Genomic DNA, 576,716 nt, shown 5'->3' with positions numbered 1-576,716 from the left:
TGTGCTTCCTAGATGTCAGACTGTTCTGAGGGCTTTGTTTATATATTCTCATTTAATCCTCACAATAGCCCTATGAAATAGGCACTATTATTATGCTTGCTTCACAGATGAAGAAAGTGAGGCCCAGAGAGGTTAAGTCACTTGCCCCAGGTCACACAGGTAATAAGCGGTAGAGCCAGAAGTCTAACTTGGGCAGTCTGGCTCCAGAGTCTGTGCTTTAACCACTGTGCCTCATGGCTTATTTGCAGGCCACACCTGGTTCCTGGCTCTAGAGCACTGGGTCTCAAATTTAGTATATGATAGAGCAGCCAGGAGTACTTAAGAAATTGCAGCTTTCTAGGCCTTCCCCTAGAGAGTGTGACTTGGCAGGTCTGGATGGGGTCCTGGAATCTGCATGTTTCCCAAGTGTCTCAGGTGATTATAATGCAAGCAGCCCAGGGATCCCTTCTAGAGAAATTCTGCTCTTAACTCAGCCCTGCCCCTAGCCCTTTGCAATTTAGGGATGTCTAGGTCTGTCATCCAGTGACTCCTGCCCAGTTTCCTCCTGAGGGTTTATATGTTAGTACCTGCTGGGTACCTGACTTTATAAACTTGTTCTAGTGTATAAGATCTTGCTTTGACCCTCAGACTAAACCCTACCCTCTATCACAGTTCTGGTGATGGGGTTCCCAGCCCAATGCCTGATAATAACCTGACCAGCTCCCTGAAAACAGGGCAACCAGAGGCCTGACTATGGCCACCTGCCTGCTGCCAGACTCATCCTGATGGCTTGCCTGAGTAGGGTTGCCTATTTATCAAAAATACAGGATGCCCAGTTAAATTTGAATTTCAAGTACACTCTTAGTATAAGTATATTCCATGCAATATTCGGACATACTTATACTCAAAATTATCCACCGTTTATCAGAAATTTAAATTTAGCCAGCTGCCGTGTACTTTATCTGGCAGCTCTATAGCTGCAGACCACCTGTAGCTGATCCTAAATGAGCAAAATATGAGGACTTTGCATTGGCTGGTAATGGGATTTTCTTTCTCCCCTTCCCCCCAACAAGGGGCTCAGTCAACCCTGGGGAGCAGGAACTATTGATTCAGGATTGGAGGGGCCCAGTTCTGGCTACCAACTTGCCATCTGCCTCTGGCAGATACTGGTTTAGTATATTTCCTACTCACTTTAGCCAGCCTCCTCTGTTTGCTCAGGAGATTCATAACTCATCCTTAAAAACATACCTGTCTCCTGTTTGCCTGAGTAGTATGCTACTGTAGAATTGCCCCTGTATGTAGCAGTTTGACTGCAAATTGACCCCTGGCATTTGAGGAATGTACATACTGTTTTGAATTGGGCTTATATTTGAAACCACTGTGTGTGTTTTGTATCCATGCCATCTCATAAGTATGGTGAGTCTCTCTCAGAACCTCAATTTCAGCTGCCCTGGAAGACTCAGCTTTTGGGGGTCCTTCCCAGGACCCAAATCAATTTTGTATATTCCATGTAACATATCTTCTGGGTCTGACCATTGTAAAGCTACCTCCAAATGCAGAGAACATCTATCTAGCCATTTTCACATGATGTTATAATGCATGAGCAGTCAGGAAAAAAAAGTATACTTTTATTGAAATAACTTTGTCACCTAAGCCAGAGGGTCGAGACTTTCTTATTACATCTATATCCATTCCAGTCACAGGGAGGTCCATGAGTGAAAGGTGGGGAATTGTATATACAGGCACCACCTCCTCAGCTAAGTATTACTGGAAAGGAGAGGAAAGTGTGTGGAGGGCCCAAGGGGGAGATGTGTCTGTCTGGAATATTAAAGAAGCAAAAGGACAAATTGCAATAAAACACACTGGCAGGACCATTCATTTAGCTGTAGAGTCACCAAAGGAAATCATTGGAACTTTCTGTAAGTGGATGCAAATGAGGAAACAATCCCACACTAGCCTGGGTCAAAAAGACTCCAAGACTTCACCAATTTTTCTCATTGCTGAGGCCAGGGCCAATTTGTAAGACTTAAAGCCCCAGGGAATTAGATTGAACAGATATTGTAATTCCAGTGACACAGAGCCCACAATGAGCTCCCATTTGGAACAAACACCAAAAACACTTTCTGAGTCTTCCCTCTGGCCTGACCTGCAAGGCTCTGATCTGAGGAGCACCTGATGAAGTAGGTGTCAAAAAGAAGCCCCCTCCTCTCCTGCATCCTTAGATAACTGCCTGCTGACAATTAGCTAGAAGTTCTGGTGCTTCTATCCTCTCTGAAACAAATAGTTCATAGTTAAGTTCCACTTTCTAGTCAAAATTGCCTTACATCGCCAGTAAGGCTTCTCACTGTCTGCTTTCTGTTCTCACTGTGTGATAAAGACATATCCGAGACTGGGAAGAAAAAGAGGTTTAATTGGACTTACAGTTCCACATGGCTGCGGAGGCCTCAGAATCACGGTGGGAGGTGAAAGCCACTTCTTACATGATGACAGCAAGAGAAAAATGGGAAGAGAAAAATGAGGAAGATGCAAAGGCGGAAACCCCTGGTAAAACCATCAGATCTCGTGAGACTTATTCACTACCACGAGAACAGTATGGGGGAACCGTCCCCATGATTCCAATTATCTCCCACCAGGTCCCTCTCACAACACATGGGAATTATGGGAGTACAATTCAAGATGAGATTTGGTTGGGGACACAGAGTCAAACCATATCACTGTGACACATTACATTTTCCAAAATGAAAAAACAAACAAACAAACAAAACACATTCTTATGACTTTCCTTCCACTTGGCATCTCCTTTGGCTTTCACGGAAAACTCAAGTAATTTGATTGGAAAGGATTTTGAGGTGATCACCAAACCCTTTCCTTCCCTCTTTCCTTGCTGTCACATTCTACTGCATCGGAGAAGGAAGGCTTCTGGATCTACCTATCCTCTCCAGAGAGGCAGAATTCAGCTGCCCTCCATGTGTGAGGAGGAGTAATGACCTTAGCTTCCTTCTTTCTTTCTCTTTCTCTCTCTCTCTCTCTCTTTCTTTCCCTCCCTCCCTCCCTCCCTCCCTTCCTTCCTTCCTTCCTTCCTTCCTTCCTTCCTTCCTTCCTTCCTTCCTTCCTTCCTTCCTTCCTCTCTCTCTCTCTCTCTCTCTCTCTCTCTTTCTTTCTTTCGAGACTGTGTCTCCCTCTGTTGCCCAGGCTGGAGGGTAGTGGCGAGATCTTGGCTCACTGCAACCTCCACCTACTGGGTTCAAGTGATTCTCCTGCCTCAACCTCCAGAGCAGCTGGGATTGCAGGCGTATGCCACTACACCCAGCTAAATTTGTATTTTTAGTAGAGACAGTGTTTCACCATGTTGGTCAGGCTGGTCTCGAACTCCTGACCTCGTGATCCACCCACCTCGGCCTCCCCAAGTGCTGGGACTACAGGCTTGAGCCACAGTGCCTGGCCAGCTGCTCTTTTTCAATAGCATCTGTGTGTTACGCACAGTGCCTCATGTCATTTATTCCTCACAGAAACCCAGTAAGATCACTGGCACTGTTATGAGGGAACAGAGGCTCTGAGAGAAGAAGCCATCTTTCCTATCAGGCACATCTTCTCTTTCCTCAAACTTCCTCTCTCTCGTGTCCACTCTCAGTGAGGATAGACCCAGGAGCTGGGCTTGTGGTCAGCATGATGGGGGGATGGTTTACTCTGGGATGTAACTGACTAGCTGAATGCTTTCCCTGGGCTTAAGCAGGCAGAGAAAGCCCCAGGATCTCAGGTCTTATCCAGGTCCTGGAAGGTAGTCTTAGCTCCACTCAGTTTTCTTTGCACCAGCTGCCCTGGTGTGAAACGCTGAGGTCCTGGTAGTGCTGCTGTGCCTCAAAAGCTGAGCCAAAAGGCTGGCTGGGCATGCATGCCTTCCTCTACCACAAGCACTGCTCCACCAACTCCCACATGGAGACAGGGGTGAGGGAACTTGGAACATACCCTTAAGCATCCCTTTCACCTTGCCTTTGAGTAGGGGTCAGTTGGTCAAATATCTGGGAATATTTGGGCTGTTTTTCTTGTTGCCAAGACAACCAAGCCTCTCTTTTCAGGCTGGCTACCGACAGCTATTCTTGGGCTGCTTTGGGTAGTGCTTTTTGTTACTGCTCTTAAGATATTCTTTCCTACCTTTAGGTCATGAAGATACTCTCTTATACTATCTTATAAAAGCTTTCTAGTTTTTTCTTTCACATTAGGTCTCTAGTCTATCTGGGCTTGATTTTTTTATGTACTGTGTGAAGTAGGAGTCTAATTTTTATACATGTGTTTGTGTCTTCTTAATTTATTTAAGCAATACTTTGTAGTTTTTAGGATACAAGTCTTTCACTTCCTTGATTAATTTTATTTCTATGCATTTTTTGTTTGTTTGTTTTGTTTTGTTTTTTGAGACAGAGTCTCACTCTGTCGCCCAGGCAGGCTGGAATGCAGTGGCCTGATCTCGGTTCACTGCAACCTCTACCTCCTGGGTTCAGGTGACTCTCCCACCTCAGCCTCCTGAGTAGCTGAGACTACAGGCACGCACCACCATGCCTGGCTAATTTTTGTATTTTTAGTAGAGACAGGGTTTCACCAAATTGACCAGGCTGGTCTCGAACTCCTGACCTCAGGTGATCCACCCGCCTCAGCCTCCCAAATTGCTGGTATTACAGGCATGAGCCACCGTGCCTGGCCAATTTTATTCTTTTTGATGCCATTGTAAATGCAATTGTTTTCTTAATTTCCTTTTTGGATTGTTCATTGTTAGTGTATAAAAATTAAATTGAATTTTATGTGTTGATTTTATATCCTGCAACCTTGCTGAATTTGTTTACTACTTCTAACTTTTTGTTATGTAACCTTTAAGGGTTTTCTACACATAAGATCATGCTGTCTGTAAGCACAGCTAATTTTACATCTTTTTAAAATTTGGATGCCTTTTATTTCTTTTTCTTGCCAAATTGCTTCAGCTAGTACTTTCAGTACTATGTTGAATAGAAGCAGTGAGAGTTGGCATCCTTGCCTCATTCTTGATCTTAGAGGAAAAATTTTCAGTCTTTCACATTGAGTATGTCGTTAGCTGTGGGATTTTTACTTATGGCTTTTATTATGTTGAGGTATTTTCCTTCTGTTTTATTCACAGTTTGTTGTTGTTTTTTGTTTGTTTGTTTTTGTTTTTTTATCATAACATGGTTGTGAATTTTTTCAAATGTTTCTTTCTGCATCAATTGAGATGACCATGTGGGTTTTTTGCTTCATTCTGTTAATGAATATTCCACTGATTGATTTTTGTGTGTTGACCCATCCTTGCATTCTAAGAATAAATCCCACCTGGTCATGGTGTATAATCATTTTACCGTGCCATTGAATTTGGTTTGCTAGTATTTTGTTTACATTTTTGCATCAATATTCATAAGGGATGTCGGCTTATAGTTTTATTTTCTTGTAGCGATTTTCCCTGGTTTGGTTATCAGGGTAATGCTGGCCTCATGGGATGAGTTTGGAAGGGTTCTATCTTCTTCAGTGTTTTCGAAGAGTTTGAGGAGCATTGGTGTTAATTCTTCTTTAAATGTTTGGTGGCATTCCCTATTGAAGGCTTTTGGTCCTGGACTTTTCTTTGTTGGAAGATTTTTGACTGCTAAGTCAATCAACAGGTCCTCTGGATCTTGCAGTCACCTAGCAGGGGGCAGGTATACTTTTGTTTTACCTCTACCTTGAGGTTATAGCTTGATATTGGGGTCCCAGTGTATTGAGGGAAGATCTCCTATTAGACTGTTCCCTCCAGCCTTTAGCTTCTGAACCCCTTGCCCCATGAGGCTGTCAAATCCTAAGTTCAAGTTTGCCAGGATACCCTCAAAGCAAATGTTTTATTCCATGAAACTTTGTGAGCTATCATGTTTCCTTAGATTTCAGACTTGTAATTTCATTCTCTGTTTCAGATGTTGTATGCTTCGAAGATTTTTTAAATATGTATTCTGTCTAACTTCTCTGGTTGTTTTCAGCAGATGAGTTGGTTCAATTAACCTAGCCTGCCATATTCCTAGAATTGGAAGTCCTCAATCCATTTCGTTTTCTATGAGGAGAGTTCCCAACGCCAGAAAACAGACTTATATTCTGGAGTGCATGGTCCAACTGCACTATGTACAGACTTCCAAACCATTCCTTTCCTCCATTTTTTCAGCCTCCCATCTCTCTCTTGTCCTTTGGATCTCCAAATCCTAATTGTCTGTAGAGCTCTTCCACAAACTGGTTCCCTCCTTAACAGCCCCTTTTTCATATACTCCAGCAGACAGTTCCTTTCGTTTCTATTTGTCAGTTGCCGCTCTTTCATCTGCATTATGCCCTGCAGTCACTGAAATCTCTCTACTATGGGACTATCTCATGTTCTCTTTGTGATCCTTGATTTATACTTTTTCCCTTTTATTATTTTTAGTGGCATCTCAATAGGGCTTAAAGATAAACCTGAGTGCTCAGTCTATCATCTTTACATGGTAGCCCTCTTCACTCTTCAGGCTACTATAACCTGGATTTCATCTCCACCACTCTCTTGAAACTGACTTTGGCAAAGTCATGGAAAAACCACCTCTATGTTCCTAAATTCAATGAATATTTTCCACTAGTCATCTTCTTTGACATCTCCACCATATATGATAAGATTAACCATTCCCTTCTTGAAACACTCTCTTCTCTTTGCTTACGTGACAACATATTCTCTTGACTCTCTAGACTCTCTACTTACTCCTCTGGCCATTTATTTTCCAGCTCTTTCTTTTCCTCTCACCAACATGTCAATGGGCAACTGAACTCAAGTTTAAAGGACGTGATCTCTATTTTTCATGCTATTCAATTTGAACAAATGGCCTTGACTCTGCAGACTTCGGTATATGACTTCTAGAAGCATTGCCAGCTCTAAGTTTTTAGAATTTCATATTTTTGAAGATCTTTTCAGGAATGGAAATGATAGTAAATAATTTCTATGAAAGCTTAGTAGGACCACACCAGTTCCAAACGACAATGCTTAATGCTCTATTCTGGAGAAAGAGACTCCCTTAGAGGAGCAAATGCCCTTTGGGGCTCAGCAGCTTTTATATAGCTGTGTGTGATGTGTGACCAAATGCTTTGTCCTAGACCCCCATCTTGTGTGGGACTGTGGGTTTAAGCAGAAGTATTTAGTAACCTTACTTGGGGCTATGTCAAAAAGAGGATTAGCAAAAGAATCACAGCATTGGTTCCTTCTTTGGATCACAGTGTGATATCCTAGCTGACAGAGAGATATATTAAGAGGGCCATCTGGAAAAATTAATTCCCAGCAAGTGAATCGTGTATCTTCAGTACTCTGTAAGAACTATGGGATATATCCTTTTATAATTTACTATCTTGTATAGGATCCAAAATCAAACCACTGTGAAATGTTGATGGTGAGGGGAAAGAAACTAGTGTTTTTCCACCAGTCTTTTATTTTTGTGTCTAAAGTTCCCAGATACACTGCCATTTTTCACTAGCTTAATTTTTCTTATGTGATACATGATCGTTTGGGAAAAATAAACAGCAGTTTATGCTCAAATTGAAGAAAAGACATGTTACTCATTTCTGGTAATGGTTTTTCAGAAAGAATTGAGAGATAACATATATCTGTAGCACTCTCAGGATGACTTAGGCCTGATTTCTAACCCAGCACAGTCCAGCAGAACTTTCTGTGATGATGGAAGTGCTCTCTATCTCCAATATGGTAGCAACTAGCTGCCTGTGGCTATTGAACACTTTAAATGTGGGTAGTACAACCGAGGAAGTGATATTTAAATTGTATTAAATTATTAATTAATTTAGACTTAGAGTTAAATAGCCACATGTGGCTCCTGGCTACAGTAGTAGCCTGCAGTTACAGAGAATATACTTTAGTGTTTTCCATCTCTATGCAATCTTGGAGTCAGAGTGCATATGAAAGTAAAGCAAATGGTTTCCAAGAGCCCTCTTGATTCTAAAGACTGCCCTTCATTCTGGCCCCACTGCTGCCCCCTCAGAGAAGAGTCATAAAAAATATTCTCCAAATAGCATTGAGCCAAAGAGGAAGTTAGAATGGCAGGACAGGCTGGCTGGTGAAACAAGAGCTGACTCCTGAGTCCATATCCACCCTAACATTTGTGGGACCCAGGGCAAGAGAAAAAGTGGAGGGCCATGTGCTATATGTCTAAATATTTAAGTTTTAATGAAGGTAATAAGACATTAAATAAAAATGTGCTCTATTCTCCTAGCTTTGCAATTATAACTTCCTAATGACCAAAAGGGTAGGTCCAAATTTAAAATTCTTAGACTCCTCAGAGTTCTACTCTTAAGCTTGGATAGTCATCCCCCAACTCCTGGTTGAGGCTACTCCCTTTCTCTTCCCACTCCCACTCTATCCAACACTGTGAGGGGCTCCCTTTACATGCTTGTGGACACCTGAGCATGCACATCCACACTTTGGCCAAACTCCCCACAAACAGCCACCACTTGGCCACATCTTGCACGTTGTCAATGTCTCAGTTCACCTTCAGGAAGATGTACCTAAAAGAAGGCTAAGGGTAGTTTGGACAGGAAACTCTTCCATCCTGGGCAACTAGAGCATGGTCTAGAAGTGGGGGGAGAGGTATCAGCTCTGGTCTAGTGCAACCTCTTGATCCTCTGAACTCCTTGACCCTGCCACGAGTTATTCACTTTTAACAGGTATTGCTCTGGCCCTCCTCCAGCCATGCCACCCCTTAAAGGGCAGGTCCCAGGGCAAGGGCCACTCCTGCCTAGTGCTAAGTACAGTTTTACCTGAGTTTAAGACTGTGAAGAGTTATGATAAACCTTACCTTAAATCAGAGATATGGCTTCCACACTGTGCTATGGAAGAGCTAGATCTGTGGACAGTATACCTGAGCTACTTTCAAGATGGAGTAACTGATGTGGACAGTATACCTGAGCTATTTTCAAGATGGAGTAACTGATGTGCCCAGATAAAGTCCAGGCATTGAAGGTGAGGGAGAGCGAGAGGTGGAGAAGCTTGCCTGTAAGAAAGTGGGGAAAGAAAGAAAGGCATTTCAGACACCACTACCATGTCCTTTGCCAGTCTTAGCACCCTGCCTGGCCTGAGGTGGAAGAGATGTAAAAAGTCAGCTGTAGGCAAGGTACAGGTAACGAACATAAGAATCATGGAGAAGTTGCGAGGTCAGCCAAGGCTTTGCAGTGTGAATACATAACAACTGCAATCAGGTGATAAGATACAAGGCAGTACTCAGGGAGTGCTAGGTGACAGAGGGATGGAGGGAAGCTGCCAGGAAGTAGGCACCAAGGGGAATTTCTCAGAGCCAGGGACTGGAAAGAGAAGAACATTGCAAAGGCAGGAGCCAGGGCCCTGCATGTGGCTTCCCTGTGCCAATTGAAAATCCTGTGTTGGCTTGCCATCAGAGAAATGCAAATCAAAACCACAGTGAGATACCATCTCACACCAGTTAGAATATGGCAATCATTAAAAAGTCAGGAAACAACAGGTGCTGGAGAGGATATGGAGAAATAGGAACACTTTTACACTGTTGGTGGGACTGTAAACTAGTTCAACCATTGTGGAAGACAGTGTGGCAATTCCTCAAGGATCTAGAACTAGAAATACCATTTGACCCAGCCATCCCATTACTGGGGATATACCCAAAGGATTATAAATCATGCTGCTATAAAGACACATGCACACGTATGTTTATTGTGGCACTATTCACAATAGCAAAGACTTGGAATCAACCCAAATGTCCATCAGTGACAGACTGGATTAAGAAAATGTGGCACATATACACCATGGAATACTATACAGTCATAAAAAAGGATGAGTTCGTGTCCTTTGTAGGGACATGGATGCAGCTGGAAAACATCATTCTCAGCAAACCATCGCAAGAACAGAAAACCAAACACCGCATGTTCTCACTCATAGGTGGGAATTGAACAATGAGATCACTTGGACACAGGAAGGGGAACATCACACACTGGGGCCTATTGTGGGGAGGGGGCAAGGGGGAGGGATAGCATTAGAAGATATACCTAATGTAAATGACGAGTTAATGGGTGCAGCACACCAACATGGCACATGTATACATATGTAACAAACCTACATGTTGTGCACACGTACCCTAGAACTTAAAGTATAATAAAAAGAAAGAAAGAAAAAAAGAAAGAAAAAAAGAAAGAAAATCCTGTGTTGGGGTCCCTGGCAAGGGAGGAGCAGTTGGGTGAGGACTAAAAGCCAGGCTGGGAAAACCCAGAGGGCTTGAGAGCTGAGAAGGCCCATGGAGATTGGGAGGGGAGAGGCTATGCTTCTGGCCCACAATTCTTGAGAGCAGAGTAGAGTCCCTAGGTGCAGGGCCCAAGGGGGCAGCTGCATTTATGGGCGGTCACAGCAGAGGAGCAAAGGGACTCATGCATCTGGCAAGATGAGGGGCTGGGAAGTGAGGTGAGGCTGGGCCAGCATAAGAAGCCAGGAGGGGAAATGGGGAGAAGAGGAGACTGAGTCAGGGGAGAAGGGATGAATGTAGCTGTCCCAGTGGAGGGAGGCAGGCCAAGCCTGTGCAGACCAGCCTTTTAAAGAGCTCCTGGGAAGGGCCTACTCAAGAGCCCTTTTCAGAGGATGGATTCCGAAGGCTGGATGCCTCGATTTTACTTCCTGGAGCTACCACATAAGGGTCATGTCAGTTTGGACATGTCCCTTCACCTCTCTTTGCTACTGTTTTCCTCACCTAAAAAAAAGGGGGATAATGACACAACTAATGCAACAATATGGGATTGTCATAATGAATACAGAAAATAATAATTGAAAAGCTCTCCAAACCAAGCCTGACAAAAATTAGCACTCAGTAGATGCCAGCTGTTCTAATCAGGTATTAGAGCTGCCCCCCCTACAGCCAGGTTAACTTCCTTTGCACCTCTCTAGGATAACTCACAAGCTGCCATATCAGGATTTTGGCCTGGCCTCCAACCTAGAAATGCTCCTGGGCATTGACTGTGGTAGTGTTTTTAGGCACTTTTCATTGACCAGGGTGGAACCCTGTAGTCCTGTGCAACAGAGAGGTTGACTGTGTTAGCAAAACAAAAGGGAGCGTACTCTTACTGATAACAAGAAACCAAAGGAAGGCTTAGCTGGGTAGGGATAGCATGGATGTGTCACCAAAATACATACTCTTGTCCAGTGTTTGTGTCTAGTGCACTTGACCTGCATAGGAAAATGGGATGACATGGCCCTATATCTAGAAAACCCCATCCTCTCAGTCCAAAATCTCCTTAAGCTGATAAGCAACTTTAGCAGTCTCAGGATACAATATCAATGTGCAAAAATCATAAGCATCCTATACACCAACAATAGACAAGCAGAGAGCCAAATCATGAATGAACTCCCATTCACAATTGCCACAAAAAGAATAAAATACCTGGGAATACAGATAACAAGGGAAGTGAAGGACCTCTACAAGGAGAATTACAAATCACTGCGCAAAGAAATCAGAGATGGCATAAACAAATGGAAAAATATTCCAGGCCCATGGATAAGAAGAATCGATATTGTGAAAATGCCCATACTGCCCAAAGTAATTCATACATTCAATGCTATTCCCATTAAACTACCATAGACATTCTTCACAGAATTAGAAGAAACTATTTTAAAATTCATATGGAACCAAAAAAGGGCCTGAATAGCCAAGGCAATCCTAAGCAAAAAGAACAAAGCTGGAGGCATCATGCTATCCCATTTCAAACCATACTCAGGGATACGGTAACCAAAACAGCATGGTACTGGTACAAAAACAGGCACATAGACCAGTGAAACAGAATGGAGAACCCAGAAATAAGACCGCACATCTACAGCCATCTGATCATTGACAAACTTGACAAAAACAAGCAAGGGGGAAAGGATTGGATTATGTACATTTAATAAATGGTGCTGGGAGAACTGGCTAGCCATATGCAGAAAATTGAAACTGGACCCCTTCCTTACACCATATGCAAAAATCAACTCAAGATGGATTAAAGACTTAAATGTAAAACCCAAAAACTATGAAAATCCTAGAAGAAACCTAGGCGATGCTATTCATGACATGGCCAAAGATTTCATGATGAAAATACCAAAAGCAAGTGCAACAAAGCAAAAATTAACAAATGAGAGCTAATTAAACTAAAGATCTTCTGTATAGCAAAAGAAACTATCAACAGAATAAACAAACAACCTACAAAATGGGAGAAAATTTTTGTAAACTATGCATCTGACAAAGATCTAATATCCAGCATCTATAAGGAACTTAAACAAATTTACAAGAAAAAAACAAACAACCCCATTAAAAAGTGGGCAAAGGCCATGAACAGACACTTCTCAAAAGAAAACATACATACAGCCAACAAGCATATGAAAAAAAGCTCAACATCACTGATCATTAGGGAAATGCAAATCCAAACCACAGTGAGATACCATCTCACACTAGTAAGAATGGCAATTATTAAAAAGTCAAAAAAATCACAGATGCTGGCATGGTTGTGGGGAAAAAGGAATACTTTTACACTGTTGGTGGCAGTGTAAATTAGTTCAGCCATTGTGGAAGACAGTGCGGCAATTCCTCAAAGACCTACAGACAAAAATACCATTCAACCCAGCAATCCCATTACTGGGTATATATGCAAAGGAATATAAATCATTTTATTATAAAGACATATGCATGCCTATGTTCACTGCAGCACTATTTCCAACAGCAAAGACATGGAATCAACTTAAATGCCCATCAATGAGAGACTGGATAAAGAAAATGTGGTACATATATACCATGGAATACTATGCAGCCATAAAAAAGAAGGAGATTATATCCTTTGCAGGGACATGGATGGAGCTGGAGACATTATCCTTAGCAAACTTACACAGGAACAGAAAATGAAATACCTCTTTTTCTCACTTATAAGTACAAGCTAAATGATGAGGACACGTGGACACATAAAGGGGAACAATGCACACTGGGGCCTACTGGAGGGTGGAGGGAGGGAGGAGGGAGAAGCTCAGGAAAAATAACTAATGGGTACTAGGCTTAATACCTGGGTGAGGAAATAATCTGTACAACAAACCCCCATGGCACACGTTTACGTATGTAACAAACCTGCACATCCTGCACATATCCCCCGAACTTAAAATAAAAGTTAAAAAAAAATTAAAAAGATGGAATGAGGTCTTAAGGGTGGAGCCCTAATCCAATAGTATTGGTATTCTGATAAGAAGAGGAAGAGACACGAGAGAGAGAGAGAGAGAGAGAGAGAGAGAGAGAGAGAGACAGAGAGAGAGAGAGAGAGAGAGAGAGAGAAAGAATCTGCATGTATAGAGGAAAGATCATGTGAGGAAACAGCAAAAAGTCAGCTGTCTACAAGCCAGAAAGAGAGTCCTCACCAGACACTGACCCTGCTGGCACCCTAACCTTAGACTTTCCGACCTCCAACCTCCAGAACTGTAAGAAAATAAATTTCTGTTGTCTAAGCCACCCACTCTATGGTATTTTCTTATGGCAGCACAATCTGACCAACATAAAGAGCGTCCTCCTAAAACTTCATGTCCACCTGGAAATAAGGTCTTGGCAGATGTTATTATTTATGTGAAGGTGAAGTCATACCAGATTAGATTGGGCCCTAAATTCAATGCCTACTATGCTTATAAAAAATACCACGTAAAGACATAGTGACACAGAGATACAGAGGGGAGAACTCCACATGAAGATGGAAGCACAGAGATTGCAGTGATGCAGCTGCAAGGCAAGGAATAACAAGCACTGATGGCCACCACCAATAGCTAGCGAGAGGCAAGAATTCTTCCCTACACTCTTCAGAAAAAGCACGACCCTGCTGACACCTTAAATTCAGACTTCTGGCCACAGTTAACTAATATAGTGGTAGAGCTCCAAGCTCTTTCTCTTCTTTCTCCTGCTCCACACTGCTTCTCCAGTTAAATTTACCTCCATTTCTGAATTCAGAGGCTGTGTTAAGACTTTTTTCTTCCAACAGCATTTATTTTAAAGAGACAAGGTCTTGCTATGTTGCCCAGGCCAAATTCCTGGGCTCAAGTAATCCTCCTGCCTCACCCTCCCAAAGTGCTGGGATTACAGGCACGAGTCACCATGCCTGGCCAAGCATTTTTAATGTTCAACATAATTTTTTATTTTTCTTTATTTATTTATTTTGAGATGGAGTCTTGCTCTTGTTGTCCAGGCTGGAGTGCATTTGGCCTGATCTCAGCTCATTGCAACCTCTGTCTTCCGGGTTCAAGTGATTCTCCTGCCTCAGCCTCCCGAGTAGCTGAGATTACAGGCCCCACCACCACGTTCGTGTAATTTTTGTATTTTTAGTAGAGACAGGGTTTCACCATGTTGGCCAGTCTGGTCTTGAACTCCTTACCTCAGGTGATCCACCCACCTCGGCCTCCCAAAGTGCTAGGATTACCAGCGTGAGCCATGACAACCGACAACGTAATTTTTTAAAATCTCTTGGAAACAATTTCAACAGTCAGGAGAGTGTAAGGTGAAACATAAAAACCTTCTTCCTCCTGATCCTCTTGTCGTACTGCCCCTCCCCAGAAGGGACAGCGTTTAGCATTCCATTTGGGGTCCCTCCAGGGGCTGCCCATGCATGGGAATGATACAGACCCTTTTTCTTAACCAGCTGATATCTTATTTTGCACACTAATAAGTAACTTGCTTCTTTTGCCTACCAAAAAGCCTCTGCTGTCTTCCTTTGGACATCCAGGAGAAGGCTGTTCCAGGCAGTGCTCCTTAGCAGCATCTTAGGGGACAGTCTCTGAAGCTGTACTGCATGGGTTCAAATCTTGGCTCTACCACTTACTAGCTGCATGATTCTAGGCAATTGCTTAACCTCTCTCCTCCCAGCTGGCTCATCTGGGAAGTGGGTACCAATCTCACAACTTTCTATAAGGATTAAATGAGTTAATGTACACAAAACACTTGGAACAGTGCCTGGTGCAGAGAAAATGCTATATACCTTGGTTTTGTTAACAGGTGTGTGGTATTCCCAACTATGAATGAATCATCATTTATATCTACACAGACATATACACTTCTTCCAGCTTTTCACTAGTGGTTATCACTTCAATTAACATCTTTGTGTGTGCCCCCTTGTGTATCAGTGTCTAGAGGATAAATTCGTGGGGATTGAGTTGGTTATGCCAGTTTTCCCTTTTTCTGTTGCCCCACACCCACACGAACACCAGGTTCCTATAAAATACTTTCAAATTGTAATCAGTAATGGTTTCAACATGGCTGCATATATTGTGGTCTAGTAGGCAGTGTTTGTTCTTCCTTTCTTTTGATAAATACTTGCACTATTTGTTCATAAATATATTTCATGGCTGTTTACAAATGGCAAAGTGACAACTATCTTAGAGTTTCCCTTTTCAGGATTGCTTTTCACAGCCATATAGTGGTTGTTCAAAGGTCATTATAAGAGCATCTGGGCTGGGCACAGTGGCTCATGCCTGTACTCCTAGCACTTTGGGAGGATGAGGTGGGCAGATCACTTGAGTCATGAGTTCGAGACCAACCTGGCCAACATGGTGAAACCCCGTCTCTACTAAAAATACAAAAATTAGCCAGGCCTGGTGGGGGGCACCTGTAATCTCAGCTACTTGGGAGGCAGGAGAATCGCTTGAGCCTGGGAGGCAGAGGTTGCAGTGAACTGAAATCACGCCGCTGCACTCCAGCCTGGGTGACAGAGTGAGACTCCGTCTCAAAAACAAGTAAATAAGAGCATCTGGCCACATCTGGTACTAGAGACGTGTGAGCTCAGAGGGCCCTGCTAGAAGACTTTTCTGGCTCAAAATATGTTGGGGTGGAAATTACCCGCACTCCCTTTAGACAAGAAAAGCTGATTCAGAACCTGTCATACTTGGTATTAAGCTAATGGAGTCCACTCTATTTTCAGACAAACCCCAGTGTCTGAACCCTTGGTTAATTTGCAGTGGAGTCATATGGACTCAGGGTGGCTTGCCAGGGGTCAGTCAATACGTCAGAAAAAAATGAGATTGGTGACGTGGAGAGTATTATTAGCATTCAAGTGCTCAGTTCCAGCAGCAGAAGCGTACAGCATGAACAACCAACTTGGCCATTAGTCATCTTGAAATCACCTTAACGGATGACTCTTGATAAGATAGGAAAAAAACAACCATTGTGCAACAGAGAAAATATGGTTTTTAGGAAGGTAGAGAGGAATTAGTGGTTGGGTTCACTTGTTTGGGGGTTGTTTCTTGCTGTTCCCCTTCCTCTGTGCTAGAAAGAATGGAAAGAAGAAAGTGATAAGTGAATAAATTTAGAAAAATACAAAATATTCATAGAATTGTGAAATCCTCTTCTCAAAAATGAAAGATTTCAGAAGTCATCCAGCTTAGTCCCTTCTTGTGCAAGTGAGACAACCAAGACTCTGAGAAGGAAAATGATCTGATCCCAGTCACCTGCGCAGGGAATCCAAGCAAGTCAATTATATTCATTCAGCCCCAAGTCTCTTGCGTGCTCTGGGCCCTATTCTGGGGACTAGAAACACAGGGAATAACAAAGCAAAGCCCCAGACAGGCTCCTCTTTAGGTTGGGCAGAGGTCTGAGGTATGGAGAGAACAATGATGCAAGGCAAGGACTGGGAGAAGAGCAGGGAACAGAACAAGAAGCTTATGGGTGGTTAAGCAAAGACCAAAAATGAAGGCTTTAACTGCTGCGGAGTCTGAAGCTCCCATAGCAAGATACGCAGGTAGGCTTGGTACCATTTAATAGACCAGGAAAGTGGGAACCCTCTGGAAGCTGGAATATTCCCACCCAATTGTTGCAGAATGAAATTGTCATTTACCAAAAGCCCAGTAGTTTGCCTCCCTGCCTCAGGCATTTTGGGGTTTCAAATAGCGATGAAGCTTTTTTTTTTTTTTTTTTTTTTAAAGTGATGAAGACACTGCACTTCTGAAAATCACAGGGCAGCAAAAGGCTTAAGAAGCTAAACGATTAGAGTCCGTGGAGCTGTGATAAGTGCACGAACACTCCAACTTCTGAGTCCTTTAAGATTTACACACACACCCCACACACACACCAATCAAGCAGGGTGTGCTTAATTATACAAACACAAAAGAGTTGGACGAAGTAAAGAATAAAACAGGTGAGTTTTGGATTTTTATACACTTATCCGATGAAGCCTTACAGCAAAGTTGCAGCGATGAGACGTTTTAAGATAAAAGATTTCCATCCTTTGTGGAGAGAATATTACATCTGAGGCAGTCCCCAGGGCTGTCTGAATTAGAGATGCTCCTGAATAAGAATGAGAGCTCCATGTTCATGCTGCCTCCCCGCAGCCTGCCCCCAGCACTTTAATTATAGAGTAGTGGGAAGATTGTCTCTCTTGTTCTCTGAAAATGACTTGCAAACAAGCCAAATCATCTTAACAGGTGAAGCCCCTAGAACTGGTTGCTGCCCTGTGGGGGTGGTGATCAGGCTTGCTGGAAGATTTTTCTGACTTGGAAATGAGCTGATTTGAAAGTCGTATAAAATGCAACTGTGCTTGCTTATACATTGACTGAATCATCTGTGCTGACGAGAACATAATGACACAGTCACGACTTGCTGAGATGTGTGCCTCTGGCACTCTCCACAAAAGATGGAACGGACCACTGGGAAAAGACTTCCTTTGAAGCATTTGAAATCCTCTATCCTCCCACCCCCCACCCATCGTAGTCCCACCCTGTTCTCCAGTGGAAATGTTGCTCCTCCAAATGCAGTCATCCTGTGTGCCAATTATTCCTAATATGGTTTCTATGTTGACATTTTCTCAGGATAAAAACGTGTCCGAGAAAAGCAGAGGTTTTTAATCCATGGCCCACGATCTGTTTAGCAGCAGCGGACCCCCTGAATGCCACATTTCGTGCATCTGCAGTTTTCTGATTCTCAACAGAGTTCACAATTCCCAAATGCTTAAGAGTTCATGCTTTAAGTGATCTGAGAAGGTACCTGAGGGAACAGTGGCCTGTTATTTTGGGCAAAGGCCCAGGAGGGGTTAAGCAGCCAAGTTTAGTTGCACCTGAAAACGTTTGAATAGCCCCCAATCTACATCTGGCACCCCCCAATGATACAAATGGAAAATAACTGAGCAAATGAGCCTACTAGTTAAACAACAGCACCCCCAGCATGTAGAACGGCACAAGCAATGCAAAGAGCAATTCCTTCACAAGCAGTTAGGATGGATGGCTAGGGATACTGAAGCCCCGGAGAAGTACTGGTTTCCAGCCAGCACTAGCAGTGATTTATCATGAGGTGACCAATTATGCCTAACTTCTACCAACCTCCCAGGGTATATCCAAGACCTTTGTGCTGCGTATTGGAGTCGGGAGAACTCTAGACCAGAAATCAGAACTCTGGAATTCAAGTCCTGGTTCTGCCTTTAACTAGCCCTGTGATTCTGGGCAAATCATTCCTTAGGGCCTTTATTTGTTCTAATGTAAAACATTGCTTCCAAGCCTTAATGGATAAACCTTAGTTTTCTTATTCTGACATCTATCCACTTCTTTATTTTTTTTCATGTTTCCATAAATGTTTCTTGAGTCACTAATATATGCCAGTAATTAGGTGCCCAAGACCCTGGTTACTGTCTCCATGCTCATGCTGAATTTATAGATTCAAATTTTTCTCCTTACCCTCTCCCAGACATTCTCTTTCCAGACAGGAGAGGTCTAATTAGGCTAACTCCTTGCATACAAAAAATTCCAAGGCCAGGTGAGGTGGCTCACGCCTGTAATCCTAACACTTTGGGAGGCCAATGTGGGAGGATCACTTGAGTGCAAGAGTTTGAGACCAGCCTGGGTAACATAGTGAGACACTGTCTCTACAAAAGATTAAAAAAAAAAAATAGCTGGGAATGATGGTGCACGCCTGTAGTCCCAGCTACTTGGGAAGCTGAAGTAGGAGGATCACTTGAGCCTGGGAGGTCGAGGACACAGTGATAGCACCACTGCCCTCCAGCCTAGGTGACAGAGTGAGACCCTGTCTCAAAAAAAAAAAAAAAAAGAAAAGAAAAAGAAAATTCCAGCCCCCATCGCTACCCCTGCTCTCCCCGTGCTCTTGCTAGACATTGTCATACCTACCTGCCTCAATATACAAATGAAGAGGCCAAGATCCGGATAGGGGCAGAGACTTGTCCCAGGATGATCCAGTGGGTCACTTCTCACAGCTCCTGGGTGCCCCCCAGAGAAGCTTTGTAGCATATAGAATTGTTGGGGAATCCATTTATCTGATTTTAAATCTGCATAATGGACCTTAGAGAAACTCTCAGCATGAAGAGGAATACCCAGTGACCCAGACCTCCTTCCTCAGTGACCACTGGCTAAGAGGAAATAAAATAGGGTAGCTCTGGTACTAGGAGATATCCTGGGAAGCCAGGCTGAATCATTCTGAGAGTGGGGATAGGAGTGGAAAGAAATTTGGCCTTTGAAATTGATAGGTCTGGTACTGCAAAGATGGGGGAACAGGCCACCTGGGGCCCTGTGGCCGGGCAAGCCCGGGCTGAAACTAAAGAACTAAGATCCAGCAAGATTCAATCTCAGAGCTGGTGCAAGCGGACGCAGTTGGTAAGGGAGAGTATGTCATTCTCAGTGAAGGAGCGCCCTCTAGTGTCCATAAGAGACCTTGGCACCACTAAAGAATTTGGAAAGACTAGGAAGCACACAATCTCAGGAACCAAATGAGACTCAACTTGCTACATTTCCTTAATTGTAGCCAAATTTTTCCTACAACACATAGATACTTTCAAGTAATGAAATGCAATTAGTCATGAGGTGAATTTGTGGATTTCCAGGAATTATGAGCATAGGTCTGAGTCTGAAGCCTGAAGGAGCACAGACAGCACCCATGGGCCAAACCTATGCTCTGGAATATTCTTCATGGTATGTAGGTGTCATGCACACGTGTGCATGTCATTTTTCTTTACAAGGTAATTATTAATATATTTTTTAGAAAATTGAGTTATACTTATTTCAAAAAGCTTGGAAAACATAAAAGTAAATTTCTGGCCTTGAAGAAGTAACAGAATCTGGAATTATTCGTCCACCATAAGCAACTAGAAGTTGGATACAACATATGAAAGAACTAATTTTAGGCACTAGACAAGAGGCAACACACGTGACATCACAGATAAGGAAAGAAATGAGGTAAGCCCAAACCTTGGAGCAGGGAAGAGTGACTCAAGCAGAGCAAAGAAGTTTCCCTGAGTTGAAGAATTGGAGATTAAAGTTCAAGGAGGCTGAAGTAGCTAAAATGTGTGGGACAGAGTACTGGAAATGAGGCAACTGCGTGGAGAAAGAACTCCAGAAATCTGACATGGGCTCTCCTTGGGTCTTTACTGAGTACTAGAATGAGCAAAGAACAACTGGGAAGTTTTAAAAGAACAATGCTCAGAACTCACACAAGACTAGCAGGCATTCAAACTCTGGCCCAGAGGAGTAAAGAATCCTCAATCTAGGTATTCAATGGAGACCCCAGAGGGATCATACGTTAGTAATAAATCTGAGGTATCCCTGGAGAAAAGGCTACTCTGGACCTCCTCTAGCAAAACTTAAAAACAAAACTTAAACAGACAAAACAGAGTGACAAATAACTTGCTTCTCTGTCAAAACAAAGTCCCACAGTCTTTAAAGAAGATAAAATCCATTCAATGATGTAACATTGACAGTGTGGACAGAACTAGAGGGGCGTGCCCAAGATGGCCGAATAGGAACAGCTCCAGCCTCCAGCTCCCAGTGTGAGCGACACAGAAGACAGGTGATTTCTGCATTTTCAACTGAGGTACCTGGTTCATCTCACTGGGGTGTGTCAGACAGTTAGCGCTGGTCCACGGGTGCAGCCCGACCAGCGAGAGCTGAAGCAGGGCGAGGCATCACCTCACCTGGGAAGTGCAAAGGAGAAGGGAATTCCTTTTCCTAGCCAAAGGAAATTGAGACACACAACACCTAGAATATCAGGAAACTCCCACCCTAATACTGCGCTTTACCAAGGGTCTTTGCAAATGGCACACCAGGAGATTATATCCCACACCTGGCTGGGAGGGTCCCATGCCCACAGAGCCTCCCTCATTGCTAGCACAGCAGTCTGAGATCTAACTGCAAGGTGGCAGCGAGGCTGGGGGAGGGTCACCCGCCATTGCTGAAGCTTAAGTAGGTAAACAAAGCCCCCAGGAAGCTCGAATTAGGTGGAGCCCACAACAGCTCAAGGAGGCCGGCCTGCCTTGGTAGACTCCTCCTCTGGGGACAGGGCATAGCTAAACAAAAAGCAGCAGAAACCTCGGCAGAGGTAAATGCCCCTGTCTGACAGCTTTGAAGAGAGCAGTGGATCTCCCAGCACAGAGGTTGAGATCTGAGAACAGACAGACTGCCTGCTCAAGTGGGTCCCTGACCCCTGAGTAGCCTAACTGGGAGACATCCCCCACTAGGTGCAGACTGACACCTCACACCTCACATGGCAGGGTACACGCCTGAGACGAAGCTTCCAGAGCAAGAATCAGATAGCAACACTCACTGTTCAGCAATATTCTATCTTCTGCAGCCTCCACTGCTGATACCCAGGCAAACAAGGTCTGGAGTGGACCTCAAGCAAACTCCAAACAGAAAGGACACCCACACCAAAACCCCATCAGTACGTCACCATCATCAAAGATGAAAGGCAGATAAAACCACAAAGATGGGGAAAAAGCAGTGCAGAAAACCTGGAAATTCAAAAAATCAGAGCGCATCTCCCCCTCCAAAGGAACACAGTTCATCGCCAGCAATGGAACAAAGCTGAATGGAGAATGACTTTGATGAGTTGAGAGAAGAAGGCTTCAGTTGATCAAACTTCTCAGAGCTACAGGAGGAACTACATAATCAATGCAAAGAAACTAAAAACCTTGAAAAAAAGAATGGATGAATGAATAACTAGAATAATCAATGCAGAGAAGACCTTAAAAGAACTGATAGAGATGAAAACAATAACACGAGAACTATGTGACAAATGCACAAGCTTCAGTAACTGACTCGATCAACTGGAAGAAAGAGTATCAGCGATTGAAGATCAAATGAATGAAATGAAGCAAGAAGAGAAGTGTAGAGAAAAAAGAGTAAAAAGAAATGAACAAAGCCTCCAAGATATATGAGATTATGTGAACAGACCAAATCTATGTCTCTTGGTGTGCCTGAAAGTGATGGGGAAAATGGAACCAAGCTGGAAAACACTCTACAGGATATCATCCAGGAGAACTTCCCCAACCTAGTAAGGCAAGCCAACATTCAAATTCAGGAAATACAGAGAACGCCACAAAGATACTACTTGAGAAGAGCAACTCCAAGACACATAATTGTCAGATTCACCAAAGTTGAAATGAAGGAAAAAATGTTAAGGGAAGCCAGAGAGAAAGGTCCGGTTACACACAAAGGGAAGCCCATCAGACTAACAGCAGATCTCTCGGCAGAAACTCTACAAGCCAGAAGAGAGTGGGGGCCAATATTCAACATTCTTAAAGAAAAGAATTTTCAACCCAGAATTTCATATCCAGCCAAACTAAGTTTCATAAGTGAAGGAGAAATAAAATCCTTTACAGATAAGCAAATGCTTAGAGATTTTGTCACCACCAGACCTGCCCTACAAGAGATCCTGAAGGAAGCACTAAACATGGAAAGGAACAACAGGTACCAGCCATTGTAAAACCATGTCAAAATGTAGAGTCCATCGATGCTAGGAAGAAACTGCATCAACTAGCAAGCAAAATAACCAGCTAATATCATAATGACAGGATCAAGTTCACACATAACAATATTAACCTTAAATGTAAATGGATTAAATGGTCCAATTAAAAGACACAGACTGGCAAATTGGAAAAAGAGTCAAGACCCATCAGTTTGCTGTATTCAGAAGACCCATCTCATGCAGAGACACACATAAGCTCAAAATAAAGGGATGGAGGAAGATCTACCAAGCAAATGGAAAACCAAAAAAGCAGGGGTTGCAATCCTAGTCTCTGATAAAACAGACTTTAAACCATTAAAGATCAAAAGAGACAAAGAAGGCCATTACATAATGGTAAAGGGATCAATTCTAGAGGAAGAGCTAACTATCCTAAATATATATGCGCCCAATACAGGAGCACCCAGATTCATAAAGCAAGTCCTTAGAGACTCACAAAGAGACTTAGACTCACATACAGTAATAATGGGAGACTTTAACACCCCACTGTCAACATTAGACAGATCAACGAGACAGAAAGTTAACAAGGATATCTAGGAATTGAACTCAACTCTGCACCAAGCAGACCTAATAGATATATACAGAACTCTCCACCCCAAATCAACAGAATATACATTCTGCTCAGCACCACATCACACTTACTCCAAAATTGACAACATAGTTGGAAGTAAAGCACTCCTCAGCAAATGTACAAGAACAGAAATTATAACAAACAGTCTCTCAGACCACAGTGCAATGAAACTAGAACCCAGGACTAAGAAATTCAATCAAAACCACTCAACTACAGAGAAACTGAACAACCTGCTCCTGAATGACTACTGGGTACATAACGAAATGCAGGCAGAAATAAAGATGTTCTTTGAAACCAATGAGAACAAAGATACAACATACCAGAATCTCTGGGACACATTTAAAGCAGTGTGTAGAGGGAAATTTATAGCACTAAATGCCCACAAGAGAAAGCTGGAAAGATCTAAAATTGACACCCTAACATCACAATTAAAAGAACTAGAGAAGCAAGAGCAAACACATTCAAAAGCTAACAGAAGGCAAGAAATAACTAAGATCAGAGCAGAACTGAAGGAGATAGAGACACAAAAAACCTTCCAAAAAATCAATGAATCCAGGAGGTGGTTTTTTGAAAAGATCAACAAAATTGATAGACCGCTAGCAAGACTAATAAAGAAGAAAAGAGAGAAGAATCAAATAGACGCAATAAAAAATGATAAAGGGGATATCACCACCGACCCCACAGAAATACAAACTACCACCAGAGAATACTATAAACACCTCTACACAAATAAACTAGAAAACCTAAAAGAAATGGATAGTTTCCTGGACACATACATCCTCCCAAGACTAAACCAGGAAGAAGTTGAATCCCTGAATAGACCAATGGCAGGCTCTGAAATTGAGGCAATAATTAATAGCCTACCAACCAAAAAAAGTCCAGGACCAGACGGATTCACAGCCGGATTCCACCAGAGGTACAAGGAGGAGTTGGTACCATTCCTTCTGAAACTATTCCAATCACTAGAAAAAGAGAGAATCCTCCCTACCTCATTTTACGAGGCCAACATCATCCTGATACCAAAGCCTGACAGAGATACAAAAAAAAAAGAGAATTTTAGACCAATATCCCTGATGAACATCGATGCAAAAATCCTCAATAAAATACTGGCAAACCAAATCCAGCAGCACATCAAAAAGCTTATCCACCATGATCAAGTGGGCTTCATCCCTGAAGGTTCAACAAACGCAAATCAATAAATGTAATCCAGCATATAAACAGAACCAAAGACAAAAACCACATGATTATCTCAATAGATGCAGAAAAGGCCTTTGACAAAATTCAACAGCCCTTCATGCTAAAAACTCTCAATAAATTCGGTATTGATGGAATGTATCTCAAAATAATAAGAGCTATTTATGACAAACCCACAGCCAATATCATACTGAATGGGCAAAAACTGGAAAAATTCCCTTTGAAAACTGGCACAAGACAGGGATGCCCTCTCTCACCACTCCTATTCAACATAGTGTTGGAAGTTCTGGCTAGGGCAATCAGGCAAGAGAAAGAAATAAAGGCTATTCAGTTAGGAAAAGAAGAAGTCAAATTGTCCCTGTTTGCAGATGACATGATTGTATATTTAGAAAATCCCATTGTCTCAGCCCAAAATCTCCTTAAGCTGATAAGCAACTTCAGCAAAGTCTCAGGATACAAAATCAATGTGCAAAAATCACAAGCATTCTTATACACCAGTAACAGACAGAGAGCCAAATCATGACTGAACTCCCATTCACAATAGCTTCAAAGAGAATAAAATACCTAGGAATCCAACTTATAAGGGATGTAAAGGACCTCTTCAAGGAGAACTACAAACCACTGCTCAGTGAACTAAAAGAGGACACAAATGAATGGAAGAACATACCATGCTCATGGATAGGAAGAATCAATATCGTGAAAATGGCCATACTGCCCAAGGTAATTTATAGGTTCAATGCCATCTCCATCAAGCTACCAATGAGTTTCTTCACAGAATTGGAAAAAACTGCTTTAAAGTTCATATGGAACCAAAAAAGGCCCCGCATTGCCAAGACAATCCTAAGCCAAAAGAACAAAGCTGGAGGCATCACGCTACCTGACTTCAAACTATACTACAAGGCTACAGTAACCAAAACAGCATGGTACTGGTACCAAAACAGAGATATAAACCAATGGAACAGAACAGAGCCCTTAGAAATAATACCACACATCTACAGCCATTTGATCTTTGACAACCCTGACAAAAACAAAAAATGGGGAAAGCATTCCCTATTTAATAAATGGTGCTGGGAAAATTAGCTAACCATAAGTAGAAAGCTGAAACTGGATCCTTTCCTTACTCCTTATACGAAAATTAATTCAAGATGGATTAGAGACTTAACTGTTAGACCTAAAACCATAAAAACCCTAGAAGAAAACCTAGATAATACCATTCAGGACATAAGCATGGGCAAGGACTTCATGTCTAAAACACCAAAAGCAACGGCAGCAAAAGCCAAAATTGATAAATGGGATCTAATTAAACTAAAGAGCTTCTGCACAGCAAAAGAAACTACCATCGGAATGAACAGGCAACCTACAGAATGGGAGAAAAGTTTTGCAAACTACTCATCTGACAAAGGGCTATTATCCAGAACCTATAAAGAACTCAATCAAATTTACAAGAAAAAAACAAACAACCCCATCAAAAAGTGGGCCAAAGATATGAACAGACACTTCTCAAAAGAAGACATTCATACAGCCAACAGACACATGAAAAAATGCTCATCATCCCTCGCCATCAGAGCAATGCAAATCAAAACCACAATGAGATACCATCTCACACCAGTTAGAATGGCAATCATTAAAAAATCAGGAAGCAACAGGTGCTGGAGAGGATGTGGAGAAATAGGAACACTTTTACACTGTTGGTGGGACTGTAAACTAGTTCAACCATTGTGGAAAACAGTATGGCGATTCCTCAAGGATCTAGAACTAGAAATACCATTTGACTCAGCCATCCCATTACTGGGGATATACCCAAAGGATTATAAGTCATGCTGCTATAAAGACACATGCACACGTATGTTTATTGCAGCACTTTTCACAAGAGTAAAGACTTGGAATCAACCTAAATATCCATCAGTGACAGACTGGATTAAGAAAATGTGGCACATATACACTATGGAATACTATGCAACCATGAAAATGGATGAGTTCATGTCCTTTGTAGGGACATGGATGCAGCTGGAAACCATCATTCTCGGCAAACTATCGCAAGAACAGAAAACCAAACACCACATGTTCTCACTCATAGGTGTGAATTGAACAATGAGATCACTTGGACACAGGAAGGGGAACATCACATACCAGGGCCTATTGTTGGGAGGGGGCAGGGGGGAGGGATAGCAATAGGAGATATACCTAATGTAAATGACGAGTTAATGGGTGCAGCACACCAACATGGCACATGTATACATATGTAACAAACCTGCACGTTGTGCACATGTACCCTAGAACTTAAAGTATAATTTTAAAAAAAAATAGTGCTCAATTTAAAAAAAAGGAAATAATAATGCAAAGACATTAGAAAGTTAAAGAGGTATGTGATAAAAATACAATATTTAATTCATATCAATATGTAATTTTAAGATGATGTGATTTAAAAGTTAAAACCAGAAAGCCTAAATTATGAGAAAGATAAAATAGTTCAAAGGAAAAAACAATTGTGTGTGTGTGCATATACATAAGCATATGTATATTTACATACATTATCTTTTGGACTATATAGCTGAACAACACACCAGACAATTGGGAGTGGGATGAAGCATAAAGGCCGAGGTAATTTTGCTCTGTGCTTCAAGCTATGATCTCAAGTTACAATGACTGTCTAGGGGAAGGATAACTTTAAGCAACTACCCTACTTTGCCTCATGATTTCTCTATCTTTGACAAGGAAAAATACTCAGAAAAACAAGGAAAGGACATTGGCTATTCTGAATGTAGACCCATGTATGGAGATTGTGTTTGTGGGTAGACACTGTAAGGGTAGAGAAAATGTGGGGTGGTAAATGGAGGTGGAAGGTGTTCTTTGTACATGTGAGGAATGAAAAGATCTGAAGAATGTGAATGTGAGAGGAAATCAAGGAAGAGAGAGAAGTGCAAATGAAAAATGATGCCATGCTCTGTGGACTGCATTTCATATAATATCTTTCTTAAGTGAAAATCAATGTCGGAATTTTTTAAGTTTTATAATTTTTTTTGGTTGGGGGTGAAAACTCCGTTGGACAGTAGTTCCTAAAATGTGATGCCAATCTGCAAACTTTTGGTTATAGTTTCAATGGCATTTCATTTTCCCACACAGACAAAATGCTTGAATAACGTTCCTGAAGCTACTACAGAAGGGCCTGGTGGGTTAGGGTATGTGTTGTCCATCTACACTCCCTTATACTTAACACAATGTCTTTGTTGTGGTAAGGGCTCAATAAAATTATCTGAAACTGGTAAAAAAAAAAAAAAAAAAAAAGAAAAAGAAAAAGAAAGAAAGAAACATTACAACTCAGCCATAAAAAGACAAACAACCCAATTAAAAATTGGGCAAAATTTCTGAATAGACAATTCTCCAAAGAAGATATACAAATGGCCAATAAATAAATGAAAACATGCTCCACATTACTAGTCCTTAGAGAAGTGCAGCCACAATGAGATAGCTCTTCACACACACTGTGATGGCTCTAATTTTTTAAAATTTGGAAGATAAATGTTGGTGAGGATGTACAGAAATTGGAACTCTCATACATTACTGGTGGGAATGCAAAATTGTGTAGCTGTTGTGAAAATGTTTGGCAGTTCCTTAGACACTTGAACATAGAGTGTTATCACAAGACTTAGCAATTTCATTCCTAGATATATACCCAAGAGAAATGGAAAAAATATGTCCACACAAAAACTTTTATATGAATATTTATAGCATCATTATTCATAAGATCCCTCATATGGAAACAATTCAGATGTCCACCAACTGATGAATGAATAAACAAAATGTGTTATATCCATACATTGGAATATTATTCAGCCATAAAAGGGAATGATGGTCTGATACACGCTACAGCACAGATGAACCTTTAAAACATTATGCTAAGTAAAAGAAGCAAGACACAAAAGGCCACCTATTGTATGGTTTGTATAAAAGTCCATTATATAAAGTGTTGAGAGTCAGCAAATCCACAGAGACAGGAAGAAGGCTAGTGGTTGTCAGGGCTGGAGGGGTAGGAGGAATGAAGGGTTACTGCTAAAGAGTATAGGGTTTCTTTCAAAAATAAACTAATAGGATTACATCAAACTAAAAATATTCTGCACAACAAAGAAAGCAATAAATAAAATGAAAAGGCAACTTATGGAATAGGAGAAAATATTTGCAAGCCATATAACTGATAAGGGGTAAATATCCAAAATACACAAGGAACTCGTACAACTGAAGAGCAAAAAGCAAATAAACTGATTCAAAAATAGACAAAAGACTTGAATATACATTTCTCAAAAGAAGACATATAAATGGCCAACGGGTATTAAAAAGGTGCTCAACATTATTAATTGTCAAGGAATGCAAATCAAAGCTGCAAAAAGATATCACCTCACATCTGTTAAAATGGCAGTTATTTTAAAACAAAACAAAACAAAAGATAACAAATGCTGGCAAGGATGTGAAGAAAAGGGAATCCTTGTACATGGTCAGTAGGAATGGAAATTGGTACAGCCATTACAGAAAACAATATGGAGGTTCCTCAAAAAACTGAAAAGAGAACTGCCCTATGATTGAGGAATCATAGCTCTGGGTATGTATCCAAAAGAAAGGAAATCAATACCGAGGCACAGTGGCTCACATCTGTAATCCTTGTTCCTTGAGAGGCCAAGGCAGGAGGATCTCTGGAGTCCAGGAGTTTGAAGCTGCAGTGAGCTATGATTGGACCTCTGCACTTTAGCTTGGGTGACAGACTAAGACCCCATCTCTAACTATAAAACAAAACAAAATACCGCAAACAAGAGAGTGAAAATCAGTATGTTGTAGAGATATCGGTGCCCCTGTGTTCACTGCAGCATTATTCACAATAGCCAAGATATGGAAACAACTTAAATGTCTACGTATGAATGAATGGGTAAAAGAAGTGTAGTACATACATACAGTGGAATATTATTCAGCCTTTAAAAAAGAAGGAAATCCTGCCATTTGTAACAACATGGATGAACCTGGAGGGCATTTTGTTAAGTAAAATAAGTCAGGCAGATAAAGACAAATGCTATATGATCTCACTTACATGTGGAATCTAAAACAGTCAAACTTCTACAAGCAGAGAGTAGGGGGAAGAGAGAAATAGGGAAGTGATGATCAAAGGCTACAATGTTTTAGTTATACAAGATAAATAAGTTCTGGAGGTCTATGATACTATGCCGTAAGAGACTAGATCTTATGAAGTGTTGTTACCACACACCCAAAAATAATAATAAAGAGGGCAGGAGGAAACATTGGGAAGAGATGGAAATATTTATGGCCTTGATAATGGTGATGGTTTCACATTTCACAGGTGTGTACTTACCCCAAAACTCCTTGAGAGGTACACATTAAATTTGCACAACTTTTAATGCAATATACCTCAATAAAGTGGTTGAAAAAAGAAAATATTCCAAAATTGATAGTGGTGATGGTTGCACAGCTGTGAATGTACTTTAGAAACCACTGGATTGTACCCTTTGGAAGAGTGAATTTTGTGGTGTGTGAATTATTTCTCAATAAAGCTGTTCTTTTTAAAATGCAGTCAGAGCTACAGCGAGATGATATTTCAGATTCCTGAACCCATTAGAATGATTTTTTTCGATTTGCTTCCCTGGAATATTGGCATCATAGCAGTAACCTCCCTGAGCCCTGCTCATCCTCCTAGTCCTCACTACCCAGGCCTGTGAGTCAGGCTCCTTTCTCTGATGCTTTTGCTACCACTGTTTGCTAATTTTCCAAGAACCCTGCTTTCACCTGCTAAAAGGATTCCACTCTGCCCTGCCCTTCATGATATTAGGGTAGTTTCTGCTATCTGCTTGCCTGATCCCCTCTTGGATCACCCTAACCAATGGCAAAGGAAAGCCCATAGTTACTGGTTGTATGAATATTTCCAGATATTTACTCTGTTGGTTTGGGAGTTTCTCATACTTCAATTTATTATCCTCTTATCAGCAGCTCCAGCTACAAGGGCCTTCATTATATACTAATTGCCAGTGCCAATTGTCTTTACTTTTTATATTAAAAATCCATTGATAAACACATTTCAGCAGCTCCACCACCTCACCATCATTGCTAATTTTATCTCCCTCCTCCTCTATTAGCGCCACAGGGGGCTAACCAGAGCAGGAGGCACTGGGGCTAATCAGATCACTAGTTTGTCTGACCATTATGCTCAATAGGAACTCAGTGGGATGTACTGGGTCAGGCTAAGGGCAGATTAAATCTTCCACCAGCTCTGAGGACCAACAGGGGAGGGACCTGGAATCAGAGACAATTAAAGGATGAACTCCAGCCTGAAGGGGCTGATGGTAAAGACTGGGTGACTGTTAGGTGGGGTGACTATAACAGAGGACTCTGTGAAGGCATGATTTGATGAGAAGAATTTCCTGGCTTATGCAACACTACTCATCATCTGACCTGTTCACTCACCACTTCTCAGAACTCCTAATGCAGTGAGCAGTGGTAGAAAATGTGTTGGCCAGCAAGTTAGGAGACCAGGGACTTGTTTGAACTCTATTCCTAAGTGTGATTCTTGGTAAACTCCATAACCTCTCTGGGTATCACATTCCTCAACTGGGGGCAATAATCCCTACCTTGCTGGCACCTCAGAGTTTTGATAAGAGACAAATTTAAAAAAAACACTTTAGTGAGTATGTATTACTTGTTAAGCACTACTTTAAGGGAGTATTGTTCTTTGCACTTTGCATGCATTAACTCATTTAATTTCCTCAATAGTCCTATAAGGTAGGTACTATCATGGTCTCATTGTACTGATGGGGACATTGAGGCACAGAGAAGGCAAACAATTCTCTCAAGCTCATGTGTGTATGTGCTGTTTCACACACACATGAACAGTGCAGTGGTGTTCAGCCACTGCACTGTTCAACCACCCCTAGTCTATAAAATCAAACTCTAGTCTGGCTTTCTTAACCGGAGTCTTTCTCTACCTTCTCATTCTGAGCCCTGGCTTTCACTTGGGAGCCCCTCACCTAAGAGTAGGAGAAGGGTAAGCATTCTCCTCATTCTATAGTGCTTTGCTCAGGCCACTATTCTGCCATCTGCATGTAAAACCCCCTAATTTTTAGCCACTCAGTCTATCTATTTGGTTCCACCACTCTATTCCCCTCCTGGTTGCTGTCATCTAATGATGCCTCAGTCACTGGAGACTTAGTTTACTGTCTTCCTCCTACTCCAAAGCTGGACTATCCTCTTGGGTGACTTTGGTGTCCAAGATGAACCTAGCCATAACAGTACCAGGCATAGTTCAGTCAGGAAAGCAGAGCCACTATGGGGATTCTGGAAAATCCAACTTTGCAAAAGGGTGGGAGGAGCTGGGAAGTGAAGGTCTGAAAAAGAGCGTTGAAAGATCAGATCAAGAGTTACTAATGACTCCCCCTAAAGCACTGGTGTGGTGGACAAGTCAGGGCTTGAAGGAAAATCTGGAAAGTTAAGCACATTTAGCTGTTTAAGTCAATGACAAAGAGGAGTTGTGGGACAGTCTATGAGAAACTGTGGCCTCTACGTGGCTATCACTTCTGTGGACCCACAACCAAGGGCCTAGTAATGAGCCTAAGGCCACTGTTGAGAAGACCTGAATTTGGAAGAGAGGAAAGCAAAGAAACACTGGAGCCCTCTTCATACCCCTGCATCTGTGTGTCACCATATATGGCCATGAAGACTTCAAGGAGTAATGGGCCCTGCTTCATGTGTCAGCCATCTCATTTCAGTAACCTTCCTTCCCCGCTCCTAATCTACCCCTTCCATAGTCATGACCCAAATGTACTCATCCTCTGAAATTCCTCATGTAGTCATCACATTTTCCAACCACAGCCCCTTAACTTTACCTATCTCACCTCTTAAGTTGCTCTCATTGAGGTCACCTATCATCTCTTTGTCATTAATTCATTCAACAAACATTTGTTTAACTCCCACTCTGTGCCAGGCACTGTATTGGATGCCGGAATACAATGGTAAGGAAAGACCGATCACAAACGCTTCTCAGCTGGGCACAGTGGCACACACCTATAGTCCTAGCACTTTGGAAGGCCAAGGTGGGAAGATCGCTTGAAGCCAGGAGTTTGAGACCAGTCTAGGCAACATAGGGAGACCTTGTCTCTGCAAAAAATTAAAAAGTTAGCCAGGTGTGGTGGTGCACGCCTGTAGTTCCAGCTACTTGAGAGACTGAGTGGGAGGATTGTTTGAGGCCAGAATCTCAGGGCTACAGTGAGCTATGATCATGCCACTGCACTCCAACCTGGTGACAGAGAGAGACCCTGTCTGGAGAAAAATAAAAAGAACCTGTTATAGTAGACTTCTAGTCTGATGGGAAAGATAGATATCAGTTATATTATCCCATGAATAAATAGAGAATTGCAACTGAGAAAAGTGTTCCGAAGGAGAGATAAGTACATGGTGTTATTAAGGAGTAGGATGGGAGAATCTGTCTGAATCAGAGAGGTCAGGAAAGGCTTTCCTTAGAAGGTTATGGTTGCACTGAACATCAAGAATGAGGAGAAGGGCCGGGCTCATACCTGTTATCCCAGCACTTTGGGAGGCCGAGGCGGGTTGATTACCTGAAGTCAGGAGTTTGAGACTAGCCTGGCCAAAATGGTGAAACCTCATCTCTACTAATAATACAAAAATTAGCTGGGTGTGGTGGCACATGCCTGTAATCCCAGCTACTCGGGAGGCTGAGGCAGGAGGTGAAGGTTGCAGTGAGCCGAGATTGCACCACTGCACTCTAGCTAGGGAAAAAGAGCGAAACTCCATCTCAAAGAAAAAAAAGAAAAGAAAAGGAGAAGTTAACTAAGCAAAGATGAGAAGGAAAGCATTTCAAACAAAGGGAACAATGTCTGCAAAAGCCCTATAGCAAGATCAAACAGAATTTATTGGTAAACTAGAAGAGGGCCAACACAGAAGTGCAAGGTAAGAAATATGGCTGGAGGTGTACACGGGAGCCACACCATGCCAGAGCTAGATGCCACACAAAAGATTTTTGTCTGATTCCTAAGAACTTTGGAAAGTCATAGAGAATTTTAAGCAGTAATTTGAAATCATCTGATTCACATTTTCAAAAGATCACTTTGGCTGTGCATGGGAAGTTCTTGGAGCATGCTACAGTGGAAAGGGAGAGGTCAATTAGGAGGCTACTGTTGTTGAGACCAGAGATAATGGTGGCTAGACTTGGGGTGGTTATAGTGGATACTGAGAGAAATTGGTGAACTTGAAATATACTATTTTGGAAGTAAAATTGTCAGAATTTGGTGATGAATTCGATATGGTGGAGAGGGAGACAGCAAGAATGACACTTGGATTTCTGGCTCTGCAATTGGATGAATATGGTACCATTCATTGATATAGGGAACATTGAAGGAATATAAGGAGAAAGAGTAAGGGAGGAAGATCATGAGTTTGATTTTGAGCATGTTAAGTTTGAAGGGCTTTTGTGATGTCCAAGAGGATATATGTTCATCAAACCATAAGTTAATGGGTCTGGAGCTCACAGGAGAGGTCTGGGCTGGAGGTATAGGCTTGAAAGTTGTCTATGAACAGGGATGACTGAAGCCATGGATGGCTGAGACTGAAAATTTAGAGTGAACGCTAGGAAGAGGAGAAGGTCTTAGGCTGTAATTTGAGAAACTGTTTGTTTAGAGGTTGACTAAAATAAGACCCTGCAAAGGAGCAGTTGGAGCAATAGAAGACAAACCAGAAGAGTGCTGTGGGCTGGAAGTCAAGGACAGAGGGGGTTTCAAAAAGAAGGCATGTGAGTGAAGTAAGATAAGGATCAAAAGTGACCAAGGGATTTGGTAACACAGAGAGCCCTGGAACCTTAACAGACACTCTTTTTGTGACATGGTAGAAAAGGAAGTCAGATCAGAGTGAGGTGAGGAATGTGTGGAAAGTAAGAAAAAGGAAACGGCAAGTGCAGACAAGATTGTTGGCAGTTTTGATTGGGAAAGAATGACTCATATACATACGTATTGATGAAGCTTATAGAGAAAAGCACAGGGAAGATACGGGCTTGGACATGGAGACCTTAACCATGCTGGGATGAGGGAGTGTGGAGTGAGGCATCAGATTTCAAAAGAGTCGGCATAGAAGTGCACTATGAAAAAAGAGTTTTGGTTTGAGACAGCATGTGGTACCCAGTTGATTGTGTTTGAAATGACACATTTTTTTTTATTCGTGTGTTCATCCAACAAATATTGCCTACTCTGTGCCAAGCTATTCTAGAACTAAGGATACCTCATAGAACAGAACAAGTAAAAGTCTCTCTTATGGAGCTGGTGCTCTGGTTGGAGAAGACAAACGGTAAGTAAGTAAAAGATAGAGTATGCCAGATGATAAGTGCTATGGAGAAACTGGAAAGGGAGCAGGAGCACAGTTTTAAATTGGGTGGGTCAAAGAAGGACTGTCTAAGAAGGTGACATTGGGCAAAGACTGGCATACGACTAGACAAAGAGTGTTTGAGCCAGAGGGATCAGCAAATGAGATCACATGAGGCAACAGTGTGTCCAGCGTGTTAGAAGGAAACCAAGGAAGCTGGTACAGCTAGAGTGCGGTGAGTAAGAGGCAAGTGAAGAGAGATATGTCACAAAGGAGACAATGAGCCATATCAGGTAGGCCATTGTAGGGACTTTGATTATGTCTTTGAAGGACTTTCCATAATCTGGCTTATGTTCTGAAAGGACCCTTCGGGTTGCTGGGCTAGAAATAGACGATGGAGTAAGAGATGCAAGGGTAGAGGTAAAGAGACCATTTAGCAGACTATTAGAGTAACCCAGGCTAGGACTGATGGTGGCTGGTACCAGGGTGGTGGTCATGGAGGTTGTGAGAAGTGGTCAGAATCTGGATATATTGTGAAATTATTAAAGTCAACAGAATGTATTGGATTGGTCAATGGATTGACAAGTCAATATATTGGCTGTAATAAGTGAGGAAAGAGGCAAAGAATTCAAGGTCTGGAGGCTTGATCAAATGGAAGAACCGAGTTGCCATTTACTAAACATATAGTAGTAGCATGTTTGGGAAAAATACCAAGAAAGTGTTTGGCGTGGATGTGTTCTTTTCTGTCTGCTACCAGACAATCCAGTGATGGAGTCAAAGAGGTAGCTGCAGACATAAGTCTAGAGTTCAGGGGAGACTTCTGGACTGAGGATGGGCATTCAGGACACAGATAGCATTGGGTTGTATTTAAACTCATGAGATTGGGTGGGATCACATAGAACATAGTAAGGGAAGAGCACAAAGACTGATTGCTGGAGTCTTCCAAAATTAAGAGGACAAGGTTTACACCCAGAAGAATTGGAAACTGGGATTCAAACATGTATTTGTATACCAATGCTCATTGCCGCATTATACACAGTAGCCAAAAGATAGAAACAACTCAAGTATCTATCAACAGATGAATGAATAAGAAAAATGTGGATATACACACATTATTCAGCCACAAAAGGTTGAGTAACGATCCATGCTGCAACATGGATACACATGAAAAACATGATGTTAAGTGAAATAAGCCAGTCACAAATGATCACATATTATTATATGATCCCATTCATATGAGGTCTTCAGAACTGGCAAATCAATAGACATAGAAAGTAGAATGGGAATTAATAAGCACTTTTATCAGAGAGGCGAGGAGATGGAGAGTTATTGCTTAAAGGGTGTAGGGTTTCAGTTTGGGATCATGAAAATGTTCTGGAGATGAACAGTGGTAATGATTGCACAACACTGGGATTGTAATTAATGTCACTGAACTTTATATTTAAAATATTTACAATGGCAAATTTTATGTTTTATATATATATTTTTTTATTTTTTTATTTTTTTTATTATACTTTAAGTTCTAGGGTACATGTGCATAACGTGCAGGTTTGTTACATATGTATACTTGTGCCATGTTGGTGTGCTGCACCCATCAACTCGTCAGCACCCATCAACTCGTCATTTACATCAGGTATAACTCCCAATGCAATCCCTCCCCCTTCCCCCCTCCCCGTGATAGGCCCCGGTGTGTGATGTTCCCCTTCCCGAGTCCAAGTGATCTCATTGTTCAGTTCCCACCTATAAGTGAGAACATGACACATGCACACGTATGTTTGTTGAGGCACTATTCACAATAGCAAAGACTTGGAATCAACCCAAATGTCCATCAGTGACAGACTGGATTAAGAAAATGTGGCACATATACACCATGGAATACTATGCAGCCATAAAAAAGGATGAGTTTGTGTCCTTTGTAGGGACATGGATGCAGCTGGAAACCATCATTCTCAGCAAACTATTGCAAGAATGTTTTATATATTTTAACACAATAAAAAATGTAAAAAAAAAAAAAAAGAAGAAAAGTTACAGGCTGATGAGGAAGAGCCAACAAAGGATACTGAAGAGAAATAACCTGTAAAGTACCAGGAAAAACCAGGAGAGAGGAGTGTCCTGGAAGCCATTGAAGGGTGTTTCAAAGGAAAAAGGAATGAGCAACTGTATCAAGTGCTGCTCAAAACTCAAGTAAGATAAAGACTGACATTTCACCATTGATGATCCTCATCAAACCAGTTCATTCTAAAATGCGCTCATCTGCTTGTCATTTCAACGGAAACACAAGCCATCATTTGTTTTTACCCTGAGTTAGTAATCTGAGTCAATTCAATGTTTCCAAAGCCTTCTTCACCCTTTCACACCTCCACACTTTTGCAAGGGATTTGGAATTAGCCGTAGTGGAAATCTCAGCTCTCCCACTGATGAACCATGTGACCATATAACTTTGGGTAAGCCACTTCTCTGAAAGAGTTCTTCTCCATGGTAAGTAGGCCCCTCTTTTGCACACTTGCTATGTGGATGGACCTCTCTGAGTGGTCAAAAACTGTGAAGATATTTGCATCTCATGTGAATGCTCAACCAAGGGGAAAAGCCCCTTATAAAACCACCAGATTTCATGAGAACTCACTAACACGAGAACAGCAGTTATCTCCACCCACTCCTGCCCCTGACACATGGGGATTATTACAATTCAAGGTGAGATTTGTGTGGGGACACAGAGCCAAACCATATCAGTAGCCATAGACTCAATGACATTAACCACTAGAATATGACCGCCTTGGTCTGAGGCTTTGTTCTGTCATTTCTATCTATGATCCTGGGCAAGTTACTTGATTTCTGTAAGCCAAAATTCCCTCATCTATAAAATGAACATTGTAATAAATACCTAGCTCATGGTATTACGGGGATAACTAATAATAGTACAAAATATTTTGTGGTACTTACTCCATGTCAAGCCCTTTGCAGGTATTTGAATGTGTGATCCTCACGACAACTCTATGAAGTTGGGACATTCTATCAATTTGGACACTGAAGTGTGGAATAAGTGGTTCACCCAAGGTCACCCAACCAGTCAGTGGCAGTGATCCAATTCAAATACAAGCAGTCTAACCATAGAGCCAGAACAGTTAGCCCAACTCTTGGCAGCCTCCACCTGAGAAGGTGTACGCAGCATGCTTAGCAATATGGCCAGTACATATAAAGTACAGTCAACGCTGTTTATTGGTATAGTAAGAGTCAAATGACACTGACTGAGTCTGACCTTCTGAGGGCAGAACAAGAGACTGAACACATATCTCAGGTGATTCTGGAGCACTCCAATGTGGCTGAGAAAATTTGGTAGGGGAATGGCGTGAGTGACTACTTGAGGCATCTGGGTTGATGGGATCACAGGTCCAAGGTCTCCAATTTGTAGCACAACCCTGGAGGAGTCCTGAGGTTAAGTTTTCTGACATTCTGGAAGAATAAGATATGGCATCAGCAATTAGTTTGTTTTGGAAGAAACATATATATTTCTTGCACATTAATATTTGTGAACTGAAATTCAGACCCATACTCATGAGAGTTGAGAACCTCTGGTCTAGCAAATAAAAGGCAACCAATAAGTGACAGCCACTGACACTATGAGGAGCAAGAAGGGGCAGTCATGGAGGTAGGAAAAGAACCAGAAAACCAAGAATGTATCTGAAAACAGGAACAAGAAGAAAGAAGTTCGATGTCGTAAAGAGGTCAGATTAGAAACAGATTGAAGCCAGGCACAGTGACTCAGGCCTGTAATCCCGAGCACTTTGGGAGGCTGCAGACAGGAGAACACTTGAAGCCAGGAGTTCAAGACTACCCTGGACACCACAGGGAGACCATATCTCAAAAAAAAATTTTTTTTTAAGTAGTCAGGGATGGTGACACATGCCTGTAGTCCTAGCTACTTGGGAAGCTGAAGGGAGGATCTCTTGAGCCCAGGAGTTCAAGGCTGCAGTGAGCTGTGATCATGCCACTGCACTCAAATCCGGGCCACAGAGCAAAACCCTGTCTCTAAAAAACAACAAGAAGATATAGACTGAAAAGTGACCACTGAGTTCAGCATTTAGAGGTAATCAAAGACTGTGGAGAGTAGTTTGGGAGGTCAGCATCAACGATTAGATGCAATGATTTGAAGGAATGGTGCATGCTGAAAAGGTACAGACAGGGTGTCAAGCTAGTATCTCTCTGGAGAGGCATGAGTGTAAAGGCAGGAACATTAATTAAGCAGTCCTGGCAGAGTTCCAAACTGAAGTGAACCAGAATGTCAACTCTGGAGGGCAGATGGCGCAGGAGGGTAAACCTCAGGGCACTAACTGCTGGGTGCAAAAGCAAGCCCACAAAGATGTTTTTCTCAGCTCCCTTTTTCCCCCTGAGCCAAGAGTTCTTTTCCCCCCTGAGCCAAGAGTTCTAGGATGCCAAATGGTATGATTGGGCCCTGTGGTCCCTGAGACAGATCCAGGACCAAGGGAGAGAGCCTCAGGTGGGCTCCTCCAGGAGGCAAGAGCAGAATCCCCTTTACTTGGGAGCTGGACCTGGTACCTTCATACTCCCACTATGTGCTGCTCTGGAACCACTGATTTATGCTCTTTCCCTGGCATAAATCCCTGTGTCACTTGCACCCTCTATTTTTCTAATTGTTTTCCCATTTCTAAATGACTGGCATCCTCTATCATTACCTGACCCCCAGTTTGAAGCAGATGGCACAAAGTTAGTAAGTGACAGGCAAAAAGCAAAGTTACTCAGCTCTCATTTTGCATCCACACTTCCCCAAAAGAAAGGTCTTCAAACAGGAAAGACTAAAGTGATTCTCAATCAGTAGAGGTACAATCTACTGGGAGCCCAGAGAAGGAGATTTCCCCAGGCAGTATTTGGAAAGGGGCATGTAGATTTCATGAATGTCACAGTTACTGGTGTTGAGGAATGTGCTGCTGGCATTTACAGGGTGGAGGCCAGACATGTTACAAGTCCTCTGAAGACCTTACAATGGGAAATTCTCCCACCCAAAATGCCAGTAGCATTTTATTGAGAAATACTAAAACAAGCTTAGTAGAAAAGGAGCTCTATTCCAGAAGACAGTGGATGGCTAGTTAGAGTCCTCAAGGCCCATGCAGCAGCAGGACCACCAGGGTAGGGGTACACTGAAGGTGTTAGAAGACAGGGGTTAAAGTGGTACATGGTGGGGGCTGGCTGGTATGAATCGGGAGGACAGTGAGGCAGGAGGGGCCGATAAACCCATGAGAGAGGCAGAGGGCATAGCATAGACAAAGAGTGTGTGGCTCTGTGAGGACCAAAAGACTGATGTCAATGGGAAGTTGGAGAATGAGGTAGTAAGTAGGGCCTGGGGCACGAGTGCCTTTGTAGGTCATGGAAAGGAGTTTGCACTAGATCTGAGTGGCCATGAAACCTGTGAGGGAGGGAGAGATCACGAGGTCAAATTTGAACACAGTGAGTGGGTGTTGGTTATGGGACATGCAATGCCCCTGTAGCAGTGGAGTATATGGTTCTAGAGCTCATGAGAAAGGGCACAGCTAGAGGTAGAGGTATCAGTTCAGGTTGCACTCAGTGGCAATTCAAGTCCTGGGTGTGGACGAGCTTGGTGATAAGGCAGTGTGGGCAGAAACAAGGAAGGAGTCCAGAACAGAGACCCACCTGAGGGACAGACAATCCTACAGTGGAGAGAGAGGTCATGGGAAAGCCGAGAGAGGGTGGTGTCCTGGAAGCCTGCAGAAGACAGCTTCCAGAAACTGAAGAGGAGCCATAGGCCAGAGCTGTCAAAATGTCTCAGAAGACAGAGGCTCTTTGAGTCTAGAGGCAGGGCCCAGCACCCAGCAATGTGCCTGGCACAGAAGAGGTGCTCCAGATTTGTGGAATGAGGGGATTAATGCTCTGACATTCCTTATGAATAAACAGCACAGGCAGCAACCCCTCACATATTTGTTTGCCACAGGGCACCCCTAAGGTGTACTGGGCCCCTGTCTATGTAGACTATTTGAGTCACCAAAATCAGTGTGTCAGTACCAGCCTGATGACCTAATCTGTCTCGCTCCTATGAAAGAAATACCTTGCAGGCCAGCGGGAGCAATCTTTTTTCCCAAAAACACCATCAGCAGAGGTCAGGCCATGGCGCCCTGGGATGATTCCCATAGGTGGGAGTCCTGGAGCTTTTCAGGATATCTGATTGCAGCGAGTCAGGTGGAAAATAGAGGACTGAAGGGAGCTCAGAGAAGGGAAATCAGTACCAGGTTTCATGCAGGTCCGTAGTCCTTATCCCCACCTCCCTCTTCTGACGCCCTCCAACCTACATTCCCCCCACCCACGCCCCCCCGCCCCGCGTGAAATAAACTCCAAGACCGGAGCGCAATCTGTAGTGCTTAGGCTGGCCACAGGGTGGCGGGCGCGTCCCGGGTACCCAGGGTGGCAGCCGCCCCTGCGCTGCCGCCCGCCGCCGCATTTGTATTCCGAGCGAGCAGCTGCGTACATTATTAAAGCCCAGACTAGGCGTGCTCTCCTGCGTCGGCGCCCTCTGCGGAGCTGGCTCAGCGCTGCGGGAGAAACTGGCTTCTGGCTAAGCCGCAGTCCCTCGTGTCCTGGCTGGAAGGCCTCAGAAGTCACCTGGCCCACTCCTTATTGAGGGATGGCACCCGGAGAGGACAGGGCCTTGCTCAAGGCCACGGCGGTGCAGCCAGGACCAGAAGCCCGGCCTCCTGAATACTGACCCTATACACAATTCTGGATGTCCCTGGAACTGCACGATGGACTTAAGGCTTGCAAAGGCCCTCCAATTAGCCCTTTCCCTGGAGTTTGCTGCCACTCTCACCCCCAAGCTCCCGAGGTACACTGCTTCCTGCCCCTCCAGAAAGCCTCCTGCCCAGGTGTACCTACGGACCCCCTTTCCTGAGCTCCTCCATGGAGGCAGGGGGAAGAGGCTGCAATCTTCTCACATTTCTGTTCAGAGCACGCCAGGAAAGAAAGATGAGCCTTCTCCATTCTCCTTCTGTGTGTCCTGAAGTCTTCCAGAGACTGCCATTAATAACAGGCAGCTTCTGAAGGCAGCTAGGCAGTCTAAGAGCAGTCAGCCTTCCATCCCACCTGCCTTCCAGGCCAGGAATCCGACCCCTGCTCCCCAAAGACACCCCTACGTCCTTGGATCCATATTCCCCCACAGCTGTGAAGGATTTTTCATGTTTAGCCTCACTCTGGGAGCAGCAGCTTCTCCTTAGAGTCTACCTTTATAAGAACCTGAGGGACTAGATACCGCGCTCATGCTTCTGTCTCTCTGTCTCCTAGAGTGGAATATACATGGCCAGCTCCAGGGGAGTTGGGAGCCAGATTGAACCCCCAGTAGCAAAAAGGCATTGTCCACTTACAGCTTTAAAACCTACCCTGCAAAATTCCTGCCATTATCTTAGAGGCAGATTTCTCAATTCAGCAGTTCAACCCAGCGAATGGGACAAGTCATCATCATTTCTCACCTGAATTACTACATTAGCTAGCTTCCACACTTGCAGCTTTACAATCTATTCCCAGCACAGCAGCCAGAGTGATTCCATTAAAACACAAGTGAGGTCCCACCCCTCCTCTGCTCAAAAGCCTCAGGGGCTCCCATCTCCAACAGAGTCAAAGCCTAAGTCCTTGTCATGGCCTGCGAGGCCCAAAATGTCATCTGATGCTGTCACCTTTCTATCCACTCACCCTATTCTCCTCCCTTTGCTCTCTCCCAATCAGCCACACAGGCCTCTTTGCTGTTCTGCAAACCTGCAGGCGCTTGCCCACTTTGGGGCTTTGCTCTGCCTATCTCCTCTGCTGGAATGCGCCTCCCTTTGATGTCAGCTTCATCCTTCAAGGCTGCTCAAAAGACATTTTCTCATTGAGGACTTCCTTGACCACTCTATTTAATACTCGTGATATTCCCCGCATCCTGCTCTTCTCTTCTTTTTTTCATAGCACCTGCTAACATATATACAATTTCCTTATTTATGATGCTATTAGTATTATATGTATCTCTCTATCTGCTGTCCCATAAACCTCAGAGGGCAGGGATATTTGTTTGCGTCACTGGTGCATCTCAAGTGTCTAAACCAGCATCAAATGAGTGAATGAATGACCACCTGCTGATTGCATCAGCAGTCCTTGGAAGCCCTAAAAGGTTATATATACTTACAACTCCCTACCCTTGTGGCTCTGGGAGAGTCAGAACTGGTCGAGAGGAGTGTACCCTCAAGGGGCTCACAGCTGGGCCTGTGAATGCTTTTAATCAGAAATTGTCTCCAGTCCTTGCCACAAACAAATGTGAATTCACGGTGGTAGAGAGGTTAATGTTGATCGGAGACTCTAAAAACAATTCAGGGGTCAAAAGCATGTCTTTTAGCCAGAAGGTACTCCTGGAAATTCGCCACCGTTGCTAAAATTGTTTTACAGTGAAAATGGACTCTAAGGTAAAAAAAAAAAAAAAAAAAAAAATTAAAAGCACTTTGGAAATGCAACTCCGAATTCTTTAAAATGGCCTAAACTGAAAACATGATGATGGTCCCACTAGAAGGACCCACAACCAGTCTGACACATGATCCAATTATGTGTGGGAAACTGCACTCTAATGGGACAGCTTCATCATGAATAATGTCCAAAGGACAATTTCTAGAGCAATTGATCAACCCATATGCAATGCTTCATTGGGAGCAGATGTGTTCCTTGTTTTTCTCATTATGATGATTTACTGTCTTCTGAGCTTATTAAAGACAGAGACTTGAGCCCACTTTGGTGTGTCTGTCCTAGGGGGGCGATGGAGGATGGATAGAGTGAGGGAGGGAGACAAGAAGGGAGAACCAACCAAAGAGCTGGGGAGATTTCCACTCTGCGCTGCTGGCATGGATTCAGCTGCTGGCACCCACAGCTGCCCTCATCCCAGAGGGCACCCAGTTGGCTGAACCTGGACTGACAGGTTGATCCACTTTGTCGAGTGCTTCCCACTGGCCCCCCTTCAACACATCCACACATCCATACACACACACACACACATACACACACACACACACACACACACACACACACACACACACACACAGGTGCCCATGTGCATGCATCCTTACTGCTACATGACTACCACCAAATGAGCAGAGAAAGATGACATGGCTCTTGTCAGCTCCATTCAGTATATTGGGAATCTATTTCATCGAATTTAATAAGTTTGTGTGGTTTTGAATTTTCTTGTTCCACTGTCATATGAATCTAGATTTTCTTCCCCAGAGCTTGGGCTGTTTCACACACACATACACACACAAACTCACAGAAACACGCATACATACACAGACTCAAATACACATGCACACAGTCACACATATATACATTTACACATACTTACACATATACACCAACACACTCACATACACACACACACACAAATCACTCATAAACACTCACGCCGAAAATCCCTCACACCAATAATCCCTGGACTTTGGAAGGCCGAGGTAGGAAGATCACTTGAGGCTAGCAGTTCAAGACCAGCCTGGTCAACATAGCAAAACCCTGACTCCACCAAAAAATATTTTTGTAATTAAAAATAAACAAAAACACACATATTACATGATCAAATACTGCAGCTACAAAAATTACTTTTGTGGCCTAATGTTTTGGATTCTTGTATTTGAACTTTAAAAATCATGTAGTTATTATTTGAAATCTACAGATCTTGTGTCTGCATGATTAGCTAAGAGACAACATTTAAGACTGCTATAGTTATAAGCACTTTTCTCCAAAAACAGCTTGCTAGTGTTTCTTCCAAATAAATGAAAGACCAAATCATAGTGGTCTCTGCCACTATATTTTCTCTTCTTAACATTGTTTTTGAAGTAATAGAAATTTCTTAGTGTGTTTTATAGGAATTTTTGTGAGATGAATGTAACTTATATATCTGCTAAAAATCATCATGAGGTGAAATTGCAAAATCATTATCATTTTATCCTCCTCATTTGTTTGTATTTGAATATCAGGTGGTCCTTATGTTTATGTCTTTAAGTAGTGGTCCTTTACAAATATAAATAGTCAATATTTTCTTTACGGAAGAATAAAATCAAGTTACAACTGTATAATGAGTCAAAATGACCACGGGGAATAGAAGTATTTAGCTGAATTATAAACTGATATTAACCACAGCTACAGTAAAACCCACATGTTCACTCAACACTCATTGAGATACTTTCAGACTGGTCTGGTTTTAAAGGAGGAAATATTTAAATAATTTTTAACGTTTTTAATTTTAATTGAAATTAAACCAGGAGTTATCACCATCTTCAAGTTTATCAAACCCATGAAACACTGTCACAGACCCCTAAATAGGAAATGTTGGCTGAGGCTATGACACTCATTTCACAGGCAAGGACATGTGTTTGAGACTTGGCTCTCCTACTACTATCCTATGAGACCCTGGGTAGATTGCTGCTTCACTAGGCCTCTGTTTACTCAGAAGTAAAATGGGAAACAGTCCCCTAGGTATCTTACAATATTTTTTTATAATTTTAACCCAAATATGTCAATACACTGATGGCACCTATACAGGCATGGATCTCAACAAGTGCTAAGCAGAATTTTAAAAATTGAATCACACCAAGGCACATAATCAAAAGGCTGAAAATCAATAATAAAGGATAAATCTGAAAAACAGCAGAAAAAAATGATACATTACATGAAAAGGAACAAAGAAAATTTCTACTGATTTCTCATCAGAAACAATGCAAATCAGAAGAAAATGGAAAAACGTCTTTAACTTGCTGAAATTAAAAAATAGTCAACCAAGTCAACCTAGGCCAGGCACAGTGGCTCCCAGCACTTTGGGAGGCTGAGGGAGGCAGATCACTTGAGGTCAGGAGCTCAACACCAGACTGCCCAACATGGTGAAACCCCATCTCTACTAAAAATACAAAAATTATCTGGGCGTGGTGGCACACGCCTGTAGTCTCAGTCACTCAGGAGGCTGAGGCAGGAGAATCACTTGAACCCAAGAGGTGGAAGTTGCAGTGAGCCGAGATCACGCCACTGCACTCCAGCCTGGGCGACAGAGCGAGACTCCGTCTCAAAAAAAAAAAAAAAAAAAAAAAAAAAAAGAAGAAGAAGAAGAAGAAAAGAAAAGAAAAAATAGTCTACCTAGAATTTTTTATCTAGGACAAAATCCTTCAAAAAATGAAGATAAAATAAGGCATTTTCAGATGAAAGAAAAGGCTAAGACAATTTGTCACCAACAGAACTTCACTGTAAGAAATGTTACAGGTAGCTATTCAAGTAGAAGGAAAATGACACCAGATGGAAACTGAGATCTGCACGAAGGAATGGTAAGCATCACAAACAGTAAAATGTGGGTAAATATAAAAGACATTTTGAGAGCAGGGTCTTAGGGTCTGTCATTCACTGCTGTATTTCCATCCCTGGTACAGAACCTATTTGTTGAATGAAATATAGTGATCGATCCCACCTCAAATACCAGGCATGTGAGAAGAAGACACCCACCTTATTTCCAAAACAAAAATAATTTTATGGTGTTCTCTAATTATAGTGGTAATGTATGATCATGATAAATCTTCTGAAAATAGAACATATTGTTCAGAAGGAAACTGAAAATCACATGTAATCTGATTATCCACAGAAAATCACTGTTAATATTTTGGTATATTCCTGTCCGGTCTCTCTCTCTCTCTCTCTGTCTCTCTCTCTCTGTGTGTGTGTGTGTGTGTGTGTGTGTGTGTGTGTGTTTAGATAGATATGAATGTATATGTAAAGAGATACAGATATATCAAAAATTGAATTCATAGTGTACAAAACCCTGCACTGAATATCCCTGTAACTAAATCTTTGCCCGCATCCTAAATTATTCCCTGAGGATAAATTACTAGAAGCAGAATTGATGGGTCAAGGCAAATGAACAGTCCCACAGCTTAAGCTGTGAGCTGACAATTGCCTTCCAGAAAAACTAAACCATTTTCACTCTCCTGTGCTGAAAGACAATGCCCATCGTTTGTACTCTCACAAATAGTGTGGTCATTCATACCCGTTGAAAAAGACTTGCCATTTGATACATAACACATACGGGGCTTAAAACCTAGGTGACAGGTTGATGGGTGCAGCAAACCTCCATGGCACATGTATACCTATGTAACAAACCTGCACGTTTTGCACATGTATCCCAGAACTTAAAATATAATAAATAAATAAATAAGACTCGCCATTTGATAGTCATTATTGCTTTCATTCACATTTCTCCGTTAATTAGTGAGAATGAACTATTTTTATGCCTGTGGGCCATTTAGAGTTCATCATTCTGATGCTCATTCTTATTCTGGGGCTCAGTCGAGCCAGACCCTTGCCCTCTGCCAGCTCTGGGTCTGCATCCTAGTTGCCTCCTGTACTCACTGACTTTGGGAAACGGGTTAACTTTGCAGAGGCACCATTATATTGACTGTGAATAGAGGATACCACTGCCCTCATAGGATTGGCATGACGATTAATAAAACAGCATGTATGAGGAACTTATCCCAGTATTTGATGCTCCATCCCAATACAAGTACAAGAAGAAAAATTAAGTTGGGGCTATGCACTCATAGGATAAAGGTCTTCATGTTCTGTCCTGAGTTTAATGAGCATATCTCTAGGGTTTCTTTCACAGTCAGCTATGATCTGGGCTATTCGTTTGAAATTGATTTTTTAAAATCAGGAAGTTCATCAAAATCCTTTACTAGGAATGTTTGCTAGTTTATCAAGCATCTCTTTGGTGTCTATTAAAATTATCATGTGCTCAGTCACCTTTGAACTACTGGCCAGTGTGATTAATTATAACAGTGAATTTTCTAATGTTGAATCACCCTTGTTTTGGGGTATTCCTTCATTCATAAAACATTTATTATGCGTCTGCTGTGTGCCAGGCACTGTTCTAGGCTCTGGAGATACAACAGCAAAAAAGATAAACCAAGTCTCTGCTCTCATGGAGCTCAAACGTTAGTGGTGGAGAGAGGCAATAAACAGAAATAAACATAGAATGTCCATACAAAAGACAAGCATATATTTGGCATGTTTGAGGAATGGCCAGATGACTTTTATGACTGGGAAGCCTTTGGAGAGTTTTAAGTGAGGGAGTGACAATCTGATTATGTGTGAAAAAAAGTACTCTAGCTGTCGTGTAGGAAATAGGTTGGGGAAGGGCACAAGTGGAAGTAGGGATACCATTTAGGAATCTGTTGCACTCATCTCAGTGAGAGCTGATGGGGGCCCTTGGCTTGGACCACAGAGCTAGCAGTGGAGGTAGCCTATGGACATACAATCATATGTCACTTAGCAACCTGTATACATTCTGAGAAATGCACTGTTAGGCAATTTTGTCATTGTACAAACTTCATAGAGTGCACTTACACACACATAGATGGGATACACACCTAGCCTACAACACATTTCGGCTGTATGGTATAGCCTATTTCTCCGAGACCACACACCTGTACAGCATGTGGCTATACTGTATACTGTAGGCAATTATAATACAAGGGTAATTATTTGTATATCTAAACATAGCTAAACATCGAAAAGGCACAGTAAAAATGCCATATTGTAATCTACGGGACCACAGTCATATATGTGGTCCCTTGGTAACCAAAAACATTGTCATTATATAGCACATGACTGCATATGGATATACTTTGAAAGTAAAAGCCCACAAGATTCATTGACAGATGGGCTATGAGGCATGAGAGAAACAGAGAAGTCACAGGTAGTAGAATGGAGTTGTTATAGAGTGAAATGAGGATTGCAGGAAGAGCAGGTTTTGAAAGGAAGATCAGGAATTTGGTTTGGGATGTGTTAATTTGGGATGCCCATTAGCCATCCAGGAGATGCTAAGAGGGCATTTGGATAGCTGCATATGGAATAATCCTTGTTAAATGTGTTTCATCATTCTTTTGATATTGTGCTGAATTCTATTTGCTAGCATTTTATTTAGCAATTTTTATTCTTTTCTTTTTGGCTATCATTCTCAGGCTTTCAAATCCAAATTATGCTAAATACTCTGATCTAAATAGTCCAAGTCAAAACCCAGGAATCTTCAATTTTTATCTTATTGTATTTTTTGCTTTTATTATTTTAAATTGGCATGTAATAATTCTGCATATTTATCGGGTACAGTGTGATATCTCAGTATATGTATATAATGTATAATAAACCAGTCGGGGTAATTAGCATATCCATCACCCCAAACACTTATCATTTCTTTGGGAACATTCAAAATCCATTCTTCTAACTATTTGAAAATATCCAATGAGCTGTTGTTAATTATAGTCACCCTTGCTGGGCGCGGTGGCTCACGCCTGTAATCCCAGCAATTTGGGAGGCCGAGGCGGGTGGATCACCTGAGGTTGGGAGTTCGAGACCAGCCTGACCAACATGGTGAAACTCCGTCTCTACTAAAAATACAAGTAATTAGCCAGGCGTGGTGGCGCATGCCTGTAATCCCAGCTACTCGGGAGGCTGAGGCAGGAGAATCGCTTGAACCTGGGAGGCGGAGGTTGCGGTGAGCCGAGATCACGCCACTGCACTCCAACCTGGAGACAAGAGTGAAACTCCGTCTCACTCCTCTGAGAGCTCCTCTGCCCAGTCGCCCCACTGTCTGGGATGTGAGGAGCCCCTCTGCCCGGCCACCACCCTGTCTGGGAAGTGAGGAGCGCCTCTGCCGGGCCGCTGTGCAACCCTCAAAGTGTGAAGTGACAGCCTTGTGTGTGATTTTTTCTGCCCTCCCCAAGTTTGCATTTTCGACACTAAAGTTCACTTTTTAATTAAAAAAAAAAAGTTGTAGTCACCCTATAGTGCTATTAAACACTAAAACTTCAGGAATCTTCATTTTAGAAGCACTCAATAGTCCGGGTGCGGTGGCTCACACTTCATAATCCCAGCACTCTGGGAGGTTGAGGCACAACGATCACTTGAGCCCGGGATTTTGAGATCAGCCTGAGTAACATAGCAAGACCTTGTCTCTACAAAATAAAAATAAAACATAAAAAAATTATCTGGGCATGGTGGCACATCCCTGTAGTCCCAGCTACTTGGGAGGTTGAGGTGGGAGGTTTGCCAGAGCCTGGGAGGCCAAGGTTGCAGTGAGCTGTGATCATGTCACTGCACTCCAGCATGGCCGACAGAGCAAGATCCTGCCTCAAAAAAAAAAAATAAATAAAATAAAATAAAATAAAATAAAAAGAAAAGAAAAAAGAAAAAGAAAAGCACTCCATGGGATTCTGATGCAGGTAGTCCAAGGACCATTATTTGGAAAACACTGTGCTTTAATGCTTTCGATTTCTTTTAATATTATTCATCCATGGAACTCCCTATGTATCATTGTGTCAACTTTGATCATTTATGTTTTCCTATAAAGCCATGCATGATATCCCAGAGTTTCTAAATTTAGAATAGAATTTACAAAATATTATATATATATGTATGTATTTGTTGTTGTTTGAGATGGAGCCTTGCTCTGTCACCCAGGCTGGAGTACAGTGGTGCAGTCTAGGCTCACTGCAAACTCCGCCTCCCGGGTTCAAGAGATTCTCCTGCCTCAGCCTCCGGAGTAGCTGGGATTACAGGCGCACACCATCATGCCTGGCTAACTTTTATATTTTTAGTAGAGAGGAGGCTTCACCATGTTGGCCAGGCTGGTCTTGGTCTCCTGACCTCGTGATCCACTCGCCTCGGCCTCCCAAAGTGTTGAGATTACAGGCGTGAGCCACTGTGCCCAGCCTGTATAATTTTTTTTAAACATCTGTATCTGGACTAGAGATATCATTTGGCATTGAGTCATATGTACTTGTATGATCCTTCTTTTTTCTCAATATTATTTGCCCAAGTTTAGTCAATTTTATTTTATCTTTTCAAAGACCCAGCTCCTCAATTAATTTTTCTTTTTCGTATATATTTTACATTTTCTTTTCTTTTCTTTTCTTTTTTTTTTTTTTTTTGAGAAGGAGCCTCGCTCTGTCGCCCGGGCTGGAGTGCAGTGGCACCATCTGGGCTCACTGCAAGCTCCGCCTCCTGGGTTCACGCCATTCTCCTGCCTCAGCCTCCCGAGTAGCTGGGACTACAGGCACCCGCCGCCACCTCGCCCGGCTAGTTTTTTTGGGTTTTTTTTTGTTTTTTTTTTTTTTTGTATTTTTTAGTAGAGACGGGGTTTTACCGTGTTAGCCAGGATGGTCTCGATCTCCTGACCTCGTGATCCGCCCGTCTCGGCCTCCCAAAGTGCTGGGATTACAGGCTTGAGCCACCGCACCCAGCATTCTTTTCTTTTTTATTTTTTATTTTACCATAAGAACTACCCTGTTAACTGAAATTTATTTTTCAACTGTCTTCTACTTCAGTGATTTATTGTTTTGTCTTTAATAATTGCTTCTCTTTATCTTCTTCAGGGTTTTCACTGTTGTTGATATTATTGTTTCTCTCTAACTTCTTGAATCCAATGCACAATCTTTTGTTTTTATTATTTCTTTTTTACTCATGATCCAACTGATCTCAATAATTTTCTCTGGTTTAGAGGGACAGAATCTAAAAAGTGTTTCAGAACAGACAAGAAACCCTCCTCTACTTAATTTTTCCCCCACTGAGTATCACTGCAGAGTGGAATAGAAACCATGGTAGCTAATAGTGTTTTTTTCTTGTTAAAGCCAACTCGTAATAAAAAAAATATTTTAAGGGAGGTGGTTCTTTGTCATCTAAGGTTGGGCTGGAGTGGGAGAGCCGATCAAACACAACACAAGCTATCACACCAAAAACAAAGAAACAAACAACAGACAATCACCAAATATATAGGGAGAATCAGAAGCAAAAAACAAAAACAAACAAAAAAAAAAAAACCAGCAAAATCAATCTGAGAAATGAGTTCAAACCAGTGAAACAGAGTCAATCTAGCAAACAGGAAAGAACTTTCTAAAATCTAATTGGGGAATTAGATTTGAGAGATATGAGATCTGAGGAGGATTTGAGAGAATATGCCAATATTCTCCTGCAGGCCACTGTGAAAAATAAAACAATATTAGAGAACAATGAAGTCCTTAGAAATATCAAACAGGATTGACCAAAACAAACTACAAATGAGATACTGACAAGCAAATTGGATGGTGCTGAAACTAAATTTATTAATTAGAAGGAATGATACAGAGAGCTGAGCATAATGACAAGGAAATTAGAATTGGGAGAAAAGTGTTAAAGATTTGAGTCTCCATGTGGAAAGAGCCCACTGAGTGCTGAGCAGGAAAAACAAAATATAACCTAACACGTTAATTTCTTGGGGAAATTCGTGAATTCCAACGACGAAGAGAAAGTTCTACTTGCTTCCAAAAGGAAATCAGAATTATCCACGGGGAAAAATAATCAGATCAGAGTCAAGCTTTTCATTTATAATATTAAATGCCAGAAAACTACGAAGCAATGTCTGTATATTTCTAAGGGGAAATTATTGCATACTAAATTCTATATCCACTCAAACCAGTTTTGTGAATGAAAGGTGTAGCCATTTTCAGATGTTAAAGAACCCAAAAAGTACCTGAGCTGGGTATCTACAGTTTACTGTCCATACATTCCCTCCCAGATCTACCCTTCACCCTTCTGTAACCTGCTGACCACCTCAAAAGGCTGACTTGCATGAACTTCGTTAGTGTTGCTCCCTTGATCTCTATTTCCCAGTTGGGTTTAGCCAATTAGATACCCCAGCGGGGAATTGGGGGAAGGACAAAGAATCAGGTCATGGTATTTATTCTCCTGACTCCATCCTTGCAAGGTCACCCCTGAGCTGACTGGTCCCTTGGCTGAATGAAAGTCACTGCCTCTCTTAACACAAGTGACTTTATAAACTCTATATACAACTGGGTCCTGGGACACACTCCCTCTACTAATCCCTTCAGGCCTAGGAGTGGTAACAGGTCAGCTGTTACTAAGTCCCAGGTTTTTGCACTTTTTAAATTATCCTCTTTCTCTCTTGTCCCATATGTTTCCTGTTGAGACCCTGTCTAGTACAATCATTGGTATCAGAAATAGTTCCAGGAAACAAATTCTCCTAATGGGATTCTGGGTTTAGCTTTAACATATTTTGGAGCAGTACAGGGAATAGTCTTCTTCCAAGATGAAGCAGTCCATGGTAATCCATGGCATTCAGTAATATCATGATTACTCACATGATCACCATCCCAAAACTGGGATGAAGTACAAGTGGAGGGCAATGTGATAGGAGATAAAGTGACTATGGCAGTCAGTTGGCATGGTAACAACAGTGATTGTAAAGATTGCGGTAGCACTTAGATCCATATTAAGGCTCTAGAAATCATAGGGGGGAAAAAAAAACTTTGAAACTATGAACATGCAATTGAGAACACAACTAGATTGGGAATGATGGTATGTGGGGGAAAAAAGAACACAAGTAGAGCAGCAGGCTTCCATGGTATCTTAGAGCATTTCCTACCTCCTTAGGCAAGGGCAGATGTGACCGAAGGCCAAGCTCAAGGTCTCATTGTAATGGTTGCAGAATTGCAGCACCAATTAAATATTCAGCTTTTGAGTCTCTTAGGTTAAGATAAGGGCACCAATAGGAAGAGCTGGGACTCTGAAAAATGCAATGGACCTTGTGCATATCCTACACCCCAAGGAGTCAGAAAAGGAGTAGATGCTCCATAATCTGCAATTCACAATATCAGCATACATTCGTGTCACTGGAGTAATCCTATTTGATCATATTAGTCTTTGATCTCGCAGTTTGCATGTGCAGGTGGCTAAGACATTGCCTGATTGGCCACTTCTTATCAGACTCAACATGAAGTCCTCCTGGGGTTTTACATCTACTGCACCGTATTCGGTTATGCAGTCCTTTCATTCCAAAACCTCCATCACACCTCACCAGCTCTCATATCCAGAAGCACAGTGTTTATTGTTAAATATTTTATTTTCTCTATTAAATGTACTTATTTAGTATAGTACAGCCCATAGAGCAGGTGCATTGCATGTATGTTCATTTTTCAAAACAATATCTTTTAATTCATTGCCTTTCTCCTCCAATTGATAGGCAAAGAGACTATGCTATGGTGCTTTATTTAAAATGAACATTTTAAAGGACATTGAGAAACCACATTAAAAGTATAGATGTTTCGTAAGGGGTGAGGGTACCCAAACAAAAATGATTCCATAATAAATATTTGTCAAAGTCATTTTTTTTGGAGGGGGGGGACAGAGTCTCGTTCTGTCGCCCAGGCTGGAGTGCAGTGGCAAGATCTCAGCTCACTGCAAGCTCTGCCTCCTGGGTTCAAGCAATTCTTGGGCATTAGCCTCCCAAGTAGCTGGGATTACAGGTGTGCACCACCATGCCTGGCTAATTTTTGTATTTTTTGGAAGAGACGGGGTTTCGCCATGTTAGCCAGGCTGGTCCCGAACACTTGACCTCAGGTGATCTGCTCACCTCGGCCTCCCAAAGTGCTGAGATTACAGGCGTGAGCCACCGCGCCTGGCCTGTCAAAGTCATTTTTATTGTGGTAAAATATATGTAACCTGAAATTCATGCCTTTAACCATTTTTAGGTGTTTAATTCAGTGACATAGTACATTCAAATTTTTGTGCAATCATCACCACAATTCATCTCCATAGCTTTTTCATCATCCCAAACTGAAAATCCTGTATTCATTAAACAATAACTTTCCATCTCTCCCTCCTCTTGGTCCCTGCCAACCATCATTCTACTTTGTATCTCTGTGAATTTAACCATTCTAGGTACCTCATATAGGTGTAATCACATATCTGTCCTGTCGTATTTGGCATATTTCATTTATCATAATGTTGTCAAGATTCATCCACATTGTAGTGCGTATCAAAATTCCATTCCTTTTTAAGGCTGAAAAATATTCCATTGTACATAATATATTACATTTTGTTCATTCATTCATCAACAGACACTGGGGTTTTTCTACTATTTGGCTATTGTGAATAAGGATACTTAGAACATTGCTGTACAAATAAAAAGAAGAAAAATGGAATGGAAACTTTTGAGAGGTCATGGAAAAACAACCCCTCTCTTCTGTACCAGCATTAAAGCCTTTCAAGATTACATATTGGGCAGTAAACTCACAAGCTGAGGCCTCTCCTAACCACCTATCACTGCCTCCAGGCCCATAACAAGAGCTGAATTCCAATGTAGCCCAGAGGGAGAGGTACAAGGCCTGTTCAGGGAGGATATAGCTCATACTCCAAAAGAGTTACAAGACCCCAGCAAAGACTAAATTCATTGACATGAATGTATTCATCTAGTCTGTAATGTTTAATATGTTGGCTCAAGTTCCTAGGACTAGTGTTAAGAGTTTACAAGATTGGCTAATCGAACTCTTGACTTACCTAATGGCCCGTACATAATAAGGTTGAAATCTTGGAACTTCCTGAGTTATTATACAATGCAGGAGTCCAAAGACTCCAGTTGATGGTATGCTGGATGGATCTATTATGTGTATCCTAGGGGGTCAGAACACTACTGATTATGGAAAGTGATTTTAGAGAACACACAGTTACTTATAATATCTAATACTAAATAAATAAATAAGAACACATGAGACTCAGACAGTCTGAAGGGTTTCAAAGGAGGAAGGGAGGGACACCCTCAGAACTTTCATGGATCAGAGGGAAAAATAAGAGGGGGAAATTCAGGATCCTGCAAAGTAAAAGAAAATTAAAAAATCAAAAAGTCGGCCAGTCATGGTGGCTCATGCCTGTAATCCCAGCACTTTGGGAGGCCGAGGCGGGCGGATCACCTGAGATTAGTGGGCGGATCACCTGAGATCAGCGGGTGGATCACCTGAGATCAGCGGGTAGATCACCTGAGATCAGGAGTCTGAGACCAGCCTGGCCAACATAGTGAAGCCCTGTCTCTTCTAAAAAAACACAAAAATTAGCTGAACGTGGTGGTGCACACCTGTAATCCCAGCTACTTGGGAGGCTGAGGCAGGAGAATCACTTGAGCCAGAGAGGCAGAGGTTGCAGTGAGCTGAGATCGCGCCATTGTACTCCAGCCTCCATCTCAAAAAAAAGAAAAAAAGAAAAAAAAAGTGATGAATCAGGACCCAAACATTCAGTCTGACATAGTACTATAACTACTAAATAAACTGAGGCAATGGTTTTAAAATCCTCCTATGAAGAAAACAGTAGGCCCAGATGATTTTACAGGAATATTGTACCAGACTAACAAGAAACAAATTATTCTACTCTTATTCAAACTGTTGCAAGACACAGAAAAAGAGAAAATATTCTCCAAAAAACTCTTATGAAGCTGGTATAAACTTGTTGCCATAACCAAACAATGACATAATAAGAATAAAAATGTCAAGCCTATTTTACAACAAGAAAAAAATAAACAAAATACTACAAAAATGAAGTCTAGTAGTTTATAATGAAGACAATATACCTTAATCAATTTAAGTTTCAGGAATATGGGGAGGTTTTAATATTATAAAATCTACCTAAATTGTTATTCAACATATTAATAGGTCAAAAAAGAAAAGCCTTATGATCATCTTAATAGATACAGAAAAAGCATTGATATAATTCAGCATTCATTCATATTTTTTAAAAACCGTATTAGGTCGGCCACGGTGGTTCACGCCTATAATCCCAGTACTTTGGGAGGCCAAGGCGGGCGGATAACCTGAGGTCGGGAGTTCGACTCCAGCCTCACCAACATGGTGAAACCCTGTCTCTACTAAAAATACAAAATTAGCCGGGCATGGTGGTGGGCACCTGTAATCCCAGTTACTCAGAAGACTGAGGCAGGAGAATCGCTTGAACCCAAGAGGCGGAGGTTACGGTGAGCTGAGATCATGCCACTGCACACCAGCATGGGCAACAAGAGCGAGACTCCATCTCAAAAGTAAATAAATAAATAAATAAATAAATGTCGTAATAAACTAGAAACAAAAGGAAACTTTCTTAATGAAATAAAGGCACTTACAAAAATGTCTCAAGCAAATATCGTTCCAAATATGGGAAAGTTAGAAGCATCTCCTTTAAATCAGAAGCAAGACAGTAATGCCGAACTTACCACATCTATTCAACAATGTACTTGATTGAGTTCCTAGCCAGGAAAACAAGACTTTTTTTAAAAAGAACTATAATGGAAAGGATAGGAAAAGAATAACAAAACTGTCATTATTTGCAGATGATATAATTGCCTACATAGAAAACCCCAGAGTACAGAAAATTGTGAGGGGAAAAAAAGAGTTTAGCAAAGTGACAGAATATAAAATTATGACATAGAAAACAATTACATTTTCATACATTAGCAACAAACAATTAGAAAATGTTTTCTTAAATTAAAAAAAGACCATTTATAATAGAAATAAAACCATAAAATACTGAGGAATAACTCTAACAAGAGATGTACACAATTTATATGCAGAAATTTATGAAACTTTATTTTGAAAAACATTATGAAAATCTAAATAACTTAATACATAGCCCATGTTCATGGCTAGAAATACACAATATTATAAGGATTTCAATTCTTCCAAAATTGATCTACAGATCCAATGACAATGCTAATCAAAATTCTACATTTTCCATGGAGCCTGACAACTGGCTCTAAAATGTATATGAAAGAGCAATTACAAATAATAATAATAATAATAATAATGCATTTCTGAATAAGAAGAATAAGAGCTGGGCAGAGTGGTTCACGCTTGTAATTCTAACACTTTGGGAGGCCAAGATGGGAGGATCAATTTAGCCCAGGAGTTTATCAGCCAGGGCAACATGGCAAGACCCTATTGCTACAAAAAATATAAAAAATTAGCCAGGCATGGTGGCATGTGCCTGTGGTCCCAGCTACTAGGGAGTTGATGTGGGAGGAAGTCAAGGCTGCAGTGACCAGTGATCGATCATGCCAGTGCACTCCAGCCTGGGTGACAGAACAAAACCCTGTCCAAAAAAAACAAAAAGATAAAATGGGAGGACCTTCTCTATAAAGTATCAAGTCTCACTATAACCAAATACTTAAAAAGTAAATTTAACCAAGGAAGTGAAATATCTGTATACTGAAAACTATAAAACATTGATGAAAGAAATTAAAGACGACACAAATAAATAGAAAGATATCTTGTATTCATGGACTGGCAGAATTAATATTGTTAAAATATCCATAGTGTCCAAAGTAATCTATAGATTCACTGCAATCCCTCTTAAAATTCCAATGTCACCGTCCACAGAAATAGAAAAAACTATTTTGAAATTAACATGGAACAACAACAACGAAAAGAACTTGAATAGCCAAGGCAGTCTTAAGCAAAAAGAACAAAGCTGAAGGCATTACACAGCCTGACTTTAAAATATACTACAGGCCAGGTGCGGTGGCTCACGCCTGTAATCCCAACACTTTGGGAGACCGAGGCGGGTGGATCACTTGAGGTCGGGAGTTCAAGAACAGCCTGACCAACATGGAGAAACCCCATCTCTACTAAAAATACAAAATTAGCTGGTCGTGGTGGTGCATGCCTGTATTCCCAGCTACTGGGGAAGCTGAGACAGGAGACTCACTTGAACCCGGGAGGCAGAGGTTGCAGTGAGCTGAGATTGCGCCATTGCACTCCAGCCTGGGCAACAAGAACAAAACTCTGTCATAAATAAATAAATAAATAAATAAATAAATAAATAAATTTTATATATATATATATATATATATATATATATATATATACTACAAAGATATAGTAATTAAAACAGCATGGTACTGGCATAAAAACAGACACATAGACCAACTGAATAGTATAGAGAGCCCAGAACTAAACCCATATATCTACAATTAATTGCTTTATGCAAATGTGCCAAGAACACACATTGGGGGAAGGACAGTCTCTTCAATAAATGGAGTTGGGGAAGCTGGATATCCACATGCAGAAGAATGAAAATGAACTCTTTTTTTTTTTTTTTTTTTTTTTTTTTTTTTTTTTTGAGACGGAGTCTCACTCTGTCACCCAAGCTGGAGTGCAGTGGCCGGATCTCAGCTCACTGCAAGCTCCACCTCCCGGGTTCACGCCATTCTCCTGCCTCAGCCTCCCGAGTAGCTGGGACTACAGGCGTCCACCACCTCGCCCGGCTAGTTTTTTGTATTTTTTTAGTAGAGACGGGGTTTCACCATGTTAGCCAGGATGGTCTCGATCTCCTGACCTTGTGATCCGCCCGTCTCGGCCTCCCAAAGTGCTGGGATTACAGGCTTGAGCCACCGCGCCCGGCCCTGAAAATGAACTCTTATTTCACCACTTGTATAAAATCAATTCAAAATGGATTAAAAATTTAAGCATAAGACTTTCAACTATGAAACTACTAGAAAAAAACATAGGGGGAAGCTCCGTGACATCAATCTGGGCAGAAATTTATTAGATGTAAACCTAAAACCAAAAGTAACTAAAGCAAAAATAGACAAATGGGATTGCATCAAACTAAAAAGCTTCTACACAGCAAATGAAACAATTTGAATAGAATGAAGAAACAACCCACAGATTGGGACAAAATATTTGCAAATCATACATCAAGGGGCTAATATCCAAAATATGCAAGGAACTCAAAGTACTCAATAACGAGAAATAACCCAATTTAAAAATGGGTAAAGGGCTTGAATAGAAATTACTCAAAAAAAGAAAAACCACACAAAATGGCCAATAGATATTTTGAAACAATGCTCAACATCTCTAATCATCAAAGAAATGTAGATTAAAACTACAATGAAATATCCCCTCACACCTGTTAGATTGGCTGTGATCAAAATGACAAAAATAACAAATGTTGGCAAGGGTGTAGAGAAAAGAGAACCCTCATACACTGTCAATGAGAATGTAAATTAGCACAGCCATTTTGGAAACAGTATGGAGTTTCCACACACACACACAAAAAAAAAAAAACTAAAAATAGAACGACCATATGATCCAGCAATCCCACTACTGGGAATTCATCCAAAAGAAATGAAATCGGTATGCTGAAGGGATGTCTGCACGCTCATGTTTGTTGCAGCATTATTCACAATAGCCAAGATATAGAATCAACCTATGCCCATCAGTGAATGAAAGGATAAAGAAAATGTGGCATATATACACAATGGAATACTATTCAGCCTTAAGGAAAAAAGAAAGAGGGAAAAGTGTGAGTGGGGAAATGGGAGTTGTTGGTCAATGGGTACAAAGTTACAGTTAAGAAAAATATGCTCTGGTGTTCTATTGCACAGCAAAGTAACTACAGTCAATGATAATATAGTGTATATTTCAAAATAGTCAAAAGAGAATTTTAAATGTTCTGACTACATGATATGATAAATATTTGAAGAAATGGATATGCTAGCTACTCTGACTTGATCATTTCACAATGTATACATGTATCAAATTATCACTGTGTACCCTTTAAATATAATTATTACTCATCAGTTAAAAATATAATAAAACTTAACTCGAATGGAATTAGTGCATGGACAAATAGATGTAAATAATCCAATGGAACAGAAAAAAGAGGCCAGTAACTGATTTAGACACAAAGTTTATGGGTATTTGCCACATGTCAGAGGAGGCATGATAGAACAGTAGGAGAAAAGAAATTATTCAATTACTGGAGCTGAAAACAAAAAGATTATCCACATGAAAAGATTAAATTTGAGCACTACCTTACATTGTACACAATTAACTTCATATGGATTTAAAATTTGAATACCAAAGCTGGGTGCAGCTCGCAACTTTAATCCCAGCTACTTGGGAGGCTGAGGTGGGATGATCACTTGAGTCTAGGAGTTTGAGACCAGCCTGGGAAACAAAATTACGACAACCCATCTGTAAAAAAATAAAAATATATAAAATAAGAAAAAATTTTGAGGGGCTGGACACGGTGGTTCACGCCTGTAATCCCAGCACTTTGGGAGGCCAAGGTGGGTGGATCACGAAGTCAGGAGTTCAAGACCAGCCTGGTCAACATGGTGAAACCCCATCTCCATTAAAAATAGAAAAAAATTAGCTGGATGTGGTGGCCGGCACCTGTAATCCTAGCTACTCGGGAGGCTGAGGCAGGAGAATTGCTTGAACCCGGGAGGCAGAGGGTGCAGTGAGCCAAGATCACACTACTGCATTCCAGCTTGGGTGACAGAGTGAGACTCCGTCCCAGAAAAAGAAAATAGAAAAACAATTTGAATATCAAAAATCTTTAAACTTTTCGATTGAACTGCAGATGAATATATTTTTCTCTTGGAGTGGGGAAGTATTTGGTATGCATCAAGATACCACTCAGCAGGAGCAGAGACATGGTGGCCTAGCAGGAGCTGGAACTATGGAAGATATATGGCCACTGCCAGAGATGCTATTCGAAGCAGAGAGACGGGGAGAAAATATCCTGGCTTTTCCCTCCTCTTGCTTTTTAATATCATGCCAGTTCATCTCATTGGTCAAACCTAACTGGCAGGTAATGAGCGTCTAAAGGATGCCAGCCCCTAGTGATTCATAGTAGAGTAGAAGGAGGACAGAGAGTGAATCTGAGAGCAAACAGGCAAATGATCAGCACAGATTTCTTAACTTAGTTAGAAAAGTGCTGACTATAAAAGAAAAGTTTACAACATAAAAAAGCAGAACTTTTATTCATCAAAAATCATCCTTAAAGAAAATGAGAAGACGGGCCAGGCATGGTGGCTCACACTTGTAATCCCAGCATACTGGGAGGCTGAGGTGAGTGGATCACATGAGGTCAGGAGTTTGAGACCAGCCTGGCTAACATAGTGAAACCCCGTCTCTACTGAAAATACAAAATTAGCCGGGCACGGTGGCATGCGCCTGTAATCCCAGCTACTTGGGAGGTTGAGGCAGGGGAATCACTTGAACCCAGGAAGGGGAGGTTGCAGTGAGCCAAGATTACACCATTGCGCTACAGCCTGGGCAACAAGAGCGAAATTCCATCTCAAAAAAAAAAAAAAAAGAGAGAGAGAGAAAGAAAAAGAAAATGAAAAGACAAGTCACAAAATTGGAGAAGATATTTGGCAATGCATATGATTGACAAAGGATTAGTATATTTAAAAACTACAAATCAATAATAAGAAGAACACAAACAACTCAACAGGAAAATAGGCAGAAGACACGAACAGACACTTTATAGAAGAGCTAGTGCATATTGCCAACACCCATATGAGCAGATGCTCAACCTCATTAGCAGTCAGGGAAATGAAAAATTAAAACTACAGTGAGATGCCATTTACACTCATTCAATTGGCAAAAAATTAAGAAGTCTGACAAGTGTTGGAGAGGATGAGTGACAACAGAATCTCATACTTTGCTGATGGAAGTGAAAATAAGTACTACCACTCAGCCAAAACAAAACAATTTGGCATAATATTGTGAAGTTGAATGTTTGTATGCCCTCTAATGCAGCAATTATATCTCTAGGCACAACAGGAGGCCTGTATGGGAATGTTCACAGCAGCACTGTTTGCAATGGCAGAAGCAAGAACAACCTAAATCACAATCAACCAGAGAATGGAAAAACAAATTATGGTATACGTTCAGCAGTGAAATGAGTGTACTACAATCTCAAACTATAACATGAAAAAAATCTTTGTAACATGTTAAGTGAAAAAAAGCATGCCCATGAAGACTGTACATATAGTATGACCCTCTTTTTATAAAGTTCAAAGAGAAGTAAAAATTATAACCTATTGCACAGCGATATATATACTTATATAATAAAATTATATACATGAGTAAATACATGTATACATGTTTTTTGAAACAAGGTCTTGCTCTGTTGCCCCAGCTGGAGTGCAGTGGTGTGATCTCGGCTCACTGAAGCCTCAACCTCTTGGACTCAAACAATCCTCCCACTTCAGCCTCCCAAATAGCTGAGACTACAAGCCCACACCACCACGCCTGGCTAATTTTTTTTTTTTCAGACGGAGCCTTGCTCTGTCGCCAGGCTGGAATGCAGTGGCGGGATCTCGGCTCACTGCAGCCTCTGCCTCCTGGGTTCAAGCAATTCTCCTGCCTCAGCCTCCCAAGTAGCCGGGATTACAGGCACAAACCACCATGGCCTACTAATTTTTGTATTTTTAGTAAAGACGGGGTTTCACTATGTTGACCAGGTTGGTCTCAAACTCCTGACTTCGTGATCTGCCCGCCTCGGCCTCCCAAAGTGCTGGGATTACAGGCGTGAACCACCATGCCCAGCCTCTATCTAGACTTTAAATCATTTGATTTATAAATATAAACATGAAGGAAAGTGGTTATCTTGGAATTGTGGGAGAGAGAAGGATGGAGTATAAGCACAAATTCAGATGTCAGATACAGGTAATGTCTTAGTTTTCAAGTTGGGTATAAGGATTATAGGTGTTCCTTATAGCAGTTGAGTAATTAAAGTGAACAAATAAAGGGCATGCAAAAACCAGTGGTGATAACACATTATACATCAAGGGTTTTAACTTAATCCAATTCTTTGTAACAGAGGTCCTAAGGAAAATAAAAAGAATTAGTTAATAATTCTGGATAAGTATAGCAGATTGAACAGATGAGTTTGTTATTGTTTCCTCCAGAAATCTCACTCAAATTGACTATGCAGAGATTTTTTAAAATATTATAAGCTCACAGTGGCAAAAGAATAAAAGAAAAGAGCTCCAATGGTACTGTCTATTTTTGGAGGTTGGAAAGTGGAGAGAGGAATGGTAGCTAACTTAGCTAGCCAGAGGAAGCCATCAGAGGGGAGAAACAAGTTGATTTCCACAGAACCCAGAAAGCCTTCAGAACTGGAGATGTCAGGCATGAAGGAAGGCGAAGTAAAAGATGGGGCTGAAAATAAAAGAGTCAATTCAAAGTCTTTTAAGGAACAGTTCCCCACATCTATAACAGCCAGTCAGGTATTACACCTCCAGTAAGGAGAAAGGAGATTTATTCTCTGGCAAAAGGGGATACGCCAGGCACTGTGCAGAGGGATTAAGCAAATCTACCCACTAATCGGTAAAACTCCCCCTGCTTCAGTTCCCAGAACTCTGAATGCTAGGACTACCAGCTGACAAGCTTCTTCTAGTCTGTCCCACCAGATACACCCCACAGATTCCAGTGAAAGCAGAAAAACCATACCTTGTGCAAACATTAATAGTCTCAGAGAGATATGGCAAGATATTACAGCAATTAAAGAAGAGGTTATGGAAAAAGAGAGAGGAAAAGAAAGAGTTATTGGTAATTTCTAAAATAATGATCACTGAAATTTATACTTCAAGAAAAAGATTGAAAACAAAGTTGAGAAAATCTCCCAGAAACAGGGAGAGAAAATGAAAAGGGAAAGAAAATATTTTTTAAACTGGAGCATCAATCTAAGAAGTTCAAAATTCAACTAATAAGAGTTCGGGGGGAGCGGGGGGAAACAGACTAGAGGAGATAATTTTTAAACAATTTAATGAAATTTCTCAAAACTGAAAGACATGAGTCTTCATGAAGGATATGAGATTGAAAGAGGCTCACCAAGTGCACATCAAAATAAATGAGAAAAGACCCACAGGAAGACGCTGCATCATGAAAGTTCGGAACACTATGATAATGAGATCTTAGGAGCTTCAAGAAAGGAAAAGAAAAAGTAAGTCAAAAGATTGATAGTCAGGATGGTATCAGACTTAGTAACTGCAACAATGGAGACTAGAAGACACTAGAAGTGTATCTTAAAATTTTTGAAAGAAAGTTGGTCAGGCGCAGTGGCTCACGCTTGTAATCCCAGCACTTTGGGAGGCCAAGGTGGGTGGATCATGAGGTCAGGAGTTCGAGACCAGCCTGGCCAACACAGTGAAACCCAGTCTCTACTACAAATACAAAAATTAGCTGGGCGTGGTAGTGGGTGCTTGTAATCCCAGCTATTCAGGAGGCTGAGATAGGAGAATCTCTGGAACCCGGGAGGCGAAGGTTGCAGTGAGCCAAGATTGCGCCACTGCACTCCAGCCTGGGTGACAGAGCTAGACTCCGTCTAAAAAAAAAGAAAGAAAGAAAGAAAGTTATTTCCAACTTAGAATTCTATATCCAGCAATGTATCAATCACATGCATAGGGATAATAAAGCATATACAATGTCCTGATGCAAACGTATACAATCCCCTGAAATATGTAACTCTCATGCATCCTTTGTTCAGAAGCTACTGGAAGATGTCCTCCACCAAAATAAAGAATTAAGACATATACACCATGGAATACTATGCAGCCATAAAAAAGGATGAGTTCATGTCCTTTGCAGGGACATGGATGAAGCTGGAAACCATCATTCTCAGCAAACTGTCACAAGGACAGAAAACCAAACACTGCATGTTCTTACTCAGAGGTGGGAATTCAACAATGAGAACACATAGACACAGGGCAGGGAACATCACACACTGGGGCCTGTCTGGGGGTGGGGGGCTGGGGAAGGGATAGCATTAGGAGAAACACCTAATGTAAATGACAAGTTGATGGGTGCAGCACACCAACATGGCACATGTATGTAACAAACCTGCACGTTGTGCACATGTACCCTAGAACTTAAAGTATAATTAAATAAATAAATAAGAAAAAGAAATAAAGTTCTCCTTTCCAAACTTAAAAAAAAAAAAGAATTAAGACAAAAAGAACACAATATGGGATCTAGGAAAATAGGAAAGAACGAGGGAGAAGGAAATGCCCAGTATGACTAGTGCAAACTGGAGCAGGAAAATGGAGAAGCTGTTAAAGGAAGGCATCCTCCAAGGGTAAAAAATAAGCAACCTAACTTAATGTGCTTGGCTATATTGGAAAAAAAATTACATCTCTGCCTAGAAAGTGTAGAAGAAAAACTTCATCATAGGTGCAGAGAAAGCAAAAGCAAATGAATTAAATGAAGTAAATATTGACTCCAGGAAAAACCAAAAAGTTTATTGGGCAGTAAGTCTTCACTTAATGTCATTGATAGGTTCTTGGTAACTGTGACCTCAAGTGAAATGACATATAACAAAACCAATTTTCCCACAGGCTAATTGATATAAACAAGAGTTAAGTTCCTATGCCATATTTCTGGTCACAAAAACATCACCAAACTTCTAAATAAAGACTCAAAACACTTCTAATATTAAACATTGAAATAAATGTGAGCTATTCACGTATTTGAGAAAAATTAATTAAAACAAATGGAATAATTATTTACTCAATTATTCCGGTTCAGGGTCGTGGATGGCTGGAGCCTATCCTGGCAGCACAGGACACAAGGTAGGAACTGACCCTGGACAGGACGCCACCCCTTTGCAGGGGGCACTCACCTACACCCACACTCGCTCAGACTGGGACAATTTAGAATTGCCAATGACCCTAACTAGCACATTTGGAGATGTTAAAGATAACCAGAGTACCTGGAGAAAATCCACGAAGACATGGGGAGAACATGCCAACCCCACACAGATTGTGACCTCAGTCGGGGACCAATTATTTTTCTCTTTAGCATTATAATGAAACATCATTGAATGAAAGGATGTTATTCAATGACCTGCTGTAATATGAAAGAAAAGATCATTGTAGTTCACTGTGTGGCTCACCTGTGAATAGTATCTACATAGTCATAATAATTTAAACACTGAATATTTATTTCGCCAAAGATCAGGATAGAACTATATTTGGTGCAAGAGGAAGAGGAATTATGGGGCAGCAGCATCATGAGAGAGATAACTTCTCATTTTGTGTAGTAGGATCTTAATAAATGCTATCTAAAACAGCACAGGAATATTCTTTTAAACATATGGGGTTGATATCTGTAGAAACAGCTATGGTTTGAACTTTGCTATCTCTGGAGAGCGATGTTCGGGAATGCGGAGGAGAGTGAGACCTGCTGTTTTTCAGTGTCAGTCCACTTATATTGAAAGTGCCATGATTTTAATTGCATGCACATATCACTTTGATTAAAAATACATTTTTATAAAATGGAGTCTCGGTGTGGTGGCTCACACCTGTAATCCCAACACTTTGGGAGGCCAGGGCAGGAGGATTGCTTGAGGCTGGGAGTTCAAGACCAGCCTGGGCAACATAGTGAGACTCCATTCCTACAAAAGAAATGAAAAGTAGCCAGGCATGGTGGTGCACACGTGTAGTCCCAGCTGCTGGGGAGACTGAGGCAGGAGGATCTACTTTAGCTCAGGAGGTCGAGGCTACAGTGAGACACGATGGCAGCACTGCACTCCAGCCTGGGTGACAGAGTGAGAAACTGTCCCTAAAAAGATAGAAATAGCTGGATGTGGTGGCTCATACCTATAATCCTAGCACTTTGGGAGGCCAAGGCGGGTGGATCAGTTGAGGTCAGGAGTTCGAGACCAGCCTGGCTAACATGGGGAAACCCTGTCTCTACTAAAAACACAAAAATTAACCAGGCATGGTGGCATGTGCCTGTAATCCCACCTACTCGGGAGGCTGAGGCAGGAGAATTGCTTGAACCCGGGAGGCAGAGGTTGCAGTGAGCCAAGATCACAACATTGCACTCCAGCCTGGGGGACAAGAGTGAAACTCCGTCTCCAAAATATAAAAAATAAAAATATAAAAACAAAAAACAGAAAGTTTTCCTCAACTTTCCCACCCTCCAGAGGTCACCACTGTGAGATGTTGGGTATCTATATGCTTCCAGATATTTTACTCCATCTATACACAATAATCAACTAACTCTAGATGGATCAAATGCCTAAATATCAAAAACAAAACTTTAAAACTTTTAGTAGAAAATAGCTTTCTGCCGGGCGCGGTGGCTCAAGCCTGTAATCCCAGCACTTTGGGAGGCTGAGACGGGCGGATCACGAGGTCAGGAGATCGAGACCATCCTGGCTAACACGGTGAAACCCCGTCTCTACTAAAAATACAAAAAAAAAAAAAAATAAGCCGGGAGAGGTGGCGGGCGCCTGTAGTCCCAGCTGCTCGGGAGGCTGAGGCAGGAGAATTGCGTGAACCCGGGAGGCGGAGCTTGCAGTGAGCGGAGATCTGGCCACTGCACTCCAGCCTGGGCGACAGAGCCAGACTCCGTCTCAAAAAAAAAAAAAAAAAAAAAAATAGCTTTCTGACTTTGGGGGTAGGGAAGACTTTATTAAACAACACTCAAAATGCACTAAGAAAAGATTGATAAATCAAGAAATTTTGTTCCTCAAAAGACACCATAGTAAAAATGAAAAGATAAGTTCCAGACTGGGAAAGATTTTTGCCACACATACAAACAACAAAATATCTAAGGCAAACAACCAGAAATCATTAAGAAATAGATAAGCCTTGCAATGAAAATAGACAAAGGATGTGAGCAGGCATTTCACAGGAAAAAAAAACACATATCATCAACGTACAATATCTACTTTATTATTGATCAGGGAAATGCAAATCAAGAAAACATTAGATATTATTTTATATCCATTCAAATTGACAAAAATTAAGAAGTCTGATAATACCAAGTGTAGGAGAAGATGCAGTTCAATAAGAGCTCTTATGTATTTCTGATAGGAATACAAATTGGTACATCACTTTGAAAATTAGTTCAGCATCATTTTGTAAAGCTTAACACTTCACATAGCCTTTGACAACAAATCCCACTTCTCAATGATTGTGTGCATATGTACCTTTGCATCAGAAGACATATACAAGAATGTTCATAGCAACACCATTCATAATACCAAAAATCTGGAACTATGATCTAAATGTCCACAGACAGGAGCAGGAATATATATATCATAGTTGCTTTTACTCAATGGATTATTACTATACAGCTATTTTTAAATTAGCTATAGCTACACACAACAATATGGATGAATCTTAGCAATATATATTAAGTGAAAAAAGTGCCAAAAATTGTATACAGCGTAACATTTTTATTAAGTTAAAAACAACTAAAACTAAACAATATACTTCTTGGGAACACGTACAGATAAAACTATATTTTTATTTTTTATAAAATAAAATTATAGAGATGAGCTCTCACGATGTTACCCAGGCTGATCTCGAACTCCTGGCCTCAAGCAATCTTCCCACCTCAGCCTCCCAAAGTGCTGGGATTACAGGTGTGAGCCACCACACCTGGCCTATAATTTTTTTTAAATAAGGGAATGTTAAACACGAGTTTTGAATGGTCATTATCTCTGGCAGAAGATGCTGTATTTTTCTTTTGTACAAATTGCATAAGGTCTAATTCCTATAATAAACCTTTTATTCTACATCACTTATAGTGGTTCTGCTTCTCTGATAGAACCATGTCTTTACAGGCGTAAACCACAAATGGTGATTAATCAATTTTGGCACTGAATTTCCAAAATATGCACATGCTCAACACACACACACACACACACACGCATGCACACACACACACACATTTTCCTTTCTTGACAAAATTGGAATCACATTACACATGTTGTTTTAGCAGCATATTTTTAAACTCAATGTATTGTAAACAAGACATCACAAGAAAAAATCATAGACCAATATCTCATATAAATGCAGATGCAAAAATTCTCAACAAAATGCTAGTAAACTGAATCCAGCAACATATATAAAGAATTATAGACTGTGACCAAGATGTATTTATCCCAGGAATGCAGTCAGGTTAACATCTGAAAAATCACATAATGTTATAGATTAAATCAATAGAATAAAGGATATAAACCACACAATCATCTCAATAGGTACAGAAAAAGCATTTAACAAAATCCAACACCCTTTCATGATAAAACACTCAACAATTTAGAAATAGAAGGAAACATCCTTACCCTAATAAAAGGTGTCTATGAAAAATCCACAGCTGACAACACCCTTAATGGTGAAAGACTGAAAGCTTTCCTCCTAAGACCCACTTCTATTCAACATTGTACTAGAAGTTCTTGACAGGGCAGTCCGCTATAAAACTCTCAGAATTAGTAAACAAGTTCAACAAGGTTGCAGGATACCTCATGAAAGCTTCCTGGCAGTTCTGACAGGTGGGTGTTGCTATCTTGCAAATCAGGAACTTGAAATTCAGAGATGTTATCCAATTTGTTCTAATACACATATTTTTAAAAAACCACAGCTTGGATTTAGACCCCTCTTTCTGACTCCACAGCCCATGCTATTTCTACCACACCATTAAGCCCAAGGGGTAGACTTAGTATCCATTGAGTGAGGGGGGTCCAACTTTCATTGTCTAAATATGGATACTGGGAGCAGACTGAACAAGACCACAGAATCTAGTACTGTAAATAGCATCTGGCCAGGTGTGGTGTTTCACCCCTGTCATCCCAGCACATTGGAAATCTGAGGCAAGAGGCTTGCTTGAGGTCAGGAATTCGAGTCCAGCCTGGGCAACATACTGAGACTCAGTCTCTACAAAAAAAATTTAAAAATTTAGCCAGGCGTAGTGGTGCACACCTGTAGTCCCAGCTACTTGGGAGGCTGAGGTGGGAGGATCACTTGAACCTGGGAACTGGAGGATGCAGTGAGCCATGATTGCACTACTGCACACCAGCCTGGGCAACAGAGAAAGACACTGTCTCAAAAAAACCACCACCAACAACAAAAAGAATAACATCTCTCTATCACCACCCACAGGCTGGTTTTTATCCATTGATGACAATGGGAGATTTTGTTTTATAAGTGGGTGCGGAAAGAGCTGCTGACTGGGAAGAGAGAGGAAGCAGGTGGAAGGGCAGCATCTTAAACTGGTCCTGAGCCTCTGAGCCAGAGAGGTGACGGTAGAAGCTGGTGGAAGGGTTTTCTTAAGAGAGTTTATGAGCCCATGAGCATAAGCTGAGCTGCTTCAGGCTCCAAGGAATAAACGGTACCTCTGAGTCAGGGAGAAGGCCACAGTCCCTACCCATGTACAGAATCCCTTTACATTCTGGCCCTCCAAGGATTAGTGGCTTTGGGAGCACCAGGAAAAGGCACTTTTTGCATGGGCGGTGACATTTTCATGACGGGCATCACTAGGAACAGTGGCATCAAGACCTTCCCAGGGGCCCTGTGGGAAGTAGATGGCCCCATGTGGGAAGCAGAGCCACAAAGAGAAAGCATAAATCAGATGCCACTGGGTGGGGCTGGTTTGTGGCACATGTGAGGGAGATTCCCTTGGGGATCTTCCAGAAATATTGGTGGGTGGGACATTTAGAACAGGGGCAGCTGGGGACTGGAGCCTGTATCATTGATAACAATGAGACTTCTTCATTTGTACACACAAGCTGCTGAGGCTCACGTACATGGAAAGGAAGTAGTTGCTTATGTTAGTTGTTCCCCAGGAGACAGTGATATCAGGACATATGAAGCCTCCTCCATGATTCCAAAAAATAGCTAGGGAATGTTTGAAGGGGCTACGTTTCTGCAAAGGCCTGGGGCATAAACTGTCATGGAAATCTCAGCATAAATGGCAATGTGGTTCCATCCTGTCTGCCTAGTGAAGCTAGCAAATATTTGGGTTTCGGAAAGTAAACTAGAAAACTCCAAGTATGTTGTGTGACCATGAAGTAATAATACAAATATAATGTTAACTAATGCAAATATGATCCTGCCACTCCCCTGCATAAAACCCTTCAGGGACTCCCCTTAGCTAAATTCTATGTAAGGTCCTATTCATCCACCACTCTGTCCCCTCTCTGGAGGGAGAGTAGTAGTACCTTTTCCAGGTCAACCGCACTGGACTCCTTTTGGCCCCAGGACACTCCATGCTCTCCTTTGCCTCCAGGCCTTTGCACATGCTGTTCTCACTTCCTAGAATCCTCACCCCATACCCATCCCTGTTATCTGACTAATTCCTATTTCTCTTTCTCCTCTCAGATTAAATGTCATTGCCTGAGAGGTCTCTCCTTGACCCTGACTCCAAGACTAACTTAGGTCCCAAGTACAAATGCTTCCTGGTCTTCACTTTTCACAGCACTTGTCCCACAGGTAATTCTTCATCAATCACCTCTTTTCCCTGCTGGAGTTTTACAATCTGTCCCAGTGAGGATAACATCAGTTCTGATTAACACTGGATCTCTGGTGCCAAGCACAGTGCTCAGCACAAAGCAGATGCGCAATACGCATGTGTCAAATGAACAGATGAATGAACGTACTCATTGGTTAGGTATTCACTCTGTGCCAGAAACTGTGCTAATTACTCTACATGGATTTATGTCCTCCTTTTATCCCTGATTAAAGTGAAAACCAATGAAGTTATATAACTGTCCCAGGTCACACAGCAGCTGAGTGGCAGAGCCAGGACTCAACACAGGTCCATGTAACTGCATAGCCCCTCCTCTTAACTAGTTAACCAGTATACTGCATCAAATATGGCAAAGAAATTCCTATCCCTCTCTAATCCTGTTCAATTGGGAGATGCTCTTGAGATGTGGATTTAGACTTAGCAGAGAAGAACAAGGTCCTAAGTTTGCATATTCCAGACTAGTTTACCAGAATATTATAAATGAAATGGTGCTTTTTTTGACCAATTTCCATGGTTTCCTGTCTCTAAATCTCCAGGAAGCTCATGAAAAAGGATGCCTAGAAGCAAGGAGACCAATCAGGAGGCCATGGCAGTAATGAAAGGTGATAATCGCTTGAACCAAGGTAGTTGGCGGTAGAGGTAGGGAGAAGTCACAACAGACACCAGACAAACCAACGCTGCTGATGGATTGGATATAGAATATAAGATAGAGAGAGGAGTCAGCAATGACTTCAACTTTCTCGGCCCAAACAGCTGGAAGAACATGGAGTTGCCATTAACTGAAATGAAAAAAATGGCAAGTGGAGCATATTGGGGAAGATGGGAGTTTCATTGTATATCAGTTAAGTTTGAGGTTCTTGTTAAACATCCAATTGGAGATAATCAAGTAGGCCACTGGATATGGTGTCTGGAATTCAGGGGACAGATCTGAGCTGGAGTCTTTCTTAAACGTCACCTCCTGCACAGTCTCTTTCCTCACCACCTACTGAGAATTCTAACTCTCTACTGTACATGTTTGTTGTTTATTGCTTGTTTCCTTCATCCCACTAGTGGCAGATGCAGGAAGGCAGGGGTTTTTGTCTGGTACGATGCTTGCGCTATGATTGAATATTTTTCCCCTCCACATCTCACGTTAAAATGTGATCCCCAGTGTTGAAAGTGGGGCCTAGTGGGAGGTGTTTGGATCATGGAGGTGAATCCTTCATGCCCAGCTTGGTGCCATCCTCGTGATAATGAATGTATTCTCACTCTTAGTTCCCACAAGATCTGGTTGTTAAAAAGAGTCTCGTACCTTCCTCCATCTCCTCCTCCTCCTTCTCCCTCCCTCCCCCTCCCCCTCCTCCTCTTCCTTCTCTTCCTCTTTCTCTTTTTCTTTCTTTCTTTCTCTCTCTTTCTCTTTCTCTTCTTCTTCTTCTTCTTTTCTTTCTTCCTCTCTCTCTTTCTTTCTTTTGCCCACGCATGTGCAGCTTCCTTCCTCTCACTTTGTGATGCTTGTTCCCTTTCTCCTCCCACCATAAGTGGAAACTTCCTGAAGCCCTTACCAGAAGCAGATGCTGGTGCCATGCTTCTTGTACAGCCTACAGAACTGTGAGCCAAATAAACCTCTCTTCTTTACCAGTTACCCAGCCTCAGATATCCCTTTATAGCAATGCAAACAGAGTAAGGCAGCCTGGCACTTGATAGGCCCTTAATAAATATTTGTTGACTGAATGGATGAATGGATTTAATAAAACAAGAGCTCAAAGAGAACTCAACAACAACAAAAAAATTCGGAAGTCTATTGTGAATAGATTTTCTCAAAATAAAGCAAGATTTAAATCAGCAAATTGTAAAAGCATACCACATACCATGATAAAAATGAATATGGAATCATTAACCGGAGATGGGTCCTGGTTAAATTATTTAACTTGAAGTATAAAAAAGAGTTCTTCAGATATGCAAACAGAAGCAGCAAATTGTCAAAGGAATAAAAACCAGACTTTTCTCGTATGTTTTCCATAGAAACTATCAGTGACAGAAGACAGTGGACTAGTGTCCACAAAGTTCTGAGGGAAAGTATGACCCCAAAATATTACACCCACCCAGTCCATTTATTATTCAAGAATAATTGCTATTCACAAACAGGAAACACTCAGAGGATTAACCATTCATTGCTTCTTCTAAAAATATATATATACACTACCCAATAAGAAAAATCCTGCCAACCAAGGGATATACCAGAACTCAGAAATAGCTGTGAGCATTGAAGCCATTAAAATATAATAACACTAAGACTAACTATAGAACCTTCACTAAATGACTCGCTGGCAATTACATCATTGCAAAATATAAGGCCAATATAACCAACGAAAATTGGGAGGTGGGAGAACAAGAAAATAAACGTCTTCTTCCACAGTGAGTATTCCATTGACAGTCTCTACATAGATTTACCAAAAAAAAAGGAAAGGGAAGGAAAGGGAAAGGTGGGGGAGGGGAGGTAAAAAGTGGGGGGGAGAAGAGAAAGAGAAAATAATTTCTCCAATTGTGTAATGTTCTTTATGCTGTTTGTTTGTTTGTTTGTTTGTTTTGAGACGGAGTCTCGTTCTGTCACCCAGGCTGGAGTGCAATGGCACTATCTCGGCTCACTGCAAGCTCAGCCTCCCGGGTTCAAGCAATTCTCCTGCCTCAGCTTCCTGAGTAGCTGGGATTACAGGCATGCACCACCATGCCCAGCTATTTTTTGTATTTTTAGTAGAGATAGGGTTTCCTCACGTTGGTCGGGCTGGTCTGGAACTCCCGATCCCAGATGATCTGCCCGTCTCGGCCTCCCAAAGTGCTGGGATTACAGGCTTTATGATTTTTTTTAACCCCAGGGCCTTACAAAACTACTAGACCTTACGGGGAAGAAACATTTACATCAAGTTCAGTAGTTCCTTTTTGTATATTTTAAATTCAAGTGTGAATGTCTTCTTTTGAGAAGTGTCTGTTCATATCCTTTGCCCACTTTTTGATGGGGTTGTTTTTTTTTTTTTTTTCAAGTAAAGCCAGATCTGACACTTTTTGTTAAGAAATTACATGACTAATATTATCTCCTTGTTAGAAAAGTATTTATTGATAGCTTGATGCTTTCTACCTTTACATGTATATAAAGAGATGGTTGGTGTCTTAGTCTGTTTTGTGCTGCTACAACAGAATATCTGAGACTGAGTAATTTGTAAAAACCATAAATGTATTTCCCACAGTTCTGGAAGCTGGGAAGCCCAAAATCAAGGTGCTGGCATTTGGTGTCTAGTGAGGGCCTTCTTGTTATGGCCTCATGTGGTAGAGGGCAGAAGGGCAAAAAGGGATGAACTCCCTTTGTCTAAGTTCTTTCAGAGAGGCACTTAACTCCATTCATGACAGAGCCCTCATTGACTCAATCACCTCCCAAAGGCCCCACTTCCCAATACTGCTGCACTGAGGATTGAGTTTCAACATAAATTTTGGAGAGGATACAAACATTCAAACCATAGCAACTGGGTTGTTGTTCACCAGATGTTAACTGTATTTGTTTCTTTTCTGGGTGATAAAATCGTTGGTGATTTATTTGTTTCTTCATTGTAATTTTTAAATTGCTTCAATTTTTATAATACGCATTATCTGCTTTATAAAAACAAAGCCATTATTCTTCTTAAAAATTAAGAATAAAAAAAATTCTCCCTTGTGTGCCAACCAACACATGGAAAGCTATTTATCATGCATTGTTTATAATAGGGAAAAATGAAAACAACGTAAATGTTCATGCTGGAGAAATAGTTAAACAAACCTTGTAGTATTTCCAAAATAAGCAACAATTTAAAAGAAGAAGTAGAATTATATGTATCCAACTGGAAAGATTTCCAGGACAGACAGGTGAATAAGAAAGGCTGTTGAATGATGTTTATACTAAGATGCCATTTGTGTGTGTGCACATAGGTTATTGCAGAAGAAAAGGTCAGGAGAGCGATGCACCAACTGGATAACTAAGACTCCTCCAAAAGCACCTAGGGATATGGCCAAGCCCGAGGGGGTGGCTTTATTTGTAAAGGATTAAATTTTTATAAGCAGGATTTCTTTGTGTATTAATTTCACAATTTAAAATCCATTTATTTTTAAGACAAAGTGTTCAGCTTTGCCTGAACACTTTGATAGTGTGAGGCTCATAGAAGAGTCAGCTTTGATAGTAGAAGAAACATGCTTGACTCTAGATCCAGCAGCATGCCAGGAGAATTCACAGCTGTCCCTCCTCAAGATGGGATGTAGTAGAGGAGATTGCACCCTAGAGGAGGGAGGCATTTCCAGTTAAAGCTGCAAGACGATGAAGAAAGTATTCTGGGAAGAGATCGAGAAGGTACTAACATTTGTTTGCAGTGGAGTTCTAAAAAGTCTTTGGGAAGAGCTTGAGGGTGGGAGTAGTTGAGAGGAATCGGGGTTAGACTGCTTATAGCAGTAAAGGGATGGGGATTTGGGTTGGGGAAGGGGCTTGTCTTTCCTAAAGTGTCTAAGGATGACCCTGATGAGAGATCTGACTGGAATAACTGGCTATAGTCCCCCTGCTGCCTAATAGCCCCAAATTTGCAATGCACTAGCAAGGAATCTATTCTCAGCAAGGGCTGCCAGGAAGTTTGTGGAAGGATGGCAAGAGCTTTGCTTACCTGGTGAAAGGAGTGGCAACAAGGTGATTGGGTTGGTGGTAAAGGCCTTTTATTTGTGTATTAATTGACAATATATTTCTAAAAACTAAAAATAGCAAACACATATAGCAGTTTCTATATGCCAGACACCGTTTTGAAATGTTTTACACATGCACTCTGTCCCCACTACAACTCTAGGAAGTAGGTCAAGCCCCACTATGCAGTTGTGGACACTAGGGCACAATGATGGCAAATGAGTGAGTCACAGCCTCACAGCTTGTACATAGCAAAGCAGGGATGTAAATTCAAGCAGCCTGGCTCTAGTATCTGAGCTCTTAACCATTAATAAAATGCCTTATTTTAACAACTGAGATGCATAATTCTTTCATCCGTGAAACTAGAATGCATCTCACAATTAATGATGTTTCACTGTTTAGTTGGTAACATTTTTACTTTCTTATGGGTATCCAAAATAATGATGCTTCTTAAATTCAGTGATACATGGTTTTGAATGGTTGTATTATCCATCCCGAAATCATGTTGCTCTAGGACTTCCCACGCATTGGTGCTTGGGGAAGATGTTTAGCACCAGTAAGACTCAAGTTGGGGCTCAGTGGGGTGGCAGCTGCCTGATCAGGGCCTGGTGGTCCACCCCCCCAAGTTACACTAGAGCATATTTCAGCAGCAGATTCCACAGGCCACTCAGTGACAAGGTAGGACAAAGGACTTGGCTACAGTGACCAGCAAGGACCTGAAGGGTAGCACAGGGACCGCATGTGAATCTGGGACCCCTTCCCTCTGAGAATACAAGAGCATCTCCCCAGGCCCAGATGCCATTTTGGATGACAGAAGAGTTTGGGAAAGAAAGCCTAAAGGACTGAGCATTGGCCAGTTTCGGTGGCTTATTCCTATAATCCCAGCACTTTGGAAGGCCAAGACAGAAGGATCCCTTGAGCCTAGGAGTTTGAGACCAGCCTGGGCAACACAGTGGGATGTCACCTCTGCAAAAAACTAAAAAATTAGCTGGGTGCAGTGGTGCATGACTGTTGTCCCAGCTACTCAGAAGGCTGAGGTGGAAGGATCACTTAAGTCTGAGAGGTTGAGGCTTCAGTGAAAACCTGATTGTACCACTGCATTACAGCCTGGGTGACAGAGCAAGACCCTATCTCAGAAGAAAAAAAAAAAAAAGACTGAGGACTTAGCTAAACTAAAGTACCTGAAAGAAAATAGCTTATACTGAAAAAGGGTTGGTTTCCTTTGATTAACAAGTCCATGTTTTCTCTTCTATATCAATGGGAATGGAAGCTTCAAAACAAGATGAAATTATGGGAAGTTAGGAAGGCAGAACATTTTCACATATAGTGAGTGTAAATTTTCAAACTATGTTGATTCATTTGTATCTTGCATCATTACAAAAATGAGGTAAGGTAACTGTATTAGTCCATTCTTGCATTGCTATCAAGAACTACCCGGGACTGGGTAATTTATAAAGAAAAGAGATTTAATTGGCTTATGGTTCCACAGGCTGTACAGGAAGCATGGCTAGGGAGGCCTCAGGAAACTTAAAATCATGGCAGAATGTGAAGGGGAATCAAGCATGTTCTCCATGGCTAGAACAGGAGGAAGAGACATAAGGGGGAGGTGCTACACACCAGATCTCATGAGAACTCACTATCACAGGAACAGCAAGGGGGAAATTCACCTCTGTGATCCAATAACCTCCCACCAGGCTCCTCCTCCAACACTGGGGATTACAATTCCACATGAGATTTGAGCAAAGACACAAATCCAAACTATATCAGCACCCCAAATGGTGTTATGGCTAAAGAACTTAGAGAGATAGGGACTCAGAAAACCAAGCAAGCCCACAGTGACACTCTGGGTCTCTCGAGGCTCCAGTGACTCTCCTGCCATAAGGCATTTGGCAGTTCTTCATCCCTTTGCCTCCTTATGCCGCTCTCCTTCTCACTTCTTGCTAGCAAGTTGCACTTACTGGGGCCAATTCCATGCCCCAGCACATTGTTCTGCCACCCCAAGCACAACACTGACAGTGCTCAGCTCTGCCAGGAAGCCCACCATATCCCTTTATGCCCATAGAATCTGAACCAGATCCCTGGGTGACAGGTTTCAGGAGCTCTATGCCCTCAGCCCCAAACCTGGTAGGCTGAGTGGAAGCCCCAGCCCCAAAGGAGTTGCCCAGAAGCAGGTCCCGGAGCACTGTCAAGTAAGATAGAAAACTGAAAAATCAGTGACCTTTTCAAGAGGAGCTTAGGTTCTGGATGGGAGATGGCAGCATGTTTCAAACCTGAGAGTGGACAATGGCAGAAACAGGTAGGAGAATAGGACTGAGTTGGTGGTAGGAGCTGACTGTTGGGGTGTAACGGATTAAAAACTAATACCACCCCCACTTCTATGTTCAGAATCAATTGACAAACTTCAGGAATTTCCTGAACCCCAGGAATGTGCCTGCCTCTTTTAAGTTCAAGTTGGTACAGACTCAAATCTCTTTGTCATTTCCCCTTAACATGTCACACAGAACTTCCTGAACACTTAGAGAGTCAAAACCTGACAGAAATGACAAGGAGCACTTATTCTAGGGAAGGCCTTCTGGTTCCCAGGAAGAGGTTCTTTTCAGTTTCCTCAAGTAAGGGGAGGAGAGACTAGATGAATTAGACATGTGGGGTTTGGCCAGCTCATACCCCTTCCTCCTTCTTCTGACAACACCTTGTTTCTCCATTAAGGAACTACTCCTCTCAATCTATGTGGCCCTGAGGGGAGTGGTCAATCATATCCCAGACTGGCTAGTAGGGATAGTCCATGCCCCCAGCCAGAGTAATTGGTCTAGGGGTAAACACATGACTGAAGCTGGGTCAATGAGAGTCTGTCTAGAGAAGTGCATCCTTGGAGATCTCTCTCTGATAGCACCACAATCAATAACATTAACTTAAAGTTAATTAATAATTAACTTGAATAATTGCTAATTAACTTTAAATTGTTACTAGATGTTTACAAAAGAAATAATTTATCTACAGAATAAAGTAGAAATGTGACAAGAAAATAGACCCAAGAAAAGAAAGGAGAGGCAAAGCCCTGGCAATATTGAGCCCCTAAAGTCAACTCAACCAAGGGACTTCTCAGTCTAATGAGCTGATAAATGTTTTGTGTGTGTGTGTGCGCTTAAGTTAGTTTGAGTTGGATTTCCATTATTTATCTAAATTGTTATGACTACTGCAATGCACATAAATGAGAACCAAGCACTCTATGGATCTTCACTGGGACTACCAATGTGGGTCAGCTGCTCTGCATCTGTTGCCCAAAGATTTTGTGACAAACTGGCTTCTTCACCCTCTACTCTCCACTTCTCATCTACTTAATGGCTTTTTGAGTCTCATGGTTCATGCTTCCTGATAGCTTCAGTCTCCTCAGAACTTGCCATAGATACATTACATCTCATGGCTCCTCTGACCTCTCTTGACTTCAGGGCCTTTCAGTTTGTGCTCTCACTGCTTGCTACCTCATCCTTCAGACGTTTTCCAGCTCAAGTTCCCTAGGGGAACTGATGAGTCAGGCTCATGTTTTAATTCTGGGCCACAGCAGAGAACGCTATGTAAGCCCACTGCAAGCTCCTTTGAGGGCATCCAAACATTTCATTTTTTGAGCAATTTAAAATAGTATTGTATTTTTTATTTTCAGTTACCACATGTTCATTGCTAGTATATTAAAATCAATTTATTTTTGTATTTTGATCTTGTATCCTAAGACATTGTTGAATTCACCTCCCAGTTCTGAGAGTTGTGGCTTTTTAAGTTGATTCTCTGAGATTGTCTACATAAACAATCATGCCATCTGCAAATAGGAGCAGTTATTTTATATGGCCAAAACAGATCAAGCAGAAAAGATAAGTAGACAAAACCACAACTATAGTTGGAGGCATCAATACCTGTCTGTCAGTAATTGATAAATCTAATAGGTAGAAAATCAGCAGGAGTATAGATGACCTGAACAACACTCTCAATCAACTTGGTATAACCGATAGTTATAAAATACTCTATCCAACAACCATAGAATACACATTCTTCTCAATCTCACATGGTAAATTTACCAAGATAGAACACATTTCTGGGCTGTAAAACTCACCTTAGAATTTTAAAAGAGCAGAAATCATATAAGTGTGTTCATATACCACAATGGAATTAAACTGGAAATCAAAAAAAAAAACTACAAACTTGCCAATCATTTTTTAGATTAAACAACATACTTATAAATAACACATGAGTCAAAGTCTCAGAGAAATTTTTAAATATTTTGAACTAAATGAAAATGTATCAAAATCTAAGGGATGCAGTGAAAGCAGTGCTTAGAGATAAATTTATAGCATTAAAAGCATTTATTAGAAAAAAAGAGATTTTCTTGGGGGGTGGTGATCCAAGATGGCCAGATAGGAACAGCTCCAATCTATAGCTCCCAGCATGAGCAACACAGAAGATGGGTGATTTCTGCATTACCAACTGAGGTACTGGATTCTTCTCACTGGGACTTGTTGGAAAGTGGGTGGAGTCCATGGAGTGTGAGCCAAAGCAGGGTGGGGCATCACCTCACCCAGTAAGCACAAGGGGTTGGGGAATTCCCTTTACTAGCCAAGGGAAGCCGTGACAGATGGTACCTGGAAAATTGGGACACTCCCACCCTAATACTGCACTTTTCCAATGGTCTTAGCAAGCGGTACACCAGGAGATTATATCACGTGCCTGGCTCAGAGTGTCCCACACTCATGGAGCCTCACCCACTGCTACCACAGCAGTCCGAGATAGAACTGCAAGGCGGCAGCGAGGCTGGGGGAGGGGCGTCCGCCATTGCTGAGGCTTGAGTAGGTAAACAAAGCAACCAGGAAACTCAAACTGAGTGGAGCCCACCACAGTTCAACAAGGCCTGCCTGCCTCCGTAGATTCCACCTCTGGGGGCAGGGCATAACTGAACAAAAGGCAGCAGAAACTTCTGCAGATTTAAACATCCCTGTCTGACAGCTTTGAAGAAAGTAGTGGTTCTTCCAGCACGGAGTTTGAGATTTGAGAATGGACAGACTGCCTCCTCCAGTGGGTCCCTGACCCCCATGTAGCCTAACTGGGAGACATCTGCCTGTAGGGGTTGACTGACACCTCATACAGCTGGGTGCCCCTTTGAGACGAAGCTTCCAGAGGAAGGATCAGGTATCAATATTTGCTGTTTTGCAATATTTGCTGTTCTGCAGCCTCTGCTGGTGATACCCAGGCAAACAGGGTCTGGAGTGGATCTCCAGCAAACTCCAACAGACCTGAAGCTGAGGGACCTGACTGTTAGAAGGAAAACTAACAAACAGAAAGGAATAGCATCAACATCAACAAAAAGGGCATCCACACCAAGGCCCCATCAGTAGGTCACCATCATCAAAGACCAAAGGTAGATAAAACCACAAAGATGGGGAGAAACCAGAGCAGAAAAGCTCAAAATTCTAAAAATCAGAGCACCTCTTCTCTGCCGAAGGATCACAGGTCCTTGCCAGCAACGAAACAAAGCTGGACGGAGAATGACTTTGACAAGTTGACAGAAGTAGGCTTCAGAAGATCAGTAGTAGCAAACTTCTTCAAGCTAAAAGCAGGATGTTCAAACCCATCACAAAGAAGCTAAAAACCTTGAAAAAAGATTAGATGAATGGCTAACTAGAATAACAACACAGAGAAGACCTTAAATGACCTGATAGAGCTGAAAACCATGGCACAAGAACTACGTGACACATGCACAAGATTCAGTGGCTGATTCAATCAAGTGGAAGAAAGGGTATCAGTGATTGAAGATCAAATGAATGAAATGAAGCAAGAAGAGAAGTTTAGACAAACAAGACCAAAAAAAAATGAACAAAGCTTCCAAGAAATATGGGACTGTGTGAAAAGCCTAAATCTACATCTGATTGGTGTACCTGAAAGTGACAGGGAAAATGGAACCAAGTTGGAAAACACTCTTCAGGATATTATCCAGGAGAAATTCCCCAACCTAGCAAGGCAGACCAACATTCAAATTCAGGAAATACAGAGAACACCACAAAGATACTCCTCAAGAAGAGCAACCCCAAGACACATAATTGTCAGATTCACCAAGGTTGAAATGAAGGAAAAAATGTTCAGGGCAGCCAGAGAGAAAGGTCAGGTTACCCACAAAGGGAAGCCCATCAGATTAACAGCAGATCTCTCAGCAGAAACTCTACAAGCCAGAACAGCGTAGGAGCCCATGCTCAACAATCTTACAGAAAAGAATTTTCAACCCAGAATTCAGCCAAACTAAGCTTCATAAATGAAAGAGAAATAAAATCCTTTACAGACAAGCAAATGCTTAGAGATTTTGTCACCACCAGGCCTGCCTTACAAGAGCTCCTGAAGGAAGCACTAAACATGGAAAGGAACAACCAGTACCAGCCACTGCAATAACATGCCAAATTGTAAAGACCATCGATGCTAGGAAGAAACTGCACCAACTAACCAGCAAAATAACCAGCTAACATCATAATGACAGGATCAAATTCATACATAACCATATAACCTTAAATGTAAATGAGCTAAATGCGCCAATTAAAAGACACAGACAGGCAAATTGGATAAAGAGTCAAGACCCATCAGTTTGCTGTATTCAGGAGACCCATCTCACATGCAGAGACACACATAGGCTCAAAATAAGGGATGGGGGAAGATCTACCAAGCTAATGGAAAACAAAAAAGCAGGGGTTCCAATCCTAGTCTCTAATAAAACAGACTTTAAACTAACAAAGATCAAAAGAGACAAAGAAGGCCATTACATAATGGTAAAGGGGTCAATTCAACAAGAAGAGCTAACTGTCCTAAATATATATGCACTCAATACAGGAGCACCCAGATTCATAAAGCAAGTCCTTAGAGACTTACAAAGAGACTTAGGCTCCCACACAATAATAATGGGAGACTTTAACACCCCACTGTCAATATTAGACAGATCAATGAGACAGAAGGTTAACAAGGATATCAAGGACTTGAACTCAGCTCTGCACCAAGTGGACCTAATAGACATCTACAGAACTCTTCACCCCAAATCAACAGAATATACATTCTGCTCAGCACCACATTGCACTTATTCCAAAATTGACCACATAGTTGGAAGTAAAACACTCTTCAGCAAATGTAAAAGAACAGAAATTATAACAAACTGTCTCTCAGACAACAGTGCAATCAAATTAGAACTCAGGATTAAGAAACTCACTCAAAACCACACAACTACATGGAAACTGAACAGCCTGCTCCTGAATGACTACTGGGCACATAACAAAATGAAGGCAGAAATAAAGATGTTCTTTGAAACCAACGAGAACAAAGATACAACATACCAGAATCTCTGGGACACATTTAAAGCAGTGTGTAGAGGGAAATTTATAGCACTAAATGCCCATGAGAGAAAGCAGGAAAGATCTAAAATCAACACCCTAACGTCACAATTAAAAGAACTAGAGAAGCAAGAGCACACACATTCAAAAGCTAGCAGAAGACAAGAAATAAATGAGATCAGAGCAGAACTGAAGGAGATAGAGACACAAAAAAACCTTCAAAAAATCAATAAATCCAGGAGCTGGCTTTTTGAAAAGATCAACAAAATTGATAGACCACTAGCAAGACTAATAAAGAAGAAAAGAGAGAAGAATCAAATAGATGCAATAAAAAATGATAAAGGGGATATCACCACCAATCTCGCAGAAATACAAACTATCATCAGAGAATACTATAAATACTTCTACGCAAATAAACTAGAAAATCTAGAAGAAATGGATAAATTCCTGGACATATACACCCCCCAAGACTAAACCAGGAAGAAGTTGAATCCCTGAATAGACCAATAACAGGCTCTGACATTGAGGCAATAATTAATAGCTTACCAATCCAAAAAAAGTCCAGGACCAGATGGATTCACAGCCGAATTCTACCAGAGGTACAAAGAGGAGCTGGTACCATTCCTTCTGAAACTATTCCAATCAATAGAAAAAGAGGGAATCTTCCCTAACTCAATTTATGAGGCAGGCATTGTCCTGATACCACAGCCTGGAAGAGACACAACCAAAAAAAGTGAATTTTAGACCAGTATCCCTGATGAACAATGATGCAAAAATCCTCAATAAAATACTGGCAAACCAAAATTAGCAGCACATCAAAAAACTTATCCACCATGTTCAAGTGGGCTTCATCCCTGGGATGCAAGGCTGGTTCAACATATGCAAATCGATAAACATAATCCATTATATAAACAGAACCAAAGACAAAAACCACATGATTATCTCTATCGATGCAGAAAAGGCCTTCGACAAAATTCAACAGCCCTTCATGCTAAAAACTCTCAATAAACTAGGTATTGATGGGACGTATCTCAAAATAATAAGAGCTATTTATGACAAACCCACAGCCAATAGCATACGGAATGGGCAAAAACTGGAAGCATTCCCTTTGAAAACTGGCACAAGACAGGGATGCCCTCTCTCACCACTCCTATTCAACATAGTGTTGGAAGTTCTGGCCAGGGCAATCAGGCAGGAGAAAGAAATAAAGGGTATTCAATTAGGAAAACAATTAGGTATTCAATTAGGAAAACAGTCAAATTGTCCCTGTTTGCAGATGACATGATTGTATATTTAGAAAACCCCGTCATCTCAGCCCAAAATCTCCTTAAGCTGATAAGCAACTTCAGCAAAGTCTCAGATACAAAAACAATGTGCAAAAATCACAAGCATTCCTATACACCAATAACAGACAAATAGAGAGACAAATCATGAGTGAACTCCCATTCACCATTGCTTCAAAGAGAATAAAATACCTAGGAATCTAACTTACAAGGGATGTGAAGCACCTCTTCAAGGAGAACTACAAACCACTGCTCAACAAAATAAAAGGGGACACAAACAAAAGGAAGAACATTCCATGCTAGGAAGAATCAATATGGTGAAAATGGCCATACTGCCCAAGGTAATTTATAGATTCAATGCCATCTCCATCAAGCTACCAATGACTTTCTTCACAGAATTGGAAAAACACTACTTTAAAGTTCATATGGAACCAAAAAAAGAGCCTGCATTGCCAAGACAATCCTAAGTAAAAAGAACAAAGCTGGAGGGATCACGCTACCTGACTTCAAACTATACTACAAGGCTACAGTAACCAAAACAGTGTGGTGCTGGTACCAAAACAGAGATATAGACCAAAGGAACAGAACAGAGCCCTCAGAAATAATACCACGCATCTACAACCATCTGATCTTTGACAAACCTGACAAAAACAAGAAATGGGGAAAGGATTCCCTATTTAATAAATGGTGCTGGGAAAACTGGCTAGCCATATGTAGAAAGCTGAAACAGGATCCCTTCCTTACACCTTATACAAAAATTAATTCAAGATGGATTAGAGACTTAAATGTTAGACCTAAAACCACAAAAACTCCAGAAGAAAACCTAGACAATACCATTCAGGACATAGGCATGGGCAAGGACTTCATGAGTAAAACATCAAAAGCAATGGCAACAAAGGCCAAAATTGACAAATGGGATCTAATTAAACTAAAGAGCTTCTGCACAGCAAAAGAAACCACCATCAGAGTGAACGGGCAACCTACTGAATGGGAGAAAAATTTTGCAATCTACCCATCTGACAAGGCTAATATCCAGAATCTACAAAGAACTTAAACAAATTTATAAGAAAAAATCAAACAACCCCATCAAAAAGTGGGCAAAGGATATGAACAGACACTTCTCAAAAGAAGACATTTATGCAGCCAGCAGACACATGAAAAAATACTCATCATCACTGGTCATCAGAGAAATGCAAATCAAAACCACAATGAGATACCATCTCACACCAGTTAGAATGGCAATCACCAAAAAGTCAGGAAACAAAAGGTGCTGGAGAGAATGTGGAGAAATAGGAACACTTTTACACTGTTGGTGGGAGTTTAAACTAGTTCAACCATTGTGGAAGACAGTGTGGCGATTCCTCAGGGATCTAGAACTAGAAATACCATTTGACCCAGCCATCCCATTACTGGGTATATACCCAAAGGATTAGAAATCATGCTGCTATAAAGACACATGCACACATATGTTTATTGTGGCGCTATTCACAATAGCAAAGACTTTGAATCAACCCAAATGTTCATCAATGATAGACTCAATTAAGAAAATGTGGCATATATACGCCATGGAATACTATGCAGCCACAAAAACGGATGAGTTCACATCCTTTGTAGGGACATGGATGAAGCTGGAAACTATCATTCTGAGCAAACTATCGCAAGGACAGAAAACCAGACATTGCATGTTCTGACTCATAGGTGGGAATTCAACAATGAGATCACTTGGACACAGGGCGGGGAACATCACACACTGGGTCCTATTGTGGGGAGGGGGAGGTGGGAGGGATAGCATTAGGAGATATACCTAATGTAAATGACGAGTTAATGGGTGCAGCACACCAACATGGCACATGTATACATATGTAACAAACCTGCACATTGTGCACATGTACCCTAGAACTTAAAGTATAATAAACAAAAAAAAAAGAAAAAAGAAATACCTAAAATAAATAATTTAAGCTTCCATGGTAGGAAACTAGAAAAAGAACAACAATTTAAGCCTAAAGCAAGCAGGAGTAAAGAAAGTAAAAATTGGGGCAGAAGTCAATGAAACTGAAAACAGGACAACAATAGAGAATATAAATAAAACCAGAAGCTTTTTTTAAAAAAGTGATCAATAAAATTGATAAACCTCTAGTCAGGCTAACTAACAATCTTGTTGCCACAACACTGACATGTCCTGGAGAGGGGCTCCTCCTTCAGTTTGGATCCCCAAATGAAGAAAACAGATGGAGTGGAGCCAAAGCCTATCCCAACCAACATGTAATGTGATTAGTAAATAAACCTTTGCTGTTGTAAGCCACTGGACTTTGGAAGTTGTTTCTTACCACAGCATAACCTAGTAAAAGATGATGAATAGAAAAAACCTTTATCATATTTTTTAGATCTTCTATATATTTGCTTATCTTTTGGCCACTTATTCTGCTATGTGCTGATACATTTCTCTACTACAGATATGTTTCTATTTCTCTTTGCATTTTATGTGCTTTTTCTACATAAATTTTGATGCTCTCTTATTTGGTTTAGAATTTTTCTGGACTGTTAGATCCTTGAGGATTGTATCCCTTCCTTTGTCTCTTGATTCAGTCTTGTCTGATAATAAGTTTGTTATCTCTGCTCTCTTTTACTTTTATGTTGCTTTTGCCTGAGACAAAGTACTCTTGCTTACCAGGACTGAGTCATGCAATATCACCCCTATGGCTGAAGGGAGTGGAGATCATTAACCCCTGTGAACCACATGGAATGGGCAGGGATACTATACAATGATTATGATACTACTAATAATATCTATTGAGTGTTTAGTAAGTTCCAAGCACTTAATGTATTAACTCCCTTATTTCTCATGGTTACCCTATAAAGTAGGCACTAGTGCAGTCGTCACCACTTATCTCTGGTTTTGCTTTCAGCAGTTTCAGTTACCCATGGTCAACCACAGTCTGAAAGTGTGGAGATACTTTGAAAGAGAGAGGAAGAGAGAACATGCACATAACTTTTATTGTTATAATTGTTCTATTTGATTATTAGTTATGTTTAATCTCTTGCTGTGCCTAATTTATAAATTAAACTTTATCATCAGTATGTATATGTAGGAAAAAAACGTGGTATATACAGGGTTCAGTACGATCTGCAGTTTCTGGTGTATCCACCGGAGGTCTTAGAACAGATCCTTCATGGATAACAAGAGGCTACTGTACTAGCCTCACTTTAAGGATGGAGAAAACAAAGCATGATGAGGTTAAGTAACTTGCCCAAGGTCAGACATCCAGTAGATGATAGATTGAAGAGAGGTGATTCCCCAGAGGAGTGGGTGTTGAGCCAATAAAACATATGTCCACTCGTTAGTTAAACTGTGTTCATGCTAATTCAGCAGTAGCTATGAAGAAGAGACTCCCTGATTCTGATGTCTAGCAAGGTGAATTCTCAGAGCTTTGCTATGGAATTGGGAGAATTTATTAAGATTGGCCTCCAGCCAGAAGTCATATACCCTTCAAGACCAGCCAAACTCCCTAACTCCCTTGGTTCCTGAGAAACTTGTACTGAATAATTTGATTTTTCAAATGTCCTGAATGGGAAGGGAAAACCCTAACCAACAAGATCTAGTATTCCTGTAGAGAGATGTGTAGCAATCTCCTCCACAGAGAGATGGATCTGCTGGCTTACAGTCTAACTGCGGGTCAGTTGAGAGTTTAGGGAGAGTGAGTCACTGGCCCATCTCACTCCCATTCAGACCCTCAAACATCAGGGTGAACTGAGGAGAGCAAGATTTTGGTCCTGCAAACCTGAGGGGAAATATCATGGCTTTTGATGTACTGTCTCCTCCCCTTAATAATGGATAATCTTACTAGTAGTATCATGATTATTATACAGTATCCCTGCCCATTCTATCTGGTTCAGAGGGTTAATGATCCCCACTCCTCTTGAGCCCCAGAAGTGGCACTACATGACTATGGCTTCTCATCTTCAGAGGCTTAAGCGTCTTACTCATGCTTGTTGCTGTTATCATTGCCATCTGCTTCTCTTCCTCCTCCTCCTCCTCCTCCTCCTCCTCTCTTCCTTGTTGAGAGAGGAAGAGAGGGGAGACAGGCACCACTCTCATGAAGGCAGCCAGTGATAGAGGCAGGCTATCCCAGACACCACCACCTAACACAAAGCCCACTCACCCTCAGGTTTCTGTGTGCCAATCTGGCATAGCTGTCCCTGGCACCTATAGGGTGTGGCCTTCAAATAGCTGTCAGTTACTCAGGGAAGTAATCCAGGCCCCTGATGTGTCACTCATGCATGCTTTTCTCTTTTCCCCAAAAATGTATTAGGCATGTGGACCACCAATTACATGCCAGGCTCCCTTGACCTTAATCCTCTGGTCAAGTGTTTGGAATTATGATGACAAAGGGCACTGTCTCCTTGGATTCTCCAACATTCTCATCAGGTCCTCGAAAGTGCCAGTGCAGTTCCCAGACACCAAATGGGCCCTTAGGAAGACAGCATTCTTCATTCCTTCCAGTTAACAGATGGGGACATAGAAGCTCGGTGAGATTAAGCGACTCATTCAAGGCCACATAGTTAAGTAGAGGAGGAGAAAGGTCTTGGGTTTTCTGAATGCAGAGCTAGTGCTCTTGGCCCTACACCAAGCTAACCTCCAATGAGGGGATTTGCATCTCTCTGAGTGATATCAAGCCATAGTGATTCGTGCTGAGGGGAGAGCATGAGCCTGCAAGTTGGGAGGCCTGGTGTATGAGTTTGCTAGGGCTGCCATAAAAAAAGTACCATAGGCTAAGTGGTTTAAACAACAGGCATTTACTTTCTCACCATTCTGAGAAATATTTCTCCAACTGCTCGTAATGCTGATTCTCAAGTGTCAGCTTGTTGTGGTGTCAGCTTTTGCAGGAATTTTTCACAGCTGAAAAGAGTAGCCTAGTTCCAGGTCACACACCCTTCAAGGGACAGCTCCATCCAGTGACTGGTGGATGTGGGGAGAGGAGGGGTATAATGGCCTGACCGCCTCTCCACAGCTCTGAATGACTCTGAAGAGCCATTCCAGCCCCAAAGTTCCCCTTGGGGTTGGGCAAATCCTTGTTGTGACTTCACTGCAGCTCAACTGCTCCTTCTGCCCACTCTACTTCCTGTCCTTCCCTTGTCCAGGCATTGATCCCGAAAGCACACACAACTCTGCCTCAGTATCTGTTTCCCAGAAAACCCAACTAAGAACCATAACAATAATGATGATAAGGCATGATAGCACTGCAAGAGGAACGCTGCAATGGAGGAGATCATCATATGATCTCATTCCCTATAGCTCTACTTTCACTCACACCATTGCAGGCCCACAGATCTTTTTACTGTTCCTCATACAGACTGTTCTCCTCAAGGCCCTTGCACATGCTCTTCCCCTGCCTAAAATACACATCTCCCAGACAGCTATACAGCACACTCTCTCACCTCCTTCAAGTCCAAAATTATAACACCACTTTCACCATCTGGCACTGCTGGCTTTCTCCATGCTTGACTTTTATCCATAGCATTTACCGCCTTCTAAGGTACTATAGACTCTACTTCTTTATCTTGTTTATATGGTCAGTATCCCCCAACTAGAACATCAGCTCCATGAGGGATGGGAATTTTGTGTGTTTTTGTCCTTATTATCTGCCTATTTACAAAGCACCTTCATCAGTGTCTGACATTGTGTAGTAGATCCACAATAAGTACTTATTGAATGAATTGATAGATGGATGAATGAACTGTGTAATTAATAAGGAAATGGGGGTGCTCAAAGACTTCCTGGAGGAGGTGCCATTTAAGCTGAATGTGAAAGCGAAATGTGACCACTGGAGTTATTCTGAAGAGCCTCCAGGAATCAACGCACAGGGGTTTGACTTGTGAATTTTCCATTTTCCACTTTTGGGTAGTTTAAGGTTACAGGCTTTTTCATTTAATTTATTTTACAGTCCCATAAAAATCAAAGAGAAACAAACATTTTTTTTTTATTTTACAAGTGTGAGAACTTTGGGAATGTGGTTGGAGGCAGAGGGGCCCAGAGCCTGCTTCCTTGGTCCATACATGTACGTAAAAATCATTCACTGAGCACTTTTACAGTTAACAGAAATTTTTACATTTATTTATTTATTTATTTATTTATTTATTTATTTATTTATTTTGTGGCAGCCCTTTCAAAGCAAACAAGCTCTTGGTAAAACTGAAGCATAGAGTCCTATCCAAGTTGCTCATATGTGAAAAAGCTTTGGGAAATTCAGTGAATGTATTTGCAATAAAACCTTTGCAGTGGCCGGGGAGATAGGATTGTATATTCTGGTTGAGGCAAGTGTCTGCTGAACAGAATTACTGTGAATTCCCAGACCTTGATAAGCTCAATCCAGAGAACTGAAATATACCAAGCACAGAGAACACCAATACTCCACCAAAGAGAACATCTTCTTTTGATCACTCAGAAGGTATTTGCATATTTTGCAAGCCTCACTGTCACCTTGATGATCTCTGAGTGTCAGTGATTGTGCGACTTTGAGAAATGTAGGTGTAACTGACCTCTAGTTGGGAATATGTTCAGCAGCCTTTGTAATGAACTCATTAAATGAAAGTCAGTTTCTTAAGAACTTGTTTCCCATGTGCCTTCTAATGCGGTGGTTCTCAAGGGGTCAGGTGGTTGAAGGAAGTACTCTTAAGGTGGAGAGTGTCTCAGAATTATCTGGGGGCCTTTATCAAGGTAAATACCTCCACTCACCACAGCCAGAGATTCAGACTCTCCCACAGTTTATCACAAAGCAGGTACATTTATATCTGCATTGCCAATGATAGAGCTGCTCAGATACAAGCTCTGGGCTCCAATCCTTACCCTCCACCGACTGAGAGTCTAACACAGGACAATGACCAGTCGGGAAGATCAGCCTGCCTGCCTTCTACATAGTAGTAGCATGACTTTGGACAATGGACTTAATTGAGCCTCCGTTTCTTTTTCTGAAACCTAGAGCTAATAATCCTAGCACTGACTGCATACACTACTATCTGGCCAAGAGAGACTTTCAGTACTTTGTGTCTCTCCACCAAGTCATCACATTCTTGTGGACAGCCAGATACATTTCCTTTTATATAGTGCCATCTCTAGTCAGCCTCAAACATGTCACACCTGTGTTGGCACCATCTTCATGGCCACAGAACTTGCCATCAGTGGAGAATGAGTATTACTAGAAGTAGCAAAAAATACTCCAAAAGGTCTGCTGCTCTTCTCAGATTAAGACTGTCCTTGGTATATTCCAATGTGTTTCCATATATTTATTGAGTTCTACCCTGATCTCCAAATAATTCTCTGTTTTATGTGTCTGACCTTCTAGGAATGGTCATCTTGAACTAGAATTCAGTTTCAGTTTTCCAGCATGCTTCTTACCTTCCTAGCTTGTTTTTCAGTGCCAGGAAATAAACAAATCCTTAGAAACTCAACTCAAACAAATACATTCGTTTATTTAATCATTCATTTGTTCATTCAGCGAATATGTACTAAAGGCTTACTATGTGCGAAGAACTGTGCTAGGCTGTGGGATACAATGATGGATAAAGCAGGCATAGTTTCTGCCCTCATGAAGTTTATAGTTTAAAGGGAGAACAAAAATTGACAAAGAAATACTTATTCAAAAACTGTGCCAAGTGTCAAGAGGGAAATGAATGGGGTACCCTGACAGAGGATGGAGGGAAGGGGACATCTACTGAGAGAGGGTAATAAGGAGACATCTCTCAAAGGAAGGGACATTTTAGCCAAATACAAATGGATGAGAAGCCAGACATGAGGAGAGTAGGGGAAGGATATTCCGGGCAGAGAGAAGAATATGTGCAAAGGCCCTGAGGCAGGAAAGTGTGACTGCAGTACGTGCAAGTGAAGGAAAGTGGCAGGAAATTAGGCAGGGGGTGGTCAGCAGTCAGATCCTATAGGACCTTGTGGATCACGGGAAGGAGGTTTGTTTTTTTTTCTAAGTACAAGGAGATATCATTGCATGATTTTAAGTTGACATGAGCTGAAGTTACATTTTCAAAAGGTTCACTCTGGCTGCTATATAAAGAATGGATTATAAATGGCAGGATTGGAGCCAGGACACCAGAAATAAGCTACTGCCATAGCGAGGGTGACAGATGATGGTGACTTGGACTAGGGCAGCAGCCATAGGGAAGGAGAGAAGTGGGCCAATTCAAGACATATATTTTAGAGGGAGTTTTGGAATGACTGTCCAAGAGTTAGTGAGCAGTGTCCTGTCCCAGAGCTGGGGTCAGGGATGGCAGGGAGTGGAGTCCTTGGCTCCTGTCTTAGTCAATTTTGTGCTGCTGTAACAGAACACACAGGACTGGATAATTTATAAAGAACAGAAATTTATTTCTCATAGTTCTGGAGGCTGGGAAGACTAAGATAAAGGCACCTGCATGTGATGAGGGCCTTCTTGCTACATTCTCACATGGCAGAAGGTGAAAAAGGGCAAGAGGGGATGATTCTCCCTCCTCTTGAGCCCCAGGAGTGGTACTACATGACTTTCTCTCCTCACCTACAGAGGCTTAGACAGCTTGCTCAAACGTGCCATTGTCATCGTCTTACTCCTCCCATTCCTCTTCTTTCTCCTTCTCCTCTTCTTCTTTCTCTTCTTTTCCTTTTCCTTCTCCTCTTCCTCTTCCTCCTTTCTCTCTCCTTTGCTGGGGGTGGACATGCACCACTCTCATGAAGGCAGCTGGTGATAGAGGCAGGCTATCCCAGACACCGCTGCCTAGCACAAGGCCCATTCACCCTCAGAGTTCTCTGTGCCAATCTGGCATAGCTGTCCCTGACACTTGCAGAGTTTGGCCCTCTCATAGCTGCCAGTTGCTCAGGGCAGTAATCCAGGCCCCTGATGTATCACTTGTGTGTCTTTCTTTTTTCACTACAAATATATTAGGCATGGTGAGGATGGCACTTCCCTCAGCCTGGGCCCTGAGTCAGGGTGATAGAGAGCTGAATATTTCAGATGACTTGCAATGGATACATAGAATAAAGTGAGAAATAAGCCTTATTGAGTTAGCACTGAGATTTGAGGGTTGCTTGTTACTGCAGCACTACCTAGCCCAATCTGACTGACATTACCCTCCTCCAAAATTCCAGCTCCAGATCTAGGAGCCAGTACTTCTCCATAATTGAGCACCTCTTCACAGAGACCTGCCCTCCACTAGACTTTTGCCCCACAGAGCTGTCCTTGGGGTTACCCTGGAGCTACTTTTCCCCAAATAATGACTTTGACCTTTTCAACAAGTTGTACCAGGCCCACGTGAAAGCCTAGAGCAGAGTCAGCCTGGAGTCAGGAGCAAGCTGGGCAGTAAAATGAAGAAATAAGATGATTGTTAATGGGTTGGATTGTGTCCACCCCCATTCATATGAAATCCTGATCCCCAGTACCTGAGAATGTGATGGGCTGTTTTGGAAATAGGGTTGTTGTAATTAGTTAAGATGAGGTCATTAGGGTGGCCTCTAATCCAACATGACTGATATATCCTTATAAACAATGGAAATTGGGGCTGGGTGCAGTGGCTCATACTTGTAATCTCAGCACTTTGGGAGGTCAAGGCAGGAGGATCTCTTGAGCTCAGGAGTCTGAGACCAGCCTGGGCAACATGGCAAAATCCTATCTCTACAAAACATACAAAAATTAGCCGGGTGTGGTGGCACATGCCCGTAATCCCAGCTACTCAGGAGACAGGTGGAAGGATCTCTTGAGCCCAGAAGGCAGAGTTGCAGTGAGCCAAGATTGTGCCTCTGCACTCCAGACTGGACAATAATGTAAGATTGTCTCAAAAAAAAAAAAAAAAAAAAAAGAAGAAGAAGAAGGAAATTTGGACACAGAGACACATACAGGGAGAGCACTATGTGAAGATGAAGGCAGAGAATTAAAGATTACGTGATGATTCTACAAACCAAGGAATGCCAAAGATTGTCAGCAAACCCCCAGAAGCTAGGGGAGAGGCCTGAAATAGATTCTCCCTCACAGCTCTCAGAAAGAACCCCAACCCTGCCCACACCTTGGTCTTGGACTTGCAGCCTCCATAACTGTGAAGAAATTAATTTCTGCTGTTTAAGTCATTTAGTTTGCAGTGCTTTGCTACAGCAGCCTTAGAAACCTAATTCAATGGGAAATAGTAGCGAAATTCGCAGCAGTGTTCATAGGCAAACTTTGTCGCCCTTCATGCAGTTTTCAGAGTGTTTCCAAGTTCCCATGGCAGCTGGGGATGTGGGCAGGCTAAGTGGGTCCCCAGACTAGGCAAAGATTATCGAGCATAGGCTGGAATCACGGACCTTGAGAGTTTGAACAAAAGACATCCCAGCTGGAACCACTATAGACCAAAGTTACAAGAGCCACCACTGGCTGTTGGACTTTGAGAACAACCCTAGACTTTGGCATGATCCTGGGATGAAGCCCCGATAGTGACTGAAATTGAATTTTCTGCCAGCCTGGGATTGTGAGTTGAATATGAATTGATTTAAAGAATTATTTTAATGAGACCTTCCTGGTAGTCCAAAATTTGTGGACTGAGATGCAGAAATTCTACATTAGTTGCCACTTATTCAGTGTATACTCAGGTCTCCCATGGCCCCTAAATGCGGCCTCCAATGCCAAGCATGGCCAGGCCTCTGCCTTCCCTGCAGCCTCATTGCTTACTACTATCTTTCTCTTCCCTATACATACCAGGCTAGTTCCCATCTCGGGGCCTCTTCACCTGCTGTATTCACGTTTAACACTCACATTAGTCATCCACTCGCTGCCTCCCTCTGGTTATTTACAGTTCAATTCATTGTGTACTACTGTATTTCCCTCCCCGAAACATACCAAGTTAGTTCCCATCTCTGGGCCTCTTCACCTGCTGCTGCATTTATGTTGAACACTCGAATTAGTCATCCACTCTCTGCCTCCCTCTGATCATTCCCTCTGATCATTCAGAGTTCAATTCAAATGTCACCTTTCTAGAAAGGGCTCTCTTGACTTCCCACTCTAAAATAGTGATTTCCTCCTCATTCTATCACATTACTCTGCCTCATTTCCTTAGTATCCATTACTCACTTTGACATCATCTAGTACATCTGTTTATTTACTTGTTTATTTTCCTCCCACATTACCCACTGTAGGGCAGGAATTCCATCTGTCATATTGACCGCCATGCCCCAGCCCTGAATAGTGCCTGGCCCATAGTAGGCTTCTAATTAATAGTGCTAATTGAATAAGTTAATATCTTCTCATTCATTGCCAACCTTGAGCACCCAGTACAGTGCCTGACACCTACACACTCAAATAATAACTGTTGAAAGTGGAAAGAATGCCTAGAGTGGAGCCACATAGGGGAGAAACAGCCAGTGCTTCCTACTAGAACTGAGGGGTGCAGGGTCTCTGCCACTCCATCCCCACATTAGTCCACCACATTGATAGACACATGCCCCTCTACCACCATATCAGCAGGACAGAGCAACTGCTGACAAGCAAGTTTCCATTGTCATGTGCCTTGGCACCCCTGAGATGACACATAGGTTTCTCAGACTGTTGTCTGATTCTTGCACATAGGCCCAGGATAGAGCACTACATAGCGACAGCAATTTTCAGGTGTCATTTCAAGAGCTATCAGTGATTAAGTCATGTTGGGGCAAGGAGAACACCCACTTCCTCTTCCTCAGAGAGAAGTTGCCTTATATGATAGACAAGTTTGTAGTCTTTTTTCACTAATATTATTCTTAAATTGACAAATCCTAATGGTATACATTTATTCAAAGTGATGTTTTGACATATGTATGCAAGGTGGAATGATTAAATCAATTGCACAGCAAGGTGGCTATAGCCCATAATAGTGCATTGTATGCTTCAAAATAACTAAGAGAGTAAATTTCAAATGTTTCACCATAAACAATAATAAGTAAGTGAAGTGGTGGGTAAATTTGAAAGGAGAAACCAGGCATAGATAGGCCAGCTCCTTCTTCTTCCATTTCCCACTTTCTCTCCACTGCCCTTGGCCAGATAGGAAGCCTACAGGTAAGGGAGGAGGTAAGGAGATTCTGTTTGTGCCTTTCTTCTTGTTTTAGGTCTCAACTGCTTGCAGGCTCCAGTGAGGAAGAGAAATGCTGTGAGTTGAGCTCCCTGAAATCCAAGAAGTAAAACCAGAAAGGAAGCTGAAATTATAGGTGGGAAGGAAGGCAGTCCTGGAAGGTTGAGCAGTGCCCAGCAGGTATGTTGTACTGAAGGGAGCCAGGAAAGCACCATGGCAGGTAGCTGGTGAGGGAAAGCATTGAGGATGGAATCAAATGTTCATACTGAGAAGTGAGGGATGCTGGACCCCTCAACAAACATGGAGCATGTTGCAGGATTCTCCTTCACAGAAGCCATCAGCAGCCATAGTCTGAACAGCATTTGAGGCACACAGCAAGTTGGGCATATATATACGAGGTATCCAATGGCTCAGGAGAGCTAAATGCCAGGTGGAATCAGGGATACCAGGGATCTGCCTCAAGTCAGTGTAGATTGAAGAGCTGTATGCCTGGGAATTACTACTCAAGAAAATGTGTCTTTCTAATACTGATCTGCATATTTATAAGTCAGGTGCAGTCTCATTTCGATTTGGTGTTGACTGGCTGCCGGTGAACTAAGTCTGAGGGCACTCCATGCACAGGTCCACTGCAGGGACTTAGGCTGCAAACTCATGCTGGCCAATCCAGGGGCCACAAGCCCCTTGTGTTCATAAAGCATTTAAAACTGGGTTAGTCCAAATTGAGGTGTAGAAAAAAAAAACATTGGATTTCAAAGACTAAAAATAACTTTATATTGATTATGTCTTGAAATGATTACATGTTGCAAATAATGAGTTAAATAAAAATATATTGCTAAAATTAAATCCACCCTTTTTCAGTTTTTGTTTTTTGTTTTACTTTTAAACCTAGCTAGTAAGAAACTTAAAATTACACATGTGGCTCACATTATATTTCTACTGGACAGTGCTGGTCTAGACAGTGCTGGACAGTGATCATAGCCTGTGATCTTCTCTCCCCAGCAGAGATGTTTGGGTCCTGTATTAGTTTGCCTGGAGTGCCACAACAAAAATGCCAAACACCAGGCAGCTGAAACAACAGAAATGTATTGTCTAACAGTTCTGGAGGCTACAAATTCAAGATCAAGGTGTTGGCAGGGTGAGTTCCTTCTGAGAGCTGAGCTGTGAGGGAGAATCTGTTCCAGGCCTCTCTTCTACCCTCTGGCAGCCTTAAGTGTTCCTTGGCATGGAGATGGTGTTCATTCTCCCTGTGTCTCCACATCGTCTTTCCTCTCTACTTGTTTGTCCCTCTGTCGATATGTCCCCATAACATTCTTGGGACCTATTTATAGCCACAATGGAGCTCACCATTGGGTGGAGCTTGACAGAGATAATTTTACTGAGACAAAGTATAAACACAATGATACCAATAGATTCTCAGTAGGATACTTTTTTCCTTTTTTTTTTTTTTTTTTTTGGAGTCTCGCTCTGTCGTCCAAGCTGAAGTGTAGTGGTGAAATCTCGGCCACAATCTCGGCCCACTGCAACCTCCGCCTCCCTAGTTCAAGCGATTCTCCCACCTCAGCCTCCCAAGTAGTAGCTGAGATTACAGGCATATGTTACCACACCTGGCTAATTTTTGTATTTTCAGTAGAGACAGGGTTTCACCATATTGGCCAGGCTGGTCTTGAACTCCTGACCTCAGATAATCTGCCCACCTCGGTCTCCCAAAGTGCTGAGATTACAGGCGTGAGCCACTGTGCCCAGCCATCAGTAGGATACGTTTTAATAGCATTACTGTCCTAGGCTGAAGCTTCATAATGTGTAGAACCAAAGTCTCTCTCAGCCAGAGGGATTGAGTCCAGCTAGCTCATCCAGTGAAAAAATCTTAAGTAAATAGAGCCTTGAGTAAAGACTTTTTGCAACCAGCTGTGTGGAGTGGTGAGTACTAAATGCTGCCAGCCTGATTATATTCACTGACATCTGGGACATGATCCCAAAATTTGGTCTAAGCCCATTTCCCCAATGGCATTCCCTACTGCAGCACTTTCCAAACTTTTTTTTTTTTTTTTTTTTTTTTTTTTTTTTTTTGCCATAAAGCCCTTTCTTTAAACAAAATGTTACATGGAGGCAGAAGATGAACTCAGAGCCTGTCCCATTGGAATTGAGTGAGGGTAGTGTGAAGGCCTAAAGCACCTCACACTAACTTTCGGGGGCTCCTAGGAACACAAGCTTAAGACTATCCCACTCCTTCCCAGCTGTATTTGCTGACCTGTCTATCAAATCTGCAGGCCTACCTCTTTTTTGTCTTTAAACTAACTAAACAAATAAATGTTTCAAAATAGTAACAAAATAAAAATTTAAGTAATTTTTTAATGTAGAAAACTTGGTGAGATAGAAGGTATAAGAATGAAATGAAAAATCATCCATAATCCTGGAATCCAGAAATAACCACTATTAGGGCCAGGCACGGTGGCTCACGCCTGTCATCCCAGCACTTTGGGAGGCTGAGGTGGGTGGATCACAAGGTCAAGTGATCAAGATCATCCTGGCCAACATGGTGAAACCTCATCTCTACTAAGAATACAAAAATTAGCTGGGCGTGGTGATGCGTGCCTGTAGTCTCAGCTACTTGGGAGGCTGAGGCAGGAGAATCACTTGAATCCAGGAAGTGGAGGTTGCAGTGAGGCAATATCGCACCACTGCACTCCAGCCTGGTGACAGAGCAAGACTAAAGAAATAGCCACTAATAATATTTTTCTGAATATCCTCCTCGTCTTTTTACCAAACAAGTATAGAAAGAGGTAGAGACACACAGATACAGGTACAGATAAGACACAGATACAGGTGTAGACATAGAAAAAGACACAGACGAGGCACAGAAACATAGATACAGATAGAGATGCAAGTAGAAACACAGATACAGATGCAGATACAGATAAAGATAAGATACAGGTATAGAGACAGATGTAAGTAGAGACACCAATACACAAACAAATAGAGATAGAAGTCTAGTCACAGTAATGGATGCAGACTGAGATACAAGTAGAGACACATGACAGATAAATATAGAGAAACAGATACAGATACAGAGAGAGGCACAGATACAAACAGAAACACAGATATAGGCACAGAAAGAGATACAAGTAGATACACAGATACAAATGAGATAGAGGTAGAGAAAGCAATACAGATAGAGATAGAGATACATGTTGAAAACAAAAATAATAAGAGACACAGATACAGATACAGGGGCAGGTGCACAGATAAAGATATATGTGGAGCCATAGATACAGATACAGGTGCAGACAGAGGTACAGGAAGAGTCACAGATACAGAAACAGGTAGAGACAAATGCACAGATACAGACATAGACACAGGTAGAGAGGCACAGATAGAGATAGAAACACAGATACAGAAACAGGTAGAGACGCAGATATAAATATAGATAGGCACGGATACAGGCACAGATAGAGATATAGGATGAGACATAGATACAGATACAGAAAGAGGCCTAAATACAGACAGACACAGATAGCGATACAGACACGTGTAGAGCCACAGAGGTACAGATAGAGACACAGATACAGGAAGAGAGAGATACAGGTAGAGACACAAATGCAGAAACAGGTACAGGTAGAGACACGGATACAGATAAAAATACAAATACAGGTAGAGACAAAGATACAAATACACATATAGGAACAAATCAGATATAGATACAGATGGTGACACAGATATGGGTACAGAAAGATATACATATTAAGACACATACAGGTGCAGATACAGATGCAGGTAGAGATACAGATACACATAGAGACACAGGTACTGCTATAGACACAGTTAGACACAGATACAGATACTGGTAAAAACATGAATACGGATAGACACAGACACAGACATAGACACAGGTGGAGCCAAAGATAGAGATACAGAGACGCAGACATAGGAGCAGAGAGATACAGGTAGAGACACTAATGCAGGCACAGATACAGGTACAGACACAGATAGAGACATAGATACAAGAAGACATAGATACAAATATACATACAGGGATAGATCAGATTAGATACAGATGGAGGCATAGATGCAGGTACAGACAGAGATATATATTGAGACATAGATACAGGTAGAGACACAGGTATAGATTGAGGTAGAAGCACAGGTGGAGATATAGGGAGAAATATACAGACAGTCTACACTATGACCATACCATCCTGAATATACCTGATCTCTTCTGATCTCAGAAACTGAGCAGGGTTGGACCTGGCTAGTACTTGGATGGGAGAAATACACATACAGGTACAGATGAAGACACAGATACAGAAACAGATAGGGGTATAAGTAGAGACACAAATGCCAATTCAGATACAGCTAAAGACACAGACCAGGTAGAGATAAAGATAGAGACACAGACACAGATATAAATACAATAGAGGCACAGATACTGATACAGATAGAGACAGAAGTAAAGATAGAAACAGAGACACAGATACATATGCAGGGAGAGACACAGTCCAGATGCAAATGGAGACAGGTACAACACAGATACAGATAAAGTTAGATACACTGATACAGATACAGATAGAAATACAGATTTGGGTACAGAACCTACATGTAGAGATATACATACAAGTAGAGACACAGATACAGACACAGTTAGAGACACAGACACAAAGAGAAACACAGATATAGACATCGGTAGAGACACAGATACATATACAGATATAGAAATAACTGGAGACACAAATACAAATACACCTACAGGAAGAGATATTGATAGAGGTAGACAGATACAGATAAACTTACATGTACACACAAAGATCCAGAAAGAGATAGAGACAGAGATAAAGGTAGCAATGCAGATTCTGATATAGAGTCCCAGATAAAGGTACAGAGAGAGATACAGGTAAAGGTAGTAACACTAATACAGAAAATTATATAGACACAGTGCAGAAAAGATACAGGTGGAGACACAGATGCTGATACACATACAGGCACAGATACAAATACAGAGAGAGGCATAGATGTAGGCATAGATAGAGACAGAAACACAGATTCAGAAACAGACACAGACAAATGGAGAGACAGATACAATATAGATAAAGGTAGAGATACAGATACAGGTATAGACAGATATACAAATAGAGACACAGATACAGATGTAGATAGGGACACAGATACAGACACAGACACATAAACTGATACAGACACAGATACAAGGACAGATACAGGTAAAAACATGGATGTAGATATAGAGACACAAATATAGGTACAGACAGAGATATGGATAGAGATGCAGACACAGATATAGACACAGGTACAGAAGAGATACAGGTAGAGGTACAGATGCAAGCTGAGACACAGATACAGATGCAGATAACTGTGGAGACACAGATACAGGTAAAGATGCAGATACAGGTACGGATAGAAACACAGATACAGGTACAGACAGAAATGAAGAGAGAGACATATACATACAGGAAGAGACACAAATATAGGTAGAAATGCAGATGCATGTATAGGTAGAGACATAGATACAGATAAAGACACACATATATGTACAGATACAAATATAGGTTAAGGACATAGATACAGATACATATACAGACACAGATACAGGTGTAGACACAGATACAGGTACAAACAGAGATATAGACACAGATACAGGAACAGACACAGGTAGAAACACAGATACAGATAGACACAGAGAAACAAATACAAGTAGAGGCACAAATACAGGATTAAGTAAAGACACAGATACATGTACAGACAAACATAAGGAAGAGACACAGACAGATGCATAAAGATACAGATAGATTTAGAGACACATACAGATAGAGGTATAGATACATATACAGATATTTATTCAAGGAAAGACAAAAATACAGATACAGATGCAGGTACAGGTAGAGGCAGAGATTCATAATCAGATACACATAGACAGACAGCAAATACAAATAAGACATAGATACAGATATAGATACAGTAGAGACACAAATATAAGTATAATTGCCTTAGAAGTAGTAGCAGAAAAAAAGAGAAAAAATTTAAAAACAAATACAGGTACTAGTATATAATCATATATAGTTAAAAGTAAGGACACAGATATAGATACAAATAGACTCAGATACAAATGGAAACGGATACAGATATAAATACAGGTAGAGATATAGACACAGACTTAGATACAGGAAGAGACACAGATACAGATAAAGGTAGAGACAGATATAGCCAGAGACACAGATCTATATCTACAGAGAGACACAGATACAGGTATAGGCAGAGAAACAGAGACACAGATACACGTACTGGTAGAGACAGATACACATATGCGTGCAGGTAACTACAAGGTACAGACAGATACAGATACAAATACACAAACAGGTACAGATAGAGCTAGAGGTAGAGACACAGATAGAAATCTACAGAGAGACACAGAAGCGGGTACAGATACAGATACCGGTGGAGACACAGACCAGATACAGAGAGAGACACAAATATAGATACATGCAGAAACACAGATACAGATGCGGATGGAGACACCAACCAGATACACGTAGAGACAGAAAAACACACACATATGGAGAAAGAGAACATCTAGAGACACAGATACAGATAGAGACACAGATGTAGATGCACACAGAGACACCAATGCAGATGTAGACACAGATACAGATCCAGGTAAATACATAGATACAGATACAGATGCCAGCAGACACATAGACCAGATAGAGACACACATAGAGACACACATACAGGTATAGACAGATAAAGAGATGCAGAAGACATAGGTACAGGTATACTTTTTCCTCAATATTGACTTCCGATCCAAAGCTAGGTTTAGTGGCACATGGAAAATACCAACTATTAAGAACTCTCTGGAACCATTAAAGAGATCCTGGTGACTGCCCAGTCTGTGGGCTGTAATGGTAATGGCCACCACCCTCATGACATCACAGATGACATCAACAGTGGTACTGTGGAATGCCCAGCCAGTTAAGCACAAAGGAAAATATTTCAATATTTCAATAAAGGATCGTTTGACACACACACACACACACACACACACACACACACACACAAAGAATTGACAGTTTCATCAACAGCTTTCAAAGATGGCTTTTAGAATTTACCGTTAGCTTCTGCTAAATCACTTGCTTCTGGTAATGGGAATTGTAAAACTAATTGGCTTTCCCATTTTGGTTTGGCAGCCTGGAAATTCAGAGCCAACAATAATCCTTAACAATTACTCTTAACTGTAGCCCTGATGTTCTTCATATTCATACAGTTCTTTACCTGGTCTTGATTTTTCACTGCTGTTTCTATTTTCTTTAGGCCTGATTCTCTTTTCCTCTTCTATTAAATTGTGTTTTATTGTAAGCTGCCTCAAATCCATTGTGGAATGAGACCAGGTGTCAATCAATGAAATAAAGGCAGCTGTATACTATAGGGGTTTCATCAGACAGACCAGGATTCAAACCCTAGCTCTGCCACTTCCTAGTATGTTACTTTGGGCCTTCATGTTCCCTTGGTAGGCCTCAGTAGGCATCAGTAAAACGGGGATAATAATACCACATTCACAAGGTTGTTTGAATAATTCAATAAAATACCATATCGTATATACATCAAAACACCAAGCCCCATTCCTGAAATATAGCATGCAGTCAATAAAGATTTATATTCCTTTAAAGGAGGTATTTCATTTAGAAAAAACTGTTTGCCATGAGCTGCATACTTGAGTGGAAGAAAGAAGATTCCGGGGGAGAGGGCAAAGGTTAAGGCTGATTTGTGATTCCAAGTGTATTAGATAGGGTTCTCCGTAGAAATAAAATAGAATATGCATACATACAAATACATATCTATATGCGTGTATATATATACATACACATACAGTCATGCATCACTTAGCAACAGAGACATGTGCTGAGAAATACGTCATTAGGCGATTTTGTTGTTGCAAAACATCCTAGGGTACACTTACACAAACCTAAATGATATAGCTTACCACATGCCTAGGGTGTACGGTATAGCCCATTGCTCCTAGGCTACAGACCTGTACAGCATGTTACTGTACTGAGTACTGTAGGCAACTATAACACAATGGTGAGTACTTGTGTACCTAAACATATCTAAATGTAGAATAGGTATAGTTAGAAAAACAGTATTATAATCTTAAGGAACCACTATTCTATATGCAGTCTATCATTGACCAAAACATCATTATGTGGTACATGACTGTACATATACATACACATAAATATATACATATATGTATATATAGCATTGATTATATTTCTATAATAAATCTCATTTTATATATGTATATGTGTATGTACATATAATGAGATTTATTATACAAAATTTACTCACAGGATTATGAAGGCAGAGAAGTTCTAACATCTGCCATATGCATGCTGGAGACCCAGAAAGCCAGTGGTATAAATTCTCATCCAACTCCAAAGGCCTGAGAACCAGGAACACCAATGGTGTAAGTCTCAGTCCCAGGGCAGGAAAAAATCAATGTCTCAGCTCAACCAGTCAGGCAGAGAGGAAATTCCTCCTCCTTCTGCCTTTTAGTTCTATTCAGGCCCTCAACAGATTGGATGATGTTCACTTGCATCTGCATTACCCAGTCCACCAATTCAATGAGCCCAGCCACACCTGGCTAATTAAAAAAAAAAAAAAAAATTGTCAATGCCGACAATGCAGTCAGTGTATAAAAAGCAAAGCCGGCTGGGCGCAGTGGCTCACGCCTGTAATCCCAGCACTTTGGGAGGCTGACGCAGGTGGATCTCCTGAGGTCAGGAGTTCGAGAGCAGTCTGATCAACATGGAGAAATCTCATCTCTACTAAAAATACAAAAATTAGCCAGGCGTGGTGGCACATGCCTGTAATCCCAGCTACTTGGGAGGCCGAGGCAAGAGAATTGCTTGAACCCATGAGGCGGAGGTTGGTGTGAGCCAAGATCGCACCATTGCACTCCAGCCTGGGCAACAAGAGTAAAACCCCATCTCAAAAAAAAAAAAAAAAATTGTAGAGACAGGTCTTGCTGTGAGGACCTAGGCTGGTCTTGAACTTCTGGGTTCAAGCGATCCTCCTGCCTCGGCCTCCCACAGTGATGGGATTACAGGTATTGGCCACCTCGCCTGGCCTTCTTTTTTTCTTAATACTACAAGAAGAAGTACATATTTGGCCAGGCACCGTGGCTCACACCTGTAATCCCAGTACTTTGGGAGGCTGAGGCAGGTGGATCACAAAGTCAGGAGATGGAGACCATCCTGGCCAACATGGTGAAACCCCGTCTCTACTAAAAATACAAAAAAGTAGCCGGGTGTAGTGGTGGGTGTCTGTAAGCCCAGTTACTTGGGAGGCTGAGGCATGAGAATAGCTTGAACCGGGAGGCGGATGTTGCAGTGAGCCGAGATCACACCACTGCACTCCAGCCTGGGCAACAGAGCGAGACTCTGTCTCAAAAAAAAAAGAAGAAATACGTATTTGATGTGCAAGATTTAGAGAATGTAGATGAACAACAACAACAGCAACAACAACAAAAGTGCCTATCACTCACCAACCAAACAGAGCCACAGTTAACATTTTCAATATATCAATATGTACTAATTAAATCACAGGACATGCTGCTTTGGGAAGTCAAAAATGATTAAATATGGCTCATGCTAATCACACATTTAGATGTAAATATAAATACATATATATTAAAATCTAAAATGGGATTATTTATACATATTTATTTATAACATTTTGTTACTTGAAATATATATGAACATAATTCCTTGTTAATATGCATAGAATCTACATCGCATTTTTGGTGGCATCTTAGTATTTCAATGTATAGATATCCAATAATTTATTCAACCAATTGTCTATTTTTGATCACTTACTGTTTCAGGTACCTATTTGTGCTAACAAACCACTTCACACCCCAATGCCTTAAAAGAATAATGATATATTCTGTGTCATGATTTTGCAGGTTGACTGGCTGTCCTGCTGGGCTTTGCTGGGTTCACTCAGACAGCTGCTGACATCCCACAGCTGCTGACATCCTACAGCTTGAGTGGGGCTCTAGGGCCCCAGATATTCTCACTCACATGTCTGCCAGTCAGTGTGGGCTGCTAGCTAGGGCTCCTCAGTGCTCTACATGCTTCAGGGTCAGGGGTCTGCAAGACTACCCTCAGGCTTGATGATTCACTAGAAGGACTCACAGGACTCAGAAAAGCCATTATATTCATGGTTAGGGTTTATCATAGTGAAAGGATACTGATCAAAATCAGCAAATGAAAAAGGCCCATGGGACAAAGTCCAGGAGAAACCACCAGTCACAAGCTTCCAGGTATCTCCTCACAGTGGAATCTCATGGAGACATGCTTAATTCTCCCAGTAGCAATGTGTGAGAACACGTGAAAAGTATTACCAAACAGGAAAGCTTACTTGAACCTTAGTGTCCAGGGTTTTTGTTGGGGATTGGTCGTATAGGCATGCAATGCCCATGTTACAGACCTCAGTTACTCAGACTCCAGCCCTCCAGAGGTCAAACTGATACAGCACAGCCCAAAGCATCAGGCATATACAAACACTCTCAGGCAGAAGATTTATATCAAGCAGGCTATTCCAAAGTCTCAGAGGTGTCTTCCCTAGAGCCAAAGGCCAGCCCTTTCTTTGGAGTATGCAGGTTTTGTGCAACTCAAGCCTGATAAATTAACCCTTTACTGAACACTTCGCATCTTCCAGTACTAGGTCTCTTCACAGCATAATCGTCTGGAGATTCCAAGAGAGTAAAAATTGAGACTGCAAGGTTTCTTAAGGCCTAATCTTGGAAGTCACACAATATCACTTCTGATACATTCCATTGGCCAAAGCAAGTCACAAGGCCAATCCAGAGTCAAAGAGGAAGGAGCAGCATGTTACATTGCAAAAATAAGACCAGCACAGGGTGGTATAATTCATTGGAGACATTATTGTAACAATCTACCGCACATGTAATTTTTAGAATTATTTACTGCTATAAGCAAGGCCATGATAATCATCCTTGTTTGTTTTTCCAGTTTATAATGCATTTACCTTCTTTTTTTGTCTTTTTTTCTTATTTATTTATTTTTGAGACAGGAGCTCACTTTTAGCCCAGGCTGCAGTGCAGTGGCATGCCCACAGCTCACTGCAGCATCAACCTCCCAGACTCAGGTGATCCTCCCATGTCAGCCTCCTGGGTAGCTGGGACTACAAGCATACACCATCATGCCCAGCTAGTTTTTTGTATTTTTTGTAGAGACAGGGTTTCACCATGTTGCCCAGGCTGATCTCAAACTCCTGAGCTCAAGCAATTCCCCCACCTCGACCTCCCAAAGTACTGGGATTACAGGTGTGAGCCACAGTGCCTGATTTTCTTTTTTTAATGTATTATGAAGTATTCCATATACACAAAAAGTATTAAAACAATATAAAAAGCAGATAGGTGTACCAGGTTTAAAGATGTGTAGTCTTATAACTGTGTAGACTTTTACTTTGCAATTATAGGTTTTACATATATAGGATATAGAGCAAATGTATTTATTCTCTACAGAAGTGTCCATTTCTGCCACTTAAATATATTTAATATGTAATTTATATATTTCTACATTCCACAGTAAGGAAATATAAAATGGAAAACCTGTAAATGTTTTACTTGAATAAGTAGTCAGAAGGTAAATTAGAAAGAAAATTTTTAACATTAATATAAATGTATTTTTGAATTGGCATATATATATATATATTTTTTTTTTTTTGAGAGGGAGTCTCACTCTGTCACCCAGGCTGGAGTGCAGTGGCATGATCTCGGCTCACTGCAACCTCTGCCACCCAGGTCCACATGATCCTCCTGCCTCAGGCTCCCGAGTAGCTGGGATTATAGGCACATGCCACCACACCTGCTTGATTTTTTTGTATTTTTAGCAGCAATGGGGTTTCACTATGTTAGCCAGGCTGGTCTGGAACTCCTGACCACAGGTGATTCACCTGCCTCTGCCTCCCAAAGTTCTGGGATTACAGGCGTGAGCCACTGTGCCCGGCCTGAATTGGTATATTTTTGAAAGCATTATGGAAGCTTGCTTTTAATAAAAATTACTATCTGAATTTTTAAAATTTTTAAAAGAACAATATGATGGTATGCCCTTATATTTTTGCACCTATATGAGTGGCTTTCTTAAGGTACACTCCAAGAGTACAGTATATACACTTTTTTCTTTTCTTTTTTTTTTTTTTTTTTTTTTTTTTGAGACAGTCTCACTCTGTCACTCAGGCTGGAGTGCAGTGGTGCAATCTCAGCTCACTGCAAGCTCCACCTCCCAGGTTCAAGCGATTGTCTTACCTCAGCCTCCCAAGTAGCTGGGATTACAGGCGTCTGCCACCACACCCAGCTAAATTTTGTATTTTTAGTAGAGATGAGGTTTCGCCACATTGACCAGGCTGGTCTCAAACTCCTGATCTCAGGTGATCCACCTGGCTCGGCCCCCCAAAGAACTGGGATTACAGGTATGAGCCACCATGCCCAGCCGTATATACACTTTTTGAACATTTTTAAACTGCCCTCCAAACACACTATCATAATTTAATGTTGTGCATCCTTCTCAACATTGAGTATCATCATTCTTCTTAACTTTTGCTGCCTTGATAAGTGAAAATATCTTTTCGTTTTAATTTTTATTTCTTTGAATATTAAGTTAAGTTTTTAAAATTTATTTAATAATCATCTGAATTCCTTATTTTTGTTAACTTCCTTTAAGTTTTTCCCAATTTTATTTCTGCATTTGATCTTTTTCCTATTGCTTTTTTTTGTTTGTTTGGGTTTTTTTGTTTGTTTGTTTTTTGTTTTTTGTTTTTGAGATGGAGTTTCACTCTTGTTGCCCAGGTTGGGGTGCAATGGCGCAATCTTGGCTCACTGCAACCTGTGCCTCCCAGGTTCAAGTGATTCTCCTGCCTCAGCCTCCCGAGTAGCTGGGATTACAGGCACGCGCCACCATGCCCAGCTAATTTTGTATTTTTAGTAGAGACAGGATTTCTCCATGTTGGTCAGGCTGGTCTCAAACTCCCGACCTCACGTGATCCGTCTGCCTCGGCCTCCCAAGGTGCTGGGATTACAGACATGAGCCACCACGCCCATCTCTTATTGCTATTAATAGTTCTTTTTATATCAGGATATTACCTGGTTATCTGCCCATTCAGAACTTTAAAACTACTTTTTCCGTGTAGGATGATGAAAAGAAAAAAGGGGAAAAAAGAACTTTAAAAATACAGTGAGATGCATGATCTGGTACTATCTTCACAAGGCTCCCATGAGAAAGGTATGAAGAGGGTTATTCTTAACTCCATTTTATAAATGTGGAAACTGAGGCTTAGAAAAATATGTGCCAAGAATCACTTAAACCCGGGAGGCAGAGGTTGCAGTGAGCTAAGATCACGCCACTGCACTCCAACATGGGCAATAGAGCGAGATTTTGTTAAAAAAAAAAAAAAAAAAAAAAAGAGGAAAGAAAGAAGAAAGAAAGAGAAAGAGAGAAAGAGAGAAAGAGAGAAAGAGAGAAAGAAAGAAAGAAAGAAAGAAAGAAAGAAAGAAAGAAAGAAAGAAAGAAAGAAAGAAAGAAAGAGAAGGAAGGAAGGAAGGAAGGAAGGAAGGAAGGAAGGAAGGAAGGAAGGAAGGAAAAATATGTGCCCATAGTGATGGAGTGAGTTTGTGGAGAAGTTGAGGGCAGAACCCAGGCTTCTGATTCCTAGCCCAGAGTGCTTTCTCAACACCACTACACCACTGGGACTAAAGGAGTTGGTTTCCCAAGACCTTCTTGCACTACTGACATTCTAGAAGCAGGGGTGACCTTTTGGGACAATGACTTGCAGCTTTTAGCCCCAACAGGCCCAGTCCTCTAAGTAGAATATGAACAACATCACTGGGAGGGGGCCAGCAGATACTGGCTTTCCCCTCCTGCTGGCCATAGTGAGAGATTGACTTTGAGGAAACAAATGGACTGGCTGAAGGTTAAAGCTTGTAAAACTGAAAAAGAAAAGACCTGTCATTTCTTCCCTCCCCCTAGCAACTTCATTGAGTCTAAGCATGCTTTGCAGCTGGCTTGCAGAGGTCAAAGGATTTGGAGGAGAGATCATTTATCTTTATCTTTCTCAAGTGACTGTGGTTAACCTGTCACCAGGGCAGAAGACCTTGCTTGTGCTCCTCAATCAGGACACCTACAACGTGGGAGTGGGGCAGGGGGTGGGTATCAAATCCAGCTTTCAGCGGCTGCAGCCTGTTTGCCCATCAACACCCCACCAGTGTGTGTGGGAGCGTGGTTCTGGCCTCCTTCTTGCCTGAGCAACAGCCAGCAAACATTTGCCCTTCCCCATCAAGACGGCCTTTGCCACATGCTTCCTTGCATGAGAAGAGTATAAAGGGAAGAATGTTCTTCTGTTTTCTCCGTTGTATGGACAGCAGGACAAGCTCTGCCCTGCCTCCAACTCCACCACTAACATTCTGTGAGACTTCAGGAAGTTCCTGGCCTTCTCCGAACCTCAGTTTTCACCTCTGAATGATAAAGGTTTGGACTGGATACTCTCACAGGACCCTGTCAGTCCTGATATTCTGGGATTCTCTATCCGTTTGCTAACCTGAGTATCCGAGTATCAGATTTGGGTAAAGCCAAGATCCCCTCTGTAGAAAAGTCATGGGCATCAAGAAGGCCTCAGATGGAACAAACAGAGGACAAACACTGTGAGGCAATGCCAGAGGACCCAGTAAGATTTCAGGAATTTGGTATCAGCAAAGAAACTGACCCAGACAAACCAATAGGCCTAGGGTAGGGATAAAGTGGGTTCCCAAGGGACCTGGTGGCTGGAATCAAGAACTAGGGCTGAGTTTCATGCTTATCTGCTGAGAGGATCCTGCCTTCCAGGGAGGTGGCAGAGGTGTATTAGAAGGAAAAAGGAGTATTGGACTATATAATGTGGAACAAGTCACTTACCCTCTCTGAGCCTTGATTTCCTTATCAGTAAAATGCAGTCAACAGTCCTGGCCAACAAGTGCATAAAAAGATGCTCAGGGGCCAGGCATGGGGGCTTAAGCCTATGATCCCAGCACTTTGGGAGGCTAAGGCAGGAGGATCACTTGAGCCCAGGAGTTTGAGACCAACCTAGGCAATAGAGTGAGACCCTATCTACACACACACATACACACACACACACACACACACACACACACACACACACACGGGGGGGGAGAGAGAGAGAGAGAGAGAGAGAGAGAGAGAGAGAATTATAAGGATCACTTTTAAAAATTTTTTTATTTAAAAAAAAATTGTAAAAAGTGATTCTCCTGCCTCAGCTTCCTGAATGGTGGCATGCACCTGTAGTCCCAGCTACTCAAGAGGCCACAGCAGGATGATCACTTGAGCCCAGGATGTTGAGGCTGCAGTGCACTCCAGTCTGGGCAACAGAGTGAGACCCTGTCTCAAAAAAAAAAAAAAAAAAAAACTCATCATTAGTCATTAGGAACATGCAAATTAAAGCCACAATGAGATATCACCTAACACCCAGTAGGATTTAAAAAATAACAAGTGTTGGCAAGAATGTGGAGAAATTGTAACCATCATACATTGCTGATGGGAATATAAAATGATGCAGGCTTTCTGGAAAACAGTTTGGTGGTTCTTCAATAAGTTAAACACAGAATTACCATATGACCCAGCAATTGTAACCTTAGGTATATACAAGACAATTGAAAACATTTGTCTACACAAAAACTTGTACACGAATGCTCATAGCAGCACTATTCATAATAGCCCTGATATGGTTTGGCTCTGTGTCCCCATCCAAATCTCACTTTGAGTTGTAATAATCCCCACGTGTCAAGGGTGGAACCAGGTGGAGGTTAAGTGAATGATGGGAGTGGTCTCCCCATGCTGTTCTCGTGATAGTGAGTCTCATGAGATCTGATGGTTTTATAAGCATCTGGCATTTCCCCTGCTTGCACTCATTGTCTCTCATGTGGCCCTATTGTAAGTTTCCTGAGGCACCCCCAGCCATGCAGAACTGTGAGCCAATAAAACCTCTTTTCTTTATAAATTACCCAGCCTCGGGTATTTCTTCATAGCAGCATAAGAATGGTGCAATACAGTAAATTGGTACCAGAAGTGGAGTGCTGCTATAAAAATACCCAAAAATGTGGAAGTGACTTTGGAACTGGGTAACAGGCAGAGATTGAAACAGTTTGGAGGGCTCAGAAGACAAGAAAATGTGGGAAAGTTTGGAACTTCCTAGAGACTTGTTGAATGACTTTGACCAAAATGCTGATAGTGATAAGGACAATGAAGTCCAAGCTGAGATGTCTCTGATGGAGATGAGAAACTTATTGAGAACTGTAGTAAAGGTTACTCTTACTATGCTTTTGCAAAGAGACTGGCAGTTTTTTGCCCCTGACCTAGAGTTCTGTGAAACTTTGAACTTGAGAGAGATGATATAGGTTATCTAGCAGAAGAAATTTCTAAGCAGCAAAGCATTCAAGAGGTGACAGCATAAAAGTTTGAAAAATTTGCAGCCTGACAACACGGAAGAAAATGAAAACCCATTTTCTGGAGAGAAATTCAAGCCGGTTGCAGAAATTTGCATAAATAACAAGGAGCCACATGCTAATCACCAAGACAGTGGGGAAAATGTCTCCAGGGCATGTCAGAGACCTTCGCAGCAGCCCCTACTATCACAGGCCTGGAGGCCTAGGATGGAAAAATGATTTACTGGGCTGGGCCCAGGGGACCCCTGCTCTTTACAGCCTTGAGACTTGGTGCCCTGAACTCCAGCTGCTCCAGCCTTGGCTAGAAGGAGTCAAGGTACAGCTCAGGCCGTTGCTTCAGAGGGTGAAAGTCCAAAGCCTTGGAAGTCTCCATGTGGTGTTGGTCCTGCAGGTGTGCAGGAAACAAGAATTGAGGTTTGGGAACTTCTGCCTAGATTTCACAGCACATATGGAAATGCCTGGATGTCCAGGCAGAAGTCTGCTGCAGCGGCAGAGCCCTTATGGAGAACCTCTGCTTGGGCAATGTGGAAGGGAAATGTGGGGTTGGAGCACCCACACAGAGTCCCCACTGGGGCACTGCCAGTGGAGCTGTGAGAAGAGGGCCACCATCCTTTAGACCCCAGAATGGTAGAACCAACAACAACTTGCACTGTGTGCCTGGAAAAGCCATAGACACTCAATGTCAGATGTGAATGCAGAAGGGGGGCACTGTACCCTGCAAAGCCACAGGGGTGGTGCTGCCCTAGGAGGTGAGAGCCCTTCTCTTGCCTCAGCATGACCTGGATATGAGATATAGAGTCAAAGGAGACCATGGAACTTGATTGCTCTTTTGGATTTTGGACTTGCATGGAGCCAGTAGCCCCTTTGTTTTCACCAATTTATCCCACTTGGAGTGAGTGTATTTACCTAACACATGTACCCCATTGTATCTAGGAAGTAACTAACTTGCTTTTGATTTTACAGGCTCCCAGGTGGAAGGGACTTGCCTTGTCTTGGATGAGACTTTGGACTTGGACTTTTGGGTTAATGCTGGAGTGAGTTAAGATTTTGGGGTACTGTTAGAAAGGCATGATTGTGTTTTGAAATGTGGGGACATGAGATTTGGGAGGGGCCAGGCTCGGAATGATATGGTTTGGCTCTGTTTCCCCACTCAAATCGTGCTTTGAATTGTAATAATCCTTGTGTGCCAAAGGTGGAACTAGGTGGAGGTAATTGAATGATGGGGGCAGTTTTCCCCATGCTGTTTTCGTGATAGTGAGTGAGCCTCACAAAATATGATAGTTTTATAAGCATCTGGCATTTCCCCTGCTTGTACTCATTCTCTCTCCTGCGGCCCTGTGAAGAGGTGCCGTCCACCATGACTGTAAGTTTCCTGAGGCCTCCCCAGCCATGCAGAACTGTGAGTCAATTAAAACTCTTTTATTTATAAATTATCCAGTCTTGGGTATTTCTTCATAGCAGCATGAGAATGGACAAGCCCCAAAGTGGAAATCGCCCAAACGTCCATCAACTGATGAACAGAAACAGATTGTGGTAAATCCACAATCAAAAAAAAAAAAAAAAAAAAAAATGAAGTACAGATGCATGCTATAACGTGGATGAACCTTGAAAACATGATAGTATGTGAAAGAAGCCAGACAGAAAAGACCACATGCTGTATGATACCATTTATATGAAATGTCCAGAATATGCAGATCCATAGAGAAAGAAGTCAATTTGTGGTTGCTAGGAGCTGGGGTAAATGGGGGTTTAGGTGAGTGAGAGCTAAATGACAACTAAAGGGTACGGGGTTTTCTTTTTTTCTTAAAATGGAGTCTCTCTCTGTCACCCAAGCTGGAGTGCAGTGGTGCGATCTCGGCTCACTGCAACCTCCGCCTCCCGAGTTCAAGTGATTCTCCTGCCTCAGCCTCCTGAGTAGCTGGGATTACAGGCCTGCACCATCATGCCCTGCTAATTTTTTTGGTATTTTTAGTAGAGACGGGGTTTCACCATGTTGGCCAGTCTGGTCTTGAACTCCTGACCTTGAGTGATCCACCTGCCTTGGCCTCCCAAAGTGCTGAGATTACAGGTGTTAGCCACTGTGCCTGGCCAGGGTTTCTTTTTGAGATGATGAAAATGTTCCAAAATTTACTACAGTGATGATTGCACAACTCTTCATACACCAAAAAGTATTCAGTTGTAAACTTTAAATGGGTGAATTGAATGATATGGAAAGTATATCTCAATAAAGATGTTTACTAAGACAAAAGAGTCCTTGCCAAGTCATTCTTACAGGATTGGTCAAGGACTCAATGAAAGCAAAATATTTTTTCCTTGCCCAGACCAAACCATAGTTTTTTTAGTTTGTTTTTTTATTGTGAAATATAACACTTGTACAGAAAAGCGAATAAAGCTGAAATGTACAATTTAACAATTTGTGTTAAAGCAAATGCCACCCTATTCAAGAAATAAAAAATTGGAAGCATCCAGAAGCCTTTCCAAATGCCTTCTTGTATTAGTTTTCTCGTACTTCCATAACGAAGTATTATAGGCTGGGGGGCTTCAACAACAAAAATGCATCATCTCCCAATTCTGGAGACTTTAAGTCCAAGATTAAGGTGTGGGCAGGGTTGGTTCCTCCTGGGGCCTCTCTCCTTGGTTTGTAGATGGTGTCTTCTCCATGTGTCTTCTCATGGTCTTCTCTCTTAGTATGTGTGTCCTAATCTCCTTTTCTTTCATAAGGACATCAGTCATGTTGGAAAAGGGTCCACCCTAATGACCTCATTTCAATTTAATCAATTATGTAAAGGCTGTCTCTCCAAATACATTCACAGTCTGAGGTACTGGGGATTAGGACTTCAAGATATAAATTTGGGGGGGATATGACACAGCTCGTAACACCTCCCACGGTAATAATATCCCTCATCCCCTACCAGGAGTGAACACTACTGTGACTTTTAGAGTAACCACTATTTGCCTTTCTTTATAGTTGAGCCATCTCTGTGTGCATCTCTAAACAACAGAGTTTAATTTTGCCTGTTTATGAACTTTGTATGAACAGAATCATCTGGCTTCTTTCACTTAACATGGTGCCTGTGAGATTCATCCATGTTGCTGTGGGTATCTGAAGTTATTCATTTCCACTGTATGAACACACCACAAGTTACTTAGTTATTCTCTTGTTGATAGACATCTGGATTCTTTCCACTTTGGGCCCATAACAGACAGTGCTGCTGTGAAGATGTCTCCTGGACATCACATGCCTACCCCTCTGTAAGGTGCACACTTAACTTGCTAAGTAATGCTAGGCTGTGTTTCAAAGTAGTCATACCAATGTAGATTCCCACGAATTTACGAAGAGCAGCCTGCAAGCTCTCTTTGCTCCTTGTCTTCATCAATGCTTAGAAATGTCAAACTTGTTAATTTTGGTCCTTCTGATGGGTAGCTGATGGTATCTCATTGTGACTAAGTTTTACATTTGTCATTACTAATGAGATTGGACACATTTTCATATGCTTGTTGGCCTTTAGGTATCCTCTTTTGTAAAGTAATTGTTCAAAACTTTTGCCCATTTTTCTACAGGGTTGTCTTTTTCTTATTAATTCTTAGGCACTATATATTCTGGATGCAAGCTCTTTGCAGTTATATGTTACAAATTTCTCCCACTCGAGGTTGCCTATCACTCTCTTAATGATGTCTTTTAATGAACAGAAGTTCTTAATGTTGATGTAGTATAATTTAGCAGTTTTCCATGGTTAGTACTTGTTTGTGTGTCTTGATTACAAAGCTTTCCCTACCTTATTTTAGGAAGATATCATCCCAATATTACCTTCTAAAAGTGTTCTTGATTTACCTTTAGTCTTGCCTTAGTCTATAAGCCACCTGCAATTTGTTTTTGTGTGTGGTGCCAGGCAGGGCTTTAATTTTATTTTTTTATATGACTCTTTAATTGTCCTAGCACTGTTAAAGATTTGAGCACAGTGACACATTTGTCACATGTCAAGTATCCATGCATGCTCTTGGTGGACTCTGGACTGTGACTGTTTGTCCTAACCCCTGGAGGCAGCCACAAGTGAAGCTCAGCCCCTCAGCTGCTTCTTCTCGGGTCAGCAAACCCCAAACAACCCAGGGCAAAGGCATTTCCACTGCCAGGCTCACCTCCCAGGATTCCCTTTTTCTCTCAGATCTTGGTTCGTTATATTTTTGTAACTATCTAGTTAGCTCGCTGATGTTTTTAAGGTGATTTTCCCCCAGTTTTTTAAAAAACGGGAGGGTTGGTCCAGATTATCTAGTCTACTATTATCAGAAATTAAAGTATGGAACATGTACATCCTTTTCAAGAAAATACGTAACACTTTTATTAAGGGATAACATACATATAGTAATGTATTAGTCCATTCTTAAAGTGCTATAAAATATCTGAGACTGGGTAATTTATAAAGAAAGGTGGTTTAATTGACTTACAGTTCTGTATGGTTGAGGAGACCTCAGGAAACTTACAATCATGACAGAAGGGGAAGCAAGGCACCTATTACATGGTGGCAGGAGAGAGCAAGGGGGCAGGGGAAGTGCCACACTTTTAAACCATCAGATCATGTTAGAACTGACTCACTATCGTGAGAACAGCATGGGAGGAACCGCCCCCATGATCCAGTCATCTCCCACCAGGTCCCTCCCTTGATAGGTGGGGATTACAATTTGAGATGAGATTTGGGTAGGAACACAGAGCCAAAACCATATCAAGCAAGGCGCATAAAGTTTACTAATCTTAACTGTACACCTAGATGCATTTTATATATGCATACACTCACGTATCCTCTGTTCAGATAAAGACAAAAAATGTTTCAAGCACATCAAAAGATTTCCTCATTCTTTTCCCAGTCAGGACACCACTCCCAGGAATAGCCATTACTGCTATCAATATTTTTTTGTCTGTTTTGAGCTTCATATAAATGGAATCATATCATATGTACTCTTTTTCTAACTTTTATTTAATTTTTGAGATAGGGTCTCACTCTGTCTCCTAGGCTGGAGTGCAGTGGTGTGATCATGGTTCATTGCAGACTCAACCTCCCAGGCTCAAATGATCCTCCTGCCTCAGCCTCCCAAGTAGCTGGGACAACAGGTGCATGCCACAGTGTTCAGCAAGTTTTTTTTTCCTTTTTTGTAGAGACAGGGTCACGCTATGTTGCCCAGGCTGGTCTCGAACTCCTCAGTTCAAGTGATCCTCCCACCTCGGCCTCCAAAATTGCTGGAATTACAGGTGTGAGCCACCATACCTGGGCCAGTATGTACTCTTTTTTATTTTTTGAGACAGTGTCTCACTTTGTTGTCCAGGCTGGAGTGCATTGGAACGGTCATGGCTCACTACAGCCTCGACATCCCAGGCTCAGTTGATCCTCCCACCTCAGCTTCCTGAGTAGCTTAGACTACAGGCCCATTCCACCACACCTGGCCAATTTTTTTTTTTTTTTTTTTTTTTGAGGTGGGGTTTCACCACATCCTCAAGCTGGTCTCAAACTCCTGGCCTCAAGCAATCCATCCTCCTCAGCCTCCAAAAGTGCTAGGATTACAGGTCTGAGACACCATGCCCAGCCATGTACTCTTTGTGTCTAGCTTTCTCCATTCAACATTGTGTCTGCAAGATTCACCCATGTTATTGCATATACCTGTATCACATAATCTTTCATTGTTGCACTGTTTTCCACTGTATCAATATACCACAATTTATTTACACTTTCTGTTGTTGATTAGCATTTGTATTGTTTGTAGTTTTGGGGCTATTACAAATGTGCCCATTATGACTGTCTTGTTCATGTCTTGTGAGTATGTACCCAATTTCTGTTGGACATAAACACCTGGGAATGCAATTGCTGCATTACAGGAAATGTAAATGTTGAGTTTTAATAAACACTACCAAGCAGTTTTTCAAAATGAATCTACAATCATACCAGCAGTGTATGAGAGAGAGCTCCACTTGCTCTACATCCTCACCAACATGTGGTGTTGTCTGTCTTTTTTATTTTAGCCATTCTGGTGGGTGTGTAGTGATATCTATTGGAGTTTTAAAATACATTTTCCTATCAGCTAATGAACATCTTTTCACTTGCTTATTGGCCACCCTGGTTTTTTTAAGAGTAGACCTTTAATTTCCTTTCTAATCTGCTAATAATTATTTCTGTCCTCAAGTTTTCTAGTTTTTCTTGGGTCCATATAAGTATTTTACATTTTACCAAGAAATCATACTTCATCTTCTATATTTTAAAATTCATTGCCAAAGAGTTTATAACAGTTTTATCGAGCTATAATACACATACTATAAAATTCACCCATTTTAAATGCATAATTTGATGGTTGTTAGTATACAGAGTTGTGCAATTATCACCACTATCTGATTTTAGGACATTTTAGTCACCTCCCCAAGAAAAACCTGTACTCTTTAGCAGTCACTTTCCATTTTCTCCCCAACTTCAGCACCTTTCAGCTTTAGGCAACTCAAATGCCCATCAGAAAATAAATAATCTGGCCGGGCACGGTGGCTCAAGCCTGTAATCCCAGCACTTTGGGAGGCCGAGACGGGCGGATCATGAGGTCAGGAGATCGAGACCATCTTGGCTAACACAGTGAAACCCCGTCTCTACTAAAAAATACAAAAAACTAGCCGGGCGAGGTGGCGGGCGCCTGTAGTCCCAGCTAATCAGGAGGCTGAGGCAGGAGAATGGCGCAAACCCGGGAGGCGGAGCTTGCAGTGAGCTGAGATCCGGCCACTGCACTCCAGCCCGGGCGACAGCGCGAGACTCCGTCTCAAAAAAAAAAAAAAGAAAAGAAATAATCTATGGTATATATGCACAATGAAATATTATACAGCAGTCAAAATGAATGAACTAAATCAATTCCCACAACATGAATAAATCTTTGATGTAATTTTTTGTGAAAAAATAAACTTTAAAAGGTTGCATATATATATATATATGCATATACACACACACACACATTGGAATATTATTATTCAGTCTTAAAAATAGGGGAAATCCTGTCATTTGCAACAACATGGATGAATCTGGAGGACATTATGCTAAATGAAATAAGGGAGGTACAAAAAAGACAAATACCACATGATATCACTTATATGTGAAGTCTAATAAAGTTGATCTCATAGAAGCAGAGAGCAGAAGGGTGGTTGCCAGTGGTGGGAGGAATGGGAAGGGAGGGAGGGAATGGAGGTAATCAAAGGGTACAAAGTTTCAGATAGACAGGGGAAATGGATTTTGAGATCTATTGCATCACAGGGTGACTATAGTCAATAACAGGGCATTTTACACTTTAAAATAACTAAGATAGTAAATTTCAAATGTCTCATCATAAAAAATAATAGGTGGCTAGGTGTGGTAACTCACACCTGTAATCCCAGTACTTTGGGAGTCCAAGGTGGGAGGATGGCTTAAAACCAGGAGTTTGAGGCTGCAGTGAGCTATGATTGCAGCACTGCACTCCAGCCTGGAGACAGATTCTCGCTCTGACACCCAGCCTGGAATGCAGTGGCATGATCTTGGCTCATTGCAACCTCCGCCTCCTGGGTTCAAGCAATTCTCATGCCTCAGCCTTCCAAGAAGCTGGGATTACAGGAGCATGCCACCATGCCTGCCTAATTTTTATATTTTTAGTAGAAACAGAGTTTCCCCATGTTGGCCAGGCTGGTCTCGAACTCCTGGCCTCAAGCAATCCACCCACCTTGGCCTCCCAAAAGTATGGGATTATAGGAGTGGACCACTGCATCCAGCCAGACCCTGTCTCTTAAAAAACAAAAGATAGGATGGGTGCGGTGGCTCACGCCTGTAATCCCAGCACTTTGGGATGCCGGGGGGGGGGGGTGCGGATCATGAGGTCAGGAGTTCGAGACTAGCCTGGCCAATATGGTGAAACCCCATCTCTACTAAAAATACAAAAATCAGCTGGGCATGGTGGTATACACCTGTAGTCCCAGCTACTAGGGAGGCTGAGGCAGAAGAATTGCTTAAACCTGGGAGGCCGAGGTTGCAGTGAGCCGAGATTGCACCACTGGACTCCAGCCTGGGTGACAGAGTGAGAATCTATCTCAAAAAATAATAATAAAATAAAATAAAAAATAAAAAAGATAAATAAGCGAGGTGATGGAGATGATGCATATATTAATTGACTTGATTTAATCATGCCACATTGTAAACTATATCAAAATATAACATTGTATCCTATGAGTGTATACAATTATGACTTGCAAGTCAAAAATAATCTTAATAATACATTCAATTTTTTAAAAATTCAAAGATTGCATATAGAATGGTACCTTTTAATAAAGTTAATGTAACAAAAATTGTAAAATGTAGTATTTTGGAAAGTATACAAATGTGTATATATAATACATTTGATAATATTCTATGAAAAGAAAGCAAGAGAATAATAAAGAATTTAGGATGAGGCTTCCCTTGAGTAGAGGCAAACAGGAGGATAGACTGGTGGGGGAATATCATGTAGGTTATTGTCAAGACCATAGCTTTCCATTTGGTGTGGTAGGGTCATGAGTGCCAATTATATTACTAAAAATACACACATACATAAAGTTGTTCATTTATAGCCTAATGTTGAATGTTTCATGAACCAAAAATTATAAGTAATTCAATTCTGTGTGCTTGAGACTCAATAAAACATAAAATAAAATAGGGAGGGTTAAATAAGGTTAGGTATGTAAAGCACTTACAACCAGGTGTGGCATATAATTAGTGTTCAAAAAAGTGTTTGCTATTGTAAAATTACCTTCTAAAAGCACTTACGAATGCACAAAGATATATGAACAAGGATATTCCCTGAAGAATGTTTAATACGTATTTTTTAAATTTGATACAATCACTGGGCACGGTGGCTCACGCCTGTAATCCCAGCATTTTGGGAGGCTGAGGTAAGTGGATCACAAGGTCAGGAATTCGAGACCGGCATGGCCAACATGGTAAAACCCCCTCTCTACTAAAAATACAAAAATTAGCCGGGTGTGGTGGTGCATGCCTGTAGTCCCAGCTACTTGGGAAGCTGAGACAGGAGAATCACTTAAACCCAGGAGGCAGAGGTTGCAGTGAGCTGAGATCACATCGCTGCATTGCAGCCTGGGCGACAGAGCAAGACTCTATCTGAAAAACAAAAACAAAAAAATCGGTACAACCTAAATAAAAGCATGGAGAATTATTTCTAGGCCTTGAAACATAAGCAAGGAACTCCCATTATTTACCTGGCTGAATTTCAGAATTGCTATGGATCAATGACTCTTTTGTGCCTCCCGTTTTCCCTTCATTTTGAACGGGAATGTCTATAGTGGTTATCCCAACCTATATGACCATTGTATATTGGGAAATAGACAGAAATAACTTGTCTGTAGATGGAGAAGGACTGTACTCCAAGTGCTGTAATTAAGGAACTATAGCCAAGAAGCTTCATCCACACCTGGACCTGATTAGATAATGAGATTCTGGACTTGGAGCCAATGCTGTAATGGGATGAGAGTTCTAGAGATCTTTGGAGAACTGAATGTATTTTGCTTGTGGAAGGAATGTGAATCATTGCAGGCCAGGTGGCAGCTTCTGACATGGCTTCCAATTACCCCACCTTCTGATGTTTATGCCTTTGTGTAGTATTCTCTCCTTGAGTGAGGACTGGACCTAGTAACTTGCTTCTAATGAATAGAATACGGCAAAGGTGATCAGATTTCACTTCTGAGATTAGGTTCCAAAGAGACTGTGACTTCCATCTTGCTCACACACACTCTCTAGATCTTCTCACTTGATCCTTCTGGCTGAATCAAACTGCCATGTTGTGAGATGCCCTACAGAGGGGCCCAAGTGACAAGGAACTGAGGACAGCATCCAATCAACAGCAAGAAACTGAACACTGTATCTGTACATCTACCTCCTGAATCTAAAATGAAAAATAAAATAATCAACAATGAGAAAATAACAATAAAGAAAAAGAAACTGGGCCAGGCATGGTGGCTCACCCCTATAATTCCAGCATTTGGGGAGGCCAAAGTAAGAGGATTGTTTGAGCCCAGGAGTTCAAGATCAGCCTGGGCAACATGGCGAGACCCTGTCTCTACAAAAATAAAAAATAAATTAGCCAGTTGTGTTGACCTGGTCCTGTGATCCCAGCTCCTCAGGAGACTGAGGCAGGAGGATCTCTTGAGCCCGGAGGTTGAGGCTGCAGTGAGCCGTGATTGCACCACTGCACTCCAGGCTGAACAACAGAGAGAGACCCTGTTGCAAAATAAAAGAGGCTGAGCATGGTGGCTCACGCCTGTTATCCCAGCGCTGTGGGAGGCCAAGACTGGCAGATCACCTGAGGTCAGGAGTTCGAGACCAGCCTGGACAACATGGTGAAACCCCGTCTCTACTAAAAATACAAAAATTAGCTGGGCGAGGTGGTGCACGCCTGTAATCCCAGCTACTTGGAGGCTGAAGCAGGAGAATCACTTTAACTGGGGAGGTAGAGGTTGCAGTGAGCTGAGATCATGCCATTGCACTCCAGCCTGGGTGATAGAGTGAGACTCTGTCTCAAAAGAAAAAAAAAAAAAAGAAAAGAAAAAGAAAGAAAGGAAGAAAGAAGAAAGACAAAGAAAGAAAAGAAAGTAAGAAGGCCGGGCGCAGTGGCTCACGCCTGCAATCCATGCACTTTGGGAGGCTGAGGTGGGCAGATCACGAGGTCAGGAGATCGAGACTATCCTGGCTAACACGGTGAAACCCTGTCTCTACTAAAAATACAAAAGGAAAAAAAATTAGCCTGGTGTGGTGGCAGGCACCTGTAGTTCCAGCTACTCGGGAGGCTGAGGCAGGAGAATGGTGTGAACCTGGGAGGCGGAGCTTGCAGTGAGCTGAGATCACACCACTGCACTCCAGCCTGGGTGACAGTTCGAGATTCTGTCTCAAAGAAAATAAAAGAAAAAGCAAGCAAGAGAGACGGAAAGGAAGGGAAGGGAAGAAGGAAGGAAGGAGGGAAAGAAAGAAAAAGAAAGAAAGAAAGAAAGAAAGAAAGAAAGAAAGAAAGAAAGAAAGAAAGAAAGAAAGAAAGAAAGAAAGAAAGAGAGAGAGAAAGAAAGAAAAGAAGGAAGGAAGGAAGGGAGAAAGATAGAGAAAGAAAGGAAAGAGAGAAAGAAAGAAAGAAAGAAAGAAAGAAAAGAAAAGAGAGAAAGAGAGAAAGAGAGAAAGAGAGAAAGAAAGAAAGAAAGAAAGAAAGAAAGAAAGAAAGAAAGAAAGAAAGAAAGAAAGAAACTGAACGCTGCCTAGAATCATGTGAGTGAGCTTGAAGCAATCCTCCTCCAGTCAAGCTTTGAGATGACAGCAACCCTGGCCAATACCTTGATTACAGTCTTGTGAAGACCTCAAACCAAGGTCTAAGCTAAGCAATGGATTCCTGACACACACACAGCTGTAAGATAATAAATATTATTTTAAGTCACTAAAATGTGGAGTAATTTGTCACGCAGCAATAAATAACTAATATAGTTCCCAAGAAAGGAAACTACTTGGACTTTCCCGGTAAACACTGTGTTTCTCCTATGTCTTTGTGTGTGCTCTTCCCATTGTTCTTCATTTGGCTAACCCTTCTACCTTTAACAAATAGCTCAGGCATCTCCTCCTCCAGGAAGACTTCCCTAATGGGGCACTGCATAAATTGTTCCACTTCCTTACTATCTAGTTACTATCTAGGAGCCTTGGCTGACTTTTTGTTTGTTTGTTTGTTTGTTTGAGACAGAGTTTCGCTCTTGTTGCCCAGGCTGGAGTGCAATGACACAATCTCAGCTCACTGCAACTTCCGCCTCCCAGGTTCAAGTGATTCTCCTGCCTCAGCCTCCTGAGTAGCTGGGATTACAGGTGCCTGCCACCACGCCTGGCTAATTTTTGTATTTTTCGTAGAGACGGGGTTTCACCATGTTGGCCAGGCTAATCTCGAACTCCTGACCTCATGATCCGCCCACCTCAGTCTCCCAAACTGCTGGGATTACAGGCGTGAGCCACTGCACCCAGCCTTGGCTGACTTCTATCAGCACAATTATCACACTGTGTTTTAATTGCCTATTTCACTGCAGCAGTCTATGAATTCCTTGAGGGCCAGGATCATGACACAATGCCACGATTTCCATATCCTTAGCTTCCAGTGGGAGGCTTGGCACGTAGTGTGTACTCTATAGACATCGTTCACAGGCTTTGGAGTCAATGGGTATCAGTTTGAATCCTAGCTCTACTCCCAGCTATCTGTGTAACCTTAGACAAGTCACTTAACCTCTGTAGAACCCAGACGTTCTCATTCCTGGAATTGGGAGTTTGCGGTACGAGCAGCATGAGGAAGGGGAATCCATATTCTTGCTCTTCCTGCTTTATAGGCACTGTGCTACTTGATGTTTATTCTACAATCCTGTGGGGCCTCTTAGTCTTAGGATGATCTTCAATATCTAAATTGAGGTCGACGCTTTGGGGATTATGCTCCTCAATCAGCTTCTTTTATTTAATAAATTAAATATATGCAGAAGAGAGTTATTGACATAGAAATTAAAAGCAGCTACAGCAAAAAAGGATTAAAAAAAATCATGGCTAGCCCAGTATTTTTAAGTGACATATTTCAGCCTTCTGCTAATGTTTCATCACTGAAATATCAGCCCTTTTTCATGTAAACTAGTGAGGGTTTGGAGAGAGGACAAAAGCATCATATGTTCTACACATCTTGCAATGGGAACTGTCAAATTTTGTATTCAACATTGCCACAGTATCGCCGCTGACATGCTTCCAAAAGACTTTTCAAACAAAAACTCACCACAGGCCTGGAACAAAATACGCAGCCTAGACAAATGTGCATCTCATATTTCCTATGTGGACTGACAAAACCAACTGGGGCCCGGGGCCAATAACAGAATGGTTATTTGAGCTTTTCCACAAATGCTCCCAGTTTAGAAACAAAAGTGTGAGTGTGGAAGGGGGAATCCCCCTTCTAGCCCAAGGGATTTAATTTCCCTACATGGAAATTTCTAGCTCTGACACCCTCATAAGATTGTACCATAGCAGACGGATCATACCAGGATGTAGAAGCAGGAGATTTCCCTAGAGGGAAACTCGTGGGAAATAGCCTGAAAATGCACATTCAAATCAAGTCTTAAGAGGGAAAGGGAGATCTGCTTAGACTGACAGCACAAATGGTCTGTGATTCCAAGTTACAAACCTTTCCCTCTGGAGAAGTGTGAACTTGGACCTGCTACTTTTTCTGAACACTGCGCAGCCTGGAGATGATCCCCTCTCAAACCTTCTCCTCTTGGCTCTTTTTTCTTTTTCCGTTTTTTTGTTTTGTTTTGTTTTGTTTAAGAAAGAGTCTCGGCCGGGCACAGTGGCTCACGCCTGTAATCCCAGCACTTTGGGAGGCCGAGGCGGGCGGATCACAAGGTCAGGAGATCGAGACCATCCTGGCTAACACAGTGAAACCTCGTCTCTACTAAAAATACAAAAAATTAGCCGGGCGCGGTGGCGGGCGCCTGTAGTCCCAGCTACTCAGGAGGCTGAGGCAGGAGAATGGCATGATCCCAGGAGGCGGAGCTTGCAGTGAGTGGAGATCGCGCCACTGCACTCCAGCCAGGGGGACAGAGCGAGACTCTGTCTCAAAAAAAAAAAAAAAAAAAAAAGAAAGAGTCTCACTCTGTCACCCAGGCTCGAGCACAGTGGTGCGATCATAGCTCACTGCAGTCTTGATCTCCTGGGCTCAAGTCATTCTCTCACCCCAGTCTCCCAAGTAGCTGGGACCATAGGCGCATGCCACCATGCCCAACTATTTTTGTTTGTTTGTTTTGTTTTTTGTATTTTTTGTAGAGATGGGGTCTTGCTATGTTGCCCAGGCTGGTCTCAAACTCCTGTGCTCAAGCAATCCTCCCCCCTCAGCCTTCCAAAGTGCTGGGATTACAGGTGTGAGCCACAGTGCCCTGCCAGGGCTTTATCTTTTTGAAAGACTCTACAGGTGAGAAAACTAGACTCTTTTTTTTTTTTCTTTTTGAGACAGAGTTTTGCTCTTGTTGCTCAGGCTGGAGTGCAATGGCTCCATATCGGCTCACCACAACCTCCGCCTCCCAGGTTCAAGCAATTCCCCTGCCTCAACCTGCAGAGTAGCTGGGACTACAGGCATGCACCACCACGCCCAGCTAATTTTGTATTTTTACTAGAGATGGGGGTTTCTCTATGTTGGTCAGGCTGGTCTCGAACTCCCAACCTCAGGTGATCCACCCACCTCGGCCTCCCAAAGTGCTGGGATTACAGGTGTTAGCCACCGTGCCTGGCCTGGACTCATTTTTAACTTCTCCTTCTTCCTAATCCCCCACATCCAATCCCCCACCAAGTTCTAGCAATCCTTATTTCCTAAATGCTCTCTTGCCTTTTTTTCTTTCTGCAGTGTGAATAACTTTTTTAAAATTTTATTATTATTGTACATATTTAAGGTACACAACATGATGTTCTGATACACATATACTTAGTTAAATGATCACCTACACTTAAGCCAATTAACGTATCCATCATCTCATATAGTTAACTTTTTTTCCTGGTAAGAACACCTAAAATCTGCTCTTTTGACAAAATTCCAGTAAATAATACAATATTATTAACTATAGTCCTTTATTGTACGTTAGCTGCTCTCTAGACATATTCATCCTACACAATGCAACCTATCACCTCACACCTGTTAGGATAGCTATTATCAAAAAGACAAGAGATAACAAGTATTGGGAAGAGCGTGGAGAAATGGGAACCTTTGCAACCTCAATGAGATATCACCTCGAAATTCTTAGGATCGCTATTTTCAAAAAGAACAAGAAACAAGTATTGGCAAGGGTGGAGAAAGGGAACCCTTGTACATTGTTCATGGGAATGTAAATTGGCACAGCAGTGATGGATGGAAAACGGCATGGCGCTTCCTCAAAAAATTAAAAATACAGCTATTACATAACTCAGCAATCCCACTTCTAGGCATATACCCAAGGGAAATAAGTCAGTACCTGGTAGGGATGCCTGCACTCCCATGTTCATTGCAGCAGTATTCACAATAACCAAGATATGGAATCAGCCTAAGTGTCCCTTGATCAATGAATGGATAAAGAAAATATGCTGGGTGCAGTGGCTCACGCCTGTAATCCCAGCACTTTGGGTGACAGAGAGAGACTCCATCTCAAAAAAAAAACAATGTGGTAAATATACACAATGGAATATTATCCAGTCTTTTAAAAAAAGAAAATTCTGTCCTTTGCAACAATATGAATGAAATTGGAGGGCATTATGTTAAGTGAAATAAGCTGGGCACAGAAAGGCAAATACCGCATGATCCCACTTATATATGGAGTATTTTTTTTTTAAATACATAGAAACAGATAATAGAATGGTGGCTACCAGAAGCCGGGGGTGGGGGGTGGGGGGTGGGTAAGTTGCAGTTATGTGGGATGAATAAGCCTCGTATCTCTTGAATCTGTCTACTTTTCTATAACCTCAACGTTGCCATTCTTACACGAGCCCCAGCATCGCTCATCTAGATTCCCACAAATACCCCAGTCCCATCTCCCTGAATGGCAGAAACAACGCTATGTGTTCACAAATCCATTTCATTCTCTCCCTAAGCACACAGAATGACCACATCTCCAAACGGCTCTTGCAATTCAGTTGGGGACCATGGGATGTGGGCAAGAGTGATATAATGACATTTCTGGGGCTGGCCCTAAAACCCATTCTACAGTGGCACGAAGGACATGGGTTGAAGATGGTGGCACAACAAAATGGAAGGAGCTGGGATCCCTAAATCACATTGTAAAAGGTTGCCTGCCAAATTTCCTATTGGACTGTAACATCAGTGAGAAGTAAACCTTTTATTGCTTTAAGTCACTTAGAATGAGGATTGTTCTTTGTAGCAGTGGGCTTATCCTGACAGCCTGCTTCCACTCTTGCCCCTCCCCATGTCTTCTAATCAATTATCCTCACAGCTACCAGAGTAATTTAACTACAATACATAACTGATCACATCACTATCCACCACTCCTCACATCCCCCCATATGACAATTCTTAAATAAATGCTTTCCGTTGATCATAGGAAAGTTCAAAATTCCTAAGATGGCCTATAATGCCCTGCATGGTCTATAACTGCTGAACTTTCTTTCCCCTGATCTGTCCCTATTTATTCACTCATTTAATCACCTATTCAATAAATATTTCTTGAGCACCAACTGTCAGTAGCTATACTAGTTCTGGGAATAGACTAGTGAAAGGGGAAACAGTGAAATCATTTGGGAAGCTGTTATATTCATCTGGACAAAAGACAGTAAGGACCTGAGCTATAGTATGTCTCTAGTTGTGACATCCTGGTAAGATGGCACCATAACAGGTGTCACCAAGGCATGCATCTAAGCCAGAGATTCCCACGGAGGATAAAAGCCTGAAAATGCAAGTTCTAGTCTATCCCTAAGAAAACATAAGACGGGGCAAAAAAAAAGAAGAAGAAGTAATGAAAAAGAAAATAATAAATAAATAAGAAAGCATGGGAGCCTGGCTGGGCGCAATGGCTCACACCTGTAATCCCAGCAGTTTGGGAGGTCGAGGCGGGCAGATCACCTGAGGTCAGGAGTTTCAGAACAGCCTGGCCAACATGGTGAAACCTCATCTCTACTAAAAATACAAAAATTAGCCGGGCATGGTGGCGGGTGCCTGTAATCCCAGCTACTCAGGAGGCTGAGGTAGGAGAATAGCTTGAACCCGGGAGGCAGAGGCTGCAGTGAGCCGAGATCACACCACTGCACTCCAGCCTCGTGACAGAAGAAGACTCCATCTCAAAGAAAGAAAGAAAGAAAGAAAGAAAGAAAGAAAGAAAGAAAGAAAGAAAGAAAGAAAGAGAGAAAGAAAGAAAAGAGAGAGAGAAAGAAAGAAAGAAAAAGAAAGAAAGAAAGAGAGAGGGAGGAAGGGAGGGAGAGAGGGAGGAAGGGAGGGAGGGAGGGAGGGAGGAAGGAAGGAAGGAAGGAAGGAAGGAAAGAAAGAAAGAGAGAAAGAGAGAAAGAGAAAGAAAGAAAGAAAGAAAGAAAGAAAGAAAGAAAGAAAGAAAGAAAGAAAAGAAAAGAAAGAAAGCATGGGAGAATTTACAGATGAGGGATTCACCTACACTGACAGCATGAATGAGAGGGGTAGATGCATGATATTTTAGGAAACACAATTGGCAGGGTTTGGGAACTGACTATGAAGGATGAGAAAAGGAAGAGCCAGGCTGGGGTGAAGAAAACATTTGGAAAAAGATGTAGATGATGAGCTTCGGTTTAAACATGTGGCGTTAGAGGTGCCAATGGGCCATCCAGGTGGTATGTCAAAGAGGCAATTGGATTTCTGGGTCTGGAGTTCAAGGAAGAGGCCTGGCCTGGCAACGTACAGGTAATGTCCTCACTGATCACAACTCCTAAAGTCTCGGCCATCTTGAAACAAAACCAGGCCATCAACCCCAGCACTTCCGGAGGCCAAGACAGGAGGACCATTTGAGCCTAGGAGTTCATGACCAGCCTAGGCAACATAGTAAGACCCCATCTCTACAAAAAAGTAAAAAAATTAGCCAGGCATGATGGTTCATGCGTCTAATCCTAGCTACTCAGGAGGCTGAGGTGGGAGGATCTCCTGAGCCCAGGAGGCTGAGGCTGCAGTAACCTGTGATTGTGCCATGTACTCCAGCCTAAGTGACAGCAAGATACTTTCTCAGAAACAAACACAAAAACAAGAACAAGCAAACAAGCCACCCTGCTTCTGCTCCTCACCCCGTACGGTGCTTCCCCTCCCTCTCTCTCTCTCTTCCACCCCCTTCATGATCATACCTCCTAAAAGTGGTGTCTCCACTCTAGATCTACTCTCCCCATCCCCTTACACTAGGGTCAGGTCTCCATCTCCATAATTTTTTTTTTTTTTAACAAGGCAACACATAATTCACATTCCATAAAATTCACCCATTTAAAGTGTACAATTGTTAGGCCAGACTCGGTGACTCATGCCTGTAATCTCAGCATTCTGGGAGGCCAAGGCAGGTGGATCACTTGAGGTCAGGAGTTTGAGACCAGCCTGGCCAATATGGTAAAACACTGTCACTACTAAAACTACAAAAATTAGCTGGTCATGGTGGCGGGTGCCTGTAATCCCAGACACATGGGAGGCTGAGGCAGCAGAATCACTTGAACTCGGCAGGCAGAGGTTGCAGTGAGCCAAGATCAAACCACTGCACTCCAGACTAGGAGAGAGAGTGAGACTCTATCTCAAATAAATAAATAAATAAATAAATAAATAAATAAATAAATAAGGCTGGGTGTGGTGGCTCATGTCTGTAATCCTAGCACTTTGGGAGGCCGAGGTGGGCGGATCACTTGAGGTCAGGACTTCGAGACCAGCATGGTTAACATGGTGAAACCCCGTCTCTACTAAAAATACAAAAATTAGCCAGGCAATGTGGTACATGCCTGTAGTCCCAGCTACTTGGAAGGCTGAGGCAGGAAAAGAGCTTGAACTCGGGAGGTGGGGGTTGCAGTGAGCCAAGATCATGCCACTGAACTCCAGCCTGGGTGACAGAGCAAGACCCCACATCAAAAAAAAAAAAAAAAAAAAAAAAACTTAATTTAATTTAAAAATGTAAAATTTTTAGAAACTTCAGAGTTGTAAACCATTACCACTAATTATGGAACATTTTATTATCCACCAAAAATCTCTGTACCTATTAGCAGTCACTCTCCATTTCCCCCCAATTCACTCTCCATTTCCCCCCAATAACTCCAAGCCCTAGGTAACCACTAATCTGTTTTTTTTTTTTTTTTTTTTTTTTGAGACAGTCTCGCTCTGTCACTAGGCTGGAGTGCAGTGGCTCAATCTTGGCTCATTGCAACCTCCGCCTCCCAGGTTCAAGCAATTCTCCTGCCTCAGCCTCCCGAGTAGCTGAGACTACAGGCACACGCCACCACATCTAGCTAATTTTTGTATTTTTAGTAGAGATGGGGTTTCACTGCCCACCTCTGCCTCCCAAAGTGCTGGGATTACAGGTGTGAGCCACTGCGCCCGGCCTATTTTCTTTCTGTATAGAGGTACCTATTATGGACATTTCATATAAATGGAATCATGCAATATGTAATTTTTTGTGAGTGGCTTCTTTAGCATAATTATTTCAAAGTTCATCTATGCTGTAGCATGTATCAATACTTCATTCCTTTTTATGGCTGAACAATATTTCTTCATATGGATATACCACATTTTATCCACTCATCATTTGATGGACATTTGGGTTGTTTCCACTTTTTGGCTATTAAGAATTATGTACATGAGCCAGGTGCGGTGGCTCACGCCTGTAATCCCAACATTTTGGGAGGCTGAGGCGGGCAGATCACGAGGTCAGGAGATTGAGACCATCCTGGCTAACATGGTGAAACCCCGTCTCTACTAAAAATACAAAAAATTAGCCTGGCGTGGTGGCAGGCGCCTGTAGTCCCAGCTACCCGGGAGGCTGAGGCAGGAGAATGGTGTGAACCCGGAGGCAGAGGTTGCAGTGAGCTGAGATCGCGCCACTGCACTCCAGCCTGGGCAACAGAGCAAGACTCTGTCAAAAAAAAAAAAAAAAAAATTATGTACATGAGGCCAGACGCGGTGGCTCACGTCTGTAATCCCAGCACTTTGGGAGGCCAAGGCGGGCGGATCACGTGAGGTCAGGAGTTCAAGACCAGCCTGACCAACATGGTGAAACCCTGTCTCTACTAAAGATACAAAAATTAGCCAGGTGTGGTGGCACGCGTTTGTAATCCCAGCAACTCAGGAGGCTGAGGCAGGAGAATCGCTTGAACCTGGAAGGTGGAGGTTGCGGTGAGCCAAGATCACGCCATTGCATTCCAGCCTGGGTGACAGAGTGAGACTCCGTCTCAAATAATAATAATAATAATAATAATAATAATAATAATAATGTACATGATATTCATGTACAAGTATTTGTTCGAATACCTGCTTTCAGTTATTTTGGATGTATACCTAGGAGTGGACCTGATGAGTCATATGGTAATTCTATGTTTAACTTATTGAGAAATCTCCAAGCTGTTTCCCATAGCGATTGCACCATTTTACATTCCCACCTCCAATGTACCAGGACTGTAATTTCTCTACATCCTCACCAATACTAGTTATTTTCCTTTTTTATCTTTTTTTTTTTTTTTTTGGCAAGCAGATAAAGGCTTGTTTTATTTTAATGGCTGATCTATGTAATCACGGAGGTCAGTATGAACAGACAAAAGGGGAGCTTTTATTTCTTGGTGTCTTCCTCCTTGGACAAAGTCTCGATGATCTCCTCCTTCTTGGCCTGGAGGCGCCTTCACTGCACTTGCGTGCTTCCTAGTCTTAGGCCTGCGGGCCTCAGCCTGGTCAGCCAGGAGCTTCTTGTGGGCCTTGTCTGCCTTCAGCTTGTGGCTGTGTTCCATGAGAATCCACCTGTTTGTGAACACATTCCCCTGCACCTTCAGGTACAGGCTGTGATACATGTAGTGATCAATCTTCTTAGATTCACGGTATCTTCTGAGCAGCCAGCCCAGAATCCTCATTCTCTTCATCCACATGGCCTTCTCTGGCATTCGGGCATTGGCTGTACCCTTTTGCTTATCTATGCCTATGTGCCTGCCCTTCCAAGGGCAGGTGTTTTTCTGCCAAGGTGTTTTTCTGGCATCAAGCCCGGGAATGGACCGTCACAGGCTTGGAGATGATCAGCCCATCTTTGATCAGTTTCCGGATCTGCTAATGGAAGTTGGCATTGGCGATTTCATTGGTCTTATTGGGGTCTAACCAGACCTTCTTCTTGCCACAGTGGAGGACACTACAGGGGAGCCTCTTCTGAAGCCTGAGCATACTCATGGCTGTAGTCGCAGCAGCGAAAGGAAAGAGCTCCCTTTTTTATCATTATTATAACCATCCTAGTGGGTGTTCAGCGGTATCTTATTATAGTCTTGATTTAAATTTCTTGATGACTAATGATGCTGAGGATCTTTTCATGTGTTTATTGGCCATTTATACATCTTTTTTTGAGAAATATCTGTTAAGATATTTTGCTCATTTTTTAAATTGGGTTGTCTTTTTATTGCTGAGTTGTAATAGTTCCTTATATATTTTGAATATTAGATCCCTATAGGATATACGATGTGCAAATATTTTCCCCCATTTTGTAAAGGTTGTCTTTTCACTTTCCTGGTGGTACTGTTTGAAGCACAAAAGTTTTTGTTTTAATTTTAATGAAGTTCAACTTATCTATTGTTTTCTTTAGTTGCATGTGCTTTTGGTGTCCTAAGAAACCATTGCCAAATCCACGGTCATGAAATTCACACTTATGTTTCCTACTAAGAATTTTATAGTTGTAGCTCTTACATTTGGGTCTTTAATCTATTTTGAATTGATTTTTGAATGCACTGTGACGGAAGGGTCAAAATTCATTCCTTTGCACATGGATATCCAGTTGTCCCAACATCATTTGTTGAAAATTATTTCCCCCATTGAATGTTATTTTTATCTCTATTGAAAAATCAGTTGGCCACAAATGTCTGGGTTCATTTCTGGACTCACAATTGTATTGGCCTATATGTCTGCCCTTATGCTGGTACTATACCGTCTTGATTACTGTAGCCTTATTGTAAGTTTTGGTTTTTGTTTTTTGAGACAGAGTCTCACTCACTCTGTTGCCCAGGCTGGAGTGCAGTGGCCATAGTCTTGGCTCACCACAACCTCTGCTTCCTGGGTTCAAGTGATTCTCCTGCCTCGGCCTCTGGCCAGAGTAGCTGGGACTACAGGCACGCGCCACTATGCCCGGAATTTTTTTTTTTTTTTTTTTTTAGTAGAGATGGGGTTTCATCATGTTGGCCAGGCTGGTCTCAAACACTTGACCCTAAGTGACCCACCTGCCTTGGCCTCCCAAAGTGCTGGGATTACAGGCGTGAGCCACCGCACCTGGCTTTGTTACAAGTTTTCAAATCAGGCCAGGTGTGGTGGCTCACAGGTGTGCTGTAATCCCTACACTTTGGGAGGTCAAGGCAGGAGGATCAATTGAGTTCAGAAGTTTGTGACCAGCCTGGGCAACATAGTGAGACCCTATCTCTAAAAATAAATAAATAAATAAATTAGCCAGGTGCAGTGGTGCACACTTGTAGTCCCAGTTACCTTGGAGGATGAGGTGAAGGATCCCTTGAGCCTGGGTGGTTGAGGCTGCAATGAGCTGTGATTGTACCACTGCACAACAGCCTGGGCAACAGAGCAAGACTCTGTCTCAAAAAAAAAAAAAATTTAATAAAGTAGTTTTGAAATCAAGAAATGTGAATCCTCCAACTGTTTTCAAGATTGATCTGGGTATCTCCTGCATCTCTTGAATTTCTATATGACGTTTAGAATCAGCCTGATTTCTACTAGAGGAAGCCAGCTGGGATTCTGATAGGATTGCGTTAGATCAATTTCAGTATTGCCATCTCAACAATATTAACCCTTCCCATTCATGAACGTGGAATGTCTATTTCCTTAATATTTTGTACTTTTCCCCATGTAAGTTTTGCACTTATATTGTTCATCCCTAAATATTTTATTCTTTCTGATGTTATTGTAGATATTTAAGAGAATTGTTTTCTTAATTTCATATTGTTCGTGACTGGTATATAGCACTACTAGTTTTTGTATGTTAATCTTGTATAGTGCAGCTGATGAATTCATTTTTTAGCAGTTTTATTTGGAGATTCTTTACGGTTATCTGTATACAAGATCATATCATCTACATATAGACATAGCTTTGTCTTCTCAATTTCAGTCTGGATGCTTTCCCTTTTTCTCTTGCCTAATTGCCCTGGCTAGAACTTCTAATACAATGATGAATAAACCCATGGGTTTTCCTAAACGTCCTATATCAGGTTGAGGAAGTTCCCTTCTACTCTTGTTTTTATCATGAAAGTGTTTGTCAAGGTTTTTGTGTCTATTGAGATGATCAAGTGTCTTTTTCCTTTTATTGATATGGTATTCCAGCTTCTTTTGAAAGCTGAAATCGTAGGATGCCCCACATATAAAACAGCAGGGGAGGCTGCTCTGGTTGAAGCAGTAAGGGAAGCTTGGGGCTACCAAGCTGGCTCAATGGCCTTTCCTTCCCATGTAGCCTTGGGCTCCACAGAAAACTGAGCTGGGAGCCAAGAACAGCAAGCAGTCCCCATGGCTCTCAGCCAGAACTCCTTCTTGGGCATGGCTGAGTCAGCCAACTAAGCTCAGACCCTTGGCCTCGAGGAGCCCTGGTGGTCAGGGCTGGCTGATTACAAGTACTCAACCACTTTATCAAACAGTAGCTCGTCAGCATCCTGCAAATTGCCTATTTATCCTGGTCCAGGGCTTCAGAGCCAACTCCTCCTTATGCCTCCAGCCAGGAGGTTGATCTTGGGGCTTTGGAGTCCTTAACACTTGCGTCATTTTGATGGTATCATTCCACTAAATGTTAGCAGTTCAGATCTATGGTTACCACAAAGTTTGTACTTCTAAAACCTTGATAATCAACCAAAAAGTACAGAGGTTCAGTATCTCAAACAGATTGCAGACAGCCCACTGATTACTTTTTGGGAAGAGCGATTAAGAAACTTTATTACAGAAAATGAATGCATCCAACGTCCCCAAATACATTTGTGACAAGAACAGACACACAGAGACACAGACAATAGTCACTACATCACAGCCTTGTTCTTTCCGAAGGATAAAACGTCATTCAAGAATGGGGTGAGGTGGTTAGAGGGAGTAGGTACTATCCTTTTAAATGGAGGAAAAAAAAAAAAAAAAGCAACAGGTTGGCATCTTAAGAACACATATAGTGGGCCCAGAAATCAAGCTAAGCCTAAGCCTTAGGTAACATCATACCACTTACCGCATCTCAGAGAAACTAGGGCATTATTCCATTAGAGGAGCAATCTTGTGACAGTGTGAAAACGTTGAGTAGTGATCTTGCTGCATCAGCTAATGGACCAAGTGGCCTCAACTTGATGGCCTCTTTAAAACTCAGTGTTTGCCTAATCAAAGATCATTTGGCCAAACTGCTTCCCCACTTCTGCTTAGCTACTTTGGAAGCACAAAAGTTACCCCTTTCCATCCTTTGCCCTTCCCTGCTTGGTACATCTAGATACGAGATAGACAGGCACCACTTAACAAATCACTCCCTTTTGACTACAGGTTTCTCTTCCATATTTGACGAGGCTGGCAACAGCTCCCGAATCTTGGCCTAGCACATCATGAATTGGGAAGCTAAAGCTTTAGCTTAGAATGCCAAGTGACAAGGACATGGCTGAAGCAGGAGGGGCAATTCTGGAGCAAGCGCTTCTGGGCAAACCTCACAACCGAGTTTTTTAAATTAGTGGTCATTTTCTAGAACTAGAGCACACATTCAGGACAAACAGTTCTGATGGGAGAGGGAATGGCTATGAATACATAGATATCAGGCTGTGACCATGACCATAACTTGTACTCATCCAGGACCCGACAGGGTGGAGAGGACACCGCCTCCAGACATGCAAGTTTCTGAACAGTGAATTTTAAGAAAAAGCTGCTTTCTCTTAAAATTAATACCACAAAAACACTCCTGCGTGTCTCATAGCCTCAAACATACACACCCAAATATTAATGCTGGGCAATAGCAACACTCACCCACAACACAGTACTGTATCTTTCATTGCTACAGAAAGTAATGATGTATATACATATCAGCCTTCAAAATGGTAGTGTCACCGCTTGCTACTGTGGCCATCTCCCCACACCCCAACCTGGATAAAATGTTACACTACCCACTAATATATCTACTGACACACAAACCAAGCTTCTTCCAGTTTAACATTGAACATCAATCTACATTTCCAGTGAATGAGCTAAACTTTATGAGTAGGCCATTCAACTTTTCATGATACATTTAGTGCTTAGAAATGTTTGATTCCATTAGCCTGCCCCATAGCTCAGGTGGCCCAAGATGGAGCCTGTAATCTTCCCTGGGGTGTTTGGTGTTTTGAAGGAGTAAAGTAGGAGCAAAAAAATGGATACTGTCCCCTACCCCACCACCCCATCCCACATACCCTCACTGGCATCCAGGAGACCAGCAGCAGGCTCAAGATCCCAAATGTTGGGCACCACAAATAATGTGGTATGTGCCAGGAGCACGGGGCGGGGGGGGGGGGGGAATAGGGGTGAACGAGAAAAAAAAATCAGGCCTGAATTTTTGACACACCATACACTCTGAAATTGCTGTTTAGCAATACATTTGGCCCCACAAAATAGGGGGTAGAGGTGGGACAACAGTTAAACCTAGATAGCCTTAGTCCTAATCACCCACCTTCCTATACCTTGGAAGGCTACTGACCCTTGCCTATGTCCTTTTCTTAGCTCCTCCAGACTTCATCTGAATGCCACTCAGACACAAACAAAACCACACAGCAGCTTCAAGTAGCCCTCTCCATCTCAGCCCTAAGTGAGCTGGCCACTGAGTAATAAAAGAAGCTACCACATTTATAGGGAGGCCAGTCTCCAAATACAATGGAAAGGGGGTTTGTTCACTGCTGAGTCAGAAATTGACTGTTATAATAGAGAACAGTTTTAAAAATGTAATACTGTTTATTTAACTTCAAAAACATTTCAGCATTCTAAACATACAAAAAAAAATAACAGAACGTTGCAAATCATGTTTAAGTACAGGAGGTTCTTGAACTTTCATTGATGCAGTGGCTCTTTGCTTTGCTGACAATGAAGAGTTCTACAGTTTGTTTAAAAACAAAGTTTAAAAACTACCGCACTTAAAAAAAAAATTCTCATGCCAGCTGACCTCTCTGTCCACAGCTAAGATGGCAGCAGAATGCTATGTCACTATATACAGAAACAAGACAACCTGAAGCTAAATGGATGCCCCTGCAGAGTCAACAGGTCCAGCCTCACAGTGCACGCCCTGAGCTACAGCCCCTCCAAAAGGCATCTTCCCCACAGCCTCAACGCCGAGCAAGGAGCATCAAGAGTTTGTCTTGGTTGTTTTGTTCTTTTTACAAACTATAGATATATACAGTTGAAAACTCAGGATTTCTAGCCAATAACCATAGTTAACACCACCTTACAAATTAAAAAACAAAAGCCAGAAGCATCTTTAAATGCCTTGTCACACCCACAGCAAAGTGCACAGTGAGGAGAACACGAAGAGGGCCTTTTCATTTTAAAAATGTTTGGAAATATGTACAACTTTGATACAGTTTCAGGGTGCTCCAGACACCCATGGCCACTTCATGTAAACCAATGACAATTTCTAGAGCACTTTGAGAGACTACAATATGATCGTGATCAAATTTTGTAATTAAACCTAATGAGGGCAACAGACACTTCTCAAATAAGAGATGAGTCAATTACGGCGCTCCCCTACTCTAAGTATTCACAAGGAGACAGATAAACAGTTTCTTTATTCATCCTCCTCCTCCTCCTCCTCCTCTTCTTCTTCCTCCTCCTCTTCTTCATCTTCCTCTTCCACCTTTTTCCGGGCAACTTTAGCAGGACCCTTTGCACCATCAAACTTTCCTTTTGACTTATAGTCAGCAACATCCTAGAGGAACAGGGACACATTTCAAATGAGTATGCGGCTGTTTTAACAGAAAGTAGAAACATGCAGTCTTCATCTCAGGTAAGAGGACAGGAATTGAAATCAAGTTAAGACAGTGCTGCTGCCATATATATTTGAAGTATGTTTCCATATATGAATTCGGTTCTTAGCCATTCGAATTTAAAAGGTAATGGGTGTTCAAGTGTCCTTCAAGTTACATTAGTAGCACTATCAAATCCTCTGTTATCGGTTTTTTTTCTCTTAAAGAGTAAGCAAAATTTTTCAAGCCTGAAGTTGTTCCCAAAACAAAGACCTGTCAAAAAAAAAAAGCATGAACACCAGCACCCATAGCTACCTTGCAGGGGGATGGGCCCTTGAGTGCTATGCTAAGTACTCAGGCCAGCAAAGCTGCAACATGCCCTGCAACCTACTGATACCAGAGCCACTGCCTGTTCACCAGTCCAGGTTACCAGCCCCACCTTACCTTCTCATACTTCTCCTTCAGCTTTGCTGCCTTAGTGATGTAAGGCTGCTTTTCACTGTCATTTAAATTATTCCACATCTCACCCAGCTTTTTTGCCACATCTCCAATAGAGATGCCGGGGTTTGTGGATTTGATCTTGGGACGGAATTCTGAACAGAACAGGAAGAATCCAGACCTTGGAAGAATTACATAAATTACATGAGAAACCACAAAAATGTGAGTTTAAGTTGAAATCCCACATTCCTGAGTAGCACTCCCTCCTACCACTATGACTTCTCCCTAAAGTGAAGTAATCTATGATACCACATACAATGCTACACAGTTGTAGGTTCTCAAATGTATAAGGTTAGAAAAATATATGGTGCTAGGCCAGGCGCAGTGGCTCACGCTTGTAATTCCAGCACTTTGGGAGGCCGAGGCGGGCGGATCACCTGAGGTTCGGAGTTTCAGACCAGCCTGACCAACATGGAGAAACCCCGTCTCTGCTAAAAATATTAAAAAATTAGCCGGGCATGGTGGTGCATGCCTGTAATCCCAGCTACTCGGGAGGCTGAGGCAGGAGAATCACTTGAACCCAGGAGGCAGAGGTCGCAGTGAGCCGAGATCACACCTTGCACTCCAGCCTCAGCAACAAGAGCGAAACTGCATCTCAAATACATATATATATATGTGTGTGTGTGTGTGTATGTGTGTATATATGCATATATAATATATACGTGTATATATACACGCATATATATATATACACACACACACACAGTACTGTCTCAGTCCTTCAATTACTGGGAAAGGCATAAAGAACATACTTCAAGGACCCTGACAACCAAAACTGGGGTGTCTCCTTCACAATGGAAAGGCCAATAGACAACCACTGTGAATGTGCACGCACAGCCCACAAACACCTCAGCCTTAACCACAGACAACGCTGGCACTGCATTGTAAAGCCCAAGTACAGAATGGTTTGCAGAGGTATCGCCATCTTTTAAGTATCTTTTAAAAAATATTTCATTTTGAAATGAAATACAGGACGACCAAAAAACCAAATCCTCCAAGCAGAAGAAAAGGTATTAATTGTTATCCTGAATCCTATAGTCACTTACGGTGGCCTTTTGGGAGCATTAGGATCCTTCTTCTTCTTGCCTCCCTTAGCTGGTCCATAATCCTTCATTTCCCGATCATAGCGCACTTTATCTGCCTTTGCCATTTCATCAAATTTAGATTTCTCTTTCCCGGACATCGTCTGCAAAGAACAGGACTCGTTAAATCCCTCGATGCAGTGACATATACCTATTCAGTTTCTTGTGATTTAAGTGGCAGTTGCTAGAACCACTTGCAAAAGGGGGTAGGTAAAGGCCTGAAACCTGTGCAGGGCCTTAAAAAAATAAAAGCACACACACAAAATTCTTAAGCAAAATGATTCTAAGTAAAAGTAAAAGAGGAAGCAAGCAGCCATCTGGGAGAAACTCTGAAGGTAAGTAACCCCAAAGTGAGAAACCCAACTAAGACTAGTTTGAAGGGTACAAAAGAAAAATACCTTCCACCTCTCAGAGCACTTCTTGGAAAATTCTGCAAAATTAACAGGGACCTCTGGGTTTTTCTTCTTATGTTCTTCTCTGCACGTCTGCACAAAGAAGGCATAAGCAGACATCTTGCCCTTTGGTTTCTTCGGGTCACCTTTAGCCATCCTGACTGTGACAGAAGAGAAACAAAGAAATACAATGAGGAAAAGTAAGGAGGAATTGACAAGAACTACAAGATGTACCAAAGGCAGAGCAAAATTAAAACTACACTTGCTATTAGGAAGTCCCCTTCCCCCAGTGCCCGACACCAGTGGCAGAAGCCAGAGTGGGAAAGAAATCAGCTTCACTGTCGCTTGTCATTTAACTTTTGACCAGCACGAAGCGCGCTGGTTTGCGAGTTACTTCTCAAGAGCGATCAAGTTCTTCAAATGGAGCCGACCCAAGTAGGGTACTCAGCGTTACGTTTACAGAACTGCTGCGTTTTGGAAACTACAATCACAAAGTGGGAAGGGCACAGAGAGGACACATTTGGTGGGGGTGATGGAAGCTTGAAATCTATGACTGAAGACTATCTGGTCATCTGCTGTTACGCAATTAAAAACAACAACTCTTACCACTGCTGAACACAAGACCAAAGCAGGAGAACTGTATGTAGGGGATATCTGAAATTGTCACTATTGTTGATGCGTTTTGGCTTATTAAAAAATGGCTTTACAACACGGGAGATCTGGAAAGTGAGCAGGTATCCCCGTATTATTAGTTCAATTCATCACTTCATCACTATCTAAAGGGGGAGGGTGTATCAAAAGGGCTAGTCGTGCTCATCTGTAACCCAGAAAGCAGGTCCAGCCCAGAACACTTTCTCCAAAGTTTCCAAATAAAAATGCAGCTGCGGCATGTCATCGTCCCTGTCCCACCCCCCAGCTTCCCGCCATCTTTTCCTTTTCCCACACCCAAGGTCATCATGTAAAACTAAAGCGCTCCCCTTGGCAGCAGCCGCCCGCGAGGCTGCCCAACAGAGCCCCGCAGCGGCGGCCCGGGCGGGGCGGGACCAGGAGCCGGGGAGTCCCGGCCGGCAGCAGGCAGCCCGCCTCGGCCCCCGCGCCGGGTCACCGGGACACCCGTAATTCACCTTCCATTTTGTCAAAAGCCTCCTGATGAAAGAAAGTGCCCCTGAAATCCGCCGCTGTCATCCCCGGGGAACGCGCGGGGCCGGGGGCGGCGGCGGTGGTGGCGCGCGGGGGGTGTGCGGCCGGGCCGGCGGCAGCCGCGGCACTGGTGGCGGCGTCCGCCGCACCTCGGAGTCCCACTCGCTAAAATGGCTGATCCGCGCGCAGCCGGCGCGGGCGGCGGCGACGGCGGCGAACAAAGCGGCCCGGGCCCCGCCGCCGCCGCCCGCCCGTCGGCCCCCACCCCGCCCCGCCCCGCCCCGCCCGGGCCGCCCGGGGGCTCGGGGGCCCGGGCCGGACCTCCCCGCCCCCCGGCGCGGGGCGCACTCCTCGGGATAACAAAGGCGCCCGTGCAGCCATGACGCTCGGCCGCTCCAGGGCCCGCGGCGGCGCCCCCGGCCCTCCGCGCCGCCCGCCCCTGGCCGCGGGCGCCGGGGCCGAGGCCTGAGCCCGCCGGGCGCCCCGCCGCCCGCTCCGCCCGCCTCCCCTGCCCTCGCCGGAGGCCAGCGCCGTGCCAGCCATGTTAGCGGCGGCGGCGGCGCCCGGCGGGCGGGAGGCGAGCGCGGGGCGGCCGGCCCGCGCCCCTCCGGGCCGCCGGGCGCTCCGCGACGGCCATGTTAACGCAGAGCCAGCGGCGTAGCCTGCGGGCCCGCGCGGCACCGGGCCGAGCCCAGGAGCGAAGTTTGCCCGCGCGGCGGCCCCCGGCCGCGGCGGGCACCGGCCGCCCGCCCCCCAGCGGAGTCCGTCGCGGGCCGGGAAGCTCCCGGCCCCCTTCCCGCTGCCGCCGCCCAGCGTCGGGACGCGCGCCGCCCGAGCCCATGAGCCCGCAGCCGCCCCTCTGCTCGCCCCGCCGCCGCAGCCGCAGCTGCCCGAACATCTGGCCTCGGGGGCCCTGGGTTCCCGGCTGCGGCCCCTGGGGTCGCCACGGGCTGGCGCCCGCCGAGGGAACCGACCCCCGAAAGCAGGGAGCTTGGGGAACGCGTTGGAAAAGTTGAAACACCTGAATTGCTTCTTCCTTCCCGGCCGCCTAGCAGGAGGGAAGGTGGAGGGGGCGGGAAGGGAGCGGGGAGTAGAGGCAGGGGGAGGCAGCGGCAGGGCGCGCTCGCGGCGGCGCGGGCCGGAAAGTTGTGCGGGCGCTGCGGCGGCGGCGGCGGCGGCGGGAGCGGGCGGTGCGAGACGTACCTGTATTGTTCGCTAGTCTGGGCAGCGCAGGGCACGACGCGCGGCTCAGCGCTCCCCAGCCTCGCGCTAGCTGCCTCCACGAGAGCCGCCTGATTGGCCAGCGGGCTCTGCCGTTTAAAACAGCCTCCTCGCCTGGCCATTGGCTGCGGGCCTCATGCATATTAAGCAGGCGCGGACGCCCATTGGGCGCGGCTGCTGGGATCATTCATTCAAACAGAACGACCCGCCGGCGCCGGCTACGGAGGCCAAACAGGGAAAGACCTAGTCTCGCCTGCCCGCCCCGCCCACCTCGCCAGCCCCCTCCGCGGACAGAGCTGGGATCGCCAAGGGCTTTGAAGAGGTGGCCCTGCGATTCCCAGAGGCCTCGGCCTCTGGCGTGGGAAGGTGAAGTCCAGCGCCTTTGCGCTGCCCTCTGCTCCCGCCGCACCGCGGCCTGGGCGCCCCTGGCCTCCCCCTGCCCGGGGAAACACCTCCGGGCCCACCACGGAGGAACGATGGTAGACCACCTCTACCCGGTTCGGCTGCGGCGCCGCGAGAGAAACGCGGCTGCAGCTCGCTCCTCGATGCCTGGCGGAGGGCAGCTGCTTCCTCGCCAAGACCTCGGGATTTGGCCCTCGGATCCCGCTGCCCACCCGAAAGGCACCTGATTCCGCTTCTGCGGATCGTGCTCAACTAGGCTCTTTCCACTAAATGCCAGAAAGTCTTTATTTGCGCCCGAAATTGCGGAACCGACGGGCTAAAAGAGGAAAACAAAATTTGGCAAGAGCAGAGAATTTGTGAGAAATTGTAGTTTTGTGGGCAAAGAATAATACTTTTCTTCTTACCCTCTTCTCTGCCTCGGTTCAGGCCCTCATTCCCTCTACTCTCCTGACACACCCTAGAGCGAAGAATTAAAGCTTCGCGAATGAATGAGCGAATGAATGAATGAATGGGATTTGACTTGATCTCCACTTTGCCACTAGCTGGTGGTATGACCTTGAGCTAGTCACTTCTTTGGGGATTCAGGCAATGTTTTTCAAAGTGTAGGAGCCTCAGTGTCACATCTGTAAGGGATGTTCTGAAATTAGTGGGGCCTGTGCCTGGATGACTGGCAGGTGTTGCTGGAATTCAATAAGAGGAAGAAACGGCCAGGGATACTAAATATCCTACATCGCATAGGACAGTCCCACGCAAGGAAGAAATATTCCACTTCAAATACAAGTATCAGCCCTATTTGGAAAGAAAGTATCTGAGGACCCTTGCCTGGAAAGAATGAAAGGGTGAGAAAAAGAGCAGTTTAAAGATTGAAGGTTGGAGAAAATAATGCAAAGGAAGAGATGTCATGAGTTTGGTTTTTCTTTTCTTTGAAAGGCCAAGAAATCCAGCTATTTATGAGTCCTATATTCAGAAATAAGCCCCACCAGAACATGAATTTTCCATAAGGCCACCTCATCCATCCCTCTATCCTGTTAGAACCAGCTGAGTGGTTGCCTGCCTTCTGCTTGCATACCACCAGTCATAGGGAGCTTTCCATCTTCCTTCATGGCAGTTCCTTCCATCTTCAGCCACCTCTGAGCCTTAAGGTCAACATCGCCTCATAGGGTAATCCCTCACACTTCAGAGAGTTCATGGCAGGCCAGGCCTTTTCTCCAGACAGCCCCTCCCTGCTCCTTCTACAACCAGGTTCCCAGGGCCTGACCTGCCCGAGCCACTCCCTCTTCCCCTGTCTCCACAAGGCCTAGAGGGGAGCAGGGTTTCCACAAGCGATCTGACCAATACCTGCCCTCTGCCAGAGCACCCTAGCCTCTCAAGGTTGCCAGGCCTTTCTAGACCAGGGATCCAAGTTGGGGTCCAGCAACTGCCCACCGTGGCAAGTGACACTTGGCACAGTTGGCAGGCACCATGGTGGGGGAATCAGAGTGGTGCGCCCTTGGATGGATGACAAGGGTCACACAAGCCCATGCCAACTCACAAGCAGCACATGTATGCTTGTACTCATGTATGGGTACACCCAGGGCATTCCCAGAGGCAGCAGCTTCAAGGACAAACCAGAGAAATAAGAGCATCTCCCAACCTAAACTGGCACCCAGATACCACCCTCAAGACCCATGCTTCCCCACCCCACTACCCCAAAGCTGCCCATTGATCATCTATTTCTCCCCACATACTTCGAATGATGAAAGGATTGCGCTTACGCGCAGGAAGTATTTCCATCCTTTGCATAGGAAATATTTCGATCTCTGCTCTCGAGAAAGCTACCTCTTATATGGAGTTGAAGCACTTGGTCTGAAGCTAAACTCCAAACTGGTCATTGTCAGAACATGAACTCATAGAACATGACTATGACATCGCTGAGTGACAGAGATCCAAGATGGCTCCCTGCTCCTCCCCATCCCCCCAGCCGCCTACCCACCAATGGAGGTTCCTCACAGCCAGATTTTCTCCTTAATACCCACCTATGTGCGGCAACATGCCTGAGCAGGGCCTGTGGCCCAGTGGGCTCCTGCCTCAGCAGACACTTTCATGTACATGTATTGCATGTCTACTAATAAGTAACAGAAGGGAGATGAGATGGAGTGGGAGGTAAGGCTGGAAGAAAGGGACAAGATAGAGGCTTTGGGCTCTGTCACTGACTTCCTGGCATGCCTTTTCACCTGTCACCTGAGGGCTCCGAGCTTTAGTGTCCTCTATCAAAGGAGATTCCACCTGCCTCATCCACCCAGACCACTGCCAGTCTTGGTGGTGAGGGAGACTGAATGAAAACAGTCTGCTTGTCACCAAAGGCCAACCAGGAGAGGCCTAAAGACTAGTTTGGAAGGTGTAAAAAAAAAAAAAAAAAAAAAAGAAAAGAAAAGAAAAAGTGACAGAAAGCCAGGGATGCCTGGGCACACCCTGGACTCAGGGAGCCCAAGGCAGGCTGCTGCCTTCTCTGCAGCAAAGCTCAATGCCCATTGGCTTGAGGGTACCTCCAGAAGCAGCACCCAGGTCAGCGTGCGAGGGCTTGAGGGAAGGAAGGATACTCTAGGCCTCTGCCCTGGCCCTACCTGGAAACAGGCAAAGTCCATCCACATAGGAGAACCTCAAACCAGAATCCCTTAAGCTGCTTGGCTGCCTAGAGAAGTTACGAAAACATTAGAAGTAAATAAGAAATGGGATGAAATGTGGCAAATGCTATTTAAAGAGGTTTTCAGTCCCTGTCAGTTCAAGGCCCCTAAAAGACTAAGGGAAATCCTCATCGTTCAACAAAGATGAAACCCTGGTCCCCTGGCCCACCCCCTACCCACTCCACCCACCCTCCCATAGTCCCCAAAGTCTTCATTTGGGTACCTTGGGCCAGCCCAGCCTCCTTTTAAGAATCATGCCTGGCCAGGCACGGTGGGTCACACCTGTAATCCCAGCACTTTGGGAGGCCGAGGTGGATGGATCACCTGAGGTCAAGAGTTCGAGACCGGCCTGGCCAACATGGCGAAACCCCATCTCTACTAAAAATACAAAAATTAGCTGGGCGTGGTGGCAGGCACCTGTAATCCTGGCTACTCAGGAGGCTGAGGCAGAGAATTGCTTGAACCCAGGAGGCAGAGGTTGCAGTGAGCCAAGATCGCACCACTGCACTCCAGCTTGTATGACAGAGTGAGATTCCATCTTGGGGGGCGGGCGGAAGAATCACACCTATAATCCCAGCACTTTGGGAGGCCAAGGCAGGAGGATCACCTGAGGCCAGGAGTTTGAGACCAGCCTGGGAAACATAGTGAGACCCCCATCTAAAAAAATCAATGGAAGTGTAGCCAGAGTGGATATGGGGGGGGGGGGGTAGGGGTGGAATGGGATTGTTGAATAATTTAAAATATATTAAGGGAAGCCAGATGTAGTGGCACCCACTTGTAGTCTCAGCTACTTGAGAGGCTGAAGTGGGAGGACTGGTTGAGCCCAGGAGCTCAAGACCAGCCTGGGCAACACAGTGCGATCTCATCTCAAATATATATCTATATATCTGTGTGTGTGTGTGTATATATATGTATATGTATATATGTATGTTTATATATGTGCATATATTTATATGTGTATATGTATTTTATATATGTATATATATTTGTATATATTTATATATGTGTATATATTTTTTATATATGTATATATATTTGTGTGTGTGTGTGTGTGTGTATATATGTGTGTGTATATATATCCCAGATGCAGTGGCTTACATCTGTAATCCCAGCAGTTTGGGAGGCTGAAGCGGGAGGATCACTTGAGGCCAGGAGTTCCAGACCAGCCTGGGCAATATGGTGAGACCTTGTCTCAAAACAAAGAAATAATCTGGACGAGGTGGTTCATGCCTGTAATCCTAGCACTTTGGGAGGCCGAGGTGGGGAGGCCAAAGGACGAGAATCGCTTGAACCCAGGAGGCGGAGGTTGCAGTGAGTCGAGATCATGCCACTGCACTCCAGCCTGGGGTAGAGTGAGACTCTGTCTCCAAAAACAAACAAGCAAAACAAAACAACAACAACACAACAAAAACCGAAGAAATAAAATAAAATTGTGTATATAAGCATTAAGGGAACTTGCTGTGAAGACCCTACAATGAAACAAGATTTTTCAATATGGCATCTAGGAACCTTTGTAAATTCGGAGTCCTTGTAAGTGCACATCTTCAGGGATAGGGAGTCTTTACTGGCTTCCAGGCCTTCTCAGGAACCCTGCCGCACACCGCTTAGCCTCCTGTGAACTACTTCACCACCAGGTGCCTCCCCTCGCCCCTCCCTGTTACCACACCCCTGGTCACCTCCTCTCCCCATCTGCTCTTTGGTGGAAATTGCATTCCAGCTCTACTTGTTTTTCCCGTAGAGGGGAAAACCTTCTCAGAGGTGGTTCTCTATTAGAATGGATCCGTAGAGCTGCACCGCTGGGAAGACTCTTCCAGGCCCTCCAACCCAGCCTCCTCGTGGCACAGAGGGCCCAGCGGCCTGGAGATTTGCCCAAATCCCCACATGGGTCAGTGGCTGAGCCAGGGCGGGAACTCTGGTCTCTTGACCTTTACTAAGTGCCACATTTGTCCTCTCTTGATAGCTTAGCTCCACTGTGGGTGCCGCGGCCTTTGGTGAGCTGGCGAGAGCAGCCAGCGCCCTCCAGAAGAGGTTTTCTGGTTCCAAACAGCGGCGAGAGAGACCCGCGGGGAACCCGGCGGCTGAAACCGGCCTCCACTACCTCTCCTGCCCACATCGCACAGTTTAGGCCGCGGGTGCCTAGAGCCCCGACGGCGCCTCGGGCCCCAGGCGGCGCGCCCACCACCACGCCGGGGTACCTTTTTTTTTTTTTTTTTTTTTTTTCTTGAGACGGAGTCTTGCTCTGTCACCCAGGCTGGAGTGCAATGGTGCGATCTCGGCTCGTTGCAACCTCCACCTCCCAAGTTCAAGCGATTCTCCTGCCTCAGCCTCTCGAGTAGCCACCACGTCCAGCTAATTTTTGTATTTTTAGTAGAGACAGGATTTCACCATGTTGACCAGGCTGGTTTGAACTCCTGGCCTCGTGATCCGCCCGCCTCGGCCTCTCAAAGCGCTGGGATTACAGGTGTGAGCCACCGCGCCCGGCCTAATTTTTGTATTTTTAGTAGAGACGGAGTTTCGCCATGTTGGCCAGGCTGGTCTCGAACTCCTGACCTCAGGTGATCCACCCACTTCGGCCTTCTAAAGTGCCAGGATTACAGGCGTGAGCCACGGCGCCGGACCGGGCGTCTGCATTTCACCAGATGGCTGCAAGTCCGTTGCCACTCCCGACTTCCCTCACCCCCTCCCCACCAGACCCCCAAGGCGGCCGGGACGGTGGGAAAGGAGCCACCGGGGCGGCTCCCTCCCACAGCACTGCTCTTGCCCAGGGCTGGGACAAACAGGCCGCCGAGTCAGCAAGAGAAAGGAGCGCGCGGAAGCCAGGGCTGATCAGAATGACGCAGGCCTCTTTAGCAGCACCAGCGCCACCACGTCCCTGCTCCGGGCTCCTTTCATATTGAATGAAAAGTGGGAAGTGGGTCAGTGACCAAAGGATTTCCTACTTTTTACTCTCCACGCCAGTGCCTTGTGGGAATACAATCCTAATCTACAAAAGCCCATCAAGGGCCAGTGACGTTCCAGGCCGGCCGGGGCCTGTGGGGAAGATGGAGATGAAACTGAAGGGCCCTTGACCTTCTAGGCACCGGTCTCCCTCAGAGGAGGGGAAGGGAGCAGAAGGGAGGGGACGCTCCAATGGGATATCTCCCACCGGCCACCGCATTACCGAACAGCCCTGCCTTGTCCCGCCTTGAAGTCTTCACCATGCTGCTGGGTTACCCAGTCTAGATTCTCACCTCCAAGCCCCATCCCATCCAGAAGGCCTGCACATGCAGCAGGCTGTAGTCCCCACCCTCCACCCACACAGTTTCCGACTGGCTAGTGACTGAGGCCCTTCTGTGTCTACCCCCTGTAATGTGTAATGTAAAGGTACAAGCTGTTTCTCTTTACCTGAACCGAAAGGATTCCTGCGGTGGGGAGAGGAGGAGCCACTCTCTAAATGGGATTGCAGTTGCCATTTTTATTTATTTATTTATTTATTTATTTATTTATTTATTTATTTATTTATTTTTGAGACAGAGTCTCGCTCCTGTTGCCCAGGCTGGAGTGCAATAGCAGCAATCTTTGCTCACTGCAACCTCCGCCTCCCGGGTTCAGGCGATTCTCCTGTCTCAGCCTCCCAAATAGCTGAGATTATGGAAGTGTGCCACCACGCCTGGCTAATTTTTATATTTTCAGTAGAGGCAGGGTTTCTCCACATTGACCAGGCTGGTCTCGAACTCCTGACCTCAAGTGATTCGCCTGCCTCGGCTTCCCAAAGTGGTGGGATTACAGGCATGAGCCACCGCGCCCGGACTATTTTTTGTTTTTGAGATGGAGTTTCACTCTTGTTGCCCAGGCTGGAGTGCAATGGTATGATCTTGGCTCACTTCAACCTCTTGCTTCCTGGGTTCAAGCGATTCTCCTGCCTCAGCCTCCTGGGTAGCTGGGACTACAGGCACCTGCCACCATGCCCAGTTCATTTCCTATTTTTCGGAGAGACAGGGTTTCTCTGTGTTGGTCAGGCTAGTCTCGAACTCTGGAGCTCCGGTGATCCACCTGCCTCGGCCTCCCAAAGTGCTGGGATTACAGGTGTGAACCACCATGCCTGGCCTGCAGTTGCCATTTTTAATTCTGGTTTTTTTTGTTGTTGTTTTTTTTTTTTTTTTTTTTTTTTTTTTTTGAGACGGAGTCTCACACTGTCGCCCAGACTGGAATGCAGTGTCGCAGTCTCGGCTCACTGCAACCTCCGCCTCCTGGGTTCAAGCAATTCTTCTGCCTTAGCCTCCAGAATAGCTGAGATTATAGGCGCCCACCACCAAGCCCGGCTAATTTTTTTTTTTTTTTTTTTTTTGTATTTTTAGTAGAGACAGGATTTTACCACGTTAGTCAGGCTGGTCTCAAACTCCTAACCTCGTGATCTGCAACAGTTGCCATTTTTTAAATGCTCCTCATTCCCTCTTTCTGGGCCTGATTCCTTTTTTTGTTTTGTTTTGTTTTTGTTTCCCTTTTTTGGAGAAGGAGTCTCCCTCTGTCTCCTATGCTGGAGTGCAATGGCATGATCTCACTCACTGCAACCTCCACCTCCTGGGTTCAAGTGATTCTCCTGCCTCAGCCTCCCGAGTAGCTGGGATTACAGGCATCCGCCACCACACCCTAATACTTTTTGTATTTTTAGTAGAGATGGGGTTTCTCCATGTTGGTCAGGCTGGTCTCGAACTCCTGACCTCAGGTGATCCACCGCCTCGGCCTCCCAAAGTGCTGGGATTACAGGCATGAGCCACTGTGCTCCACCTGGGCCTGGTTGTTATCAATAAAAGGGGAGCAGGAACTGCTCTCTGTGGTCTCTTACAGCATCAACATTCCTTTTTTTTTTTTTTTTTTTTTTTGAGATGGAGTCTGGCTCTGTCGCCCAGGATAGAGTGCAGTGGTGCGATCTCAGCTCACTGCAACCTCCACCTCCCAGGTTCAAGCAATTCTCCTGCCTCAGCCTCCTGAGTAGCTGGGATTACAGATGCCCACCACCACACTAGGCTAATTTTTGTATTTTTAGTAGAGTTGGGGTTTCACCATGTTGGCCAGGCTGGTCTCGATCTCCTGACCTCAGGTGATCCACCTGCCTCGGCCTCCCAAAGTGCTGGGATTACAGGTGTGAGACACTGCACCGGCCGCATCAACATTCTTCACATTGCTGGTGGGGCTTCACAAAGGTACCCCCAAGGCAGCATGCCAGTCCTGCCTCCGCCCACCTCCCTCCTCCCCCCCACCAAAATAAACCCCACAAACAGCAAACAAGTCTGAAAGGTGGCCTTGCAAAGGTCCTTTATGTGTGACTCTAAAAAGGATGGCATTTGTCATGACCATGAGTGTCAGTCCCTCTTCCCCAATTTCACTCTGCCCTGGGCACAGTAGTCAGACGGGTCCTGCTAAATCAAACCTTGTCCCTCCTCAGGGGGCTGGGATGAAGGAAGTCCGGAGTGGACCCGGGGCACAGCTATCTGGTGAAATGCAGATGCCTCGCCCTGGGGCCCGAGGTGCTCTGGGGACACAGAGGCAGGGCTCAGGACACTTTGGGGGCTCCCCATCTCCTCAGGGGAAGCCTCCATCTTACCAATGGCCCTCAAGGGTTTGCACAGGTTGCCCTCCCCTCTCCGCCACCACCCAGCACACACACGTGATTCTATCTCTCCTCACCCTGCTGTCAACCTCACTCAGGAACAGCCACCTCAGGACCTTGCTACCTACCTTGCTGCTTGCTCTGCCCTCTACCTGGGACACTCTCCCACACATCTACCAGGATCCTGCCCTCACCTCCCTTCCATCTTTGCTCAAATGTGTCACCTTCCCTGAGCACCCTACTGCGAATCAAAATCCCCAGCTCCACATTGCCTGCCTCTCTTTTGCTTGCTTGGTTTTTCCACACCCAATTCACGCCCGCTGTGGTACAGCACCTTCACACTGGCTCCCCAGGAGACAGTGAGCGCCATGAGGGCAAGGACCTCAGTCTGCTGTTTTCCACTGTGTCCCCCTATGTGGCACAGAACAGGCATTCCATTATAATTTGTTGAACAAGTGAATGTGTTTTCCATTGACCTTGACCACTCCTTTACCATGTTCTAAGTAGGCCCCAACGCAAGAGGACTTCCACAGATTCCCAAGGCAGACTCCCCACCCTCAAGAAACTTGCAATGGAGGGAGGGCAGACACACCTGCAATGGAGTGTGCATGAAATAAATGCCAATGCCAAATAGAGGGACAAGCAGGCAGAGCCAGCAAAGGCTGAGAGGAAGGCTTTATGTCTGATTGTGGGTGGCGTGGGGTCCGGAAAGGCTGTATGAACAAAAGAGGTAATTTTGAAATAGATGCAGAGAGTTAGTGAGGTTTCCATGGGCAGTAAATGAGCCAATTACCCCAGGCTGTGGGCAAGTTTACTGTGAACTGGTGGGAGGACCCGAAGGCTGGGATGTCAGGGGAGGGGTGCAGTGAGAGCTGCTCTGGGGACATAGAGGTGGGGCACAGCCTGGACAGACCAAGGCTGTTCATGGCAGAGGTTGTCATCCACTGCTTCTCACCAGCAGGCAATGGGAAGCCATAACAGGATTTTTCTTTGGGAGAGACAGGATCTCAGGCTGGGCACGGTGGTTCATGCCTATAATCCCAGCACTTTGGGAGGCTGAAGTGGGTGGATCACTTGAGGTCAGGAGTTGGAGACCAGCCTGGCCAACATGGTAAAACTCTGTCTCTACCAAAAACGCAAAAATTAGTTGGGTGTGGTGGCTTGCGCCTGTAATCTCGGGTACTCAGGAGGCTCAGGCATGAGACTCGTTTGAACCCGGGAGGCAGAGATTGCAGTGAGCCAAGATCACATCACTGCACTCCAGCCTGGGTGACAGAGCAAGACTCCAACTCAAAAATAAATAAATACACCAACAAATAAAAATAATAAAAAGGTGGCCAGGCGCCGTGGCTCACACCTGTAATCCCAGCACTTTGGGAGGCCGAGGCGGGCGGATCACCTGAGGTTGGGAGTTCGAGACCAGCCTGAACAACATGAAGAAACTGTCTCTACTAAAAATACAAAATTAGCCAGGCGTGGTGGTGCATGCCTGTAATCCCAACTACTCGGGAGGCTGAGGTAGGAGAATCGCTTGAACCCAGGAGGCAGAGGTTGCAGTGAGCAGAGATCGTGTCATTGCACTCCAGCCTGGGCAACAAGAGCGAAACTCCATCTCAAAATAATAATAATAATAAAGAGACAGGATATCGCTGTGTTGCCCAGCCTGCAGTGCAGTGGTATGATCATAGCTCACTGCAGCCTCCCACTCCCAGGCTCAAGAGATCCTCCCGCATAGCTGGGACCACAGGTATGCCCGGCTTTGTTTTTTTTTTTTTTTAATCAGCTGAATTTAAGACTCTTCTTTTTTTTAACTTTGAAGTTCAGGGGTACACGTGTAGCTTTGTTACATAGGTAAACTTGTGTCATGAGGGTTTGTTGTACAGATTATTTTCATCACTGAGGAATTAAGCCTAGTACCCATTACTTATTTTTCCTGTTTCTCTCCCTCCTCCTGCTCTCCACCCTCCAGTAGGCCCCAGTGTGTGCTGTTTTCCGCTTTGTGTCCACGTGTTCTCATCATTTAGCTCCCACTTACATGTGAGAACCTGCAGAGTTTGGTTTTTGGTTCCTGTGTTAGTTTGCTAAGGATAAGGGCCTCCAGCTCCATCTATGTCCCTGCAAAGGACAAGATCTCATTCTTGTCTGTGGCTGCATAGTATTCCATTGTGTATAGGTACCACATTTTCTTTTCTTTCTTTTTTTTTTTTTTTTTTTTTTTTTTTTTTTTTTTTTTTGAGACAGAGTCTCACTCTTTTACCCAGGCTGGAGTGCAGTGGCGAGTTCTTGGCTCACTGCAAGCTCCACCTCCCGAGTTCACGACATTCTCCTGCCTCAGCCTCCCGAGTAGCTGGGACTACAGGCGCCCGCCACCTTGCCCAGCTAATTTTTTGTATTTTTAGTAGAGACGGGGTTTCACCGTGTTAGCCAGGATGGTCTCGTTCTCCTGACCTCGTGATCCACCTGCCTCGGCCTCCCAAAGTGCTGAGATTACAGGCGTGAGCCACCGCGCCCGGCCCATGACGGGATTTTGAGTAAGGATGTGACCCAGTCAAGACTATATTTGAGAAAACTCTCCCTGCTGCTGTAGGGGATGGGCCAGAGGCCAGAGATCCTTTAGGAGAGGTTGCAGGCCAAAGCTGGTGTGGGCTTAGATTTGGGATATTGGTAGTGAGGGTGGGGAAAAGTAACTGAATTTTTACCCCACCTACCTCCCAGTCACCCTCCAGCCAATAGCAAGCATGACCTTTCTTCAAATTGTAATTCTGAGCATCATGTCAGTTTTCCAATGGCTTCTCCTCTCACTGCGGTAAGGATCCCAGACACGGCCCTTCCCGTCTCTGTAGCCTCCTGTTCACCTTTTTTTTTTTGAGATGGAGTCTCGCTTTGCCGCCCAGGCTGGAGTACAGTGGTGCGATTTCGGCTCACTGCAACCTCTGCCTCCTGGGTTCAAGCAATTCTCCTGCCTGAGCTTCCCAAGTAGCTGGGATTACAGGTGGGCGCCACCATGGCCAGCTAATTTTGTATCTTTTGTAAAGACAGGATTTTGCCATGTTGGACAGGCTGGTCTCGAACTGCTGACCTCAGGTGATCCACCTGCCTCGGCCTCCCAAAGTGCTGGAATTATTGCACGTGGCCTCTTTTTCACTCTTTTTTTTAGACTGAATCTCGCTCTGTCTCTAGGCTGAATTGCAGTGGCACAATCTCAGCTCACTGCCACCTCCACCTCCTTGGTTCAAGCGATTCTCCCACCTCAGCCTCCCGAGTAGCTGGAATTACACCACGCCCAGCTAATTCTTGTATTTTTAGTAGAGACAGGGTTTCACCATGTTGGCCAGGATGGCCTTGATCTCTTGACCTCCTGATCCTCCCGCCTTAGCCTCTCAAAGTGCTGGGATTACAGGCAAGAGCCACCGCACCCAGCCTCTTTTTAACTCTAAATACCAACTCGGCCTTCTCTCCTTTCCCTCATTGGGGGCGCATACCTGCTGTTCCCACTGCCTCAGAACCTCTCCCTCCTCTCTTATGCCTAAACAAGTACCACTCACCCTCCGGACCTCAGCCCAGTCCCCAACACCTTCCTTGGGAGACTCCCCGACTTCTGGCTTACATTTTCCTTTCTCCCTCTGGTCCTCTTTGTGGTGCTTCTCACAGCCACAGCCACTGTCTGGGTGATTACTTGAGTGTCTCACGTGGGCTTCCTTGCAACTAGCACAGGGCCTGGGGCCCAGGAGACACCAGGAAACATCTGCTGAATGACGACCTGAGCAAGTAAAGGAAAGCCTGTGTTCTTGGATGCTAGGCATGGAGGGCACACCCTCTCAGAAGGAGGCAAGCACTTTGTGGGCTGTTTCAGCCAAACAAGGAAGAGGACCTGGCTGAGGAGAGGGGGAATGAGGAAAAGAGAGGACTTAATTCAGTCAAGCAGTGGATTCACTGCATATCCATCTCCTTCCTAGAGGGAGTGCCCCCTTTGGCTGCCACAGGGCCCAGCTGGGGACCTGGAGGGAGGAGGGTTCCAGGAACACCCTCCTCTTTATTTCTAAGCACTAGAATCCTATGACCGATATGCAGTGCTAGCCAGGGCTTTGACTTGCAAAGGGAGCACTAAAGTCCGGAAGAGCACTGCCTGTAGGTCTGGCGGGTGTGGTGAGGAAGAGCAGTAGTTGGCTCCGTATCCTGTCACTTGCCAGCTATGTGACTTTGGCAAGTGACTTCACCTCTCTCCACCCCAGTATCTTCTTCTTCTTCTTCTTTTTTTTTTTTTTTTTTTTTTGAGTTGGAGTCTTGCTCTGGTCGACCAGGCTGGAGTGCAGTGGCATGATCTTGGCTCACTGCAACCTCCACCTCCCGGGTTCCAGCTATTCTCCTGCCTCAGCCTCCCAAGTAACTGGTACTACAGGTGTGTGCCTCCATGCTCAGATAATTTTTGTATTTTTAGTAGAGACGAGGTTTCACCATGTTGGCCAGGCTGGTCTCAAACTCCAGACCTCAAGTGATCCACCCATCTCAGCCTCCCAAAGGGCTGGGATTACAGGCATGAGCCACCGCGCCTGGCTAGTTTTTCCATTTCCACAATGAACCTTGTAATAGTACGTACCTCATAAATGATGGGGATTAAATAAATTAATACACATGAAGTATTTACAGCAATGCTTGGCACAAAAATAAGTGCCCAAGAAGGGTTCACTGTTCTAACAAAGTCATCTTTGATTTCACTCTTAATTCTTCAGACAGTGCAGAAGAGCAGCCTCTGAAGGAAAATGCAAACCTCAGTGGCACAAGCTTTCAACTGTGCTTTTCTACAACCAAGAGAGTTGCCTTTGCTGGGAATTGCATCTGTCTGTGACCTGAGCTATGGAATCAAGGCACCATGGCTGCGTGCATCTGAACACACACCCTCACACCCACGCTAGCCCTACTTCAACAAATATTCATGCTGCAACACCTGGTGGGGTGCTGGTCCTGTGTATCTTGTCCTGTGCGGGAAGCGGGGAGGGGGCATTTGGGCCATAGCGCTGCCAGGGTCTGGCAGCAGCTCCTCCAGAGCAAGGACTGAGTTCCATTCATCTCTCAACAGCTCCACCTCCACAGTGCCCAGCCCAAGGCCTGGCACAAAATACAAGCTGGGTGAGTGCTTGCTGTGTGGGAGAGTTTTGTCTCCAGCAGAACGGACCTGCATTTGGGAAGTGGACAGGTGGGGGTCACCTGCATCCTTGCATTCTGGCTGGACAGGTGATATCACTCCATGAAGTATTGGGCAAATAGCTATGTTGCCAAAACCAAACCAAGAAAGGTACAGTAGAAAGGCTAGTAACCCAGGAGCCATAGAATGTGGCTCTGCTCTCTGCTCTTCTACAGCTTCAAGAGGCTTTGGCAAATTCCTGAGCTTCCCTGGTCCTCAGTTTCCCGTTCTGTACAGTCAGCAAGTCTCACTAGATCCTGGATCATCTCCAGGGCCCTTTCTTGTACTAACAGCCACTGGAGCATAAGCTCCTTAAAAGAGGGCAGAAATTTTGTTTTGTTTTGATTTGATTTTCCTCCTGATGTTTCCCAGATGCCTTGAAGAAAGTCCATTGTATATGCCCAGTGAATAGTTGCTGAATGAATGGATGAAGATGCTGTGATTCTAGGTATGGTTTGTTTTTGTTTAGGGGTTTTTGGTTTTCTTGAGATTAGGTCTCACTCTCTCACCCAGGCTGAAAGTGTAGTGGTGTGATCGCAGCTCACTGCAACCTCAAACTCCTGGGCCCAAGCGATCTTCCTACCTCAGGATCGGGGACTACAGGGGTGTGACACTACACCTGGCTAATTTGAAAAGATATGTTTGTATTCATAAACAGATCCCCTTTGTTTGGTAATCATCTTTTCTAGCGATTCTGGACAGCTTGGTGTCAGATTCACTGTGCCTCTCAGATCAGCCTGCCTCAAGATTTTTCAAGTAAAAACCTTTCTTTTAAACATGATTTATCTAGACTATCATCTCAACTTTCCATTTACTTTTGGTTATGTTTTTACCTGGTCTGCATGATTCACTGGTTATCAGAGAAAAGGACAATCAGATAAAATGATAAGAGTAAGGAACTATAAACAGAAACAGCAAATGGCCCAATTCAAAGCAGAGAACATGATGTGAATGGTAATGATGCCACCTTGCATTTTGTTCCTTAACAGTTTGCCTGGTGCTTGCGTATCTACTGTCTGACTTGCACCCCTTAATGATCATGTGGGATGTTTTGGCATATTTCGGAAAAGCTGAAACCCAGAGGAGGCAACTGTTTTGTCCAAGTATACCAGGCCATCTGTGAGAAAACTGGAACTCTGCCTGTCTTTTTATTTTTATTCTTCTGAGACAGGATCTCACTCTTTTGCTCAGGCAGGAGTGCAGTGGTGCAATCATAGCTCACAGCAGCCTCGAGCTCCTGAGTTCCAGTGATCCTCGCCTCTCAGTCTTTGTAACAGGCTTTACTGCCTGCTTGTTTTCAGTGAGCAAACAAACAAGGAGAGGGTTGGATGCACAGAGGGCATTTCCGGTGTCAGTGACCATTCAGGACTCTTCTGCCTGCAGATAGCCAGAGAAAAGGGCAGCAAAGGTGAAAGGGCCTGAGGGCAATTGCTGAAGTCATCAGTTACGTGACCTGCCACTACCTCACCTCAGTGAGTCCCAAACTAAATTCCCCAACCTCGGCCCCTGCACCCATATCCATGCTTAGAGAATGGCACCATCATCCCCACAGTATCCCGCCTGGCTCTTCCCTCTCGCTCACTTCCCATATCCAGGCTACCAGCAAATCCTAAACATGTCCGAATCCATCTGCTCCTCCCCACCTCTCACTACCAAGCAGTGATCGTCTATCTGTCTCTCCCTTAACTGGTCTCCCTGCTCAGCCATCTCCTATCATCTGGAGGGAACTTTTTATTTTTAAAAATTTTTTATTATTTTTAATTTTTTTGTAGTGACAGGGTATCCCTTTGCTGCTCAGTTTGGCCTCAAATCGCCTGGCTTCAAGCGATCCACCCACCTTGGCCTCCCAAAGTGCTGAGATTACAGGTATGAGCCCCCACACCTGGCTAAATTTTTATGAATACACATTTTTCTGTCTTGTTTAAAATTCTGGCCCCGCGCAGTGGCTCACGCCTGTAATCCCAGCACTTTGGGAGGCCGAGGCGGGTGGATCACCTGAGGTCAGGAGTTCGAGAGCCGCCTGGCCAACATGGTGATTGTCTCTACTAAAAATACAAAAATTAGCCGGGTATGGTGGCCAGCGCTTGTAGTCTCAGCTACTTAGGAGGCTGAGGCAAGAGAATCGCTTGAACCTAGGAGGCAGAGGTTGCAGTGAGCTGAGATCACACCATTGCACTCCAACATGGGCAACAAGAGTTTTATTTTTTGAAACTCCATCTCAAAACGTAAAATAAATTAAAATAAAATAAAATCCTTCATGACTCTTCATTACCTTGAGAGAAAGCCACAGAAAGACCCTTCAAGGCAGGGCACAGTGGCTCATGCCTGTAATCCCAGCATTAGGAGGCTAAGGTGAGATGATCACTTGAGCCCAGGAGTTCAAGACCAGCCTGGGCAACATGGCAAAACCTCATTTCCAGAAAAAATAAAATAATTAGCTAAGTGTGGTGGTACATGCTTATAGTCCTGGCTCCTTGGAGGCTAAGGCAGGAGGATCACTTGAGCCTGGAAGATTGAGGCTGCAGTGAGCTATGATTGCACCACTGCACTCCAGTTAGGGCAACAGAGTGAGACATTGTCTCAGAAAAAAACCAAAAAACAAAAAAAACACCTCCAAGATTCAGTTCCAGCCAGGTTCCTGCCACCAACCTCCCTCGCCCACCAATTGCATACACAGATTTCATGATCCCTCTCAGCACTTCTCTGTCTCCAAGCATTTTGCTCACACTATTCCTGAGGACCAGAATGCCCTTTCTCCTTTATCTCTATGGAGATTCTGCTTACTCTTCAATCTCAAACAGCACCTTCCTCCTGAGGCCTCCTTGATGCCGACGACTGCCTTAGATTGAAATGAGCCAGCACAGCAACACAGCGCTTGATTGGCAGCTCTGCAAGAGCCCAGAGCTGAGGGCGGGCTGGGCATTCCAGGTGGTTTGGTACCTGCCGGGCTCTTCCACCAGACCTGGAGCGCCCCCAGGGTGGGAACTCCCTCCCAGAGCTCTGTAGACCACCCATTGCCCTGCCGAGGGTTTGTTCCTTACTAGGAACTCCCAGTAAAATTGGAAGAGAATTAAATTAGCTTGCCGGTGTTCAGGGATGAGGGGCAGCATCATTTGGTAATAAGTGCAGCAACCTAAAAACTCTGAGGGAAAGAAAGGATGAAGAGAGAGAAAGATCCGCAGTGGCCTTGCTGCTGCTGCTGCCGCTGCTGCGGTGGCCTCTGGAAAGTGTCTCCCACCAGCTTTCTGCCTTTAATCTTCAGAACTGGGTGATGCCGGCCCGGGCGCGGTGGCTCACGCCTGTAATTCCAGCACTTTGGGAGGGCGAGGTGGGTTGATCACGAGGTCAGGAAATCAAAACCTTCCTGGCCAACTTGGTGAAACCCCATCTCTACTAAAAATACAAAAATTAGCTGGGCGTGGTGGCACGGGCCTGTAGTCCCAGCTACTCGGGAGGCTGAGGCACCAGAATTGCTTGAACCCGGGAGGCAGAGGTTGCAGGTGAGCCGAGATCGCACCACTGCACTCTGGCCTGGTGACAGAGCGAGACTTGGTCTCAAAAAAAAAAACAAAAAAAAAACTGAGTGATGCTAATGATGATGATAAGTTAAGGATTCCACAGAAATCCAGCTTCTGGAACACTTGACTGGGGGATCTGGAGGAAAGTGAGTACCAAATCAGGCATTGCCCTCTCTCCTCTGGATCTTGCTCCACTAACGTGACACCTGATTATGTGATGAGCTAGGATATGTTGCTAGTTAATTTAAATATTTATGGTTGGTTTTCAAATCAGCTCTTAACATGCCAGAGTGTTGAGACTCTATAAATCATATAACTTTCCAAGTGGAAGGACCATTAGCATCTAATGTAAACTTTTCCTTTCCTAGATGGGGAACTGAGTCCCAGGGAGGGCCAGGCGTTGGCTCAAGGTCACATGAATGTTAGTGGCAGAGCTGGGCCCAGAACCCAGGGCTCCTGCCTCATGGCCCAGGGCTCTGCCCACTGCACCACACTGCCTGACTCTTTCACCAAAATGAAAACTGGAAAACTTCGGAGCAAACTCCAAACTCCTTGATGCCAATGCCTGCCTTAGATTGAAATGAGCCACCACATCAACACAGCGTTTGATTGGCAAGCATGCTGGTGTGTTAGTTGTGAGCTGTGTTGGTTGTGAGCTATATTTATACAGCATCAGGGGAAAAGGAGGCACATCATTCTCTAGGAAAGGAAATAAAGAAAGTGGATGTACATGGCAAGATAGTTCACTTAAGCCTGAGAGAAGTATAAGTGATCTCCCACCATCTGACCTGTCTCCTACCCCAGCAAAGCCACTCCATAGAGGTGGTGCCATCCCTGTTGACCTGAGTGTATGAACTGGCCTTTGGAATATACCACTCTGGCCCTCCCTCCACATGGCAAGGGTGGGGACAGACTTCTCAGGCCCCGCTGATGGATCTTGTTTTACCCAAGCCTCTATTTTTGCTTTGTTTTGGAGAGATGGGGTCTCACTTTGTTGTCCAGGCTGGTCTCCAACTCCTAGGCTCAAGTGATCCTCCCACCTCAACCTCCCAAACTTCTGGGATTATGGGTGTGAACCACAGCACCTGGCCTCCCAAACCTCTTGATTATTTTGTATCCAGATGAGTACCCCACCAACTGCACTTCACCTCCAGAAACTCAGAATGGTACAACAGCCTTGCAGAATGAGGCTTTGAGCAGGCTGGAATATAACTGAGTCCTGGTGAGGATACGTGCTGATGGGGGTACATCCTAGTGGGCATATAGTCTTGCTGTCATATTGTCTTGAGAGCTTTGAATACAAAATTGTACGAGGGCATGTGGTGGGTGCAGAGGTCAAAAGCACAGGTTTCCAGCCTGCACAACATAGTGAGATCCTGCCTCTGCAAAAGATGAAAAAATTAGCTGGGTGTGGTGGTGCACATTGTAGCTGTAGTTCCAGCTACTCAGGAGGCTGAGGCGGGAGGATTACTTGAGCCCAACAGGTCAAAGCTGCAGTGAGCCACTATTACACCATTGCACTCCAGCCTGGGCAACAGAGCAGAGACCCTGTCAAAAAAAAACACAAAAATTTAAAAAAAAAAAAATGAAAACACACAGGCTTTGGAGTCAGAGAGACCTGGGTTTATGCCTCAACTCTGTCTGTCCCTAGCTGAGCACCCTTGGGCTGGTTGCTGACCCTCTCTGTATCTCAGTTTCCTCACTGGTAAAATGGGTCTAATAATACCCACTTCATAGGATTATTGTGACAATTGTAGGGAAAAAGTATGGAGTGCACTGTATGGAGGTCCAGGCACATAGGAAGCTTTCAATAAATGTGATTGTCCTAGAAAGGTGAATAACGGGCAATTTCTTTTTTTCTTTTTTAGATGGAGTCTAGCTTTGTCGCCCAGGCTGGAGTGCCATGGCGCGATCTCGGTTCACTGCAACCTCTGCCTCCCAGGTTCAAGCGAGTCTCCTGCCTCAGCCTCCTGAGTAGCTGGGACTACAGGCGCCCGCCACCACGCCCAGCTAATTTTTTGTGTTTTTGGTAGAGATGAGGTTTCACTCTGTTGGCCAGGCTGGTCTCGAACTCCTGACCTCGTGATCCACCCGCCTCAGCCTCGCAAAGTGCTGGGATTACAGGCGTGAGCCACCATACCTGGCCCAACGGGTGATCTTTCATTCTATTTCTTTCTTTCTTTTTTTTTTTTTTTTTTTTTTTGGAGGTAGAGTCTCTTAAAAAATTCTATTTCTTTATACTATTTGATACTAATTAAGGAATTACTTTTATGACCAGAAAAAAACAGAGTATAAAGGGAGAAAAAAAAAAAAAAAACTATGCAACAAAGCATTTTTCAAATAGATCCTAGAAGGTACAAGTACCTGTGAGGTAATTCTGAGGATCTGGGAGTCCTCACAGATGTTATCCCCACTATCAGAGGGTGGACAGGATGTTGCCAGGTCACAGGGCAAAGGAAAGAGCTTAAGCTGGGAAGCAGGTACCAAAACCTGTGGTCCTAACCTGTGCCCTGGGGCCAGCATTTGGTGTTTCTCTTTATATTGCCTGTGGTTATGCATGGTACATGCTATCTTCTGGCAGGAAAGCCAACCAAAGAAAACGAAAACCAACTCATAATTTCCACTAGACTTGTTGTTGTTGTTGTTGTTGTTGTTGAGACAGGGTCTCAATCTGTTGCCCAGACTAGAGTGCGGTGGTGCAATCTCGGCTCACTGCAGCCTCCACCTAGGTTCAAGCAATTCTTGTGCCTCAGCTTCCCAAGTAGCTGGAATTACAGGTGCATACCACCATGCCTGGCTAACTTTTGTATTTTTTAGTAGAGACAGGATTTTGCCATGTTGGCCAGGCTGGTCTCAAACTTCTGTCCACAAGTGATCTGTTTGCCCCAGTCACCCAAAGTGCTGGGGTTACAGGGATGAACTGCTGTACTGCTGTGCCCAGCCTCCACTAGACTTTAACCGAAATAAAAACATCTCAGTAGCCGGGCGCGGTGGCTCAAGCCTGTAATCCCAGCACTTTGGGAGGCCGAGACGGGTGGATCACGACGTCAGGAGATCGAGACCATCCTGGCTAACACGGTGAAACCCTGTCTCTACTAAAAATACAAAAAACTAGCCGGGCGAGGTGGCGGGCGCCTGTAGTCCCAGCTACTCGGGAGGCTGAGGCAGGAGAATGGCGTGAACCCGGGAGGCGGAGCTTGCAGTGAGCTGAGATCCGGCCACTGCACTGCAGCCTGGGTGACAGAGCGAGACTCCGTCTCAAAAAAAAAAAAAAAAAAAAAAAAAAAAAAAAAAAAACATCTCAGTTCAGGCAGGGCTCTCAAATCTACAGTCTTTCATGATGAAGGAGCCAAGTTTGGGTTCCCTATTCCTGAGTTAAATAAAAAGTAATGCTGAACTTTTCGTTTTTGTTTTTTTGTTTTTTTGGTTTTTTTTGAGACAGAGTCTCACTCTGTTGTCCAGGCTGGAGTGCCGTGGTGTGATCTTGGCTCACTGCAACCTCCGCCTCCTGGGTTTGAGCAATTCTCTGCCTCAGCCTCCCGAGTAGCTGGGATTACCAGCACCTGCCACCACGTCCAGCTAATTTTTTTTATTTTTAGTAGAGACAGGGGTTTCACCATGTTGGCCAGGCTGGTCTTGAACTCCTGACCTCGTGATCCACCCGTGTTGACCTCCCAAAGTGCTGGGATTACCTCCAAACAAAAATAAAAAGAAACAGAATAAATAGAATAAAAGAAGACACCTGGCCTTCTTTTAGGTTCTTTAAGACATGAGAAGGTAGAGAAAGCTACTGAGATAGGAATTATCTGGGGGAAAGGGGATCTTAGAACCTTATTTTTGAAAGGGCCTGTGGTAGGCTACAAATTGGTCCCCCAATAGAGATCCACATTCTTTTTTTTTTTTTTTTTTTTTTGAGACGGAGTCTCGCTGTGTCTCCCAGGCTGGAGTGCAGTGGCGTGATCTCGGCTCACTGCAAGCTCCGCCTCCCGGGTTCACGCCATTCTCCCGCCTCAGCCTCCCAAGTAGCTGAGACTACAGGCGCCCGCCACCACGCCCGGCTAGTTTTTTGTATTTTTAGTAGAGACGGGGTTTCACCATGTTAGCCAGGATAGTCTCGATCTCCTGACCTCGTGATCCACCCGCCTCGGCCTCCCAAAGTGCTGGGATTACAGGCTTGAGCCACCGCGCCCGGCCGAGATCCACATTCTTATCACCAAAACCTGTGAGTGTTAACTTACTTGTTTTTTTTCCCTCTCTCTCTTATTACCCACGAGAATGTTAATTTAAATGGCAAAAGTAAATAAATAAATAAATAAATAAATAAATAATATTTATATAGATGTGGTCATGTTTAGGATTTTGAGATGGGGACACTATTCTGGATTATCTGGGTAGGTCCTAAATGCAACCCCATATATCCTTATGAGGGAGGCAGAGAAAGATCTGATGCACAGATGAGAAGGTGATGTGAAGCTGGAGCAGAGACAGATTTGAAGATGCTACTCTTAAAGATTGGAGTGATGCAACCTTAAGCCAAGAAATGCAGGAAGTTGCCAGAGCTGGAAGAGACAAGGAACGGATTCTGCCTTAGAGCTTCCAGAGGAAACAGGGCCCTGCCAGCACCTTGGTTTCAACCCAGTGATACTGATTTTAGACTTCCAGCCTCCAGAACTGTGAAAGACTAAATATTCCTGTTGTTCAAAGCCCCCTAGTTTGTACTGCTTTGTTATGGCAGCCCAGCAAAATAACACAGAGTCCTTAGAGTTCATTTAGTCCAAGGTATGGGTTTTTTTGTTTGTTTGTTTTGAGACAGGCTCTCCCTCTGTTGCCCAGGCTGAAGTACAGTGATGCAGTCATGGCTCACTGAAGCCTCGACCTCCCAGGCTCAAGCAATCCTCCCACCTCAGCCTCTCAAGTAGCTGGGACCACAGATGGGCACCACCATGCCCAGCTAATTTTGTTTTGTTTTTCGTAAAGACAGGGTCCCAGTATGTTACCCAGGCTGGTCTCAAACTCCTGGGCTCAAGCAATCCTCCTCAGCCTCCCAAAGTGTTGGGATTACAGGCATGAACCACCATGCTCAATCTCGAATGCTTTTCTTAGCACCAAAATAATTACTTTTCAAATGAAATTATTGCCTATAGAAACAACAGAGGAGTGATGATTGAAAAAGGAGGTCCAGATCCCCACCTGCTAAATCCCCTCGATGGTGGCTCTTGAAGCATCTCCCAGGACCTTCCACCAACAGCGTGTGAAAACACTTGTCTAGTTCCAACCTCATTGTACAGATGAATAACTTGAGCCTCTAGGGGCTGAGTGATTGGCTGAAGGCCTCCCTTAGCAGGCAGCAAGGGACATTTATGGGGAGGAAAGCAAGGCAAGTTACTCCCGCCTGCTCTCTCATCTTCCCTTGCCTGGTTTGGCCAAATCCCTGTCTCCCAAGCAAACAACTAAGAATATGTTGCTGTCTCTAGATGAATTTTGTTTTTAGCACTAGTTTCAGTTTTGAACAGGGACTGCCAACTGTGTCAAATATGGTGAGTCTCAAATGAAATATTTGCTCATGAAGAGCACAGACCTGGAGCAGGCTGTTAAGGCATCTTCGGAGATGAAAAACTATTGTCCGATTCCTCACCTCTATTTGCAAATTGAGTCTCATGGGTATGACTGCAACAGTGGGTGTGAGGAGGTGGGCAGGAATGAATAGCAAAGTTAAGCAGCTGTCAGTGAACCCGGAAATATGAATCCCTAAGTGGATCAAGAAGAGCCCAGTCAAGAGCACAGCTGAATGCCACATCACATTTTTCTTGTTGTTGTTAGATTTTAAAACACTTAAGGTCAGTTCTGCTAAAAGGCCTTTGTGGAGGATAAAGCAAAGGTTACAATAAAATATTACTCCCCTTTTCTCTCTGGCCTTGGTACTAACAGACAAGACATTAAAAGTCAGGTTCTCTTTCCTTCCCAAGCATAGTCAACACAGGATGGCATTTTCTTTTTCCTTCCTTCCTTCCCTCCTTCCTTCCTTCCTTCCTTCCTCCCTCCCTCCCTCCCTCCCTCCCTCCCTCCCTCCCTTCCTTCCTTCCTCTCTCTCTTTCTCTCTCTCTCTCTTTGAGATGGAGTCTCACTCTGTCACCCAGGCTGGAGTGCAATGGTGTGATCTTGGCTCACTGCAACCTCCACCTCCCGAGTTCAAGCCATTCTCGTGCCTCAGCCTCCGGAGTAGCTGGGATTACAGGCGTGTGCCATCAAGTCTGGCTAATTTTTGTATTTTTAGAGGACACGGGGTTTCACCATGTTGGCCAGGCTGGTCTTGAACTCCTGACCTCAGATAATCCTCCTGCCTTAGCCTGCCAAAGTGCTGGGATTACAGACGTGAGTCACCGTACCCGATAGGACGGCATTTTCAAAGGGAACTTTACAAGGAACTATGAGCAGCCCAATGGGGCATTAAACAAACAAGATCCAAACCCTCTCCAGGGGTTAAAAATGGCTGACCGTTTACCAAGCTGATTCAGAATTCACGACCGTTTAGATGCCTGTTTCCAGGGCCACTGGACTTATCCCTGCTACTTGACCAAGTGACACTGAGAGAAGTATTGCATCTAAGGAAGGCCAGGGTGTGTTCCGAGAATTAATAAAATAATGGGAAGCCTAACCAAGACCAGCGGGTGAGCCAACAATGCCAGCTGCCTGCTCAAGGCTGCTGGGAGGGAACACTCAGTGCAGCAGATGGAACACAACTGGCAGGCAACAGCAAATGGCATTAGTGTGGCTTCCTTTGTTCCTTGGTGTTGCTAGCGAGCATGTCCTCTCTCCACTCTGGAGGCCACATGGTTCCACCCTCCCCAAACAGTAGGGAAGGATGAAGGTCCCTAGCTGCCACCTACTGCTGCTACAACTGAAGGAACAATGTGTCTTTTTTATTTATCATTTATTTATTTATATTTATTTATTTATTTTTTGAGACAGGGTATGGCTCTGTTGCCCACACTGGAGTGTGGTGGCACCATCATGGCTCACTGCAGCCTCTACCTCCTGGGTTCAAGAGATCCTCCCACCTCAGCCTCCTGGGTAGCTGGGACTTCAGGCATGGACTGCCATGCCTGGATTTTTTTTTTTTCTTTTTCCGAGATGGAGTCTTGCTCTGTCGCCTAGGCTGGAGTGCAGTGGCATGATCTCTGCTCACTGCAACCTCCACCTCCCAAGTTCAAGCGATTCTCCTGTCTCAGCCTCTGGAGTAGCTGGAACTACAGTCGCTCACCACCACTCCCAGCTAATTTTTATATATTTAGTAGAAATGGGGTTTCACCATCTTGACCAGGCTGGTCTCGAACTCCTGACCTCAGGTGATCCACCCGCCTCACCCTCCCAAAGTACTGGGATTACAGGTGTGAGCCATGATGCCCGGCCTATGCCCAGATAATTTTTAATTTTTTTTTTTTTTATAGATACAAGTTGTTACCTGCTATGTTGCCCAGGCTGGGGGACAATATGTCTTTATGCAAAACACACCAGGCACTTCCAGAGGTGGCCAGCTTTCCCCAGAAAGGACCTTTCACAGACTTTTTCTTTCCATTTGTTTGTTTGTTTGTTTGTTTGTTTGGCTTTCGGGTAATGTTGCTTCTCAATTCATGATATCACCATCATTGGTCTGTGAGATTCTTCTCTGGCTGAATCAATCTATCCATCTCTCCAGTCCTTTTAATTACTGTTTTTCACTCCAATTCTCCTCCCCTCAGTGGCAGCCACTCAAGTGTGTGCTCTGTCAAACTGTGTAGAGGTGTGTGTGTGTGTGTGTGTGTTTTCAGTAAACATAAGAGGTAGCGGCCTGGAGACTGTGTGTTCAGTCTCTTACTGGGTGCTTTTCCACTGAGCCCTGAGTGTGTTAACTATCCATGCTGCTGTGTGCTCCTGAGTTGCTTGTAACCACTCACTTGCTTCTCTTTTTCCCCAGTGGTGGACACCTGGATTGCCTCCAATTCTGTCTTAGCACAAGCACTGTACAATAAACATCCTTGCATGGGTCCCTATAGCAGGCTCAAGATGGACCCCCAAAGGTATCAAGTCCTAATGCTTGGAGCCTGTGAATGGTGCCTTATATGGAAAAAGGGTCTTCACAGATGTGATCATGTTGAGGATTTTGAGATGGGGAGATTATCCTTGGTTTTCAGGGTGGGCTGGAAATGAAGTCACATGTTGTATTGGTTTCCTGTGGTTGCTGTATCAAAGTACTGTACCACAAATTTGGTGACTTAAAACAACAGAAATCTACTCTCTCACTGTTCTGGAGGCCAGAAGTCTGAAATCAAGGTGTCAGTAGGGCCACAGTGCCTCCGAATTCCTTCCTTGCCTCTTCCGGATTCTAGTGGACTCAGGTGTTCCTTGGTTTGTGGCAGCATCACTCCAACCTCTGCCTCATCTTCACATGGCCTTCCCTGTCTCTCTGTCCTTTTGTCCTCTTATAAGGACAGCAGAAATTGGATTAAGGGCCCCTCCTACTCCAGTATGACCTTATTTTAACGAATGACATCTTCAAAGACCCTATTTCCAAATAAGGTCACTTTCTGAGGTTCTAAGTGAACGTGAATTTGGGGGGACACTGTTCAGCCCACTACTATCGTATCCTTATAAAAGAGAGGCAGAGGTAGATTTGACACTCACACAGAGAAGGCAGAGTGAAGAGGGAGCAGAGAAAGATTTGAAGATGCTGGCCTTGAACATCAAAGTGATGCAGCCGCAGACCAGGGAAGGCTGGCAGCCACCAGAAGCTAGAAGAAGCAAGGAGTGGAGATCCCCCAGAATCTCCTGAAAGAGCATGGCCCTGCTGACACCTGGGGTTCAGCCGAAGGATACTGATTTTGGACCTCTTGACTCCAGAAGTATCAGAGAATACATTTCTGTTGTTTTGAGCCATTGAGTTAGTGATACTTTGTCACAGCAGCCACAAGAAACTCAGTCCCTTTGTGGGCTTGCAGGATAATTTCTTGAGGTTATGCCCAGGAATGGGCTTACTGGGACACTGTGGGCACAGACACGATTTGGCTAAGTGCTACTAGGTGGCTCTCCAAAGCGCCTGAATCCATCTAGCAGGACTCCCAGCAGTGACACACAATGGTTCCTCTTTCTGCTTATTCTGGCCAACACTTGGCATCATACAGCTGATTTTTGCCAATCTGACATGTGTGTATCCTATGTCATTGTTGTCATTTGCATTTCTCCGATTACTAATGAATCTGGGATCCGAGCATCTCTTCACATACTTATTCGCCAGCCTTTTCAGTTTCTTCTCCTGAGAATTGCCTATGCATATGCTTTGCTCACTTTCCTGTTGGGTCTTTTTCTTGTTGTTTTGCAGAATGTTCTTGTATATTTTATCCATTAATCTCCTGTTGCTTTTAAACAGCAAATATCTTCTCCCCATCTGTTGTCTGTCTGTTAATTCTATCTGTGCTGTCCTTCATGGAAAGGAATCCTTAATTTTGCTGTAATCAAACCTAATTTGAGTGCTCATTTCAGCAGTGCGTATACTAAAGTTGGAACTATATAGATAAGATTAGCATGGCCCCTGCACAAGTTCACAAACTGTTCCATATAATTAAAACAAATAAAATACAATAGCAAATCTAATTCAAGGCTCACAACAGAAGGGTGGATGGGTCAGGGACTATTGTGGAAACAGAGTAAGTGCTACTGTGTGTGTGTGTGTGTGTGTGTGTGTGTGTGTGTGTGTGTGTTGTGCATGCGTGCAACCTCTAACTGAATGTCAACCCCCAGGGATGGGTCCATTGCCCAAACTTTAGGCTTAACTGCTCCCCTGCTCCCTGCACTAACACATACAGTTCAGTACAGCAGTTCTCAGACATCCCTAGGTACTAGAATCACCCCAAAGGCTTGCTAAAACCCAGATTCCTGGGTGCCACCCCCAGAGTTGCTGAGTCAGCAAATCTGGAGTGGGGGCCCAAGGATCTGTGTCACAGATAAGCTCCCAGTGACACTGATGTTAGTGACCCAGAGGATCACTTGGATAACCACCCTAGAGTACACAGGGAATGCCAGCATTTTGCTGAGGCTCTGAAGAAATAGAAAGTATGGCTGCTTGTCAGCTGGCCAAGCAGCACCAGGAAGACAGAGGAAGATAGGAAAGTCACTTGTAATCACTGAATGCCAGTGCTAAAAGGCACCCCTGGGGCCACAAAAGCCAAAATATTTGACAGAGGTCAAAATGAGACCCAAAGGGTGTCAGTTGCCTGACCAAGGTCACACAATTAAGTAATGGCTGAGATCCAGTGTGGTGGCTCATACCTGTAATCCCACACTTTGGGAGGCTGAGGTGGGAGGATTCCTTGAGCCCAGGGCTTTGAGACCAGCCTGGGCAGCATAGGAAGACCCCATCAATCAATCAATCAATCAATCAATGATGGCCAAGGCCAGACTGCCTGGTATCAATGCTATTTTCTCTTCACATTCCCCACCCTAGTTATCCTGAGGGACACATGCGTGCCCCTCCACCGCTTGAGGACTTGCTTCGAAATGGTGGAGGGGCGCCCTTGACAGTCACCCGGTAGTATTTCCCACCAGCACAACCTTTATCACAGCTTGTCCAGCAGAAAGAAGCCAAGCAGTATCTAGAATGCATTCGTGTGACATGCAGCCCTGCCATCCCTCATTCCTTCCTTTTTGGGCATTCTGAGCAGCACTGGGGGCCATTGGGTGTGTATAGGAAGGGAGCGTGGAGTGGCGGATGGGGAGGCGTAGACCGATCCGCCCTAACACCCCGGAAGATTCTATCTCTGCTGGGTTCTGTCACTCACACTGGCAGTAGGCTTCCTGGGGCCAGGACAAGGGGTTCCTCCTCATGCACACTGGCCCTGTATTTGGGACCTAATGCCTCTCACCACCCCCCAGGCAAGAGGGCAGGAGAGCAGGAGGGGAAGGAGACTTGATCCTGGCCTCCTCCTCCATCTGGCAAATGAGATAGCAAACTTTCTGGGCTGGTAGTGAAGAAGAGGGAAGGCTAAAGCCAGGGGAAGCAATCCCTACGCTATGCAGCTCAGCTAGGGGACAGGGCCCCTCCAAGAGAGGAGACTGGCTGGGGAGGAAGGGAAATAGAGAGAGGAGTCGGAGCCTTGAACTGCAGCCTTGAACTCCTGGGCTTCAGTGATCCTCCTGGCTCAGCCTCCCAAGTACCTGGGACTACAGGCACACACAACCGTGCCTGGCTAATTTTTTTTTTTTTTTTTTTTTTTTGAGAGATGAGGTTATACTATGTTGCCCAGGCTGGTCTCCAACTCTTAGCCTCAAGTGATCCTTCCATCTCAGCTTCCCAAAGCACTGGAAATACAGGCATGAGCCATGGCACCCAGCCTTTCCACCCCACCTTGCATTCTTCCTCTTACCTTTCAGTTCTGGAAGTCCAGCCTCTCCACTTTTCAGCAAAACATCAGCAGGCTGGGGAGATTGGCAGGGCATTCAGAGACCCCAGTGCCATGGGTTACCTACCATGCCAATCAGACCTTCCACTACTCACTGGGCCACTGGGCACCCAATTGCACCAAGCCCCACTGGCCTTGGGGCCGCAGAGTGGAGTCAGGCATAGGCCCTGCCAGCTGGGCTCGGGCCTCAGTGCTTGGCCACTCTCAAAGGGCTACTTCGAAACTTTACCCTCACTGTGGGTCTTTCCGAGGCCTTTGCATCAAATATTGGGGAATGGGCCAAGGAAAAGGGGCAGGAGGACATGGCCAGGAGTGTCCCTTAAGCCCTTTGGCCTGCCAGCCTCTCGTCTCTTAGGCTGCCCTGGCCATCCATGGCCTCAGCAGCTGCCACCACCACTTGTCCCTGAGCTCACAGGATCTCATGTATAACCTCACATGTTCCTCACAGGCTTTCATTCCTTCATCCAAATGCATTTATTGAGTCCTCACAATTAGCCAGGCACTGAGCTGAGCCCTGGGGTATTCACAGGCCCTGCCCACAGGGCGCTGCTATGAACCAACCCCTCATTTCCACAGTGGGGATGGTGCTGGCATCACTCCAGCATTCCTGAGTTTCCCCACGCCCTGGCTCTGGCTCCCCCAGTGCTGCTTTTACCAGATTTCCTGGGAGCTGGCTCTGGGCAGTCTCTCTTTCAAAAAGCTGTCAGCTCAGCTGGACCTCTGGCCTTCGGCATATGCTCCAATCCCAGCCAGAGAGGAGGGCATTGCCCTTCCCCTGCCAGCAAGTCCTCCAGCCCTGCCAAAAGCCCCACCTTGAACCCCAGGTCCCCACACATGTGCCCTCCCTTCCTTACCACCCCAGCTACTGCCACACACCAACTCTACCCACTCCCAGCTGGCTACATGTCCACACCTTGCCATGCCCTCATCTCCCCCCAGGCCTCAAGTGTCTGGCCAGGCCCTGTCCTTGCCCCCTGCCCCAGACCTAGCCCTCTGACCAGTCATCTTGCTAGCAGCTCATGCTGCTCACCGCTTGCTGTCTCCTTGGGTTCCAGATTTTCCTCCTCCCTCCCTGGCTACTGCTTCTCCTGGTCTCATTCAGACTCATCCTCCTTAACCTCTTCCTCACGAGTTGACATCCAAATACCAAATGAGGGGGAGGATGTGGGGACATAGGAACCCTCAGACACTGCCGGTGGGAATGCAAAATGGTGCAGCTGCTATGGAAAACAGTTCGGTTCCTCAAAAGGTTGAACATATAATTACCATATGACCCAGTAATTCCATTCCAGAGTATATACCCAAAAGAACTGAAAACAGGGACTCAGGAGTTGTATACCAAAACAGGAACTGCACACAAATTTCATTCAGCATTATTCACAATAGCCAGAAGGTAGAAACAATGCAAATGTCTATCAACAGGTGAATGAATAAGCAAAAGGTAGTCTAGCCATACAATGGAACATTATTCAGCCATAAGAAAAATGAAGGCCGGGTGCAGTAGCTGCTTGTAAACCCAGAGCTTTGGGAGGCCAAGACAGGAGGATCACTCAAGTCCAGGAGCTTGGGATCACCTTGAGCAACCTAGTAAGACCCCATCTCTACAAAAACATTTTTTTTTTTTTTGAGATGGAGTTTCGCTGTTGTCGCCCAAGCTGGAGTGCAGTGGCACGATCTCGGCTCACCACAACCTCTGCCTCCCGGGTTCAATCACTTCTCCTGCCTCAGCCTCTTGAGTAGCTGGGATTACAGGCACACGCCACCACGCCCAGCTAATTTTCTTTGTATTTTTAGTAAAGATGGCATTTCACCATGTTGACCAGGCTGGACTCGAACTCCTGACCTCGTGATCTGCCCGTCTTGGCCTCCCAAAGTGCTAGGATTACAGGTGTAAGCTACTGCGCTCGGCCTTACAAAAACATTTTTGAAAATATTAAATAAATAAAATTAGCTGGGCATCATTTTATGTGCCTGTAGTCCCAGCTACTCAGGAGGCTGAGGTGGGAGGATCACTCTAGCCCAAGAGTTTGAGGCTGCAATGAGCTATGATCACACCACTGCACTCCAGCTTAGGCAACAGAGTGAGGTCCTGTCTCAAAAAAAAGAGAAGAAGAAGAATGAAGTACCAACTCATGCTACAACATGGATAGGCCTTGAAAACATTACACTAAGTGAAAGAAGCCACATGAAAGGACAAATACGGTCTGATTCCATTTCTACGAAATGTACAGAATGGGAAATCCATAGAGATAGAAAGTAGATGAATGGGTGCCAGGGACTGGGAGAGTGAGAATGGGAAGTGACTGCTTCATGGGTACAGGGTCTCTTTTTGGGATAATGGAAAAGTTCTGGAACTAGATAGAGGTGATGGTTGCACAGCATTGTAACTGTACTAAAAGTCATTGAATTTTACACATTGAAATGCTAAATTTCTTATGTGTATTTTACCACACACACACACACACACACAAAAGCCAGCATTTGTTCCCTTTTGTCCTTGGCCATTCTACACTCTTACTCTGCCTTCAGAGTCCAGCTCCATTCTTAGTGCCACTCCTACAACCTTGTCTCCTGTCCCCACAAGGCCAGGCTAGCTTTCCTCTGCTCCCCTCTGTCCTCTGTCCTTCCATCCTGCTCTTAGGGGCCTGGGGCATGGTCCAGTTTCTTTCTGCATCCCCAGTGCCTGAAATAGACCTGAAATACAACAGGCGCTTAACATCTATTTGGCCCAAAAGTGAATGAACAAATGAGTCACGTCCTAACCCTTCGTGTTCAGATGGAGAAAGTGAGGGCCAGCGGAGGGGAAGTGACTTACCCAAGGTCTCAGGCTGGCCAGTGGTAGACTGGAGACTAGAAGTCTTGGCCCCAGCCGCTCCACAGGAGCCTCTTCTATCCTAACATATCCCTGCCTTCTCACTCCTCAGCATCTTTTCCAGCCTGGCTGCCCTCAAGGGTTCCCATCTCTTGTCCCTGGCTGCTTCTGGGGCCTTGAACCAAATGAGCTCTGGGGGCTTGGCAGTCTGGAAACCCTGAAGTCAGTGTGCCCTCCTCACATGACCCCACTTGCTTCTGGTGATTGCACACAAAGGAAACCTGCAGAACCCAAAGGCAACTGGGGAATAGCCCCTGGCACCAGTAAAGCCAAGCCATTCCTCAGACAATGCTCCCTCCATGGGAAAACTGCTGGAAACAGGTGGAAAGAGAAGCCTGATAGTGTCTGCTATCCATTTGGCTCCTAAGGACTGAGTGACCTGTCTCTGCCCAATGCTTTTAGCATCACTCATGCTGCTGCAGGCATGCTCCATTCTGTCCCCAGTGGGAGGAGGCTAGCAGGCAAAACACTGCCTGATGTTTGTGAAGTTCACAGAACACAACTGTGCACCAGCACCACTGTGCTCAAGTCTTCCCTCGTTTGCAGAAATGACACAGGTATTGAAACTCACAGAGAGGTCCCAGGAGCAGGCTGGAGGATGAGGACCTCTAAGGGCAAACAGCAACAGGTCCTGGAAGGGCCAGAGCTCAACCCAAGGGTGGGTAGAAGGCCAGCCTGGACTTCTCAGGCCATCTCGTTCTCCGTAGGAGAGACCAAGGTGTGAACAACAAAGAAAACAACAAAGAAAAGAATTCTGGGGGCTGGGCACAGTGGCTCATGCCTGTGATCCCGGGATTTTTGGAGGTTGAGGTGGAGGATTGCTTGAGCTCAGGAGACTAGCCTGGGCAACATGGGGAAACTCTGTTTCTACAAAAAAAAAAAAAAAGAAAAGAAAAAGAAAAAAAAGAAAAAAAAATTGCCGGACATGGTAATGCATGCCTGTAGTCACAGCTACTTGGGAGGGTGAGGTGGCAGGATCACCTGAGGCTAGGAGCTTGAGGCTACTCTGAGCTGTGTTCACGCCACTGCACTCCAGCCTGGGTGACAGAGGGAGACCCCATCTCAAAAAAAAGAAAGAAAGAAAAAGAAAGAAAGAAAATAAAAACCCAGGAATTCCAGGAGGTGCCAAAGAGCCAATCTCATGTCACTTTGCAAAACTATCTGACTTTACCGCTGCATTTCTTCTTCTCCAGGGCCACTGCGCCCCAGGTGTGCTCAGCCCCTGAGGAAGGAGCCCTGGCCCAGGAGTCCACGGGCAGCCCCTCCTCGTCACTGTGCCAAGAGGGAGTGATATGGGTTTCTGTGCTTCGGCTCACATGTCGTGGAGAAGCAGAGGGAAAGCCAATAACAGGTCAGAGCTGTGGCTGTGTGCCCAAGGAAGCCCCCACTCTAGCCTCTCTACTCAGGGCGGCAGGAGAGCTCTGAGGGGCCATGCCTGAAGTGCTGGGGCCACCTTACTGACAGCTAGAGAAGCCCACAGGGCTTGAAAGACTCCTGCAGTTCTCCCACAAACCTAAATTTCACGATTAGAGATGTGATCCTTTGAGTTGAATGTTGCCCTCTTTCCTCTGTTTTTTTTTGTTTGTTTTTGTTTTTGTTTCTTTGAGACAGGGTCTCACTCTGTCACCCAAACTGGAGTGCAGAGACATGATCTAGGTTCACTGTAACCTCTGCCTCCTGGGCTCAAGAGATCTTCCCACCTCAGCTGGGACTACAGGTGCACACCACCATGCCCAGCTAATATTTTATATCTTTTTTGGTAGAGATGGGGTCTCACCATGTTGCCCAGGCTGGTCTCAAACTCCTGGGTTCAAGTGATCCACCCACCTTGGCCTCCGAAAGTGCTAGGATTACAGACATGAGCTGCTGCACCTGGGCCCTTCCACCTTTTAAGCTCGATAGTAATATTTCTAATAATGCTTGGCATTTGTACATTAGCCACCCCTCCTTCATGCTGTCATTGCTGTAGTACCTGGAGGTAGGCAGGGCAGGGATTATGAATCTTACTTTAGAGAAACCAAGGTCCAGAGAGGGCAATGGACTTGCACTAAGGGACCCAGCTAGCCCAGTACTCTTGACCTTGGACTTATCTGTCTCTACCCCTGCAGTCCACAACTGATTGTAACATCTTCTTTCCCCAATACAGGAACAAGCACACAACTAACTCCAAAACAAACCCTTTCTTGGTGGCCTAGAATCCGCATGGAGGCAACTGGGTTTAGAGTTTAGAGTCCAAACCACAATTCATTCGGCTAGCCTACAAACATCTTCTGGAATACCTCTTGTGAGGTGGGTCCCAGGCTAGGTACTTGAGGGCTGTGGGGTGGCTAATAATGGCTTCTAATCCCTGAATCCTGTGAATGCTAGTTTATGTAACAAAAAGGTCATTGTGGATGTGGTTAAAGACCTTGATATGGGGAGATTGTCTTGGATGATCCAAGTGGGCCTTAGATGCTATCATATGTATCCCCATAAACAGGGAGATTTGATGACACATACAAACACAGAGGAGAGGACCATGTGAAGATGGAGGCAGAAATTGGAGTGATGTGGCCACAAGCCAAGGAATGCATGGACCCACCAAAGCTGGGAGAGGCAGGAAGGAGTCACTTCTAAAGCCTCCAGAGGAAGTGAGGTCCTCCAACACCTTGATTTTGGACTTCTGCCCCCAGAACTAGGAGAGAATAAATGTCTGTCATTTTTCGGCACTAAGTTTGTGGTAATTTGTCACAGTAGCTACAAGAACAAGGACCAGACTCTGACCTTGAGGAACACTAGTGAGTTAATCTGATAAATGCCACATCGGGGGCATGAGTGCCCGAATGTAGTCCCTCTTTCATGATCCAGGAATACTATCCTGGGACCAGGGGGATTCTGAGAGGACAGCATCTGCTTTTAACACATGAGAAACCCAAAGCTGACTCTCCCCTGGGTGGAGATCTGGATTTCCTGTAACAGAGCTTCTGGCCATGCCCCCTACCTTCCACTCCGGTTTCAAGATCACAGGTGAGTATAAAGAACAGATTGATTACCATTCCCAGGGACATTTGCCAGTTAATAGGTGCTAAAGTCTCAGGTCAAAGAACTGAGCCTAATGAAGAAAATTCAGGTCCCTGAAATTCTCTCATCATCAACGTACCTGAGATGGACCATAATCAAGAGTGATGAGGTAAGGGACTCACTCCCCACTCCATTCTTCCATGGGTTGTCCAGTGTTGCTTGGGATGGAGAGAGGGAGGCTGGATGTGGTGGCTCATGCCTGTAATATGAGCACTTTGTGAAGCCAAGGTGGGAAGATCGCTTGAGCGCAGGAGTTCAAAACCAGCCTGGGCTCCAGGTGGGCCAGCACCTCCCCACTGGCCAATTCCTGGTCACCCGGAACACACACACACACACACACACACACACGCACACACTGGCTTGTGTACCCCAGGGGCTCTTCTCTTTAGCTCCATGAAGCCTGCCAGCTTTGAACTGGGGGAAGGGAAAGAAGGGAGCCTAGGTGAAAGCCAGATAGCTTTGGGGGTGATGGAGGTAGAAGTGAGGACTTGGGCTCTTTTCTCAGTTCCCTTCCAGGTAAAAGGGGATTACTGTGGCAGTGGTCCAAAGCTACGACAGCCAGAAGCTTCTAAGGGTTCTTGGAGCCAGCCTCCTGTGCAGCCTAGCAGCCATGGCAGAGGCTACTGGTCGAGTAATAATCAGAACAATGGTTCCCAGTTACTTGCTCCTCACTATGTACTCATTAATGTACTGAGTAGTTAGCAGGTGTTTTTTTTTAATTTAATTTTTTTTTTTTTTTTTTTTTTCCGAGACGGAGTCTCGCTCTGTCGCCCAGGCTGGAGTGCAGTGGCCGGATCTCAGCTCACTGCAAGCTCTGCCTCCCGGGTTCATGCCCTTCTCCTGCCTCAGCCTCCCGAGTAGCTGGGATTACAGGCGCCCGCCACCTTGCCCAGCTAATTTTTTTTTTGTATTTTTAGTAGAGACGGGATTTCACCGTGTTAGCCAGGGGGGTCTCGATCTCCTGACCTCGTGATCTGCCCGTCTCGGCTCCCAAAGTGCTGGGATTACAGGCTTGAGCCACCGCACCTGGCCTAATTTTTTTTTTTTTTTTTAAGACAGGGCCTCATTCATTGCCCAGGCTGGAGTGCAGTGGCGCGATCCTGGCTCACTGCAACACCTGCCTCCCCAGTTCAAGCGATTCTCCTGCCTCAGCCTCCCCAGTAGCTGCGATTACAGGCATCAGCTACCACGCAGAGCTAATTTTTGTATTTTTAGTAGAGATGGGGTTTCAACAAGTTGGCCAGGCTGGTCTCAAACTCCTAACCTCAGATGATCCGCCCGCCTTGGCTTCGCAAACTGTTGGGATTACAGGCGTGAGCCATCATGCCCGGCCTGCAGGTGTTATTTCTTTGGTGATTTCTATTATCACTCCCATTTTACAGATGGGGAACCTGAGGCACAGAGAAGCTAGGTAACATCTCCAAGGTCATACAACTAGTCAGGGGTAGGAGGCTGCCAGCTCCAACCAGAAAGCTCCTTGAACAAGAAAGCTCCTAAAACTCCTAAAGCTCCAACCAGAAAACCAACAGGCCAGCAGACTAGCTAACCATCCTTCCCCCATCAAGATGTCACCAGCTGGAGTTGACTGGGGAGGTGGAAGTGAAGCAGAAGTCCTCATCCTCACGACTCTGTCCCTTTCCCTGAAGTGAAAGAACAGGCACCAGTCTCCCAGGAGCCCTTGCTGGTTTCAGAGAGTCTTTTCTCCTTCCTGCTGAGGGACTCCTGGAAGCTGGGCAGAGGGGAAAGCCTCTGGGCCACAAGAACTGAGGACAATAAAAAGGTCAATAGTGGGCCCCCTGGCAGAAAGGAGACTGAGGGGCAAGGAGCCAAGTGTTGTGTACAGAGAGTGGGGTCTGGATGAAGGTGGGTTGGGGAAGTAGGGAGAGAGGAAAGCCCAGAAGGACTTGTCTTGAAGATTTAAGTTTCTTACCAACCTGAACTGCACTACTGGAGTGGTAGAGTCCAGACCAATGGCCAAAAACATGGGCTCTGGGGCCAGAGAGTCTGGCCCAGCTCCATCACTTACTAGCAATATGACCTTGGGCATGGCACTTCAACTCTCTCAGTTTGGTTCCTTGGCCATAAAACTGGGGTGCCCCTAACATCTACTGCGGGGAACTACAGTGAAAATCAGGGATGGTGGATGTGACACCCTCAGGGCAGCGCCTGCCCCGTACTAGATGCCCCACTGCAATTAGCTGCTATTACTCTTTGGTCCTAACCTCAGTTGCTGTGGACAGCTGAATACTGTCTCCTAAAAGATGTCCATGTCCCAATCCCCAGAACCCATGAATATATATGTGATCTTATATGACAAAAAGGACTGTGCAGATGTGATTAAGTTAAGGATCTTGACAAGAGGAGAGTGTCCTGTATTATCCAAGTGGGACTACACTAATAACAACGGTCTTAAATAGGGAAGAGGGAGGTAGGAGGTCAGAGAGAAGATGTGATGACACCAGGCAAGCAGAGTTCAAAGTGATGCAGCACAAACCAAAGAATGCAGGTGGCCTCTACAAGCTGGAAAGACAAAGGAATAGATTCTTCCCTGGAGCCTCCAGAAGAAACACAGCCCTGCTGACTAACGCCTTTACTTTAGCCCAGTGAAACCCATTTCAGACTTCTGACCTCCAGAGCTATAAGGTAATGTATGTGTGTCGCTTAAAGCCACTAAGTTTGTAGCGATTTGTTCAACCAGTGATAGGAAGCTAATACAGTTGCTTTTCTATAGGTGCGAGTTTCCCAGCTGAGCCCGTTACTTTCCCAAGCCTGATGTCCTCCTTCTCCTTGGGGTGCTTCCCTTCCTGTGCAGATTTCTGTCCCAGGGCCTGACAATTTGGGGAGCTGATGAGGTGTGATTCCCGGACTAGCAGCATCAGCATCACGTGGGGACTTGTAAGACACATGAATGCTCTGGCCCCATCCCAGACCTATTGAATCAGAAACTCTGGTCTGACACCCAGAAATCTGCATTTGAACAAGCCCTCCATGGGATGTTGATGCATACTCAAGTTTGACAACTACTGAGCTCATTTATTTGTATGTCTGCCTCCCTCTCTATAGAGCAGGTAGGGATTACTGCTGCCCAGGGTCACCCTTGGCCAGGAGAGGGACCTCCCTCTATATGTCCGAGTATCTCTGTCCCAGTAACTCTTGGGCCACATTGCCATTCTCTGCTTGTATATCTTTCCCACTAGACTGTGAGTTCTGCCGGGGCAGAGGCTGTTTGTTGTTGTTGTTGTTGTTTGTTTTGTTTTGTTTTTGAGACAGAATCTCGCTCTATCGCCAGGCTGGAGTGCAGTGGTGCGATCTTGGCTCACTGCAACCTCTGCTTCCCGGGTTCAAGCAGTTCTCCTGACTCAGCCTCCTGAGTAGCTGGGATTACAGGCACGTGCCACCACGCCCAGCTAATTTTTGTATGTTTAGTAGAGACGGAGTTTCACCATGTTGGTCAGGCTGGTCTTGAACTCCTGACCTCATGATCCGCCCACCTTGGCCTCCTAAAGTGCTTGGATTACAGGCATGAGCCAATGCGCCCGGCCTGAGGCTGTGTTTTCTTGTTCAAGGTTGTATGTATTCTCAGCATCTGAGTGCTTAGTAAATGCTCAGTCAAGAGTATCTTACTGACTGAATGAATGAATGAAAGGTGTTCCCCTGCTGCTAGAGAGACACATGTGCCTAGCTGCTCCTGTATTTCCTGTCACCTGGCAGTGAGATTTAAAGGCCTGGTCAAAGGAGTGTGTATTTTTTAAACACTCTTTAGGTGTCGTGTTGTGTTTTGTTTTGTTTTTAAAAAAAAAAAAAACAACAACTCCATCCTGTTCCCCTTTTAACCTAGGGACCAACTTTTCTTCCTCATGGCTTTGTGAACACCATATTCTTCACCCAGACCACTGAATCTGCCTGCTTCCCAGCTTATGAGGACACCCAGGTGGTCCAGCAAGGATAGCCACAGTGACTGTGGAGAGAAGCATAACTGGAATAGTGATCGTGCCTCCAGGTTGCATGCAAGACCAGAGCAACCACAGCAAACCAAGGTCAGGGCCAGAGCTGCTACTTCACCTTATATCCCCGTGGCACCTGTCCAGGGCCTCTCACTGGGGTCCTGCTGGGAAATGTGCATTGAATCGAATTGACAGTAATTACCACTGGCTTCAGGACCGACACAGTGAGAGTTGGCCCTGTCTGCTGGGCCCTCCCCTGCAGCTCTCCTCGGGACCTGGGAACACCCTGAGCTCCACCCCTACGCTGTACAGATCAATGAATCGACTGCCCAAGTAAGCTAAGTGGGTTATGACATGGCTTTCAAAGTCAACAACAAATAATCACTGACTGCTAACAGTCTGCAAAGCACACACTTATGAAGAAGACAGCCAGATTAATCCAACAGGACCCGAAGCAGCCTGTTGCTTCCAAGGCGGGCCTGTGATCTCTGTTATGCTGGGTCCCCTGCCTTACTCCAGATGTGCTAGGTTAAAAGGCCTATGGTGCTTTGGGTGCTTCTGATGAGGAGCCTGGAGGATAGTGCCATGCAGGAGCCAGAAAGAGGACCAGGCTCTCGGGGCCAGCCCTCTGCTCAGGCTCCAGCCACGGCTGGCATGAGCACTCCAAGCAGGCAAGCAGACCTCTACCAGAGTTCTGAGGCTTCACAGGATGGTGGAGGCAGAGCAGTTAGGGGCCACCTCCAGGCTCTAGACAGAGGAGGGAATGGGGTGGGAAGAGTAGCCAAGGCACCAAGGCATACCAGGCTGGGTCAGGGCCTGCCACAGAGTGTCACATGTACTCATGGATGACATGACTATTCTTGTTGCTGTTGCCATACACTGTTACATTGCTTCTAGGAATGGCTTCATCTTCTCTTCACTGCCTAGGTAGGAGTTAGGATAGAGCGGCATCATCAATAACTAATTCTGGGCCACCATAGGGTGCTCCCTTTAGGAAAACTGGGACATGAACCACTGGGGTCCAGTGATATGAAAGTGGGTAATCCTGTTGAAATTGTCAATGGTAGAAAGGAAAGTTTGAGATGGGAATTACATGCAACCCCTCAGGAACATCTGAATCCTCAGAGCCTCCTGCAAATCATGGTTGCCTGCGTGGAGGAGAGGGTGTTTAAAGACCATTAGAGAAATCCATAGGGTTGAATAGGGCCCATATGGATGAGCAGGTGACCTGCTCAGGCTTCCTTCAGGTAGGGGAGGTTGGGGATCTTCATGCTAGACGATCTCCCAGGTGATTCCAGCATTTGCTGGAGCTTACAGAAAACAGTCAATCCAGCAATCCCAGCAGGTTACTGGCCAGGACCAGCCATGGATCTTACTCTGCCAGGGTGAGCCGCTGTCCAGGACATGATCTTGCTTGTCTCCCCTCCTTCCTTCCCCCTCTTCCCTTTGCCTCCTGCCCTGGCTCTTCTTTTTCTGCCCCACACTCCCACCACCTCAACTGTCTCACACCCAGGTCTCCGCCAGGGACCCCACATTGTCTGCCACTTGGAGAGCTCCCTGCTTCTTCTGACCTTGATGAGTTTTCCCCTGTACAGTGCCTCTTCTGAATTCTGGACCTTCATCTGCCTGGTGCAGAGGCTTCTCTTTGAGATCCCACTGTCACCTCCATATCAAAAACACCCTCCCTTCAGCTCCCTCTGCCTTCCCCTCCCCCAGCAGCTCTCTCCCAGTCTCTCTTAGTCTCTGCCTAAGGCCTCTCCATCCTGACTTCAGACAGTTGGTCTCTAAGTGCCACAGCATGGAGAGGTGTTCCCTGACCTTGGCCATCCTGTGGCTTGTTTCCTCTTCTGCCCCTACCGTAGTTCCTATACCCATTCCCCCTCCCTGGCCTCCCACAACAGCTTCCTCCTAACAGGTCTCTGCCTCCAGTCTTTTCCCTCCTCTGTCTGCTCCCACCTCCCCTTTGAACACTCACTGGATCACTAGAGCCTCTAAATCAAGTGCGAATTTGATCTGCTTGCTCCAGCTCACAGTCTTCATAGCTCCAGTCCCCACAAGGCCCGGTACTGATCCAGATTCCTTACTTCTCCAGGATCTGCCCAAGCCTCTGCGGTAGTCAGCAGCAGCCTTTGGGTGTCTGTGAGCACCAGTCTGAGAAGCTCTGATCAGTTCAAACTCCTCACTCTCTGGGCGGTGGGAGGGGCAGGGGTGGAAACAAAGTCCAGGGCTCTCTCCTCATCCCATGTCACTTGCGACCCTTTCCTGACACTATGGCCACACACACAGTGCTCTGCTCATTGCTCAGAAAAGGCACAAATTTCTCCTTGCCACTCCCTTTGCCTGGGCCAGACAGAGGGAGCAGGCCAAGGTTATAGAGCAGGGTGGTGTCGGGTTCAGGCAAACACAACAGGCACAGCCAGTCTTTGGCAGCGCCAGGACAGGGTGCTCCAGCAGGTACAGCTGGCAGGTTCAGTAGGGCCATAGCTGAGATGGCCTTTGTGGCAAGGAGATTAGTGGCCATATGGGGAAATTGAGCAAAAAAATAAATACATTGAGGATTATAAGAACCAGGTTTCTTGGCAGGGACGGGGAGGGAAGTGTGAATATGGAAGAGTGGCGTGCAAGAATCAACTCTGGTTGTTGGATTCAAATGGCAGGAATTAGTGTGAATTCCCGGCTTTAGATAGATAGCTGTTTTTTCCCTGTGTCTTCACATTACGGAAGGCGTAAGGGAGCTCTCTGAGGCCTCTTCTTTTTTTTTCTTTTTTCTTTTTTTGTTGAGATGGAGTCTCACTCTGTCGCCCAGGTTGGAGTGCAGTGGCATGATCTCAGCTCACTGCAACCTCTGCCTCCCAGGTTCAAGGAATTCCCCTGTCTCAGCCTCCTGAGTAGCCGGGATTACAGGCGCCCACCACCATGCCCGGCTAATTTTTGTATTTTTAGTGGAGATGGGGTTTCACCAAGTTTGCCAGGCTGATCTCAAACTCCTAACCTCGTGATCCACCCACCTCAGCCTCCCAAAGTGCTGGGATTACAGGCGTGAGCCATGGCACCCATCCGGGGGGCCTTTTCTTATGTAGGCATTAATCCCACTCATGAGGGCCCCATCCTCATGACCTAATCACCTCCCCAAGGCCCCACCTCATAATACCATCACCTTGTGTGTGGCAATTTCAGCACAGGAATTTGGGAGAGGAATATACAGATTCAATCTATAATAGCGTGTGTGCATGTGCATGATTATACATCCATCTGTTTCCTAGTTCTGTCCACTGAGAGGGCCTAGAAGCAATGACACCCTGGTGGCAATGAGTATACCCAGCACCCAGATCTTAGTCTCTGAATAATATTGTCCACTGAAAGGAACCAGGTTTCTTAAGAGAAATGGTTGATTCCCTGGAACAGTGAAGTTACAAGATGAACCTGAAACATCCTGTGCTGCCAAGAAAGTAATGATGTGTTCAAAGAACGATGGCACCATGACAAAAGGGGCTCCCACTGACCAAGTCTGGGACAATATGAGCATCAAAATAAATAACGAATTGTATATAAACCACGGAATAGGAGTTCATGAGCCCATGCCAATATAAACAAACAGGCAAACAAATGGGAGAGAAGGGAAGGCCCTTCCTACAGCAGCTAATAAGTGTAGAAGGAACGATAGCATGAGAAAATCATAATTTGGCAACCATAACGATAATAACTAATTCAGGCAGGAATTATCAATAGATGCTAAAACTAGTGGGTGAAAGTTTAATGAGGAACAGATATTTATACAATCCCAACATACCTCCCCCGATGCTTATTAATTATTTATAAATTAATAAGTACAAAAGCCCTGCTAATTCACATTACAGTGGAAAGATCTGACAAATAACACTTTAATCAAGTGATCAAAGTTAATGTTATCAGTAACGATAGCATTATCATTACTCTGTATCATTACTCCATATTACATTAATCCATATTATATGCCACCTGATAAGGTGTACTGAGAACACATCACTCCCAAGGTATTCCAGAGGGAACATCAAGCAAACCCAAACTGAGGGACATTCTATACAAGACTTGGCCTGTACTCTTCAACAATGTCAAGGTCATAAAGAACAAGGGAAGACTGAGTAACTATTCCAGATTGCAGTAGACCAAAGAGACAGGACAACTACATGCAACATATGGTCTGGGATAGGATCCTGGACCAAAAAGAAAACCAAGAAAAAAAAAGTTGTTGTTGATGATGATGTTGATGATGATGATGATGATGTTGATGATGATGATGGCAAAGATTTTTGTTTGTTTGTTGTTTTCACTACAAAGAGCATTAATTATTTGGACAATCAGGGAAATTTAAGTAAAATCTATGGATTAGGTAATAATGTTAAATGTTAATTTCCTGATTCTCATTGGTGTACTACAGTTTTGTAGGAGAGTGTCTTTAATGTTAGAACACACACTCAACTATTTAGGGGTAATGGAGCATATGTCAGCAACTTACTTTCAAATGGTTTGGTAAAAATAATAGTGAGAGAGACAGAGCAGGAGAGAGAGAACCATAAGACACATGTGGTAAAATGTTAACAATCGGGAATCTACGGGAAGGTTAAAGAGGTAAAGAGTCCTTTTTGTTTTGTTTTGTTTTGCTTTGTTTTGAGACAGTGCCTCACACTGCCACAGGCTGGGAAGCAGTGGCGCAATCATAACTCACTGCAGCCTCCACCTCCTGGGCTCAAGCCATCCTCCCACCTCAGCCTCCTGAGTAGTTGGGACTACAGGCACATGCCACCACAGCTGGCTAATTTTTATTTTATTTTATTTTTAGTAGAGATGTGGTCTCATTATGTTGCCTAGGCTGGTCTCAAACTCCTGTCAAGTGATCCTCCCACCTCAGCCTGCCAAAGTGCTGGAATGGCAGGCATAAACTACCACACCCAGCCAGTAATGAGTTCTTTGTACTATTCTCACAACTTTTCTGTGAGTTTAAAATCATTCCAAATTAAAACTTGTTTTTTAAAAGTATGAACTCAGGTCTCCTGCACCACTTCCTTTCTTTTCCTTTCTTGTAAAATACACAAGAAATAGACTTGTATGTTTTATTTATCTATTTATAATGTGGGCCACATATGTAATTATTATTATTATTTTTTTTAAGAGCTGAAGTCACACCCGGCTGTCCAGGCTGGAGTACACTGGCTATGCACAGGTGCCATCATAACATACTATAGCCTGAAACTCCTGGGTTCAAGCCATTCTCCTGCTTCAGCCTCCCAAGTAGCTGGGAATACAGGTGTGCGCCAGCACAACCTCATGTTTAGGTAACATTTGCAAAGCTACGTTTGGCTTTAGATGAATGAACGCCAGGCACACTGACTTACAGTCACACTTTGGTTGTCCTTTTAACTGCGTATTATTCTTGATCCCTCAACTTGTTCCTCAAACTTTACTTTCTAGAAATGAGAGCCATCCTTAATGCCAAAGCTCCTTTTTCGTGGAGGCTGTCACAAGGCCAGGCCCCACTGCCTGGAGTGTTCTTACCTGCCCCACTTGGGTGGCACCCACAGGGTTGCCCAACTCAGGCCTTACATGGTGAAGAGAATAATGGCCCCCAAAGATGTCCATGTCCTAATTCCTGGAACCTGTGAGTGTGTTACCTTAAACAGCAAAAGAGACTCAGCAGATGTGATTAAGTTAAGGATTTTAAGATGAGAGAATTATCCTGGATTATTTGAGCCAGCCCCCTATAATCACAAATGGTCCTTATAAGAGGGAGGCAGGAGGGTGAGAGTCAGAGAAGAAGATGTGATGATGGAAGCAGAGGGAGAAGTGATGTGGCCACAAGCCAAGGGATGTAGCCAGCTTCTAGAGGGCATAAAAGGCAAGAAAACACATTCTCTCCTAGAGCCTCCAAAAGGAATGCAGCCCTGTCTTAACTTTAGTCCAGTGAGACCCATCCGAAATTCCTGACTTCTAGAACTGTAAGATAATAAATTGGTGGCCGGGCACAGTGACTCACACCTGTAATCCCAAAACTTTGGAAGGCCGAGGTGGGAGGATTGTTTGAGCCCAGGAGTTCGAGACCAGCCTGGACAACATAGCAAGGCCCTTGCCCTACAAAAATAACAAAATAATTAGCTAGGCATGGAGGCATGCACCTAGGTATGGTCCTAGCTACTCGGGAGGCTGAGGTGGGAGGATTGCTTGAGCTTGGGAGGTCGAGGCTGCAGTGAACTGTGATGGCTCCAGTGCACTTTAGCCTGAATGACAGAATGAGACCCTGTCTCAAAAAGCAAATCAAAGAAAGTAATAAATTGGAATTGTCTTAAAACCACTAAACTTGTGGCAATTCCTTACAGCAGCGGCAGGAAACCAATGCACCTTGTTTCCTCCACTCTGTCGAATGTGGAGCTCCCCAGGGCCTGAACCATGTCTTGTCATGTCCCCATCCCTTGCAGGGCCTCCTCGCCTGAACTGTGACCCCTAGTTGGCACTCAGGAAAAGTTTGTTTGAATTCACTCAGCCGGGAGAGGCATTGAGGGCAGGGGGCCATGACAAATATTCAAGGCCTCTCACCCCTCTCTGAAGCAGTCGGGTTTCCTATGGATGTTCGCTTTCTATTCTGTCTGCCTAAGACTGGTCTTGCTTGGCTGTGGTCGCACCACCAGCTGCGGGGATGGTAAATGTGTCTGCTGGGGGTTGGGGTGAGGGGCATTTTAATGCCTGAGAAAGGAATACCAGACCCAAAGACTCTGCTCAGGAAGCGTCTGGAAGCCTCCTTACCCTAGCTCCCAGCTGTGCAGGGAGAGATGCTCTTACAATGCCAGGAGGGCAGGGCAAAAGCTGAGAGCTCTGGGACCCTCAAGTCTAGAGCCCAACGACTGGATCCAGCTGGTGCCTACACAGACGGCAGGACCCCAGGTCACTGAGCTTTTCACTGTCCAGAACTGGGGAGGGGAAGAAAGGGGACATCTACACCCCTGTGTGCATCAGAATATGGGGTAAGGCATAGTTTAAAAGGCGTATTTAGTGATGGAAATGTTCTGAGCAGTGATTGTGGTGATGGTTGCACAACTCTATACATTTTCTAAACATTACTGAGTTATACACCTGCAATTTATGGTATCTACATTATACCTCGATAAATCTGTTAAAAAAAAAAAAAGAAAGAAAGAAAGCATTATAGTATCTCTTTAGAAAACCCATAAAGAGAGCTGTATTTTCCCAATGTAAACCACTGGAGGTAAAGTTTGCATTCATATTTTCGTCTGCTGAGGTGTGAGTTTAAAAAGGTGGGGCCCCTTGGCAGCCCACCAGGGACTGGCTGAGGCAGACACTCTGGGGGAGCTCATAGCTCTCCTTTGTCTACAGATGCCACCTTTCTGCCCTCAGGGAGCTCCCAGTAGGGACGGAGAGAAAGTGCAAACAAATACCTGAATGCCCGGGATGCCCAGGAGTGACAAGGATCCGTGTGACCAGGGGAAGCAGACCAGGTACCGGGGACTCCAGAGTAGGGAGAGGAACTGGCAGGAGATGGAGTTTCCGGACTTCAGCCTCTGTGCCCCACCCCCAACCAAGCCCCCACACCAACCCCCTCCTGCCAGCTGTCTCCCCCTGCGCCTTCCCTCTAGCCTTGCTTCAGCTCAATCCATTACCTTCTGTTTACAGCCTCTTCAGACAGTTTTCCTTGGCTTGATGCCAAGCCAATTTGAATTAATTTTCCAAGCATGACCCTGTGAGTCACTATATTAAATGCCTTCCACATAGTTCTCATTGCTGCACACACACGGTGCATTGGCCAACCATCTGCAATGACAATGAGGTGCCCAGCCCCACGGAGTGGTGCCCAGCACGAGCAACAACATTCCCAAGAGTGGCCCTGGTACAGGCCAGGTGCAGAAGGATCCATGGCACACGTTCTTCCGGGGCTCCTTGGAAATAAAGCGAGGTGGGCCAACTAAGGAAGGACTGTCCAACAATCAGCTTTCTTTCATTTAAACAGCCTTATTGAGATATAATTCACGTAGCACACAGTCACCCATTTGAGGTGTACAATTTAATGGTTTGTAGTATACTAACGGAGCTGTGCGACCATCACCAGCCAATTTTAGATATTTTTGTCACTCCCCAAAGAAACCTCATACCCTTTAAACTATTTTCCTCCTACGTCCCTCTCCCCCTGACCCTAAGCAGCCAGTAGCCTACTTTCTGTCTCTATAGGTTTTCCTAGTCTGGACTTTCATTTGAATGGAAGTATATGCTATGTGGACTTTATTGGTCAGCTTTTCAAAATGAAAATTGCCAAAGGACTGCAGAGCAGCATTTTGGGGGTAGGTGGGTTCCTCTATATTGAGAGGAAGGTGGGCAGAAAAGGGAGAGGCTCTCACCCCATCTTTGCAGGAGCATTTCCAGGTGGAATGTGAAAGGGGTAGCCCTCCACTAGGTGTGAGCCGGTCCCATCCAGCCACAGCTTACCCTTTCCCTCCCACCCCGGGAAAACCTCAAGTTCCTGTGCCCACAGAGACCTACCCTTTCTTGTGCCTTTAACATATCCCCCAGGCCGGTCTCTCGTGGAGCTGTTATCCCAAAAGGAGAGGGAGAGAAGGAGAGCTGCCTGTTCAATTTTCAGGAGGAGCTAGAGGGAGCCCGGTTTTCTTTCGCACCCCAGGAGGAGAGGAGCACACACACACAACACATACACAGGTGCGCGCACATGCAGGCAGTCAGCCTGCCAGAGAGCGACTCCCCCACCTGCTTACACAGTCCATTTCCTAAAGGGTGCCTGCCACCACAGGAATTTACTGTCGGCCTCTTTCTTTCTCCTTGCTGAAGCAAATTGGCCTTTCTCCAGTTCACAAGAGCATCACAGAGAATGCTGGCAGCCTCCCTGCAGAGTCATCACCTGACTCGCTGTGTAATCCATAAAACCCGAGCTTCTCAAGGTTGGAGGCTTGGAGGCTGTCTGGCCCAGACTGCTACACACAGCATGACACCACCAAGGGCTCCTCCAGGCTCTGCTTGAACACCTCTCCCCTCCTCACCACCTCTTAAGGCAGCCCCTTGCCTCCTGGTAAAGCCCTGTAGGAAATTCCCTGCTACCGTGAGCTGAAGCCTGTTTCCCTATAACAACCTTCTTTTGTTCCAATTTTTACTGCCCAGACTTGGAGAGAAAGTTGAATTCCTTCTCTCTTTTATAGCCCTTAAGGAATTTAAGACAGATACTAGCCCACCTCAAGAGTCTTCTCTTGTCCAGCTAAGAATAGCAACCACACCACAACCGTACTTATATAAGCACAGCGTATATTTATTGTGCAACACACACACACACACACACACACATATGAAATGGAAGAATCAGCTAAGAATCTCCTTGAGCTGCTGTCTGTGTAGGCTAGAGAACCAGGAAAGTCAGTGATGTAATTCAGTGTGAGTCTAAAGGGCCAGGAACCAGGAGCGCTGATGTCTGCAGACAGGCAAAGATGGATGTCCCAGCTCAAGCAGGGAGAGCAAATTCACCTTTCTTCTGCCTTTTTGTTCTCTTAGAGTCCTCCACAGATTGGCTGATGCCTACTCACAGTGGGGAGGGAGGCTCTTCTTTACTGAGTCTACCAAATCATATGGTATTCTCTTCTGGAAACATTCTCATAGTTACAGTCAGAAATAATGTTTGACCAGATATCTGGGCATTGTTTAGCCCAGTCAAGTTGGCACATACAATTAAACCATCATAGTCACCTGTGCTTTTGGTGTCATATCTAAGAAACCATTGCCTAATTCAAGGTCATGAAGATAGACACCTACATTTTCTTCTAAGAATTGTAGTGTTTTAGCTCTTACATTAAGGTCTGTGATCCATCTTGAGTTAATGTTTGTATATGATGAGAAGGAGGAGGTCCAAATTCATTCTTTTGCATGTGAATGTCCAGTTTTCCCAAAACCATTTGCTGAAAAGACTATTCCTTCTCCCATTGAATTGTTGTGGCACACTTGTAGAAAAGCAATTGACCATAGCTGTGAGGTTTTGTTTCCGGAATCTCAATTCTACTCCGTTGGATAGACATCCATTGACCTATATGTCTATCCTTATGCCAGAATCCTGCACATGCAATTTTTTATTCAGGGTTATAAAGACAATGTAACTGCAAGGAAGTATTCTCCACAAGACATATTCTTTGAAGCAGAAATGTTTTTATTTGTTTGTTTATTTATTTATTTATTTATTTATTTATTTATTTTTGAGACAGAGTCTTGCCCTGTCACCCAGGCTGGAGCACAGTGGTGCAGTCTTGGCTCCCTGCAGCCTCCGCCTCCTAGGTTCAAGTGATTCTCCTGCCTCAGCTACCCTAGTAGCTGGGGTTACAGGTGTGCGCCACCACATCCAGCTAATTTTTGTACTTTTAGTAGACACACGGTTTCACCGTGATGGCCAGGCTGGTCTTGAACGCCTGACCTCAAGTGATCTACTCTTCTCAACCTCCCAAAATGCTGGGATTGCAGGTGTGAGCCACCACACCCAGCCAGAAATGTTTTTAATTTTGATGAAGTTCGATTTATTTTTTTTTTCTTTGGTTTCTCATATTTCTGTTTCCATATGAAGGAAACTATTGCCAAGGTTGCAAAGATTTACCCCTATGTTTTCTTCTAAGAATTTTATAGTTTTAAAAGTTGTAGCTCTCATATTTAAGTCTTGGATCCATTTTGAGTTAATGGCAAGGATGGCTGGTTTGACTTACATTCTGTTGGGCTCAATGTCTCAATCCCCTAAGGGCTTCTGAAGATGAAGTTCAGTCAGAGCTCCTTTTGCTACAACTTCATCAAGAGATTTGGGGAAAGCAACATTTCATCAGCAGGTCCTGAGGAGCCTCCTACCCCACCCCCACACCTTTGGAGGGAGAGACTGAGCATGGGCAACTGTTCTTTTTTTTGAGACAGTGTCTTGCTCTGTCACTTAGACTGTAATGCACTGACACAAATATGGCTCACTGCAGCCTCAAACTCCTGGGATCAAACAACCCTCCAACAACAGCCTCCCAAGTAGCTAGGACTACAGGCACACACCACCATGCCTGGCTATTTTATGTTTTTGTAGAAGCAGCATCTCACTATGCTGCCCAGACTCATCCCAAAGTGATCCTCTGGCCTCAACCTCCCAAAGTGTTGGGATTATAGGCATGAGCCATCATACTTGGCTGAGCACAGGGATTTTTTTTTTTTTTTTTTGAGACAGAGTCTCACTCTGTTGCCCAGGCTGGAGTGCAGTGGCGTGATCTCAGCTCACTGCAACCTCTTCATCCCTGGCTCAAGCAATTTGCATGCCTCAGCCTCTGGAATAGCTGGGATTACAGGTGTGTGCCACCACACCCAGTCGAATTTTTCTATTTTTTAGTAGAGACGGGGTTTCGCTGTGTTGGCCAGGCTAGTCTCGAATGCCTAGTCTCAAGAGATCCACCCACCTCGGCCTCCCAAAGTGCTGGGATTACAGGCGTGAGCCACTGCGCTCAGCCAACATAGGGATTTTTAACCACTTCTCCCCCTTTCAAATGAAGAGACCTAGGTTCTGGCCAAAGGTCACACAGCCAGCAGGTTCACAGGTGAATTCCAATCCATGTTTTCTGATTCCAAATTTCATGTTCCTTCTATTCTGCCACAATGCCTGCCTACAATGAAACAAGCAAAAATCAGCCGGGGACAGAAAGCCAGACCAGTGGGGCAAGAAGAAAAGACGGTGAGTTCACAGCAGATAACTCAATGAGTACCTGTTAGCAGTGAAGGATTGGACATAAGAGAATTTCTGGGTCTTTTAGAAGAACAGGAGTAACATTTGCTGCAGTGTGGGTAGTTTCTGTGAAAGAAGGCCCTGTGAAGAAAAATAAAGGAACTGAGATGATTTCACCTACTCCAAAGGCCTCAGAGTAAATTAATGGTGCTTTTCCAGGATATGGATGTTCTATTCAGAAGCTATTGTACACTTGCCCTGAGATGCAAACAAGAGCAAATGACATGGCCTTCCATCATGGTAGGAGAGATTTAAATTAGCCCCTAAGAAAAGTGGAATTGTTAATTAAGAATATTCTTTAGTGATGGCCTTGAAACAGTCCATCCACTGGGACCCTTTTAGACTGCCCTTCATCCTCTCCTGAGGCAGGGACCCAGTCAGCCTTGGGCCCATGGTTACCAAGCATGTTGGATGTGCAAAGCAGTGCCCTGGGACTGGAAGCGGTGGAGAGGCTACGTCACACAGGAAAGCGGATTTTTCCTTGTGGTATCTCCAAATGGGAGGATCCTCTATAGAAGACGTAGAATAACTAGGTTCTGAAGTCTCTTCTTTCTTTTCTTTTTTTTTACTTTTTTGAGAGAAGATTTCATTTCCATCGCCTAAGCTGGAGTACAGTGGCACAATCATGGCTCACTGCAGTCTCAATCTCCCGGGTTCAAATGATCCTTCCACCTCAGCCTCCTGAGTAGTTAGGACTACAGGCGTGTGCCACCATGCCTGGTTAATTTTTGTATTTATTGTAGAGATGGGGTTTTGCCATGCTGCCCAGGCTGGTTTCAAACTCCTGGACTCAAGCCATCCTCCCACCTTGGCCTCCCAAAGTGCTGAGATTATAGGTGCCTGGACCTCTTCCTTCTCTTTTAATTCTCACTGGTAGTCTTCTGAGAGACTCTGTATTAAATACTCTCTCTAGAAAGGAACTGTGGCTGGGCGCGATGGCTCATGCCTGTAATCCCAGCACTTTGGGAGGCCGAGGTGGGTGGATCACCTGACATCAGGAGTTCGAAACCATCCTGGCCAATGTGGTAAAACCCCATCTCTACTAAAAATACAAAAAATTAGCTGGGCATGGTGGCAGGTGCCTGTAATCCCAGCTACTTAGGAGGCTGAGGCAGGAGAATCGCTTGAACCCGGGAGGTGGAGGTTGCAGTGAACTGAGACTGTATCATTGCACTCCAGCCTGGGCAACAAGAGCGAAACTTGGTCTCAAAAAAATAAAAATAAAATAAATAAAAAAGAACTGCACTGTGGTAGGCTGGATAACAGCCCCCCAAGATGGCCTTGTCCTTATCCCTGAAACCTGTGAATATGTGACCTTACATAGGGATAGATGTGATTAAGTTAATGATCTCGAGATGAGATTATTTTGGATTTTCCAGGTGGGCCCAATGTCATCACAAGGGTCCTTTGAAGAGGTGGGCAGGGGGTCAGAGTTGAAGATTTGAAAATGTCGTGCTGCTGGCTTTGAAGATGGAGGAAAGAGCCATGAGCCAAGGAATGCAGGTGGTCTCTGAAAGCTACAAAAAGGCAAGGAAATAGATTGTTCCCTAGGCCTCCGGCAGGAATGCAGCCTTGTTGACACCCTCATTTTAAGATTTCTGTGCCAGGTGCGGTGGCACTTTGGGAGGCCAAGGCCGGTGGATCACAAGGTCAGGAGTTCAAGACCAGCCTGGCTGAGATGGTGAAACCCTGTCTCTACTAAAAATACAAAAATTAGCCAGGCATGGTGGTGGGCGCCTGTAATCTCAGCTGCTCGGGAGGCTGAGGAGGCAGAATGGCGTGAACCCGGGAGGCAGAGTTTGCAGTGAGCTGAGATGGCATCACTGCACTCCAACCCGGGAGACAGAGTGAAACTCCGTCTAAAAAAAAAAAAAAAAGAAAAAGAAAAAGAAAAAGGAAAAAAATCTGATAGCCAGAACTGTAGGGTAATACGTTTGTATTGTTTGAAGTCACTAAATTTGTGGTAATTAGCTACAGCAACAATAGGAAACTGATACATCCATTAAGCTAAAGGCCAGTCTTAGCATTATAGAACAAAACAGACTATGGGTAAATACCAATTATCTTAAAGAACGAAGTACAGGTTATTTAGGAAACTCAGGTTTACTTGGGGACTTAGGTTTACTTGTTGTATATCAGTTGAATTCCAGTGATCATTCAAAACTATGGGTGGAACTAACCCAACATAAGTAAACAAAACAACCATGTAATAACAAGATAGCTGAGTGTGAGGCCCTCATATAAGTCTAGTAGAATAGGAACTATATATTATATGAGTATACATGTAAGAATAGCACGAATCCATGGCATATTTTTGGACACCTTTATTGAGATATAATTCACATTCTATACCATTCACCAATTTAAAGTAAGTAATTCAATGGTTTTGAGTATATTCAGAGTTGTGCAATGATTACCACAGACAATTTGATTTCATTTTATTATTATCTTTTATCTAAAGTTAGGATCTTGCTCTGTCACCCAGGCTGGAGTGTAGTGGCTTAGTCATAGGTCATGACAACCCCAAACTCCTGGGCTCCCACCTCAGCCTCCTGAGTAGCTGAGACTACAGGCACATGACGCCATGCCTGGCTAATTCTTAAAAATTTTTTGTAGACATAGGGTCTTATTACGTTGGCCAGGCTGGTCTTGAACTCCTGGGGCCAAGCCATCCTTCTGTCTTGGCCTCTCAAATTGCTGGGATTACAGGTGCGAGCCACTGCACCCAGCCCTGAAGATGTCTGCTTCTCATCCTGATGTCCTAGCTAAGAGAAGGAAAAGAAATACAATTGACACTGGATGAGAGGGACTGTCAGCTTTGCTCCAAAGCTGCAAGATATTGCCAAGACTGGAAGGTGTTCTGGGTTGAATCACATTCCCTAAAAAGGTATGGTAATGTCCTAACCCCTGGTGCCTGTCAGTGTGCCCTTATTTGGAAATAGAGTCTTTGCAGATATAATCAAGTTAAGGTAAGGTCATACTGGAGTAGGGTAGGCCCTAAATCCAATGTCTGGTGTCCTTGTGAAAAAGCCATGTAGCCGAGTGGCTCATGCCTGTAATCCCAATGCTTTGGGAGGCCAAAGCAGGAGGATTGCTTGAGCCCAGGAATTCAAGATCAGCCTGGGTAACATAGCAAGACTGTCTCTACCAAAAAAGAAAAATTTAAGGCCATGTAAAGACACAAGGACAGAGACACATAAGGAGAAGGCCACGTGAAGACAAAGACAGAGATTGAAGTGATGCATCTACAAGTTAAGGAATGCCAGGAATTGCCAGAAGCCACCAGAAGCTAGGAGAGAGGACTGGAACAGGTCCTTCCCTAGAACCTTTAGAGGGAGCACGGCCCTTGGTGACTGTTTGGTAAACTAATAAGCAAATACAGTCAGCCCTTCATATCCTTGGATTCTGCATCTGTGGATTCAACCAACCTCAGTGTGAAAATACTTGGGGAGGCTGGGCGCGGTGGCTCACGCCTGTAATCCCAGCACTTTGGGAGGCCAAGGCGGGTGGATCAGCTGAGGTCAGGAGTTCGAGACCAGCCTGGCCAACCTGGTGAAACTCCGTCTCTACTAAAAATACAAAAAATTAGCCAGGTATGGTGGCAGACGTCTGTAATCCCAGCTCCTCAGGAGGCTGAGGCAGGAGAATAGCTTGAACCTGGGAGGCAGAGGTTGCAGTGAGCCAAGATCGAGCCATTGCACTCCAGCCTGGGCAACAAGAGCAAAACTCCACCTCAAAAAAAAAAAAAAAAAAAAGAAAGAAAGAAAGAAAAGAAAAGAAAATATTTGGGGAAAAAAACAATGAAAAATAACAATACAATAGTAAAAATACTACAAATTTAAAAATCAATACAGTATGACAGCTTTTTGCATAGCATTTATATTGCATTAGTTATTATATCTAGACATAATTTAAAGTATAAAGGAAGATGTTCATTGGCTACACACAAATATTACACTGGGCTGGGGATGGTGGCTCACACCTATAATTCCAACATTTAGGGAGGGTAGGGTGGGCAGATTGTTTGAGCCCAGGAGTTTGAGACCAGCCTGGGCAATATGGTGAAACCCCGTCTCTACAAAAATCAGCCAAGTGTAGTGGCATGCGCCTGAAGTTCCAGCTACTCAAGAGGCTGAGGTGGCAGAATCGCTGGAGCCCAGGAGGCAGAGCTTGTAGTGAGCCGAGATCACACCACGGCACTCCAGCCTGAACAACAGAGCAATACTTTGAAAAAACAAAAAACAAAAAAACAAAAAAACACCATTTTATGTAAGGGAATTGAGTATCGTCGGATGCTGGCATCTGCAGGGGGGGTCCCAGAACCAATCCCCCGTGGATACAGAAGGATGACTGTATAGCTCAGACTTTAAGCCAAGCACAGTTGAGGGCACAGGGTAGAAACCCATAAAGGCCTGATGATTGCTGGGCAAGCCAAAAGCTACCTGGGAAAGAGCCAGCAAGGCCCCTGCCAAGGTGAGATCACAAAGCAGGGTGGGAAAATGTATGTCTTCCTGGCTACAAGGCAGAATGTCTAAGGCCCATAGGCCTTTGTTTCTTCCCTCCTCACTTTCTGATCCACTAATAACTCTCAGAGCCTGTAGATGGTCCAGACATGAAAGAGGTGAGAGCTAAGGGGTTCCCCTGGAGTTCTTTTTATTTCATGTGATTCCACTTCCCTTGAGGTCTCACTTTAATTTTTCACCCAACACTCCGAGGTTCCTCTAAATTAGCAGGACTTGTTTGAAAATAACTGAAGAACAGATAAGTACTTGAACTAAATCACTAAATCAGGACATTTCAATCATTTCTTGGAGTAGAACCTGCAGAGTAGATTTGTTAAGACAATGAACATATACCCCTTTTAACCATGTTCTGCCCTTTCAGATGCCCAGGCAGAGTTGGGGAGGGCAAGCTCTGCCCACAACTCTAGGCTAAGGGAGCAGGATCCTCTATACTGGGCAAACTGGTCTGCCAGGACTGAACAGTGTGGCCCTCTGCATGCTTTCTGTTATTCCATGGAACATTCCAGCAAGTTCCAGAGCAGGCAGAGCATTGCACATAACAGAGCTCAGTCAGACCAATGGACTGTCCTTAGCAAGGAGCAAATGGCCATGAAATGCCCTGTTCCTGAGCGCATACCTGTGATTGCAGTGCCTTTTTGAAGCCGATCACATCAGGAATGTTTTATTTGTTCCCTACAGTTGCTATAACAAATTACTAACAACTTGGTGGCTTAAAAAAACACATATTTATTCTCTTACATTTCTGGAAGTCAGAAGTCCAAAATCAGTTTCACTGGCTCCAAACCAAGGTGTATGCTTGGCTGCCCACCCTCAGGAGGCTCTAGAGGATAATCATTTTCCTGGTTTTTTTAGCATCTACAGCTGCATTCTTGGCATTCCTTGGCTCATGGGCCCTTCCTCCATCTTCAAAGCCAGCAGCAGCGCATCATGCTTCAATGGTCACATGGCCCTTCTCCTCTGTGTGCAATGTCCCTCTGTCTCTCTCTCTCTCTCTTTTTGGGGGGTTGGGGGTGGAGGGACAGAGTTTCCCTCTGTTGCCCAGGCTGGAGTGCAGTGGCACGATCTCGGCTCACTGCAACCTCCGCCTCCCAAGTTCAAGCAACTCTCCTTCCTCAGCCTCCTGAGTAGCTGGGATTACAGGCGCGCACCACCATGCCTGGTTAATTTTTGTACTTTTAGTAGAGACGGGGTTTCACCATGTTGGCCAAGCTGGTCTGGAACTCCTGACCTTGTGATCCACCCACCTCTGCCTCCCAAAGTGCTGGGATTACAGGCATGAGCCACCGAGCCTGGCCCCCTCTGTCTCTTATGAGGACACTTGTGATTTTATTTAGGGCCCATCCAGATAATCCAAGATAATCTCCCCATGTCAAGATCCATAACTAAATCCCATCTGCAAAGTCTTTTTTGCCATATAAGATCGCATTCACAGGCTCTGAGAATCAGGATGTGGCCATCTTTGCAGACCATTATTCAACTTCCCACAGGAGTAGAGGTGAAACTGTCTGCCTGTGGGTTTGGAATCTACATTGACCAACCCAAACCTTCTGCCCCAAATGGCAATGAAAGAGGCTTCAGGATCCCTCAAGAGACTCTTTTATTGCTGGTCTGAATTACAATGACACCAGTTCCCATTGTGCCCAGGTAAACAGGGAGCACCGCTCCTGAGATCAACAGCAGCCACCAACCACTGGTCTTGTGGACACCTAGACCTCAGGTCAGCAGCATATTCCCTGATTACTGCTTCTTGTTAATATGTCACCTGCTTTTGCTTGCTGATGTATCATGGCACTTTCCAGCCTTCATATGTATGGTAGAGCCCGTTTCAGACACAGCAGAGTGAACCACATCCACTACCCCAAGGAATGCCCTGTCTCAATGCCTACATTTCTTCCAAGGGCATAGTGGCATGCCAGCCTGCCAACTGGTCCTCCTGACAACCCTCCTGATCCCTCACTGCCCCAGAATGAACTTCCCAATGCCCATGTCTCCCTACATCACACCCTGATGAGCCCTTCAGTGGCTCCCCATGGTTGACAGCAGGATCAAGTTCTATGGTCCCCACTTGGTTTCAGGGCATTCCATGATCAGGCCCTGTAGATGGGTCAGCCCCATCTTCAACAATACCTCCTTTCTCTACCTACAGCTTTTACTCCCTCCTCGCTGGACTACTTTTGCCTCCTGAAGCAAACCATGCAACTGCTACCTTGGTGCGCTTGTTTGTTTGTTTGTGTTTGTTTGTTTGTTTTAAATAGAGAATGGGCTCTTGCCATGTTGCCTAGGCTGGTCTCAAACTCCTGGGCTTAGGCGATCCTCCTGCCTTTCAAAGTGCTGGGATTACAAGCATGAGCCACTGTGCCCAGTCTTTTGTGCCTTTGCTGATGACAGTCTCTCAGCCTGGAATGCCTGCATTCTCTTCTGAAATCCTCCAAATGCACTCAGCTTTCAAGGCTTCACTTATTCAAGAGCAGTGAGGAGACAGTTTGTGCCTGCTGGGCATCAGGCTCGCTAAAGCACATACAGCATCTCCTTCAGTCATCACAACAGCCCTACAAAGTAGGAAAGGCTAGTCCTGTTTTCCTCCAGATATGAAAACTAAAGCACTGAGATGGAAGGAGATTTGTTCACAGTCACCTAGTGAATAAGTGATGAAGTCTGTGGTCAGCTCAATAATGATCCCCAAAGATGTCCAGGTCCTAAGCCCCAGAACTTGTGAGTGTTACCTTATATGCCAAAAGTAACTGTCAGATGTGATTGAGTTAAGGGTCTTGAGATGGGGAGAGTATCTTGGATTATCCAGGTCGACTCTAAATGCAATCACATGTGTCCCTTATAGGTGTGGGGCATAGAGAGATTAGACACAAAAGAGAAGATGTGAGAATAGAAGCAAGAGCTTGGAGTGCTGCAAGGAAGGGGCCATGAGCCAAGGAATGCAGCCAGCCTCTAGAAGTTGGAAAAGGCACAGAAACTGATTCTCTCCTGGAGTCTCTAGGAGGCCTGCAGCCCTGCCCATGCATTGATTTTAGCCCAGTGAGACCAATTTTGGACTTCTGACTTTCAGAACTGGAAGAGAATAAAAATGCGTGTTATCTTAAGCCACTACGTTTGTAGCAGTTTGTTACAATGGCCAAAGGAAACTAGTACCAAGAAAGAATGTGAGTTTAAATATCTCTGACACCAGAACTCATGTTCATTCTTCTCTCTGTGCAGCTTCCCAAGGGCCACTTCCTCTAGGACAATTTCCCTCACCACCCCCTCCAAAAGCAATTCTTTCCTTCTCTGTCCTTGCACTTCTGTGTATCTGTTATTCGCTTTGAAGGCCTGCCTGACCCATGCCATTCCCTCAGGATTGGGACTGGGTGGTGCATGCATCTATGACCCCAGCAACTGCACAGAGGTTTCAAATGCATGCATGAAGGAATTCATGTATGTATGGCTACATACAGCCCAAGGGGTTTGTGGGGGTTGTTTGGGCCCTATGCCCTGACACCAAGGTTATTTAAGAGGTGTCCATTCCTAACACACAGGGAAACCTCATATCCGGATGCAATATATATATTTATTTTTGAGACAAGGTGTTGCTTTGTTGCCAAGGCTGGAGTGCAGTGGTGCCATCATTACTCACTGCAGCTTCTACCTCCCAGGCTTAAGCAATCCCCCACCTTCAGTCTCCTGAGTAGCTGGGACTACAGGTGTGTGCCATCATGCCCAGCTAATTTTTTGTAGAGGTAGGGTCTCGCTATGTTGCCCAGGCTGGTGTTGAACTCCCGAGCTCAAGTGATCCTCTTGCTTGGGCCTCTCAAAGTTCTGGGATTACAGGCATAAGCCCAGCCTGGATGCAATATATATATATATGTGTGTGTGTGTGTGTGTGTGTGTGTGTGTGTATGTGTGTGTATGTGTATATATATGTATATATATGTGAGTGTGTGTGTGTGTGTGTGTATATATATATATATATTTTTTTTTTTTTTTTTTGAGACAGGTTCTCACTCTGTCACCCAGGCTGGAGTGCTGTGGCACCACCACACCTAGCTAATTTTTGTATTTTTTTTTTTGTTGTAGAGATGAGGTCTCACTATGTTGCCCAGGCTGGCCTTGAACTCCTGAGCTTAAGCAATCTGCCCACCTCAGCCTCTCAAAGTGCTGTGATTACAGGCGTGAGACATTGTGCCCAGTCAATCATTTTAAAATTGAGATAAAACTCATCTAATACAAAATTTAACATTTTAATCCATTCTACAACATGAATGAACTTTGTTTTTTGTTTTTGTTTTTATTTTATTTTGTTTTTAAGACAGGGTCTTGGGGTCAGCTGTGGTGGCTCACGCCTGTAATCCCGGCACTTTGAGAGGCCGAGGTGGGCAGATCACGAGGTCAAGAGATCGAGAGCATTCTGGCCAACACGGTGAAACCCTGTCTCTACTAAAAATATAAAAATTAGCTGGGCGTGATGGTGTGCACATGTAGTCCCAGCTACTCGGGAGGCTGAGGCAGGAGAATCGCTTGAACCCAGGAAGTGGAGGTTGCAGTGAGCCGAGATCACGCCACTGCACTCCAGCCTGGTGACAGAGCGAGAGTCCCTCTCAAAAAAAAAAAAAAAAAAAAAAAAAGACAGGGTCTTGCTCTGTCACCCATGCTGGAGTACAGTGGTGCCATCTCTGCTCACTGTAGCCTTGATGTCCCAGGTTCAAACAATCCTCCCATCTCAACCTCCCAAGTAGGTAGGACCATAGGTGCGTGCCATCATTCCCAGGTAATTTTTTGTCTATTCGTTTGTTTTTGTAGAGATGAGGTTTCGCCATATTGCGCAGTCTGGTATCAAACTCCTGAGCTCAAGCGATCCACTCCCCTCAACCTCCTGAAGTTCTGGGATTACAGGCATGAGCCACCACACTTGGCCTACAAATGAACTTTGAAAACATTATGCTAAGCGAAATAAACCAGACACAATAGGACAAATATTGTTTGATTCCACTTATATAAAGTACCTAGAATAGTCAAAATCATTCAGAGAGCAAATAGATTAGAAATCTCCAGTGGGGTCTGGGGGCAGTGATTCACGCCTGTAATCCCAGCACTTTGGGAGGCCAAGGCGGGCAGCTCGCCTGAGGTCAGGAGTTCGAGACCAACCTGACCAACATGACAAAACCCCATCTCTACTAAAAATACAAAAATTAGCTGGGTGTGATGGCGCACACCCGTAATACCAGCTACTCAGGAGGCTGAGGCAGGAGAATCACTTGATCCCTGGAGGTAGAGGTTGCAGTGAGCTGAGATAGCACTGCTACACTCCAACCTGGGTGACAGAGTGAGATGCCATCTCAAAAAAAAAAAAAAAAATTCTCCAGGGGCTGGGGGAAGGGAGTAATAGTGAGTATTTAATGGGTAGGGAGTTGCAGTATAGGATGATGAAAAAATTCTAGAGATGGATGGTGGTGACGGTTGCACAATATTATTAATGTATTTAATGTCAATGAATAGTATATTAAAAATGGTCAAAATAATAACTTTTATGATATATATAGTGACAATAATATGTTTAAAAAAGACATTTACCACTTAACCATTTTAAAATGTACTACCCATGGTTTTTAGTACATTAACGGAGTTGGGCAATCACCATTATAAAATCAATTGTAGAATATTTTCTTCACCCTACAAGAAACCCTGCACCCATTAAGGAGTCATTCTTCATCCCTCTCCCCCAGCCCCAGCAACCATTCATCTGCTTTCTGTCTCTGTGGATTTGCCCATTCTGCACATTTCATATAAATAGAATCATACAACACGTGTCTGATTATGTGTCATACCTTCTGTGTCTGGCATTTTCAATTTAGCCTAATGTTTTCAAGGTTCATCCATGTTATAGCATAGATCAGTATTTCATTTCTTTTAATGGCTGAATAATATTCCATTGTATGACTGGACCACATTTTGTTTATCCATCCATTGCTTGATGGACATTTGGGTTGCTCCCACTTTGGCTATTATGAATGATGCTGCTATGATCATTTGTGTACAAGTATTCCCGTGAACACGAGTTTTTATTTCTCTTGGGTATATATCTAGAAATGGAATTTGCTGGCTCACATGGTAACTATGTTTATCAAGACACAACTTGCAGTAGAATCCAGCGCATCAACTCTGAGTCTCTGAGCTGTTGGAGGACGTAGCCTAGAAAACAGAAGGGCAAAAGCAATTGAAAGAATCTCCTTTTTAGTTCATACTTCCATTTTTCTCCCACCCGAAAGTGGGTCTGTTATTGAGTCACAAAATTGACAAGTTTGAGTTTGAGCACCCCTCCTGAGTTGTGAAATCACCCCAAGAGTAGGATTTCAGTTGGCAGATGGGTGGTCAACTGGTACATCTGGAGTTGACTTTGTCTATTATCTTTCTAATCATCCCTTTAGTCTAGAAAGCCTTTGCCTTTAGAACTGTTGGGCCAAAATCTAAAATCAGCTTGTGAAAGTGCTGTCTCTCAGCCTCCTGGTATGTGAGAATTTGTCCATACTTGATACACAAATAACTATTTTGCTATTGACTGTTCCTCAGCCTGATCTATTCAAGTGAATCTCTTTGAAGACATGCCACCTACAGATCACGGTATTTCAACAACATTTGAACTCTTTCCAAGTATAATCTGTAACAATTTCTTCATTTTCACAATATTTGCCCTTTGAAACAGGCCCCAAGCTTGTGCGTTTAAAGCGGGGAGTGGGATTTAGAGAATGTCAAGCAAGCGAAATGGTTTAGGTTGGTTCGTTCTGTTCTGTGCCCATGAATAGCGCTTGATTCATGGACCACAAGTGGAATGTTGAACAGGATAGGCTCGTCGTGGGGTACAGCAGAATTAGACTCAGCATACTCTCCAGACTTTCTCTCTCTGACCAGATGGGCAAGCCAAACCTCAAATAAGCACAAATCCTCTGATAACAGTTTATACTTCCAAACAGCCCACAGGAAATGGGACCCTTGATAAGAGAAGCAGCTTCACTTGTAAATTACAAGCATTCACTTACTAACATTTAAACTGACAATTATCACAGCTTCAAATGCTGGGCTCCATTGGAAAGCAAGTCAAGTTGTTCATCTGTTGGGTTGGTGGCTGATCCCTTCTGTGGTTTGCTTACAAGTGAAAACCCTGCTGCTTGTTGGAACCCATTCTGCTTGATTTGGACTTGGCAGAAGTACCTGGTACAAAGGAAAAGACCTTTTAGCAGGGAGAACAGGGTGGCAGGTGTGGCCACTGAAAAGCCACAGCAGAGTAAGCCACACTGCCTGCAACTCTGTGATGGCACTGAGTCCATGTGAAGGCAGGAGGCCTGGTTTATGTTGCCACTGCCTTCCTGTGTGACCTCGGACAAGTTGTTCCCCATTTCTGGGCCTCAGTCCCTTCCTCTGTAAACACGGGGGCTGAAGCAGATGACACTGAGGGAGGCCCCTGCTCTATTGTGCTGTGCTTAGAAAGCCTCTCGTGTAGCTCTCAATGCAGATCTGATGAAGAACCTGCAAGGACATGGATTACATTTCATTTTCTTTTTCTTTTTCTTTTTTCTTTTCTTTTCTTTCTTTTTTTTTTTTTTTTTTGAGACAGAGTCTTGCTCTGTTGCCCAAGCTTGAGTACAGTGGCACTATCTCGGCTCACTGCAACCTCCACCTCCTGGGTTCAAGTGATTCTCTTGCCTCAGTCTCGCGAGTAGCTGGGATTACAGGCGCCCGCCACCACGCCCTGCTAATTTTGTTTTGTATTTTTAGTAGGGACGGGGTTTGCCCATGTTGGTCAGGCTGGTCTCGAACTCCTGACCTCGTGATCCACCCACCTCAGCCTCCCAAAGTGCTGGGATTGCAGGCGTGAGTCACCGCGGCCAACAGCATTTCATTTTCAAGAGATGAAGGGGTGTGTTGAGAAATGCACTTTAGAATTGTGTTGTCTGGAAAGGATAGGCTAGGCCTCAATTCAGCAGCTAGACCCTGGCCTTGATCTATATAGAATCTTAGAAATTGTTTCAGTATGTATGCTTTCCCCATTCATCCTGTTTCTAAAGACATGATGACTCCTTTTCTTGACAACTAAAGCTCCTGGCATAAGCTGTCTCAGTCTCACTCTCTGAGCTCTGGATCACAGAGTGAGTGTGGAAAGGTGGGCAGAAAAATCTGTGTATGGTTCCGTTCAGCCATAGGTGGGACGTGGCAGACCCTCAAAGGTATGTCTCAAATTTGGGCTAAACAAAGGACCTGCCAAACCCTCTTTTTGCTATTCCTTAGCAGTTTTGGAACCCAGACTTTCCATATTATGTTGGCTCAAACCTCATATGGGAGGTGAGTCATGGGGCCTCTAGGTTGAAAAGGACCTCAAAGGGAGACTAGGCTGGATATCTTGAAGAATGGGAACTCCCTTCCTACAGAGGCAGCTCCTCCATCTTGAGGTTGTTCTGCCCCTTAGGAAGTTCCTGAATCCAGCCAGGAAGGCGTGGTGGCTCATGCCTGTAATCCCAGCACTTTGGAAGGCCAAGGCGGGGAGGATCACTTGAGGCCAGCAGTTAGAGACCAGCCTGGGCAACATAGTAAAACTCATCTCTACAAAAACAAAAATTAAAAAAATTAGCTGGGTGGGGTGGCATGTATCTATCATTCTAGTTACTTGGGGGGCTAAGGCAGGAGGATTGCTTGAATCCAAAAGTTTGTGTCTACAGTGAGCTATGATCATACCACTACACTCCAGCCTGGGTGACAGGGTGAGACTCTGTCTCTCTTAAAACAAGAAAGTTCCAGAGTCCATCACCCCATAGCTTTCCCCCTTTATCCTTATTTTCATAAGTTGAGGCCACAAAATACAGATCAAATACCCCAGGAGCTCCCTCCAGGAGTCTCCCTCATCACCCCTTTCCTTTTTACCCCTTAAAGTCATCTTTTTCTCCAGTCCAAACACTCACCAAGATTATTCATTGTATGAAGATTCCAACTTCCATAGGTCAGGTGCAGTGGCTCACACCTGTAATCCTAGCACTTTGGGAGGCCGAGGCAGGCAGATCACTAGAGGTCAGGAGTTCAAGACCAGCCTGGCCAACATGGTGAAACCACATCTCTACTAAAAACACAAAAATTAACTGGGCGTGGTGGTGCACGCCTGTAGTCCCAGCTATTCGGGAGGCTGAGGCAGTAGAATCGCTTGAACCTGGGAGGCGGAGGTTGCAGTGAGCCGAGATCACACCACCGCACTCCAGCCTGGGTGACAGAGTGAGACTCTATCTCAAAAAAAAAAAAAAAAAGAAAGAAAAGAAAATAACATTCTAACTTCCCTTTAACATCTTGATCACTGGTTCCTGAAGCAAATCCAGCCTGTCAATGTCTCTCAGAGAGGCTACTGGTACCCAGAACAGGACATGCATCCAGACGCTGTGAGCTGACCAGAAAATAGTAGGATTATCACCTCTGTCTGTCAAGAACAGAATAAGCTCCTCAGAGGGTATAGGGATAAAAGATGTCCAGAACTTTCTGTTGTGATTCAGGAAGCATCTCTTACTATCTTAGCCTGTTTTCTGTTGTTTATAACAGAATACCCCAAACTGGGTAATTTATAAAGAAAAGGAATTTATTTCTTACAGTTGTGGAGGCTGAAATGTCCAAGGTTGAGGGGCTGCATCTGGTGAGGGCATTCTTGCTGGTGGGAATTCTGCAGAGTACTGAGGTAACAAAGGACATCACATGTCAAGGGGGCTGAGCATTCTTACTCAGGTCTCTCTTCCTTTTCTTATAAAGCCACCAGTTCCACTCCTGTGATAACCCATTAATCCATTAAACCATGAATGGATTAGTCCACTCATGAGGGCAGAACCTTCATGACACAATCATCTCTTAAAGGCCACACTTCACAATACTGCCACACTGGGGATTGTATTTCAACATGAGTTTTGGAGAGCAAAAGTCCTGAAACCATAGTAATAAACCAGATGTCTCTTATTGTATCTCCTTCTCTTCCTACCTACTTAGCCAACATAATAACAGCTAAAACAAAACAATACGAAAGGCTATCACTTGTTGAGAGCTTACTATGTGCCAGGCACGTTCTGTGCACTTTCCGTGTGTATCAATGTGTTTCCTTTACACAAAAACCTTAAGATGTAAGTGCTATTATTTTGCCCATTTTGTAGATCAGGACACCGAGGACCAGAGAGGCGAGGTGACTTGCCCAAGTTTAAACAACCTGGCTGGCTCCAGAGTCCATGCTCTGTACATCTATGACTGGATGACACCTTCTAGACACTGAATGAATGACTGTGTGCCTGTAGTCTCTCATTAGCAATAAGCAATACCAGGTCCCAATATTGGCTTCAGGAACCCCCTTCCCTATGCCTTGGGTCCATTAATGCAAGGTCCCGTAATACATAGAGGCAGAGGTCCTGCCCTGGCATCAGGAACGCTAAAGGTCAGGGATTCTCATCCTGGCCCTCTACTGGTCCTCTTGAATGGAGCCCAGAACAATAAGCAGCCCTGTTGGGTTGGCTTGGTCTACCAGCCTTGATTTCAAGGCTAAGGCAGGGTGGAGGATGCAAAAACCCACCCTGCAAAGATCCTCTGGATGAAGGCAGAAGACCCCCTTCCCACTGACCTGGCCATTGTAAAAAGGATCTGGGGAGCTTTGCCTATTTATAGATATGGTAGAGACCTGGCGAATAGCTCCTTAGACACATTCTGCCAGGACTCACCAGGACAACACAGCTGTTGGGAGTTGGGGACTGCTTGAACCCTTTTTCTGAAACAGAGTGAATGAGGAACCCATCTCCCTTTTCTAACTGTAAGCCCTGGAGCACACATCTGTCTACCTGAGAGGCAGTTAAGAACAGGGGTATGGAAGCCAGGCTTCCTGGGTTCACATCCTGGTGCTGCCACTCACCGGCTGAGTGACCTTGAGCAAGCTACTTAACTATGCCTCAGTTTCCCCAGCTGTAAAATAGATATTAAAATAGCACCTATCTTAGTCAGCTGAGGCTGCTATAATAAGGTATCATAGATTGGGTTGCTTAAACAACAGCAATCTCACACAGTTCTGCAGGCTGGGAAGTCCAAGATCAGGTTGCTGGCAGATTCAGTTTCTGGTGAGAGGTCTCTTTCTGGCTTGCAGACGGCCACCTTCTTGCTGTATCCTCACATATCAGCAAGAGAGAGAGAACGCTAGTGTTTTTTATCGTTATAAGGGCACCAGTCCTATCCTGGGAGCCCCGCCTTCATGAACTAATTACCTCTCAAAGGCCCCACCTCCTAATACCATCACATTGAGGGTTAGGGTTTTTTTGTTTTTGTTTTTGTTTTTGTTTTTGTTTTTTTTGAGACGGAGTCTCACTCTGTCACCCAGGCTGGAGTGCAGTGGTGCGATCTTGGCTCACTGCAACCTCTGCCTCCCGGGTTCAAGCGATTCCCCTGTCTCAGCCTCCTGAGTAGCTGGGATTACAGGCACGTGCCACCACACCTGGCTAATTTTTGTATTTTTAGTAGAGAGGGGGTTTCACCATGTTGGTCAGACTGGTCTCAAACTCCTGACCTTGTGCCCCGCCCACCTCGGCCTCCCAAAGTGCTGGGATTATAGGCACGAGCTACCACACCTGGTAGGGGTTAGGGTTTCAACATAGGAATTTGGTGGGGAGACACAAACATTCAGTCCATAACACTATCTTATAGAGTTTTATGAGAATTGAGGAGTTAATGCCTGTAAAATACTTGCTCAGTGTCTGGTACTGAGCTTTATTGAGATACAATTCACATATCATATAATTCACACACACACACATATATATATATATATATATATATATATATATATTTTTTTTTTTTTTTTTTTGAGACAGGATATCACTCTGTTGCCCAGGGTACACTGCAGTAGTGCAATCATGGCTCACTGCAGCCTCAAACTCCTGGGCTCAAGCAATCCTCCCACCTCAGTTTCCTGAGTAGCTGGGACTATACGTATGAGCCACTATGCCCGGCAAACTTTTTAATTGATTTTTTGTGCAGATGGGGGTCTCACTATGTTGCCCAGGTTGGTCTTGAACTCCTTAGGCTCAAGAAGTTCTCCTGCCTTGGCCTCCCAAAGTGCTGGGATTATAGGCGTGTGCCACCACACCCAGCCATTCACTCCTTTAAAATATACAATTCAGTGGTTTTTATATATTTACAAGGTTGTACAACCATCACCATCTAATTCAAAAACATTTTCTTCACTCACAAAAGAAATCCTGCTCCTCTTTGCCATCACCTACCAACCCTCCTCCCGCTAGCCCTAGGCAACCACTTACCTACTTTCTGTCTCTATGGATTTGTCTATTCCAAACATTTTGTATAAACAGAATCATATAATATGTGGTCTTTTCTGTCTGGCTTCTTTCACTTAGCATCATGTTTTCAATGTTAATTGATTTTATAGCATGTATCCGTACTTTAATTTTTTATGATTGAATAATATCGCATTTTATGAGTAGACCACATTTTGATTATTCATCCATTGATGGACATTTGTGTTATTTCCACTTTGGCTATTAGGAATAAAGTTGCTGTGAACATTCATGTACAAGTCATTGTGTGGATATGTGCTTGCTTTTTTCTTTCTTTCTTTCTTTTTGTTTCTTTCCTTTTTTTTTTTTTTTTTTTTTATAGACAGGGTTTTACTTTGTCACCCCTCACTGTGGCCTCAACCTCCCAGGCTCAGGTGATCCTCCCACCTCAGCCTCCCAAGTAGCTAGGACCACAGGTGCGCACTACCACACTGAGCTAATTTTTCATATTTTTTGTAGAGGCAGGATGTTGCCGTGTTACCCAGGCTGGTCTTGACCCTGGCTGCTAGGCCAAGGCAGGTGGATTGCTCCTAGGCTCAAGCAATCCACCTGCCTTGGCCCCTCAAAGTGCTAGGATTAGGCCGGGTATGGTGACCCACACCTGTAATCCCAGCAGTTTGGGAGGCCAAGGTGGGCAGACCACCAAGCTGGTCAGAAGTTCAAGACCAGCCCGGCCAACATGGCAAAAATCCCTCTCTACTAAAAATACAAAAAATTAGCCAGGCATGGTGGTGCACGCCTGTAATCCCAACTACTCAGGAGGCTGAGCCTGGAGAATCGCTTGAACCTGGGAGGCGGAGGTTGCAGTGAGCCGAGATCACGCCACTGCACTCCAGCCTGAGCAACAGAGCACGACTCTGTCTCAAAAACAAAAAACAAACAAACAAAAAAAAAGGTGCTAGGATTACAGGCATGAGCCACTGCACCCGGCCTGAACATGTGCTTTCAATTCTCTTGGGTATATACTTAGGTGTGGAATTGCTGAGTCATATGGTAACTCTATAGTTAACTTGTTGAACAACCCCCAAATTGTTTTCCACGGTAGCTGCACCATTTTACACTCCTATCAGCACTGTATGATTTTCCACATCCCCACCAATGCTTATTAGTATCTGCCTTTTTGATTACCACCTCCCTGGTGGCTGTGAAGTGGGATCTCATTGTGAACTAATTGCTTCACTTTAGAGAGTATTTATTGGTTTCATACTGGGTCTAGGTCCAAAAGTGAGAGAGACCTGGGGAGACAAGGCTTTGGAGAGGAGATAAGTCTTTCAGGATTTGTTGTGAGTGGTCAGAGATAGAGGGAGGGGAGGTGTCCAGGAGGGGAGAATTGCCCAGACTGAGTGTTAGAGGCATTGATGCACCCACTGCATTATGGAAATGAACAAGTTTGTACCATATATACAGTATCAGAGGTGTAGGAGGCATGCCAAAGGCTGAGACTTGGGGTGCCTGGATACCAACACTCAGTAGCTTGGTTTTATTTTGAAGATGAGTTGCCATTTATGAGCTGAGGCGTGAAAAGAAGAAATCTATTTTAGGATGACCACTCTGATTGCCATGTGGAGCCTGGGTTGGTGGGTGCAGCAATGAAGGCAGTGGGACCAGAGAGCAGCTGGACAAGGGTCCAGTAATTCCCATTCGAGATGGAGACAGCAGGAGCCAGGTGGAGGTGGTGGTGGCAATGAAGGGGGGCGGTCCAAAAAGACACAGTAAGCAGACTGAGCAGATCCTCAAGTGGAATACTTTCACTTAGTTCTCTCCCAATCTTTCACTGCAGAAAGATAGTCTTGGAAAAATTGAAAAGTCAGAGTTTCTAAAGGAAAATTCCCACAGGTGATGAGGACGGGGGTGGGGGACAGGGCACTGCTCATTCCCCCTTACTCTGGGCCCAGGGCCACCCAGCATGCTGGACTCTGATGGAAAGAGTGGAGGTGACAGAGGAAAGAGAGATTCCTGTGCCAGGGGCACCAAATATTCTCCTCTCCAGGAAGCCAACTTCGGCAGTGTTCGTTTTCCACCAGTCATATGCATGGCTCCCAGAGAGAAATGCAAGGTACGATGTGTCCCTGACTTCCAGAATCTTCCTCTTGAGATAAAATCAACATCAAGGTATATTTGAAAAATAATAGAAAATAGAAATGCTCACACAAGGGGATCACAGATGATTCCTTGCTACATTTGTCCTCCAAAGGCTTCAAGAAAGAGGTACATCTTGATTCAGGGCTCAGGGGACATTCGCATTTGGGTGCCAGGATGGAAAGGCCTAAGAGATAGTACAACAGGCAATGGAAGTCACATAGCAAAGGCAAGAAGGCAGAAAGGCATGAAGCCCACTCAGAAAACAGTGAGGTCACCTATTAGGCCACATGTACTGAGGTAGGAAGAGCTCGGCATTGAATGCCAGGCCAAGGCATGTGGCCTGATCCTGTAGGCAATGGGGAGATAGGGGATATTATGTCAAAAAAGGAAATGATCAAGGTAATGGACACTCTAAAGGGCGAGGTACCACTCAGCCAGCAGGGGAAATCAGTCTGCCTTCTGATGACAGACACGCAAGTGAGCAATACTGGGGCTCTAACAGAGACCAGCCACAGAGTGCATGAAGGTACAAGATGGCAAATGTCACCCTCAAGGCCTTGTTATATCTGGATGGGGGCCAAAAAGAAGTGTCAGAAAGTGGAGACCTGAGATCAGAAATGGTCTGGATATAGAGGACGATAGAGCTAGAAGAGCCAGGCGTGGTGGCGCACGCCTTAGTCCCAGCTACTCAGGAGGCTTAGACACGAGGATAGCTTGAGCCTAGGAGTTTGAGGCTGCAGTGAGCTATGATCGTGCCACTGCACTCCAGCCTGGGTGAGAGAGCAAGACCCTGTCTCTAAAAATAAATAAAAAATAATAATAAATAGGCTGGACACGGTAGCTTATGCCTGTAATCCCAGCAACTGGGGATGGAGAGGCAGGAGGTTCACTTGAGCCCAATAGTTTGAGACCAGCCTGAGCAACATAGCTGGGCCTGGTGGCGCGTGCCTCTAGTCCCAGCTACCCTGGAGGCTGAGGTAGGAAAATCAGTTGAGCCCAGGAGGTCAATGCTGCAGTGAGCCATGACCACACCACTGCACTCCAGCCTCGACCACAGTAAGATCCTGTCTCAATAAATGAGTAAATGAATGAGTGAATGAATGAGAAGAAATAAACGGAGATGGATAAGTATGCAGGAATCTCTTTCTCTTTAGGACTCTGCCAATGCATAAAAAAAAGCGTGAAAGCCAGATTCAAGGGAGACTGTGAAGAGAAGTTTCAGGGAGCCTGTCACCAGTAAGGCTGGTCCCCAAAGTCCTTCCAGTGCATTCCAGAGGCATTCACCAGAGGGAAGGTGAGGCACAAGAGATGTGCTATGGGCCAAGCAAGTGGTGAAAACTAAGAGTTTACCTGACTGCCCTGAATCTGGAGAGCGCAGTCTTCCATTTTCTTTTCTAAAATGCTTTCCTTAGGAGGTAACATCTTTTAAGTTTTTTTGATTGTGGTAAAATATACATGGCATAATATTTATCATTTTAATCATCCATAAGTATACAGTTCAGTGGCATTAATTAAATCCTCAATGTTGTATACTCATAACCACAATCTTTATCCAAATCTTTACCCCAGCCTTATACTCATTAAATAATAATAACTCATCCCCAACCTTTATTATCACCCCCAATCTTATTCTCATTAAATAATAAGTTTTTCCCCCTTCCTCCCATCTCACAGTAACCTTTATTCTACTTTCTGTCTCTAAGAATTTGCCTGTTCTGAGTATCTCGTATAAGTGGAATCATAAAATACTTGTCCTTAAGTGTCTGGCTTATTTCACTAAGCATGTTTTCAGGGTTCATTTGTGTTGTAGCATATATCAAAATTTCTTTCCTTTTCATTGCTGAATAATATTTCATTGTGTGTATATACTACTTTTTGTTTATCCATTCACCTGTCAATGGACACTGGAGTTGCTTCCACGTTTTGGCTATTGTAAATAATGCTGCTATGAACACGCCCTGCTTTCAATTATTTTGGATATATACACAGAAGAGGCATTGCTAGTGATTGTTTAATTCTTTGATAAACCACCATATTGTTTTCCATAGCAACTGTACCACTTTACATTCCCGCCAGAAATGCATGAGAGTTCAAACTCCTCCACATTCTTGCCAACACTTGTTATTTTCCATTTCTTTTAAAATTATAGCCCTCCCCAGGCTGGGCATGGTGGCTCACGCCTGTAATCCCAGCACTTTGGAAGACCGAGAGGGTGTGGATCACCTGAGGTCAGGAGTTCGAGACCAGCCTGACCAACACGGTGAAACCCCATTTCTACTTAAAAAAAAAAAATAGCCGTGCGTGGTGGCCGGCTCCTATAATCCCAGATACTTGGAGGCTGAGGCAGGAGAATCTCTTGAACCTGGGAGGCAGACGTTGCAGTGAGCCAAGATCATGGCACTGCACTCCAGCCTGGGTGAGAACAGCAAGACTCTGTCTCAAAATAATAATAATTTTTAAAAAAATCATAGCCTTTCCAGTAGGGGTGAAGTAGTATCTGATTGTGGTTTTGATTTGCACTTCCCTCATGCTTAGTTACATTGACCATCATGTGCTTGTTGGCCATTTATGTCTTCTTGGGAGAAATGTCTATTTAAGTCCTTTGTCCCTTTTTAAATTTTTTTGTGGAGACAGGGTCTCGCTATGTTGCCCAGGCTGGTCTTGAACTCCTGGCCTCAAGTAGTCCTCCCACCTTGGCCTCCCAAAGTGCTGAGATTACAGGCGTGAGCCACTGTGCCCAGCCTGTCCATTTTTTAATTGGAATTTTTCGTTGTTGAGTTATAGAAGTTCTTCATATTAATCCCTCATCAAATACATGATTTGCAAATATTTTCTCCCATTTTGTAGCTTGTTGCCTTTTCACTCTGTTGATAACATCCTTGATAGCACCCTCTTAAATTAAATTAAATTAAATTTTTATTTTTTAGAGATAAAAAATAAAAACAGGGTCTCACAGCCAGGTGGGGTGGCTCACGCCTGTAATCCCAGCACTTTGGGAGGCCGAGGCGGGTGGATCACCTGAGGTCGGGAGTTCAAGACCAGCCTGACCAACATGGAGAAACCCCGTCTCTACTAAAAATACAAAAAGTAGCCGGGGTGGTGGCACATGCCTGTAATCCCAGCTACTCGGGAGGCTGAGGCAGGAGAATCACTTGAACCCGTGAGGCGGAGGTTGTGGTGAGCCGAGATAGCGCCATTGTACTCCAAGCTGGGAAACAAGAACGAAACTCCGTCTTAAAAAAAAAAAAAAAAAAAGAGCAGGGTCTCGCTCTGTTGCCCAGGCTGGATTGCAGAGGTGCAATCATGGCTCACTACAGCCTTGAACTCCTGGGCTCAGGCCATCCTCCCATCTCAGCCTCCTGAGTAGCTAGGAGATATGGTTTGGATGTTTGTTCCTTCCAAATCTCATGTTGAAATGTGATGCCCAATGTTGAAGGTGGGTCCCGGTGGGAGGTGATTTGATCATGGGGACAGATCCTCATAGATGACTTAGCACCATCCCCTTGGTGATAAGTGAGTTCTTGCTCAGTTCACACAAAATCTGGTTGTTTAAAAGTCTGGTACCTCCCCCTCACCTCCTTCTCACCCTGTGATATGCCTGCTCCTGCTTTGCCTTATGCCATGACTGTAAGCTTCCTGAGGCCCTCAGAAGAAGCCAAGCAGATATTGGTGCCATGCTTGTACAACCTGCAGAGCCATGAACCAATTAAAGTTCTTGTCTTTATAAATTACCCCACCTCAGGTATTCCTTTATAGTAATACAAGAACAGCATAATACACTGAGACTACAGGTGTGCACTGCAACACTCAACTAATTTTTAAAATTATTTTTAGGGATGGGGTCTCACTATGTTGTCCAGGCTCATCTTGAACTTCTGGCCTCAAGCAATCCTCCTGCCTCAGCCTCTTAAGTAGCTGGGATTATAGGCACAAGCCACCACACTTAACAATAGTATCTTTGATGTACAAAAATTTTCAATTTTGATGAAATCCAATTTATCTATTTTTTTTTCTCTTCTTGCTTGTACTTTTTTGGTGTCATATCCATAAGCTTGTTGTTAAATCCAATGTCATAAAGATTTTCCTCAATATTTGATTCTAAGAGTTTTATGGTTTTAGCTCTTAAGTTCAGATCTTTGATCTATTTCAAATTCCATTTTGTACGCAGTGTAAGATAAGGTTCATGTGGGTTTTTTTTTTACATCCTCTTTTTGTTTCTGTCTTATGAGAAGTAAGGGGTTGAAATGATCCAGTACTAGGCATTGGTTCCAAAGTCACTAAAGAACTAGTTAAGGGGGGCACTGGTCTCATGGCATGAGAGCGGGCCTCAGCTTTTTCATCTGTAGACTGGGAATAGTACTGCCCTCTGGAGTGGGTTGAATAATGTCCCCTAAAATTCATGTCCATCAGGAACCTCAGAATGTGACCTTATTAGGAGATAGGATCTTTGCTGATGTACTTAAAAATGTTGAAATGAGATCATACTCGATTTAGCATGGTCCTGGTGACTTTATAAGAAGGCCAAGTGAAGACAGAGGCAGAGGTTGGAGTGATGCAGCAACAAGGGTAGACATGCCAAGGATTGCCTGACAGCAGAAGCTGGAGGAGGCAAGAAAGGATTCTACCCTAGAGGAAGCATGGTCCTGGTGGCACTTTGATTTTGGACTTTCAGCCTCCAAAACTGTGAGAGAATAAATTTCTGTTGTTTTAAGCCTCCACATTTGTGGTAATTTGTTGCAGCAACCATAGGAAACTAATATACCCCCTCATGGAGTATTGAAATTATTATCATTATTATTTTTGAAACAGAGTCTCATTCCGTTGCCCAGGCTGGAGTGCAATGGCGCGATCTAGGCTCACTGCAACCTCTGCCTACCAGGTTCAAGCGATTCTCCTGCCTCAGCATCCCAAGTAATTGGGATTCCAGGCGCCCACCACCACGCCTGGCTAATTTTTGTATCTTTAGTAGAGACAGGGTTTCACCATGTTGGTCAGGCTGGTCTTGAACTCCTGACCTCAGATGATCCACCCACTTTGGCTTCCCAAAGTACTGGGATTACAGGTGTGAGCCACTGCACCTGGCCGAAGTATTGAAATTATTAAGTATGAGATTTGTCAAGTGTTTATCACAGTGTTGGGCACATTGCCCAGGGCTTCTCAGGTCTCACTCGCAGCTGCCTACATCCATGACACAAAGCGGACCCAGCCATCACGTGCCAGTGTGCCCTCCCCAGTCCCACAAGTTCTCTGAGGTCTTGTTGGCTTAAACAGGTGCCTGGCACATCTGTCTCTCTACTAGAGAGAGTGGGGTTGACTGGATGTGAGTTTGAGCCTGGGGTTGGCCGCTGACTTGCCGGGTGACCTGGCTAAAGTCAGTTTCCTTCTCTGAATATTACTGCATCTGTAAGATTGTAGTAATGATACAAATGGTGCCATCCTCCATGGGTTGCCAGGAGGATTTGACAAGGTAATGCAGATGACAGTGCTTGATACTGTGATCATCAGAGAGCTTGGAACCTTAGAGATAGTCTTATCCAACCAACTCAGTTTGCAGAATTAAAAAAAACAAGGCCCATAGAAGAAGAGTGACTTGCCCACAGCCACGAAGTGATCTACTAATACCTCCCCTGCCCCACTGACATCCAAATGAGGGAGGGAAAGTGCCTCAACTGCTGAACACTGGAACCCACAGATCCACCCCCAGTAGTACTTCCCCAAGCTCCAGAGAGGCAGCCCTAGAAGAGAGTGGGTTTCCAGCAGTCAAGTTGAAGAAAGTATTTCAGGCAGTAGAGAGTGATCAACCATACCCACTGTTGCTGAAAGATCTAATAACAAGAGGACTGAGAGTGGACAAAGGTAGGAGCCAGCAAACTTTTTCTGTAAAGGACTAGATAGTGAATATTCAGCTTTGAGGGCCATACAGTCTGTTGCCTCTCTTCGACTCTGACCTGGTAGCACACAAGCAGTTATAGACAGTATGTAAATGAGTGGGTGTGGCTGTGTGCCAATAACACTCTTATGGAAACTGAAACCTTTTTTGTTTTGTTTTGTTTTGTTTTTTTGATAAGGGTCTCGCTCTGCTGTCCAGCCTGGAGTGTAGTGGTGTGATCACAGCTCACTGCAGTCTTGACCTCCGGGGCTCAAGTCATTCTCCTGCCTCAGCCTCCCAAGTAGCTGGGACTACAGGTGCATGCCACCATGCCTGGCTAACTTTGTATTTTTTGTAGAGATGAGATCTTGCTATGTTGCCTAGGCTGGTGTGGAATTCCTGGGCTCAAGTGATCCTCCCACCTTGGCCTCTCAACTTAAATACTAAAAAATGTCACATCATTTTCATGTATCACAAAATATTCTTCATTTTTCTTTTTCTCAACCATTCTTTGTTTAGGGGTCACATGAAAACAGGCAGTGGACGGGACTTGGCCCACTGGCCTTAGTTTGCCCAACCATGGTCTCAGCTTTTAGATGGATAGAAATGCCTTATCCTATCCCAGGCCAAGTACATTGAAAACTTGGAGAGTAGGGCCCTGGCAAACATAGTTTTCAAAGCTTCCCTGATACCCAGCAATTCGTGTGTATACCCAAGAGAAATGAAAACACATGTCCAACAATAAGCTTGTATGTACATCCATGTTCATAGCAGCATTATTCACAATAGCCCCAAACTGGAAACAACCCAAATGTCTATCTACTGATGAATGGATAAACAAAATGTGGTATTATTATACAATTGAATAGTATTCAGCCATAAAAGACGTGAAATTCTGATTCATGGTAGAACATGAACGAGCCTCAAAAACATTACGCTCAGCGAAAGAAGCCAGACACAAAAGGCCACATAGTATATGGTTCCATTTATACAAAATGTCCACAATAGGCAAAATCTATAAAGACAGAAAGATTAGTGGTTGCCCGGGGCTGGAGAAGGGTTAATGTGGAGTGACTGCTTAATGCGTCTGGGATTTCCTTTTGGGATGATGGGAATGTTATAGAACTAGATGGAGGTGATAGTTGCACAATATTGCAAATGTAGTAAATGCCACTAAATTGTACACTTTTAAAGGGTTAATTTTATGTTACATGAATTTTACCTCAATTTAAAGGAAAAAAAAAAAACACCTTCCTCAAAGATTCTGTCATGCTACTACGGTTGAGAAACAGGACCAGTGTGAGGAGACAGCAAATTGCAAAGCAAGTTGAACTCACATCTGGATTCAAAGCTCAGTGTTAAGGTGGATTCAGCATAGGATCTGTGAGGGGAGAAGGGATGGGTCCTGAGCCTCTCCTAGGCTGGGAACAGTATGTTCTTTTACGGCATGAGGGATAAACTGGGGCCAGTCAGGTGAAGGAAGGAAGGGAAGTTATTCCAGACAGGTGGAATGGTGGGGTCAGGGAGGTGACGATTGGGGGTCGGGAGGCAGTGCAGAAGGGAAGCTGGAATGAGTTAAGGAGTTATATAGGGAGGCAGGGGCCTGATCAGATCATGTGGGGCTGTGCAGACCATAAACAGAAATTTGGATTTACTGTGAGTGAGATGGAAGGCCTGGGACACGAGACTGGAGGGTTTTAAGCAAGGGAGCAACATGATCTGATTTACTTTTTAAGAAGCTTCCTTTGGTTGCTGGATAAAAAAAAATGGGCTGGAGGAGGCTGCTGTGCAGTTATTCAGGGCAGGGATGAGTGTACACATTCAAGACTTTAGGAGACAGAGTTCTCAGGATTTGGTAACGGAGTGGGTGAGATCAGGGCAGGGGGGCAAATCTGCCTCCCAGGTTTGGGGCCCTAGCAACTGGGAGATTGGTGGTGCCATTTACTAAGACAGGGGAACACTTGTGGGAGGAGCAGAGTGGTTTGGGGGCTGGCAATGGGCAGTCCTGTTTTGGACATCACAATGTGTCTGCAAAAGTTATTTTTGAACAAAATGTTATTGCTGTTAATTGGATGCCGAATTCCACATTTGTGTTCCGAAACATTTTCCAGGAGGTTTCTTGGGCTGCTTCAATTACATGAAAAGACTTAATTCAAAGAGACCAAATGTTGGTTTCTGTGGTTTGAGTCACCTGAGTGCTTACTTAGGGGATACTTCACTAGGTAAGTTAAATACAGCCCTACTCTGCATTTGGGAGGTAAATGTTAAGTCCTGTTCCTACAGAGGTCAGGATTTGGAGAAGAAAATACTGCCTCGGAAATATTACAGAGACATACGTTATTTCTTGCCAAGTGTTTATGCAAATTCCATATTAACTCGACTGAGCACTGGAAAGAAATTTACAGAGCAGTCTCTCACATTAGGAAACCATGCAGGTATAAGGTTTTGCTCTGCCTGACTTGACACGCACGGGCTTCCTGAAGATGGATGGGTGTTCTGCATTTAGATTTCCAAGGAAGAGGACGCCTTCCCATGATAATGAGCCTTGAAACGAAGTCGTGACCCACCGGCCTTCGGCATCGTCTTCTTTTCTTTTGGGATCATAGTCACCATGGCCATCATTGCCAATATCATCACCATCGTGTGGTTGTTGGTGGGTTAAGAAAATTCCTCAAACCACCAGTGGGAATCCTAACAGGAATCAAAAAAGATGAGATGATTTGTTTCTCATTGAAATTTGTTGCATTACATTACAGAGGGCCCCCTTTGGGACTGAGCAAGTCTGCTGTATGTAAGACGGAGGGATTGGTGGTGGTGGTGGTGGTGGTAGGGGGGTGTCGCTCTGCAGAAACACGGCAATGGAAGATGACCCTGCTGTCTGTGAAGCCACTGCTCCTGACCCACTACACTGGGCTGTTTCTGGGACAAGCAGGCAGAGCAGAAGAGTCTCCATGCCACCTCACCCTTCCTCCTGAGCCCAGCCAAAGCATTCCGGGACTTCTGCACTGCCTCCTCCCTCTCCTCCCCCACCCCTGTCTCTTCTCCACTCTCCCCAGCTTTTCACTCGAATGGCTCCTGTCACCTAGAGCATCATTTTCTGGGTTCTGTACAACAGAGTCTTGAGACTCCGTGGAGAAATGAAACCATGGAATGTCAACCTGATCTTATCACCCGGCAGCACCACCCCATCTCCGCTTAAAACTCCTGGGGGTTCATGGTTGCCTTTGAGTAGAGTCCAGTCTTCACCTGGTCTACAAGTCCTGTGTGACCTGGTTCCTCTCATTTCAGCGGTTCTCTCAGAACACGCTGCCGTCTGCAGGCCAAACCGTTACTTCTTTGAGTCAGCTCTAACCTGACCGTGCACTGGGAGAGGGGCCGTACCTCTGTGTTCCCATCACACTGGGTGCTCAACTCTTTAACCATCTGCATCAGACAGAGTAATAATTGCCTATCATCTGTCTCCAGCCTTGGACTTTCTTTTCGTCTCAGCCCTGAGAATTGGGCCAGGCCTACACACCCAGCCCCTCTTTTCTATGACAATTGCTACCTCCACCACGTCCACACCAGGAATCCAAACTCCTCTCTCCAGCCCCACAGTCCCCAGCCTCTCTCCCTACATGATGCCAGTAGCACTCCTGTAGACCAGTTCCCTGTCGCTGCTGCTTCATGCTTAAAAGCCTTCAGTGGCTCCTCCTCTGTTCTCAGAACCAAATCTTTGCTCATTAGCATGGCATTCAAAGCCCTGCCTGTCCTTGCCATACTATAAAATCCAAGAGGGGAGAGAATAAGAAGGCTGTGGAGAGGCGGAGGAGACTAAGGGATAATGTGCTTATAACTCAAAAAGTATCAGAGGAAACATTGTTTTAGAATGCATTTTTAGGGCTTCTGTTTACATATGGGGTGTGTTCCAAAAATTCCTATGTATCTGGGCCTGGGTGGGCTGAATATTGTTGGGATAGCCAGTGGTTCCCAGACTTGTGAATTTCACCAATGAGTAGATTTCTTTTCTTTTTTCTTTAGTTTGGGGACGGGTAGGGTTGCCAACTTCTTACTTTGCAAAGTAAGCATATTAAACAAAACACTACTATCTTTTCATGAAATAAAAGGACTTTTGTATACCAAAACAAGTTCATGATTTCAAGATAAAGGTCAATACTCTAGCCTTATGGGGGGAAGCTTGCCATGATAACCTCATTTTTTTTTTTTTGTCTCCTGGGACTGGTGAAACTTGACTGTGAAGTCAGGCATTTGGGAAAATTGCTGTAGAGCCCGGTGCGCCCCTCCCTGCAGCCAGTCGGGGCTGTTTGCATGTCCATTGAGATGCAAGTGAGTCTTTGTCTCTTAATTGCCCCGCACGGTGGGGAGTGAGGTGGGAAGGGAGGGTGTGCTGTCCCTTTGTACCCAGCCAGGGCTCTCCAACAGGTTTGGTTAGAGGGATTAAATTCCAAGGCTGTGAGAGGGTAGAGGAAGCCCTGAGCACCAGCAGAGCTGCTTTGGGTCCCAGAGCACAGAGGGTGACCTTGAGTTGGGGCAAAGCCTTTGTCCCTGCCCTCATTCCCATGTGGACTCCCTCTTGGCTCTGGCCCCTAAGGATCAGTGGCGGGGTGGATATTAAGGAAGGGGTGCTGTCAGCATGGACAGTGGCGTTCACCTGATGGGCATCTTCAGCAGTGGTGGGGGTGGTGGCAAGGCCCTTCCACAGCTGATTTTCATCATGGGTGAGGGAGGCCACCCAGGGACTCAGCTGATTTGGAATTTATTATTATTTTGTATTTTTCTGTGCTCTACACATTCAGAGAACATTCTCTAGTAATGTATTACAGAAACAATTCCTGAAAGTATAGTCCTTGGGGAATTTGGAACACATAGTCCCATGGATACCTAGCTGGCCCACATAATCCTATTTACCTGAGATTGGTGTAAACCCACCCAGCCCTATATGTGTGCCTCTCCTGTTCTCCCAGGCCACCCTGGTGGCTGTTTGTCCATGCCACACTTCTCTGCTTGGGCCACAGCTTGGGAAAGGTGGACATTTTTAGGAGAGAATCTTGTCAGGCCAAATGGTTTTCCAATTGGTGGCAGTTTTCAGGGTATGAGAAGTTCAGGGAGAAACTAGGTGTAGCAAGAGGGTGGGAATAAGGAAGTGGTGTGTAGACGAGGCAGGCTTGGGCAAGAGTGGGTCCCCGAACCCATATGCATTGGTAGTGGGGAGTATATATGATGTGTGGGGGCAGGGAACACAGATAATCGCTTTGACAATTTTTTTTTAATAATAATTTTTTTTTTCCTCCTGGGAAATACACTTCCAAACTAAGTTGGGGAGGTGCTCCCAGATCATGGTTTTTAAGTGTACAATTTCCTGTATGTAAATCAACTGCATGTTCATTTGCAATTCAGCAGGATAGCAGTACCTGACTGAGAGGCTCACTAAGTTCCCAGCAGGTCTTCAGTCTGGCAGGCAAATCAGCCCTCTCTGACTCACATTAACCTAACTTACAAGAGACTGAGAGACAAACCAGGACCAAGATAAGTTATTTTACAAAGGGAGAGGTATCTGGTAGGATAATCGATCTCAGACATTTGTAATATTTTGATTAAGGAAGAACTATTTTGAGTATCTTTTGGCCACCATGATAAACATTGTCCTTTTCTTTTGGTTCTTATTCCTGTGTCAGAGCAGGTCATCTATGCTCATTTCGCGCTTTAGAGGAGCACACTCTTAAGGTCCTGTATCATCACCTGCTAATGTTTATCCTTGTCATGGTTCAATCTGCTAGAACGGAGATCAGCCAACTTTTCCTGTAAAGGGTTAGACAGTAAATATTTTAGGCTTTGTGGGCCCCATGGTCTCAATCACAACTGTTCAACTCCACTGTGGTAGCACAAAAGCCACCATAGGGAATACAGAAATCAGTGGGCATGGCTGTGTTCTCATAAACTTCATGAACCCTGAAATTTGAATTTTGTATCACTTTCTTATGTCGTAACATTCTTTTGATTTTTTCAACCATTTAAAAATGCAACTACTACTTTTAGCTGGAAGGCTGTACAAACAGCTGGGAATAGGACTTAGCCCATGGGGTGTAGTTTGAGAACTACTCTTGAGCTAGAAGACAGCTCAAGCTAGAAGATACAATGCATATGGCATTGTAGCACATTTAGCAGCTAGAGTTTCAGTTGCGTGTGACTGTCCACTGCATATTGATTGACATGGCCTCAAACTTAGAGGTTACATGCTTCTCACCTCCTCAGTGTAGATGAGTGTGTATGCATCAGGGTTTACCCATCAGACCCTGAGACTCCTAAAGACCAGAAAATCTAGTGCCCTCCTGGTACAGATGGTACCACCGGGGCCTATGGAATGGCTCAGGGCACTTAGTAGCAAAGGTAGAAAGGTAGGGCATGCCCACAGCCTGGAATAGACAGTAACTTCCTGACCTCACAGTGGCCACTATTTCCTTAGTCGTTACTAGATTAACCAGTAATGGTCCCTGCCCTCTGTCACTGTGTGCAGGCTGTTCACTTTTCACCATCTTGTTTAATCCTTAGCACAACCTTGTTGGGTTTAGCCAGGATTTGTACCCAGTCTGGCTCGACAGCACACATTCTTAGCCATTCACCAGCTGGGGTTCCTAGTGGTACCCTCCCACTTTGACACATGAGACTAGACCTGGCTAACTCCCCAGCCTCAAGGAACCTCCATTTTGCTGCTTTTCCCTCGTTAATTATTAGGTGATATATATGGCATTGTGAGGAATAAATATTAAGGGTAAAATGCCTGGAATATGCCATGGTATAGTCCATGTTCAATAACTACCAGCTATTTCTGTTAATTCTCCAGCTAGAATGGAATAATGTTCCATTCATATAGTAATTAATGCCCTGAACCTGGGAAGATCCACTCCTCATATGCTGCTTTGTTTCTGCAGCCCTAAGATTCAGGGCAATGGATGTAAGCCACACGGGAGATTTCGGCTTCATCTCAGGGAGACCCCAGACCCCCACTGTTCCTTAGGGGTTGGTGGGAGTCACTGAGGGGGCTGCCTAAGGCAGCAAGGGCTGGGTTGGGGGCACAGGAAAGCTGCCTAATGGATATTGAGGGGAGGTGGTAGTAGCCGCCCTCTAAGGAGGATGTGGCCCTGGGCAGCCCGTGCCGCATAATGGCAGGGACAGGCTCACGCCGCCACTCCGGAGAGTAGCAGCGCTTCCTCTTTGTCTTGGAGAGCCGGTTGCAGCTGGGGCACTTCTAGGGAGCGTTCCCACGAACTGCTGCAGCGGGCATTTTGCTGGTCGGCACAGTATCGGAATCTGATTTCTTCGGGTCTGGGAGACGGACTCCGTTTGCAGGGGTTCATGGGAAAGGACTGCAGCGCTTTTGTCGGTCATTAAGCACGTTTTTCAGATCGACTCTGCAGATATGAACTTGCACTTTCAGCGCATTCATCACAGCCTCGGGAGAGCTGACCCAGTCCCTACCCCTAGTCTCCCGAGCCTGCGGCGCTTCGGCTCCGGGACGCCCCCCACCCTCCCTTCTCGCCCACCTGGGCGCCCCCGGCCTCGTTTCCTCGAGACGTGTCACTGTTTATCTACCGCAGCCAGTCACGAAAACGGCCCTTTTCTTCAGTCTCCGGTCAGGGTTCCACTATGGCCTCCTGCAGGGAACGGCGGGTGGGGACAGAGTGCGGGGCTCCGTGCTGGACGGTGTCTGGAGGGGCCCCGAGGGAACAACCCTTCACCGGGAAAACACCAAGGCCAGAAGGGGAAGAGCCCTGCTCAAGGTCACCCGGCAGGAAATCGGTGCCCACCGGCGCTGCCGCCTCCTGCTCTCCGGCACTGGTGACTCACTGCTCCAGGTCCGCGGGGCCACCTCCTTCGGTCTCGAGGACCGGGGTGGGACAGGGTCTGCGGACCGCGCGCTGCCGCTGGACCCAGCCCAACCCAACCCAGACTTCCCCACCCGGGAGCCGGCGGGCCACGCCCCTCGCCCGGAGCCCCGCCTCCAGACCGCGGCCCCGCCCCTGATACTGCAGCCTCGCCCCGCCCCCCCGGCCTAACCCCTGCCGGGGCGCCCTCAGGCGCCGGCTCTCTAGCGCGCCCGACCTCCACTCTCCCGGGGCCGCGCAGCGCGCGCGCCGGCTTTGGGCGGGACGCTGCAGAGGCGGCGGGGCTCCTCCTCCCGCTGCTCCTCGGCCTCTCCTTCGGGCGCTCTCGCGCTAACTGTGCTCCTTCGGGGCCCTCCGCCTGCTCCCAGCCATGGTGGCCTGGCGCTCGGCGTTCCTTGTCTGCCTCGCTTTCTCCTTGGCCACCCTGGTCCAGAGAGGTAAGGCGGGCGGGGGGCGCGCGGGGACCCCGCCCTGTGGGCCCAGGGGTCGCTCTGCGCATGAGCGGCACGGTCCCCGCCTTGCGGGCCTCCGGTGGCTGCCACCGGCTGGGCCGGCTGTCCGAGGCGGAGCGGCGGGGGTCCGAGCCCCGGGCCCGTGGGGGTTGACTCCGCCGCGGTCGGAGTAGCCGGAGAGGAGGGCTGACGCTGGGCTGGAAACAGCGGATGGGCCCCCTAAAATCCTGAACGAGGTGTCACCACTGGTGACAACAGCTGTCCCCAGGAGTTTACCTTTGAGAAAACCTTAAAGAGAGCAGTCATTTTCGAAATTTGCTGCGAGGTCACAGACCGCAGAAGCACCTAGGTGGATTCCTAGCTCCTTTTGTCGGGATCACAGCGGGCATGGGGTGTGGGGGTGGGTCAGCGAGGTGTAGGTCTAACCAGCTCTCTAGGTGCTTCTGCCGTCCGCTTCAGTTTTTGAGACTTTGGTCATGTTTTGCCAAGGAACAGGAGAGAGAAATCCCGCTGAATCAAGGAAGCACGTTTCTTAGACCCTTTGCTGCTCAAAATGTGGTCCAGGGCCCAGCTGCATAGGCATCACCTGGGAGCTTGTAAGAACTGCAGCATCTCACGCCCCGCCCCCGACCTACTGAGTCTGATTCTGCATTTCAACTAGATCCGTGGGTAATTCTCTGGCACATTCAAGTTTGAGAAGCATCTTATTAGAATAAATGCAGTCTGTGGTTAAAAATAGGGTCTTAAACATGTACCAACAGAATCTTCTTACACTTATTTATATCCTATGTCCCCATCAGAAAAAGGGATTAAGGGAAACACTGTAATTGAACATGAATTATGCTCCGAGCTTCCTGACAATAGAAGTGAACCCAGCTGGCGGAAAATATATGAGCTCAGGAAACACACACACACACACACACACACACACACACACACACACTTTGTCCTGGTACTGAGTTCTAGTGAGATTTGTGTCACATAAAGGAACACTGGAAAACAGTGGATGGTACTAGCCAAGACACTTTTGCAAAAGATGCAGAAATGTTTTTCATGTGGGTAACCCACCTGGAGTTGATTCACGAAGAGCCACTTAACATTCTACGGAGGTGCCAGCTCTGTTCTAGGAACTGATGATACGGTAGTGAACAAAACTGAGATTGTCTTCATAGAGTTTACGTCCTGGTCCGGGCAGAAAACAAGCCCAACATCGAAATCTATATATATTGTCAGTGCCATGGAGAAAAATAAAGGAAGTTATAGGGGTAAAGAGTTGTTGAATTTTCTTTTTCATTTTCCCTTTAGGATGAAATTTTTATTTTGTTTACAATGCATTTGTGGGAAAAAGTATGATCATTTGATTGACTTGCATCTAATGACATGGAAATCTTGAAAGTGGAAGCAAAAAAAAAGTTAGAAAAATGATACTCCCTTCAAAGCTGTCTTCTGAAAGTCTTCAACATGCTGTGCACATTGAGAAGGTGGGGAATAGAAATGATTGGGTCTTGCCGTCACGGTGGCTCAAGCCTGTAATCCCAGCACTTTGGGAGGCCGAGGTGGGTGGATCACGAGGTCAGGAGATCAAGACCATCCTGGCTAACACGGTGAAACCCTGTCTTTACTAAAAATACAAAAAATTAGCCGGGCGTGGTGGCGGGCACCTGTAGTCCCAGCTACTCGGGAGGCTGAGGCAGGAGAATGGCATGAATCCGGGAGGCGGAGCTTGCAGTGAGCCGAGATTGCAGCCACTGCACTCCAGCCTGGGCGACACAGCAAGACTCCGTCTCAAAAAAAGAAAAAAAGATTGGGTCTTAGATTTGCACGTTACAATTGTTGATTTAAGAGGTGGAGAGGAGACAGAACCAATACATCTGTTTTACAGATGAGGAAACAGAGGTACAGAGAGATGAAGTAACTTGCCTTAGGTCACACAGCGATTGCCAGAATTATGATTTGATGCAAGGTTTGTCCGACTGCACAGTCACTGCCTTTAAGCCCTAGGCATATGCCCTTGCACCTGGAGGTACCCCACTTCGACCACTTAGGGACCATGGGAAAATGAGTTCCCCGAATTTGTTTGCTCATCCATATGATGCCTGACAATCACAAAGGTTTTGAGGGGACCAGGCTTAGATCTGCAGCCTTGCTACCAGCTACCACTCCATCTCCTGAGTGCTTCCTGTGTGCCAGGCACTTCACATATATTGCCTTAAATTGCCTCGACCATTTTACAGACTAGATATTATCATTAGCTTTCAGATGAGGGGACCCTGGTCACATAGCTCAGAAGACATAGAACCAGGATTCCACCCAGATAAGACTGCTACCCAGCGATCTTTTATTTTTAAATTAGAAAACCCGAAACAGAAGAAGCTTTGGTTTCAAGATAAGGGCCCAGTTTTCTGGATTTTTTTTTTTTTTTTTTTTGAGATGGAGTCTCGCTCTGTCGCCCAGGCTAGAGTGCAGTGGCGCGATCTCGGCTCACTGCAAGCTCTGCCTCCTGGGTTCACTCCATTTTCTTGCCTCAACCTCCCAAGTAGCTGGGACTACAGGCGCCCACCACCACACCCAGCTAATTTTTTGTATTTTTAGTAGAGACGGGATTTCACCGTGTTAGTCAGGATGGTCTCGATCTCCTGACCTCATGATCCACCTGCCTCGGCCTCCCAAAGTGCTGGGATTACAGGTGTGAGCCACCGCGCCTGGCCAACGGTTTTCTGGATCTTTTGTCCAAAATAAGATAATATGATTTTTGCATTGGTGGTCTTCTCTGGGATCCTGGTAGTCTCAGAGCTGTTGCATCAAAATGACAAACACAAAGCAAGTGCCTCAGGCACCAGTTGACTCTCCTTGAGCCCTGCTGAGAGCCACTTTATTCTTGGTCCTGGTCCTCAGTAGTGGGATGTGGCTGAGAAATGCTGGCAGACCTCAGAAAGCACGCAGAAGCAGCCCTTCATAATCTGAGAAATCCTTCCAGGCTCTAGCAAGTAGCAAGTAGAGGCTGACTTTAGGCTCCCAGGAGTTTAAAGGGCGGTTAACAAGTTATCTTTGTTCTAATTAAATACACAGCAGGCTTTTCAGTCTGCTGTGTATTTCACCAGTTCCAAAAAGTCCTCCGAACACAGGTATGCTTCCTGTATGTGCCTCCAGAAATGGGAAGCTGTTCTTTTGAGCAGCAGGGAGAAGACTGTCAGGGATGTGGACGGGTAGTAATCTTAACAAGAGCTTCATTTCTGGAACACCTATAGGCCAGGCCCTCAGTGCCTTGCCGCATTACCCTGACCTGTGGCACTGTGACCCATATTACCTCCTGATGTCCATAGTGGCCCTTTTACATAGAGTCTTAAAGGTAACTGGTTGGTAACCCACTTCTCAGATGAAAAATACGGGGCCCAGAGAGGTTTAGGAACTTAATCAAGATAACGCTTAGCTGAATTGGATTTGAAGTCAGGTTTATCTGCATAACCAGAGCAGAAGGCGTGAACGCAGATACCTTCAGGGATCAGGCAGGTAATAGGAATGTGAGAAGTGGTCAAGAATAAGCATGATGGAGGAGCTGAGCACAGTGGCTCATGCCTGTAATCTCAGCACTTTGGGAGGCTGAGTTGGCCAGATTACTTGAGCTCAGGAGTTGGAGACCAGCCTGGGTAACATAACAAGAGCCCCATCTCTGCAAAAAATACAAAAATTAGCCAGGCGTGGTGGCGTGTGCCTGTAGTCCCAGCTACTCGGGGGGCTGAGGATTACTTGAGCCTGGGAGGCAGAGGTTGCAATGAGCCAAGATCGTACCATTGCGCTTCAGCCTGGGTGACAGAGTGAGACACTGTCTCAAACAAAACAAAACAAACACACACACACACAAAACAAAAGAATAAAAGAATAAACGTGATGAGCATGTTGGCAAGCCACCAAGTGCCTGCTCCCTTAAAGAGAGGTCCAGCTTACACATGGAGTATCGGCTTGAAAGCACTTCTGGCCAGTGCTGCTGTGACTCTGTCCCATGCGCCTAACTGCTCAGTGCTACGGTTCCTCATCTGTGAAACAGGGATAACAGCACTATCTACCTCATGGGGTGGTTATTAGGATTCAATGAGTAGAAACGTATAAAGCATTTAGCACAGCACCTGGCTCCAAGTGAGCAAGACATTCCAAGCCACATTTCAAAAATAAGTGAAGCAAACCTTGAAAGGCATCATTTATACAAAATGTCCAGAGTTGGCAAATCCATAGAGACAGAAAGTAGATTAGTGGTTGCCAGCACCTGGGATGAAGGGGGATGGGGAGTGTCTGCTTAATGGGCAAGGGGTTTCTGTTTGGGCTGATGACAATGTTCTGGAACTAGATAGAGGTTATGATTGCAAAACATGTGAATGTACTAAAAACTATGAATTGTACACTTTAAAAGGCTGAATTGTGGCCGGGCGCAGTGGCTCATGCCTGTAATCCCAGCTTGTTGGGAGGCTGAGGTGGGTGGATCAACTGAGGTCAGGAGTTCGATACCAGCCTGGCCACCATGGCAAAACCCCATCTCTACTGAAAATACAAAAATTAGCCAGACATGGTGGCACACGCCTGTAGTCCCAGCTACTTGGGAGGCTAAAGCATGAGAATTGCTTGAACCCGGGAGGCAGAGGCTGCAGTGAGCTGACATCATGCCACTGCACTCCAGTCTGGGTGACAGAGCGAGATTCTGTCTCAAAACAAAAAAAAGGGCTGAGTTGTATAGGAACTATATTTTCAGTTAAAAATTCACTGGGTACTGACTTGTACACTTTAAAAGGGTGAGTCGTATAGGAATTACATTGCCATTTGAAAAAATGCACTGTATAATCCAAGCAGAATAAGTGTGAGAAGTGGCAACATGTTACCCCTGGGTTGGGGTTGTTTTCAAGGTGCTAGAGCTTGGTTCGGGGGCGTAAGAGCAAAGTGGGCCCCATGTGCCGGCAGTGCTGAGATGCCAGGCTGGGATCCAGGTAGAAGTCTCATGGGCTGACTTGGGGTATTGGACTGAGCCAGATGGGCCACAAAGGCATCTGCAGGGTTGGCCGAGAGATGCTTAACCCTGCCTGCCCGAGTTCAGGAATGGTCCATGCAACAGTGGCATGATGGGGAGAGGGGAACTTCCCTTTCCTACATGGCTCCAGGGTCGCCATTATGGGTGCTAGTCAGTTGCTGCACTGGTCTGGCAGAAGGTCTGGGGACTCTGCCTGTTAGTCTTACCTGCTTTGACTGGTTTTCAGTCTTTTCCTTGCTGTCACAGGTCACATCTCTATCCCTTGCATTACTTTGGACACAGGATATCTCAAATGTGTTGTTTGTTTCTTTGTTTTTTTGAGATGGAGTCTTGCTCTGTCGCCCAGGCTGGAGTGCAATAGTGTGATCTCACTACAACCTCCACCTACCTCCCAGGTGCAAGAGATTCTCCTGCCTCAGCCTACTGAGTAGCTGGGATTACAGGAGCCCACCACCACACCCGGCTAATTTTTTTGTACTTTTAGTAGAGACGGGGTTTTGCCATGTTGGCCAGGCTGGTCTCAAACTCCTGACCTCAGGTGTTCCACCCACCTTGGCCTTCCAAAGTGCTGAGATTACAGGCGTGAACCACCACGCCCAGCCCGTGTTTTTAAACACATGCACAGAAACCATCCAGGAGTCAGCATCAGTAGGCATTGAGGAAGGGCATGAAGTTGCCTTCAGTGGAGTTGATGCTGATTAGGCCCATTTTGGCTGCTCAGAAGGGAGTGTTGGGAGGAGCTGGGTTTCATTCTTGTGCGTTCAGGAGAGATACCTTCCAGATACATTGACTTTCCTGTTCTGTTCTTTTCCCCACCCGGTGTTTTGCTTTTTCTGCTGTGTGTTCACTCTTAGGTGTTTTTTGTTTTTTTCTTCGAGATGGAGTTGCAGTCTTGTTGCCCAGGCTGGAGTGCCATGGCGCGATCTTGGCTCACTGCAACCTCTGCCTCCTGGATTCAAGCAATTCTCCTGCCTCAGCCTCCCAAGTAGCTGGAACTACAGGCATGCGCCACTACACCTGGCTAATTTTGTTTTCTTTTTATGGAGACAGGGTTTCTCCATGTTGGTCAGGCTGGTCTCAAACTCCCGACCTCAGGTGATCCGCCTGCCTCAGCCTCCCAAAGTGCTGGGATTACAGGTGTGAGCCACCACGCCTGGCTCACTCTTAGGTTTTGTACTTTGCACGTTATTCCTCTTCTGCTCTTGGGTGCCTGGGAGGACTGGCTCAAGGGGTTCCTGTCCCCCAATCCAGACTGGGCCCTCCCTGAGGCTAGGTCCACTGACTGGTGAATGTTGGTTTGCATGTAAAAGCTTCACTTCATCATAGACACCTATCAAGAATGGGCCAGAAAATCTTTCACGTAGGCACCTGTTCTACATGGAGTGGGGTGGGAAGCTGCAGTAGAAAGAATAATAATGAGCCTTCAAAGATGTCCACGTCCTGATCTCTGGAACCTGTGAATATGTTAGGTTCCATGGCAAGGGAAATTCAGTAAGGTAGCAGATGGAATTCAGGCTGCCAATCAGCTGACCTTAAAATAGTATTATCCTGGATTATCCAGGTGGGCCCAATGTAATCACCTGGGTCCTTTAAATACAGAAGGGGGAGGTAGAAGAGGTGGGGATTAGAGCCATGTCATATGCGAAGGACTCGCCCGGCCATTGCTAGCTCTGAAGATGGAGCAAGGGGCCAGGAGCCAAGGACCGCACAACCTCTAGAAGCTGGAAAAGACAGGGAACAGATTTTTCTCTAAAGTCTCCAGAAGGAACACAGCCCTGCCCACACCTTGAGTTTAGCCCATGAGACCTGGGTTGGACTTTTATCTCTAGAACTGTGAGACAATAAATGTGTATTGTTTTAAACTGTTGAATACAGTATATTTTGTTATAACTAAAACAGGATGCTAATAAGAAGCTAAGAGTTAGATACTAGCATCCTCTTCCTTCTTTGGAAAACTAGTATGTGATGTTTCCTTACATTGTTTCAGTTTTACCATTTTTAGATCAATCCCTAGAATGCTCTAAGTTCAGTATTTTAAAATAAATGTGCAGAAAAGTGGGTTGCAGTGGTGTTTTTGGTGCAGCAATGAATGTTTAGAAGCATCTCTGAGGACCCAGGAAGGTAGCTGGATTTCTGGTGCTTGTGTTTGATTCCAAACTGCTTTACAAGGAGATGGGAGTCTGTACTTTTGCTTTGGAGCGTGGCCCATGCTGCAGGTCACCTGCAGTGGGGGTCACTGGCTGTCTCCAAAGGCCTTTCCCACCCTTCTCCTCCAGTCCTGATGGCCACACTTGAAGCAGGCATGCGCCTGGGCTGTCTCTGGGCCAGCAGACAGAGGGTTTCTGATTTGTGCAGGCCACACTTGCCCCTTTGCTGAGGAGGAGGAGGAGTGTGCTGCTGGCCCACCTTTCTCCTGGCCGCCCTTACCAGTACTGTGGCTTCAGCTAATTGTGTCGATTCCCTGTCTCTCAAGTTGGGGATAGGAGAGGGGGTGTGGGGAGAGGACCAGACAGGAATGGGTGCACTCCTGCTTCAACCAGTGTTGTTTTTTGTTTGTTGGTTTGTTTCTTGAAAGCAAGTTTATTTTTGTTTTATTTACTTATATTATTATTATTTTTTTTGAGACGGAGTTTTGCTCTTGTCGCCCAGGCTGGAGTGCAGTGGCACAATCTTGGCTCACTGCAACTTCTGCCTCCCGGGTTCGAGTGATTCTCCTGCCTCAGCCTCCCGAGGAGCTGGGATTACAGGCGCCCGCCATCTCTCCCAGCTAATTTTTGTATTTTTAGTAGAGACGGGGTTTCACCATGTTGGCCAGGCTGGTCTTGATTTCCTGACCTCAGGTGATCCATCTGCCATGGCGTCACAAAGTGCTGGGATTACAGGCGTGAGCCACCGTGCCCAGCCTGAAAGCAAGTTTAAAAGAATGAAAGAATGGCTACTCCATAGGTAGAACAACTCCACTTCAACCAGTTTGGAGCTTTGTTTTTATTAGTTTTCTACCTCGGGCTTCTCACGAGATGTCAGAATGTTCTGCTGCTTTACAGCAGAAGTATCTTTGAAAACTGCTGTAGTTGAATCCTACAGATACGACACCCCTGTTCAGTGAACATCTGTGTAGAGGAGAGGCTAGAAAACATCTAGCTGTCATTGTTAGGTGGTTGTATTTGGGATTGTTTTTTAAATTAGAGGTGATACTCTCCACAGGAAGTATTACTGCAGTGTGGAATTTATTTCCACCAAAATAGTGCGCAGGCACAGCTGGGGCTCATTTTGACAGTCTACTTTTTCTTTTTTCTTTTTTTTTTTACTGCTGCTTCAGCTAGCCTGGGATGGTATAACTATATTCGGTATTTCTTTCAGCCTAAGGGCAATGTGGGGAAAAAAAATCTGAGATGTGAATGGCACTTGAGATACTAAGGAAACCCATGGGCTAACCCCAAGGAGGCCAGAGGACAAAGAAGCCCTTTAATGAAGCTCATACCAGTCAGTGGCCTGGGGCACAGAGAGTGGATCTGAAGGGCAGATGGCAGGCAGCAGGCCTCATCCTGAATGAGCAGCCAGGACCCATGTGGGGGCACTGTGGGTAAAACAGAGCAGGGTAAAACATGCACCTGCCCTCAAGGAGATTAAAGTCCAGACAGACCTGGAAGCAACTATACATAGTCGCATGTATCTTAAAAGACACACAAGGATTCCATTGTTGCTGTAGTGCTATCTGCCAAGAAGACACTTGCCCCCTTTCTCCCAGGTTGAAAGCTGTTGCTGTCGCCTATTGCCGCATAATGAACCTCTACACATTAGTGGCTTGAAACAACTGTTTTACTATACTCTTAGACTCCATAGGTTGGGAATTAGGATAATGCAGCAAAGATGGCTCTCTCTGCTCTACTGTATCTAGGACCTCAGCTAGGAGGACTCAGATGGCTGGGGGCTAGAGTCATCTGGAGGTTTTTTTCACTCACATGTCATAAAGGATGGGCTTAGCTGGGCTTGTCCACTGGAACACCCACACGTGGCCTCTCTGGTTTGAGCTTCCTGGTTTGAGCAAGGAAATTGTATTTGAACTTCTTACATAGCCCCTTCAGGTTCTAAGCGTGAGTATTCCAGTAGACAAAGTAGAAGACAGATGGGCCTTTTAAAAAAAAACCTTTTAAAAACTGTGGCAAAATACACATAACCTTTACCATTTTAACCATTTTAAAGCACACAGTTCAGTGGCATTAAATACATTTTTTGTGTGTGTGATCATCACCATTCCCCCTCCCCTAAGCCCTGGCGCCCACTCATCTGCTTCCTATCTGGATTTGCCTATTCTGGACATTTCATAGCAACGGAATCAGATAGTATTTGTCCTTTTGAGATTGGCTTATTTCACTTAGCATGATGTTTTCTGGGTTCCTCCCTGTTGCAGCGTGGATCAGTACTCCATTTCTTCTTATTCAACTTATGGTTGAATAGTATTCTATTGTACGGGTAGACCGTGTTTTGCTTGTCCAGCCATCAGCTGATGGACGTTTGGGTTGTTTCCACCCTTTGGCTATTGTGAGTAGTGCTGCTGTGGACATTCGTATACAAGTCTTTGTTTGAGCAGCTGTTTTCAGTTCTTTGGGATATATGCCTAGATCGTGGTCTTTTATGACTTGGCCTCAGAAGTCACTAGCATGACTTTCATTGAATTCTGTAGGTTATGAGTCAGTTGAGGGTAGTCTAGATTCAAAGTGAGAACATATATCCTACCTCTTAAGGGAAGAGTGCCAAATAATTCTTAGCCATCATTTAAAACTGCCACACAAATCTCAGATTTCTGGGTCCTGCTGAAATATTGCTCCCTCCCTTGAGCGTATCCCAGTTCTCCTAGTTGGGAGTAACTGCTTGTAGCTCTATTGTGATGGCAACTTCTCTCACCTCTCTAGTTCTTTATGAAATAATCACCATGAGGTATATTTGTTAGTGTCCAGTTAGTAGCCTGGCTCTGTGTGTGCCTCTTCATTTTCTGTTCCTTCCCTTGATGCCATGCTGCTGTTGTCAGCAGTCGGGTTCTCTCTCTGAGTGGGGGATCAGCTGATTCTGAGAGCCCTTCAGCACTGATGTTCTGTGTGCTCCAAGTGCTCTTATTTGTACAGGCTTTCTCCATGAGGGAGGCCTCCTTCTGACAGCACAGTGCCTACTGTGTAGCCTTGGAGGAGCTTGCTGAGTGTAGGTCTCAAGGAGTTTGGATTAACTCTCAAGGTGGGGCAGCCTGGGAATTTGCCCTTTTTCACCTTGAAGAAGAGTCTCTGAGGGCTGAGTTTTTTTTTTTTTTTTTTTTTTTTTTTTTTTGGAGACGGAGTTTCGCTCGCTCTTGTCACCCAGGCTGAAGTGCAGTGGCGCACTCTCAGCTCACTGCAACTTCCGCCTCCTGGGCTCAAGGGATTCTCCTGCCTCAGCCTCCTGAGTAGCTGCGATTACAGGCATGCGCCACCATGCCTGGCTAATTTTTGTATTAATAGTAGAGACATGGTTTCACCATATTGGCCAGGCTGATCTACAACTCCTGACCTCAGTTGATCCACCTGCCTTGGCCTTCCAAAGTGCTGGGATCACAGGCATGAGTCACCACACCTGGCTTTTTTTTTTTTTTTTTTTTTTTTTTTGAGACAGGGTCTTACTCTGTCACCTAAGCTAGAGTGCAGTTGCACCATCATGGCTCAATGCCACCCCAAGCCTTAGGCTCAAGGGATCCTTCCACCGCAGCCTCCCATGTAGCTGGGACCGCAAACGTGAAACCATGCCCAACTAACTTTTTTATTTATTTGTAGAGACAGAATCTCAAACTCCTGGGCTCAAGTGATCCTCCCGCCTCACCTCCCAAAGTGTTGGGATTACAGGTGTGAGCCATGGCGCCTGGCCTGAGTACTCTCCTAGATAGAGACTACTGAGCAGAGTTTCTCAACCATGGCACTGTTGACCTTTGGACCAGATAATTTTTCTGCAAGGGATGAGGTGGGTGGGTGTTTAGCAGCATCCTTGGCTTGCCCACTAGATGTGGGTAGTACTCCCCTCCCTAGTCTTGTCAACCAAAAATAACTCCAGACATTGCCCAGAGTCCCTTAGGGAGTGGGGGGTGGTGAATCACCCCTTGTTGAGAACCACGACTGTAAAGACAGATACAGCCATGCCTTGCTTAACAATGGAGAGACGTTCTGAGAAATGTCATGTGATCTCATTGTGTGAACGTCATGGAGTGTACTTACATAAGCATAGATGGTATAGCCTACTACATGCCCCTAGGCTACAAACCTGTACAGCCATGTGACTGTACTGAATACTGTAGGCAGTTGTAATACAAAGGCAAGCATTCATGCATCTAAACATAGAAAAGGTAGTGTGTTGTGCTAACATGTTATGATGGCTACCATGTCACTAAGCCATAAGAATAACTGGGAATTTGGGGCCCCAGTTATAATCTTATGGGACCACCATCATATATGCAGCCCATCATTTGGCCGAAATATATTGCTATGTGGCCCCATGACTATATATTCTTTGTAATATCGCTCTGTTTTCAGTATTCTTCATGAGTCACTAAAGTTTTCTGCCATCATCACATTGCCCAGGACAGACATGTTGGAATAAATCAGATCACAGCCAGTCTTGCACATTGGTATCAGCTCAGACAGTTCTGTTTTTTTTCTTTCTTCTCTACAGGGCAAGTTCTAAGATCAGGCAACTCTAGAAACATACCTTAGACTCCTTGATGAGCTTTCAGGTCACCCTAGTGAGACCATATGCATCACCAATCTTTGTAGTTAGTTATTTTCTGCATAGACTTCCACAGATGGCTCATCTCATCTCTTATGTTCACCCTTATTAGTTTCCATTTTAGATGGCGACCTTGTCTTTTTAATGCATTTAATGATTTTCTGCGAACCAGTGAAAAAGAATAAACAGCAAATGAGCCAAAGATTTGACCAGGCAATTCATGTAGGTAGAAATCAAATTGGACAATAAACATATAAACATATAAAAAGATCAGCCTCATTAGTAATTGGAGAGATACAAATTAAACTATAATAAGATAACATTACATACCCTCTGGTAGGCTAAAAATTGTAATAAAGTCTGACATACCAAATGTGTACACAGTTACAAGAGTAATACGTACTCTTTGTAGTAAACATGGGAAATGTGGAGAAGTGTAGAGAAAACACAAACCTCGTTACCCAGGGATAACCACCGTTAGCATGTTAGAATACAGTATGTCAATAATTTTTTCTGTGCTGAAATATGTATTTCACATTATTGGCATCAAACTGTATGTAGTTTTCACCAGTATAGTGAAATATAACAGATATAGAAAAACATGCAAAGCCTGTATGTACAGTTAACTTTTTTTGTTTGTTTGTTTGTAGACGTGGAGTCTCGTTGTGTTGTCCAGGCTTGTCTGAATTCCTGGCCTCAAGCGATATTCTTGTCTCAGCCTCCTAAAGTACTGGGATTATAGGCACGAGCCACTGCACCCAGCCATATATATACAGTTTAACAAAAATGTGTAAAATGAAAACCTGTGTCACCACGGACCAGGTCGAGAAATAGAATGTTGACAACACTTATACAGACCCCTGTGTGCCCCTCCCAGTCACAGCCCCCTCCCTCCCTGTAGACGTAGCCACCCCCCGCGACTTTTGTACAGTCATTTTCTCCCTTTACTTTATACTCTGCCACCTATGTATGCAGCCCTAAATTGTATAGTTTTGTTTTACCTGTCTTCTAACCTTGTAGAAATTGGATTACACCATGTGTAATCTGTTTTGTTTTTCTCCCAACATTATTGTCGATCTGTTGTGTGTCACTGTAGTTCATTTGTTTTCATTGCTATGTGTTATTCCACTGTTTGTCTACATCACAAGTTGTTTCTTAATCTATTCTCTTATTAATGAACATTTGGATAATTTCCAGTTCGGGGCCATTTTAAGTAGTGCTGCCAGGAGCATTCTTATGCAGATGTGCAAAAGTTTCTCTAGGGCAGAGGTTCTCACACTGTGCTCTGAGGACCCTTGTGGGGGCCTGTGAGACTTCTTCAGGGGGTCTACAAGGTCTGACTACATTTATTGACTGATTAATTGGTTGATTGAGATGTGGTCTCACTCTGTTGTCCAGGCTGGAGTGCAGTGGTGCATTTTCAGCTCACTGCAACCGCCACCTCCCAGGCTCAAGTGATTGATCCTCCCCTCTCAACCTCTGCAGTAGCTGGGACCACAGGTACATGCTAGCATGCCTGGCCAATTTTTTTCGTATTTTTGGTAGAGATGGGGTTACACCATGTTACTCAGGCTAGTCTTGAACTCCAAGCTCAAGCAATCCACCCACCTCAACTTCCCAAACTGCTGGGATTATAAGTGTGACACACTGCCCAGCCCAACTACTTACATATTAATACTAGGATGTTAACTGCCTTTTCCATTCTCCTCTCATGAGTATGCAGTGGCATTTTTTAGAGACTATGTGATATGCAGTATCATCACCCTGATGGCTAATGGAATGTGTGTTTGTATGTTATGGATTACAAATGCCTGTTTTAATTTCTAATATGATAAATATCAATAGCAGCCACTGATATAAATAAAAGCTCTTTGAGGTCCTCAATAATTTTGAGTATATGTAAAGTCTTTCAGGCCAAAAAGTTTGAAAATTGCTGCTCTAGGGTTATATCTAGAAGTGAATTTCCTGAGTTATGCAGTATTTGGAACTTGAGTTTTATGAGGTGGTACTAAACTGTCTTCCAAAATGGTTGTACCAATTTATATTCCTACCAGCAGCGCAGAAAAGTTGCTGTTGTGCCAGCCTCACCAACGCTTGGTACTGTCAGACTGGACTATGATATTTAGCCTACTGGGGCTTTTTATATTATTGTAATGGTTTCGTTTGCATCTTTCTGGTTACTAATGAGGTTGAACATCTTTTCCTATGTTTATCTTCCAGTTTGGTTTCCTCTTTTATGAATTGCCTGGTTGTCTTTGGCTCGTTTTCCTGTTTACTCTTTCTCTACTGATACTCACTCATTTCCTCATGTGCTTGGTGGTTTGTTTATTTATTTATTTTTTGGGCTGTGTACTGCTTATTGTAATTGAAATATATATCTGGGGAATCTTTGAAGTCTAGGGTAAATTTGCCTTCTTCCAGAGAAGAATTTGTGTTTGGTTTTTGTCAGGTGCCTTGTGTGATTAATCTGGGACTACCTTAAACAAAGTTTCTACCATTTTCGCTTTGTTTTGCCATCATCAAGGCAGCCTTTCTTGCAGTCCTCTGGGGGTAGAATTTGGGAGGGGCATATTTGTTTCTGAGTCGCCCTTGCCCCAAGGGTGTAACACTTTGGGGTCCCAGCTTAATATGAGAATAATTTTCTGTTACATTCCTTTAATGGCCATGGGCCTGCTCTTTAGTCCCCTTTGCCTCCCTTGGAAGATTGTCAAAACCAAAGTCAAAATTTGTCTAGATTGGCAGATGCCCTCAGAGCCTGTGGCTGCATGTGCATGGACTCCTACCTCCCTGGATTTTCCACTGTCTTTTAGGGGTTGTCATGTTTTGTTTGTTTGTTTGTTTGTTTTTTGAGACGGAGTTTTGCTCTCATTGCCCAGGCTGGAGTGTGATGGCGTGATCTTGGCTCACCGTAACCTCCGCCTCCCAGCTTCAAGCAATTCTCCTGCCTCAGCTTCCCGAGTAGCTGGGATTACAGGCATGCACCACCACGCCCGGCTAATTTTGTATTTTTAGTAGAGACGGGGTTTCTCCCTGTTGGTCAGGCTGGTCTCGAACTCCCGACCTCAGGTGATCCGCCCGCCTCAGCCTCCCAAAGTACTGGGATTACAGGCGTGAACCACCATGCATGGCCTGTCATAGTTGTTTTTTGCCAACTTGTCAGTTCTTCAACACTTCTAAACGTTTTAAAATGATATTTTCGAATCAACCATTTTAGTTGTTTGTAATGGGAAGATTGGTCCAAATAATCTATTCTCCCATTACTAGAAACACAAATTGATATATCTTTGTTTATATAACCTTATATTGTGAGTATCTTATGTGTTACAGTTAAAACATGTTTTGAATATAATTTTTTTTTAATTTTTTGAGATGGAGTCTGACTCTGTTGCCCAGGCTGGAGTGCAGTGCCATGGTCTCGGCTCACTGCAACCTCTGCCTCCCGGGTTCAAGTGATTTCTGGCTAATTTTTAGTATTTTTAGTAGATACAGGGTTTCACCATGTTGGCCAGGCTGGTCACGAACTCCTGACCTCAGGTGATCAGCCTGCCTCGGCCTCCCAAAGTGCTAGGATTACAGGCATGAGCCACTGCATCCAGCCTGAATATAATTTTTGATGAATATTTAGGTTGACTCTAGGTCTTTGCTGTTATAAATGACATTTCATTAAATATCTTTGTATGTAATATTTGGATGAACATTATTTCTAGTTACAGGGTGAGAGGGAGAGGTGGGAGAGAGAGGGTCTAAACCTTAGTGCTCAGTTAATGTTAACTCTTGTCACCCGTTATTACACGTACACATGGGATGGCTGAAGGGCACGTGGAGCCATCCTGCCTAATGGCCTTGGTCTTTTCCCTGGAGGAGGAGACAAGGTCTTGTGCTGAGTGTATGAGGAGCCAGGTAGAGAGTTAAGATTGGAAAGAGTACTGTTAGGGACAAAGGGAGCCAATTAAGGAAATGTGGATTGCCAAGGCACCCCGAGGGCCTGGCTTGACTCACACACCCTGAGCTGGCACCTGTGCCAGTGCTAATCAGGACAGTGATACAAGACTTTCTCCTGCAATGTGGCACCACCCCAGAATACAGCAAGGCTGGCTGGTGGCAGGATCACCATTCCTGGTCAGTTCCCTCCAAGAACTCTTAATTGAGTGCTGCGTATACACCAGGCATCTTGCTTGGCGCTGGACCAGTGGTGATGCAGGCACTGGCTGTGTTTCAGGGAGCTTCTGGTCCAGTGGGGTTGGGGGAGTGGGTTCTTTTATCAAAGTTGAGGATTGGCAGGGCAGGGGCAGAGCACTGTGACAGGTATTGCTGGCTCTGGCTACAGTCTCTGTGGTGACCTAGCTGGGACTGTGCCAGGTGGCAAAGGAGGTAGAGCCCATTGAAGCTTTGAGGATGATCAGAAAGGATTGCTGAGGTTGGCCTGGCAGCCTCTGCAGGCCTGCTGGGGTATAGGTTGGGCCAGGATTGGGAAGATAGAGCCAAGGCCACAGAATGGGATTTCCAAGGCAGGGCAGTTTCTTGTCCAGTGTGGGATGAAGTGAAATGAGAGCCTTTAGTGAAATGAGAGCATGAAGGACACTGGAGAGGAGGAAGGAGGTCAAGGGACCAAGGGCAGGATGACTTGGGGTGGAGAGAGAACCCAGCCACAGCCAGGCAGCTCCCTCTTACTCACTCTAGCTCCCTCTCGCTAGAAGGGAAGGTACTGGAAGTCAGGCGAGGACAGCCTTAGGAAGCAGGTCAACAACAGCCAGGTGACTGCAGCCCTCAAGCGTTGAAGTACTGACAAGATTCTAAGAACATCCATGACAGAACCTAGGAGATGGGAAATCCGGAGAGGTAACTAGAGAATGAGAGCGGGTTTCTTGGAAGGCCCCAGTCTTCTCTGTAGAAGAGAAAATAGTGGTAGAAAGTCACAAAGGGACTTGCCCCAAGTCACAGATGCATCCTTTATATCCACTGCCTCTAAACTACAGAAGACTTTTTTGTGTAGAGGATTAATTTCCTTTCTCCTCCCGCATGTTAAAACAGTTCCATTTTCTTTCACACACCATACGATTCACCTGTTAAAATACACAACTTGGTGGTTTCTACTATATTCAAAGCTGTGCAACAATCACTCTCATTGTCTAATTTTAGAACATTTTATTACCCTAAAAAGAAACCCCTTACCAGCCCCTCTCCATTCCCCACCTTCCCCCTGGCCCTCAGCAGCTACTAATCTACTTTCAGCCTCTATGGATTTCCCTGTTCTGGGCATTCATATAAGTGGAATGATACAATATCTGGCTTTTTGTGTCTGGCTTCTTTTACTTGGCATGATATTGTCAAGGCCCATCCACATCGTAGCATGGATCAGATATTCATTCCTTTTTATGGTCAAATAATATTCCATTTTATGGGTAGACCACATGGTGTTTATCTGTTCCCCAGCTGATGGACATTCAGGTTGTTTCTACTTTGCAGCTGCTATGAATAGTGCTGCTGTGAACAGTTATGTACAGGTGTTTGTGTGGACTTAGGTTCTTAATTCTCTTGGGTGGAGTTGCGAAGTCACATGGTAATGCTATGTTTAACTTTGTAAGGAACTGTCAGACTATTTTACAAAGCTGCTGTGTCATTTTACAATCCCACCAGCAGTGTAGGAAGTTTCCAGTTTCTCTATGTCCCTGCCAACACTTGTTATTTTCTGTTTCATTTTTTATTTTAGTCATCCTGGTAGGTGTGAAGTGGTAACTCATGATGGGTTTGGGTTTGATTTGCATTTCCCTAGTGACTAATGAAGTTGGGTGTCTTTTTTTTTTTTGGAGACGGGGTGTTGCTTTGTCACCCAGGCTGGAGTGCAGTGGCACCATCAAGGCTCACTGCAGCCTCCACCTCCCAGGCTCAACCAATCTTCCCACTTTAGCCTCCTGAGTAGCTGGGGCTACAGGTGTGTATCACCATGCCCAGCGTTTTTGGTTTTTTTTTTAGTTTTTGTAGAGACAGGGTTTCGCCATGTTGCACAGGCCGGTCTTGAACTCCTGGGCTCAAGTGATCCTCCTGTCTTGGCCTCTCAAAGTGCTGGAATTACAAGTGTGAGCCACCACACCTGGCTTGGGCATCCTTTTATGTGCTCATTAGATCATGTGTTCTGGAATAAAATTCTGTTTAAGGCAAAGGGCACTAAACCAGGAACCAGGAGGCCCTGGCCCTACCCTGAATCACAGTGAATCCTTCATGTTTCTTGTTAGATTTATCTGTTGCCAGGTAATTTATGGTATATCATTCCTTTATAAATGAATCTTACCATTCTCATCTTCCTACTTGAGAGCAGGGACCTTATTGATCAAATTCAACACTTCTGCTATATGTTTTCAATTGCCACCTTCTCCCTTTTCTTAATTCTTTCCACTCACCTAAAAAGCTAAAGTTTTCCTTCATCCTGAACATCTCTCTTTCCTCTGCCTCCCTTTTAATAAGCTAGTGCCTTATCTCCTTTCTCCTTTAGGCCTCCACTCCCTGCCTTTCTACCTTATCTGCCTCAGTCAAACTGGAGTGTGACTTCTGTCATTTGCCCCTCTTGTCTACTGAAAGGTTTCTCTAAGGCCCCCAGGGTACCTGTATTTTTTAGGTTGATTATTGAAGTAGCAGGTCCCAAATAATTGATACCAGTGACCTCTCTGAGGAGTGGAATTGGAAGGAAGGGGTGACTTCACTCCTTGCTGTAGAGTTGTTATTTGGGAGGATGTATATAAGAAAGTCCTTGAATTAGCTTGGTAGAGAGCAGGCAATGGTAGTAGTGTGGCATAGAACTGCTTATTTAGAGTTGGTAGCAGGAAATGTCTACATTAGTGATATCCAAATAATGGACCCCAGTGACCTTTGAATTGACATTGGGGTCAAGCATTGTTTGCAAACAGTCAATGATGTAGCTGGGTCATATGTGTACTGCAATTTAAAAAATGTATTTAGATGCTGCTTTGATTAATAAATTGCAGAAATTTTAGAATCTGATAGGGGCAGGCCTTTAAAAAATTACTCTTGTTTTGAAATTTATTTTCCCATGCATTTTATTCACATGTACTTTAGAGTCAAGTTTTTAAAAAAAGTCCATTGGGATTTTGATTGGAGTTGCATTGACTAGGTGAGAGTCTTAGGAAAATCAACATTTTTTTCCTTTTTTTTTCTTTTCTTTCTTTTTTTTATAGTGTTAAGTTTTCCTATTCAAACTCAAGGTCTCTATTTAGTTCTGTTGTCTTTGTGTTTATGACAGTTTTTCAAGTTTATTTTTCACATTGCTTGTTAGACTTATTCTCGAGTGCTCTATGGTATATATTCCTATTGTGAATGGGACATTTTTCCCCCATGATGTTTTCACGTTTTCTTTCCTTTTTTTTTTTTTTTTTTTTTTTTTTTTAGAGACAGAGTTTTGCCCTTGTTGCCCAGGCTGGAGTGCAGTGGTACGATCTTGGCTCACTGCAACCTCTGCCTCCTGGGTTCAAGTGATTATCCTGTCTCAGCCTCCTGAGGAGCTGGGATTACAGGCACGCACCACCATGCCCGGCTAATTTTTTTGTTTTTAGTAGAGACGGGGTTTCATCATGTTGGTCAGGCTGGTCTTGAACTCCTGACCTCAGGTGATCCGCCTGCCTCGGCCTCCCAAAGTGCTGGGATTACTGCGCCTGGCCCCCTACTATGTTTTCTAATGATGATTGTTGGTGTCTGAGAAAGCTACTGGGGGGGGTGTGTGTGTGTGTGTGTGTGTGTTTGAGATAAGGTCTTACTCTGTTGCTCAGGCTGGAGTGCCTAGCATTCTTGGTTAGCCACTTTACGTAACAATCTTTTTATTTTTATTTCTCCTAGTTTTGTTGTTTTGTATATTTTTAGTGTTGTTTTCTTTTTTTGAGACAGGGACTCACTGTTGCCCAGGCTGGAATGCAGTGGTGCGATCACAGCTCACTGCAGCCTCAAACTCCTGGCCTCAAGCAATTTTCCTGTTGTAGCCTCCTGAGTAGCTGGGACTACAGGCGCATGCCACCACACCTGGCTAATTTTTAAATTTTATGTAGAAACGGGCTCTTGTTATGCCCAGGCTGGTCTTAAACTCCTGGCCTCAAGTGATCCTCCTGCCTCAGTCTTTCAAAGTGCTGGGATTACAGGTATGAGCCACCATGCCTGGCCTCTCCTAGTTTTGCTCTTGATTCTGTTGGCATTTCCAGGTATATAACCATATTATCTGCAAATAGTGATGACTTTGCATCTTCCAATGTTTTTCCCTTTATAATCTCTTATCTGGTTCTCTTATCTGATTCTACTGGCTATTAAATAATAGTGGTACTAATAGTCTCTTTGCTTGTTCTTGACTTTGGTTTATGATATGTATTTTTATCACATTAAGGATAAATCCTGACTCCTATTTTTACTAAGGATTTGTCTTTTTAAAAATTCAGAATTGGATGCCAAATTTTATCAAGTGGTCCTTTGGTGTCTCCCAAGGTCTGTCTGCTTCTATTTAACCTATTAATGTAGTAAATTTGATCAATAGTTTTTCTGTATTTTCTTTTTTTTTTTTTAGAGACAGGGTCTCGCTATGTTGCCCAGGCTGGTTTTGATCACCTGGGCTCAAACAATCCTGCTGCATTGGCCTCCCAAAGTACTGGGAATATAGGCGTGAGCCACCATGCCTGACCTATATATGATTTTTACATCAGTATTCAAAAGTGAGATTATACTGTAGTATAGTTTTTCTGTATACCTTTTCCAGCGATCACTAAGAGAAATGGGTAGTTTTTCTTATTTCTCTGCTCTGGAAAATTGGAACAGGAGAGAAATTATCTGTCTTTTGAGGATTAGCATAATTCTTTTGTGGACTGAGCCTGGTTGATTCTTTTAGAGGGGTAATTCAAAGACAGCTTTCCTGTTCTTCCCTGTGGCATTTTCTCTGTTTAGATTTTGTCTTTCTTCCTGACTAAATTTTGAAAATGTATATATTTCTATGATGATAACCATTTCATCTAGTTGAATGTAAGTTCCATAAAGACAGGATTTAAAAAATCTGTTTTGTTCACTGCTGTATTCCCAGGACCTAGAACAGGATAAGGCACATGCTAGGTGTTGGTAAATACTTGTCAAATGAATGAAAGAAGGAATCAATGAATAAAGCTAGATTTTTCCCATTCATGAGCATGGAGCTGTATAAAGCTTTGTCTTACCATTATTTTGATTTGCTTTGTATTAGTAGTTACTATTTTCTCATTCCTAATTTATGTCAGCACTTTTTTTTCCTTGGTTAGGTTAGTGAGGTGATCTCTTTTGGTGAACATTTTTAAAAGAAACTAGGCAGAAGGAGCAAGTCACCTATTAGAAGAAAAGAACTCAGGTTCACTTCACCCTTCTTCATGACAATAATTTGATGCCAGAAGATATTGGGGTAATGCCTCTACTAACTTAGAGGGCAAAAGTGTGTGATCTAAGTTGTCATTCTCATGGAGAGGCAACACAGAAGCATTCTGAAAAATGTAAGGCTTCCTGTACACACATGTTCATAACAGCTTTATTCCTAATTTCCAAACACTGGAATCAGCCTACATGTCTCATACCATGGAATACAACTCAGTAATAAAAAAGAACTATTGACACCACAACAACCTGGATGGATCTCAAATGTATCATGCCACATGAACAAAGGCAGTCTTAGAAGAATTCTGTATTAGTCAGTTTTCATGCTGCTGATAAAGACATACCTGAGGCTGGGCAATTTACAAAAGAAAGAGGTTTAATGGACTTACAGTTCCACATGGCTGGGGAGTCCTTGCAAATCATGGCAGAAGGCAAGGAAGAGCAAGTCACATCTTACATGGATGGTGGCAGGCAAAGAGAGAGCTTGTGCAAGGAAACTCCTTCTCATAAAACTGTCAGATCTCGTGAGACTTATTCACCATCATGAGAACAGCACAGAAAAGACCTGCCCCAATGATTCAGTTACCTCCCACTGGGTCCCTCCCATATCACATGGGAATTCAAGATGAGATTTGGGTGGGGACACAGCCAAACCATATCAAACAAGTACCACATGATTCTAATGTGACATTCTTGGAGTAACACTATTATAGAGATGGAGAACAGAGTAGTGGTTTTCAGAGGTTAGGGTCAGTTGTGGGGGAAAGAGGAGGTGAGAGAGAGGTAGGTACCCTTATAAAAGGGCAGTACAAGGGATCCTTGTGAGGATGAAACTGTTCTTTATCTTGACTGTGGTGGTGGTTACATAACTCACTCATGTGATAAAGTTGTACAGAACTTAATGAAGACACACAAATGAGTGCAAGTAAAACTGGGGAAATTTTGAATAAGATGTGTGGCTATATCGATGTCAGCATCCTGATTGTGATAGTGTACAATAATTTTGCATAGCGTGATATTTGGGTAAAGTAAACTGAGCTAAGTGTACAAGGGATCTCTTTGTATTATTTCTTATACCTGTCTGTGAATCTGTAATTATCTTAATAAAAATTTCAATTAAATAATGTAATGCTTTAGGAATTACATGTCACTCAGCAACCCTCCTGGAGACATCTACTTAATAGTATAAAACAGCCAAGCAAGAAGGTTGTACTCAGAAAAGGGGAGGCCAAGGGAGGAAAGAGGTGGCAGTAAACACTGAAGTATTTAAGTAGATCTCAAGGTAATTGATCAGATACAGAGAGATGCCTGGCAGGAAGGCCTGGGTTCAGAGCTTGGGAGCCACTCTGAGTTTGGGGACCTAGTTTGTGGAGAGGAGCTAAAATAAAAACTAAAATCAGGCCGGGTGTGGTGGCTCACGCCTGTAATCCCAGCACTTTGGGAGGCCGAGGCGGGCAGATCACTAGGTCAGGAGATCGAGACCATCCTGGCAAACATGGTGAAACCCCGTCTCTACTAAAAATACAAAACAATTAGCCGGGCGTGGTGGTGGGCGCCTGTAGTCCCAGCTACTCGGGAGGCTGAGGCAGGAGAATGGCATGAACCCAGTGGGGTGGAGCTTGCAGTGAGCGGACATCATGCCACTGCACTCCAGCCTGGGCGACAAAGCAAGACTGTCTCAAAAAAAAAAAAAAAAAAAAAAACCAAAAAACTAAAATCATAGGAACAGGTGGAATCACTCTGGGAGGATGGGGGAACATGAAAGATTTCTATCTTTCTGGGGAACACCAAAATTGAAGAGCTAGACAGAGCCAGATCAGTGAAGGCCACTAAGTAAGAGCGATGAGTGAGTGAGTGAGATAGGACAAGATTCAGAGGAGGAAAATGTTGCAGAAATTCAGGACAAAGTGTTTCAAGGAAGGTTGCCCAGTGACATCAAAGCCAGTAGAGGTGTCAAGAATGAGGCCTCAAGCCTGCCAGGTGCAAACCTGGGTGTGGCATTTCCCCTGAAGGCTCCCTCTCCTGCAATATTCCCCCTGCCTGCCACCCCCCGCTAATTTGGTGGATGGCGCCATCCTTCTAGCCTGTATGCTAGGGGATACACGTAGGTCATCTCACAACCTTCTCACCCCTGCAACCCCTCTGAACTCTTCCCACTGGCCTTTCTCACCTGCCTTCGTCTTTTCCTGTGGCCATTCCTTGTCACACACTCTGTTCCCACTCTCCCAATTTCTCCTTCCTCACTAGCATCTTCTTGTTCTGAGAGTGATGGGCTACTAAACCACTAAGACCTGACTCAGGAGGTTTCCTCTGCCTGAAGGCCATCTCCCTCTGCTCCCAGAGAATGGCTGCTTACCTCTCTGAGCCTAGCTCCAATGCTGCCTACTCCCTAAAATCCTGCAGGCAGAGCTAGTGGCTGCTGCTGGCATCGGGTAGCACCTCACATGTGAGGCTCTCACAGTCCCATTTGTTTAAATGTCTCTGCCACTAGACAGAGGCCAAGAACTCTGGTTTTCTAATCTTTCTGTCTCCTCTAGTACCTGGTACTCCATAGGTCTTTGGTTTATGGAGACTAAATGGTCCCATGCTGACTTCCTGGTTCTGTAATCCTATGAAAAACATTCACTGCAGGATTTCCTTTGAAACGAAAGCTATTGGAAATAGGATTGAATTTGCAGAAATTTGAATCACAGCAGCAGGTTCAGAACTTGTGTTCAAGCAGGGCACCCTTGTCCCTGGAAGGTACATCCTGTTTCATGTTTGGGTAGTCAGACTCAGGCCCTGGTTGGAGGCCAGGTGTATTTATAGTGAGACAGGCATGTGACTCACCTCTTCCCCATCTCATGCTCTGGGTGCCCGGCTCCTTCTCATTCCTCTTCTCACTTCCTGTTATGCAGACCAGCCTCAGTTTTAGATGGTAGACTCCAACCTGATTCCCTGCAGTGTCTTACTAGAATCATCTTTATGCTGCCTTCCCTGTGAATGTAGGATCCTGAAATGGACTTTTCATTTTTTATGACTTTAAAAAAAATTGAGATATAATTCACATCCCATACAATTGACCATTTTAAAGTGTACAATTCAATGGCATTTAGTGCGTTCACAAGACTGTGTGTCTGTCGCCAGCTCTGAAACACTTTCATCACTGCAAAAAGAGACCCTGGATCTATTAAGCAGCCACTCCATATTTGTCCCACCTCACAACCCTGGGCAACCACGAATTTACTTCTAGTCTGGATGGATTTGCCTATTCTGGACATTTTGTGTCAATGGACTCATACTGTACGTGGCTTTTTGCAACTGACTCGTTTCACTTAGCATCATGTTTTCAAGGCTTAGCCAGGTTGTGGCATGGATCAATGCTGCTTTGTTCCTTTTTGTGACTGGATTATATTCCATTGCATGGATGTACCACTCCCACTAGAACTCTGCTCTGTGAGGTCATCAGCTGCAGCCACCTTGTTCAAGGATGTTTCTCAGGGCTGAGATCAGAGCTGGGCATCTGTTCATGCTTGTCAGTAACCAGCTGTTGGATAAATGAATGGAGGCTGCTGGTTTTTTCCCAGTGTCTGGCAATGCTCGGTGATATTCCTCAATGGAGAGCTGGCTGGGAGGATGGGAGTGGACACAGGTAGAGGGGAGACCGCATGCTGGAGCTGTAGGTAGTGAGTGACCAGGTTGGGGCCAACTGAGCAGGGACCGCTTCTTGGTGCCAGGCCTGCTCAGGCCACCGGCCCCTCCTCTGCTGCTTGCTGAGCTTCGCTCCTTCCCATACCTTTTCTTGTTACTATTTGCATTTTAAACAATACCCTATTTAGAAATTAATAGAGGGAGAATTGATGTCTTTTTGATGTTGGGTCCCTCTATCCACAATCTAGTATGTCTTTTCATTTGTTCAAATCTTCTTTTGTGTACCTCAGTAGTGGTTTTTTTGTTTGTTTGTTTTGTTTTTTAAACTACTTCTTGCAGAGCAGGGCTGCCTCATAGGCAGTGTGCCCAGAGTAGCCTTCAGTAGTGTTTTAAATATTTTTCCACTCATATCTAGTATACTTCTTTTTTTTATATGAAGTATAATTTACACACAGGAAAACTTTCTGATATTAAGATCTTCAGTAGTCATCTTTGGTAGTGTTTTAAAATTTTGTTTGCTCAGTTCTGGTATGTTTCCTAAACATTTTTTTAATGAGGTATAATTCACATACAGTAAAATGCTAAGATATTAAGATCTTTAAGTTCAGTCAGTTTCAATGAGTGTATATCAACATTTTCTGTCACTCCCAGAATGTTCCCTCATAGCACTTCCCCACCTTTCCCCCAGCCCCAGCAACCACTGATCTGTTTATGAGTGTTTGTTTGTTTGTTTGTTTTTGAGACAGGGTCTCACTCTGTCACCCAGGCTGGAGTACAGTGGCACAATCACAGCTCACTGCAGCCTTGACCTCCTGGGCTCCAGCAATCCTTCCACCTCAGCCTCCCAAGTAGCTGGGACCATAGGCGTGTACCACCATGACTGGCTGATTTTTAACTTTTTTGTAGAGACAGGGTCTCCCTACATTGCCCAGGCTTGCCTTGAACTCCTGGGTTCAAGTGATTCTCCTAACTCGGCCTCCCAAAGTGCTGGGATGACAGGTGAGCTGTTGTGCCCAGCCTGATCTGATTTTTATACCATAGGTTAATTTTATCTCTTCTAGAATTTCCTAGAATTGAAACTATAAATTATTTCCTTTTTTGTTTCTAGCTCTTTCTTTTTTTTTTTTTTTTTTTTTTTTTGAGACGGAGTCTCGCTCTGTCGCCCAGGCTGGAGTGCAGTGGCCGGATCTCAGCTCACTGCAAGCTCCGCCTCCTGGGTTCACGCCATTCTCCGGCCTCAGCCTCCCGAGTAGCTGGGACTACAGGCGCCCGCCACCTCGCCCGGCTAGTTTTTTGTATTTCTTAATAGAGACGGGGTTTCACCGTGTTAGCCAGGATGGTTTCGATCTCCTGACCTCGTGATCCGCCCGTCTCGGCCTCCCAAAGTGCTGGGATTACAGGCTTGAGCCACCGCGCCCGGCGTTTCTAGCTCTTTCATGCAGCATAATGTTTTCAAGATTCAGCCGTACCATATGTATTAGCAATTCCTTTTCACTGCTGAACAGTTTTCCATTATGTGCATCTATTCTATTTATCTGTTCTCCTGTTGATGGACACTTGGGTTGTTTTCACTTTAGAGCTATTACAAATCAAGCTGCTGTGAATATTTGTGTACAAGGCTTTTTGTGGATTTGTTTTCATTTCTCTTAGATGGAACCTAGGAGTGAGATTGCTGACTCATGGGGTGTGAGTATGTTTAACTTTTTCTAAGAAACAGTTAGAGTTTTCCAAAGTGGTTGTACCATTTTCTACTCCTACCAGTACTGTATGAGTTTCAGTTCCTCTGCATCGTATCCAATATTTGCTGGTGTTCAGCTCCTCCGGCTTTGATTTTTCTGTCATTCCAATCTTATCAACCTTCAGTCTAAATCTGTGGATGCCCTCCCTACCTGCCTCCTGTTTCTAGTGCTTTCATGAATATAGTCGCTTGTAGGCTGCTTTTCTGATATTTTCCAGGGGTTTTGAGAGATAGAGGATATAGATATGAGTGCTTGAGCAAGAGGTCAGAGAATATTTTTAGTTATCTGAGTAATCTCTGGTGTGGGGTTACAGCTTCAAGTTGAACTTCAAAAAAGGGCCAACTGTTCCCTGTCTTGTCATTTTCCTCCTTTCTGCATTTTCAAAGCAGCAGATAGCAAAAATGATTCCGTGTCTTGTAAGTCTTCTGATAAAGGAATATTAACCTTTCGGCCCAAGCCTTACTGCACATCCAAGAATAAGTTATTTAAAAGGAAATGGGACTGTTGACATTTCCCACAATTTTAAATGTTAAAAATCCTTTTGTGTGTGGGAGGCATAGGGATTGTTTCGCTAGTTCCTGTAGATGCTCAGCCCTCAGCCAGTGTGCCAGATGGGTGTGAGTGCTACTGTCACTCCTTGCATTCCCTCTCTTCTCAGAAGTGTGTGTGCACAGTTCTGCTTGTCCCTTATTCAGGAAAATAACTGCTTGCTGCCTTTTCTTCCTGCCTGGAGCAAGGCGGGCTCTCCCAAGAGAGTTAGGGATTCTGGGGCTGCTAGGATGCGGGGCGCAGTGCAGTGGGGTGAGACAGTGGCTCGGGCTGTCACAGCCCCTGTTAAAGGAGGGGTGTAGGAGGTGGAGCCTTTCTGGTGGCAGCAGTTCCTGAGCCTGGGAGGAGGGAGGCATATGTGATGAGGACATCCTTTGTGACCAGGCATTAACATATTGAACATGAGACCTGTAGTTCTGTGGTTTGATGCATTGATTAGTATGATACCTCCATAGAGCAGGGTGACAAATTTGCAACCTCTGCCTCCCTGGCTAAGCGATTCTTCTGCTTTAGCCTCCTAAGAAGCTGGGATTACAGGCACGTGCCACCATGCCCAGCTCATTTTTGTACAAACTGCTTCCTGGCAATTTAGTACCATGAAGACATTGTGACTTGTTTGCTCCAACCTCTGGAAGTATGGCTCAAAACCTGTGCACTCTGTCATTCGTCCGCCTGTCTTGGCTGTCTGTTAGTCCATCAGAGCTGTGTTGGAAGGAACATAAACATGCTTTCACAGAGGAACATGCCAGCCTGGGAGGGAAGCCCAGGCAGTAGGCTTGCTGACTTTGAACATCTCCTTTAAGCAGAACTTAGCATAGCCAGAGAGGGTGGGGTTGGGGTGGGCAGAGCAGGGAAGAAACCTAATTATGCAAATTTTGATCTTAAAGCTTTATTCATATGTTTCCTGGCAGGCTGTTCTTTAATCTCAAGAGCAAGATTGCTCAGAATTACCATATATTCTGGTTAATTGCATTAAAATTATAGCAGAGGTTGTTTTTGCTATAATCAAGAGTGATTCTGATTAATACTTATGAAATCAAATGCCTCACCAGCGGTGGGGATGAGAACAACCTTGCCAGTCAGCTATTCCCTCCTCGTCTTCCCTCCCCAGTCTTCCCTCCCCAGTCTCCCCTCCCCATCTTCCTCCAAAAGGCCAAAGATACAGACATGTTTGAAAGAGTGTTTTTTAAAAACTACTTGCTTATATGGATAGTCATTTTTAAAGAACACTTCCCAAAGAGGGAGTCTGATTATTTCATTCTCTCTTTAGTACAAAGGTTGTAAAATAGCTCTTTATTGAGGAAGGCAAAGAGAGGGCCTGAGCAGACGCCTTGGCTGGCAACAGTGACACAAGCACATGCCATCTTCTCCTGACTGGCTAGCTGTGGACTGACAGCCATTCAGGGCACTCTGAAGGGTGTTTTCTGTCGGATCAGTAGAGCACTTTGGGAAGATCCAGAAGAAATCTGGAGAAGACACAATAAGACATATACAGAAAACATTAGAATTACATACAAATATGAGATAGAAACAAAATGGAAATGAACTAGAGAGCAAGGTATGTCCAAAGTGCTTAGTGGAGGGACCAGGGTGATGGCAGTGGGCCTGAAGGAAATGACTGGATGCAAGAGGGATTTGTTAGGTCGAATTGACTGGCCTCACTGATGGATTGGATGTGGGTGGTGAGGGGAAGGAGTTGTCGTGGGTGATGCCCAGGTTTCTGGCTTGAGGAGCAGTGGTGCCATTTCCTCAGATGGCAATGATTTGTACAGGTCTCCCTGCACACATGGGAGTTAGATGCTGAGAAGTGAACTTACAAGGTGAGATTTCCAGGAGGTTCCTTTGGAGGTTCTTAGACTGGATACAGAACCTAGACATTCCTACTAGTGATGAGAGAAACAGACTCACAAGGAAAAGGCATTTCACAGGGACCATCGTCAGGACAAGGTCATTTTCAGAAAATACTAAACTTATTATCCAGGAAAGTCTCATTCACTTGCCTTGACCATGAGAGAAACTATTGAAGAGCAGAGAATTTGGCAGATTGCAAAAGAGAACATCACAGAAATCTGATTAAGTATCATAATCATCTTTGTTTATTGATTCTGATGTAACTCAATTTTAATCATCTTCTGCCACAAGGCCATCACAAGTATGCTTCCATGGATTCTATTCAAAGGATTGGAGTCTTCACAGGAAACCACCTACATCCCTGAGCCTCTGTCCTCTTAAAACCCAGGCTGATAGCAACAGAAAGTTAAACACCACATGTTCTCACTCATATATGGAAGCTAAATAAAGTTAATCTTGTAGAAGTAGAAAGTGGATCCGAGGATACTAGAGGCTGGGAAGGGTAGGGGGAAGGGGGCATTTAGGAAGAGATTTGTTAAAGGATACAAAATTACAGCTAGATAGGAAGAATAAGTCTAGTGTTCTATACTATGTTAGGATGACTGCAGTTAACAAGAATATATGTTTCTTGTGTGTGTGTGTGTGTGTGTGACAAGAGTCTCACTCTGTTGCCCAGGCTGGAGTGCAGAGATCTTGGCTTACTGCAACCTCTGCCTCCCAGGCTAAGCGATTCTTCTGCTTCAACCTCCTGAGTAGCTGGGATTACAAGCATGTGCCACCATGCCTGGCTAATTTTTGTAGTTTTAGTAGAGATGGGGTTTCACCATGTTGGCCAGGCTGGTCTTGAGCTCCTGATCTCAAGTGATCTGCCCGCCTTGGCCTCTCAAAGTGTTGGGATTATAGGTGTGAGCCACTACCCAGCCAAGAGTGTATGGTTTTAAATAACTAGAAGGAGGATATTGAATGTTACCAACATGAAGAAATGCTAAATGTTTGAGATGATGGATATGCTAATTACACTAATGTGGGCACCATACATTATATTATTATTATTATTATTATTATTATTATTATTAAGATGGATTCTCGCTCTGTCGCCTAGGCTGGAGTGCAATGGCATGATCTCTGCTGACTGCAAACTCCGCCTCCCGGGCTCAAGCTATTCTCCTGCCTCAGCCTCCCAAGTAGCTGGTATTACAGGCATGTGCTACCACGCCCGGCTAATTTTTGTAGTTGTTTTTTTTTTTTTTCTTGAGACGGAGTCTCGCTCTGTCGCCCAGGCTGGAGTGCAGTGGCGCGATCTCGGCTCACTACAACCTCCACCTCCTGGGTTCAAGCGATTCTCCTGCCTCAGCCTCCCGAGTAGCTAGGATTATAGGTGCGTGCCACCTTGCCCAGCTAATTTTTTGTATTTTTAGTAGAGACGGTGTTTCACCATGTTAGCCAGGATGGTCTTGATCTCCTGACCTTGTGATCCACCTGTCTCGTCCTCCCAAAGTGCTGGGATTAAAGGCGTGAGCCACCGTCCTGGCCATGTAGTTTTAGTAGAGACAGAGTTTCACCATGTTGGCCAGGCTGGTCTTGAACTCCTGACCTCAAGTGATCCACCCGCCTCGGCCTCCCAAAGTGCTAGGATTACATGCGTGAGCCACCGCACCCAGCCCACATTATATTATTATATGTATCAGAACATCACAATATGCCCCATGAATATGTACTACAGTTAATTACTTTGAGACAAGGTCTCAATCTGTTGCCTAGGCTGGAGTACAGTGGGGAGATCTCAGCTCACTACAACCTTTGCTTCCCAAGCTCAAGTGATCCTCCTGCCTCAGCCTCCCAAGTAGTTGAAACTACAGGTGTGTCCCACCACACCTGGCTAAGTTTTGTATTTTTGGTACAGACAGGGTTTTACCACGTAGCCCAGGCTGGTCTTGAACTCCTGGACTCGAGTGATCTGCCTGCCCCATCCTCCGAAAGTGCTGGAATTACAGGTGTGAGCCACCACCTCCAGCTGTGTACAGTTATTATTTGTCAATTAAAAAATGAAAGTAAAAAAGGAATGTCTTCAGTAAACATATAGGAATAAGGAAAGTGTTTTTGCACATTAAAACAACAACAGCAGCAACAACAACAACGAAACAGGATGATTAGTAGGATGAAATAGGTCCCAGGAGCTACCTGGGTTTTTTTTCGTTTGGTTTTTAAATTTTAGAACATTTTGGATTTATAGAAGATTGTGAAAATAGCAGAGTGTTCTCATGTGCTACTCACCCAGTTTCCCCTATTCAAAAAACTTTATAAAAATTGATGTATCATTGTACATATTGTGGGGGTACCTGTGATACTCTGATACATGTATATAATGTGTAATGATCAAATCAAGATAATTAGAATAGCCACGACCTCACACATTTATCATTTCTTTGTGTTGAGAACATTATAATTCTTCTCATCTAGCTATTTTGAAATATACAATAAATTCTTGTTAACTAGAGTCACTCTACTGTGTTATGTAATACTAGAACTTAATCTTTCTAACTATATTTTTGCACCCATTTAAAAGTTTATTTTTTTAATGGAGACAGGGTCTTGTTATTTTGCTTAGGCTGTTTTTGAACTCCTGTCCTCAAGCAATCCTTCTGCCTTGGCCTCCCAAAGTATTGAGATTACAGGCATGAGCCACTGCACCCAGCCTTTTCATACTCATTATCTGACCTCTTTATCCCTCTCTTATTATTGACATTGCAAATTAGTATAGTACATTTATCACAATCAATAAACCAGTATTGATACACTGTTATTAAAGTCCGTGTTTTATTCAGAGTTCCTTAGTTTTTTCCTGATGTGTTTGTGTGTGTGTGTGTGTGTGTGTGTGTGTGTGTGTGTGTGTTCCAGGATCCCATCCCCTACCTGGGCATTTTGCATCTGAGAATTGCTGGGCTGAATGGTCAAGAATTCCAAGACCACAGTTCCCCATGTCTTTGGGTTCTCTGCAGGCTGATAGTTGAAGGTTTCCTAAAATTGTTTTTTTTTTTGTTTTGTTTTTTGAGACGGTCTCACTCTGTTGCCCAGGCTGGAGTGCAGTGGCACAATCACGGCTCACCACAGCCTCCACCACCCCTGGGCTTAAGCGATTCTCCCACTTCAGCTCCAGAGTAGCAGGAACTACAGGAGTGCATCACCACGCCCAGCCAATTTTTGTATTTTTTGTAGAGATGGGTTTTCACTACATTGGCCAGGCTGATCTCAAACTTCTGGCCTCAAGTAATCCTCCCGTCTCGGCCTCCCAAAGTGTTGGGATGACAGGTGTGAGCCACCACACCTGGCCCCCTAAATTAGGTTTTTAAAAATACCACTACCCAAACTTCAGTATCGTTTTCATCTTTTCCTGTTGCTATTGCATCTGATGGAGTTTGAGGTGACTCAATGATTCCATTTCCAAGTAGGTCCATGGAAAAGTGTGCTGTTGCTGGGATGGAGAGAGTCATCACTTCCTGAAGGCCTCCTGTGTAGTCACCGTGATGGGCCAGGCCTTGCTTGCCCTCCTAGTCTAACCCTCTTGGCTCTCTGATGCAGAAAGTGGAGTTCATCTCACGTCTCAGGTCACCATGGAAGATGTGCAAGACCCCTCTGTCATTTTAAACATTATTTGTTTATCTATCTGTTTATCCATCTATGTAGTCTATCTAATTTGTCAGTCAATCAGTCGTAGCTCACTGCAGCCTTGAACTCCTGGGCTCAAGCAATCCTCCTCTCTGAGCCTCTCAAGTAGCTAGAACTACAGGCATACCCCACCCCACCATGCCTGGCTAATTTTTAAATTCTTATAGAGATGGGATCTCACTATGTTGCCCAGGCTGGTCTCAAACTCTTGGCCTCAAGAGATCCTCCCACCTGGGCCTCCGAAAGTGTTGGGATTATAGGCATGTACCACAATGTCTGGCCTCACTTTGGCTTGTATTAGTTTATATTCCCCTTTATCCTCCATCTATACTTTCCCCCCCTGTCCTCATTAAGCACCACTCTTTTTTTCCTCCCAATTTTTTCCTGTGGTGAAATACACATATGCAAAATTTACTGTTTTTTTTTGAGACAGGGTCTCGCTCTCTCTCCCAGGCTGGAAGTACAGTAGCATGATCTTGACCAACTGCAGCCTCTGCCTCCTGGGCTCAAGCAATTCTCCTGCCTCTGCTTTTCAAGTAGCTGAGACCACAGGCGTGCACCACCGCACCCAGTTAATTTTTCTGTTTTTTATAGGAATGGGGTTTCATGTTGCCCAGGCAGGTAAATTTACTATTTTAACAGTTTTTAAGTCTACAACTCCATGGTATTAAGTACATTCGCATGGTTGTGAAGCACCTGTTCTTTATGTCATTAAATATGCACATATCCTTGTGAAATATGTAGAGTGCATGTGTGCTTTTTATGAATAGTATTGTGCTGATCTGTTTCCTACTGTTTGCACTCAGAACCGTGTTTTCAAGATCTCTTCATGTTGCTATATCTGCTTTGTTGCTTCCAATTGTCCTAGGGTGTGACACCCAAGGTGTCTCTAGTTCCCTGTTCCACAGTCAGTGCAGCAGCAAGCATCCTTCTCCATGTGCCCAGGAGCAGAATATCACATCATGGGGCACACCCCAAGTGCTGCCAGGTGGCTTCTAGGATGACTGCTGGATCATACTCCCACCAACAGGGCCCATAGGCTTCCATATTTCCACATTCTTCCCAAATCCATTCATCTTTTGAATTTTTGCGTTCATGGTAGATGTGAAAAGGTATCTTGTTGTGCTAAGCAGCCGCGATAAATGTTGCACATCTGCAGTGTCATGCACAGTGCTTTCTGCACGTGTGGATACCTCGTTATCTTCTGGCCTGGGAGGGAATCTTTAGTTTGGTCAAATGAAGATGTCATTTGTTACCTGTCATCCTCCTTCCCAAGCTATGTTCTTCCTCCTTTAAGAACCTTCTCTCAAGCTCCTAGCTTCCAGGAAGCCTGTCGAATTAACTTACCTACTCTACTCCTTACTCTTGATTATTCCAGAATGCTTAGGTAATGTGTGCTTGTACAGCTTTCCTAGGGCTGCTATAACAAAGTATCACAAACTGGGTGGCTGAAAACAACAGAAATGTATTGTCTCCCAACTCTGGAGGCTAGAAGTCTGAGATCAAGGTGTTTGGAGGGCCATTCTCTCCCTGAAGGCTCTAAGTAGAAGAATCTTGTCTCTCCCTGCTGCTGGTAGTGGCCATCAGTCCCTGGCGTCCCTCAGCTTGCAGCTGCATCACTCTAATCTCTGTGTCTCCATCTTCACATGGAATTCTCTCCTGGTCTCTTTCCAAGTTTGTGTCTTCTTATAAGAACACCTTTTGTTGGATTAGGGCCCACTTTCATCCATTATAACCTCATCTTAATTTGACTATATCTGCAAAGACCATTCTTCCAAGTAAGATCACATTCATAGGTTTTAGTTGGGTATGAATTTGGGAGGACACTATTCAACCCAGTACAGTGATACAGGCAGATTTCACTGCAGCAAATAGAGCATACAAAAACAAACAAACAAACAAACAAACAAAAAACGCCAAAAGAAAGGATGCTCATGCCCCAATCATGAGCCAGCCTGGAAGTTTATGTGGCTGTTCCTCTTGGAGCCACTGCTACAAGATCCACACGGAAAGTGAAACAGATGGCAAATGAATTCTTCCTCCTTGACTTGCTGCCTTTGATTGCTTTGTGCCTTAGTCTTCTCATCTGAAAATAGGAGTGTGATCATCCTACCTTTACATGACTAGTGCAGTAATTTACAAGAGTAGCAAAGTAAGTTCCTTGTGGACAGAGTTGACCCCTACTGGAAGCCCCTCCCTATGGTTTGGGTTCAAGTAACCAAAAGATGTTTTCCTCAGGTAAATAAAAGGCTCTGGTGGTTGGACTGCCATCGTTTGTCACCTTACCTCACACAAATGCCCTGCAAGAACAATAATCGACAGAACCATGGTGTAATGTTCACAAATGCCAGCTTGTAGCAAAGGCATAATAACATACTAAGGTGTGAATTGTGGGCCATAATTAAGGCCTTTGTCAGTCACATTGCCCAATTAGAATATACATAATTGTAAGTAGGATCACTCTTTTAAGAATAAGTGATTGTTGAAAGTGTGACATTAAAGGTTTAACAGAACAGGATATAGAATGAATTCCAAATGGATACTGCAAATCTGTTCAGAACAAAGTTGGGCACCTGGTTGGTGGGTTCCTTCCTTCCTTCCTTCCTTCTTTCCTTCCTTCCTTCCTTCCTTCCTTCCTTCCTTCCTTCCTTCCTTCCTTCCTTCCTCCCTCCCTCCCTCCCTCCCTCCCTCTCTCCCTCCCTCTCTCCCTCTCTCCCTCTCTCCCTCTCTCTCTTTCTCTCTTTCTCACCTGGTTTCTTTTAAATAGATGCCAACTGCTCTGTCCACTTCTCTGGGGCAGGGGATGTAATGTTTATGCTATTCCCCAGGCCCAGGCTAGTGGCTGGCATAGAGTAGAGCTCAGCAAAGCCTTGTTGACAGAACAGATGAACACATACATAGAAGAAAGGGACCAGCAGTCTCCTAGGGCTGCTATAACAAATCACATACAGGCTTAAAGCAACACCCATATATTCCCTTGCATTCTAGAGGTTGGAAGGCTGACAAGGGTCTCACTGGCTAAACTCAAAGTGTCAGCATGGCTGTGCTCCTTTTGAAGGCTCTGAGAGTGAATCCATTTCCTTGCATTTTCCAGTGTCTGCAGACCTGGATACTGCCTCCATTCCTTGGCTTGGACCCACATTACTCTGATGACACTGACTCTGGCCCTCCCTCATCCCTGTTTCATTTATAGGGACCCTCGTGATTACCTTGGGCCCACCCAGGTAATCTAGAGTAATCTCTCCATCTCAGGATCCTTAATTACATCTGGCAGTCACTTTTGCTACATGAAGTGACAAGAGTCATAGGCTCTGGGGGTTAGAATGGGAATGTCCTTGAGAAATTCTGCCTACCACAGGGGTATTGGATGCTATTACCTTTGTATTATATCACAGTGCTTTTTAAAGAGTTTTATTGCTTTGAAATGTAAACATAATAAGTTCTCAGGAAATAAGAAAATAGATGTCATCTATGGACAACTACCATTATTGCCTCAATTTCAGAACTTATTATTGGGATTCAACTTCTTCCTGGTTTAGTCTTAGGAGGGTGTATGTGTCCACGAATTTATCCATTTCTTCGAGATTTTCTAGTTTATTTACATAGAGGTATTTATAGTACTCTGTCTCTCTCTCTCTTTTTTTTTTTTTTTTTGAGACGCAGTCTTGCTCTGTTGTCCAGGCTGGAGTGCAGTGGAGTCATCTTGGCTCACTGAAACCTCCGCATCCCAGGTTTAAGCTATTCTCCTGCCTCAGCCTCCCGAGTAGCTGAGATTACAGACACCCGCCACTATGCCCAGCAAATTTTTTGTATTTTTTTTTTTTAGTAGAGACGGGGTTTCACCATGTTGTTCAGGCTGGTCTCGAACTCCTGACCTTGTGATTTGCCTGCCTCGGCCTCTCAAAGTGCTGGGATTATAGGTGTGAGCCCCTGCGCCCAGCTAGGTGTTTATAGTATTCTCTGATAGTAGTTTGTATTTCTGTGGAATCAGTGGTGATATCCCCTTTATCATTTTTTTATTGCCCAGCACCATTTATTAAAGAGACTATCCTTTCCCCAGTCCATGTTCTTGGTGCTGTAAATATGTGGATATATTTCTGTGTATCTATTCTGTTCCATTGGTCTATGTGTCTGTTTTTACACCAATACCATGCTGTTTTGGTTACTATAGCCTTATAATATATTTTGAAGTCAGATAGCGTAATACCTCTAGCTTTGTTCTTTTTGCTCAGGATTGCTTTGGCTATTTGGACTCCTTGTTGGTTTCATACAAATTTTGGGATTGTTTTTTCTATTTCTGTGAAAAATGGCATTGGTATTTTGATAGCAATTACATTGAATCTGTGTATTGCTTTAGGCAGTATGGTCATCTTAATGATATTCATTTTTTCAGTCCATGAGCATGGAATGTCTTTCCATTTGTTTGTATACTCTTCGATTTCTTTCATCAGTGTTTTGTAGTTTTTCTTTTGGAGATCTTTCACCTCCTTGGTTAAATTTATTTTACTTTTTTGGTAACTATTGCAAATAGAATTACCTTCTTGATTTCTTTTTTGGTTGTTTCATTATTTGTGTATAGAAATGCTACTGATTTTTGTGTGTTAATTTTTGTGTCCTGAGACTTTACTGAATTTATCAGCTTTAAAAGTTGTTTTGGTGAAGTCTTTTAGTGTTTCTAAATGTAAGATATGTCATCTGCAAAGAGGAACAATTTGACTTTCTCTTTTCCAATATAGATGCCTTTTATTTCTTTCTATAGCCTGATTTTTTCTGACTAGGACTTCCAGTACTATGTTGAATAGAAGTGGTGAAAGTGGCCATCTTTGTCTTGTTCAAGTTCTTAGAGGAAATGCTTTCAGCTTTTCCTCATTCAATATGATGTTAGCTGTGGGTTTGTCAATATGGCTGTTAGTATTTTGACATATGTTTCTTCTATGCCTAGTTTGAGTTTTTACCATGAAGGGATATTACATTTTATTAAATGCTTTTTCTATGTCTATTGAGATGATCGTGTGGTTTTTGTTTTTCATCCTGTTGATGTATCACATTTATTGACTTGTGTATATTAAACCATCCTTGCATCCCTGGCATAAGTTCCACTTGATTGTGGTGTATTATTTTTTTGATGTGCTATTGAATTCAGTTTGCTATTATTTTGTTGAGGATTTTGTATCTTTGTTCATCAGGGATATTGGCCTGTAGTTTTCTTTTTGTATTGTGTCCTTTACTGATTTGGTATCAGGGTAGTGCTGGCCTCATAGAATAATTTAGGGAGAATTTCCTTCTCCTCAATTTTCTGGAATAGTTTGAGGAGGATTACTATCAGTTCTTTTTTATGTCTTTTAGAATTCTGTAGTGAATCTATCCTGTCCTGGGGTTTTCTCTGTTGGGAGACTTTTTATTATTTTTATTATTATTATTTAAGATGGAGTTTTGCTGCCAGGTGCCGTGGCTTATGCCTATAATCCCAGCACTTTGGGAGGTTGAGGCAGGTGGATCACCTGAGGTCAGGAGTTCAAGACCAGCCTGGCCAACATGGTGAAACCCTGTCTCTACTAAAAATACAAAAAATTAGCCGGGAGTGGTGGCACACACCTGTAATCCCAGCTACTTGGGAGGCTGAGGCAGGAGAATCACCTAAACCTGGAAGGCGGAGATTGTAGGGAGCTGAGATCGCGTCACTGCATTCCAGCCCGGGCAACAAGAGTGAAACTCCATCTCAAAACAAAACAAAACAAACAAACAAACAAAAAAAACAAAAACAAAGACAGAGTTTCGCTGTTGTTGCCTGGGCTGGAGTACGGTGGCATGATCTCGGCTCACTGCAACCTCCACCTCCCCGGTTCAAGCGATTCCCCTGCCTCAGCCTCCTGAGTTAGCTGGAATTATAGCCGCGTGCCACCACGCCTGGCTAATTTTTATATTTTTAGTAGAGACAGGGTTTCACCATCTTGGCCAGGCTGGTCTCAAGCTCCTGACCTCGTGATCCACCCACCTCGGCCTCCCAAAGTGCTGGGATTACAGGTGTCAGCCCCTGCACCTGGTGGAGACTTTTTATTATTGTTTCATTCTCATTACTCGTTATTGGTCTGTTCAGATTTTCTATTTCTTCCTGATTCAATCTTGGTAGGTTGTATGTTTCTAGAAATTTATTCATTTCCTCTAGGTTTTCCAGTTTGTTAGTGTATAGTTTGTTCATAATAGTCTCTGATAATCTTTTGTACTTCTGTGGCATCAGTTGTAATGTCCCCTTTTTCAGTTCTGATTTTGTTTGCTTGGGTCTTCTCTCTTCTTCTTGGTTAGCCTAGCTGTTTTGGTTAGCCAGCAAAATTGGTTTATCAATTTTGTTTCTTTTTAAGGAACCAACTTTTTGTTTCATTGATCCTTTGTATTTTTATCTTTGTTTCATTTAGTTCTGCTCTGATCTTCCTTCCTTCCTTCCTTCCTTCCTTCCTTCCTTCCTTCCTTCCTTCCTTCCTTCCTTTCTTTCTTTCTTTCTTTCTTTCTTTTTTTCTTTCTTTCTTTTTCTGCTAATTTTGGGTTTGGATTATTCTTTTCTAGTTCCTTGAGGTGTATTGTTAGACTAATTATTTGAAATCTTTCTACTTTTTGATGTAGGTGTTTGTTGCCATAAATGTCCCTCTTAGTACTGCTTTTGCTGCATTCCACAGGTTTTGGTATGTTGTGTTTCCATTTTCATTTGTTTCAAGAGTTTTTTGATTTCCGTCTTAACTTATTCATTGATACTCATTGGTCACTCAGGAGCACATTGTTTAATTTCCATGCATTGGCATAGTTTCCAAAGTTCTTCTTGTTATTGATTTCTAGTTTTATTCCATTGTGGTCTGAGAAGATATTTGATATGATTTTAATTAAAAAAAAATTCACTGAGTTGTTTTGTGACCTAACATATGGTCTGCCTTGCAGAATGTTCCACGTGTTGATGAGAAGAATGTGCATTCTGCTGTTGTTAGATAAAATCTTCTGTAACTGTGTATTAGGTCCATCTGATCTAAAGTCCAGTTTAAATCCAATTTTTATTTTATTTTTCTGTCTAGATGATCTAATGCTGAGAGTGGAGTGTTGAAGTCCTCCACCATTATTGTATTTGAGTCTCTCTCTGTCTCTCCCTCTCTTTAGAGCTAGTAATATTTGCTTTTTGAATCTGGGTGCTCCAGTGTTATGTGCATGTATATTTAGAATCATTATTTCTTCTTGCTGAATTAATCCCTTTATCATTATACAATGACCTTCTTTGTCTTTTAAAAATTATTTTTGTCTTAACGTCCATTTAACTGATATAAGTTTACCTCATGTAAGTATAGCTACTTCTGCTCACTTTTGGATTCCATTTGCATGGAATATCTTTTTCTACCCCTTTACTTTCAGTCTATATGTGTCTTTACAGGTAAAGTGCACTTCTTATAGGCAGCACATAGTTGGATGATGTTTTTTAATCCATCAGCCAGTCTATATTTTTTAAAGTGGAGAATTTAATCCATTTACATTCAAGGTTATTGATATCTGAGGTTTCATCTCTGTCAAATTTTTAATTGTTTTCTAGTTGTTTTGTATGTTGTTTGTCCCTTTCTTCTCTTATTGTTTGCCATTGTGGTTTGGTGGCTATCTGTAGTGGCACCATTTGAGTCCTTTGTCTTTATTTGTGTGTTTACTTTACCATTGAGTTTTCTACTTTTGTATGTTTTCATGATTGTAAATGTTGTCCTTTCACTTTCAGGTTTAGGACTCCCTTGAGCATTTCTTATTAGACCAGTCTCATATCAATGAATACCCTCTGCTTTTGCTTGTCTGGGAAGGACTTTATTTCTCCTTCATTTTATGAAGAATGATTTTGATGGATAGTATCCTTGGATGGCAGATTTTTTTTTTCTTTCAGCATTTTGAACATATCATGCCACTCTCTCCTGGCCTGTAATTTTACTGCTGTTAGTCTGATGGGGGTTCCTTTATAGGTGATTAGATGCTTTTCTTTTGCTGTTTTTATGGGTTGCTCTTTAAATTTGACTTCAGACATTCTGATATAATGTGCCATTGAAAAGACCTTTTTGCATCATGTTTGTTTGGGGATCACTGGACCTCCTGGATCTGGATGTCTGTATTCCCTGCTAGGCATGGGAAGTTTTCGTGTATTATTTTATTAGTTTTTCAACACCTTTCATTCTCTCTTCGCCTTCTGGGATAATGATAATTTGTAAATTTGCTCACTTTATGATTGCCCATATATTATGAAGGCTCTGCTCATTCTTTTTTATCTTTTTCCTTTATTTTTGTCCAACTGGGTTATCTCAAAAGACCTGTCTTCAAGTTCTGAGATTCTTTCTTCTGTTTGAGCTAGTCTATTGTTGAAGCTTTTGAATGTATTTTGTAGTTCGTTCAATGAATTCTTCGCTTCCAGAATTTCTGTTTAGTTCATTTTTATATCTGTCTCTGTGGTAAATTTCTCATTCGTATCCTGAATTGTTTTACTGATTTCTTTGTATTGATTTTTGGAATTCTTTTGTATCTCACTGAACTTCTTTAGAATTAATAATTTGAATTCTTTTTCTGGGATTTCATGAATTTCTTTTTTATTGGGGTTTCCTTTTGGAGAATTATGGTGTTCCTTTGGAAGTGTCATACTTCCTTTCATTTTCATGTTTTCTGTGTCTTTACATTGATGTCTGATCTGTTTTCTCTCACTATGGTTTGTTTTCTAGAGTTTTATAGAAATGGGATCACACAGCATGTAGTCTTTATTATTATTATTATTTTGGCCTGGCTTCGGTCACTCAGCATAATTATTCTGAGATTCATTCATGTTATTGTGTATGTCCAGCATTCATTTCTTTTCCTCTCACATGAGGAAAGCCTCCTCTGGAACATTTTGGTGTTACTGAAAAATGCTGGGCCAGGTGACTTCATGTAACAGGCATGCTGAGTGCCCAGTTGTCATGTCATACACCTGACCTTGCCTTAGGTGCTGTGGCCTCAAGCCTCTCAGACCTCCTTTCTGTAGAGAAGTTAGCCATGAATGGAAGTTAGAATATTCTGTTTGCCAAGAACCACCACAGGAATGTGATGTGATACACAGGAGGAAATTGTCCTCTGTCTGATGGGGTGGGCTGAGGCTTCCTAGAGGATATGATGTTCAATTTAGGCAATAACTATCTTTGGCCATAAAATACAAAGAAGGATGCTTCAGACCCAGGAAATGGCAGGTGCCAAAGTGTGGGCAAGGTGTGTCCTTCAGGGAATCACCACAGCCAGGGCATACAGAATGTGTGCAGTGGGGAATGAGGGAAGAATTTAAAAGTGGCAGGTCAGGACCAGACTGGGGAGGGACTTGTGTGCCAGGCCTATGAGTTTGGATTTAAGTGACTGTATGAGTTTCCTGGGGCTGCCATTACAATGTACCACAAATGGTGTGATTCAAAACAACAAAGGTGTATTCTCCCACAGTTCTGGAGCCTAGAATTCAGAGATCAAGATGTTACCAGGGCACAGTCCCTCTGATAGCTGTATGGGAGGGTCCTTTCTTGCCCCCCTAGCTGCTGGTAGTTGCCAGCAATCCTTGGTGTTCCTTGGCCTGCAGCTACATCACTTCAATCTCTGTCTCCATGTTCACATGGAGTTCTCCCCTGTGTGCCTCTATCTTCTGCTCTTCTTATAAGGACACCAGTGATATGGTTTGGATTTGTGTCCTCAGTCAAATCTCATGTCTCATTGTAATCCTCAGCATTGGAGGAGGGACCTGGTAAGAGGTGATTTGATCATGGGGGCAGATTTCCCCCTCATTGTTCTCATGATAGTGAGTGAGTTATCACGAGATCTCATGGTTTAAAAGTGTGGCACTTCCCCACTCACTTTCTCCTGCTCCACCATGTGAAGATGTGCCTGCTTCCCCTTCACCTTCCACCATGACTGTAAGTTTCCTGAGGCCTCCCCAGCCATACTTCCTGCATAGCCTATGAAACTGTGAATCAGTTTAACCTCCTTTCTTCATAAACTATGTAGTCTCAGGTAGTTCTTTATAGCAAGGCAAGAATGGACTAATACAACCAGCCACACTGGATATGGGACCCACTCCACTCCAGTATGACCTCACCTTAACTCATTACATCTGCAATGACGCTATTTCCAAATAAAGTCACAGTCACAGGTACCAGGTGTTCAGATTTGAACATTTCCTTCTGGGAGACACAGTACAAACCACAGCAATAACCAGTCACGCACCAGTCAGTAGCGACTGTGCATGGCAGCAGGTGTTACTTCCATCTTACATATGGAGAGCACAGAGCAGCAAAGTCACTTCCTCACGATTGCTCAGGGTCCTGGCAGAGGGGCAGATGTCTTCTCTAGGTCATCTGTCTTTTTCCGTGGGTCCCCTTTCCTCCCTCAGTGTACCAGCTGCAGTGAACCACCAGGGGCAGAGGGCAGCAGGCAGCCACAGGGAGCCATTAAGGCTATGTTAGTTTCCTCGAGCTACTGTCATGAAATGCCGCATGATGGGGGGCGTCTGCAGCAGGTATGTGTAATCTCATGATTCTGGAAGCTGGAAGTCTGAAGTCAAGGTGTTGGCAAGGTTGGTTCGTGAGACAGAATCTGTTCCAGGCCACTCTTCTGAGCTTATGGGTATCTATCTTCTCTCTGTGTCTCTTCACATTGTCTTCTCTCTGTGTGTGTCTGTGTTCAAATGCCCCCTTTTTGTAAAGATACCAGTCATAATGAATTAGAGCCCACCCTAATGACTTCATTTTAACTTGATTACCTCTGTTAAGACCCTCTCTCCAAATATGGTCATATTCTAAGTTAATAGGAGTTAGGATTTCAATGTATGAATTGAGAGGGGGCACAATTCAGCCCATAACAAAAGTATAAGGCATCACTCTTTGCCTATGCTAAGGAAAGACTTTGTGGATTAGCTACCAACAAGTCCCCAGCCAACCAGCCCCCAGGGAATTCCTAAGCAGTTTTGCATCTTGTTATGGGTAGCAATAATTAAATGACCCAAAGTGGAGGCAGAGAGAGTAGGCAGGTAAAACAGACAGGATCATTTCAGATTAAATTATTTCAAGAGTGGCTTGCTATTGAGAAAAGCACTTGGTGGGCTGCTTGTTTTATGAGCAGAGCGAAAGTTCAAATGTGCATTCGCTGGGCCCAGGCTCTGGGCTCATGACTAGGACAAGAAAGAGGACTAGAGGACTGGTCACCTCACTGTCCCCATGGGCTCCTGTTATGTGGGGGTTGCAAGAGCCAAGCTGATGAAATTACACCTGGTGTTTTGATGATGTGGAGGGGACACATCAGAGAAGGGCTCCCAAAGGAGGTGCATCTTGCCTATCTGACTGTAACTTCATAGGTCCTTAGCCATTCTCTGCTACTTGGATTTTTCTCCTCCTTTTTTTTTTTTTTTTGGTCATATCATACTGGAACATCTCTCAGGCATATCCTTCTCAGGTATGTCTCTGGGATTGGCCCTTCATGGTAGTAGCAGTGATTGCCAGATGGGGGACTGAAGACAGATTTGTTGTTACCCTTGAATGGTTTGAACATGGTGCACTGGATTGTTCCAGCTAAATGCGGCTTGCATTGCTGCTTGTGCTATAGAAAAGGCTTATCACTTCTGAAGTTAGTCTTCCCAAGGGAGTTTCGTTGTGCTTTTATATCATTAAAGAGATTATAGTCCCAGACCTGTGCCAACCAGCTGAGTGACCTTGAGAAGACCCCTTCTTGCTAGGTCTATTTTGGCGGAGCTGTAAACTAAGAGAACTGACTGGCCTTGACTGCTGGAGCCCCTTGAAGCCCCTAGGGGGAGGGAAGGACTGTGCACGCTTATTGAACACTGTGCTTTACCTGTGCCAGCTCACTGAGTCCGCACAAGAGTCTGATACAGCAGGGACTGTTTTATCATCTTCATTTTACAGGCAAGGAAACTGAGGTGCCCCGCAGGGAAGTGGGTGGGTGGGGGGTTTGAGGCATGGCTGTCACCCAGATGATCTGATTTTAGCACATGTGCCCTTTGTTGCCCCACCACCACACAGCATGGATGTCAGACCAGGTTACAGTGTTCAGAGCTCTTCTTCCTAAATAATTTCCAAATATGTGTGGGTAAAACTTTTCCATTTCTTGGCTTCATCCTATACACATATCATTTCACTTTTACTGGAGTATGTCTAGGTGCACTTATGTGTGTTCTTGTGTCTATCTGAAGGTGCAAGTCTGGGTGACATGGCCTAAAGTGGCTGTGAATGGTGGGGTAGTAGTCCCCTGTACACCTCCCTGAGGACTGGGAGTCAAGAGGGGTCAGTGATAAGCAGCAGGAATGTGTGGCATGAATGGATTTCAGAAACTGCTGTGGTGATTGCTTATTGTATTTTACTGTCAAAAGTAGTCATTCCACTCCTACGTGTAGACCGAAGAAAACTGAAAACCCGTCTGTACATGTTCACAGAGCACTATGTATAATTATAGCAAAAAGTGAAAGAAAACCCCAGATGACCATCACCTCATGAATGGATGAACAAAATTTTGTCTACTCATTCAGTGGACTGTTATTCAGCCATAAGAAGAAGGAAATTCGGATCCATGCTCCAACATGGATGAAGCTTGAAGACATGCTGAGTGAAAGAAGCCAGTCATGGAAGACCACGTATTGGATGATTCCATTCATCTGAGATGTCCAAAGCAGGCAAATCCATAGAGACAGAAAGGAGATTAGTGGTTGCTGGGGGATGGGAGAGGGATGATGAGGAGGATGGACTGCTTAATGAGTCCGGGTTTTCCCTTTGGGGTGATGGAAATGTTTTGGAAAATGATAGGTGATGGTTACACAACATTGTGAATATACTAGAAATCACTGAATTTCACACTTTCAACAAAGCTGTTCAAAAAGAAAAGGAGTCTGAGGTGCCCAAGCAGAATTTAGTGAAGGGAAGAGATCGGAGGAGTCTTCCAGGCAGAGGGAACCGCGAGGGCCCTGAGGTGGGATAGAGCCTGCTGAGGTTTAGCAACCAAGTGAAGTCCAGAGGTCCAGGGTGTGATGGGGAGCTATCATCCTGTGCCAAGCCATTGTCCTTACAGGTTTGGAAAACAACCACAGCTCCCCAACTGGCCTCCTACAAACAAGTCTTCACACAACAGAGCGAACTTCTAAAAATGTCATTTTGGCCAAATGCACTTACGCAACTCCAGAGTTGGCCCCTTTTAGTGTAAGTTTGCCACACTGGCATGCCTTCCTTAACTACCCAGCATGAAGTGGGTTTTCACTCTGGAGTAATGACGTGGAGAAGAGTTCTTTCATCGAAGCAGTAGTGAACAATTTAAATGCTTGAAACAGTAAAACAGACAATGGTTATTGGCTGTTGTGGTCGGTAGACTAATGCTGCCTCCCTGCTCAGAGGTCTACATCCTAATCTCTGGGACCTGTGATATGTGACGTTACATGGCAAAAGGGGCTTTCAAATAGGGCTAAGTTACGGATCTTAAGATGGGAAATTGTCCTGGATTATCCAAGTAGGCCCAATGCGATCACAGGGGGCCTGATATGTCAAAGAGGGAGGCAGATGTGATGGTAGAAGCAGGGTTTGGAGTGATGTGCTTTGAAAATGGAGAAAGAGCTGTGAGCTAAGTAAGGAATGCAGGTGACCTCCAGAAGCTGGCAAAGGCAAGGAAATGGATTGGAAGCTTCAGAAGGAACACAGCCTGCTGATGCCCTGGTTTTAGCCCAAGGCCACCCATTTTAGACTTCTGATCTCTGGAACTGCATGGTAATAAAATTGTCCTGTTTTGAGCCACTATGTGGGAATTTGTTATAGCATCAACAGAAAATACAGCTGTCTCATCATAGCACTTTACTTTTAGAGCACCTTAGGGGCAGGCATGTGTGGTGGAATCAGACCTGTCCAGTTGCATGCCCCCGTGCTGCTGCATCTCTCTGAGCCTCAGCTCCTCATTGGTGAAAGAGGCTGCTCATCAGCACCATGCCAGCTCACAAAGCACTAAAGTGTTGATGCCATGTGTCTGACATGGCAGCTGCTCCTTGCTAGGTCTTCAATAAGTGGATGTTGTCCTATATTATCTAATCCAATCCCTTCCTTCTACAGAATGGGAAAATGGAGGAAGAAGATGGGAGCAACTTGCCCAAGTTCGAAGACACAGAACCAAGTGAAGAATCCAGATATCTTGACTTGGAGGGGAGGGCTCTCACATTTGGTTAGAAAATACTCATGGTAGGCCGGGTGCGATGGCTCACACCTGTAATCCTAGCACTTTGGGAGGCCGAGGCAGGCGGATTACCTGAGGTCAGGAGTTCAAGACCAGCCTGACCAACATGGTGAAACCCTGTCTCTACTAAAAATACAAAAAATTAGTTGGGTGCAGTGGCACATGCCTGTAATACTACCTTCTTGGGAGGCTGAGGCAGGAGAATCGCTTGAACCCGGGAGGCGGAGGTTGTGGTGAGCCGAGATCGCGTCACTGCACTCCAGCCTGGGTGACAGAGCAAGACTTTGTCTCAAAAAAAAAAAAAAAAAAAAAAAGAAAAGAAAAGAAAAAAAATACTCCTGGTTAGAGAGTTTCTTCAGTCCTGGATTGGCTGTGATACGAGAAACACGTCACTTCTTAGGCAGCATCTGTACAGTGTTGTTGCACCTGGGGCTTGACCCATCAGTGGCCTGGGCAAGTAGTTGAGTTGCAACTAGCATATTTAATGAGATAAAATGGAATAGGAAATATTAGTCCTTCACACAAATAAGATTATCCTTTGTTGCAACATTTGTTTCCATGGAGTATCACTTTGTTGTAATGTGTTTCTATCACTTTGTTGCAACATTTATATCTGTGAAAATCACTTTGTTGCAACATGAGTAGCCCTCTGGTGTAATATTTGTTTCTATGTGCACGTCTGCTGGTGCCTACATGTTCCAGGTAGGGATGGAAAATTTGGGATCCCTGTCAGGGGCATGTATGTGTTCTGTGAAACTGGGGGATAAACGTGGTCTACTAAGTTGCTGGGCTCTTAGTGGTGAGCATGGCCACTGCTGAGCTGGCCTTAATGGTGAGGTGCCTGCTGCCAAACCTGGCTTGGTTCATGTCTTAAGGGACACATGTGGGCTGGAATGTGGCTTAGAAAGTAGGCAAGCTAGATTCCACATTAGGACACACAGGAGACTTTCTTTGGGCTCCTCCTGCTTCCCTCTCCAACCTGATCAGGCATGTTCAACAATCTAGACTTGCAGGATATTTGTCATTTCTAGTTTTTTGTTTTGTTTTGTTGTTTTAATTGGCTTGTTGTAGCCTCAGAACATCTATATGCTTGGCATACCTTCCCCACTGGGCTTGTAAACAGGCACAAGTACAGAGTGGAAAAGGGGAAAGGTCAGCTGAATAGCTGTAATTTTATTTTGCATAGTATTAAATGCTTATTTAATTTATATTCTGTAGAAATGGCTTAGGGATTTAGTTGGCCAAATCAAGCGGATGTGGGCCTAGTAATGTTCCTTGAAGTTGTCATATATCCTATCTCCCATTTCTACAGATGCAGGAATCAGTGGGTTCTTACTCACTTGGAAGATTTGTGGTGTGGGATGAGCCAGACTGATTGCCTGCTTCAATGACAAGCTGGCTTCAGAAGGTTATGGAGCAGGAGGTACTGATATCCAAGGTCTAGCTCATTCTGTGTTTTGTTTTGTATAGTTTCAATTTGAGACAGAGTCTACCTCTGTCTCCCAGGCTGGAGCGCAGTGGTACAGTCATGGCTCACTGCAGCCTCAACCTCCTGGGCTCAAGCAATCCTCCCACCTCAGCCTCCCGAGTAGCTGGGACTACAGGTGTATGCCACCACACCTGGCTAATGTTAAAAAACTTTTTGTAGAGATGGAGTCTCACCCTATCACCCTGGCTGGCTCAAGCAATCTTCCTGCCTCAGCCTCCCAAGTAACTGGGACTACAGGCATGTACTACCACACCCAGCTAATTTTTTTTTTTTTTTTTTTTTTTTAAATTTTTAGATGGACAAGGTCTCACCATGTTGCTCAGGCTGGTCTCAAACTCCTGGGGCTCAAGCAATCATCCTGCCTTGGCCTCCTAATGTGCCAAGATTACAGTCATGAGCCACCCTGCCTGGCCTCATTCTGTTTTTGACGCTGCTTACCAGATTGCTTAGTCAGTGTTTACAAAGCACCACAGAAGTGCCAATGGCTGTTGGGGTTTCATCGCCTAACTGTGTACACAGGTGTTGAATTTGAGTGTGATTGTTGATAGAGGCCACAGTCTGCCATTAGGTATATTTGGGAAGGGAATTTGAGCAAGCTGTTTCCTGGTGGTATGACGCACATGGACAAGTTCATGGAGAAAAGTTGCACAAGTCAAAGGGAGGAAGTGGTTGAAGTGGAGTTTGTGGCGGGGAGACAAGATCTACTGGTGCGGGTAGCCAGTGACCCTTAGCACAGGATTCACATGTCTAAAGGACCATACGACAACAGGGGACGAACTAATTCTTTGTAGTGCCAGGGTAATCCACTGGCCAGTTTTGGGGTCAACACAAAAACTTTCCAAAAACGTGACTCTTCGAATGAATGCATGCACTTCCAAAGCACATGGCTGGGCCCCCAGCCCAGTGAATTCTGACGGGGAGGAGGTTTCTGAGGTTGGTCAGCTCATCCTCCCTGGCTGAGAACTGCTATTATACACTGGAGATTACTTTGCTGCATTTTAGGGATGGTCTATTAGATGATATTTCAGATTCTGTCCAAAGTTAACATGCCTTGCGATAATTGGCTTTGTCTTTCTGAACTTTGATTTTTAAAAAGCATCACTTGCTGTTTTTTTTTTTTAATTAATTGTGGAAAAAGAACCCACATAATACTCACCATCTTAGATGATTTCTAAGTATATAGTTAGTAGTGTTAAGGATATTCACATTGTTGTACAACCAATCTCCATGACTTTTTTATCTTGCAAAACTGAACCTCTAATCATTAAGCAATTTCCCATCTCCCACTCTCCCCAGCCCCTGGCAATCATCATTCTACCATCTATCTCTGTGAATTTGCCTACTCTAGGGACCTCATAAAATGGGAATATAGTATTTGCCTTCTTGTGATTGACTTATTACACTTAGCATAATGTTTTCAAGGTTCATCCATATTGTTAACCACTTGCTGTTATTTTATTTCTTCTTTTCTGCATTTTCTAAGATTTTCACAGTGGACACACATTATTTGAAAACAATATAATTTATGTAATACTGTGGGGGGGGGGCCTGCAGGCCATAGTTAGGCATATGGAGCTTATATTCAGTGTAGTGAGGAGGTCTTCGGGAGTTTTGAGCAGGGAAGTGAGGTGCCTTGAAGTTTGTTTATAAAGGAAAAAGGAGGACTCCCTGCCTGCTGTGTGGAGAATGGATTGGTTGAAGCATAGACCTGGAAGGAGCAGGAGGATGGTGTTTGTGGTTGTCCAGGGGGAAAGATGATCGCTGCCTGGCTTGGTAGTGGCAGTGGAAAAGTGGTGGGCTTTGTGCATGTGGTGGAGGTGGAATTGACAGTTCTTGGTGACAGGGTGGCTGTGGAGAATGAAGGAGAAGATGTCAAGACAGTGTACAACTTTGTGGCTTGGACAACGCAGTGGGTGGCTGTGCCATTCAGTGAAACTGCATGAGTTCAGGGAACTCAGGAAAAGGGTCTAGGTTGGAGAGGCAGGCCTTGGCATTTGGTTTCGTGGATTCTGAGTGGGAGCTGGCTGTGAGACATTGAGGAGTGATTCGAGAGGGAGCAAGCAGGTACAGCAAGGATAGATAGTCATTTTATGAGTTTGGTTATGAAGGGGTGGGAGAGAAAGCAGTATCAATATGGGGATATACAGTCAAAAGAGGGTTTTCTAGTTAAAATGGGAGAGATTTGAGCATGTTTAAAAATAGATGGAATGATACTTCCCAAATTGAACTACAGATTCAACACAATCCCTATCAGAATCCCAGCTGTCTTTTTGCAGAAATTGACAAGCTGATCCTAAAATTCATACAGAAATTTAAGGGACCCAAAATAGCCAAACAAGCTTGAAAAACAAGCACAAAGTTGGTAGACTCACACTTCCCAATTTCAAAACTTGCTACAACACAACAGTAGTTAAGACTGGGTATTGCTAGCACAAGGATAGCTGGACGAGGATTACTAGCACAAGGGAAGACAGAGTACAATTCAGGACATGCTTTCTTGGAGGTGCTATGGAAATCTCTCCTGGATAGCAGGACCTGCAGGATTGGAATTGAGGACAAAGGCCTGGGTTGGGGATACATGGGAGGAGGTGCCTCGTGCTCAGTGCCTTTCTCCCTCTGCATTGGCCTGGCCAGATGGCAAGACTGAAAATCTTGATGATTTCTGAGATCCTGTTCCACTCTGCCTGGCTCTGATTTGGAAATGTTCATCCATGTAACACCAACTAGACATAGATTCTTACCTGACTTAAGAAAGTACACAGGATCCATTGGTGTTTATGCTGCCTTCAGGGGAAGGCAATACCATATGCATTTGTTATTAATCAACAGACTGATTTGGGGTGGCCTTGTCCAAATCACTTACATTCTTGTGCCTCAGTTTCCCAAACTTATGTCACATCAGTAGAATCTAAAGGCTCATCAAACACTGGGTGAGTTTAGAGTGTGGCTTTGTTCTCTCTTCATCCATTAAGCTTTTGAACATTTTAATGAGTCTCTTATAAGCCATTTACTCATGCATATTTATTGAAGACCTTCTACTTACTAGTAGATTCTACTTAATACCAAATTTAATGATAATATTAGTTAACATTTGAGGAATTCCTACGTCACATATTGTGCTAAATGCTTTATATATAATGATTATTTAATCCTAACATTGACTCAATAGGGTCTATTGTTATCTCCATTTTATAGCTGAGGAAACTGAAGTATAGCGCTGTCAAGTCCCTTGCACAAGGTGTTTCTCCTGCTAAGTGGCAGAGCATCCTGCCTGTTTGGTTCCAAAGCTGGTCACCAGTGCTGATATCCTCATATGTTGCCCTAGAACAACAGCCTTTGACCAGAGTTTGGAAACCTTGGCCCCAATTCTGTGTATGATACCAGCATTGTCACCTTTTGCAAAGCATGTAGTATCTTTTATTTTTATTTTTAAATTATTTTTATTATTTGTTATTTTTTGAGATAGTCTCGCACTGTTGCCTAGGCTGGAGTGCAGTGGCACAATCTTGGCTCACTGCAACCCCTGCCTTCCGGGTTCAAGCGATTCTCCTGCCTTAGCCTCCCAAGTAGCTGGGATTACAGGCACGTGCCACCATGCCTGGCTTTTTTTTTGTATTTTTAGTAGAGACAGGGTTTCACCATGTTGCCCAGGCTGGTCTAGAACTCCTGAGCTCAGGTAATCTGCCCGCCTCAGTCTCCCAAAGTGCTAGGATTGCAGGCATGAGCCACCACACCCAGTTAACAAAGCACTTAGTATCTTGCACTGCTTCACAGACACTGTGGCCCTGAGAGCAATGTGCCACTTGTCATAGGGCTATCATGGGACCCTAAGCCTCATGACACATCATGACAGCACCTTATTTGTCTTTGCTAGTTTTATTTCTATCATGCCATCCACCTTATACCATGGGAGGAGGAGTAATCAGGTATGACACTTTCATTTTACGTATGGGGAACAGGTCACTCCTATGGGATCAAGTGATTGCTCTAGGACCCCCAGTCCGTGAGTGGCAGTCTGGGACAAGACCTTGCATCTTCTGGCTTTGGGGCAATTTCTGTGTCTGCTACCTAATGATTAACCACTGTGGCTCTTGGGCTGATTTCTGATCTCTGACATCTGATCTCTGAGGTCCGAGGGCACTCCCTCACAGAGTGGAATGCCAGGGACAGTATATGGAGACACACTACACCATTTTTTAAAAATTGAGGCATCATTCACAAAACATAAAATTCAGCATTTTAAAGCCTACGACTCTGTGTTTAATATACTCATTATGTTGTGCAACTATCACCACTATCTAGTTCTAGAAAACATTTCACAACCCGAAAAAGAAACCCCATGCCCTTCAGCCTCTAGCAGTCAGTCTTCATTCCCTTCACTCCCTAGCCCCTGGCGCCCACTCCATTTTTCTTTTGCTAAGTAGTTCCCTAGCTCTCAGCTCTGACTTCTTGGAAAAGGTTATCCTTGCAGGCATCTGAAGCACATTTGGGATTTCCTTGTGAACAACCGTTGTAGACATTTACGTTTCTGTGTGAAAAGGAAGATTGAAATTGGCCTTAAGATTACAAACTCACCAACAAAGTGACTTATACAATTTATTAAAAAAAAAAAAATCCCTCCCCTGCATTTAAATTAAACAACCTTCTACATACGGACGCTTAGATACTTCCTGGGAATATGTAAAAGCACTTTAGGACTTTTACCCGTGGTGCTTGCATCTCAATGTCCCCTTATTTACCATGTTTTCCTTCCCATAGTGGGTAACTAGAGGAGGCGTGCCCTGTCAGTGCCGGGGTCAGAGTTCTTATGGCCACTGCAGGTGGATTGGTGGCAGTGGCTGTTGTGGACTGAAATGCTTCATGTCATTATTGTCCTCTCTGGGAGTGATTTAAATTTATTCATGAAATTATTTGGAGCTCAGGTGGCAATAGCTAAATCCATTTAGCAATCAGAATAAGAGGAAAGCCATTTTCACGTTCACTTGCAATGCTGCAGTGCTTAGCAAGCCCAGAGGATATTAATTACTCAGCATGCTTTGAGGTGTGAAAGCATAAATTCATCAAGACAAATGTGTTCAAATCTAGACTGAGGTAACAAGAGTTAAAGTGGTGCAAACATTCAGGGAAACTGGGGACCAACAACTAGCATTTTTGGTTTGGCCCCACCCTCTCCAGCACAAGGTGGGAGAGGGACACCTACTTGTTTGTGTTAAGGGAGAGAAGTTGTTTTCACCAAAGAGACATTTGTAAAATTGGCCATACATACCAGTGAGTTTGTCGCATAGATTTTCCACAAGCAGTGTCCAGGAATGTTTCCATGGTAGACAGGGAGGTGTGAAGTTGTTTTTCTGACCTGCCAGAGGGCAGGGGAGAGGCAAGACTTGACAAGCAGCTGCATCAGGTGAGGTCTTTATCATATGATGGTGAAACGTTCTTATTAAATGGCTCGTTTCAAGTTGAATCAAGCTGTGCTCCCCACCCATCCATTAGCAGACTCAATCTACTGGGACTGATTTGAGTGTTATTCCTTGAACCCAAGTGATCTAGAGGCTTGTGCCACTGTCACATTTGCTGGGTCGTGATTCAATCCCTCAGGTCCAACTTTGATTCTGGTCCATCTTATAGTGGGCCTTGTTTGCATTTGTTAATTGATCTCACCATTGATCAAGTTGGTTTCCTTTTTGATAAATAGCTCTGTTCTCTTGAAGTTGTGGTGTAGATGCAGGCACTAGCCCAGATGACAGGCAGGTGAGTGGCGTCCTGGCTTTCTTGGACAAATGTAGGGATGGTGTGAGTACTTAGACTCCATTAAGGCAGAGAAATGGAAAATCCTGAGATGATGCATCTATGATTACCAGACTAAGATGTCCCTGGTATGCTTTCTTACTCATCCACAGAAAAGGGTCAGGATTTTATTATTTATTTTATTATTGTTATTATTATTTTGAGACAGAGTCTCGCTGCATTGCCCAGGCTGGAGTGCAGTGGCATGATCTTGGCTCACTGCAACCTCTGCCTCCTGGGTTCAAGCGATTCTCCTGCCTCAGCCTCCCAAGTAGCTGGGATTACGGGTGTATTTTTAGTAGAGATGGGGTTTCACTCTGTTGGCCAGGCTGGTCTTGAACTCCTGACCTTGTGATCCGCCTGCCTCGGCCTCCCAAAGTGTTGGGATTACAGGCGTGAGCCACCGTGTCCAGCCCAGAAAAGGGTCAGGATTTTAAAATTAAAAAACCGATGCAGTTTAGGTGAGTATTCATTCACTTAGGATTTATACTGGCCCATCTTCCCCCCAAATTGTAAACTGCTTACCTGTACAAAGGAAAAAGGTAGAATAGAAACCATCCTTAGAGAGCAGGGGAGATAGATGTAACTGGCCACTTGAGAGGTGCCAGTCTCCCTGCTGGAATCCCTACTTTGCGTCTGAAATCTTTGGCAGCCTGGGGTCCCAGTTGCCTCTACAGTTATTAATCCAGCAGCAGGCAGCAGACACATTCCTCTGCAGAAATGCTTGCTCTTGGCATGAAATCCAAATGGATTTTGTCACAAAGTAATATCAGGCAGTGTCTACTGGTGACAGAGTTTTGATAATCAAAATGGACACACCTTTAGGAAATGCTTTCTTGCTGCCGGGTCTGTGTGTGGTGTTGGCATGGAGATTACCAAGTGCCAGTCCCTGCTTCAGGGAGCTCGCTGTCTAGAGCAGCACTGTCCTATGGAACTTTCTGTGATGATGGAAATGTTCTTTATCTGCGCTGTCAAACACAGTAGTTACCAGCTGCATATGGCTATGAAGCGTTGAAATGTGGTTAGTGCAATAAAGGAGCAGAATTTTTAAAAATTATCGAATGCTAATTTTAATTTAAAAGGCCACATGTGGCTAGTGGCTACCATGTTAAGTGGGGCGAGTCTATAGAGAGGACACAGAAAAACACTTAACTGGAATGGCTGTACTTTCAGGATGAACTCAGTGGAGTGGATAGCAACAACAGAGGAGGGAATGATTAATCAAATCCAAATGAAAGGCTCCTTAAGGGGCCCATCAGATGGTCTCTCTCAAGGATCAGACGTTTCAATCAGGTATTGGTAGGTGCTGGATCACAGCCAATTCAGGGTGGCATTCTCTAACAAGGGCAGCTGTGCCTTGTTTTACAGCCTTTATTGAAGTGCACCCTTAGCCTTAGCTTTAGATGCCAGTCCTGTTGGGTCAAATTGCAACTTGAGGTCAAGCTTGTGTTCCTTCCCAAAGGGACAAAATCTACTCCAAGACAGACTTTGGCTGTTGGAGTGTCTGTGGGTAGAAACAGCACTTATGAAATTAATCTTCTCAAGGACATGCACAAGTCCGTGGGCAACATTTCCAAAGGACGTTTTCAGACAAGTATTACCAGCTCATTACGTGCTTTTTACATTAAAAGGAATTCTTGGTGGCCCTCTGCAGTGGAAGTAATTTTCTGCTGAATACTTGAATACTGGCTGCCCAGATACAGGGATTGGGGGTTGTGAATTGAGCCTGTGGTGAATCAGCTGTTTCTAATGCGTGTTGGTGCCAGAGGGTTAGTCTGTGTCACTAACACAGAGGATTGTGGTCTGCCTGCATCCAAAACTGAGTTTAGTTAATAGATTGCATAGAAGGGGTATAGAACATGACACTGTTTTGCACCTTTTGAGGTGCATTATGTCTCCTGAGAATATTTCTTCTGAACTTGATTTTAGCAGCTGTGCTTGCTTGTGGGCTTAGAAGACATCTTAATAGCTCAGGATCTAGATTGAAATTGGTTTTATCCACAGATAGTTTGAGTCTGTTGAATCCAAGGTCAACAAGGGATGCGTACATAGCACAACACTGTGTGATGTTCCTCTTAGCATATTTACCTGATGACCTGTAGCAGGATGTATCAGCAAGCGGTAGGGGGAATGGCTGAGGCTAAAAGCGTCTTATTATTGTGTAAGATGTAATTTCAGGGAACCTATTTTTGCAATTCTTGGGTGAGGAAGCAGAGATAGAGATTTGAAGGAAGACCCAGTGAGATGGTAGGTTTATGGCTTTGGAGGGATTGATGCAGAACTTTTAGGAGAAATACACGTACATGGATCGAAAACAAAAAGGCAGAGTTTAAATTAATTGTAAAATGCTCCCTCTCCCTTCCCCTGACCATTACTCTCATTCCCTAAACATAACTACTGTTACCAGTTTCCATGTGTAAACTTCCAGAAGATGTTTGTGGATATAGATATGGATACACACACACAAATGGAAAAATTCTTCTCTGCACTTTGCTTTATTTATTAGTGTATTGTGGAGATCTCTCGCATGTCACTATTATAGGCTTATCCCATTCTTTTTAACAGCTACACAATCATTAATTGTATGGAAGAACCGTATTTCATTTCACCATTCATCTTTGCTGAACACTTGGGCTGTTTCCATTTCTTTTTCCTGTTATAAGCATCCTTGTCTATACTTCTTTGGGTACATGTTTCTAGTATTTTTCTGTAACAGGTACCTAGAAATGGAACTGCTGGGTTGAAGTATTTGCATATTTTAATTTTTTAATGTTGAAATAATTATAAACTTTCAGAAAATCGGCAAGTACAGTGCAAGGAACTTTTTTTTTTCCCCACCAAGCCACTTGAGAGTAAATTGGTTACCTAATACCTTATCACCCCCACCCCCAATATATTAGACTGCATTTCCTACAAATAAGGACATCTTCTTACATATGTACAATGCAGCCATTGAATCAGGACACTAACCTTGATACATTATTACCACTTCATCCTCAGACCCCATCCAAGTTTTAACAATTGTCCCTATAATGTCTATTATTAATACAAAGAGTTCTTGACTGGGTGCGGTGGCTCATACCTGTAATCCCAGCACTTTGGGAGGCTGAGGCAGGCAGATTGCTTGAGCTCAGAAGTTTGAGACCAGCCTGGGCAACATAGTGAGACCCCATCTCTACAAAAAATACAAAAAAGTTAGGCATGGTGGCATGTGCCTGTGTTCCTAGCTACTTGGGAGGCTGAGGTGAGAAGATCGCTTGAACCCAGGAGGTTGAGGCTGCAGGAGCCATGATTGCACCACTGCAATCCAACCTGGGTGACAGAGCCAGACCCTGTCTCAAAATTAAAAAAGAGTTTATATGTTGTTCACCTAAATTTTCTAGATTTATCACATTTTCTGTATGGGTATGTGTTCTCCCCACCCCACGTCCGTGTGTGTGTGAGTGTATGAATTTCCTGAACCATTTCAGAATCAGTTGCAAACATTAGATCCCTTTCCATCTTTCCTTCTTTCCTTCTTTCTTTTCTTTTCTTTTCTTTTTTTGTTTTGTTTTTGAGGTAGGGTCTCCCTCTGGCACCCAGGATAGAGTGCAATGGCATTGTCAAGGCTCAGTGCAGCCTCAACCTCCCAGGCTCAAGTGATTCCCCAACCTCAGCCTCCAGAGTAGCTGGGAGTACAAGCATGTGCCTCCATGCCCAGCTAATTTTTTTTTTTTTGAGACGGGGTCTTGCTCTGTTGCCCAGGCTGGAGTGCAGTAGTATGATCATAGCTCACTGAAGCTTTGACCTCCTGGGCTCAAGTGATCCTCCCATCTTGGCCTCCAGAGTAGTTGGGACTACAGGCATGCACCACCACACCCAGCTAGTTTTTTTGATTCTTAGTAGAGACGAGGTCTCACTATGTGGCCTTGGCTGGTCTTGAACTCCTGGGCTCAAGGAGTCCTTCCACCTCAGCCTCTCAAAGTGCTGGGGTTATAAGCATGAGCTACCATACCTGGTAGCTAATTTTTAAATTTTGTTGTTGTTGTTGTTGTTGTTCAGACGGAGTCTCACTATGTTACCCTGGCTGGTCTTGAACTCCTGGGCTCAAGCAGTCCTCCTGCTTCAGCCTCCCAAAGTGCTGGGATTACAGGCATGAGCTACTGCACCAAGCCTATACCTGTTACCTCTTGATACTTCAGTATGCAATTTCTAAAAACAAGGATACCCTCCTCCTGACTACAGTATTTCCATCGAGACCAGAAATTGACAGTGATCAGTATTATCATCTATCTGGTCTACAGACCTAATTTAACTTTGCTGATTGTCCCAATAATGGCCTTTATAAGTTCAGGATCCAATCCAAGATCACCTGTTGGATTTAGCTGTTATAATTTCCCTAATCTCAAGGATTGCAAGCTCTCACTACTTTCTTGTTCAGTGCTGATTTTGCCTCATGTGTTTTGTTCATTTTATGATTTACAGTGGAAAGGCGGGTCTGATCCCAGTTATTCCCTCATAGCAAGAAGCAAAAGTCTCCCTTAGAATTTTGGAAGCTAGGTTTTTAAGTGCCATAACTTTTATTTACTGGTATATTATATGCTTTATTTCCATAAAATATTGCTCTTTTCCTGCTTTGAGCTTTGGGTCTTGAATTTTATTTTATATTAATATCATGTCTGTTTCCTTCCTGTTAGTGTTTGCCTGGTATATATTTCTTCATTCTCTACATTTTTTTTTTTTGCCATTTTGTTTTAAATGTATATTTTATCAGTAACCTATAGTTAGATATCTTTTAATCTCATTTGTCTTTTAATGGGAGTTTTAGCCTATTTACACCCCCCCTTTTTGTTTTTTTACTGATATGATTATACATATTCCTATGTTAAAGTTCATGTTTTCCGCTGGGCATGGTGGCTCACGCCTGTAGTCCCAACACTTTGGAAGGCCAAGGCGGGAGGATTGCTTGAGACTAGGAGTTGGAGACCACCAGCCTGGGCAACATAGTGAGACTCCATCTCTACAAAAAAGAAACCCAAAAAGTTTGTTTTCTATTTAACATAGTCCTTGCTTCTTCTTCTTCTTTTTTTTTTGTTTTTACCTCTGGTGACTTTTGGGTTGACTTGAGTTTTGGTTGTTCCTGTTGTCCTTTTATTTTTTTCCCCTTAAATGGTTTCGAGGTTGTGTATGCTATATCTCTTCATTTAGCAGTTGCCCCTAATTGGTTTTGCTATAGGAAATTGATTTTTTAAAGTTTTATTTTGGAACAGTTAGGTATACAGAAAAATTGCAAAGCTAGGACAGAGTTCCCATATGCTTCATATCCAGTTTTCCCTATTAACATTTTATATTAGTAGGATGCATTTGTCACAGTTAATGAACCAGTATAGATGTACTGTTATTAACTAAAGTCTGTACTTTATTCAGATTTCCTCAGTTTCTGTCTAAAGTCCTCTTCTGTTCCAGAATCCAATCCAGGATCTAATCTAATCCCATGACTGTTAGTCATTACGTCTTCTTAAGCTTCTCAGGCTATGCCAGTTTCTCAAACTCTGTTTGGTTTTAATGACCTTGATGATCTTGAAGATTGGTCAGGTATTTTGTACAGCACCCCCTAGTCAGGATTTATCTGATGTTTTTCTCATGATTAGACTGGAGTTATGGGGTTTTGAAAGAAAGACCACATAGGCAAAGTGCCATGCGCATCACATCCTGTCACATTATATCAAGGGAACATACTGTCAACAGGACTCATCATTGTACATGTTGACCTTGGTCACCTGGCTTAGGTAGTGTTTGTCAGGTTTCTCCTCTGTAAAGAGTAAAGCTTTTTTATCCCCCCTTTATCATACTGTAATCTTTGGAAGGAAGTTACTATGTGTGGCCAATACTCCAGGAGAGACAGATATCTACAGAAATGAATTTGAATTATTCTGTATGAGAGATTTGTCTATTCTCTCTCTTTTGTTTATTTATGTAATCACTTATTCATTCAGCATGGACTCGTGTATACTTATTTTATACTTTGGGTTATAACCGAATACTATTTTATTTTGTTCTTCAAATTGTTCCAGCTATATCCGTCCTGAAAAAAGTCTTTAAAAATTTGTTCTAGCCATAGCCATCGGGAGCTCTTTCAGTTGATTCCTGTGCCCCTTTGACAGATACCAATTGATGTGATTTTAAAATACTTGCAGGCCGGGTGCGGTGGCTCACGCCTGTAATCCCAGCACTTTGGAAGGCTGAGGTGGGTGGATCACTAGAGGTCAGGAGTTTGAGACCAGCCTGGCCAACATGGTGAAACCCTGTCTCTACTAAAAATACAAAAATTAGCCACGCATGGTGTTGGGCACCTGTAATCCCAGCTACTCGGGAGGCCGAGAGAGGAGAATTGCTTGAATCTGGGAGGCAGAGGTTGCAGTGAACCAAGATTGTGCCATGGCACTCCAGCCTGGGCGACAAGAACAAAACTCCCTCTCAAGAAACAAAACAAAACAAACAAACAAAAAAACTTCCTTACTTCCTGGCACCTCAAGATGCTTCAAAACTCAAGCTCATCTTACATATTTTCTGTCACAGTCAAATCAGTCAAGGAGCCCTGGTTCCCTTTATTGGAGAGTAGGATTAGAGACGAAGACCTGGGTGCTAGATGTGCTCATTGCTACAGGGTGGTGTTGCTTCCAGCCCCTCTCAGTTGACAGAGCAAGGGAATATATGTCTTTATACTAACCCATATATATACTCATGTCTATAAATATTTCTGTATATAGCTATCTGTATATAGTCATGTGCCACGTGGTGATATTTTGGTTGACAGACCACATATACGATGTTGGTCTCATAAGATTATAATACTTTATTTTTACTGTGCCTTTTCTGTGTTTAGATACACAAATACCATGGTGTTACAGTTGCCTACAGTATTCAGTACAGTCACATGCTATACAGGTTTCTAGGCTAGGAGAAATAGGCTCTACCATACAGCCTAGGTTTGTAGTAGGCTACACCATCTAGATTTGTGTAAGGACACCCTATGATGTTTGCACAACAAAATGGTAGAAGTCTAACAAACACATCTCAGAACATATCCCCATTGCTAAGCAACGCATGACTATATGTTAATATTAAGCTAGGCCGGGGATGGTGGCTCACACCTGTAATCCCAGCACTTTGGGAGGCTGAGGCAGGCAGATCACCTGAGGTTAGGAGTTCGAGACCAGCCTGACCAACATGGAGAAACCCCGTCTCTACCAAAAATACAAAATTAGCTGGGTGTGGTGGCGGGCGCCTGTAATCCCACCTACTTGAGAGGCTGAGGCAGGAGAATCACTTGAATCTGGTGAGCTGAGATTGCACTATTGGACTCCAGCCTGGGCAACAAGAGCGAAACTCCATCTCAGAAAAAAAAAAAAAAAAATTAAGCTAAATACGATTTCGTGCTTAGCTTAAAGTCTCCTACTCTAATCCATTTTTATATGGGTCATTTTAGCCTGCCTCTGTTATCTGTAACCTCTCTCTCATAGTGAGAAACCTGGCTCCCACCATCCCCTATCCATTTACTTATTTGGTCAATTCCAGTATGCATGCATAATGGTTTGCTTGAGAACTAATAAGCTATATACCCTTATGACAAACTACGTGCGCATCTAGAGGGAACATTAGCTATCAAGTTCAGTAGGACACTGGGTTGGGCAGATGGGTCCACTTGTGAGGACAAATTCTGTTGTGAAAACGTTTTCCCCAGAGCTTTTTCAGTTATGTGTGATTAGTCAGAGCCTCTAGTCTAGGTGGGGTGCTGGCGATCGGAGACAAGGTACCCTGGATTGACAAAATATAGAGTAGCCTTTGTGAGACCTGGGGTGGGGTGGGAGAACTTGGCCCCTCATCAGTGGAGCTGTGGGCTCCAATGACCCCTCTTACTTCTCTATGGAGAAGGTTTTCTGTGAGATAGTACTTCATGTTCCAAACACCTGAGCCTTCAACATTCTAGTGGACTGAAGCTTGGGGTTTTGTTTTGTTTTTATTTTTTTATTTTTATTTTTGATAGGGATAGATAGGTTGAGGAAGGCTATCAGCTCAGTATATCTTTGGGTGGCTTTGACAGATTTCCCTTTTGTGGAGTTACATTCATGACACTGTCTAAAGGACCATGAACATTTCAGGAGAGAATTTCAGTATTATTTTGTTTCATACAAAGACAAATTTTTAAATCTTTGTTTTGTTATCATTTTTTTTTTTACAGACAGGGCCTCACTCTGTCGCCCATGCTAGAGAGCAATACACAGTCATAACTCACTGTAACCTCAAACTTCTAGCCTCCAGTGATCCTCCTTCCTCAGCCTTCCAAGTAATTGGGACTACAGGCGTGCACCACCATGCCTGGCTAATAAAAATCATTTTTAACATTTATTTTTAATTGACAAATAATCTTTGTATATATTTATAGGATACAATGTGATGTTTTGGTCTGTGTATATATTGTAGTAAGATTCATTCAAACTAACTAACATATCCATTATCTCACAAGCTTATTTTGTTGTAGTGAGAATGGTAAAAGTCTATTAGCAATTAAAAAGTATATAATACATTATTATTAATTGTGGTCACTATGCAGTGCAGTAGGTTGCTAAAACTTAATTCCTCTTGTCTAACTGAAGCTTTGTATTCTTTAATCAACACTTTCCCTTTCCCCATACCTCTCCCTCCCCTCAGCCTCTGGTTAGCTACCTTTCTACTGTTTCTGTGAGATCAACTTTTTTAGATTCCACATCTAAGTGAGATCATACAATATTTGTATTTCTGTGCGTGGCTTATTTCACTTAGCATAATGTCCTTCAGTTCCATCCACATTGTCATGAATGACACAATTTCCTTCTTTTTAAAGGATGTATAGTACTCCGTTTATATATCTACCACATTTTCTTTATCCATTCATTTGTTGATGGGCACTTAGGTTGCTTCCATACCTTCACTAGTGTAAATAAAACCAAAATGAACATGGGAGTACATATAGCTCTTCAAAATAGTGATTTCAATTCTTTTGGTTTTTTTTTTTTTTTTTTTTTTGAGACAGAGTCTCGCTCTGTTGCCCAGGCTGTAGCACAGTGGTGCGATCTCGGCTCACTGCAAGCTCCGCCTCCCGGGTTCACGCCTTTGTCCTGCCTCAGCCTCCTGAGTAGCTGGGACTACAGGCGCCCACCACCACGCCTGGCTAATTTTTTATATTTTTAGTAGAGACGGGGTTTCACCGTGTTAGCCAGGATGGTCTCGATCTCCTGACCTCATGATCCGCCCGCCTCGGCCTCCCAAAGTGCTGGGATTACAGGCGAGAGCCACCACGCCTGGCATTCCTTTGGATATTAATGCATGCACAGAACTGGGATTGATTTCTGAATTATATGATAATTTTATTTTTTGTTTTTTTGAGGAACCTCCATACCATTCTCCGAAATGGCTATACTAATTTACATTCCTAACAATATGTGCAAGTGTTCCCTTTTCTCCATATCCTCACCAACAAATATAATTTGTCTTCTTGATAATAGCCATTCTAACAGATGTAAGATGACATCACATTTTTGTTTGTTTTTGTTTTTGTTTGGTTTTGTTTTTTGAGACGGTGTCTCACTCTGTCACCAGGCTAGAGTGCAGTGGTGAGATCTCAGCTCAGTGCAACCTCTGCATCTCTGGTTCGAGAGATTCTCCTGCCTCAGCCTCCCGAGTAGCTGGGACTACAGGCGCATGTCACTGCGCCCAGCTAATTTTTGTATTTTTAGTAGAGACGGGGTTTCACCATGTTGGCCAGGATGGTCTCAATCTCTTGACCTCGTGATCTGCCTGCCTCGGCTTCCCAAAGTGCTGGGATTACAGGCATGAGCCACCACGCCCGGCCCACATTTTGGTTTTAATTTGTGTTTCCCTGATGATTACAGATATTGAGCATTTTTTCATATACCCGTTGGCCATTCATATCTCTTCTTTTGAGAAGCTCCTTTGCCCATTTTTAACTGGGTTATTTGTTTTCTTGCTATTGAGTTGAATTCCTTATATATTTTGGATATTAACCCCTTTTCAGACGTATGGTTTACAAATATTTTCTCCCAATCCATGGGTTGTCTTTTTACTCTGTTGTTTCCTTTGCTGTGCAGAAAGTTTTTAGTTTCATTCAGTCTCATTTGTCTACTTTCACTTTTGTTGTCTGTGCTTTTGGAGTCTTATCTAGGAAGTGGTTGCCCAGACTAATGTTGTGGAACTTTTTCCCTGTGTTTTTTTCTAGTAGCTTTGCAGTTTCAGGTCTTGCGTTTAAGTCTTTTATTCATTTTGAGTTAATTTTTGTATATGGTATGAGATAGGGGTCCAGTTTCATTCTTCCGCATGTAGATATCCAGTTTCCCTACATCATTTACTGAAGAGACTGTCATTGTTGGAGATCAATTAACTGTAAATATTTGATTTGATTTTGGTGCTTTCTATCCTGTTCCATTAGTTGATGTGTCTGTTTTTATGCCAGTACCATGCTGTTTTGATTACAATAGCTTTACAATATATTTTGAAATCAAGAAGTGTGATGCCTCCAGCTTTGCGCATTTTGCTCAAGATTGCTTTGGCTATTGGGGGTCATTTCTGGTTCCATACAAATTTTAGAATTGTTTTTTCCATTTCTGTAAAAAATGACATTGGAATTTTGATTAAAAATTACATGGTATCTGTAGATCACTTTGGTCAGTATAGACATTTTAACACTATTCTTCTAATACACGAACATGGAATATATTTTCATTTGTCTTTTTAATTTTTCATCATTGTTTTATAGTTTTCAAGGTACAGGTTAGGAGGTATGGGTCTTTTACCTCCTTGGTTAAGTTTACTACTCAGTAGACTGAAGTCTATTAATATTTGCTCTGTATATTTAGGTGCTTCAATGTTGGGTGTGTATATATTTACAATTGTTATACTTTCTTAATGAATTGACCCCTTTAGCATATAATGACCTCCTTTGTCTCCTTTTACAGTTTTTGACTTTAAAAATCGATTATTTTTTTTTTTACTTTTATTTTCAGTTCAGGGATACATGTGCAGGTTTGTTATATAGGTAAACTTGTATCATGGGGGTTTGTTGTACAGATTATTTCCTCACCTGGGTAATAAGCCTAGTACCCATTGGTTATTTTTCCTCATCCTCTCCCCCTCCTACCCTCTGCCCTCCAATAGGCCCCAGTATGTGTTGTTCCCTTCTATGTGTTCATGTGTTCTCATCGTTTAGTCCCACTTATAAGTGAGAACATGTGGTACTTGGTTTTCTGTTCCTATATTAGTTTGCTAACAATACTGACCTCTATTTTGTCTGATATAAGTATAGCTACCACCACTCACTTTGGGTTTTTATTTGCATGGAATACCTTTTGTTATTCCTTCACTTTCTAAAGGGAAATGACCATTTCTAGGGAGTATTTCATTATTACTTTATTTTATGCAAAGATAGTTTAATTTTTTTTTTTTTTAACTTTTAGGATCTGGGGACTTTGATGATTTTAACCTGGAGGATGCAGTGAAAGAAACTTCCTCAATAAAGCGTGAGTAGTAGATCAAACAAACTATTAAAAACAAACAACAGTGATTAATGTGTATCGTCCACTCAGAATATATGCACAAGAAAAACAATATATTTTACTTCATCAGATGAAATATGGATAGTGGCTGGGCACAGTGGCTCATGCCTGTAATCCCATCACTTTGGGAGACCAAGGCGGGAGGATCACTTGAGGTTGGGAGTTCGAGACCAGCCTGGCCAACCTGGTGAAACCCCGTCTCCACTAAAAATACAAAATTAGCCGGGTGTGTTGGTGCATGCCTGTAATCCCAGCTACTCGGGAGGCTGAGGCAGGAGAATTGCTTGAACCCGGGAGGTGGAGGTTGCAGTGAGCCGAGATCGCACCATTACACTCCAGCCTGGATGATGAAGCAAGATCTCTGTCTCAAAAAAAAAAAAAAAAAAGGAAAAAAAAAAAGAAAGAAAAGAAATGGATAGTTATATTATTTAAAATAAAATTCAAATATTTAAATCCTTTGTTAAAAATACCTAACAATGTGTGATAACTGATATATCATTTTCTGTAGCTCAAGTCATAGCCCCTACTGGTGTGACATACCAGCAATGGCCTCCAAGGGCTGTCTTCCTTAACTCAGAAAAAAAGTTACTTTAAAGTGAATAAAAGATTTGTTTCCCCTTTTAGATTGATTTTATAATGGCTTTTTTTTTTTTTTTTTTTGAGACAGGGTCTTGCTCTGTTGCCCAAGCTGGAGTGCAGTGGCACCATCTTAGCTTTACTATAGCCGTAAACTCCTAGGCTCAAGTGATCCTCCCATCCCAGCCTTCCAAGTAGCTGGGACTATAGGTGTGTGCTACCACATCTGGCTAATTTTTAAATTTTTTTTGTGGAGACAGAATCTCACTGTGTTGCCCAAGCTGGTCTTGAACTCCTGGCCTTAAGTGATTCTCCCACTTTGCCCTCCCAAAATGCTGAGATTATGAGCATTAGCCACCACACCTAGTCATGGCTTTTCTTAAAATGGAGTCTGTGTAGTTTCTCAAACGCTAAGCTTTGTTATCAATTTTCCTTTTTTTCCTTTCATTTTTTAACTTTATTTATTTATTTATTTGTTTGTTTGTTTTGGAGACAGAGTCTCGCTCTGTCACCCGGGCTGGAGTGCAGTAGTGCAATCTTGGCTCACTGCAACCTCCCCCTCCCGGGTTCAAGCAATTCTCCTGCCTCAGCCTCCCGAGTAGCTGGGACTACAGGCGCATACCGCCATGCCCAGCTAGTTTTTTGTATTTTAGTAGAGGGGATTTCCCCGTGTTGCCCAGGCTGGTCTCAAACTCCTGAGCTCAGGCAATCCGCCCGCCTCGGCCTCCCAAAGTGCTGGGATTACAGGTGTGAGCCACAACGCCCGGCCTCCTTAAACCATTCTTTCAAAAAATGATAACTACTTATAAAGTAAAGCCACGGTCTCCGTTGACCCTTCTCCCTTCTACTTCCGTGAGAACTACTGTAGTCAGTTTGGGGCATGTTGATCCCAATTAGTTTTCAATGCTGTTATGTACATCTATAGATAGAAATTGGTGGTTTTTTTGTTTTTTAATGTTACAGATGTGAGGCTCTTTCATTTAATGTGTATTGAAGTCCTTAGAGAACATGTCTATGTTGGTTTTTTTCCAGCTGCCTTAGGAAAGTACCACAAACTGGATGGCTTAAAACAACAGAACTTTATTCTCTCACAGTTCTGGATGCTAGAGGTTCTACATCAAGGTGTTGGTTGGGCCACATTCTCTCTGAAGGCTCTAGGGAAGAATCTTTCCTTGACTTTCCCCACTTCTGGTGGCTCTAGGTGTTCCTTGGTTTGTGGTTGCGTCACTCCAATCTCTGCCTCTATTGTCACACGGTATTCCCCTTTCTGTGTCTCTCTTCTTTCTCTTACAAAGATGCTTGTTAGTGGGCTGAAGGCCCACCTAGATAATCCAGGATGATCTCATCTTGAGATCTTTCACTTAATTACATCTGCAGAGATCCTTTTTCCAAATAAGGAAATATATATTTATAGGTATATAGTATATACACACATACATATTTGTGTGCATATATATATATACACACACACACACACACACCCCTTATTCGTTTTACCACTGCATGGTATACCATAGTATGCATTCAGTAAATGTCTGAGTGCCAGCTGTGTTATCAGTTACTGTTTTAGGCTTTGGGGCTACAGCCATGAACAAATCACACACAAACCAAACCTTGTGGAACCAGCGTTCCAGTGGTATGGATTTGGCCATGACCCATATTGCCATTTCCTTACTGGCAGACACGTGGTTTATTTCATTTTTATGCAATTACAAATAGGGCTACAGCGGACATTCTTGTCCATGTTCTTTGTGCCCAAGTGCAGTGTGACTGCTAGGACCAAAGATATGTGTATTTTATATTATAAAAAACTCTGCCAAATTGCTCTCCAAAGTGGATTTGCCATTATGCACTGTTACTGATGTTGTTATAATAGTACCTGTTTTCCCAGACCCACGCCAACACTGAATTTTATCAATAAAAAATATTTTACCAATATGATGGGCAAAATAATATCTCATTGCTTATTATGCATTCTCCTGATTGTAGTCATATGGAGCATCATATATTTACTGGCTATTTGCATTTGCCTCTTTGGTAAATTTTCACATTCTTCCCCCATTTTTCTGCCAGATTGCTTGCCTTTTAAAAATGGGTTTATTAAGATCTCTTTGTATTATATATTGAGTTGAGAAAGTCAAGGGCTTTGGAGTCAGACTTCTTGGGTCGAAACCTTACCTCTGCCACTTGTGAACTGTCACCTTGGGTAAGTCACCTGACTTGTCTGCACCTCAGTTTCCTTATCTCTTACATGAAGATAATAAGAAGCCCTGCCTCCTAGGATCATTGTAAGGATGACATGGGAGGAGCCATGTGAAGCACTCAGCACAGTCCTTGGAACAAGGTGAGTGCTCAGTAAGCATTAGCCTTACTGTTGTTCTTTGACTGACTTGATTGGAAGGACTGACTATGGCTGGACCTCTGGTGTAAGAGTCAAGCAGACCTAAATCGAGTGACAGACTCAACACAATTCCTGACAAAATCCCAGATGGATTTTTTGCAGAAGTGGATAAGCTGACGCTAAAATTCATATGGAAATTCAAAAGACTCAGAATAGCCAAAGCAATCTTGAAAAATAAGAAAAAGATGGAGAACTTACACTTATCAATTGCGGCACTGACTATAGACCAAAATTATCAAGATAGTAGACTACTGTCTAGAGATCAATGGAATAGAACTGCGAGTCTAGAAGTAAACCCTTAGATCTATGGTCAGTTGATTTTTGACAAAGGTGCCAAGACCTATTCAAATGAAAAGAACAGTCTTCAACAAATATTGCTTAGGACCATAGGATATCCACATGCAAAAGAATGAAGTTGGACCGTTACCTCACACCATACACAAAAATTAACTCCAAATTGATCATAGACCTAGAAGTATAAATCTCTTAGAAGTTAATTTTTGTGTACGGTATGAGGTGAGCAGTTTGGGCATTATCAGGTCTTTCCTGGGCGTTCATGCTGTCCTCTGCATGCAGGTGGCCTCTAAGATCCTCAGGAAAATAAATACACTTAATGTATTAGCAGTGATGGTTTTAATGAAATCATTTAACATCTCCAAAACAAACAGGACCAAAAATCAAAACAAATTTGATAAGTATAAATAGACTTTCAATAAGGGTGTTAACTTCTTGATGGGAACTTTTTAAATCTCAGCATATCATACCTCCAATCGACAGGGACTTTTTAATATATAAAATCCCTTTTTGAGTCTTGTGTTGGCCCATCTGATCTTCCTCATCAGCACCCATCAGCCAGTGTGTCTGGGAACCTCTAGAACCACCTGTATGTGATGTATGTGGCTGAATGACAGCCCACAAGACCACATCATGCTGCCACCCTTTTTTCTATCTTAGCTTATATTTCTCATAACTGAGGTTTCAAAGAGATAGGCCTCTCTACCTCACCTTGGTCCAGATACTTATCTTGCAGAGAATGTTCTTCTCTGCACGTTGTGCATTCCTCTGCTTGTTTTAAAAATCCCTGAACCACCTAGGCCAGAGATCGTATCATAAATGGCCTTTATTTATTTATTCACCAATGTTTTTTGAGTGCCGGCTTGCTGCTAGGTGCTAGACCTAACAATGTGGAAGAGGTCAGTGCCCTTATGAATTGTTTTCTCTAGAAGGAGACATACAGTACCTAAAATATTTTCAGATATTGCTGAGTACTTTCAACCAAATTCAAGAGGGTGATGGGATAGCAAGGGCCCAAGATTAGGGGCAGTTACTTTAAATTAAGTGGTGAAGGCATCTCTGAGGAGAGGTAATGTGCAAGGAAGTGAGGAAGGAGTCTTCGAGGCCAAGAGATCAGTTGTAAGAGTTCTGAGGCAGAAAAGAGCCAGGTTTACTCTGTGGCCTGGAAGGCAGCCTGTGTGGCTGGAGTTTGGAGAATGCTGGAGAAAAGACAGAGAAGTTGTCAGGGGACAGATCATGCAGGATCTTACTAGTATATTCACAGGGTTGCACAACCATCACTACAGTCTGTTTTAGAACACTTTTATTACTTCAAAAAGAAACACTGTATCCTTTACCTATCACTTCCCAATCCCCTAATTCTTCTTGTTTCTACCCTTCACCCCCAAGCAACCACTCATCTCTTTCTGTCTCCATGGACTTCCCTATTCTGAATATTTCATATCATTGGAATCATTCAATATGTGGACTTTATGTTTATCTGCTTTCACTTAGTGTAATGTTTTCAAGGCTCATCCATGTTGCTTTCAGAGTCCTCCACCACTCTCACTATCTCTTCCTTTCTCTCTGTGTGTGTAATCATCTCATGGGAGAACACACTTCTGATTCTGCCCAATAAAACTTCTTATGAATGTCCCCATTCCCTGGGAATACCATGGGCCCTGTATTAGTCCATTTGTGCTGCCATAACAAAATGCCTTTGACTAGATAATTTATAAGTAACAGAAATATATTGCTCATAGCTCTGGAGGCTGGGAAGTCCAAGATCAAGGTGCTGGCATATTCAGTGTCTGGTGAGGGCTGCTTTCTGCTTCATAAATGGTGCCTTTTAGCTGTGTTCTCACATGGCAGAAGGGGCAAAAGGGCTACCTCAAACCTCTTTTATTGGGGCACTAATCCCTTTTGTGAGAATGGTGCCCTTTGTGACCTAATCACCTCCCCAAAGTCCTCACCTTTTAATACCATCAGTATGGGGATTAAGTTGCAACATGAATTTGGGGCTGGGTGGGGGGCACATATACATTCAGACCAAGCAGTTACCATTATTAAACCACACCTGGGGGAACCCACCCTGTTTTGTTTACTGTTTCGGTACAGCACAATATTACAGAGAATCACTCCTGGTCAGAGTGCCATATTGCGGGAAGCATTTGCTGAGCAGCTAAGAATTTTTTCTGAGTTTGTCATTTTGAGAAAGTCTTCACAGAAATGGGTCTCTTTATTTTAGGAGCTAACTGTTTTGATGAAGTTGACCTACTATTCTTAGTCCTTGATAAGTAGACTCTTCTCATCTCAATTACGAATAAGAAATCCCATTTAAAGACTTACAACGTGAAAATCTGTAGTTAATAGTTTCTAAAAATGTGCATAAATTGGACATTTTTTGTTCTACATCAATGCAAGCTCAGGCTCTGGCAGAACAACTGATTCCACATGCATGTAGGCACTGCTCTCTCTTGAATGGCACCTGCAGATCTTCAGAGAAATGAGACTTTTCCAGAAACTGGGCATTGCAGGGCAGAACTGCACAAGTAATCAAGACTGTGTGGAACTATTTGGTACTGTAATTAAGACTGTGTGGTACTGGCATCACATAGGTCAATGGGACAGAATTGAGAATCTGAAAATAAACCTTTATATTTATGGTCAGTTAATTTTCTTTAAGACAGATAAACAAATACTTTTACACAAGAGTTGTTTGAGTCATGCAAATTTTAAGCTAATATTTACGTAAGTGGCACTTGCTTTTCTGGAACTTGCTCAAATAATGGTTTCAGTAATTCCTCTTTTGTACCTATCTGTATCATAATATAATTATACATAAATAAACTCATTTGGACAAGTTGTACTCTTGCATTTTACTGGTACAAAGTCAAATGGAAATTAGAGACAAAATTATCTCTAAACTGATGATGAGATAGATTAAATATATACATACATACATACACATAATGACTACAGATTATCACATGTGGTTCTGTTACCATACATATCCATCCACTGGGGTGTGTGGTCTTCACAGTGAGGTATGAGTTAGGGTACCCAAAATCTTCTTAAGGAGTAGTGTGCAAACATTATCATTTTAAGGGAAAGACTTCCCGTATTCTCAACTTCCAAATATAGTTTTTACTAAAACAGAACTGCAACAACCCCCTTGCTATGGTTTGAAAGTTTTTCCCCTCCAAAATTCATGTTGAAATTTAATTCCCAATGTAACAGTATTGACAGGCAAGGTTTTGTTTTTCTTCTTCTTTTTTCTAAAAATGAGACAGGGTCTCGCTATGTTGCCTAGGCTAGACTTGAACTCCTAGGCTCAAGTGATCCTCCCACCTCCGCCTCCTGAGTAAGAGGTGATTGGGTCATGAGGGTTCTGCCCTCATGAATGAATTAACCCATTCATGGATTAATAGGTGAATGGATTAGTAGGTTATCATGGGAGTGGGACTGGTGGCTTTATAAGAAGGGAAAGAGAGACCTGAGCTAGCAACCAGCCCCACTTGGCATGTGATATCCGGTGCCACCTTGAGACTCTGCAGAGAGTCCCCACTTGCAAGAAGGCCCTCACTCACAAAATACAGCACCTCAACCTTGGACTTCTCAGCCTCTATGACTGTAAGAAATAAATTCCTCTTTTTTATAAATTACCCAGTTTCAGCTGGGCGCAGTGGCTCACGCCTGTAATTCCAGCACTTTGGGAGGGTGAGGCAGGTGGATGACTTGGGGTCAGGAGTTTGAGACCAGCCTGGCCAACATGGTGAAACCCCGCCTCTACTAAAAATACGAAAATTAGCTGGGCATGGTGGCACATGTCTGTAATCCCAGCTACTTGGGAGGCTGAGGCAGGAGAATCACTTGAACCTGGGAGGCGGAGGTTGCAGTGAGCCAAGATTGCGCCACTGCACTCCAGCCTGAGCGACAGAGTGAGATTCCACCTCAAAAATAAATAAATAAATAAATAAATAAATAAATAAATAACCAACCAACCAACCAATCAACCAACCCAGTTTCAGGTATTCCGTTATAAGCAACAGAAAAAAGACTAAGACATTGTATTAGTCCATTCTCATGCTGCTAATAAAGACATACCTGAGACTGGGTAATTTATAAAGGAAAGAGTTAATTGACTCATAGTTCAGCATGGCTGGGGAGGCCTCAGGAAACTTACAGTCATGGTGGAAGGAGAAACAAACATGTCCTTCATATGGAAGCAGCAAGGAGAAGTGCAGAGTGAAGGGGGAGAAAAGCTCCTTATAAAACCATCCAATCTTGTGAGAACTCACTATCACAAGAACAGCATGAGGGTAACCGCCCCCATGATTTAATTACCTCCCACTGGGTCCCTCCCATGACATGTGGGGATTATGAGAACTACAATTCAGGATAAGATCTGGGTGAGAACACAGCCAAACCATATCAGACATCCTTCTTTAAAAAAATAATTTATTGAGGTAAAATCATACAATATAAAATTAACCTTTTTATTTTTAAAAATTATTGTGTATATTTGAGGTATATAACATGATATTGTGAGATGCATATACAACTTGATAAATAGTTACCCTAGTGAAGCAAGTTAATATATCCATCATTTCACATAATTACCCATTTTACTGTTTGACAAGAACAGCAATATTTCATTTAGCAAAAATTCCAAATACAATACAATGTTATCAGCTGTAGTCCTCATGTTTTACATTAGATCACTAGACTTGTTCATCTTATATATCTGCTACTTTGTATCTTTTCCCTTACTTATCGAGCAGTTTCTCTCTATTCTTTTATCCTCCCAACCCCAAATAACCACCAACCTACTTTCTGTATCTGTGAATTTATCCTGGATATTTTATATAAATGGAACTGGACAGCATGTAGCCTTTTGTGCCTGGCTTCTTTTGTGTAGCGTAATGTGTTGGAGGCACTTCCATGTAGCGTGTATCAGTACTTCATTCCTTTTTATGGCGAAGTAATACTCCATTGTGTAGACATACCACAATTTTGTTTATCCACTCATCAGTTGATGGACATTTGGTTGTTTCCACCTCTTGGCTTGTGAATAATGTTACTGTGAACATGCTATATACACGTACTTGTTTGGATACCTGTTTTAAATTCTTTTTGATATATACCTAGGAGTAGAATTTCTGGTTACTATGGTCATTCTGTTTAACTTTTTGAGGAACTGCCAAATTGTTTTCTACAGTGGTTGAAGCATTTTACATTCCCATCAGTAATGTATGAGGGTTCCAATGTATCTACATCCTTGCCAACTTTTTTTTTTTTTTTAATGAAAGCCATCCTGGTGGGTGTGAGGTGGGACCTCATTGTGGTTTTCATTTGCATTTCCCTGAAGACTAATGACTAATGATCTCTTTGTACATTTATCATACATATGATTTGCAAATTTTCTCCCATTTTGTAGGTCGTCTTTTCACTTTCTTGATAACGTTCTTAGATGCACAAAAATTTTAAATTTTGGTTAATGTGTAATTTATCTGTTTTTTCTTTTGTTGCCCATGCTTTGCATGTCATTGCTAAGTATCCATTGCCAAATCAAAGGTCATGAAGATTTACCCATATGTTTTCTTCTAAGAGTGTTTTTAGTTCTTATATTTAGATGTTTGGTCCATTTGAGTTAATTTTTGTATATGGTGAGAAGTATGGGTCCAGTTTCATTAGCCTATGGTTATCCAGCTGTCTGAGCACCATTTGTTGAAAAGACTGTCCTTTCTCCATTGAATGGTGTTGGCATCCTGTTGAAAATCAATTGACCATAAATATGAGGGTTTACCTCTAGACTCTCAATCCTGTAACATTGGTCTATATGTGTATTCTTAAGCTAGTTCCACGGTATTTTGGTTACTGTAGCTTTGTAGTAAGTTTTGAAATTGAGAGGTGTGACTCCTTCTGTTTTGCTCTTAAGATTGATTTGGCTATTTAGGGTCCCACGCAATTCCATATGGATATTAGGATTAGCTTGTCCATTTCTGCACAAAAGGCAGTTGGTATTTTGATGGAGATTGCACAGGATCTGCAGATTAATTTGGAAAATATTGCCACTTTAACAGTATTGAGTCTTGTAATCTATGGATGTAGGATTTCATTCCATTAATTTAGGTCTTTAATTTTTTTAACAGGGTGTTGTAACTTTTAGTGTACATTATACTTCCTTGGTTAAATTTATTTCTAACAGTTTTATTCTTTTTATTGCTATTATAAATGAAATTGTTTTCTTCTTTTGCTCTTTGTATTGATCATTGCTAGTGTATAGAAATACAGCTGATTTTCATGTATTGATCTTATATCTTGCGACTTTGCTGAACTCATTAGCTTTAATAGTTTTTAATTGGTGTGGATTCTTGAGGGTTTTCTATATATGAAATCATAGCATCTGTGAATAGAGATAGTTGGACTTCTTCCTTTCTAATCTCAGAGAGTTTCTTTCTTTTTCTTGACTAATTGCTCTAGTTAGAACTTCCATTACAGTGTTGAATAGGAGTGGTTAAGTGCTGATTCTAGGAAGAAAGCTTTCAGTCTTTCACCTTTAAGTATGCTGTCAATTGCAGATTTTTCAGATGCCCTTTATCAGGTGGAGGAAATTCTCTTTTATTTCCAGGAAGTTAACAGATGAGGCCAAAATAAACCATCTAAATGCTTTTAAAAATCCAATAGCCTAATTATCACTAAAAAGCACATACAGAGTAGACTCTGTATGTGCTTTTTAGCAGTAAGCAGAACAAAATGGGAAATTCTCTTCTATTCCTAATTTATTGAGTGTTTTTATCATGAAATAGTGGTTGACTTTCATTAAATGCCTTTTCTGCATCAATGGAGGTAATCCTGTTTTTTTTTTCTCCTTCCATTCTATTAATATGGGATAGTACATTGATTGATTTTACTATGTTGAACTACCCTTACGTTCCTGAGATAAACCCCTCTTGGTCATGGTCAGTCCTAATATGGTGCTAGTTTTGGTTTGCTAGTATTTTATTGAGGATTTTTGCCTCTACATTCGTAAGAGGATTTTTACCTCTACATTCATAACTATATTCTGTAGTTTTTGTGTGTATTTGTCTGACTTTGGTATTAACATACTACTGGCCTCATAGAATGAGTTAGGAAGTGTTCCCTTGTCTTGGTTTGTTTGTTTATTTACTTATTTGAAGAGTTTGAGGTTAATTGGTGTTGATTCCTTTTTAAATGTTTGGTAGAATTCAGCAATTAAGACTTCTGGTTCCAGAATTTTATTTGTGGGAAGTTTTTGGTTACTGACTCAATCTCTTGCTATAAGTCTAGTCAGATTTTCTATTTCTTCTCGAGTCAGTTTAGCTAGTTGTGTTTTAATAGGAAGTTATCTGTTTCATCTAGGTTATTGAATTTATTTGGATTGTAATTATTCAAGATACTCCTTTCTAATTTTTTATTTCTCTAAGGTTGGTAATAATGTCCTCTCATTCCTGAAATTAGCAATTTGGGTCTTCTCTCTTTATCTTGGTAGGTCTGCTACAGTTTATCAATTTTGTTGATCTTAAGAGATCTTTCCTCTTTTGTTCTTTATTTTTCTCTTCTCTCTTTCATTTTATTTCTGCTATAATCTTTGGTGTTTTCTTCCTCTGCCTGCTTTAGGTTTAGTTTGCTCTTCTTTTTCTAGTTACTCTTTAAAATTGTTGTATAGGTTTTATTTTATAATAATGAACTTAACTCTGCAATCCAGCTAGACGTGGAAGGGAATAAGGAAAATATGGAACCCAAAGAGCTGCAGTGAGTGCACAAAGATGATAGGATATTGAGAGCAAATGGGATTGAGGGGTGCTCTCTTGAGCTACAGAAGAAATAGTCTGGTGGTTAAGATAAAACAGGTCAAATTTATTAGAGTTGTCCACATTTGACAATGGTGATCTTCTTGCTGGTCTTGCCATTCCTAGACCCAAAGTGCTCCATGGCTTCTGTGGCATTCATGGCCTCTTTGACCTTGCCAAAGACCACATACCTGCCATTCAACCACTCAGTCTTGGCAGTGGAGATGAAAAACTGGGAACCATTTGTATTCGATCTACCATTTGCTGTGGGCCAGATATCAGGACCTGTATGCTTCAGGTTGAAGTTCTCATCATCAAGTTTCTCCTGGTAGTTAGATTTGCCACCATTACTGTTAGGGCATGTGAAGTCACCACCCTAGCACATAAACCCTGGAATAATTCTAGGAAAGTAAGAACCCTTATAACCAAATCCTTTCTCTCCAGTGCTCAGAGCATGAAAGTTTCCTGCTGTCTTTGGAACTTGTCTGCAAACAGTTTGAAGGAGACCTGGCCCAAGGACTCACCCTAGACAGCGACGATGTCGAAGAACACAGTGGACTTGACCAGGGTTGACGGTGGCAGTGTCTGCAAAGCCTTCTTTTTCTAGTTTATTAATGTGAAAGTTTAGGTTATCAATTTAAGATCTTTCTTTTTTTGATGTAGGCGTTTACAGCTATAAATTTCCCTCTGAGCACTGCTTTCAGTGTAACACACAAGTTTTGGTATGTTGTGTTTTCATTTTCATTGATCTCAAAGTATTTCATAATTTCCCTTGTGATTTTTTTTGACCTATTTGTTGTTTAGGAGTGTGCTCTTTAATTTCCATGTAATTGTGAATTTTCCAAATACCCTTCTGAAACTGATCTCTACTTTCATTCTGTTGTGCTGAAGAACATAATTTGTATGGCTTCAGTCTTTTTAAGTTTATTGAGATTTATTTTGTAACCTACATATGGTCTACCTTGAAGAATGTTTCACATGCACTTGAGTAGAATGTGTATTTTGTTATTGGGTGGTGTGTTCTATAGGTGTCTGTTAGGTCTAGTTGGTTTATAAAGTTGTTCAAGTCATATATATGTATCTGCCTAATTGTTTCTTCTGTGATTGAAAAGAAGATATTGAAATTTCCAACTATTATTGTTAAATCATCTGTTCTCTTCAATTTTGTAATTTTTTTCTTCATGTATTTTGGGGCTGTGTTGTTAGGTGTATATATATTTAAAATTATTATGTCTTCCTCTTGGATTGATCCTTTCATCATTATAAATAATTATAAATTGTCACTCTTTGACTCCATTAACAAGTTTTGTTATAATGTAAATCTTATCTGATATTAGTATAGCTACTCCAGCTCTCTTATGGTTATTGTTGGCATAGTATATCTTCTTCCATCCTTTTACTTTCAACTTATGTTTTTTAGAGATGGGGTCTTGCTTTGTTGCCCAGCCTGGAGTGCAGTGGCTATTCACAGGCATAATCATAGTGCACTAGAGCCTCAAACTTATGGGCTTAAGCAATTCTCCTCCCTGATACTCCCAAGTGGCTAGGACTATAGGCACATGACAGTACACCTGACCTCAACTGATTTCTATTTTTGCTGTTTGTTTTCTGAATAGTCAATAATTATTGAGTACTAGCTGTATTCAAAGCTAAACCTGTTTCACCTTTGCCTTTCCCATTCCTTAAATTGTTTTCTCTGATATTTCCACTAGTGAGAATATGTACAACATAGTCTTGATGTTTATGAAAAGAAACTATTGGAAAAACCTCATGCACATTGTATAATTCTTGTGAAAGTTATCTACAATTTTAAAGGAATATGGTTGAGTTCCAAGACCTAATATTTCCAATAGTAGCCACACTTATATAAAATATTGTGTGCATATGTTGTAACCACTTTCAGTTTATGAAATACTCCCATATTCCACTAAGAATGTAACCTTAGTCTATCCCTCAGCAGGATTATTTATGTTTAAAGTGCCAGGTTGATAGTTGTGGAACCAAGGCTTGGAGACCTTAAGGATCATGCTCAGGCTGTGGAACTCCCTGGAGCATGTGTCATCTCCAGCAGATCTGGGCACAAGCCCAGGTTCAGTAATCACCAGGTCACATGTGAGACCATGTCCACCTTACCACCCTCAGCCTCCAAAGAAAAGTGAGCTGAACTCATCTCATTTAAACCTATATCATTTTGTCATCCTTTTCAGTATGATTCTCTGGAGCTCCTAGATAGAGGGGCCTCAAGGACCAAGACAAGGATATTCTACTCACAATGTGACTTCCCCAAGTCATAGAGTAGCTGCTGTGTTTTGTTACTAAATGTGCTCCCCTTGCTGTCCTCCCTCTCCCTTTTAGAGCCATGGGATCACACCACCACCACCACAACCAATAGGCCAGGAATCACCAGAGCTCCAGCAAAACCTCCAGGTAATGTGGCTGCCTTAAGGAGGGCAGTGGGGAAGGGCCCTCTGGAGTTCCCTCTGGGGTAGCATGCAAGTGAACTACCTATAGTTTTAAGACCCATGTGTGCAGAAATAACCAAGGCGTCCATGTGAACACTGAGTTTAACTTAATGGAGTGCATACCTGGCTGATCACTATGCCTTCTGTGTTTTTTATGAAAAGTCCTGCCTGGGAAAATTTCAAGAGGAAAATGCATTTGGACTTCTTCCCCTTTTTAGCCATTTCATTTTCTAAAATCAGGGAAAATGTAATTGTTTAGGTTTTATGAAGCTGATCAAGCATTTTCTTTAGGCAGATGGAACATTTTGGAATGGCATTTATTTTATTACAGTGTCATCTTTCAGTAAAGGATTTTGGAACCTGGTTCTTCTTAACAACTCTTTCCTGTTGTCACTTGACCCTCTCTTCAGATGGGCCATTTTACCATTTAGACATCTTCACTGATGTAAAGAAAAACGTGACTGTGTGGCTGGCTTCCCAGTCATTGCTCCCATTCAGCAACTTGTTACCAGTGGTCGGGGGCATGATAATAGGTTCTGTGCAGTAGAGAGCTACCTTTCTTCTGAAGAGACAGTGATGATCCAAGAAAGTCACTGCTGCTTTATGATTTGCCCTCATTTCTTCACATTTCCACATTCAAAGGGGTGCTTCATGACCACATGACCTCTCCCTTTTGGTTGTCCTGTTTATGGACTCTGTGTACCTGGTTTTGAATTTTGGGTTAATACCTACAATCAGTGAGTATATTGTTAAAATGGTCTGACTGCTAGCCTAAGCAGAGCATACCTACGAATATAAATTAATTGCAAAACTGGTGGTATTCTGCAAAGTCGGAAAGTAGTAACTTTTTCTATACTGCAGATATTTTCATTATCAATGTCTGTACACAGAATCGGATTCCAATATAAGTCTCTTTGTCTTAACCCGTTGTTAGTACTGATCAGTTGACCCCATGGGCATTTTGCTTATTTTGGAATCTTATACCCAGTTGTTAATCAGTTGGCTGTTTCTTTTATGTTTTGGGGCCCACTGAAGGTAGTGGATTTGACTTGGCTGATGCTTTCGATGATCAAGATAATGGCCGCAGGAAACCGGGTATAGGAGGAAGAGGTAAGTCCTTGCTGGTTGAAACTACTACAGGATTCTGTCTCATTAATTACAATATCCCACAGAGCCAGAGTCAGTCTGGGCTTGGCAGAGCTGGAGGCACTTGAAGCCAGTGGAGAACCCTATAACAGTAGTTCTCAAACCTTTTTTGTCTCGGGACTCCCCAAATCATTGAGATCTCAAGAGATTTTTGTTTATGTGGGTCACGTTTACCAATGCTCATCATCTTAGAATTTAAAACTGAAAGACTTTATTAATCTAAAATGAACAACATTAAACCCGTACATTTAACATACATAACATTTTTATGAGAAATAACTATGCTTGACGAGACAAAAACTTGTATTGAGGAGAATGGCATGATGTTACATTTTTGCAGATTTCTCTCATGTCTGGCTGGATGGAAGTAGCTGGATTCTCACAGGCACTTTATTCCATCGCGAGATGTTGTTTTGGTTGAAGTATATGAAGGAAATCTGGCCTCACACCCATACTCAGGGGGGAAAGGGAAAATATTTTCACAGACTTTTCAGATCTTTGTGGATAATCTTGGATAGGACACCAAAACTTGGCCCCAACAAAAGCGGTTGTTTCTTACAGGTTAAGCATAGTGTGGAGTGTGAAACTATCAGTACAGTTTCCACACTTGGTTCCGTGGGACTCTTTTGTCCTTTCAATGGATCTTTTACCCATTCATGGTTTTGTAACATTGCATGTTGGTCATTTGGAAAATATTAGTGCCTTGAGGTTTTTCGAGCTTCCAAGTAATGCCATGCGTCATTGTGTAAAACTGAAAGTCATATTTGTTCATATCATCACCCATCTCATTTCAAAAAAAATGTATTGGGGAAACTGTTAAACTCACAGTGGTAGAGAAAGATGTTTTTGAAGTTCTAACTTTTCCTTGAAATCTTATCATTGGCAACAAGTACCATGAGTGGCTTTCTTTAAATTGACAGACTCGTTCATTTTCAAGAAAACATCTAACAGACATTCAAGTTGGCAAAACCATAGTTAGTTTAAAAAAAACTTTAAATATTGATTAAGTACTCTTCAAGTCACTTTTTCAAGGAAAAAAATCTTCTTTGAGAAGAATGGCTCATACTGCTCAGAATGGAAATAATCACATAAGTTGTTTTTTTCATGTCAACTTTTGTATTTCCGTGTGCCACATAAATGCTTGAAATGTACTTCCTGTTTTGTTAGAGAATATTAAAAGGTCATGCTCTAATACAATTAAAAAATTTTCAACTTCCTCATGTTAGTTTTCCAGTGTTGCTGAACATACTATCATAAACTTAGTAGCTAAAACAGTGTTCAATTATTTTCTAGGTTTCCCTCCACTGCTCAAGTTCAGTCATTTAAGTGTCAAAACTTTTTTGACAAAATGACCCTTGATTCTCAACTTTCTCTTTACCTACTTTTTAAAAATTAAACTTTCATTTTTAGATAATCATTGATTCATGTGTAGTTATAAGAAATAATAGAGAAGGACCCCTTGTACCCTTCACCCAGTTTCCCCTAATAGCAGCATCTTGAAAATTGTACTCTACTATCATAGCCATATGTTGACATAGATATAATCTATGCATTTATTCACATTTCCTAGTTTTGTTTGCACTCACATGTGTGTGTGTCTTCTCTGCACTTTTATCACGTGTGTAGGTTTGTGTATCTATCATCACAGTCAGATACAAACAGTTCCATCGCCGTAAGTATGCCATGATTACATTTTATAACCACACCCACCTTCCTACAATTTTATTTCCCCTTCCCCATCCCTTTCCTAATCTCTGGCAACCATTGATCTGTTTTCCATTTGTAAAATGTTGTCATTTCATGACATTCAGTTTTGGGGGAGGCAAAAAGAAAAGTTGTATTTAAAAAATGTTATGTAAATATAATTATAAAGTAGGCAACCCTTTGGAATTGGCCTTTTTCATGTATAATTCAGTTGGCATCCATTCATATTGTTGGGTGTATCAGTTGCTCATTCATTCTTATTGCCAAGGAGTATTCCATGGGATGGATGTACCACAGTTTGTTTACTTGATGTATTGAAGCCAGTTTTGGCTATTATGAACAAGGCTGCTGTAAACTCTCATGCATAGTATTTTTGTGTGAACATAAATTTCTCTTTCTTTATGAGTAAATGCCCAAGAGTGCGATGACTGGATCACATGGTTGTTACATGTTTAGTTTTATAAGAAATGATCAGTTTTCCATGAAGGTTGTAATATTTTGCAATCCCTAAAGCATTGTGTCAGTGCCATTTTCTCTGTATCTTCACCAGTATTTGGGCTATCACTATTTCTGTTTTAGTCATTTTATAAGTGTGTGGTAATATCTTGTTGTGGTTTAGTTTGCATTTCTCTGGCTAATGATATTGAACACCTTTTCATGTATTCGTTTGCCATCCGTATATCCTATTCAGTGGAATGTCTGTTCATGTCTTTGGTCCATTTTCTAATTAGATATTTTGTTTTTCTTACTACTGAGTTTGAGAGTTCCTTAAATATTGTAGACATTTGTCCTTAGTCAGATATGTGGTTTGCAAATACTTTCTTCCATTCTGTAGCTTGTCTTTTCATCCTCTTAACAGAGTCTTTTGCAGAAGTTTTAGATTTTGATGATGTCTAGTTTGTCAATTTTTCCTTTTATCGATCGTACTTATTTTTTTTTGCCCAAGACAGGGTCTCACTCTGTTTCCCAGGCTGCAGTGCAGTGGCATGATCATGGTTCACTGCAGCCTTGACCTTACGGGCTCAAGTGATCCTCCCCGCTCAGCTTCCCAAGTAGCTGGGACTATAGTTGCGCACTACCACACCTGGCTAATTTTTGTATTTTTTGCAGAGATAGGGTCTCACTGTGCTGCCCGGGCTGGTCTTGAACTCCGGGCTCAAGCCATCTACCCATCTTAGCCCCCCAAAGTGCTAGGATTACAGGCATGAACCACTGCACTCGGCCTGGATCGTGCTTTTGATGCCAAATCTAAGAACAAGATCTTTGTCTATACCTAGGTTTTATAGATTTTCTCCTGTGTTTTTTTTCCTGAAACTTCACTTGCTTGCCCGTGAATGTCTAATTGTTCTAGGACCATTTGTTAAAAAGACTATCTGCCCGTTGAATTGCTTTTGAGCCTTAAAAAAATCATTTGGAATATAACTGTTTTTGTTGCACTTGGTATCCTTATATTTTGTTGAGGAATTTTGCATCTATATTACTAACAGAAATAGGTTTGTAGTTTTTTGTGTGATGTCTTTGTCTGGTTTTGATATCAGCACACTACTGATTTCATTGGCTTATTTAGGTAGTGTTGTCTCCTCTTATTTTCTGGAAGAGTTGCTGAAGAATTGCTGTTAATTATTTAAATATTTTATAGAATTTATCAGTGAAGGCATATGACTCTGGGCTTTTCTTTTGGGAAAGTTTTTTGTATTATTCTATCTATTATAGATCTATTCAGATTTTCTATTTCCTTTTTAAATTTTTTATTTATTTATTTTTTTGATGCTCTATACCTTCAGAGAATCTTCTCTAGTAACAAACTGTGGAAATGACCCCTGAAAGTAGAATCTTAAGTCTCTTTTATTGCAGTCACCTTCATGGGCGTGAAGTGGTGTCTTATTGTCTTATTGTGGTTTTGATGTGCATTTCCCTAATGCTAATGAAATCAAGCATCTTTTCATGTGCTTTATTGAATATTGCTTATGTTTTTTTGGAGAAATGTCTATTCAAATCCTTTGTCCATTTTAAATTGGGTTATTGTGTTTTTATTGGTGAGTTTCAGTTTTATTTTTATTTTGTTTTATTTAATTTAATAGAGACAGGATCTCACCATGCTGCCTAAGCTGGTATTGCACTCGTGGGCTCAGGTAATGCTCCTGCCTCAGCCTCCCAAAGTGCTGGGATTACAAGGCATGAGCCACCACACCTGGCCAGATTTTCTCTTTCTTCTTGGGTCAACTTCAGTAGTTTGTATCTTTCTAGGAGTTTGTCCATTTCATCTAGGCTGTCCAATTTATTGGCATACTTCTGTCAATGATATTCCCTTAAAATCCTTTTCACTTCTATTAGGTCATTAGTGATATCCTCTCTTTCATTTCTGATTTCAGTAATGAGTCTTCTGTCCTTTTCTTTGTCAGTCTTGCTAAAGGTTTGTCAATTTTGTTGATCTTTTCAAAAACCATCTTTGGTTTTTATAGACTTTATTGTTCTTCTGTTACTTATTTCATTTGTTTCTACTAGAGATGGGGTTTCACCATGTTGGCCAGGCTGGTCTCTTGGCCAGGCTGTTCTCAAACTCCTAACCTCATGATCTGCCCACCATGATCTCCCAAAGTGCTGGGATTACAGGCATGGGCCACCGTGCCTGGCGAGATCTTTGTTTTTTGTTTAGGTTGGCATTTATTGCTATAAAGTTCTCTCTCAGGACTGTTTTTGCTGCATCTCATAAGTTTTGGTATGTTGTGTTTCTATTTTTATTTGTGTCAAGAATTTTTTTGATTTCCCTTTTGATTTCTTCTTTGACCCATTGGTTGCTCAGGAGAATGTTGTTTAATTTCTACACATTTGTGAATTTTCCAATTCTCTGTTAACTTCTAGTTTTGTACCATCGTGGGTGGAAAAGACACTTGATTTGATTTCAGTCTTGTTAAATTTGTTAAGACCTTTTCTGTGACCTAACATGTGACCTGGAGAATGTTCCATGTGTGCTTGAAAAGAATGTGTATTCTGCTGCTGTTGGATAGAATGTTTTGTATATGTCTGTTAGGTCCATTTGGTCTAGAGTGTTGTCCTGGCCCACTGTTTCTTTATTGATTTTCCTGTCTGGATGACCTGTCCATTGTTGAAAATGTAATATTTTCATCTTCTTAACCGGGTCTTTTACAGAGGAAATGTTTTAATTTTCACAAGGCAGATGTATCAGTTTTTCTTTTTATGGAACGTGGCTTTGTTGTCAGTTGTGTGAACTCTTTACCAAGCTCTCAGTCCCAAAGATTTTTTTATGTTTTCTTTTGAAGTTTCATAACTTTAAGTAAAGACGATCACCCATTTTGAGCTCATTTTTAATAAGGTGTGCGGATTAGGTTGAGATTCATTGTTTTTACCTATTGATGCCCAGTTTGTTCAGCTTTACCTATTGATGCCCACTCCAGCACCATTTGTTCAAAAGGCTATGCTTTATCAAATTGCTTTTGTACCTTTATCAAGAATCACTTGAGTGTATTTGGGGTCTTTCTGCGCTCTTCATTCTGTTCGATTGATCTGTGTGTCTGTCCCTCAGCCACTGTTCTGATTACTATAACTATAAATTCAGCTTTAATATTGGTTAGAGTAATTTGTTCCACTTTATTCTGCTTTGTCAAGTTCTTTTAAGGCTCTTCTAGGGCCTGTGCCTTTCCATATAATTTTAGATTAAGTTTGTCTTTGCCTAGTCTAGAAAAAATCTTACTGGGATTATGATAGGATGTGTATTAAACATAGATCCGTTTTGGGACAGTTGACATTTTTACTTTGTGGAGTCTTCTAATCCATGAATACAGTATGTCTCTCAACTGATTTATGTCTTCTTTGATGTCTTTTCTTGAGAACACTGTAATTTTCGGTATAGAGGATCCCGTACATGTTTAAATGTATGTTTAAATATTTTCTTTTCTAGCCGGGCGTGGTGGCTTACGCCTGTAATCCCAGCACTTTAGGAGGCCGAGGCGGGCAGATTACGAGGTCAGGAGTTCAAGACCAGCCTGACCAACATGGTGAAACCCAGTCTCTAATAAAAATTTAAAAATTAGTGGGGCGTGGTGGCACGCACCTGTAACCCCACCTACTCAGGAGGCTGAGGCAGGAGAATCGCTTGAACTCGGAAGGTGGAGTTTGCAGTGAGCCGAGATCACGCTATTGCACTCCAGCCTGGGTGACAAAGTGAGTCTCTGTCTCAGAAAAAAAAAAAAGGCCAGGTGTGGTGGCTCATGCCTGTAATCCCAGCACTTTGGGAGGCTAGGCGGGCAGATCACAAGGTCACGAGATTAAGACCATCCTGGCTGACATGGTGAAGCCCCATCTCTACTAAAAATACAAAAAATTAGCCAGGTGTGGTGGTGGGTGCCTGTAGTCCCAGCTACTCAGGAGACTGAGGCAGGAGAATGGCGTGAACCTGGGAGGCAGAGCTTGCAGTTAGCCAAGATCGCACCACTGCACTCCAGCCTGGGCGACAGAGGGAGACTCCATCTCAAAAAAAAAAATTGTCTTTTCTTTTTTTTGAGACTGAGTCTTGCTCTGCTGCCCAGGCTGAAGTGCAGTGGCATGATCTCGTCTCACTGCAGCCTCCACCTCCCCAGCTCAAGCAAGATTCTCCCACCTCAGCCTCCCAAGTAGCTGGGACTACAGGCACATACCACCACACCTGGCTAATTTTTGTATTTTAATAAAGATGGGGTTTCACCATGTTGCCCAGGTTTCAAACTCCTGAGCTCAGGTGATCTGCCTGCTTTGTCCTCTTAAAGTGCTGGCATTATAGGCGTGAGCCACTGTCCCATCCTAAATATTTTCTTTGGAGCAATTGTGAATGGCAGTGTCTTTTTAATTTTGGGTTTAATATGTTCACTACTATTATATGTGATCGATATTATTGATCTTGTATCCTGAGACCTTGCTGAACTCCCTTATTAGTTATAGGAATTTTTTGTAGATTTCTTGGAATTTTCTATGTACCCGATCATGTCATCTGCAAACAGAAACATATATAGTTCTTCCTTTCCAATCTGTATATATTTTTTCATGTTGCAATGCTAGACATTTCAGTACCATGTTAAATAAGAGTGGTAAGAGTGATGTCCTTGCTCTGTTTCAGACCTTAGAGAAAGAGCGTTTAGTCTTTCACCATTAAGTCTGCTGATAGCTATACGTGTTTTCTAGATGTTCTTTATGAAGTTGAGATAGTTCCCCTTTATATCTAATTTGCTGAAAGTATTTTTTTTTCCATAAATGGGTGTTAGATTTTTTCATGTCCATTGATATGATTTGTCTTCTTTGGCCTGTTGACAGGGTAGATTACATTGATTGATTTTCAAGTATTGATCCAGCTTGCCTGACTGGAATAAATTCAATTTTTCATGCTGTTTAATTCTCTTTATGCATTCTACTATGTTTGTTAATATTTTGTTGACGATTTGGCATGTAAATTGATGAGAGACATTAGTGTGTGTGTGTGTGTGTGTGTGTGTGTGTATATATATATATATATATTTTTTTTTTTTTTAAATATGGTCTTGATATAGTTTGGCTCTGTGTCCCCACCCAGATCTCATCTCGAATTGTAATCCCCAGGTGTCTAGGGAGGGACCTGGTGGAAGGTGATTGGATCATAGGGATGGTTCCCCATGCTGTTCTCATGATAGTAAGTGAGTTCTCACGAGAGCTGATGATTTTTAAAGTGTTTGGCAGTTCCCGCTTTGCTCCTCTCTCTCTCCTGCCACCTTGTGAAGATGCCTATCTCCCCTTTGCCTTCCACTATAATTGTAAATTTTCTGAGGCCTCCCCAGCCATGAGGAACTGTAAGTCAATTAAACCTCTTTTCTTTATGAATTATCCTGTCTCAGGCAGTATCTTTATATCAGTGTGAAAATGGATTAATACAGGTCTTTATCTGTGTTTGTTACCAGGGTAATACTGGCCTTACAAAATGAATGGGGAAGAAATTTCTTCCTGTCTCCTTTCTGGAAGAGATTGTATACAATTGGTGTTAATTCCTTTTTAAATGTTTGGTAGAATTCTCCAGGTAAATCACCAAGTCCTGGAGGTTTCTTTTTTTTAGGAGACTTTAATTGAATTAATTAATGGTTATAGGAATATTCAGGTTGTGTATTTCATCTAGGTTGAGGTTTGTTTTTTGTTGTTGTTGTTGTTGTTGTTGTTTTGAGACGAAGTTTCACTTTTGTTGCCCAAGCTGGAGTGCAAAGGCGTGATCTCGGCTCACCACAACCTCCGCCTCCCAGGTTTAAGTGAATCTCCTGCCTCAGCCTCCCGAGTAGCTGGGATTACAGGCATGCACCACCACACCTGGCTAATTTTATATTTTTAGTAGTGACGGGGTTTCTCCATGTTGGTCAGGCTGATCTCGAACTCCTGACTCAGGTGTGATCCACCCACCCAAAGTACTGGGATTACAGGTGTGAGCCTCCGTGCCCGGCTGAGTTTTTTATTATTGTGGTAAGCATACATATAAAATTTACTGTTTTAACCATTTTTAAGTTGTATAATTCAGTGGTACTTAGTAGATATTTGCCTCTCCATTAGTATTTCCTGGGCATTGGATCTGGGACCCCCTGCAAATACCAAAATCCTTTGATGCTCAATTCTCTGATATGAAATGGCATAGTATTTGCATATAACCCACACACATCCTCCCATATAGTTTAAATCATTTCCAGATTACTTATAATACCTAATATAGTATAATGCTGTATGGTTATTATACTGCATTTTTAAAATTTATATTATTTTTATAGTTGTATTACTTTTTGTTTTTGGTTCTTTGAATATTTTGATCCATGATTGGTCAAACACATGGTTCTGGATGCGGAACCTATGGATATGGAGGCTCATCGGTATTCACAATGTTGTGCAGCTATTACCATGATCATTTCCAAAAGTTTTTCATCAGCCCAGTTAGAATCCCTATGCCCATACAACAGTAACTCCTCATTTCTCCTTACTCCTAGCCCCTGGTAACCTCTATTATACTTTCTGTCTCTGAGAATTTGCCCATTCTAGGTACCTCTTATAAGCAGAATTGCACAAGATTTGTTCTTTTGTGTCTGGTTTATTTCACTTAATATAATGTTTTCCAGGTTTTTTCATGTTGCGGCATGTACCAGAGTTTCTTTCTTTTAAGGCTGAATAATATTGCATTATATGTATATACCATATTTTGTTTATCCATTTATATGTTGATGGCCATTTGTGTTGTTTCCACCTTTTAGCTGTTGTGAATAATGCTGTTAGGAACATTGGCGTACAGATATCTGTTAGAGTCTCTGCTTTCAATTCATTTGGGTATGGACCTAGAAGTGGAATTGCTGGATCATATGGGAACTCTGTTTCACATTTTGAGGAAGTGCCAAACTGTTTTCCACAGCAGCTGCACCATTTTACATTCCCACCAGCAATATACCAGGGTTCCAATTTCTTCATGTCCACACCAATACTTGTAATTTTTCATTTTTCTTTTAATAATAGCCATCCTAATGGGTGCAAACTGGTATCTCATTGCAGTTTTTATTTGATATCCCTAATGACTAATGACACTGAGCATCTTTTCATGTGCTTATTGGTCATTTGTATATCTTCTTTGAAGATATGTCTATTCAAGTCCTTTGCCCATTTTAAAACCGTTTTTTTGTTTGTTTTTGTTTTTTCCCTTTTTTTTTTTTTTTTTTTTTGAGACAGGGTCTTGCTTTGTCACCCAGTCTGGAGTGCAGTGGTATGATCTCAGCTTACTGCAACCTCCACCTCCGGGCTCAAGCAATCCTCCTACTTCAGCCTCCTGAGGAGGTGGGACTACAGGTGTGCCACCACACCTGTCTAATTTTTGTGTGTGTGTGTGTGTTTTGTTTTTTTGGTTTTTTTTGGTGGAGACAGGATTTCACCATGTTGTCCAGGCTGGTCTTGAACTTCTGGACTCAAGTAATCCACCCGCCTCAGCCTCCCAAAGTTCTGGGATTACAAGCATGAGCCACTTTGCCTAGCCTTAAATATCAGGGTTTTTGTTGTTGTTGACTTGTGTAAGTTCTTTATATAGTGTGGATATTAATCCCTTATTGGATGTAAGATTTGTAAATATTTTCTCCCAAGAGAGTAAAAAGAGTTATCTTTTTACTCTCTTGAGGTTGTCCTTTGATGCACAAAAGTTTTTAATTTTAGACTGGGCGTGGTGGCACATGCCTATAATCCCAGCACTTTGGGATGCCAAAGCAGGTGGATGGCTTGAGCCCAGGAGTTTGAGGCCAGCCTTGCCAACATGGGGCAACCCTGTCTGTACAAAAAGTACAAAAATTAGCTGGGCATGGTGGCGTAAGCCTGTAGTCCTAGCTACTCAGGAGGCTAAGATAAGAAGATCACTTGAGTCTGGAAGGCGGAGGTTGCAGTGAGTGGCATGATTGTGCCACTGCGCTCCAGCCAGCTTGGTTGACAGAGTGAGACCCTGTCTCAAAAATTTTTAAATTTTGATGAAGATCAGTTTATTTATTTTGTTTTTGTTGTTGATGTTGCCTGTGCTTTTGGTATCATATCCAGGAAATCATCTTCAAATCCAATATCATGAAACGTTTTTGTAATGTTTTCTCCTGAGAGTTTTATAGTTTTAGCTTTTATATTTAGTTCTTTGAACTATTTCTTTTTTTCATGCCACCATGTCTAAGAATCTTCTATCTATTTTGAGTTAATTTTTGTATATAGTATAGGTCAGGGTCCAAAGTCATTCCTTTGCATGTGGATATCCAATTTTCCCAGCACCATTAGTTGAAAAGACTGTCCTTTCCCCCATCTAATGGTCTTGACATACTGTTGAGAATCTAGTGACCAAGGGTTTATATCTGGGCTTGCTTGCTTCCTTCCTTCCTCCTTTCTCTTCCCTTTTCCTTTCCTTTCTCCCCTTTCCCTCCCTCCCTCCCTGCCTCCCTCCCTCCCTCCCTTCTTCCTTTTGCCTCCCTCCCTCCCTTCCTTCCTTCCTTCTTCCCTCCCTCCCTCTCTTCTTCTCTTTTTTTTTTTTTTTTTTTGACAGGGTCTCACTCTGTCGCCCAGGCTGGTGTATAGTGGTGTGATCACGGCTCACTCCAGCCTCCACCTGGGCTGAAGCAATCTTTCCATCTCAGCCTCTCAAGTAGCTGGAACCACAGGTGCATGTCACCACACTTGGCTAATTTTTTTGTATTTTTTGTAGAGATGGGATTTCACTATGTTGCCAGACTGGTCTTGAGCTCCTGGGCTCAAGCAGTGTACCTGCCTCAGCCTCCCAAAGTGCTGAGATTACAGGTGTGAGCCACTGCACCCGGCCTATTTCTGGGCTTCCTAATATATTTCATGGGTTTGTATGTCTGTTCTTGATGTCAGTACCACACGTGTTGTGATATTTGTAGTTTTGTAGTAAATTTAAAAATCAGGAAGTGTGAATCTTCTATGTTCTTTTTCTAGATTGTTTTGGCTGTTTGAGGTTCCTTGAAATTCCGTGTGAATTTTAGGATGAATTTGTCTATTTCTGCAACAAATGTCATTGGGATTTTGGTAGAGATTCCATTGGATCTGTAGATTGCTTTAGATAGTATGCATTGCCATTTTAACAATTTAGCATCTTCTAATCCATGAACACAGGATTAGGTTGTATTTTGGTAGTTGGTGGTTTTTGAGAAATTGGTCTGTTTCTTCCAAGTTGTCAAATATGTGAGCTAAAAAAGTTCATATTATTCCATTATTATTCTTTTACTGGTTGCAAGATCTATAATGTCCCATTTCAGTCCTTTTATTGGCATATCATCTTTTTTAACTTTTATGTTTGTTACTAAGGCTAGAGGTTTATCCCTTTTTACTATATAAATAAGCTTTTGGTTTTATTATTTTTTTTTTTTTTTAGTATTGCATTCCTATTTTCAATTTCATGGATCTCTGCTCTTGTGTGTATTATTTCTATCTGCTTGCTTTGGTTTTGTTTTTCTAGTATCTAGCTAGCTTCTTTTTCTAGCATCTCGAATTAGTAACTTGGGTTATTTATTTGAGGCTTTTCTTGATATCTAACTTATGCATTGAATACTATAAACTTCTTTCTGCACTGCTTTAGATCCCATGTATTTTGCTATATTGTGTTTTCATTTTCACACAGTTCTATGTATTTTAAAAAATTTCCTTTGAAACTTTTTCTTTAACCCTTGTTTTATTTAGAAGTATGTTGTTTAATATCCAAATGTTTAGAGATTTTCTTGTTTTCTATTGTTTCTTCTCTGTTTCTAATTTGAATTAAGTATTTAATGATACCTCTCTGCATAATTTCAATACTTTTAACTTTCTTGAAGTTTATTTCTTGGTTCATAATATGATCTCAGGCGAATATTCTGTGAGTGGTTAAACAATTGTTTACTCTGCTGTGATTGGCTGGTGTGTCCTGTTGTGCCGATTAAATCCCATTGGTTGATTATTGTTCACTTCTTCAATATCCTTGTAGATTTTCTGTCTAGTAATTCTACCAGTTACTGTGAGTCCCCAACTATAAATGTGTGTTTGCTTATTTCTCCTTTTAGCTCTATCAGGTTTTACTTAATGTGTCTAGACACTCTATTGTTAGGTGCACACACTTTCAGGATGATTATGTCTTCCTGCTAGATTGGTCCTTTTATCATTTTGTAATATCCCTCTTTATTCTATCTGAGAACTGTTGGGTCATGACTTGACTTACTGTATTGTTTTTGTACTTTCTTTGCAGAAGATTCAGACCTGCATTTCTTTGATCCACAGACAACACCGAAGGTCTATCAAAAAATGATAGGCAATACATTTTAAATGTCCCTAGGCAGTTTGGATATCACATTATTGCTCTGTAAAACTCATTTAGGTTTTTTTCCCCACATACATTGCTGTTTCTCTCCCAGGTACTTGCTGTATATAGCACTATCTTTGTCTTTTCCGTCTATTAACTTCAATAGTGAGAACAGTTACAGCACAGTCTTCTAAAGTTCAAGAAAAGAATCAATTGGAAAATGTATGAATGTCATCTGTGTAATTGGTGTGAAAGAAGTCCATATTTGAAAAGAATCTGGTTGAGCCCAGAGACCTAATGTTTATAACAGTAATCACAGTTTTATAAAATTATATATATGTGTGTTGTAACCACTTGCTGTGTATAAGATACTAAAACAGTTCACTGGGAATGCAACCTCAATCTGTCCATCCCTGGGCAGGATTAGCTATAGTTCAAGTGCCAGGTTGACAGTGGTGGAACCAAGGCTTGGAGCTCTCAAGCACTTGTGCTCAAACTCTAGAACTCCTCAGTCCATGTGGTCGTCTCTCACAGATCCGGGCTCAAGTCCCAGCTTTACCACTTACCTGGCCACATGTGGGACTATGTCTGCCTCATAACCCCCATCCCTTGAAGAAAAGTGAACAGAACCCATGTCATTGAAGCCTTTTATATCTCCTTGTCATCCATCTCAAAGTGATTATTTAGAGGTGCTATAGGAGCCTCAAGGACCAAGACAAGAATATTCATGATGTAACTTCCCTGAGACATGAATGGCTGCTACATTTTGTTCCTAAATGTGCTCCCTTTACTGTCCTCTCTTCCGCTTTTAGAGAAATGGAACCAGGTAACCACCACGACCAAGAGGCCAGTAACCACCAGAGCTCCAGCAAATACTTTAGGTAAGGAGGCCGCTCTGAGGAGAGCAGTAAGGGAAGGATTCCATGGGGCTCCCTCTGAGACAGGATCCAAATGAGCTACCCATAGATGAACTAATTGAGTATTTCTTTTATTTTGGGATCCCATGAAGGAAATGATTTTGACTTGGCTGATGCCTTGGATGATCGAAATGATCGAGATGATGGCCGCAGGAAACCGATTGCTGGAGGAGGAGGTAAGTCCCACCTGGTCTGGTTCTGTCTCATTAATTATGTCATCCCACAGAGACAGAGCCAGCCTGGGCCTGGCAGAGCTGGAGGCACTTCATATCACTGGAGAACCCTATCATGGTGGTACTCAAACTTTTTTGGTCTCGGGACTCCCGAAATCATTGAGATCTCAAGAGATTTTGCTTATGTGGGTCACGTTTATCAATACTCATCATCTTAGAATTTAAAACCGAAAGACTTTATTAATCTAAAATGAGCAACATTAAACCCCATACATTTAACATAAATAACATTTTTATGAGAAATAACTATGCTTGCAAGACAAAAACTTGTATTGAGGAGAGCGACATGATGTTACATTTTTGCAGATTTCTCTCATGTCTGGCTGGATGGAAGCAGCTGGATTTTCACAGGCACTTTATTCCATCGCGAGATGATGTTTTGGTTGAAGTATATGAAGGAAATCTGGCCTCACACCCATACTCAGTAGGGAAAGGGAAGAATATTTTCACAGACTTTTCAGATCCTTGTGGCTAATCTTGGATAGGACATCAAAACTTGGCCCCAACAAAAGCGGTTGTTTCTTACAGGTTAAGCGTAGTGTGGAGTGTGAAACTCTATCAGTACACTTTCCACACTTGGTTCTGTGGGACTCTCTTGTCCTTTCAATGGATCTTTTACTCGTTCATAAATTTTCTGTTTCCTTGTATCAGTTTCCTTGCTGCATAACAAAAATCAGAAACTCTGAGTTAAGACAACACCCATTTATTATCTTACTGTTTCCTTTGGTCCGGAGTTGAGGAACAGCTAAGCTGAGTGTTCTGCTCAGGAGCTCATATAGTTGCAGTCAAGGTGTTGGTGAGGGCTGGGGTCTCATCTGAGGTTGGGTTCCCTTCCAAGCTCAATTGGTTGTTGACAGTGCATTCCCTTGCAGCTGTAGAAATAATGACTGCTTGCTGCTTTAAGACCAGCAGGAGAATGACCGACAGAGGGGTTGGTAGGGGAGAAAGGAGGAGAGACCGACTGACTCTGTTGCTTCTCATGTCTGAGCTCAGAGAAGGCCTGAACCTGCTTTTGAGGATATCACCTGATTAAGTCATGCCCATCTAGGATAATCTCCTTTTTTATTAATGCAAAGTCAAATTGATTTGGTACCTTAATTACCTCTGCAAAGTCCCTTCACCTTTGGCATGTAATCTAACCTAATCACGGGAGTGGTAGCCATCCTATCCATGGTTCTACTCATACTCAGAGTGGTGGGACATTATGCGGGACATGTACACCAGTGGAAGGGGGTCTGGGAGGGCCTCTTAGAATTTCATGAAGGGCATTCTTAAGTGGAACTGGCAATCATTTTCTGAATCCTGGGCAACATTAACACAAGTTTCTTGTTGCTGATTTTTTTTCTTGTCATTGAAATGTATGTTTTATTTTCTCCAGGTTTTTCAGACAAGGATCTTGAAGACATAGTAGGGGGTGGAGAATACAAACCTGACAAGGGTAAAGGTAGGAGCATTGATTTGTGCCAACACAACCCTTATTGTGGTGAAAAAGGTGATTATGCAGCAACCAGATTAATTGAGCCGCTGGGAAATGAGTGGTAGTTCCCAGACATCCCAGCCTGCCAACTGGGGTTCATTCAGAATGACGTGAGTGATGCAGTTCAAGGGGGGGATTTATAAGCCATCTTGGAAAAGCCCCACATTTCCCCTGATGTTCCTTAAGCAGCAGTGCTGATAGGTTCAAGTTTCATGCTGGCTGAAGCCTATTTGCTGAGGCAACACCACCAATGACAATAACTGGGGGCCAGTGGACTCTGAAAACAGCCCTCTCAACCTCGAGAGACTCACTCACTCTTGGGATGGGAGGAGCAAACTCATCATGACAAGCATTTTTTTTAAGAGACCCATAGCAAGTCAGATGTCTTTTAAAATACCTTTTTATTTTGAAATGGTTCTCACAAGAAGTTGTAAAAATAGTTCTAGAGAGTTCCTGTGTACACTTCACCTAGCTTCTCCTTACATAACCTTAGTCATTATCAAAACCAGGAAGTCAACACTAGTACAGTATTGTTAAATCAGCTATAGACTTTGTTCAGATTGCATCAGATTTTGCATGCATTCAGATATGCGTGTGTGAGCGAGTATGAGTAGGTCTATAAAAATGTTTTGTGTGTAGATTTGAGTAACCATTACCATAATTAGGAGGCAGAACTGTTCCATCACCACAAAGAAGTTCCCTCATGTTACCCCAGAATAGTCATGTCCTCCCCAAGGCCAGATCGTGTTAATTCCCCAAGTGACCAAAGATTTCAACCTTTTATCATAGTATACATCAAGTATGAAGTATGAAGGGAATATTAGCCAGATTTGTTGATGTAGCAAGACAAGCTAGTGATTGTAACTTGTGGTTGTAACCCATTGTGATTGTAACTTGTGGTTGTAATCTGTTGTGATAGCAACATGTTACGATGGTAAGCTGTGGTGGTAACTCTGGTTGTAACCTGTTGCAATGGCAAATTGCTATTACACCCGGTTATAAGTGTGACAAGTTATGGGTGTATCTGGTTGTAACTCTGATATACTCCCCACAGTCTTGGCTGTGGTTACTAGTGTTTTCTCTTTTCTTGCGAGAACGGTGTGCCTTTCATACGGCAATAGTGTTCTCTTCTGATTAAAGGATACCATAGTTAAATTTGTCCTTCGAAACACCTTTCCAGACAGAGTCATCTCTACTAAAAAGCACAAAAAGCCTCTAAATGAAACCCACAGGTGTCAGAAGAACATGGAACATTTAAAGGGTAAATCCAGCAAATTGGCCAATTACTCCTGGGTGATAAGTGGTATTTCCAGATGGTGAAATGAGAGCAGTAGGCACACATGTAAGCACACACATGAATGAAAGTCTGAATGGCATGTCAGGGGCTTTTCCTTATTAAAAGTGCATGTTTTAGCAAGGAAGAAGTGTTCAGAAATTCTTTAATTAGGCTCATATTTGAACTTCTCTTGTAAAGAATAATCAATTGTTAGCTTAAGTTATACCCTCTGCCATTATAGGTGTCAGGAAAAGAAGATAAAGGGAGTCATGGAAAAAAGGACAAGTGTGAAACTGAAACATGGTTATGATAAGCACACCATGGAATTCTCAGATACTGTCCTTTACACAAAAATATGCTAATGCCGTGAGCAAAGGTAAAATATCACATTTCAATAAATTATGATCTTCAGCATAAAAAGAATCCTAATTAATGCATTTTTCAGGCTTGGGTCTTAGGCACATAGATTCAGCTATACTTTTGGAGTATATTTTCAAAATAATACATTATTTGTTGTGGACTTTTTTCTCAAGAAGGCCTCTTATTGACCCTGTAGAAGCCCCACATTTTGCCTATAGGTGACGATGACAGTCTTTTATCAACAGGTCCTATTGCCTTTCTCTAAGAAGGTGATGGCCTATAAGCCCTCCTCTTCCACCCTTATTTCCTTCCTGCCCAGCCTGGGCAGGACTCTGATTGTCTCCCATTTCTACCAACAGACTGCTTTCCATAGCACTTTGAGAAATTTGAGGCCAATGTTTCAACTCCTCATGGCCCCCTTGCCATGCATATCCTAGCGTATGCAAGCTCTAGGTTCCCAGTGGTTCCCAATGGTTTCCTGATGGTCACAGCCCTCTGTCCTGTGTGGCCTCTGTAGCATTTGACTTTGATGATCCCCTTCTCCTTAACATTCTTTCTTCCTGGGCCCTTTCTCACTCATTGACTGGTCTCATTCATGAGTCTCATTCACTACTTCTTTCTGAACACTGTTGCCTCTTGGATTTATTTCCTTGGTGTCCAATTCTGTATGTCATTCTTTTTCACTGGGGAAGAGAATGGTATTAGAAATCAAGATTTGAGTATTCATTGCCTAGTGGTATATCACTACTTCTAGACTGTCTAAGCAGACAGAGATAGGAAATAGGAAATATATGTATATATACTAACCCATGTGTCTTACTTCAGGCTGTTATGACAAATTACCACAGACTGGGTGGTAATTAAGCAACAGACATTTGTTTCTCACAGTTCTAGAGGCTGGGAAGTCCAAGATCAAGTCACTGATAGATCCAGTATCTAGTGAGGATCTGCATCCTGTTTTGGAGATGGCTGTCTTCTTCTTGTATCCCTGATTGGTGGAGAGGACAGAGTAGGGAGAAAGCTCTGGTGTCTCTTCTTATAAAGGTCCTAATCCTATCATGAGGGGTTGGCCTTCATGACCTAATTAACTCCCAAAGACCCCACCTCCTAATATCATCACATTGGAGGTTAGGACTTCAACGAAATATGACCTTGAGAAGGGATACAAATGTTCAGTACATAACACCATATATACACACATATCCAAATAATTTCTTTTAACCATCAGCAGGTATATAACCTAAACATGACTTCATACTTATATCTCCAACTGTAATCCAGTGCCAGAAGGATTATTTTGATCTTCCTTTCTTGCTTACCTATAACTTTCCTCTCTGACAGTGAGACACCTAGCTTCTACTACCTGTCATCTATTTACTATCTTACTCAATTCAGGTATACACATTTAGAGCATCAGAATTGCTAACTCATACCCCCAGGAGAAACAACTTTACCAACTAGAGTCCAGTGTTTATGTTCAGTTTCTTTCGTCTTTACCTTACAGTTTCCAGTCAAAATACTGTTTTTCAAAGTTGCTTAGGTCGATTCCTTTACCTTCCTCATCCATTCAGTACAGTTATGCCACCCATTTATAATGGAGTTAGATTCATTTGTCATAGTCTCCTTTCTATCCTGGGAGTCCCCCACCCACCTGGTTGATGTTTTGTTCTTTTGCTTGTAGGCATTAAAGTTCACTCTTTGTAACATACAGTTCTATGGGTTTTGGCAAATGCATAGAGTCACATGTCCACCCCCCAAGTACCATACAGAACAGTTTCCTCACCATACAAGGACTTCTGTATATGCCCTTGATAGTCAGCCACTCCCCCTTCCCTCAACCCTAATCTATTTTCTATTAGTGCAACCACTTATTTGTTTATTTCTCTATAGTTTTACCTTATCCAGGATGCCATATAATTGGACCCATGCAGTATATAGGCTTTTCAGACTAGCTTCTTTCACTTAGCAATATGCATTTAAAGTTCTTTTGTGTTTTTTCATAGCTTGGTAGTTTGTTCTTTTTAGCATTGAACAATATCCCATTGTATGGATGTACCACTTTGTTTATCCATTCACCTGCTGAAGGACATCTTGGTTGCTTCCAGTCTGGGGTGAATATGAATAAAGCTGCCATAAACATTTTTTTTTTTAGATAGGATCTCACTCTGTTGCCCAGCCTGGAGTGCAATAATGCAAACACAGTTCACTGAAGCATTGACCTCCTGATCTCAAACAATCCTTCCCTCAGCCTCCTGAGTATCTGGGACCACAGATACGCACCACCATATTTGACTAACTTTTAAAATTTTTGTAGGGATGGGATCTTGCTATGTTGCCCAGGGTGGTCTCGAGCTCCTGGGCTCAGGTGATTCTCCTGCCTTGGCCTCCCAATATGCTGGTATACAGGTGTGAGCCACTGCGCCCAGCTATAAACTTTTTTTTTTTTTTTTGAGACGGAGTCTCGCTCAGTCGCCCGGGCTGGAGTGCAGTGGCGCGATCTCAGCTCACTGCAAGCTCTGCCTCCCAGGTTCACGCCATTCTCCTGCCTCAGTCTGCCTAGTAGCTGGGACTACAGGCACCCGCCACCGTGCCGAGCTAATTTTTTTTTTTCGTATTTTTAGTAGAGACGGGGTTTCACCACGTTAGCCAGGATGGTCTCAATCTCCTGACCTTGTGATCCGCCCGCCTTGGCCTCCCAAAGTGCTGGGATTACAGGCGTGAGCCCCCGCATCTGGCCAACATTTTTAAACATTACATACAGGTTTCTGTGTAGACATACACATAATACTTTATACTTTTGTTCTATGAACAACACTATGAAGAAAAGAAAAAGACAAGCCACAGATTTGGAGAAACTATTTGCAAAATCATATACCCGATAAAGGACTTGTATTCAGATGATATAAAGAATTCATAGGCCAGGCGCAGTGGCTCATACAAAAAATTAACCGGGCGTGGTGGCGAGTGCCTGTAGTCCCAGCTACTCGGGAGGCTGAGGCAGGAGAATCGCTTGAACCTGGGAGGTGGAGGTTGCAGTGAGCTGAGATTGCGCCACCACACTCCAGCCTGGGTGACAGAGTGAGACTCCGTCTCAAAAAATAAATAAATAAATAAATTCATAAAAGTCAACAATAAGAACTCAACCCCAATTTTTAAATGGGCAAAAAATATGAACAGACTTCACCAAAGAAGAATGTAAAATAGGAAAATAACATATTCAACGTCATTTCTCACCAGGGAAATATAAATGAAAACAAGATACCACTACACACCCGTTAGAATGTCTAAAATCCAAAAAGCTGATAATATCAATTGCTGATGAGGATGCAGAGTGGCAAGAATGCTCATTCATTGTTTGTGAGAATGGAAAATGGTACTGCCACTTTGGAAGAGAGCTTGACAGTTTCTTGTAAGTTCAACATAGACTTGCCATATGACCTAGCAGTCATACACTACTGCTGGTGTTTGCTCTGGCTGAACAATCTGCCAACAGACTTAGGGAAGGGAAAAATGAGAGCAGCCTTGGGTAAAAATGCCATGGACTCAAGCTGCTTTTACTGAAATCAAATTACTTCCCTGAAATGACTAACTTTTTGTCCAGGTTTATAGTTGCTTTTTGAAGAGAGGATTTGTTGATCTCCTCACTGTCTCATGCCAGAAGTCTTTCCCCTGGTATCTTGTAAATCTAGATTATTCTTTCTCTTTATCTCCCCTCAAGCCCAGGCCATCTTCACCCTCCCTTGGGATGACCAGCTAAGTGGTTAAGAGTGGTGACCTTAACCTCTTAACTGGTATCTTTGCTCCAGTTTGTCCTCCTTGCAGCTGCAAGAGAGAACCATCAAGAACATGAATCTGACCCTGTCATTCCTCTGTTTAAAAAATACTGTGTAACAATGAAAAGACACAGTCCAATTAAAAAATGAGCATAGGATTTGAACAGACACATCACAAAGGATGTTACATGATGTTCAAAATAATTTATGTGGGTTGAACCAATCTTGCATCCCAGGGATAAAGCCTACTTGATCGTGTTGGATTAGCTTTTTGATGTGCTGCTGGATTCAATTTGCTGGTGTTTTGTTGAGGATTTTTGCATCTATGTTCATCAATGATATCGACCTGACGTTTTCTTTTTGTATTGTGTCCTGCTACAGTAACCAAAACAGCATGGTACTGGTACAAAAACAGACACATAGACCAGTGGAACAGAATAGAGAACATACAAAAAACGCCACAGACCTACAACCATCTGATCTTCAACAAAATTGACAAAACAAGCAGTGGGGAAAGGACTCTTTTTTAAAAAAATTATGATTATTATACTTTAAGTTCTAGGGTACGTGTGCACAACGTGCAGGTTTATTACATATGTATACATGTGCCATGTTGGTGTGCTGCACCCATCAACTCGTCATTTACATTAGGTATATCTCCTAATGCTATCCCTCCCCACTCCTCCCACCCTACAACAGGCCCCGGTGTGTGATGTTCCCCACCCTGTGTCCAAGTGTTCTCATTGTTCAATTCCCACCTATGAGTGAGAACATGGTGTGTTTGGTTTTCTGTCCTTGTGATAGTTTGCTCAGAATGATGGTTTCCAGCTTCATCCATGTTGCTACAAAGGACATTAACTCAGCCTTTTTTCTGGCTGCATAGTATTCCATGGTGTATATGTGCCACATTTTCTTAATCCAGTCTATCATTGATGGACATTTGGGTTGGTTAGGACTCTTTATTCAATAAATGGTGCTGGGATAACTGACTGGCCATATGCAGAAGATTGAAGCTGGACCCCTACCTTTTTGCTGTATACAAGAATCAACTCAAGATGGATTAAAGACTTAAATGTAAAACCCAAATCTATGAAAACCCTGAAGACAAGTTAGGCAATACTATTCTGGTCATAGGACCTGACAAAATCTTCATGACAAAGACGCCAAAAGCAATTGCAACAAAACCAAAAATTGACACATGGGACCTAGTCAAACTAAAGAGCTTCTGCACAGCAAAAGAAACTTTCAACAGAGTAAACAGACAACCTATAGAATGTGAGAAAATGTTTGCAAACTATGCATCCAACAAAGGTCTAATATCCAGAATCTATAAGGAACTTAAACAAATTTACTAGCCAAGAACAAGCCATCCCATTAAACAGTGGGCAAAAGACATGAACAGACATTTCTGAAAAGAAGACATACATGCGGCCAGCAAGCATATGAAAAAAAGCTTAACATCACCAATCATTAGAGAAATGCAAATCAAAACCACAATGAGATACCTTCTTACACCAGTCAGAATGGCTGTTATCAAAAAGTCAAAAAATAACAAATGCTGGTAAGGTTGTGGATGAAAGGGGAACACTTTTGCACTACTGGTGGGAATGTAAACCAGTTCAGCCAGTGTTGAAAAAAGTTTGGTGATTTCTCAAAGAACTTAAAACAGAATTACCATTTGACCCAGCAATCCCATTATTTAGTATATACCCAAACATAAATTGCTCTGTCATAAAGACAAATGCATGTGTATGTTCACTGCAGCACTATTCGCAGTAGCAAAGACACGGAATCAACCTAAGTGCCCATCAACGGAGGACTGGAGGAAGAAAATGTGGTACATATACACCATGAAATACTGCACAGCCATAAAAAAATGAGATCATGTCCTATGTAACAACATAGATGGAGCTGGAAGCCATTATCCTAAGCAAACTAACTCAGGAGCAGAAAATCAGATACCGCATGTTCTCACTTACAAGTGGGAGCTCAATGATGAGAACACATAGACACATAGAGGGGAACAGCACACACTGGGGCCTATCAGGGGGTGGAGGGTGGGAGGAGGGAGAGGATCAGGAAAAATAACTAATGAATACTAGGCTTAATACCTGGATGATGAAATAATCTGTACAACAAACCCCCATGACACACAATTTACCTGTATAGCAAACCTGCACATGTATCCCTGAACCTAAAATTAAAAACAAGCAAACAAACAAACAAAAAAACAAAATCACTGTTCTTTGGGAAAATACAAATTAAACCACAATGAGATACCACCATGCATCCTCCAGAATAACTAAAATTTAAAAGGTAGTATCAAATGTTGATGAAGAGGTGGAGTGACTGCATTTCTCATACATCGTTGGTAGGGATGTAAAGTTTCTTCTAAAACTACCATAGACCTACCCAGTGACCCAGCAATTTCATTCCCTATTCAAGAGAAATGGGAGCTATGTTCTGCCCCCTTCCAACAACAGCGAAAAAAGACATAAAAAAATGCTCATTGCTTGATCTACGATAGCAAAAACCAGAAACAGAACCTGGAGACAGCCAGGTATCAATAGGAGAATTGATGAGAAACTGCGATACATTTATATATTTATACAATGGGAAGAGCTACTGATACGACAGCATGGATAAATGTCAAAACCAACATGCTGAGTAAAAGAGGCCAATGAGAAAAGAGTACATATTATATGAGCCCAATTATATGAACTTCCACTACAGACAAAAGTAAGCTGTAATGATAGAAATGAGACCTGTGGCTGCAGGAGTCAGGTGTGTGAATAAGATCAACTGGGCATCACTTTCTGGGGTGATGGTTCTGCTCTGTGTCTCGATAGGGGTCTCGGTTTCATAGTTGTGTGCATCTGTCAAAAGTTATCCACTGGTACGTGGAAGATTTATGTGTTTCACTATATGTACATTTTACCTTAAAAAAGGAATCATGGCCGGGCACGGTGGCTCAAGCCTGTAATCCCAGCACTTTGGGAGGCCGAGACGGGCGGATCACGAGGTCAGGAGATCGAGACCATCCTGGCTAACCCGGTGAAACCCCGTCTCTACTAAAAAATACAAAAAACTAGCCGGGCGAGGTGGCGGGCGCCTGTAGTCCCAGCTACTCGGGAGGCTGAGGCAGGAGAATGGCGTAAACCTGGGAGGCGGAGGTTGTAGTGAGCCGAGATCTGGCCACTGCACTCCAGCCTGGGCGACAGAGCGAGACTCCGTCTCAAAAAAAAAAAAGGAATCATAAGCGAATGTAAAATGCTAGGTAACGATAGGTTGAGGTACACTGATGTCTGTAACTTTGAAATATGTCACAAAAATAAGATCGATGGACAAGAGGGATGGCAGACAAGATAAACTGAGTGATGCAAAATGTTAATTACAAGTCTACGTGCTGGGAATATGGATGTTCACTACACGAAGTTTTAAATTTTTTTGTATGTTTGAAATTTTTCTTAATTAGATGTTGGTGAAAAAAATTAAAGAAACAGGAACAACAACAAAAGCCTCTTTAGTGGTTCCCCACTGCTTTACAAGATAAGTTCAAGCCCCTTAGTCTGCTGACATGTTCTTTCTGCCCTAGACCACCAGGTTCCTGTCATCTCCAAACATGGAGAAAGGCCAGGAGGTACATATGCCAGTGCCTGCACATGACGTTCCTCAGTCTAAACTGCCTGCCTTCCACCATGTGAATTCCCACTCATCCTCGAGCAAGTGCTAAGTTACCCATCGCTGGTGATCCCCTCCTCTCAGGAGGCTGCCCGCATCTGTGGCCCCGTCTCCCTGCCCACTCTCGGCTCTGCAGCACAGCTTCCATCTCCTGCCCCTGGGCTCTCCTAGAGCTTCTATCATTCCGCTGGTCCAGGATAGCACATGTCATTCTCAACCACAGCGGGTGGTGTTTATCTTTTTAGCTTCTCCTAGACTGGGCTTCCTGTGTGTCCCTGACACCTCCATGCAAGTTTGCTGGCATGAGGACTGCGGAGCAAACACTCAGCTTTGCTTTCTGCCTTCTCTGTCACACCTCCCTGTGAAGGCTAGAGTGATACTTTTGATTGGCGAAGCCAGGGTGAGCCTGCTGATCCTCCGGGCCACATTACTGGTGGGATCGTGGCATGACCTGCTGCTTTCTCCTGGAACCCCAAAGCAGTGCGAGAGCCAGGGCCCACCGTGTTGCTAGCTAGGGAAGTGTGCACTCTTATAGTAGGTGAACTCTGTGTCTGCTCTGTAAGCCCAGTTTTCCCTCACATGAGCTCTGGGATGATTTTCGTGAGAAGGGAGAGGGGAGAGAAGTAACAGGTAGCTTCCGTGTGGCCTCAGGCCATGTCCTCTAACTAGTACACAGAAGCCCTGCTCTTGAGGGTGCTGCCGTACTTTAGCCTCTTCATCAAGCAGATGCCTTACCTTTGATCTTTCTCTGGCTCCTTGCATCCGTTCTCAGTTGGTAAAGAACCTGGAGGGGAGGAGGAGCTGGGAGGGGTGTTACTAGCACTCCCAGATCACCCTCACTGGCCTGTTGGTCAGAAAACTCTTGATAAACTAACACAAGGAACCAAATGGGGACAAGGGCACTGCTGGCTGGGGAAAGAGGCCATTCGCTGCTTTCCTTTCTCCTGTCCCCAGAAGGAGAGTCTTCCTTCTGTGTTCCTTAAGGATCCCCTGGGCAGTATCTACTCCATTGCTCTGGCTAGGTGCTTTACCCTCTCCGTCGTTATCTGTAGACCTTTCCCAAGCTTCTGAGTGCTCAAAGCTAGAGTTTTAGTGAGAGCTCTTTCAAGAGGTACTACTTGGAGCCTTGGGTGGTACGAAATGGATGTCTTCACGGTGAGCCTTGTGTCTGCTCCAAGTGCAAACCCTCCATGCACTGCAGAGACACCATAAAGAGAGGAGCACTACCTGAACTTCTCCTTCGGGGTCTAAAGGTGAAACTTGCTTTGCAGCACCCAGCATTTTACTGTACTGATTCCTTTCTTTGGATCACCACCTCCTGGATTTAGCAGCCCATATGCTGGGCTCACTCAGCTATACACTGCTTGTTCATAACTACTGTGGGTTCACAGGGCTGAAACACTGCCTCATTTTTCTTAATCAGAAAAAAATTATTTTGAAAATGTTAGAATCAAATTGGTCACATTTTTACCCCAAGATGGCATTTTTTTAAGGCCAAAGCATGCAGTTCTTAAACACTGAGGCAAGACTAAAAACCCCTGTTTCTAAAGAGATACAGACATTCTGTTACCGATGTGTCTGGGTTGCATACATAGGCTATCAGGAGATGTCCCCAAGTGTGAAGTGTGAACGCCCTCACTTACAGTTCATAGGGTTAAAGGGGACGGTACTGACTATGATCAGTTGGTTGACTGTAACTTTGAGTATTAGTTCCCTCCAAGTGTAGCCTGTTGATCCCCGTTTTTTTGTTTGTTTGTTTGTTTTTTGTACTTTAAGTTCTGGGATGCATGTGCAGAATGTGCAGGTTTGTTACATAGGTATACACGTGCCATGGTAGTTTGCTGCACCCATCAACCCGTCACCTACATTAGGGATTTCTCCTAATGCTATCCCTCCCCTAACCCCCCACCCCCTGAAAGGCCCCGGTGTGTGATGTTCCCCTCCCTGTGCCCATGTGTTCTCACTGTTCAGCACAGTGTCAATGTTCATCTATGTTGTAGCACGCACCAGCATTTCCTTCCTTTTTATGGCCGAATGTTCCATTGTGTGGCTAGACCACATTTTGTCTATCCATTGACCCTCTCGGGTTTTTGAAGAAAACATTTCTCTTCCATTTTCACTGTGTTTACAGTCATTGTCTTCAAGTATCTGGGCCCTCTCATGATCCCTTTCTGTTATGGACTAAATGTTTGTGTCTCCTGAAAATTCATGTGTTGAAACCCTAACCCCCAATAGGATGTATTTGGAGGGTGGGGCCTTTGGGTTACATGAGGTCTTGAAGGTGGGGTCTTTGTGATGGGATTAGTTCTCAGAAGAGATACCTGAGAGTTCTCTTCTTTGGACCTATTTCCACATTCATTTCAGCTTTCATAATATGTAAACAAATAGGATGTTTCAGATGTGAGGAACAGCTCCCCGGCTCTGGTGTTCTGTGATGTGAAGAGACCCACTTGCTCCCTCAGACTCCCCTTCCCCAAACACATATCTGGGAACACGGCGTGAACATGGCTTTTCTCCCAGATGACCACCTTGCTGGTATCTCGGGAGCCTGACATAAGACAAGGAGAGTTTTAAGGGTCTGTATCAGATTGGAAGGGGATACCCATTGTATTACCTAGAGGGAGGGCATTCTCATCCCTGTGGTAGGGGATGGATAAAATCTGGGCCTTGGAGACTTTCTGGAACAGTGAGGAGTACCCTTCCCAGTGGCTAGCATAGGCAACCATGTTTTGGTAGATTTTTCAGTTCACTTTGACTTGGTAACTATGGGGCATTTGAAGCAAGTGTTTTCTTCTCTTCGTTTATTCATTTTTTAAAACGTTGTTTTTATTTTGTACTTTGGCCATTTTTTTAGATAATGAAAATACATTTCTAAAATATCTAAAAGCCCTTGGTGTGTCTATTAGAAGAGTCTAGAACACTTATAGATGTCTTTAAATACTTGAACATCTCCCCTTAGCAGTTATAATCTTCCTACCATTACGTTACTCTCCAGGCCCTTGGCAACTAGGTGGGTCAGGCACTCACTGTGAGCCCAGGTTGTGCTGCTGTCAGAGAAGGGCAGCTCCGTGTGGTGTATCCCCGCCTCCTGCAGATGTATGGCTGTGTAGGAATCAAGGCTGCCATGTATGTGTATAGCAGTGTCTTTTGTCTCTGAGATGCCGAGGGTCTGACACTTTCATTGATTGCAGGGCTTATTCACAAATTTCTCACTGAGGTCATGCCTCCTTTCTACAGGGCCTCTGTAGCTATGGTGGTTGCTATAGCTAGAGAGGTTCCTGTAGCTATGAGACCTGCTATGGCGGTGGTCACTATTGCTACAGTGACGTTCCCTATTGCTATGGTGTGGCTATAGCAACGGCAGCAGTCTCTAGAGTTATGGCAGTCCATACAGCTACCTATATGCATAGGTATCTATACTCAAAGCAAATTGCAGCATGTGATGCACTGTGCAGGGAGGTTTCTGGTGTACTAGAAAGCTACTGTAGTCCCTTTGGCATATAATTGTGAACTCAGAAGGCAGGTGGGAATACAAAACATACTGAACCTGAAGAGTCTGCCAGTGACCTGTGAAATAGCTTCTTTGAGTTCTCTCTCCAGTTGTGGGAAAGAGGGGTGGATAGATTTGCATGGGGCTTGCAGAGTTAAAACTTCTTAAAATTTACATGAAAAACACTTGTTGTTTCATGATCCAGGAAGAATCACTAGTAATATTTCTGACTGCATGCTTGGAATACTTTTTCTATGCATAAGCATATGTTTGTAAATATTTGTGATTTTTTTTTTTTTTTTTTTTTTTTTTTTTGAGACGGAGTCTCGCTCTGTCGCCCAGGCTGGAGTGCAGTGGCCGGATCTCAGCTCACTGCAAGCTCCGCCTCCCGGGTTCACACCATTCTCCGGCTTCAGCCTCCCGAGTAGCTGGGACTACAGGCACCCGCCACCTCGCCCAGCTAGTTTTTTGTATTTCTTAATAGAGACGGGGTTTCACCGTGTTAGCCAGGATGGTTTCGATCTCCTGACCTCGTGATCCGCCCGTCTCGGCCTCCCAAAGTGCTGGGATTACAGGCTTGAGCCACCGCGCCCGGCCGATTTTTTTTTTTTTTTAATAAAAATGGGATCATGCCATCCTGAAACCATTTTTTAAATTCAATAATACACTGAATATCATTCTCTGTCATTAAAGGGTATTCTAAAATATTATATCAATGGTTATATTATATTATGATATACCATAATTTATTTAACCAGGACCCTATTTTTGTACAGAGATTCCCCCCAGCTTTTTGCTACTCTACACAGTGCTGTGATGAACATTGTCTAGCCAAATGTGCACAACCCTAATTCTTTCTGTCAGATAACTTCCTAGAAGTCAAATGGCTGGGTCACAGAAAGCAGACCCTTCTAAAGATGTGACGCTTTGAGTGGTACTGCTGAATGGTATTCCATTAAGTTTGTGCCAACCTCCATTTCCACCACTAGTAAGTAAACAGGTGCCTGTTTTCTCAAATTATCACCTCCACTGGGCATTATAGTTTTGTTATCTTTGCAGATTTGTTCAGAGCAAAATGCTATCCTGTTTAAATATGCATTTCTTTGAATCTAAAAGGAGGTGAAACACCTTTTCAATATCTTATTAGACACTCTTAAAATATTTTGTGAATTGCCTGTTTGTGTCCTTTGCCCATTTTTTTTTTTTTACTGGGGTCTGCATATTTTCTCATTTCTGCATATTTCTGCATATTTTCTCATATATTTTAAGGACTCCTTTTACATTAGAGATTAGGAAGCCCTTATATATTCCATAAACATTTTATTCATTCATCAGTTGATGAACCTTTGGGTTGTTCATAGCTTTTATGGATACTGCGATGAACATGTGTGTGCAAATGTTTATGTGGACATATGTTTTCAGTTATGTTGGGTATATACCTAGAAGTGGAATTGTTAGGTCATGCTGTAACTCCGTGTTTAACTTCTTAAGGAGCAACCAAACTGTTGTCCATAGCAGCTGCACCATTTTACATGCCTGCTAGCAATGTTCAGGGGTTCCAATTTCTTCACATCCTTACCAACACTCCTTCCTTTCTTCCCCTCTCTCCCTTCCCCTTGTCTTCTTTCCTTTTTCTTTTTTTGGATTACAGTTATCCTAGTGGATATGAGATGGTGTCTCATTATGGTTTTGGTTTGCATTTCCCCAATGACCAGCAGTGTTGAGCGTCTTTTCATGTGTTTATTGGCCATTTGTATGTCTCTTTGGAGAAAAAATTCACTTCCTTTGCCCATTTTTAGATTGAATGATTTGCCTTTTTATTATTGAGCTGACGGGGTTCTTTATATATTCTCAATACCAGCTCCTTATCAGATATGTATTTTGCAAATATTTTCTCCTATTCTGTGGGTTGTCATTCTACTTTCTTGATGATGTCCTTTGAAGCACACAGGTTTTTAATTTTGACAAAGCCCAATTAATTTTACTTTTGTTGCTTGCACTTTTAGTACTGAAGTTTTTACTTCTGATCTGATCTTTTCCGTTTTGAGTTTCCGGCTTTAGGATCATATTTAGAAATCATTTTTACCCCAAGATAATAGAAATTCCTTACCCCTAAATTTTTCTATAGTGCTTTATGCCTTCATCCACGTTATCTTTACTGGGAACTGACCTTCATGGATGGCATTGGGTTGGATAATTTTATGTTATGCCCATGACTCATCACCAACACCATCTTTTGCACAGTGTGCATTTTGAAGAGTAACTGGGTTCAGTCTGTGCCTAGAGGAAGTAAGCAGAGCTCAGTAGCCCAACATGGCTCAAAGCCATGACCTCGGCTTGGCTAGCTCCAGTGGCCTGTGTGATTGACTTCAGGCTCACGTAGTGAGAAAGGACAGAAGGATCTAAGATGACTGGCCATTTTTTCTTCCAGATGTTTCTTAGCCTCACAGTAGTTTCCGTTCACATGCCCATCTGAGAAGACTTGCCCACAGGATGGGATCACTTTTTTTGAGGAGGAAGAGAAGCACATTTTTGCCATCTTCTTAGGATAAGACCTCCTACAATCACAAATGGTCAGATAGTTAGGAGCTGCTCGAGCTGTGGACTATTGAGCTTTGAGTCTTTTTGAAAGGCTGGGAAAGTCACCCTTCTCTCCATTTGTCCCTGGGGGAAAATTAGGAAGGGGTTTGACGTGTTTATCTTTCTTATCACAGCCTGTTGCTCAGCAGTCTCGTGATGTCTAAGTTGCTGGGAATCCTTGTGGCCAAGTACTCCTAAGGGAAAGGAGACCTGAGAACACTGTTTCCTTCTGCCTTGAGGTGAAAGAATAGGTTGAATAACTCAGAGTCCAGAAAAATAGAAGTCTAGTGACATGAACACGTTAGCAGAGGATGCTATCACAACAGCCACCTCCAGCACAGCGGAGGGGACCTCTCTGTTGATCTGGCTGCACACAGTGACCCCCATCTTCCTGTTTGTTATGCTTTCTCCAACAGCAGTGATTGTGTGTGTTTATTTTTTGTTTTTGTTTTTTTTAATGCTTTGTTAATAACCATTCGTATCCAATCAGGGATCTTTATACAATACACAGAGCTCGAGGATTCAGCCTTAGGTGGGAACATAACAAACCTCATTTTCCCCAAGAATCTTTTTTTTCCAATGGGCTTTATTTTTTAGAGCAGTTTCAGTTTCACAGAAAAATAGAGAGGAAGGTACAGAGAGTTCTCATATTCCCCCTACCCCCACGTGTGCACAGCCTCCCCAGCTATCAATACCGCACCCCCCAACCCTGACAGAGTGGTACAGTTTTACAATCCACGAACCTCCATTCCTCCTGACTCTTTGATTGGTGAAGGAAACGTTGGAGCTCATTTGCCTTCACTATGCCAGGGCGGTTTCCCCTGAGAACCCCGGGCTCTGGGAACACAGTCTCCCTCCATTAATGAGCATTCGGCCCTGAGAAGAGGGTCGGATGAATGGTGAACTCAGCGCTAATTAAGGTACTGAAATGGCACCAGTGGCTTCTCAGCGAGTAGCTGTCTGGGGAAGGGTTGTGTGCGTGTGTGTGTGCGTGTGTGCATTTAACTCTGCAGTTCTATCGTGTGATTTGTGTGACTACCACCATAGTCAATATACAGAACAGTCTGTCACCACAAGGTTGCTTCCTGTTGCTCATTTATAATCCTAGCTAACTCCCTCCCTCCCAGCTCTCACCAGCCCCTGCCAGCATTCATTTGTTCTCCATCTCTGTGATACTTCAGATCCTTTTGAATTTCAAAATAGTGGATAAGGGATTGTGAGCCTACATTTGTTTATGTTCCAAGAGCGACTTCAGCTGTAGTTGAGGCAGTGGCTACGTCAGAGACCCGTGGCGGTGGCATTGAGAGTCAGGCTCTCCTGGCACAGCACCCCACCCCCCGACTTATGGTGAGGCCACTATGTGCAGCCGCACCACTGGGAGCAAAGAGGTGAAATAGAATACTGTGCCTACAGAGCCCGGCACGCAAGGCCTGCTCAGGGCAAGGTGGCTGCCATTTTAATAATAAAAAGTTCCACCTGGTGGCCTGGGCTTTGCAGGTGGTAGGCATAAGAAAGCAGGCCTCACTGCCGTCCAGTAGAAGCCTACGGGTGATCCACGAGTTGGGGTCTTGTCGCATAGGTGGGATTGGGAGGGCTAGCACTGCCATCCAGCTCACCGAGGCCTGAGCTCGAGCCTGAGCTGACTGGTCGCTGGCACTAAGTGCTTTTGTCTTTTCTCCAGGTGATGGTCGGTACGGCAGCGATGACGACCCTGGATCTGGTGGGTTTCTGACTCCTGAGGCTCCTGTTGGCCATGTGAAAGGAAAATGAATCTCAGGACCCCAAAATCACTAAGCCAAGGGGAAAGTCAATCTAGAAACTGCATCAGGCAAACGTGCCTCCTATTCTATTCCTAAATAAGATAGCTACAAAGTTGGAAAAAGCTGCATACCTCCCTCACAATTTGCCTGCAGGGAAATTTCTTATGGGCCTCAATATCTTTACCCTGAAACTGTTCTGTGAATTTCACCCTGGCTGATCTTTACAGAGGGAGACAGGGCCGTCCCTCTGCTCACCCCCCCCGCCCCCCAGACAAATGCATATCTGATTGCTTCCTCTGCCCAATTGCTTACGTAAAAATGCAGATTCACTGAGCCAGATGAAATTGTGTATTCAGTGAAAGGCTGGTCAAGGACTCAAAAGAATGCAACCTTTTGTCTCTTTCTCTTATCTCCCTATGACCGGGAAGCACCCCAACTCCACCCCTGCTTTGTGTTGTCCCGCCTTTCCGCATCAAACCGATGTACATCTTACACATTTGATTGATGTCTCATGTCTCCCTAAATGTATAAAACCAGCTGTGCCCCCGCCACCTTGGCACATGTCGCCAGGACCTCCTGAGGGTGTATCATGGGTGTGTTGTTAACCTTGGCAAAATAAAGTGTCCTTTTTTTTTTTTTTTTTTTTTTTCCCCCGCTCTGTCGCCCAGGCTGGAGTGCAGTGGCATGATGTCAGCTCACTGCAAGCTCTGCCTCCCGGGTTCACGCCACTCTCCTGCCTCAGCCTCCCAAGTAGCTGGGACTACAGGCGCCCACCACCATGCCTGGCTAATTTTTTTTTTTTTTTTTTTTGGTAGACATGGGGTTTCACCGTATTAGCCAGGATGGTCTCAATCTCCTGACCTTGTGATCTGCCCACCTCAGCCTCCCAAAGTGCTGGATTACAGGCATGATCCACCGTGCCTGGCCTGGCAAAATAAAGTTTCTAAATTGATTGAGGCCTGTCTCAGATATTTCATAGCAACTATGAGGAGACACAGTGCTGGCCCACTCTGGCCTCAGAGTTGGCCATCCCCCTGAACGTTTCCAACAGATAATCGTGAGGCCAATAGAGGGGTGTAGCCATTTGAAGAAATGAAGCATGAAGATTGGGGTGCCGGGGGAAGTAGCCCAGTGGGAAGCCTGCAGGGCCTCAGTCACAGAAAGCACTGCACCATTTCCATGTCTCCCTTTCAAGCTCCTCAAAAGTGAAGTCCTTACAGAAAATGAGAAGTCCTAGGCAAATCCAAGGGGCACCATGTCTTTGTAATGCATTAGATCTGTGTGGCATGGCCCTCTCCTGCTGGCTTGGGGGTTGTGGGCATCTGAATGAACTTAGTTTGGTGCTAGAGGAAAAGCAGGCTCCCGGGCTGCTCCCTGGGGTGCTTTGGCTCTGACCTCACCTGTCCTCATTTCTCCCCCTTCTCCATACAGGCACGGTGGCAGAGACCGGCACCATTGCGGGGGTGGTCAGCGCCCTGGCCATGGCCCTCATTGGTGCCGTCTCCAGCTACATCTCCTACCAGCAGAAGAAGTTCTGCTTCAGCATTCAGCGTAAGTGCAGCCGCCCACTCATGGCTGGGAACCGGCCGGCAAGGTCTGTGGAGGGAAAGGGTCCAGGACAGATCCAGATCCCTCCACAGCCTGCCTGAGACCCACTCCCAAGCAGACTTCCTGGGACGGGGGTGGAGGCTACAGTTTTGGAAATCCCTGGGGACAGATCTAGGCTGAATTAAAGTGTAAACCACCCTGCAAGAGCAGATGGGGCTGGCCCTGGTGACCTTCACCTTCCCAGGGCCCCAGCTCCCAGGGGTACTTCTGTGGGGACAGAGCTCAGTGACCATTGTGATGTTTCCTTCACGTAGAATGGGAGGGACCCTGGACTGCACCCATAGCTTCAGACCTCAGCCAAGGGGATGAGGGCCTTTGGAGGCCCTACGTCAGTAGCTCCCTCCCATGCTGCTGGCTCCCTCAGGAGCAGAGGGCAGCGGTTCCTGGGGGTTTGCAAAACACGGCCCTTATTGCTCTGGCAGTGCCCCCATCACATCCTGAGAAGTCACTGCCTGGTGCTCTTCCCCCCACGCCCCACAAACTAAACTAAACGGAATCATGAATTGCTCCAAAGAAGTAGGAATGTGAGAGAAAGAATGCCGTAGTTCCCCCCACCACGCCCACCACCCTTTACTAGGTTTTTAAAAGACAGTTTTCATCTCATGCTGTAGCTGTGAGTCTGCAAGTTATGGATTAATGGAATAGTTACAAATGGAATCCTGTCTTCACCCATCAGCGCCCCACATCAGCGAGCCCTGTGGCGATGCTGTTGTGGGAACGAGAAGACCTCGCTCATCCCTTTTATAAGCACAGATTGATGCTCTGTCACTGTTTGCTGAGTGGAGCATGTCTCCAGTTCAAGGCTGGAGATTTTCAGTTCAAGCGACAGAATGTGACTCAGCTGTAGCTTGTCTCTTTCCACTCCTTGGCCCCTTTGATGCGAGGGGAAGCTTAGAAACAGCCCACGTGGCTCTTTCCCTGCCCTTGCCGTGGTCCTCTGCCCTTAAATCTAGCCTGAACTGAGCTTCCCAGAAAACTAACCTGGGTCCCAAGATGCTTTGCTGAAGTCTCCAACTGCTTATTCATCTGACCATCATATTTGTTTCCTTCACTCTTGTAGAACATTCTTGACCAGGGCGACACACACAGCATGCACAGCAGTACTGTAGGAACACATTGACATGTCAGTGCGCAGCCTGCAAAACTGTTCATGGCCACCCTGCTTGAGATCCCACTGACCCACCGTGGATCAGGAAGCTTGACTGTAGAGTGGCGTGAGCAGGGAGTGGGTCAGACAGAGTCCAGGGCTGGGGACTGGATGGTTTTTAGAGTTATCCCTTTCCCTCAACTCAAAAGTCAAGGAATCTTCTAACTGGTGAAAAAGATGGGAATCCAACCTTCTCAATGCGTGGACACTGATATTTAGATGGAGACACTGGGCGAGAGGATCGAGTTGCACTTAGTGTGGCGGGGGCAGTTTTGCATCAGCCTCCTGGGCTGTGCCTGGAACAACGAGCCCAGGGCAACCAGGTACATAGTCACAGCCCTTAATCTCTGACCTTGTTCTTATTGCATTTGGCAAAAAAGTAGAAGCCGCCTAATACAGGGGGTTTCTGTCCAGGAGGCTCCAAGGCTGTCCTCTGTGGGCTCTCCCTCCGGCAGGTGGATTGGAATGAGATGGGAATTCTGGGACACATGGCCTTCCCCGTGGTCAGGGATCCTCATTTGAAACTGCTTTTTGGGCTGGGATCTCTCCATGCTCGTCTCCCCTCCCTGTTTTAGGGGAGGGAGCAAGGACCTGGCCAGGGACACTTCGGGAGAACAACTGAGAGCATCGTGCTTGCCAGGAGAGGAGTCAAGATTTTGGATAAGCATCCAGGTTCTCAAGATGGTCTCTTGGGAAAAGATAAAAGCCCAGATTTGGATTAAACCAGGCCTGTAGGAAAAAGTTAGAACTGACTGAGAGAAAAGTATCTTTCCTGTATGATTGATTAAACTAGTTGGTAACTAAAATGACATTGAACAAATATTTATTATTAAAATAAATCCTACACCCAGAGATGCCCTCAAAATGGAGGCCACAGTGGCAGGGGAGGTCCTGGTGGCTGGCTAGAGGTCTTCTCCTGTTTGGACCTTTGCTGGAGAGCGTTTTTGGCTGGAAGCACCATGTCAGATACATTTTGGCCTTGATTTTCTGATGATTTCCCCTTCTAGGTGGTTGGAGTGGCAAGGAGGCTTGGTTTGTAGCAACAAAGTAGTTGTGAGCTCTTTGAACAAAAAGGCTAATGCCCCAGGAGCCAAAAGGGCTCACTGGTGAAGTTTGCCAAAGCTGTATGAGTTCACTGGGGCTGCCAGAACAAGAGTCACAAACTGAGTGGCTCAAAACAATAGAAGTTGATTCTCTCCCAGTTCCAGGGGACTCCGGGTGTTCCCTGGCTTGTGGCTGTATCACTCCAATCTCGCTTTATATCCTAAATCCAGAATGACCTCATCTTAACAGCCTTAACTTAATCACACCTGCAAAGACCCTGTTCCTAAATAAGGCCACGTTCACAGGTTCCAGGAATGAGGACTCGCAGATCTTTTTTGGCATGGGGCGGGGCATCCTTCACTATAGCATCATTAGCCTAATGGTGAGATGCGACAGTCCACAGTTTTCAAATCCATGCCCATTACAAAACTGGGTGAGATGGCCAGGCCAAAGGATGGCTTTGAGACTTTAAAAAGCATGCTGGGTAAAAGAAGCTACTTAAACTACAGGTCTGTAGTTCCTAGTAAGAGCAGCCTCCCAGGCATCGTGCGCTTGCCACCCACCTGCCATTGCCTCTCTTCCGGGCTCTGCACGTGGGTGAAAAGCCAGCCCTGTAACTCGGCCTGGCAAGGGCAGGGCCATGGACGGGGAGAGTTCTTGGGCTGAGCAGACAGGGTGGCCGGCCTGGGCCCTCTCCTGCTGGGCCCTCAGTTTCCCCATCAAGGGTATCTCAACTTCCTGCTCTGGAATTAAAAAGTCAGAGGCTGGCTTGAGGCTGCTCAGGTGTCAGTAGGAACAGAGAGAGAAAAATGGGTTGATTTCTAAAGCACAAAGTGAACATCTTGATTGTATCTGTCTTATTAAGATGGAAGGAAAATACGTTATTTTCATGCTTATTTCCTAAAACGGGCCAGTGTGAGGTTTTGCGAAGTGAATCAGCAGGCAAAGCGGGGCAGCTCCCAGGAACCCCGTCGGCCCAGTGTGTCCATCTTGGATTTCACTGCCCTTCCCCTCCAACCTTCCTTCTGCCATGGCACCTTCCTGTGTGGCTGTCTCCCCAAGCTAGAGGCTGGGAGTCCTCCTGTCCCCCCACCTCATGTCAGTGCATTCCCCAGTCCTGGGATTTGTGCCAGCTACGTAGGTCTCCTCTTGAGCCACACCTCCCTATCACCATTGCCATGGCCCCTGCCAGGACAGAGCCAAGGTCTTCCCCTCATCTTCCATCCAGAAGGTTCCATAGACCTTTGTGCCTGTCCAGTCTCCTCCACACCTCACTCTCCTCCAGGGGGACCTGTTTTAAAATGCGTGGATCCCCCTTATGCTTCCTGCTGCCCTCAAGGTCCTGGCTGAGCCCCTGAGTTTGGCATTGGAAGCCCTTCATGGTTTGGTCCCAACCACATCCTTTCCCCTCCATAGGCCTTTCACTTCCCGAGGGCGCCATGTGCTCTCCATCCTGGGCCTCCGCTGTTGCCCCTCCTGACCTAGCTCCTCTCGCCCAGCAGGCCTGGAGCAGCCTCTCCCGGCCTGTGGTCCCACAGCGCCCCCTGCTGACCTCACCTGGTGCTCATGGGGCGGGATTGGGCCGGTTGGTTACTGTGTCGTCTGCGACTCCCAGCTGGCCTTGCCGCCTCAGTGATCAGGAGTCTGGACCGTCCATTCCGTGGTGGGGCTGCGTGTACATCATGTCCCTGGCACCTGGCCCGGGCCAGAATCAGGAGGGGTCCCGCAGACGTTTGTGGGGTGGCTAAGCACACTGAGAAGCTGGGGGTTGGGCTTCCTGTCCCCACTCTTTCCCTTGAGTCTCAGCCACTGCCACATGGAGATGGCGGTAGAGGGGGCAGGGGTGCAGAACACAAAGCCCTGGGGAGACAGCAGGAGGTGGCTGCGAGGAAGGCCTGTCCCCGCCACTGCTGGGGACCCTTGGCTTCCCTTGCCTTTGCCCTCGGTGTGGAAAGCCCGCATGTTTGCTGTCGGGAGCGCTCTCACTCCAGGGTTCTAAGCTTTGTGTCTTGCCTTCAGATGCAGCAGAAGGTCAAGGTAATGCTGCTTTGCCTTCCTCACTTTCCTTTTGCTTCAGCCTTCATGCTTACTCATTTGCCCCCTGTTCTGGTGCTTCCTTGCCACTCTTCTCCCTCCTGCTTCCCTGGCACTCACCGACGTGGCTATAACTGGGACCATCTTTAGCTTGCCCTGATGCGTGTGAGAGGATGCCACCTGCCAGGCGCTGTGTCCCCAGGCTGGATGTTGCGGGAGCCGGGGGAGAGTTGAGGTGCCGTGGTGAGGGCTCACTTGTCCACTGGTGGTCGTGCCTGCGGAGCACATAGAGAGCCACCCACAGGCAGGAAACGATCCAGCGCCCACTGGGGTGGCAGCTGGCAGTGATCACGAGGTTCAGAGTGTGTCTCCTGGCTTCCACCTGTCAGCTGGGAAGGTGCACCTGGGGCAGCTTCCACTGCACTCATCACCTGCCCCGCTCTGCGTGGGGCTGGCCACACCTGCCAAAGAGCAGTGCCTGCATTTGTCACAGGCCCATTTGGCTCCCACCTCGAGCCCAGCAGCCACCGGGGCAGGCAGGTGGCGGGCATACTTGTTTAGGCAAGGAGCCTGTAGCCCAGGACGATGGCTTGGGTTGCACTGGTGCCTGGTCGGTCGGTCGGTCGGTCGGTCGGTCGGTTGGAACCATGCCCCGGTTTTCCCACAGACCCGGGGCTGAAGGGTTCCAGTCCCTGTGCTATGCAGGGATGAGACACAGACTCGACTCTGCAAGCAGCAGCAGGAGTGGGGTCCACTCTAAGAACTTGAACACTGGCGCTTGCTGGCTGAAGGGGATGCTTGGTACCGTCCCCAAATCCCTCTTGTAAATAGGTGTGGAGAAAGCCTAGATAACCAACTAGACCGAAGCAGCTGTTGGCGGGCCGGCCCCTCCAAGCTCGGGTGGACACAGCAGTTATTCCTGTGTTAAGCCAGTTGGCCTCTCTGCACGGGTATTGCTGGGAGGCTGCATGTGGGCAGGAGGCTTTGCTGCATCTCCACGGTGCCCTGCATCCATCAATCACTCATAGCAATTGGCTCCCTGGCCCCTGGGCCGCACATGGACCTGTGGATGGTGCTGAGCCCTGCCATCGGGCACCCCCTCCACTGGGCGGAGCTGCCGTCTTGACGTGGTGGCGGCTGCCCTGTGAGGATGGAGCACCAGAAGCCTTTGCTGCATGTTATTGTTATTTCTGAGGACGGCGATGAGAACTCCTGGACAGTGAATTCCTGGACAAACAGTTTTCGTCTGGATAAGGATGTTCACGTGGCCCAGGGTGCAGGGTTTCGAGCTCCCTAGGGCAGCTGTGCTGCTTTTTTAGCTGCAGAGGGCTTGGTCAGGCATTCTCAGCCACGGTTGGGGACCCGTAGGTCCTGTGCGCGTCACTCACTCTGCCCTTTCCCCTTTGCAGAGGGTCTCAACGCAGACTACGTGAAGGGAGAGAACCTGGAAGCCGTGGTGTGTGAGGAACCCCAAGGTGAGGACTTTGTACTCACTGTCCCTTGCTGACACTTTCCTAGTTGGTCCTAGCACTGAGCAGAACCGTGCTAGAGAAGCAGGGAAGCACAGAGACCTCTGCTTCTAGAATGTCCGGCCAGAGCAAAAGCCTGCCCTGATCAGCCTGCCTCCCAGTTTTCATGAGCCAAAGATGCTGGGGTGACAGCCAGGGCCATCTGCTGCCATGCCCGTGACTTCTGGGCATTGCTGCTGCTCAGCCCCTGCCCTTGATTCGTGTGAGCCAGAGCCCCAGGCACCTCTGCTCCCCATCAGCGAAAACAATTACATTCTGAACAGAGCCATGGGGAAGCTTTTAACCTAGACCTAGAACTTTTCCCTTTGCAAATTGCCACAGGCAAGAGGGAACTTGGTTAAAACCCAGACCCTATTGTCAACACCTGTGCCCCTCCCTCCCCCTTCTGTGGCCATCAAGCACTTTCTGGATTCAGGAGCTGTTGGCAATTTGAGGTCGCATAAGTTCAGGCCACAGGCCTAGAGTGCCCAACTGCTCGAGGCAGATATGACCTGTGCCCACGGGATGCCAATGAGGAGGTCCAGAAAGGCTTGCTGAGGTCGGGGAGCAGGCCGGCTTCCCAGCAGCCAAGGCCTGGTGGCGCAGGCAGGGAGACTCGGACAGCTCAGGCAAGTGTTGCCACTGGAACTACAGTGAAGTAGCTGCAGGGACTGGGCCTGGGAGACCAGGAGGAGCTCAGCCTGTGTGGTATGTACTGGGGAGCCGGGTGCCCTACAGCACTGCTGAAGACGGGTGGCAGTGCCGCACCAAATTTCCTAAAATAGGCCTGGGTTCAGATGTGGAAAAATGGACTCCACTGTCGCATCCACTGTCGTGAGCTTTGCCGCAGTTAGCCGCCATGAGGCCGACATCTGTGTGGGCAGGTACTACGTTGAGCACTTTATTTAAAATAATCCTTCCAGCAGTGCTGGCAGGAACATGCTCATTTTTTAGGCGAGGAGATGGAGGCTGAGCTGTTTCCGGGGCCTATCTAGCTTTCTCTTTATCTCCCCTTGACCCGCCCAAAACTCCCAGGCTCAGGATAGTCCTGACTGGGGCCAGGGAGTGGGTCCCAGAGGGAAAGTTGTACAGGCAGGGCTAAGCGGCCCCCCACAGGACACAAAGGGAAACCTCGTTCTGTTCCCAGCACCTGCTTGCTGCTGTATTTGCCGCTTCCGTGCAAGACAGAGCAGAATTCCTTCTGACGGGCCTCTTCTTCCCCTAGTGAAATACTCCGCGTTGCACACGCAGTCTGCAGAGCCGCCACCACCCGAACCAGCCAGGATCTGAGGGCCCTGTCCAGCTGTAGGCGTGCACAGTGGTGCCACCGCTTGTCACCCGGCTCCCCCCTTCTCCCCACCCTTCATTTGGACCCACAGCTGCTGTGCTGCTCTGTGTCGTCGGCTCCTTGTTGGTCTAAGTTTTCCGGACGAGCTCTGGGGGTTTGTGAGTTTGGTTTCTCTGCCCTGCCACAGGTGCTCTGAGACTTGGTGCCGAAATTCAAGAGCCAGCTCTGATAGAAAGCCAGCACCAGCCTCGGGAACTGCTGAGCCACCAACTCCCAAAGCCAGCCTGCCTCCAGCTTTACTGAGCACAGGATGTGGGGGCCAAGAGGATGCTGGGGCTGGATGACATGTATGCTTAGGGGACAAGAGTTTGAACCCAGGGGACTGTGACCCCTGCACACTGGAGTGGCTCATTGTGGCAGGTTTCTGCCAATAGCCCCTGACGGTGACCTCAAGGAGCTGCAGGTGGGGAACTCAGCCTGCACCCACTTCACTTGGAGCCCCTGCAAGGAGCGAACCAGTCAGCACCAAGTAACACCACGCGCACGCAGCACCCAGGATGATGGTTCCACTTCGGTCTTCCCCATCCCGGGTTTTATGTTGCTGGGCTTCCAGAGAGCCGGTCCAAGTGGAGACTTTCAGTTATTTAAGTGCAGACATGTATCTCATGATAGTCCTGCCCTGCGAGTTTAGAAATCCTCTGGATAAGTATGAAGCAATTCATAGGCCTGTTTCCCATCTGATTCCATAGGGGACTGGATGTGGCCTTAGGGGTGACATGATCAAGGTCTTTAGGAATCATTTCTGCATTGGAGATGAGTTTTATCCTGTGTTGGGGAGAGGTGCGCACCCTCCACCCTGTATCTATTCCTATTTTGGTAGCAAGAGCTACCGATGTCAAGAACGAGCATCAAAGCCAGAATCATGCTTGTTGTTTGCTTAAAAATGTAATTGGGGGCGGCGGGGGAGGAGAGGGGAAAGACACGTTTGCTTGGTTTAGTGAAACACACGTGACTTTATAGCTCTGTGGTCAGCCTACCTGTCTGTTCTGAGGGAGAGTGCGTGGGAGGGAACCCATGCTCACCGTGGCAAACACCGGAACCCCATGACTAGCCCCTCACCTGGCATGGAGCTGCCTGGTTTGGGCTGGAGCAGAGCTGGTTTCCCAGAATGTTCCTTTGGCTCACATGTGGTTCTGTCCCGGTGAGCTCTGTTGTCAGAGGCTCACGGGACAGAACCACATGCTAGGGTCTAGGGCCCCTGTCTACTGATGATCAGTTTGCCATGTCAGAAAGCACTTCTGAAAGCAGATATGAGTCACCGGACAGGCAGGATCTTACAAAAGTCACGGGCCTCTTTGGTCTGCAGGATGGCCCCACGTGTTCCATAGGCTGTCCACTGAGCGGGATTGTCTGCTGAGCGGGATGAGCCAACTCCAGTTTCTTAAGGAAACCACTGGAATCTGTAGCCCCCACATGCATCTGTCTAACGCATGCCTCGTGTCTGTTCTGCAAACATGCCTGTCGTGGAGGGTAATCAGTTGTAGCACTGTGTCTCCAGGCTGCCTCGTGAGGCCATTCCCAGTGCGTGCCTGTGGGCTCCTTACCACCCCTTTTCCTGCTCAGCCCGGTAATCCCTGACAGACCTGGACTGTGTGGCTGAAGGGGGACCTGCAGCACTGCAGAAATGTCTCTGCGTGGTGCCGTGAAGGAAAGAAACCTTGGCCTGGTCTCAAGAAGCCTCCAGTGCTTCAGGAAGTTAGTGAGGGTGGAGTGGCTTGCAGGATTGGCCTGTTTCCAGGGCCTCCCACACTTATTGGCCAGATTGTGAATTTTGTCAGGCTTGTCCCTCCCTGACACATCAAGAGCTGATGGTCCCACCCTCTGGCTGGTGCTGGGCTGGAGGTGGCTATGGGGGCTTTTGGCATGCATGGCCTGTCGCCACCTGGACAGCGTGACCTCAGGGGTTGTCCACCTTATCTTTATGGTGAGGCCTATCGGATGGCAAAGTCCTTGAAACCCTAGAGCTGTGATGTAGAATATGTACTGTCCGTGAAACCACGTTCGCAGTAGCACTGACTGCAGTTGAGACCCATTTTGCTCTCCCTTACCCACCCGGGTGCTTTCTGCACAAAGCCTGGAGCCTGGCACTCAAGCCCACCGGTGGCGGCTCCTAGTGCCTGGACATGCCTGGAAGACCCCTCAGCCTTCTGTTTGCAGAACGTTCATTTCAGGAGCTTCTCCTTCCCACATACATCTTAACTTGCTCGTCACTGCCACCTGCAGAAGCCTCGCGGGCTCTAGTCACCGTGTGTCTAGCTGAAGTTCGAACTGGCCAGCATGGACCTGTCCCAGGTGAGAGGGGAGGCACGGTGGACTGGAAGGACTGGTTGAAAGTGGCTAATTTCTATCAGCTTAACTTGGCAGAGAAAATTTGTAACAACTCTGAGCACATGCTGGGTGAAGTCACAGCTCAAGGAAAGATAAAGATGGGCAGAAGGAGGTGTGAGTGGCTTCTGGGGTGGGACCCAGAGGGGAGGCTCTGGGACAGTGGCTGGGGTTCAGTGCCGGGGCCCTGAGGAAGAAATGGAGACTGATCTCAAAATTCTAGAATTCCCTGTACATCTGTTCATGTGCTTGTGTCCAGGTGCGAGTTGTAAACTGTCTCGTGTTTGCATTAAATAAAATGGCACCAAGCAGATCCTTGTCTTCTGATGGTGTTAAGGCACGCCCTTGGTCAAGTGTTGCTACTTTTCCCTGAAGTAATTTATGATGCAGAGCTGACCTCCCCCCGCCCCCAGCCGAAGGTTTTTCTCTAGAAGCTTGCATTTACCCTTCAGTGACTAGCTCAGTGTCAGGACTTCCAAGAGTGGCCCCTCACTGTACAAGCAGCTAAGGCCAGGGGGTGTGGAGCGACCAATGTCCTGGGGTTAGAGAGGGCAGAGGCAGGAGCAGAGTGCTGCGGGGCCGCTCCCAGGCTACATGGGTTTCCGAGTCCGGGGCTGCCCAGTTGGGGTCTGGAAGCAGCAGAGTCCCAGGCTCGCAAATCCCAAATCGACTGCTCTGCCGCCTTCAAAGCAGGCTAGTAACCAGTGGAGGTTCCAGTTACGTGCAGTTGTTTCAACCAGAAAGCTGAGTGAGAAAGGGACCCTGCACTTCGTCACTTGTTGCAACCTCATGGAGAGTGGCCTGTTTGGGATAAAGTCTGTCCTTCTCATCAGCTGGCATCTTAGCTTCAAATTGAGAAGACATTTCAGGGCATTTCACCAACCTGGGTTTTAACATGGAGGCCGGTTGTTTCATTCTGTTTTGCCAACCTTTGCTTCTAGTGAAACAGCACCAGGTCCTCTCAAACCTGAGACCACCAGGTACCTCTCCTGTGCAGAGTCCTGCGTGGCTAGCGGGGGCCTGGTGCAGCGGCCCTCCTGGCCTTGCTTGCTGCCCTGATCTCACTGCTGGGGAAGGCTGAGTGGCAAGCAGCCCCCTGGGCATCCTCTGTGCCTAATAAATACCGGGCGCTCTGGCTCACTCAGTAGTGACGTGTGTGGAGAAGGACAGGGACCCCATACCCTTCACAAGAAGACCGACACACACAGGACACCAAGGGTGCTGCAAATTCATCCAGGCCTTTTTAGCCCTGAAAAGGTGAACACTCCTCTGGGGTGGGGGCAGTTTGGGGCCTTAGAGAGCACTGTGCTTGCGCACGAAGGACTGCCTCATCGCGCTGACTCTCAGGTGTCTCCAGACCTTTCTCCAAGTCGTCCACATTTTCTCAAGGTTAGAGCTGAGGGCATTTCTGACTTCACAGTCAGTATTTCCTGTTTCAGCCAAAATACGCAAGCCCCATGACACATTTATGATTTAGTGAATGAATTAAATCACATAAAGGTACTTCACATATATTAACTGTGCTTGACACACAGTCAACATTCAATCCATGTGATTTCATTACTGATTTTCCTCAAAGGAAAAATCTGAGATACTTAAAAAAGACCAGGGAGCAAACATAAGATCATTTTAATTACAGATTGAAATACAGTGCAACAGATGAGACAAATACAATACTGTACCAGTTTTTAAAAACCTGAACCGTAAAGGTTTCGCATTCTAGTACACATAAAACAAAAATTGCTTGGATAACAAAACTATACTTCAAGATGTTTTAGAAACAGTTCTGCACTAGGAACATACAAAAGGAAATGACCCGTTGTGCTTCTTTAAAATGGAATAGGAGTCTGTAGGGTCCTGCTGACGGAGCCCCCCAGCCTCCGCCAGGTGAGGTGCACAGGGCCCACTCCAGGCACCAGCTCCCCACAACTTGGCTTCTCTGGTTTGTCGAAGGCATCATCCAGTCCACACTATGTTTAATGGTCCTGGTCAGCCAGGGGATTACATATGTCTGGGAAGAAAATGGGAAATGTCCCCATTAAAAAAAAAAAAATCAGTATATCTATAATCCAGTTTATCCATTCATAAATAACGTTCAGATATATTAGGAACATAAAAGCTAATGTCGAATATGATTTAGCAACAAATCCCACATGTGATAAAAATGGAGCATTGATTTTAGGTTATCAAATTACCTTGAATAAATCTCTCTGCTATCTTATAGAAGGATAATTTTCAGTAAGAATCTGGAGGTTCCCAGTTTTTTTTAAAAAAAAATCCATTCTCTATTAAAAAACCCTTAACATATTTTCAAAAATAAGGTCAATTTGTAGGACTTTGTCTGGAATCCAGTCATTTGAAAACAGCCAGCTAACATTGTTACGCAGTCACGCTGGGGTTTGACCTTAGGAGCCGCTGCAGCCGCCTCTGCCTCTAAAGGCTGAATTCCTGCAGCCCGTGGTGGGGTGGGGGGAAGTTGCAGCAACGGGCACAGCATGAGGGAGGGGCATGGCCTGCTGGGGCAGGACCCAGGTGTGCAATAATCATCTGTGGCATGTCACACAGAGGAGCTCAGAGCTATGGCGCGCAAGTGGATTGAATCACTGGGTGGTAAATTAATTCCTGCGAGGACTGATGGAGTCACAGAGCTCAAAGTCAGTCAGTAAAGGTTCAGGAGCGGGAAGAGGGCTGACCAGCTGTGGTCGGCTCTGGGAAGGGAAAACCAAGGGAAGTGCGTGCTATGCTTTTCCAAACCAAAGCCACAGCACAGTGGCTGCTTTCAAATATTAACAGGCAGCCATGTGAGTAAGCTGAGTTGAAGGAACTGTGATAAAATGAGAAATGATTCCATACAGGCAGATAACATAAGAGCAGACTTGCTTTGATCCTGGCAGCTGGCAGCGGTAAAGTGGTGGTGGGAAGCATGGCCAGACAGCCCAGGAGCGAGTGACAGGCAGCGCTCCTTGAAGGAGCGAGAGGCCAGCACCTGTGCACAGCTGCCAGAGGCTTCGGTTTACCCTCAGCGGGGCTGGAAGACTGAGCATGGCCGCTTGGTGCTGTCCCCATGAATGGGCTGAGCCGCCCCAAGAGGTGAGTACCAGAGTGAGGTGAGGACAGAACACGTTGTCCTTGAAATGACCATGTTCAAATCCCATTTCAAATGCACCACAGAAAAATGAGCATGAGGTTTGTTGGAAAATAATTTCTCCCACAGTACAGTTGAGCTGATCTCTCCTCAGGTGACTATTCTAAACGTAAAAAAGGACATAGGAAAATAAAGGCCTGTTTCTCTTCTCTAAAAATACCTTGTATGTACACAACAGTAATTGTTACAGGAGGACCCCATGCATGAAGAGAACTGTGGAACAGAGGGCAGTGGTCTGTCTTCTCCCCAAGTACTTCATTCAAAACAGTTTTCAAGTTGTGGCCAAGAGCTGAGGGAAGCCATGGGGCTGGCAATGCGTCTTGAAGTGAATGGTGTTTGTTGTTACTGAAGGATTTAACTTGGAAAGAAATGGCGCACAGCTTTCTTGAACCTCAGTACTGCAATCCATTCACTTAGTTTCTCCCAAGCTGCCTGGACACTAGAAGTTGCTTCACAGGGTGGATGTGACAGACGGCTCCCCTGTGAAACCGCTGACAGGAGGGTAACGGGCTGTTCACAAAACAAAAAGCACTTGCCAACAGTGGGAGCTGTCACCTAGCCACACAAATGGTCCCTGGGCCTAATCCTAAAAGACAAGATCACAAGCTACAGCCATAACGGTGATGGCCAGGCCCCTTTCCTGAGCCGCTGGCAGACAGTGGGGCAGCAGGCTGGCCTCGCTCGTCAGACTGAGGTGTGGACGGAGGTGGCGGAGTGGGAGGGCGAGGAGCCCCGCTCAGATGAGGATGAGACAGCACGTGTGGCCACCTCCCGCTGTAGGCCTTCCACACGCTTCTGCAGCTCCGCCCTGACGGCCAGCAGCTCCTTGAGATTCTGGTGAATGGGCATCTGGAGGGAACAGAGACAAAGCTGCATTAGCAGGCCGTCCTCCTACCACAGCATTTCCACATGGAGATGCTGTTGGCTTCAGGAGTTTTTCACCACCCAGACTCCTAGAGTGGCCAAAGTCTCCTGAGGCGTTGACTCATCTCGCGTCAGGTGGACAATGGGACCCCATTCCATGAGCTTTGGCTGCCACTGAGGCTGTCGTGCAGCTCCGGAGGCTGAGCTGCTGAGCCGGGATGAAAAGGCACCATGGGGAGGCTCCCACAGTTTCTCAGAAGACAAGCAGGCGCGGGGACACTGCGCACCACGGATCAACCAAGGGCACCGTGTGCAGACTCGGCGCAAGCAGTGTCCTAAAGACTGTGCGTCAGAAATGTTTACACGCAGACCCCTTTCCAGCATCTCCATTATCTCTGTATTTTTGCATTTTTATAAATAGCTCTGCTGACTGAAAATCCTTCTGTGAAATCAGCACTTTCTACAACTTGAAGCTGTGTTTCCATCAACCGGAGCAGGATCTGCCAGAAGCCCCCTGGAGCGGGCGGTGCCGGTGGGGGTGGGGAGCCTCCCCAAGGGACCAGGCCCTTGCTCCTTGCTCAGCATCACCGCAATGCCTCACCCTAATTAGCTTTTCTCTTTTAAACCCATCAACTGCGGGACAGGGGTGAATATAAACAAGAAAGGTTTTCCTGGGGCATATGGGACATCCAGTCCTGCTATTTTATAGTCATAGCACCCAACCCACTCGCCTAAGAAGCCGTCCCCAGCAGCTACTAGGGTGCGAGACATCCAAGACCCAGCTTTCCTCGCCTGGAGCTCTTTGGCTGGGGGCAAGGCTGACCAGAGCCTCAGACTGGGGCTGAGGGAGAAACAGGGTGGTGTCTGGGGAGCTCTCCAGCCTTCCCTGGTCCCTGATCCCATGTGTAAACAGCAGCCACAGGGCTGGCTCCTAAGCCTCAGTTAACACCTTCCAGGGGCTTCTTCCCCCTGCCCTGAGAGGGGCCTCAAGGCCCTCTGCAGTCTGGTTCCAGCCTGGCCCTCTGGCTCACCTTTTACCAGGTCCTGCCCCCACTCCCTCAAAGACTGACCTGTACCACCGTGTGTGCCAACGGTGATCAGCCCTCCTGGAGAGAGGGGGGAGACGGAAGGAGGATGAAAGCAAGACTGCAAGACAGCAGCCAGGTCCCTCTAATAACAGGGTGCTCAGTAACCAGCACCCAGTGGGCTGAGAACAAATGGCCCCCTTGGGCAGGTCACAGGAAGAAGAGAGGGGACAGGAGTGGAGTGTGATGGCAAAGGCAGATCCCAGAGGCCTCTGGGAGGTGGCACCAGCTCCTCTCTTACCCTTAGGACCCATCTGGTGTATTTTCCTGTCTGTAGGATCATTTAATTCTGATCAGATAAGGGAAGGCCTTGCAATCAAGCTCCCATTATCCATCTACAGGCATGTGGCCTCAGCAAGAAGCAAGACACGCAGGGAAATACACCACTGACACACACCCAGGGCAGAGGCCCAGCACCGCTCAAACGCACTGCTATCACTTCTTCACCAGCTGTTTGCATCTTTTCTCACATATTTCTTTTTCTTTTTTTTTTTTTTTTTTTTTGAGGCGGAGTGCAGTCTCACTCTCTCTCCCAGGCTGGAGGCACGATCTCAGCTCACTGCAACCTCCACCTCCCAAATTCAAGCGATTCTCCTGCCTCAGCCTCCTGAGCAGCTGGGATTACAGGTGCCCGCCACCACTGTGTCTAATTTTTATATTTTTAATAGAGATGGGGTTTCACTATGTTGGCCAGGCTAGTCTCGAACTCCTGACCTCAAGTGATCTGCCCACCTTGGCCTCCCAAAGTGCTGGGATTACAGGCATAAGCCACCGCGCCGGCCTACTCACATATGTTCATTTGCAACAAATCAAGGGCATGCCTGAAGGAATAGAAAACTCGGAGGCTTAAACAGAGGATTGCGTTAGAGAAAATTACCATCTAAGGGCCAGTCATGTTTGCCCCATGGGTGCTAGCATCACAAGACATAAGGCAAGACAGTCCCAAAGGAAACAGGATGCCCATGGGCCTTCCACACCCAGCCATCCTCTGATGGATGCCCAGAGAACCCCTTTCTCGGCAGCCAATTGAGCTACTGCCTTCTCAGAGAAAAGAGGCCCAACAGGCTTGCATCTCCCCTGCTGTTTACCCCCGTACTCCCTCCCCTCCCCTCTCTTCCTCCTCCTCTCTGCCCCACCTGGCTCCTCAGGCCCTGTCACTGGACACCCACACCAGCCACTGATCTCTGCCTGTCTTCACTGCACTCCCCAACCCCCATTCCCATCCACCTCGATGCCGCCAGAGTGAGCTTTCTAGAACATACACTTGGCTTTGTCATGCAAACCCTGGGATGGTTCCCACAAACCCTGGAATGAAGTCCAAACTCCAACCTACCTCCCCAGCGTCCATCATCACCAAGGCCCAGCCCATTCCCCAACACACTGTTGTCCACACCTAGGAGGTGTCCGACACATGCCTATTGCATATAGGATAACAAGCTGTGGCCCATGTACTCTTTCTTGGTTCTCTCTTCTGTGTAGCACAGTGGAGGGAGAATGCAAAAAGCAGGACCACCCACCTATTACCCTCCGAGCACAGTGCACTTGGAATGGATTCACTTCCTGATCAATAATCCCCTGTGAGGTCCCAGCAAGGCTCAGGACCCTGCCGCAGATCAGGCGGTGAGTCACTGCAGAGACGGGATCTGACCCCGTCGGGGGCATCCTTCCACAACTACACGCACTGGGCAGCAAGATCTCAACCAAGTCACTGCTTGTCTGGCCCTTCCCTCATTCTCTGCATCGTGGAATTGCTGGGAGTGTTAACTGGGGTCGTGTGCACACAGCCCACTGGCACACAAGAGGAATGCAGCTTACAGGCGCTTTTGCTGTGGTTTCCATCATCATCATTGCAGGTGACTTCGCTTACGTGTATGAGAATCTGGCCACATCTGGGAACAGATCTGTCACGCAGTTTGTAGGTTTTAGGAAAGATCTGTTCCCTGCCTCATGTGGGGGGCAAGCATCTGAGCCTGGGTGTGCCCCTGTGGGACCCCACTCTAACCCTCTCTGCTGCTCAGCATGTCTTCACCTCTGCAACCTGCTGCACAAGGGAGAGCATGGCGGGGGCACGGGGGCCTCCTGCAGTAATCGAGAGGCTCCGTTTAGCCAAAGGCACTTCAGATCAGGCATAGTTCTGTTGGATTTTCTGCTAATGTTAATGACATTCCACCAACCACCTGGTCCTTTGAGTCACCAAGAATATTACCTGGTAACCCTGTGTGATTTAAATAACACAGTGACTTCTGACACTCTGTAGCCCGTCCTCCCTGTTGCTAAAACAGATGAAATAGAAGCCACCCAGGACGGAAAAACTCAGCAAAATGCCTAAGCAGAAATACACACCAGTGAAGAGGAAGGTGCTGGAAGGGGGATGTAGGCTTTGGTTCCCAAGTTGACCACTGACTGGCAAGAAGTGCTTGATGGGCCCCTGTGTTTAGCATCTTAAATAATGCACCTGAAGTCAGAAAGGAGAGCAGTGCTGGACCTGGACTCCAGTGACAGGGCAGCAGGTCACCCTGCACATAGACGTCTTGGGCTGAAAGCCAGGACAGAAGATGCTAATGGGACCAGCAACCTCTCATGCTCACTGATAGTTTCTGGGCACATGGGCCATTTCAAAGACAGCTCGCCTTCAAACTCAATTCTCATTTGGGGAAGGATTCAATCTAATGACAAGCAGTTATTAGATTAATAACTTAAAAGATCAATTAATAATAAGCAGGGACTAGTCTTGCAGAGCAGGAAGTCTAAAGGGAGAGATAAATATAATTTTTTTTTTTTTTTTTTGAGACGGAGTCTCACTCTGTCGCCTAGGCTGGAGTGCAGTGGCACGATCTCATCTCGGCTCACTGCAACCTCCGCCTCCCGGGTTCAAGCGACTCTCCTGCCTCAGCTTCCTGAGTAGCTGGGATTACAGGCGTGCACTACCACGCCTGGCTAATTTTTGTATTTTTAGTAGAGACAGGATTTCACCATGCTGGTCAGGCCGGTCTCAAACTTCTGACCTCGTGATCTGCCCACCTCGGCCTCCCAAAGTGCTAGGATTACAGGCGTGAGTCACTGTGCCCGGCCAGAAATGTAATTTTTTTTTTTTTTTTTAAAGAGGAAGAAGGAAGCTAAGATGATGCCAGAAGCTCAGATGGTAGCCAAGTGGCGGAGGACGTGGGGAGCTGGAGCCATTGGGCAGCCACAGAAGGTGATGTCTGGGCTGTCAAGCAGGAGCAAAAGGCCTCTCCGCAGGAAGGTGGAACGTGGACTCAAGGCAGAATGTGGCAGGGAGAGTAGGCAGAAGGCTGTTCCAATATCCCAGAGGATTGGGTGTGGAGGGGAGACCTGAGGGAGAGGCCAGTGGGGACAGGACACGTTTAGGGTGGGCAGGTGTGAGTCCTCTGTAGGCTGAGGGGCAAGAGCCACCAGAGGTAGCAGGAATAAACGCAGGTTCAAGGGGCTGGAGAGAGCAGCTGCAGCTGAGGGGCGCGCCTCTTCATTCACTCATGCGTTCAGTCAGTCACATTTGTCGAGTCTCTGTTAGTTGCCAAACACCATGTTAGATCCTGAGGGCCCTGTGGTTTCAAAGCCTGTGGTCTGTAGGTGCAGCAGCAGGCAGGCAAATACACCAATGCAGTATTGAATACCTTGGGGAATTCTGCAGACCGATTATTACCAGCACCTCCGCTCTCTTTCTCAAAGTAGGCTAGTTTGGGCAATAAACATAGGGCCACCAGAGCACTAGGTGAACAGAGAAGAGGGCGCTCAACAGGAAAGGCTCCAGGGCAGCATGAGTCCCAGCAGCTCCCTGGCTAGTGGGAGGGGGACACAGATGCAAGTCTCTCCTATCCAAGGAAGACTCTGGGAAGAGCTGAAAGAGGTGATCAAACACTAGTTGTTTTCATACATGTGAAGACACAAAGGGTAGCTCATTCACATGGGGCATCTGCTTCAAGCAGGGGCAGGGCATGTACAGGGGAGATGTGGCTAAGGGCAACCCTGGGATGCAGGAGCTCCCCCACAGCCAGGACTCCTTCCCACCTCCCCAGGCCCAGCGTACAAGTACTGGGCTGAGTGAGCACCAATCACAGTGTTCTGGAAAACACTCCTGAGGTCGTAAGGGTGGCAGGGCCAACTCAAGAGGGTCCAGAGGAGAAAAGCATTTGCAGCAGAAGCTGTGTGGAACAAAACAGAAAGCCATCTGGGAAAGAGGAGGCAAGTGATGACCAGCCTGGTCTGTGGTAGAGGGCAAAGGATCCAGTAATGAGTGGCCAAGCAGCAGCCTGGGGCAGCGGGGCACACCCCAGCAGATGGATCATGGAGCTAAGGCTATCAGTGAGGGAGCTTTCCAGCTGGCAGGCTGGGGTACTATAGTGACGTATCCCTGAGGTTCCAGGGCCAGGCAGCTGAAAAGGAACATGAGCAGTTCAGACTGCCCCATGGCTAGTGGAGCATGGAGATGATATGGAGATCAGGAATACCCTAGGTGAGAGGGATGGGGGAGCAGGAGGATGGAGAGGAAAGACAGATTTCTGTATCGTTGGCTGACAGAGCAATGCTGTTAAACAATGCCCTGCATACACGCTCCTGATGGACTGCAGTTAAACTCTGAGAGTATTCAACTCAAAAGAAAAATTTCAGGCCTGGCCCAGTGGTGCACGCCCATAATCCCAGCACTTTGGGAGGCCGAGGCGGGCAGACCACCTGAGGTCAGGAGTTTGAGACTAGCCTGGCCAACATGACAAAACCCTGTCTCTACTAAAAATACAAAAATTTGCCAGGCATGGTGCTGTGCACCTGTAATCCCAGCTACTTGGGAGGCCGGGGCAGGAGAATCACTTGAGCCTGGGAGACAGGGGTTGCAGTGAGCCAAGCTCATGCCACTGCACTCCAGCCTGGGTGACAGAGCAAGACTCCGTCTCAAAAAATAAATAAATAAATAAATAAATAAATAAATAAATAAATAAGAAAAAGAAAAGTCTCAGCAGACAGTTACCTGTCCGTGGAGGTACAGGCTGCCTCTACCCGTCTTCTTCACCACCCAGAACCAATCACGCCCTGGCCACCCAGGTGGAGACTGGGGGTGCAGGGCAGGACGGAATCCAAACCACAACACAGTGGAGGATGTGGGGAGCCCTTCAGGAACCCGCAGCCAGAGCTCAGCCACTGAACACAAAGACAGGACACAGGCTTGGCAGACTGGCCCCTGTAGTGCACCATTCTCTAATTTTGTTCAATCTCAGAAAATATTATAGTGAAAAAGTGTGGCAGGGAGGGGCAAACTCTCCCCCTTCTTCAAAGGAGCACCTGTTCTGTGACTCAGCAACCTGCCCTCCTACTGCTGGACTAACAGGGTCTATGTACTGTAACCTGATGCATTTTCCACGTCTTTCTACCACGTCTATGTGGAAACAGGGAGAAGGGCTGCCACCTCACCCTCCAGACCTGCAGTAAAGTAGTTTATAAGACAAAGGGTCAAGCACTGGAACACATGGCATTTTATGTACCTCATCAGTACGAGACAGAAGTGCTAAGGTTTTTAACTTTAACCCAGCAAACAGCATCAGAGTTGGTGTACGGGCAGAACCTCCTGGAACATGAATGCAAAGGATTGAACCCTGACAGGCAAGGGCAGAAGACGTTAGTATGGTATGTTAATATCTACCATTAACACATTTTCATACCACCATCTTTACTTGGAAAAAAAGGCATACTCTCTCATTCATGAAAAGAAAAACAAAAAGATACCTGAGGTCTCTTCCGTGGATTCCATCGTACATAATAGTTTACCCACAATTCCAAATGACTCAGACTAGCAACAGGATATAACACATGGTTTTCATAATTCACAAAGAAGGGATTAGAAAACTCATCTAGCTGGCTATTGATATACGACCATAAAGATATCGTCTTTGTATATACATCCTGAAAAACAAAAAAGAACATTGGAAATAAACTTTTCTTCATATCATCAAGAATTAGTATTACACCAAGAAAAGGACTTGAATAATGAAGTGAATTCAAACGCTGAAAACTTCATGAACATTTACTAGGTCCCAGCCCCACCTTCTTCCCACTCATGGCCTGATGGCGGGATGAATGAAAACGCACTGCTTGCTGTCCTGGAAAAACATATTGCTGAAGTTAGGTAGCATCTGACAACTGTGGCTATGGAAAGGCAGAGTGAGAACTTTCTAACAACCACAGGATGACAGGGTCCACCAACAACAAATGCAATTTTCAATTCTGGTGGAAGGTTTGCTTTTGTGGGCTGGGCACAGTAGCTCAAGCCTATAAGGCCAGCACTTTGGGAGGCCACATTGCGAGGACTGCTTGAGGCAGGAGTTTGAGACTAGCCTGGGCAACACAGTGAGACTTTGTCTCCACAAAAAATAAATAAATACATAAATTTAAAGATTAGCCAAGTATAGTCCCAGCTCCTCAAGAGGCTGAGGTGGCAGAATTGCTTGAGGCCAGGAGTTTGAGGCTGTAGTGAGCTATGACTGTGCTGCTGTACTCCAGCCTAAGCAATAGAGCAAGACCCTGCCTCTAAAAGAAAATAGAGCTTTTGTGACTCCTTTTTTTTTTTGAGATGGAGTCTCATTCTGTCACCAAGGCTGGAGTGCAGTGGCACAATCTTGGCTCACTGCAATGTTGGCCTCCCAGGTTCAAGCAATTTTCCTGCCTCAGCCTCCCGAGTAGCTGGGGACTACAGGCACACACCACCACGCCCAGCTAATTTTTGTATTTTTTGGTGGAGATGGGGTTTCACCGTGTAGCCCAGGCTGGTTTTGAACTCCTGACCTCAAGTGATCCTCCCGCCTCGGCCTCCCAGAGTGCTGGGATTATAGGTGCAAGCCACCACGCCCAGCTGTGACTCTTAATATTGAGAAATGAGAATAGACTTTACAGTTAAGATTCCTTGTGCTGGAAAATCAGAGCTATCTGGAGGAAAATGTGCTGTGGTGGCAGGCTGGAGAAGCTTTACAAAGACAAGTAAATATATTACTAAGTTATCTCTTCTTCCCCTAATTTTGTAGTACACTATTCAGAAACACTGCACCTACTTGCATTGCTCATCTGAACAAAAACACCCAAATGTGCAGGCATGGTGAGGCAGGTAAATATTAAACAATGGATCAAGCACGACAAAGTCAAATGAGAAAATGGCAAGGCCAACAGCATTTTCTCCCATTCTGCTGCTGACTTCCCATGAGCTATCTAAATACAGGAACATTCAATTAGGACCATTTCAATTTTTATACATTTATTTATAAGAGAGACACCAACAATAATTCAAAGGATCTGGAAGAGCTAAAATAATCCTGAAAAAGAACAAAGTAGGAGGACTCATACTTCCCATTTTCAAAACTTATCACAAAGCTACAGTAATCAATGCCAGTGGTGCTGGCGTAAGGACAGACATGCAGATCAATGGAACAGAACAGAAAGCACAGAAATGAACTCTCTGACATTTACGGTCAACTGATCTTCAACAAGGGTGACAAGAAAATTGAATGAGGGAAAGAAAATCTTTCCAACAAATGGTGCTGGGACAGCTAGAAAGCCAACACACAAAAGAATGAAGTTGGATCCTTAATTCACACTGTATACAAATGTTACCTCAAAACGGATCACAGACCTCAATGTAAGAGCTAAAAGTATAAAGTTCTTCGAAGAAAACATAGGAGCAAATCTTCATGACTTTGGGTTAAGCAATGGTTTCTTAGATATGATACCAAAAGTGTAAGCAGCAAGAGAAAAAAGAAATTGCACTTTATCAAAATTAAAACATTTTGTGCTTCAAAGAACACCCATGAAGAAAGTAAAAAAAAAAAAAAAAAAAAACCCATAGAGTGGGATAAAATTTTTGCAAATCATGTATCTTATAAGGGACTTGAATATACAAAGAATGTATAAGGAACTCTTACAACTCCATAATAAAAAGGACAAACAACACAATTTTAAAATGAACTAAGGATCTGAATACACACTCTCCACAGAAGATATGCAAATGGCCAATAAGCACATGGAAATATGCTCAACATGATTAGTCGTTGGGGAAATGCAAATCTAAAACCACAACATACCACTTCCCACTCACTAGGATGGCTATAATTTTTTAAAAAGGAAAATAGTAAGTGTTGGTGAAATGTGGAGAAATTGGAAGCCTCAGACATTGCTCGTGTGTGCAACTGCTTTGGAAAACAATCTGGTAGTTTCTCAATAGGTTAAACATAGTTGCCATATGACCCGGCAATTCCACTTGCAGGTATAAATGAATGAAGGCATATGTCCACATAAAAACTTGTACATGAATGGTTATAGTAGCATTATTCCTAAAAGCCAAAATGTGATAGAAACAACCCAAATTTCTATCAACTAATGAATGGATAAACAAAATGCAGTCTATCCATATAATGGAATATTGCTCAGCCATAACAAGGATGTATTGGTACATAGATGAAGCTTGAAAACGTTATGCTAAGCGAAGGAAGACAGTCATAGACGTTCACCTATTGTATAATTCCATTTCTATGAAATGTCCAGAATAGGCAAATCCATAGAGACAGAAAGCAGATTGATGGTTGCTAGGGGATAAGGGTGGGGAAAATGGGAAGTAATTGCTACTGAGTATGCCATTTCTTTTGGGGGTGACAGAAATTTTATAAAATTAGGCCAGGCACAGTGGCTCACACCTATAATCCCAGCACTTTGGGAGGCCGAGGCAGGAGCATCACTTGAGGCCAGGAGTTTGAGACCAGCCTGGGCAACATAGCAAGACTCCCATCACTACAAAAAATAGAAATAAAAATAAAGAAATTTCATGAAATTAGATATTGGTAATGGCAGCAAAATATGTGAATATGCTAGAACCATGAAATTGTACATTTTAGATGGGTGAATTTTACGGTATGTAAATTATGTATCAAGAGAGCTCATTTAAGAATGAATTTTGCACTCCTCCTCTCAAAAAAAAAAAAAAAAAGATAAAACCATGGTTAAAAGTCTATATATGAACTTCATTCTTCTGTTTCTGGTTTTATTTGTTTTAAATGGCTTTGAGATATAATTCACATAACATAAAATCACTCTTTTAAAAATGTTTTTGTTTTTATTAGGAGGTTAACAAGTCCCCATCACGCTGGGCCTGCAGCAGTGTGGATTTTACTCTAACTGCAGTGGGAAGCAGGGGAGAGGCACATGGTCAGATTTCAGTTACTGAACGCTCCCTCTGGTTGCTATGTTTAGAATGGACTACTGAAGGTCAGAAGAGAATCAGGGAAGCCCATTCCTGGGTTTCTGCCTTAGTCCAGATGTGAGACAGTAGGGGCATGAGACAGTAGGGGCTTGAGCTAGGCTTATAGCTGTAAGGCAGTTAAGAAGTGGCAGATTAAGAATATACTTTGGGCCTGTAATCCTAGCACTTTGGGAGGCTGAGACAGGTGGATCACCTGAGGTCAGGAGTTCAAGACCAGCCTGCCCAACATGGCGAAATCCTCTCTCTACTAAACATACAAAAAATTAGCCAGATGTGGTGGTGGGTGCCTGTAATCCCAGCTACTCGGAAGGCTGCGGCAGGAGAATCGCTTGAACCCGGGAGGCAGAGCTTGTAGTGAGCTGAGATCGTACTACTATACTCCATCCCGGGCAACAAGAGCAAAGCGCCATCTCAAAAAAAAAAAAAAAAAAAAATATATATATATATATATACACACACATATATATACATATATACATATACTTTAGGACAAGATCAGCAGCATTCACCAAGGGACTGGGTGTGGTAGCCAGAGTGAGGGTGAGGGAGGAGTGGAAGCTGACTCCTGTGTATTTGGCCTTGGCATCTGGATAGCCAGTGGTGCTGTGTACTGAGTAGGGGAGGAGCAGGAAAAGGCATTTAGGTCCCTGAGGCAAGACAAAGTCACCTAGAAAGACAGAACAAGAGTTGAGGGGAGAAGAGGACCTGGGACTGGGCCCAGGTGACTCCAACTTTAGAGACTGGTTAAAATGGCAGCCAGTCAGAGGAGACTGAGCAGGGGAGGCCAAGGAGGCAGGGAAGAGGCAGGACAAGGTGGGGTCACAGAATGAGGGTGCTGTCAACTGTGGGGACGCTGCTGAGAGAGGGGGAGGTGGGTGTTACTGACAGACTGTTTTCTCCTGAATTCTATATTGTCCTAACATACTCGGCTCACAGGCAGTAGTCCTTGTCTATTAACGGGACCATACTCCTTAAGTTGCCTTTTTCCAATGTCTTCTCACTTTTGACCACGTCTTTCTTCTATCCCACACTGAGGAAAAAAGAAAGAGGCGAGACGTAACTCTGAAAAGTTTGGTAACTGCTTCTTTACTACTTTGATGTAAAAAGTGTTAGCTTGCTACCTACAGTGGGCTTTTTGGCTAATCGGCAGACTCCATTTCCAAGGCCTTCAAGTACAATCTGGCCAACACCACAGAGGACGAAAAGCAGAATCCCACAGCTTTGGAGTTGGTGCAGTGGAGACTACATGAACTTGGAGTCAGGAGGTCCAGGGTCTAGCACTCATCTACTCCTGAAAGAGCCATGGGCTCGCTGGGTCCCAGCCCCCCATGCCTAGAAAGGAAGGGGCTTGTGTTAGATACATGCAGTGGGGCTGGCCAGAACCCTGGGAGTGCATTTACAGTCAGCAATAGCACCAGAGCACAGTCCTCCCTCCCCTCAGCCCTCCTACAGTGGCACTTCCTAGAAGAGGTGCCTGAGCCACACGGAAAGCAACAGACAAGGACGCAGTATACTTACGTCTTTGAATCGCTGCTGTTCACAGTTGCACAAAAAGGTCCCAAAAAGACAGCTATAAAGGTGATCCAAAATTGTAATCAAGAATAGCTCATTAAACTCGAATGCTGAAGGAAACTTAAATGAAGAGAAAAACAAGGTTTAGTCATAGAGTCCAATTTCTAAAAGTAATATTACTTTTGTATGAAAGACAGCGAAACTATAACATGGAATATAGTCAAAGATTTAAAGGAAGACTGAGCCCAAGTAAAGTTCAACTACCTACAGTTTTAAGTCCAAACTTATAGATCTGGCTGAGAAACAACCAGAAGCAACTCAATTTGTTGTACTCAATGCCCAGAAAAGCTTATGTAGCTTCCACTTCTCACCATGGCGGTAGAAGAGAGCCCAGACTCACCCTTTTGCCAGAAACATCTAGCAAGCTGGATACAATGTAAGAAATGACTGTTTTCAGACATTGGCAACAGGCAGTACTGGACTGTGACCCTGAGAGAAGGGAAACAAATGAGGGGAGCCCTGCTATTATGCCAGCTTCCCCGCTGCAGCCACATCCCAGGCTGGGGGTAGGGGGAGCAGTAGATCCAGTCATAACATGTACCCAAAGTGACTCAAGAAGAAATAGAAAATCCAAATAGCTCTGCATCCATTAAATAAACAACTCCTAGTTAAGAACCTTCCTGCAAAGACAACTCCATGACCATACAGCCCTGAATTCTCTTTTTTTTTTTTTTTTTTTTTTTGAGACAGAGTCTCACTGTGTCCCCCAGGCTGGAGTGCAATGGTGCCATCTTGGCTCACTGTAAACTCTGCCTCCCGGTCCAAGTGATTCTCCTGCCTCAGCCTCCTGAGTAGCTGGGATTATAGGCACACGCCTCCACGCCCAGCTAATTTTTGTATTTTTAGTAGAGACGGGGTTTCACCATGTTGGTCCAGCTGGTCTCAAACTCCTGACCTCATGATCCACCCGCCTCAGCCTCCCAAAGTGCTGGGATTACAGCACCCCTGACTTCTTACCAGTGTAAATGACCAAGCTGAACCTGGCAACATATTTTAACAAGGTAATACAACATGACCAAGTGGGGTTTACTTTAGGAATGTAAGACTGGCTTAACATATGAAAATCTATGTTACAAAACAAATCAATTACTGTAATTCACCATATTGGCAGAGTGAGGAAGCAAAACCACAGATCATCTTGATAGTTTTAGGTAATTCTTGATGGGGTTTTGCAGAATTCCAATGAAGACTATTACCATTGCCAGCAGGTTCTAGTCAGTAGCTGGCGTGTTGTGGCCATGAGATGATCTGGAAGTGATAATAATCACCACAACAGCAGGCATGTACTGAGGGCTTACCATGTGCCAGAACTAATGTAAAAACACAGTAAAATATTCATCACCTACTAAATGAAGCAAAGCCAAACAGTACTACCCAGCATACTGGTATTTAAGTCAGTTTACTTAAAAACCTAGTGTTCAATCAGAGTGCTGTGTGCACACTATCATTACAAATCTTCACGTCTCCAGAGTGATCATATCAGGACCACTGGCAGACAAGTTTATTTTTTAGTTTAGCTTTACTACTTTACTAGACTAGCAACAGGCTTTTCTATTAGAACAATGGTCAATCCAGGACTGTCCAAACTCCACCTGAAACTCTTTTCTTCACCAGGCTATTACATTAGCTTAATTAAGGAATTACACTCAGATACTGTGGATTAAGATTTGCTTCTCTCTCCATCTTAAGGATTGCTCCCATAGAAACACACAACTCTCTTCTAAGGAATCCCATCAGAATATTACTGCTTCAGAAACCTGTGGAAACTAACTCTGCTGGTTTTTACTGGCATCCTTGTTCTTAGATGAACTAAATCAACGATGTGATGTCTCTGGCTAAAATGCTAACAATTTCTACTGGTTAATCCTTTCTTGGAGCCTTTAAGATTGCCCCTTGCAACTCTGACAGTGGCCTCACATTTCAAACGGCTATCTTTCTCTATTTCTCTCTCTCTCTCTCTCTCTCTCATTCATGCATTTATTTATTTAAGACAGGGTCCCACTTTGTTGCCTAGGCTGGAGTGCAGTGGTGCAATTGTGGTTCGCTGCAGCCTCAACCTCCAAGGCTCAAGCAATCCCTCCCACCTCAGCCTGCCAAGTAGCTGGGACTACTGCCACAACCCAGCTAGTTTTTCTTTCTTTCTTTCTTTTTTTTTTTTTGTAGAGACAAGGTCTAGCTATGTTGCCTAGGCTGGTCTTGAGCTCCTGATCTCAAGTGATCCTCCCACCTCAGCCTCCTAAAGTGCTGGGATTACAGGCATGAGCCATCGTGCCCGGCTCAAATGGCTATCTTTTAAAAGGCCAGGCACACTATGTCCAATCTTCCCAGGACTTCTCTATGCTGCTTAGTTATGCCCTATTCATAAATTATTGGCACCACAGAATTTGTGAATTGTAAGCAAATATATGACATTTTTGTGTACTGAAGCCTTATTAAATCAAGGATAGGAGTGAAAGATCCAGGGTTTTGTCCTATATTTTATAATTCTCAAACTTTTAAAAATAAATGTTTATTAACAAGATAGCAAATTACTGACATATTTTCAAGCCATATAAGTGCTATGAACTGAATATTTGTATCCCCCCAAAATTTCTATGTTGAAATTCTAATCCCCAAGGTGTAGTATGAGGAAGTGGGGCCTTTGGGAAGTGATTAGGTCATGAGGGTAGACCTCGTGAATGGGATTAGTGCCCTTTTAAAAGAGGCCCAAGAGAGCTCTCTTGTCCCTTCCATGATGTCAGGTTACAGTGAAAAGACAGCTAATCTATGAATCAGGAAGCAAACCCTCACCAGACACTGAATCTGCTGGGGCCTTGATCTTGGATTTCCCGACCTCCAGAACTGTGAGAAGTAAGCTTCTGTTGTTCATAAACCACCTCAGCTTACGATATTTTGTTACAGCAGCCCAAACAGACTATGACAATGAGTCTTCATTCCTAGCCCCTGAGCCTGCATTGTAGATCTGGGAGCTTGGGAAGGTGTGTTCTAGAGTCAGTGACAACAAGCCTTATTCTGACCACTGGGTACCAGATATGGGAGGTCAAAGTGGGCAGGGCTCAGTCCAAGCCCATCGGTACCCATGAAAACTGGAAAACAAAGGCTCCATCTACTCATGTTGGGTCAAGGCTGCCATTTGTACTCAGGGGTTGTCATGGCATTAAGCTCAACTCAGAAAACAGCTCAATGAGGGAAACAGTAGCAGGTGGAGTAATACAAATGAAAGATTAGGTCGCTACAATTCATAGTTTGTTTTGGCCTCTTCTCCTGAAAGCTGTACCTTTTACCTAAAAGTATGATTTCAAAAAATACATAGCACAGTAATCTATAATAAAATTCTGCACCTTTTTTTTTATTGTTTTAGAGACAGGGTCTCATTCTGTCACCCAGGCTGGAGTGCACTGGTACAATCATACTTCACTGTAACCTTGAACTCCTGGATTGAAGCAATCCTCCTGCATCAGCCTCCCGAGTAACTGGGACTACAGGTGCACACCACCATGCCTGGTTTTTTTTTTTTTTTTTTATACTTTAAGTTCTAGGGTACATGTGCATAACGTGCAGGTTTGTTACATACGTATACTTGTGCCATGTTGCTGTGCTGCACCCATCAACTCGTCAGCACCCATCAACTCGTCATTTACATCAGGTATAACTCCCAGTGCAATCCCTCCCCCCACCCCCCTCCCCATGATAGGCCCCAGTGTGTGATGTTCCCCTTCCTGTGTCCAAGTGATCTCATTGTTCAGTTCCCACCTATGAGTGAGAACATGCGGTGTTTGGTTTTCTGTTCTTGCAATAGTTTGCTGAGAATGATGGTTTCCAGCTGCATCCATGTCCCTACAAAGGACACAAACTCATCCTTTTTTATGGCTGCACAGTATTCCATGGTGTATATGTGCCACATTTTCTTAATCCAGTCTGTCACTGATGGACATTTGGGTTGATTCCAAGTCTTTGCTATTGTGAATAGTACCACAATAAACATATGTGTGCATGTGTCTTTATAGCAGCATGATTTATAATCCTTTGGGTATATACCCAGTAATGGGATGGCTGGGTCATATGGTACTTCTAGTTCTAGATCCCTGAGGAATCGCCATACTGTTTTCCATAATGGTTGAACTAGTTTACAATCCCACCAACAGTGTAAAAGTGTTCCTATTTCTCCACATCCTCTCTAGCACCTGTTGTTTCCTGACTTTTTAATGATCGCCATTCTAACTGGTGTGAGATGGTATCTCATTGTGGTTTTGATTTGCATTTCTCTGATGGCCAGTGATGATGAGCATTTTTTCATGTGTCTGTTGGCTGTATGAATGTCTTCTTTTGAGAAATGTCTGTTCATATCCCTTGCCCACTTTTTGATGGGGTTGTTTTTTTCTTGTAAATTTGTTTGAGTTCTTTGTAGGTGCTGGATATTAGCCCTTTGTCAGATGAGTAGATTGCAAAAATTTTCTCCCATTCTGTAGGTTGCCTGTTCACTCTGATGGTAGTTTCTTTTGCTGTGCAGAAGCTCTTTAGTTTAATTAGATCCCATTTGTCAATTTTGGCCTTTGTTGCCGTTGCTTTTGGTGTTTTAGACAAGAAGTCCTTGCCCATGCCTATGTCCTGAATAGTATTACCTAGGTTTTCTTCTAGGGTTTTTATGGTATTAGGTCTAACATTTAAGTCTCTAATCCATCTTGAATTAATTTTCGTATAAGGAGTAAGGAAAGGATCCAGTTTCAGCTTTCTACTTATGGCTAGCCAATTTTCCCAGCACCATTTATTAAATAGGGAATCCTTTCCCCATTTCTTGTTTTTCTCAGGTTTGTCAAAGATCAGATGGCTGTAGATGTGTGGTATTATTTCTGAGGACTCTGTTCTGTTCCATTGGTCTATATCTCTGTTTTGGTACCAGTACCATGCTGTTTTGGTTACTGTAGCCTTGTAGTATAGTTTGAAGCCAGGTAGCATGATGCCTCCAGCTTTGTTCTTTTGACTTAGGATTGTCTTGGCAATGCGGGCTCCTTTTTGGTTCCATATGAACTTTAAAGCAGTTTTTTCCAATTCTGTGAAGAAACTCATTGGTAGCTTGATGGGGATGGCATTGAATCTATAAATTACCTTGGGCAGTATGGCCATTTTCACGATATTGATTCTTCCTATCCATGAACATGGTACGTTCTTCCATTTGTTTGTGTCCTCTTTGATTTCACTGAGCAGTGGTTTGTAGTTCTCCTTGAAGAGGTCCTTTACATCCCTTGTAAGTTGGATTCCTAGGTATTTCATTCTCTTTGAAGCAATTGTGAATGGAAGTTCATTCATGATCTGGCCCTCTGTTTGTCTGTTACTGGTGTATAAGAATGCTTCTGATTTTTGCACATTTATTTTGTATCCGGAGACTTTGCTGAAGTTTCTTATCAGCTTAAGGAGATTTTGGGCTGAGATGATGGGGTTTTCTAAATATACAATCATGTCATCTGCAAACAGGGACAATTTGACTTCTTCTTTTCCTAACTGAATACCCTTTATTTCTTTCTCTTGCCTGATTGCCCTAGCCAGAACTTCCAACACTATGTTGAATAGGAGTGGTGAGAGAGGGCATCCCTGTCTTGTGCCAGTTTTCAAAGGGAATGTTTCCAGTTTTTGCCTATTCAGTATGATATTGGCTGTGGGTTTGTCATAAATAGCTCTTATTATTTTGAGATACGTTCCATTAATACCAAATTTATTGAGCGTTTTTAGCATGAAGGGCTGTTGAATTTTGTCAAAGGCCTTTTCTGCATCTATTGAGATAATCATGTGGTTTTGGTCTTTGGTGCTGTTTATATGCTGGATTACGTTTATTGATCTGCGTATGTTGAACCAGCCTTGCATCCCAGGGATGGAGCCCACTTGATCATGGTGGATAAGCTTTTTGATGTGCTGCTGGATCCGGTTTGCCAGTATTTTATTGAGGATTTTTGCATCGATGTTCATCAGGGATATTGGTCTAAAATTCTCTTTTTTGTTGTGTCTCTGCCAGGCTTTGGTATCAGGATGATGTTGGCCTCATAAAATGAGTTAGGGAGGATTCCCTCTTTTTCTATTGATTGGAATAGTTTCAGAAGGAATGGTATCAGATCCTCCTTGTACCTCTGGTAGAATTCAGCTGTGAATCCATCTGGTCCTGGACTTTTTTTGGTTGGTAGGCTATTAATTATTGCCTCAATTTCAGAGCCTGCTATTGGTCTATTCAGGAATTCAGCTTCTTCCTGGTTTACTCTTGGGAGAGTGTAAGCGTCCAGGAAATTATCCATTTCTTCTAGATTTTCTAGTTTATTTGCGTAGAGGTGTTTATAGTATTCTCTGATGGTAGTTTGTATTTCTGTGGGGTCGGTAGTGATATCCCCTTTATCATTTTTTATTGCGTCTATTTGATTCTTCTCTCTTTTCTTCTTTGTCTTGCTAGCGGTCTATCAATTTTGTTGATCCTTTCAGAAAACCAACTCCTGGATTCATGGATTTTTTGGAGGGATTTTTGTGTCTCTATCTCCTTCAGTTCTGCTCTGATCTTAGTTATTTCTTGCCTTCTGCTAGCTTTCGAATGTGTTTGCTCTTGCTTCTCTAGTTCTTTTAATTGTGATGTTAGAGTGTCAATTTTAGATCTTTCCAGCTTTCTCTTGTGGGCATTTAGTGCTATCAATTTCCCTCTACACACTGCTTTAAATGTGTCCCAGAGATGCTGGTATGTTGTATCTTTGTTCTCATTGATTTCAAAGAACATCTTTATTTCTGCCTTCATTTCGTTATGTACCCAGTAGTCATTCAGGAGCAGGTTGTTCAGTTTCCATGTAGTTGAGTGGTTTTGATTGAGTTTCTTAGTCCTGAGTTGTAGTTTGATTGCACTGTGGTCTGAGAGACAGTTTGTTACAATTTCTGTTCTTGTACATTTGCTGAGGAGTGCTTTACTTCCAATTATATGTTGTCAATTTTGGAATAAGTGTGATGTGGTGCTGAGTAGAATGTATATTCTGTTGATTTGGGGTGGAGAGTTCTGTAGATGTCTATTAGGTCTGCTTGCTGCAGAGATGAGTTCAATTCCTGGATATCCTTGTTAACTTTCTGTCTCATTGATCTGTCTAATGTTGACAGTGGGGTGTTGAAGTCTCCCATTATTATTGTATGGGAGTCTAAGTCTCTTTGTAAGTCTCTAAGGACTTGCTTTATGAATCTGGGTGCTCCTGTATTGGGTGCATATATATTTAGGATAGTTAGCTCTTCCTGTTGAATTGATCCCTTTACCATTATGTAATGGCCTTCTTTGTCTCTTTTGATCTTTGATGGTTGAAAGTCTGTTTTATCAGAGACTGAGATTGCAACCCCTGCTTTTTTTTGTTCTCCATTTGCTTGGTAGATCTTCTTCTATCCCTTTATTTTGAGCCTATGTATGCCTCTGCATGTGAGATGGGTCTCCTGAATACAGCAAACTGATGGGTCTTGACTCTTTATCCAGTTTGCCAGTCTGTGTCTTTTAATTGGAGCATTTAGTCCATTTACATTTAAGGTTAATATTGTTATGTGTGAACTTGATCCTGCCATTATGATATTAACTGGTTATTTTGCTCGTTAGTTGATGCAGTTTCTTCCTAGCCTCGATGGTCTTTACATTTTGGCATGTTTTTACAATGGCTGGTACCGGTTGTTCCTTTCCATGTTTAGTGCTTCCTTCAGGGTCTCTTGTAAGGCAGGCCTGGTGGTGACAAAATCTCTAAGCATTTGCTTATCTATAAAGGATTTTATTTCTCCTTCACTTATGAAACTTAGTTTGGCTGGATATGAAATTCTGGGTTGAAAATTCTTTGCTTTAAGAATGTTGAATATTGGCCCCCACTCTCTTCTGGCTTGGAGAGTTTCTGCCGAGAGATCTGCTGTTAGTCTGATCGGCTTCCCTTTGTGGGTAACCTGACCTTTCTCTCTGGCTGCCCTTAAGATTTTTTCCTTCATTTCAACTTTGGTGAATCTGGCAGTTATGTGTCTTGGAGTTGCTCTTCTCGAGGAGTATCTTTGTGGCATTCTCTGTATTTCCTGAATTTGAATGTTGGCTTGCCTTACTAGGTTGGGGAAGTTCTCCTGGATGATATCCTGAAGAGTGTTTTCCAACTTGGTTCCATTTTCCCCCTCACTTTCAGGCACCCTAATGAGACGTAGATTTGGTCTTTTTACATAATCCCATACTTCTTGCAGGCTTTGTTCATTTCTTTTTCTTCTTTTTTCTTTAGATTTCTCTTTTCGCTTCATTTCATTAATTTGATCCTCAATCGCTGATACTCTTTCTTCCAGTTGATCGAGTCGGTTACTGAAGCTTGTGCATTTGTCACGTATTTCTTGTGTCATGGTTTTCATCTCTGTCCATTCGTTTATGGCCTTCTCTGCATTAATTATTCTAGTTATCAATTCTTCCACTCTTTTTTCAAGATTTTTAGTTTCTTTGTGCTGGGTACGTAATTCCTCCTTTAGCTCTGAGAAGTTTGATGGACTGGAGCCTCCTTCTCTCATCTTGTCAAAGTCATTCTCCGTCCAGCTTTGATCCGTTGCTGGCGATGAGCTGCGTTCCTTTGCAGGGGGAGATGCGCTCTTATTTTTTGAATTTCCAGCTTTTCTGCCCTTTTTCCCCATCTTTGTGGCTTTATCTGCCTCTGGTCTTTGATGATGGTGACGTACTGATGGGGTTTTGGTGTGGGTGTCCTTCTTGTTTGTTAGTTTTCCTTCTAACAGTCAGGACCCTCAGCTGTAGGTCTGTTGGAGATTGCTTGAGGTCCACTCCAGACCCTGTTTGCCTGGGTATCAGCAGCAGAGGCTGCAGAAGATAGAATATTGCTGAACAGCGAGTGTACCTGTCTGATTCTTGCTTTGGAAGGTTCCTCTCAGGGGTGTATTCCACAGTGTGAGGTGTGGGGTGTTGGTCTGCCCCTAGTGGGGGATGTCTCCCAGTTAGGCTACTCAGGGGTCAGGGACCCACGTGAGCAGGCAGTCTGTCTGTTCTCAGATCTCAACCTCCGTGTTGGGAGATCCACTGCTCTCTTCAAAGCTGTCAGACAGAGTTGTTTGCGTCTGCAGAGGTTTCAGCTGCTTTTTTTTTTTTGCTGTTGTTGTTGTTTAGCTGTGCCCTGTCCCCAGAGGTGGAGTCTACAGAGACAGGCAGGACTCCTTGAGCTGCTGTGAGCTCCACCCAGTTCGAGCTTCCCAGTGGCTTTGTTTACCTACTTAAGCCTCATCAATGTGGGCGCCCCTCCCCCAGCCTCGCTGCTGCCTTGCCGTTAGATAGCAGACTGCTGTGCTAGCAATGCGGGAGGCTCTGTGGGCGTGGGACCCTCCCGGCCAGGTGTGGGATACAATCTCCTGGTGTGCCCGTTTGCTAAGATCCTTGGTAAAGCGCAGTATTGGGGTGGGAGTGACCCGATTTTCCAGGTGTTGTGTGTCTCAGTTCCCCTGGCTAGGAAAAGGGATTCCCTTCCCCCTTGCGCTTCCCAGGTGAGGCGATGCCTTGCCCTGCTTCAGCTCTCGCTGGTCGGGCTGCAGCAGCTGACCAGCACCGATTGTCCTGCACTCCCTAGTGAGATGAACCCGGTACCTCAGTTGAAAATGCAGAAATCACATGTCTTCTGTGTCGCTCGCGCTGGGAGTTGGAGACTGGAGCTGTTCCTATTTGGCCATCTTGCTCCGCCCCCTGGCTATTTTTTTAATTTTTGTTTTTTGAAGAGATGGGGGTTTCACTATGTTGCCCAGGCTGGTCTTGAACTCCTGGCCTCAAGCAAGCAATCCTCCCACCTCAGCCTCCTGCATTGCTGAGAGTATAGGTGTGAACCACCATACCTGGCCCCAATTCTGCACCTCTTGAGGCTCAACAAAAATATCAATGACTATTAAACCTATCCATAAGAGTAAGGATTGTATTAAACTATGGATATCATAGAGTGTCTTTGGGAACCTTCTCTAAAGAGTCCCTCAATTATTTTTCCCTTAGTTTCTTTGTTCACATACAGACTATTCAGTTCATTTTATTCTGCTATTTCTGACAATTTTACACTGCATAGTTTACGTTACAGTAGGCAACCTAAATATAATCTTTCATATGAATGCATCTTATACCTGCTATATATCTCATTCATTTGTTAATGAACTGATAAAGACTAATCATTGATGTCTCTGCTAATGCATTAACAATGTAATTTTAAAAGAAATTAATTATACACACATTTCACAGTCAGAATGTTAGAGCTGTGAGAGGTTTGTCCACTAGGTCCAAACCAAGGCCCTACTCCTCTATAGATTCTGCTGCTTTTGCTCCCTTTCAGAAGGTTAAGGAAGTACAGTCTCCTGCTGAGCAGTTCATCTAAGATTTGGCCAGATGTTAGAAATGAGGATGGGAATGAACTGCTAGTACATGGGATTAGACCAGGCAATCCAGGAATCTCCACACTCTGCCCCAGTCCAGAGCCTCTCCCACCCGCAAGGTCACTGAGGGAAATGAGTGTCCAAAAACCAATGGCACAGAGGAGGCTGCATAGCATTTTGCTGTTAGCTGGTGCGAAGTTCCCAAACCCCAACACACAGGGCCCTGGTAAACAAGGGAGCCATCTAGGGATCCCCTTCCCTTGAGCTGATCAGGCCCATTGGCTTCAGTTCAAAGTAGGTCATAAGGCCATAGTTCCTGCACTGTATTTTTTTTTTTTTTTTTTGCTGTTGTTGTTGTTATTGTTGTTGTTTTCCCCCTCATCTCCAACATCTAAACCTGAGTTTGGTCTCCTATCCTTATGATAAGAGACAGTGCCAGGGCAATGGACCTGGAACCGGAGAGAGAGACAGGCAAAAGAGAGTAGTTTCCCCAGTGCCTGCTGCCCAGCCTGGCTGAGGGTGGGGCTGTGGGGTACAGAACAAGTTAGGGGGCTGAGATCCAGGGTCTGGGCCTTCTCCTGCTGGTCATTCACCAGGAGCTCTGGCCTTGGCTGCTTCAGTCATGGGGAAGGGAAGCAGCCAGGACACTGCCGGTGATCTGCAGGGTTTCTACCAACAGCCCTGCTGCTCTTGATTGATTCTCCTGCAGCCTTATCACCATCAGCCATCTGCCTCCCTACTGCAGAAAGTCTGTGAAATACTAGGCCTGTTTCCCCACTGAGAGCTACTGTTACTGATGGCAGTGTGCGTTGGGGCAGAAAGAAGGTTGACAGTCACGATGCTGCCTGTGCTGTCCCGCTCCCCAGCAGCTCTGCCCTGAGGAGGACCTGGAGAACTCAGAAGATGGCTCTCTACCTTGAGTGCACACAGCCAGCCCCTGGGAACCTTCTTCCTGTGATCCTGGGGACAGGCTCAGGTGTGTGTAAAAGTTCCCCAGGTGATTCAGATGTGCAATTGAGTTTGAGAACCAGTGATCTAGCTTAGTGCTCCAAATGTGGTCCTGAGAACTTGTTAGAGACACCAATCTTCAGCCTCACTGACGACCTGCCAGTGCTCTGGGTGTGGGACCCAGCCCTCTGGTTCCGTAAGCCCTTCTGGGGGCTGATGGATGCTCAACTTTGAGACCATTGCTGTAGACTAACACTGCTCAAACCTTAAAGAGCACACAAATCCCCTGGGGCTGTTATTGAAATGCAGATTCTGATTCAGTGGGACTGGGGCAGAGCCTGAGATGTCACATTTCTGATAAGCTCTCAGGTGATGCCAGCGGGTCACAGATCACATTTTCAGAGGCAAGGGAGCACAGAGACATACCTTTAGAAATAAGGAACAAAGGGGAGGGGGTCTGAATAGCCAAAGCAGATTTCATGGAGTCCTCAGGCCCTCACTTAGAAATTAACACTGACTTTTACACCCAGCTTCAACAAACTAATTGGGGTCTTACATGGTCTGATGGCCAGGTCACAGGTGATTAAAGATGGCCTGTTAGAGAGCTGGCCTGGGTAAGAGGGGCTGGTCCCAGAGGTAGGTATGCTGATGGTGCAGGTGAAAGGGCAGCAAACACACTCCACAAGCACAAAGGCTGGCCTGAAGCCTTACTGTTTTTTAGTGCCAGGTACTATTGCTAATTGTGTTGTTGCTGAGCCAGTAACAAAATTAAATGATTGTCATGTTCAGGTTAGGACAAGAAAGTATGAAACACATTTTAGAAACATTGCATAAAAAGGTTGAACACAAAAAATGATTGCAGTGCTTCTAAAGGGATAAGCACCATTTTTGTGGATGTGAAATAGCTTATTCCTCCCAAATGTGGATTTTTTAACATCTTCAAACTGACCTCCATTCTTTACACTGCTTAGTGCCTGTTTTCATGTCTAAGCCATGTCATTTTTGTGCTTTTATTGGATTTTAAGAAAATAAGGGATTTGAATTGAAAAAAAAAAGGGGACTGGGGCAGAGTGTAGAGATTCCTGGATTGCCTGGTCTAATCCCATGTACTAGCAGTTCATTCCCATCCTCATTTCTAACATCTGGCCAAATCTTAGATGAACTGCTCAGCAGGAGACTGTACTTCCTTAACCTTCTGAAAGGGAGCAAAAGCAGCAGAATCTATAGAGGAGTATGGCCTTGGTTTGGACCCAGTGGACCAGATGACTGATAAAAACCATTTGCAAAGAGAAGTAACTTTTGGTGTGAAATTGGTTGTTTCTAATGTTCTGCTTATATTTCTAAGTGAATTAGAATCAAATTGTGTTAAATAATGGGGTCATATTTTACACAAATTCATTTTGAATGAAACAGCGATAATAGTTTAATCTTTAAGATATATTTAAAGCAAAGACTATATAGAAATATATTTGAAATCTCTTACCTGTCTTGTCATTTGCCAAACACAATCAATAAACTGCAGAAATATAGGAGATCGGTCAGCATCAGCATGGTTGTCATTACCATGGCCCACTCGCTGAAAAGAAACAGAAGGTTAAACGTTTTAACCTATGTTATGGTCCTCTTGAAAGTCACTGTAAGTTGTCCAGTGGTAAGAATCATGTTTCATCGGGCCTAATAGAATTCCCGGCACGTAACAGGCACTCAAAAATGTCTATCAAATCGAAATGACTTCCATTACTTTTAGAAAACAAAATTTCAGTTTACAGCATTTTTACATGTTGATTGTTTTATAATTTCTCTTTAATATAGTTCATATCAAGAAAGTATAAGCAACTAGCTAGCAAACTTCAGTTAAAATGGTAGGGTCAAGACCAGCCACCACCCTAAGTGTACAGTGTCAACGTAGGATGCCAATTAGCAGTTCATAAAGTACATTATGAATGCCATTTTCTCTACAAGTATAAAAACACTTTTTCCATTTTTCAGAAATGTCAGGAAGTCTGAGAATCAAAATAATTAATGATTAACAATCCACAACTTTTAACCAATTCTTCATGACTCAGAGAACCCCAAGAACTCAATCTTGAAATGGTAAAGGTAGGGTCCTTGCTTAAGGCAGTCCAGTATTGTATTTCATATCTTTTGATACTTTATAAGTTATCAATAGATTAATACCAAAAGGTAAAAGATAGTATTCTCAAATACATAAATACAATTGCCAAAACACTGAAAATGCCACAAGTAAAAAGATAGCTGAAGGGTGAGGATTCTAAGAGAAGCTTCAAATAATATGACTATGAGCAAAAGGATGTGGGGAAAAAAACTCATTAAGAAAATACAAAGCAATCACATAGAAAGAGCAAAAATACTCTATGAAATTGCCACCTGGAAAGACACAAAAACAAAGAAATGACCAAATCAATATTAACATCTCAGAGTAATAGTGTATTGCCTTCTTTATAAAAAAAAATTTAATTGTGGCGAAATACACATGACATATAATTTATCATTTGAACCATTATTTTTATGTTTTAGAGACAGGGGCTCGCTCTGTCACCCAGGCTGGAGTGCAGTGACACGAGCATAGCCTGCTGCAGCCTCTAACTCCTGGGCTCAAGTGATTCTCCCACCTCAGCCTCCAGAGTGGCTGGGACTATAGGTGTGAGCCACCATGCCCAGCTAATTATTTTGTAGAGATGGGGTCTCACTATACTGCCCAGGCTGGTCTTTAACTCCTGACCTCAAGAGATCCTCCCACCTCAGCCTCCCAAAGTGCTGGGAATTACGAGCATGAGCCACTGCATCCAATCTCATCTTAACCATTTTTAAGTGTCCAGTTCAGTGGCATCAAGCACACTCATGTTATTATACAATCATCACCATTTCTAGAACTTGTTAATCTTTCCAAATAGAAACTCTATACCCATTAATCACTAACTCCCCATTCCCCACCTCCTAGCCCCTGGCAATGACCATTCTACTTTCTGTCTCTATGAATTTGATTATTCTAGGTTCTTCATATAAGTGGAAAAATAAATATTTGTCCTTTGTGGCTGGCTTATTTTGCTAAGCATGTTTTCAAGGTTCATCCATGTTACAGCACATGTCAGAATTTCCTTTTTTAAGACTAACATTGCACTGTATAATCATGTGCCACATAACGACGTTTCAGTCAATGACGACTGTATATCCAATGGTTGTCCCATAAGGTTACAATACCATATTTTTACTGTACCTTTTCTATGTTTAGATACAGAAATACTTACCACGGTATTACAGTTGCCTACGGTATTCAGGATAGTCACATGCCATACAGGGTTGCAGCCTAGGAGTAATAGGCTGTATGTACCATATAGCCTAGATGTTAGCAAGTTTTCCATCTAGGTTTCTGTAAGGTATACTCTATCATGTCCACACAATTACAAAATCACCTAATGATGCATTTCTCAGAATGTACCCTCATCGTCACACACCGCATGGCTGTATAGCTAGAGCACATTCTGTTTGTCCATTCATCTCCTGATGGACACTGGGGTTGCTTCCACCTTCGGGCTATTGTGAATAAAGCTACCATGGACACCAATGTACACGTATCTGTTTGGGCTCCTGCTTTCCCTTCTTTGGGGTATATACCCATCAGCGGAATTGTCAGATCATGTGGTAGTTCCACGTTTAATTTTTTGAGGATTCACCATACTGTTCTCCATAGTAGCTCCATGCATTGCCCCGCTATAAAATCCTTGTAGGACCTGCTGTTCAGTATTTAAGGCACCTAGGGAACTGTTTTACACTGACAGTTCACAATTTAGGATTCACTCTTTCAACAGATAGCCATGGAACTCCTATGGCATATGCAAGGCATCATGCCTGGCCCTCGGACTGTCAAACATTGTCATGGAGAAAGAGGCCAGGTCCTTGGCTAGGCACCTAGGAGACTAAAGCAAATGAGACACTGTACTTGTGCTTGATGAACAATTCATTTGTGGTCTAGTCAAGGGACAAAGATGTATAAATGACAAGGGCAATAAAGTGTTCCAAGGGCTTCCAAGTATGTAGTGGGTATGGTGGGAGCACAAGGGAATGAGTGAACCATCCTAGGATGGGGTAGGGGAAGGAACAGGGAGGGACAGTCATGCGAGTCATCGTCATGAAGGACATTTCATTTGAGATAAACCTTGAAGGACAGGGAGATGCCTGCTTCCCGGGTAGCCAGGAATTGATAACCAGTGGGAATGTGGTGGGGGACACTAAGAAAGCCACAAGTAGCTGAGGCTTACATGGGGCAAGGGAAAGAAGATGAGAGATGAGGCTGGAGATATAGCTAGGGCCAGATCACCAAGGGCTTTGAGCACACACTAGGAGTTTGCTCATAATCCTGTGTGCTACAGGAAGGTGCTGAGGGACTCACACTGGGGAGTGGCAGCATCTGATCTGTTGTTTGGAATGCTCCATCTGGCTCCAGTGGGGGCGACGGATCAGACAGAGCTAGGTTGCAGAAAGGCTACTGCTATTGTTGGGATGTTTGTCCTCTTAAACCTCATGTTGAAATTTGATCCCCAATGTTGGAGGTGGAGCCTAATGGGAGATGTTGGGTCATGGGGGTGGATCCCTCATAAATAAATTAATCCCTCCTTGGGTGGGGGAGTGTGTGAGTGAGTTCTCTGTTAGTTCCCGAGAGAGGTGGTTGTTACAAACAGACTGGCACCCTCTCCCCTCTCTCTTGCTTCCTTTCTCACCATGTGATCTCTACACACTGGCTCCCCTTTACCTTCCACCGTGAGTGAAGCAGCCTGAGGCCCTCACCAGAAGCAGATGCCGGCACCATGCTTCTTGTACAGCCTGCAGAACCGTGAGCCAAATAAATTTCTTTTCTCTCTAAATTACCCAGCCTCAAGTATTCCTTTGTAAAAACACAAACAGACTAGGACAGCCACTTAGGAGACTGCCTAAGGGGGTTGATAAGGCCTAAGTTGCGGGAGCATCAGGGGCAATGGAGATGAGATCACAGATATGCTATCCATGTATTCAAAGTTGTGGGACTGGCTGAGATCACTAACAGGTTAACCACAAAGAGAAGAAAAATGATCCAAGGACTCATCCCTGGGACACCCCAACATTAAGAGGTTGGGAAGATGAGGGAAGACCTGAAAGTTGGGGGAAATTCAAAAGGTCATAGAAACCTAGAAGTCTAATGAAGAAAGTGTTTGGAAGAAAGGAAGAATCAACAGCATCGAATGCCCAGGCCAAATAAAACAAGTGATGACTGTGACAAGACCAGGTTGGTGGGGGGGCATTGTGAGAAGGAATCCTGGCTGAAGTGCTTTCAAGACAGTCTGGAAGGAGAGAAATAGTGACAGTGAGTACAGACAACAGTTTTGAGGAGATTGTTGTAAAGAAGAGCAGAAAATCAGGGTGACACCTGAGGAGGGCTGTGGGGTCAAGAGGGTTTTTTTTTTTTTTTTAGGATATAACAGAATGTCTCTACACCAATGGGAATGATCTAGGGAAGGGGGGGAATGGAGGCAGGATAGAGGGAAGAACAATTAGAAAGTTCCATGATGGAGGCAAGTGGGCAAGGGCAGGATCAGCCTCAGCTGGAAGCCCTGATGGCTTATTCACAGAACTCCAGGTAGGGTACACAGATCCAGAGGGTGGGTGGTTGCAGGCTTGAAATCACTGTTTAGAGGCTGGCTCTACCTTAACTAGCTGTGTGACTTTAGGCAGATAACCCACATTCTTGAAACCTCAGTTTCCCCATCTGTCAATGATATTACTATCAGGATTAAACAAGATGCTGCACGTTAACAGTGCCAAACACATAGTGGTGGCTTAGTAAATTGAGGCCATTAGGAATCTGATAGTCCTATTGCCTTCACTGTGACCATGGTGCAGTGAGCCCCAGCAATGGCAAGTAGGCATGGGAGCAGAGGACTGTAGGCACACCCTGATGCGTGCACCTCTGCTCAGTCCCAGTGCATGCTGCCATCGCTGCCATCTCACTAGGTAGCCTTCACCACTACCCCTCTGGCAAAGCACCCGTTCAAGCTTTCTCTCCCCTAGGACATACAGTTTGGGGAGGAAGGTAGAAGGCAGTGGCCTCTGAGTCTTCTGAGATGGCCCAATACAAACATCAGGAAAGATTCCACACACTCTCTCTTCCTTACCGAGACCAGCTTTTGCTGATGGGGGAAGAAACAAAGGAGTTGGTGATGTTGTTTAAAACTTCCCTGGCACTTAGCATGGGCCAAGCATTGCCCTAAACGTTTGACACATATAAACTCATTTCTCCCACAAAATGCCCGATTTCAGAGAGGAGGGAATGAAGGCAAAAGAGGGGAAGGAAAATGTCCAGGGATCTGCCAGTAGCTCCCAAAGGGCATGCAGCTCAGAGACTGCGGACTTGCCCCTTCTCTCTGGGAGGTCCTCTTGCAGGGGCTCCACCCCAGGAGTGCAGGGACAGCTGGAAGCTTGGCACACTCACACCAAAGCCAAGGAAATCCTTGCACTACCCATCCTCCTGCTTTCCATAGCAAGTCTAATGGGGATTTCAGGAGTATTCCCATTCAATGCACAGTTCAGACAGATCCCTAACAGCTCAATGGCTTGGACAGACCAGAAGTAGCTGCCAGTTGGACTAAAACACAAATGGCAGCCCAAGAATGCCCTACTGGATGACCTCACAATTTCACTCCTAGGTATATAACCCCCTAGGTTGAAAGCAAGTTGTTATAGGCCGAATTGTGATCCCCAAAATTGAGGCCTGAACATTCAGTAGCTCAGGAATGTGTCCATATTTGGAGACAGGGCCTTTAAAGAGGTGATTAAGTTCAAATGAGGGCATTAAAGTGGGTCCTACCCCAATCTCACTGGTATCCTTATGAAATGAGGACATCTGGCCACACAGAGACACAGCAGGAGTGTCCAGTAGCTCCCAAAGGGAAGAAAGACCTTGTGAAGAGGTAGCCAGAGGGTGGCCATATGCAAGGAAAGAAGGGAGACCTCAAGAGAAATCAATCCTGCTGGGACCTTGATTTTGGACTTCCAGTCTCCAGAATTATGAGAAAATTAATTCCTGTTGTTTCAACCATGCAGTCTGTGGTAGCTTGTTATGGCAGAAAACTTATATACTAACATTCACAGCAGTATTCTTCACAATAGCAAAGGTGGAAACAACCCAAGCATCCATCAACAGATGAACAGATAAACGAAATGTGGTCTATACACACAAGGGAATACTATTCAGCTATAAAAAATAATGAAAATTTGCTCTTTGTCACAACATGGCTGAACCTTGAAAATATTATGCTTAGTGAAATAACTCAGTCATGGGAGGACACTGTATGATTCCACTTATATAAAGTACCTAGAAAAGGTGAATGTATATGAAGACAGAAATATTAGTGGTTGTCAGGGGCTGGGGTAAGTGAAGAATGACTGTTTAATGTATACAGCATTTCCTTTGAAGTGAAGAGTATGGTTTTTTGTTTTTGTTTTTTGTTTTGTTTTGTTGTTGTTGTTGTTGTTGTTGTTTTGAGACGGAGTTTTGCTCTATTGCCCGGGCTGAAGTGCAGTGGCACGATCTCGGCTCACTGCAACCTCTGCCTCCCAGGTTCAAGCAATTATCCTGCCTCAGCCTCCTGAATAGCTGGGACTACAGGCACCCGCCAACATGTCCAGCTAATTTTTGTATTTTTAGTAGAGACGGGGTTTCACCATGTTGGCTAGGCTGGTCTCGAACTCCCAACCTCAGGTGATCTGCCTGCCTGGGCCTCCCAAAGAGCTGGGATTACAGGCGTGAGCCACTGCGCCTGGCCACAGTATGTTTTGAAACTAGAGGTGATGGTTACATAACATTGTGAATCTACTAAAGGACACCGAATTGAGCATTTTAAATGGTTAATTCTACATTATATGAATTTTATCTCAATTTTTAAAAAAGGCATAACTACACTAAGATAAAAATGCCTTACCAGGAACATACAATGCTTGAGGTCCATGTATTTTATTATGGCAATTCAGGTCTGATATGATACAGAAGAGAAAGCCTGCACACGTGTGTGTGTGTGTGTGTGTGTGTGTGTGTGTATGTGCTTGTGTCACACATGATGTTTACATCCATGATACAGCAAAATAGTACAGCATAAACCTCACTGTCTCAACTTACCAGTGCAAACCTGTGTCCAAAGCTTATCCACTCCTTTTCTACGAGAGTTTCAAATCCTTTAATGGTCCTGTAGTAACTGTCCAACATTAGCATAGCCAGAGATGTGAGCTGGGCTGTTCGGTCCCAACCATCGCTGCAATGCACCACCACAGATGTTTTCCCGGATTCTATTTTATCAGCAATTCTTACTGCCCCAGCAAGCAGCATCTTCAGAAAAAAAGGCACATTAGATCAGGCTACATTGAATTTCAATTAAATGTAAAACAATGTAAAATAATTCTGGGGAGAGCTTTGGAAGTTCTGGTCAATAATCCAAACAAGAATGGCATGCAATCAGCTGAGAATCACTAGGAAACATTAGCATCACATTAAAAAAAAAAAAAGAAGAAGAAAGAAAAAATCTTATACTGGAGAAAAACTACAGGAGTAAATATGGTTCCTTATTAAAGGGCCACAAAGTTCTTTAAAAGCCTGACCTAAGGCAAGCATTTTCCCCTTTTCACTATGTCACAAAAGTCCTCCACAAAGATCCCAGTCTGATGCTGCCCATGGAAACTACTTAATAAGAAAGTTCATGCACACAGCCAAGAGGCACTTATTTGCAATGTTGAAAAACCACTTGGAGATATACGTATTTATGGCACAGGCACAAAGAAGTCTTAACTGGAAAGCATATAAAGTACTGGATCTCTTTACCCTTATATATTCCAGCCAATGCGTCCCATCCACATTGGAGAGCCACCGTGCCTCATCGATTGAAGGGTACACAATCTCTTTTAATTTGCGTAGTGACTCTCGCATGACATGAATGTTGTGGATCTCCAAGAACACAAGTTCTGCGTTTGGGTAAGCACTTTCACTTTCATATCCTCCACCCTTTGTCTATGAAAAACAAAAGAGATACATCACATTATCTGGAATTAACTTTTCTATTCTTTCTAGTGCTATGAGATACAGACCACTAAAGAAGCAACAAACTCATTTGTAAATAAACCTCCTATATCCTTATATGAGTTTCCTAGGGCTGCTGGAAAAAGAACCACAAACTCAGTGGCTTAAAACAGCAGAAGTTCATTCTCTCCTAGTTCTGGAGGCTGGAAGTCTGAATTCAAGGTATTGGCAGTGCCATGCTTCCTCCGAACACTCTAGGGGAGGATCCTTCCTTGGCTCTCCCGGGTTCCGATAGCCCCGGGTGTTCTTGGCTTATACACACATCATTCTAATCTCTGCCTCCATTTCCACCTGACCTTCTCTCCTTTGTCGGTGTCTATCTCTTCTCCTCTTCTTCTAAGGACACAGTCATTTGGCTTAACCCCGACCCCCCAATTCACTATGACCACATCCTAACTTAATTACATTTGCAAAGACCCTATTGTGAAATACAGCCACATTTATGGGTACTTGGAGTTAGGACTGCAACATATCTCTGATCTAACACTGGGATGTGCTTACGGAACTGGAAAGGACCTCACATAGCTGAGACATGGACCTGGGAGATGTGGCGAGACAGGAAGGAAAGGACCAGTGGGTGGAGGGTTTTGGAGACCCTGTTCAGGAACCTGGATATCACTGCCTTGCGGCTCTGAGGGATGTGCACAGAGCTGTCCACTGAGAAAATCACTCTGTACAACATGGTGACTACAGTCAATAACAATGTAGTGTGTATTTGAAAATTGCTGAGAGAGTAGATTTTAAGTATTCTCACTACAAAAAATGGTATGTTAATTAGCTTGATTTAGCCATTCTACAATGTGTACATATATCAAAATACCACGTTGTACACCATAAATATATACAATTCATTTATCAATTGAAATAGTAACACTTTTTTTTTTTTTTTTTTTTTTTTCCTTAAAGATCACTCTGGTCATAATGTGGAGATGAGATTGCAGGGTGTGAGGCAGACATCCAATTTCAAGGCTCCTGCTGTAGGTGAGGTAAGAGATGATGGGTCGTCCAAGAACTAGAAGAGGGGAGCATACTTCCTAATTCATTCCATGAGGCTAGCAGTATCCTGATATCAAACTAGACAAATATATCATAAGAAGAGAAAACCACAGATTAACATCCCTTATGACAATACATGCAAATATCCTCAACAAAATACTAGCAAACCCAATCCAAGAGTATATGAAGGGGACTGATTACATACCATGAACAGGTGGGATTTATCCCAGGAATGTAAGGAGGTTTTATTAGCTTCCTATGGGTGCTATCACAAACTGGGGGACTTAAAACAACATAAAATTTATTCTCTCACAGTTCTGGAGGCTGAAAGTCCGAGATCAGGGTGCTGGCAGAGTTGGTTCCTTTAGGAAGGTATAGGAAAGAATCTGTTCCACGTCTCTCTCTTAGCTTCTGGTGGTTGCTGGAAGTCCTTGGCACTCCTCAGCGTCTAGCTGCATCATTTAAATATCTGCCTCTATTGCCACATAACCATCTTCCTTCTGTGTGTGCCTATGTCTCTATGTGGCTTTCTTATACGGACACTAGGCACTGGATTTAGGGCCTACCCTACTCCAAGATGACCTCATCATAATTAATACATCTGCAAAGATCCTATTTCTAAATAAGGTCACATTCTGAGGTTCCAGTTGGACAAACTTTTGGGAGACATTTTTCAATCCACTACAGTGGTTCGACATACAAAAATCAACCAATGTAATACCAATGCAAGAAGAAGATATGAAAGGCAGCCAGATTGGAAAGGAAGAAGTCACATTATCGTGATTTGCATATGACATAATCTTATAAAGAACTAATGGAGACCTAAAAATACTCTGTCTGTTTCCTAGACACATATACTGCCATAGTTAAAATTATTCTAGATATATAATTTAGTGTCCTGTCTCTATCTCTCCTGCATAGGACAAAACACAATGAACTGCCCTCACCCTGTTGACTAGTCTGAAGATGGCCTCCACCGATACAGCTTTTCTCACATTTTGTAATTCCTTGGGATATGGTGGTGACAGGAAGGAGGCAGAGATGTAGAAGACGGACACAGGTAATGATCCAGATGTGGGGAGCAAGGGGACCTCACTGAGGGATGCCTCCCTAGGGTAGGCTGAAAAGTGGCCCCGCCAAAGACATCTACTGGCAATGGTGAATGCGACCTTATTTGAAGAGAAGGTCTTTGCAGATGTTTAAGGATCCTGAGATTTGCAGATGTGCTTAAGGCTTCAAAGATTAATTGAAAAGAGGGTCTTTGCAGATGTGTTTAAGGATCCAGGATTATTTCAGGTGGACCCTAAATGTCATCACAAGTGTCATTCGAAGAGAAAGGAGGAGACACAGAAACACAGAGCAAGAGAGGGTCATGTGATAACAGAAGAAGAGATTGGAGTGATGTGGCTGTAAGCCCAGGAAGGCTGGGGCAGCCACCCCATGCTAGAAGAGGCAAGGAATAGATTCTCCCCTGGAACGTTTAGAGGGAGCAGAATTGGCCTCCAGAATTGTGGTCAATACATTTCTGGTGCTATAAGCCACCAAGTTGGTAGTAATTTGTATGACAGCCTCAGAAAACTAATACTCCCCCATCTTCCTCCCTGCCCTGTTCCTCTCCCAGTCTTCCCCATCTCAGTAACAGACACCACCCTCAAGTCAGACACCTGGGCAGCCCCCTTGACCACAGGGGTGGTGAGCTTATCAGCATCATGTACTGTGCCCTGAGGATGCACCCGCCGCTGTGCTAAGTCATTTACATGCATTCTTCTCACTGAATTTTAATCCTCACACAACCGTGACATGAGACACTGACATTATCTCCTGTTTACAGAAGAGGAACCTGAGGCACAGAGAGAGGTTAAGTAACCAGCTCTGGAATCTAGAGCACCAAGTGGCAGAACCTGGAGGAAAACCCAGAGGTAAGTGATTCCAAAGCCGAGATGTCTCACCAACTTACCATCCTGCCTCTCAGGCCAGTTGGAATACACGGAGGGTTTGTGGCCCGGGAAACAGCCAAGCAGAGATGTCAGCCATACAATGGGACAGAAATCCAGTCTCAACCTTAGGAGGGATCAGGACAGGATAGAAACTGCAGTGTCAAGCTCAAGTTGAACTCAGCATACAGACAGTGTTTAAAGCTGTGCCATCAGAGATGGCCCCAGGAGTCTGTGTGGAGCAGAGAGGACCCCAGACCGAGTTCAAGGAGCAATGCCATTTGAAGACTGGGAAGAGAAATCAGTTAAGGAGATGGAGAAGGCCAGGCTGAATGAAAAGCGAGAGAAACTCAGGGTGTGATATCATGAAAGTCATGGGAACGGAGGTGTTTTTAACCACATCTCACTGCCACCCAAGGTACACTACACAGGTGCTCCATGAGATTTATGGAAACTTTGTACATTTACACATTTCACATCGCTGATACCATTCTAAAAGAAATTCAGACCAGACATGAATTAATCAAGTAACCACTATATTTCTTAAACGGACTTTCAAGTCCTCACGATCGTATCATTAAAATGCTAAATCCTTTAGATGATCATTGTCTTTCTAGGTCTTTGCTTAATTGATTTAGCAGACAGGATATTGTAGAGAAGCAATGAAACAGACAAGATCCCAATTCATGTGAGACACCAAACATAGCCCAAGGAGCATACACCAGGGAGGAATAGCTATGGACTCCAAATGATTCTAACTTCAGGTGGTGAAAAATCAACGAGTTATTCCAACTGCATAATGATTTACAGACAGGACATGAAAATATCCAATGTTTCTGCAATGCTATTAAGAATATACCTTGTTGGTATCAGCGACACTGTTTTGTCGAGCATCAAAAATGATAAGCTTGTGTGACTGTGCGTTAGCATCCATTATTGTTTGCAAATATTTTTCATCCTCTTTGCAGCGCTTATCATTGGGACCCACAAGTGGCTGGCTGCAACGGGTAATTGTTGCTTGACTTTCCGGATGAATCCATGACAACACCTAGTGTTTTTAAGCAACAAGTGTTAGTACAGTTCCTAAAGCAATGTATGCTCTAATTACCTGGTAGGAAAAACAAGTTCCCTTCTCAAGCATGGTCTCTTACACATATTTTCTTCAAAAGTGAGAGTGGACAGGCCAATCACAGAGTTGTAGTGGCCATCAGACTCAATGTTTTGGTCAGGATGAAACAATTCTGACTACATGAGATCTAAAAATCCCCTCCCACCCCAAAAATTCTATGATTCTAAGAAAAACCCAAATCAAACTATTACTAAAATCTAGCCCCATTCCAATTTGATTGACTAATTTTATCTTGTCTCCTAATTTTAAAAACAACTTTGTATCTCAACAATAACATACGTGGCAGGATAAGAACAAAGTGAATATACAGTCTCTTATAAAATCTGCCACTCTGCCACCCCACCTCTCATTTTCCTCCAGTGGCCAAGTGACTCAGGATTACACCAGATGCAAACTCTGGGCTCAAACCATTACTCCCTGCTGTCTGCTACTACTTCTGTAATGATGTTCCCCCCACGCAGCTATGGCATCATGCTCAGTATCTAAGAAAGAAGCATTTTCTCTAGGATGATGCAGTGAAACCAGCAATGCCAACTGGTAATACAACAGCATGCTAACTTGTTCTTGCTACTCCTTTGTTATTCTCTACTACTTTTAGAGGGTATGACTAAAGTTACCCTTATACTTAGTTATAGGAAATCGTACAAGAGGGAGTCATAGCAAACAGATTGCTTATATAATTAGGTATCTGTTGAGAATCAAAGGTATATCCAGGTTTATAAGTTTATTTTTCTGCTTTCCATTTTTGTTCACTGAATTCTTGTCTTAAATCTTTCCATCTTAGACCTAACGCAATACATATTCCTGTATAAATGACAATGTTTATTACTTACAGGGACTCTGCCTTTTGCTCGAAAAGCTGCCACTTTTGAAAGGTCATCGTCTTTTACACTAGTTGGCACAACAATGATGGCAGGGTAGGTGTCACAGAACTCATAATTACTGTTTATTTTGGATATTTTCCAACTCTCATTTGGCAAACCCTGTAAGGTGTTGGAGAAAGAAGAAGAGGGGCAAATGCATGACTTTACGCTTTGAAAAAGTACTAAGCATGAAGCATATCCATTTCTTATTTGCAACTAAAATCCATTTATAATTTGTTGTTTATTGTAACTTAAAAGTCAATATATATATTTATTTGGTAAAACCAATTTCCTAGACATTTCTAAAAATCTAAAGAAGCAAAAGAATATCCAAACCATACTAAAACATGAAAATTATACACTAGAATCACATTTCTATATATTTCTTGTCCTATTTTCTATAAATAAGCTCAGTGTTATTTCTGAAAATATACTCAAAAGTCCTTTAGAAACACAGATACTTCTTACAAATGTCTAAAATAAGTAACGTAAAACGTTATACCAAATATAAGGTAGAGACAACATCATGAAACAAACGTAATGAAAATAAGATCTTAGTGGAATAATTTGAAGCTGACAATGCACTGAAGAGTTCCCAGACCCAGGAACACCGGATCAGAATTATGTAGCCACACCACATGCTTCGAATCTAACTGTAGTCGGTGGTTTGGATCCTTACTCATCAATTCTTTACCAGAACATCCAATAAAAACCATCTGGCAAATTTGGTTTTTAAACCCGTCCTTGTCCTTGAGTCCCACTCACCCTCTGGAAACAGGATGAACAAACAATTACAAAGTCTAAGGTTTGGCACAGGGAGAAGAGAGCATCAAGAGAGATGGAGAACTATAAGCTAGCAGTTACACCTGTGCATAACTTGTTTGAAAAAGTTTCTTCTCTGGCCGGGCACGGTGGTTCACGCCTGTAATCCCAGCACTTTGGGAGGCCAAGGCGGGTGGATCACGAGGTCAGGAGATCGAGACCATCCTGGCTAACACGGTGAAACTCCGTCTCTACTAAAAACACAAAAAGTTAGCCGGGCATGGTGGTGGGCGCCTGTAGTCCCAGCTACTTGGGAGGCTGAGGCAGAATAATGGTGTGAACCACGGGAGGCGGAGCTTGCAGTGAGCCAAGATTGCGCCACTGCACTCCAGCCTGGGCGACAGAGCGAGACTCCATCTCAAAAAAAAAAAAAAAAAAAAAAAGTTTCTTCTCCACCACATCATTTCTAACCTTTTAGAAGTGAAAAAGATGCTCAACCTATTATTTACAGTTTGATAAGCAATATACTTTACCTGTCTCTTATATTCAGATACTGGATCATAAACTTTCCAGCCATTAATTGGAAATTTTTCTTTATAGCTGAATGCAAATAGTGCCTGGACACAAAAACCACAAAACACATATGTCATTATTTATTTTTATATCATATACCCAACATTAAAGCTTTTCATTCTAATATGAGCTGAGTGTATTAAGATTCCTATTTTAGTCTGTAAATTTTAAAGCAACGAAGTAGCAGCTTTTCTTGAGCATTACCCAGAGCTGACAAATTTCAAATATTCTAATATTAGTCACCAACGGAGGAAAAAAGAGAGGGGGAAAGAAAAACCTCTGGAAAAAGGAATAATTAAACATAGGACATTTGGACCCCCACAAATGCATGTAGAAAAGGTTTACTTTGGTGTATTTACCTGTCCATTAGAAAGAGGAAATGCATGTTTGTTGAGGTTTTCAAATATCCCTAGTTTACTCTGTTCTTCCTGTTTATAAGCAAGCCGCAAGTTCCTCATATCCTGTTAAACAATTAGCAAAACTCAGTTATTCAACATACATCGGGCACCTATACGCCAGACACCGTGCCATAAATAAGGAAATTAATTTTTTTATTCATCTCTCCTTTTATACTTTATCTTGCTCCAACTAACAAAAGACAATTTAACAAAAATACCTCCAATGATATTTTTAAAAATTAAGTGAGGGAATTGGAACAAAGGGGATATGTGTGGTAAAAATTCATCAGATGGAAACAAGAAGATTCATACCCAAGTCCTGTGCACTTTCTTGCTAAACTTGTGCCACAAAATTAGTTGTACTCTTTAAGCTGCTGAAAGAATCAGTTAAGAATTCATGCCATCCATAAAACAGAAATGTAGCAGACACTCCTCCCCCACATACTCACAGAAAGGACTCCCTATTGGGTACAGACTGTAGCCCTCAGTAACATCCTTACAGCAATACAATGCTGTTTCTCCACACCACAGTTTCTTAAAATGCCCCCCAATGCAAGCTGATAGCCAAAGGCCAAAGCACAAGTCAGCAGGAATAATCCCACCAAGGCCGACTGTGATGGTGTGATTTCTTCCCAGGATGTTTTCAGCAGTGTCCTTGACCTTTCAAAATCTATGCTCTTGTTAGTTAAACACAAAAATCTCACTCTTCTTTAACATTATATGAACTTTGAAGGTAAATATGACCACAAATTAAAAAAATAGCAATTAAAATGAAGTTATTCTTGTGGTATTATTTGTAACAGCAAAAAGAATGGAAATAACCTAAATGTCCATCAATAGGCGGCACTTATAATTAAACTGCAGTACAGTTGATGAAACACTAAAGAGCTGTTAAAAACAAGCAGCAGCTCTGTACGCACTGACGTAATGGAGTGTTGCAATGTATTGTCAAGGGGAAAAAGAAAAGGAGTAGAACAGTGTATATAATATACTACCATTTACATTTTCTTTTTTTTTTTTTTTTGAGATGGAGTTTCACTCTTGTTGCCCAGGCTGGAGTGCAATGGCACAGTCTCCGCTCATTGCAACCTCCACCTCCCTGGTTTAAGCGATTCTCCTGCTTCAGTCTCCCGAGTAACTGGGATTACAGGCACCCACCACCACTACCAGCTAATTTTTGCATTTTTAGTAGAGACAAGGTTTCACCATGTTGGTTAGGCTGGTCTTGAACTCCTGACCTCAGGTAATCCACCTGCCTCGGCCTTCCAAAGTGCTGGGATTACAGGCATGAGCCACTGCGCCTGGCCCCACTTACATTTTCAAAGAAGGACTATACATACATTCTCATGTGCATAGGCTAGCTGTGGAGGGTTACATTAGAAATCAGTAACAGTGGGTGCCTGAAATGAGTGGAATGGGGAGGCAGGGTGGTGGGTGGAAGGAGACTGATTTTTTACTATATACAGTTTTTGTATCTTCTAAATTGTGTATCACCTGTTAAAAAAATAAACCCCACACCTTATAAGGCTCTTAGGCATGATCTGAGAAGACTGGGAGCATGACCTTAGTAATTCTAGGTTAGAGAACATTTAAAGTAGTTGTTAGCAAATGCTCACCCTGGCCATAAAAATATCTTAGTAAAAGAGCCCCAGGACGCCTGCCTAAGCAACATAATTTCCTGAAATGCTCTCCCTCTAAGCTACATGGCTACACACATACACCTCGGTGGCTGACTGAGCTGACTTGCTATTTCAGATTGCTATTTAAGATTGCTTACGAGCTAAGGAAAGAGCACGTGCAAAGATTCTGGGGCGGGGCGGTGGCGCGGTGTGTGTCAAGTATGAACCACCAAAGGAAAGCCCATGTGACTGGGATGGCCAGAATGAGAGGAGGGCAGTTTGAGACGAAGCTGCAGAGGAAAGGGGGTCAGGCAGAGAAGTCTTGTAAGGAGAGTTTTTCCTTTAGTCTAAGGATAATGGGAAGATACTCAAGCGTCATGAGAAAGGGGACGACATGTTTCAAAATTGCAGAACCAATCAAGTCATCCCTCTGCTTGCCACTGTTCCATATGGGGAACCCTGCCTGAGAAGGACAGTTGTCAGGTAGTGCCTAAAGTGAGTTTAGTAAGCCAACAGATTCATGATCTGGAAGAGTAAAGTGTTCTTTGGGAAAAAAAAAATGGTTTTGAGCGCAGTCTAGGACCAACCAGAGGGAGCTATCCTCAGAGACTTGAATCAAAACAAATCGATTGTAAGGAATCCTAACCCAAAATTTGGAAGGGGCCCTGACGATCCTGCAGGCAGGATCTCTTCCCTGGTACTTCAGGTAGGGTTTTTGGTAAACCACATTATCAAAGTAAAGTCACTGGGAATAAAATACATCAGTTAAGAGTGGGTCCTACATGACTTCATGATTAAAGTTATCACACACATTTCTACTTAAATTATTAGAAGGGTACAAAATAAACAAACAAGCCCAGCTCAACATAAAAATTCCAGCATAGCCAAGAAACTTAATCTCATTTTTAATCACAAAATTTATGGACCACTGCTGTCCCTTTAGGAAGTCTCTGACCATCCACACTGTTCTGAATGTGTCTTAAAACAACAACCTGGGAAAATGTATTGATCTCTGCTTTTCACTTGATGTCTCTGAGATGTGACAAATAATCACTTAGGTTACAGGTCCACATTAATTAGAAATACAGTCGGCCCTTACTATCCATGGGTTCCACATTTGAGGATTCGAACAACTGCAGATAGAAACTATTTTTTAAAAGGATGGTTGTGTTTGTGCTGAACATGCAGAGACATTTTTTCTTGTCACTATTCCCTAAACAATACAGTATAACAACTATTTACATAGTGTTTACACTGTATTAGTTATTATAAGCAATATAGAGATGATTTATAGTATACGGGAGAATGTTCTTAGGTTATATGCAAATACTACATCATTTTATATAAAGGACTTGGACATCCATGGATTTTAGTATCTGAGGCGGAGGTCCTGGAATCAATCGCCCACTGATACCAAGGAACAACTGTACTTCAATAGAAAAGGTTTATTTCAAAGGGCTACATAATAGTTTAAATTCGATATGAGATTTGAAGAGGTTGCTATCCCGAAAACATTTGAGTTACTAGCAGTACAATTATTCTACTGTCCAAAGACCATGAAGAGACTGAGGGAGAAAAAGTTCAGATCTTTAGTTTTCGCTTGTGTTTCTATTATACCTTGCACACTATCTCTATACCACAGGAATTGTCTCCATGGCTCTGTGCTCCAATCTTCTCAACTCTGCTGATCACTCCAAGGGGAACATCAAGGATAAAATGTGGGTCCTAGGTTTAAAAATTAAGATCAATGTCTATTAGTGTCAGTCAACAGTTTTCATATTTTAAGTCTTCGCTGGGTTACAAAATATGTTTGTTTACTTCGCATTTCCTCTTTGTCCCAGCTAAACTGAAGTCTGATTGATAGCATTCCTTATGAAATATGTATTGAGACAACAATGGAATTTCCCCCCCAGGTTTAAGCAGTACTTTAACAGCCTTTGTTTTCAAGATACAAACATCTGTTTGCAAAGATGTACATCTCAAAACTCAACCTGTGGTTATCTCAGGGTAATGGGATTTCAGGGGTCTTTTTACATTCTTCTTTTAGTGCTCCAAAGTGTTTCTTTTAAAATAAAACACACTTTAAAAAACTCACCCTCTCGACATTTTTGAAGTACAGCTTAAAGTCCGTCACTGTCAGGGTTCCACTCACTGCTCCCATAACTGGACAGATATACATGACATCTTTCACTGAAAGAAAAGGGCCAAAGTAGCAACTACTGCCATAGACAAAACCTAGAACCACATCAATGAAGTGGGAAAAAAACTTGTTTCAAATTCCTTGTCGGCTTCCTTATCAGTTTTAACTTTTTGTTAATATCTATTAAGTGCATGACCTATTTAATCCCTATTAGTGTTAAGAAGCTAACATCTATCACAAAGACACCACATCTTCATGTTTTCCCAAAGTGCCATTCCACTGGAATGACAAGAATATACATAGCTATATATGAGTCCAAGTGAGACAACAAAAGGCTTTAATGTCACTGAACCAAATTCTCAAACTACTTCCATTTAACTTTTCTGTAACTCCTTATGTACTGAGAGCCTTCTATTGCTGGGATTCTGGGTATAATTGGAAACAGTTCCTGTCCATGAGCAGCCTATGACCTGTGAGAGATACCACACAGAAAAATCGCCATTATACTAGAGCAGAGGTCCCCAACCTTTTCGGCAGCAGGGACCCGTTCATGGAAAACAATTGTTCCATGGACCAGGGCGGAGGTAGGGGGATGGTTTCAGGATGAAACTGGTTCACCTCAGATTATCAGGCATTAGACCCTCATAAGGAGCATACAACCTAGATTCCTCACATGCGCAATTCACAATAGGGTTCGTGTTCCTATGAGAATCTAACCACTGATCTGACAGGAGATGGAGTTCTGGCGGTAATGCTCAATAGCCCGCTGCTCACCTCCTGCTGTGCAGCCCTGTTCCTAACAGGCCGTGGACTAGTGCTGATCCACAGCCCATGGGTTGGGGATCCCTGTACTAGAGGCTGACAAAAGCTAAAATAAAAATGTGGACATAAAGTACTACAATGGAAGTTCAGAAAAGGATCAATTTAACTCAGTAGGAAAGTGGGTAGGGGGAGTAAGAGAAGGAAAGGAGGAAGGGCACAGTGATAAGTTGTTAGAGGTTAGTATGCCTGGATCAATGGGTGCAGTGAGGACAGTGGAACACGACGCCAGAGAAGTTGGCAGGGAGCGGACTGGCAAGTGCTTCTGTAGGATACTGAGGCATTATTATCATTATCCTTAAAAGATAACTGACTGTTTAAACAAAAACAAAAACTATATATTGTGGGGTTTATAACATATGTAAAAGTAAAACAGATGACAACAACAGCACAAAGGGTGGGAGGGGACAAATGGAAGTATACTACTGTAAGGTTCTTATCCTGTACATGAAGCAGCATACAATCATTTGAAGGTAGACATAAAGATGTAAAATAACTAGTTACATAACAAAACAAACAATTATAGCTAATATGCAAGCATAAGACATAAAATAGAATTCTAAAAAGTAAAAACCCCATAGTCTCAACCCAAAAGCTCCTTCAGCTGATAAACAACTTTGATAAAGTTTCAGGATACAAAATCAGCATACAAAAATCACTAGCTTTCCTATACACCAACAGCCAGGCCAAGAGCCAAATCAGGAATGCAACCCCATTCACAATAGCCACAAAAATAATAAAATACCTAGGAATATGGCTACCCAGGGAAGTGAAAGATCTGTACAATGAGAATTACAAAATACTGCTTGAAGAAATTAGAGATGACATAAACAAATGGAAACACATTCCATGCTCCTGGATAGGAACAATCAATATCGTGAAAATGGCCATACTGCCCAAAGCAATTTATAGATTCAATGCTATTCCTATCAAACTACCAATGACATTCTTCTCAGAACTAGAAAAAACTATTTAAAAATTCATATAGAACCAAGAAGAATAGCCAAGGCAATCCTAAGCAAAAAGAACAAAGCTGGAGGCATCATGTTACCAGACTTCAAACTATACTACAGGCCTACGGTAACCAAAACAGCATGGTACTGGTACAAAAACAGACACACATAGACAAGTGGAACAGTATAGAGAGCCCAGAAATAAGGGTGCATACCTACAACCCTCTGATCTTCAACAAAAGCAAGCAATAGGGAAAGAATTCCTTTTTCAACAAATGGTGCTGGGATAATTAGCTAGCTATATGCAGGTAACTGAAACTGGATCCCTTCCTTACACCATATACAAAAATCAATTCAAGATGGATTAGAGACTTAAATGTAAAACCCAAATCTATAAAAACCCTGGAAGACAACCTAGGCAGTACCATTCTGGACACAGGAACTGGCAAAGATTTAATGACAAAGATGCCAAAAGCAATCACAATAAAAGCAAAAATTGACAAATGGAATCTAATGAAACTAAAGAGCTTTTGCACAGCAAAAGAAACTATCAACAAAGTAAACAGACAGCCTACAGAACAGAAAATATTTGCAAACTATGCATCTGACAAAGGTCTAATATCCAGCATCTACAAGGAATTTAACAAATTTACAAGAAAAAAAAACAAACAACCCCATTAAAAAGTGGGCAAAGTGGCCGGGCGAGGTGGCTCACGCCTGTAATCCAGCACTTTGGGAGGCCGAGGCGGGCGGATCACGAGGTCAGGAGATCAAGACCATCCTGGCTAACACGGTGAAACCCCGTCTCTATAAAAATACAAAAAATTAGCTGGGTGTGGTGGTGGGCGCCTATAGTCCCAGCTACTCAGGAGGCTGAGGCAGGAGAATGGCATGAACCCGGGAGGCGGAGCTTGCAGTGAGCCGAGATCACGCCACTGCACTCCAGCCTGGGTGACGAGCGAGACTCCGTCTCAAAAAAAAAAAAAGTGGGCAAAGGACAAGAATAGATATTTTTCAAAAGAAGACATACATGCAGCCAATAAGCATATGAAAAAAAGCTCAGTATCACTGAACATTAGAGAAATGAAAATCAAAACCACAGTGAGATACCATCTCACACCAGTCAGAATGGCTATTATTATATTAAAAAGTTATAGCCGGGCGCGGTGGCTCACGCCTGTAATCCCAGCACTTTGGGAGGCCGAGGCGGGCGGATCACGAGGTCAGGAGATCGAGACCACGGTGAAACCCCGTCTCTACTAAAAATACAAAAAATTAGCCGGGCGCGGTTGTGGGCGCCTGTAGTCCCAGCTACTCGGGAGGCTGAGGCAGGAGAATGGCGTGAACCCGGGAGGCGGAGCTTGCAGTGAGCCGAGATCGTGCCACTGCACTCCAGCCTGGGCGACAGAGCGAGACTCCGTCTCAAAAAAAAATAAATAAATAAATAAATAAATAAATAAAATAAAAAATAAATAAAAAGTTATAAAAAACAGATGATAAGGTTGCAGAGAAAAGGGAATGCTTATACACTGTTGGTAGGAGTGTAAATTAGTTCAACCGTTGTGGAAAGCAGTGTGGCGATTCCTCAAGGAGCTAAAAACAGAACTACCATTTGACCCAGCAATCCCATTACTAGGTATATGCCCAAAGGAATATAAATTCTTCTGCCATAAAGACACACTCACATGTATGTCTGCTGCAACACTATTCACAATAGCAAAGTCATGGAATCAACCTAAATGTCCATCAATGCCAGATTGGATAAATAAAATGTGGTACATATACACTACGGAATACTTGCAGCCATAAAAAAGAATGAGATCATATATCCTTTGCAGGAACATGGATGGAGCTGGAGGCCATCATCCTTGGGGATGGGGGAGAAGGCAGAGGAAGTAGGGATTATAAAGGGGCATAAGGAAACGAAAACTTCTGGGAGGTGATGGATATGTTTGTTACCTTGACTGTGATGATGGTTTTTCAGGTGTACACTGTGTCAAAACTCTTCACATTCTGACAATGACAAACTGAAATAATACTCTAGATGGAGTACTTTACTTCACAATGACCTATTTTAATACTTTGCCTCCAGGAATATATTTTATTAAAAAGTAGAGGGTCAATTTACTTACCCTTTGCAAGCCACTGGAGGAGCATGAAGCATACTCACATCACTTAAGGATGTCTTAAGATCTAACTCTAAGATATTTCCAATAATTTGTACTGGAGTGGGGCCAGGCAGGAGTTTCTCTCTCTGAGCTCTGCTTCCAGAGTGAAAGGAAAAGAAAACGGGAGAGAAAGAGCAACAGGACCGCAGCTAAATCCACTGAAGCCTTCTCTTCTTACTACAACAACTGTGAGCTTGCAATCCAAGCTTTTATAACGTTCCCTGCTCATTCAAAATATGTATCTGATGTGCAAAGTTGTCAATCACCTACATGAGCTCTAATCTTTTCTGAGCTGACTTTGATTCACTGACAAATTATAAAACTAAAGTGAAAAACAACCTCTTCACATTTTACATTTTAAATCTGTGTTGTTTACTGTCTGAAGAAGAAGCAGGGGCATGACATAATTACCTCTGCATTTTAAACAGATCATTAAGAAAGCAGTATGAGGGCAGAGCTAGAAGAACGCCCAGAGAAGGAACAAAGAGGTAAGAGGACTGCCAGGATAGAATGAAGTCCTAGAACTCAAGGAAATAAAGAATTTCAAAACCAAGGAGAAGATAAGCATGGTCCACAGACACGGACTAGGATATACAGCAGCAGTAATTGATTGGAGGATCTGGTGGGAGAGCCCCGCTACTCAAATATTCTTGGCACAAGATGACTATACTCTGAGACTGAGTGTGCCTCTTTGGGAGAAAGCCATGATGGAAGAAGGAAACAGTCTAGAAAACCAGACTGTCCAACCCAACCAAGTGATGAGATGAATGGGTCGCATCCAGCTTCCCCTCCCATCCACCCATGGCACAATCAACTACTCCCTGAAAGGCCTGGCAATACACCATGGAGGGATATGGAAGCCCTCATGCCATCACCTTTAAAAGCCAGGATGGCAATACAAGCCCTTGCCATGCACCAAAATTGTACTTTTTGGGATCTGATAAACCACTAAAATTTCTTTGCTAAGTTCTCAAAACTGTTATTAAAACATGATATAGATCTCCTATTGATACATTTTCCTGATACTGAAGGATTCCAACAAAGCAGTGAACTGACGTTACATTGAGTGTCTAATCAGCTTTCAGTTCACCAGGAAAAGTCAGGCTCCTCTTCTGCTGGGAACGCCATCAAATACTCAATTGGAACTTAACGGGATCCTCTACAGTCTTCTATCTCTTAGGTCATGATGACACTAATGAGGATGAATAGATCTAGTCCATTTGTCCCCTAATTAAGTTGGTCTGGCTGATCTCCAGCACACACATCACCTCCACTCGAAAATTAAGTGCCATTTCATTTTATGGCTCTCAACAAGCAAAGTGTACACACAAAACTTACCAATGGCTTTAATTGATTCTCCTGGAAAAAGTGGAGCCTCTTCCATCTGTGCCAGCTTATTTCCATCCCTTAGAGCCTGGCAAAAACAAACAAAAAACAAAACAAACAAACAAAAAAACACCAAACAGGAGTAAATCTCACTTTCTGTATACTTGTGAAAAATTTTGATGTTCTGTGATGTCACTATAAGGCTACAGAAGCGTGCAAAATAAGCACCCAACCCCTCAAAAGACAATTTCAAAGCTCAGCATCACAAGACATCATGCTGCATATTCTAGCAAATTGTTACAACATATTTAAATTTCACAGTTAGGAAGCATTAATACAGAAATGGCTTGACATGACAGAAAGATACTGTAATCACTACACAGATAACTATTAAAAGGTGTCTCTAAAATTTGCAAATAAGGTCAGAAAAAGGTTACCTTTTGAGCATGAAACTAATACAAATAAAACCAACATGAGATATAGGTGCTTAGCTAACTGTAGAAATAACCCAGCCTATGAGACAGTTTGGGAAGGCCAGAAGTCTAATTAAAATAACCAGAGAATAGTCTCAGTACAGTACACAACTAAGGAAAGGCCTAGGCTTTGGTACTGCAGCCCAGCTGTCTGTGTGTGTGTGTGTGTGTGTGTGTGTGTGCGTGCTCGTGCACATGGACATGTATGCACAAAGTGTATGACCAGGGACATGAAGAGTGAAGTTCAGTGTTCACCCAATCCAGGCCATGAGAGAGTGCGCTCTCACCTGGCAGGCAGGCAACAGGATTCAATCCCTACTGCGGAGCACGGTGTTTTCATCAGGCACGTCCCAAGACAATTCACTTTGCAGTAATTTCACACTCACCAAGAAAATTGCTAATGATTTACTAGGTGTCCTGGCTACAATGATACTAGGAAAAGGATACCTTAGATGGCCAGAAGAATACATGCCCACGTTTTAAAATTAGCAGATTGGCACTGCAGCCCAGTAGCCAGTCCCTTGTGAGCTTGGTTGGATAGTGCCAGATAATTGAGAGGAGGTGAGAAAATGGTGTTCTTGAACTACAAAGTTAGGGACCAAAGCCTGAACTCGGGGCCTACTCCGAGGTACCGCCACCCTGTGAAATGCTGCCAAGGAAACCAGTCACTTTCTCCTCGGCATCTCTGACATAATGCGTCATGAATAAGAATAAGGTGATCAAAACCCCCAGCAATTCCAAAGCTGTATTTCACAGAGCATTACTTTCCCAAGAGATGTGAATAGTCTTAAAAATAAATAAATAAATAAATAAATAAATAAATAAATAAAAGTTTGGGAAATGCTGGGTTAAGCAAAACAAGTTCAGCTGGTTTTTTTTTTTTTTTTTTTTTTTTTTTTTTTTTTTTTTTTTTTTTTGAGATGGAGTCTCACCAGGCTAGAGTGCAGTGGCACAATCTCGGTTCACTGCAACCTCTGCCTCCTGGGTTCAAGCAATTCTCCTGCCTCAGCCTTCCGAGTAGCTGGGACTACAGGCGCACGCCACCAGGCCCGGCTAATTTTTGTATTTTTAGTAGAGACGGGGTTTCACCATGTTGGCCAGGATGGTCTCGATCTCTTGACCTTGTGATCCACCCGCCTCAGCCTCCCAAAATGCTGGGATTACAGGCGTGAGCCACCGCGCCCGGCCTCAGCTGCTTTTTTTAGTGATACATCTTTAGTGTGTTAATGCACACCAAATCAGCAAGAGGGCGCTAGAGTATAATGCATTTCTCATACCTAGTTGATCGGGACTGCTTTTTCCACCTGTTAACATCGGAGGCCACTAGTGTTCAGTGGAAAACAGGTCAAATAATACTAAGTTTTCAGCATAATTTTGTAAAGCAAAATATTTTTAAATGGATGTCTTTTATAATTCTAAATTATTGAAAATTCAAAATAGTAATTATTTTCATAGTTGCAAGAATATTTCACTATGTTTTATTAAAGGACTTAAAGTTCAATTTAGAAATACTACACATAGCAGTTTCATCAAATTTTATAAAAGGAAGAAAGCCAAACTATAAATAGCAAATTCAATGTTAAATGTTGGTCAGGGGTATGTTAATTCTAGTGGGAGAGCACAAAATGACATGGTCCATCCTCCTCCTTATTGAAAGGTGCATGGCTAAAATAATATAGATTAGGAATCATCATTACCTCCAAACAGTTAATTCAATTCAAATGTTTAGTCCAGACTGGTTTTTAAAGACATTTTCAGCCAAAAGTTTTTGGAAGTTAACACATTAAGGGTGGGTGTGGAGAATGATTAATGGATTCATTTTAATACTCACATCTGTTTTGGAAATATATTTTATGCAATAAAGCATAAACTAACATGTATACTTATAAATGTCTGGTTTTAGAAACACTAAAAGATCTCCAATCTTAGAAGCCTTAATTTGAAAGTCTGCTTTATTGCCTGAACTAGTGACTAATTGTATAGCATCTCACGAAGTGAGAAAGCTACTTTAATCAATATCAGAGTTTTAAATTACTTCAAATGTTATATTGTTAAAGCGAAATATTTTAATGGCTAAATATTATCATGTATTATACAGACTTAAGTTTCTTATATGTTAAAATTAAATGGAAGTAGATTATTTTGAAATATAATTACTAAAGCAAGCTGCTTTAATCAACTGAATCTAGAGGAGCTTAGGAAAGGTATGACTCTCTCTAGAGCAAGCCACATCAAACATTTTAAAGTCCTCAATCCAGGACTAAAAAAATGTTGCATATAGGAGACAGAGGTGATTAGGACCATTTTAAGAATACACAATGCTCTCAAGATAGAAGTTGAAAATCAAGCATTTCTCTTCTCTTCCCATAGTCATGTCAAGTTTGGCTTGAAACTTCTGTGTATTTATATGTCAGTGAGACATAGTAAGGCAAATCTCTCACTAATGATAAATCTGGGACATGCTTTTTAAATGGCAAAAAAGAACAACTATTGGAATAAAACAAAGATGTGACCCAGTTGCTTCAGATTTCCCCATAGGAGATTCCTTTTGTAAAAGAAACACATTTAGCTTTAGCATAGAAACTCAAGAGGAGAAGAGTTTTAAAAGCTTGGAGGTTTTTTGTTTGCTTTGGTGAGTATAGTAGATTCCCTTTATGAAGCTGCTGTTAGGAGAAGGGACTCACACTTATGCTACGTTAAGCTTTTACTGCAACTACGAGGTTGCACAGGACATGATTTGACCCTTGATTTATCCAACCCATGTTCAGCACAATCAAAGGATGGAATAGTCTTATGAACTAAATTTGATTTCATAAACACACCCATTCCTCTTGGTGCCGTGGCTCAAAGTGCTGCCCAACTGGGGAACTCCCTCTGATGACCTCATCCCAACTTTGTTCCAGTGACCCTGAAGGTCTAGCCGAAGTCTGCCAGCTCCCTGAATTTGTTCCTGAGGGCTCCAGCCCACCCAACAACCCTGGCCTCTTTGCTACTTTTCTCCTTAGCCTGAATCCAAGCCACCAGGTGAATCGTTTATATAATGGTTGCATGCCAAAAGCAGTGGCTTTCAAACTGGGCTCTTCAAGTTGCTTCTGGGGTCACCAAAGGAGGGTGGGGCTGGATGATGGTGGACAATGGTGTAGCTGAGCACCTGGGGCATGCCACACATCCCTGGAGCTGCTCTTCTCTTGGTTTCACATAAGCATTGGGGAAAGTACTGCAGCTTTAAAAGACTCCAGAGAGGGTCTAGAGGTACTGAGCAGAGTAAGCACTCAAGAATACTCTATGAATAATTTTGTATTCTGATTAATATATGTACCAATTCCACAACTATCTACATGGTACCAGGTACTGTGTTGGGCACAGATCATGCATATTTGAAGAAAGCAAAGTGTGCACCCTCAAGGAGCACCCTTAGCATATGTATCTGTCCCCTCTATGTCTATGTAAAGGCACTGCAGAATCCAACCGTGATGGAGGGTCATTAACCCCATCAATAACCCTATATGGGCAAACCGAGAAACACAGACAAACAAATTTCTAGTTGACAAAATGTTGGATAAACCAATTTTTGCAAATAATGTCATATGGAATCTAGCAAATTTGGACAGGAGGGCACTACTATTGTGGTAAAAGCATCTGGAAAGCTTTGATTATCTAGAAGTCTAGAATGAAATGGCTTCTAAATACATGATCTGTAGCTACAAACAGATGAACATGTAGAACTTGCCACCTGATCAGCTTCAGCTTCAGAAGGGTAGCCATTGTGTTCTTCCTGAATCTTCTGCACAGCACCAGGTGCATGGACAAGAAAAAGCAAAGAGGAGAAAGAGAAACACGTGCAAACAGACAGGTGAAAGGACAGAATTTCTTTTTTAAGGAGACAGTAAGCATGTAAAAGTCGACACACCTTTCATGACTTTGCAAATCACAACATTTTCCCCCTTGGAGTTAAGGAAATAACGTGTAGGCCATCTATAGCATCCTCAGCCTAAAATGGAGTATCTACTCTGTGTTTGTGTTGGGGTAGAAAAATGAAAAGCAAACAAACATCACGAATTTCAAAGAATGTACTGTCTTTTCAAAACCAAGCAATACACAGCATATAGCAAAGAAACAAAATAACAGGCACATAACGTGCTCACAGAAAATAAAGCATACCACAGAAACCTGGCAAAGGGCAAAGTCAAGCCAAAATACAAAGGCAGTTTATAGACATGTATTTTAAACACAGTAAGTATTCATATTACATTGCTCAGGGATCAATTCCACTGCACACATGCATATATCACATGCTGGAGATTATATATGTGTGTGTGTGTGTGTGTGTGTGTGTGTGTGTGTGTGTGTACACATATATACACGTCTGTTTCTTATTGCTTATTGCTAATTAAATTCTGTGATTTATAAATCAATATCATATTAAATATTTCTAATTACAGTATCAACACACTTCCAAGAAACAACGAAAAGGCCACACATCTTTCTTTAATTTTTTCCAATCCCTTTAAAGGTATACTGTTCTTAATTTCTTTATAGAATCTATTATTTTTTGAAACTTTAAAAATTGGGCTTTTTATTCAGCAGGTGGTAAAAAGAATATGAATACTGAAGATCACAAGATTGTAATCTCTTTTTAAAGTTCTATCAAGTCTCTGAGGCTAAAAATATTCAAATTAGCCTATATATATTTTTGCTTCATGAAACTTTGGTTGCAATGACTATCGTTTTTACAAAGGCAACCAGTGAAGAAATAGTAAAACTTTAAAAGAATTTACTATTTCCCACCTTCCATTTTTGTCAATCAAGTCCAAAAACTCCTTAATGTACTTTTATACTCTATCATCAGATTGAATTCAGTGCAGTTGGTATAGTTTAGCACACTTCAAGGCAGTGTAATTTTTCAGTGCAGCCAGTTTTTTGAAATTTCCATTTTTTAAATACAAAGAAAATTGAATCATTAAGTTTTTAGAAACAGAAAGCTCAATGAACAAAAAATACAACATTTCAAAGTTCATGCAAGTGTAAAGCCAAGCACTAATATTTAACAATGTGAATCAATGAAAGAAAATGATTCTCATAAGCAAAAGAAAACATGGTGAAAACAAGACTAAAGAAAGGAAAACCAACTAGAATAACAAGACTTAACTTGCTTATTTTTGTACTACTTCGTTGGCTTCAATAAGATTAAAACTTTAAAACTGAAGTTATTATACTATCAAAATCCACATTGTTTTCCTTGAATAGAAATAGGTTAATTTTCTGTCTGTTAAATGCATGCACATTACCAATCTTTGTCTTGCTTTATGAATATTCTGAAATAAAGGGAAGGAAAATCATGAGGAAAATATAAGCTGTAACCCACTATATCTGTATTTGAAAAAATAGTAACTGGGATTGATTTTGCTAGATTTAACTTCAAGATTAGCACTTCTGCTTTTTGGATTCAACATGCAAACACAAACATGACTTGAAATCTTACTTAGATAGGACAGCCAACTAACCATTTTTTTTAGTTGCTAAATTCTGTAGCATGAATTACACAATAAACAAGATTAAAAGAGACCTCAGTAGCCCTAGCCTTATAACCCCAGTCATGAATATCCATTTGGTCATAATTCATGTAGTACAACAAAAGTCAATATTGCACACTGGTAACAATTTTAGCATCCTGCCCTCACACACATTGGCTTTTATTGCACATAAAAACATTGTAACAAATAAAGCGTTTCTAGTGAACACTTAAAGCTATAACACAGCAGAGCAAATTGATCTGAGTGATTCATAAAAACCAGTGAGAAGGTAAAGAACACTAAATAGACTAAGTGTTCGATAAAGCACAGACACACACAAGTAGGAGGCCCATCTGCTGAAAGCCAAATATCCTTACCCTTATATCAGGCCTCCTGAAAACCTGTTAGTTAAAATACAGAATATCATCATCATGGACATGTTACTATTGACCTGTGAAAGATGCCATTAAGTTCAACAGCCCATTCCCTAAAAAACATCATAATCCTCTAAGTAAAACCAACAAGATCAATCCTAACGCATTTGCCCTCTAAGTTTCATTCGATATCAGATCAATCCTAACACATTTGTCCTATAATTTTCAGGGAAGTCTATGATTTGGAGAAACGTGTCGCCCTTAGGCTAAGACTAACTACATTACCTTAAACGAAAACCCCTTCTGTCAAGTGCTATTACAAGCTATTGTGAACAGGCTGTGTTCAAAAAGTTCATTAGTTTCCGTTTGGAATACTGAATGCATTTTCCTCAAAAAACCAATGATAAAAAAAAAAAAAAAAAGGCAGTTATATGTCCAAAGCAGCCCAGGAAAACAAAACCAAAAAACCACAGAAATCCCCACCTTGGACCCAGAGCAAGCACAGCTCAGCTATATTGCATTGATGGTATCATAAAGCTGAGTTAACTGCAAAGCTTAACCTGGTTTCTATTGAAATTACATTTCCAATTCATATTTGGGACTCCAGAATTAAACTCCCCGATGTGGCCGCCACTGAGAGGAGGGTGCCTGCTCCCCGCCCCAGCACCAGCTGCATGGCCAAAGGGGAGCTCCAGGCGGGAAGAGGTAAGTGGCTGTTCCTGGAGGGGAGGGAAAGCCCAGTTTTATTCAGCAAGGACATTGATTTTAGCAACAACATTCTTGTTGTGCCTGAGGCCTGTGAATCCTAATTGAACATGCAGCATACACATTCAGAAAGCCCTGGTCAGAAGGAATGGCAGGAATTTTTAAAAAGCAAATAGTTGTAATAGCCTGGGAAGATTTTAACCATCTGTGTTCCCCATTCCAAAGTTGGAAATCCTATCTTCTGACCACTGAATGTTCTATGAAAACAAATCATCAGAAAAGAATCACTGGAGGTTCTTACTAGCTTTACGGTTTCACTCAGGATGCATAAGATCACATGACACAGATTCAAAAAAATCACTGTATTATCATTAAAATAATCTTTGAAGTCATTAAAAGGTATCTGAATTAAGTGATGGTATAGCTAAAAGACAAAGTCTATACATAAGTTACTAAACACAGAGTATTCAGACTAAGAAGCTTAAATTTGTCTTTTTGTGGGAGGATGGATATGTTTACCTTAATTGTGGTGATGGCTTAACATGTCTGTATTTATGTCAAAGCTTATCAAATTGCATACTTTAAATATTTGAGGTTTATCATTTGTTAACTACACATCAAGAAATTTGGTAATAAATAAAAGTAGTATATGCTTATGGTAATAAAAACCTCAAAATAGTAAGTCTCTCAGAGCTTCATTCCCCAGTAATAACCACACTTAACTAGATCTATTTTTAATTCTGAGAATTGCTTCCATTGTGATAGTTATGCTTCCATTTCTTGATTTGTCAACTTTAAACAGTGTCTATTAACCTCCCATTTTAAAAGATGAGAAAATTAACTCTCGAACTACTACCTCCCTCTTCCCAATCTCTGTTGATTGAAATGCTAATTTTGAGTTCTTTTGTTTTCCTTCAGCAGCTGCTGCATCATAAAAAACACTCATGATTTTTATGTTTCAGATACTCTTCTAAGCACTGTATTAACTCATTTTATTCTCAGAACAACCTCATAAGATAAAAACTATTATGGACGGGCGCAGTGGCTCACACCTGTAATCCCAGCACTTTGGGAGGCTGAGGCAAGTGGATCACTTGAAGTCAGGAGTTCAAGACCAGCCTGACCAACATGGTGAAACCCCATCTCTACTAAAAATACAAAAAATTAGCCAGGCGTGGTGGCAGGCACCTGTAATCCCACCTACTTGGGAGGTTGAGGCAGGAGAATCACTTGAACCTGGGAGGCAGAGGTTGCAGTGAGCCGAGATCACACCACTGCACTCCAGCCTGGGCAAGAGCCAGACTCTGTCTCAAACAAAACAAAACAAAAACAAAAACAAAAACAAACAAAAAAAACACCTATTACTGGTCCCATGTTTTGACAAGAAAACCAAGGCGCAGTTTAAGTAACCTGGCTGAGTTCAAGGTGGCAGAGCAAGTAGTTAAATCCCGGAAGTCTAGTTCCGGATTTGTGCCCATAACAACTCTACTATACCGCCTCAGCATGGCGCCTCTATCGTCAGACCGTTTAAACTACAGCCCTAAACCTATTTTGACTCCTCAAATGTTAAATAGCTCTTAACTCCCTTCAGGTTTTTTGAAGAAATCAATACCACTAACCCTTCCTCCACCTCTCTACCTCCCAACCTCCATTCTGTAACTACAATTAATGTTTTGGTGCTTTGTCTATAAATTGATAGTAAAAACTGAAAACTAAAAAATAACATTCACGATAAAATCTTTATGAAAATATTGTCCACTGCAGAACCAAATTGTGCAATTGAACCTTGATATGATTTGGACGTTGTCCCCTCTAATCTTGTGTTGGATTCTAATCCCCAATGTTGGAAGTGGGGCTTGGTGGGAGGTGTTTGGGTCATGGGGGTGGATCTCTCACGGCTGGGCACTGTCTTTGAGCTAGTGAATGAATTCTTTTGAGATCTGGTTATTTAACAGTGTGTGCCACCTCCCGCTGCCTTGCTCCCACTCTGGCCATGTGAGACAGCAGCATCTCCTTTGCTTTCCACCATGATTGTTAGCTTCCTGAGGCCTCCCCAGAAGCCACGCAGATCCCAGCACTATGCTTCCTGTTAAACCTGCAGAACTGTGAGCCCAGTAAACCTCTTGTCTTTACAAATTACCCAGTCTCAGGTATTTCTTTGTAGCAATGTGAGAATAGCCTAACACAAACCTCATATATGGGAGTTATAACTCCTTGTCAATAGGCCTTTGCCACTAGAAGGAGAAACTAACTTGAAAAAGGGTGCAAAGGGGTGAGATGATAATCTGCTTTTAAACTCACATAATTCTTTGCCTACTGCCATGAAATCCTCAGTGTTCTTGGTATTGTTGGGGAGGAGAAGGTCAATGGAGGCTTACCCAAAAGTCTCTCAGTTGATACCTATTATGTTTTCTCTGGATCACCATGTCCCTCTCCTGAAATAAGCCATTTCAGACACATGCACAGAGCTTCATTTTCTTCTTAAATGTGATTCTGATGGAAGTCATAGGAGAATAAGTTGTAAGCCAGGAGGCCTGGAAGCCAGCTCTCACTGATGATACACAGCTTCCTAATGCCTGCATTCTGGGCCTCACTTTCGACACATAAAATGAGGGGAGTCTATGGGATGACTGCCAGGACCCTACCAGTTCCCAACTCCCAAGGATTCGGGGTATCTAGGCCTCATTAGAAGACTAAAGAAAACATCTCTCAAACTGAGGCTAAGGGAGATAAATCGGCATAGTGGTTAAAAGAACACACTCCAGAGTGAACTCCCAGCTCCAGCACCTACCTACTGGCCACAGGACCTCAGGCGAGCCACACCCCCCGCTTGGAATCTTAGTCTCCTCTTCTCTAAATGGGAGATGTTGAGTGCACCCCTTGCAGATTGTTGGCAGGGTTAAATCAGTTACGACAATTGTACCTGGGGTGGATAAGTAACCTTTTCCAGTTGATGAGTCTCAGCTGCCCCAACTTGTGCCACAACTATTTTCACACACCCCACATCCCCTCCCTCAACTCCTAAACATGTCAAGAACCTATGAGAAGGTGCCAAAAAAGTTGATAGTGATCTTAATCTATTTAAGAAAGCAAGCAGCCGGGCGCGGTGGCTCAAGCCTGTAATCCCAGCACTTTGGGAGGCCGAGACGGGCGGATCACGAGGTCAGGAGATCGAGACCATCCTGGCTAACACGGTGAAACCCCGTCTCTACTAAAAAATACAAAAAAACTAGCCGGGCGAGGTGGCGGGCGCCTGTAGTCCCAGCTACTCGGGAGGATGAGGCAGGAGAATGGCGTGAACCCAGGAGGCGGAGCTTGTAGTGAGCCGAGATCGGGCCACTGCACTCCAGTATGGGCAAGAGTGCCAGACTCCGCCTCAAAAAAAAAAAAAAAAAAAAAGAAAGCAAGCATACAGCGCCAAAGTTAATGTTACTGGCCCTTGTCGTGCTCTAAATGGCTTTCACTAAATCAAGAAAAAGTAACAAAATTCAAATTTGTGTGAAAGTTTGTGTTGGGAGTAAAACTCCCTTCCTCTGTCCTTCAGGGCACTCCCAAGCAGTGAGGTGAGGGCTTCTGTTGACCACTTGCTTTGGGTGGACTTGGGTAAGGGAGCCAGTATACTTTGCCCTTCTAGGATCTGCCTGCCAGAGAGACCCTGAGAGTATAGCCTGGTCTTCCAAGCCTGTGGAGATTTCACCTATGTGGGCCCTGCCCAGAGAGATTGGCTGCAGTTGTCCAGGGCGACCTTTGGGTGTACATGTTTAACTCTAGAATGATGAACGAGGCAGCCCACCTAAATCAGCCCCTCCCAGCCAACTTTGGTCAATGAATAAAGCTGATACTTTGGTCTAAACTGTTTGGCTCCAGTTTTAATTCTTGATAAGGTAACAGTTGACACCCTGAAATCCCCAAAGTGTGAAAGTATTTCAGAAAGTTTTCAAATGCAGCCAGTACTAGTACTACAAATAATAACAAGCAGTTACTGAAGGCTTACTATTACACCAGGTACAGTACTAAATGCTTTATGAGTTAGCTCAACCCTCCCAGCCACCCATATGACAAACAAGAGAACTGAGGCAGTGAGAGGCATGGTAACTTGCCCTAGGCCATACAGCCAGCGGCAGCACAGCAGGGATTCAAACCAAAGCTGGCTGGCTTTAGCAAGCATGCTCCTGACCCCAACACAGCCCCACCTAAATCTGTTTCGCTTTTTGAGGGGGCTGACAAAGACCCTTAACTCCCAGAATGCCCTACTCTGCCCTGCTCTCTCCTTCCACCACAACTTGTTTACATGTCTATTTTAACACTTACCACAGGCCAACCTGTACTGCAATTTTCTGTGTCTCTTTGCCTGACTATGAACTCCATGCAGCCCAGCCCAGCCCAGCCCCTTGCACATAATAGGTACTCACATCATGTTTCTGGAAGTGGAGTAGTGTTCAGCAATGACAACACACTCCTCTTGTATTTGTTCTTACACATTATATTTTTGTAGAGTAATAGCGTACAGTAAATGAGCATTTGTGTTCCATCCATATGTCACCTCATTTAATATATTCAATCTCTGTTTTAATACCCATTATACAGATGAAGACACTGAGACTCAACAAGGTCAACTAACTTGTTAGGCAGCTTGTTAGTTACGGGGCTGGGATTCAAGGTGAAGTGTTCTGACTCTAAATTTTATCTTTTGGATAAAGCACATGAGAAAATTCTAAGTCAAATAAATATCAGTTTTTTTATAAACTAGTTGTCTTTGAACTTATGCCCCTAAGAGGCTTCTTCTCAATAAAACATTGTAATATTGGAGTAAAAACTCCACTATTTTCTGCCTTAGGCATAAAGTCTATAAATATTTTTGCTTTAGCAATCAGATTGCTACAAAATACGTATTTTTAAAAAAAAGGTTTTACTCTGCTAAGAAGTTGGGACTGTCAGTCAGGAGGAGACGGTTCTTGCTCTAGTAAAACTAAGCATGTTTATTGAAGCCTCAATAAACAGAAGTCTATGCAGGCCAATAAAAATCTAAAATAGTCTTCCCAATACATTTTTTAACATCATCATCAAAATACAACCCTGGGGCCAGGTGCAGTGGCTTACACCTTGGCTTCCCAGTACTTTGGGAGGCCAAGGCAGAAGGACTGCTTGAGTCCAGGAGTCCGAGACCAGCCCAGGTAACATAAGGAGACCCCATCTCTACAAAAAATAAAAATTAGCTGGATGTGGTGACGCATGCCTGTAGTCCCAGCTACTCAGGAGGCCAAGGCGGGAGGATCACTTGAGCCTAGGAGGTCAAAGCTGCAGTGAGCCTTGATGGTGCCACTGCACTCCAACCTGGGCAACAGAGCAAGACCCTATCTCCAAAAAAGAAAAAAAAAAAAGTACAACCCTGGTTTTTGGGAAATTAGCCACACCTAAACCTTACCTGATACCTTTGTCAAATCTTGACTGAAACAATCACTCTTAAGGCCCACCATAAAATGTGGCAAATGAGCTGTTCGTTTCTATCCTGGCTGAAGTATGCTGGCCCAATTTCCATTTACAAAAGTAATGAATATATTGTTAATTGACTAGTAGAAGGATAATTGTTGATATTCTTGCTGTTAACTAAATTTATTATAAGAAACATAATAACTTCTAACATCTTTTTTAGCATAACTGTATTTTTCAGTTGTTATAAATACAATGATACAAATTTTTACATGCAATATAGAATCATTCAGCAGTCTAAAAATCTTGACTTTTAAAATTAAACTTTAAATTTTGGGATAATTGTAAAACCACATGCAGTTGTGAGAAATAATACAGATTCCATGTACCAGTCACCCAATTTCCTCAATCGTAGCATATTACAAAACTATAGTACAATATCAGAACCAGGATATTGGCATTGATTACAATCAAGATGCAGAAAAATGTCATCACTACAATGAACTCTACTGTTAACCTTTTATAGCCACATCTTACTCCCCTCCCTGCTTTCCTCTCTTCTTGGCCCCTGGCAACCACTCATCTATCTTTATTTCTATCATTTTGCCATTTGAAGAATGTCATATAAATGAAGTCATACAGTATGTAACCTTTTGGTACTGTCATTATTTTACTCACGTAATTCCTTTAAGATTCATCCAAGTTGCTTGTGTGTATCATTATTTCTTTTTATTGCTGAGTAATATAGTTCATAGCATGGATGTACTACAATTTGTTTAACAATACACCTGATGAAGAACATCTGGGTGGGTTCCAGTTTTTGGCGATTATGAATAAAATTGTTAAAAACATTCATGTACAGGTTTTTATGCAAACATAAGATTTAATTTGTCTTGGACAAATGCCCAGGAGTACAATTGTTCGGTCATATGGCAGGTGCACATTTCGTTTTTAAGAAACTGCCAGACTGTTTTCCAGAGTGGCTGTACCATTTTACATTCCCATCAGCAATCAGTGAATAATCTGGTTCTCCACATTTGGTGGTGTCACTTTTCAAAAATTTCTAACCATTCCAATAGGATGTAGTGATATCTCACTGTGACTTTAATTTACATTCCGCTATTGAGAAATGATCCTGAACGTCTTTTCACGTGCTTACCTGCCATGTGTATATCCTCTTTGTTGAGATGCTTCATATTTTTTGCTCATTTTCTAATTGGATGGTTTGATGGTTTTACTGTCGAGTTTCAAATATTCCTTATATATTCTAAATACTAGTCATCTGTCAGATATGAGGTATGCATCTATTTTCTTCCACTCTGTAGCTTGTCTTTTCATCTTAACAGAGTCTTTCATAGAGCAAAAGGTTTTACATTTTGATCAATTTTTCCTTTTATGGATTGTGACTTTTGGTGTAAAGTTTAAGAAGAATGATTTACCTAGCCCCAGATCCTTAAGGTTTTCTTTTTTCTCTAAAAGTTTTATACTTTTAAGTTTGTGATTCATTTTGAGATAATTTTTGTATAAGATGTGAGACTTAGATCAAGGTTTTTTGTTTGTCTACAGATGTCCAATTACTCCAGCAGCATTTGTTGAAAAGTCTATCTTTCAACCATTAAATTGTTTTCATGTCTTGGTGGAAAAAAAAATCAGTTGAGCATATTTCTGTGGGATGACTTGTAGGTTCTCTGCTCTGTTCCATTGATCTGTGTGTCTGTACCTCTGCCATAGTCTTGATTACTGTACCTATACGACATGTCTTGAAGTCATTTAGACTGATTCTTCCCACTTTATTCTTCAAAATTGTTTCAGCTACTTCAGTTCCTTTGCCTTTCCATATAAGTTTTAAATCTATATCTACAAAAAATCTTTCTGGGATTTTGATAGGAATTGTGCTAAATGTGTATATCAATTAGGGGAGAAGTGACATTTTTCCTATATTGAATCATCCAAATACATGAACAACGCTGTATGTATCCATTAATTTAGATCTTCTTTGATTTCTTTAATCAATATTTGATAGTTTTCAGCATATGAGTCCTGTTCATGTCTTATTAGATTTATACTTGCTATGGTTGGAATACATCCCCAAAATTTCGTAAGAAAATATTTGCAAATCACATCTCTGGCAAGGTATTAATATCCAGAACATAAAAAAAAAAAAAAAAAAAAAAAAAAAAAAACTCCTACATCTCAACAGCAACAACAAAAACCACAAACATCACAAATAACAAGTGTTGGCAAGAACATCAAGAAATTAGAACCCTTGTGTACTGTTGGAGGGAATGTAAAATGGTACAGCCACTGTAGGGGTTCGAACACGTCCCCTAAATTTCATGTATTGGAAACCAAATCCCCAAATTCATGTTTATTGAAGGTAGGGCCTTTGGAAAGTAATTGGGATTAGATATGGTCATCAGGGTAGGGCTTCCATGACGGGACTGGTGACTCTATAAGAAGAGAGATCTGAGCTAGCAGGTTTGCTCTATCTTGCCATGTGATGTCTCCTGCTGTGTCATGACGCAGCAGGAAGGCCCTGACCAGATGATCACCCCTCATACTTGGACTTCCTAGCCTCTAGAACTGAAAGTAGTACATTTATTTTCTTTGCAAATTACCCAGTCTGTGGCATTCTGTTACAGCAGCAGAAAATGGACTAAGACAATACCTAAGTATTTCATTGTTATAATACTAATGTAAATGGCACTGTGTTTTTAATTTTGGTCTCCACATGTTGCTAGTACATAGAAATGCAACTGACTTTTATATATTAATCTTATATCTATATTGTCTTGTGACCTTGCTAAACTCACTTATTAGTTTTAGGAGGTTTTTTTGCTGTGTTCTTTCTTCCTTCCTGGTGTCTCAGGATTCCTCCTTTTATTGCTTCCTTTCTGTTCAGAGAACTTTGTTTAGCCATTCTTTTAGGATAGGTACGCTAGTGACAACTTCTCTTCCAGTTTTCCTTCATCTGAAAATGTCTTGATTTCCTCTTCATTCCTGTAGCATATTTTTACATGGTTGACTTTTTTCTTTCAGCACTTGAAAAATGTTGTGCCACTTCCTTCTGACCTTCATGGTTTCTGATGAAAAATCCACTGTCATTAGAATTAATTTTCCTTATAGGTAAAGTGTTACTTCTCTTACTACTTTCAATATTTTTTTCTTTGTTTTCAGTGTTCAGAAATTTGACTATAATGTGTCTTTGTGTGCATTTGGGGGGATTTCTCTCATTTCGGATTCACTCAGCTTCTTGAATCTGTAGGCTTACGTGTTTTGCCAAATTTGGGGAGCTTTCAGTCATTACTTCTTCAGGTGCTTTTTCAGCCCCATCCCCTCTCTCTCCTTTGGGACTTTGATGACATAAGTGTTAGATCTTTTGTTATACTCCCACAAGTCCCTGAGGCTCTGTTCATTTATCTCTGTTACTCAAATTGGGTAATTTCTATTGTTCGATTTTCAAGTTCACAGATTCTTTTTGTCTGTCCTCTCTATTATGGTGTTGAACCTATCCTTTGAGTTTATTTCATTTATTGTATTTTCTAGTTTTAAAATTTCTATCTGGTTCTTCTTTGTCTCTTACATTTCTTTGTGGAAACTTTTTTTTTTTCATTGTTTCAAGCGTATCTGTAACTGCTTATTGCTTACAAAAAAGCAATTTTATGATGACTTCTTTAAAATCTAACATCTCTATCATCTCAGTTTTGACATCTGTTGATTCTCTTTTTTCATTCAGTTTGAGATCTTCCTCATTCTCAGTATAACGAGTGATTTTTCATTAACATCTGCACATTTGAGGCATTATGTTTTAAGACTCTGGATCTTATTCAAACCTTCTGTTTAAGCTGGCTTCCTCTGACACTGCTCCAAGAGAAGAGGGGTACTACTTCATTACTTCTAGATAGGGGTAGGAGTCCAGGTTCCCTACTCAGCCTCCACTGACACTGCAGAGTGGAGGGCTCCTCATTACTGCTGAGCAGGGGTGAGAGTTCTAGCTCCCACCTAGGCTTCCACAGAAACCTCCCTGGCTGAGAGAAAAAGGGGTGCCTCATTGTTGCCCTTGATACGGCCTCTACTGACACCACACTAGAAGGGGCAACCTGCCTAACAATAGATGACAGTGAAAGTCATGACTCTTCACCAGGTCTCCCCTAATACCACCACCACTCCAGGGAGTTGGTATGCCTCAGTATAGCCTGGCAAGGGTGGAAATCAGGCTCTCCCAACTGGCTTTGTTGGTGGGGTGGGTGTGGGTCATAATTTTTTTCTGTGGTGTTTGGCTGGAGTAGAGTAGTTAGTGTGTTTTCTTTTTGCTAGGTGCCCCTTTCCTGGTCCTCTGGCTAGACAGAGTAGGCCTTTCTTATCTGCGCCTGTTGGCATTTCTGACTTACTGGTTTCTTCAGCAATGAGTCTGGGACATATGTGGCAAAAACAACCCCAGGAAACTCACAACCGTGTCATTCCCTGGGTCTTGAGGTCCCTAGCTAGTCTGCCTTTTCTACCTTTCAGAGTATTCTTATGTTTATTTTGTAGATAATATCCAAGGTTTTCAGTTGTACTTAGTAAGAAGAATAAGAGAAAATATATTTGCTTCCAGTTTTTCCAGAAACAGAAGTCTATATCTAAACATTTTTAAGAAATAATTATTTCCCACAAAAACGATGATAGGATAGCACTCTTGTATCTATTACAGTGGTTACAAACTGGAGGCCTATGGTACCATAGGTTTTTTAAAAAAAATTATTTGCTGTTAGGTGGGCATTCTGTACTCTCCAGTTCTCTACAGCACTCCTCCATGTCTGCCTAGATTTGTGAACTGTCCCATGAAGGCATCTGAGTTTGCAACCTCTGATTTATAAGTCACGAGGCCAGGCTATAGATTACAGACATAGACTTCGAAAGTTCATGCTAAAGCTTCCCTTTTCATAGACTAGGGCCCAATTTAAGAAATGTTAACCAAGACTCAGCTCAAGCATAATGAAGCCTTTCCTATACTCTGCCTTCGACTTCCCTCCAAATGTAATTACTGTACTATCCTATCCAATGATTAAACTTAGTACAAGGTCATCTCCATTTTCTCATTTTTCTTCAGAATGTTTAGAGAAGAGATATAGCTACTGTGTGTGTGTGGGTGAGGGAAGGAGAACAGAAAAGAGGTGATGATAATGATGAAGCAAGAGGAAGGAAGATGATCACATTAAAACTATAGTGTCCTCAGGAAGGGGAACATCACACACCGGGTCCTATTGTTGGGAGTGGGGGGGAGGGATAGCATTAGGAGATATACCTAATGGAAATGATGAGTTAATGGATGCAGCACACCAACATGGCACATGTATACATATGTAACAAACCTGCACGTTGTGCACATGTACCCTAGAACTTAAAGTATAATAATAATAATAATAATAAAACTATAGTGTCCTAATTTTCATAAAGCTGGCCCAAATCAAATTCTTTTGAACACAATTGAATAATGTTCTACCAAGAAAGGCATTTAGAGGTGAATAATCTAATCCAAGCCCCTTTATCCTTCCAGATAAGGAAACTGAGCCTGAGAGACTATACAAGGTCACAAGCTAACCAATATTGTTTATACCACCCCATCATGTTCTCTTTTCATAGCCTAGTCCTACTTTCCAAACAATGGAAGCTGTGATCAACTATGTCACTTCTACCAATAGTTTCTAAAAATGTTTCCATTTGTAACTGTATTATTTCATCTAATCTACAGATTACATTCGAATTTTGTTCTTAAAATTTCTGACAAATTCAAGAGAGATTTTTTACCATTTGTTAGCCTAGTAAAAATGAAAGCAATTGAGTTGGTAGTGGAGGGGGGACAAGCAAAACAAATATTTTATTACATTTTGTCTAATAGTCTTAATTATCAGGCCAGTCTTCAGGATGACTCAGTATTAAATCAGGCATTTATTAATTTAGCTGCCCCACAATTCAGTATAATAGCTATCCACTCTTTCAGCTGGGACAATGCTTGCCAAACTTACCATTTCACATACCACCTCAACAAGTTTGGTTTGCTGTATCTGCAAACTGCCCATACTAATTTTATACTTATCTTTATATTGATTTAAAATCAACTCCTTTTTAATACTTTGCCTGCTCTAAGCCATAACATCCACTAAATCACAAGCGTGATGTGCTGATTTTTCTAATACACAAGAAAATAATTACATAGCTACTAAAATATGTCCATGGACATACTGTCTAAACTCATCTCGTGATACCAGCGATATTCTGTACTTTAGATGAGCTGACCCTGGGCTGACAATTTATGATATGAGTAAATAATAAAATAATTATTCTCCAATATCTGAGTTGCTAATTATTCAGATTCTTAGTAACACACCAGAAATACAGGGTCCAATCACCAATTTCAACAGATATAAACTCAGGAAGCCTAGGCTTTCAGATTTTATCGTGCATAAGAAATATATGAGACCCTTGTTTCCTTGCCTCAGAGACTCTGATTCATTAAATCTGAAATGGAGCCCAGGAAGCTGCATTTTTACAGGTACTCCAGGGAATGCTGTTTTCGGAAGACCCAAGGGTCACATTTTGAAAAACAGTGGATGAGGCCAGGTGTGGTGGCTGACACCTGTAATCCCAGCACTTTGGGAGGCCGAGGTGGGAGGATCACTTGAGCCCAGGAGTTCAAGACCAGCCTGGGCAACATAGTGAGACCCCATCTCTATTAAAAAAAAAAAAAGAAGAAGAAGAAGAAAAAGAAGAAAAAATAAAGAATGAAAAGCAGTGGATGGGAATGGGGTGGGACAAAATCTTAAAATCACTCTAGTTTTTCAATAGGATGACTTGAGTTCAAATCCCAAGTCTAACTGTATGACCCTAAGCAAGTCATTTCATCTCTCTAGGCCTTGGTTTCCTCATCTGTTAAATGATGATTGTAATAATAGCTACCTCAATGGACTTTTTTAAAGAAGCAGGATATCTCTATGTTGTCCAGGCTAGAATGCATTGGCTTTTCACAAATGCGATCACAGCACACTGCAGCCTTGAATTCCTGGACTCAAGTGATCCTCCCATCTTAGCCTTCCAAGTAGCTGAGACTACAGGCCACCACACCCAGGTTCACTGGGTTGTTTTAAGGCTTAAATGGATGACATGTCAAAAAGCATTACAAAACCACAGAGCTTATATATGTTAGAGGATTGATGATGATGATGATGACATAGAACCATTCTCGACAGCCTGTTACAACTCAGAAGACAATCAGCATTTAAAATAAGATGCCAAGTGCTCTGCTCCATATAAACATCTGCTCCCATTTAATTACTGACGTTGAGTTTAATCTATAATAAATTAGCCCCCAAATTAAGTGTGTATTTCAAATAAGACACTTACACAATAGATAATTTCAAATATCAACTGATGACTGCAACTTAAATCCTCAAGGAACTTTATCTGGATCATCAGGGTCAACCCCATGCAATAGCTCCCATGCCAGCAGGGTCCCAAAGGCCCATTTTGGTTACCCTGATTTTAAGAACTACTTTATAGGGAGCATGTACAATTATCTTTGTGGTTTAGAAATATTTTATGTATTTATTATATTAAAAAAACCTCTCCTTGAAGAAAGTGTAACAACCCCTGAATTATAAATTTAACACCAACTTTTCAGATTTAGCTACAGGGCAAATATAACAAAGACAATTATAAAACATGCTCCCTTACAATAATTCATCAAAGACTTTAGCTATGATCTGATGTAGGAACTTAATTTCCAAAAGAAAGAAAGCCTTATTTTTTCTGAATACCATCTGTTCAACCATTCCAACATGAGCTAATTCTGCTACACAAAATTTGTAAATAGACTAAGATTGAAAAAACTTAGTTGCTTCATGTTAAAGTACAGATTCAGTCTGATCTATTCATGTAATGTTAGAAAGCTATGCACACAGTCGACATCCAATCTTTTATAGGACACACACAACACTAACAACTATTCAATCTTTTTTTTTTTTTTTTGAGACGGAGTCTCGCTCTGTCACCCAGGCTGGAGTGCAGTGGCCGGATCTCAGCTCACTGCAAGCTCCGCCTCCCGGGTTCACGCCATTCTCCTGCCTCAGCCTCCCGAGTAGCTGGGACTACAGGCGCCTGCCACCTCGCCTGGCTAAGTTTTTGTATTTTTAGTAGAGACGGGGTTTCACTGTGTTAGCCAGGATGGTCTCGATCTCCTGACCTCGTGATCCGCCCGTCTCGGCCTCCCAAATTGCTGGGATTACAGGCTTGAGCCACCGCGCCCGGCCACAACTATTCAATCTTAATGAAAACATTACAGTTAACTCATAATTGTCCATAAAGAAAATCACCCCAAGGTGTGGCAGCTATTCTCTGCTAATATGGGTTCTTAAGTCTCTCAGCAGGCAGTTTCTCAGCTAAGGTGTAGGCAATAGGGCAACTGGAACTGGTGCAATCCGCAGCTGGTCAGTGACCAGTCATTCACGCATCGGTGATGCAAAAAATGCTTCTCCCACCTGGAGACAGTGTGTTTGCCCGGCCAGGTTTTAAGGTCCAGGAGCCCTAGCTGCTCTTTTATGGGCAAACATGAACACCAGATAGCAGGAAAAACTATTAAGAAATATACTGTCTTCTAGCTGGGCAGATTATCCAATTTCTGGTAATCCACAGCTATGCCTTCCTTTGGTAGGCATAATCAACAGCATCTGCCAGTTTGGATGAAGCAAGAGACAGCACCATAGCCAAATCTCAATTAGTTGGCCTCCTGAGCCTGTTTCTGCCCTTGTTATTACCCTATGAGCTCTAAAGAGAAACTGAAGATAAAGCTCCTGGGAGCATCTACTAAGAATTAATTAGGATCTTTACTGTAATTCTTGATATTTGTAAGATTTGATATCTGGCAAGGACCATGATTTTGAGAGACTGTTAACTAATGGTAGTCTGGGATATCAAATGCATTTTACACACACTTGTGAAAAATCAATCATCTCTTACTAGCAGGCAAAAATGGCTACTAATAAACAGAAACCTCAATTTAGGCAAACATCACTACTGAAATATAAATGTGATTTCATTTAATGTACCTATTAATAGTTTACTGACGTTAAAACAAAGTTAGTCTTTAGCCTTAACAAAGATGGAGCAAGCGATTTTTTTTGGTTTGTTAATTGATTCAATATTTATTGAGCAACCATTATGCTCCAGGATTGCGCCTGGGAAGCCAGTGGTGAGTAAAACTGCCCTAGTCTCTGCTGACAAGGAGCTTATCACTTCAATTTAGAATAAGCAGAGAATCTAACTTTTAAAATAAACAAAAAGATTTTCACTTCAGTAAGGACTGAAAAATGAGGCTGCCCATACAATACTCTTTTGAGATTTTGGAAAGGTTTTTATTCATTCTAGTATCACATGTTAATGCTGAATACTCACAGATAATACATTAAAAAATTGTGAAGTTAGGGAAGTATTGTACATCAAGATATTTTCTGAAACTCACAATACTAACAAAGAAGCTATATGCATTTATTATTATAAAATGGAACTTGATTTTTAAAAGAATCATCGTCATCTAAAGACAGCTTCTCCTCTCAATTACAAAACTATATGTACTGGATACTGGTAAAATTTCTCTTCTACATTTTAGATCTAACAACAGAGAACCTTTCGTCCTTATTCTCGAGCAAATGGCCGTGTTGCATCAAAGGGCCAACGGTTCACTTGAATTAAAACTGCAAAGCTTCTTGGCTACTTAGCATACTGAAAATGAATTAAGCACTCAATGTTGCTTACCTTGTAATCTCTGGATACATTTTCTGATGTCACTGAACCTGAAATCTGACTAGAAATTGTAGCAGCTATAAGCTGTTTACACCATTCAACATGTGACCCTGTAGGACTAAAAAAAAATAGCATGGATTACAAAACATTATATCATAGGATCTCAGTGAAAAAACTAGCACTGAATAGGAATATGATAATACTTCTTTTTTTAGATGAACTAACTAGACTCTTTGGTTACCTTTACATTTAATCTAAGAACTGAAATAGCAACTGACAACTAGGAAATAAGATTAGGTTCCAGGTTAATTTTAAATGAATCACCCAATTTTCTCAAAAAAAGTTGAAGATTCTAGGTGTTAGTTAAGCTTACTATTCTCTACCATTTAATGGAATTTTACTCTATTAAAATTATACAGAAGAAATCCTTTTTTTTTTTTTTTTTGAGATGGGGTCTCACTCTGTCGCCCAGGCTGGAGTGCAGTGGCGCAATCTCGGCTCACTGCAACCTTCCACGTTCAAGAGATCCTCCCACCTCAGCCTCCCATGTAGCTAGGACTACAGGCACATGCCACCATGCCCGGCGTGTGTGTTTGTGTGTGTGTGTGTGTGTGTGTGTGTGTAGACAGGGTTTTGCCATGTTTCCCAGGCTAGTCTTGAATTCCTGGCTCAAGTGATCCACCCGCCTTAGCCTCCCAAAGTGCTAGGATTACAGGCATGAGCCACCGCACCCACCCGGGAGAAATATGTGAAATATTTATCTTACAGCATAGGCTTTTCAAACATTCAATTAATTTCATGTTGGTAGTTTTAAATCTAGAAAATAGTATACTTTTGAGTGAAGTAAAGTGACTCAGAAGAAAATCATGAGATTTATAAATTACAGCCTAGAAAAATGATATTCTCTGTGTAGTATTAACAATACCTTACACTTCTGTAAGTGCTTTGACAACTTACAAATGGTTTTTATTTTTTATTTCTTTTCTTTTTTTTTTTTTTTTGAGACAGAGTCTTGCTCTGTCACCCAGGCTGGAGTGCAGTGGCACGATCTTGGCCCACTGCAACCTTCGCCCTTCCGGGTTCAAGCAATTCTCCTGCCTCGGCCTCCCTAGTAGCTGGGATTACAGGCGTGTGCCATCATGCCTGGCTAATTTTTGTATTTTTTAGTAGATATGGGTTTTCACCGTGTTGGCCAGGCTGGTCTCGAACTCCTGACCTCAGGTGATCCGCCTGCCTTGGCCTCCCAAAGTGCTGGGATTACAAGCACAAATGGTTTTTATTATATCAGAGCCTCACAACCATGGTGTGATGAGAAGGCAGAACAGGGACTAGCCAACTTGTCTTTGAGGAGAGAAAATTGAGGCACAGAGGTGACATGCCCTGTGAGAAAGTAGCTGTCCTCAACAGGACATGGAACAACGAATAGTGACTGACTCACTGCAGTGAAGCCAGCAGCACAGATGCGAGCCAACCGCTTTATATGAAAACACAGCAATGCAAAGAAAATGTCATCTTTCACTCCCACAGAGCTCTGAGGCATCAAAGCATTTTCACACATGTAGCCTTGCCCAGCCTCACAGTGACCCATTTTACAGATGAAAAAATTAAGGCCCAGTTTTGCCCCAGGTCACATGACTGGCAAGTGGTCAGGCTGTACTCACCTGACCTAAAAGACCACATAAGCCAACTAGGCAGTGAGAGATTTAACAATTGCCCCCAGAGGCCGGGTTCCTCTCACAATTTGGCAAAATACTAAGAAATCAAGCTAGAAGGCTAAGAATACTGACAAAAGTTTACCTTGCAAGTAGCTTTCACTGTAAAGAATGTTTCAGGCCTTTTAAAAAAATCACATCACTGATTAAACCCACACTCATGTATCTGAAGGACAGAAACACCTGGAATCCCCAGGCAATATGGAAAATGACCCAAAGAGTAAAACAAAGAAAATGGAAGTTCTGTGCTAGTGATCCAAATTGCAGTCTCTGATCAAAACACACCAGAGGTTATCTGTGTGGTTGAAAATACTGAACGAGCAGAAACTCCTATCACATGCCAGGAATCTATATACCACAATTTCGACCTGAGGGGGAGAAGGAGGGAAAAGAGAGAAATTTGTTTCCTTCTTAAAGGTTAAGTCACTTTCATTCCCGCGTATATCATACTTTGCCTGTCATAATGCCTTTTTCTGTCGGCACCCACCAGTTGCAAACACAGGAAGAAACTGCAGAAACCCAACTGCTGAGCGTGAGTGTGACCTGTTATTACCACCTGCCCAGCATGCCTTCCCCCTTCTTCTGATAAGGACCCTCCTCTTTACCTTGGGGAACTGCCCTTCCCCACATCATAGGCTTCTGTGGGGGAAAGTGGAGAAGAAGGCTGACCCCTTCCTCCACCTGCTCCCACTTGTAGGTGAGTTACCTAGGACCAGCCAATCCCAGGCTTTCCTCTTGGATCCTGAAATACATGGATCTGCATCCAGAGCTGCTGGAGGCCACTTCCCACCCCACCCCACCCCACCCCTACCATCTTAAGGAACTCACAGGGATTAAAAAGTGAGGGGAAAAAAGACAGAGAGAGAGATGGGGAGTCCCGACAACACCGTTTGCAATCCTGGCCTCAACTGTGCCTGTGGCCATCTCTCCTCCTATCTGGAGCAGTTCTGTGAGCCAGGACATCTCATTTGGCTTAAGCTAGATTGAACGGTGGTTTCTGTCACCTGCAACCAGAAGCATCCTGGCCAATGTAGTTACGCACAGTGAAACATAGTGGGCTAGCAGACAGGAGGCCTGGACATGAGTCCTGCTTCTGTCACCAGCTAACTCCATGATCTTTGGCAAGACACATCCTCTTACAGGACCACAGCTTCCTCATTATTAATTACAGTATTCAGAGCAGAAGTGAAGGCTCCATAGTCCAAGGGACATGGCCAAGTCCCACCCATAGAGCCAGGTTCCATTCTAGAGGTCACTCTTCAAAGAAAACTGTGAATCTGAGCTTGTTGAGATGACAGAACTGAGAAAGGAGGCCATGATTCCTCCCCCACCCCTTCTCTGTAGTCTGTGCAATTGCCCTCTATATTCCTGGTGCCAGTAACTACTTACAGGCTGGAGGCTCCCAGCTCTGTTTCTCCAAACTGGACTCTCCTGATCTCAATGCTGATGTTCCTACAAGACACGTCCACTAGTTTGGCCCAGAGACCCTGCTAATTCAACCTGTCTAAACCAGCATCAGCCGCTCAGCCCCACAACCTACTCCGCTCCTGTGTTTCCTAACTCAGGGTGCAGCACAGCCAGTTACCCTTCCCCCACATGCTAGAAAGCTGAGGTTTGTCTTGAAGCCCATCCAGCACTCCCCCCTCACATCTGAATGGTCACCATGTCGGGTCACTCTTACCTGGTAAGTATCTGGAAAATCCACCCAGCCCTATTCCTAGTCCAACTCTCCTTTCCAGACCCTCATCAATTCTTCTGTGAACTCCACGTGCCTCATGTATTTAAGCCTCACCTATAAGCCCATGACTCCCCACTTTGAATCTCCAGCTCAGACAACCCTGAACTCCAGGCTCAGATAGAACAACTATATCTTTGACATCTATTCTGGGACATATAATTGGCATCTCAAAATTAATATGTCCAGAGCGAAGAGCCTGCTATTTTCTAACCCTGCTCCATCTTAGAGAGACTTCTCCATCTCAGCAACACAATTTTCCCACAAGCTAAAGTTCTGGAACTCTCCCAGATTCTTCTCTCATACCAAACAACCACTCTTCAGCAAACCCCATTGGCTCTACCCTGCAGGCCTTCAAATTACATCTAGAATCTGACCACTTCTCCCCTCCTCCGCTCCACTCTGGCCTGAGCCACCATCTCACTTGGCTTACTACACTAGCCTCCTACTGCCAGTCTCTGCTTCAACTCCTTCCCCTTTCACTCTATTGTCCACATAGCACCATGGAGAGCCTACTGAAATCTACAACAGATTATGTCACTCCTCTGCACAAAGTCCCCAATGACTCCCCATGGTCTCTGAGGCTCTCCACCATCTGGCTCTGTGACTTCTCTAACGTCATCCCTTACTTGTCTCTAGCTCCTTCCTTGCTAGTGACACCTAGTCTCCTTGCTGATCTAGGAACACTTGGCTCACACTCACCTCAAGGGCTTTGCACAGGCCTCTGAATAGAATACTATCACTGACCCCAGGTATCTGTATGGCTGGATCCCTCGCCTCTTAGGGGGCATTACTCAAATGTCACCTTTCTCAGGCTTTCCCTGATCATCAAAATCTCTGAAGGAAACCAGAAGATGAGGCATATTTGGGGGTGACACATTCTGGTCTCCTTTGGCTCCTTAAATGATTCTGATGCATGCCCATCCTGAGTACTTCTGTGTTCGCCTCTACCACCTATCTCATTTATCACATTCGATTTCCACTGTTGGTTGGTTTGTATTCTCCACTAGATGGTAAGCCTAGCAAAATGGTAAGACAGCAAAAGCCGTGTTGTGCTATTCTCTGAATCGCCCAGACCTCGTGTATGGTTGAATATTTGCAGATGTGTGGAGTCCTCACCATTTCAAGTGTTGTCTTAGCTGTGACTGGTTTTCAGTGACACTAACCACTTGGGTAATTTATTAAAATATATTGTAATTACACTGAGGTAGAAACAAAGGTGAAGGGAATGTTTCTTGTTTCTGCGCTTTTGGAAACTCCCAAAAGTTTGGCACAATGGTATGACCAGGACAGGCAAGAATGGGCATGTAAAACTGACCGAGTTACATTACAGCAGTGCATGCTGCCTGAGTGCACTCTGGTGTCAGAGACATGGCCAAGTTGTGGGAAAACTGGATGTTCCGGGTTACAGGATAGGCCATCCCTTGTCGTCGGAGGATGGGGTGGTCCCTCCCAGCTAGACACGGTCACTTCATGTTTCTGATTTCTCTTAGTTCTGCAGCTGCCTCAGTAGCAGTAGGCTTGCCTGTGTGTTCATGAAAACAATAAACTGGTTCCCTCAAAGTGTGAAGAACTGAAAGTAAACCGTTCTGTTTTCTTGCTTCCTGAGCAGTTTGGACGTTTTCCATCTCGGATTTTTGCCTCGATCTGCACCAGCTCCCACGCCCGCGGGGTCCCATCTCCCCGTCCCCACTCCCAATCCCCCATCAAAGACCCCAAGCAGCCACAGCGGAATTGGGGTCTTAAAACCACACGAAGCAAGGTGATGCTAAAAGAGGAGAGCCCGGCTGGGATCTCCCTCCCAAGAGGATTGGTGACCTGGGCAGGGACAGCCAAGCGGTCGCCAAGGGCAGCAGGTGGCGGCGCGGGAAGTGGTTTGACAGCTGCGAAGCCCCTCCCGGGGATCCAGGAGCTGGGGCTCTCGGGGCGGAAGTGAGCCAGGTGCGCGGCCCGCAGCAGGTCCGAGGGCGGCAGCCCCCGGATGGGGCGCTGAGGTTTCCGGGGGTTTGGGGGAGGAGGGGCCGGAGGGGGTGGATGAAGAGGGGCAGCCCACCCCGCCTCGGCCAGGCCCTGCGCGGCGCCCGGGGAGGGGGCGGGCAGGCCTCGCGCGGGGCACTCGGGAGCGGGGCGCGAGAGGCCGGGGCGGCCCGGGGCCCCGCTTACCTGTCCAGGGTCTCCACGCTGGGCTGCCGGGAGCCGGCGGCGGCGCCCCCCGCGGCCCGAGGAGGCCTCCTGCCGCCCGCCGGCCCCGGGTTCGGGCCCCCGCCGCCCTCGCAGCCCGCCGCCGCCACTGCCGCCGCCGCCGGCCTGTCCATGGCGCGCCGAGTCCTGCCGCCTTGGGGAAGCCGCCGTCGGGACAGGAGCGGCGGCCGGGAAGGTTTCGCCGCTCGCCTCCTGCCGCCTGCTCTACCGCCCGCCCGCCTCAGGCGGCCGCCGCCATTAGCTGTCACCTGGCGGCCCCGCGTTACCCACAAGGCCGCGCGCGCGGGGGTCGGGGGGCGGGAGCGGGGGCGGGGAGGGCGGTGCGCGAGGTCGGCGCCGGGAACCCCCACCTCGCCCAGCCCCAGCTGGGCGCTCGCCCGCTAAGCCTTGGAGCGGGGGTCTGGGACCTCCTGTTCCAGCGACCTGGGTGCGTACAGAGCCACTGGGGTTCGGAATCCCCAAACGGATTATGCGTAGCGTGCTTCGCTCTATAGTTACACCGGGTTGACTGCAGAGACGTGGGGTGTAAAAAGAAGTTTGAAGACATTCAGGTATTAAAAATGATTCCCCCCCTCAGTTGTCCTTCCCAGAAAAGGTATAGGACAGCTCAAGCTCCTTCGGTCTTGACATCTTGAAGCACGAGCAATTCCGTGCATTTTAGCAATTCCTCCCCACCCCATTCTTCCCTCCATTCTCCCGCGCCCTCCCCCCCACCCCGCCGCCACAAACCCACCTCCTTGCCATCTGTAGGGCAACCAAGTGTTCTGATGCCGCCCTCGGAGCTTCCGCCCATGGTTTATGTTAAGACCAACATTTAACTTCTGTTGATTAAAAATCACTGCTATGAAAATCAAGCCAATATCTTGGTGAGGCGTTTAGGACATTGGCTTTCTGGGCTAGATTTATTTCCTTGCTCATTTTGTGTGGGTTCGAATATCCAACAGCTCATCCCCTCTCACCTCACCCCGATTAAGTTGGAAATGGGTGTGTGGCTCATGATTAAGCCTCTTTGCCTGTGATTGCTCTGGGTGTAGACAGGAGTCCTATGACCCAGGTCTGGCAAAGGAGATATAAAGGGAACAATTCGCTCACTGTTAAAAGGCAGACCTGCAGACAGGGAGTTACTCATGCCCATCCCAGACCCATCCTGCCCTACCAGCTTAATAACTTCAAACTGAACTTTGAGGATATGATGCCTGAAGCCCCAACAGCCATCTTACTCACAAGAGGAGGTGAGCCTGGGGTAAGAAGATGACAGAGTGAGGAGGGCTAGGAGGAAGGAAAGGAAGATCCCCAGACAATAATACCTCCTATCTCCCACTGGAGAATCACCTACTGCAGGTTGCTGGCTTTCTAAAATTATTAAATCAAACGGTTAGCCCACTGTTACGGACTGAATGTTTTCATCCCCCTGAAGTCCATATGTTGAAGCCCTAACTCCCTGTGTGATGGTGTTTGGAGATGGGGTCTTTGAGAGGCAATTAGGTCATGAGGGCCAAGCTCTAGTCTGATGGAACTGGTGCTTTTTAAGAAGGGTCACCAGAGAGCTTGATGTCATGCACTCATGCGCACACTGAGAAAAGGCCGTGTGAGTACACAGCAAGAAGGTGGCCATCTGCAAGCCAGGAACAGAGCCCTTACTAGGTCCCTGCTGGACCCTTAATCTTGGACTTTCCAGCCTCCAGAGTTGTGAGAAAATAAATTTCTGTTGTTTAAGCCACCCAGTCTATGGTATTTTGTTTTGGCAGCCTGAGCACGCTAAGACACCCACTTTTAGTTGGGTATTTTGTTACAAGTAGCTGCAAGCATCTTAGCTGTGCTGAGAATTGTCAGAAAGAAAACAGTGCAACTTTAAGCATATTTTAAGTACCATATTCTTCAAGAAAGATTAGGTCAAAGAGGAATTCACTGTGACACTATCATACTTTCAATTCAGTTAAGTACACTTGGGATTTAGAGGACAGAGATGAATCTGACATATCCCTGCCTAAGATGTTCACAATCCAGTGAAGGGGACAGACAAATTAACAATGACATTACAAGTTGGCAAGTGCTATAATGGGGACGGTTGCACAGGAGTGGAACACCTACCCCAATCCATAGGAGAAGAGGAGGTCAGGAAAACTTCCCCAAAAAGGTGACATAAAACTGAATCTTCAAAGATGAGTAAATCCTTGATGAGGCAAAGGAGTCAAGTTATTCCAGGCAGAAGGCACAGTTATGGGCACAGGTGTGGATTAGTAGGTATATTAATCTGTTTTGCTTTGCTATAAAGGAATACCAGAGACCTGGTAATTTATAAAGAAAAGAAGTTTATTTTTGCTCACAGTTCTGCAGACTGTACAAGAAGCATTGTGCTGGCATCTGCTTCTGGTAAGGGCCTCAGCAAGCTTACAATCACGGTAGAAGGCGAAGAGGGAACAGGCATGTCACATGGTGAGAGAAGGAGCAAGTGAAATGTGAGGGAGGCACCAGACTCTTAAACAACTAGCTCTTGCATGAACTCATAGAACGAGGATTCACTCATTACCACAGGGAGGCCACAAAGCCATTCCTGAGGGGTCCACCCTCAGGATGTTCACAATCCAGTTCACAACCCAGACACCTCCTGTTCAGCCCCAACTCCAACATTAGGGCTCACATTTCAACATGAGATTTGGAGGGCACAAGCATCCAAACCATATCTGTAGGTTAAATAGCTTATTATGTGTAAGAGAATGCCAAGAAATTGAGTGTTACTGGAGCATAAAGTCAGACAAGGTAAGTGAGGATCTGGACTGGTAGGCCAACAAGTTTGGGCTTTGTTCTGCAGCTCAGCAGATCTCAAATGTTAGTGTGCAAGAATCAGCCCCAGTCTGCATTTTCAGCAAAAGCTCCCATGATTCTGATGCAGGGCTTACTGCACTTGGAGAAATGCTATTGTATAGTCCCCCATCTATGTCCATTTGATAGATTGTGCTTCCAAAGACAGCTGTAATAGTATCCCCCATCCCACACACTCTTTTGCAAGGTGACCTTACCACTCACACATCAAGAGGTGGGTTCTGTTTACCCTCTCCTTGAATGTGGACTGGCCCTGTAACCCCTTTGACCAATAGAATGTAGCAGAGGTGATGCTGTGTAATTTCCAAGGCTAACCCTTAAGGGGTTTGCAGCTTCCAGTTTGGTTTCTGTGCATACTCCTTCTTGGAAGTCAGCTGCCATACTCTGAGGAAGCCCAAGCTGCCACAAGGGGAGGCCCATATGGAAGAGAACCAAAGCTCTCAGCCAACAGCCCTAGCTGAGTTCCCCAGGCATCATGGCCAGAAGCCAGCACTAACTGCCAGCTAAGCGAGTGAGGCCATTTCAAGTCTTTCAGTCATTCCGGTGGCCTAGCAAACACCACATGAAGCTGGTGAATCATACAATTGACTAACAGATTTTTGGAAACTAATAAATTATGGCTTTAAGCCACTAGGTTTTGGGGTGATTTTTTGTGCAGCAATAGAGCACCCAAGCATTGCTCTTGATGAATGATCCAGAGAAGTAATATCCCTTACCTGTTCAGCTCCCTTCCCCATTCAGCTGTCAGAATCCATGCACAAATCATAGCCACACTCCAAGGAGGGTACTCCACAGTAGTAGGTCAGAAGCTGTTATAATCTAAGATTTTACCCTGCTGGCAAGCTGAAAGTTTAGTTGATCACCACATTCTAACACTCAGAGAAAATATAAAGCCTGTGGGTCCAAAACAAAGACAGTTTATTATTCACAGCAAAATCAGCAGCCACAGCAATAGCTTGGATCTGCATCCTGAACCCCAGTCTCCACAGAGTGGCATGCTGTTCTGCAGTGCAAACTTGCCACTCTTACATTAAGAGGTGGTATCGGCTGGGCGTGGTGGCTCACGCGTGTAATCCTAGCACTTTGGGAGGCCAAGGTGGGCAGATCACCTGAGGTCAGGAGTTCAAGACCAGCCTGGCCAAAGTGGCGAAAGCCCATCTCTACTAAAAATACAAAAATTAGTCAGGCATGGTGGTGTGTGTCTATAATCCCAGCTACTCGGGAGGCTGAGGTAGGAGAATCGCTTGAACCCAGGAGGCAAAGGTTGCAGTGAGCTGAGATCGTGCCACTGCATTCCGGCCTGGGTGACAGTGAGAGACTCTGTTTCAAACAAAACAAAACATAACAAAACAAAAAACAAAACAAAAACAGGTGGTATCTATTTCCCCTCCTTTTGAACGGGGGCTGGCCTGTAACTGCCTTTGGCCAATAGGAGGCTAGATAGTATCTGCACATGTAATGGGATACACCACGGGAGAGAAAACCCCAAGGCAGGAAACTCTGGCTGCTACTGACCTGCCCATTCTCCCCTGCAGGGAGAGAGATGCTCCTTACCTTGGAATGAGTGATCAAATGTAAACAAATGTCCTTTGTGGAGATTTACATTTACACCCTGGGTTGGAATGTCTTCTCATACCAACTTTATTAACTGGGCTGTAAATATATTTCCTCAGAGAACCCTGACCATGCTGAAACCTGAGACAGTCATGGTGAATTGTCTCCGAACACACACAGGCCCTACCACCCCCTTCTGCCCACATGGGGGTCTAGTCATAGTTGCTGGGTTGACTATACTGCATTCCTAGAAATCACTCTAAGAGGACAGGAGTTGTGTGGTGGGAGGCAAGGTGAAGAGTGACTTCTCAGGCCCATGGTGATGCTCACCAGGAAACAGGAAAGGCCTCCTTTGAATGCCCAGCTGCACTCTGCAGTCCCTGCTGGGGAAGTGGGAAATGTATATGAGTATGCTGCATGTTTATGACATGTTTATGCATGTTTATGACATGTTTATGTAGAAAGTGGTAGTTTTCAAAATTACACACATGAAAATGGCTTGGGACATCCATTAATGTGCAGATTAATGAGCTTCACCACAGAGAATCTGAAAATTTAGTAGTTAGGTGCTAAGAATCCACATTTGATAAAGCACCTCAAGTGATTCTGATATACTTGGTTTGAGGACCACACTTTGAGAAACCCTGTTAGAGGTGACAAGGAGTGTGAAGTGATCATATTTCCACTCCAGAAAGATCACTAGGATTGCATGATGGAGGATGGATTGGAGGGGCAAGAGTGGCTGTGGGAAGGTCAGTTAAGAAGTTGTCATAATCAAGGAAGACCTGATGCATGAACCCTAACATTGGACAGGACTCAGTGACTGATGGACTGTTGGACATGAAATGAGGAGGGAAGGAGATGCCAACATGGACCACGCCTGGCACTGAGGTTTCAGACTTGGAAAACTGGGTAAAGGAGATATCAGCCACAGATAGAAGGAATCCAGGATGACAGGCAGGTGGGAGAGGTCAGTGACCAGGATGAATTGGTTCTGGACATGTTGAGCTTGACCCACCCTAAGTCCAAGCCCATATGTTGCCTTTGTGTGTGTCAGAAAAAAGAAACCCCTTCCTTACAACACTGGACTTCTGTTATCATAAAATTGTCATAGTATACCAATTTTGTTAAAGCTCAACCTTTGGCTGCCATATGCCAAGAAACTGCCATAATAGACCTAGAAATCTATGTGGACCTCATTCTGAAGGATCCCTGTCTTAGTCTGTTTGTGCTGCTATAACAAAATACCACAGACTGGGTAATTTAGAAACAATAAATAATTATTTCTCACAGTTCTGGAGGCTGGGATGGGAAACATGAAAACTCTCGCTGGTCTGGGCCTGGTCTCTCTGCTTTCAAAATGGTGCCTTTGTTGCTACATTCTTCAGAGAGGAGTAACGCTGTGTCCTCACATGGCAGAGGGTAAAAGGGTGAACACCTTCTGTTAAGCCTTTTTATAAGGTCACTGAATCTCATTCATGAGGACAAGCCCTCATGACTTAATCACTTCCCAACAGGCCCCAACTCTTAACACCACCACCATGGGGATTAAGTTTCAACAAGTGAATATTGGGGGACATTCAGACCATAGCAGTCCCCCTTAGATGTGACCCCCTTGTGCACTTCACAACCTGTGCAACAGTGCATAGCAGTCTTGGGAGGTACCTGTGGGTATCCAAGTGGAGTTGTCCAGTAGACAGTTGGAAGGGAACTCAGGAAAGAGAGGTAATAAAAAGTTGGCTACTTTTCATAAAATTTGAGGACAGAGGAACTCTTTGTTATTTAACCTTCAGCTTCACGATTTGGAAACTATGGTTGGGGTCATCACTTTCATTTCTGGAAAACAAATTAAGCATATGAAAGTGGACCTGATCATCCCTTGTAAAATAAATTTCTCAAAAACGGAATTTTGCTAGGACTGAGCAAAGCTAATCCTCAATGGAACTACATGTGACTGCACTGCAGAGAAATGTTCCCATCATTTGGAGGGTTTGTAGTGTCAGCTCAAAAGAGCAGGACTCTTGATAAAAATAAATTTTTTAAAAAGGCAGTCTCGGCTGGGCACAGTGGCTCACGCCTGTAATCCCAGTACTTTGGGAGGCCGAGGTGGGTGGATCACCTGAGGTCGTGAGTTTGAGACCAGCCTGACCAACATGGAGAAACCCTGTCTCTACTAAAAATACAAAATTAGCCGGGTGTGGTGGCGCCTGCCTGTAATCCCAGCTACTTGGGAGGCTGAGGCAGGAGAATCACTTGAACCTGGGAGGGGGAGGTTGAGGTGAGCCGAGATTGTGCCATTGCACTCCAGCCTAGGCAACAAGAGAGAAACTCCGTTCCAAAAACAAAACAAAACAAAACAAAAAACAAAAACAAAAAGCAAACAAGGCAGTCTCTCTGAGCATATGCTGGTTCAGAGGCCGCCCAATAAAAAAATTACATAAAACTTTTTCTTTTTTTCTTTTTTTGAGACAGAGTTTAGCTCTTGTTGCCTAGACTGGAGTGCAATGGTGTGATCTCAGCTCATCGCGACCTCCGCCTCCCAGGTTCAAGCGATTCTACTGCCTCAGCCTCCCGAGTAGCTGGGATTACAGGCGTGCGTCACGACGTCCAGCTAATTTTGTATTTTTAGGAGAGACGGGGTTTCTCCATGTTGGTCAGGCTGGTCTCGAACTCCCAACCTCAGGTGATCCACCCGCCTTGGCCTCCCAAAGTGCTAGGATTACAGATGTGAGCCACCGCACTCAGCCAAAATTAAATAAAATTTAAAATAGCTGGACTTCGATCCAATTTTTTGTGGGTGAGCTTGGATGACACATGGATGACATGTACAAATTCTTTTTTTTTGGCAGTTCAAAAAAACTCTTCTCCACAGATTCTAGGGATTAGGGCATAGACATACTGGGGGTACAAGACTGCCTACCAGAAGCACTAGGTCATGGTTCTCCAGAGAAACAAAAACAATAGGATGCATGTGTGTACGTGTATATGTATGTGTATAGACTTGGATATTTTAGGGAATTGGCTCATGTGTTTGTGGGGGCTGGCAAGTCTGAAATCTACAGGGCAAACCAACAGGCTGGAAATTCCAGCCAAAGTTGATGTTGCAGTCCTGAATCTGAATGCAGTCTGGAGCAGAATTTCTTCCTCTTTAGGGGACCTTAGTCTTTTCTCTTAAGGTCTTCCACTAACTGAATGAGGCCCACGCACATTATGGAGAATAATCTGCTTTACTCAGTCTATTTATTTATTTATTTCATTTTTAATTTTAATTTTAATTTTAATTTTTTTGAGACGGAGTCTCACTCTGTCACCCAGGCTGAAGTGCAGTGACACTATTTTGGCTTACTGCAACCTCTGCCTCCCTGGTTCAAGCAATCCTCCTGCCTCAGCCTCCCGAGTAGCTGGGATTACAGGCACACACCACCACATCCAGCTAATTTTTGTATTTTCAGTAGAGATGGGGTTTCACCATTTTGGCCAGTCTGGTCTCGAACTCCTAACCTCAAGTGATCCACCTACCTCGGCCTCCCAAAGTGCTGGGATTACAGGCATGAGCCACTGCGCCTCGCCTCAGTCTACTGATTTAAATGTTACTCTCATTGCTATGGTTTGAATGTATCCCCCGAAAAGCATGTGTTGGAAACTAAATCCCCAATGCAACAGTGTTGGAAGGTGGGACCTTTAAGAAATCTTTAGGTTGTGAATGAATTAATGCTGTTATTGTGGGAGTGGGTTCCCATTATATGAGTAGGTTCCTTATAAAAGGAAGAATTTAGCCCCCTTTTGCTTCTCTCTTGCCCTTTTACCTTCTGCCATAGAATGACACAGCATGAAGGCCCTTGCCAGATATAGGACCCTCAGTCTTGGACTTCCCAGGCTTCAGAATAATAAACTTCAATTCATTATAAATTACCCAATCTGTAGTATCCTATTATAGCAGCACAAAATGGTCTAAGACACTCATCTGAGAGAATCTAGACTGGTGTTTGACCAAACAACTGGGCACCATGGCCTAGCCAAGGTGACTCATAAAATTAACCATGACAGTGTCCAAAGGTTCTTTTGTGAAGTAGCAATTCTCAATGACACTTCAAATCAGTACAGCTAATGAGTGGGATTATTAAAACCACAGGTTCCTAAGTGATACGATTTGAATGAGTCCCCTAAATTTCATGTGTTGGAAACTTAATCCCCAGGGTGGCAATACTGAAAGGTTGGATTTTTAAAAGGTGATTGTATCAGTAGGGCTCTGCCCTTATGAATGCGTTAGTGGATTATCATGGGAGTGGAACTGGTGGCTTTACAAGAAGAGGAAGAGAGGCCTGAGCAAGTACGCCTAGCTTCCTCACCATATGAGGCCCTGCACTGCCTTGGGACGCAACAGTGTTTCCACCAGGAAGAAGTCTCTCACCGGATATGGCCCCCTGACCTTTGACTTCCCAGCCTCCAGAATTGTAAGAAAAAATTTATTTTCTTTATAAATTACCTAGTTTCAGGTCTTCTGTTATAAGCAACAGAAAATGGACTAAAACAATAAACTACAGAAAAAAACACCACAGATGACTTAACTTTGTCTTTAGAAGTTATCCGGAAGGCTCTCAGCCACAAGTTCAATTATTGGCAAGGCTAAAGGGTGCCTCGGGAGGCTTTTGCTTCACCACTCCCATCATCTCCACCATCCACCATTCTTTGATGTTGAAATTCCTATATCCTCAGTCTATGACAGGTGCTCTACACTGCAGTGTCAAGCTCGCCTTCACACAGAAACTGCGGTCCAGAGATCTCATACTCTCAAAGCTCCAGAGACTCCACTTGCCTCAACCTGGCAAGCATGTTTCAGAGACACACTTTTTGCCCCACTCAGTAAACACATACATTTCTCCAAGATAAATTCCTTTAAGGCAGCCACATTTGAGCAAGCAGCTGGGATATAGTGGTCCGCAAAGGAGGGAGAAGAGTCAGAAATAGGAGGAAGTCTGGAAGATGAGATTGTCAATGAAGCCAAAGGAAGAACATTGTCTTCAGAATAAATCTTGACCTTGGGTGACTGGGTAGAAAGTGATGCCAGTCCCTGAGATTAAAAAACAATAATAAAAATAAAAAAATAAAAAAAAGAAAGAGAAGCTATTTGAAGGGGAAGAACCTGTAACATGTCCAGGAAAGATTGGATAGGTGGGTCTGGTGCACAGGAGAAAGGCTGGGCTACAGATTTCAGCCTAAAGGTGTAAAACCTTGAGAAGCAGAACTGGCTAGCTGTGTAATGTGTAGAGCCCAGTGCAAAATGAAAAATGCAGGGTATCTTGTTCAAAAGTATTACAGATTTCCAGATGGTGATAGGAAAGCATTGAATGGGGCCTTTCTAAGCATGGGGCCCTGTGTGAGTGCACAGGTCAAAACACCCATGAAGTTGGCCCTGATGAGAATGTGTAAATTTGCCTGGGGAAAACATGTAAAATGAGAAGACAAGCGAGCCAAGGAGACATACTAGATCATTGGCACTGACAGGGCAGGTGAAGGAAGAGCAGCCTGGGAAGAGCTCGAGGGGGTTGCCAGAGACAAGCAAAGAGTCAGGACAGAGGGGGCATGGGAGCCAAGAAAGTCAAGTGTTCTAAGATGGAAGGAGTGATCCAGAGTGTCAAGTGTTGCTGGGCCATCTGGTAAGACAGGGCAAAGAAGTGTTCCCTGGATTTGACTGCAAGGAGGTGGTGTGGACTCTGCTGAGAGCACTCCCAAGGGACAGAAATGACTGGGAGGGCAAAAAGACAGTGAGTTCAGACCACCTAGTCACAGACTTTTGAGTTGCATGGACCAGTAAAATGAAAACAAAACCAAGCCCCACCGTTGTTGTTGTTGCCATTGTTCTTGTTGCCATTGTTGTGTGTCAGGACCATAACATAGGACTGCCGAGTAAGGACTGTGTACATGAGGCTCCATCTTTGAGAACCAATGTTGAAGCCTTCCATTGCCCTGCTTGGCAAGTAGATGTCAGCCGGAGTTAGGGGGATCCTTTTCATCCTGAGCACCACCGCATGGGGCTCACCAAAAGTGGGGAGAAAAGCACACAATCTCTTTGCCACCTATGCAGACAGGTGTCAACTCAGTCTGGCCTCGGGCAGGGATGCTTTGCAGCCCTAGGGTGGACTGGGCAGCAGGAGACCTGGACTCCAAAGCTGGACTGCTTTGTAAGGCCTTCAGCGCAGAGTTTGAACACTCTTGTTTGAATGTTAGGGATTTTGCAAATGCTAGAGATATTCACATTCAAATATAAGTTAAAACATCAGATATTATATATGGATTATCCTTTTCTCCAAGTCTGAAATAGCATAGTAATTGACTTGATGTAATTAGAGGCTGAAATTTGTAGACAGTAACCATCAGGTCTTACTTAGGAGAGGTGTGCAGATGTGCTTATTTAGGAATGAGAAAGATATTCTAAAATGCTTTTCTTGGATGAGATTTTGAGTCCATTGGAGAAGCAGGAGCATGGACTATATTTTCCATTCTTTATTTTCAATCTTTGTATATCTTTTTTTTTTTTTTTTTTTGAGACGGAGTCTCGCTCTGTCGCCCAGGCTGGAGTGCAGTGGCCGGATCTCGGCTCACTGCAAGCTCCGCCTCCCGGGTTCACGCCATTCTCCTGCCTCAGCCTCCTGAGTAGCTGGGACTACAGGCGTCTGCCACCACGCCTGGCTAATTTTTTGTATATTTTTTAGTAGAGACGGGGTTTCACTGTGTTAGCCAGGATGGTCTCGATCTCCTGACCTCGTGATCCGCCCGCCTTGGCCTCCCAAAGTGCTGGGATTACAGGCGTGAGCCACCGCGCCCGGCCTCATCTTTGTGTATCTTTATAGGTGAAGTGTGTTTCTTGTAAGCAATAGTTTCTTATAGGGTCTTGTTTTTTCATCCATTCAGTCACTCTGTGTCTTTCGATTACAGAGTTTAGTCCATTTGCGTTCAATGTTATTATTGATAAGTGAGGACCACTCCTGCCATTTGGTAATTTGTTTGCTGTTTGTTTTGTGGTGTTTTCTTCCTTCTTTCCTGTCTTTCTTCCTTCTTTCCTTTAAGTGAAGGTGATTTTCTCTGGTGGTATGATTTAATTTCTTGCTTTTGACATTTTGTGTATTTGTTGTATATTTTTACGTTTGAGGTTACCATGAGGCTTGCAAATGCTATCTTATAATCCTTTATTTTAAGCTGATGAGAACTTAGCGCTGATTGCATAAACAAATAAATAAGCAAAAAGAGAACTAATAACAACTCTACATTTTAACTTTATCTGCCTGTTTTTAAACTTACTATTGTTTCTCTTTGCCTTATTGCATTGTCTATGTCTTGAAAAGTTGCAGTTATTATTTTTGATTCATTCTTTGTTTAGTCTTTCTACTTAAGAGTGTTTTACACACCACACAGTCTTATAATATTCTGTGTTTTCCTTTGTGCTATTACCAGTAAGTTTTGTACCTTCAGATACTTCCTTATTGCTCATTAATATCCTTTTTCTCTCAGATTGAAGAACTCCCTTTAGCATTTCTTATAGGACAGGTCTGGTGTTCATGAAATCCCTCAGCTTTTGTTTGTCTGGGAAGATCTTTATTTCTCCTTCATGCTTAAAGGATATTTTCGCTGGATATTCTATTCTAGCATAAAAGTTTTCTTCCTTTAGCACTTTAAATACGCTATGCCATGCTCTCGTGGCCTGTAAGGTTTGCGCTGAAGAGTCTGCTGCTAGACATATTTGGGCCCCATTGTATGTTATTTGTTTCTATTCTCTTGCTGCTTTTAGGATTCTTTCTTTATGTTTGACCTTTGGGAGTTTGATTATTAAATGCTTTGACGTAGTTTTCTTTAGGATAATACATGCATGGGCCTAGCACAAAAGAAAGCATGTGCATAGGAGCCCAGCACCAGAGAAAGAAAGCTGTGCTCCGGAGGAGGCAAAAAGATGAGGCACCCCAGAATCTGGAAGATAAAGCTTTTTCCTCCTCTGGTCTCTCTCTCTCTAGCGCCCTCTACTGACAAGGATTTACATTTTGCCAGCTGATAAATATTTACAAAGCCCATCTCCATTATCACAGAGCAGTTAAAGGAGGATGGCTTTGGAGCTGAGAATGCATTGATAAGTGGTGTAGAGACTCACAGACTTACTGGGTTGAAAGAAACGCTAATCTAATGTCTTCCTATTTCCAATCCACGTCCCACTTGATGATTGAATTCCCCCTACAAGATCCTACCAGGCACTGCTTCCACAGGTGTAGGGCCAAAGAAAGAAATCCCTACATTTACGCCTATTTCTGTCCAAAGTATCAATCAATACAACAAACCTTTCCAAAAGGAGCTAATTCTGTAATCAGTGATTAATTCTTTCAATGACATCTACTTAAGGATGCAATTTGACCAATATGTAGGTATTGCCTGAAATAGTCATTTCTAAACACTTGGCACTGGACCAGCTGCACAAAATTACCGGGGGTGCCTTTAAAAAAAATAATAGACCTTTATGTAGTTTTAGGTTTCAGAAAAATTGAGTGGAAATTATAGAGAGTTCCCATATACCCTCTCACAGCACGCCCCACCCCCCATCCTAGTTTCCTTATTATCAACATCTTGCATTAATGTGGTACACGAGTTACAATTGATGACCCAATATTGACACATTATTATTAACTCAAGTCCACTGTTTACATTAGGGTTCATTCTTTGTGTTGTACATTCTGTGGGTTTTGACAAATACATGGTAATGACATGTATCCGCCATTATAGTATCATAAAAAATGGTTTCTGGTTTCAGTGCTCTAAAAATCCCCTGTGCTCCACATACTCATCCCTCCCTCTTTTCTTCCCTTCCTCTCCCTGAACCCCTGGCAACCACTGGTCTTTTTACTGTCTCTACAGTTTTGCCTTTTCCAGAATGTCACATAGTTGGAGTCATACGGTATATAGCCTTTTCAGATTGACTTCTTTCACTTAGCAATATGCACTTAAGGTTCCTCCATGTGTTTTAATGGCTTGATAGGCTCATTTCTTTTTAGTGCTGAATAACATTTCATTGTCTGAATGTACCATAGTTTTGTTTACCCATTCACCTGTTGAAGAACATTTTCACTGCTACCAACTGCGGCAACTATGTGACAAACATGGGGCAACTGCTGGAAACGTTTGTGTGAAGGATTTGCCTGGACATAAGTTTTCAGTTCATCTGGATAAATGCCAAGGAGCATGGTTGCTGGGTCATATGGTAAGACTTTGTTTAGCTTTGTGAGAAACTAAACTGTCTTCCAAAGTGTCTGTGTCATTTTACATTGCCACCAGCAATGAATGGGAATTTCTGTTGCTCCACATTCTCACCAGTATTTCATGTTGTTGGTGCTTTGGATTTGGCCATTCTAATAGGTGTGTAGTGGTATCTCATTGCTGTCTTAATTTGCATTTCCCTGATGACATATGATGTGGAGCATGTTGTCATATGCTTATTTGCCATCTGTAGATCTTCCTTGGTGAGGTGTCTGTTAGTCTTTTGGCCATTTTTTAAATGTATTGTGTTTATTGTTGAGTTTTAAGAGTTCTTTTTATATTTTAGATAACAGTCCTTATCGAATATGTGTTTTGCAAAGATTTCTTCTCAATCTGCAGCTTGTCTCGTCATTCTCTTAAGTATGTTTCATGGAAGTTTTAAATTTTAATGTGGCCCATTTTGTTAATTTTTTCTTTCAGAGATTGTGCTTCAGCTTTATATCTAAACACTCATTGTCAAACTCAAGATCACCTAGATTTTATTTCTTTAAAGATAATTTTCATATTCATTTTTCTAACCTGCCTCCAGCAATGTTCTAGTACATTTTTAATTATCAGCTCTCTGAAGAAAGACAAAGCCTTCATTTGTAGCATTTGCTCATTTCTGTGGCGTAACTCTTCCCAGCTTGGCCAATTTCAAAGTACCACCTTGACATCACTGAATACAGAATTAGGAAGAGATGCTCAGAGTTGTCTCTGACAAACCTATATAAGCCAACTCCGGCAGAATGACTGCTTGTGTCTGATAATTTGAATAATCTGAAGTCTTACAAGTCTTTTTCTGCTCTTTTGTTTCTATTGATGTTCGCTGAAGACTTTCTGTCTGCTACTTTTCACTGGGAGATGTTCATTTTCTTTGAAAAATGATTTGCGAGAATTCTTAGAGGCCTGCTGATAAAGGTGTGTTCCTCCATAGAGCATTTGCTTCCACCAAGCACCTGGGGGCACCACAAGACTGGTGCCTGAGGATTTTTGAACTACTGAGGTGAAGTGAATTTGAACTATACTGGAAAGCCTGCTAGTGAGCACCACTTCTCAGGGACATTTGAATCTTCTTCCCTCTCCTCTGCTCTGGGCCAAGCAATTTTCCTTACAGGCTTCTGCTATCGTGGGTATAGTGGGAGTGTGTAAGAACATTGAGGTAATCAGGCATGAACTCCCTCAAATTCCCTATCCCCCTTGAATTCATACCCTATGGTTGCTGTAACAGATTACCCAAGCTTAGTGGCTTAAACAACATACATTTATTATCTCACTAATTATTATTAATGTCATATTAATAATAATTTATTATTTCTGGAGATGAAAGTCCAACCCAGGTCTCATGGGCTAAACTCAAGGTGTGGGCAGGGCTGTGTTCCTTCTGGATGCTTTAGAGAAAAATCTGTTCCCTGTCTTTTCCAGCTTCTAGAGGCTGTGCAGTCCTTGGCTCCTGGCCCCTTGCTCCGTCTTCAGAGCCAGCATGGCCAGTCGTCTTTCTCTCATGGCATGGCTGTGACTCTTATGTCTCTTCCACCTCCAGCTTCCACTTTTAAAGAGCCTTGTAATGACATTGGGTCCACCTCAATAATCCAGGACGATCTCCTCATATAAGGGTCAGCTAGTATTGCAACCTTAACTCTATCTGCTACCTTAATTCCCCGTTGCTACGTAACCTCACATATTCACAGGTTCTGGAGATGAGGACATGGACATCTTTGAGGAACCATTATTCCCTCCATCAGTGTTTCTTCATCTGCACCCACACTCCTCTAGTTGCTGAGGAAGAGGAGTCCTTTCTGTTGTGCAAAGCAAATTCCACTCTGTCTGTGTCCTTGGGCTCATCCCCACTCTGAGGCCTTGTTCAATCAAGTAACAGCTCCCTCTTCTCTATGCAATCTCTCATTTGCCACTGGCTTCTTCCTCCTGATGTATGATCCCATGAAAGTCTCTTCCTTTCAAAAGCCCATTCTGTCTGTCTCATTTCTCAACAGTTATTATCCAATCTCTCTCCTTTCTTTAGAGCAAACCCTCTAGAAAGAGAATCCCACTCTTGTGTACCCTTCGTTCATTCACTCACCAATTCATGCATTCAAATAAATATATATATTTTGCACCTACCTTGTGCCAGGCACCCTATTGGGCATTATAGCTAAGAACAAGGCAGCTTAGAGTGCAGTGACGAAGAAAGACATTCAACACATAATTTCAACAAAGTATGGCAAGTGCAATAGTAGGAGATGTATAAGGCCCTGAGGGAGCAATCCTCAGCAATCCTCAATGGTTGTTCCCCATTGATTATGTTAGCTGTGGGTTTTTCATAACTGGCTTTTATGATGTTGACGAACTTTTAAAGTATAAACTATTAAGAGTTTTTATCATAAAAGAAAGGATGCTAAACTTTGTGAAATGGTTTTCCGCATCAATTGAGTTGATTTTATGGTTTTTATCTTTCATCGTGTTAATGTGGTATATTACATTGATTTATATGTTTATATGTTAAACCAGCCTTGCATGTCTACTTAGCTTCCAAGGCTCAGTTCTGACAATATTGCCAAGAAGTTCCTCCCTAGTTCCCTATACTGGCCCAGAAGTCTGCCATCTGTCTCTATCCTTGCAGGCAGCACCCTGCTTGGAAATTACTGGTTAACTGGATTGTCTTCCCACTAAGCCAGATGCTCCTTGAAGGAGCCTACTGTTTTCTTTATTTGTATTTCAACAGCTGGCACGGGTCTGTGTTATAATAGAAAATATTTGTTGAAGTGATCTTACTTTAAATAAAAAATACTTCTGGCTCTGAGCCTCTCTCATTTGTAAAACGACCAAAAAATTATGATCAATTGTATAAGGTTATGGGGAGGCTAAATAGTACAGTGTTTGGCACATATGGCCCAAATTGATAGCTCCCTTTCTTCCATTTAGAGACGAAGGGAGTTGAAGTACATGGTCTGGGGCTTTGGATAGAAGCAACAATAGAAATAGAGAATAAAACTGAAGGCAACTGTAAGTGTAAATTTTGTCTGAGATATAAGGAAATGAACTAGTCATTTACCTAATTATAATTGCGTAGCTTGTAATAGGAAAGCCTAGCAGTGTCTGATTTCTCACCTTGCATACCCTGACCATCCGAAGCTAAAGGAACTGAGGTGTGGTAGGCACCATAATGCACCCCCACACACAAGTTGCCCACAGCCCAATCCCCAGAACCCGTGAATATGTTACAAGACAAGAAGGAATTAAGATTGCCAATTAGCTGACCCTGAGACAGGCAGATTATCCTAGGCTGTACAGATGGGCCCAATGTAATCACAAGGGTCCTTAAAAGTCAAAAAGGGAGGCAAAAAGAGAGTCAGAGACTTGAAGATGTTCTGCTGCTGGCTTTAGAGATGGAGGAAGGGGTCGTGGCATCAAGGAATGCAGGTGGCCACGAGAAGCTGGAAAAGCAAGGAAAATAATTCTTCCCTAGAGCTTCCAGAAGGAATGCAGCCTTGCCAACATCTTGATTTTAACCGTGAGACCCATTTCAGACTTTTGACCTCTAGAATTTTAATACATTTGTTGTAAGATAATAAATCACTAAGTTTGTGAGGGTTTCTTACAGCAGAAACAGGAAACTCATATGAGGCAAATGTCATCTTGTGTGATAAATATTTTACATGCATGAGTGATAAAAATGCATTTTTGAGAACACCAAAACTTATTCTTCTCTAACTGTAACTTGGCACCCATTGACCAACTTCTCCTGGTACCCTCTTCCCCACTACCCTCCTCAGTCTCTGGCAACCATTTTATTCTCTGTTACTATGAGATCAACTTTTTAAGATTCCACATGTAAGTGAAGCCATACAGTGTTTGTTTTTCTGCTCCTGGCTTATATACATACATTGAAACATCGCATTTTACCTCGTAAGTACATACAACTACAACGTGTCAGTTGTAAATTTAAAAAAATTAAAAAGGTGAATCAAATGTCATTAACACTGCATTTCTGAGAAGGGCTGTGTGAGTTGTAAGGAAACTTTGAGAACGTGCAGCCCACACCCTCACTGAGCAGATGGAGGCCGAGGCCTCCTCCATATCGGTAGCATCTGGGGGCGAGGACTTCACTCACACCTTTCCTTCAGGAAAAGTCACTGCTGGTGCCGATGAGAACCCTGGTTTCCACACATCCCATCCAGGGTTCTAACATAGCTTTGTGATACAGAGTTCATGAAATGTAAGCAACTTTTATAATGTACATGGAAGCCACTGTGAAACAATTTCAGAACGGCTGGAAACAAATAAGCAGTGCTCTCAAAAGCCAGAGAAACAAACTGCTAAGCCTTAATGGTCGTGTCTAAGCATTGAGCCACTTTATGTGTTTGAAATACGTTATCATCTTTGATTTTAAAGGAGAAATTGCAAATAAGAACTAATCCATGTCTGAATCTAAGCCTCATAAGAAAGTGAAAATCCTGCATTTTACTCCTCTTTCCTCTTCCAAGTATGTTCAATATGGAAGGAAGACCTCAGTAACAATCCCTTAACTTATAAATCTACCAATCAGTTTGGCATGTCAGACTACTTCAAATATTGGTATTCCAGCTTCATACTTTTAGTGGTTCTGTAAACCTAAAAAATTCAACTGAAATGTAGTTCAACCATGTAATGCTTTTCTGCAAGTGTGCTATTATTCTTGCTTGTGGGGTGCGCACTGCATACATTTCCCATTTCTCTCGGGTGTCCCCTCTTTTGCTTTAATGGCCACCAGTGGGTGCATCCTCCAGTAACAGGAGTATACACTCTTTAATAAATTCCCACATTAAGAATTTTCCATTTAGACAGTCCTGCTTTTGCCTAATGTACCCAAATGCCACAAGAGTTGTCTGAATGACACCACAGATCTGCATTATGCAAGTGATAAAATACTACTCAGCTTATTCTGAGACTTTTTGAGTATTATTCCTTCCAAAAAAGCAAAAGGATAAGCTTTGCTGCACTATCAAAAACAGGTCAGAAAGTGCTATGACTATATTTAGAAATGAAACCTATTATCAAAAATATATGTTTCTGAATTATTTGAAGAGTTGTCCCAGGAAGAGAGGTTCTTCAATTTCATTCCAAAAGGCAGAGCTCAGGCCATTCAGTGGGAACTCAAATGTAGACTTCAGGCTAACATCAGTATGAACCTGTGGTGGTGCTGTAGGACGTGGGCCATGTCAGTGAACGCCTGGAACAATGGCATTCTACTCAGTCGAAAAATAGGGGTAACAGAATGCCACCTAGCTCATAAGGTCCTAGTGAGGGTTCAATGCGGCAATGTCTGAGGAAGGACTTCACAAAGTACTTCAAATACTCATCGTTATGAAAGATACACTTAGTCATTTAAGAGTCCTATTCTGATTTTTCTTTAAGCTCTGTTGGACGTGATCTATTCTGATTGTCAAAAAATGGTCAGTTTTAGTTTACTGCTATAACTATTCAGCATTCTTAGAATGTACATATGTAAACAACATAATTTCCAACTGGCAATATTGTTTGAAGAATTTTAAAAATTCTTACCTAACGAGACATCAACTAACTATGGCTTATTTAACCAGTATCTTCACATCCCTTACTATCAACTGCTGTGTTCCCTATTCAGAGCCTGAAGTTTTGCGTGTTCACTTTTGCAAAAGCCATCCTCCTAGACAGTTGTAACTCTTAAAATCTGCATTGTTAATGCACTTAAATGCCCAATCTTGCTGAAATTTTGGGAGAGCCCTGCAAGGTTGCCAGTGAGATAAAAAGTACATGAAGTAGACCCAGGAAAAGAAATCAGATGGCCACCATGCACATTTCCAACACATACACACTTACAGCCCTGAAAATAGTTTTAGGTTTCAGTTAATACATTTATTACAGCAGGTCTTTAGTCATTATTGCCATTAAAAAGTTTTCATGAAATTTCACAAAATCTTTCAGGCTATTAGTATTAGCTTTCTTTTTATGGAGTGAAACTTTGTTAATTTATGAAATATTTACAGCATTTACAAAAAGTAAGAAAATGTCTAATAAAATTTCTTATACTTACAAAATTCATACATTATACTACTGTATTTGAGATGTCTTACTTGGTAGACCAATTAAACTATGACGTAAAATAATTTACAAAGATATATTTAATCTTTCTTAATTCACTGAAAACAAAACCATATTAGTTATAAATAGTCCTTTACAAATCATTGTAAAACACTTAATTGTTTTAACTCGAGCCTTAGCTTTTACAAATATACTTAATAAATGAATTAGTTCAGATAGCAAATAGAACTGTGCATTTAAAATTTCACTTAATACTATAAAACAAAACAACCTGAAAAAGCAAACTGCCTGGTACTTCAAGTAAAAATTTGTAGAACCAGTTTTTATGCACGCGTAGGGTGGGGAGGGGAAGCCAACACCATTGAAATTGAAATGCATAAACACAATACTTTCAAGAATACGCTCAACACATGTACATCTGGGGCACTGATTTCTAAGGATGATGCTCTAGCAATAGCTCATGCATCCAAGACGGTAGCCCTACATTTTGGCAGATGAGCTGGATTGACTAGAGCAACATTTGTGAAAACATTCCCCTAAGCAGCAGGATGCTCCCAACATCCTTGGACAGTGCTCTCTTTGGGGTCTGCCACAACCCGAAAACCATTCTGAATTTTAGGCAAGCTCATGAAAGGATTTAGAAAATAAAACTGGCAAATTAAAAAAAAGCAAATCATATTTAACTGGGCCCTGTCAGTTTTTTAAAAATATAAAAATAGGCTTCTCTGGAAAATTAGGGGAAAACATTTTCTACCCCTAAATTTCCAAATAATGAAAAACTCATCTATACAGCTATTTCTCCTTAAGTCACCACTTATGACGGTATAAAAGTTGGCAATTACTTAAACACCTTGCTTTTGGGTAATGCCTAAGAAGCTGAGCTCAATTTGGTTTTGGCAGTAACATGCATCTTTCACATTTGGATTCATATTAAATAATCCAAAGCAACTGTTAAGCAGCTTCAGGAAAATGCATTTCATGAACATATTTCCCTTTGATTTTAAAATAATGTTGTTTCAATTAAGCCCACAAAATATATATTGTATATATAGTATTTCTCAAGAGGTAAATTAAATCTCAATTTTGTCTTTCAAAAACTGTTTTTTAAAGGTGTCAGCGTTTTCCAAAACCTCATCTCAGCTCCCTTCTTCTGATTGCCGTGTGGACCCTGTAGTTTTCTTGTAATATGTATTCTAGAAGGCACATATTCAAGAGTTTAACGTTATGTTAGTTCAAGTTCTACATGGAGGCAAATATTTTAATCTACTTTTTACAAATGCCCCAAATGAAAGTCAGCTATCGCCTTTATTTCGAGCTCTAATGCACTGCCAGGGCCCCCCTCAGAAGTGAGTTTGCACATGGGGCATCATTTGCGAAGGACTGGAAGGTGAAGTTGGGGGATCAGAAAGCTTGGCAGAGTTGGCGAGCTGCAGTTCCTCAAGCCGCTTTATGTATTCATCGCGCAAGGCTAAGAGTTCCATGTAACGCTGCTCCACTGGATTCGGCTGCTGGAGAGAACCAGAGACTTGAGTTACACTTTACGCCAGGCATGTCACGAGAACTCACCTGTTCCACCCATCTGCTGCGACTGCTGCTTTGTAAATAAGTTAAGTAGGTATTATGTAAACTCAAAGTTTAACATAATACATACTTTCCTTAACTACTGCCTCATTGACACATACAGGAAAGTACAACACACAGTACTAAACACCCAAGTACTAAGTATTTGTTCACCAAGAAATACCTAATGTACACATTTCCTCACACGTGTCACCATCTTTTAAAATTTATCAGCCCAAACACAGCTCCAGTCTCCCGTGTTGCCTGTCCCAGGCCCACTGTTCTCTTTCACTCTGAGGGACAACTCTTCTCAAGTTGCCATGTGACCTTCCTTTTTGTGCAGATTTGTGACACTTTCCCTGTGAGTATCCAGCAACAAAATACAGTATTACTTTGTATTTTATCAGAGTTTACATCACTGGTACCATCTGGTATTTATTAATTGACATTTTGACCCAACATGTTTTCTGAATTTCATCCTTGTTAAGTTGCATTGAAGGAATAAACCAGTTTCTCCACCCCTTCCCAGGCTGACGGGTAATCAGTGATTTCCAGGGTTCTTCGGTAGTGTGTGCAATGCTGTACTGAGTATCCTTGTACACATCTCCTCAAGCACATATGCGAGTGTTTCTCTAAGGAATTTTCCTAGGGGTGGAACTGCTGAGAAGTAGAATATGGTCTTTTCAACCTCACCGGATGCTGCCAAATTGTCTGCAGAGAGGCTCCTGCTGGTGATACCTGGCAGTTCTCATTGTTCTGCATTCTCACCAGAACTTGGGAGTATACGATTATTATCATTTTTTCCAATTTGAGGGCTGTAACATGGTATGTCACAGTAGTTTTTGTTTGTATTGCTCTGCTAGAACATCTTTTCATGTGCGTGTTGCCCATCTTAATACATGGCTGACAGCCATAGCAGCTCTGCTATGCTCCGCCTTGGGTGTGAATGCTGGGTTTGCCCCCTCACCTTCTGTGTGCCTCCATTTCCCTATCTGTAGAATGGGAATCAAAACAGCATAGCCCTCACATGGCATTGTTGTGTGAGTGAAGTGAGTTAATAGCATCTTTTGCTACAATGGTGACTACTTTGATGAGTAAACAAGGGATTGATGTTGATACAAAGGCAGAAGTCAGGCTGGAGCATAACGCGATTCTCCCAGCATGTTAAGTTTTAAAAGTTTTGTACTGAGATATAAACCACGCACAGTGCAAAATCTTCAGATGTTCAGCTCAGTGAATCTTGACATACATACACACTTAAGTTATCACACCCAGGTCAAGATATACAACAGAACAGTACTCCAGAAAGTTAATGTTTTGAAGGGATCAGGGGCAAGCACTTTCTAGAAAGCTTAAGCAATATATGAAGACCTTAATGTAAAACCCTAAACCATGGAAACCCTAGAAGAAAACCTAGGCAATACCATTCAGGACATAGGCATGGGGAAAGACTTCATGACAAAAACACCAAACGCAATTGCAACAAAAGCCAAAATGGACAAATGGGATCTAATTAAACTAAAGAGCTTCTGCACAGCAAAAGAAACTAGCATCGAAGTGAAGAGGCAATCTATAGAATAAGAGAAAATTTTTGCAATCTACCCATCTGACAAAGGTCTAATATCCAGAATTTACAAGGAACTTAAACAAATTTACAACAACAACAAAAAAAGATAAACAACCCCATCAGAAAGTAGGCAAAGGATATGAACAGACACTTCTCAAAAGAAGACATACATGTGGCCAACAAAGATATGAAAAAAAGCTCATCATCACTGATCATCAGAGAAACGCAAATCAAAACCACAATGAGATACCATCTCATGCCAGTCAGAATGGCGATTATTAAAAAGTCAGGAAATGATAGATGCTGGCAAGGCTGTGGAGAAATAGAACACTTTTACACTGTTGGTGGGAGTGTAAATTAGTTCAACCATTGTGGAAGGCAGTGTGGCGATTCTTCAAGGATCTAGAACCAGAAATACCATTAGACCCAGCAATCCCATTATACCCAGAGGAATATAAATCATTCTACTATAAAGACACATGCACACATGTTTATTGCAGCACTATTTACAATAGCAAAGACATAGAACCAACCCAAATGTCCATCAATGATAGACTGGATAAAGAAAATGTAGTACATACACACCATGGAATACTATGCAGCCATAAAAAGGAATGAGATCATGTCCTTTGCAGGGACATGGATGAACTGGAAGCCATCATCCTCAGCAAACTAACACAGCAACAGAAAACTAAACACTGCATGTTCTCCCTCATAAGTGGGAGCTGAACATTGAGAACACATGGACACAGAGAGGGGAACACACACACCAGGGCCTGTTGGGGAGTGGGGGGTGAGGGGAGGGAACTCAGGATGGATCAACAGGTGCAGCAAACCACCATGGCACACGTATATCTATGTAACAAACCTGCACGTTCTGCACATGTATCCACCACCCCCTTTTTTTTTGAAGGAAAAAAAGAAAAAAAAAAAAAGAAAAAAGCTGAACATCTAACAGAAGTGCCTTCCACATATAGTGGTTTCCAGAACCATCCTGCTTTCTACTGTGTTGAACTATTTGCTGAAGCTGTGAGCACCAACAAGGAAGCTGTGAAGACAATACACTGATGAAGAATGCTGCAGTTAATTTTTTTTTTTTTTTTTTTTTTTTAAGAGAAAGGGTCTCACTTTGTTGCCAGGCTGGAGTGCAGTGCAATCATAGCTCAGCAAAACCTTGAACACTGTAACCTTGAACTCCTGGGCTCAGGCGATCTTCCTGCCTCAGCCGGCCAAGTAGCTAGGACTACAAGCATGCACTGCCACGCCCGGCTACTTAAAACTTTTTTTTTTTTTTTTTTTTTTTTTTTTTGTAGAGATGGGGCAGGGGGTCTCACTATGTTGCTTAGGCTGGTGTTGAATTTCTGGGCTCAGGTGATCCTCCTGCCTTAGCCTCCCAAAGTGCAGAGATTACAGATGTGAGCCACTGTATCTGGTCTGGATCCAATTTTTAATGTTCAGGAGAATGGTCTCTATTAGAAGCAGACACTTTCTAGAACCTGTATCCCAGAGAAGGGAGCATGAGCCATGAGGTTGCCCTAAAAAATTAACACAAAGTTGGGTGGCTTTTAAAACAACAGAAATTTATTCTCTGATGGTTCTGCAGGGCAGATGCCCCAAATTAGGACGTCAGCAGGGCCATGCACCCTCTGGAGGCTTTAGGGGAGAATTCTTTCTCACCTCTTCCAGCTTCTAGTGGCTCCAGGTGTTCCTTGGCTTATGGCAGCATCGCTGCAATCTCTGCCTGTTTTCACATGGCCTTCTCTCCTCTATGTCTGGGTCTCAAATCTTCCCCTCCTTTCTCTTTTGAGGACATCTGTCATTGGATTTAGGGCTCACCCACCCTAAATCTAGGATGATCTCATCTTGAGATCCTAAACTTAATTACAACTGCAAAGATCTTTTTCCCAAATATGGTCACATTCACAGGTTCTGGGTCGCTGTCTTTTGGGGGACACACCATTCTACCCACTACAGGCAGCCAAGGTGTGAATCAGCTAAAGCCAGGTACAAATGCAGCAGAGATGGAACTGTGCCCACATTTCTACTGGGACTGGTGCTTCCATTAGTGCTCCAGTTACAAAGCCCCATAGGATTGCAGAAGTCTCTTAATCCCATTCTCCCTATGATCACTGTGACTTTTAGGGTGTGACCTGGCAGTGGGAAGTTTTTCAAAAATGCTTGGCAGAATGCCTAACACCCAGTAAGTGCTGTGGGATGCTTGCTAATATCCTTTGTCCATTTTTCTCTTAAAATTCAACTGAGGGCCAGACACTGTTCTAGGTGCTCAGGATCCACCAGTGAACAAAGGAGGCCCAAATGACTATTTTTATGGCCTTTATCTTCTAGCAGGGGGAGACGGACAAACGACGAACCTAACCATCCTGGGAGTTTCACAGAATGTTTGAAGGTGATCAATTCTACAGAAGACTAGAGCAGGGTAAGAGGATTCCACTCTAAACTGGATGGTTGGAGTGAGCTGCACTGAAGAGGTAACTTTTGGGCAAAGACTTAAGGGAGATGAAGGAGGGCATCAAGTGGATACCTGAGTGTCTGAGGAAGAGCAGAGGCGTCTGGCTGAAGCTGAGCATGTGAGAAAGAGTTGTTGGTGAGGATGCCAGGAGGTCACAGAGGTAAGGGGTGGGGTGGAGGTCACACGAGGCTTAAGAGGCCATTGTAAGGACTTGTGCCTGGACTCTGGGTGAGGTGAGCAGCTACCTGGCCAGTTTCCAGCAGCTGAGTGGCATGATCTGCTTTGGCTGCCATGTTGAGAAGAGCAGAAAGAAGTAAAGGTAGCATCAGGGGGTCCAGCTAGAAGGCCATTGCTGCCACACACGGGAGAGGGCAGGCAACACACACCAGCGTGGTGGTGGGGGCTCAGTGAGAAGTGCTCGGACTCTACATGTGTTTTGAAGGCAGAGCCCAACAAGCTCTCCTGACAGATTGGACATGGGGTGTGGGAGAGAAAGGTGTGAAGGATGACTCTAAGGTTCCTGGCCAGGGCAACTAGGCTGAAGCTACCACGAACTGAAATGGGGAAGATGGCAGGAGGAAGAGGTTTTGGGGGAAACGTTAGCAGTTCTGTTTTCACATGTTAACTTTTATTTCCAGTCCCAGCACCGTTTACTGAACATTCCACTCATAGGGATGTGTTACATCACCACCTTCTTACTATTCCAAGTCTCCACATCGATGCAGGTCTGTTTCTGGGCTCTACTCTGTTCCAAGTAAGTCTTGCTATATAGCAGGGCAGGTTCTTCCTTGATATTCTCCCCCAAAATTGTGGCTATTTTTAAAACCTCCCTTTGAAATATGAGTATTAGAATTTAGAATCAGCTTGAGTATTACAATGAGCATGTGCAATTAGATAAGAAAAAGAAATCAGGTAACAGTAATTTTTGCAGATGGCATGACTGTATCATTAGAAAACTGAAGAGAGTACACAGAAAAACTGTTAGAAATAAAAAGATAATTCAGTCAAGTAATGGGTATAAAATATGTAGAAGTTATTGGGCTACAGACAAACACAAACCACTTAGAGGAGATAAAAGAAGAGTCCATTTGTGATAGAATACAAAGACAAACAACAAGAAATGAAAACTTCAAGCCAAGTGACAAAATATTACACCTCAACTTCTCACTTGGGAAATGAATTATAAAGTATGTCCCAGCTTGGCATGGCATGGAAAAGAAGACAGGCAATCAGCTCATTATGGAAGTATTTTAGGCTTCAAACAATTTTCATATTCAGATCCCTTTTAATTTTTCTATCAAAAATGACTGAAACAAATGCCACACAGGTCAGCCTGCTAATATTTGTCCTGAATCTCATCCTTCAGTTACCACTAAACAAAATTTCAATACATCCAGTGTAACCCTGATTAACAGCTACATGTAATGCAATGGTTCCTAGAGTACCCTATGATGCTCACTGGCAGCTGAAATTCCTACTCAGGTTTGTAATGTGACTATGCTTTTGACATGAGTAATTTCCTCGTATTAAATAAAAGCACCAGATCTGCTTATTGATAGCTTTTCAAATGTAAGCATTGGTCTTTCCATAAACTCTGCTGAGTTTTTATGTCACAGCAAGGGTTGGTGGCTTTTGCTTTTAAAAGCACACTAATCCTGCCTTCCTTGCGGCTAACAGCTCATTATGAGGCTATATATTCTTTTGTATCTTTCAACATTGATAGTATACCACCATAGTGCTGTGAATACTACAGGTGGCCAGTAATTGTTTGTATACCTTCTGGCTCACGCAACTGAATAACAATTTAACTTTTAAGTGGTTAAGTACATTCTCTTAGGTTTATATTATGTACTTTTAAAAGTCCTATGCGATTTGATTTAATCTATTTCTGTATGAAATAATGTTCTACATAAGCAGATCTTTAAGAAAACCTAATGTACTTAATTCATACTTTTATTCTTACACTTATCCCTGTGCATTATAATCATTGGCTTATGTTTCTGACCGCCCCTACCAGCTTGGGAGCTACTCACGGGCAGAGACCGCCTCTTCTTAATCTCGGCATCCCCCCAGTGCCTGCATGAGAACACTCAATATTTGGTAGATGAAAACACAAAGTGCCTAGGGAGATAAAGACGTGTATAGGATCCTTCACTTTCAGAAAATCCACATAGAAAGGATAAGTTATTTCTTTTCTGAATTCATGCCAATAGATCACAATATAGGCCAATTCCTGTCTCAAAGTAAAAACCCCTACCAGAGAATGAGCACTCCTCTCCAGGCCAGTTCCATTTTGCCAAGATCTATGAGAATAAGAGGGATAAATATATTCTACTAAGTTCTTCTAATGATGTACCCTCAAACTTGACCTGTCACATAATTATTATCATTGTTACCTTCATGAATTCAGAAATGAACTGCTCCAAATTCCTTGAATTTCAAGAATTTCTCCAAGTACAAATGGGTGAGAAGAGATTACAGGACTTCTACAAAAACTACCCGTACTTTCTCATTGCCAGTATTTTAAAAACAAGCCATGACAAATATGGAAAAGGTTTATTTTATAGGACAAACACAGTGCTCATCTATAAAATATTTTTTAATAAGGAACACCTCTCTTGTAAAAGCAGTTAGAATTCTGTAAGGATTATTATTTATTCTTTACTTGATATTCCAAAATGCTAGAACTACTGTTAAATAAACTCCCCCCATTTGCTTCTCAAATTCCAAACTAAACAAGTGAATGTTCTCAAGCCCTGGAATCTGTCACTTTCCAAAAGAATACACATTTCAACCATTACCAAATTGCAAAAGCCTTTCACGTGAGTAGCACAGACCTTGAAATGAGGGTGCCAGCTTGAAATGGGCACTTCTCCAGTGAGGAGGCAGGGCACAGACTGGCGTGTAGCCAACTGCCTGAGAGGAATGAACAATCTGAGAGAGAGGCCACAGCTATGGGACCCTGCTGTGGACAGCCTATTTCTGGCATTAAAGCTGGTGCTTATGCAAGACTGAACTGTGAGAACAGGTAGTCGACCACCCACACTGCAGGAAAATGTGCAAACCTTTACAAAGAACCATCACAAATACTGAATATTTATAATGCTTAGAATAAATCAACAAACTGAAGCACTGCTGAGCCTTTACGAACAGGCTGTTTTTCCTTCTGGTTTTGGATGGAGCGGAGGTGGGAGAATGGAAAGCCCAAGTGTGTCTTTAACAAAATGTAGAGTCTTTCACTTCAAAACTCATTGTTTCCATTTTTGTTTGATAAATGGCCAACTGAATTTACTACCATTGACAGAGTAATTATCTTTATTTTAGAAGTAAATACACTCAGTGAAAAGCAATCTGATGTTAGCTGACCTAGCTAACACCTGAATGAGAGTAGCAAACATTTTCGTAACAGGATCATCTAAGTCTAGTCAATGTAAAGAATGTTCTAACAATGTCTGTATAATGAACAACTACTTCAAGTGATAAAAGGAAATCTCTGGCTATGAAAACTCAAATTTTCTAGAGCTTTAAATCAGCTTGCATTATAGTAAACAATTATATCACATTGGCAGAAGAATTGTAGCTTAACATCAAAACACATGGTTTAGTAATTTAAAAAAATTTAAATTAAGGTTGAGTTTAACAATAAGTGTGTTTTTAGAGTCTGATCTTTTTCTTCATGCTGTTAAAAAAAATCCTTACCAAATAATATTATCTAAGGCAAGCAGTTGACATTGCTATCTTTTAACAGTGCTACTTCACTTACTTGTTGCTTGATCCTGGGATTCCATCTAATGTAGTAATTCACCCAGAGTTCCAAGTGACGCATACTGGCAACTGGATATAAAACTCGATTGATTTCTTTAGTATAGAAGGGGTTTTTGAATTTTTCTTTATTACTGTTTATCAGTGACCATAAAGAAACAGTTCTTTCTGTAACTTTCTACAGAGAGAGAGAGAGAGAGAGAGAGAGAGAGAGAGAGAGAGAGAAAGTGGAAAGCCTAAGTAAAAACACACATAAATCCACAAGCCATTTTGCAGCCTGTAGCAATACAGCGCAGCATCAAATTGAATCATACATTTACATTATCCTCATAATAGCTCAAAAAGCCTCACGGGCCAGTGAGTGCTTGGCAGCCACTTATCGATATTTGCATAGGTAATGGCCTAGCTTGAGAGCCACTATTTCTGCCTGAAGACAGGGGTGCAGGATACTGTACCATTAAATGCAATTCACTGACCTAAGAAGAGTATTCCTGGCTAGGTAAAACATTTATGAACAGATAGGTAGTATACTCTTCTTAATTCAGTGAAAAGAAAAATTATCATAAGATCCCAATGACTTTTAAAACTTTTCCATTTGTTGGAACTATGAAATCTTAATCTGTGTCTACTTGACGGTAGGCATCTGGACATAGTTATTTTAATCAACCATCCAGATGTTTAATCTACATGTCAACATCCATATCTGTGAAAACATCTGGATAACTGACTACACGAAATCTTCACTTTTTAGCCTAGTGTTGCCATCGCATAAAGATATTCACATTTGCATTGCTTTCTATTGCAGGCGTTTACAAAATTCTGACCATAAACTAGAGAGAGAAAAACAAAACAAAACAAAACAAAACAAAACACCAGAGCTAGGGAAATAAAAATACAAGAATTAAAATTACCAAAGGTACAATCTGAAATTTTTCCCAGTAATGACTTTAATAAGGAAAGAGCAATAAGCTAAAACTGGAAGCCTGAAAGAACATCCCAAAATAAATGACTAAAGAAATTTCTTGGCCAGGCGCAGTGGCTCACACCTGTAATCCCAGCACTTTGGGAGGCTGAGGCAGGCAGATCACCTGAGGTCAGGAGTTTGAGACCAGCCTGACCAACATGGTGAAGCCCCGTCTCTACCAAATATACAAAAATTAGCTGGGAGTGGTGGGGAGGCTGAGGCAGGAGAATTGCTTGAACCTGGGGGGCAGAGGTTACAGTGAGCCGTGATCGTGCCACTGTACTCCAGCCTGGGTGACAAGAGTGAAACTCCATCTCAAAAGACAAAAAAAAAAAAAAAAAAAAAAGAAAAGAAATTTATTAAACATATGTATTTCATTTCATGAATGACAGCATAATTTTGCCTTTCTTTGAATCCACCTAAAACCTCAGTTGTACCTTTTTGATGCCAAAATCTATATACCACATTGTATTTATTTGCATGTTACTCTTTTTATTTTTATATATGCACATAGTTTAAAAAGCCAAATAGTTTGACAAGGTTATGAAAAAAAGTGCTCTCTCTCACCTCTTTTCCCGGAAACAATTGTGTTTTTCCCCCCAGTATTATTTACAACTGACAAACAAAAACTGTATATATTTAAGGTATACAATGTGATGTTTTGATATATGTATGCATTATGAAATAATCACCGCAATCAAGCTAATTAACATGTCACCTCATCTAGTTACCAATTTTTTTTTTTGTAGTGAGAATATTATTTTAGCAAATTTCAAATATACATTAACTACAATTACCATACTGCACATTAGGTCTTCAGTACTTATAACTGAAGGTTTGTATCTTTTGACCACTATGTCCCCCTTTCCCTTACCCCTTCCCCAGCCCCTGATAACTACCCTTCTACTCTCTATTACTATAGGTTCAAATTTTCTTAGATTCCACACATAAGGGAAATCATGTGGTATTTGTCTTTCTGTGCCTAGTTTATTTCACTTAGCATAATGTCCTCCAGATTTACTTATGTTGTTGCAAATGGTAGGATTTCCTTTTTTATGGCTGAGTAGTAGTCCACTGTATATAGGTACTATGTTTTCTTTATTCATCTGTTGATGGACACAGGTTGAGTCCATATCTTGGCTACTGTGAATAGTGCTGCAATATACATGAGACTGCAGATAACCTCTTTGACATGATTATTTCATTTCCTTTAGATATGTGCCCAATAGTGGGAGTGCTAGATCATATGGTAGCTATATTTTTACTTTTGGGGGAAGCTCTGTCATAGTTTGAATATTTGTTCTCTCCAAACCTCATGTTGAAATCTGATCACCAGGCTGGGCGCAGTGGCTCAACACCTGTAATCCCAGCACTTTGGGAGGCTGAGGCGGGTGGATCACTTGAGCTCAGGAGTTCGAGACCAGCCCGGGTAACATGGCAAAACCCCATCTCTACTAAAAATATAAAAATTAGCCGGCTGTGGTGGCGTGCACCTCTGGTCCCAGCTACTCAGGAGGCTGAGGTGGGAGAATCTTGCTTGAGCCCGGGAAGCGGAGGTTGCAGTGAGCCAAGATTGTGCCACTGTACTCCAGCCTGGGCAACAGTGAAACCCTGTCTCAAACAACAACAACAAAAACAAACAAACAAACAAACAAAAAGAAAAAGAAAAAGAAATCTGATCCCCAGTTTTGGAGGTGGGGCCTAGTGGGAGCTGTTTGGGTCATGAGGACAGGGCCCTCATGAACAGATTGATGCTCTCTCTTAGGTGTTTGTTGTCACTCTATATTAGTTACCAAGAGAGCTGGGTTGTTACAAAGAGCCTGGCACCCTCTCCCTGCTCTCTTGCTTCCTCTTTCACCATGTGATCTCTACATACTGGCTCCCCTTTACCTTCTGCCATGAGTGGAAGCAGCCTGAGGTTCTCACCAGAAACTAAGCAGATGCCGGCACTATGCTTCTTGTACAGCCTGCAGAACTGTGAGCCAATTAAACCTCTTTTCTTTATAAGTTACCCAGCCTCAGGTTTTCCTTTATAGAGCACAAAATGCATACATTTAATGTAATTCCTACTCTTTGAGGTCAAAGACAGTGTCTTACAAGCTAATCATATTTTTATATTTCATGGCAGACTACATACATTTTGGCAAGCCTAATATATAACGACAACAAAAAATTAGCATTTTAACTCACCTGTCTTTCTCGAGCAGATTCACAGTTGAATAAGAAAGTACCAAATCGGCAACTATACAGATGATCCAAAATTATAATCAAAAATTGTTCATTGAATTCAAAAGCTGTAGGGAACTAAACAAAAGCAAGCAAACAAAGCATGAAAAACTGGGACTGAAACTTTATAAAAGTAGAAAGATACACCTTAGAAGTAAACAAATGCTGCCACATTGTAGGGCTCTAGAAAGGACAGCAGAGGCTGTAATCTGCACACATACTACAGTTGTTCTTTTTTTGGCAGTTTATATAGGACTGAGCACTTTAAGTGTTAAATAAAGCAATAAAGAGGAAAAGGAGATAAACAGGCTGATTTTCTGGGCTCTCCTGCAGGTACAGTGTGGTTTAGTTATTCAAGGTATTATGAGATAGCAGACACAGCTATATAGAAGTGTCAGTGTAAAATATATATAAACGACAACTTGGTACTGTCAATTCATTGATCTTCCACTAGTAGAGATAACAGTTAAATATTTAATTTTTAAAACTTTTTAAGGGAAAATCCCAGATATATCAACAGTAGCAGGAATAAAAAGGTGAACACTCATGTACCTGGCTTCTGCAATTATTCACACATGACCAGTCGTGCTTCATCTCTATCTCTACCCTGTATTATTTTGGGGTCAAATCCCAACCATTATATTAAAATGTTTAATTTAAACATTAAGTCGAATGTATTTTCATCCCACATATTCCTTACCTGTTTTGACATTTGCCACACACAATCAATAAACTGGAGAAAAATAGGAGAACGGTCAGCATCGGTGTGGTTTTTATCACCATGACCTATTCGCTGAAATAAATTGATGAAGATAATTTGTTTTAATTAATGGGTACAAAACTGAGAAAGCATATAACACAAAATGTGACAATACAGTTCAGCAATCTGCCTTCTAAATGCCAAGTTTCTCAGAGAGGAAATAATATATACTTCCATGGCAATATAGGCAATGTAAGGTTTCAAAATAATGGAAATTAAGTATATAAACGTCTGTAAAATACCAATAAAAATTGCCAAAGAATCATCATCCTAGGTGATTGTTACAATTATTTCATATGATTGGAATTTTGTATGAGTCCTAAACAGCTATAGATAGAATGGACATGATTATCCTACATAGTATGTTAGCAATACACTCAACCTAGTTCTTTCAGTTGCAAAGAGAACAATCCTAAAGTTTCGAGACTTAAAATCATGTCCAAAAGGTATGATTATTAGAATTAAATGTTCTTTCTCTCTTAAAAACAAGAAAAAACCAAAAAATCTCACAATGTATTCATTTACTAAACAATGATTCTTTCTATGGCTGGGTGTGGTGGCTCACGCCTGTAATCCCAGCACTTTGGGAGGCTGAGGCGGGCGCATCACGAGGTCAAGAGTTTGAGACCAGCCTGGCTAACATGGTGAAACCCCATTTCTACTAAAAATACAAAAAATTAGCTGGGCATGGTGGTGCACGCCTGTAATCCCAGCTACTCGGGAGGCTGAGGCAGGAGAATCGCTTGAACTCAGGAGGTGGAGGTTGCAGTGAGCCGAGATCACGCCATTGCACTCCAGCTTGGGCAACAAGGGCGAAACTCTATCTCAAACAAACAAACAAAACAAAACAAAAACACAATGATTCTTTCTACTTGAAAATGTTATTCACACTATGAAACCTGGGTGAAGGCTAAAAGGATACATTAGCAGTGTTTCTGAAAGGGTAGCCTACGGATCTCCTTCATGAGAATCACTGGGGAGCTGGGTCAAAATGTGTATTCAAAGGGCATCTGGAAATAAGACCTAGGAATATGAATTATAATAGGTTCTTTTGATGATTTCATTTAAAAAAATTCTTGGGGGGTTATTTTTTAAAACTTATTTTATTTTTATTTTCGAGAGAGAAATTTATATACATTGACTGTGTACAATATGTTTTGAAGTATATATACATTGTAGAATGACTGAATATACCAATTAGCATACACATTATTACCTCACAGTTACCATTTTTGTGGTAAGAAAACTTTACATCCATTCTTTTAACATTGTTCAAGAATATATTAACTATAGTCACCATGTTATACAATAGTGCTTTTGAACTTACTCATTTCTTGATGATTTAAAAAATGCATATCAGAAATAAAAGCCTCAACTAAAAGTCTATAAAATATATTTGACTCTAATAGCTATATTATTTGAGAAAGAATTGTCTATCTTCCTTCTCTTAGGAAATTTCAACGTAAACATTTCCATGAAGATTCTTTGTATTACTTTCAAGTGAAACTGCGAACAGTGCAGATGGATAAACGTGTCACTTTTTAAAAAGACTTTCACTACCCAAGGCATCATGCATTTTCAAACTCGTAAAGTTTTTATTACACTCCTCAGATTTTCATTGTAATATTGAATATGTAACTTAACAACTAGTTTTAAAATCGCGAATGGTAGTGATCTATTTTTAGAAATTAGCTTTGCTTACTTACAGATGCAAATTTATGTCCAAAACTTATCCATTCTTTTTGCACCAATATTTCAAACCCTTCAATGCTCCGATAGAAGCTATCCAACATCAGCATGGCCAAGGATGTCAGCTGAGCAGTCCTGTCCCATCCGTCACTGCAATGCACAAGCACCGAACTCTTCCCTGAAGAAACTTTGTCTGCTACTTGAATGGCTCCTGTCAAAACGAGCTGACAAAGAAAAATATGTGAGTCAGTAGGGAGCTATAAGATACTGCTTAAATTTGATAGTTTTTAAACTTAGAAAAAGCCATGCTTTAAAATATTAATGTCCAGAACAAAGACTTATCAAAATGAAACACTAAGAGCTGCAGGATCTGTTGATTATCCTCTACAGACACTGCATTTGAATGTGCGTAGGTATTAAAAAACAAACCCAAACAAACCAAAAGCCAAACTGCATCCCAAACTTATTTTCATGGATGCGACTGTGATAGTGTGCTAGGGCTGTCATAAAGTACCACAAACTATGAGGCTTAAACAACAAAAATACATTGTCTCACAGTTCTGGAGGCTAGAAGTTTGAGACCAAGGTGCTGGCAGTGCCACGCTAATCACTAGAGATCTTTTCCAGGTCACTCTTCTAGCTTCTGGTTGTTCCTTGGCTTGTGGCAGCAAAACTTCAATCTTCACATGGCAGTCTCACTGTGTGTGTGTGTCTGTGTCCAAATTTCTTTTTATAAGGACACTAGTCATAACAAAGTAAGGGCCCACACTACTCCAGTACAGTTTCATTTCAACTAAACATGTCTGCAAAGACCTTATTTTCAAATAGGGTCACACTCTGAGGTACGGGGGGTCAGGACTTCAACATATAAATTTTTGAGGGACAAAAATTCAACCCATAACAGTGATCAGATTAAAAAAAAAATCACGGACCCAACAGGTTGCGTCTAGACTGTAAAAGTCTGATACAGTGAAATCCACCTTTTGACCTTTAAATTGGCAATATATCAACTCTTGTTTGGCTCATAAACAGTAGGGTACTTAAAGCATTCTAATAAAAATTTGAGACTTAGAAGTATCAATAAATTTATGTATACAATGGGTTATTGCTATGATGTCATTTTTTGATGATTCATGCATTTACAGAAATATACTTTATAAACTATGGAATATACCCATCCTGAGTGTGAGTGCAATAAGATTTAGCAAATTTATACAGTTGTGCAGTTATCACCATAATGTAGTTAGTTGTAGAACACCCACATTACCCAAAAAGTTTACCCGTGCCATCTAAGGTCAATCCTTCTCCCACCTTGAGCCCCAGGCAACCATTGATTTGCTTCCTGTCCCTATAGTTCGCCTTTACTAGAAATTTTACATAAATAGAATAATGCAATAGGTGGCCTTTTGTGACTGGCTTCTTTCACTTAGCATCATGTTTTCAAGGTTGATCTGTGTTGTAGCATGAATCAGTACTTCCTTCCTTCTCATGGTCACATACCCTTCCATTGTATGTAGATAGACCACATGTTATTTATCCATTCATCAACTGACAGACATTTGGTTGTTTCTAGCATTTGGTTACTATGAATAGTGCTGGCGTGAACTTTTGCATACACATTTTTTGAAGGGACACAGTGTTTTTATTTCTCCTGGGTAAAATATCTTGGAGTGAAATGGTTGGATCATATGGTGAATGCATGTTTAATTCTTAAAAGAAACTGCCAAACTATTTTCAAAAGTGGTTGTACCATTTCACATTCCCACAATGTATGAGAGTTCCTTCTTTTCACATGTGTATCAACAATTTGTATATATTATGTTATTTTGGGTTGGTTTTTAAAAGACTTCTTCCATGGAGCTTCCAAAATTCTAGCAGCCATGCAACAGACATCTGTTACAGTCATTTTACCCAATTCAAGGAAATGGAAATGGAAATGGAAATTCGTTTATTTTAACTAATTCATGGAAAAGGCAGACCAAGTGAAAGATCCTATGTATGAGGGTTGAAAAATTACCTACTGGATACAATACTCACTATTCGGGTGATAGGTAAACTAGAAGCCCAAACCTCACTATGCAATATATCCATGTGACAAACCTGTACATTTACCCCTTGAATCTACAAAAATAAAGAAATGTAACTTCATTAGTTTTACATATACAATGTAACTAAAGATAAGTGGATAAAGTAGTGCCAAGAAGGAAAGGTTAAGGGACCTAAGGATGCCCGGCACATCAATTAGCTGTACAAAATCCATTACTCCTAAAATGACTAGAGCTGTTTATTTCTTCAAGCATTTTAAGTATTCTCCTTGAAATTCTGTTTACAATTTTCATTTGAAGTACTTCTGAAGAAACGGCTGTTGAGAAGCAACGGTAATATACTAGATCACTTGAGTCCAATTTAATGAAGTTGGGGTTCTAATGCATTTTTACAGAGGGCAACTCTCACTCGAGATACTTCCCTCACTTATAATAAAAAAAAAAAAAAGGATTCAATCTCAGCCAATTATTTTGAAAAATTAGTTGTGTTCCAATTAAGTATTAATTCCCACAATCACTTCTGACAGAAACAGCTATAATTATCTAATAAAACTAAACCAGAGTTTTAAAAACACATGACCAAAAACTTAAATAATCTGATGGACTCGTGACTGATGAAAGAAATGACAGCCATCAAGCAGTATACATCACAGTAGTTAAGAGCACTGGCTCTATGGCTGAAGACCTGGGCCTGAAACCTCATTCCACTTTTGGTATCTCGTGCTTTGGGCCAATTGAGTAACCATGGTTTCTTTCTCTCTACTGTGATGAAATGAGCAATATCCCTACTAGCTTGTCTTGGGCTAAACGATGCTCCCCATAAAGTGCTGACATTGAGCACAGGCTCAATGACGGCTAGCTGCCATCCAAGAAGGCCAAAATAACATGATACTTTAAAAGAAGAAGGACTATACGGAAAGAGTACTGTATTGAAAAGGACAAAGAGAAAATACAAGCTCCAGACACTACAGAGTCCTCCTTCCACCCTGCTGGGGCTGTCAGTGAACGGGAATGATGATTTGAGAGGCATGCTAAGGATGGTGATTTTCTCATTGCAAAAGGCTTGCCCTGGTTTCATACACTGAGTGGTGACACCATTTCACCAGATTACAGGTTAGTGATGGCCACTCCACCTGTCAGCAGACCCAGGGCTATAAAATAGTATAGGAGGCTGAATAATGGTCACCAAAGATGTCCAGGTCCTAATCCCTGGAACCTGTGTATACTATCTCACATGGTAATAGGGACTTTGTGGATGTGATCAAGTTAGTGATTTTGAGATGACAGATAATTCCGGATTATCCAGGCGGGCCCTAAATTACATCACACAAATCCTGATATGAGAGAGGCAGAGGGAGATTTCATACAGACAGAAGAGGGGAAGGCAATGTGACCACAGAGGCAGAGGATGGAATGATGTGCCCACAAGAAGCTGGAAGAGGCAGGGAATGGATTTTCCCCTTGTTCCATCCAGTATTCTAGGTCCAACTCAAGGCTATCCGCAACTCTGCTCCACTGTTTGAATTGCTATGGTGTGACTGATGCCTGAGAAGCCCCGAGTCAGATATCATTACGGGTTTCCACCTGGACTCCAGTCTCCTGGTACCTCCTTTGGCTTCTGTACAGAACAATGACAGTTTCTTTCATTTCTTTCATATCCCCTTTGCTATAGACAAAACTATAAAACCTTAGAGAGGCCTCTTAAAACATTTCCCACATTTCTTAAGTGCTAACTGCCATACTTCATCTTTTGCAGATGGCCTTACCTCCTAACTTCCTCAGACATCTGAGCCATTGAACAAGACCTACTTTCACCCAGTCTCTCTTCCTTCTATCTAGCTCAGAGTAGCAGCTGAGCCACCTTGCCAATAACTCCTGTACGTGTGCTCTCTCTCTTTTTTAAAAAAATCTTTTCCTCTTATTTACAAAAGTAATATATATTCCCTGAGGAAAAAAATGGAGAAAACATAGGCCTATTACTCAGAAAGAATAATTATTCACATATTGGTGGATACTTTTCTAAACTCTGTATGTGTGTGTGTTTAAAACTTCTCTTGTACATTTAGGTGGTTTCCAATGCTTATCCACTTTTTGTTTTTTAAAGAGATGGGGACTTCTTCTGTCACCCAGGCTGGAATGCAGTGGTACAATCATATTAATAGGTCACTGCAGCCTGAAAATTCCTGGGCTCAAACAATCTTCCTGCCTCTGCCTCCTGAGTAGTTGGGACTACAGTTGTGCACCACCACAACTATTTTTTGTTTGTTTGTTTGTCTGAGTTTTGTAAGAAGCAGGGTCATACTATGTTGCCCAGGCTGGTCTCAAACTCCTGGGCTCAAGCAATCCTCCCGCTTTGACCTCCCAAAGCACTGGGACTACAGGCATGAGCCACCATGCTGGCTCTGTTTTTCCACTATCATGAGCATATTTTCAGACCTGTGTGATTATTTCCCTTAAAAAAAAAAAAAATCCTGAAGTAAATCTTTTCTCTTCGTCTACAAAACAGGCTAAAGCTTCCCATGACTTGAAAAGCCCTTCTCATAGTCATATGATCCTCAACACTTCCCCCTTCCTTAACTCCCTCTCTTTTTAAAAGAACAGTCGATATTCATTACCTCTATTTTCTCACTCACGCCCACCACATCACTAGACAACCCCAAGGTCATAAAGGACCTCGTTAATAAACCTCCTTCAAGTACCACTGACCCTTTCTTCTTAAGACCCTTTCTTTACCTTCCAATATCCTCCTTTGATGTCCATTTCTCTCATATGCCTCCTTCACTGAGCTCCACTTCTTACCTCCTGCCCTGAATACAAACAGGCCCAAAGCTCCACTCAAAGTCCTTTGATCTTTTCCCCACACATCCTCTCAGAAACTACATTAAAGGGCTTTGCTTGCATTTGTTGCCCAATAGCTGACTGCCCAACCGACATCTCAGTGTTAAGTCTCTATTTTGGGTTCTACTTTGCAGAAAGCCTGCCTGTTAGACACCACCAGGTGGATGACCCACCACTACCCCAAATGCATGGTGTTTCTCTTGACCAAGGTCCCAATCAAATCTTATTTTTATTTTGCCTGACTTTCATTTTTTTATGAATTTGTCATCCTCACCAATGAATTGTGAAAAAAAAAAAACAAAAAAACAAAACAACTAATTGTGACAACTAAATATGTGATACCTCGATGGGAGGGATCCTTGAACAGAAAAAGGACATTAGGTGAAAGGTGAGAAAATCCAAATAAAGTATGAACTGCATTAATAATGAGTTAATAATGTATAAATATTGGTTCATTAGTTGTGACAAATGTACCGTACAATGTGACATGCCATAGTTGTGAGCACTGTAAGATGTCAATAAAGAGAAAAACTGGGTTGGGTACATGCGAACTTTCTATAGTACTTTTACAATTTTTCTGTAAATTGAAAACTATTGTAAAATAAACAGTTTTATTTTGTTTTTTATGTTAGACCTTGTGAATGGGAAAATGGTATAAGACTTTAAGGAGGTTCACATATGATTGAAGAGATGATAGGTATGTGTAAAAAGAGACAAAATGTATAGCAAAGTCAGTGGAAGGAACATTCCCTTTGAGATTCGGTGGGATTTGATCTGGTCCTTGAAGAAAGTGGAAGGATGGGGAAATCCATTCTAGAGAAAGAGGACGACCTAGACAAAGGCCTAGAAACAGGTGTTAAGTGAGATGGAAATAGGAAGAGTAAGGATTTCCGTAGTTGCAGGTTAATCTACAAACCTGCAGAAGCCAGAGGAACAGGGCCGTGACTGTCAGGTTAGGCTGTTGGGAGCCCCCAGAGGTTTTGGAATAGCAGGATATTTTAGCAAAATGTTCTCTGTCAGCTGCTTATAGAATAGATAGGAGAGGGAAGGAAGAGAAAACAGAACCATTTTAAGAGTGCAAAGACAGGGGTAGTAATGGCCTAGTGTGAATAATGCCAGTGTGAGGGTGAGGGGACTATGAGAGTGGCAGAAATGTTTCCAAGGAAGGGCCTGTGGTACTTTATGATTAGCTAGGTGCAGGAGCTAAAGAAATGTAGGATGATACCAAGAGGGTGAGCCTGGCTAGCTGAGAAAAGCATGCCACCATTTGCAGATGAAGGGTAAGTTGGAAAACAAAATTTGACTAGAGAATGTATCTTAATAATTCACCTATACATTAAAGCTGACTTTTTGTTTGTTTACAGAACTAAAGGGTTTCTAAAAGTGTTAGTTCCCTCAGATCGCTTCAAGTACTTTTTAAAAAGTGGAGGATTATTGATGCCTTTATCAGGATTGAAAATAATAAAACACAAAATCAATTCTTTAAAATAAGTCATTTGAGATTCGTTTCAAAAAAAAAAGAAAATAAAAAAATACTGACCACCTCTATCTAGGTCCAAAGACATTATATCCAGTAAGGGTTAGATAATAAACTGGCTATTCGTAAATAAACCTGCATGAAAGACTGAACGACTTAATACTGAAAGCTGGAAAGAGATGTCTTTGCACACTCTAAATATATTCCGCAGTGATGATGTGAAATCTTTCATTTAGGTAAGCAAATTATAAAGCAACATAAAACTGTCAAATGTGGTCCTATACTACAAAGTTTCTCTCTCAATGTCCATTTTTTTAAAGGAATTAAAAAATATCTCCATTCCACCAAACAATTACATTCTTGTTTATATATGCAAATATTTTAACAAAATATACTTGCCTTGATATGTTCTAACCAATGAGTAGACTCCAAACTGGACAACCAATGAGATTCTTCTACATTAGGATAAACAATGTCCTTCACTTTTTTTAAAGATTCCCGCATAACATGAATATTATGAATGTCTAAGAAGAAAAGTTCGGCGTTATGATATGCATCATCACTTTCATATCCTCCTCCTGTTGCCTAAGAAACAACATGAAATACAAACAATCAGTTGAGTTTTCTATTTCATTAGAAACTTACACAAATATTTCTAAAGTTATTTGTCCTCCAAATAACCCCAAATCCTCCAATTTAAATGAATAATTGATGTGACTTGACTTCCTAGCCAACAATAAGTCTCAAAAACATTAGTCATACTTTAAGCTGAAAAAAAGACAGAAGGCTGGCAATTTCCTGGGGAATCTGTATTCCTAAGGAAAAAAATCATCCTCAAAATGCTCTATAATTAATAGCTCTTCTTCCGGATCTGGAAAGGCAAAAGTAGGTTGTGAAAGGTCCTCGTCCTCCATTAGTTTTGTATCTCTAATAGTACTCTTCAGGGGGAAGGGGGGAGGCAGCCAGACTGAGGCAGCAGCAGGCACCTCTGGCTCTGTAACAGCACTCACGTAGGACGTGATGCATTAGAGGAAAACAACAGGCCTTGGAGTCAGACCCAGGCTGATAGCTCAGCTTCAGCTTCTCCTTGCCATGTGATCTGGGACAAGGCACTTAACATTTCTGAGCCTCAACATCCTCTCCTGTAAAATAGAGGATAATATTACCTAGGTCTCATACTATTAAAGGAACCACACTCTATTATAATAGCTAATGCCAGCCACTATTTAATGAACTCCTATGACATCCCAGGTACTGTGACTCTTGCTTTACATAATTTTATCTCTTCAGCAGTGCTGCAAGATAGGTATTACTATCCCCATTTTGCCAATGAGAAAACAGAAACCCAGAGATGCTAGTTAACTATCCCCTAAGTCACATAGGTAGTAAGTGGCACTTAAATCTATGTCTGGCTTCAAAGCTCACACTTTTTCTACTAAACGATGACTGTTTCTCTGCTATGCAAACACCAACGACAGAGCGCTGCACATAGTGAGCTCTGAAAGAATAAAAGATTTCAAGAGGAGACAAGATGGCTATCGCCTACTGCAGCACCTACAAGTATTAACTTCCCAGAGCAGGCTTTGGTTCATCTCCACAGCATGTGAAGAGTGCCCATTTTCCACACTGACAAAGAGGTGCTATGGTTTCATTTAGGAATCTGGCTGCATTCTGCTTAAATGTTTTGAAATGGCATAGAACACGTGGCCTTTGGCCCTTTAAGAAAAAGTTCAACAGTTCTGAGACTTGCAAAGAAAGCAATATTATACTAACTCCAGAGTGCCTGTAGGAACAGAACAGGGAAACATCTGCCTGGGGCTGTAGAGGAAAGGAGAAGTCACCAGACAAATGTGCCATAGCTACAATATGCCTATTTTCTCTTTATTAATAACAATGGTAGGAATATAAGCTTGTAGCCATGGGTAGAAGGGCCAAAGAAACTTAGGTTTAGTTTTTTGTTTGTTTTTTTTCCCTGGAGTTAGTCACAGAGAAAGGTTTCCTGCAGAAGTAAGGCTACCATCCATTTAGGTTTCAAACCTGGAGACCTATGTTAAAAGCCAGAAATCTTGGTCTCCAAAGACTCTAGGCAAGAAAATACACCTAGGCAGAAATATTTCTTTAGAGTTTGCTCTAAATAGTATCACTAGTAAGTAGACAGTAAACATTCACAGTGTTGTTTTAAAAAAGTTATTAGCTAATAAATAAGCGATTCATTATTTAAGTGGGCCACTTTCTCCTCTTCCTGCTTCTCTACACATGCAGTTTTTACATAGTTGTGGTGATTTTCAAAGAGATTCTTGAAACTGGAGTTCTCTTCATAAATAACCGAAAATAAGTGAAAAAATAAAAGGAAAAATATACTTTATTACTCATCGCTAATGTTTCTGGTAAAAACAGACATTAGCACAGTTCCACATTAATTCATCACGATGTACTGCCACAAAAATAGAAGCGGCTTGCTGCTAGATCTCACCGATCCTTGGATTTTGTTTAATTTAAAATGACGTGCTGTTGCTTGTTGCATCTGGGGATGTAAATTTCTAAATATCCGTAAGGGAGGAACAATTAGGCCAAGGAGAACAGAAGATCAGAAAGGGCAACAATCAATTAGTCAAGCACACACTGAGTTCCTGAAAGTTCAAATTCTACATCTCTGGTTACTTTTGAAGTATTCTTTCTGGTTTTCCTTTCTTCAACAAAAAAGAACAATGTAGATTACCTAGAACGATGATGTAAAGGTCTACGGGCCTGTTGCTATGGATATAGACGACTAGCAGAGAGACACAGCAGAGGGAGGGGGACACAAGTGAGCTTTTTAAAAGAATGACAGAGATCTGTAAAGCTTAGGCTTTTTCCCTGATATTTTCCTTCCCTTGACTCCTAAGAGGACTAGAAATGGAGGCTTGTTTCCTGAGTGTTAAAAAGGCCTTCAGGAATTCTATTTCTAGAATGAGCTTTAGAGTTAATTAGTGTATCCATTTCATGCATTTTAATATTCTAAAATATTCTTTGTAAATACTTCATTGTAATGCTATATCATATCTATTTCAGGCTAAATATGTACATGAAAATATTGCATTATATATATATGTATTCACTCTGAATTATATATGAAAGATAATAGTAACAGAGATATATAAAATTAAGGACAATCCAAGAAGACATTTAGATTTAGATTTCATTTCCTGAATGTTTCACTTACGATTCCTAATTTACTTGTCAATTTAGCTTACTGATTGCTCACATATAATTTCAAAATTATCTCTGGACCAAAAAACAACCATAGTAACAAACAGCTGGTTCAAAAGCATGCATGGGGATGGGGAGGTGGCCCAGGATTAAACATGTAGGACAGAAGATCCGTGCGCAAATAATGAAGAGTTGAGCTGTGCATGCATGCAGTCTGACACATCCTAGTGCAGACAGACATCACAGATTCTATTGGGAAGCTGCTGCACCTATCTGAGCTGCTCAAGAACTTGTTTTGCTTTCTGGTTCTTATGTTCTGAATAATCGAAGATGCTAGACAAATAACCTCAGGATAAGCAATGTATTAAATATGATGAAATTTAAGCCTACAGCAGATGAGAAACAATAAATCTGAAAGCTGGAATAGGAGTGAGCAATTTAGGGCAGGCCCCTTGTGAGCATTTCAAAGTGACAGCAATGATGGGAGGAGAAGGAAAAGAAAAACAACAAAAAGGAGAAATAGAACGTAAAATGCACACCAATCTGGGGCCATTTAGCATAGGAGCAAACAGCCATACACCTTGCAGCAGCTTCTGAAGGCAGCACTGTGCAGTCACTGATGTTCATGATGACCCTAATCAATTTTAAGTGCATTCAACATATTCTGCTTACAGCAAAAAGTCAATTGAGACAGACTTCTTTGAAAATGGTCAACTTTGTGTATATGTTTGTGCTTGGAAAACTCACATACGTGGATTTACTCATTTCTTGAATTATCTTATGTAAATGAGAATATACATATGTGAATATATACGGGTATGGGGGAGGGAGTGTTTGGGTAGCATACAAATTTAGTATTTTAATAATTACAGCTTCCCATAGCTCCTTACAGATGCCTCAATAGTGTACACAATGAGTGATCATCCACAGCTGAAAGGGCTTTAAAGAGAATCTAACTTTTTCCTGCCAAGGTCCTGGCCAAAACCCAACTTCATAGTCTAGACATGCCTATTTACCTAAAGTTTATTTGCATTTGATTTTCATGTATTCAATTTTGTTTAAGTTTTGTGATTACAACTACTTTATATCTAAGAGAACTGGTTTTCTTAACTATTAATTTAAACCCATGTGTTTCTATACCATGGCAAAAACATTCACAGAAAACACTGCATTCCATATGTAAGCTAAGTGTCCAGCACATCACTAAGTCCACTCACCTTGTTGGCCACTGCATTTACGCTGGGTCTTGCATCATAGATGGTGAGTTTGGAAATCTGTTTATTAGTCTCCCTGATAACATCGAGATATTTCTCATCATCTTTATTTCGTTTCCCACTCATACCGACAAGAGGCTGACTGCAACGCACAATGACTGTCTTATTTTCTGGATGAATCCATGACAGCACCTATGGTTAGGTCAGAAAGTTTAAGCTATCAAGAAAGCCAATCTCCAAGCAAACAATTAAAACTGCAAACCATAAAGCACTGATAGTTATCAAGAAGTGAATCTGACAGTGCTAAAATAGAATACTTGTTCAACTGCAATCTCACTGTGTGCGTGTGCCCAGAGACATGCATTTAATAATATAACTCAGAAACAAGTAAAACTACCAGTCTTTTCTTAATTAGCACCACATCCAATAGAAATTAATTGCTTACCTAAAAATAGTTATATCACTTAAAGGAAATTGAAAGCTTGATCCTATTTTAATTATGTAGCTTGCACTGGATTTGTTATCATATAGAAGCAGCTTTGGCAAAAAGTGAGAGGTAAAGGAAATCGTCTCTGGTACAATATGTTTCTCATAATACCAACTCATGTCTACAGATCATTTTCCCGACAGTCTCAATTCTAGAATCTAACACAGGAAGGAAGAAAACCCAAGGGGAGCAAAACGAATCTCAGGACAGCCCAAAGAGCGAAGGTCTGCTTGTCTCCACAGTGCAATGTGGACATCCACTGCCTAGGAGAGCTCATCAAATCCTGATTCAGAACCTGCCTTCTCTAATTTTATACACAAGTCTAGTACATTTGCTCCCTGGTTTCCAAGCTCATAGCATGTGAAAAGTAACACACATAAAAGGTAGCTAATAATGTAATATACCAAAAATGACAGAATTGTACACTTGAGATGGGAAATTGTTTGGTATGCGAAGTAGATCTCAATAAAGCTGTTAAAAATGGGGAGCTGGAGAACTGCAGCACAGTGGGTGACAATGTGGACTTTGGGGTCTGGTGCCATCTCTGCCACGGCTCTAACCTCAGGCATTTCACTCGCAGCTTCTCTGGCTTTCCTTTCCTCTTCCATAAAATGGGGAGAATAATATAATCTCATAGGGTTGCTGGGGGGCCTGAAGAAGAATGCCCAGAAAGTCCGCAATAAACACTGGCTCGTGTTAGCTTATAGAGGCAGGCCCAGCAGCCAGGAAAGTCAGTTAACAAAAACTACAAAATGCAGACACAAAGAACTAAAGAAGCATAACCATGTGGGCTTACTCAACATAACACCAAATTCCCTGATGTCTCTGAAGTTACCTACCTCACGATGGCAAATGACAAACATTGATGTTTATAAAAATGAGTGTTTATAATGACAACAGGTTATTGAGAAAAGATTACACGATAATATTTATTCATTCTCAGAACAAATATGGTCCTTGCACCATAACAGAGATCAATTAAAAACACCATCGTAGCCCCTGCCTAAGAGTCCAAAGGCTCAGAACTGGGAGCCTTGGAGAAGGTACTAGTAGGACCTAAACCTCCACCTTCCAATCTACAATGCACAGCACATATGAGATCTGCCTTCCTTTCCCTCTATGGCCCTGGTATCAAGAGAGACAAGAGACATGAGATCACTTTAAAGGAGTTATTTGCTACACATTTAAAAGACTTATTATTTGAGAAAGACCCTCATCAAGTTGTAAATTTCAGTCAGACCGTAGGCAATGGCTTCCCTCCCCCAACCCCTCTTCTCTTTGTGGTGCCATGTTAGGAAATGCTACTCCTCTGAGTTGTTTCACCTCTTAATTTCTTTGCAGGAGGGGGGATTCTTACTAGTTTTTGAAAAGGATGCTTATTACAGAGCTAAATAGGTACAAATAATGTTCATTTCACAGCGTCAACTACCATGAGTGCCTTTACAGTACATGGCACTGTATTATTCTTATTAAAATTAATATCTAGAAGCCATAATTAAGGAAGTACACAAATATCTAACCACTGAAAGATGTTTATTACAGCATTATTTATAATAGCAAAAGATTAAGCAGAAGCTGAATGTCTCACAATGGAAAACTGATTAAATAAATCTTGGTACACCTACACACCGGCATATGAGCGGATCATATTTAGCAACATGGGAAGCTGTTTACAAGATACTGCTAGATAGAAAAAGACACAAATTATAGAATAATTTCTATAGACTGAGACACAAATTATAGAATAATTTCACTTTTTTCAAATATATATATATATATTTAGAAGGAACATATATACATGTTTAGAAGGAAGTCTGAAAGGATATATACCAACAATGTTAACACTGGTTCTCACTAGGTGGCAGACTCCTTTTTGCTTATCAGTATTTTTTATAATGCTTAAAATGAACGTGCATTACTTGTACACTAAAGACTCATAAAATTAAGACAAATCTGTTTGAGAATAAGAGACTACATTAATGGAAACATTTAATGCACGTTGATTATTTCTCTACCCAGCGATATTTTATTATAGTTTGTATCTTATTTATACACGAAATAAGATCTCTTTCCCATCACTTCCTTTTGTATTTTTACATGAGCTTTTATGAAAAGAACCGACTATCAGATATTAATGATTTCACATTAAAGGCACATATGTTTTCTGGGTGTAAGCAAAGCTCTAAGACTTAGCCCACAGCCGGGTGGTTAAAAAGTATACTGAAAAGAACATACTACCATGCTTAATAGTACCTCATAGTAGATCTCTAAATATGTAGAGGTGATGGGGAACTTAGTCTTTCCTATAAAAGCTATTTTAGGAAAAATAAATATAAATTGGTGGCCACAATAAAGTAAGAAGGATCAATAACATGACTAAATAAAAAGTTAGGAAATTCTGTCTGCTCTACAGTGGACACTCATTCATTCAGAATAACGGGGACTACTGGATCAAGATGGTAACCAAGCATGGTGGAAAGGGCACAGTTGTTTAATTTTCTCTGTTTCAAATCCCATGGAATACACCTACATACACAAATGACACAGTAGGTGCTCAATAAATATGAACTGAATGAATACATGAACAAAACTGAGCCAGGCGACCCTAGCCCAGTTGTCCTTGTGAGCAAGGCATGTATTATTAGCAAGACAGCCAGCCAGGGTAGGGGTGTAGTCTGTGGCTATGGTACAGAAGAGCATGTCCAAACAGAGCACAGGAAGACTGAACTTGTAACCCTAGCTTCATTAGCACCATGTTCTAACAACATGAGCTAAAGAACATACTTTCAAGTACAATTTATATCGTGAAGATATGGACACTAGTAACTAGAGAAGTAAATTTTTAAAAAATCATTAATAAGGCATTTATTAATTTTAATGGGTAAAATAATAGTGCTATAGTGGAAAAACATGACAGACACTGCCTTAGCAGAATAATCACAGTTAACATCACTAATAATGGGACAAATCAACAGCATGTCTCCTAAGGTGGTGCACTGAGAACACAGCATCACTTCTGCGGTTTTATGGCTAGAAGTGTGTTAACAAGTGAATTTAAAAAAAATTACAATTCATATTAGGCTGACAGAATACAAAGTATTGCACAAATATCCTTTTAAGGAAAAAAATGTCTAGACTTGAAGAAGGCAAGGTGACATTAAGTCTTAATTTCTTCAACCTTTGTTTTTAAACATTTACTTAGTAGGAAAAAAAAAAAACCCAATGTACTTATGACAGACCCTGAAAATTAGCAGGGGAGAATATCTAAATTTTTAGTCAATTTTTGTCAATGTTGGACAGTATGACATGCCCATTAATATTTAAGGACCAAAAGAGAGCTTTGTGAACTAGGTGCAATGATACCATATGGATACTGTCTGGAATAATCTATACTTGACTCCAGTTAGACAATGGTATTGGGGCAGCCTGCAAAGGTGATGGGGGTGAGCTCATGGTGAGTATATGTCAAAGTCTGTGCTGACACACTCTATAACAAGACAGTGTGTTCTTTCCAGCATGATTTATCTGACATTTATCAAGAGCCTATCATATAGTATCACGTATTGTGCCACAAAGACGAAAGTCATAAGGAGCCTGTCCTTCCTTGCTTCCTTCCACACAGCACTTGGTTCCCATTACGTGCAGCCCCTCTCTCGTAGAAAGCTCTTTACTTGCATTCATTCTCGATCCTTAGTTGCTAGCTCCTAGAAGGCAGGTGACGGCACACTTCTTCTCCAATCTGGTATGGTGCTTTGCACTCAGAAAGCACTTGGTAAGTATTTTTGGGGACAGAATTCCAAAAGGACCGTTCTCTAAGTTATACGACTACCATTCTTATGGACTAAAAGGTGCTCTTCGAGAGAAACATTAATTGCAGTACTCACTGGAATTCGATTTCGGGACCTGAAAGTTGCAACTCTCCGGAGGTCATCATCTGAGGCACGATACGGAACCACCAAAAGAGCAGGGTAAGTGTCACAGAGCTCATAGCACTTATTAATAAAAGTGATTCTCCAATGGTGATTGGGCAAGCCCTGTGAGGAAAAAAAGGCAATTCAAGTCAGTATTGCTTGACTTCATCTCTGGATTTGGCCTTGGGCCTCTTTTCTTCCTTCTAGCAATATGTGCACATGCCTCTTTGACCACAGGGTGATGACGGTCTACCTATTTATAATAAGGGTGCCAAATCAATAATCCAGACAACGTAAGAACACAAGACAAAACATTGGTGGTTTTTACAGTTCTAAACTATAATTTGTAAATACAGATTCTCTTGAATTCAAAGGAACTCATCTCCCTTTATTTTGTGTCCACATATTCTTTACTACCTGTACCACACAGATAAACCCAAGTTCATCCCCCGCCCATGCACCCCTCCCATCCCCTAAAAAATTACCCTGCTTCATCTTAATCTGGGTCTAACTGAGGGTAGAAAAGAGATCAGGCAACTTCCTCTCCCTGCTCAAAATAGAGTGAACGCTTCAGTCTGCTCCAAAGTGGAAAGAGGCTGAGCTCATGAAGAAAATCACAGAGGGGAAGTAAAGGAAAACCCCTCTGGGGAGGCTCATTTCGCCACCTCCGATGAGTTTTTTTCAATCAAGTTGATCGGAATCGAAGATCGCCCTATAGGTTGTGTTAGAAATACAGTCATTTGCATTTTAAGCAGACTGTTAATGTGACAGGGAGACACAGAAGACACCTCCCACCCTATCATCTCCCCACAAAATTGTATTTAGTATGGAAAAGATTCAGAGGTGGTGGAATATTCTCTCCCCATTCTCACAAATGCACAGATACACACATGAAAGTGAGCTATGTGGGTGTTTGCTTTGGGGACAGACATTGTACCTTTTCTTTAGGTCTGGCCCTAGAGACCACGGACCAAACAGATGTTGAGTCTGATGCTGAGTCCAATTAGACAGTTATAAGTCCCATCAGAAAGTTATAAGAAAAAAAGATTGAATATAATGGCAGTGTAGAACAAAATACCTTCAACAGTTCATATATGCATGCAATCTTAAAAACAGGAACTGTTTTATTTCAAGCTAGAAGCTTTGAATTAAAAAAAAAAAAGTCTTAATGTTATCAATAACACTTCAAAAATTAGGTAAAAATATTTTAATACATCATTTACAGAGGCCTCCAAAACATGCAAAATGTTTTCATGGTCCTTCTTCTGCCTCAATAGCTAGTCCAGAACAGAAGCCATTAAAATGGGAGGAGCGCAAAGCCTTAGAAAACTCAACAGTCTAAACATGACTTATGGAAGCAACAGGATATACTATCTCACATGTGTTCTAGAGCTAAACTCCTGCACCCAAATTCCAGAGTGTCAAATCTGTTCATGAATATGCAAACCGTTGATTAAGACTAAAACAGGAAATCAATCCAGGTTTTTCATGGTGAAGGTGGTGACTAGATGGTTCTTCTCAAGTCTAGGGTTCTATGATTTTACTTTATATTCACTAACTTTTCATATAAAGCAAATGGGCTTGATCTGATTCTCAAATCTCATCCAACAAAACTTTTCAATTATCTTAAGAGCTTTGTAGAACAAGAATTGTGAATAATCCCATTGTACAACTCCTAGCTGTCTATAAATTTGGTTATACCAGAGGTCAAACTGTGGCTCTTGTTACATATTATGCACAGAATTCCCTTTACAAAGATACTGCAAGAGACTTTTGTTCCTGAACAGCAACATGAGACCAAGCCTCTTGCCTTTATTATAGCAAATAAACATGCATGTAGGTGACATTCACGTAAGAGAGCAGTAAAGGCAATTATAATGTACACTTATCAAAGCTTTCTTGAAAAAGACATCACTACAGGGAAACAGTTTTAATTCATTTGAATCTGCAAACTGAAATGAATATAATTTAAATCTAGCTGCAAGTAATAGTTAAGCTCCCAAACATGCATATACATAGCAACATCAAGTCCTAAAGTGTAACTTCTAAAATGTTTGGCTTTTCTAAATCCTAAGTATTTAATTCATTTCATAAACAACACAAAATTGATGCTCTTCATATAGGGAAGGAAATAGAATTTAGTGATCCAGCCTTCCATGCAGCTTGCATATGGCAATGGAATGAGCTTATAAGTTATACAGTAACAGATAGAATGAGATATATTGTACAAAATGTGGATAATATCACCACCATGGAAAAGATATTTAGCAAGGATGTTGCTGATCTTCAGAAAGCATGGCTGATGACATACTGTCATAATGCATGTTTCAGGTTCATCACATAACAGACAATAGCATCTAACAACTTACCTGCCTCCTGTATTCTTCCACTGGATTGTAAACTGTCCATCCATCCACGTTAAACTTTTCTTCATTTAAAAATGCAAATAATGGCTAGAAAAGGCAAAAAATAAATAAAGTTCAGTGTGAAAGAATAGTCTACTATTATAGTACATCCTTTGATTTCTCGCAAAATAAATGTCGCCAGATTTGCTGACCATGAAATTACAACCCAAACCAAGACTTATAACAAAACAACAACAACAACAATAACAAAAACGGTGGAAAACTCAGATCAGACTTACGCTAACTTCTATCTTGAGTAATAGAAAGAAGCCTCAATTTTCTATGGCTATAAATCTCTCAATTGTTCTTTTAATGATGTTCCACAAAAAAATCAGATTACCAGACCAAAAAGTGCCTATCAATTTTAAACAGTATTAGCAATTGATCAGGTACAAGCCACTAAAAAGAAAGAAGGAAAGGAAGAAAAATAAAATTCATGAATTATTGTTAAAACGGTGCAACTGTCTCAAAAGGGAACAATGACATGTTTATTTTTTAAAAAGACAGGATATTAAGAAAACTCTGAGTTAACTGTTCTCTGTGAATTCTGAATCAATGCCCTGGTTTCTGTGAAATGGCAGGACTCAGACCTCTCACTTCTTCTCTATCTATATTCACCCTCAAAGTGCTGTTGATACATTTGATAGCCCCAAATACCATCCATATTCTAGTGACTAGTAAGGACCTATCATTCTCCAGCATCCCCTCTGAATTCCAGACTTGGCTATCCAAGTGTCCACTCTACCACCCCACCAGACTGCCTAAGAGGCATCTGGAGAACTCTCAACACATCCAAAGCCAAACACCCTTGGCTTCCCCTACCCAGTCCTGCTCTTCCCACAGTCTCCCCATTTCAGTACATGACAGCCCCGTCCTTCCAGCTGATTGAGCTGAAAACCTTGGATTCATCTTTGTCACCACATGGCTACCACCCTGGTCCATGCCTCCATGATCTCTTACTTGGTTGATTACAAAAACCTAACTGCTCCCCTGCTTTCATCTTTGTACTTCTCAAATCAGGGTGACAGTGTCATAGGTCAGATCAAGTCCTTTCCTTGCCCCAAATCCTCCTGTAGCTTTCTACTTTGTGAGGGGTAAAGGTGGAAGTCCTTCCAATGGCTTATGCAGCTGTCTGCCATCTGGCCGTCTCCCCCACCACGCCTCTGCTCTCAGACTCACTTGCTCCATGGGAGTCACACCTGCCTCCTGTGCCACTCCCTGAAGGCACCAAGCACATGCCATTCTCAGGGCCTTTGCGGCTACTATTCCATCTGCCTGGAATTCTTTTACCTCATGGCTTCTTGTCTTACTTCTCTCACATCTCTGATCCAATAATCTTAATCAGTAAGACCTTCTCTGACACCCTACAGAAAAACATGTTACCCTCAAACAGCATTCCCTATTCCCATCTGATTTTCCCTATCGCTTATGATCATTTGCCATATTACATATGTACTTGTTCACTGTACATATATACTATCCCGTCCCCTAGAACATGGGCTCCATGAAAGTACACACTTGCTTCATTCCCATCCTTTATCCCCAGTAACTACAATGGCGCCTGGTCAGAGGGAGGCAGAACACAGGCTCGCTGACCGAATGAAGACATGAAGGCCCACACAGCCCCTGTACAACCACCTTCTCTGGAGGCGCTGCGTCTGGGCACTTTTCCTCTATGTAGCTCCCTCCCCATCCATTTTCCTCTGTCATCAGACTAATCACTTTGAACACCAGTGTTCCCTCCCCTACAACACAGTGTATTTCTGGAAAAGCATCTTTCAGCAGCAACAGTTTTCTGCATGTGAATGGCAAGAAGTTTAAGGCGAAAACTGCCCAAGAACATGCTCTCCAGAATGTCTTCTCAAACTTTCCCAAGCACGCAGCACGCTCTGCAGGTCTCAACTCTGGCAGCGCTAGGCCTGAGTGCTGTTTATTCTGGATGGCTGGCATGATAAGCACGCACTGATAATGACGCTGACCTAGCTAAGCAATGCACTGAGGCTTTAACCTGACACTGAATCCACAGCAATGCTTACTTATTCCATACCACTGGGGAAAATAAGTGATTTCGGTTAAGTTTAACTTAAAGACAGAGGGATTTGGGGTGAAAATAGCACTAAAATGTTTGGTGCACTCCTTTATCCATAAACAGAATATATGGGACATGCCTAAGCATTCTCTTGGCAATATATCATTACTGTGAATATCTGATACTACACTGGTCAGTACTTGGCACAGGTAAACATTCAGGATTGTTGAATGATTTGAATGATGTGCTGTTAACATGGTTGTAGATGGTTTGAGACCTAAGGCTCTACTATCACTTTAGAAGAAAACCTAGAACTTGCTTTCTTGAAATAAGTTCCTGACTTCAACATGATTTTTGTTCATTTGTTTGTTTTTAGTTATTTGCATCTTTCCCATGAAGCTCAAGTGAATATGGCAGCTTTTAAAAACCAAAGTGCAAAATTCCTAAATTGAAGGCCCAGATAAAGCTTTCCTTCCAGAAAAAAATCATCATGTGTAGTAATGCTATCAGTATTAACTTTCAAGCAGTATTTTCAACCTAAGTTACTATTTTTTAATCACTAATGTTAAAGCACCTTCTTATTTTTGCTTCCAATATTCCTGTATCTTACATGAAAATTTCTAAGTTTACGAAATTGTTATCAGAAGATCAAAGTTATATGGCCTAAACAAAAATTATCTACATAACTTCCTTAATATGTTTTATAAGAGAACCTGAACAGAAGCAACATCAAATTTTTTTTGTCATTAGTATGAGACTGAGACAATGTCCCCATGGTAACCACACATCAGGTGGCCTCTCTCATGAGATCACTTCTACAATGACACTTCACATTCTGACTAATATCCAGAATGAGTCAACTAACTGGTATCCTTTAATCCAAAACATGCCTATTAGAATTGGTGACAAAAACAACTCCCAGTTTACTCTTGATGCTAAGAGCCAGGCTTGGACCCCAAATATTTCAGGACGAATTATGAATCGCACAACAGCCAAATATTTCTCCTCATGAAGTACATAGCAACATATCTAATATTGCATTGGAGCTTAGGGTAGAAGAGACTGGGTGCTTAAACCAATATTTTCACCATTCCAATAAATTAGCTTACAAACACAAAAAAACATTTTTCAAAAAGCATTACTAGGTGGTGTTTATGTGGCGTTTTTCTTTAAAAACTAAGTTTTCCATAAGCTACTTGGTTTAACTGAAGTGAGCAGTCTGAAAGAGCCAATGCCACCATTTTCTAAACTTGAAAGTATGAGGAATGGCCGGGCGCGGTGGCTCAAGCCTGTAATCCCAGCACTTTGGGAGGCCGAGACGGGTGGATCACGAGGTCAGGAGATCGAGACCATCCTGGTGAACACAGTGAAACCCCGTCTCTACTAAAACTACAAAAAACTAGCCGGGCGAGGTGGCGGGCGCCTGTAGTCCCAGCTACTCGGGAGGCTGAGGCAGGAGAATGGCGTGAACCCGGGAGGCGGAGCTTGCAGTGAGCTGAGATCAGGCCACTGCACTCCAGCCTGGGCGACAGAGCGAGACTCTGTCTCAAAAAAAAAAAAAAAAAGAAAGTATGAGGACTTACTTTTCAGACATATTTTCTTTTTTTCTTAAAGATTAAGAGAATATAGGCTCTCAGAGTAACATAAAGTTGGATTATTACAAAAACAAAAATAAATAACAGAACACATTCATCTGTACCTCATTATCAAAAAGTATAAAATTCCTTACAAGTGGCAACTTGTTACAAACCTAATTAAAGCTCCTATTTCAAAATTGTTAAAGCCTAAAGTGAATAGGTTATATGTCTTGAGGTTTTTAGCTGTCATTTACTTTCTCTTCCAGACAATGTATTCTTTAACACTTTATTAATGTGTTCACACTTTCAACTATTATTCTTAAATATAACCTTGGGCCAAATTTTGACCCTTAATTTGGGAACTCTAAATCACATGGAGAGAGCTGGCTCTAGAGTATTTTCCATTATAACTATCAAGCAGGGCGTCTTGTTTGCTAAATGGGTAATGATAAAGCTTACTCAATGAACATGTCCAAGTACTGATTTCATCGCCTATGGAAAATTCAAGAATGATTCGGTCCCAGTGAGCAAAGTCTTAGGCAGAGAAGACATTTTGCTGAGCATCACCTTTCAGTTGATGCTTCAGCAAGTCCTACATGGCTTTTTTCTAGGGCACAGTCCTTATCTAGGGCTCTGCCTCAGAATCGGGGGTGAAGTGGGCTGCTTTTTCCAGATACTAAACCATGCCCTGTGCCCTGCCTCACCCCTACTGAACGAGAATCTCTAGGGGGTGACTTTCTACCTCCTTGGTCCTAGAAGGGCCATGTGGGATGTACCAGAACTCTCAGGAATGTAGCCTAAGGATTCTGTGTGGTCAAGCTGTTAGGGAGCTCTTTAGTTTGTTTTAGATTATTTTGAAATAATTATAGATTCACAAGAAGTAAATCTTCAGCCAGCCTCTCCAGGTGTTAACGTCTTGTATAACTTTTAGCACAATATCAAAATCAGGAAACTGACAGAAAATACTCTCAAATGGCCACCCTCACCTTCCTCAAGTGAGCAAGTCACATCTTCCTTAATTTTGCTCTATATTAGTATTTGGGCGTTTCATCAATTCACAATTCACTAGATCCCTACTAGTCAGGAGATACTGTACATGGAGACTTTTTTTTTTTTTAAGCAATCATGTGCATTGTTTCCAGATTAAAAATAGCACAATGTAACATTTGAAAAATGTTAAAGGACAAACTTGAGATGAAACTCTCTGATTTCACACCAGGGATAAAAAACAGCTCTGACATAGGGAATATAACTTGTCATTTTAATTTAGCTACATTTATCATTGTAACTTCTAGGGGTAAAGACTCTGAAATGACAATAGATTTTAGCTTTCACTTAATTAGCCATTATTTTTAAATGGCACCTATATAAAGATGCACTGATTTCCTTAAAACATCTAGATTGGATTTTTTGTTTATTTAGCAGAATCTATAAATATTAAGCAACTCTTGAGTTTCCTTTGAGGATGGACAGCTGTCTGTCACTGTTATAGGCTCTCTCCAGCTCATAATCAGGGGAATAAATTGATAAACTATGAACATTTAAAAGTGTTTTCAAATGATGTTAACAGCACGCAATGGCAAAATTGATGAACATGATTTTTCAGGAAGATGACTCTTAATGACCTATGTTCTCCAAATACCTAAACTTAAAACTTCAGGGAACCACTTACTAACTGCTTCTGTTTTGTTTGTTTGTTTGTTTGTTTTTGTTTTTGGAGACAGAGTCCTGGCTCTGTCGCCCAGGCTGAAATGCAGTGGTGCCATCTTGGCTCACTGCAACCTCCGCCTCCTGGGTTCAAGCAATTCTCGTGCCTCAGCCTCCAGAGTAGCTGGGACTACAGGCACGCATCACCATGCCCGGCTAATTTTTTTGTATTTTAGTACAGACAGGGTTTCACCACATTGCCCAGGCTGGCCTTGAACTCCTGAGCTCAGGCAATCTACGACCCTTGGCCTTTCAAAGTGCTTGGACTACAGGCGTGAGCCACCACATCTGGCCTAACTGCTTCTTTCTGGATTAAATTTTGTAACGTTTGAACAGGAATTGAAGCTAGCTTTTTTTTTTTTTTTTCCGAATTTGATTTCTGAAATTAAAGACACTCATCTTTTTAAAAAGCTTCCATCTACCATTTAAGGATACAGTAATGTAAAATTACCCCATTTTCATCTTTTAGATTAAACTTTAGAAACAAGACTTGTTCATGTAAGAAAAAAATGCTTTCATTAAAATTGGAGGGGAAAGTCTAAAATTTTAAAGAACCATAGGACGTACTGATATTTGCTAAAGCTTATAATTCTAACGCCCTAATGCTAGATAATGCTTTCTGTGTATTTCACACGACTTGACACAGTAAGTTCATTTATATCAGTTTTGATGCAGTTATTCCAAAAACCTGACAAAAGTTAAACAGGTCAAAAGCAGCTAGCACATAAATTACCATTTATACTTCTGTTTGCATAAACAATTCTCCTAATCCTATTTCTACTACTGACTAAATCAGTACCTCTGGGGGAAATGGCTTGATATTCCTGTGTCATCATTGTCTTCATATATAAACGTACATATTTATTTATTCAGGAAAGGACCACAAATGTACATTTGAAATGTCATTTGAAACTATTCTGGAAAAAAGAATATTCTTTACAACTTGTCCACTATCGTAATCATTTAAGGTTGAGATTTCTGAGGGTTCATAAATTGTCCCTCTTCTCACTATAGTTCTCTCTCCTGGCAATTTTGGCCACATCTATGCAAATGCTAATGACATGATGTGGATGTGATCCAGGCCTACCAAATAAAGCTCTCCCCAAGCCAGAGCTCTGGATCTATGTAGTCATCTGTCTCCCAGGTATCTCTGCCTGGCTGTCTCACAGACACTCTTAACTCAACATATCCAAAATGGAACTTGCCACCTCTTCCTCACTCCCTTCCTATAGTCCCCATCTCAACCACTGGCCCCACCATCAGTCTGGTTATCCAGGGTGGATTCTTCCCTCTCTATCATCCCATCCTCCCTCATAACTACATTCAGTCAACCACCAAATTCTGATTTTACCATCTGAATCTTTCTCAAAAGCATCATCTGGAATCCCTGTCCACTGCCCCATTTCAAGCCCCCATCATCAAGGACTGAGGTGACTAACAAAAATCCCCAGAAATGGTCTTCCTCTCTCCTCCACTCCCGTCCCCTCTACCTACTCTGCACACACTGCAGCCCAGCAATCTTTTTGAAATGGAAATTTAATCATGCCACATTACTGCTTGAAACCATTAAATGGATCCCTTCACCTTCAGATAAAAAGCAGACGTTCTGAGTGGGGAATGTTAGGCTCTGCAACCTTTGGCCCAGCCTCCTCTGCCCCCAGTACTATCTCCTGTTGGTACCCCCACATGCACGCTGTACTCCCGGACACCAAACTGCATGTGGGTTCAGCCTGCATCTGTGCGGCCTCTTTGCATGCCCACAGACTGTTCCTTCAGTATGGCATGTCAATTTCTGCCTGACAAATGCTCCTACTCATCTTTAAGAATCTGACTCCTCTAGGAAGCCCTCCTTTGTGTTCCTGTGACATCCTGTGCACCACTCACTGTATCATATGCATCTGTTTGTTTGCATTACCCAGGAAAACAGCACTCCTTGGGAACAGGAAGTGGGTATCAGCTCTAGATCCCTGAGCACAGCCATAATGTAGCATTCTGTAATTGCTTAAGCAACAGTAGAAAGGAAAAGAAAAAGAAGAGGAACAAGGGGAGGCTGGTTCTACCATACAGTGCAACATCTTATAAAGCTTCAATAGTTAAAAGAGCACACCTGGTGCATGAATAGAATAATTAACGCAAGACGAGAACCTCTTAGAAATAAAATCAAACACACAGAGGAATTTAGTATGAGATAAGGACAGTACTTCAAATCAGCAAACTAGTCAACAAATGATATTGCAACAGGAGGGGAAGAAAAAGTTGGATTCATATCTTATACTTTAACTCCAAATAAATTCCAAATAGATGAAATACTTAAATCTTAAGGAAGAAACCAAATTACTAGAGGAATATGAGATAATTTATTTTATTTATTTTGTTATTTTTTTTGGAGATGGAGTCTCACTCACTCTGTCGCCCCAGCTGGAGTGCAGTGGAGCAATCTCAGCTCACTACAAACTCTGCCTCCCAGGTTCGAGTGATTCTCGTGCCTCAGCCTCGCAAGTAGCTGGAATTACAGGCATGCACCACCACACCCAGCTAATTTTTGTATTTTTAGTAGAGACAGGGTTTCGCCATGTTGGCCAGGTTGGTCTTGAATCCCTGACCTCAGGTGATCTGCCTGCCTCAACTTCCCAAAGTGCTGGGATTGCAAGGCATGACTCACCATACCTGGCTGAGATAATTCCTTATAAGTCTGAGTAGGGAAGATCTTCCTCATTGGGATATAAAGCCGAGAAGCTATAAAAGAAAAGTGTGCAGAAGAATTAACATGGCAGGCCTGAGGCTGCTCTCCTTAGAAAGGCCTGCTTACATGGCTGGCCCTTGCCAGACACTTGGTAATTTGGATTTCAGCAGAGTTCTCACCATTCCCCACTGGTAAGATTGGTTCACTGTGCCTAAACTGTTTGTATAAACAATGTGGTTTACACTGAACTCCTGCTTTTCTTCTGGAAGCCTGGAATTTTCCTTTGTGCTAGGCAGTGGGTGCTTACATGGTCAGCCCTAATAAACACTGTGGACACAAAGTCTCTAATGAGCTTCCCAGGTGGGCAGCATCTCATATGTGCTGCACAACTCATTGCTGGAGGAATTAAGTGCATCCTGTTTGATTCCACTGGACAAGAACTCTGGAAGCCTGTGCCTGGTTTCCTCCGAATTTCAACCCATGTGCCTTTTCTCTTTGCTGGTTTTGTTTTGCATCCTTGTGCTGTAATAAGCCAGACCTGTGAGTACAATCATATGCTGAGTCCAGTGAGTCCTCTTATTGAGTCACCACACGTGGGGGTGGTTTTAGAGCCCCTCAACACACAGACTCTCAAATGCTACCAAATGAATAGAAAACAATTCTCCATAGCAAAATCCATCATAAAGTCAAAAAACATACAGGAAAAATATTAGTCACTCATATCAAACATCACTACAGCTATTACATAAAAAGTACCTACAACTAACAAGAAAAAGACCAAACATCCAAACAAAAAATAGGTAAAAGATACAGAGAATGGAGAAATGCAAATACAGATAGCTCAAGCCTAAAGATATTCAATTTTACTCAAACAAGATAAATACAAAATAAAACTTAAAGCTACATTTTCACCTATTAGATTGAAAAAGATTAAAAGAGGCCGGGCGCGGTGGCTCAAGCCTGTAATCCCAGCACTTTGGGAGGCCGAGACGGGCGGATCACGAGGTCAGGAGATCGAGACCATCCTGGCTAACACGGTGAAACCCCGTCTCTACTAAAAAATACAAAAAAAAAAAAAAAAAAAAAACTAGCCGGGCGAGGTGGCGGGCGCCTGTAGTCCCAGCTACTCGGGAGGCTGAGGCAGGAGAATGGCGGGAACCCAGGAGGCGGAGCTTGCAGTGAGCCGAGATCGCACCACTGCACTCCAGTCCGGGCGACAGAGCGAGACTCTGCCTCAAAAAAAAAAAGAAAAAGAAAAAAGAAAAAGATTAAAAGATCAGAAACCATACTGGGTTGTTATGGTAAGCAGAATAAAGACCTCCCAGTCGGGGCTGGGGCTCACGCCTGTAATCCCAGCATGTTGGGAGGCCAAGGAGGGCAGATCACTTGAGGTCAGGGGTTCAAGACCAGCCTGGCCAACATGGCAAAACCCCACCTCTACTAAGAATACAAAAATTAGCCAGGTGTGGTGGCCCATGCCTGTAATCTCAGCTACTCGGGAGGCTGAGGCACGAAAATCGCTTGAACCTGGGAGGTGGAGGTTGCAGTGAGCTGAGATTGCGCCACTGCACTCCAGCCTGGGCAACAGAGCAAGGCTCTGTTTAAAAAAATAATAATAAGAAGAAGAATGTCTTCCCAAAGATGTCTATGTCCTAATAATCCCTCAAACCTGTGTTACGTTACCATACATGGCAATGAGGATTTAAGGTAGCACACGGAATGAAGATCGTAGGGTAGAGAAGCACATTCACTGGGCAACGTCTATCGGTGGATGGAAATAGGTACATAACAGTGTATATAGCTCTCTACCATTAGTGTTAAGGGGGAAGGAATGTGAATCAGTTAAGTGTATAGGCCTAAACTATCACTGGGTGGAGAGGCAATAAACTGAAACCTTGGTTGTCTATGAGGAGGGAAATGAGGTGGCTGAAGTGTGCTGGGAGGGAGATATTTTTTCTGTATACCCTTTTACAGTTCCTGAATTGTCAATCATGAACATATATTATCTATTTACAACTTAAATTAAAAAGTAAATACTTATTGAATAAATGCTCTTTCTAAAAAGCAGAATATTCTCATTGATGTCTTGGTTGCTACTGATTCCGATTAATTCGCTCTATTTACATTAGTATATCCACTCGATAAACATTTACTGAGGCTCTACTATGAACAAGGTATGAAGTGGAGAAAAAGGCAAGGAAGACACAGCCTCTGTCCTTAAGGAGTTGGAAGTTATCCAAAGGAGAGAGATGAGGAGGGCACACAGAGACGAAAGCAGCAAGTGCCACAGGTGGGAGAGAGAAAGTACTATGAGGCCCAGAGAATGCCCACATTACTTCTTGACAGATGGGGCTTGGAGGGACATTGTTGGTATCTGAACTACCTTGCAAGGATAAGACAACTCCGGACACGACAACAATAAAAAGGCACAAACCGCAGCCAAACTCAGAGAATACATGGCCACTGGTGAACACCTCAGTCTACACTCACTCCACTAAGTGAAGACGGTAACAAAAAATGGAGAGAGGTGGGCCACACTGTGAAAGAGACAGAGGTCTGCCTGCACACCGACAGACAGGGAGGAACCAGCTGAAGTTTGGGGGCAAGGGTAGGAGACAGAATAGAACTAGAAAGACCTCCAAACAATGTTCCAACAGTTTAGAAGAGAGGAGATGAAGATATAAACTAAGTCAGGCTGGGGAGGCAGAATCCCCTGGATTTAGTACATGCTACGAAACAGGGGCCAGGTATGGTGGCTCATGCCCTGTAGTCCCAGCACTTTAGGGGGCAGAGGCAGTAGGACTTCTTGAAGCCAAGAGTTTGAGACCAGCCTGGGCAACACAGTGAGACACCATCTAAAAGAAAAGAAAAATAAATCAGCCAGGTGTAGAGTCATGGACCTGTGGTCCCAGCTACTGAGGAAGCTGAGGTGGGAGGACTGCTTGAGTCCAAGAGGTCAAGGCTGCGGTGAGCTGTGATCGCACCACTGCACTCCATCCTGGGTGACAGAGCAAGACCCTGTCTAAAAAAAAAAAAAAAGAAAAAAAAGAAAAGAAAACAAGAAAAGGAAGAAATGAAAACCTCTGATGGCCTTGATTTCGAATGTTCAAATGTGAATGAACAAGAGGATGATGATATCATTAAGAATAACTGGGAACGGGCCGGGCGCGGTGGCTCAAGCCTGTAATCCCAGCACTTTGGGAGGCCGAGACGGGCGGATCACAAGGTCAGGAGATCGAGACCAGCCTGGCTAATACGGTGAAACCCCGTCTCTACTAAAAAATACAAAAAACTAGCCGGGTGAGGTGGCGGGCGCCTGTAGTCCCAGCTACTCGGGAGGCTGAGGCAGGAGAATGGCGTAGACCCGGGAGGCGGAGCTTGCAGTGAGCTCAGATGCGGCCACTGCACTCCAGCCTGGGCGACAGAGCGAGACTCCGTCTCAAAAAAAAAAAAAAAAAAAAAAAGAATAACTGGGAACACAGATGAGTGGGTTTCTGGGGCATATGAGAGTCATTTTAAACTGACCTTCGGTGTTGCTTGAAGTTCTGTAACAGCTACAGGGAAACATAAAGCTATAGATTTGGAAGCCATGCTTCTTAGAAAGGCAATGTTCGTGGACATGAGTTTGCCCAGGGCATAATTCAGAGCAAGGACAGACTTTTGTAGAAAACCCATGTCTAGATGGTAGAAGGATGCAGAGGAGCCAGAAAAGAAGTGAGAGGCAGAGAATTTAGATCTTAGAAGCTATGGGGAAAGTTAGGTTTCAAAAAAAAGAGGGAGAGATATCTGCAAATGTGATGGTCTATATGCCATAATGGGACTTCTGATGAAAACACCTAAAAATGCTGGATATAACTGAGACTTTTTTTACTCAGAAGCCAAAAACTAACTGCAAACAGGAATGCAGACAGCAAGAGGAACACACCGGCTTTCACTTTTAGGCCACTTCCAGAACTGGTTTTCCTGGCCTCTTGGGGCACAGGAGATAGGGCCTGAAGACCTGGCCCACCCAAAATGAGGAGTCAAATTAGAAACCTCCCAAGTGCTATACTCAGGGGAAGGATGAATGGGAAAGGACCACCTGGGGACTTCAAGCGAACCTTCCTGTCCAGATTATTGGTGCTGAGCAAGGGAGGAAACAAATCCCTACCACCATCCTCCACTAGAAATTTGTCATCACAAGTCAGCCCTTAAGTAGTATGTGGACCAAACTCACAAAACTTAGATGGTTCCCAAAACATCCAACCTGAGAATTTAATTCATAAGCGTCCCAAACCAGTTGTGCTTCAAGATGCCTGGCAGAAAGAAACACAAATCCTCTCTTGGTAAAACTGCCTTCAGTCATAGCCTCAGAGTATTCTCACAGATAAAGTTCCAAGGAATAGGAATTTGCAGGCAATAATCACAAGACACACCCACATCAGACACGAAGTGCCATGAGCCAGCAAACACACACACCTGTGGTAGAAAAAGGCCACACAGACTCCAGGTATTGTAATCATCAGATGCATATTATAAATTATATTTAATGTGCTTTCAGAAGTCAAAAAGAGGATAAGAAATCTGAGCACAGAAGAAGAGATTATAAATAATGGCCAAACAAATCTGAAAAACAATCAAATAGAACTTTTATAATTAAAAAAACATAACAATGGAAATTTTAGCTAACAAAAACTCAGATCAGGCACAGCTGAAATAGAAGATAAAACTGAAGAAATTACCCAGCTTACATCTCAGGAGAGACAAAGGAAAGTTCCATCCATCAGTATTCTTTAGATTTTATACATATTTTATAAATATCCTCTTGTATCTACTCAATATTTTAAAAGCACCACTTTGAAAGGAAGGGGTGGGATAGTTGAGAGTCAAACGATAGTGCAGTTGAAAAGCATATGGTCTAACAGACTACCAAGTTTTCTAACTTGTAGGGCCTTGGGTCATTTTCAGAAGAATCATTCCACTCCAGTGAGCGGGCTAGAAGTCTGGTTGCAATGAGTTATGGAGTGAGTGGATGCGGGCAGGGAATTCTATGCTTCTGACCATAGACAGCAATGCTACAGGAGACCAGGTGAAATGTCAGTTCCAGAGGACGGGCAATACGGAGAAGAACCAAGCACATTTCAAGGCTGAGAGGGAGAAGGTGGTGGAGACAGAGAGATCAATGAGAATAGAGGACCAAGTCTTAGAGGAGGCAGGAAGGAAGGAGACTTAAAAGCATAACTAGTATGTCAATTTGCCAAGTTAACTGTTGATTCAAGAAAAAAAGTCCTGCCCAAAAAGGAAACAGAAAACCAAGAAATAACTTTTAGTCATCAGGCCACATCTAGGCTAAAAGCATGTGTATATGCACTTCATTTCAGTGTCCCTGTGAAAATGAGCTCTTTCTCTTTATGTAGTAATTCCATAATCAGCCCAGAAAGTAAGGGTCCACTAAATTTAAGCTTCGTTTAAAATTTCAAAGCAATTTATAAAAATTTCCACATTTCTGAGGCACAAAATAAAACATCCTATGTTGGCTGGGCGCGGTGGCTCACGCCTATAATCCCAGCACTTTGGGAGGCTGAGGTGGGTGGATCACGAGGTCAAGAGATCGAGACCATCTTAAAACGGTGAAACCCCGTCTCTACTAAAAATACAAAAATTAGCCGGGCCTGGTGGTATGCGCCTGTAGTTCCAGCTACTCGGGAGACTGAGGCAGGAGAAGTGCTTGAACTGGGGAGGTGGAGGTTGCAGTGAGCCGAGATCGTGCCTCATGCCACTGCACTCCAGCCTGGTGACAGAGCAAGACTCCGTCTAAAACAAACAAACAAACAAACAAACAAACAAAGAAAAAACCATCCTATGTCCTATGTTAATTCTCCATTCACAGGATCGTTTATAGGATCATTTATACCTGTCGTTCAAATGATCATAAAAGATATATACCTCCATAATGCACTCTACTAACTTTTATGACAATTTTTTTACAAGTAAGCACAACTGGAGTAGAGCAGGAGAGGACACAGGGTAGATATGGTAGTGTTTAAGCCATATGGCAGGGCTTGATGTGGTTCACCAAAGCTAGGCAAAAATAAATAAGCAGCAAAGACTATGAAAACCAAAGGCAGCTGTAATAAACACCTGCAAATGCTGATGAGCCCTGCTCACAAAGGTGCTGCTGCTGTTTGGAAGAGCTTGCTTCCATCCTTTGCATGCAGTCTATCTAATGCACTACGCCAGCAGTCCTCAGAAGGCTGCTGGTCTCCACAGCAAAGGTCGTGCAACCCAGCTGCTTCTCTCCTGAAATTAGAGCTAGCAAGAGCAAGTTCCCTCACCTGTGTATTTTCTGACTGACATAAGAAGGTCAAATATCTCCCACCACACATACGAAAACAAAAATTTCGCAACTATATGACTGCTAATCAGTTCATAGAATAACAGAAGTATTGTGATGCTAAAGAGCTTAATGCAGAATGTCAAAGAAGAGTGGCAAGTGCAAAAACATAAACTTGAATGAGCCATGTTTCCCTAAAAGTAGTAAGCCTGAGCAGGGTCAAAAGATGGAAAGAAAGACATGGAAAACCATTTCTGAATAATTCTTTTCATACGTATCACTGCCCCCCATATCTCACCCTTCTAGGTCAGCTGCTTTCTGGATTTAATGCTCTGACTTTCAAAGAGTCCTTTCTCAGGGTACAACCAATGGTTTGTTAATAAGAATACTAATCTATATACAGCATCTTTCTTTTAAAGAGCTTAAAGTGCCCCACATGTTATCATGTTCACTTTATTAATAGTCTTGGGCAAAAGTGTGCTGGGTAATCATCCTTATTCTCTACACCTGCTGGGAAAACAGCACACTAAGAACAGAACTGACATTTATTGGGTACTTATTGCATGCCAGGCAGCGTCGTAAGTACTTTACATTTAATCCTCACAAAACCCCAACGGGGTAGAGACTGTTATTATCTCCATTACAGATGAGAACACAGAAGTGCATAAACATTATGTGACTTCCAAGGTCACCAAGCAGGTAAGTGACTGAGCTGGATTCAGACACAGACCACTGGACTCCAATGGCACATGCTTGTTACCACACACCAGAAGGGCTCTGTAAACATGGGCCTTCACAGGGTCTCCCCAACGGTGGCTGCTATGAGCCTGGCACCTGGGTCTCAGGCTTCATTTCTTCTAGCCCTAGACTTCCTTTATGTGAGTCTATATCCCATGAGTTTATTCATAAACTCTAAACCTTCACTTAAAATTCAAGAAAATCCATGTGCGCCTATTGCTGTAAAGGTAGATTTAAGTGACTATATTAACACCTACAACAACTTAAAGTGCATGTTATTCTACATATTCTACCATTACCTAAAGTGGTGTTTTTCAAACTTTTTGGACCACGATTAACGGTAAGCAGTGCACTTCAACACCATGACCCAGTACACACATACACTGGAGAGAAATGTTTCACGAAGACACACTCATCCATATTATGTGTTATGTTCTTAATATATTCTATTCTATTTAAAAATGCTGGCTGCAACCTAATGAATTGATTTTATGACTCACTGATAGGTTAGGATTGACAGTTTAAAAAACTCTCATCTAATATGTGTATTATCTCTGATTATTCCACCTGAGTAAAAAATGAGCAAACGAAGAAAATCAATAAAAGAACAACTTTGCCAATGAACATATCACCCCAACAATCAAACTCTTTATCTTTCTGTAGCCCTATCAGGCTCTGTTCAGTTATACATGATTTTAATTTCTGCCTTAAAAAAATCACCATACTATCAAAAACACTGACACTTCTTATTAAAATATATCATTTACCTATAACTAGTATTGAGCTGCATGCAATTTATGAGAATTCAGTACAATTTCTAGTGTTTGAAAAGCAAAGCAAATAGATTTTTAAAAAGAAAATAAATGAATAAATTTCTATTTTTGGCCAAAATAGAAATGTTACTAAAAAAAAAAGTGTGCATCTTACCAGATTGACATAACACAGAAACAATGAAGTTAATGGTTTGGGGTGAACTCTGTGTTGCCGAACAGCTCAAGTTCAATTCAAAGTGTAAGCCATGACTTGAAAACATGGAGTGGTGAAAATACTAATGGGACAGGAGGCCAGAGAGAGCCAAAGGGGTGGTCTGAAATGAAAAAGCCCACTCATGGTGTATTCATGACCTGGCCAGAGTCAGGACCCAGCTTGCTTGGCCTCCAGACACCATTTCACAGATGCAACAGCAAGTTCACTTCTGACTTCAAATGCCAATAAAAATCACCAAGATAATCTGCAGCTGGCTGAACAGTTCCAGTAATATTAACAAAGCAATCTTTTTCGAGCAGGGGCCCTTTGTATTGCTCAAGGCAATGGGGCTTATGTTACCTCTAGGAAAGCCCTTTTTGGCACACTCCCACATTCCCCACCGTGACAGTTAGGAAGTTTTTCTTCCCCTCCTGTCTCAGAAAAATAACGGTCCCTCCTCCTTTCCCAAACTGCCCCACAAACTGGGCTGGGTCCCATCCCCCTCTGCCTTCTTCAGGATCCTGCTCAAGAAAAGATCCCTTCTCTCTCGTGCCTTGAGAAGAGACAAGATTTCTTTCCACAAATATATTCATTTTCCTTTTTCAAATTCTACGGTAAAAACATTCTTCCCTCAACATGCCTGCTACTCTTTTTTAAACCAAGTATGCTTCCTTTAAACACCTGCAAACTGGTGTTTGTTCCCTTCACCCTGAGATCATTTTCTGAGATTCATAAAAGTTAAAATATATATATATATATATATATATATATATATATATATATATATATATATATATGCCAGGCACTGGACCGGGCACTAGAGTTGCAAAGATAATAAAAGGAGGTCCCGACTTTAAGCAGGTCACAGTTAGGAGGTCAGCTCCCCAGGGAGCTTGTGATCCATCTCCCTGGCTCTCCCAGCACTGACACCCATGACATCCTGTTAATCCTTTCCAGGCTCTTCCCTTGCCTCTGCAACCATCTTCGCTCCCTAAAAGATGGCCTCTCCCAAGATTCTGGTTCGGGACTTCTCTATTACATACCAGGATTACTTTACTAGGGCCCCACAAAGGGGCTTCAGAGGGGCCCGACGTCCTCTAAAATTTTAGGTAAGGTTTTGTATATGACTGCATATTTGAGGGGAAGAGAAGCTATAATTTACTTCGTATTCTCAAAGGAGCCCATAACTTCAAATGACTTAAGAACCTATTCCAAATCTACATCTCCAGACTCTTTTCTGAGGGGCAGGCCTTCAGTGGCTTGCTGTCAATTCTGTCAAAATACATGAAATGCTATGTGTCCAAAACAGAATTCATTGTTCCTCCCCCTTCCCCTTTCTTCCACCTGTTTCTGCAAATAAAATCTTTTTCTGACTTTCCTACTCTGTGGACAGTGCCCTACCCTCATCACTCAAGTTCCAGACCTCAGAAGTCCTTCACTGGAAATTGAATCCATCCTTCAAGGCCCTACACTAACAACTATCAATTCCATGCAGGCTTTTCCAATTTTGGTTAGATGTGGTCTCTTCTTCCTGTGAGTCCCCAGTGGATTTCCTTTGCGTTTCTCTTGCACAACTGAATGTATACTATCTTATATTGGGGCTAACCATATTTGTCACATCACTACTGTTTGGCTGTCACATCCCTCAGTGGGACCAGGTACCACTCATCCTACACACTACTTATCCTTGAATGCCCCCACTGCATCCTGACACTATCCAACACAAGACATGAAATGAACTTGACTGATGAAACAGCTGCACATGTGGACTTGAGTATCAGGGACTGCTATTCTAAAAGCAGGTTCAAGGGCTGATCTGTTTCAATCTGTATCTTGTATTATATTGGTGACTGGCAAATGTTTTTAAGGATGACTTTCAGTGATCAAAACCTAAGATAATGTCATTTTCCAAAACTTCAGATGAGCAATTCAGTTGACCTTTTTTTTTTTTTTTTTTTTGGCAGTTTGTTACTTTATTGACTTCCTAAAACAAGAAGCAGGGATTCTCAGCACAGGTATGAAAAATATGGCCAAGTACCACAGACTTGAGAAATCAAGCCCTCTGTGGATGACTCCAATAATAGCAACAGAGATTTCTAGGTTTTGGTGTTAGATTTGCAATATTCAGAAACATCCATCTCATTTGTTTCCATATAGTGATTTTTCCTTCCTTTCTACTAAACCTGAGTTCAAGAAAAAAGCCATCATTACAAAACTCCCATGCAGATGCCACTGTGCTGACAGTAGAGAGAGAAATAAAGGCTGATCCCTGCCTTGATAAGCTCATAATTTATCAGGCAGTGGTAGGGGGAGGTAGGAGGCAGTTATGACAAAATTATTTCATAAGGCACACTGAGATAAGTGCTCTGATAGAGGAACTTGCAAAGACTAACAATTGAGAGGTAAGATGAACTCTCACTGGGGCACACGCATATGGCCTGGAAAAGGACAGAGGACAGATTAAGATGTTGAAGTCTGAGTGTGTGGAAGATGGGTATGCAAGAGACGAGGGGATTGCAGGTAAAGGGGATAGCAAAATCTGAACCAAGAAGGTACTGTGTGTGCTAGGAGAGCATAGGGCAGCCTTGTGCAGCTGCAGTGTAGGACACAAGCTATGAAAAGTAACTGGGGGTTTTTTGGGGGGTAGAAGGTGAAAGAGTAACATGATCATATTTAAAAACAAAACAACAACTGACAGCATTGTGTAGGATTAGCTGGAAGCGGAAGAAACTAAAAGAAGGGAAGCCAGTTTGGAAGTATGGATTAAGGTAGGAAGCATAAGTGGAAATGATAGGAAATAGCTGGGTATTGCTACTAAGTAGAACTTACAGGATTCAGAATTGATGTGCCTGTGGGAGGAATAGCAGGGGAGGAATTGAAAAGCTGACTTCAAGTTATCAAACCTAAACAACTGGGGATCCTCAAACTTGTGGGACATATAGGATGAAAGGTGGGTTTCATGAACTGCAAAGAGGTTAGGGCAACAACGAGTTTGTGATTCTATCTTTTTTTTTTTTTTTTTTGAGATGGAGCTTTGCTTTTGTCACCCAGGCTGGAGTACAATGGCACGATCTCAGCTCAATGCAACCTCTGCCTCCCGGGTTCAAGCAATTGTCCTGCCTCAGACTCCTGAGTAGCTGGGATTACAGGTGCCCAGCACCACACCCAGCTAATTTTTAAAAAATATTTTTAGTAGAACAGGGTTTCACCATGTTGGCCAGGATGGTCTCGAACTCCTTACCTCAAGTGATCCACCCACCTTGGCCTCCCAAAGTGCTGGGATTACAGGCGTGAGCCACCGTGCCAGCTGAGCTTGTGATTCTCAGACTCTCAGAGGAAGGAATTTGAGGGTTAGACTCATTGGACTCACTCAATGACAGTATCAGGGTTAGATCTGAAGTCATCTACATAGCAGTGATGACTTTAAACAAAACCATCAGGGCAAAGTTAAGGCAAGAAGAGAAGAGGGATGAGAGTGAAGAGATATTTACATTTAAGGAAAAGACAGAGGTAATGGAGACTGGAAAGGAACAATCAAGATGGTGCAGGAATACAGAAACCAAGACTTTCAAGAAGACAGTGGTCAAAATGGTTGAATACCGGGGAAGAGATCAAACAGAATGAGATGGAAATGAGCCACTAGATTTGGCCAGTAATGAGCTCCATACTGGAATGGGTTGGAGGAATGAATGCACTGGAGACGAGGATAGGCTAGAATATTCTTTCCAGAAGTTTGGCAATGAAGTGAAAGATGGGACAGTAGTATAAGGGGAAAGCCGGTCCAGCACTTGACTTTTTGAGGGGAGTATATCCTAGAAGAAACAGAAGATACCAGAGAAAGGGGATGTCGGATGAAGCAAGATCTTGCAGGAGACAGACTGGGTCTTCAGCTCCTTCAAACCTGCCATTCTGTCAATTTCTGATAATTTAGGGCCAGATATGCATAAATCAAGACAGAACACATTTCCTAATTGAACTTTCATCAATTAGACTCAAATTCTCACTTTCATAATAATTAAGAAGATGTGTTCCCATCAGACTCTCTTTTTATGCTAATAGAATTAAAAACTCTAATATAGACATATTTTCAAAAATCACATATTTAATCAGAAACTTAGAAAAGGCTGAAAATAGACTCAATTATGAGATGAGCACATTTGTTCCCAAGCATGACAGTTTCATCTGTGTTCAACACATGCCTCTTCTACTTCAGGGTCCCCTCCATCACCTTGGGTTTAGTCTGCAGTATGATCATCCTATACTTAAGATAAAGGCATTTATACAGTATATGTTGTAAATAATTATTTCCTCACTTTCCCCTTAGCAGGTATTTGCATCTAAGTTCAAGTCAAACTGACGAGGAAGATAGGGGTTAGAAGATTCGAGCAAGGCACGGCAGTAAAAAAGGAGGTAAGGCTGAGGCAGGATATAAACAAATATCATTCTAAGAGCAAAACTCATAGAAAGGCTTATTTCAGTCATGCAGTAAGAGTAAGGTTACTCCAGTAGTTTGGTGAAGAGGAAGGAAAAGTTTTAGGTACATATACTGAATCACCTTTGGACTAAGTCATAGATTACAACTAATTAAATGTATAATAAATTGGTCCTGCCAATTACATACTAAATGCGATCAAATGACATTTGAAAGGTTATTCTTTTCAAAAGTAAACCTGCCCCTATTCAGCTATTGGTGCAGTACCTACACCACACATCTATATTTGCTCAAATGGCATTTAGACTCAGAGAGTTTGTTCCCATTTACAACTGGAGCCACAAAAGCCTGACACTCATTGCTTATTAGCTCCAAAGGTGAAAGCAATGAACTCTGGGATATGACCTCACAGTGTCGCACTCAGCCACCCGAGTCCGCCTCACTATCGCCTACGTTTTCAGGCGGGATGGCCAAGACTGAGGGCACACTCGGGGTTGGAAGAGCACAAGGTGCCCTTGGTGAAGCTCCCAGGCTCATGCAGGGCTCTTGCCAGCCTCCAGGGCTTTGTGTTTCAGTCACCTGGGCCGATCCTTCCCACGCAGACTGACAGGGGAGAGGCCTATTCCCTCTGGAAATGATGAAATTATTTAATAAACACCCCCGCAGACACATCACACTGGGAAACACAACACAGACAGTAAAAGAAAGAGGATCCCAGCTCGCGGGCAGTTTTCACAGAGGAGGCACTGAGAACCTTCCCACGCTGAGGAGCGCGCTGGAATTTACCAGACTGTGAGCCAGGGGAAACGCGTATCTCGTGAGGATCTCAAACATATCTCTTCTGCTGTGGCCTTCCTGTTTCAAAGCGAACCTCAGGTTTCTCATGTCCTGGGGGCAAAGGAGAAGTACGACAGTTCAGTCTTCAAAGAAAGTCATGTTAATTAGCAAGAAATCTTCCATTCAATTAAGGGAGAAGATTCACTTACCTAAAAGGGCAATTAATCTAAATTACAAAAATTGCTTTGTTTTATATGGTAATTTGATATATCTGGCTTAAGAACACCTGAAAATATTTCCATCATAGCCATGAATGTCAAGACAAGATAAAGCAACTAGCACTAAGGAGAAGATAGAGCTAAAATTCATTTTATAAAAAGGAAAAAAAAAAAAAATCAAACCTTGCCTTGCACAACATCTATTATGATCCATTTACTTTCACTGGGTTCTGAGGTATTTAACATCTATTATGGTCCATCTACTTTCACTGATTTCTGAGGTATTTTTTAATTTTTTAAAATTTATTTTATTTTACTTATTTTTTGAGACGTAGTCTCTTGTGGCCCAGGCTGGAGTGCAGTGGCATGATCTTGGCTCACTGCAACCTCCGCCTCCTGGGTTCAAGGGATTCTCATGCCTCAGCCTCCTGAGTAGCTGGGACTACAGGCACACACCACCACGCCCAACTAATTTTTTGTATTTTTAGTAGAGATTGGGTTTCTCCATGTTGGCCAGGCTAGTCTCAAACTCCTGACCTCAGGTGATCTGCCTGCCTCGGCCTCCCAAAGTGCCAGGATTACAGGTGTCAGCCACCACACCCAGCCCTGATATTTTTTTAATTATAAAACTATTTTATTCAAACAACCCTTCTAAAGAGTACCTGCTATCAAATATAATCTCAACATTGTCAAACATGTCATTAAAATAAAGAAGCTCTCTTCCTAAATGACATTTTAAGCTCTCATGCAAGTAATATATTTTTATTCTACAATTTTACCTTCACAGAGTTCCATATAAGTCACATTAAAGTAGCCCATATTAGTAGTAACTATACTTCTGGGAACTAAAAATAAACATCAAAACCAGATTTTAAAGGTAGCTTCCAATACATATCTGTTTAATAAGCAGGAAAACTTTCTTTTAAACCAAATCCAAAACAAATAAGCTCCTTTAAATGTCAATTTGTATTATATATACAGATACAACATTCTATCTTATTTTCAAGACTGGAGTTTTTTTAAGGTTGTCTCTTTAAAAAAAATCACTTACAGTGCTGTGACTGAGTGATAGCTCTGCACTGGAACCCTACGCTCTGCAGTGCACTTTCAACTTTAATTGCAGATAAAGGAGTGCTATGCTGGACCATGGAGCCACTTCAGGAGTGGTACAGACCTAGTTGTTGCCCTCTTGGATATCACAATCTTCATTTTTTTTCTAGGTGCTTTTTCCTTCCTTATCTCAAGAGTACTCTTAACGCTTCCTGAGTCTTCAGTCTGAAGGACCAGCACAGGCTATGGCCTTCACAAGACATCTCCAAACACAAATAGCAGCAAATAAAGTATGAAGAACTAAAGTCTGAGACCACTCATAAAGAACTTGAGATTGAGCACTCTGTACACAGATGACATCTACTAGGCCTTGCCAGCTCCAAGATTCTGTGCTTTTTTAAAAAGCATGTCACAGAATAAAGTCCAACAATCCATTCATATCAGCTCCCAAGAAAATTGGGATACTATTTATTGGTTCGTGATGCAATGAATAGTTAAATAAGGGGAATAATCATTTCAATGGGATGATATGCATTAAAAGGGTTTACGACCAGTCACAAGTGCAATACTAGAGAGTTGAGTACTCTCAGGGCTCAGGCCCTGTGAGGAACTTTCTTCCTAACAGCCGCAAGTCGGATGGTAACTCTGTAACATCATTCTCTTCACTGCTTGGCCAGAAATTAGACCATCTCTACATGAATATTTATTCTGATGTATCAGTGATTCAAACAGCTACTTTTAATGTGCCAAAGCACAAGTGATTCAAGTAACTTCTTTTTGCCATCTGATTAAGATGCAATTAAAGACAGAATATTATTTCTTGCCAACAAAACTGAAGTAGAAAAGGCAAATGACTCACAGGCGGCAGATCACCAAATCTGTAACAGAAATAGGAGCACAGACTAACTGTAAGTTCCACCTGGTCTCCTCAGAGTTTGACTCATCAGGGAAAGATCCACATGGGCTAAGAGTCTCCCAGTCAGACCCTCAGCCATTTTAACAGCCGGGTCATATGGTGATGTTCCAAGCCTCACTATAGTAAGAGTTGAAGAATACATACCCCTGCTGCAACGACTCTGAAGAATTGATTTATTGAGGCGTCATTTCTAAAGAAACAACACACATCACTGCTCACTTCAAAATGCCACACTATGTCTTTAAGGCGAGTACATGGGAGTGAGGTGGGGAAAGAAAGAGAAGGCTTTGTGGTGGTATGGTTTTACTTTACTTTTTGTTGTTGTTTGTTTGAAAGACTCCACACAGGCACCAGGGGCTAGTATGGGGCCTGCAGGGTAAGAATTTGCATATTCAGAACTACCTTTCTCCTGCTGCTGGACAACATCCTCTGGGACTTGTATCTACTGTGGGAAAGTTGCTACTGGCAAGCAGAAATCTCTATGTGCATCGCTGGCATAGCCAAATCTACAGGAGTTGTAACTACTTGTTTCAGGAGAGAAATGCGGTTCTATCATGGTTATTGAATGCAGGCGAAAGTTGACCTATAAGAGACAGGACAGTGAGTCTTTTATCTCACTGCAGCAGATTTCCTTTATATCAATGTCAGGTTTGTTACTGAGAAAATGGAATATGACTCTGTGACGTCAGTGTTTCTGGGGAGATAATTTAGTTAAAAGGTTGTGCTACAACATTGTTCTAAGCCATCACCTTTGGGCTCATGCTAACTCCAAAAAATATACATATGTAACATTTCAGAATTATGCGTGGTGAGTTGTTCCTACGCCTTTTGTTCTTAAATAGTCAGGGGTGAAAATGTGCTTTGTCTCATTAATTTTGGGGGGATTGATATTTAAGTACTAGTTTTTCCTATTATAAGGCAGAAAATAGGATTTTTTAAACCCTGTAAGAATGAAAGTCACCTCAAAACTGTCAATATAGCAACCCCATTTTCCCTTGAGTACTCTAATATTAAACACTCTACTCCCATAAATCCTTTTATGCAAAATACAAAAGCCTTCCTTCAAAGTAAATTCCCATGTTTCTAGGCCCCAAAGGGTAGACAGTAGCTGGGATAATGGATAAAGCATTAAGGTAGCTTGAATTAAAACACCACCAAAAAAAGCTGAGGTGGATGGTAGTGGTGAATTTCAGTTAAGATTTAATAATGGCATTATCCTTTAGTTTCTGATAGAAAAAACAAGTCTTGATCTTTTATAAACTGGAAAGAAAAACACCATATTGTGGCATAATCCAAATATAAGCACACAATGTTGGTTTTGAGAAATCGCAGCGTATGAGACTAGGAAAAGGAGACTTAGTTTTTGGTTCTGGCTCTTGCGCTGGCTCCCTAGGCAACCCAAGACAAGTAATCTCAGATAGCAAAGGCCTCACTTCTCTATCAATAGAATGAACAACTTGGATTGGCTAAGGGCCAGCAAAATTCAGCCCAGGTCTTCAAATTAAGACTGTTTTTTTGTTGTTGTTGTTGTTTTTGTTTGTAACACTTCAAAGGGGTTGAAAAAACAACACACAAAGAAGAATACACAACAGAAATCCGATGTGGCCCACAAAACCTAAAATATTTGCTACTGAGCCCTTCACAGAAAATGTCTGCAAAGCCCTGCACTGGACTGGTGGTTCACAGTCACCCGAGACACCTGAACACATCCCCAACTTCTGGGTCCCAGCCTTCAGAAATTATCTTAGCAAAGTTACCCAACTCTTTGGAGCCTCAGGCTCCCCATCTACAATATGCCCATCTCAGAGGGCTGCACTTGAGGATCAAATGCAAAGCACCTAGCATGTGTTTGGATGGACACAAATGCTCAATACATGGTTACTATCATAGCAAAATGTACCTCGGAAAATAACCTAAGCAAAAGTTACGAAGGTTATTAGAGGTAAGGACACATCCTGTTAACAGAGGGCAAAATCTCTTCTATTCCTCCTTCCTTCATGGTAACACATGACATGAAGGGGCACCAGGAGCAAGCTAGAGCAAAAACTAAAGTGGTTTAAGAAATTTTATCTATCAAGTTCTCTTCCCACTCAGTCAAGCTAACAAACTGACCAGTTCCTCGAGTCCTTGTATTTGGTGATTGCAGTGGGTCCCTCACGTGGGCACTATTTCCCAGGCACTTTTGAAAAGCTTGTTCTTAAGGGAAGAACCACTTTCAGGGCCTTAGATGAACATGAGATCTTGATTTTTTTTTTCAAATCCACATTAATTTTCTACTATCATTCAACATTAACGTGCCTTGTTCTTTGCATAAGAAAGTATCGAATCTCTTACTTTACAAGTAATATCTAGACCATAGGAATTTTCTCCTCTACTTGTTGCGCCTCCCATTTTTTCAATTCTTGAGATCACACCCAGAGGAACATCAAGTATTAGAGCAGAATCCTGTAATGGACAAAAATACAATAGTCAGTATTTCTGTCAGTATAATTAAAACATCAAAAAACATATAAAAACAACCATATGCTTTCAGGGTGATTTTACCTTGGCCCTTTTAGCACTTTATGAACAAAAATATGATACAGATCACACATGACAGAGCAAGCATTAAAACAGTCAATTATGCAATCAAAATGCATCCCCAAACATTTGCCATTGTGCACTGCCTCCGGAGTCAAGAGTAAACTCCTAGGTACACATTCCCAGGATATCCGTGATGTCACGTCTAGCCTGTTTCCGTAGGATTCTCTCCCACAATATTCTGCACTCCAACTAAGTAAACTTCTTCATTCTTCAGATGCTTCATCCACAATCAGGCCATGTGCTTTGCTCAGGGTGTTCCCTTTGCCTAGAATGATCTATCTTTCCCAACTACCAAAATTCTCCCCATGACTTTTGCCTTGGCTCAGCAAGCATCACCTCTAATGAGGCCTTGCTTCCCAGTTAGATCAGGCAGAGGTCATCACTTTTTCCTCGGAAGTTCCACAGCACTTCATTCAGACTGCTGTTAATCACTTGCTTCACTCTGCCTTGTTACCACAAATTTACACATCTGTATTCCCCCACTAGAAACCAAGCATCTGGAAATGGTGCTTGTCTCTGGCATGGGTGCACTTCCCAAAGCAGAAGCACAGCAAGGCTTCTCCATCATTTGCTATCCAACACTGGGTGCAAGTGGTCTAGAAGACTGCTGGCATAATGAAATCATGTCAGTCAAGTAATAGCACATTCATCACCGGGAGATCATCACAGCAGCTGCCATGTAGGAAATACCTCTCTTCTGTGCCAGGTACTACAATAGGGGCTTTGCACACATCATCTCATTTTATCCTCACAACCATTCCAGGACATAGGTGAAGTATCCCTGTTTCCTGAGTTTTTCAAAGCTTCAATAACTTGTTTAGTAAGTATATGGCAGGGTGGACATTCAAGGCAATGCCAGAAAACACACATTAAAAGCGCCATAAAAATCGTCCTACTCTTTGATCCAATAATTTTGCTACTAAGAACTTATGGCTATCACTTAACAAAAGGAAGATGTTCAATGGAGCTAGAGGTAGATAACAGGGTAGAAAAAACTATAGTCAACTTGATGGAACAAGTATACACACAGCTATTAAAATAATTATGGTACATGGAAAAATAAGTTTAAGTGGGAAAAAGCAGCATACAACATATGTGGTGACTACAATAACATGAAATATCTATCTACAGGGACAAAGACATGAAGGGCTACACCATTTTTAATCCAAAATTTTCTTTCATGCTGTGACAGATGAGTTTGAAAAATAAAGAAAAAATTTTTTTTTTTTTTTTTTTTTTGAGACGGAGTCTTGCTCTGTAGCCCGGGCTGGAGTGCAGTGGCCAGATCTCAGCTCACTGCAAGCTCCGCCTCCCAGGTTTAGGCCATTCTCCTGCCTCAGCCTCCCGAGTAGCTGGGACTACAGGCGCCCGCCACCTCGCCCGGCTAGTTTTTTATATTTTTAGTAGAGACGGGGTTTCACGGTGTTAGCCAGGATGGTCTCGATCTCCTGACCTCGTGATCCGCCCGTCTCGGCCTCCCAAAGTGCTGGGATTACAGGCTTGAGCCACCGCGCCCGGCCTAAGAAAAAAATTTTTAAGGGGCATTTGATTTTTTGTTCTTTAAAAACCTTTTGGGGCTACAAATAGTTTTTCTTTTCTTTTCTTTTTTTTTTTTTTTTTTTTAACAGATAGGTTCTTGCTCTGTTGCTCAAGCTGGAGTACAGTGGCTCACTGAAGCCTCAACGTCCCAGTCTCAAGGGATCCTCCCACCTCAGCCTCCCAAGTACCTGAGACCATAGGCACACACCACCAGCCACAGCTTTTTTTTTTTTTTTTTTTTTAAAAGATGGAGTCTCACTCTGTCACCCAGGCTGGAGTGCAGTGGCACGATCTCAGCTCACTGCAACCTCCGCCTCCTGAGTTCAAGCAATTCTCCTGCCTCAGCCTCCTGAGTAGCTGGGATTACAGGCATGTGCCACCATGCCTGGCTAATTTTTGTATTTTTAGTAGAGACGGCGTTTTGCCATGTTGGCCAGGCTGGTCTCAAACCCCTGACCTCAGGTGATCCACCCGCCTCAGCCTCCCAAAGTTCTAGGATTATAGGCATGAGCCACCATGCCCAGCCAAAATTTTTTAAAGTTTTTTGTAGAGACAGGGTCTTACTGTGTTGTCCAGGCTAGTCTCAAACTCTTGGGCTCAAGTGATCCTCCCACATCAGCCTCCCGAGTAGCTGGGAGTAGCTGAGACCACAGATGCATGCCACCATGCCCAGCTAATTATTTTGTATTTTTTGTAGAGATGGGGGCCTCAGCATGTTGTCCAGGCTGGTCTCAAACTCCTGGGCTCAAGCAATCCTCCTGCCTTGGCCTCCCAAAGTATTGGGATTACATGTGTGAGCCACTGCTTCCAGCCTTTTATATTAAAATACAATACAGAAAATAAGCAGTTATTCATAAAATATAAATACAGCTCATGGTTTATCTAGAAATTCAAAAAGTGTAAAGCTGTGAGCATCTGTACCATGGAATACCACTCAGCAAGAAAAATGAATGAACTATGGATACATGGAACCTGGAAGAATCTTAAGGGCATCATGTGGAATGAAAATCGCCAATCTTTTTTTTTTTTTTGAGACAGGACCTCACTTGTGTCACCCAGGCTGAAGTGCAGTGGTGTGATCTCAATGCAACCTCAACCTCCCTGGGCTCAGGTATACCTCTCACCTCCGCCTCCCAAGTAGCTGGGACTACAAGTACGTGCCACCACGCCTGGCTAATTTTTGTACTTTTGTAGAGAAGGGGTTTCACCATGTGGCCCAGGCTGGTCTCAAACTTCTGAGGCTCAAGCCATCCACCTGCCTCAGCCTCCCAGAGTGCTGGGATTACAGGCGTGGGCCACCACACTTGGCCGAGAAATGCCAATCTTAAAAGGTCAAGTGTTATGTGATTCCTTTTATATAATGTGCATGAAATGACAAAATTATAGAGAGGGAGCCCAGAGAAGTAGTTGCAGAGGTTGAGGGGAGGCATAGCGTGACTCTAGAGGGGCAGCATGAGCGAGTTCTTTTGTGGTGACAGAACAGTTCCATATCTTGATTATTGATGGTGATTACCTGGGATCAAATGCTACAGAACTGTGCGTAAAAGCACACAAAAAATGAGTGTATGGAAAACACTGCTGAAATCCAAGTATGGTCAGTCTAGTTGTGCCAGTCCACTTCCTGGTTTTGATAAAGGGCTGTAGTCATCGCAGGGAACTCAGTAATAAGTGTAAAGGACCTCTTCTATTTTTGCAAGTTCTATGAGCTCATAATTATTTCAAAATAAAAAAGCAAAAAAGTGTATGAGTATAATTATCATAATGTAGAGAAAATAGTACAAGCTCTTAGGTGGACAAAACTGGCTCAATCTGAATCCTGACATTCACTAGCTGATAACAGTGGCGAGTTACTATCGCTCAGTCACATTTATCTGAAAGTAGGGATGATTACAGAAAATGAGTTTAAAGTACCTCGCGTCGTGCCTGATGACAGTAGCTAGAAAACAATGGAAGTTATTATTATTATGGCAAAGAATATCTTAGTACTTGGAAGATGTAATTGTGCTCTTTAACTATAGTGGATCAGTATGCTCTAGCAAGCATCTAACAGATCTTACTGTTTGTACCTATAAGGAGGAATGTCACGGGGTAAGACACCTCATGACATGACTGAAACCTAAATGCCCAAAGAGAAAAATACCACTCAGTAACAGTATATGTATATAAGCAGCATATTATCATGTATTTACTTATCAATACAGTACAGTTATTTAAAACATAGTATCAGTCTGTTATTATGCTTAGATATACTATATTGAGATTTGAGTGTCTGTGAACTGTATTCTTAAATGTCAAATTTATACCTAAAATACATAGAATAGACACTAAATAAGTCTGATACTCTAGTATCAACATGGAAGCAAGGATGTTTTTAAAAAGCAGAAGAATTAAAAGTGAGCTAATGCCTTGCTACTCTGTCTCTGTACAGAGGAAATTTTATAGCTCAAAGAGCCCTGGCGCTACACAGAAAAAAGAAAACAGGACGCTGAGGAGAACCAGCCAGCTTCTGACCAAAGGCACCCACCGTCTAATGACGCTACTTGCCACATTCTCCCTGTATGACACATTCAAGATCAGATAACCCAGCAGGCCAAACTGGAAGACCCAGGAATAGGCAAATTAGTTGAACTCTCTGGATACCTGAGTCATCAGTATCTAAATATCATTAAATATTTAAGGATTTTCAAAGGCCCATTCTAACTCAAAAGTCTGTGCCTTGTACTTCTATCTACCTAAAATAATTGAGATGTAAATATGTTAAATAAGCTAAAACAATGCATATTCTCTCTCTTTCTCTCTGTCTCTCTCATACACTAAGTAACAGAAACTCTACTGAGCCCTAGGCTAGGGTTCATGAAGTTAAGATGCAGAGTTGCCCGCATGGAGTTCAGGGCCTAGCTCTATCTGGGAGATAAGACACATGGACTCAAGTAACTACAATGCCAGGTTGCTAGTGCCAAGAGCCATAGGAAAAGTCCACAAAGTGGAATGGGAGATCAGAGGAGGGCAAGTCATATCTGATGATTAGATAGCATGAAGGTTCTGTGGCAATGACTACATTAAAAATGATCCTTAAAGGATGGATCAAAAGCAACTGGAGACTGGCATTTGAGAAACAAGTAAGAGTCATATCAGCTGCACATGTGGGAAAAGCATGGGGAGTTTATTTTAAAAAAAAAAATGTAGGCCAGGTTTCAGTGACGGTGATGGGAATTTCCTGGGGAGTACTGCAGGGCTAGGATCAGGGAGACTGAGATCTAAAGGATGCTTCTGGAGAACAGGAATGCCACCATCAAATGGTGTTTTACGAAGATTCATCTAGCAGCACTGAGAACTCTGGACTAGCAAGAAGTGGGCTACACCCACTCCTCAAAACCATGAAAGCTGATACTTGAGTACAAGTGAGAGGCTATGAGGATCTGGAAGTGGAGAGGGACCGAGGTAGAAAGCAAAAGAGACTAGCCACTGGGGAAGACTCAAAGATGAATCAGCTTTAGGCCAAGATCTCTGGGATAAACAGTGGTGGTACCAGCAAAAGATGTGAAGAACACAGGAGGGGGTTTTAGAGAAAGATGAACATGACCAATTTTAGAAACTCTGGGTTTGAGATTATGATAAATGAACCAAGTACAGATATCCAGGAGATGGATGGATATAAAGAACTGACGAGATCCTAAGGGCACCTCGAACTCAAAATGTCCAGAACTAAATACAGTTCTCTCTCCAAACTACATTATTCTCCAAAGTTCCCTATCTTAGTGGCTGGTTACAAAAGCTAGAAACCTAGGAGTCACCCCTGGTATCCCCCTCTCTACTATCCTTAAGCCAGTCTCCCATGTCTGCCTCTTAAATCAGTCTCAAGTCTGCTAACCACTCCAATTCTATCAGCAACTTCTCCAGGCCACTGCCGTAGGTGCAGTGGTCTCTATATCTACTATCGCTCCCCCTACAGTACCCAGGGTGATCTTTTAGAAGAGCACATCTGATGCTATCATTCCTTGGCTCACACCACTTCGAAAGTGGTGTGAAAAGCTTCAAAAGCTTCTCATTGCTGAACTCTAAAAACCCAAATCCTGGCCAGGCACAGTGGCTCACACCTGTAATCCCAGCACTTTGGGAGGCCGAGGTGGGCAGATCACCTGAGGTCAGGACTTCGAGACCAGCCTGGTCAACATGGTGAAACCCCGTCTCTACTAAAAATACAAAAATCAGCTGGGTGTGGTGGCAGGCGCCTGTAATCCCAGCTACTCGGGAGGCTGAGGCAGGAGAATCACTTGAACCCGGGAGGCGAAGGTTGCAGTGGGCCGAGATTGTGCCACTGCACTCCAGCCTGGGGGACAAGAGCAAGACTTTGTCTCAAAGTATGCTCCATCTTTATAATCAACAAAAGAACCATCAAATTGAAAAGGATTCAAGAATTTTTGGGTAACACGCTGCCTGAAGAACTGAATCACTGTGTCACTATCTTTTAGAGAAAAGCCAAACAACAAATTTATCCTTGAATTTAATCCAGGAAAAATGTGCTGTTTCTGACTTGTCATCAGAAAATGAAAACTCTATATCCAACATGTTTCTCATCTTGCCAGCGGTCCTGAACCTAGAGCCAAATTATACTACCCAAGGGTTATGATCTGCTCAACTGGAAGCCTTAAAAGCCCCCATTCCTTTAGCTTCCTCCACATTTCCAATATTCCATTCTATTTTAAAAAGGGATGTGTGAAATGACCAGGAGTGAGAAATACCAACTTTTGGATGGTGATTACCTCTGCTGTAAAGAGGGAGGAAAGGATGGGATTACTTCAGCTGGGTGGTAGACCCACAGACATTTACATTACTTTTCATAAGCTTTCTATAGTAAATACTTCTGAACGATTTTTAAGAGGAGTAGGGGGCAAATGGCAGAGACGGGGTGGGGATGAATTATGTTCTAGGTGGATAAAATGGCTGCATGAGAAGTCCACAGGTGAGGAGGCAGAGGGCTTGTTTAGGAAGACCAAGTTGCTTACGGGAGCCAAAGCATGGGGTGTACACACAAGGGAGGGGGGAAAGAGCAATGCTGGGAAGATAAGATGGCAGCAGAGTGGTGAGGACCGTGAACACCTGGCTAGGGAATGTGCGATAAGGTGGGAAAGAAGTGTTTCTGAGTAAGGGAATAAGAAGATTGAGGGTACGTCTTAAGGAGCAGATAGAATAGAAGGGAGAGACACTGAAGTCGGGGAGGCCTAGCTGAAGGAGACTGCCAGGGCCTAGGAGACAGACACCGGGGATGAGGGTAGAGCAACATGACTAGAAAGGATGAGGCAAATGTGATGAAGTCTACAGAGAAGTGGGGATGGGTAGACAGAGAAGACTCCAGGGTGATGAGAAGAAAATGGCACCATTAAGAGATACAAGAACACCAAAAGAAGGAACTGGGGGGAGGGAGAAAATTGAGTTGAACAATTTCAGCTTGACAGTGAGTCCAGGAATCCAGGTGAAAATTCAAGGGATCTCCAGCAGGCAATAAGGAAAGAGAAACTGGGGCTCAAAAGAGAGGTAGCACTACGGGAAAAAAAAAAAACATGGCCAGGGTAGCACCTGCTTTGCCTATCTGTCAGCTGTTGTCATGCTCAGATGAAAGAGTCAATGGAAAAGGCTGAGTAAACTCTAAGGAGCTTTGTTACTATACAATTTCATGTGCATGGAAGTGACTAAAGCAAAGGGGGTAGTTTAAAGCCATGGGGAGAATAAATGCAGAGCAGCTTGCTGAGGTCTGGAAGCTGCAGAATCTTTACAGAAAGAGCAAGGTGGATGACAGCTGCGAGAAAGACCCAAGGACTCACATCTCCACGGAATCTGTTCTCACTGGGGCTCCTGTGAGCCTCCTCCTCCTGGTCACACACTCCATGGCCTCTTTTCATTCTTTATCTTACTGAAACTTGCAACATTTCACACCATGGTCTGCTCCCTTCCTTCTTGAGATTCTTCTCTCCTACTGACTTCCATCACAGCCCTTTATCCAGAGATTTTCTACTGCTCTGACTCCTGCCACTTGGTGGTCTCCACTGGCTCTTCTCGCTCTCCCCACCATGGAAAAGTGTCCATGTCCCCCAGGGTCCTCTCCTCAGCCCATATCTTTTTAATGTTACATACTCTTCCCAGCTCATGAATGTCTGTGGTCTTTAGTGCTACCAATATGCTAATGACTTCAGAAGCTTCAGAGTCAGGTTTCCAACTGCTTCTGAGCCATTTCCACGTGGTAGTTGTAGAGTTGTAAGTCCATGCCTTCAGACTAATTTCCCCATTGGGCTTATCTACAACATATTCCTTCTCCTATAATATAATGTCTAGTCAGATGAATGGGAGCAGCTCCTATCATTCAAGTGAAAGTTTGTTCAACTCCTCCCTCCAAATGGCCACTCAAGCCCTCCAAATCTATCATGGCTATCCCCTCTTTTCTATCTTCACTATGACTATATTAAGGCCCTTATCACTTACCTGGAAAACTAAAATAACTTCCTAGTTGGGCTTCCTGACTTCAGTTTCTCCCTCCCCTAACCCATCACACACGCTGCAGCCAGAGTTCTCTTCCTGAAATCACACTGGATATGTCATTGTCTGTGTGACTTGCATACTGCTTAACTGTGACTTATGAGACTCTTAAGGCTGCTGACTCTTCTTCCAGCCTCATCCTCTTCTGTTCCCCACTCCTCCCTCAACCCCCAATGTTCCAGCTCCAACCGATCATTCAACCATCTTCATAACAAATGGTGCTTTTCCATATCGTTATACATGCGATACAGAAAAGCACCATATAGATATGGAAACTCTCTACCTGATAGGCTCCTTTTTCCTTCCTGTCCAGAAAATTGTTACCATTCAAGAGTTGGTTCAAGTATCATCTCCTCTATAAAGCATTCTGTGACTTGCCACACTGGCATAATCATCTTCTCCCTTGTACGTCTTCTCCCTTCTCACAGCACTATGCATACCACTGCAGGCTTTGTCATATTATACCACAATTACTCAACTCTATATCCTATGAGGCTGTGCAGGCCTCAAGGTATAGTATTATGCACCTTGCACAGTATTACATTCACCATGGTGCTCAGTGAATGTTTCTGGAATGAAGATATGAATGCCTGAATGAACGAGGGTTAAGGTGTCTTTCTCATGCACTAGAGCACCTAAACACAAAGTGCTCCTGGAAGGAATCCTGAAAGCAGTCTTACTCATGGTAGTCTACCAGATTACAAAGTATCACCTACCTACGGTAGGCCCTACTATAGTCACAACATTAACCCAAAGCCAAATTCCTTAGTACTCTCAAGGCCAAAAGGTGGCTATGGGATTTCTCAAATCCAGAAGCAATGTTAGTATTCAAGATGCCACAATGTAGTAGGAGCCACATTGTTGTCAAACCACAGTGACTAGGCCTTTGCCCTCTGAGCAGCACTAACAACATAGGAGCCCATTTCCTCCAAAGTTCACTCAATACAATTTTACTGTGTATTACTGTCTACCAGGACACTGTACTAGCTAGGTATGAAGGACCAAAAGGACTTAGCATTTGCGAAGACCACAGACACAGCAGCAAATAAATATGACAGAATCCATTCATTCAACACACAATGACTTAGCATCTTCAATGTGCCAGACTCCTTCCCAAGAACTGAAAGAACATCAGTGAATAGACAGACAAGTATCCTTGTTCTTAGACCACAAACAAGATGAATCAGTGAAATATATAACATAGGAGATAGTGACAAGCACTCAAGAGAAAAATTAAACACAGAAAAGAGGTATTAAAAGTTTAGCTAAAGGGCCAGGGAAGGTTTCATAGCAATGTGTTAACACAGAGGCATGAAGAAAAGGCTGCAGGGACATCAAGAAGGAATGATTCCTTCAAGAGAAGCTGGGGAAGACTCGAGAGAGGGCGTAGCTCTTGAGGTGGGTTCTGAAGGATGAATAGCAGCTTCTGAAGGGGTGGAGAAAGGGCATCCAGGTTCCGTGAGAATGGCACATGCATCATGGGAGAAGGAAAGGCTCTGAGTAGTTTGAGAACAGTGCACTTGGGGAGAAGTGATGTAAGTCAAGGTTGGAAGAGACAGAAGGACTTTTATACCATACAAAGAGAATGAATTTTACTCTGTGGGCAACAGGGAACCGATGATAGTTTTGGAACTGAGAAGCAAGCTGGTTGGCCTCACTCTAAGGATGAACACAATGGAGACAGGGTGCGGGCCAGAATGCGGGGGCAGACCATGCAAGGAGGGCTAGGTAGAAGCAAGCCACTGTGGCAATCTTAGGACATGGCCACTGTTCCTCTACTTCCCTGGGCAACAGGAGGCAGGGAATGTGCCCTTGACTCCTTACAAAATAGCAGAGCTAACTCCAGAATCAGACCACACACATTTGGACTCATCACTCCCACTGCAGTGTTTACATACCTGAAACAAACAGGTGTCCACTTCAAAATGCCAGTGAGATGACAGCTCTTTGTCAAACATGCAACAAAATATTTTCAGTTTGCAGCAGAATCCACAATTAATGTTCTTGTTTAGGACTTTAATTGAAGAAACACTATGATGACTATGTTTTTAGACTCCTGTATAACCATTTAAATGGCATTCTTTATATGATGTTTTCTGCTGTCAGCTGCTTGCTTTTATACTTGAACTAAATGTTGTGGCCAATTGCTTAAAATGTTTATGTAAAACTTAGTGGAAGAAGAAATAAGTTAGTAGTCAGTGTCAGACGGGCATTTTATTCACCCACTCAGCACTAACTCCATCCTCTAGGGCATCATATACAAACAAAAATAAAACTTGCTGAGAACTCTCCCAATTGTAAAAGTAATACATGTTCATTCTGGGTTTTTGAAAAATATTGACAAGTGAAAGGAAGAAGACAAGACATGCATAATCCCTCTCTTCAGATAACCCAAATACCGAAACCTTTGGTGCATTTCTTTCCAGCCTCTTTTCTACAGACAATTTTTGTTCTTTGTAGTTGAGGTCACACTACATACACAACCTTGTCATATCATCAGTTTGAATAACTTCTCCAGTTCATTATCAGTGACAGCACAAGGTGGAACTGGGTACACAGTCAAGTGTGGGCAAGTCAAAAAGCCAAGAGTACAAACAGCAAAAGGGACCATAATGTTTAATTGCAACTTTTGGTAATTCTCACATACATTAGCATAAAATCTTTCAATCTATCCTAATTTGATCCTTGGGAGCTATACAGAATAAATTGAATCCCTGCTCCACAGAAAGGCACTTAAAATATTCAAAGATGGGTCCATCATGTCCCTTTTTAGTCATCTTTTCTTCAGGTAAGATCAGCATTTATTTTGATCACTGCTCAAACTGCAGTCCCTTCACTAACCTGGTTATCTGTGTCTGAACTCTCTTCAGTTTGCTAATGTCCCTCTTAAAACTTGGTATCCGGCTTTGAACACAACACTTCAGATGGGGCTATTGTTACATTTTGTCTGGCAATTATGTTATACTTCTGTTAACTCAGCCTAGGTGAATATTAACTTTTTAATCAGTCATATCCAATTACTGGTTCAAATAAGCTTGGATCTGTTAAGACAGACCTCCTATCCTTTACTGCTAACAACTGATAACAACCAAGTAATTATTATCTATATTCAATTTTATATTATTAGTTTTGCTCCAATATCCTACCCAGTTAAGATCATTTCAAATCCTGATCCCGTCACCTAGCACACATTGGCTAGTATGGGGTTTTTCTTATATTGGAAATGCATGTGTTCTATGTGCTCCTCTGCAGTACATCACAAATGCTGGAAAGGAAGGGCCCCACACAGCAAGATGTTAGCGACCACCCTTCCTAGCATTAAGCCTGAAATCCATAGGCTATAACTCCACCTAAGTGTACTGCCACCATTCGGCCCAGGTATTTTTCCAGGGTCTGTCACATGGCCTTGGTTCCATCAAGACAATGTGTCAGTAACACTCCCAATGGTTGGTTTCTTTTCTAAGTACTTAAAAATCATCTGTTTAAAATTATTATTTGTAGAATTTTTGCCAATTGTTGCCAAGAGTGAACATCCAGCTTGTTAATTTTCAGAATCTTCTTTCCCATTCTGGAAAGCTAGAACATTCACTCATCTCTACTCTTACTTAGAAGTTTGAATAGAGTCACATAAATAAAATGCCCTGTGGCCTGATCCATGTACCTGTCCCTACAAGCACTGTGCTAGAGGAGATTCCAGAAGTTGGGGCAGCTATAAAAGTGGCTCCCACAGCTAAGGCAGTAGGGATAATAAACAGCATTTTTTCAGAATTCAGACATAATAATGAACACCATAAAAGAAAAAAAGATTAAAAGATATGAACTAATCTAGGTTAGAACTGTCCTAAAAAATGCTGGGGTAAAAGCAATAAAACAAAAGCTACATTTCCCCGACAGCCTCAAGGTCACCTGCATAGAAGCTGCTGATGGGCTACTCTCTGTGAACCCTGGACCTCTTCCCCATTCACATCTCATCAAAATATACCTCCCCTTCAGGCTGACCTGGGCAATGACAACCCACCACATCTACTGGAAGTCCTTCAGTGACAGCCACAGCAGCTACTCACTCTCTCTTCCCTTTCTGGGGCACCTCTTTTCCATGTTATTGTCCTAGCGATGGAACATTCCTTGAAATGCTGTGACAAACCTTTCATGGTCAGGGATTGAAAAGGTAGAGCGGCAGTAAGCCATACCATAGTCATCCTAGTTCTATACTGCTACCTGGTGCTTTAAAATTGAACACTCGGAAAAGTTCTAGAACAGTGGGCTTTACCCAGAAATTCACACTCCTCTGTGATACTTTAGAAAATATAACTGTGCCTGGACCACAGGCCTGGATATTCTGATGCAGTCTCTCTAGGACAGCTGTATTTTTTTATTTTTAACTTTTATGGATACTGTGTTGTTAAGCTCCACAAGTAGGTTTCATATGTGCTTCCAGCAAAGAACCACTGTTCTATACCTAACTTCTCCAAACTAGCAAATGGTTACAATTACTAACCCCTCCCCCACCATTATGAGGGACAAGACTTTTTTTTATTTACCCTGTTCCTTACATATACAAATACAAGTGTTAGTGTTAAATGAGTTTTGTAGAAGCAAAAAATTAAGAGTTGAGAAGCAAATATACCCCATGTTAATTTGACCCACAGTCAATCTTGCAAAGTAGAAGAGAAACAATTTAGCAATATCTTTAACAGTTAGGGTCATCTTTATGGTCTTATATTCTACTTACCGTTTCCAAACTTCTTAAATAAAGACGATAATTTGTGATGTAAACTCTTCCCTTAATGGGGCCATTGAAAGGACATATGTAAATAACTTCTTTGTCTATTAAGATAAAAAAAGTACCCTAAAATAATGGAAATAGATACCAAGATACACAACAAATGGCACTAATTTAATATAAACTATTCAGCTAAGAATAACTACAATTTTAAAAATTACTGAAAAAGCTGAAAGCAAGCACTGGCAATGTTTCTACATTACCGCGCTGGGTTGAGTTGGGGTAACGGGGGAGCTAGTGGGGCCACATCACCTCCAGGCACTAACAGTGCTTCCCTGAGCTTTCCCACAATGCTGTCACTACCTGGGGCAAGATGACAGCAGCTCAACAGCAGAAGTGAATGAGAATACTGCTGCTGTTACCCTAAGGTGGTTGTAAAGGTAACTATTTGAGCTACTTCAGCCAGAGGAAGGCAACTCACCTGGGACAGTCTCATGGACTAACCACTAGACTGAAAGATGAGGCTACCAATCTCTAACCACAGAAACATAATCATGTTTTTAACAAATAAATGTCAGTAGTAGAAATCTTTCCAGTTTATTCTTTTTTTTTTTTTTTTTGAGATACAGTCTTGCTCTATTGCCCCAGCTAGAGTTCAGTGGCGCAATCATGGCTCACTGCAGCCTCAACCTCTCAGGCTCAAGCAATTCTCCCACCTCAGCCTCCCCAGTAGCTGGGACTATGGGTATGTGTCACTGCACCCAGCTCTTCTTAATTTTTAGTAAAGATGATGTTTTGCTATGTTGCCCAGGCTGGTCTCCAATTCCTGGCCTCAAGTGATCCTCCTACTTTAGCCTCTCAAAGTGCTAGGATTACAGGTGTGAGCCACCACACCAAACCTCTTTCTCTTTTTAATAGTCTAGAATAGAGTTTGGCTAGGTTCATTTCAAACACTGAAGTGATATAAAACAGGTGGCCAAACGAATAGTACATCTTTGGTAGAATAAACATAAGGAGAAGCTAAACCAGAAAAATTAATTATAATAGAAATATGTCTCTCTTATCTTTCAAGGATGTCCTTGAATGTGTTAATGACTCGTAATGATTTTAAAATCCCTTTCTCCTCAAGTGCTAAATAAAAAATACTCAGTAAGGCTACTTCATGCTAGTTCCATTAGTTACTACCTAGGTTAAGGTTCAGGCACTGATACCTACCACCAAAACTTCATATATGAAGAGGATCAAAAGTAAAATATCTTCTTTGCTCTTATCCAGAAATTGGGATGAACACATCCCACTGATCTCCATTTCAAGACTAGAATGTGTGCAAGATTGTGGACTCAGAAGAGAATTTCTCACGGTGTATGGCTAATTCCCAAAGGTACCTCGCTTGGGCTCGCCATCTAATTAGCACCAGGTTTTAGCCATTTAAGCTAAACAACCCAGATCTTAATTAATCAAAAGGTTCCCTGGAAGAATGGTAATCACATCCGCTTCAAATACATTGAAGTCTGAAAGGAGGGTGTTAATCCAAATATAAAATTTGCCCACAACATTAGCACTTGGCTTAGAAGCTGTCAGATGTTTCTATATTCTTAAGCCAGAGTGATCTTGCCCTTCCAAAGTTGATCCCTTCCTTTTAGTATACGTTTACCATGAAAAATAACATCAAAATATTACCTAAATACTAACTTCCATTTTCTGACAAATGAAAGATATTTTAAAGCAATATGTTCTCCTATATTTCAAAGAGGAGAATGCTTAAGCTTTCAAGCCTTTAAGTTTATCATTTTAAAGCATGCATCATTGACTGGAAATCATTTTGCTCTTAAAACCTTAAACCATGAGAGCTTATGGCTCCAATGAGAGACTTTCAAGAGATAATCCACATTTTTTTCCCCTAAATCATTCTCAGTCTTTGGTACAGACACAAGAGTATCACTACCCTTGTGAGCATGAAGCTCTTGAAAGAACTCTTTAATCAAGAAACGGATGCAGAGAATTCTGTGTTAACGCTTCCAAACAAAGCTAGCCTATTTATCTAAGTCTGACCGCTAAAGAGTAAGTGGGATTGAAGCCACCTGATCCTGCCAGACTTCTCCTCAAGTTATGCAAATCTTAATGTCAGCAGGTCCTTACCAGTGATTAGTGTTTCTCCCGGAAGTCGAGGAACAGCCTCAGGGAGATCCCGATTGACTCCATCTCGAGACGGCTAGAAACAAAACAGACGCATCAGAAGTAATGACATTACATTTACGCATTGTTTTTAAATATGCTTTTTAAAGAAAAAGCATTAGAGATTTAGTATTTGGGAAAACTGGCACAAAACTTCAAACAAAAAATACAATCTAGCACCAACATTAATTAGATGTGTCAACTTCTAGTACTAAATAATGCTAGCATGCTTTTCAATAATATTAATTTTTAAACTACATTTCCAAGCACTTTAAAGTTAACAGCTTTCAGGAAACTGATAAAAAGTAAATATTAAGTGTATTCTATAGATACACATACACTGTGGCAGCTTTCTTTTTTTCATATTCAGCCATCTTTTGGGAAGACTAGGAAGGAAAACTTCAATTCCATAGAGGCTTAACTGAATAACAGTACAGCCATTAGCCAGAATCCTATTACAAGGCCCGAAAATCATTGTGATTACCTATTGAGTTTCCTATTTCACTAAGATCCTTCCTCACTTTTTACTTCCTCACATTTACTAAGATCTTTATCTTAGATAAGAGGAAAGAGTGGTCTGTCAGAGAACTTTTGAGCTGGCAAAAGTCTTAGGAACCATTTGTACAAATTCTTCACATCACTTTACTATTTCTCTAGGCTTCCTGGCTTTAGAGGTATTCCCAAGCATGTGCCTCATTCAATCACCTCCACAGCTCTGCTGGGCGGGCACAGTATTATTAACCATTATAACCTGCAGGTGAGTTCTCAGAGTCTAATTTGCCATTGATACCCATTGTCTTTCAGGTTATTCAGCCGCCCTAGTGGATTAATACAAAGATGTGTTGCAGGTGCTAGTCTGATGACATTTGAGGCACATCGGTAACATCCGTTTGGGCAAAAGGTTTTTTCTCAGCAATATTTCATTTTTTTTTCTATTTGTTGTCCAAAATCACACTGCAATCATTTCATAAGTTACTCATGCTTCCGTCAGAGCAGTTTTGTGGGTATTAAGTGAAAAAAAAAAAAAAAAAAATATATATATATATATATATATGCACACTTTTATTTTTTGAGACAGTCTTGCTCTGTTGCCAGGCAACAGTGGTGCAATCTTGGCTTACTGCAACGTCTGCCTCCCAGCTCCCAGGTTCAAATGATTCTCATGCCTCGGTCTCCTGAGTAGCTGGGACTACAGGTGTGTGCCACCACGCCCAGCTAATTTTTGCATTTTGAGTAGAGATGGGGTTTCACCATGTTGGCCAGGCTGGTCTTGAACTCCTGGCCTCAAGTGATCTGCCTGCCTTGGCCTTCCACAGTGCTGGAATTACAGGTGTGAGCCACTGTGCACACTTCTGTGAATTGTCAGAGGCTATGCAAATGGAGAGAATTATTATGAAACAAGAGAAATGTGAATTGCATATTTAGGTGAGATATAAGCTGTCAAAGAGGAGTGTTATGCTAAATTTTTTATGTTTTTTCATTCAGCGGCAGAATGAAAATTCCCAGCCAATTAAAAAAATTTTCTAGTACTTGTAAGCTAAGCATTTTAACCAGTTGGGCAAGACAAACTGTTCTCAGCCAGGAATGCCTTCCTCAATGAGAAGCAAAACCATACACCTTATATAAATTGTAAGAGAGAGAAGAAATTATCATCCTTTAACACTACCTCTCACTCACTAAAAACAGGTATAACGAGCAAATGCAATACTCAGTATACCTTTTAAATACCACAGTTCTGGGTCAACCACAAAATAAGGGAAGCGAATGTCTGATTAAAACAGGATAACATGGGATTAACACAGGATATACATTATATCAGAGCAGCATTACACAAGGATTTATAGTTACATTCTTGAAATTACTCCTGTGTTTGGATCTGATTCTTGTACCATAAAAATACTTAAATACAATAAAAACATATAATCTTGGAGATGAGGATGGCCCTTGTAGGCACCCAAAACAGAAAATATAAAGATTGATATATGTGATTACATAAAAACTTTAAACTTCAGTATTTCAAAATCAAAACAAGATACCATAAATACAATTAAAAAGCCAACAATAAACCAGGAAGAAGACTTGTAACAGAGTATAGAGCTGATTATCAAAATAGAAGGAACAAGCCAGGTGTGGTGGTCCACGCCTGTAATCCCAGCACTTTGAGAGGCTAAGGCGGGTGGACAGCTTGAGGCCAGGAGTTCAAGACTAGCCTGGCTAACAAGGTGAAACCCCAACTCTACTAAAACTACAAAAATCAGCTGGGTGTGATGGTGCACACCTGTAATCCCAGCTACTCGGGAGGCTGAGGCACGAGAATCACTTGAACCCAGGAGGCAGAGGTTGCAGTGAGCCAGGACTACACCACTGCGCTCCAGCCTGAGGGACAGAGTTAGACTCTGTCTCGAAAAAAATTTATGTACACACACACAGACACACACGGAACACATAATCAATAAGAATTCCACTCAAAACCCCCAAAAGCCAAATAGAGGACATGAACAATCACTTCACAAAAGAAATACAAACTAATAACAAACACACTTCTATTTATTTATTTATTTTGAGACAGGATCTCACTGTCGCCCAGGCTGGAGTGCAGTGGTAAGATCTCGGCTCACTGCAACCTCTGCCTCCCAGGCTCAAACAATCTCCCACCTCAGCCTCCTGAGTAGCTGGAACTATGAGCGCACGCCACCACACCCAGCTAATTTTTTGTATTTCTGGTAGAGACAGGGTTTCACTATGTTGCCCAGGCCAGTCTCGAACTCCTGAGCTAAGTGATCCTCCCACCTTAGCCTCCTAAAGTGCCGGGATTACAAGCATGAGCCACCTTACCCGACCATAAACACATTTTTTAAAAAAAGGTTAACCTCATTGGTAACCAAGTAATACAAATGAAAAGACCACCTTTTGCTCCCTTCTGATTGCTTAGGCATCCCTATCCACCTGGTGGGAGTATAAATTAGCCTTTCTGGTAGATAATCTTAGGGCCTTAAAGGGCCATGAATAAAGCTTATTTTAAATTAATCCCTTCCTTTTAATGCATATTCCAAAATCTCCCTCTAATTCCACAGTCTCCCCCTGGATACCTTGAACCATTTTCTGTAAAAGTTGTATTTGTTTTGGTTATGCAACAATTTTATCATAACTAGAAAACAATGCCAATGTTTAGGAAGGTATAGCAGCCTGCTCAGCAGGCCTTAGCCCTCCAGTATGTCCTTCAGCAACCTTTCCGGTTGGAGGATTGCCTAGTACCTTAAACATAAGGTCTAGCAGTAATTTCACGAGACAGAGGTTTTCAAAAATGAAGTTATGTGAAAGGATTTACAAATGTAAAACTCACTTAACACATATAAGGCATCCAATCTAAAAGCTTTTCTGGGCCGGGAGCGGTGGCTCACGCCTGTAAATCCCAGCACTTTGGGAGGCCGAGGCAGGTGGATCACCTGAGGTCAAGAGTTCAAGACCAGCCTGGCCAACATGGTGAAATCCCGTCTCTACTAAAAAATATAAAAATTAGTCGGTCGTGGTAGCACACGCCTGTAATCCCAGCTACTCGGGAGGCCGAGGCAGAAGAATCACTTGAATCTGGGAGGCAGAGGTTGAAGTGAGCCGAGATCGCACCACTGCACTCCAACCTGGGCTACTGAGCGAGACTCTGTCTCAAAAAAAAAAAAAAAAAAAAAAAAAAAAGGGCTTCATTCAATAGGCCAGCCCAAAATGACCTAATATTCAAATATGAAAATACAGGGAAAGAGATAGAAAAATTCAACTTACCCTCTTAATAGACTCATTCTCCAAGGAGTGTGAATTATATTTAGAAGTTGATGCAGAAGCCATCCTGGAAACTCTACCAAGAAAGACAACATTCAATATCAACTGAATTTGTATGCAATTTCAAACATACGTGACATCTGAGAGTTAAATATGGCAACTGAGAGCAAACGGTACTACTTTACAGGTTACACTTCCATACTAGGCCCCAGTGGTAATGAGACATACAAACAACGAACCACAGCACAGGCAGTATGTGAGAGCTCCAATAAAGGTGCAGGGGACTGGGGAGAACAAACAAGAGAAGCTAAATGCACAAGGGAGCTCAGCAGAAGATGCCACACACATTCCAGGAATTTTTATTCCTAGTGCTCTAATTGCCATCTAAAAAAACTTAATGTTTATTAATTGTGCAACAGGCCTCAAATTTCCATATTCCTTAATTTTTAAAGATAATTTAGAGGCAGCCAAGCAGAATGAAAAAAGAATGGACAATTTAACTCGCACTATTTTCTCTTTTAAGAATTTTGTTTTCTCCAAATGATGACAGTTTAGAGTGGCATGGATTTGATTGAAATCAAATTAGTAAGATGTGATTTAATCAGTATTTTCTACGGAAAGTATATACTTCATTTAAATAATGCATATTCATCACAATTCGGGCATAAATGAAAGCATTATATTCGGAACACACACAAATACCATTTTAATGCAAGGATTTATTTAGACTTATGAAGATTACAGCAATAACAGAAAACTAAGCAATGCTTTGGTTACTTTATCAAAGTTTAGGACACAGATAGACACACATGAAGTCAGTGGGAGGTAAACCACATCCAATTCAACAAGGTGACTGTGGATATTTATAAAGATCTTTTTGCCAAGCTGTATTAAGAGCAACCAGACACACTAACAATATCCAGCAATGGAGAACATTAACCCATTTATGCTGGAGGTTGCAAATTATTTTTGTGAAAAATCAGACCTTGGTGATGACCTTGAGGAGTAGGATGTAAATAACTCCCACAAGCTTAGCATTCCAATAGTGGAACACTAGGCATAAATGGGTTAACACAACTTGGCACAAAACCTAGTGGGATTTAATAGCTTCACAGTACTGGCCACTGTCCTTAAGAAATAGTCAAGAGAGGTGACGAAGTCACAGACAAAGACAGCCACCAGGATGAAGAGGTGGAGAGATGACCAGATACAGGCCATCTTACAAGGCTGGGACTGTCAGGATTCCCCCATGAGAGTTCAACACTACAAAGCCAAGGCTTGTGTCTGTCTGGTTCGTGGCTGTATCCTGGTGCACACTGGAACTCACAACTATCTGGCGAATGAATGATTACATGGTAAATATACAATACTGTGAAATGTCATGATGGGGCAAACATGTATACTAGTTCACCAAATCCCAGAACACTGGAACTAGGCAACTACCACTGAGGCTTGAAAATTAACAATTACAGCAAAATGCATCTTTATAGAAAGAGATGCTCAAAAGAGCTGAAACTACCTACAGGTAGCACAATGCAAAATTAAAAGTAACTTTTAAAAAAGATATAATGAATAACACGAAAATGAATTAAATTCAGACAAAATAGTACAATGTGCTTTGAAAAACCCTTCTAACCTTAAGTTCATGTCCAAGCAAAATAACCCATTATTCTCAGAGACAGCAGAATGGATGAGATGAACTATGGAGCAAGTCAGATGTATCTGCTATGAAATTTTTCTACTCACTAAACAAGACGATATATTAGGGGCAGACTTTCTTCAGTAACTGATATAAAATTACCTTTTAGTATAGATACTTTAAAATGCTTCACTAATATAAGTCAACATTTTAAAACAAAAAGTTAAATTCTTACTATCAAGTCAGTAGAAAAAATCTAAAATCCTGGTTGTACGGTCAACTCAATCATCGTCACCACCCTGTTTATTCATGGGCCATAAAAGAACGATGAGTCTTCCTGCTGTTTCTGATTTTTACGAAAAAATTTCAATTTAAAATGGATATAAAGGAAGAAAGCCCTCATTTTCCCTTCATTTAACTGTTTCACTACAACTCATATACCATACAGTTCACCCTTTTCAAATGTACAATTTAAAGGTTTTTAGTATATCCAAAGTTGTGCCACCCATCACCACAATCAGCTTTAGAATATTTTTATTATCCCAAAGAGAAACCTCATACCCATTAGCAGTCACCCACCACTTCCAATCCTCCAGCAACCATGAATTTGCTATACTTTGCCTACTTTGGGCATTTTATATAAATGAAACCGAACAATCTGCAGTCTTTATATCTAAAGCTCTAATTTTTAGAGTAACACCAGACACTACTACTACTGTTGATAGTTGGATCAAGTTCACATCTGAGAAATCCAAGGGTCCAGATAACATGTGCCAGTTCCACAATGAGGCTTACTTTAAAATCTCATCAGTGAGCCTCTCTTTGTTGAATAGTTTTGATTGATCCCTGAAGTTTACTGAAGCTGGAACAGCATCATGCTGGTGTGTACAAATGTTGCAGCTGACTGCATTCAAATTGCAACTCTGCAACTCACCATTTGACCTTGGGTGGGTTATTTAACTTCTCTGGGCTTTGGTTGCTATTACCCCCATTTTACATCAACATTATTGGGTGAAACAAATGAATTAACACATTCATGAAGGGCTTGGAACCATACAGTATATCTGTTAACAAATTACTAGCATTTTTAAAATTTTTAATTTTTATGAGCACAAAAGGATAACTATTGAATGCCAATGTCTTAGCCAATTCTATAAATTAGTCCTGACCTTGGAAATACTAGGAGAAAAGTTAACTACTATAGGGATAGTGCACGGCTAGCAGCCACTCAGTTATAAAGTGCTTTTTGCTTAAAAAAAAAAGTACATGACAATAATGGCTCTAACAGGAAAATGGGAAGCAGTGTAGCACTTTGGCAAATGTACTAGACAGGTGTGCACAAGCCCTGGGCTGTCTCTAACTTACCAAGCAAAGAAAGTTCATCCATATATTCGTGTATAAAATGACTATGTTAGCGTAAAGGCAGTTGGATGATAATTAGAAGCTATAGTGAAGTCTACAAAAATCAGCTACCCTTTTGGTTACAGAGTATTTCATCCCAAAGCCCTAAGAATCAAGTTTTTATCCTTTTTATTTAAAAAAACAAACAAAAAAAGTGTTGATTTTTGGCTACCTTGGCTTTACAGCAAAAATTAAAAGTTGATTCCATACATATATGTTAACTACGGCACTCTAACCAGAAGTAGACTTCTATCATTTTTTATCCCCCAAAATAACCTTTGAGATTATTTAAGCCCAACCCTCTCCTGTTACAGAGGAGATGAGGGGGGCCTAGAGGGTGTGTGACAAGGTCCTGGAGTGACTTACTAGCACTAGCAGGGCCAACTCTAGCCTAGGTCTCCTTGCACTGCAGAGTCCCTTCCACCTACAGAAAAGTGCTTGTAAGTGGTCTCTGGAAGGAAACCAGGTTGCATGTGACTGGTCCCAATCTCAGTAGAAGAGCTTGAGACTAAGAAACATAGTTAAGAGAACGCAACTCACCCAGCCAACCAACCTTTGGGGCCTCTAAATTCCAAGAATTTTATCTGTTTTATTTATTTACAGCACCTGTAACAGTGCCTGGCACCCAAAAGATACTTCACAGGTATTTGTTAAATGAGTGAATGAACTGGGCAATTAAGGATTGGACAAGGAATGTAACAGTTGTTAGCAGCGTGATATTTTGCTTAAGCCAGAGGTTCACAAAAACTCATGTTTGAAATGGCATGACAAGGCCTTGACTAATCAGGATAGTCCAGGCAGGGTGGTTCTGGGCAGCAGATTTAAGTGTATATACCCTTATACAGTTAACTGCAGGGTTAACTTATACCCCTTTGAAACAATTTGCACTGAAAATAATTTGAGCAATGCTATCTTCCCTTATAGACTTTTCCATGAAGCAGACATTTCAAATTAAGGTACAGTCGTCCCAGTACAGGGGGCTGGGATTGGTCAGTTGAATCTGTGGAAGCGGATACAAAACCTCTTTCACTGCATCCTTTTTCCAGACTAAGGAACTGTTTTCCCTTTTCTGTTGAATATGAAAAACAACAATACACAAATCTGAAGCACACATAAAAACATTTAAAAATGCATGCCATTTTAACCCTTATGTTAAAAATCTAAAAGCAGCAGAACTAGAAAATAATTTTGACCTCTGCCTCATAGAGCCTTTGCAAGCAAAATGTAAACACCACAGGGAGCTCTATTTCCCACTGTCACCTGATTTGAGATCAATGGCCCTGAGTGGTTTTTCTGAACTTTTCTGTATACAAACAAAACAGTGACAAAGGTATGCAGCCTTTGTCTTTTGATGAGCCTTAATGTGCTTTATGACTCTGTGTTGGCATTTACTTTAAGTTCAATCATGCTCTTTCTCTGGAAAGATGCTGCTTACGGAAACATACTGAGACTTAAAACTTGACTTCTAAAATTTGTCAGAGAACAAGCAGCCTCTCCGTTCAGAATTCCAGGTCTTTCTAAGGTAGTTGTCCTTACTTAGAAGTCTGTTTTGAAAAAGATGCCAAATCTCTTTGGTAGTGGTGCTCAATACTATCAGACTAGAAACTCCCTTTTTATAAAACAAATTTCTGTAAAGTCCCCTTTGCTAGGCTGAAATGAAAACCATGGATATCATCAATCTAAACATGATAAAAAATCAATATACTGTACTAACTCCAATATAAAGGAGAAATAAAAGGACAGTGATTTATAATAAAATAATGTATTTTTTAACGAATTACACCATAACCAAAACATCCCCCCATTTCCAATTTGGCCTCTAGGGGGAGTGTCACCCCCAATGAGAACCATTCACAGAGTTATGTACCTGGAGTGCTAGTAAACACAGGATTTACTATAAACTTATTCTGATTTTTTGCATTAAAGTAGCTCGGATTGTAGGCCACCTAGGAGGCAAAAAAATGAAACATACCTTGAGACGTCCTCAACCTAATCACTATGAACAAAGATAAATGTTTATATTCCAGCCATTTTGAGACCAGGTAAACCATCAATTTAACACACATATTTGCTTACTTGGGGGGAAGAGGTACTCAACTCACATGAAAATAAACTATGATCTGCAAAAGCAGAAGTTTGGTTCATTTTTATGCATTTTCCTTTGAACAAGGGATTGACAAACTTTTCGTGTAAAGGGCCAGATATCCAGACATTTCTGTTGCAACTACTCAGTACTGTGTTGTAGCACTGAAGCAGCAATATGGAAATAAACGATGGGCTATATTCCAATAAATTTTTATTTACAAAAACAGGCTGTCACGCCCTGCATTAAACTACTAAAATCATTCCCATGTGAACTGTCTTTAGCCAAAGTACATAATAATCATATTCTCTTAAACTAAAAAACAAGCTATTAACCCCACCATTGAGAGTTTGTCAAAATGCCACTATGCGCACCTACAAAACAGTGTGATACATCTGAAAAAAAGGAAGGGATTCTGTATTCAGACCAATTTGTGTTTCAGATCCCAATTCTGTCACTTAATTACTGCAGTTCCCAGTCTATAAAAGGGGCATAATACCAGCCCTCACAGTGCTGTCATGAGGAACAGGTAAAATTATAGCACGGTAGATGACACAACAAAGATGCTCAAATACCAGTTCCCTTCCTCCTACCAGAGATGCTTTATGCTTTTTTTTTTTTTTTTTTTGAGACAGAGTCTCACTAATGACTCGGCTTTTCTTTGGGGTCCTTTAGCCCAAACCCGAGAAGGTTCTGGGAAAGTAAGGAGATGTTTTGATCTGGCACCTTTGTTACTATCATAGTTATAACTATTTTTATAATTAGTTATATAATTATATAACTATATATTATATCTAGTTATATAATATATAATTATATATAGTAATTATATATAATTATATAATATATATTTATATTATAAATATTATAATATATTTATATATAATATATTATTTATATTATAATATAATATATAATTTATATATATATAACTATATATAACTATATATATAATATAACTATATATATAATATAATTATATTATATTAGGCTGGAGTGCAGTGGTACCGCCTCAGCTCACTGTAACCTCTGCCTCCTGGGTTTGAGTGATTCTCCTGCCTCAGTCTCCCGAGAAGCTGGGATTACAGGTGTGCACCACCATGCCCAGCTAATTTTTGTATTTTTAGTAGCGACGGGACTTCACCAAGTTGACCAGGCTGGTCTCAAACTCCTGACCTCAAGTGATCCGCCCACATCGGCCTCCTCCCGAAGTGCTAGGATTACGGGCATGAGCCACCACACCCAGCCCAATGAACTCTTAAGTCAGAACCCAAACTGGTGCTAATATGCTAGGCTGGTTGTCCACAAAATGTACCATATCCTTGATTGCCTAACCATTCTGCACACAGGTTTTCTAAGATGATCAATCTAATCTTGCCAAGACTCCAATCAGTCTTACGGCAGTTTACCTTCAAATATGCCTCCTTCCATTAAAAAAAGAAAATACTTGACTCCTAGCCCAGGGAAACTTTCTGTGAAATCCTTAACATACAGATCTCATCTCAATACTTTCCATTCAGGCTCAGGTATGTAAAAATAGGCTAGAAATCTAACTATGTTTACTCCAAAAAAGGATCCCCCTAGTAAGTGGCCTACTGTCCACATAGACACATGTAACAGATGCATTAGAGCTTCTCAATTTGTCTTGATCACTTCAAATCTTAGGGCTACAGGGTATTTAGTTTGATGATTCCTCTTTGAAAATTATAAGATGCTATATAGTATTTCATTTAAAATCTCACTCTTTGTATAATTTTGATATTTACAATTTATTTTAAACATAATGATATATCTACCCCTATTTCTTTAAATGCTGCAAAGACCTTTGACTAAAAATAATATAATTCAGACCCAGTGGAGAATGCATTTTGAATCATTTTTTCCAGTGGCTAGTGATGGATGTGGGCTGATCTCTTCACCCTATTTCTTGGTCCCCTCACGACAAATGGCACATCTTCAAGACAGCTGATTGGCTTTAGTGGCATGAGCTGTGGCCATGGAACAGGGTAACTTTAGAAATTCTTCTTAAATTGAAAGTGATATGGTAAGTAAACTGTGAGAAAAGTCAGTTACTATCAGGTTATTTGTTTTTAATGTACAAAGGCTACCTAGCAATACTGCACACATTTAAACAGATCACTAAACTCACCAATGGATTTTTCAACAGTCAAATACCTGCCAGTAAACAAAGTTTTAAAATAGGAACAAGATCAAGTTCCCGTGCATCTGCCAATTCCAAAACTCATGAACCCAGCTGATCTGCTCAATGAAAAAAACTGTATTTTATTGAACTATTTTCCCCTGTGAGAACTATTCACAAAAGTACATTTTAAATTTATAAGTAAACAGTTACTTCTTTAGCAAAAGTTAAAACAGTAATTATTGAAGAATAGAAACATGTAAAAAAAAAAAAAGTTATAACTATGATAGTAACAAAGGTGCCAGATCAAAACATCTCCTTACTTTCCAAGAACCTTCTCGGGTCTGGGCTAAAGGACCCCAAAGAAAAGCCAAGTCATTAGGCATTACTAATGAAGATTCTTCCAACCAGAATCAGCAGTGGAGGAGGAGGGAAAAAAAAGGAACTCTAGAGCGGATGTGCATAGTATCTAAAAAACTGAAGAGAGGAGAAAAGGCTGGAGATAACCTGCCATTTGAAACAGTTCCTCTAGGTGCTCTCACTTGAAGGCAGAAGCAGGGGCTTTGTTGGCATCTGCTTTGTTGGCATTTACCTGCTTCAAAACATGGAAAGCTTTTCCTGACCTCTCCCCTGCCCCACACACACACCCCCTCGCACTCTCTCTCTACTTCTCTGTACACCATACATATTCCTAATATAGTCAGTCCTCCACATCCAGGAGTTCCACATCTAGTGATTCAACCAATTGCGGATCAAAAATATTTGGGAAGAAACACAAAAATAACAGTACAACAAAAAAATAACACAAATACAAATAATACAAATAGAAAAAAATACAAATAGAAAAATAATTCAAATGCTAATTTTTATTTGTATTTACATAGCATTTCCATTGTATTAGTTATTATAAGTAATCCATAGAGGACTGAAAGTACACAGGAGGATATGCAAGGTTATATGCAAATACTATGCCATTTTATATCAAGGACTTGGGCATCCAAGGATTTTGGTATCCTCAGGGATCCTGGAACCAGTTTCCCACAAATACTAAGGGACGACTGTATTTAATTTCTCACCCTGTACTTATGCCTTGACATTTTGTGCCCCGTCTCTTAGATTTCTAGAACTTCCTAAGGTCAGGGGCCATGTTTTCCATTCTCGCACCAGCACAAAGCACAGTTTGGGTACTCAGTATTCAGTGAAGAAACAAATATAGCATCACCCTCATAAACTTTCATGACTTTGGAGAAGTGAGTCATCAGCCATTAAAGGTACTCCAACATACCTCCCTAGGGCTGATTTTTATGTTTATAATTCCCTTGCATATCTTTAAAATTTTCCACATATGTATACATCCTGGAATAATGCGATTTTCCATGTTTCTGAAGTTTTATGGAAATTGAATCATTATACATTCTTCTGCCACTTGCTTTTCTCACATAGTGTTATTGAGAGAGTCATAAATGTTGACGCATATAGCTGTGTTCCACTCATTTTCACAGCTGCATAGCAGTCCACTGCTTTGCACTTGGTTTTTCCATTCTCCTCCCAGTGACCATTTGAGCTGTTTCCAGGTTTCACTATTATAAACAGTGCTGTTATAAGCATCCTCGGAAATGTCTCCCATTCCCAGCATGCATGTAAAAACTGTATTTTTGTGCCAGATTTTCATATATATATATATTTGCTGCCAGATCAGGTACAGGAAATATATATTTAAATATATAAATTATAAATTATATATTTAAATATATAAATATGTATATTTAAATCAAAGTATCTGGAGAAGGTGGATAATGGATGAAAACATAGGCAAATCCACCATTTGAAATGAAATCCCAAGCTTGTCAACACTCTAATTCAAGCAGATGGGCCGTGTATTGGTGTCCCGGGGCTACTGTAAAGAAGTCCCACAAACTGGATGGCCTAAAAGAACAGAAATAAATTCTCTCACAGTTCTGGAGTCCTGAAGTCCAAGATCAAGGTGTTGGCTAGGCCAAGCGCCACCTGGAGCCTCTAGTGGAGGATGCTTCCTTGCCTCTCCCTAGCTTCTGGTGGTGGCTGCAATCCTTGGCATTCCTTGACTTGCAGCTTCACCACTCCAATCTCTGCCTGTTGGCACATGGCTTTCTCCCTGTGTGTCTGTGTTTTCACATGGTGCTCTCTTCTAAGGACACTAGTCGTGTTGGATGAGGGGCCCACCCTACTCCAGTGCTGCATGACCTCATCTTAACTAACTACATCTGCAATAACACTATTTCCAAACAAGGCCACAGTCTGAGGTAACAGGGGCTAATGCTTCAGTATATCTTTTTAGGGGACACAATTCAACCGATAATAGGCAGGAGGTTGGCTACAGAAATTAACAGTCTACAAAATGGTCATGTCGACATATGGTTACATTCAGAACAATTTCATTTGTCAATCTATCTATAAGCATTCAGTGAACACCTATTAAATTAACCAGTACTCAAACAGTAATATGGTTTTTTAGAAGAAATAATGAAATGACAACAAGCCAATCATTCTGAGATACTCCTTACTCAGCATATAGAACTATTTAATCTTGTTTCCAAAGCGTTCACAATCAGTAACTATATAGTGGGCAATTACGCTGGACTATAATGGAGATATCCCCACTGAGACAGGTCTTCAAGGAGCTAAAAACTGAGTTGGGGAGATGATGAACAAATGTTTAGATAACAATAAAGATAATGAATATGTATTTAAAAGGTTAAATAGTAATAAAGACAATAACAGAGGTGATACAATTAAAGCAAAACAGAGTATCTGCTTATGCTAATGGTCATTGCTTTCATTTACTGATCATCTACTACCTGTCAGACATTGTTCTAATCACAGATTAAGTCATTTAATCCCCACCAAAACCTTAAAAGGCAACTAGGTATTACTATCATCATATGACAACTGACAAATACAAGGAACAGGAAGGTTAAACAATTTGTCTGCTAATAACTGTCAAAGGTGGAATTGAAATCCAGGCAATCTGACCAGCCCTCTTATCCACTAACAGATAGATAGATATCTGTCTTTCTCATTCTGTCATAGATGATCATATTAAAATGAGGACATTATGCCTCCTGCTTGCACAGTTGGATAAAAAATCTTTTCAGAATTTCACCAATGTGATAAAATCTGATGGTCACAAAGAAGAACCCTAGACTTCACTTTAAAGATGATCAACAAATATACTTTTTCCCCTGAAATCCAAGTCTGTGAGTCACTGAAACAGTACAATCCTTGTTTGTCTACTGAAACATTTCTTTGTATCCACTTAGTCTTTATTAAAATTATCTTTTAAAAGGAGAAAGTTTTATTACTAGTGCACAAAATACCCCATGAGGTGCAACTATGATGTAATGAGGCATTTGTTTAAAAGCCTGTCAGATCATATATAGCTGAGTTATTCTTCAAAGTAGTCCCTTTTGATGGTGTACACAAATTCCAGTAATGTGGCCACTGTTCAAAGTATTCTTTGAATTATTCTTTTGAAACTGCTTTTGGAATTTAAGGCTACATAAGGTGCCATCTCATGAACTTTAACCATATCTCAATTTTTAAACCAAAACCAATGCTCCACACAGCACCGGTGCCCATTCTGTATATTAATAGAGGTGATACAAAATGATTTTGGCCTAGAGGCTTTGAGGATTTTTTTTTTTAAAGGTACCATAGTCTCTGAAGTCAATTCCAAAGAAGAGTTCCAAAATGCATTGAATAATTTGGATTTGGAACTTCCTGACCTTCCTCTACATGGGGCTTTTGGAACCCTGCCTAGGGTCTTTTGATTGTTGAAAATGTTGGGCTTGATACATCTTAATTAGTCCTAATTTGCAAGAGCAGGTTGACCTTGAAGGTTAGCAGAGATAAGCAGTAGGAGTAGTAGCTTGCCCAACAGGCAGTTTGCCGTAGTAGAAAAGGAGTATGCACAGGGAATCCCCAAAGACGGCTTAATTAGGATCCCAGGAGAATCAGGAGAAAGACTTGCCATGATCCAGAGAGTATGGACAATAGTTATCTTCCCACTTGGAGCAGTTACTTCTTACTCCAGCCACAAACACAAACAACCACCTATCCTTGTTACAGAAGAAGGTGAAAAGACTGAACGTACATATTTTTATAACTTGGCACTATTGGCAGAGAAGGTTTCACAGATGGGGAAGAAATAACCTAAAGAAAGAAATGAAAAAGGCAAGGAGATGAAGAAGAACCAAAACCAGTGTTAAAAGAATGGTAAGGAAAGAGAAGATGAAGAAATTCCAGTTCTAAAATAATGATACATGTGAATCTCGCAGAGAATTTCCATGTCTTTTGAAGGAGCAGTATATGCTGCTCCACAGAAGAATAAAAAGAATTCCCACGCTCCAGATGGAAATTCTGTTATCGACACTAGGAGGAAAAGCTGGGTAGTGGTGGTTAACAATGGGTATAAATGTGGTGATATGTATAGTCAGTAAGACTATTCATGAGGTGTGCTATCTTCCCGAAGACTGTATCTGAGACGTGGCTTCTCTTAACGTAATTCAACATCTATCCATGATTTAAAAAAAAAAAACCCTCAGGAAATCAGGAATTGTCAAGGGCACCTATGAAAAACCTTCAGCTGACATCACAAGTGAGAAAGTATTTCTTCTTTCACCAATAAGAGTGGGAACAAGGCAAGGATGGTCACTCTTATCACTTGTATTTAACATCTTTTAGAGCTTCTAGCAAGTTCAAAACATATAACATATTGGAAAGAAGAAGTAAAACTGTATTTACAGACAACATAATCATGTATGCAAAAAAAAAAAATCCTAAGAATACTACAAAAAAACTATTAGAATAAGTAAATTTAGTAAGGCTAAATAAAACACAAAGCCAGTATAAAAATTAATTATATTTGTACTGTGAGCAATGAACATATGAACACTGAAATATAAAAATACTGGCCCAGTGCTGTGGTTTATGCCTGTAATCTCAGTACTTTGGGAGGCTGAGGCAGGAGAACCACTTGAGCCCAGGAATTTGAGACCAGCCTAGGCAATACAGCAAGACCCTATCTCTACAAAACATTAAAAAAAAAAAAATTGGCTGGGCATGGGGGCATGCACCTGTAGTTTTCAGCTACTCCAGAGGCTGAGGAGGGAGGATCACTTTAGCCCAGGAGGTTGAGGCTACAGTGAGCCACCGTCATGCCACTGCACTCCAGCTTAGGTGACAGAACAAGACTCTGTCTCAAAAAACTTTTTTATTTTAAAAATGTCATTTGTAATACCAAAAAAATGAAATATTTAGGGAAACACTGAACAAAATACGTACAAGAATCATACACTGAAAACTACAAAACACGGCTGAGATAAATTAAAGAGCTAAATACATGGAGAAATATTGCATGCTCGGGCTGGGCGCGGTGGCTCACGCCTGTAATCCCAGCACTTTGGGAGGCCGAGGCGGGCAGATCACCGGAGGTGGGGAGTTCAAGACCAGCCTGACCAACATGGAGAAATCCCGTCTCTACTAAAAATACAAAATTAGCTGGGCATGGTGGCAGGTGTCTGTAATCCCAGATACTCGGGAGGCTGAGGTAGGAGAATCACTTGAATCTGGGAGGCGGAGGTTGCAGTGAGCTGAGATCGCACCACTGCACTCCAACCTGGGCACCAAAAGCAAAACTCCATCTCAAAAAAAAAAAAAATATATATATATATATAAAATAAATATATGATAGCATATATCATATAAATATATCACATATATCATATATATCTCTCACATGCTCAAGGATCAAAGACTTATTATTGTCATGATGTCAATATTGATCTACAAAGTCAATGAAATCCCTATCAAAATCCCAACAGGCTTTGACAAGATGATTCCAAAATTTGTACAAAAAGGCAAGCAACCAAGAATACTCAAAACAATTTTGAAAAGAAAAAAAAAAAGTTGCAGTACTTCCACTACCTGATCCCCAGACTTATTACAATGCCTCAGTAATCAAGACACTGCAGTACTGATATAAGGATAGACATACAGATCAATGGAACAGAACAGAGACTACAATTAGGCCCTTCTTTTTGAGGTCCTAGCAATGGTCAATTGATTTTCAACAAAATTACCAAAATATGTGGGCCTTTTCCCACAAATGATGCTGGAACAGTTTGATGTCCATATGGAAAAATAAATGAATCTTGACTCTTACTTAACAAAATATACAAAATTAACTTGAAATGGAACATAGACCTACTAGTTTTATGTTGCTGAATAACAAACTTAGCAGCCATAAACAGCACACATTTATCATCTCACAGTTTCTGTGGGTCAGGTGTCCAGGCACAGCTTAGCTGGGTCCTCTGCTCAGGGTCTCACAAAGTTGCAATCAAGGTATTGGCCAGTCTGCGTTCTCATCTGGAGGCTCAACTGGGGAAAATCTGCTTCCAAGTTCATTCAGAGTGTTGGCAGAACTCATTTCCTTGAGGCTGCATGGTTGAGGGCCCTGGCTTTTTGCCAAGCAGCCTTTAGGTCCTAGAGACCATCTACAGTTCCTTTCTACATAGGCTTCCTCAATGTGGCTGCTCACATCAACAAGTCAGCAAGGAGAATCTCACCTCAGGGAGGACCCAGACCTTCTTTTAAGGGTTTTGGGCTGATTAATTCAGGCCTACCCAGGATAACTTCTCTTTTGATTAACTCAAAATCTACTGGTTGTGACCTTAATTATATCGGTAGAATCCCTACACTTTTTCCATATTCTAGTCTATATTCTAGAAGCAAGTCACAGGCCCTGCTCACACTCAAGGGAAGGGGATTACACCGGTATAAACACCAGGGGTGGGAAAGATCTGTCTGCCAAAACAGATCTAAACATAAGAGCAGGACTAAAAAAGTTCTGGAAGGAACACAGGGGAAAATTTTTGTGAATGTAGGTTAAGATTTCTTAAAACACAAAAGCTCAAACCATAAGAGGGGAAAAAATAAATAGGACTTCATCAAAATTAAAAATCCTTGCTCTTGCACAGAGGCACAGTTAAGAAAATGAAAGGCAAACCACAGTTTGAGAGAAGATGCTTGCAAATCACATATCTGATGAAGTACTTGTATCCAGAACATATAAAGAACCCTCACAACTTCAGACAGACAATCCAATTTAATAAGAAATGGGCAAAAGATTTCAGCAAATACTTCACCAAAGAAGATAAACTTAATGGCCAAACAAGCACATGAAGACATGCTCACTATTACTAGTCACTAGGAATTTGTAAGTTAAAAATACAATGAGATACCATTATACACTCAAATGGCTAACATTTTAAAGGCAGACAATTAAAGCCAGTAGGAATGTAAAGTGGCACAATGGCGTGTCCACTTTGGAAAACAGTTTGACAGTTCCTTGTAAAGTTAAACATACACTAAACATATGGCCCAGCAATGCCACACCTAAGTATTTACACAAAGCAAATAAAAACATGAGTCCACATAAAGACCTGTATGTGAATGTTCATGGCAGCTTTTTTTCAAAATGGCCAAAAACTGAATTAACTCAAATGATCAACTACTGAATGAATAAATTACATTATAACCATACTATGGACTACTACTCAGCAACAGAAAGTCAGGAACTGCTGATACATGCAACAACACAAAAATGAATATAGAAAGCAGTATGCTAAGTGAAAGAAGCCAGCCACAAAAATACCACATAAGCCCATCCTTGACAAATTTCAAAGAACTACGAGTGTTCACATCACATTCTTTCACCAAAATGCAGTTAAGTTGTAAATCAGTTTTGAAAATACCTAGAAAATACATTTGTAAGTAAAAATGTACTTCTAAACAGCTCACGGGTGAATGAAATAAAAATAGAAATTAGAATATATTACAACTAAATAATCATGAAACTACTATGTTTTGAAACATCCAAACAGCAGAATAAATCTAAAGAAAGGAGGAGAAAATGAAGAATGATTCCTGGTATATACTTTAAGTGAAAAGGGCAAGAGGCTGAATAATGAAATATGTTTTTGTGCAAGAAAAGGGGAAAATACATGTATGTGCTTGCTCAAATTTGCAAAAGATACTTAGAAGAACAAACTAATAAAACCGATCATCTACAGGGGGAAAGGAAACAGAATACCCGGTCAGAGATAGGGGTGAAAGCCTTCTGAATATACCTTGATATAAATTGGACTTTAAAATCATACAAAGTTTTTACTCATTAAAAATTAATCAAAAAAGCAGGGGAAAAGCCCTAAAATGGAAACAAATGAACATAATTATATTATCAAGTTGGTGCCATAACTAAAACTGACAAACCTCTGGTTAGACTAATAAAAAAGGAGGGCACAAACAAACAATAGTAGGATGCAGGAATGAACAGACACAGCTATAGATTTGGCAGACATTAGGTGGTAGTTTAAAATCTTCCAGGCCCAGGCAACTCTATGTGCAAGTTCTAGCAACATTCAAGGAACCAGTAACTCCAATCTTATACAAACTTCCAGAGAACAGAAAAAGGGAATACCTCAACTCACTTTACAAGGCTAGCATAATCACGATACTAAACTAGACCAAGACAGCACAGGAAAACTAATACCAAATCTTATGTATATAAGATTTAAAAATCCTAAAGAAAATATTAGCAATCAAACCCAGCAGTAAGAAAGAACATGACCCCGTTGAGTTTATCCCAGCAATACAAACTTAGTTAATGCTACAAAGTTATATCAGAAAATCCCTTAAAATAGCCCACCACATTAACAAGTTTAAGGACAGAAAACACATGTTCTCCCTCACATCTGTAATCCTAAGCACTTTGGGAGGCTGAGGCGGGAGAATTGCTTGAGGCCAGGAGTTTGAGACCAGCATGGGTAACAAGGTAAGAAGCTCTCTCTACAAAAAAACCAAAAACCTATCTCCATAAAGGAAGAAAAGGGGTTTGATAAAATTCAACATCCAGTTACGACCGAAAAAAATGTACACTAGAAGTGCACCCACACAAAACCTAAAGTAAACATAATACTTTATGGTGAAATATTGAAAGCACGAGCCTTCTCAAGTAAAGATCTTGGGCCCCACCCCAGAACTACTGAATCAGAAACTCCAGGCATGACGCCAGGAATCTGTAGTTTTGCAAAAACCCCTCAGGTGATTATGATACGGCTTGGGGCTCTGAGTGGGAGCCACAGAGCAACACTGTTGGCATCACCTGGGAGCTTGATGGAAATGAGAAGAAAAAGCTCTCCGGGCCCATCCTGGAACCACTGAGTCAGAATCTGTGTTTCAACTCGAAGTCCAGGTGATTCATAAGGCAACGAAGTTGGAGAAGCGCTCCTAGTACTGCTGCACACTGGGACCCCTTTTTAAAATACAGATGTCAGAGTCTCAGCCCAGATCAATTAAGTTCGAATATCTGTGGGCAATGCCCAGGGAAGCAAGTATTTAAAACTCCCCAAGTGATTCTAATGAGCAGCAGGAAAGGCAGTCCCCTGATCCGTGGTATTCCCTCTATGAGGAAACTTCTGTTTAGGGACTCTGCACCCTCTCTGAAAAGTCAGAGAAGAAAGAGGCATTCTTCGAGTTCTTTGAAGTTCCCCTCAAGAAAGAAGGTTGCATTTCATACATATACCAATGGTGCCTTTTTAATATGGCTTACAAAACTGAAAACTGAAACTGAGAAAAAACCCTGTAGTCATGAGAGCTGCAGGAAGTTGCAGCAGAGGCTGGAAACCCAGAAGTCAGACTTACCTGGGTTCAAATCCTGATATTGCTGCTTCCTAAACGCTTCAGCTTAGACCTAACCTCTCTGAAACTCAGTGGGGATCTTACCTCAAAGCGCTGCTGTGAGGATTCATATGAGACATGATGTAAAAGCACTGGGCTAAGGACTTGGCAAAGATTACACCTAATGTTAAGGTTAAGTTATGACCGAGGCGGCTATTTAAGCATTGACAGTGAATCTGATGAAATCCTCAGCAAATCAAGACCAAATGTATCTCTCCACAGCTGTAGCTCCTGAACACTTGAAATGTGGCTAATCTAAACTGAGATGGGCTATAATGTTAAAATATACACCTGATTGACAATTTAGTACCAAAAAAGGAGAAACATGTCATTATTACGTCGATGACATGTTGAAATATTTTGCATATGCTGTGTTAAATATATTAAAATTGATTTCACCTGTTTCTTTACTTGTTCAAAGTGGCTACTAGAAAATTTTAAATTACACATTCTCTATCGGCTAGTGCTATCTTAAAGGACTGGGAAGCCAGGATATGAGCTGGTACTATTAGACTATTTCCGAACTTTAATTTTCTGCCAAATCACCTGGGGGTCTCACTAAAATTCACATTCAGCTTGAGGAGTCAGTGTCGGGTCTCAGTGGGTGAGGATGGGGCTTGAAATTCTGCCTGTCTTACCAGCTCCCAGGGAGCAAGGGCAATCTCCATCAATAAGAAAAACCTGTTTCATGCCATAGGCGTAATGGGAATCTCTGGGGAGATTATTAGAGTTGATATAGTGAATGAAAGACATGTCCAGCAGGGAGTTAGACTCAGCTTCAACTCTGAAAAAATCAGTTCTCTCTCCAAGCAAGGAATTCAAAGAGGTGAGTGCCAGCGCCAACGGTCAGTCCTCCCTTTGTGAGGGCAACAGGGACCTGTGCTTTCTCTCCCAGATCCAGAACCACTGACATGGGCAAGGAACACCTCAGAACCAGGAAACTCAAAATGGAATACTGGCTGGGGTTTCTCATATCCTGCTAGTCACATAACCTGTGTTAACCGCAGCGCCCTCCTGGGGTCTCACTGAAACCAAGTGCAAACTTTCCTTCTTACTGTTATCCACAAACAGTACTGACACGCAGGTATATTTCATGTCATGGCCAAGTGTCACTGCTGCGCAGGCAGGTACATTTCTTATTTTAGTAAAACAGCTTGGGCCAATTCCAGGCCTGCTGGAATCCAGCATAGTACCTATTCTCCTAAATCCCCACCTAAGTCATCTCAGGGCCATGAAGCAATTTAGAAGTCATATAAGGGAATTTAAAGCACCACCACCTGATGCTACGAATCGCCCTTACAACCCACCTCTGCCTCTACAGCTCCCAAGAAGGGGAAAGGATAACTGATGTAGCAATCCATTACATTCCAAGCAAGAGGCTCCGGGAAATAAACAATGCTTCCTTCTCACAAAAAAAGTTCAAGGACATGCTATCAAAATATAACAATTATCACATGCTAAAGAAAGGGCATCGCTGTGTGCTGTCAGGGTTTGGAGGCAAGGGGATAAGAGCTGAATGAGTTACAAACAACTTTTATTTTTACTTTCAATTATTCCCCCTTCAACTTCCCACCCCAAACATACTAGCAAGCAAAGCAAAAACTAATCTGTACTCAAACTTCTCATGCCAAGAGTTCAAAAATCAAGAAGCTGAGAAGAAAAGAGTGGCAAGACAATGACTGATTCACAGAACTTTCTCATTTGCTATTTGACCACGGCAAGAAAGGTTAAGCATGAGCTCCATTTCATCTGGCAGACAGGGAGCATGATCTCTAGACATGCAACAGAATTGGTTAAAATGATCATGTGTGAACAGTTCTAAGCTGGCCTCCTTTGTCTAGTTCAAGTTAAATAATGTTCACGAAATGTCTACTCTGTGTATAGGACCATCTTAGGTTTCAGACAATCAGAAAAATATCTCCAACCTCAGCCCTTTTTATTACAAGCATAGAAAACGAAAAACATACAGAAATATGTAGGAGTTACCTATTAAAGACAGTCAAGGAACAGCAATACTAAACTAATACAAGTACATGAAATTGCAAAGTGCAACTTATAGAGACATTTCAAGATACTGAGAAACAACATTAACGAGAAAGGGCCACTCAGGCGCCCGCCCTGTTCCAGCAAGGATGATGGTACAGACCTGGAGAGCTATCAATGATCTCTTCCCCAGAGCCTGGATCGCTTTTTATTGTAACCCCAGAAGCACAAGCATCCAGTCTAGTAAGGACTGAGGAGCTGTGGTCGGGTCTTGACTGGAAAAGAGAAAGTCTTCCATTCTGAGACACTTGTGAGAGAGGCAGGCAACATTCCCTGAGGCTGAGCTTGCTTTGCTGTTGCCCTGTGATTGTTGGTTATACACTACTACCATTTTAGGAATACACAAAATGAAAACTTGTTACGGTATACCAGTGACATCAGGCCCATATGAAAGAGGCAATATAAATACCTGCATATTTTAATGATGACAAAAGAGGGAGATTGAGGCAGAGAGGCCACACCTACAGCCACAGGGAAGATACTCCAAGAACAGGAAGGACAACTGCCCTCTTATACCAGTTCTCCAAATAGCAACTGCTTATACAACACATTCATGCAATAATAATAATGCTGCACACTTTACAAAGGTCTCTGATGCATATTTGATTCTCTGAAGAACTCTGGAAACTTGGCAGGACAGGTTTTACTAGCTCTATCTTACAGATGGAAGAGCCACCAGTAGCAAGCTTAAATGACTTGACTTGTCCAGTGACACAGAGTTAAGGAAGAGAACTGGGACCTGAACTCAGCTTCTGTAATCCAAATAGAGAAAGCTTTCTATCACCTCACACAAACAAAAGGCTCATTTACCATAGTTCCTCTGGTAGAAATAGAAAGCACTAGTAGTACCCAATGCCAATTATCTAAAGAGATGCCTCCACATTCTTAAAAAGAAAAAGATGAGATTGTCGTGGTACTCACTGTGGAAAAATACACTGCAAAGATTTCCAGTGCAAAACCTTCCCCCAACTACAGGATGACAACTGAATCTAACTCAGTAACTCCTGCTGGGTCTCCAGGTACACTCTCACTTTCAAGGCAGTCAAACTAGAAGAACACCTCTCTTGCTCTATTACTGTCTGTAGCAACAAAATGTGGCCTCAAGAAATTTCTAAATCCAAACGGTAAAGGGAATATAGCACTGCAAGAACTGAGGACACTGCTGCCAGGGTCGCCTGGAACCAAAAGCTCGTGCCAACATGGAAATGCAGAGAAATGTCGAGAAAAGCAAGCTACTCGATTCCAAAAGTTTATTAAGACATAGCTAGGATAATGTTTTTTCTTAAAAACAGAAGAGTTCCATATCGTTCAAGTCAATAACAGCTTGAGTGTCTACTAGATGCAAGATACTTTTCTAAGCACTTAACATAAATTATTCACTCAGTCATTCCAGCAACCCTTTGAGAAAGGTACTATTATTATTTTCATTTGACAGATAAGGAAACTAAGGCAGGGAGGTAAGTAACTTGCCTAAAGTCACACAGATAAAATTAGGGCCGGGGTTCAAATTGGGTCAGGCTGCCCAATCCAGAGTCAAAATCTTATAAGCAAGTGACAGTCCCTGTCCCCCCCGCCATCTGCCAAAAAGGAAATAAAGAACTAGAAAACTAGAAAATAATGAAAGCAGAACTTCAAAGAGGTCGAAAACAGGAAAGGAAAATTACTAAAGAATAATGAAAACAATCTATTATTCTGTTATAAAATCGAATAAACTTTAGAAATAATGAGAAACTCCAGACTTTGAAATCCTCTGGTTACCCCTTTAAAATGTCACCTATTAATTGTTGAAGAGTCTCCACTTTTCTCTTTATTTTGGAGCCCTCAATAAGAGCAAGAACCATGTGTTTTCAGTGGTTCCTAAGTAACTACATTTTGTTAATCTGCCTCTCATTTTGGAACAAAAAATATTAAAGTATTTTTTGTAACTTTAATTATTTTTCAGACCTGTAAAAGATTAAAAATTTGCTTTGAAGGCATTGAACATACAGAATATGAGAGAACTCAGAAGGTATTAAACCGATGAACTTTTACAGTTAACTCTCATTAATGCCATTTTATTAGTGAGCACTCTTGTTCCTAAGAAGTTGAGTGCTTCTTTTCTCTTGAGCTATTTCAAAATGAACTAGTTTCTTTACAAACCACACAACACAAGGACTGATGATCATTTCAGATAAGAGGTTCACAGTACAAACCATTACACAGGAAGAGAAACCCTTGTGCAAGGTGGCCTGAGAGTCCAGCAGACACTGGCATGAAATCAGCATCCAATACTGACCTCAGCAGAGCTTTCTGTAGCTACAGTGAGCTATCTAACTATGAAAACTGCAAAAGATTTGAAAAATACCTCTCTAGGTATTTGAAATCACTTACTGTTTGTATGTAAGAGGGGGGGAAATATGAGTAAAAATGAGGCTGGGATGAGCTTACCATCTAAAAGACACTCATTGGAGAAATGATGACTCCAAAAAATCTCTTTGATTCAGAGATTTACTTTTGGATTTATTTCCTCTAATGGAGCAGCAGCTGGCAATCTAAAACTAGAAATTGAAAGTAATGCCCAAGTCATTCTCAATCACACCAGCCTGTTTTACTGTCATTGTAAGTTTCCAGAGCTCTATTTTTTCTCATAGCGCTCATCTCTGCCAGAAAATCTATCATTGTTTATTTTTTTTATTGTGTGCCTCCCCACATATAAACTCTATAAGGCAGGGACCTCAGCAGTGGGGCTCTTTGCTGTCTTCCCAGTGCCCACCGTTGGCACTCTTGTGTTTGATGAATGAATGAAACCATCGACAACTTAATAAATGTAGTTAGAACTTTAAGTTAAAGAGACCAATCATTTACTAACCACACTAGAATCTACAAGACCCCGTGAATGTTACCCACCCTCAAGCACCCTGGGAGGCTACTACACACTGGTGCTGCAGGCAGCACCACTGGTTCAAATCTCCCCCATGGTGTGGAATCTCTTAAAAGTAGATTTGATTTTGTGAAACAGCCAAAAGCCATTCAGAATCAAATCTGGTGAATACATGACTGTGCCCAACAGATATGTTGGATGAAAGCAAACGTGTCTGCAAAGTAACAGGCCTGATTGTCTTATTTGGCTGGTAAACCGATTTTGAAGGAAATTCAAAATGGTCTGTAGTCTAGCAAAATTGCTGGCTCAGTCTCAAGACTCTAAGTTGGTTATTTCACAAGGAATAAAACTGAGCTGTGGTAAAAAGAATCCAGACTAGACAGACACCAAGACACCCCCAGAGAGCTGGCTTGTGATATTAGCTTTGCCATTAAGTTGCCCTGAAGCCTGGGACATATTAGTTACCCTCTCTGGGCCTCAGTTCCCCCACCCAGGGAACAAATGAACAAGTAAACTTTAGGGTGCCAGTCAATTCTAAAATGCTGTAATTTTATTCTTGGGAAGATCTGGTATATCTGTTTCAAAACCAGTCGCAAACCACTTCGCCTCAAACGATGCGTGCGTATAAAGCTCTAATATAATTTTTGCAGCAGATTCACTTCTTACTTGCTTGGGCAAATACTAAAATTAGTTTTCACTTCCTGAGCGCAGCAAAAGACAGTTAAGGGAGGCAACCCGGCCAAAGGCGCTTGCTCGTGCCCGTGCATACTTCCGACTGCGTATCAGGGAACTAACCGTTCCCTCTAAGATCTTCCCTCAACTGTTGCAAAAGCAGATAAACCTCTCGTGTATGACACAGAAACACTGGCCAAGAGCGACCCTCGAGGCTTCGCGGCCAGTGTCGGGCTGCGGCCGCTCCGCAGGGCCCACTGGGGATGCGGCGGACGCCCGCTCCGCGCGGAGGGCCAAAGCGAGGACCAGCGGCGGAGCGTAGCCGGGGAGGCAGGGCGGACGCCCGGCCCACTCACCGCCCCGGGACGGGGAAGCAAAGTCCGGGCAGTGGCTGAGACGTCCGCCCCCAGCTCCACCGCCAACCAACCCCTACCCCCGTCCCGACCTTCGCCCGCTGCCGGCCGGCCGGCCACCTTGGGAGGGGAGAACGGGGGAAAGCCGGAGGTACCTGCCTGCTGCTCCCTGGCCTCAGCCCTGCCCCGCGGGGACAGCGACGGCGCTTGGGCGAAACCCCCACCCAACCCTGCCGGTGCGGCGAGGCCCCGCGCTACCCGCTGGCCCAAGGAGTCCCAACTTCCTCCTCCCGATCCCCTCACCACGGGTCCCCGCAGTGCCCGGCTCCGAGCCAGGCCAGCCGTGAGCGCGCACCCACCTCGGGCTCCGGGGGCCACCGCCGTTGCCAGGCTGCTCGGCTCCCGGGCCCTGCTCCGCCCCCTCTGGGGTCCGCCCCCCACGGCCTGCCCGCCCCCGGCCACCGCCCGCTGCCCTCCTCCCCGTGCCGGTTGGCGAGACTGCATCACGTGACGGGGCAGGGGGCAGGAAGAGTGTGCCGGGTCGACCCGGGGAGCAGCTTCGAGGGGCGGGGCTCTTCGCCCGCGAGGCTGCTGGGAAGCCCACTTTGAAGGGTGCGACGCATGGAGGCAGCTGGGAATTGTAGTTCGCAATATGGTGCTGGGGATGGGCGGGGCCAAGATGCCAGGGGCCATCCCTGTAAGGGAAGTTGGACTGGGCGCCGGGCGGAGGCGGCTGGGAAGCGTAGTCCCGGGACCCTTGTCTGGATCTCCCTCTTTTTCTTCAGTAAAGGGGAAATCCAGAGAGAAAAGTTCTCTACATTGACTTTAGCGGATGCCACTAAATTGAGCTATTATTGGGTACAAAGGGTTGGCTGCGTAAAGTTGAGGTAGTATAAGGGAAAAAGAAATTTCACTGACTCTGATCAGTGACTCTGGAGCAGGATCTGCAATTCACAAACTCAACTAACAGCTGGGGTGTCCCTCAGCTGTGCCAGCACCTTTCCAAGAACGCAATTGAGACTTAGTGAACGGAAACATTTCAGTCCAAAATTCCTTCTACTTTTTGAGGTTTGGGTCAGACAACTATTGATACAGTAAAAAGAAAGGGACAGGAAAAAGAGAAGGAAGGCAAACGTCAAGAAGATAATTCATTGTGTAATCAAATAAAACAATCTGGGCCGGGCGCGGCCTGTAATCCCAGCACTTTGGGAGGCTGAGGCAGACCGATCATCTGAGGTCAGGAGTTCGAGACCAGCCTGGACAACATAGTGAAACCTCATCTCTACTAAAAATACAAAAATTAGCCAGGCGTGGTGGCAGGTATCTGTAATTCCAGCTGCTCGGGAATCTGAGGCAAGAGCTTCGCTTGAACTCGGGAGGGAGAGTTTGCTGTGAGCTGAGATGGCACCACTGCACTCCAGCCTGTGTGACAAAGCGAGACTCCGTCTCAAAAAAAAAAAAAAAAAAAAAGAAAAAGAAAAGAAAAGACAATCTGGCACATAGAAAAATGAGCATAATATTCTTTGTACTGCATAATACTTATACATGAGAAGTTCGAGTAAATAGGATGACTTTATCATGGCCTGTTTTTTTCTCTTGTATGTGTTAGTTCTCCAGCATCTAAAAACAGCATTTTACCTGATACCAGTGTATATGTATACATGTGTTTTCCATAGTCACACACATATACATATATTCATATATCATTATTTATATATACATATATATGCTGTATTGAAGAGTCTAGACTTCTTAGATGAGTAACAAAGCCATCCAGAATCCAACCCAGCCCACTCTTTAGCCACTTCTCCCAGTGTGCCTCTTTTTGCTCTTCACCCCAAGCTCCCAGGGAACTTGATGCACCAGGCTTTTTCTTTCCTCCAGCCCTTTGCACTTGGTCCTCTCTCCTGGATTTGCCAAACTCCTGGAAAGACAGCAGAATAGCAGCTGCTCCTGGGCCCCCGCACAATTAGAAGTCTCCCCCACCCAGCCCTTCTTGTTGTACTGATGTCATCATTTGCTTACACATCTACTCTGCCAACTCCCCTCCCCAGACTATGAACTCCTTTGAATCTCATTCACTTTTGTGCTGGATTTCAAAGCATGCTCAGTAAATTTGCATGCTAGAGAGGCTCCCTGGTGGGCTGCTGAATAACTCCAGATTCCTAGTATCTGTTAATTTTAAGGCAGAGGGATAGAGGAAAATGGGGATGGGTGGAGGGAGGGCAGCAGCTGCCTGGGATACCTTGCATATAATAGGCCTGGTTAAGTGTCCCAAGATGAGGCCAAAGCTTTTTGCTGGAGCTGGGAGGAGCTGGGGGTTGGGAGGTGGGGAAGGTGCAGAGCAGGGCTGGTTTCATCCTAAGAAGCTAATTCCTGAAGAAGATTTCTCCAGGGTCCAGCCCCAGCCCAGCCCCACCTCTAGAAAGATGCAATTCAACCAGAAAGGGCCAGTAGAGAAGACTAGCCTTTGGCCTGTGAAATGGAGAGAGTAACCCCTGCCATGCCTGTCTCACGGTGTAGGTGCAGAGATCAAATGACGCAACAGATGAGGAAGCACTTTGAAAACTGTAAAGGTTGTACACTATGGGCTGGGCACAGTGGCTCAGGCCTGTAATCCCAGCACTTTGGGAGGCCGAGGCAGGCGGATCACTTGAGGTCAGGAGTTCGAAACCAGCCTGGCCAACATGGTGAAACCCCGTCTCTACTAAAAATACAAAAAAATTAGCCAGGCGTGGTGGTGGGCACTTGTAATCCCAGCTACTCGGGAGCCTGAGACAGGAGAATTACTTGAACCCGGGTGGTGAAGGTTGCAGTGAGCTGAGATTGCACCACTACATTCCAGCCTGGATGACAGAGTGAGATTCCATCTCAAAAAAAAAAAAAAAGGTTATACACTATGGAGGGGTTACCGCCTTGCCCTTGGTGACATCGCTGTATTCTTGACTGAGTCTGCCCTCTTCCAGGCTGGGGCTGCACTCACATTTCTCTGTGTGTGTGTGTGTGTGTGTGTGTGTGTGTGTGCGTGCGTGTGTGTGTGTGTGTGTTGAGGAATCTTCAGGCTTCCCTGCATTTTGCACACATACACACACCCCACATGCAGGAGGCCTCTGAGAAGATGGCTGGCTCCTTTTCCAGGGCTCCAGGACAGTAAAGAGGAGAGGGCAATAGATGTGACCTGAGGCTGCTTCTTCCACAACCCTTCTGAGTAGCACATTCTACACCTATTCCCACCCCTTTCCCCCAAAGTCCTTCCGCTTTTGCTAAGGCACAGGCTGGAGGGCTAGAGGCACCTCCTACCCTCAGAGGCTTCATCCTGTTCTCTGCAGTTGGGGGAGGTGGGCTACGGAGCACCAGGAGTAGCCTGCACTCCAGATCTGACTGGCTTCATCGCTTACCTCCACCTCTGGCCTCTCACCTCTTAGATAAGAAGCAGGCCTGAGTGAGGAAATGGCCTGTTTCCTGCTACTTCTCCCTTGGCCTCTATGCTCTCGTCTCCCCAGTCCCCACTCCTGCCTCAACTTAATCCTACCAGGTTCAGTGTATTAGGCCTGAGGCAGGGGAAGGTGGAGGAAAGGGAGGGGCATTCTTACCGAGGAAAGAGAAGGCTGAAGAAAAAGAAAATTAGGAATGAAAAATTTTAAATGTAGCTGTGGGGTACCATGGTCTAGCAGAAAGCACTTGGAACTAGGAAACCTGATTCAGGTACCAGAAATTCTATAGGCAAGCTGTTGGCCTTGGGAAAGTCACTTCACCTCTCTGATCAATAACTGCTTCCTCTGAAGAAGAGGAGTTGAATGCCACCTCCCAGGGTCATTGTGTCCCCTTGAGGATAGATGTAAATGCGATGTATACAGTGTCAAGGCAGCAGAATTCCCAAGTTGCCAGGATGGTCACTGGGGAGAGAGATGGGAGAGGGTAGGGGGTAAACCCCTGGGCACTGACACAAAGGTCCCAGGGTTTCAATCCTAGCTCTTCCATTTGTTGGGTGTGTGATTTTGCGCAATTACATCTCTCCAAACCTCGACTTCCTCATCCGTGAAATGGGTTTTTTTCATTATCTCCTTCATAAGCTTGTTGTGAAGCACATGAATGCCTAGGTCTAACTTCTGATTCTAGGAGAACTGCAAAGCAGCTCTGCCTACCTCCTCCTCCCCAGCCCCAGCCTGTGTTTAAAAAGCAGCCTCAGCAGGATAGTGCAGCCACTTTGGAAAATGGTTTGGCAGTGAATTATAAAGGTAAATGTACATATGGCCGAGCAATACTATTCCTAGATATTTATCCAAGAGATATGGAAACATATGTTCACAAAAAGACTTGTATTCAAATATTCACAGCAGCCTTTCAACAATAATAGTCAAAAGCTGGGCACAGCTGTAATCCCAACACTTTGGGAGGCTGAGGTGGGCAGGTCACGAGGTCAAGAGATCGAGACCATCCTGACCAACATGGTGAAACCCTGTCTCTACTAAAAATACAAAAATTAACCAGCCTTGGTGGCGTGCACCTATAATCCCAGCTAATCCCAGCTACTCGGGAAGCTGAGGCAGGAGAATCGCTTGAACCCGGGAGGCGGAGGTTGCAGTGAGCCAAGATCATGCCACTGCACTCCAGCCTGGCAACAGAGCAAGACTCCTGTCAAAATAATAATAATAATAATAATAATAAAAAGTAAGCGTCACAAATCCCCATTGACTAAACCCATAGCTAAGCCAATGGTGATATATGCACCCAATGGAATATTACTCAGCAATAAAAGGGAAGAACTATTGATATATGCTACAACTTGAATGAATCTCAAAAAATATCATGCTAAGTGAAATAAACTGTACACAAAATATTATACACTGCATGATTCCATTTATATTATATTTTGGAAAAGGCAAAACAATAATGATAGAAAGCAGATTCACAGTTGACTGGGGCCAGCAGTCAACCTAGAGGTGGGCGGGGGATTGACTCCAAAGAGGCAAGAGGAAAAGTTTTGGGGGTGATTGATGGAAATGTTCTATATCTTGATTGTGACATGATCATGAAAACATATACAATTGCCCCAAATAATTATACTATAAACATGAGATGAGTGAATTTCATTGCAGATAAATTATACTTCAATAAAGCTGAGTTTGTTTTTTTGTTTGTTTGGTTTTTCTTTTTGTTTTGTTTTTTCCTGAAGTGCTGGGATTACAGGCTTGAGCCGTCGTGCCCAGCCCAATAAAGCTGAGATTTAATCCCAGCACTTTGTGAAGCCAAGCCGGGCAGATCATGAGGTCAGGAGTTCAAGACCAGCCTGACCAACATGGTGAAACCCCGTCTCTACTAAAAATACAAAAATTAGCCGAGTGTGGTGGCATGCACCTGTAATCCCAGTTACTCAGGAGGCTGAGTCAGGAGACTTGCTTGAACCTGGAAGGCAGAGGTTGCAGTGAGCTAAGAGTTGCTCCACTGCACTCCAGCCTGGGTGACAAAGCAAGACTCTGTCTAAAAAAAAAAAAAAAAAAAAACCTGATATTTAAGCATGGGAAGAAGACAAGAAGACATAGCCTCAGTTAAGATTCCTAAGGCTGCCCAGAATTGTCTATCTCCTTTTTGTTGGTTGGTTGATTTGTTGGTTGGTTGTTTTCTAAGAGGCTTGGGGCCTTCAAGGGGAGAGAGTGGTGATGCTTGCCCTGAAAATAACAAGGATGTGCTACCCAGTCTGTTCACCATCACAATCAAGATACAGAACATTTCTATCACTCCTGAAGCAGGAGAAGACAGAGCCCAGACCCATGGGGGCAGGACAGAGAGAGCTTACCTGGATGCGGGAGGCCTGGGATCTATGACCCAGACAGAGAGAGCATTACTCTTGTGGGCCCCAGGGATCAGAAGCTTCCCCTAGCTTCTCTCTGGGAGCTGCCACTGATCTGCAGGCACATGTGCAGTGGGGCTCCAGGAGACCTTAAGAGCCAACCTGTACTCTCTGCTCCTGGGCAGATGAGACTGCTATTGCTTCTCACTGGTATTTTGCTTCCACTTTCTCACAGAACTCAATGTTAAGTTGGAACCTCTTTGAGGAGGCCCCACTGGTCAGCAGGTTCTATTTTGCCAGGTGCTAGATGGAAGTTTGAGCCAAGTAATGGGACATGAAAACACATAGAGAGAGAAACCCAGGTTCTTTGTCTCAGGGCTTCTTGGACACAGAGGCCAGCACAAAGGGCTTATGGTCATGACATCACAATGTTTCCAAGTGCCAGTCCTGTTTGTTTCCTTCATCGCTAGGCACATACAGGGTATTCACCGAGGACTTTGAGTTCTAGTCCACAGGCAACACCATGACAAAACTGCCCCAGGCCCCAGTCAGATCACAAATAAAACTAAACCCAACTCACAAGATCCTCTCCTTCTACCCCCAATTACAAGGACTTAAATAAAATAAAAATAAAAGAAACCTCAGTTCTTACACTAAATAACTTTTAAGAAAGTAAGCCCTATGAGGAAATGTTTCAGAATACAGTCAAGTGTTTTTTACTCAAAACAGGCTTTTTAAAAAGAGCTTTATCTTTTATTTGAAGGGCCTGATTCATGTTGAGGTGTGTAGTATGCTACTTCTCAAACACAGATTTGGAGACCTAAGATTAAAACCAAGAGAGAATATATGAGAAGGGAAAAAATAAAAGATAAAAAAAACCTGAGGCCGGGTATGGTGGCTCATGCCTGTAATCCCAACACTTTAGGAGGCCAAGGCGGTTGGATCATTTGAAGTCCCACTTGAGGTTTGAGACCAGCCTGGCCAACATGGTGAAACCCTGTCTCTACTAAAAATACAAATATTAGCCAGGTGTGGTGGCAGGTGCCTGTAATCCCAGCTACTTGGGAGGCTGAGGCAGGAGAATCACTTGAACCCAGGAGGTGGAGGTTACTATGAGCCGAGATCACACCACCACACTCCAGCCTGGGTGACAGAGTGAGACTGCCTCAAAAAACAAAAACAAAAACAAAACTGAATGTGTCAGCAAATATTTGCTGAACCTGAAAGAAATTGTGTTATTTAAGATTAATTAATCAAAACGAATAAAATAGGAATAAACTTAACCAAGGAGGCAAAAGACTGTTGCAATGAAAACTGCAAAATATTACTAAAATAAATTAGACACAAATAAATGGAAAGACAGCTGTGTTCAGGGATTAGAAGACTCAATATTGTTAACATGTAAATACATTCCAAAGTGATCCACAAATTCAATGTAATCGCTATCAAAATCTCAATGGCAGAGATATTTTATTTTTAGACTAGAAAAATACATCATAAAATTCATGTGAAAATCAAGGGGCCCCAAATAGCCAAAACGATCTTGAAAAAGAAGAATGAACTTGGAGATCTCACATTTCCTGATTTCAAAACATTACAAACCTATAGTAATCAAAATAATGTGATACTGGCATAAAGACAGACATTTATACCAGTGGGACAGAATAAAGAGACCAGACAGAAACCTTAAAAGATACAGTCAAATGATTTTTAGACAAAGGTGCCAAGATCATTAAACGGGGAGAGGACATCATTTCAACAAATGCTGTTGGGAAAACCAGATATCCACATGCAAAAGAATGAAGTTAGACCCTTACCGTACACCATATACAAAAATTAACTGGAAATGGATGAAAGATCCAAATGTAAGAGCTAAAAGTATAAAACTTTCAGCAGAAAACACAGGGGAAAGCTTCTTTCCAGGATGTGGCAATGACTTTTTAGCTATGACACCAAAAGCACAGCAACAAATGTAAAGTAGATAAATGAAGTACATCAAAATTAAAAACTTCTGTGCATCAAAAGAAACAAAAGAGTGAAAATGCAACCTAAAGAATGTAAGAAAATATTTGCAAATCACATATCTGATGAAGGATTAATATCCAGAATATATAAAGAACCCCTACAAGTCAACAACAAAAAACTCCATTAAAAATGGGCAAAGAACTTAAATAGACATTAGGGAAATACAAATCAAAACCACAATGAGATATCAGCTCACTCCCATTAGGATAGCTACTATTAAACACACACACACACACACACACACACACACACACACACACAAGCCAGATGCGGTGGCTCATACCTGTAAACCCAGCATTTTGGGACGCCAAGCCAGGAGGATTGCTTGGGCCCAGGAGTTCAAGACCAGCTGGGCAACATAATGAGACCCCTGTCTCTACAAAATATTTGAAAAATTAGCCAGGTGTGGTAGTACATGCCTGTAGTCCCAGCTATTCAGGAGGTTGAGGCTAGAGGACTGTTTGAACCTGAGAGGTCAAGGCTGCAGTGAGCCATGATGGCACCACTGCACTCCAGCCTAGACAACAAAGCATGACTTTGTCAAAAAAGACAAAAAAACAAACAAACAAAAAACCCCAAAACAATAAAACAAATGAACAAACAAAAACCCCACAGAAAATAACAAATAGTTATGAGCATGTGGATAAATTGGAACCCTCATGCATTGCTGGTGGTAATGTAAAGTGGTGCATCTGCTGTGGAAAACAGTATGATGGTTCCTCAAAATATTAAATACATAATTACCATAGGATCCAGCAATTCCCCTTTTGGGTATATACCCAACAGAATAGAAAGCAGGTCATAAAGAGATGTTGTACACCCGTGTTCATAGCAGCATCATTCACAATAGCCAAAAGCTGGAGGCGACGCAAGTGTTCATTGATGATCAAAGGAGAGAGATGGATAAACAAAATTTGGCATATACATACAATGGAATATTAGTCTTAAAAAGGAGGAAAATTCTGACACACGCTACAACATAGATAAACCTTGGGGACATCATGTTAAATGAAATAAGCCAGTCAAAAAAGGCAAATACAGGCTGGGCACAGTGGCTCAATGCCTGTAATCCCAGCACTTTGGGAGGCTGAGGAGGGTGGATCACCTGAGGTCAAGAGACCAGCCTGACCAATGTGATGAAACCCCATCTCTACTAAAATAACAACAACAACAAAATTAGCTGGGCATGGTGGCGCACCCCTGTAATTCCAGCTACTCAGGAGGCCGAGGCGGGAGAATTGCTTGAACCCGGGAGGTGGAGGTTGCAGTGCACCAAGATCGCGCCACTGCACTCCAGCCTGGGCGACAGAGTGAGACTCCGTCTCAAAATTAAAAAAAAAAAAAAAAAAGGCAAATAATGTAAGATATGAGGTCCCTAGAGTAGTCAAATTCATAGAGGTAGACAGTAGAATGATGAGGGCCAGGGGCTGGGGGAAGGGGGAAAAAGGGAGTTATTGTTTAATGGGTATAGCGTTTCAGTTTTGCAGGATGAAAAGAGTTCTGGAGATTGGTTTCACAACAATGTGAATGTACCTAACACTATTAAACCGTATGCTCAAAAATGATTAAGATTGTAATTTTATCTTGTTATCATAATTTTATCATAAAATTTTATGTCATGTTTATTTTACCACCATTGAAAAAAATTAATTAAGCCCTCAAAAGTAGCTTGAGCTTAGGGGACCAAAAACCCAGTCTCGTTGATAACGTTCTCGTGGTTCATCTCAGACGTGATTGTACCTTTCAAGGTCAGCTTCCACCCAGGACAGGAGGTCTCATGTCCTGCCTCAGAAACAAAGCCTCCAACAGGGAGCCAGAAGTAACTAAGAGCCCAAGTCCCAGGCGACTAGAAGGATGAGGAAGCCAGAACACGTATCCTTTCCAAAATAAATACTACCCCTCTTTGTTTCACTGCCAAAAACTCATGAGAGTCGTGAAGGCGGTGGGAGGGGGATCTTCTCCCAGAATATCTTCCCAGACCCCTCCTCTCCACTCAGGAGAACAAACACCAGAGAGAAGCCTGGCGGGGCTGTGTAGGGGAGCAGGATGCAAAGGATCCCACTCGTCAGGAGGTAGGGAGCTGAGGCACAGTTCTTTGAGAGAATGCCTCAGATAGAGTCTAATGAAGGCACGCCCTTTCCAGTTAGAGTCTCCAGGGATCACTTCAAAAAGGTCATTGACCAATGGGTGGGGGGAGTGCACAATTATTAATAAGTACTCCAGTCCATCATATTGTATGAATGTCTCCCAGGGTGAGGGCACTTAGGTTAGTAGAGTTTCCTTCAGTCTTGTCAGGTTCCAAAACCGGTCTTAGCAAACATACAGCCTTACCCTTTCAGGCACCTGGAATAATTGAGCTAAGAGATGATGTCATCTCTTGCTCTGATACTCCTTTGAGTTGTTACTGCAATACAGGATTTCCCACAATTTATAACCCACTTACTCGTTTATTTACCCTTAGCTATTATTTCTTCTTTTCTCCATTTGTCTTTTATTTTTACCCAAACTTTTCCACCTTTGGAAGGGACACTAAGTTTGCCACTGTGCTGGTCCACATTGCTGGTAGCAATACTAGTCTGGTAGGTGGTTCCTCCTCCATCCATTTCCATACATATTGGGTAGGGTTACATAGGTTCCAAACTAGCAAGTATGGTGGAATAATATTTCATTGGAATATTTCCTATCATCTTTTGTTTATTCATTCATCTGTTGATGGACATTTGGGTTGTTTCCACCTTTTGGTTCTTATGAATAATGCAGCTATGAACATTTGTGTATAACTTTTTGTGTAGACATAGGTTTTCATTTCCCTTGGGTGCATCACAAGGAGTGGAATTACGAAGTCAGCGTAGCTTCGTGTTTAACATTTGGAGGAACTGCCAGACTGTTTTCCAAAGAGGCTGCACAATTTTACATTTCCACCAGCAACATATGAAGGTTCCACTGTCTACATCTCTTCACCAACACTTGTTATTGTCCATCATTTGTATTACAGTGTGACATGGTACCTCATTGTGGTTTTAATTTGCATATCCCAATAAGTAATAAACTTGGACATATTTTTATTTGCTTACTGGTCATGTATTTGTATATCGTCTTTGAAGAAATGTCTACTCAACTATTTTGCCTGTTTTTTTTAAACTGGGTAATTCGTTTTTCTATTATTAAGTTGTAAGAATTCTTTATATATTTTGGATACCCATTATCAACTATATACAATTTGCAAAAATTTTCCCCCTTTCTGTGCATTCTATTTTCACTTTCTAGATATGGTCTGTTGACACATAAAAGTTTCTCATTTTGAAGAAGTCCAATTTATCTGTTTTCTTTTTTTTTTTTTGAGATGGAGTCTCACTCTGTCACCCAAGCTGAAGTGCAGTGGTGTGATCTCGGCTCACTGCAAGCTCCGCCTCCTGGGTTCACGCCATTCTCCTGTTTCAGCCTCCCAAGTAGCTGGGACTACAGGCATCCACCACCACGCCCAGCTAATTTTTTTGTATTTTTAGTAGAGATGGGGGTTTCACCGTGTTAGCCAGGATGGTCTCGATCTCCTGACCTCTTGATCTGCCCGCCTCAGCCTCCCAAAGTGCTGGGATTACAGGTGTGAGCCACCACGCCCAGCCAATTTATCTGTTTTCTTATTTCATCACTTGTGCTTTTGGTGCCATATCTAAGAAACCATCATTAAATCCAAGGTCATGAAGATTTACCACTATGTTTTCTTCTGGGAGTTTTATAGTTTTAGTTAGCTCTTACATGTAGGTCTATAATCCACTTTGAATTAATGTTTTAATATGATGTGAGGTAGGGGTCCAACTTCATAATTTTGTATGTGGATACCCAATTGTTTCAGCACTAGTTTTTGAAAAAACTATTTTCTCTCCCATTGAATTGTCTTGGCACCTTTGTCAAAATTTGACCATAAATTGTGAGGGTTTATTTCCAGACCCTCAATTCTATTCCATTGATCTGTCTATCCTAATGCCAGTACCACACTTCTCTCTCTCTCTTTTCTCTCCATGTTCATTGGGAAGGCCACCTTGGGTGACTCCTAATATATCCAGTGCTTTCAAGGTCTTCAAGCACTCTAAATTCCTCTTCTTATCTGGCCCACAAAACAGCCTTAGAAGACAAATAAATAGGTGACCATCCCTCTTTTACAGATGAGGAAACTGAGTCTCAGGGAGGCTGTGAGTATCTCAAGGTAATTGTGCTGGTAGGTGGTGGAATTGGGACCAGAATCCCAGCTTTCACCTGTAAAACTGAGCTCCTTACTGGACAGCACACTTTGCTCTTTAAAAGGTACGACTACATCCATACACAATGGGATACTACTCAGCATTAAAAAGGAAGGAAATTCTGTCATTTGCAACAACATGCATGAACCTGCAGAACATCATGTTAAGTGAAATAAACCAGGCACAAAAAGTCATATACTGCATGATCTCACTCGTATGTAGAATCTAAAAAACTTGAAATCATAGAAGCAGAGAGTAGAATGGTGGTTACCAGGGACTGGGTGTAGAGGGCTGGGGAGATGTTAGTCAAAGAAGTCAACAAACCAAAAGTTTTTTAAAAGGTATGACTTTGAAGACATGCTATTTGACTTTTTAAATAAAAGTAGCTCCCAGGGCTTTTTTCCCCTACCCTAGGTAGTTCATAAAGGTATTCTGAGACTTAATGTAGCCCACATAAGCGTAAATCTTTCATCGACTGTCAAGGATTAAATACACGTAAGGAGTTATTAGTTGTGCATTTCTGTAACAACTCTTACTTGAAATCATCAGGATCAGAGGTGGAAGTGGGCCATTTCCTATACCTCCACTCATGCTGCAGCTATCAATGGACAGTGACTATATCACTTTGCTGTCCAGGTGGAACAGTCACTATGAGACCCACTATTGTCCCAGTTATGTTTATTGTTCAGGAAGCCCTCAATATCGCATGATATCCCTTCAGGGAAGGAGGTAAATATAGTATCTTTTTTTGACTCATAGTATTGTTCAGCTAGTGTATTACATGCTTAAATTAAATTAAACTTAACATTGCCTCAATAAACCGGGATTGAGTACCTCTGATGTTCTAGACACAGGATTATGCACTAGAGGGGACACATAGAGGATTAAGACCCAGCCAAAGATAGGCAGGCAATGACAGTTTTACAGGGAAGATGTTTCTTCATTCAAATTTGGCAAGTTTTTATTGTGTGCCAGGACACAAACATGGTCCCCACTACCACTAGTTAGGAGCAATTAATGGATTACCATAATGGATACCAACTCCCACAAATAGCTAGTCACAGCCTGGGCTACAGACCATGAAGGGTGTTATGAGAGCAGTGACCAGGGCACATCCCTGAAGAAGGTACATTGGAGTTCACATGGCATATAGTGATACATGCTATAGGCTGGAGATGTGCAAATTGCCATGGTAGTTCAGGGGATGAACTGATGAAATCTTGGGTGAGGTAGGGTATGTTTCATAGCAACAGTGATGTTTGGAATGGGCTCTGACCAATGACCAGGTAGAATAGGAAAGGAGCATCACTCTGAGCTAGAGTTAGCACAGACAGAAGCTAGGGTGACCACAGAACACATGGTCCAAACCCGTAGACCTTTGAAAGGTGGCACTGTTCACTATGATGCAGGAACAACAGGCATAAGCTGGGGCTGTCCCTGTAAACCTGGACATGTGATCTCCCTAGCAAAAGCACACGATGGTGAGTGTAATGACACCCAAGCATTTGGGCTTCAGAGCAGCTAGAACGTAGAATTGGGAGTGGGAAGGACTGGGAGGGAAGGTGAGTACATTAGTTTGCTAGAGCTGCCATAACAAGAACCACCAACTGAGTGGCTTAAGCCACAGAAATTAGTCCTCTTTCTGGAGACTAGAAGTTGGAAATCACGATGTTGGCAAGGCCACGCTCCCTTTGAAGGTACTAGGCTAAGATGTGTTCCCGGCCTCTCTCCTAGTTTCTAGTAGTTCCCTGGCTTGTGGCAGTATAACTCCTATCCTAAGGTGGTGGTCTCCTTATGTGGGTGTCTATCTCTGGGTTCGAATTTCCTCTTTTTATGAGGAAAGCTGTCATATTGGATTAGGGTTCGCCCCAATGACTTCATCTGAACTTGATCATCTGAAAAGACCCTATTTCCAAATAAGGTCACATTCACAAACACTGGGGTTAGGACTTCAACATCTTTTAGGAGAACACAATTCAACCCTTAATAGTGAGGCAGAAGATGATTATAGCTGTGAAAGAATGCCACGCTAGTCTCGTCTATCCTGAAAATCATGGGGAACTATGACCAGTTGGTGAGCTGGAGTACAGTTTAGTCTGTGTCAAAACAGTAACCCTGGCAGCCCAGTCCTTTAATTTGGTCCAATTGGAGATAGACAATGCTTTTTTGGCTTTTAAAATTCTCCCCCCAGTTATAAAAATACCTTTTTTAGTATTGCACTTCCTTGTGGGAATCAAAGAAGGCAAAATATGAATCCTGAAAATAATGGAATCCTTTTAATCGAAAGGTTATTTTCTCACTCTCAACTCATTTTTAGTACCCCAGCTTGCAAGATAACGAGTGCTTTCTCTATTAGAATACACAGCATAGGATGACTTTCAATACATGCTTGTGGGGTGGAATGCAAAGTTGTTTAATCTTATGGGTTAACTTTAGGTATGGTTGTCAATGCTTTGCTGCTGTGTGTGATGTATCATCAGCACGCAAAAATCTCATTTGCCTTTGATTCCTGACTTCCAACAGGGGTTTCCACATGGCTCCATGGAACTCTGGGGTCCAATGGTGCTTCCAGAAGTGCCCTAGAACTGCCTGGAGGGTGGAGACGGCAGACCAGAGAAGCTCAGCTTGGGCTGCTTTTACACTTGTCAGATTTGTCTGAAAACTGCCTTGCACTCTTTCTGTAAAAAGTTGGGAAAACCTGGGACTTTGTGCCCACAGCCAGCTTCTCTCAGCCTAAGGCAAACCCATTTGGCCATTAAATGGAGTCCACGGTATTCCTCCATCTAGCAACTATTTATTGAGCACCTACTACATACCTGACACTGTTCAAGAGAGATGGCAGTGTACAGGCATGTGTTTCTGTGGTTAGCTCTTTGGAGGGGAATTTGGTGACAGTGGAAGCCATTATGGAGCACATTTTTCTCAATCAACGGTATCCTAATAGGATCTAAGAAAGGCCATTTCTGAAATGCCTGCATAGGCACAGAATTTAGTTAGGAGTGTGTGGTGGGTTGAATAACGCCCACCTCCACCTCCCCCGGACCCAAATTAACATCCACCGAGAACCTCAGGATGTGGCCTTATTTGGAAGTAGGGTCTTTGCAGATGAAATGACTTAAGGATCTTGAGGTGAAAACATCCTGGATTTAGGGTGGGCCCTGCATCCAAAGACTTGTATTTGTGTATGTTTGTGTATGTGTGTGTGTTTTGTTTTTGAGACAGAGTCTCCCTCTGTTGCCCAGGCTAGAGTGCAGTGGCGTGATCTTAGCACGCTGCAACCTCTGCCTCGCGGGTTCAAGTGATTCTCCTGCCTCAGCCTTCCAAGTAGCTGGGACTACAGGCGCGTGCCACCATGCCCGGCTAATTTTTTTGCATTTTTCGTAGAGACAGGGTTTCACCGTGTTAGCCGGGATGGTAAAGATCTTCTGACCTCATGATCCGACCGCCTCGGCTTCCCAAAGTGCTGGGATTACAGGTGTGAGCCACCACACTCTGCCTGGTGTGTTCTTATAAGAAGGGGAGAGGACATAGAGGCACAAAGAGAGCAGAGGGCCATGTGAAGATGGAGGCGGAGGTTGAAGTGATGTGGCCACAGACTAAGGAACACCTGGGGCTACCAGAAGCTGGAAGCAGAAAGGAAGGATCCTCCCCTAGGGCCCTCAGAGAGCACAGCCCTGCCATGACCATGATTTCGGACTTCCAAGCCTCTAGACTTATGAGACAAAACATTTCTGATGTTTTAAGCTATGGAGTTTGTGGTATAATACTTTGTTCTGGCAGAAGGAGAGGGACAGACCACATCCATTTCCACACGCTTCCTCACAGTCCTGCTGGAGCTGGGACACTTGCTGCTTTCCTGCTTCCTCGTCCTTGTCCTCTTTCTCACCAGCTCAGCAAGGGCTGGCTGTGAGCTCCAGAACGCTATTGGGAGAAGTCTAGACAAGAGAGGTCCAAGTCTGGACCACTTCTGCTTCCCTCACCTCTTGTCTCAAGGTCAACACGTCCCACGCACAGTGATTGCAGTAGCAGCCCTGGCCCTTCTGCATGGCCCAGCCTAACCAGCACAGACTGGCCAGCACAACTTCTGTGGACAAACATTAACCGAAACAAACCCTGCTACCCTCCCCAACATGCCATCCATCCTGTACCCTCTATCTTATGGCCTCCCACAGGCTGATAGAAAGTGGGGCACAGTTAAGCCCATGCCGGCTGGGTCTTGGTTGTTTCAACTCTGGGAGCTATTATCAGGAAACTCCTTTTGAGAAATCTGCCTCAGTGAAGGGTGAAGAGTGGCAACTGTGTGAACAAAACACCCCAAGCTTGGCTCCCACACCTGGCTGTCTCAGGGCCATCTACTTACTCCCATCCTATCAAGAGTGCCTGTTTCTCAAGCATGGAACTTATCTTATCTTCCCATGTCATGATGAATCCTCACAACTCCCTTTGAGGGAAGGATGATTACTATGCCCACTTCAGAGAGGAGGACACAGAAGTTCACAGATGTTTAGGGATCTTCCCAAAGTCACATGTCTCTTAAGTGACCCAGAGATTTCAACCCAAGGTTGCTGGACTCCAGCCCCTCTGCGTTTGCTCCTTGCCCTGCGGCACCCCTTGTTTGCAGAGGGTGAGTTTCAGCCACAGCCACATCACCCCCAACCACATTCAGCAGCTGCCTCTTTTTTGTTTGTTTGTTTTATTCATTGCAGGACCTGCCCATGGGCTGCCTCCTAAGCCCTCTTCTTCCTATAGTCAGTTTATGGAGCTACAAAGAAGGCACTGGGTCAACCATCCTTGGGGGTGCTTGTTTCAGGAGAGATGTCGATCTTTTAAATAATTTCCCCAAATACCTCTAACTAGTAAAAAAGCAAACAAAAGCATTGCTAGTTTGAAATTTACTTCCTATTTACAGTGGTTAGCATATTTATTTTAGGCCAAATTAAGCTCTGATTTGACATATAACATGCATCCACCATATATCATCCAATGGTGAGCCCCAGTGACCCCTTCTCTCCATTTTTGGTGATTCTGGGAGTTCAGATAGCTGTTGGGCCTGGCATACCCTCAGTTGAGAAGTATGGGAAAAGCGCAGGTAACTGTCTTTCAGATTTGGCTTCCCAGTTTGCACTGCAATCCCACAAGGGCAGAGCTTGTAGGGAAAGCCTGCTAGGTTTCCTCAGGTATCCTCAGACAGAAAGGAATGTGTAATGAGGCACAAACCCCAAGAGTGCTACCCAGAGGGAACTTGGCCTCCTCTGACAGCAGTTCCTGGGGCCACAAGTGCTCCCAGGGAGCCTCCAAGTTGCTCTCAGGACTGTACCAGTTCAGGCTCCCCTCCCCTACTTGACCTCAAACCAGGCTTGAACTCCGCCCTTCCTGGCTGTCTCCCTTTGCACTCAAGGACTTCACTGCTCACACCCATGGGGAAGCAGACAGGCGGGCACCACCTTCCCAAGCCAGGGGAGAATGACAAACTACACAACCTCCCTGAGCTCTCAGGGAATTGTCCTTGGTAGGTAGGTCCTGAGCCCCTTTTAGAAGTCAACTTCAGGAAGCCTCTGGGCCTCCCACCTTTATTCCTTAGGTAGGACACAGCCTACTTCCTCTCTTCCTCCCCTCCTCTGCTGTAGGCTCCCCTCCTCTATCATGCAGGCCCACTCCTGCAGCAGGGTCAGCAAGCAATAGCCTGGACCCCAGTTCAAGGCTGCAGGGCTCCAGGACACCTTTTCATTTGAGGGGAGCACCAGACTGGGCACTCTAGTCAGTGGGGTCCCTGCTCTTCCTAGACTAGTTCACCTCGGCCCATTCCCACATCTCACCTTCAAAAGTTGCCAGAATTGGAAAGTAAAAATACAGGTCACTCACTTACATTTGAGTGCCATGTAAACAATGAATTTTGTTGTATGTCCCATGTAATATTTGAAATGCATTAAAAATGATGTGTGCGTGGTGAGTGTGTGTCTGAAATTCAAATGTAACTGGCAATCCTTCTGCCACTCGCCTAGGCTAATGAGTCACAACCCCACTGGTGTTTTCATAGGACAGCAAGTCAAGCCACCAGTCTAGGCTGGAGACAAATGATACCAACCCTGGTGTCAGAAAACAAGTTTGAGCTTTCCCACACTTCTCAGTAAGTGGCTCTGCTCTTGCTCTCTGCAGAACACCCAGCTATGCTTAGACTGCATTGTCCTCTGTGTCCAGAGTCATACCTTAGGCACAGCCCTTACTAGCTTCCAGTATAATCATACGGTTTCACATCTACTGGACTTCGAGCTTCTTGAGGGCTAGGACTGGTGCTGATGGATCTCCTCTCTCCCCTCCTTACAGTGCCCAGCAGAATTCAGGACCCAGAGTGGGGAGAGCTCAGAAATGACTTTGTGAGTGAACACTTGCATGAATGAATGAATGCATGCCCCTGATTGCATCTAAGGGGCGGTCTTGTGAAAGGCCACACCTGGGATGTCTGGCTTTATTCTCTAGAATGGTGGGTCTCTAAGGGCAGGGGTCTTACCTGTTTTGTTCCCTGCCCTGTTTCTAGCACCTAACACCTTGCTGATACCCAGTAGGTGCTCAGTAAACACATATTGCATGAATCAGCAGCTGTGTTCACAGTTGACTGGGCCGATCGATCTATCAACCTGTTTCCTAGCTTGGATCTCTTTCCCCACCTCCATCAACAGTTCAGAGATGGCTGCTCCTCCTCTCCCACAGAGGCAGTGGGCTGAGTGGACAGTGACTAAGGGCAGGGAGGGCAGCAGGTCTCACTCTCTCTGTCGAAGGAGACTTCAAGGCTGGCTGAGGGAAAGGAAAAAGAAGGCTCACTTAGAAGGGAAGCGTGCAGTGAGCAAGGCCAGGTCGTGCCTGGCAGGAAAGGGGCAATTGGAAGGGCAGATACGGGTGCTGGGGAAGTGGCCGAAGCCCGGGCCGGGTTTTCTGAGTCCTAGTCGTAAAGCGGAGAAGACTCGCACCAGAGCAGGCGGCTGGACGACGGGGATTTGCAAGAACCCGGCACAGAAGCGGCTCTGTAGCCGGCTGGGACTGGCGGCCGAGCACGTGACCGGCCGGGCCAATGGAGAGGCAGCGAGGTCCGCAGTCAAGGGCACAGAGTGGCGCGGAGCCTCGCGCTCGGTCAGAACAGGCCGAGGGCTTAGGGAACCTGTGCCAACCCTCGGGTGCGGAGGAAGGGGCGTGGGGGCTGCCAAGCGAAGCACCCGGGCCCTGCCCCGCTACCGGAGCCTGTCTGGCACAAACTCCAGCCTGGGAGGGCCAGAGCTTTCCGTTGGCCGCTGCGTGGGTGGGACCCGGGAGGGTGGTGACTGCCAGGAACTTGGCTGGGGCTCCCCATCGAGCCAAGTCCGGAGGGAACAGGACACTCCCTCAGAAGCTGGCCTGCCTAGGGGAATTCTGGGATGGGAACCTGCTACCCTCAGGTTGCCACCAGCCAAGGCCCTGCATGCGCTCTTGTTTTGTTGACCAGCCATAAGCTCCAAAGCCCACCCTCGCGTTGTGCCGGGGGGCAGCTCTGAGCACCCCTTCTGCCCTGTCCCGCATCCCTGGAGCCCAAAAGAGTGGCGGGAGGGGTAGGGATGGTTAGTGAGGGGGTCCCAATACCGTTCACCATCAACACAGGGTCATTTCATCAACCCCACACTCACCCCAAGCCCAGCATAGGATCTGGCAGCTAGTAGGTGCTTAGGAAGTGCTTGTTGCTGAAGAAACAAACGGATGAATGAATGAAATCTGTCAGTTGTGGCTGGGGGTGAAGACTTGCTTCTTGGATGCCACTTCCTAACTGTGATGTCTCCATCTGAGGAGCTGTGACAATTCTCCAGGGCAGGGCCATGCGAGAGGAAGCTGTTGTCTTCCGCTGCCAAGGCTAGCTGGGGTTCAAGCCAAATAACGACAGTGCCCACTTTGGGAGGATGTCATAAGTTTGAACAATGTAGGAAAACAAACCTCCTTTTTGTCCCAAAGTCCACTCCTTCACACCCCGCTACCTTAGAGGGCCTCCAGCTCTGCAGAGTCAGCTGTACATGCCTCCGCCTTTAAGAAGCCTCCCGCCCCCTTCCACCAAAGGCAAGGGACCCCTCCTTCCCCAGGGTTATCCCCAGCACATTCATTGTGTTATGGTTCCACCCTCTGAGCACTTCCTGTCTCCTTGAGTCTGAGAAACCTCAGTTGAAATCTACCTCCCTTTTCCTAGCTTGTTTCTGAGCTTTATCTGCATTTATAAAACAGGATGATCGTAATAGCACTAGGATTATTATGAGACCTGAACACAAGGACTCCTATAAAGTGTCTGGCACAGAAGCGGTCCTTGGTAAATAGCAGTTTTTGAGCTCCTGGAGGATAGGGGCAGTGCCTTCTTCGCTTACCACTGTCTTTCTCTCTCTCTCTCTCTGTCTGTCTCTCTCGCCAAGCAGACAGGCTGGTGTGCAGTAGGTGCTCCAGAAAAATGTGTTGGGTGCAGACCGCTTGAAGCCATGAGTTTGAGACCAGCCTGGCCAACATGGCAAAACCCCATCTCTACCAAAAATAAAATAATTAGCGGGGCACAGTGGCTCTCGCCTGTAATCCCAGCTACTCAGGATGCTGAGGCAGGAGAATCACTTGAACCTGGGAGGCAGAAGTTGCAGTGATCTGAGATCATGCCCCTGCACTCCAGACTCTGTGACAGAGCAAGACTCTGTCTCAAAAAAAAAAAAAAAAAAAAAAAGGTGTTAGGTGAGCTATTGCTGCATTGCCCTGCTTGGCCAGGAGTGGTTCCCAAACTGGGCACAACTGAGCTTGCAGGCTGCTGCTGGGGCTGGGGGAGAGAAGCAGAGGCTGACAGTCTGGGGTAGTGGTTCAAAAAGTACCCACCCCCGAGACCAGATGCTTTTAGATTTGGGTGTGCAGAAGGATCAACTCCCTTCACCTGCCTCCATAGCCCAGCGCAGGTAGGATTCAGTGTACTTGGCTGCCTCCCAATTTCTGTGCCATCCACAAGATGGCTGCCTCTGGAGGCGTGGGCAGAGCCGGAGTTGGATCTCGGGCAGGCTTTATGCCCCCTGCAATTTGCCTAGTAACCCAGATTTGTGGCCAGGCGCTGGTCTAACTCCTGCAGGGTTTGGCTGGATCTAGGGTTTCCAGTTTTAGTTAATAAAGATACAGGATGCCCAGTTAAATTTGAATGTCAGATAAACAACAAATCTTTTGTAGTAGAAGTATGTTCCATGCAATCTTTGGAACATACTTATACTATGAAATTATTCGTTGTTTGTCTGAAAAACAAATGTAACTGGGCTCCCTGCATTTTCTCTGGCAAGCGTAGCTGGAACTTGTCCACCCGCTGTGGATTGTAAGGGAATCAACCTTGGAGGGTGGAGTGGGAGGGAACTGCTCCCACCAAAAGTACTTTGAATTGATATCAGAACAATGGCATGGGCTGTTTTGTTTTTCTTTGCTTAGAAAAAGAGCATTCCATGTCACTCAAAAGAAAACAGAACGGTGAATTTCAGCTCTCTGCCTTGCTCCACTGATGTTGACCCAGAACATGCCTTGATTCTGAAAGGGATATTGACTGTTAGACAAGTGGCTCTTTCATTTTCTCAGCAACTCTCCTTCTAGTGGTTGGTGCCCACTACCCTGTGTCCCATTTGGAATACACTTGGGATAGGATGCAGGGTGGCCATTTGCCTCTCCAGAGGGTGCTGTTCTGCTGGGCTATTCAGATGCTCCAAGTACCAAGTGGCCTTAGCTGTGAACTAGGGAACAGATATATATAAATACAGAAGAAGAGTTCTATTTCTCGATTTCATTTTCCATGCTATACAACCTCTAATTCTCACAACGATTCTGACAAGTCATATTATTATTCTTATTTATTTATTTTTTTTATTATACTTTAAGTTCTAGGGTACATGTGGATAACGTGCAGGTTTGTTACATATGTATACTTGTGCCATGTTGGCGTGCTGCACCCATCAACTCGTCAGCACCCATCAACTCGTCATTTACATCAGGTATAACTCCCAATGCAATCCCTCCCCCCTCCCCCCTCCCCCCTCCCCATGATAGGCCCCCGTGTATGATGTTCCCCTTCCCGAGTCCAAGTGATCTCATTGTTCAGTTCCCACCTATGAGTGAGAACATGCGGTGTTTGGTTTTCTGTTCTTGCGATAGTTTGCTGAGAATGATGGTTTCCAGCTGCATCCATGTCCCTACAAAGGACACAAACTCATCCTTTTTTATGGCTGCATAGTATTCCATGGTGTATATGTGCCACATTTTCTTAATCCAGTCTGTCACTGATAGACATTTGGGTTGATTCCAAGTCTTTGCTATTGTGAATAGTGCCTTAATGAACATACGTGTGCATGTGTCTTTATAGCAGCATGATTTATAATCCTTTGGGTATATACCCAGTAATGGGATGGCTGGGTCATATGGTACTTCTAGTTCTAGATCCTTGAGGAATCGCCATACTGTTTTCCATAATGGTTGAACTAGTTAGAGCCCGCATTGCCAAGACAATCCTAAGTCAAAAGAACAAAGCTGGAGGCATCATGCTACCTGACTTCAAACTATACTACAAGGCTACAGTAACCAAAACAGCATGGTACTGGTACCAAAACAGAGATATAGACCCATGGAACAGAACAGAGTCCTCAGAAATAATACCACACATCTACAGCCATCTGATCTTTGACAAACCTGAGAAAAACAAGAAATGGGGAAAGGATTCCCTATTTAATAAATGGTGCTGGGAAAATTAGCTAGCCATAAGTAGAAAGCTGAAACTGGATCCTTTCCTTATTCCTTATATGAAAATTAATTCAAGATGGATTAGAGACTTAAATGTTAGACCTAATACCATAAAAACCCTAGAAGAAAACCTAGGTAATACCATTCAGGACATAGGCATGGGCAAGGACTTCATGTCTAAAACACCAAAAGCAACAGCAACAAAAGCCAAAATTGACAAATGGGATCTAATTAAACTAAAGAGCTTCTGCACAGCAAAAGAAACTACCATCAGAGTGAACAGGCAACCTACAGAATGGGAGAAAAGTTTTGCAATCTACTCATCTGACAAAGGGCTAATATGCAGAGCCTACAAAGAACTCAAACAAATTTACAAGAAAAAAACAAACAACCCCATCAAAAAGTGGGCAAGGGATATGAACAGACATTTCTCAAAAGAAGACATTCATACAGCCAACAGACACATGAAAAAATGCTTGTCATCACTGGCCATCAGAGAAACACAAATCAAAACCACAGTGAGATACCATCTCACACCAGTTAGAATGGCGATCATTAAAAAGTCAGGAAACAACAGGTGCTGGAGAGGATGTGGAGAAATAGGAACACTTTTACACTGTTGGTGGGATTGTAAACTAGCTCAACCATTATGGAAAACAGTATGGTGATTCCTCAAGGATCTAGAACTAGAAATACCATTTGACCCAGCCATCCCATTACTGGGTATATACCCAAAGGATTATAAGTCATGCTGCTATAAAGACACATGCACATGTATGTTCATTGCGGCCCTATTCACAATAGCAAAGACTTGAAATCAACCCAAATGTCTGCCAGTGACAGACCGGTTTAAGAAAATGTGGCACATATACACCATGGAATACTGTGCAGCCATAAAAAAGGATGAGTTTGTGTCCTTTGTAGGGACATGGATGCAGCTGGAAACCATCATTCTCAGCAAACTATCGCAAGAACAGAAAACCAAACACCGCATGTTCTCACTCATAGGTGGGAACTGAACAATGAGATCACTTGGAGTTGGGAAGGGGAACATCACACACCGGGGCCTATCATGGAGAGTGGGGAGGGGGTGGGATTGCATTGGGAGTTATATCTGATGTAAAGGACGAGTTGATGGGTGCTGACGAGTTGATGGGTGCAGCACACCAACATGGCACAAATATACATATGTAACAAACCTTCACGTTATGCACATGTACCCTAGAACTTAAAGTATAATAATAATAATAATAAAATTAAAACAAAAATTAAAAAATTTTCTGAGACATAATAAAAATCACCAATATTTATTGAGCACTGAAAAAAAAAAAAAAAAAAAAGAAAAGAAATACCTGAGGCTGGGTAATTCATAAAGAAAAGAGGTTTAATTGGCCAGAGGTTCTGCAGGCTTACAGGAAGCACAGCACCAGTATCTGCTTCTGGTGAAGACCTCAGGAAGCTTACCATCATGGCAGAAGGCAAAAAGGGAGCAGGCACATCATATGATGACAGCAGGAGCAACAGAGAGAGCAGGGAGGTGCCACATACACTTAAACAACCAGATCTCCCCTGAACTCATTCATCACCAAGGGGATGGCGCTAGCTGTTCGTGAGGAATCCACCTCCATGATCCAAACACCTTCCACTAGGTCCCACCTTCAACACTGGGGATTGATTATATATCAACATGAGATTTGGAGGAGAAAAACATCAAAACTATATCAGGGATGATGACGCCTGCCTTAGAGATAGGCATGAGGACTAATGAAGGAAAGTAGGCCCTGTACAGACCCCTGGCTGGAGTTACAAACCTGACAACCTCACCAAATGGAGACGGGGAGTTGGTGTGACCCCACCCCTGACATGGGTGTGGAGTGGAAGTGCCTGCTGTTCTGGACCTGCCACCTTGAGTGCCTTGCCCTGGCTTCTTCCTTTGTAGCCTAGTTGGGGGGTGGGCATTCCCAAGCCTTGTGGGCCCCTAAGTGGAATCATTAGCCTTTCCCACCACTCAGGAAAGGGAGAACAACTCCTACACTCTGTGTGCTCTGCCAGGCACTGGGCTGAGCACTTTACCACCATAATTTCCTTTCATTTTCCTTCCCAGAGAAGTCTGGGGGCCTCTGGGGTATTGGGGAGGAGAAAAGGCAAGGAGTTGAGAACCTAGGAAGGCTCTAGCTTGGTCACTGAGTCCTGATTTGCTGTTCCCGCCCTTGGAGAAGCACCTTCCTCCTCTCCTCCATGGCCAACTCAGCTTCTAGATCAGCCTTCCTTGGTCTGGCCTCTCCATGACCTCAAGAGATAGAGTGGCTCAGCCTCTTTACCCATTCTGTGCAGTTGGCCAAGCTATGGAGGGAAGGTGTCTTAGTTTGCTCCAGCTGCCTAACAAAGTACCACAAACAGAGGGACTCAAACAACGGAAGTGGACTGTT

General features: G+C 43.1%; 4 protein-coding genes, 1 long non-coding RNA gene, 1 other non-coding gene and 1 pseudogene across 31 annotated transcripts; 3 read left to right on the top strand and 4 right to left on the bottom strand.

Moving 5' to 3' along the window:
- Positions 1–133,944: 133,944 nt before the first annotated feature.
- LOC703709 (large ribosomal subunit protein eL19 pseudogene) lies at positions 133,945–134,578 on the bottom strand (annotated as a pseudogene).
- Positions 134,579–137,257: 2,679 nt separating this feature from the next.
- HMGB3 (high mobility group box 3) lies at positions 137,258–144,650 on the bottom strand. Of its 3 annotated transcripts, none has more exons than XM_001091441.5 (5): positions 144,427–144,650; positions 142,272–142,426; positions 141,838–141,977; positions 140,738–140,912; positions 137,258–140,256 (listed from the first exon to the last, which is right to left on the bottom strand). In XM_001091441.5, the coding sequence occupies exons 2-5, from the start codon at positions 142,419–142,421 to the stop codon at positions 140,116–140,118; spliced, it is 606 nt and encodes a 201-aa protein (XP_001091441.1). In that variant the 5' UTR covers positions 142,422–142,426; positions 144,427–144,650; the 3' UTR covers positions 137,258–140,115. The 3 variants fall into 3 exon arrangements, with proteins under 3 accessions (XP_001091441.1, XP_001091672.1, XP_014983902.3); XM_001091672.5 differs by having other exon boundaries at positions 144,609–144,650; XM_015128416.3 differs by lacking the exon at positions 144,427–144,650 and adding an exon at positions 143,390–143,680.
- A 26,834-nt stretch (positions 144,651–171,484) lies between these two features.
- On the top strand, positions 171,485–171,591 carry LOC114675195 (U6 spliceosomal RNA). The gene has a single exon (XR_003726288.1). It is a non-coding gene; the product is annotated as a U6 spliceosomal RNA (small nuclear RNA).
- Positions 171,592–228,037: 56,446 nt separating this feature from the next.
- CD99L2 (CD99 molecule like 2) lies at positions 228,038–351,883 on the top strand. Of its 5 annotated transcripts, XM_015128388.3 has the most exons (12): positions 228,038–228,179; positions 293,751–293,813; positions 307,272–307,343; positions 308,414–308,488; positions 321,824–321,892; positions 322,021–322,104; positions 323,540–323,605; positions 340,480–340,518; positions 341,990–342,109; positions 346,377–346,394; positions 347,801–347,866; positions 349,125–351,883. In XM_015128388.3, exons 1-12 carry the CDS (start codon positions 228,113–228,115, stop codon positions 349,187–349,189), a joined length of 804 nt encoding a protein of 267 aa, XP_014983874.1. In that variant the 5' UTR covers positions 228,038–228,112; the 3' UTR covers positions 349,190–351,883. The 5 variants fall into 5 exon arrangements, with proteins under 5 accessions (XP_014983874.1, XP_077843999.1, XP_014983875.1 ...); NM_001261370.1 differs by lacking the exon at positions 346,377–346,394 and having other exon boundaries at positions 228,099–228,179; positions 349,125–349,232; XM_077987873.1 differs by lacking the exons at positions 307,272–307,343; positions 308,414–308,488.
- A 1,303-nt stretch (positions 351,884–353,186) lies between these two features.
- On the bottom strand, positions 353,187–432,265 carry MTMR1 (myotubularin related protein 1). 11 transcript variants are annotated; one of them, XR_013412652.1, is made up of 18 exons: positions 431,476–431,760; positions 425,878–425,983; positions 409,957–409,980; positions 409,355–409,381; positions 403,606–403,681; positions 398,283–398,377; positions 397,805–397,912; positions 394,530–394,631; positions 394,131–394,214; positions 392,806–392,955; positions 391,703–391,891; positions 387,659–387,844; positions 386,963–387,169; positions 380,279–380,371; positions 367,435–367,548; positions 367,042–367,248; positions 362,403–362,579; positions 353,187–355,566 (listed from the first exon to the last, which is right to left on the bottom strand). XR_013412652.1 is itself a non-coding variant. In XM_077988076.1 (17 exons), exons 1-17 carry the CDS (start codon positions 431,625–431,627, stop codon positions 355,402–355,404), a joined length of 2,055 nt encoding a protein of 684 aa, XP_077844202.1. In that variant the 5' UTR covers positions 431,628–431,760; the 3' UTR covers positions 353,187–355,401. The 11 variants fall into 11 exon arrangements, 7 of the variants coding, with proteins under 7 accessions (XP_077844202.1, XP_028697689.1, XP_028697695.1 ...); XR_013412651.1 differs by lacking the exon at positions 367,042–367,248 and having other exon boundaries at positions 353,187–353,583; positions 354,878–355,566; XR_013412653.1 differs by lacking the exon at positions 409,355–409,381.
- LOC114674655 (uncharacterized) lies at positions 431,963–457,579 on the top strand. The gene is made up of 3 exons (XR_003725778.2): positions 431,963–432,065; positions 456,698–456,788; positions 457,460–457,579. It is a non-coding gene; the product is annotated as an uncharacterized LOC114674655 (long non-coding RNA).
- On the bottom strand, positions 451,017–551,906 carry MTM1 (myotubularin 1). Of its 10 annotated transcripts, none has more exons than XM_077987710.1 (15): positions 551,646–551,906; positions 528,523–528,595; positions 524,710–524,782; positions 522,580–522,674; positions 509,529–509,639; positions 505,020–505,121; positions 483,753–483,836; positions 481,357–481,506; positions 476,989–477,177; positions 472,982–473,167; positions 466,240–466,446; positions 464,474–464,566; positions 463,738–463,851; positions 460,585–460,761; positions 451,017–452,732 (listed from the first exon to the last, which is right to left on the bottom strand). In XM_077987710.1, the coding sequence occupies exons 2-15, from the start codon at positions 528,583–528,585 to the stop codon at positions 452,565–452,567; spliced, it is 1,812 nt and encodes a 603-aa protein (XP_077843836.1). In that variant the 5' UTR covers positions 528,586–528,595; positions 551,646–551,906; the 3' UTR covers positions 451,017–452,564.
- Positions 551,907–576,716: the final 24,810 nt, after the last annotated feature.

Source organism: Macaca mulatta, chromosome X (assembly GCF_049350105.2).
Source record: "Macaca mulatta isolate MMU2019108-1 chromosome X, T2T-MMU8v2.0, whole genome shotgun sequence".
In the NCBI taxonomy this organism is placed as follows: domain Eukaryota; kingdom Metazoa; phylum Chordata; class Mammalia; order Primates; family Cercopithecidae; genus Macaca; species Macaca mulatta.
The sequence above is the reverse complement of the archived record's forward strand: the minus strand, read 5'-3'. Positions and strand labels throughout refer to the sequence as shown.

Coding starts and splice junctions, on each gene's coding strand:
- HMGB3 (XM_015128416.3), bottom strand. CDS start 143,450: ATGACAGCGGCGGATTTCAGGGGCACTTTCTTTCATCAGGAGGCTTTT. Junction 142,427..143,389: donor GGCTTTTGACAAAATGGAAG/GTGAATTACGGG, acceptor CTTCTGTCACAG/TCAGGATGGCTAAAGGTGAC. Junction 141,978..142,271: donor AGTGCTCTGAGAGGTGGAAG/GTATTTTTCTTT, acceptor TGTTCTTTGCAG/ACGATGTCCGGGAAAGAGAA.
- CD99L2 (XM_015128388.3), top strand. CDS start 228,113: ATGGTGGCCTGGCGCTCGGCGTTCCTTGTCTGCCTCGCTTTCTCCTTG. Junction 307,344..308,413: donor AGCTCCAGCAAAACCTCCAG/GTAATGTGGCTG, acceptor GGCCCACTGAAG/GTAGTGGATTTGACTTGGCT. Junction 308,489..321,823: donor ACCGGGTATAGGAGGAAGAG/GTAAGTCCTTGC, acceptor TTCCGCTTTTAG/AGAAATGGAACCAGGTAACC.
- MTMR1 (XM_028841856.2), bottom strand. CDS start 431,627: ATGGACAGGCCGGCGGCGGCGGCAGTGGCGGCGGCGGGCTGCGAGGGC. Junction 425,984..431,475: donor AGCGTGGAGACCCTGGACAG/GTAAGCGGGGCC, acceptor ATTTTTTTTTAG/TCCTACAGGGTCACATGTTG. Junction 367,549..380,278: donor TTTGGCAAATGACAAGACAG/GTAAGAGATTTC, acceptor TCTTCATTTAAG/TTTCCTTCAGCATTCGAGTT.
- MTM1 (XM_077987710.1), bottom strand. CDS start 528,585: ATGGCTTCTGCATCAACTTCTAAATATAATTCACACTCCTTGGAGAAT. Junction 483,837..505,019: donor TTCCCCTGGCTCACAGTCTG/GTAAATTCCAGC, acceptor TGCCTTTTCTAG/CCATTATTTGCATTTTTAAA. Junction 463,852..464,473: donor TGTGGCAAATGTCAAAACAG/GTAAGGAATATG, acceptor GCTTTTGTTTAG/TTCCCTACAGCTTTTGAATT.